Below are 576,716 nucleotides of genomic sequence, written 5' to 3'. Positions count from 1 at the left end.
CAGGACAGGCAGTCTGGGGAGAAAACACAATGTCTACGCTGGGGGCGGCATGCGGGGGACCTGGCCCCAGCCCCTGAGGCTACAACAGGCCACTGGAGCCTCTGTGTTCTGAGCTGTGGAATTCGGGGCCCACCTGCCACAGACTTAGTGGTGTCTGAGGTGGAAGGGATGGGGCATAGGGTGGTCCCCACCCCCAACATAGTGCACAACCTTCAGACCCTGGATGGGAACCTCTCCCCACAGAGAGAGTCCTTTGAGAAGCTGATGACATGTCAGGACTCTCCTTGGAACAAAAACCATGTTCCTAAACGTAAAATTTGAGCCTGGGGAAGGGGGAAGTCAGGCCAGACAACCCTCCCTAAGCTTGCTTCCAAATGGAGTAGGGAGTCGAAACCAGACTGACAGGGGGAAGTGTCAAAACTTCCAACCACCTCCTTCTGCCCCTGTCATCATCCTCAGGGGACTAATGGGCACCAACGTGAATGGTGGGCGGCTAGGCAGGAAAGCCTCCACTTGTTCTTCCAAAACCTAGCCCTGTGTTCCCCCCTGCACCCCCAGACGAGAGCGTTATTTATCTCAAATTCAAACTGTTCTGGGTCTTAGCTGACAACCCTAGGGGCCTGCTGTTCCCATTTCACAGATGAGGGCACGGAGGCTCCGAGAAGGGAAGTGGCTGGCCCACGGAACCAGAGCATCGGCTGGGGGGGGGACTTCGGCGCCCCACCCGGCACCCCTGAGGGCCGCACCCCCACCCCCACCCGCGCGCACAACCCACAGGGCCCCTTGGGCCCAGGCCGCGCCGGCCCTCCGCACCTGCAGCGCGGGCCCACGAAGCCAGGCGGGCAGCGGCACTCGAAACCGCCGTCGGGGCGCGAGTGGCAGCGGCCTCGAGCACAGGGCGCCGAGCGACACGGGTCGGCGCGGGCCTCGCAGCGCGGGCCCTCCCAGCCCGGGCCGCAGGCGCAGGCGAAGGCGTAGAAAAGGTCTCGGCAGCCGCCGCCGTGCAGGCAGGGCGAGGGGACACACACGCGCGCGCCGTGGCAGCCGAGGCGCGGGGCCGGCGCCCCGGGCCAGGCCGAGAAGTGCTCCCGCGAGCCGGGGGCCGCGCCGGGCCGCGGGGACGCCAGGGGCAGCGGGGAGGCCGCCCACGGCCACGCGACCCAGGCAGCCGGTGAAGTTCTCGGCCAGCTGGACGAGCGCGGCGCCCGGACCGCGCAGGAAGCCCAGGTCGCCGGCCAGGCCGCGCAGCGCCACGGGCGTCGCCGCGCCGTCCAGCCACAGCAGCCAGCGCGACGCGGCGGCCTCCGGGCGCTCCATGGCCAGGCGCACGCGGTGCCAGGCGCCGTCGGCCACGCGCGGCCCCGACGCCGGCAGCACCGCCCCGGGCAGGCCGCGGCCGCTGCGCACGCCCGCCGCCAGGGAGCCCGTTGCGCACTGCCAGCCAGACGGTGTGGGCGCCCGCGGCGGCGCGCAGCAGCCCGGCCTCGGAGTCGCGCGTGCGGAAGGCCAGCGAGAGGCCGCTGAGCGAGCGCCCCGACGACGCGTTGTGCCCGCTGAAAGCGACGGCGGGGCCCTCGCGGAACGTGGCTTCGGCCACACCTGCGGGGAGAGGGAGCGTCAGGGAATGCCCTAGCGGCCTCCACCCAGGCCCAAGCACCCGGGTGAGAGACCTGCCGTCCCCACTGCCCCTGCCCATCTCGAGGGGTCACACACACCGGCCTGTCATCTAATCCCAGGAACTACCCCCCCCCCCCGCCCCCCCCCCCCCCCGGCTGTGGCTTCCACCCACTCATAATTCTGTACCTCGGAGAACCAGCTTCCGGCTGTGCTGGGGACACCTGCCCCTACCCTACCATGGCCCACCCTACCCTCCAGGTCACAGACCAGGCAACAGTTATGCCTCAAAAAATCTGCCCCCTTCCCTCCTCAGTGTACTGGCTCTGTCTCATCACTGAGGCTATTCACTGCAGCATCTTTTTTAAACGCAGATTTTTAAATGCTGATCATGCATTTTAATAAAATGCAGTCATCTCTTTAAAATGCTGATCATGTCCTTCTCCTGCTTAAAACGGCCCCATGGCTCCCCACGACCCTTGGGAACAAGTCCTGAGCTGCCTGGCCTAGTTTTCAAGGCCCCTCCTGGCAATAGCTCCACCCCAACACCTGTAACTATGTTTCACTTGTTCTTATAAACCCCAGGGCCTTTGCGGGTGCTATTGTCCTTCCCTAAAATGTCCTCCCCTATGCCCAGTCTTGCCCTTGGAAACCTGGTCAATGCTGTCTTCCTCCAGAAAACCTGTCCCTCTGCATGCAGCGGCCTAACCATGCTGGGCTGGGGGTGTTGGCATCCTGGTCCACTATGTGCCCTCAGGGTAAGGGTGGGCTCTAACTCAGCTTGGGTGTCCGGGATCCAGCATGTGGGCTGCCCACAGTACACACTCACAGACAAAGCCATCGGGGACCTCCTCGCAGGTGGCAGGCGGGAGGCAGGGCTGGCCAGGACACCACAGCCGCTGGGCACATGTTGGCCCCGTGAAGTTGACAGGGCAGGTGCAGTGGAAGTCATTCCAGGTGACGAGACACATTCCACCATTGAGACAGGGGTCAGGCTGCAGAAGAATCAGGGCAGGGATTGGCTCAGGCCTGGGGGCTATCACCACCCCTCCATAACCACTACAGACACATTAACTCCTCACAGACAATTAGAGAGGATGTCACCATTGTCCCTATTTTACAGATCAAGAAACTGAGGCTCAGAGAGGAGAAGCCACTTGCCTGACTCATCCAGCCAGTAAATAGAGGAGCCAGAGTTCACACTCCGTCTATTCCAAGGCTGGTGCTTTGTTCATGGACCCAGGGATGTCCCTGTCCCCCAGGTAGCTCCTACAGAAAGGCTCAGCCAGCCCTCTGCCTGGGCCCGGGTGTCTGTCTCAGACCAAGACTGGGGAGGGAGGTATGGGGACCACCAGAGGGCGAGAGCAGCTGGGCCAGAGAGAATAATGTGAATCCAGTCTCTAGCAGTGGTGACCTGGTGCTTCACCTCCTGCCATTTTCCTCACCAGTAGAAGGGGATGCTAACCCCGTGATGCACGACAGACCCTGGAGAAAGGGACCCACCCCTTTCCCCAGGGAACTCACACTGCATGTGTCCTCGGAGACGCAGCCCATGGTGAGGTTCCAGGACTGCCTGCTGCCCAGCTCGCCGGGCTGGCTTGAGTTCCCCGGCAGCGGCGGAAAGAATGGGAGGTGGAGGTCATTGAGTCGCAGGTCCTGGAGGCAGCCTCGGAAGGGCCCACCCCAGGGCTGGGCGTCCGCAGGGAGGAGCCTCCCACCCACGTGCACCTCCTGCCCCAAGCCCTGCAGCTGGTCAGGCCCGAAGCTGAGCGTCACCAGGTGGCGGAGCCCATCATCCCAGCGCCCAGGGAGCACCAGAGCGGGCCCGCCCAGCACCTCAGCCTGGATCTGGCCCTTGCTCAGGAATACTGTTAGCCCAGCTACTGAGTCATTGGCAAGTTGGAGCAGCAGGCCAGCAGGTTCCCGAGTACGGAGGAGGAAGGACACGGTGAGGTTGGGGCCTGGCAGCTGGTGGAGCAAGAAGGAGGCAGAGCTCAGGGTGCCCCCCAAGCCAAAGGTGGCAGCAGGAACCTCTGCGGGGAGAGAGGGTATCAGGTGAGAGGCCTGTGAGCGAGGGGAAGGCATACTCTCTGCCCCAGGGTCCCCCGGGCTTATTCCTCACCATCAGCACATGTAGGACCACTGTAGGGCCGGGGGCATTTGCAGTGGAAGTGAGTCCACAGGTCCACGCAGGCCCCTCCATGGGCACAAGGCGGAGGCTGACACTGTTCACGGCGCTCGCAGCCCAGGAGGACATTCTTGCCGAGATCCTCAGGCAGCAGGAGGTGACCGTCCACACGCACGTCCTGGAGGCAGCCCTCGAAGGCTGCGCCACCCAGCTGGGCGGAGCAGAACCTGGCAGGCGTCGGGGCCGCGGAAGCCACGGGAGCTGGGGCCACAGGACTGGAAGCCACACACAGCCGGGCAGGGCAGTCCTCATGCCAGAGCCGCAGCTCCAGGACCCCCGGGCGGAGCGAAATCTCGGCTTGGTGCCAGTGGCCATCATTTAGGGCCAGGTCCAGCGGCCCCAGGGGAAGCACGGTGGCGTTGCCATGGCTCCAGAGTGTGGCCTGAAGCGTGCCCCCCGCCAGTGCCAGCTCCAAGCTGTCCTGAGTGTCAGTGCGAGTGGCCAAGGCACCGGCAGGTAGTGTGGTGCGAAACCTCAGTGCCAGACCCGGGGGACCTCCAGCTGGCACCGAGGCCCGCACAGGGCTCCTAGCCACCACAGAGAAGGTGGTGTTCTGGCCACAAAAAGGTCCGTGGGTACCAGGTGGGCAGCGGCAGGCATAGCTATGGAGCCCAGACTTGAAGATGGGGATGCAGGTGGCAGCGGGTGGGCAAGTGTGGCCCTGGCAGCCGGTGAGCCGCACAGAGCAGTCGTGCCCGCCCCAGGTCTCCGGGCACCAGCAGGTATAGCCTGCCACGGTGTTATCACAGGTCCCGCCATGGAGGCAGGGCTCCGACAGGCATTCGTCCACATCTTCCTGACACGTCAGGCCTTCAGGAGAGACCAGGCCAAGGTTCAGCACTCGAGGCAAGAACCACAATCTTGATGCAGAACTTACACACCTTTTGGGACAGGGATCTCAGCACCTGTCAACCAAACCAATTCCTAATTCCCAAAAGATTTCTCATGGTCTCCTGAAGTCCCTGGAGGCAGGTATCTAAGATGCCCCTTCCCTTACCATGTCTGGTGGGCCTCCATGCCCCGTGGATTCAATCCCCTAAGCACTCTCTGTCCCCCCACCCCCCGCCTTTCCCCTACTCCACCCGTCTGCCTCATCAGCTCTGAGGGCCACAGTCTAGTGTCCTCTACTTTGCCTGCCTTCAACCACCCCTACCATCCATCTCCTGGCCTGGCCAGATTCCCCTGCTGCTTAAGGTTCACTCACTCACCTTGACATTCCACATCCCTCGGGGGCTGGGCCCTCCCAGGCCCTCAAGTCTCAACCCTGCTCCCCACACACCTCCAACTGCCTGGCATTTCCTGGACAGCATTTCTCTGGGGGCTTTGCTCATACTGTTCCCTGGAATGCCTCCGCCTCCTCCTCACTGACCCTGCCTTCAAACTCCTATTCACCCTGCAAAGCCCAAATTCAAAAGCCCTAAGGGGCTTTTTCTCTGATTCCCAAGCTATTGTGTCACTCCCGACTCCTTGCCCACCCCCAGACACAGCTCCCCAGAACCCTGTACTGAAAGTATCTGTTTCCTCAGCTGGGATCTCCTCCAGGGACCTGAATATGTCCTTGGTGCCCAGCAAGGGGTCTGGCACAGCTTTTGTGGACAGAGTGCCAGATGGAGGAGGGAGTGGGGGTGGGCATATGCATCCAGTCTTCAGTCCCCAGTCCCTCTGCCCCCAGGGCCCCATGCTGAAGTGGCCACATCACCCTCCCCTCCAAGAGCTCCCACACGAGGTGCTCTGGTCCCAGTTTGGGTCAAGAGACCACAGCCCAACCCCAGCTCAGTCAGAGCCTCCATGAAACAACCAAGGCTGGCCCTTGACCCGACCCATACCCCCGCTGGAGGGGCCCAGGCCCAGAAAAGCCACCAGGATTTGAATCCTGGTCCCAGTCGGCCCACAGACACCACAGCCTCCTGGGGACAGCCGGCCACACCTCACCCTGTCCAAGGCCCTGCATACCTGCCAGGAGCCACAGGCCCCCCAGGAAGGTCCACAGAGCCCGCGGCCCCATTGCATTTTCCCATGGATGGCCGAGACTGGTGGGTGGGTGCTGAGCCCAGGGAGCAGAGCTCCCCGCCTGGCCAGCCGCCTCCTTCAGAACCGCCTCAGGAATGCCAGGCACTGGCCTCCCCCAGGCCAGCACGACCCAAAGGGAGGATGAGGGTGGACAGTGGCAAGCAGCACAGCCCTACAGCGGGGTTCCCCCGCCCCGTCCCTGACCTCAGACCTGACCTCCCTGTCACCCGTCCGCTGAGCTCAGCTTGGGGAGGAGCTGGGCTTTGGCTGACGCTGGTGAACCTCGGGAAATGACACCCCCTCTCTCAAGCATCCATTACTTCATGTGTAAGAACCCTACCTCATGGGGGTGGGGTGACAAGGAGGGAACGAAATGCACAGAAACGCTCTTCAGAGGCAGCGTGTGCTGTGGGGGGGGGGGGGGGGGGCAGTGTGTGCCAGGGGCCTGCAAGGCCACTGCTCCCGGGCAGGACTTGGGAATCTTGGCCCGCGGGGCACAGAAGACGGGCTTTGAGGGCACCCGGGGGTGGTGGCCACCCCGGGGGTAGGGGACACCGAGCCCAGCATCTCTGGGCAGCTGAGGTGGGAGGGACGGTAATCACCACCTCGTTCCCCTGGGCAGGGGAGCCAGTGCCCAGGAAACCTGCCAGGGAGAGGAGGCAGTGTGCCCAGGCAGGAATGTGGGCCGGTGTGGGGGAAGTGTCACAGGCATTCCAGAGGGGGCAGGGACACTCAGAGAGTGTGTGAGTTCTTCGGGTTCACCAGTATCTGCGCAAGGGTAACTATGTGTCTACGCATCTGCGGTGCCCGAGGCAGGGAGACGCTTTCTGCAGCCCAACTCCTGCCCCATAGGCAGCAGCTCCCCAGAGGTCAAGTGGTGATGCCCCCCTTTACCTCTTCTGTCCTGGCCAAACTGCTGTCCTCTCCCTGCAGGCCTGTCGGCTTCTGCCCAGCCCTTGGATGCCAGGTGTCTAGAGTTCTCTCTGCGCATGACTGCACACATTCTCCCGGACAGCCTTGGCCACCCGTGGCCCCAGCTGCCACAATTGTACTCCTGACCCTCAGTCTCTGGCTTTTCCCGGGCCCCAGTCCCAGGACTGCCAACCCCCACCCAGGCTCCTCCCTAAGGGTGCTCCACAGACACCCGGACTCAGAACGGACAAGGCTCACCCAACATCACCCAGGGCAGAAGCAGCCAGCATTCCTGACATCTCCCACTCACACCTGGACTAACCCCTAGGGCCGGAAGAGTGTCCCTCCTAAGGGTTCTCAGTCCAATTAGTTTCCTCTGCTTTCACCTCCAAAGCCCGGTCAGTCCCCACTCAGCCCCTCTTAGCTGTCACCTGGACCCCCACACCCGCCTCTTTCCTGATCTCCTCATCCCCATCAATCCAGCCTCCACATATCAGCCAGAGGAACCTTCTCACCCCAGGCCCGCCAACTCTGCCCTGGCTCTGCCCCGGAGCCCAGCCCACCCCCAGGCACCTGTGTAGCCATCCGGACAGTGGCACTGGAAGCCATTGGGCAGGTCCTGGCAGCGGCCTCCACTGAGGCATGGCCGTGAGGCACACTCGTCCACATCCACGTCACATTCGTCCCCTGCAAGAGGGCCAGCCGTGGTTCCCACCTGTGCCCTCAGAACCAGACTAGATTTGGAAGGGCCCATTTCAGAGCTATGGAGACTGAGACCCGGCAAGAAGTGCCGACTCAGGCAGGTGGCACCCTGTGTGGCAGGGCCAGGCCTGCATCCGGACACCGAGGGACCTGCTTCCCTGGAAGGGTGTAGGGGGACTCACCCTCAAAGCCCGGAGGGCAGCGGCATAGGAAACCCTCAGCGTGACGGAAGCTGAAGGTGCCGGGGAAGGCAGCCTGGACGCCTCCGTAGAGGGCTGGGTCTGAGCGCTGCAGGCACTGTCCCCCATGCTGGCAGGGGCCCGACGCACACTCGTCCTCATCCACCTCGCACCGCTGGCCACTGTAGCCTGGAGGCACACGTGCGCGGGCAGCCCGTCACACGGTGTCACCGGGCCGCACCCCACCACTGGTGCCAGGCCAACCCGGGGCCAGGCTGGGACGACAACTCAGAATAGGGGCACCAACGGTGAGGGAGGGATGCAATGAGGAGGGTAGGGACGACCGTGGCAGCCCTCAACAGGGTCCTGTTACCATTATTAGCAGCACTAGTGCGCACTTTGCACCTGTCGAGGCTCCACGGGCATTACACCTTTCCCTTCCTCGCAACCATGCTAGGAGCAGGTGCTGTGATGAGCCCTATTTGGCAGATTACTGCAAACCTTGAGTTCAGAGAAGCTGCGGTCACCCTCACACCCTCGGAGGGCAGGTGAGCGCAGGCGCACACCGGCCCCACGGCCCGGGGCCGCGCCCGTGCGCCCCAGCACGCGCACGCACCTGGCCAGCAGAGGCAGCGGAAGGTCCCGAGGCCCTCGAGGCAGGACGCGTTGTTCGCGCAGGGAGCCGACGCGCACTCCAGCACCTCCTGCTCGCAGCGCGCGCCCTCGTAGCCCGTGTCCGCGCAGTCGCACCGGAACCTGGAGCGGGGAGCGAGGCCCGGCCGGCCCGGACTGAGCACTACGGCACCCGGGGCCCACCTGCCTCCACCGCCTTCCCGCCCCGCGCAGCCCCCTCCCACGCCTCCGTCCGCTCACCCGTTGACCAGGTCGTGGCACCGGCCCCCGTGCGCGCACGGCTGGCTCTGGCACTCGTCCAGGTCCAGCTGGCAGCTCGCGCCCCCGTAGCCCGGCGCGCACACGCAGCGGTAGGAGCCCACGCCGTCCAGGCACGAGCCCCCGTGCAGGCAGGGCCCCGAGGCACACTCGTCCACCTCCGTCTCGCAGGTCACCCCTGGACAGGGCCGAAGACACAGACAGACGGATGGACTCCCAGAGGGAGGTCGAAAGAGGCCCAGGCAGGCCGCCCTGAAACCAGCTCCAGACAGTTACAAGGAGTGGAAACTTGAGGCTCCAGAGAGAAGCCGTTGGTCCTTTCATCTAGAGCAGGTATTTCTTGAGCCAGCAGTGGCAATGGGGTAGAAACCAGACAGACGTCCCTGTCTCCTGAGCCCACAGCGGTCTAGCCGGGGAGACGGTGATTGGGCCAGTATTACATAGATGAGGACTTTTAATTGTGATAAACTCGGCAATGGGAGCGTGCTGGATCCCAAAAAAGCAAGAGCCAGGGTTTTGGCCTTGGGTATTGGGAGTCAGGGAAGGCTTCTTGGAAGAAGAGCCCTTTGAAAGATGAGTGGCACACACTACATTGGGATGGGGCTGTGATGGCAGCTGGATTCCAGGGTGGGGAACTGGTCAGGAGTAGCTTAGGGCTGGGGCATGATGCCCTCAGGAAGGGGAGCATGGAGGGGCAGGAGCAAAGGAGAGAGGGGAGGAGGCGAGGCAGGGGTGGAGGTATTGGGGCATTGGGGGCCCCAATCTGGGCTTATCCTAAAAGTTGGAAGCAGCTGAATCACCCGGTGCTGTGGACACTGTAGAAGGCTCACTCTGCTGGCTTTGAAGAGCGTGTAGAGAGGGCCTCCATGGTGGAGGGACGTGCCCCTGCGAGAAATGCTGGAGTGACCAGCCTCTCCTGGCTCCCCCTGTACCGTCTTGCTTCGAAAACTGCAAGTCCTGGGAACCCCCTCAGTCCAAGCCAAAACTGAGACAGTTGGCCAGGGACTGGGGATGTGTGGAGATAGAGGGAAATGGAGAATTTCGGGGTCTGGGGATGTGCCGCCTGAGTTCATCCAGGAGCCCACATGTCATGATAGACTCCGGAGGCCCTGCCGCCTGCCCCCTAAGCGGTGTTGGTTCTGGGGGGCCAGGAGCCCAGCTGGCTCCAGCTGGAAACGTCCCCCCTTCCCAGCTCAGTGAGCACAAAGCATGGCCCCTCCTTCCCGTGACCCCCTCACTCCTCCCACCCCAGTCCTACTCCCACCCTCCCTGTGCCAGGGGGAGCCAGGCCCTGGCCGCCTGGAATCCCAGCCTCCCCCGCCTGGCTTGGAACGGAAGGAGGAGGAGAGAAATGAGTCATGGCAGACTCTGCCCCCACTCACATCCACAACTGAGCCAGAAAGTGTTCCCCCAAAGCGCCCGAGCACCTCACATCTGGCACACGCACACCTGCTAACACACCTACGTTTCCCACAAATACCTTCAGGGAGCCCAGACACCCCGCAGATGCTGGCAGACACACAGGCCCTTGGCGTGACCTCCCTCCCACACACACAACTGATACTCCAGACACCGAGACTCTCAAGTGGTGAGAAAGACACATGGGACCCGTTTCCACAGTGCCGAGATCCATCTCCCCTGGAACCCAGTCCCTCTGGCCTGTACCCCTTGCTCCGGGGTGACCTGAAACTGCCTTCTGCCCTCAGAGCACAGTTGTCTGAATTCAGGGCTGACATAGAACCAGCAGTGTCTATACTGCAGGCTCCCCACTGCGGTATAGACTGCAGCACCAAACTGAACTCCAGAAGGGGCAGTAGACCTGGCCTCTTCCAGACCTGTGCCCAGCTGCCCCCTCCCTCCTGGCTTCTAGGCAGTCACTCCAGGATGCTCCTGCCTTAGAACGCGGATGGGCCTGGGACAGGGCCCTGCTCTGGAGGAGAGAACCAGCCAGTCACTTTTCTCAGCACTTGTCTATGCGTTATCCCCCTGTGGATAGCAGGGATCCCTGGGGGTGCGTCCACAGTTTGAACAGGACCAACAGTGTCTCCCTGCTGGAGCTTTAGGGCCTACCCAGAGGGGAGGAGGGCCCACGTTGCAAGCTGAACCATACCAGGAGTAGAGACTCTAGAACCATGAGATGAGCCAGACGGTGTCTACACTACAGCCTGACACAGGTCTGGAGTGAATAGATGCTAGATATACTGTCTAGGCTTGTCCTTACTAAAACCAAACCGGGCGTACCTGCACTCCGGTCCCACCAGAGGTGCCTGGGGGTGTCTCCACCCCCCAGCGCCAAACTGAACTCTAGAAGGGACTGAAATAACATTTGGGCAGTGTCTGTTAAATGTCAGGCACCATGCGCGCTCACACGTTCGCACTCTCATCCCGAGCTGCCAGGTCAGCCCGAGAAGCATCAGTTCTGTAGCAAGACCCAGAGTGGATGTCTCTACACTAAAGTCGGAGCTGAATTCGTGATTTGACACCCTGAGCCGCTGACGGGATGGACAGGATGGACATTACAGACCTCCTCCCAGGGCGGCTGAGGCTGTTACCTGCATAGCCAAGGGGGCAGTGGCACTCATAGCGATCAGCCAGGTTGCGACAGGTGGCCCCGTGGTGGCAGGGCCGGGATGCACACTCGTCAATGTCCAGCTCACAGCGTGGGCCCTGGAATCCGGGCACGCAGTAGCAGCGGAAGCCATCGGGATCTGGGCCCTGGGGCACACACAGAGCGCCATGGTGGCATGGCTGGCTGGCACAACCCCGGGGCTCTGTGGGCCCACAGGTGTAGCCACCATTCTCCATAGCCTGGCACTCGGCCCCTGGAGCGCACGGGTCTGAGGCACAGACACTTGGGGTCTCCGATGGCACCGTTCCTGCAAAGAGAGAAAGTTGGCTGGGTGGGGGGAGCCAGGACGTTCCCCTCCCCACAACTCAGGCGCACCCCAGAGCCGGAAAGCAGCATGGCTCTGTCTGTTTTCAGGAGGATAGAGGGAGGGCCAGGGACTCTACAGGCCACGCACATCAGGAGGGTCTCCGTAGCAGAGAAATGGGACCCGGATGCCTGGCTACCCACCCCCACCCGGGCAGGATTAGAGGGCAGACCCCTCTGACTCTGGGAGCTTTGCGCTCCACTGTCTGACCCCCTCCCTGCAGGGGCCCTTTGGGGCAGGCTCTGTCATGCCCATTTTACAAAAGAACAAATTGAGGCTCCAGAGAAAGCAAAGACTCTTGCCTGAGATCTCACGGCAAGTTAGCAAGTTAGCACTGGGACGACCTTCAAGCCTGTCACATGTTTCAGCCCCCTGGGGGGAGGGGAGTCTGCTCTGGGTCTCCCTTCTGTGGCTCCTCCGTTTCCTGGGGGGGGGGGGGGTGTCCTCCCACTGTCCCCTCCGCCTCTCTTGCTAGGGGTCTGGCAGCTCCATCCCCGTGTGAAACTGGAGATGAAGGACTTCAAAGGCAGGGACTGTGAGCTGGGCCCCCTCCCTGTCCCTCCTTCCCACCGTCTTCTTTCCCCTCGGGCCTAGAAACCTCTCAGGGGATCCCTGGCCCTCACTGTATCTCCCCTCAGCAACTGCCTGACTGCTGGCATGGCCAAGGTCACAGGGTACAGGACAGGTATTGAGACCTGCTGACAGACACCTGGCTCAGGCCACTGTGCTGTCTCCACCATGTTAGAGGGTCACCTGCTGCTCTAGAAGCCAAGTTACTGAGAGAGCCAGCTCCCCGCCCCCCCCGCCCCACCTGCCTGAGAGCCTGTAGTGCTGGATTAAGAGTTTAGTCTTTGACATGATTTCACTCATATGAGGAATTTAAGAAAAAAACAGATGGACATATGGAAAGGGGGGGTGGGGGGAGAGGGAAACAAACCATAAGAGACTCTTAATGATAGAGAACAAACTGAGGGGTGGGGGAGGGAGGTGGGTGGGGGAGGGGCTAGATGGGGGATGGGTATTAAGGGTGTTAAGGAGGGTACTTGTTGGGATGAGCACTGGGTGTTGTATGTAATTGACAAATCACTGAGTTCTATTCGTGAAACTGATATTGCACTGTAGAATTTACATAAAAATTTGGAAGAAAAAAAAAGAACTTAGGCTTTAAGTAAAACTGCCCGAGGTTCAGATCCCAGCTCAATTACTAGCTCTAAGACCTTGAGCAAGTCATTTCTCCTACTGAGCCTCTGTCTCCCATCAGAAAAGGGATGTTAATAGGGCATGCCTCATAGAATGTGGGAGGATTCAAAGCCTCAGGTATGCAGTTGCCCGCTTGTGGGAACTCAGTAAGTGATGGGGGGAGAGGAACCACCCACGAGCAGGAGCCCCCCCCCCCCCCAACCTGGGGCTCTGAGAGGTGCTCCTCCTCTGCCCAGGTTGTCATCCAGACACTAACCAGGCCTGGAACAGCTTTAGGCCCTGTGCCTCCCTTCCCCCACCTTGGTGAAGACCCCCCCCACCCCCCAGATAAGGCTCAACAGCCTCTCCAGAGTCATCCACATTCCACCAGGCAGGGCCGTCCACTGGCCGACCCCCACCCTTCCCAGCCAGGGCCCAGCAGGATGGGGGACAGGGATATGGAGATGTGGACCATGGCGCCAGGGAGAGAACCTGGCTGTCAGCCCCACCCCCGAGTGCCCAGAGCACCTGGTACAGCTCAACACGGGCTCCCTCACTCCCTGACCGGGGCTCTCGTGCCCACCCAGGGCTAAGCGCGTTGCAAGGGGCAGGCGGACATAACCCTGTAGGACTCCTGCATCCACAGGCCCCTCCCCAGCTCAAGGCATCAGTCCCCAGCCCCCCTCCCAAGCCAGGTCATGTAGGTGAGGGCAGGGTGTCTGTGTCTCTCTGAGGGGCTTCTGGGAAGCTCATCCTTCTTTTTCCCACCCCAGCCACTGTGGCTGATCAGTTTAGAGCCATGTCCCTTAGGGCTAGGCTGTCTGATGGGGGTGGGAAGATGGTCTGAGGGAGGTGGAAAGATGGTCTGAGGGAGGTGGGAAGATGCCTGGATGGGGGTGGGGGTGAATCAAGCTCCTTGAGGAAAGGACACAAGTTTGGGCATCAGACAGGCCTGGCTTACGGGGTTCTAACAGTGCCACCTCATGGGGTGTTGTGAGGAGCCACTGAGGTGACCTGCGTGAAGCCTGGTGCCTGGTGAGGGCTGTGGCCATTCTGATCAGGGTCCGTCAACCCAGCACAGCCCAGGACTGGGTGACAGTAACCATAGCGCCCACTCTGAGGAGCCCTAGCTTCCGGGTCCTGCACCAGCAGGCCCTTCATTTAATGCCAACAAGGCGCTGCTCCTTACCGTGTGGCCTAAGGGACCCCCACCCGGATCTGGGGCTTTGCCCCCAGTTCAGAGCCTTCCATTTCAGAGCAGATGGGACCAGGATGGGGAGACAGTGTGTGAGGGAAATGGGGCGGGTGCTGCATCACCGTGGGGCAGGTGGCCCATGACCCCAGGAGACACAGTCCAGCCACAGGGGAGGAAGGAGCTCCTCCAGTGAGAGCCAGGTGGAGAGGGAGGGAGCTGCCTGTCCCAAAAGGCATGCAGTAGCCCCGAAAGCCTGCCTGTGAGAGACAGCCGTCTTTCTTGTGTATTCCCATTAATCTTAATTAATGTTCACCTTAGGAGATAGATGGTGCTGTTATTCCTGTTCTACAGCTAAGGAAAGTGAGGCTTGAGATGAAGTGACTTCACCGTCCCACAGCCCATAAGAGGCTGGAATCCAAACGCAGGTCTTCACCCCAGGGGTTTCCAGACCCTCCGGCCTGTGTTAAGAATACAGATTTCTGACCCCTGCTCCAGACCTGGAGATTCAGAGCTCTGGGGCCTGGGGCCTGGGAATCTGCACTGCAGCATGCTTCCTGGGAATCCTCTGCACGTCGAGGCACGGAACCGCTGACCTTAGGTCCTCTGTGTTGCAGGAGTGAGACCATAAAGCCAGACTGGCCCTGGGCTGAGAGGCAGAGAGGTGAGGGCAGTGGGGCAAAGGGGGGCCGTCCCTGAGCCAGCCTGGGGGGGCGTGGCCTGTCGCCAGGGCAACGAGGGGCCTGTGCTTATCTTTACAAATCCTTCCTGACCTCTCAGGCTGCCTGGGACGACCTGGCAGGGGAGGGATTAACTGACACATGCCCCTCCCCTTTGACCCGCTGCCCTGTCCCCCGGAAGGCCCAGATCCTGACACCAGGAAGGGAATTCTCTCCCCAGAGAGAACGATCATAATAATATAACAGCAATCATTTACTGAGCTCGTACTATGTGCTCCAGGCTGTGGTGCACGTGTTGCATCTATTATTACATTATTACATTTGATTCAAACCAGGAAAGGTGGGCCCGGGTGAGAAAACCGTCTTCCCACTAGGAGAGGTTATAAACTTGCCCCAAATCATCCCTCAAAAAACTAAGTAGATTGCCATCTCCAGACTTCTGAAAGGTCCACATCTCCCAAAGTCTGTGAAATTCCCACTTTGCAAATGCCAAATCACCAGCCATGTATTGTCATTTTAGTGCATTCCAGCCCAGCCTTCCCCAGGCACTGGAAAAAGTCTCTAAAGGCTGGAGCAGGCGTGGAGGTTCCAGGATCCGCCTGGGCAGAGCGAGCTGTCCTTCACTCAGTGCTTAGTAACTCCTACTTTACGTGTACTTATAACAGGCCTAGTGATCACTGCTGACAACTCATGGGAAGTGTTTACTCATGGGTGGATTTTGAGAAGCTTCTTGTCTTGACAAAGCAAGAAAGAGGACATTTCTTTCTCTTCTATTTTCTTTTTTAAAATTTTAATGCTTAAAAAAAAAATGTTTACTTTTGAGAGAGAGAGAGGGCACCGTCACGTTGGGGAGGGGCAGAGAGAGAGGGAGACAGAGGATACAGAGGATCTGAAGCGGGCTCCGTGCTGACGGCAGAGAGCCCGATGCAGGGCTTGAACTCACGAACTGTGAGATCATACCCTTAAGCCGAAGTCAGACGCTTAACCGACTGAGCCATCCAGGCACTCCAAGAAAGAGGATATTTCTCAGAAGTGGCCCAAGATCTTGTAAGATGTGGGAGCTTCTGACACAGGGGCAAAAACTGTCCATCTAATAATATCACTAGGCCGCGAGGACAGGACTGAATAACAGTACCATATGATACAAATACTGCCTCAGAGCCATCAGGAGAGGGCTAAGTTACTGTAACAAGACAGGAGAGTTTGGAGTACTCTTTTACAAAAAGGTTTACCCCCCAAGGCTAAAAGGGGGCAGGGGGTAAATATTTATAATTTTGGTAACAGTTATGGCAACGATGGCTGTCAGGACTCACCGCCTCCCCGCTGCCTAGCACTGTCTTTGGTCTCAGAGCGATAGGGCCGTGGAGACACTGCCCCTGTGAGGGCCAGACAGACTTGGTGAGGTTCTGCCACCCAAACAGGCCACTGTTAACTGTTAGTGGTCTCCGTCTAAAATGTGCTTAGAAACTGGGACTTCCACGCCAAACCTAAGTTGGGGAACCACTGTGTTTTCTCATCAAATTCTTGTGATGGCCCTCAGAGCTACATGGCTTGCCCTCTTTCAGCAGAAGCACGGAGAAGGGGCGTGACTTTGCACAGGCTAGCACTGAAGCCAGCTGTGAAATGCAGGCCCTGCCACACACTAGCTTTGTGACTCTGGGCAAGTTCCTGACCCTCTCTGGGCCTCATTTCCTCCTCTGTAAACTGGGGGTGTGAGAGCCGACCTCACAGGGCAATGGTGAGATTCAAAGTCCATCCTGTGGTGCGCCTGGCTGGCTCCGTCGGTAGAGCATGCGACTCTTGATCTCAGGGTTGTGAGTTCGAGCCCCACGCTGGGTGTAGAGGTTACTTAAAAATAATAAGTAAATAAATAAATAAATAAAATCTTTAACAAAAACAAAAATAACAAAGCCCATCATGTTAGTTCATTAGCACAGCATCTTCCAGGTGGCGGTCACTGATAATATTTATTCGTTGACCAACGAACCTTTACCTGGAGCAGAGGCCGTCTATCCAGCCAGTCTTGAGGTTGGTTCACATGTGTGTGGCGCCCCGTTCCACCCCTGCCTCTGTCCCACAGTCCGCCCGCCGGCCCTCCCGGTTGGAGGAGGGGCCAGACTTGGGGGACTGAACTGCTGTCCCTTTGTCAGCGGGCTCCCAGGGTGTGGGGAGGGATGTGAGAGCCCAGCACGCCCCATTGTACTCCAAGATGCTTGGCCCTCTCCACAGCAACCAGCCAGGCTTTTGTGGCAGCGTGGGCCCAGGGTGGAGGGGCTCAGCTCCGGGCCTGGCAAGCAAGAGCAGCGGAGCCAGGGGCCCAAGGGCTTCCAGAAACCCCCATCTCCTCTGGGATAGAAACTCCTTTTCAGGTGGCACAATCCCCAGCCCCTCTCCTGGCACTCAGGCCTCGGGTGCTGGTATCCAGAAACGCTCATGCCCACGGTGCCCTCACCCCAGCCTTTGGGGATCCCAGAGGAGGCCCCCCGCACAGCAATCACAGTGGGAAAGGCCGCCCCTGGGCACCCCAGCAGGGTTGTGCGGAGGTGAGCACGTACATCAGTGTCCATTTTTTCTGTAGCACCCATCTACTTTGTGTCGACTCTGCGTCGGGGTTCACGTGAACGTACATTTCAGCATGAATGCACACGTCGACACACGCACACTGGTGTGTGCAGGCGTGTGCCTGTGGACACCTGTTCATGTGGTGCTGTGTGCCCTTGTGCATGCCACACCAGTGTGCAGGTGTGTGTGTGTGCGTGCATGCATGTGTGATTTGTGTGTTCACGTGTGCATGTGTCTGCAGGTAGTCTGTCATTTTTCTGTGTGCACGTGCATATGCGAGTGCAGACATTGGAGGGCAGGGACGGATAGCAGATCCACAGACCAGGATTTCATGCCCCTCACAGGCAGAGAGCAGAGAGCAGACCCTCACCTCCTCTCATGAGCCCAGATTTGCCTTAGGGGCCCAGCTCATAAGCCCCCATCCCTGCCAGAGCCTCAGTGCCCTCCACTACAAAATGGGGTCCTCGCCCTCCCCAAGGGCCCTGCAGAGAGGAGGAGATGAAGCCTTCGTGAGGCAGGCCCCGTGAATGGGGAGGAAGCCCCCAGGGGCCTGGGGAGGCTTGACCTCCCATCCCGAGAGTCCGAGGGGTGAGTCCCCTCACAGCCTCCCCTCCCACTGCAGTGAGGCCCAGGCCACCCGCCCAGGTTGGCTCCCCCTCCCTCCTCCAGCACTGGAGGCGGGGTCAGGGGACTTCCCAGGCCTGGCCCTGTAGCTATAGTGACCGAGACAAAGCGTCCCCCAGACCCCCCAGGAAGAAGTCCAGGCGTGCACACGTGAATCCATGAATCTGCTCGGACAAAAGCAAAACCGTTTGGCGAATGGGGTCGGACTTCAGGAAGCCCTTTCAGCTTGGCGTGGGAGTGCCAAAGAGGGGACAGCGGTGGGCACACATGCTCCTGAGTGCCTGGCCACCCCCAGGGGCCCCAGAGCACCCCCAGCCCCCCAGTGCAGGCAAGGCTAATACACAAATGGAGGGATGCAGGTAGCTGCCGGGTTTCCCTGATCTCCTCCTCCCCCTTCACTGCAATCCACTGGGCTGGGGTCTGCTGCCCCCACCCCACGTCCCCGTGTCCCCATGTCCAGAGCTAAGACACAGTTCAACCCACTTGACAGCTTATGTCCCACAAGTTGTGCTCGGACACAGCACACCTCACCCAGAAAGCCTCAGACAACGGCTCACCGCTCACCCGGGACAGCTCACAACTTTAACACGCCCACGGCTCGCACCCCACAGCCCAGCGCACGCTCACAGCAGACCCTGGGGTGAGGCTCACACTACCTGCAACCCCCCACACTCACAGCCCAGGACTTCCCAGCCCCAGCACCCCTCCCAAGCCGCACAGCCCATCCCAGGATCCCTTCACAAAGCCCCCCCACCCACCCCACACAGCAACAAAGTCCCAGGACGCACTCTCTTCCACGCAAGTTCCGGCAGCAGCACACCCCTCTGCACCCACATCTTGGCCTGCGCCCAGCCCTGCAGTCCATCCTGGCACCCACACAGAGAGCCCCGGGGCCTGGCGTGTCTGCTTTGGGAGACAGACCCCCAGCCCCCCACCCCCCAAGGCTTGTGCCCCAACTCACCACCCAGGAGGGCCAGGGCAGGACTCAAGAGCAGCAGCTGCAGCAGGAGAGGGGCCTGGGGCCTGGGGGCCAGGGTCCCCGGCCTGGCCAGCGCCATGGCAGCACGCTCAGCTCGCGGCTGTGGGAACAGGCGGCCTGGCTGGCTCCACACCCCCCTCTCCCTCCAACCAGCACTAATGCCGTGGACAGAGGCCCGGCCCCTCCCTCCCTCTCCTCCCGCCTCCTCCCCCACCCCAGGCCCTCCCAGGCTGCTCCACTGGGGACAGATTGGAGAGGAGGGGTCTGACCCACCCCGTCTCCCCAAGCCCCAGGGCTCCAGACAGTCCTTAGGGGCCCCTGCAGTCGGATCTGATCTCCGTGCCCCCCCACCCCCCCTCCTCCCACCTCTCAGGTCCGGCTGCCTCAGCTTCTAGGGGAAGGGGGGATTTCTGTTCTCCCCAGATGATGCCAGCTACTCCCAAATCCTAGGTTATCCCACCCTGCTGGACCCCCCTCCCAATCTCCTCTCAGCCTGGGCCTCCCTCCCCAGCCTAGGCCTGAGCATCCAACAGCCTCTCACACCTCCTCTCTGCTCAGAAGCCCCAGCCCCTCCCACCCAGCCCGTTCCCTCCCAGTGCTCCCCACCTGAACAAGGCCTCGGCCACCCTGCGGCCAAAGCCCCCTTCCCCTCCCTACACTCAGTCCGCCAGCTCCTGGGGGCTCTTCTCACTATCTCTTAATCCCATCCCTCCCCTTCAGTCCCTGGGGCCCCACGCTGCCACACATAGCCCCTCATACCATGGCCCTCAGGATAAGGCCCCTGGCTCCCTCACCAGCCAAACTGAACCTTTTCTGTTTCTCCCCTTTGGCCTAAATCTTTGCCTCTGCTGTTTGCAACTCGGGAAACCTCACTGCAATCCAAGGCAGCCCATTCTACTGAATGGCAGCTCTAGCTAAGCAAACTTTCCCTCTCCCCTGCTGGGAAGTCCTTCTTGTTGTCTGACCTTACCATCTCTTGCTGCATTTGATGTTTGCTTGCTGCCGGCTGGAAAAGGGAATGTTGTTTGCATGGAGAGGAGAGGTTCTTTGGGGGACCTGGACCCGGGAATCCAAGCCATCTCTAAGGCACCACAACATCAAAAAGCAGCCCATTCTTTCCTCCCCTGCACTCAGCTCCGGGGGAGGAAGAAACTGTTGCTGAAAGGACTTTCTGAACCTAGCCACTGGCCTCTGCCAGTGCACCCCATTGGGCTCAATTCAACGACCATGGACTCTGGCCACCCAGACCTTGTGCTGGGCTGTGGGATGTGACCTGACACCCAGAGGGCATAGTCTGGAGAGACAGACCTGACTGATTGATTGACTGATTGACTGATTGATTGGGGGAGCTCAGGCTGTGCTAGCAGGTCCACAGAAGAGCAGGGAGAAGAGTGATGGCATCACATGCCACATGCGTGGCCTATGGCCCCGCTGGTCCTCCAACCCTGGCAAAGTGCTCAGAGAGGGAGCCGAGGGCCTGGGTGGTCCCCTCATCCACATCCTACCCCATCCCCACCCTGGAGTCTTGTTCCCTCTGGGGTGGGAGGTGCTCCTTGGTCTCTGGGACCCTCCTCACTCCCAAACCACCTTTATTTAAATTCCCTGCCTCTCACAGATACCAGGAGCTCCCCACCAGCACCAAGCCCCTCTCAACTCTGCAGGGAAAAGCACAGGCCCCACAGCTGGATAGATCCCAGTTTACACCCAGCTCTACCAGTGATTAGCAGAGTGACCTCGGCATATGACTTCCTTCCCTGGGACTCAGTTTCCTAATCTGTGAAACAGAAATAAGTTCCCACCCTGTAAAGCTCTTTAATGAGCTGCAGCGGCAGAGCAACGTCTGTTTATTCTGTGTCTCAGAGGTTCCTAAGAGATCCAAGCAGCCGGGGAGGAGGCGGACAGGAGGACAGCAAGGCTCCCACAGCCCCCTGGGGCTCTGGATACACAGACACAAACATCCACGCTTTTACAATGAGCCCTGAGGTCAGGACGCCAGCCCAAACTCCTGTTCGTGCCCCAGCCCGTGTCCTGCAGCCGCTGGGCACCACCTTGTGGCCAGGCCTGGAAGTGCCCTGTGAAGTCTGGAGGACGGGTGGATGTGGACGGGGAGGGAGGGATGCAGAAAATGAACAGCCTGGGCCAGGGAGCCCCACGTGAGCGAGAAGGAGGAGGCCAGGAGCCACGGCATGGCAGGCGGGCGGAGGTTAGACAGGGCAAACCGCTCCCTGTCCGGGTCTGGAGAAGAGACAGTGAGAGTAGGCCAGCCCCTCTGCAGAGACGGGCCCTTAGGAGAGTCCGTTTCCCCATCCTCCCAGCCTGGGGGGCAGGTGTGAGGAGGGGGAAAGGGAACCAGCATAACCTCATTTCACCCCCTCAACAGCAGTGCAAGGTGAGCATTGTCCCCATTTTGCAGATGAGAAAACGGAGGCTCCAAGAGGTGAGATTGGCTGCTGGCGTCCCACAGCTAGCTAGTCAGTGCAGGGGTGGGATTTGAACTCGGGGTGCCCTGACACCAGCCCTTTCCACTCCTTGAATCCTTGACTCCAGGCTGAGTAGCTGCACTCCACTCTGCTCAGGAATTATTTGCTGGCTTCTCCCTGGTCGAGGGCACCCACCCCCTCTGGAGCCTAGGGAGATATGCCAGTAAAGCCCCAGCTTCGGCATCCCCCCTGGTTCGTATGAATCCTGGTTCTACCCTGTGGCCTTAGGCAGGGTTTTGTTGGTCTGTTTTACTCTTCTGGACCCCAGTTTTCCCATCTGTAAGTTGGGATAATTGTATCTACCTCAGGGTACAGTGAGGAGGGGGCTGCTGCCACCAGGGACTGGATGGGGGAGGGGATGGTGCCCGGGGCTGCTCCCCACTGAAGCGATCTCCAAGGTGACATCTGCCCTGGATCCCCCCACTCGGGTCCTGCATCTCCCTTCTCCAGGGGCCGTGTCCACTATTCCATCTCCCACTCTCTACACAGATCCCTCCTCTCCTCCCCTCCACCCCACTGGTCCCGAGGACTGCCTTCGCTCTGGCTTCTGGGAGGGGGCCAGTGGAGGCACAGCAGGAGAGAAGAGGGAGGGAGGAGGGGGAGCGGGGCATTTCCTCCTCCTCCTCTTCCTCCTCCTCCTCCTCCTCCTCCTCCTCCTCCTCCTCCTCCTCCTCTCCCTCAGCACAAACCAGCTCAGGTAACCCTGCTCCTTTGAGCAAACCTGCTCAAAGGTAACCCTTTGTGGCCACATGGGGCCACCTTCAGCCCTGATCTCTCTGATCTCGCAGAGGCCTTCTCCACTCTCACCTACTCCCCCATCCTTGGAGTCTCCCCGTCTCCCCTGGCTTCCCTTCTGTCTTCCTGGCCTTCTCTTGCTCTCTTTCCTCCCAAAATGTTGGGGTGCATTGGGATCTGTTCCCAGCCCCCTACCCTTCTCACACCTCCCTCCCTGGGTGGGCCTGTTTATACCTGTGAGCTCTCCGCCAGTGGGTCTTAACCATTTCAGTGCCCCCTGGACAGATATCTTGTATCACCCTTTATTCCCTTGAAATGAAATGGCATATGTTTGTATATAGTTCCCCAAGGAGAACCATCCCAATGCCCTGAGATATCAGAACGAGCCATTAGAGGCTAGTGGTGAAATGCACAGATGCTGGTTCAAATCGTGGCTTCTACACTTTCCAGCTGTGTGACCTTGGGTAAGTCACTTCATCTCTCTGTGCCTAAGTTAGCCCTCCAGTAAAAAAAGAAGGGAGGGGGAGGGATCTTTTTTTCTTCTGTGCAGCACTTTGCTGCGTAGAATATTATGAGGATTACTAATTATTCATGAAGCACTTAGAACAGTGCCTGGCACACATTAAGAGCTAAGCAAGTTTTGGTTAAACTAATAAGGAAAGTAATTTAAGAGGATGTGTATTGCAAGTTGTAAATACTTTTATCGACCACACTAGAAGACATGGTAAAGTAACGAGACACTTCTGCCTATACATAGAGCCCCTCCGAATGTGACAGCCACAAGTGTGGACTGTTAAGGAGAATGTCAAGTTGGCAACTCAAATACCATAAGTAGTGTTGACATTAAGTATGTAATTTTCCGAAATGGTGACAACTCAGGGTAAGGTTCTGAGCAGGATAAAGAGCAATCTTCCCTCAATTTACATGGGAGTTGTATTTCTGGCAATTTCAGTGTATGTCGAAATTCAGAATATTCATACAAAAATGCTCTGTATTTATTTGGAAGACTTGGGCTCTTGCTCAGACACAGACAGGTGTTTTTTCCTCTACTTAGGTGTCTGGTAGAACGTTCCGAAGTCAAAGGGCATATGGGACATTCTTCATGGTGTGGACTCTTCTGCACGTCACAGGGTGTCCAGAACCCCGGGCCCCACCCACTAAATGCCGGTGGCGGCCCCCAGTCATAATGAAAGCAGACAGCACCCCCAAAATCCCCCCAGTAAAGCACCTAGGAGTTCCCCGAGTTCTATAGCAACTGCCAGAAGGACTTTGTCAAATCCCAAATTGTGTCTCCTGCTTGTTGACTTCCGATTACCTCAGGCCAAGTTCAAATTCCTGAGCCTGATGCCCAAAGTCCTCATAATTCAGCTCCCTGCTTACCTTCCTCCAGATGCGGATCCATACCAGTAACCCCGCCCTCTCCCCTACCCCCTGCTCCTTGCTGCCAGCTGAACACACACACACACACACACACACACACACACACACACACACCAAGTTGGCTTTTTGCTGGCAAGTCTTTGCTCCCAGGGTCTGCTCCCTGGAAATCCCACCACTCCTCCCTCCACCTGGTTCAATGCTGTGCTGAGGCCTTGCTAATCCTTTAAGACCTGGTTCTGGTACCCCCTCCAGGCTGGGTTGGGTTCTGGGTCACCTCCAGGCTTGGTTGGGGCCTCTCCTGTGCTCCCACAGAACTCTGGGCTTCCCCGGAAGACCTCAGCACTGACCATAACGTGTTTTAGTTACCAGTCTAGTCTTAGGTCCGCACCATCCTAAGGCAGAACACATAGCGGGTGAGAGCCATTCAGCCCTCGGCCTTCAGGAACTCACATCTAGTGGAAGGACAGACACGTGGACAATGCCAGGAGACACTCGCTCAGAGCCTGCTGGGAGCCCCAAGGACAGAGAGGCCAGCCGCCAAAGGGCAGTTTCCCAGAGGAGGTGGAACCTTGGGGTGTGGATAGTTTTCCAGGTAGAGAGGAGGCAGAAGGCTTACCTGGCTGAAGACTCAGTGGGCGCAAAGGTCAGGTGTGAGAGAGGGCACCGTGCCACCGTGCCCTCAGGGACTGCAGGCAGGTGAGTGTGGCCTGAGGTCAGGAGCTGAGGGGCTGTGATCAGAGGTGAGGCTGGTGCATCAGCAGAGGACAGTTCATGTAGAGCTTCTAAGGTGCCAAGGAGGTTGGGCTTTGTCCTTGGGGGCACTGGGGAGCCATGGGAGGGGTTGAAGCACGGGAATGAGACGATCGGTCTGCAACCTCTGGGAGGAGTGTAGAAGATGCACTATAGGAGGGTGAGAGTAGAAATAATCCAGGGAAAGGTCACAAGTCTAATTAGGACAGGGACGAGGGTGGAGAGAAGGGAGGGCATTTGTGTGGCAGAAACAACAGACCTTCGGGTCTGCTGGGGCTGAGAAAGAGAGGAAGGCCAGAGTGTACTGCAGCATTCTCGCTTGGTGAACCACGCAATGATCAGGGTGGAGATGGGAAGAGTCAGGATGGCTTGGGGAGGGTGGTCCCCCAAAACTCAGTCCTCCCCAGCCTACAGGATTGGCTGCAGGCCCCCCTGGAGTCACTAGAGGGAGCTCCAGGATAGGCCAGGCTCCCCTCTCTAGCCAGCTGCCAGTTTCCACCCCTTCCCCAGGGGATAGGACACCACACTGCTCAGATGTGGGCTTTGGAGGGCCCACCAGGGCCTGGCCCAAGTGCAGGTGCTTATAGACTTGGGTCACCCCGTCCTCCAGCCACTGGGTTTGCCGGAGGGGAAGGGCACTTCTTGAACTGAGAGCAGGTGGCGGGCAGAGGTTGGGGACTGTGGCAAGCAGCAGTGACAGCCTGTCCTGTCTTACCTTGCGCCTCACCCTCTATTCTCACGGGGTGAAGGGGAGCAACCCACTCGAGTTCACATCACTGTCAGAGGCAATACCAATCACCAATGCCAGCCAGAACTGCTGTCCTCAGCTGGGGATGGAAATGGGCCAGAGCTCCCCAAGTCAGAGCGGCTCTTGAACTAGGACAGTGCAAGTGACCTTGACGAGACCCCCTGACTCTTCCTAAAAGAACCTGGGGTGAAGGGAAGATCCCTTGAGCCACCTCCTGCATCCTCTGGGACCCCCAGGCATGGGGAAGATAGCATTCCAGGTGGGGCGGGGCGGGGTGGGGGGGAGCCTCTGTCCATAGGCAAAGGCCTGGAGGCAGGGAAAGGCTGGCAGGTTTAAGGAATGGGGCAGAGGGCAAGTTGGCTGGAGTACAGGCAGCAGGGAAGTGGCCCAGAGGCTGCTGGGAGAATGGGGGCACCATTAGGGAGTCCAGATGCTGCCTGAGAGCAAGGGTGGGGGGGCTTCAGCAGGCCTCTTGCGAGGGAGTGCCAGGAGAGGTCAATGCCAGAACAGCCTGGCATCTGCAAAGGATCACTCCAGCTGCAGAGAGGGGAGTGGCAGAACAGTTTTTGGAAAAGTGGCCTCTCCACTTGAGTCTAAATGGTACAATCTCTTAAAGTTTTATGAAAACAAAAAATGAATAACGAATGGAGATCCTGAAAGAGGAAATCCATTTCCTTTTAAATCTGATGGAAAGAGCACATCCACCCCAAAATAATACCAGCAGGATTTTAATAATCTGTAACAAAACACGCAATGCCATCAGAACTCACTCCAAGCTGCCTCCTCAGCTGAACCAAGAACCCTGAACCTGAAGTCTGTTTCGACAACATAGCGCTCATTGCCCACATGGAGAAACTGAGGCTTGGGTGGGGTCAGGGACTAACCCAAGGTCATATGGCAAAGTTGGAACTGGAACAAAGACTCCTGACTCTCAAGTTTGGGTCTCCTCTCTCAGTACAAGGCTGCTTGTCTGCACACATTGCACACACACACCCACACACACACCTCACACCGCTGCACAGCACACAGGAAATGCTTTCCAAACTCATGTATGCAAGGGCGCCTAGGTGGCTCAGTTGGTTAAGCGTCTGACTTTGGCTCAGGTCATGCTCTCTCGGTTCGTGGTTCGAACCCCGCTTCAGGGTCCGTGCTGACAGCTCAGAGCCTAGAGCTTGCTTTGGATTCTGTGTCTCCCTCTCTCTCTCTGCCCCTTCCCCACGTGTGCTCTGTCTCCTTCTCAAAAATAATAAAATTAAAAGAAAACTCATACGTGCAAATATCTGCATACATATGAGATCCACAAACTCACAGATATGCTCACATAGAAGTATGCGGACATCCACACAGTTCCCCCCCAGAAAACCCAAACACCTAAACAGACATACTCACATTCACACACACAGGGGCTTGTGCACACAACTATCTGATCAGTCCAAATCTGAATCCTCAAATGTATCCAGGTACCTGCACAGGGCACACATGCATATATCTACAGAAAGACATAAGATGCAAAAACATCCCTCGGGGGCCCCTGGGTGGCTGGCTGTTGAGCGTCTGACTCTTGATTTCAGCTCAGGTCATGATCCCAGGGTCGTGGGATCAAGCCCCGCGTCAGGCTCCACCCACCTAAGATTCTCTCTCTCCCTCTGCCCCACTTCCCTGCCCCCACCTCCCTGCTCACACGTGCTCTTTTTTTTTCTAAAATTAAAAAGTAAAAACCCACCAACACATCCCTCAGTACACATCTACAAACACAGCACTCACGCATCAACAGACACAGAGACTCCTAGAACTTTCACAGACATGCTCACACATACAGCATACCTCTCACCCCGTGAGACCCACAGGCCAACACTCTGGCCTAAACAGCCATATCCTCTTGTTCACCCCCAGGCTGTGCTGGCACCAAGGTCAGCGTGGAGTGTCCCGGAGACCCTGCCATGCCTCTGCAAGGGCCTGGGAATCTGAGACGGACGAGGGCCTGTAAGAGGCCAAGGACACCACGCCCTCTGGAAAGAGCTGGCGGTGATTTGGAGCAAGTGCCCAGGCAGCTGGGGGCCGGGAGCTCAGCCCCCACATTCTCCCCACCCAACAGGAGTAAGTGGGTGGGTGTTCCTTAATGGGGGGGGCACAGGGGCAGAGTAAAGATGGAGGAGTTCAGCTACTATGTGGGTTTAGGATTCCTTCTTTCATTCATTCGATACTTAACATTTTCTGAATCAGGCAAAACAAAGACAAATAGACAAAGCCTCTGCCCCCAGGAGTGCAGTCTAAGGGGTGAGCAGGCACACCCAGAGCTGTGCTGTTGTTTTACACATTGTGACAACGTCTACGAGGCCTCCAGAGATCTGGGTTGCATCTGAGGCCTTGGGCCACTGAGCATTCACATTCTTCTCTGAGCCTCAGTTTCCTCATCTGAGAAATAGGGACCGCAATCTCCCTGACCACCTGCCAGGTTTGTTGTTAGAATCAAATTCGATGATGGATGTGGCAGCGCTTTGGGGGGAATGGGAAAGTTTTAGTAAAATAAGACATTTATTAGGCACTGGCTGTGTGCCAGATCTATGGTATAGGACTGTGGGTAGGTGCATGGGCCCTGGAGTCAGAGAAACCCGGCTGGGTTCTAATCTCTGCTTTGCCAGGACTAGCTGTGTGAGCTTGAGCAGCTTCCTTAATCTCTCTGAGCTTCTACTTTCTCATCCATAATTGTTGTGTAATAATAATACTTTATATGAATGCAGTGGGATAGTGTACCTAAAAGCATGGGGCCTGCCACAAAGCAGATGTGCAAGTAAGTCAGTTCCTATATTTATGTATAAGCTTTCTCTTATTCATTCACCAAACTCTTGCTGAGCATTTACCGTGAACCAGGCATGATTCTAAGGGCTCTCCAAATTCTGACTCATTTAATCCTTCTAGCAACTCTACTATTATCCCTGTTTTACAGCCAAGGAAACTGAGGCCCAGAGAGGTCCCGGTCACTTATTTGAGGTCACACAGCTGCTGGAAGTCAGAGATGGAATTGGAACCCAGGTCTGTCGGTGTCTCTAAGCCCATCTATAAGACATGCATTTCCCTCTTAGGGCTCAAAGTCCTCCCCTCTCCCAAGCAGCAAGCAACCCCTATTAAATAAATCATCCAGTAACGGTTTCTAATTCCCAGACTTGGTTGCAAATGAATTATTCACATTGTAGGGCCTGCAAACGGCCGGCTGGGCCTCATTACCCAAGAAGGGCTCCCCGCCCGCAAGATGCTACTCCCTCCCCTGGGCATGGGTCCTGGTGGGCCAGCCAGAGGCTGCCAGAGTGTTGGCGGGTGCCGGGGCTGCTCAGGGAACTAGGGGGAGGGACTCTCCTCCTCCCATTCGCAGCCTTTGCTTTCTAATAAGCTCACGGCCTGGCATTGTTAAGAGAACATAAGCTCTGGACTCCGCCAGTTCTGGGTTCCCATCCTGGCTCTGCCCTGAGCAGCTGTGTGACCTCAGCTAGGTGGCCTACCCTCTCTGGGCCTCTGGAGAGGCTGACCGGCCCACCCCACTTCACACGTTCCCTTCTTCTTCCATTTGTGGGCTGAGGCTTGTGCTGCCCAGCCAGGCCCTGTGCTGGAAGCTGGGGACAGAGGTCCCGTCCTGCGGGGATGCTCATTCTCCTGTGTCTCATCTTCTATCCCCGGTATCCGGCTGAAAGCCAGGTCTGAGCCAGAGCCCGGGGCTGGTTGTAGGGGATACTGGGTGCTCCAGGGCCAATTACCCACCCCAGCTGCTCGGAACTCCCGACTGCTGATGGCTCACTGGGTTACCCCCGCTGCCAGGGCAGCAGGAACCAGTGCCTGACCCATGTGAAGGTACCAAGGCCCAGCTCTCTTGCCCCAATTGGGACAACCTGAAGGACTGTCCCAGCCCCAGGGGTCTCCACAGGGGCCTCGGCTGCAGCCTCATTGTGGGTCAGCCTCTCCCTCTGCCCAGTCCTGCCTTCCTCCTTCCTTCCATGGTATCTCCCCAGGGCATGCCCTGACAAACCTGTGTGTAACCCTCCAGCTCAGCGGGTTTCCAGGAACTCCGCGTATCGTACCTGTCACAGACAGGGCCCAATCTCAGCCTCAAATGGGACCCAGTCCAGGTCACCAGTACTCAGTACCGCTTATGGGCCGAGCCTACATTCTGCCCCAGTCCGAGCTCCGCTTCTCGTCCCACACTGAGCCCAGGTATCCCATGGGAAGCAGAGGATTGACAAAGGCAGAAGTAAGAGATAATAAATGGAAGGTTGAAGGGGATTGGAGCCTGGCGTAGACTGAGAACAGGACCAAAGCAGACCTCCCTGGAGAAGATGAACCGACAGCCCAGTCAGCCAGGAGGTGGGGGGTCACAGAATCTCACTTCCCAGAGAAGGCTTTTTCAGAGACAACTGAACAGGATCTTCTTTATGGAAAAACCAAATCTGAACCGAGAATGATAAGAATGGTCCTAATAGCTGCCATTTCTCGAGCAAGGAGTGTGTGTCCTGGGCACCGTGCCATGGGGTCTACGTGGTGGTCTTACTGCCTCCTCAGAACAGCCTCATGAGGTTCCATTATCACCCACTTTACAGATGAGGAAGCTGAGGCTCAGAGAGCTGAAATGACTTGCCTTGTGCCTCAGACATGGCAGAGCCAGCATTCGAACCCTGGACCATTCTGTGCTTCTGTGGGATCTAGGCTCAAGCAGAGACTGGTCTCCCAAAGCAAGATCCAGAAGGGGCTTCTAGGCCCCATGGGTCACCTGAACAAGCTGTTCACCAAGTCCCTGCAAGTGCCCAGGGCTGCAAAGGAGTCAGGAAAAGAGTGGTGGGCAGTCCGTGGGCCCGTGTAAGGTGACCTGGCCCCAGCTTCAGGCAGGCCGCCGTTCTCAGGGCCCTCCAGTTCCCATTATTTGATTCCTACAGCCATGCACATATCCATCCACCCACGCTTCCGTGCATTCTTCCATCCACAACTGTGCAGTGAGCGTTCACTGTGGACCAGGTCTGGCCTGGGTGCTTGGGACAGAGCGGGCACAGCCCGTCCTCGTGGAGTGTACAGGCTGGCAGGGGAGCCACGTGTTAAACAAACAGCCCACGAAGCCCGGATGCATCACCACTGTGCTAAGTGCTGGGAAGAGGCAGCTCAGGATGTCGTGAGTGGATGTAACAAGGACGTCTCTCTTGGGAGTGTTCTCTGGGCCCCAGGGAACTAGTGGGCGGGAAACCTGCTGAGACAGCCCCATGGGCTTGGCCTCAGGGGACAGAAGCTGTGAGAAAAGGGTGAATGATGCCCCAGCGGAGCCAACTGGCCCGGTGAGGCTGCAGCCAGCCCACCTTCAGATGGGGGTTCCTTGGCTGCAGCAGGAAGTAAGTCGGGAGGTTAGTGAGGGTTGGGGGTCTTTTGAAAATCTCCCTCCAGATTTCCTTTGTGAGCCTTCCCAGCTGGAGCCTGAAGCCTCCAAGAACTGTATCAGAGTTTTAGGAAACACAAGAGAAGTTATTTCAGGAGAAGGGAACAGCATGAGCATACGTGTGGAGGTGGGGATAGTAGACAGACTCAGGAAGGTAGAGCAAGGAGAGAAAAGGGAGGAGAAACTGAGCTGTGGTCCTCAGGGGTTTCATTAGCACCCTGGGGGCTTGGTCCCCACCCTATACCAGTAGTAGTGATTACTGTGGAAAGCTGTGTGCCCCAAGAAGGTCATGTGTGACCCCCACTTCGTCCTCACCAGATCCAGTAAGATTTTTGCAGCTGGACCCCATTTTACAGACAGCAAAACCAAAGCCAGGGGAGGTTAACTGTGTCACCCAAGAGCACAGAGTTAGCAAGTAAAGGGTCAGGATTCAATCCCAGCCCGTGATCTTTTTTTTTTTTTTTTTTTTTTTCAAATCCCAGCCCATATTCTTAACAACTCCCCTAGTGTGCTCAGCAAACAGTGGGAGGAAATCCGGATATATGATGGGCAGCGCCCATGCTCACTCCACTGTGGTCTTGTCTGGCCCTCCCACTAAACAGAGTTTATTTACCTCTGTCACCGCACGACACTGCACCCACAACTGGTGCTTAGAAAATATCGTGAATAAATAACCATCCTAAGTGCTCACCATGTGCCACATCAGCACAGCCCTGTGAGGTTGATACGATTATTAGCCCCATTTCACAGGTGGGGAAACTGAGACTCGGCTAGTAGGGGGTAAGGCCGTGATTCACTAAGCAGCAGGTAAATAAATCAGCAAACTCATTGATAAGTGTGAGTAATGACCAGTGAATGGATAAGAGCAAAGGTAAATAAGTAAGTAAGGAGTTGAAGGAGGGACAGAGGGAGCCAAGGTGAGATGTAGGTCTCAGTGGCGTGCAGGAGAGGTAAAGGCCATTACACCTGTCCCACCTCCAGCTCCCAGGAAAAGGGCTTTTTCTGCTCCCAAGATGGCCTGGGGTCTTTCCAGGCTGTTGCCTAGCAACAGTGCCCTCACCCCGGCCCCTCCCCCTTTGACTGGCCAGAGCTGGGACACAAGCAGCCAGCCCCAAGCCCCCCATGGGAATGGGGACCCTGGGCTCTCAGGCTGGGGGCACGAAGGCCAGGGCCAGAGAGGTGGGCCTGGCTGGGCTCCAAGGCTGAGAGAAATGCCCCAAGACCTACCCGAGGGAAGGGCTGCTTCCATTTATTCTGCAGACTGTCCATCTGGCACTGGGTTCATAGCTGCCCAGAGCAGTGACCTGGGGCCCTGAGTTCAAAGCCCTGGGCTGGAGATCTTGTATGAGTCACTTCCCTTCCTGAATCCATTTCCTCATCTGTAGAATGGGGACACGGTGCCCACTCGTCGGGGGGACAGTGTGGGAATAGAGCGGGGCCAGGCAAGCCTTCACGCCAGGAGTGTGCCGGCCACTTCTAGAGGAGAAAGATCTGGGGCGAAGACCTGTCACAGCCCCCTCCAAGAGAGGATAGCGTGCCCTGCGTGGGAGTGGAGGCCTCGAGGGCTCCCTGAGGAGGTGGGCCTGTGGGACCTCCCTCAGTGGGGATGGCAGAGGAAGCAAACATCCTTTCTAAGGCCCTGAGGCCAGAGACGGGAGCCCACCCAGTCGCAGTGACTATTTGCCCACGGCCAGGCACATTTACGTTTAGTCCTTACTGAAGCTCCAGAGTTTGGAAGCTGTGCCCCCAGCTCAGAGGAAACCACGGGTTGGCTCAGAAAGGTAAAGAGACTTGCTCTGGGTCACACAGCTGGTGAGCCGAGTGGCAGTGAAGTCCAGCTCCCTTTCTCCTGCTCAGACGGGTGGAGCCGAGAGCAAGTGGCAAAACAATGCCACCATGGAGTCCTGAGGGGCCCCTCCCGGCCCCGTGAGGGAGTCTGGACTTTGTGCAGAGGGCAGTGGGGAGCCACTGATGGTTTCTGAGCTGGGAGAGAAATGACCCAGGCTGGGTCCTCAGGTCCCTAGGTGCTGTCCTGGGCCATCTGTCTCCACCTCCCAACCCTGCCACCCTCTGCATCCACCCACCCCCCCCCCCCCCCGCTTCTCAACCACACCGAGAAGCCATGTGTGACGGAGGAGAATGTAAAAATATATGTGTAACTGAACAACAACGTGCTGACAGAACACAGCTATAAATACTCTGACGGTGCAGCACCATTCCGCGGATCCTGCTTCCTGCTGCCTGAGGAGTGGGGGCACGGGGTTTGACAGGTGGGGTGGGAACTCGGAAGGGAAAGGAAAGGGGACCACCACTTGTGGCCCCACTTTGTGCCAAAAGCTTCACGAGTAGTACGTCTCTGATTCTTCCTCCAAACCCCAAAACCCCCTCAGAGAATCACTACTGTCGTCTCCAGTTCACAGGTGAGGAAACTCAAATTCAGAGAGGGAGGTCGTCTGGTCAAGATCACACAGCGAGGAGGCAGTGGAGCTGGGATTCCCGTAAGCCCTGCCACGGGCCAGCCCCAGCCGTCCAAAGAACAGCAAGCGGGCTTCAGGCTCTGCTTCCCTCACTCCCCGTCCGGGGCCAGAGAGAGCTTTAGGCTTCCAGGCACTCCCCTGCTTCCATGCCTTCCATGGCTCCCCAGTGTCCTCTAGATAAAGACCAAACTCAGTGAGGCCCTTAAGATCCTGTGCTCTGGCCTCTGACCATCTCTGGAGCCCACCTCCCGCCATGTCCTGCTCTCTGTGCCACAGAGATCTGTGCCTCCGTACCTCCCGTTCCCTTTGCCGGGCATGCTGTCCCTCTCTGGTTACATCTACCTAGGGGCTTCAGCTCAAGTGCCACCTCCCCCCAACCTCCCACCACAGCTGAGGCCCTCCCGTGCTTTCCCTGCGATTTGTGAAGCCCCATTGTGACCCAGTGGGTCGTTAGGGGTGGCGGCCACGGCCGGTGAGGGCGGAGACGGGGCAAGCTGCAGGCAGCGCGGCCACAGGGCGGGTGCCCCCAAGTGCTCGGCCCCTCAGGAAGTGCCATTTCACATAAATGCCCCTCTCTGATGCATGGGCAGGGCCGGGCAATGACCACACCAGGTGAAGTGGCCTTCGATCTGTCAGAGACAATCTGGGGGTGGCGTGAAACAGACGTGGAAGGGAGCCGGCCTCTGGGCTCCGGGGTGAGCAGGAAAGGAAATGGAGGAGGAAGAGAGGCAAGGGGGCTCCCGGGGCCCCTGCAGAGGGCACTGGATACCCACTGAGAAGTCATGGGAGTAAGTTGGCCCCGTCTCTCGGACCCTCGCTGTGTCTGGACCAGCCTTCCACATGTGGTCTGAACCTGTCTGCACCTCTGGCCAGCGTGGGGGCAAAGGTAAGGCCGCCAGCAGGTTCCCTGTTCGTCTTCAGACCTTCCCAACAGACCGGCGCTGCCCCATACAATGCCCCACCTACGGCATTTTTACTTTGCATTTTCTAGTAGCCACTTAAAAAAAATAAGCAGCTGAAGTTAATTTTAATGTTTTATTTTTTTAGTGTTTATTTTTGAGAGCGAGAAAGAGAGTTCGAGCAGGGGAGGGGCAAGGACAGAGGGGGCCAGAGGAGCCAAAGCAGGCTCTGTGCTGACAGCAGCGAGCCCATTGAGGGGACTTGAACTCATGAACCGTGAAATCATGACCTGAGCCAAAGTCGGACGTGTCACCGACTGAGCCACCCAGGCGGCCCAAATTTTAATGTTTTATTTAACCCAGTAGATTCCAATATCATTTCATGTAATCCAGATTTTTTAAATTGTTGAGGTTTTTTTAAACTTTTTTTTCTTACTAAATGTTCAAAATCCAGTGTGTCTTATATTATACTTACAACACATCTCAGGTTGGAGTAGACACATTTCAAGTTCTCAACGGCTACATGCGGCTACTGCACTGGCCACTGGGAAGCACTGCTCTAGGCGATGCCCTGACAAGAGCCAGGACCATGACTGTATTCACCACGATTATCTCTAGGGTCTGGCATGTAACACATACTCAGGAAATGTTTGTTGAATGACTGGCTGACCGACTGGATAAATGGAAGAATGAATGAATGAATGAATGAATGAACAAATGATCTGAGACCTTGTTAGATCAAAAGCCAGATTCCCAGCATGTGCCATGGGAAGAGCCTAGAAATAAATTCCAGTCCCACTTTTGCATCCAAGCCTTTGCATGACCGTAAGTGAGTCCCTCCCCTCTCTGGACCTCAGTTTCCCCATCTGTACGATGGGTTGTGGGTTGGACTGCATGATTTTTTTTCTCTGCCTTTCACTAGAGGTGCTCAGGGGGAGGCTGCTGTCCTCTCTGCAGCTCCCTTCCCTATGTCAGGCCCCCAGGGAAGTTCCCTGCCCCATTCCCCCAACTACCCCACTCTCCCTCCTCCTGTGTGTGAGACAGGAGGTCTCAGGAGAGGCCTCCAGGTGACCTTCTGTGCAGAACAGAGCCAGGCCTCAGTGGACTCCTGCCAAAAATAGCCGTGGCACAGGGAATGAGTCTACCATGTATCCTCGGGCTTGGCCCTCCTCCTTGGTCACTTCCATATCTCACATTTGTTCAGAGCTAGGAAGAGAGCAGGGCAGCGCTTATCCCTTTGATTCTGTAGAGAAGGTCACACAGTGAACAGGGCAGAAGTGGGCCTCTATTTGCCTCATCTGAAAAATGGGCACAAAACCTGCCTTCGTCCCATCGAATGTCAGTGCCTCAAACCCAGCCTCTGCTACCTACAGCCCTGTGATACTCTGTCTCACTGTACCTCTGGAACTCCTTCTTTGTCAACGGGGATAACAATCATCCGATTGCTGTGCCACTGCAATGTGTTAACGTAGTTAAAGTGCTTCGAAAGTGATAGATATTATTATTAGCCTTCACAGGGGAGCGGTCCGCAGTTCAAATGAGGCGAGGGGTGCGACTGGGATTTACAAACTGTAAAGTCCTCTCTTGAGAGGCGGGCACTTTTTGGCTGCAAACGAGGTTGCAAACTGTACTCCACACAGTGACTTGCAAAGTGTTTTGTGAACGTTGCCGCATTAAGGAGGCTGTTGCAGATTAGCTTTTTATAATCTGAAAGGCACTTCAAATTCATAAATCACTTTGGAGACCTTAGGGCTCTTTATAAGGGCTTTCTAGACTGTCGAGTGCAAGTCTGAAACGAGTGGCCTTTCAAAGCCATGGGCAAGAAGCAGGGTGGGAGTGGGTAGAGGAAGAAACTAGAACCAGAGAATCACGACAGCAGCCCATTTCCCCTCTGATCTCGGCACCATCGCCACCCATGCCAGCCGGTGCAGAGAAATTCCAGCGCATCTGCAGATTCCTGCTATTCTCCTCTGAGGCCAGGGAGGCCTCGCTGCATTGCTGACTCAGCCAAACGGGATGAGTTAAGCAGGAATTGGGCCCCATCTTCCTTGCACTTCTGCCTTGTCTTTTTTCTTTTTTCTACCACAAAGGCAATGAACCTGACACCATTTAAAGATTTCCCTGTGGGCTGGGAAGGTGGTGAGCTCCTGGGCTGCCCGATGACCTTGCTCTGAGGCCCAGACTTGGGCCTGCTCTAGAGACCCAGCCCAGACTGCCTGCTACCCCCGAGTTGACAGAGTAGCAGGGGTTCAAGGGCTGGGGGCAGGTGGAGGCTGCTGCCTTCAAACAGATGTGGGGGGCGGTGCAAAGGCCCCAGGTTCTTGGGTTCCAATCCCAGCCCTGCAACTTTCTCACCTACGACCTTGGGCAAGTTCCCTTACTCTGAGCTGGGAGTCCCTCAGCTGTAACTTAGACTGATAATGCTCTTTTTTTTTTTTTAATTTTCTTTTAATGTTTATTCATTTTTTGAGAGACAGAGACAGAGTGCAGGCAGGGGTGGGGCAGAGAGAGAGGGAGACACAGAATCTGAAGTAGGCTCCAGGCTCTGAGCTGTCAGCACAGAGCCCAAGGCAGGGCTCGAGCTCATGAACCATGGGATCATGACCTGAGCTGAAGTGGGGTGCTTAACTGACTGAGCCACCCAGGCGCCCCTGATAATGCACATTTGCGTGCAGCCTTTAGGTGGCCTGGTGTGCATGCAAATTCTGTCCCTTCTGCTATCCATAGGCCTGTGGGCTTTCCAATAAGGGAGAAATAGAAGGTGAGGCAGCCTTTACAGCTTCGGGGTCATGAGCATGGCATTTCAAGTCCTAAAGACCTGGATTCAAATCCTGGCTCTGTGACACACAGCTTTGTGTCTTTAGGCAAGTCACATCAGCCCCTTGAGCCTTCATTTCCTCAGCTATAAAATGGGTATAATAATAGTTGCTACCTTGCAAAAAGCTGGTGAGTATTTGTGTGGCACAAAATGGCACCTAAGGACTGTTCCATCAATGGTAACTGTGATCTGCCTCTCCCCAAACCACGTGGGGAACCCCAGTGTACTTCCCAAGGCCATGCAATTCCCCTTCCTGTGCCTCCTCACATTTGGGCAATTCCTTGATAAAAAGCCTGCCTTACCATGTGACCCAGATGACAGCTGGGGCCCTGGGACCTCTTCATCCAGCTAGAGTCTTCTGCCCCTGCCGTTTCTGCAGAAACCTTTTTTTTTTTTCACAGCCCCATCTCCTTATGGTCCCTGGGCTGCATGATGTTGGCCCCAGAGTGGAAGCTCGTCTGAGCTCCTTATACAAACCACGCACAAGCAACACGCCCTTTGCTGTAGGTGTCGCAAAGGAGGGTCTACCGGAACCTGCTCCAGAGCCGTCTCTCTGAGCTCACCCCAGGCTTTCTCCACCTGCTGGCTTCTGCCTCTCTCCCTCCTGCCCTGCCTTCTCTTCCTCTCCTCCCTTTTCAGGAGCAAGACATCAACATTTTGCCTTCTGCCTCCCGCAGCGTACCTCATTTTTTTGAACCAAGCCAGGCTCTTCCCGGGATTGTAGTGAATGCGAGTTTGCTTCATCTAGTTGCATCCATGGGTCTGTGTGATGTTTCAGGGCTGGTACCATGTCCCTGCGCACTGTTGTATCCCCAGCCCCCAGCCCAGTATTTGGCCCCCACTAGGCATTTGGTAAATATGTAGCAAGTAAAAATGAGTGGGACAGGGGCTACCGAGGAAGGGGACTGAGAAAGTTGCTTTCTGTGGCTGTCTGGGGCCTCTCGCTCTTGGAGGTCAGTTCTGTGGCAGAGGGACTAATTCAGGACGAGGCTGAAGCTGATGTGTGTCCGTCTCAGGCCCCAGAAACGACACAGTGCTAACACATTCTTGGCTCCTTCGAGGGCCGCGTGAACAGTAACCCTCGGGGGTCCTTCTTTAGGGTCTAACACAGCCTGTCCTGAGGGGTTCAAAGGGCAACAAAGAAACAGGGCAGGGGCTCCCAGGACAGGCTTCCCATCAGACTCCCTGGGACTTTACTCCCCGTAAAGTATTTAACCACCAGAGCCACCTGGGCCTCACACCTCCTTCCCAACACCTGATACAAATGTCTGATGTGGGACGTGGTGATTGATTTATTAAAAGTCCTAGGTGATTCCAATATACCTCCCTGACACAGAGAAAAGAACTGTGTTTCGTTTTTTGTTTTTAAACTAATCTGTCTGTAATGCCTGTGGGGTTTCCACATCGGGCCCCCTGAGGAGCAGGCTGTCGGTAGGCTGGTGGTTCAGGGTGAGGGCCTGGCCAGATGGGAGAGAGGAAGGGACGTGGGCTTTGCAGGCATTGGAGAACCTGGGTTTGAACCCTGTCCTCCAGCATCCCAGCTCTGTGGCCTTGGGCAAGTCACTTCAGCTGTGTGCATGTCGGTGTCCTCTGTTAATTGACAGAATTCCTACTGCACAGGTTGGCTGGGATCAATCGCCTAACACAGGGTCCAGCCTAGAGCCAGTGCTCCATAAAGTGTGGTTCCATTACCTTCCTGACCAAGCTACGGGGGTGGGAGGGGAGGTCACGTGGGGCCCCCAGCCTGGCTCAGTACCTGACGGGAAGAACCCCGGCCTGGGAGAATGTTCTAGTGCTGACCCATCATGATATGTGACCTTGGCCAAGTCAGCCTCGGTGACCCCATTCAGCTCTGACCCGGGAGACAGGTGAGGGCTGACATTTAAGGGGGTGAATAGATCTGTTTCAGCCAATTCTCTGGGGCAGATCACTCAACCTCTCTGAGCCTCAGTTTCCTCATCTGTGAACAGAGATCCAGCAGTGTGCACATCTCACTGCAACTCTGTTTGGTGACGTCATGTCGCTAGCTTGGAGTGGGCCACGGTGGGAGTATTGACACCACGTAAATTGGCAAACATTGCAAATCAGGATTTCCCCGGCCTCCCCTTCCATCCCCACTCTGCCCCTGACAGTCAGTTCACCAGCACATCGGCCACCGGGACTCCGATAAATCAACTTTCACCATGGTTGTTGGGAGATTCAGAGAACTATTGCCTGTTAAGCAATTAGCACAGCACCTGGGACTTAGCACAGCACCTGGGACTTAGCACAGCACCTGGGCACTAATATGTGCTAGTCACACACAGTTAAAATTTATCAGCTATCACTTTGTCTCTGGCCTGATAAATGGTGATCACATGTGTGATCTCATATAGCTTTAACAACCCTAGGAAATATCTAGAAGAGGAAATTCAGGCTCAGACGGGCTCGCTGACTTCAAATGCAATTACATTTTGCAGGCCTACTATGTGCTGGGTTTATTTTTATATACCCATCTCAGTTCAGCCTCACCAACCCCTTTTTCTCACTACAGTTGAAAGGCCCAGAATGGGCAAGCGACCCGCCCGAGGTCCCACGTTGAGCACGGGGCCTTGTATCTGTCTTGAACCTACACGCACGGGTCTCCGCTTCTGCCCGGCTCCCTCCGAACCACATCCAGCTGCATTCTCTTCTGAATCAGGGTAAGCTTTGCCGTTATGATCTCTCTGGCCCTTTCTAGCTCTGACATCCTCGGTATTTAAATCAGCACATGAATATTTCACAAGCATCCCCGGCGAAAATAACCCCCTGCCTGGTTATGTCAGGCCGAGGCCCCAGTGGCTGCCGGGCGCTTCAGCTATTTGCGAGACCTGCAATTCCGCGAGGCCGCCCGGCAGCAGCCAAGGAATCGATAGCCTTTAAATAAGTAATTAGAGGAGCTGAGGACGTCGGCACAGCCAGGAGTGAGCAGGGGAATATAAACTCATAACTCTCCCAGACTCACTGCGGAAGGCCGGGCTCTGTTTCTTGCTCAAGACATGTGGCGGGGCCTGGGGCAGGGCGAGGGGTGGGGGAAGCACAGGGAAGCGGAAGAGGAGGCATTTATTGAGCCCTCCCCATGTGTCAGGGCTTGCTCTCATCATTGCCATGCCCAGTGTTCTCCAAAGATGTTAAGGCTCAGAGAGGGGAAGTCAGTTGCCCAGGGCCACACAGCTAGGAAGTGGCAGAGGCTGCAGGCCTGTCTGACTTGAGCACAGATTTCTCTCAGCTTTGGCACTATTGACATCTTTTTGGCCAGGTAATTCTTTGTTTTGGGGGTGGGGGGCCCTCCTGTGCATTATAGGATGTCTTAGCCCTGGCCTCTACCCTCTAGATGCTGGTAGCACGTCCTCCTCACTTGTGACACTCGAAAATGTCTCTGAACATCGCCATATGTCCCCTCGGGGGCAAAATCCCCCTCCGCCCCGGTGAGAGCCCCTGCTTTAGAGTCTGTGTTTACTAGGCTGTTCCTCTCCTCTGCTGTCGGTGGCTTTTAGGATAAGGATCAAAATCTTTCTCCCCACCGAGAGAGGCAGTTCTGGAACCAAAGTCAGGCCAGGTGAGAGCACACCAGCTGTGTGACCTTGGGCTAGTTCTCAACCTCTCCGTGCCCCGGTTTCCCCATCTGTAAAATGAGCCCTCGTCCCCACCAAAGGTGATCGTGAGGTTTAAATGAGTTAGCGTATGTGAAGCATTCAGAGCAGTGCCTGGCACACACAATGTGAGCCATCACGACAGTCCAAGGGCCTGCGTGACCGAGTCCCAGCCCATGCCTGTTCTCCCCATCAGAAAGGGGAGAAGGACCCCAGCTCCTGCTAGGGAGCTCCACAACAACTTCTGCTGTTCTCCGTCTTCCCCTCGCACTCCCCCTCCTGCCAGCCTTGGAGATGCTGGAGAAAACAGCGACAAGGACGGCCACATAGTCCCACAGGATCACAAGGCACTAAGAACAAAAACTGCCTCTTCCTCTTTCCCTGCAGTGCTGGTGGTGCATAGAGAGGCGTGTGGAGGTCCGCACCTGATTCACAAAAGCATCCGATTAAAATACAGTTCCTTTTATTATCCAGTAAACTATAAAAATACATATAAACAAACACATTTTGTCATTGGAGTTGGTCAGCACATTTTACTGGTCATTAGCGTGTGTTTTTGTTGCACTGACGTCTGTTAAAAACAAGATTCCAGAATGCTGTCCTCCTTTGGGTGCTTGGGAGAAATAGTATCTAGAAAGGCATTCCAGGGTGTCCTTACAGGAACAGCTCCCAGTGCAGGAGCATATGTGGGCGTGGCTTAAATCTTCCCTTTCTTTAGAAGGAAGGGTCCCTAGACATTACCAGGTCTAGTCTTCTCCTAGTGGAGGAATCTGAGGCCCAGGACTGTCCTTTGTCCAAGATCAGAGAACACCTTGTTCAGCAACTGTTTTCTGAGTGTATTAGTGAGCCCCAGCTGCTATAATAGATAGGCCCTCAACCTCAGTGGCACAGTGGAGTTGTCTTTCTTGCTCACATGGCAGGTGTTTTGGTTAATGAATGAGCCTTCTAGATGGTAACTCATGGACCCAGGTTCCTTACTTGTGGCTGCACCCTCCTCTAGGGCCTCAGAATCATCCGCTTTCAGCTGGATGGGGAAAGAATTCTGAAGATTGCACATTTTTACAGATTTTTACAGGTTTTTTTTAATTAAAAAAAATTTTTAATGCTTATCTATTTTGGGGAGAGACAGAGACAGAGTGTGAGTGGACGAGGGGCAGAGAGAGAGGGAGACAGAGAATCTGAAGCAGGCTCCAGGCTCCAAGCTGTCAACATAGAGCCCGACACGGGGCTTGAACTCATGAACCATGAGATCATGACCTGAGCCATGTGTAACCATGGATGTTTAACCAACTGAGCCACCCAAGTGCCTGGAGTCTTTTTTTTTTGTTGTTGTAATTAATGTCAGGCTGGGGAGTGGCCCATGTTGCTTCTATGCATGTTCCATTGGCCATTCCTAAGTCATATTCCATACCTAACTGCAAATGAGGTTGGGAAGTGTAGTCTGGCTGTGTGTTCAGAAGGAAGAAGACACAGACTGGTGGGTAGTGGACCAGGTCTCAGTGTCTGGCCCTGGGCTAGAAGCTGCCTGGGCAGGGATGGCTAAGAAGGCAGACCTGCCCTCTTGGGGCTCACAGCGTGGAGGCGGTGGGGTGCGGTAGCAGGTGCAGGCAGCTAATGTCCTCAGCCTGAGGTTCAGAATAAGGACTTGTCTTTTTGAGCCCTCCCTCCCATTGATCACTGGAAGTCTATTTACTTCTCTCTAGAGAGACCCCATCCCACGATAAGACTGAGACTGCTGGGGTCCTTGCCAACTCAGTCCAAAAGGAGTCAGCGATCTCTGTTTCTAAAAGACTGCAGAGAAGAAACTGGAACGCCTGGTTCATTTTCTGAAAGGCCCTATTCTCTGCAGTCTTTCCTTTTCGGGGGAGGTGGAGGGAGCCTCTCTCCCCAGGTCACCTGTCACTTCACACTGCCACAGGCCTGGGCTCTCAATAGAACAGCTCTGGAGAGATGGCCTGGCTCCTCAGTTCACCTGCATGCATGTGCACACGCACGTGCACACATGCATGTATGCACACGTCCCTCAGAGCCACCTATAGCAGGGCATCTGGGTGGCTCAGCTGGTTAAGTGTCCGACTTCAGCTCATGTCATGATCTTGGAGTTCGTGGGTTTAAGCCCCGCGTTGTTGGGCTCCATGCGGGCAGCACAGAGCCTGCTTGGGATTCTCTCTGCCCCTCCCCAGCTCACACACACACACACACACACACACACACACACACTCTCTCTCTCTCTCTCTCTCTCTCTCTCTCTCTCTCTCTCTCTCTCAAAATACATGTATGAACTTTAAAAAAAAAAGAAAAGAACTAGCTATAGCACACATTTGCCACTTTTGTTAACCAGTATCTATTTGGGGGATCCCAAGATGGTGAGAGGACCTCCCATTACAGAAGCTGATCGGGGCAGATATCTGCACCCCCATCAGCTAGAATAGGGACATGTGGCCCAGAGTGTGGCCAAATGGACGTGCCCTCCCAGGACTTTGCTTTGTTTTGTATTTTAATTTTTTTCAACATTTATTATGTTTGAGAGACAGAGAAAGAGCACAAGCAGGGGAGGGGCAGAGAGAGAGGGAGACGCAGAATCCGAAGCAGGCTCCAGGCTCCGAGCTGTCAGCACAGAGCCTGACTCGGGGCTGGAACTCAGGAACGGCGAGATAGTGACCTGAGCCAAAGTCGGATGCTCAACGGACCAAGACACCCAGGTGCACCCCAAGGACTTTGAATCTTTACAGTGACACAGGCACAGGGCCAGTCGAACTTTAAAGGCCACTGCAGCAGAATGGCATCTAGTGATGTGTGATACATCATCTCCATGTCCCAAGGTGCCAGCAGGAGCCCCAGGGACCAGCTGGCAGATGGCACCTTGGCTGGGCTTTAACTCTCTGGGTTCCTGTTAAGCCTGTTTCTCCAGTTCCCTTGCATGCACCACCTGACACTTTTCCAGACAATTCCTTTAGGTTAACTGGAGTCAGTTTTTACTAACTGCAGCCGAGAACCCTTCTTATGCAGCCCGTGCTGGAGCCAGGCCACCAACCCACGCCCTCCAGGATTTCCTTTGCTGCCAGCTTCACCCAGGGCCATCCCAGACCCCCCCCCCCACCTCCCCCACCCCCCACACACAGGACTAACAGCTTCCACACTCAAGGGAGAAGCCAAGGCTCCTGGCTCTTTCCTCCAGGAGATTCTGAGCAAATCTCTAATTAACCTGTCTGTTCACACTCCTTCGACATCCAAAGTTCTCAAGAGGGCTGTGGGCAGAACCAACATAATTGGTTTTCTTTGCAATCCTGTGTATTTTATGCATTTGAAACTGTTATTCTGAGAAGAGGTCCATCGTCTTCGCTCAGTGCCAGAGGGGTCTGGGGCGCCAGAAAGGTGAGGATCCCCCCTGGACTGCTGGTAACAGGATTCCCTCCTCCATGATGCAAGGCCCCTTTGCTTTATGAGACCCCTAATGGGTTGGAGGACCACCCCATCCTCCCGGGGCCATTCTTTCTGGAAAGAGATCCCTACTTCCTTCTGGGGCCAGCTCCTCTCCCCACCCTAGAGGTAGGTGGTCCCAGCAGAGGCCGCCATGGTGTCACATAACCCCACTCTCCAGCTTCAGCTGACTGGTTAGGGAGGGCCGGGCTCTGGACCCAAGCCAGGCCAGATAGGCCCTTCTCTGCAGTTGCTGTTTTTTTGCTTCTTCTTTCTCTTTCTCTTTTTTTCTTTTCCTTTCCTTTCTTTTGAGAGAGAGAGCATGAGCAGGGGAGAGGGGCAGAGGGAGAGAGAGAGAGACTCTCAAGTAGGCTTCATACTCAGCATGGAGCGGGACGCATGGCTTGATCCCATGACCCAGGGATCACGACTTAAACCAAAATCAAGAGTTGGACACTCAACTGACTGAGCCACCCAGGTGCCCCTCTGCAGTTGATTTTCTAAAGTGGAACTCGGGGTCACCAGTTACACTCTTCCCTGTGGGGGCTCAGAGTTGAGAGTGGTCAAGTTTCCCACAAAGTAAGGGAAGCCAATTGAGTAGGACAGAGAGGCTGAAGAGAGAGAGACAGAGGCAGAGAGACAGAGAGAGAAGAAAAGAAGAAAGAGAAGGAGGGGATGCGGGGAGGGGAGGGGAAAGGGAAGGAGAGGGAGCTGGCTGCATCCTGGCCCATGGTTTGTTTAGTTGTGACCCTGCTGGTTTGGTATTCATTTAGGTATGGTTATTCATTGCTTCCTTAAGTTCCCCATTTTTGGCCTCAGCTAGTTGGAAATGTAGTTTGTCACTGTCTGTCTTATTCCCACTGAATCCCCAGGGTCTGCACAGAGACTGGCACATAGTAGGTGTGCAGTCAGCACCCGTGAATGAAGGAATGAATGAATGAACAAGGTACGGAGGAGAGGGTGAGTGTGTCTACGTGGGGAGATGTCAGGAATCATATGGGGCGGGAGGTGGTGTTCAAAGTGGGATTTAAAGGGTTAATAGGAGCTTTCTGGATGAGAGCTGTGGGGGAAGAGGCTGGAAAAGACAGCAGAGACTAGGTTGAAAAAGGCTTAACTATCAGACTAAAAATTGGGATTTTTAAATTATTTCTCATGCCTCTTTATTTTGAGAGAGAGGGAGAGAGAGAAAGTGTGAGCAGGAAAGGGGCAGAGAGAGATGTGGATGTAAAATCCAAAGCAGGCTCTGTGCTGACAGCAGCAAGCCTGGTGTGGGGCTCAAACTCATGAACCGAAATGTAAGAACGTGACCTGAGCTGAAGCCAGATACTCAACCAACTGAGTTACCCAGAGCCCCAGGGTTTTGGGGTTTTTTTTTTAAATTATATTTAAATCCAAGTTAGTTAATATATAGTGTAATAATGGTTTCAGGAGTAGAATTTAGTGATTAAACATTAGGATTTTTAGGGGCACCTGGGTGGCTCAGTCAGTCAAGGTTAAGCGTCTGCCTTCAGCTCAGGCCATGATCTCACGGGTCCATGGGTTTGAGCCCCGCATTGGGCTCTGTGCTGTCAGTGTAGAGCCTGCTTTGGATCATCTGTCCCCTTCTCTCTCTGCCCCTCCCCCCCCCTCCATGCTCTCTGTTTCTCTCAAAAAATAAACATCAAAAAAAGTTTTTTTTTTAATTGGGATTTTTACAAGTAGTGGCTTATCTAGGTCTAAATTCTAAGTGTTCCTAATGATGCCTGAGCTCCATCTATATGAGCAAACGTGTGGGTGCTCTTAGGCTCCCCTCATGGCCCTGCCTCTAGAGACCCTGCTAATAGGAAAATCAGGCTCTCTTTCCATCCCACCCAACACCCTCTCTCATCCCCGACTGCCCCCACGGCGGTCCCTGCTAAGCCTTCTTGTGGCTCCATCCAGCAGGTCCTGACCTTCACCGACCTCTGGGCAGCCTTCCACCTTCTGACCTTCACCCCCACTGCTTCTCCCCCGCAGCTCCTTGTCTGTCCCTCTCGAGGTCTCTTCTTCCTGGACCCACAGCCATTCCTTAAATATCAGTGGCCTTCAGTGCCTGTACTGCTTCCTTCCCTCGCTCTGCACTCCCCCTGGATGGCCCCTTCCCCTCCCGTGGCTTCAGGGACCACTTCAAGCTGCACATTCCCATCGGCTCCAGACGCAATTATCCGGAGACTGGACCTTCTCCTCCGGGCTCTGCCGTGGGCACTTTGGACGCAAACACATTCCAAATCAGACTCATCATCTTCCCCTCCTGCCCACTGTTTGCACCCTCCTCCTGATGTACATACCGCCTCCTGTTCTGTGAAGAGCCTGTGAGGAGAGGGAAGGAAACGGACTCGGAGGAGGGCAGGACTGAGCACATGGAGTGTCTGCCTGACTCCGGTCATGCTGCTCGATTAGGACTCAGGATGGGGCAGTATTTCTCACCTCTGACCCCCAGGCCTCCAGGGGCCCGGCCAGTAAACGTTGACCAGATCGATTTCCACCGTGTTGGGAAGTCAGCGGTCAGCTGCTGACCACACTGTCAATTATTCAGGCTCCCTGGGATTCCACCAAGAGCAACGATTTAACTAAAGCATGGCTCCATTGTCCTCACTCACCCAACTTTCCCTCAGAGGCCTGGGCGGGGGGGGCGCCTCTTGGAGCAGCCAGGCAGAGGTCTGACCCAGCCCCTGCTCCCACTCCCCAACCCATATGTCCATCTAGGACTTGAGAGCGTCTTCATCAGGCGGTGTCTTGGAGGTTTTCCTGGGCCAACGCAGGGGAGGGGGCTGAGGCCTTGAAGGCATAGCTGGGACCAATGGCCGGAAGTTACCTGAGGCAGGTCCCGGCAGGTGTAAGCTAGCGGGCAGCAGACCACCATCCGGAGGCACAGCTGTCACACAGAGAGACTGGACTGTCAAGGAGAAATAATGATCATTTTCAGGGTGCTTTAAATTTGCAAACTTTTCATGACATGCATCATCATGTGGCCTCCAGCCTTTTTTGGGAACCAGGTGATACATAAATAAAAACACGTTCATTTGATAGTTGCTTATTGAACAGGTCAGGCACTTTGTTAGGTGCTGTGGATGAGATAAGAATATCAATTTGGCCCTGCCCTTGAGTAATACTAGCACTAATGCTAATAATAAGGGGAACTCTGATGTGTCACGGAAGGTTCTAAACACTCGACATGCTTCAAGGCACACTACCCTCATAACAACCCAGTGAGGTGGCTGCTGGAGCTGTCTCCATTTTATAGGCAAGGCAAGATTTTACAGGTGAGGCACAGAGAGGTGCAAAACGTGCCCAAGGTCACACAGCCTCTGCAAATGATGCAGCTGGAATTAGAGCCCAGGTGCCTGATTTCGAGCCCCTGCTCTCAGCCTCTGATCAAAGTTGTGTGTGTGTGTGGGGGGGGGTTCATTGGGGTTAGGTAGATGATCACATATGTAATGATCTAACAGAGCTGTGGAGGAGACATCAGAACTAATCTATCCAGGTTGCAGGGAGGAGGTGACGAGTCAGTGAAGGCTTTCTAGAAGTGTCCTTTAAGCCAAGAACTTCGGGAAGAAGAGTTGGATGGGGGAAGAGTCCAGGGAAGGAGGAACATTTACAGCGGTAGCACTTCCAGCTGGAAGACCCTGCAGCCCCAGTGCCCTGGGAGGACCCCCTCTGGGCCTGGGCAAAGGGGAGCAGGCAGACGGGGCCACGGCTGCGCTTCAGCCTCCCCCTCACTGTGCCCACTTCCTCTCTGTCTGCCAGCTGTATTTTTAGAACTCTTACTTTCCGATGGCTGGTGGGCTGGCAGTATCTGGGCCTTCCTCGGGACTTTTATAGTCTCCTATGGCGGGTGTCTCCATCACAGCCCTCCCCTCGGAGACCTGAGCTGCTGGGCTGATCGGAAGCCCCTGAAGCCCTGACTGCTTCACCCACACAGTCGGTAACCGGTCCCCTGGGGTCAAGGGACCCACACTCAATTGCCAGTTGACACTGGCCACCTCTTTCCCCTCTGTCTGCTTTCTCTCTTTCTTCCTGCCAGTTCAGTGCCACTCCGCTCCACGGTCCCGATCTGTGTCAGACACCGGGCTGCTGGGCGCCGACAAGACAGACCTAAAACTGACTTGAGTGCCTTTAGCATCGCCTGTGCTAGAGGCAGGGTGAGTGTACACGATTCATATCCCAAACTGGGACATGCGTGAAAGCAAAGGGGTGCTGTTAACAGTTCTGCTGGGAGCACAGCATCAGCCCAAGCAAACTGAGATGGGAGGTCACCACAGTTCAATAGAAGGATGGAAAAGTGAGGAGAGACTTGATGAATGCAGGGGCAGGGAGAAGGGAGTCTTGGCCAGGGTAATGGCACTTGCAAGGATGCAGCAAGTTTGGAGATAAGTGGAGAGTTTATGGTGGCCATAACCCGGTACCTGGACCATGGAGAGGGGGCGGGAGGAGAGCCCAGGGTGGACTCCTGGTGGGGAAAGGTGGACAGTTCGGTACAAGTGGAATAGAGTGGCAAGACCTGTCACCCCTGGGCCCATGGCAGGCATCACCAATTGATCATTGCACTCTCCTTCCCATGGATTCAACCTGCCAGCCCTCAGCACAATGCTGGGGCTGGTCACTTCCAGCTGTCAAGCTGTGCACTAGAGGAAATCTATTTGCCACAAGGGGCTCAGCAATGGGTACAGGGTGTACTTAGCCGGAGAAAAGGCTGGAGTTCAAATAGAGAGAGGCCCAGAATGCGGGACCAAGGAGCTGGAATCTTCTCCAGGTGTTAGGGAGTCGTGTTAGGGGGAGGGATGTACCAAAGACTAACATTTCAGGAGTCTCGGGAAGGTTGCCGAGGTGGCAGGGAAGCCAGTGAGGGGGTGCCGACATCCAGGTGAGAGAGGAAGACCTCTCCCCTCCCCTGAACTGGGAGCAGAGAAGGTTGTCTGATGACTGAGCAGATGCTGTGGGGCAGGAGGAGAAGAAGAAGGCATTGAGGATGCCTCCCAGGCTTCCCCGGGGCCTGACTTGGAGTCTGGGAGCACACTGTCTGCCAGGCAGGTGTGTCAGCACTGTGGGGGGTCCTGATGGGAAGCTTTGCTCCAGAGGTCACCAAACAGTGCAGGATCTCCGAGGAGAGGGCCACCCTAGACTCGGTGCCCCCAGGATGGGGATGGGGCAAACTGGTTCGGCAGGTGTTACCAGAGAGCACCGGGGCCTGGAGAAATTTGCCTTTTGAGGGAATGAACCATCACAAAGATCTCATCCCTGCCCCTCAGGACCCTACAGAGGAGAAGGGGGGCCTGCAGTGGTTCCCGCCCCATCTCTGAGCAATGGGAGCCCAAGGGAGCTGCTTGCAAAGTTTCAGGGTGACTTCCACAAAGGGAAACTGACGCTTCATTCCCTGGTTGGATGTCCGCTTAGCCATGGGCTGCCACCTGCCCCAGGGTCACCAGAGTGGGACATGGACACACGGCCAGGGTAAGGCCCTGGGGTCTGGTTCTGGAGAGGAGCAGGGACCGAGCCTAGTAGAGTCTGTGGAGGGCCAAAGGGAGCGGGGGCTGCAGACTCCCTGGCACCCTCTCGGCAGGGGGGGCAATGTGGCTGCGGAGCCAGCTGACAGGTGCAGACTTGTCTGGAGAGGGACCACCGGTGCCCGGGGGAGGGCCCGGGAATTGAGTCCCTGGTCCGTGGGATCTTTGGGAGCCTCCGCCCACTATCACCAGACCTACAGGCTTTGAGCTAAGTCCGCCCCAGCCCTGACTCCCAACAAGGGAACCAGAGCCTGGCCAGATGTCACTAGAGGAACGGCCATTTCCCTCTTCCTTCTCCCCCAACCTCCACCCTAGAGGTGAACCTGGAGGTGTGTGCATGTGCGTGTGTGTGTGTGACAGAGACCACCCTGCCCTCTCCAGCCCTCCCCCAAGTGCATGTACTCTTGTGCGTGCACACACACACACACACACACACACACACACAATTTGAGGCCCTAGCTTAGCTTACCTTGAACTCCCAGCTTAGCTTACCTTGTGGAAAAAGAAGAAAGTTTTGGGTCAAATCTGAACCTGAAGTTTTAAAATGACCAGGTGTTTTGTTTTTTTTTTTCTTTTTTAAGTAGGCTCCACACCCAACATGGGGCTGGAACTCATGATCCTGAGATCGAGTTACTTGCTCTACTGACTGAGCCAGCCAGATGCCCCTAAAAATGATCAGGTGTTAACCAGAATGAGACTTTTTTTTTTTAAGTTTGAGAGAGAGAGAGAGGGAGAGGGAGAGAGAGAAAAAGATAGAGGGAATCCCAAGCAGTCTCCCCACTGTCAGTGCAGAGCCTGATTCGGGGACTGAACGCACAAACTGAGTTTATGACCTGAGCCTAAGTTGCATGCTTAACCGACTGAGCAGCCCAGGCACCCCTGATCCTTCTTTTATAACCAAAAGGTCTAAGAGCTAAAAAAGGGACCAAAGCACTGTCAAAGGTGCATGTCTCCCAACTGGTAGGAGAGTTCACAGGGCCTGGTTGGTAGCCATTATTAGAAAAATAACTGTAACCTAATGAGCTGAAAGTCCTTAACAAGCTGTTTACAAAGGGAACCCCAAAAGGGAATTGGATTTGAAGGGAGAAAGATGATTAGACATAAGGATGGAGTGAGGTGTTGTTGAATGAACTAGGCAGAGGGACCCAGGAAGGTTGGATACCTGCCTCTGCACTCACCCCTCCCTACAAGGTCTGGGGGAGCCGTATTTATGGGAAACGGGGTCACTGTGTTATTGGTTGGGCTTCTGCTCCCAGGCCTGACTCCGAGCCCTCCCTAGGCCAGCTTCCTCCAAAGTCAGACCCAAATCTCAGGATCCCTTTGTTAAGTGGGCCCAGTGGGATGGGTGTGAGGCAGGGGATCATGCAAATGACCTTCCAGGGGGGAAGGAGCCAACAGAAGCAAGCCTCTGGCCCCCACTTAGCCCACCGCTTCTACAGCATGGCTGGGAAGGTAGCAGAGGTGGAGCACAGGGTCCAGAAGGAAGGAGGGGAGAACACCAGCATGAGGCATCGGGTTCCTCCTGGCACCCACCTGCTGGTAAACATGGCTCAGTCCAGGGATCTGACTCCTGACGTCTAGTTCCTTGTGGGTGGAGGTGGGGTAAGGGAAGCAAGGGGGTGAAGGAGGGAGCTCTTGCCTCCCGCAGCTCCCCATGCCTAGGGCTGTAGAGAGGGGTTCAGCCTGGGCCCTGAATTGGGGGGGCCTGTGGCATATCCAGGGGTGAAGGATAAGAGGTCAGGGGCTCTCAGGAGAGAACTTGGGTAGAAGACAGAAATCTCGGAGTCATCGGGGGATGCCTCCAACCTCGGTGCAAATGTGCAAACGCAGAGAGGAGGAGAAGAGGCGGCGAGGAGAAGGGAGCCTGGGGGAAGCCAACTTTTGGAAACCAGAGGAAGAGCTGCAGGAACTCGCCTAAGAGCCTGCAGCTGCCAGATCCTGGCCACCCTCCGGGCCAGACCCCCTCTGGCAGCTGCCAAGACGCATCTCTGCTGCTCTGGGAAACCTAATGGCCTGCGTCTGCCCAGGTGGGCAGCGGGACAAGTTCACCTCCCCGCTTCCTGCCTCCCCCTCCTCCAGCGTCGGCTACTGCTCTGGGCCGCTCTCCGGGGCCAGCCAGCGCTGCCCTCCCCCCTCAGGCCCCACGTTCCAGACTTTCTCCTCATCAGTTTACCAGCCTGGTCTCATTCCCTCTCCGGAGCCTCTCGCCAAGTTCTGCCTGGCTCCCTGCCCCTCTCTTCTCCTCTCCTTAGAGCAGGAGCCAGTTGGGGCCCCTTCTGCAGACACAGCCTCGTGCCAGGCCCGGGGACCCCTCCCACCAAGCTAGCACTCTCAGCCTTCCAAGCGCGTCTGCGTCTGTCTTCACACCCAGTTCTGACAAGAGGGTTTATGCTCCGTGTCTGAGACTGAGCCCCCGGCACTGGTCTCTGTCCCATGTTTGTCACATATGCCCAACCTGGGCCACACAGACTGGAGTCAGGATCCTCAGACCCTAGCTCCAGGCTGCAGCCACAGGGATGCAGACGGGAGCTGATATTCTCAGGGTTCGGGGCCTCTCTAAGCCTCAGTCGGCCATCTGTAGGCAACCCATTTGTCAGCTGGGGTCCCCCAGTCCCATACGATTTTAAAAATACCGGTTCAGATCCATATTCCACAGCCTGTGGAAATGCAAAAATATCTTTAATATCCTTTGGAGAGTTCTGGAATGGTTTGTTTTTTCACACTCCCCTCTGCATCAGAGCTGTGGCTTCTGGTAAATTCGTTTAGTGTCTGGATTGGGCCGCTGACCCAGGCCTGCTGTTTCGTTTTTACACAGCTCTGGCCGAGACAGGGAATGCAGTGGCCACCTTCCGCTATTTCCACCAGAAACCCATGGAGGAAGGTATCTGTGTGTAAGGCAGGCAGGCACAGGGAGATTTAGGGAAGTGGGGTGGATGGTTCCAAGTGCTACAATTAAATCAACTTCAAACGGAACACTGGACATCCTGTTCTTAAAAGTTCTCGGGTCACCCCACCCCTGGGAAGTTTCATGAGCCCTTTGACCTCACTCAGTTCCCCAGCCAGTCCTGGCTCTTTATCTTCCTTGTTTGCATGTCTCTTCCTTGAAAGGCAAAATAGTGCAGTGGTTCAATGCAAGGGCCTGTCTCTGTGAGCTTGGCTGTGCATCTTATCAGCTGTGTGATCATAGGAGCATTACTTAACCTCTCTGAACCTCAAGCTTATCTTTTATGAGAATCGTAAAAGTTGAAGGTAACAGGATTTGTGGTGAGGATTTCATAAAGCAATTCATGGGAAGCCCTTAGCACAGTGTTAGCTCAATGATGTTAGTCATTACTACTACTACCATTATTATTATTATTAAGTGGTTTTTTTTGAGAGAGAGAGAGAGAGAGAGAGAGAGAAAGAACACAAGTTGGGGAGGGGCAGAGAGAGAAAGGGAGACAGAATATGAAGCAGGCTCCAAGCTCTGAGCTGTCAGCACAAAGCCTGACATGGGGCTTGAACCCATAAACCATGAGATCATGACCTGAGCCGAAATCAAGAGTCAGATGCTCAACCAACTGAGCCACCCAGGTGCCCCTTTTACTACTATTATTATTAACCCCTCCAAATTCTCTTCTTACTCTCCTCCGCAGAACAATTCATCCTTCTTGGGCATTATCCCAAATACTGCACATCTGTACATATGTAAGCCCCGGAAGGGCTGAGGCACAGAAAAGACTTATTCTTTGAACAGGATTGACCCTCCTTTGAAAGGGGGCCAGCTGAGACTGTGAATGGGCCTAACAGTGACCCTACGGTGGTGGTAAATACTAAACAAACATATGCCCTTCCTTCCTCTTTCTCTATCTCCCCACCCTGCTCCCCATTAGGCTGAAAGTGGATAGCCATGACCAGCAGTGGCAGATCCGGGGCCTCATGGGAATTAGCTCGATTTTCCTGAATTATTGAGAAAGAGGTGCCCTTTGCAGAGGTTCCTACACAGCCTGGAGTTGCTGTGGGACCGTTTTTTCTACCTCATGGGAAATCCTAAGAATGAAGCCAACATAAACAAAAAGACAGTTTCTGGGTGATCTCATTTGAGTTCCTGCAACCTACCACACTTAGATTCAGCTCTTGAGTTTTCTTTCCAATCATATAAGCCCAGAAATCCCCCTTTTCTTTTTTAAGCTGGTTTGATTTGAGCTTCTGTCATGTAAAATTGGATGAATCTTGACTAAAGACTGTTGAATCTTGAATTTCAACTACAAATGGGGTATATTATAAAGCAAGGGGGGATAGCATGGAATTCACTGCAGGAAGTATAACCAGAAATCACAGGAATGGAAAGGTTCCTCTGACTCCATTTCTCTCTCTCTCTCTCTCAGGCCAACACATACAATCTCCCATTTCTGCTTTTTCTCTGCATATCTGCTTCTTGTTTTTTAGTTCTGCTGAGCTGTGTTTTTGCTGGCTCATCCAGGTAAAGGTCCCAGGGCTAATGTTCATTGGCCCAGATTTGGATCATGTGACCACCCTGAACCATTCATTGTGATTGGTCAAACAGTGAGCCGTTACCTCTGGATCTGGGGATTAGGATCAGGCCCACCTAAACCAAACAAACTAAGAGGATGAAGAATGGTTTAAAAAAAATCAAAGTATTGTTTCCAGACCCATGGGGAATGAATGCCCCCCCCCCCCACCACCACACACACACACACACTCAGCATCTCTAACATGGAGTTAAGTGAATTTCTGTTTGACCAACCAGTCAAGCCCTGAATAAGCTCAGGGCCAGCCTCTTGTCCCAGAAGAGCACCTCTAATGGAAACTTCCACCTGTGACAACAGCTTCTGGAGATCTGGTTTTGCTTGGGCTTTCTTTAATCTCTTTTCAAATCTTACCACATGCTAGAGGGGAGCTGGTTCTGACTCTGGCCCCTGCATGAGGCTCTGGCATGGCGTCACTTGAATTTTAAATGCCCCATCACATGGAATGATGATGGGGAGGTGGGGAGCTCCCAAGGAAGACGCCAGGGAGCGAGGAAGGGATCACTGCAGAGGGACCCTCAAGGATGGACAGCAAGAACTCAGGGCTAGAATCAAGAAAACAAATGATCACAAGTGTAAGTGAGGGTGCAGAGAACTTGGAGCCCTCATACATTGCTGATGGGAATACAAAATGGTACAGCCACTTTGGAAAACAACCTGGCAGGTCCTCAAAAAGTTGAACACAGAGCTACAGTATGACCCAGCAACTCCACTCCTAGCCATACACCCAGGAGAAATGAAGACTCATGTCCACACAAAACCTTGTACATGAATCTTCATAGCAGCATTAGTCATAATTTCCCAGAGTAGAGACAATCCAAATGTCCATCAACTGGTGAATGGATAAATAAAATGTGGTACATCCATTCAACAGAATATGATTCCCCCATGAGAGGAAATAAACTGGTACCTGTTACCACATGGTTGAACCTTGAAAGTCTTTTTTCCTTCTTTCTTTTGGCAGATCATCAAACCTTTTCTATTTTAAAGCTAGAAGGATTCTTAGGGTTGGCAAACTATGGTCCACAGGCCACATTGGCCTGGTTCCTATTTTAATACATTTAGGGTTTTTTAATTGATTTATTTTTTAAATTCCCGTATGGTTAACATATAGTGTTACATTAGTTTCAGGTGTACAATATAGTGATTTACCAATTCTATACATTATTCAGTGCTCATCACAGTAATTGTACTCTTAATCCCCTTCACCTATTTCACCCATCCCCCCACCCACCTCCCCTCTGGTTTTCAGTTCTTTATAGTTAAGAGTCTCTGGGGGATTTTTGTCTCTTTTTTCCTTCGTTTTGTTTTGTTTCTTAAATTACACATGTGAGTGAAATCATACGGTATTTGTCTTTCTCTGGTTTATTTCATTTAGCATTATACCTTCTAGATCTATCCATGTTCTGCAAATTGCAAGATTTCATTTTTCTATGGCTGAGTAATATTCCATGATACACACACACACACACACACACACACACACACACACACTACATCTTCTTTATTCATCTATCGATGGACACTTGGGTGGCTTCCATATTTTGGCTATTGTAAATAATGCTGCAATAAACGTAGAGGTGCATATATCTTTTCAAATTCGTGTTTTTTGTATTCTTTGGGTTAATACCCAGTAGTGCAATTGCTGGGTCGTAGGGTAGTTCTATTTTTAATTTTTTGAGGAACTTCCATACTGTTTTCCAGAGCGGCTGCACCAGTTTGTGTTCCCACCAACAGTGCACGAGAGTTCCTTTTTCTCCACATCCTTGCCAACATTTGTTGTTTCTTGTGTTTTTGATTTTAGCCATTCTGACAGGTGTGAGGTGATAGCTTATTGTGGTTTTGATTTGCAATTCCGTGATGATGAGTGATGTTGAGCATCTCTTCATGTGTCTATTGGCCAGAACCTTGAAAATCTTCTTAAGTGAAAGAAGCCAATCATAAAACATCATATATTATGAGATTCCACTTGAATGAAATGTCCAGCATAGGCAAATACATAGAGACAGAATGTAGAGGAGGGGTTGTCTACGGCTGGGCAGAGGTGAGGGTATTAGGGGGAGAAAGTGACACTAATGGGGATTGGTGGTGGGGGGAATGTTGGAAACTGATTGTTGAGAATACACAAAAAACATTGAATTGTACACTTTAAATGAGTGAATTGTATGGTATGTGAATTATATCTCAGTAAAGCTATTACCAAAAAAGAAGTATTATGTATATAGATATAAATATAGATATATCTACATATATATATAGATATATCTACATATATCTGTATCTATATCTATCTATTTATCTATATTTTTTAGGAGGTAGGAGAAGAGGAGCCTATGGCACATATCAGCCTGGGAACTCTGGGGGCCAAAGGTCTGATAAGCTGGCCCCCTCCCCACCTTTCATTCCTTGGATTCCAAAGCAAGTAAAAGGAATTTGGGGCCTGAGAATCCAGCTCTGGGGCATAAAGGAAAAATGCTCAGATGAAAAAAGGGGAGAGGAGAAAGGCTGTCTCTGACAACCCGAGGTGGGCGGGAAGCTCCATAAGGAAGCAGAGCATCACCAGCGTGGGTCATGGGTTCAATGTTGAGGAGAGAGCTGTAGGCACAGTGCAGCTTCTGATGGATGCCAGTGTCCTTTGTGTGGAGGACCTCTAGCTGATACCATTAGTGGTGTCTGCTTGGCTCTCAACAACCCCCCCCCACCCCCGCTGTTGCCCACTCTCTAGCCACAGAGGTGGGCTCCTGGCAGCCAAGTTTGTGCTGCGGGGCCCTTGGCTATAGCAGACTGTCCCGGTGTGAACATCTGGCCCAAGCCGAATCAGTCATGGTCCCTTCTCTGGAATTTGGGGTCTTGACAGAGGAAGAGGACTTCTCTCCCAATGGCTAGAATTTGTGAACTAGGGGGCTTTAAGACAGCCACACCTCCTTCCCCAAAGTCCCTGTGGGCAGGGCTGAAAAGACTAGAAAGCTGATTCCCCAGCCCATTGGAATGTTCTAGGTTCCCAGTGGAAGTAGCTCTAAAGTGAAAGCACCTGGGGACCCTTTGGGAGCCTGAAGGAGAGCTGTGAGCCCTGAGCTGCCAGAGCTGCAGCGGTGAAGTGGGGAAGCAGGTAAGGAGGATTCTAGACGAACAGCACTGATGGGAGAAGGCAGGGAGAGGCTGGGTGTCCTAGCAACTTCCCCAGAGAGGGTTTGGGCATCAAAGACCATGGCCATTGGTAACCACGGCTCCTGGCCAACAAGTACCAGGGGAGCAAAACTTCCACAAATAGCGACCTAATGGCCTTGTTAGTGTTATCAATAATTAATATTTTGTGCCAGTACAGCCCATTATACTTTTCAAAAGCATATCCACCTTCACAGCCTCATTTGCTCCTTCTCCATCTGTACTGGGGAGAGATGTGTTATGCTCTGAGAGTTCCCACGCCCACTGCCCCTTCTAGAATAAAGCTACCTGTGTGACCCATCCCTCGCACATTGGATTAAGGTTTGCGCCTGACATAGAGGTAGCCCCTCCACGGTGGCAGCAGCTTTGGAGGTGGCACAGCAAGAGACCTGTCCCCAGCACAGATCACAGTGACCACTGGAGCCAACACAACCTTTCTCTTGGGGCTTGACAGTGAGCCTCCAGAGAGAGGCAGCGCTCTGTTTTTGCAAGGGCAGAAGCCAAGAGACACAGAGAAGGCAGTGACTAGAAGCCAAGAATGAGTAAGAAGTGACGGTGGTAGCCAGGAAGGTAGAAATGAAGGTACGGGAGAGACGTTCACGGGCAGGGGAAGCAACAGGCTGGCCGCGGTGGAGGAGACAAGGGAAGGGCCCTAAACAGAGAACAGTTTTGGCAGATGGCAGCCCGTGGCCTGGGCGCTAGAACAACAATGGACCCTGAAGCACATTCAGGGTTTTGTCGCCACAAAACACAGTCAGGTGGCATAGATTCCCATCTTCCTTATTGTCACAGGTATCCTCAATGGAATCCCTAAACAGTAACCACCTGAGTCCTCTATCCCTTAAGGCAGCCTTACAGCACCATTTCAGCCCCAGCCCCGCCAGGCGCCAGGCGCCAGGCGGAGGTGATTTCTGGCCGATGTCAGCACATCTCAGCAGGAGCCTTCCTCTTGTCTGCTTTTGAACCTTCTCTTCCCCAGAGGGGTGCCTGTCGGGGGCGGGGCAGACTACAGGAAGAACCCTGCTGTGATGTGGTGACATCAGTCAGGATGTCACCTGCCTTCAGCCTGAGTAGTTCAGAGGTATATCTCATCAGAGATGACCAACTCCTTGATTAATAGCTGACCAAACTGAATCAAGATATGATAAAGAAATCCTTTTTTCCTCCCTCCCTCCCCTTCTCTTTTGTTCTCTCCCTCCTTGTTTCCTCAAGCAAACTTGACTCTCAAATGAGTCACTTGCTGTCTCAAGCACCCAGCAGAGTCTGACTGGTATCTGACCCAATTCTAAATTCAGTCTGGCCCAGTTTGGGTCAGGTGACCACCTCTGGTTCAACTACAGCCAAGGGAACAGGGTTGTGTAGCATTGATATGGCTACTGTGGCTTCTCAGGGGGAAAAGGGAGGACAATGCAGACCAAGACCTAAAATGTGTGCACGAAACAGAACTAAGATCAGGGGACAGGAATTAACATTTTTAAAAATTGACATATTGAGTGCTTCAGAAACAGTCCATACAGTTTTAAATTGATTTCGATCCTCACAACTCTGTGAGATAAGCATTAATAACATGCTTTTGCAAATGAGGGAAGCTAGACTTGTGAAGTTAAGGCACTTGCTCAAGACACTAGTAAGGGGTGCAGCTGGCTAAGAATCCAGAACTGTCAAACTCCAGGGATTATGTCCTTTCCGCTAGCACACTGCCCGCCATGGACTTGAAACGGTGTTTCTGCCCTGACTTTGCTAACGGCTCAGACTTCACCGACTCAGCCTCACGGAAGGACCTTTGAAGCTTTCTAGGTCACATTCATCAACATATAGTCGAGGAAGTAAAAAAGAGACAGTTAGTGACCAGCCCGTGGTCACACAGGAATTCAAAGAAAGGGGGACAAGCACCCTGGTCTCCCAAGTCCCAGGCTGGGACTCTCCCCTGCACAGCGTGCTGCCTTGGAGGTGTCCTGAGAGCCTGTTCCAGGGCTGCTTGTCTCCCTGCAGAGCTAAGGGGTGAGGGTACCCCATGCTGCTTCCTGTTCTATGTCTCTGACTCTGCTCTTTCTCTGGTTCCTCTGTTCTTCTCTTGAATGTAACATTGGTCCCTCTCACCTGAAGTCCCCCAGCAGCAGAGTAATTTGGCTTTGCAACTGACCCCTTTGTTCTGCCCTTGGGACTCTCTCTCTCCAAATAGACTGCAAATGTCTTCTTTGACATTCCCTAAATTCCTAACATGACCCAAACATCCAGAAAGTGCTTCATAAGGGCTAAGTGTTAGATAAGATCATTGGAGTATGTGTCCCTCTGTGGCCACTGCATCCATTCACCCACTGTCCATCCATCCATCTGCCCATTCATCTATCTGTCATCTGTCAAGCCTTGGGTCCAGGCAGACTGGGCTTAGGAGGGGATCTCTGGGATGCCATACTTATTCACCCGTCCATGTCTTTGTTTTTTTAGTTTATTTATTTATTTTGAGAGAGAGAGAGAGAGAGCTAGTGGGGCAAGGGCAGAGAGAGAGAGAGGGAGAGAGAGAATCCTAAGAAGGCTCCACACTGTCAGCAGCACAGAGCCCAATACAGGACTCGAACCCATGAACTTCAAGATCATGACCTGAGCTGAAATCAAGAGTTGGATGCTTAATTGACTGAGCCACCCAGGCACCCCACCCCTCCATGTCTTTATCCATGCTGTTCCTTCTGCATGGAATGCCCTTCCCATCTTCCACCGTCTGACACGCATCGTCCAGCCGTGGCCATAACATCATCTCTACTGAAGAGTTTTTCCCAAAGCCCATGCTTGACTAAGATCTCTTCTGTGTCCCAAAACACCTTTTACACTTTTGAAAGGAACACTTTTACATTTTTGAAAGGAACATCTTTAATAAGATATAATGCATATAGCACAAAATTCACCCTCTTGAATTATACAATTCAGTGGTACATTCAGAACTGTGCAACAATAACAATCACAATCAGAATAATCTGAAATTCTAATTTCAGAATATTTTCAGCACCCCCTAAAGGAACCCATACCTATAGTAGTCCCTCACCATTCTCCCTCAATTCCTCCAGCCCCTGGCGATCATAAATCGACTCTCTGTCTCTATAGATTTGCCTATTCTGGAGATTTCATATACATGGAATCAAACAATATGTAGCTTTTTGTGACTGGCTTCTTTCACTTGGCATGTTTTTAAGGTTCATCCATGTTGTTCCATGTATCAGGACACTTAAGGGTTGTGAGAACCTGGAGCCCCATTTGGTTGCTTTCGCCCTTTTTGGTCCTGGGGTGAGTTGAGTGAAAAAGAGACCCATAGACTTAGAGTCCTATTAGATCCAAAGTGGTCATCCTAGAAGGTTTATTAAAATCAAAAGGCAAAGAACAGAACTTCTCCATTCCAACTGTTCATAACCCTTCCTCCCCAAAATTCAGCTCCCCCTCCAAACTGTAACAATGTCTAATGACAGGCGTTATCTGTCAGCTTTGCACTGTATCTTTGTCCTGAACTCAGAGTTGTTCATCCTGACATGTGTCATCCTATCTCAACAGCTCTTGGCATCCTGAGACCCTCTACTCACAAATATGAAAGAATCCAGACTTTATAGACATCTCTGTCTCTGGTACAAGCTCTGTCCCCTGGGGTCCTTCCCCCATGTCCGTCACCAATAGATGAGGCAATTACCAAAATCACTTATATCCTGGATATTAACCAGTGGGGGAGAAGTGGCAAAACCCTAAGATACAGAGATTGTAGGTTGTCATTGACAAGACTTTCATGAATAAGGTGGTGTAAGAGTCCTAGAAAAGAACAGGTGAAATTATTAGCTTGAGTAGCTTTGATTTCAGGCCATAGGAACTCAGCACATTCTCCTTCTACTAAGACCCTCCCCCCACCCTCAGATGAAAGGATTTATATCTATGCCAGTCACCCTATCCAACCCCTGAGCTACCTGTGGTAGGCAGAATAATAGCCTCTAAAGATGTTAATGTCCTAATTCTGGAACCAGTGAGCATATTAGGTTACATAGCAGAGGAGAATTAAGGTAGTGCATGGAATTAAGTTTGTTAACCAACTGATTTTATGATAGAGAGATTATCCTGGATTATCTGGGTATACCCAATGGGACCACAAGGGTCCTTCCTTATAACTGAACAAAGGAGGTGAGAGAGAAGTTAAAGTGAAACATGGGAGAAAGACTCAAGCAGCCATTGCTGGCTTTAAAGATGGAGGAAGGAGCCATACGCAGAGGAATACAGGTGACTTCTAGAGGTTGGAGAAGATGAGAAAGTGGATTTTCCCCTAGAGCCTCCAGAAAGAATGCAGCCCTGCTGACATCTTTATTTTAGCCTAGTAAGACCCAGTGGGGACTCTGCCCTCCAGAACTATAAGATAATACATCTGTGTTGTTTAAACCCTGAAGTTTTGTTAACTTGTTATAGCAGCAATAGGAAACTAATGCAGATTATGGTATCTGGAAGTGGGGTGCCAGACCATACCTAATTCATCTCAGAAGCATAGGGAGACACTACACACCAATGAAGCATTCGGATTCTGCCTCGGATAATCCAGGATTTGTATTCCAATATTGGCATGCTGTGTGCCTTGAGCAATGACTTGTCCTTTCTCTAGAATTTCCTCATCAGTAAAATGGGAGTAACTATACTTCCTCATGAGATTACAAGGTGAACAAAGAGCATATGTGTAAGTGCTTAGCCTAGTGCCAGGCCCATAGTAAGCACTGAGTAAATAAATGTTACCCAATATTATTATTATCACCATGCATCATTACCTGTTTTTTGGGACAATTCAAATCAGAGCTAACTCCTCCTTCCCTGTTGTATCTAAAAGGACAGTACCCAAAGGGTACTTGGGCTCAATGTGGATTGGACTTGGTAGCCAAGAACATTAGTTCCTAAGAGCTGAGGCTCCAGATAGCAGGCGTGCTCTTCATACAGGTGGCCTTACATGGTTCTAGATGTTTGTCTAGTTTGGAGTGGGGCAATCACAATGGTACAAGGAGACAAAGGTGTCGCCTTGCATAGGAAGGTGAGGGATAGAACCAGGGGAAGGATGTGGGTTGCTAGGTGGAAACAAGTATGAGGTCTAGGGTCAAAGATGGGCCAGTGTGGTCAAAGATGGGCAACAGGGAAGCTGGGTGGACTCTTGAACCCAGAATGTACACTAGACCGAACAATTAATATTAAGTGCTACTCCCACTAGAATGACTACAACAAAGAAGCCAAGTGTTGATGGGAATGTGGAGAAATTAGGACCCTCCCACATTGCTGGTGAGAAGGTAAAATGCTACAACCACGCTTGAAGTTTGGCATTTCTTCAGATAGTTAAATACACCGTTGCCACATGACTCAGCATTTCCATTACTAGGTATTTACCCATGTCCACACGTACGTCTACCCAAAAACTTGTACATAAATACTCACAGAAGCATTTTTATAATCACCCAAAGCAGAAACAACCCAAATGTCCATCAAATGAGGAATGGATAAATAAAATGTGACACATCCACTTAATGGAACATTATCTGGCAATAAGAAAATGAATTATTGATGCATATGCTAGAACATGGATGAACCTTGAAAACATTATGGTAAAGAAGACGGACGTGAAAGACCACAATTTGTATGATTCTCTTTGTATGAAATTTCCAGAATAGGCAAATCCATATAGACAGAAGGTGGATCCATGGTTACCAAGGACTAGAGAACTGGGGGTATGGAGAGGGGCTCCTGATGGGTACAGGGTTTTTAGGGGGTGACGAAAATGTTTTGGAAATAGATAAGAATGATAGTTGCACAACTCTGAAGAGATCACTGAATCGTGCACTTTAAAGGGGTAAATTTTGGGGTATCCATGTGGCTCAGTTGGTTGAGCATCCAACTCTTGGTTTTAGCTCAGGTCATGATCTGAGGGTTCAAGCCCCACATCCGGCTCTGTGCTAGCAGTGCAGAACCCTCTTGGGATTCTCTCTCTCTCCCTCTCTCTCTGCTCCTCCCCACTCACACTGCCTCTGTCTCTCTCAAAATAAATAAATAAATTTTTAAAACATTAAAAAAAAATAATAAAAGCTAAAGGAGTGAATTTCATGGTATGTGAATTACAATCTCAAAAAGGCAGTTGTGGCGGCGCCTGGGTGGCTCAGTCGGTTAAGTGTCCGACTTCGGCTCGGGTCATGATCTCGCAGTTTGTGAGTTCGAGCCCCGCATCAGGCTCTGTGCTGACAACTCGGAGCCTGTAGACTGCTTCAGATTCTGTGTCTCCGTTGCCTCTCTCTGCCCCTCTCCCACTTGTGCTCTGTCTCTCTATCAAAAATAAATAAAATGTAAAAGAAAAAATTTTAAAAAAAGCAGTTGTGAAGCAAATTTAGGTAGTACCAGTCTTTGAGTGCCTACAGTGTGCCAGCAAGTGAGCTGAGCGTATGCCTGAGTTTGTTACCAGGCTGTAGGGACAGGGCTGATCTACTTGGTGAGCCTGAGCTGGTATGAATTCCTGGAGGAAGGTGAGGAGGAAGGGGGGCAAGTGGCCCAGCTTGGCTGACAGGTGCTCCAAGATCTCCATGGGGATCTCTCACCCAAGGGGGTGATGCTGAAATCAGGGGAGCGAGCCGGCCTGAGACATGTGGTCACCTGGAGACAAATCAGATCACCTAAGTCAGACAGGGGTTCTGAAAGTGTCTCCATCTGTGGCCGCCTGCTGTCAGGTGCTCAAGAACAGGGAGCCTGGACATCTCTCACTATACGACCTTCTGTAGCCCACAGGAAACCTTCAGGACTTTAAGCAGGAGAAGGACATGCCCAGTTTGTGGGAAATGGTACAGGAAGAGGCGAAAGGAGAACCAGACAGACGAAGGAGGAGGCTGGAGGCATCATCAGGAAGTGAGGCAAGTGGGAGAGCTCACACTTCAGTAGGGAGATGGGCAATGTGTCAGGGTTCTCCAGAGAAACAGAACCAACAGGATCTATCTACACCGATATTTATATCTAGATCTGTATCTATATATCTATATCAAGAGATTTATTCTAAGGAATTAGCTCATGCAGTTATGGAGGCTAAGAAGTCCCAGGAACTGAGTTTGGCAAGCTGGAAACCTAGGAAAGCCAGTGATCTAATTCCAGCCTGAGTCCAAAGACCCGAAAACCAGGGCAGCCCACAGTGCATGTTCCAGATTGAGGGTAGGAAGAATCCAATGTCCCAGCTCAATAGTCAGGAGGGTAAAGTTCCCTCTTCTTCAGTACTTTTGTTCTACTTATCTCCTTAATGATTGGAAAAGGGCCACCCACCTTAGGGAGAGCAATCTGCTTTACTGAGTCTATTGAATCAAGTGTTAATCTTATCCAAAAACACTGTCACAGCCACCCCCAGAATAACGTTTGACCAAACGTCTAGCCACCTTTGAGCCCAGTTCAAGTTGACACACAAAACTGACCACCACAGGCAATAAGCGAGTAAACAATACACTTACAATATTTGTTCCGGTAGCAGTGAGCAAGTAAGAGAAAAAATGAAGCAGGATGAGGGACTAGAGAAGGGTGGGGACAGAATGACAGGCATGGAGCGTCAAAAACAAATATTTGTGGCACGAATGGCTGAATCTTGCACTTTTGTAAATGTGACTTCTTTCTTTCTGTCCCAAATTACTTTGCCTTATGTTAGGTTTCAGTTGCGGTGAATGCTATTGTTGCTGGGGACGAGGTATTTTCTTTCTTTTTTTTTTTTTTTTTTTTTTTTTTCAAAGAATCAGCAGCTTGAAAGATACCATGTTCACACGTTCATTAGGAATGTCACAATTGCTATGGCCACTGGACACGCTTGACTTCTTCTTTATTTATGATTTCTGGCGCTTTTCCTTTGAGGCCGCTCAGAATAGCTTCTGACCCTGCTCACTCACAGAAACGGTGAGATCAAATCTTCCTGCACTAACCCCGTCGTAAGTGACTTTGCTTTCGCAAGCTTCCTCCGCCCTCAGCGAGTAACCGGATGGTTAGAGCAGATTTCAAATGTGGCTCTCTACACATAGCCATCCTTGATTTGCCTGCTATCTTCTGGTAAAGCGCATTTGTTTCCAGAAATCTCGCTGCAATCAATAGAAGTTGTGTGCCCACTACTGAAGGCCAAGTTTGGGCCATTTGATGTGGGTCTTGAACCCACAAGCTGTGAGACCATGACCTGAGCCGAAGTCGGACCCTTAGCCGACTGAGTCACCCAGGTGCTGCTATAGCATGATGCATGTATGTATGAATGTCTCTGCATGAGTGCGAGTATATGGAGCCTAATACAGTTGCAAGAACTCAGAATTCGAACTCAAACAGATCAAGGTTAAAGGGGCAGTTCGACCATGTTCTAGCTGGTACCTTCGGGCAAGTCACCTCATGAGGCCTGTTTCCGCGCCTGTCAAACAGAAATATAGGCAGATAGCCAAGAGAAACGAAAATCTGTATCCACACAAAAACTTGTACATGAATGTTCACAGCAGCGTTTTTCATATAATGGGGAATAAAACCCAAGTGTCCTTCAACTAATGAACAGATACATAAAAAATGTGGTATATTCGTATGATGTAATCCATACAATGGACTATTATTTGGTCATAAACAGGCAGTAAGGTACTGCTACCTACTATAATATGGGTGAACCTTGAAACACGCTAGGTGAAGGAGGCCAGTCACAAAAGACCGTGTGTGTTAGTCCACTGCCGTAACAAAGTACCACAAGATGGGTGGCTTAAATAACAGAAATGTATTGTGTCACAGTTATGGAGGCTGGAAGTCCAAGATCAAGGAATCAGCAATGTTGATTTCTTCTCAGGGCCACGAGGGAGAACCTGTTGGATGCCCCTCACCTAGCTTCTTCTGGTGGTTTGCTGGAATCACTGGTGTTCCTTGACTTGGAGAAACACTGCCCTCAGCCTTAACCTCACCTTCACAGAGTGTTTCCCCCCAAGTCCAAATCTCCCCTTTTTGTAAGGACATCAGTCATGTTGGATTAAGGCCTACACTAATGATCTCATCTTAACTAATTGCATCTGCAACGACCCCATTTCCAAATAAGGTCACATTCTAAGGTACTGGGGGCTCTGACTTTTGAGGGGAAATTTTGAGGGAGCACAGTACAACCTGGAACACTACATATCATAGGATTCTGTTTGTATAAAATATCTAGAATAGGTAAATCCATCGAGACAGAAAATAGATTAGTGGTTGCCAGGGACCGGGGAAAAGAAGGAATTTGGAATGACTGCTAATGGGTACAGGGTTTATTTTCAAAAATGTTCTGGAATTAGATAGTGGTGATGTTTGCACAAGTCTGTGAATGTACCGGAAGCCAATGGATTGTGCATTTTAAATGGGTGAGCTACATGGTATGCGAATCATATCTCAAACAAAAAAGCTTTTAAAAAATAAAAAGTATAGGGGCACCTGGGTGGTGCAGTCGGTTGAGCGTCCAACTTGGGCTCAGGTCATGATCTCACTGCTCATGGGTTTGAGCCCCACGTTGGACTCTGTGCTGACAGTTCAGAGCCTGGAGCCTGTTTCAGATTCTGTCTCCGTCTCTCTGTCCTTCCCCTGTTCATGCTCTGTCTGTCTCTCTCTCTCTCAAATATAAAATAAAACATTAAAAAAATGTTTTAATAAAAATAAAAAGTGTAATGCTGCCTACTCTTCTGCCATATTAGGGTTATGCAGATCATGTGATATCATAAAAATTGAGTGGGTTTGGGAAACACTGTGAAGACAAAAAACACTTGCAACTTTCGGTGTTTATTTTTTTTATTTTTATTTTCATTATTATTATTATTTTTTATTATGAAATGTATTGTCAAATTGGTTTCCATACAACACCCAGTGCTCATTCCAACAGGTGCCCTCCTCAATACCCATCACCCACCCACCCCCATAAACCCTCAGTTTGTTCTCAGTTTTTAGGAGTCTCTTATGTTTTGGCTCCCTCCCTCTCTAACCATTTTTTTTCTTCCCCTCCCCCATGGTCTTCTGTTAAGTTTCTCAGGATCCACATAGGAGTGAAAACATATGGAATCTGTCCTTCTCTGTATGACTTATTTCACTTAGCATAACACTCTCCAGTTCCATCCATGTTGCTACAAAAGGCCATATTTCATTCTTTCTCATTGCCACGTAGTATTCCATTGTGTATATGAACCACGATTTCTTTATCCATTCGTCAGTTGATGGACATTTAGGCTCTTTCCATAATTTGGCTATTGTTGAGAGTGATGCTATAAACATTGGGGTACAAGTGCCCCTATGCATCAGCAATCCTGTATCCCTTGGGTAAATTCCTAGCAGTGCTACTGCTGGGTCATAGGGTAGGTCTATTTTTAATTTTTTGAGGAACCTCCACATTGTTTTCCAGAGCGGCTGCACCAGTTTGCATTCCGGTGTTTATTTTTTTTAATGCTTTTTTGTAACGTTTACTTTTGAGAGAGAGAGAGAGCAAATGCAAGCAGGAGAGGTGCAGAGAGAGAGGGGACAGAGGATCCGAAGCAGGCTCTGCGCTGACAGCAGAGAGCCCCGTGTGGGGCCTGAACCCATGAATTGTGAGATCATGACCTGAGCTTAAGTTGGACACTCAACCAACTGAGCCACCCAGGCAATTTTTTTTAAGTTTATTTATTTATTTTGAGAGAGAGAGAGAGAGAGAGAGCACATACATGCTTGGGGAAGGGGCAGAGAGAGAGAGAAAAAGAGAATCCCAAGAAGGCTCCTAACTGTCAGCATGGAGCCCGATGAGAGGCTGAAACTCATGAACCATGAGATCATGCATGACCTGAGCTGAAGTCAGACACTTAACCAGCTGAGCCACCCAGCCGCCCCTTGGTGTTTAATTTTTAAATACCTTTGGTTTTTGTTATGTGTGTTCCACCCTAACTACATGCTGAATTCCCTATTGATCCCAAACCCATGTAACGTAATAAAGAGAAGCCTAGCATTCCTTAAAAGCTAACTTTGTCGCTCAAAGTCTCACTCATAATACTTAGAAGACTGTCTTCTCTAAACCTGCCCTGTAACTCCCATGAAATGTTCATCCTTTCTGAACGGATGTCTGCCAGAGACCGGCAATGAGTTGCCAGTCTCTGGCAGGCTGTCTCCTGTGCGGGATCTCTGGGTATGAGGGATATGGATCAGTAGATTGTAGGTAAACAGTCCAGTGTCAAATCCATCTTGGCAAAACCCATTCTACAATCCCTTCAATGCCCTCTTCTTCTATCTACCTGCTAGACTTTATGCTTTGGGGCCTAATTGTACTGGGACCCCATCCTTGCTGTGTATCTTTGGCTGCGTTGCTTGACCTCTCCGAGCCTTAGTTTCTTTAATGGTGAAAGAGGTCACCATTTTCTTCTAAGGTTGTGATGAGAAAGCACTGAGATTTTTCTGGTATGGACTGGGAGCCCTACTTAATGTTGGTACTCTGTTTCCCCTTCCCTCCCCCCCAGCCTTCAAGGAAAGCCTGATCCCCCAGGTCTATCTTGACTGAGAACTAGGGACAGTGGAAAGAGCGTGGCCTTCAGGGTCAGATACACCTAATTTCCAGTCCCAGCTTTGGTGGTGACCTTGGGCAGACTCATTTAACCCATGCCATGGCGTTGGGGTGAGGTGAGAAGCACATGGGAAGTCTGTAGGGGGCTGTGTGGCTACAAGCACCTCTTGTTGCCACTGCCCTCTGACCTGACACCCTCACGGCCTGACCCCGGCTGCTCCTCGTGGGACCCCACGCTCTGATCCTCTGTAACTCACTCATCTACGACATGGTGAGGTTCCCCGGCTCCAGGCCCCTCTCTGCAGCCCTGTGTGTTTTCCTTGCTCACCATCCTCCCAGCAGACCTTTTCTTAGCCCGAGACAGCTTCCAGGAGCCCTGGGTCAGCTGCCAGTCTCCAGTCCTGGCCTTGCTCCTGGTGGGTGAGGAGCACCTGAGGGACTAGGAGGGGCCCCTCAGTCATTCCTCACTCTGTCCCTAGAGTTGTGGGGCCTTGGGCAAGTTCCTCAAGTCCTCTGTGCTTCAGATGCCTCCTCTAAGTTGGTGATGGTAACAGCACCTCCCTCTAGGGTAGGTGGCTGTGTAGACTAAGTAAGTCATCCTGAGTGAAGAATTTAGATCACAGTCTGGCACACAGTAAGCACTCAGTAACTATCTGATATTACTGTTGCCTATTCATTCAATTATTCCCTCACTGCTATGCTCTAGGGACACAGATGAACCAGATGAGACCCTCCCCTCATGGAGTTCTCAGTCCAGATGGGCAGGCAGGCAGGCAGGACCGCAGGCCGTTACCGTACATGGTGACAACACAGGGCCGGTGCCATGAGAGCTGGTAGGAGAGAGGCACCGACTCCTCCACGGTGGGTCAGAAGAAGCCTCCTGGAGAGAGACCATCTGGCTGGGCCGTGAAGGAGGTGTCCTAGTTCACCGGGTGGTGGAGAAGAGGCCCAGAAGAGGGCAGTTCAGGGATGGGAACAGCATAAGCAAAGTCACAGAGGCTGGGAGAATGGGCCCACATTTGAGACGAAGACTAACAAACTTAGCAGCCCCTGTGGCTGTTCCCTCCACCCCCTCCCACTCATCTGGAGCCTGCCTGTGGGGCTCCAGATCCACAGATGCCCAGGAGTAAACGCTCGGGGGGATCTGCCCTCACCCAAGACAAATGGAAGATGGCAGGTAAATACCCCCAGTGTCCCTTGCCCCTTGGAGTGGAACAACTCTAAGCCACGTTTCACCCCATTTCCCAGAAGTTTCTGGGGAGATGGGGCCTCAGGCGCTCGGAATGACACCTGCTCATGAAAGAACCCTGTGTGGGTGCTCACCGCCCAAATGCCTCATTTGGACCCCAGTGTTTTCTCGGGGTCTGCTTGCTGGGGCACCCCACCTAATACATCAGGTTACATAAGAGCTTACCAGACAGGTTCATTGTCCGAAATCCTGTTATCCACTATTTGGTGACTTGGTTAGTTCTTGCTGCAATTAGTGAGCATCCGGGCCATAGCCAGCACCGGCTAGACATGGAGGGCGACTCAAAGAAGTGGAGAAGACAGTCCCTCAAGGAATTGAGAAGGCACGATATATCTGAAAAGGAAAAAAAAAAAAATGGGAAAGGCAGAGTTCATTTAGGGAAGAATAAGAGGCAGTACCACAGAGCGAGGTGGGAAGGGAGGCAGAAGAGACACGAAGACGGGGCCAGCATGTGGACACAGAGGCCTGGAAGGCGTTGTACGGAGGGGTCTCTGAACTATAGGAAATGGGGCATTGTGGGAGGGTTTTGAGCAGCGGAGGGATGGTGCAATCTGTATGTGAGAAGGACACCTTGGTGGAGGGGGAAGGCTGGAGTCAGGGAGGCCCAGGAGGAGGCTGTGGGAGTAGTTTCAGCCGGACCTCTGTGGTTCGGATCCCTGTTCAGCTGACCCAGGGTCCTGGGGGCTCCTCCCAAAGCTCAGGAGGGCCATCTTTTCATAAAAGTGTGGAAAACTTCCTGCCTTCCCACCCTTCCTCTCGGACCGGCTTCCTGCTTGGCCTCCAAACCTGTTCCCATTCCTCCTACCTTCTCTCATTATCTCTGGTTTCAGAATGTTTGCTTTGGCTCCCACTGTCTCCCGTCTGCTCTCTCCTGCGGTTAGTGGTGGATGCTCAGCAAAAAACCCTCCTTCCTGCAAGCTGGCTCGGACTCACGGGGCAGGGATCGTCTTCTTTCTACTTTAAGTAAGCGGAATTGGAGCAACCTTGGCCTTGGAAGACAGACTTTGTCTTCTAACGACTCTCCTCCAAAACCACAAATGCATTTTGTCTCGATTTGAGGTGGTTCTTGCCTCTGTCTCAGCAACCTCAGGGTGAGTGTGAAGCAGCACCTGGCAGCCTTAAGATGTCACAGCGGATGCTGTGCTTTTGTGAAAAGTCGATTTCTCTGCAAACCGGCCGAGAGGGCAAAGATAGCACCAGACTCCGTCCATTCAGTAAATGACTGTGATCCAGGCCTTGAGCAGGGAGTCATCAGATAAGACGTCTGCTCCCCAGGCCTCCATGGACAGTGAGACTGGTCACGTGAAAAGGTGCAAAGTGCCGGGCGTGGGCTCTCAGAGGCGCCTCGTGCAGTCTCCAATGAACTTGCACGTGCCTAGCACCATAGCTGTGCAACCTCTCGCAAGTTATTGAACCTCTCTCTGCTTCAATTCCTTGTCTACAGGTATAAGAAAGTTCTTCCCTGGTAGTCTTGTTGTAAGGATTAAATAAAGCAATATAGGAGGAGCTTAATGCAGAGCTTGGAGGAATAAACACCAAGTAAATGCTAGCTATCCTTTTTTTCTTTTTCTTTAATTCTCATGCCAGAAAGTTCTCTCTTTTAAAGGGTACAATTTAGGGGCACCTGGGTGGCTCAGTTGGTTAAGCGTCCGACTTTGGTTCAGGTTATGATCTCATGGTTCTGAGTTCGAGCCCTGCATCGGGCTCTGTGCTGACAGCTCGGAGCCTGGAGCCTGCTTTGAATTCTGTGTCTCCCTCTCTCTCTGCCCCTCCCCTGCTCATGCTCTGTCTCTCTCTCAAAAATAAACAAACAAATAAATAAATGAAGTGTACAATTTCATGGTTTTTAGTATATTCATAAGGTTGTGCACCCATCACCACTGTTTCCAGAACATTTTTGTTACCCCAAAAGAGACTTCTGTACCTGTTATCAGTCACTCTCCCCAACTTCCCTGCCCCAGGCAATCACTGATATACTTTCTGTCTCTATGGATTTGCCAATCCCAGACATTTTATAGGAATGTAATGACACAGGGGTGCCTGGGTGGCTCCATCGATTAAGCATCTGACTCTTGATATTCTCTCAGGTCATGATCTCACAGTTTGTGAGTTCGAGCCCCACACAAGACTCCCATTGTCAGCAGTGCGGAACCTGCTTGGGATTCTCTCTCTGTCCATCTCTCTCTGCCCCTCTCCTGCTCTCTCTCTCTCCCTCAAAATAAATAAATAAACATTAAAAAATGTAATCATACATATATATGTGGCTTTTTATGCCTGGTTTCTTTCACTGAGCATAAAGTTTTCAGGGTTCATACATGTTGTAGTATGGAAGCAGTACTTGATTCTTTTTTTTTTTAATGATTTTTTTTAAAGTTTACTTACTCATTTTGAGAGGGAGAGAGACAGAGAGAGGGAGAGAGCATCCCAAACAGGCTCCACACAGGCAGCACAAAGCCTGATGTGGGGCTCGAACTCATAACCGTGAGATCGTGACCTGAGCTGAAACCAAGAGTTGGACGCTTAACCCACTGAGCCACCCAGGCGCCCCTTGATTCATTTTTAAGGCTGAATCACGTTCTACTATTGTAAGGATATTTTGTTCATTCATTCGTCAGCTGATGGACATTTGGGTTGTTTCCACTTTGGGGCTATTCTGAGCATACTGTCATGAACATTCGGGTACGCGTTTTTGTGTGAACATATGCTTTCATTTCTTTGGGTAGATACCTAGGAGTGCAATTGCTGGGTCACGCGGGAACTCTGTGTTTCACTTTTTGAGGAGCCGCCAGACTGTTTTCCAAAGCGGCTGCACCAGCTGTTCTTGACTGTAGCTCTCAAAACACTTTCCCACACACATCACTGCACAGCCCCAAGCACCGGGAGGGAAAGTGATATGCCAGAGTCCCAGGGACAATTAGTGGCAGAGCCAGGACCTGAGCCAAGAACTTTGGGGCCCAGATTTATTATGTCACTTGAGGCACCCAGGCAGGATCAATCACCTGGGTTTTACATTGTGCCCCCAATGGATGAGAAGTGGTATGAGTTGTTGCTTCTGCTCACGGCAGCTCACTTTCTAGCAGGTATACGGTGATAGCTCTAGCTTTTTCGACCCCCACCCCAGACACTAGAAGGCCCTGAGCCCCCATTTCCACCCTTGTCAGCAGACATAGCCCCACCTGGTTCCTGAGCCCAAAGCCAAGGGGAACGGTGGCAGGTATGATCTAGAAATGGCTGTGCCGTGCCAGACAGGTGGGTGGTGTTTTGGATGGGAGGAAGCCCTGGGAAGCTTCCTTTCCCAGCTTTCACTTCTCCTGCCTTGATTGGAGGCCAGCCCTGCTTCTCTGCCTTCCTGGTGGGGCCCCTGTCCCATTCCTGACCTACACCAGACTCTCCTCTTTTGTGACCCTCCCGTTTATCCAGTGCCTCACCCAGACCAGGATCTGCTCACAGCTGAGTTCCCAAGCCTCTCTGATGCTCTGCTGAAATGACCTTGAACTATGACTTGACCTGGCCCAAACTCCATTTTCTCATCTCTCACACCTATTCCATCAGGTGGTGTAGGAGCAGCATAGAGCACTGGTGAAGGGGATGGAGTTGGCACTGAGACAAGGGCTTTTAGATACCTAAATACCTGCTGGGTAAGCAGCCAGATCTATTTAAAGGACCAGGGATTGAGCAGTTGCTTTGGAGATGACTTAAGCTTCCTAGGCTGATGAGCCACATCCCAGCATGTTTGATAGCATCGCATGACACTTGTATCTCATGCAAGTGGGACAGAAAACCGAGTGTGAGCTAGAGAGCCCAGAAGCCCGCTGAGATCATGGCAGGCTTCCTGGAGGAGCAGGCCTTGCAGGATGGGCAGGGTTCGCAGGGAATCTAGAGAGGGCAGGAATCTGGGAGGGAGAGAGGCACAAAGGCAGGACAACAAAAGTTGCTTCAGGGGGAAAGAACAAGGAGATGAATCTCCTTTTTAAAGTGTAATACAGTTGGTTAAGCGTCCGACACTTGATTTTGGCTCAGGTCATGATCTCACAGTTGGTGGGACTGAGTCCTACATCGGGCTCTGCTTTGACAGCATGGAACTTGCTTGGGATTCTCTCTCTCCCTCTCTCTCTGTCCCTTCCGCTCTCTCTCTCTCTCCCTCTCTGTCTCCGCCCCCCCCCCCCGCTCTCAAAATAAATAAACATTAAAAAAATAAAATCTAATACAATGTTGTCTTATTCAAAGTGGTGCACTTTGGTTGTAAGACATTTAGCAGGGAGGGGGAATTGTAAAAATACAATTAAGGAAAGCAGGTAGTCTTGGGGATCCTCACTCCCCAGAGGTAACTAGTTCTAGCATTTTGGTGTGGTTTCCTCCTCCTCTTTTAATGAGCATATGTTCATCATACCTGTTCTTTTTCTTTTTTAAAAAAGCAAAAATGGACTCATGTACTATATACTGTCTGTGACCTACTTTTAAAAATGCAGCATGAACTGCGTTCCCTGTCACTAGATATTCTTCTTCACCACGATTTAATGACTTTATAGTATTCTCTCATATGAATGGCGCATAATTTATTTAAGTAATTTTCTATTCTTGGATATTTAAGTGGTTCCCAATTTTTCAATATCATAAGCGTCTTCTACATGAACATCCTTGTGGCTGAAACTTGCTGTACATCCTTAATTATGTCCTTGGGATAAGTTTCTAGTAAAGGAAGTGCTAGGATACCACGATGCAGACTTTAAAGAATCTCAATACATGTTGTCAAATTGCCCCCCGGACTTGGACTTGTTTATATTCCGACCAGCAGAACATAGGGTGCCCGTTCTAGTGTTTCCACGAACATGGGGTGCGATTTTTGTCTTCGTGAATTTTATAAATTCAAAACCAGCACTCATGAACCCAAGTTTCCTGAGATGGAAACGGAGGGGCTAATAGTGGTATCTATCACAGATTTGTGGTGACAATCACAACACATAGGGTGCATTGTCGGCTTTAAACACACACACACAATTTACAGTTGTTAGTGATTATCCTAACTCGATCATCCCTGGAATGAGGAGGCCCTATGAGTCAAGGTTGAAAAGATAGTTGGAAGCCAGCTTTGTAAAGGGCTTTATCTTCCTCTGAACTATAAAATTAATACATGCTTGTTAAAATTGAAACAGCCCACAGCTTTGACGGTGAAAGCGAAAGCACTCCTTCACCTCCCCACTGTTCTCCCCCAAGAGATTAGATGTGTAACCTGCTAATCTTCTCCCCTACCTTTACAAACTGTGTGTGTGTGTGCACACCTGTGGTTGTAATCTATTGTTGCTGTTTTGTAGAATGGAATCCTGTATAGGATTTTGCTGCCATCTCACAACAAAACACCTACCTTATTCTTTTGAACATCTGCTTGGATGCTAGCCCTGGATAAAGCATAATTTTTTTTTTTTAATGTTTAAAATGTTTCTTTATTTTTGAGAGAGAGAGAGAGAGAGAGAGAGAGAGAGAGAGAGCCAGGGAGGGGCAGAGAGAGAGGGAGACACAGAATCTGAAGCAGGTTCCAGGCTCTGAGCTGTCAGCACAGAGCCCGATGCGGGACTCAAACCCACAAACCGCGAGATCATGACCTGAGCCGAAGTCGGATGCTTAACTGGCTGCGCCACCTAGGCGCCCCTGGATAAAGCATCATTTGCTTATTCTTTCCCTGAACAACACAGTAACCGCTCCTCCTCAGATGCAGACCCTGACGCACTTGAGCTGGTATTTCTGTAGTGTGGGTTCCTTGCAGTAGGATGCGAGGTCACAGTGGTTAGACATTGTCACGCTGTCCAATTTGCTCTCTGAGGAGATTGTACCAATTAATTTATCCTCTGGCCAATCCTCCAGGAGTGTGTGGAGGGCTGGGGATGCCAAACTCAGGAGAATTAGGGCAGCCCTTCTGTGGCTTGGTCTAGGTTAGAAACAGCACCTGGCTCCCCCGTAAGTCTCTTAACTCTAAAAGTTCTGAGAGGATGCAGAAGCGGGCCAAGATCCGTCTCTGGCACAAGCTTCTTGCTGTCCTCCGCTGCGAAGCAAACCACAAAGGAATCTTTTTCTTGTTAATTAACTAGGGTTTTATTAAACACCTTAGCAGCTAGCCAACTGCTCTGACCCAGCTGTTCCTAGGAGACATTTTGATGAGAAGTTTTGTGTTTTAATTTATACATCTTCAGTGACAGTTTTTGTGTCAGGGTGTGTGCTCTATAATCAAATATTAAATTATCTGAGAGACTCAGCATGAAGCCTTTACTCTCTGCCAGGCACTAGTCTGGGCACTGGAGAGGTAGACGTGAGCACAAAGTTCCTGCCTGTAAGGACGCAGAGTGTAGTGGAGGAACCACGAGTGACAAGGTATAAACCTTGCGTTATGGGGGCACAGGGGTGGGACCAAAGCTCTCTCTCTTTGGGGAATCAGGAACGTGGACAGTGTCTGGATCTCAAAGGCCCAGGAGGCCTTTGTCAGCTGAAGAAGGGAGAAGGATTCTAGACGGAACAGTATGGGTAATATATCTGAATGGGACATAGCAAGTTGGGGTCTGGTGTGGCTAAGAGATTAGTTGTGGGTCAAAGAGGCGAAGTCTGGGGGATATGCACAGGAGAGGAGGCTGGAAAGAAAGGTTGAGGCAAAACCATGAAGGCCCTCAAATGTCAGGCTAAGGAGCTTGGTCTCTATCCTCTAGGCGATAGTGAGTCATTGTAGGCTTTAGACCGAAGTATGACACAATCAGAGCTCTGGTCTAGAAAGATCACTCATGCTGTTTGGGGAGTGATTTGCAAGAGGGCAAAGCTGGAGGCAGAAAAGACTAGTAGGTTTTTAAATAAAGCTATTAATGTTACTAGAAGTATTTTAAAATTCTAAGTAAGTAACAAAGATGGCTTGAAAACATCATGCCTAGCTCTATGGCCAGTGGCAGAGGAAGATACTGAGCATAGAGAACATACTTTCTCCACCTCAACACCGTCAGCTGGATGGGAGAAGGAAGACTCATGATCAGTTCATTCTCAGTCTTGTTTGTTTTAAATTTTTTTTTTTTTTTATCGTGAGAAGTGTACTCTTCAATCCCCACCCCCTCTCTCACCCATCCCTCCACTCCCTCCTCTCTGGCAACCACCAGTTTGTTCTCTAGAGTTAAGGGCCTGTTTCTTGGTTTCTCTCTCTCTCTCTCTCTCTCTCTTTCCCTTTGCTCACTTGTGTTTCTTAAATTCCACATATGAGTGAAATCATATGGCATTTGTCTTTCTCTGACTGGCTGACTTACTTTGCTTAGCATTATACCCTCTAGCTCCATCCATGTTGTTGCAAATGGCAAGATTTCATTCTTTTTTACAGCTAAGTAATATTCCACTGTACATATGTATGTACCACATCTTCTTTATCCATTCATCTGTCGATGGACACTTGAGCTGCTTCCATAATTTGGCTATTGTAGATAATGACTGCAATAAACATAAGGGTGCATATATCCCTTTGAATTAGTGTTTTTGTATTTTTGGGTAAATATCCAGTAATGCAATTACTGGGTAGTAGGGTAGTTCTATTTTTAGTTTTTTGAGGAACTTCTATATTGTTTTCCACAATGGCTGTACCAATTTGCATTCCCACCAACAGTGCACGAGGGTTCCTTTTCTCCACATCCTTACCAACACTTGTGCCTTGTGTTTTTGATTTTAGCCATTCTGATAAGTGTGAGGTAATATCTTATTGCAGTTTTGATTTGCATTTCCCTGATGATGAGTGATGCTGAACATCTTTTCATGTGTCTCTTGACCATCTGTATGTCTTCTTTGGAGAATGCCTGTTCATGTTCTTTTGCCCATTTTTTAATTGGAAGATTTGTTTTTTGGATGTTGAGTTGTATCTGTTCTTTATAGATTTGGATACTAACCCTTTATCAGATTATGTTATTTGCAAATATCTTCTCCCACTCCACAGGTTGCCTTTCAGTTTTGTTGGTTGTTTCCTTTGCTGTGCAGAAGCTTTTTATTTTTATGTAGTCTCAACAGTTTATTTTTGCTTTTATTTCCCTTGCTTCAGGAAACATACCTTGAAAAATGTTGCTATGACCAATGTCAGAGAAATTACTGCCTGTGCTCTCATCAAGGATTTTTATGGTTTTAGGTCTCACCTCTGTAGGTCTTTTATCCATTTTTAGTTTATTTTTGTGTATGGTGTAAGAAAGTGTTCCAGTTTCAATCTTTTACAAGCGGGTGTCCAATTTTCCCAACACTATTTGTTGAAGAGACTGTCTTTTGCCATTGTATAGTCATTCTTCCTTTGTCAAAGATTAATTGACCATATAAATTGTGGGTTTATTTCTGGGTTTTCTATCCTATTCCATTGATCTATGTGTCTGTTTTTATGCCAGAACCACACTATTTTGATTACTGCCGCTTTGTAATATAACTGAAAATCTAGAATTGTGATACTTCCAGCTTTGTTTTTCTTTTTCAAGATATTTTGGACATTTGGGGTCATCTGTGGTTCCATACAAATTTTAGGATGGTTTTTTCTAGTTCTGTGAAAAATTTTGTGAGAATTTGATAGGGATTGTATTAAATCTGTAGATTGCTTTGGGTAATATAGACATTTTAACAATATTTGTTCTTGCAACCCATGAGCATGGAATGTCTTTCCATTTCTTTGTGTTGCCTTGAATTTCTTTAATCAGTGTTTTATAGCTTACAGAGTACAGGTCTCTTACCTTTTTGGTTAAGTTTATTTCTAGATATTTTATTGTTTTTGGTGCAATTGTGAGTGGGATTATTTTCTTGATTTCACTTTCTGCTTCTTCATTATTAGTGTGCAGAAATCCAACAGATTTCCTCACATTGATTTTGTATCCTGCAACTTTACTGAGTTCATTTATCAGTTCTACTTTTTTGTTTTGTTTTTTATTCTTTTTTGTGGAGTCTTTAGGGTTTTCTATGTATAGCATCATGTCATCTGCAAATGGTGAGAGTGTTACTTCTTCCTTACCAATTTGGATGCCTTTTATTTCTTCATGTTGTCTATTTACTGTGGCTAGCTTTTCCAGTACTATGTTGAATAAAAGTGGTAAGAGTGGACATCCCCATCTTGTTTCTCTCAGTCTCATTTCCAATCAAAGAACAAGACTGAAATTAACAACAAGACACCTTATTTCAACTAATATTTTGAAACCCACTTTCACGAGAGTGTCAGTAAACAGGCACTTTTTTAATATGGTAACGGCAGTGTGCATCAGAACAGAGTTTGACAGGATGTATGGCAAACCTTTAAATAATTCTTTGCATCTTTCTATCTAAACATTTTTCCTCCAGGAATTTATGCTAAAGATAATAAAAAATGAAAAAAGAAAAAGCCTTGAGGGTAAAGATGTTTATCATTCTGTTATTTATGAAAGCAAAAAAGTGGAAGGGAGTATATATCTAAATTAGGGCAGCTTTTAAGTTAATTGTGGTCAAACTGTATTTTTGCATATATTAAATCCAGTTTTTAAAATAATACCTAATAACATAGGAAAAGTACTGTTCTGTAATACATTCAAAAGCAGTATATAATGCTATACAGAACATGATCCTATTTTGGTTTTCTAAATAGTGATCTGTTTCCAACCCTCTCTATCTGGAAAAAAAAAAAATCCACAGTAGGGTTAACTGTGGCTATCTCACTAAATTTTGTTTTCTTCCCTATATTTATTATTCTCTAAATTGTCTACAGTGAGGATGTAGTGTTCTAATAATTAGAAAAAGCAATGAAATTATTTTTTGTGTTAAAAAAAGGCAAAGGAAATCCATGAAAATGGAAATGACACAACTAATAAACCCAAAGAAGGCTCAACCTTGCTAATTGTTAAAAATGCAAATTAAAGCATTGTTGTGATCCTATGTTTTAAAGGACCAACTTTAGAAGAAGAGCCTGCTAGTTACACAGTATGCATTGGCAACAGTGTGAAGAGAAGCACTTGTATGCTGCAGATCTGGGTATAATTTGGTTCAGGCTTCTTGAAGAACAATTTGCCAGTCTACCTCAGAATCCTTCCAAATGTGTAATTTCTCTATAAAGTGGGTTTTATTTATTTTTTTTAATTTACTTATTTATCTTGAGAGAGATAGAGGGAGCAAGCAGGGGAGAGGCAGAGAGAGAGTGGGAGAGAGAGAGAGAATCCCAAGCAGGCTCTGTGCTGCCAGCAGATCATGACCTGAGCCAAAATCAGGAGTCGGATGCTTAACCGACTGAGCCACCCAGGCGCCCCTGTAAAGTTCATTAAAAAAGATTTTTTTTAATGTTTATTTGTTTATTTTTCAGGGGAGGGGTAGAGAGAGAGGGAAACACAGAACTTGAAGTAGGCCCCAGGCCCAAGGTGGGGCTCAAACCCATGAACTGTGAGATCATGACCTGAGCCGAAGTCAGATGCTTAGCCAACTGAGCCACCCAAGAGCCCCTGATTTTAAAGATGTGCAGGGATGCCTGAGTGACTCAGTTGGTTAAGTGTCCGACTTCACCTCAGGTCATGATCTCACAGTCATGGGTTCAAGCCCCGTGTCAGGCTCTGTGCTGACAGCTCAGAGCCTGGAGCCTGCTTTAGATTCTGTGTCCCCCTGTCTCTCTGCCCTTCCCCTACTCATGCTCTGTCTCTCCCTGTCTTTCTCTCTCTCACAAATAAACACTTAAAAAATTATAAAAGAAGATTATATTGTAATTGTATTCCTCAGATAACTTAAAGACATAGTTAAGGAATTGTGTACAAGTTTATGAGCAGGAAAGCCTTCCACAGCATTAAAAAAAATACTAGTAAAGAGTATTTACAGTAATGTTATAGACTATATTTATGGATGTGGAAATGTGTATTACATATTTAAAATGTTTTCAATATAGATCAAGACCTTCCCTTGGTGTGATCCCTTTAAAAAAAAAACAAAACAAATTTTAGGTAACTCAGTTGGTTAAGCATCTGACTCTTGATTTTGGCTCAAGTCATGATCTCATGGTTTGTGGGATCGAGCCCCCATGTCAGGCTCCACACTCACAGCATGGAGCCTGCTGGGGATTCTTTCTCTCCCTCTCTCTCTGCCCCTCGTCTCCCCTCAAAATAAATAAGGACCAAGTTTTATATATATGATATATAAATGTATATAAATATATATTTCTGTATTATATATATTATATTTATAGATATATGTTGTATACATAAAGGGTCTGGAAGAAGAAGAATATACACCTAAATGCTAATATTGGTCATATCTGGGTAGGTGGGGATTATGGCTATTTTAAAATATCTTCAAAATAATAATTTTCAAAACAAGTGTAAAAAATCTTTACAGATTTTGAAATAGATTATGGGTATTAAAACCCACCAGTTAACTGCCGTCCTGAAGGCTCAAAGCTAAGAGCGAGTGCTACCACGGGTTCTGCAAGGTTAGTCTCCAGAAATAGGCTACAGAAGCAGCAACCTGGTCCCTGGATGAGCAAGAACCCTGCTTGTCTGATCCATGGAAGAAACATTTCCAGTTCGCCTTTTCCTGGGGACCAGGCTGACACGTAGTAGGACAGGGAGGCTGGAGAAGCCTAGACACCAAGGGTGGGATCCTGGGCAGGCTTGCTGTCATCTGACTCCTGGAGCTGCTCCTGCCCCCCTTTTGTCGGACCTCCTTACCCACCCACCCCCACCACTGCATTTCAGCAATTCAGATTTTCTTTCATTCTCTCACCTGAAATTTCCTTTTTCTTTCCATAGAAACTTTAGCTGGAACGGTCCCTTCTCCCGAAACATTTCCTTTCCCACTCCTCTGTCACCTGGGCAACGTGTACTTCATGTTTAATTTTTTTAATGCTTATTTGAGAGAGAGAAGAGAGAGAGAGACAGAGAGTGAGCAGGGGAGGGGCAGAGAGAGAGGGACACAGAGAATCCCAAGCAGGCTCCACAGAGTCAGCACGGGGCCCCACGCAGGGCTTGAACCCACGAACCGTGAGACCATGACCTGAGCTGAAATCGAGAGTCAGACGCTTAACCGACTGAGCCACCCGGGCGCCCCTCATGTTTTATCTTAAAAGTCGTTTTCTACTTTTGAAGATGAAGATTAGGTTTATTATTTTGATTGTAGTGATGGTTTATGGGTATAATATATATCAAAATGTACCAAAACATGTATTTTCAATATATGTTCAGTTTATTGAATATAAATTATACTTCAAGAAAATTGTAAAAAAAGAAGCCACTTTCTCAGGGAGACAGGTCCTGAACTCCCCCAGTCCCCACCTCCAATTCCAAGCTGTATAAGCCTTCTTTGGTATATGTGATGAGTATGAGTAAATGATTCATGTCCTATATGGTGATGAATGAATGAGTGAGGGCACAGGCTCAGCCTGTGCCCAGAGGGCTAAGGAGTGGCAGAGACCCCAGGAGTGAGGAGGGGGCAAGGGAGTCTGGAGATGGCATTAGAACAAGTTAAGAGGGGTGCTCAGAAGTTGGAGTCAAGCCAGAAGCTGGGCCGGGCAGGTACTGTGCCTCAGTTTCCCCAGGCTGGAAATTGAAGAGGATAGTAATACTATTAATAGCTATCTTATAATTGCTGTGGACTATTTTTGTTGAGGATTAAATGAGTTAATCCGCATGCAGGGTTTGGAACAGTGCCTGATGCCTGACTCCATTGGAGGTACTAAGTGTTCATATCAAGCCTTATTTGGTTGTGAACAGCCATCAATAAGTCTGGGAGCCCCTGCTGCAAACCTGTGATTGATTTGGATTCAGGTTAATGGTGGGTGACTTCAGGGGTCATGTCCTTTCCCTAAGAGACCCCTCTTGTCCTCCGTCTCCCTTCACCGAGCTGCTGGACAACCTCTGTCCCTTCAACCTTCCTGCCGGTACTTCGAAACCCCTGTCAGTGTCTCTACCTTATTTTGCAAAGCTGTGTTTCTGAAGCCTCCTCTCTCCAAACGGCAGGAAGGCACATATGCTGCAGCTTATGCTTCTATTTAGAGGTGGGGATTTGAAAAGAGAGTGTACACACGTGGATAAGCATTTGTGTGCTTGCTCGTGTGGTCTTATAGTTGTGAACGTGCGTGTGCCTGTGCTTGCATGAACCCACATGGTTGTGCATTTACGCATGTTCACAGGCATGTGAACTTGTGAATGACTGCCTGAGCATGTAGATGAGAATGCACTTGGGTATATGCACATGCATTTGTGAGCATGCATGTGTGCCCATGACCGTGTGTGTGTGTGTGTGTGTGTGTGTGTGTGTGTGTGTGTGTGTAGTGTTGTAGGGTGTATTTCATGTGCATCTCGGTTTGTGTGCATGTTTGCACATGCGTGCTTTTGTGTATCTGGGTGCATATGGTGTAAGCTTGCCTCTCTTCACGCCCCAGGAGGCATCAAGGCAAGTGCAAACCACAAGGAACAAAGGAATAATCTGCATAATTTAGCCTTTGATCTCAGGCCACCCCCAATCCTCCCTAGCTCTCACTCCAGCTGCCAAGCTATTTCCCCAGCCCTTTGGAACCCGTCTTCGAGCTTTGTCTTATAGAAACCCCAGCCTCTCCTTGCTACCGCAGCAGAGGCATCGGGCTAGACAGGGTAATGAACATTTATTGAGTACCTATGGTGCAGCAGGCATCTGTACAAGATGCCTCACAGACATTCTCAAATCTTCCCGTCAGTCCCACAAAGTGTAACAATTCTTCCCATTTGGTGTTTGAGGAAGCTGAGGGGATCAGAGGGATTAAGCTATTTGTGTAAGTGGTGGATCTGGATTTGAACTCAAGACTATGTAGGCAGAGAGCCTCCGCTCTCTCTGCTTCATGAAGTTGTCCTCCGGGAGCATGTCCAGCCAGCGGTACGGAGAAGATGAAGTGCAGCCAGAGCTCCTGGGGAGGGAGATGTCCTGGGAGACACAGATGTGAGGGGAAAGGGATGCGAGCAGGAATCAGTAGGGAGTGCAAAAGTTGCCCTTCCTCTGTTTTCATAAGAAGGGCTCATGGAGAAATCCCCGGTGTGCAAATGGTCCACAGATGGAGCAGGGAAAGCAAGGGATGGCCCGAGAGCAGAAACAGCAAAGGTGAAAAAGCGTCATTTTTGCCACCCCTATCTTCAGGACCCTGAGAATGCCGCATCAAATCTCTCCATTTTCTCAACTGGAAAATCTGCCTGGGAGATGGGTTTTATAAGCTCTTGCTAAAACTAGCATTTGTTGATCTACTGTGCTAAGTCATGGAGCCTCATAATCAATTTGTAAAATAGTTACTACTGTTGTTCCCATGTTACAGACAAGAACACCGGGGCTCTGAGAGGTTATATTGCTTGCCCAAGTGGCAGAGCAGGACACAAACCTGAGGGTTGTCTGACCCCCAAAACTCGATTAGGCTTCCCTGTTTCAAAGTTTATTTTTTTAATGTTTATTTATTTATTTTTGAGAGAGAGAGAGAGAGAGAGAGAGGAAGGGACAAAGAGAAAGGGAGACGGAGAACCCCAAGCAGACTCCATGCTGCCGGCACAGAGTCTGATGCGGGGCTTGAACCCACGAACCGTGAGATCATGACCTGTGCTGAAACCAAGAGTTGGACGCTCAACTGACTGAGCCACCCAGGCACCCATCTGTTTTAGAGTTTAAAACAGGTAGTATATAAAATACCACAGACATAGTAGGCACTCAGCAAATGGTAGCTGATAATAATGATAATGATGATAAAGAATGTGGAGGAGGAGGAGGGGAAGGAGGAAGAAGAAAGGATATTTTGCTGAGAGTTGAGGTGGCATTAGGTTCCTCAGGTGTCAAATTTTCTGGAAAATCCCACACCCTTAGCAATCATTTTTAGAACAATGAGTTGCTTTCCTTAGAGAGCCCAGTGATGTCTGTTCCTGTGACAGCTAGGCCAGACCCAAAGCCCAGCTACCACTTTTTAGCTCTGTGGCCCTGAATACCCTAACATCTCTGGCCATTATTTCCTGATCTATAATGTGACGATAATAATAGCCCTGCCAGGTTCCTCAAAAGGGTAAACATACAGTTACCACATGACCCAGTAATTCCACTCCTAGGTGTTTACCCAAGAGAAAGGAAAACAGATGTCCACACAAAAACTTGTACACAAATATTTATAGTGCCATTATTCATTAACAGCTAAAAAGTGGAAACAGCCCCAATCTCTATCGGTGAGTGAAAGGATAAGCAAAATGTGGTAGACCCCTATAATGGGCTAGTATTCAGCAATAAAGGGGAGTAAAGTGCCAAGATGAGCTACATCATGAATACGACGTGAATGACCCTTGAAAACATAATACTGAGTGGAAGGAGCCAGTCACCAACGCTCGCATGGTGTAGGATTCCACTTGTATGAGATGTCCAGAATAGGCGGGCCCGTAGAGATGGAGGGTAGCTAGGTGGTGGCCCGAGGGAAGATGGAGAATGGCTGTTAAGGAGTAGGGGGTTTTCTTTTTGGGGTGACAAACATGTTCTGAAAGTAGAGAGTGGCGCTGAGTGCACAACTCTGTGAATATACCAAAAACCAATGAATCGTATACCTAAAGAGAGTGAATTTTGGGGCACCTGGGTTGCTCAGTTGGTAAAGCGTCTCTTGATATTGGCTCAGGTCGTGATCTCTTGGTTTGTGAGTTCAAGTCCCACGTCATCGGGCTGACAGTACAGAGCCTGCTTGGGATTCTCTCTCTCTCAAAATAAATAAATACACTTCAAAGAATGAATTCTGTGGTATGTGTATTACATCTCGAGAAAAAAACATAATCTAGTTTTTTTTGTGAAGTTTAAATGAGAGCCTTTAGGTAAATCCCCTAGCACAGAGCATGCCTTGCAGGAAGCACTCATTCAGCGCTGCATAATTCAAATAAATGCTAGCTACTATGACCATTATTATCCTTACTAGACTAGCTGGTGATTTTACTTCCTTAACCTCCGAGAGCTTCTGACTCCTCACCTCAAACAGGAGTAATGATACTTTAATTAGGGTTTTTTAGTCAGAGGCAACAGACACCTACTTGGGCTCTTGAGTGAAAAAGGAGTTGTTCATTGGAAAATGCAGTGCAAATGACCGACTTAGAGAAAAGGACAAAGGGCGGGCTCAGAAAGAAAAGACCCAAGGGACAGAATCTAAAGAAGAGTATCTGAGAAGCTATGGACTTCTGGTGAAGCATGCGGTCCAGAGTCAGGCTATAGGGGCTTGAACCTAGCTCAGCCCAGAAAGGCTGTGTGGCTTTGCTTTGTTGCCTCGGTCTGTTCGTCTGCTAGACAGGGAAGATACGGAAGATGTCAAGGATTAAATGAATTAACGTCTGGAATGCCTTATTATTATTATTATTATTATTATTATTATTATTGACAGGGCCCCGTTGCTGGGATGATTCAACTTAGTTTCTCTGACTGTGCATGGCTCTGTCCAAGGTAAGATCCCTAGGGAGTATGATGGGGCTTACCTACACCCCTACTCCAGGAGAGGCTGGAGAGTATTGACTGACAGCCCCACTGAGGCTACCAAACTATGGGGGCAGAAGTGATACCCAATGGAGAATCCAGCAGAAAGGGGAGGAGGCACTTAGCAGCAAAGCCAACCCAGGTCTCCTGCAAATAAATCCTTCAGAGGATCACAGATAGTACATGCAAAATGCATGGCGCACAATAGGCCCTTAACTACTGGGATTCTTCTTCTCAGCTGATGGCTATTCTCTACCTAGGGGCTCTGAATTTTTCATTACCGTTGCAATAAAGATCTGGGACAGATTGTAAAAGGCTCTGAATGCTGTGTTTAAGGCATCTGTATTTTATTCTGAGAAACAAGTAAGGTGCACCATCTCCTGAAAACCCCATGACATTCTCAGAGTCCCTGTGGATAATACTCTGCATTCCCCAAGCCTCCCAGCTGTGTGACGATGGGCCTCAGCTTCCCCGTGCCTAAAATGTGGTCGCCTTTTAGGTGCTGTGGGGCTTAAATGAGATAGTATTTATAAAGTACTTAGAATAGTGTCTGCCCCAAGGTAAATGCCCAATGAATTGTAGCGGTTATAATAAATAAAATGAAGCTCAAGAGCCCCGCCTTATGATGTTGATGGGAGAATCGATTAGAATCGAAGAGGATATAGCACTTTGCACATGGCATAAGGCTGTGTCCCAGAAAGAGGTGTCCTTGATTATAATCCCCACTGGCATAAGACACACCTTAGTCTAAGCCTTACTGTTTTTTGTGAAATAAAATAACGTTAAGGGTACACATGTAATGACAAGATGGAGCCTGACCTCAGAAGCATTGAAAGATCAAAAGGGTGTGTCTTAGAATGTGAGGAAATAAAGTATTGATAATTCAATATTTCACATAATTAAAGAATGTTCTCATAGAGTCTATTACCAATTTCCCAAAACTTAGAACACAATATTGCTTACTTAATGCTAAAAGGGCACTGAGCATAATTTAATCTTTCCTTGAAGCTTTTGAATTTCCTTGAAGGCAAGATCAGCAATTTTAAAATACACTTTTAGATCCTACAGCTCAATGGTTCTCAACCCTGACTACACATTAGCATCCCCCTTGAGAGCTTTTAAAAAATGCTGTTGCCTGGGTCCCATTTCAGACCAATTAAATCTGAGTCTCTGGGGGAGGAACCTGAGCACTAGAATTTTTGCAATTTCCCAGGTAGTTCTAATGTACAGAGAGTATGAGAACCGTTCCTCCCAGCCCGGGCTGAGCCCACCGAGGGTGTATTTGCAGATGAGGTTGAAGAGATCTGCAGAGGCTGGGTCACGGAGGGTTCCATACACCAGGTAACAAAATAGCCCACAAATCCAGGGGCTGAAAGCAGTGATTTCTTATTTCTCCTGATTCTGTAGGTTGGCTGGGCACTTCTTCTGTAGGCCTGACCTGTGCTCTGTCCTCACTCGCACAGCTGAATTCACTTGGTGGCTTGGCTGGGGACTGGCCTAGCTGGAACAGCTGGACCTCTTTCAACGTGGTCTTTGATCCTTGATTTCTTCTCTGCATGGTGCTCTCAGGACGGTATTCTAAGAGAATGAGGGTAGAAACTGCAAGGTCTTTTAAGGCCTAGCCTTGGGAGTCATGTAATGTTACTTCTGCCTCATTTCTTAGAGCAATTCACAAGGTCAGCACAGACTCAAGCGGTGGGAAAACAGGCTCTACCTCTTGATAGGAGGCGTGGCAAAGTCACATTGCAAAGGAGGATGCATCTGATAGGATGAGTTTGTGGCCATATTTTGCAGGCTACCACACGGATGGAAGATGGTGAAGCCTGGCCTAAAGCAGGGGCAGCAGAAAAAAGTGAATTCATTTATTCAGTCAGTCAGTGTTCAGTAAATATCCACTGAATGAATATTTATTGAACACTACCTTTATAGAAGGCACTTTTCAAGGCATTGGGGAGACAATGGCAGAGTACTGCTAGTGTGGAGCTTACAATCTAGGGAGGGAGGCACACAAAAAGCAAATCAATATACTGTATAATGTAAAATTCAAAAGTGCTATGAAGAAATGTAAAGCAGGATAAGGGATTAGAGAGGGCTCTTCCAGACGGAATAGTTAGGGAAGGCCTCTTTGGGTAAGTGAAAGCAGCAGAAACCTGAATGAAGTGAACCATACAGACGTTTAGAGTTTGGGAGGAGATCAGCAAGTACAAAGGCCCTGAGGCAGCAACAGGTTTCATGTTTGAGAAACAGCCAGTCCAATGTGGCTGGGCACAGGGGATGAAGGAGAGAGCGAAAGATGATGAGGTAGGAGAGGCAGGCAGGGTTCACAATGTGTGGGACTTTGTAGAGCATAAAGATTTAGGATTTTTATTTCAGTTATAAAGGGAGAGGCCATTGGAAGATTGTGTGCAAGATTGAGCTTTCTTTCAAAAGGCTCATTCTAGCTACTGGGTTGAAAGAGATTGAAAAAGCAGGGGTTGGGGAGCAGCTGGGTGGCTCAGTCAGTTAAGCATCCGACTTTGGCCCAGGTCATGATCTCACGGTTCACGGGTTTGAGCCCCGCGTAGGGCTCTGTGCTGACAGCTCAGAGCCTGGAGCCTGCTTCAGATTCTGTATCTCCCTCTGTCTCTACCCCTCCCCTGCTCATGTTCTGTCTCTCTCTGTCTCTCAAAAATAAATACATGTGAAAAAAAAATTTTTTTTAAAGAAAAGAAAAAGCAGGAGGGTTGATTGAGAGGTTATTACACGGACAATATTTGGAATGGAGAAAGTGGTATATTTTGAAGGCATGGCCAATAAGGTTTCCTGAAATATTGGCTATAAGGTGTGGGAGGAGAGATTAAGGAGAAGTCCAAAGCTGTTGGCTTGAGCAACTGGGTGAATTGTGGTGCCATTTACCGAGATAAGGGGGAACCTTATCCTCCCTGGGATAAGGGGGATATTCCTGGGGAAGAAACTAATGAGTTGAGACTAATCAAACATTTGGTTTTAGGTATGTTAAGTCTGAGATACCTTTTAGACCTGAGTAGGCAGTTAGCCACTGAGTCTGGAATCCACATTGGATGGAGTTCCAGATAGAAATCTGTGTGTTATCAAGGGTTACGTCAAATCTGGAGACTGGATGGATCACTTAGGGAGTGAGTTTGACAGTGTGGAGAGCTGAAGACTGAGCCCCGGGGCACTGCGACATTTACTGGTTGATCCAGCCGAGGAGACTGAGAAGGAGTGGCCAGTGAGGTGGAAGATACAGAGGAGGTGTGGAATCCTGGAAGCCCAGGAAGAGAGTACTTCCAAAAGAGAGGGGGATCAATACTGTTGAGTGCTGCTGAGGAGGCAGGTAAGCTGAGGCAGAGAAAGAACCGTTTGGATGTGGCAACATGGAAGCCACTGGTGATTTTAAGATTAAATGGAGCAGAGTGGAGGGGGTTGAGGAAAGAATTAGGATAATCACAGACAGGTTGTATGTGTGTGTGTGTATGTGTGTGTGTGTGTGTGTGTGTGTGTGTGTGTATGCGTGTGCATTTCGCTGAGAAAAAGTACAGAGTATTTCTCTGCTGTGGAAGCAGTTTACTAGAAAGGGAAATTATCAATGATGCAGGAGAAAGGGGGACAAATGAAGGAACAAAGGGCATGTGAGCCAGTGGACACGGGGGAGCAGCTGGCCTTAAGGCAGCAGGGAGGACACTTCTTCCATTGTGTCCAGAGTGGAGGCAGACCACACGGGCTCAGATCGGGCTCAGATGCAGGTAGATCGGAAGACTTTGCAGTAGGGCGTGGAGAGAGTCAGGAGAGGCATTCGGAGAGCAGAACAGGAATGAAAGAGTCCCTTCAGGACTTACTGCATGTCCCAGTGAGGCCATCTCTTATCAACAGCCTCTCCCAACACCTGTCTGTGCCAGGCGCCAGGCAGAGGGGCTAGCAGATGACTTACCCGGTGCCCCTGCTGATGAGAAGTTCACAGTCTAAGAAGGGAGACAGACTAGTAAACTGACAACTTCAATACAATGTGCTATTAATAAAGACATGTACAGAGCATTTTGAGAACAAAGAGGGAGTGAGTAACTCTGCCTGGAGGGGTCAGAAAAGGCTTCACAGAGGTGAAATTTAAATTAGGCTTCAAGGAGGAGGAGAACATTATCAGGTTGGCTAGAGGAGGAAGGTCGTTCAAGGTGGAAAGAACTCATGCAGCACAGCGAAAACCTCAGAGATGAGAAAGATCTATTACTTCTTTTTTTGTACCACCTGCCTCTTCCCACCTCTCCCCTCCCCATTCCCGAGCTGTCGTCTCTCAGGCTTGCTTAGTTCAAGAGGAAATTTTTCTTTCTGGAAAGTTTAATAAACTTCCGTTCAGCCTGTACTGAGTCATGACAAAGGTGTGTTTCACACTTAAACAAACGTCTCAGATGTTATTTTTTGCACTTGAAGAACAAGCTATTTTTAAAGAAATCCAAACTCACTGGGACTCAGCACGGACGAGTTCTGTGACCTGTTTTTAAGAAGTGAGCTTTGGAAAGGAACATAGTGACCAGCTGTGGCAGAATCAGAGGACCTGGCAATTCTTCCCTTTAAATGTTTCAGTGAGCCAGTGAGTAGTTTCACCTTACTAAGTTGCTCATTTTATCTTGGCTATCTGGTCTTCTAGAAAGCTCTCAGGAAGCATGCAACAATTATCCAACAACAGAATGAGGGAAGATGAGGCCAGCACTCTCTCAGAGTGGCAGAGAAGACAGAGAGAAGGGGGTGGATTTGAGAGGGGTTTAAATGGTGCAGTGAACAAAGGGAAAGATATTTCTGCATCCCCCAGAAGGGTTGATATACCCATCTATGTAGCTGGCCTCCTCGTTGGATGGGCCATTAATTCCTTTCCTTCCCTCCCAGAGCATGCATCCCTTTCCCCCATTGAGTCTATGCCTCTGCTCCCTTGAATAGGGTCTGGTCTGTGACTACATTGACCAACTGAACACAGGGGAAGTGACTCTGGGCCAGTCCTACAACTAATCTTTAATAGTTTATAAGAGCTATTGCTGTGAGAAACCCAAGGTAGATGAAGAGGCTACATATGGGTAGTCCAGCTAACATTTCAGCTCCTCCCCGGCCAACAGTCAGTGTCTGTTGCTAAGTACATGAGTGCGCCATCTTGGACATTGAGCCCATTGAGCCTTCGGATGAATCCAGCCCCGGCTGACATCTGAGTACAATTGTGTGAGTGACCCCAAGTGAGAACTACCCAGCTGAGCCCAGTCAACCTACAGGACCATGAGAGACAATAATAAATTGTGTTAAGCTGGTAAATTTTAGGGTGGTTTGTTACACAGAAAGAGCTAACCAGAATATCATATATTTTCATCAATCTTTGCTAACACTAGGCACTGTGCTAGGCACTTTTCATTTTACTGCTCACGACAACTTGGAATTAAGTATTATTATACTCCTTTTGGAACATGAAACGATGCTCAGAGATGTTTCAGAACTGACCACATACCACTCTAGCACGTGTCCCGTAGGTGCTACAGCTGGACACTTTCCTATTATATACATCATTTCATTTCTCTCAACCCAGCCCCTCCTCTCGAGCACTTCGGCTCAGAGAGGGGTGCTAGACTGCCCAAGCTTTCAGCCCGAAACGGCTGCACTGCCTTTGTCCACTTGGTTGAAACGGAAACAGCTTGGATCTTTAGAGTCAGGAGACCTGGAGCTGAGTCCCAGCTCTGCCACTCAGTTGCCGTTTTATTTTTGGCAAATCACTTCCCCTCCCTGGGCTTTCATTTCCTTTTCTGAGAATAAGGTGATTGGGGTAGAATTGGGTTGTTTCTAAAGCCCGAGTAATATATTAATTCCTCCATGTAAAAAACTTTTCTTATAAAAATTTCCAAACATACCCAGATGCAGAGAGCACAGTGAACTTTCATGTGCCCTTTATCTAGTTTTGATAAATCATTTCCATTTTGCCATACTGTATTTAATTTTTGTCCCCACCTTCCCCCCCCCCCCCCCCTTACTAGAACATGGCATATCTAAATTAGGGTTGCCAGACTTAGTAAATGACAATACAGGACACTCAGTTAAATTGGATAACAGCAAATAATTTTTTAGTATAAGTATGTTTTGTGCAACATTGTATTTTATCTTGCAGCCCTACCTTAAATGCTTCAGTTTGCAGTTTTAAAAAGGGAGATTTTATTATACAATTACAAGGTTCTGACGACACCTGATGATATCAACAATAATTCCTTAATAGCATTTAATATGTAGTACACATCTAAATTTTCATGTTTGTCTAGAAAATGTCTCTCACTGGTAGTTTGTTCAAAAGTAGATATATTTGGTATTTGTATTTACAAATTGTAGTTTGTATTTTGTTCCTAAAGCTCTTTAAAAAATATTTATATTTTATTATTTAAAATTTTTTTTTCAACATTTATTTATTTTTGAGAGACAGAGACAGAGCATGAGAGGGGGAAGGGCAGAGAGAGAGTGTGAGACACAGAATCTGAAGCAGGCTCCAGGCTCTGAGCCATCAGCACAGAGCCCGATGCGGGGCTCGAACTCACAAATTGTGAGATCATGATCTGAGCCGAAGTTGGGCACTTAACTGACTGAGCCACCCGGGCACCCCCAAAAAGATTTTTATTTTTAAGTAATCTCTATATCCAACATGGGGCTCAAACTTACAACCTTGAGATCAAGAGTCACAGGCTCTACCACCTGAGCCAGTCAGGCATTCCTGGTTGTTAAAACTCTTAAAGTCACTTGTGATCTAGAACAATCCCTTCTTCCTCCCCTCCCTACTGCCAGCTTTTCTTTTTTCATGTTATTGATTTATTGAAGTAATTGGGCCACTTGTCTTGTAGATTACATGTTCTGAATTTAGCCAATTGCTTCTTTATAGTGTGTCATTTACTTGCTCCTCTAGCCCTTGGACTTCCTATAGATGGTAAGTTTGATTTAAAAGCTTCATCGCATTCAGTCTAACCTTTTTGGCCCAGATAGAGATGCTGTGTAGTTTAGAATGCATCTCACCTGGAGGCACAGAATGTACTTTCATGTAACTTTTAGTAATGCTAACATTTGTTAGTGGATTCAGGTAGTGACACCCTTATTTCTTCTTTGTCATGTTCCCTGTCAATCCTTGATGAAAATTTTACCATCTATTGATGACCATTGCCTAAATCAGGTATATTGTTAGGGTTTGCAGAATGACGATGATCTAATTTTAACATGCCTTCTGATTTATTAGCTGAAATTGTTTTGTATAGAACTTTTTCTTATCCTCTGGGGGTTGTTGATTACCTGAAATTTAGTTCATAATAAAAGGCAGAATAAATGCTCAACTTTTTTTAAAAACAGAACCCTCCAGTTTTTATGAAATTTCCAAGCAATGACGATATTACCAATTTAAATGATCATAAATTTTTTTTTTACTTCTCTGCTATTACATTTATGTCACTTTTGTCCTAAAAATTTTGAATCTTAACAACATTGATGTTGTTGCTAATATGTTTTATTCCATGATAGACCTATTTTAAAGTAGCAGCACTAATATCATTACTAACAGTAAGACTATTGAGAAAAGTTTAAGATTCCTCCCCCCAACTTTATCCTTAGAATATATCTCATTAATGATATATGGTCAAAAATACTTTGTTTTAGGGTCAATTGGAGTGATTCTTTTTTCTTCTGTGGTCATGTTATCAACCTGATTATAAAGTCATGTCCATGTTTTGGCTTGTTTTTCATTTTAGGGCTTATTTAAAAATTTATATGATTTAATAATTTAAATATTTACATGAATCACTTATGTGATTTCAAAGTCAAAGGTATCTAAGAAGGCTCATTCAGAGAAGCCTCACTTCCAATCTTTTCTCTTCCACTCTGTTCATTTTCTCCCCTATAGAAACCCCCCCTTTTTAAATGTTTGTTTATTTTCAGGAGAGAGAGAGAGAGAGAGAGAGAGAGAGAGAGACAGAGTGCAAGTAGGGGAGGGACAGAAAGAGAGTAAGAGACACAGAATCTGAATCAGGCTCCAGGCTCTGAGCTGTCAGCACAGAGCCCAACACAGGGCTTGAATTCATGAACTGTGAGATCATGACCAGAGCCAAAGTTGGCTGCTTAACCAACTGGGCCACCCAGGTGCCCATCCTATAGAAACCCTTTTAAAGCTTTCTCCACCCCAGCATTTGACATTTGGGCTGATGTCATATTGGGCATATTTGGGAGCATATTGACATTTTGGGCTGACAATCCTTTGTTAGGGGGGGTGATCCTGTGTATTGAGGGTATTTGGTAGCATCTCTGGTATGTACTTACAGGATGCCAGTTGTTGTAACTAAAAATATCTCTAGACATTGCTAACGTGTGGGGGGGGGGGGACAACATTACACCTACTTGAGAATCACCATTGAAAATTTTTTTGATGTTTATTTTATTTTTGAGAAGTGGGGGAGGGGCCGAGAGAGAGGGAGACACAGAATCTGAAGCAGGCTCCAGGCTCTGAGCCGTCAGCACAGAGCCTGACGCGGGGCTCGAACCCATGAACTGTGAGATAATGACCTGAGTTGAAGTCAGACGCTTAATCAACTGAGCCACCCAGGTGCCCCAAGAATCACCATTTTAAAGGAGACAGTTTCTTGCTGGCTTGAAAATTTGACCTCTGATCTAAGATATCTGCATTTAACATTAAAGTTGTCACTTTAGACAATCACTTTTACACCAACATGGGCACTAAATTTGGGGTACCAGGAATCATTTACAAGGTGACTGTCACAGTGCTCCAGAACATGCTTATTTTATTGTTTTTTGTAGATTGTAATTGAAACTGAGACATACATTTAGAAACCTCTCCTATAACTTGTGGCCCCTGAAAATGTGTCCACCTAGAGATCCAGACACCTCCGTATTTTCCCTGCTTGCAAAACCCTGGCGCTAGGTGATTTCTTAGGGCTTTCCCGCTGCCTGAAATCTTTCGTATTCTAAAAGTCCAGAGCTTGCTTTTCAAACTGGGGTGGACAGGATACTAATTGAGAGCACCGGGTTGAATCCTAGGTCTCTAACTTATCAACTCTGTGATGTAGTGCCAGTGACTTACCTTCTTGGAGCCTTAGTCTCGCCAATGATAAATTAAGAGGAAAATTGTACCTACTTGATAGGATTGTTGTGAGGATTAAAGACATAATGCATGTTAAATGCTTAATATACTTACTGCCTGGCATATAATAAGTGCTTAATAAATGTTGGCTGTTAGTATAATTACCACCAGGGCTAGGTGGTGGTGTGCCAGGAAATACTCAGAGCCACAGGATAGATCAGGAGCATCTTCATGGAGTGTGAATTTCTACTTGAAGAGTTGGAAAAAGAGGGTTCGAATTTTTCTCCTAAAGAGAAGTAATCAGAAACATTATTTTCATGTTAAAACAAACATGGGAATAAGAGGTAAAATTTGCATGGATTTTAAAGATAAAACATGAGACTTCATGAGATGCCTGGATGGCTCAGTCGGTTACACGTCTGACTTTGGCTCAGGTCATGATCTCGCGGTTCATGAGTTTGAGCCCCACAATGGGCTCTGTGCTGACAGCTCAGAGCTAGATCCTGCTTAGGATTCTGTGTGTCTCCCTCTCTCTCTGCCCCTCCCCGCTCATGCTCTCTCCCTCTCTCTATCTCAAAAATAAAAAATAAACATTAAAAAAAATTTTAATAAAGATAAAACATGAGACTTCAAAGAAATTTTGTACTTGAGCCTGATGAATTTGGGCTTCATCCCCAGACCTTAGGGAGGCTGTCTCCATCTCCCCTGCTGTGAGACAGCTTTGGTGGGAGCGTTTCAGCAGTAGCTCTGGGCTGTTTTGCATCTTTGACTGATAAAAGTATCAGGGATATTGGAAGAAATTCTGTAAGAAGCCAGGACTTCCTGACCAGGAATCCTTGCTACTTTCTTGTCTTCTTTGGGGTTTGTTCCCTGAGGAAGGGGAATGGGAAAATTTGCTGGGTAGTCATTCAATAAATATTTATTAAGTAACTACTCTATGCCTGGCACATTCTAAAGCATGCAAATGGAATAAATCAAACAGTCTGCCCACATGAAACCTTCAGTCTACTGATCATTCAATATCAGTAGCTACCATAGTCTTGATAAGGGAATTGAAAAGGAGAACTGTAGGGGGGGAATGGGTTTGAGGTTTAGGGGAAAGACCTGGCTGTTATGAACAGTCAAGTAGCATCTGAGACTTCCAAATAGAGACCCTGAGTCCGAGTAAGCTGTTGAATGAGAGTCTAGAGCCATCATTCTCACATTGGGCTTTTAGACAATTGTGGTGGAGTCTAAATGGGTAGTCATAATGGCATTTACCAGAGGGAAGCCAGGAATGCCAAATGTCCTGTACTGCATGGACAGTATCGTATGGCTTTTGAATGTTGCACTGGACATTTATGTAGGTGAAAGTCCTATATGCAATGATCTGAGCCTAACAACTAACTCCATCTTTCACATAGAGACCAAGTACATTCTAGTGTGATTTTAATATTCCAGGGAGGTGGGGCACCTAGGTGGCTCAGTCCGTTTCTACTCAGGTCATGATTTCCTGATTCATAAGTTTGAGCCCCGTGCCAGGCTCTGTGCTGACAGCCCAGGGCCCAGAGTTTGCTTCGGATTCTGTGTCTCTCTCTCTCTCTGCCCCTCCCCTGCTTGTACTCTGTATCTCTCTCTCTCTCAAAAATAAAATAAAACATTAAAAAATTAAAAAAAATATTCCATGGAGGCAAATACCATGTAAAATGAATGAAGATTATACCTTGGTGTGCTCAGACTCTACCAAGAGTTATTCACTGTTTCTTTTAATTTTTTTAATGTTTATTTATTTTTGTGACAGAGAAAGAGAGAGAGAGAGAGAGAGAGAGAGAGAGCGCGCGCGCAGGAGTGGGGGAGGGACAAAGAGAAAGGGAGACACAGAATTCAAAGCAGGCTCCAGGCTCTGAACTGTCACTGCAGAGCCTGATGCAGGGCTCAAACTCACGAACCATGAGATCATGACCTGAGATGAAGTTGGATGCTTAACTGACTAAGCCACCCAGGTGCCCCTTATTCACCATTTCTAAAAATCATGTCAGCGACAGCAATTCTGCTGTGGTCTTCAAGTCTTCAATTGGCATCTGTAGCTATTGATTTTGGGGCCATGCTTCTCAACTGTAAGATGTATGTGATCACCTGGGAATCTTGTTTCCCACTCCTTCCCTCCCCTTTCATCCTCCCTTAGAATAGAAAAGATATTTGGGCAATAAGATCTAAAGAATCAGAAGGAAGGGAGAGGCTGACATAACAGAGGGGGTGGATTAAAGAATGAAGTTCTTTAGAGGGTAGGAAAGAAGAGCATCCAGGCCCAGGAAAAGGACCTGGTCTTTGGTGAGAGGAGTTGGTTTTTGTAAAAGTGGGGAAGGAGAGAATGACTGGAGGTGTGTGGGTAGATTTAGAACCATGGCAGCAAGAAGTTGAAGGATGTAACATTCCCTATGTCCCACCCCTCAGCCACAACATGACTAGCCACCTTTCTGTCTTCAGCTTCTCTCTGTAGAGCTGGCCTGTGGTAGGGAGAGGCGTAGGGAAATTGGACTGACCTCTCTATCTCCCAGGGCAAGTGCTTTGGTAAATAATATACAAGTAAGGTATTATTACTATTACTACTATACTATTGTTATTTTTTTTCCTTTAGATCAGCACTAACCAATAGGACTTTCTGCAATGATGGAAATCTTTTATTTATTTATTTATTTATTTAGTAATTAAATTATTTTAAAAAAGATTTTAGTTTTAAGTAATTTCTCCACCCAACAGGGGACTCGAACTTACAACCCCAAGATCAAGAGTTGCATGCTCTACTGACTGAGGCAGCTGGGCACCCCAGAAATGTTTTACATCAGTGCTGTTCAATATGGTAGCCACTAGCCACATGTAGCTATGGAACACTTAAAACATGCCTAATGCAACTGAGGAAATAAATTTTAAATTAAATTAAATTATTTGATGTAATCCCCTCCCCCCAACGTGGGGCTTATGACCCTGAGGTCAAGAGTCACATGCTATACTGACTGAGCCAGCCAGGCACCCCTATTTAATTTTAATTTATTTAAATTAATTAATTAATTTATTTATTAATGTTTATTCATTTTTGAGACAGAGCAAGCATGAGCAGGTGAGAGTGGCAGAGAGAGAGGGAGACACAGAACTTGAAGCAGGCTCCAGGCTCTGAGCTGTCAGCACAGAGCCTGACATGGGGCTTGAACCCACAAACGGTGAGATCATGACCTGAGCCGAAGTCAGACGCTTAACCGACTGGGCCACTCAGGTGCCCCTTAATTTATTTAAATTTAAATAGCCACATGTGGCTAGTGTCTGTTGCATCAGAGAGTCCAGTGTTGTGTGTTTTCTGCCTCTATCTCCGTGTGGTTCTTCAAAGATGAGCCCTGTCTATAGAGGGCAGTGTCATTTGTGGCCCAGAACACTGGGTTAGGAGTCACACCAGAGTTCAATTTCAGCTGTGCCCTTGGTGACTCTGGGTAGTTCACTTCCTTATCTGGGCTCAATATCTTCTGTTCTCTTCAGGGGGTGCAGCGAGTGGATCAATAGAGCTAAGGGTGTAAACTGTGAAGGGCTACACATTGTGCATACAGGGGCTGATCCACATCCCTTTACCAAGAATGACAGAGTGCTGTGCCAAGGGTGTCTTCCCGAGATGCCTCTTCAGAAACCCTTTGAGAGCCAGATCTGTCCCCCTCTGTTGGCTGTTCCCTTCTCTGTGGGGCCCTTCAATGTTATTTGATTAATGTACATTGGTCTCTAGCCCCACAGGGGTAGGGCAGTGTAGCTGTTTTCTTGCTTTTATATCTCTAGGGACTAGCACATACTAGGTTCTCAGTAAATATTTGTGCAATGAATGGATGAAACAAGTGCTAGTATCTGAACTTAGGTGTGATTTAAAAGCTCACCGAATTCTGTAAGTTTACAATATCTAATATTTTACCTTTTTTATAGCAGTGGAAATATTGGAAAATAACCAAATACCCAACATAGGGGGCTGGTTTAATTAAACAATTCTTTAAAAACTTTTTTTAAATGTTTGTTTATTTTTGAGAGAGAGAGAGAGGGAGGGAGAGAGAACAAGTGGGGGAGGGGCAGAGAGCGAGGGAGACACAGAATCTGAAGCCGTAATCTGAAGCAGGTTCTGTGTGTCAGCACAGAACCTGATGCGAGGCTCAAACACATGAACCATGAGATCATGACCTGAGCTGAAATCGGACATTTAACTGACTGGGCCTCCCAGGTGCCCCTAATTACATGATTCTTAAGATGTGTTATGCCAGAGAGTATTCAATGCCACAATAAATGGTGTATTTACTTTATATTGTTTAATGAAAAAATAAAAACTGAAGGTATACTATAATTTTACTTTGTAAAAGTTATATATTTATATGCATAGGACAAGTTTGGAACTATATATATATGAACAATGATTACTATCACTGGGTGGGATTAAGAGGTGAAACACTTATTTTTCTTTCTTTCTTCCTTCTTTGTTTTTGAGAGAGAGATAGCTCAAGTAGGGGAGGGGGAGGGATAGAGAGAGAGGGAGAGAGAGAATCTCAAGCAGTCTCCACACCCAGTGTGAAGCCTGACGGTGGGGCTCAATCTCATGACCGTGAGATCATGACCTGAGCCAAAATAAAGACCTGGATACTCAACTGACTGAGCCACCCAGGTGCCCCTTATTTTTCTTTCTAAAACATCTATTTGATTTAAAAAATGTATCTAATATTTCCAAAAAAAAGCAAAAATGTAGAGACAGTAGATCAATGGTTGCCTGTGGCTGGGAGTGGGAACGGGATTAACAGTAAATGAGTCTGAGGGATTTTATGGAGAATCTGTAAATGTTCTACAACTGATTTGATTTGCATCACTTGGTAACATTACTAAAAATCCTTGATCTGTGCACTTGAAATGCATGAATTTTTATGATATGTAAATATGCCTCAATAACATTAAAAAGTCTTTCTTTCTTTTATATATATTTACAGATATTCTTTTTTTTAAGTTTATTTATTTTGAGAGAAAGAGATGTGGGGGGGGGGGCAGAGAGAGAGAAGGAGAGAGAGAATCACGAGCAGGCTCTGCACTGTCATTGCGAAGTCTGTTACAGGGCTTGAACTCATGAACTGTGAGATCATGACCTGAGTGAAAATCAGGAGTCGGACTCTTAACTGACCGAACCACCCAGGTGCCTCTATTTATATGTATCTTTAAAAAAATTAAAGCAACGCACAAGTATTTAAAGTGCTCTATTCCCACACCTAGCTCTACTTTCAAAGCATAACAGTAGTAGTTGGTGTTTAACCCTGTCTAGCCTTTTTTTCTACACAGAATCCAAGGATAACATACACATTATAGATACATATTTTTTGCAACTCTCTTCTCTCTCTAGACATACACTGTAGGGCACGATAAAGTTAACAGTAGCTGCTCTGGGATATGGGATTAGGGGTGGAGGGAGTCGAATGGGGGTGGGAAGGGAGAGGCACACTTGAAAGTTTTAGTTTCTTTACTTTCCTGTCATTTGCATGTTTTTGTTTTTTTTTTTTTGGTCAGGAATGTTTGGAGTTATCAACCCAATAAAGATATTGGAATAAGTGATACCATTGAATGCTTCATGCCATGCCGTCCACCTATTTAAAACAATTTAGAAATTAATCTAGTGCCAGGCACTATACTGAGTGCCTGAGATATACTGTCTCATTGAATCCTTATAACAATCCTACGAGGTATGCAATACTAAGGACTCACTTGACAGATGAGTTAACTAAGACCTGGAGAGACTGATTCACCAAGGTCGCACAGCTAGTATGCACAGAACCCAGACCTGTATACCACAGCATCTCTTCTCCCTGAAGCAGATTCATGTTCTTCTTGGAAAGCCCAGCTTTAATGACCTCATTGCATTTGCATGTGTAGTCCTCCCTAACCCACTCATGTCTTCAAGGTGCTTACAGTCTGGGGAGGTGACAGTCAAAACAATTACGATCTGGTGCTCTAAGATCTAAGAACCTCAAGGACTCTTTCAGGAGGGTAAAGAAAGGTGAGGGCGATTGGAGGTAGGGGCAGGTGTAGAAAGGGATTTGAGGCCTGGCTCAGGTGGCTCAGAAGTGTTACAGATTCTGGTAACTACAGTGTTGAAGTTCAGTGTGGCTGGAGGGTTAAGGTGGCCTGAAGGAGGGGCAAAGGTAAGGACAAGTACCTTGAAACTTAAGGCCAGATCACCAAACTTTTTAAGTTGACTTAGAGTATTCATATTTTATTCCGTGAATGACGCAGAGCTGTTAAAATATTTGAATCTGGCGTGTTAGAAAGGGGCCCAGAAGGAGCTGTTGTGGGGGATCCCTCCTGGACTCCCAGCTCTCCAAATCCTGTTGCTGGGTGGTCAGGTCATTTCTACCCTAGGCTGGGAACTCCTTTGGGGCAAGGACCTTGTGTCATTCACCTGTGCATCTTATCCAGCACAGCACCTGGTATGCAGCAGGGGCTCAGTAAGGGGCTGAACTGGCTGGCAGAATGCTGTACCAAGAAAGTGCCCACGCGTGATTCTGTAAAATAAAAAAGCAAAACTTCATTTCTTCCCTAGCATTGTCCAGGTAGGTGTCCAGCCAGTCTGACCCAACTATAAGGAGGTCAGAGAGGTCCTGGCCTCAAACTCAATTCCAGGTAGGTCCACTGGGGTGGGAAAAAGAGAGGTGGTTGCTAAGCTGCAACTTCTGTTCAGTACCTGCTATGTGGTGGGAGAATTCACACCTATTGTCTTTTTCCATGTCTCCAACAGCTCCTAAATCGGAATTATTGACCTAGTTTCCCTTACCATAACACGGACTATCAGAATGGTTCTCTAATTTGGTCAAGGTCACACAGCCGGTAAGTGTAGGAGGGGCGGAGGCTGGGAGAGAAGCTTTTAAGTCAAAGCCCACTGGCCTCTCCGTCCTTCACCTGGGGAGGCGTAGCGGAGCCTACTCGGCGGCATAGCCTTTGGGTTTGGGGGGCGTTCCGCACCGGGGCGCAGGGCCGAAGAGGCCCGCTTGCCGCGGCATCCGGGAGCCGCTCCCAGATTCGGAAGTTACGAAGTTTCCGTGGATTTCGCTTGCCTCCCTGCGCAGCTCGTCCCCGCTCCGCAGCAGTTACGCCGCTAGCGCAGCAGGGCTCAGGTGCTGCAGCGGGCGGGGGCCTGGCGCCGGGAGAAAGGCGGGGACGCAGCTTACGTAAGCGTCCGCTCGCAGGTGCATGAGGCCTCCACCAGCGTGTGGTCCCTGCGCGCTCCCAGGTGCGCAGTTGGCGCAGGCGGCGGCGCGGCACGGCGCCGGCGGGCGCTGGCTGGCGCTCTCAGGTACGGCAGAGTGCGCGTGGAGGGGGCGCGCAGCGAGCGAAGGGGCGGGCTTTCCGTTCCCCAGCAGCCGCGGGGCCCGCCCCCCGGCTCGGCCAATGGGCGCGCTGGGCGGTGTCACGTGCTCGCCGCCGCCGCCGCCGCCGAAGCGGAGACCGGAGCCGCGAGCGCCACCAGGGCAGCAGCCGCCGCAGCCGCCGCCGCTGGGCAGAGGAGCCGGAGACGCGGGCGGACGAGGTGGCGGCGGCGGCGGAGCGGGAGCGGGGACCGGGCGCGGGCAGAGCGCGGCGGCGCGGGTAGGCTGCGGCGGCGGGGTAGGCGCCTGCGCGGCGGGCCGTCCCGGGCGGGCGGCGGTTAAGGCGGCGGTTGAGGCGGTTGGCGGAGCCGGCCCGGGCCCCGCATTGTTTGTTGTGCGTCCTTAGCAGCGGCGGCGGCGGCCGCGGCGGCCCGGGCGGAGAGCCGGGAGCAATCCTGGCCCCCGTGGCTCCGGCATTGTGGCCGCCGCTGCGGTGCCCCGGTCGCTTCGGGCAAGGGCAGCGGGCAGCCTTCCTCACCTTCGTGGGGACGGGGTCCCGGCCCCGAGCGAGGGGAGGGCGTGGGCAGTGTGGGGGGACCCGGCGCCGGGGCTCTGGGTAGGATGGAGGGCCAGGGGCTCCGGGCAGGTGTTGGAGGACGTTGGGGGCAGGGGCAGGGAGCGAGGCTTCGGGGGGCTGGTGGAGGGTGTGGGCAGACTTGGGGGGAGAATGAAGGGTGGAGGGATCCGGCCCAACGGGGCTGGAGGGCCTTCGGGCAGGTCCGGGGGCCCACTGGGGCCAGGGCGAGTGCGAGAGGGATGGAGGACATTGAGGCGTGTGGGGGGCAGTCTGTGGGGGGTTCGGGAGGGTGTGAGGGAGGCCTTGGGGACGGTAGGGGCGAGTGTGATGGGCATAGAAGGAGAAGATTAGGGACTCGAGGGAGGAGTAGAAGAAGCGGATGTCCCGGTTGGGGCTGCGTGTGAGGGGCAGGAAGAGGGGGCAGACAGAAGGAAGGCCACCGGACAAATGTGAAGAGAAATGTGGAGGAAGGTGTCCAGGTAGGGGCTAGTGTGGTGGGGGAGAGAGGGACCGGAGGTGTCTAGGGAACTCTGGAGTGATGGTGAGGGAAATGGAGGTTTCCAGGCAGGAGGTGTGTGTGAGGGTAGGCCCAGAGGCTTCTGGAGACCTGTGAGGGATGTGAAGACTGTATCTGGCCAGCAGGTGTGTAGGGGAGACAGGAAGGAGGCAGGAGAGTGTTGAGGCTGGACAGGTGGGCCATGTGAAGGAAGGGCATGTTAGAGGAGAAGGCAGGTGTTAGTGTTGCTCTGGGGAGATCAGTATGGGGGGGAAGGAGGAAGGCGATTGGAACAGGGCCAGAGTTTGAGAGAAGTGAGGACACTAGAGTAGGGTGATGGGCAGTGACAGGAGATGTCTGGACAGGAGGTGTGCAGGGTATTTAGCGGGTAGCAGGAGGAGTGAAATGGAGGGTGTTCTTGTGGGAAGTATAGATGTAGGTGGGGGAGCAGAAAGAGGAAACTTTGGGGTTGGACATCAGAGCAGACAAGTGGAGTGGGGTATGTGTGACGTAGAGGGCCAGAGGTGTGAGGGGTGAGGGGAATGTTCTTGGAGTGGCTGCTGAGGTACGAAAACAGATGGAAGGAAATGTTTTGGGGGCAGGAAGTGTGGAGGGAAGTTGGGGAGGAGGGGGGTGGTACGAGTGTGAAGGGAAATCAGTAGAGGGAGGTGGTAGGGGATGGGTTGGGAGGGGAGGGATGCAGGTCTAGAGTACAGTATGTAGAGAGAGGGAAGTGTGGCTTGGGGGTGCTAGATTTTGTCTGGTAGAAGGGGTTAGGCAGGGAAGAGAGGAAAGAAAGGCGGGGAAGACAGGATATTTTTGGATAGAGGATGTAGAAGAATGCATAGTGTCTATAATGGGGTAAAAGAAGAGCAAGGTAGGGAGGTGTGTGAATGTGTCTGTGACTAGAAAGGGGTAGGTTCTGTATGGTATTGGGGTGGTGGTAATGGAAGCAGATTACCTAGGTTTTAGGGGCAGGAAATAGACTATTCAGGTTGGAGGGAGTTAGGAAAACAGGTTGCTTAAAAGAGAATGAAGGAGCAGGATGCTGAAAAGTGAGAGATTGGAACACTTTGAGTCTTGAGAAATTAAGAGAGCCAAAAATTTTAGGTCACTGGAAATATAAGAAAAGGCAGAGTGCAGAAGTTGGAAAAACAAAAAGCAAAACAAAAGAGAGGGAATTACATTCTAGGCATGGAACTGAAGTGTATGTGTGAGTGTGTGTGTGTGTATGTGTGTATGTATCCTGGAATGATATTAATGAAAAATGGAGGACATTAAGCCCTTGTACCATACCTGAAAGTTCATGCCTCTAGGATCAGAGAGATCAAGAAACCCGATTTTAGTTCCAGAACTCTGTGAATGGGGAAAGGATAAGGGAGAGCTCAGTAGTACACACTCCCAAGTTTGGAGGAGGTGTGTGGTGGGATATTGTCCTAGCACATTGGCCTGACAAGTGGGCAAGTAGAAGAGCCATCCAGGGTTGTTTGGAGTGTACCACAAGTGAATAGAAATAGGATTGTAGCAGGTGCAGGGCAGATGTCTTTGTGAAGATACTGCAAGAGAGCAGGGCCCGGTGTCAGTAGCCTTTGAAGGCTATGTATCAGGGAGGAAGGGATACCTTGGTGCAGTGTCTCAGCTTCCCTGGTGCTTTCTGGGTAATGGGGCAGTTTTCAGGCTTTGAGTGATGTAATATCTGAGTCCCATGCTAGAGGCAGACAGAGGTAATGTACATCCAGCTCCTAAAAGTGGCAGCAATGGAGCTCTGAGATTCTTTAACTCCCTTTCAGGGTGCAAAGAGCTGATCCTGGTTTGTCGACTTTTTCTCCCAAATAGTTGAAGAAAAATTTAGTTGGAGGCTGTTGGATTTTCTGGTATTTTGATTTGAGTTAGGGAGTATATTGTTAGCTTTATTGAGGAAAGACTTTTGGGTTGTGTGGACATAAAGCCAATCAGCTTGCCAAACACATAGGAAATAACCTTCAGGGGTTTGAGCACAGATATTTCAGTGCAGGTCTCATTCAGTGTTCTGTGGCTTGTGTTAGATTCTTTGGGATTTGGAAGGATTAAGGAAACTACTTTGAGACTGCCTTAGTAAGCAGGGTTTTCTAGAATCTTGAAAAACGATTTCCCTTTTGACAGTAGAAAATTCAGTCCTGTCAGATTTTGCAAAAAAATAAATTATTTCATCATGTTGCAGAAATAACTTCAATTATCGCTTTGAGAGCTTCATGTAGTGTGTAATGTAGTACCTAGTATGATTTCAAATAAAAGGGCTGCTTTGATACCTTGGGAAGCTTTCTGGGTTGATTAGTTTTCTCCGTTTGTCAATTTAGGAAGTATCTTAATGCAGCCATTGTATGTTCAGATAAAAAGTTTGAGTGGAAATGGGAACCTTGCCTAAATATAATGAGGGCTGAGCAGAATAACACATTTTAAGTAATCTGAATCTGTAAATATAAATATTTAAAAAATAAACTGGGAGCTAATCATTTTTAAAATCCAAGCTTGAAGTGCATCATGAAGGCAACAAAATAATGCTCTGAAGTCATTGCTATAAGATTTTATTTTTGGACGGAAAGGTTTTTAAAGTATAATACACCTTTCATTGAAATTCTTTGCAGTATTTTGAGATTTGATTTTTGTATAGAATGTAATTATCAGGAACATGTTTGACCCCTTTGGCTCCCTGGCAGAGAATTTGAGGAGTAGGGTGTAAGATGAATAGAGTGACCTTTGAAAATTTTCTCCAATATGGCTATTGTTTCCTCCTTGTATTTTTTAAGTCCATCGTGTTAGTTCATTTTATTGATTTGGGGCAAGCAGTACTTTCTTGCTCTGAATACTCAATTCTGGAATAGTGTTGTGATTATATGTATTGTTCCGTGAAATTCTGTGGTTTGAGATACATTGTAGGCACTTGAAAATACTGTCCTAAGTTTATGAACCAAGGAAAGCAGGTTATTTAGACTTTGTAGGCTAAATAATTGGGTCTGGTTTTATTTTCGCTGTTGACTTGCTGGACAAGATACTTAATCCCTTAGAGCTTGTTTTTCCTCCAGAAACCTGACTCTATCTACCTCACATGAGAATTGAGATGGTTTATATAAAACAAGTTTAAGTCTTTCAGGAAGATTACAAGTATGAAAATACAGGGAATAGATGTTATTTCTTTGGTTCCTTTTTTCTTCTTAGCGTGGTCAAGTAATAATTGGTACTTAAGAATTTGGTGTTAGGCGGATTAATTTGTAGTGAGAAACTTGGATAGAGATGAAACTTCTGTGAATGTCAGAGATGTCTGCAAATTGAAATTTGTTCATTCTTGCTCTACTGTCTCTATTTTTCCTGGCTCATTTTTGCAGTTGAGTGTTGGTGCTGATTTGAATTCTTGCATATGAGCAGAAGATTGTGAGAGACATTCTGCGTTGTGGCTGTAGCCCGAGATTGCTTCTAAGCGCAAATTTTCCAGGGATGGAGCACTTCTGTCACTCAGTGAATTCACTTCCTAAATCAGGAATAATAAATACATTTTCCTAGGTATTTTGCAGGAAATCAGCTAATTCTCGGTGACTTGAACAGGAGAATAAAGCTATTCCTCTTCCAGTGGCATTAAGCCTTCTTTTGTTATTACTGTTTTTTGTACTTTTTAATTTATTTTGAGAGAGAGAGCGTTTGGGGAAGGGGCAGAGAGAGAGGGAGAGGGCAAGAGTATCCCAGGTAGGCTCCACACTGTCAGCAGAGAGCCCATCGTGGGCTCGAACTCACAAACCAACAGATCATGGACCTGAGCTGAAATCAGGAGTCCCACGCTTAACTGACTTGGCCACCCGGGTGCCCCATTAAACCTCATTTTTACGATTTATTGAATACTTTTTCCTTTTTCAAGTTTTAATTCTCAAATTATTACCTATTCTTTTGGCATTTCTGACAGGTTATATACACTGTTTGAGGAGGAATGATATTTAAATGCTTTAAAAATGTTTATTAGTTGGGTGCCTGGATGGCTCAGTTGGTTAAGTGTCTGACTTCGGCTCAGGTCATGATCTCACAGTTCGTGAGTTCAAGTCCCATGTCGGGCTCTGTGCTGACAGCTCAGAGCCTGGAGCCTGCTTCAGGTTTTGTGTCTCTGTCTCTCTCTGCCCCTCCGCGCTTGCTCTCTCTCTCTCTCTCTCTCTCCCTCTCTCTCTCCCTCTCTCTCTCCCTCTCTCTCTCCCTCTCTCTCTCCCTCTCTCTCTCTCTCTCCCTCCCCCTCCCTCCCTCCCTCTCTCCCTCTCTCCCTCTCTCCCTCTCTCCCTCCCTCCCTCTCTCTCTCTCCCTTCCTCAAAAATAAATGAATATTTAAAAAAATGTTTATTAGTTGTAAAAAGTCTTCAAAATGCTGGTTGTGATTGACATTACAAAAATGTAAATAGTAAGTTGCTTTTTAGACCTTAATTTAGTTGGGCTTGGTAATTCCCAGTCCCGATAATAGTCTTTCTGTGCTAGCTGACTTTCTTTTCTTTTCTTTTCTCTTTTTTTTTTTGAGGCGCAGAGGGAGAGGGAGAGAATCTTAAGCAGGCTAGCGCAGAGCCCAATGCAGGGCTTGATCTCATGACTGTGAGATCATGACCTGGGCCAAAATCAAAGTCAGATGCTCAACCAACTGAGCCACCCAGGCACTCTGATCTATTTTTTTTTTTTTTTTTTTTTTTTTTGAGATTTTATTTGTAAGTAAATCTCCACATCTAATGTGGGGGGTCAAACCCATAACCGCAATCAAGAGTCCCATACTCCACCAGCTGAGCCAGCCAGGTGCCCTGCTGATCTGTTCTTTACTCTCTTATATAAGGTTTGGACCCCTCCCCGTTACCCATCTTACTGCTCTTTGTTTTCATTTGTTTTGCATAGTTCCTTTCATTGGAAAATTAGTTGTTTTTAAAAATTTGTTCAACTGTGGAAAATCTGTTTCTGACAGGTAATTATGAGAGGCTTCATAATCCAGTCTAATTTTAGAAAACTTTATTGAGAAATGTAAGTTAAATTTATGTCAGTTAAAACAGAAAAGAGTAAAGTAATGAGGCCAAATTAGTGGTGATATAAATATTTAAATGGTTTGAGCCTGAAAGATCTGCAAGTCTGTAACTTTTAGGTCTTGCATTGAATAGTGAGGTAACCACATGACCTGGATTGTCACTTTCATGCCTAATCTAACCTAGATCTTGTTTGAAGGGTCCTTGAAGTACATCTTTTTTGAGGAGTATGGTGTTTGTGTCACAAGACATTCCATATATGTGTGTTGCTGTGTGAATGAATGCCATCCTAAATTTTAGTTATTTGATACTAAAATTCTCTTAACTTATGACATAGCTAACACTGTGTAGAACATCTGCTTTCTTTAGTTAACTTTAGCACAACTTGAAGGGTTATAGTTCATTATATCCATTATAAAATCACAGCCTTGCATTGTGTGACTTCATGGTTCATTTCCACTTAAAGAGTGAGAATTCTGCAGCATGTTGTGTAATAAATTCTGAGGCATTTCTGGGTCATGGATAAGGTGTAGTTTCTTAATGCACCTGCAGAATTTCCTGTTCTTTGCAGTTTTCCAGGTACCAGGACTTTACACAATATCCTATTGGGCAGATCAGCGTTTTGCTTATAAATTGAATTTAACCGTATTAATACAATTGGCATAAAGCGAATAGTAATTGTCCTAAAGACTGTCTAGATTTCTTTTTTTAATCATGCCTACCTGTTCTGCCAGTTTAATTCAGCAAACATGCATTGACTTTAGGCTCAAAGGCATGTTTTGTGCCAGACCGAAGATTTTTTAGTAGGGCCTAATAATACTCTTTTGAGTAAAGAATAGATCCTTCCCTAGGTAGATTGACCCTTAATGTGAAAATGGGGTCTGTGTCTTTGGTTACCAGTGTTCAGTTGGCATAACTGAAAATCAGTGTACTTTAAAAGACAGATGGGTAGTGACCTGATAAAGAGATGATTTGTTTCTAACAGTTAAAATGGAGGCAGTTTATTCTTACGATATTTATAACTCCAAGTAAATCTAAAAGTCCTCAAACATTGGATCTAATCACAGGCTTTTGTGTGACTTAGACAACCTACATTTTAACCTAATGAAGTACAGGGTAATGGGTAGCTCTTGACTTAACTCTGGAAAATTCAGTTTTAGTTAGCAAAGCTAGTGAACCAGAGGGGAAAGGTGTTACAGTTTTGATAATGTAGGTTAGTGGCTGCAGAGAGTAACATCTGGAGCCCTTGGTATGCATATTTTCAGTTGTTTTTGAAGTAAGCTGTAAATAGGCTTTTAATGTCAAGGTTAGTATGGAAGAACAGGTATGAAACATATTAGTGATGAGGTGCTGTCTTGGGGCACGTGCGTGGCTCAGTCAGCTGAGCATCAGACTCTTGATTTTAGCTCAAGTCATAATCCATGGTTGTGGGATTGAGCCCCATATTGGGCTCTTTACTGAGCATGGGACCTGCTTGAGATTCTCTTTCTCTCCTGCCCTCTCCCCCTGCTTGTGCGCCCTCTCTCTCTAAAATAAAAAAAAAAAATTTTAAAAGGTGGTATCTGAAAAATAAGTATTAACTGTGATGCTCTCATATGCCTGCTTTGTGGTAAATGTTGTGGAATTATACAAAATTGGCTTTTGAGGGGTGCCTGGCTGGCTCAGTCGGTAGCATGCATCTCTTGATCTTGCGGTTGTAAGTTTGAGCCCCATGTTGGGTGTAGAGATTACTTAAATAAAATCTTCAAAATTGGCTTTTGAAATTGGTCAGTATTATTGTTTGGTAGTGTTCCTTGTTTCTAGAGCTCAGGTTTCACATACCTGGACTTTGGTCTCTGTTGTAGTTGTATAATGTGGGTGGACAGCAGAGTGTTACATTTGGAGAAATGGAGGTCCAAAGAGTTGACTCTAGAGCAGAGATAGGCAGACTCTCAGAACACTGTTTGAGAGATTCCATATCAAATACCTGTTGGTTCCCAAATTTGGCCAGGAAGGTTGATGGCCGGGCAAATTTGAAACCTGCCTGTTTGAGTCAAGCCTTTGAGTGCAAGTCAATGCGTGGCCTTCCTAGGAAATTTGGGGTCCTAGGATTATGCAGTAGTAATCTAAAGAAAGTGGCTAGCTAGCACTTGAGTGGACTCTCCTTTTCTGTATGCCTGGGTGTAACCTTGACTGCTGTATTGGACAGTAGAATGTTGTTGACACCAGAAGACCTGGCTTTGAGGTCTGATCCTGTTATTTATTAGTTGTGGATCTCTCTCCTCATGTATAAAATTGGAATAAAACCCTTAATTACAGAGTTATAGTGAGGATTAAAGAAGAAAACTGTAAGCTCTGAAGCACATAACTTTTTTTTTGAAGGGAGGATTGAGGAGAAATTAAGGGCAAGCTTTGAAGTAATGAGAAAAATTTGACTCAGAAGGACCTGGATTTTTATTTTTTTATCATGACATTGTCGAACGTACATGAAAGAGAACAGTGAACTTCCATACACCCGTCAGCTAGCTTCAACAATTACTGACTGGCATTTTGCTGCTTTTGTTTCATCCGTTCCTCACAATTACTTTTTGTTGTTTTTGTTGGAGTATTTACAGCAAATCTTAAACATCATATTATTTCATCCATAAATACTTCAGTATGTATTTCTAACAGATAGGAATCTAAAAAAGACATAACCACAAAACTTTTAACTGTCTAAATTAACTGTAATTCCTTATCTAATGCTCAGGAGGAGCTGGATTTGAAACATAGCTCTACCACTCACCAGTTTTGTGTGTTGATCAAATTACTTGCTCTCTCTGAGTTTCTGGTTCCTTATCTGTAACATAAAGATAATACTTCATGAAGTTATTTTGAGCTTAAATGAAGGAACAGGAAAGCCCTAACATGAAAGTTCTCAGTAAATGGCCCAGTCTCTCTTCTGAGCCTCCTGTGGCATGTAAATTAGTAGTATGGGCTTGCCCTCCTTCCTTCTTTAGTATCACAAACAGATACTCTGGAATTACTGCCCACTAACCCAGTGAAATTTTTCTTCATTGGGCTATTTGACCCTCTTAGTGAAACTCTAGAGCAGTTGAAATCCTGTTCATTCTCCCCCTCCCTCCTGCAACATCATTATTCTCCTGTCTAGTGGCTCATTCTAGTCAGTATATACATGGTGTTACTTTGTCTGTTTTTTTAAGACAGTCCTTTCTTGACCACATTGTTTCTTGTAGATACAACCCAATTTCTCAACATCTTGAAAAAGTTGTTTCTGCTCATCTCCAGTTCTCCTATTTTCTCCTGAACCTACGGTAGTGAGACTTTCAACCTAATTACTGAAATTGCTCTTGCCGAAACCACCAAGTTGAATTCACTAGACTTGTTAGCAGCATGTGGTGCAGTGGATGTCTCCTTCCTTGAAATACTCTCTGCTCTGGTTTCTGGGACACCATACTCGGCTGATTTTCCTCCTACCTCCTTGGCTTCTCCTTTGTTGGTTCTTCCTCATTACTGCTGTCTTTTGATATTGGACCACTTCATAGAATCTCTTCTCTGTATTCTCATTCCCCTGGTGATCTCATCCAATCTCTGGCTTTAAATACTGTGTATATGCTGACAGCTCCCAAATTTTTATCTCTGAAACTCCAGACTCGTATGTCCTACTGCCTGTATGGACACTTCTACTTACGTATTTTATTGGCATCTCAAACTAAACTTATTCCTACCAGACTCCTGATCTTTACCCTGCCTGCTCTTTCTTCTGCCCTCCTTGTAGTCTTCCCCATGTTAGTGAATTGCAACTTCCTCCATCTTTCTAGTTGCTGAGGCCAAAACTAAGAGTCACGCTCGACTCTCTCTCACACACTATATCTGACCCATCAGGAAATCTTGCCTGTTCTACCTTCAAAATATATTCAGACTCTGACCACTTTTCATTAACTCTAGTAATTAAGTTTACATCAACTCTTCTGAATTATTACAGAAGAATTATTAGTCCATTTTTTGCTCTTGCCCCTTTATATTCTGTTCTCAATATCATAGCAAGAATGATCCTTTTCAAAAGGTAAGTCAGATTTTGTTTCTTTCTGGTCACATCCCCTATCTTGCTCAGAATAAGTCCTGTCAAGGTCTTACGTGATCAGATCCCTTTTTCTTTCCTTTCTGACCTCGTCTCCTCTTACTTTTTGCTTATTCCATTCTGGCCACAGTGGCCTTCTTGCTGTTCTTTAATGTGTCAGGCATATATTCCTATCTCAGGTCCGTCGCACTTGCTGTGTGCCCTGCCTAGAATGCTGTTGTTCACATATACGCTCAGCTCCGTCTTTGTCAGTTTTTGTGCGTATTTGCCCATTCTGGTGAGGCCTTCCCTTACCACCCTGTTAAAATGACAGCTCCTCCATTTCTGGCCCTCCCTCGCCTTCCTTTCCCACCTTCTTTTTCTCATTACCACTTAAACCATTTAACTTACATTTTGCGTATTTATTTTGTTTATTGCCTTTTTCCCTTCACTACAGTATAAGCTCCATAAAGGTGAGGATTAATGCTGGTTTTGTATTCTGTCGATTCCGAGCACCTAGAACAGTGCCTGGCCCTAAGTAAGTCCTTGAGGATTTGTTGAATGAATTATTCTTTTATTAGTTGTAGTATTACTTGGTAAAGATGCTATAGTGCTAGCGTTTTAGTTGGAATTCCAGGTTTTCCTATGGAATACTATGTACCTTGAGGTCTTTATGATGTATTTCTGTTTTTCTTCTTTATGAGTATCCTTTCATAAGACTGCTGTTCGTTTTACTATTAATTTGTTCATCATAATTTTGAGTCTTTTAAAAATTATTTATTAAACTTTTTTTTAATGTTTATTTATTTTTGAGAGAGAGAGAGAGAGAGAGAGAGAGAGGGACAGAGCATGAGTGGGGGAGGGTCAGAGAGAGGGAGACACAGAATCCAGAGGCTCCGGGCTCTGGGCTGTCAGCACAGAGCCCTGCCTGGGGCTTGAACTCAACTAATTGTGAACCAAAGTCGGATACTTAACTGAATGAGCCACACAGGCGCTCCAAATCTTTTTTTTCATTTTTATTTTTATTTTTTTGAGAGAAGAGAGAGAGAGAGAGCTTGTGCATGTGTCCTAGTAGGGAAGGGCAGAGAGGGGGACAGAGGATCTGAATGGGCTCTGTGCTGATAGCAGAGAGCCCGATGGGGGCCCGAACCAGCAGACCATGAAATTATGACCCGAGCCCAAGTTAGATGCTTAACTGACTGAGCCACCCAGGCCCCCCAGTTTTGAGTTGTATTATACATTGTGCTAGTTGGATTGGGGGATACAAGAATAAAGTATACATAGACGCTGATCTTTAAGAGCTTAGAGTCTGTTAGGACAGATGATGTGTGTGTGTATGTGTGTGTATATTTATGTGTATGTATGTATATATCTGAGTATGTGTGTGAGTATATATATGTGTCTGTGTATATATGTATACGTATAAATGCATATATATACATATATATGTGTATGTATATATGTATACATATACATGTGTGTATGTGTGTGTATATATATGTGTGAGTGTATATATATATGTGTGTGTGTGTGTATATATATGTATATATACACACACATACACACACTTAAATATTTCTTTGAGAGAGGGATAGAGGAGACAGAGTGTCCCAAGCAGGCTCTGTGCTGTCAGTGCAAATCTGGACTCGGGGCTCAATCTCACGAACCATGAGGTCATGACCTGAGCCAAAATTAAGAGTCAGACACCCAACTGACTGGGCTACCCAGGTGCCCCTATATTTTTAAAGTTTACGTACTTTGATAAAATGGTTCAGGAATTCAGAAGAGCAAGGAATTATTTCTAGCTAAGAGAAGAATAAGGGAGAGACCTCAGAGAGGATGTGACATGTGTATCTGTGTTCAGCCACAGAAAACAAGTAGGATTAGATAATGAGAAAATAGGGAAGAGAATTGCATATGGAGGAAATTGCATTAGCAAAATAAGAATGCTCAAGATTTCTATATGAGAAAGAACAAGTGGTTCAGTAGTTAAAGGTGAGGTAATATGGAACGAATTGGTAAGAATGTAAGTTTGGAGAGGAATGTTGGAGCCATTGATAGAAGGCTTGAATGCAAGAGTGAGGAGCACAGACTTAGTACTCTATAGTGAGGCTTAATGAAAGGTTTTTGAGCAAGAATGGAGGGATGGCACTATTAGGGCTGTATTTATGAGTTTGACAACTTTATGTGAAAAGAGAGGCTGAAACGTATACACTAAGATGCTGTTGTAATATTTTGTAGAAAAATGTTATAAAGGTAGTGGAAATAAATGGGTATAGAAGGGATGCCTTCAAACTGATGAAACTTGGTAACTGGATGTAAGGGCTAAGTGACAGTCTGCAAAGTTTCAAGCAGGCTAGGGTGCCCTGAAGAGAAGTAGGGAATCCAAGAGAAGTGGGGTCTGGAGGCAGGTTTAGTTTTGGTATTGAGTTTGCAAGTGTGGTTTAGGTGATGATTGGTTTGATAAAAAGAAAATCAGGAATCTTTAGAAAGGATATGCATCTGTGGCTTTATGCTTTCACTTTTTAAAAATGTTTATTTTTATTATTTCCTTGTGGATTTTAGATGGTGAAACAAATATGATTTCTGGCCTGTTAATTAACATCTGTATATTAACTTCACTCATGTTGTCCTTTATGGATTAAAAAGTTTTAATAACTTAAAAAAAATAAATAAATAAAAATGTTTATTTTTGAGGGGGGGGGAGGGGGAGAGAGGATGAATCTCAGGCAGGCTCTGTGCTTTCATTTTGATACTAACTGCCAGAAAGAGAAGACTTGATTGCTGAATCTATTACTGAGGTCTGAATCTAGATAATTGATTTGGAAAGCTTCTGATAAGGCATCCAGACTTTTGATTTGTAAGTGGCTCTAGTTGCTCTAGGTTGTAAAGTACTTCATGTATTCTCAGCAACTTGTTACAACTTAGATGTCATCCTTTGAGCTTTCAAAAGAAAGCATTAAAAACTGCTTCATGGGCTATGCATATCTAAGCAGTGTCTGTCCCACCCTTTTGAAAACAACAGATTGAGAGTTCCCAACTAAGTCACCTTGATCACTTCGTTGAGATCATGTTGAGTTAAAAGGTTTGCATGATCATGCCAACCCCCTGTTCTTCCCCTTAGGACTTAGAAGCATATTGGAAGAAGATAAGCCTTCTACCCTAATTAGTGGTAGTTAAGGTGTTAGTTGCCAAAACATGTCTTTAACAACCTACACTTAACAAAATACCAGAAGATATCAGAGGATTTAGCTTCTCTTCCAGTCATATGTAAGAACAGAATAAGATTCCTTTAGATTTATATCTTTTTCAGAACCTGGGAGCAGGAAGAGTTTTTAACCCAAAGGTCATTTATAGGAAAAAATAAATATTTGCAAAATAATGTTGATTAATGTGTACAATTTTTATTTATAGGCTAATGATGCATTATATTTATATTTTTATACTTAATGCATTTTTAATAGATTAAAAGACATCCTTGAGTTTATCAGTTATAAACTTGTAGTTTACCAGCTTGGTTTAGAATGCTGACCTTGAGATTACCACATTAAGTCATCTCTGAATTAAGTCTTTTCCTTTGTGCTTAGATCATAATGTCAGTGAATGTGATCTTGGCACTGTCTTTATAGGGTCTGTTTTTGTTTTCCAGTAAATAGGAGTCAGTAGGACCCAATTACCCTGAAATGAGAAAATCTTCCTGTATAGGATAACACATTTTTCAGCTCACTGGAGGTTTGGTGGCTTTTAGTCAGTCAGATTTGGCATATATTATAGTTAAACTTTTTTTTTTTTTTTAATTTAGGCAATTTTATTTCACATAATTGGTTTGCCAAGAATGTAAAGTATAACATCTTAATCTTATGAGAAACCTGTGAGGTTCTTTTAGCCCTGCTGTGTTCTTTGAGAGATGAAGAACTCAGCATATATCTTGAGTAGTTAAGGGACTTGTCCAAAATCACACACCTAACTAGTGACAGAGTTGAGGTGAGAGGTGGATATCTTGACCTTCAGGCTTGGGCTCCTTCCACTATGTCAGGCCACTTCTTTAGAAATGTTGACTAGAGGGGTGCCTGGGTGGCTCAGTCGGTTAAGTGGCCGACTTCAGCTCAGGTCATGATCTCACGGTCCATGAGTTCAAGTCCCGCGTCAGGCTCTGTGCTGACAGCTCAGAGCCTGGAGCCTGTTTCAGATTCTGTGTCTCCCTCTCTCTGACCCTCCCCCATTCATGCTGTGTCTCTCTCTGTCTCAAAAAATAAATAAACGTTAAAAAAATTTTCTAAAAAAAAAAAAAAAAAAAGAAATGTTGACTAGAAAACCTTGAATAAACTCCGTTTAACTGGTCACATTGCTGGTGTCTAATGATGTTTAAGTAGGAATAATTATGGTATTTTTTTCCTTGTTCCCTCTGAAAATTAATTTTTTTAATTAACTATTTAATGTTTTTATTTGTTTTTGAGAGAGAGAGAGAGAGAGAGAGAGAGAGAGAGAGCGCGCAAACGGGGGTGGGGCAGAGACAGAGGGAGACAACAGAATCTGAAGCAGGCTCCAAGCTGTCGGCACAGAGCCTGACATGGGGCTCGAATTCACAAGCTGTGGGATCATGACCTGAGCTGAAGTCGGACACTCAACTGACTGAGCCACCCAGGTGCCCCTAAATTAACCATTTTAAACTGAACATTTAGTACATTTACATTGTTGCAACCACCACCCTACCTATTTCCAGAACATTTACATCACGCCAGAGTGAAACCCCTGACTCATTAAATAGTTTGAAAATTTTTTAGCAATTAAAATATAAGTCTTTACATGAAGAGGTTGACAGTAGCAGGTTTGTATTTGTGGTCACCCCTAGTTCTTTGCCACCTGTCTCTGGTTTGTCAGAAATAAAGTGAATCCTCTTTATGTTGATTAGTAATGGATGTATTATACTTAGAAACAGTGACAACATTAAGAAAGAAAGTGTCAGGCACATAATGATTAACAATAACTAATAGTAGGTATGCATTATGCATATTATCTTGAATCTTCACACTAGCCTTTATTTATTTATTTATTTATTTATTTATTTATTTATTTATATTCACAGTAGCCTTTTTCAGAGCCTTGCTGTATTTCAGATAAGAAAACAGCCTGTTCAGTAAGTCCAGAATCACTTAATTGGTAAGTTGTGGACCTGGGTTTCAAATCCATGTCTATTTGGTTCCAAAAGCTGGGTATTCTCTTCACTAAATCTGGAAGTAGACGGGCAAAAAGCACCAAAGGAAGGAGTCATCTTGCATAGGGATTTGGTACTGTTTTAGCAGAGCAGTGTATAAAGGAAGGGGAATTCAGTTTGCTGGTTGCAATAGTAGCCACTTTCTCCTGACCAGTCGTGATCTGTATTGCATATAGGGAAAGCAAAATATGAAATAACCTTTGGAACTCTTTAGAGGACATTATAAATGATGAGAAGAAATCAAAATCTAGCATCTGAGATTTTGTTTTTAGAAATTCTTTTTTTCCCCTGATCATTTATTTTTAGTGAATTACTGGTGTGATTTTAAAATCATAAGTTGATTTGCTTGAGTAGTTAAAAATTAGGCTTTTTAAAATTTTTATTTATTTTTTTAGTTAATTATTAATCTTTAACAGTATTGGAACTCAGTTGATTTCCCATTTTAAGATACTTTTAAAAGTTCATATCAATGAAGAGTAAAATTACATTGGTGTTGAAAGATTTTGTAATTCTACTTTGCCCCAATTTAAAAAACCCCTCCTTTTAGCTTTTTTAAAGTTTGAAAGAATTTTAATAGTTTTTAATAGTTTCCAGTCATTCTTCTGAAAGTGGCTAGGAAGTCACTTCATAAACCTTGTTATTTTCCTTTTTTCTTCTTTTTTTAAAACAATTTTAAAATATTTTTTTAATGTTTATTTTTGAGATAGAGTGTGAGTGGCGGAGGGGTGGGGAGAGAGAGGAAGACACAGAATTTAAAGCAGGCTCCAGACTCTGAGCTGTCAGCACAGAGCCCGTCATGGGGCTTGAACCCATGAACTGTGAGATCGTGACCTGAGCTGAAGTTGGACGCCTAATTGGCTGAGCCACCCAGCTGCCCCTTTTTTCTTCTTTTTTTAAAGATTTTATTTTATTGTTTGAAAAAAATTTTTTTTAATGTTTATTTATTTTTGAGAGCGAGGGAGAGAGAGACAGAGGGAGAGAGAGAGAGACAGAGACACAGAATTGAAAGCAGGCCCCAGGCTCTGAGCTGTCAACACACAGCGCGCCTCACACGGGGCTCAAACCCATGAACTGTGAGATCATGACTTGAGCTGGAGTTGGATGTTTAACCGACTGAGCCACCCACGTGTCCCTAAATATTTTATTTTTTAAGTAATCTCTACACCTAGCGTGGGGCTTGAGCCCACAACCCCAAGATTGAGTCACATGCTCTACTGACAGAACTCTCCAGGGGCCCCCTTATCTTTTTCCTCCTGTGTTTTGAATGACATGACTTCTCTTCTCTTGGAATAGTTTGCTTCACTATGCTGGGTTTAGGGTAAGAGGGATAGTAAAGTAAAAGATAGCTTCCTGGCTACTTTGGACAGAAGAGATTTTTTTAGGTTATGTGAGCATACATACCGAGAATGTAAGCTATAGCAACAGCAGCCACCTGAAATGACTTGAGTTTAAGTATATTGATAGGTATCCAAAGAAGTATAGATTTTTGACAGTGACCTTGTGACTTTGGTAATATCTAAATAGTAGGTACTTCCATAAATGGATTTCAAGCTTTTAAAAACTTTTATTTAAAAAATTTAAAATGCCCTTGTAACTTGGCTCAAACATTACACATTATTTTTCTGTTTTGACCTAGAGATCAAGTTTTATTCATTCTGGAACCAGCCAAAGTATGTTGTAAAGAACACAGGCCTTGGAGTTGGTTAGTTTTATTTTCAAAGTCTTTCTCTACCACTTACTAGCTGTAAGACCTTTCACTTTTTAAAATGCACATGATACCTCACAATTCTGTAGGATAAGATTAGAGGGTGATGTCTCAAAGGGGCTCAGCACAATGTGTGGCACATACTAAATTGTGTTGTTTGTAACTGTTGCACAATGAAGTCTTAAATTTTGGTAGCTTGGACAAATATCAACGTATGCAAAAACAGTAAAACCTCCAGGCGCCTGGGTGACTCGGTCAGTTAAGCGTCAGACTTCGGCTCAGGTCATGATCTCATGGTCCGTGAGTTCGAGCCCCGCGTTGGGCTCTGTGCTGACCGCTCAGAGCCTGGAGCCTGTTTCAGATTCTGTGTCTCCCTCTCTTTCTGCCCCTCCTCTGTTCATGCTCTGTCTCTCTCTGTCTCAAAAATAAATAAACGTTAAAAAAAAAAAATTAAAAAATAAATAAACAGTAAAACCTCATCTCATAATGTATACTGTCCTGCAATCAATATACTTCTTGGATTTTTTTGTTTCTTTGTGTGTGTTGAAGTGCCGTGTGTCAGTTTTCCCTATTTCCTGTAGCTTGCCCTCCTTTTCTCAGAAATGCTTGGCAAATATGTCCATTGATTATTGTATAATTTACCTCAAAGAATAGATGGTGCTTCCTATAGAGGTTAATGATGAGGCATTTGCTTCCCATAGCAATCCTTCAGTTAGATGTTATTGTGTTGCATGCTAACAGGTTCTTACCACCTTTAGAGATGTCTGCTGGCAGAATGCCCAAGCTTTTGTCAAAGAAGGAAGGCCTGGTTGCCTGGAATGAAAGGAGTACATAGTGCCTGCTTAGTGTTTATAGTATATTTTATGATGATTGTTAATATTAAGCATGAAGAGCTATATCCTGGTCTATCAATTGTGTTCATTACTTCCCCATTACTTGTATTGCTTCTCTTAGTGTGTTCAGAAAAGCAGACAGAGGACCTTTTACTCTACAACTGTAGGGTTGAAGTTGTGATGAATCATAATCCAAGACTATTAGCTGTGGAGGGGACTTTGGAGATCAGGTAGACTAACCCTCTTATCCTGTAGAGGAGAAAACTGGCTGACGGAAGTTGTGACTTGCTCAAGGACGTTGAACAAGTGACAGGTCTGATTTCCAGTCTAGTTGTTACGAAGGTAACCTGGTAGAGTGGAAAGTGTGCTGGACTTTGGAGTCACACAGTCCTGGTTCTGAGTCCTGATTCCACCATTTGTTAACAGTGTGACCTTTGACAAGTGCATCTGAGTCTCTTAGCTGCTCTGTTACACATTGTTTGGAGGGTAGTGAAGATTATGAGGTAATGTAAGTAAAGCACGGTGGCTGGCATATGTTACGGGCTCAATAAATGCTGTCTGTTGCATTGTACAGTTTTTCTTGATTACTTAAAACAGGTTGTATAGCTAAGTGGTTATTCTTTACGAAATAGGAATCAATGAGAATGGTTGATGTTTTTGCCAAATCCTTTCACTGAAAATCTAAGTAGTTATTCATTGTAGGAGGACTGCTTACTGCAAAAAGAGTGCAGAACATTCATCAAGAGCTTAGTGAATACTGCTCCAAGTTGTACAGTGTCCACACGGTTCCTTTCTGGGTAATTTTTGCATTTCTCAAGTGAAATGGACCTAGTATGAGGAACATCCAAATCAATGTACATGTGGTTAGGCCAGCAGTTCTCAAACTTTTAAACTCGGTACTACCTGACACTCCTTAGAAACTTTTGAGGACTCCAAAGACCTCTTGTTTATGTGTTGTATCTGTTGTTATTTGGATTATTGGAAATTATATCTGATAAAATTTACATATTTATTATTCATTAAAAATACCCATTATATGTTAATATATATACAATTATGTATATAAATATATATTTTAAGATTTTAGGTTTTGAAGTTTTTGTTTCAAATTACAAAAGTAGTACATGTAAATTAAAATAATATAGAATCAAAGTAAAAAATTATTTCATTCCTGTCATATGCACATTCCAACTCCTGCAGTCAAGAATTTAGCATGTATTCTTCTAGAACTATTTCTATGTGATTATAAATTCTGTCTTTCATACTGCAGATGTTCTTTGGTGAGCTGCTTTTTAGAAATGTGTATATTTTATTTTAAATTGTTTTCATTATTAAAAATTTTTTTTTAATCTTTGTTTATTTTTGAGAGAGACAGTGTGAGTGGGGGAGGGGCAGAGAGAGAGGGAGACAGAATCTGAAGCAGGCTTCAGGCTCTGAGCCGTCAGCACAGAGCACAATGCAGGGCTCGAACTCACAGACCATGAGATCATGACCTGAGCCGAAGTTGGACGCTTAACTGACTGAGTCACACAGGCGCCCCTTTAAATTGTTTTTAATGTTTGTTTACTTTTGAGAGAGAGAGTGAGCATGAGCAGGGGAGGGGCAAAGAGAGCAGGGACAGAAGATCTGAAGTGGGCTCTGTGCTGACAGCCTGATACAGGACTTGAACTCACGAACCGTGAGACCGTGACCTGAGCTGAAGTCTGATACTTAACCAATCGAGCCACTCAGGTGCCCCCTATTGTATATATTTTAGATGTACAACTTGATTTGATATACATATACCTAGTGAATGGTTACTTATAGTCAACCTAATTAACATATCTGTCTCTTTTACAGTTACTGTGTGTGTGTGTGTGCGTGCGCGCGCGTGTGTGTGTGTGGTGAGAGCACCTGAGGTCTACTCTGAGCAAATTTCCAGTATCTAATACGGCATTATTCCTTATAGCTTTCATACTTTACGTTAGATCTCTAGACTTTTTCATCCTACGTAGCTACAGCTTTGTACCCATTGACCAATATCTACCCATTTCCCCCACTTCCTACAAATGATATGTATGTGTCTGTGTTTGTGATTGAACATAAAAAAATTTTTTTTAACATTAACTTTTGAGAGGCAGAGTGTGCGCACGTGCGAGTGTGAGTTGGGGAGGGGCAGAGAGAGAGGGAGACCCAGAATCCGAAGCAGGCTCCAGCCTCTGAGTGTCAGCAGAGCCTGATGTGGGGGCTCGAACTCATGAACCACAAGATCATGAGCTGAAGTTGGATGCTTAACTGACTGAGCCACTCAGGTGCCCCACAAATGATACATTTTTAATGAAAAATAACGTTTCCAAAACAAAAATTTAATGAGAAGAGTGACATTGCTTTACATTTTTGCAAATCTCATTAATGTATAGATTAATAGAGGGGACAGCTGGGTTCTGATTGGTGCTGTATTTAGCCTGTTGTATTATGTTCTGGTTGAAGTATACAAAGGAGAGAATTTGGCTTCATAAGATTTGAAGCTGGAAAAGGGTAGGAGTATTGTGAATGTTCTTCTTTGATATACTATACCAAAACTTGACAGATTGTAGTTTCTTAATGGAATCTGAAGCCAGATCAGTGAACTTTTCTTATTCTGTTACATTAAAATCCAGTGGTCTGTTGTATTTCAAATGGATCTTTTATCCATACATGATCATAATATCATGCATTGGTCATTTGGAAAATGTTGGTTCACTGAATTATGTTGAGCTTCCACATGTGACACATTTCATTATATATCTCCACACATTATGTAGCCTCTGGAAAACTACACTCAGAGTTAAAAAGGCACATAATGCCTTCCTACCTCTTGGAAAATACTTTTGGTCTTGTATGACCCTGAAAGGGTCCTGAATACTCCTAGTGTGCCTGACCCATGGAGTTACTTTAACTGTAGGTTAACTAATTGAAGGTAGTGACCAGGATTGCAGACTGCAGCTTTAATAATGGATAATCTGGAAATTATAATGGAATAGATTGTTGTACAAGCCCTAGTCTTAGAAACCATCTTATTGGTTTTTTATAGTGTTTTTTATAGACAAGACATTGTGTTGAGGTACTACTAAAGATATATTATGAAAAAGGATTCTTTTGCAGTAGTTTGTAGTCTAGCTGGAGAGGTTAAGACATAGTTTCGTGAAAAGATCATACAGTGTCCTCTGGTAACAAGTGTGACGTACAGTGCTGGGTAGAATGAGTTTTACATAGGTAAAGGAGAGAAGAGGCCATTTTTCTTGGGAAGAGAACTACAGTGCTCTTTAAGATAGTCATTACATGAGTTGGGCTACACTGGAAAGTTCATATAGAATAATTAAGGTAGGCTTGCAAAATTAAGTTGCAGTTTATATTTTTATTCTTACATTGTTGCTCTATTTTTGTAGGATTGTATGGTTTCCAGTATTTTTTATAGGTTCTTGTTTGCCTTTTTAAAGACGAATTCACTGTTATGTGGGTAGGATAGATCTATCAAATATCTATCAAAATGTTACCATTATTTGGTAGATAAGAAAACAAGATTAAGTAAAATCTGCCAAGAGCACACATATATATGAGTACTATGTTATTTGCACATATTAAAATACATGTATACTCAGAGGAGAATAAAAAATACTTAGATTCCTTTCTTTGGGGAAAAATATATATGAATGCATATACACGGTATATATCTCCACTCAAGACTTTGTAGAACTATTTTAATGCTTCCTAAGGTGCCTTTGTATACCTTGTGCTTGGTTGTTCGCTTATTGGACTGTTATAAAGATTAAAAAAAAAATTTATAAAATGCCTGGCACTAGAAGGTGCTCATGACAGCTATTATTATTGTTGCTGCTGTTGTAAGTTGTTCAGCTCAGAATTATCTCGAATGTACCAGTTTGATAAGACATCCAACTTCTCACTCTTCAGAGTATTCTGACATCCACGGGTGCCTGGGTGGCTCAGTTGGTTAAGCATCTGACTTCAACTCAGGTCATGATCTCATGGTTTGTGAGTTTGAGCCCCACGTTGAGCTCTCTGCTGTCAGCACAGAGCCCACTTTGGATCCTCTGCCGCCCTCTCTTTCTGCCCCTCCCCAGCTTGTTCTCTTTCTCTCTCAAATAGGTAAACTTAAAAAAAAGATTTAGAGTATTGTGATATCCATTTGTTGAATGGTAGTAATTCAAGTGTTGTGGCCTCTGTTCGTGGAGTGCTTATTATTGTGTTTCAGGCACTGTGCTAGGTGCTTTACATGCATTGCCTCTTTAGATCTTTACAACAGTTTCACTATGAGGCTTCCATTTTATAATGGGAAAAGTGAGGCTGGGAACGGTTAGTTGCTCAAGGTTCTTACTAGCTAAGAAGTTGTATAGCTGGGATTTGAACCCTCATTTATCTCCAAGGTGTTTGTTATCTTTTACCTTTCCATTTGAGCAGCAAGTTGAAGGCAAATTTTTCTAATGTAGTAGGGGTTTAGCTATTTTTCAAAGGACAATTTTTGTGTGTGTGTGTGTGTGTGTGGGTGAGGGGAGCTGGATGGTGGTTATTCTCCCCTTTTACATGTATTGGTATTTGGATTCCAGAGTTTTGTTTTGTTTTTTTAATGTTTGAGTCATTTACTTAATTGCTTGATGAAATCATGGTCAAATAGAAATGAATTAAAGTTTTCAAGATCTCTTTTTTTCAAGGTGACATTTCACTATATTGGTGAGGAACAGTTTGTGGGCTTTTACAGCTTGTTTTAGGCCAAGAATTGACTTACTTTTACTGTCTAATACATTACTCTTTGATTGAATAATATGGTTATAGTCACTTTTGAAAGAGTATTGTGGCTTACAAAGCTTGTATGAGGAAAAAAATTCATTTGTACTGGCAGTCAGCCAGTATTTTATAAGCTACAATTTTCTTTTGAATAGCTGGTGGTTTGTAGCTCCATAATTTGTGGTTCTTCTGAACTTGTAAAAAGATTACACATATTTAAAAATGACCTTATCACTTCAATGTTTCAAGCAACTTACAACTGTCAAATTTTGTTATGTTATAGTGTACTTGTTTTCTTACTTAATTTTCCTGGGCTGAGAATGTTTTAAATTAATAATTTATATAGTTTAATTACCTTCCTCACTCCAAACCTAAAACCCAAAACTACTTTGGTAATATAATAGGCGTGGTTAAAGGCAAAGGAAATATGATTCTCTTTACATCAGTCTGCCAAATCCTTGTAGTATCCATGCTGTTCCATTCCTTAGCCACTGCTGCCCGGATGTGTTGAATTATGTGGTATGTGGGTTTGTTTGGGTGTGTTTAGTGTTCCTGCATGACATTTAGTTTTAAACCAGTTTTTGTGTTGCTGCCATTGTTGCTTTTTCACATGCAGGTGGAAAAGAGCACTTCATTTGAAATTCTTCATGTTCTGTACCCTGTTCTCATGGTTTGTGTGTAGGTAGTTAAATTTGTGAAAGTCATTTTATATCCTTTTGATTTTAGGTTAAATCCTAAATGGAATATGGTAACCTTTTTTGCTTGAAAGATTTTAGAAAGGCAGATTAATTAGTTCCATTTTAGAACTTGTAGAATTTGTAGAAATTTCACAGATAAAAATGAATTTAGTATTCAACTTCTGACTCAAACTCGATTGCCAAGTAGGGACGTTATTTAAAAATATACTGTAATGAACTGTTGTCTTTTTTTTTTTTTTTTCTTTAAGTTTATTTATTTTGAGAGAGAGGGAGAGAGACAGACAGAATGACTGGGGAAGGGGCAGGAGGAGACAGGGAATCACAAGCAGGGGCTCAAACCCACAAACTGTGAGATCTTGACCTGAGCCTAAACCAAGAGTTGGATGCTTAACCAACTGAGCCACTCAGGCGCCCCGAACTGTTGTCTTTCTTGAGCTAATTTTTTGAGTCTTTTATTTCTGTAAGGTGGTTGAGATTTGTATTAAAGTTCCATTTATTAGTGAAATGATTTTAGTAGCTAAGATTTTAGCAAATTGTTAATGGCCAAATCCTTAATGCTTTTTAATAATCTTGGCATGCTAATAAAAGGTTGCTGTTTAAAAGACTTGCTCTGCAAGATAGTCTTGATTGCACATTGTAATTACTTTGAGAGCTTAAAAAATACAGATGCCTGGGTTTCATCTTAAGGGAGTCTTTTTTTTTCTTTTTTTTTTTTTTTTTAAGTTTATTTATTTATTTTGGGAGGGAGGGGCAGAGAGAGAGGGAGAGACAGAATCCCAAGTAAGCTCTGCACTGTCTGCGCAGAGCCCGACACAGGGCTCAAACTCATGAGCCATGAGACCCACTGCTTTGGGAAATTTGTCAGCCCACCCAAGGGAAAATACTTGATTTTGAAGTATAATTATATCTTTACCTTTGGAGCTTAAAATACATCTTATTTTGAGATAATTGTAGGATCGCTTGCTGTTGTAAGAAATATTCAATAATAATTTCTCTGTATAATATCATTTGAAGAATGTCATAAATGGAATCATATAATATGTAAACTTTTAAGATTGGCTTTTTTCACTCAGCATAATTCCATTAGATATCCAAGTTGTTGCATGGATCAATAGTTTTTTCCTTTTTATAGCTGAATAGTATTCCATGGTGGATAGGTATGTCACAGTTTGTTTAATCATTTGTTGAAGGATATTTGGATTGTTTTCGGTTTTTGGCTATTACCAATAAAGCTGATGTGATCATTAGCATACAGGCTTTTTTATGGTCATAAATTTTCATTTCTCTGGGATCAGTGCCCAAGAGTGCAATTGCTGGGTTGAATGGTAAATGCCTTTTTAGTTTTCTAAGTCACTGCTATACCTTTCCAGAGAGGCTGTAGCATTTTACATCCTCACTAACAATGTATCAGTGGTTCAGTTTCTCTACATCTTCACTGGCATTTGATGTTATCACTGCTTTTTAAGAAATATTAGACTTTATTATTTAGAGAAGTTTTAGGTTTATAGAAAATTGAACAGATAATGCAGAGTTCCCATATATACCTTCCTCTTTTACTGGCTTCCCCTTTTATTAACATCTTGTGTTAGCATGGTGAATTTGTTAAAATTGACGGATCAATGTTGATACATTATTATGTGCTAAAGTCCATAGTTTACTTTAGGGTTGCTCTTTGTGTTGTACATTCTGTGGGTTTTTGACAAGTGCGTATGTATCTACCATTATGGTATCATACAGAATAGCCTAAAAAATCTCCTGTACTCAATTCATTCCACCCTAACCCTGGCAACCACTGATCTTTCACTTTCTGTAGTTTTACCTTTTCCTGAATGTCATATAATTGGAATTGTACATATGTAACCTTTTCAGGTTGGCTTCTCTCACTTAGCAAATAGGCATTTAAAATTCCTCCATGTCTTTTGGTGGTTTGATGGCTCTTTTTCTTCTTTTGATGGCTCGTTTAAAAAATTGCTGGATAATTTTCCACTGTATGGATGGATATATTGTGGTTTATTTATTCACCTATTGAAAGGCATCTTAGTTGCTTCCAGTTTTGAGAAATTATGAATAAAGCCGCTGTAAACATTTATGTGCAGGTATTTGGACATAAATTTTCAACTCATTTGGGTGAATACCTAGGACTGCGATTCCTGGATTGTATGTGAAGACTATGCTTAGCTTTGTAAAAAATTGCCAGATGTTTTTCTAAAGTAGCTGTACTATTTTGCATTCCTTCCAGCATTATTTTAAAATATGTTTTTAGTTTTAATTTTATTTTTTATGACAGGGGGCAAAGGGGGATAGAGAGAGAGAGAGAGAGAGAGAGAGAATATACCAAGCAGGCTCCATGCCCAGTGCGGAGCCTGACGTGGGGCTCCATCTCACAACCAAAACATCATGACCTGAGCCGAAATCATGAGTCTGACACTTAACCAACAGACACTCAGGCGCCCCAAGTTATTTTTTATTTTAGCCATTTAGATCAATATGTAGTGATACCTTGTTGTGGTTTTAATTTGTATTTCTCTAATGGCAAATGATATTGAATATCTTTTCTTATGCTTATTTGTCATGTGTATGTCCTTTTCAGTTAAATTTCATGTTTTTGGCCCATTTAACAGTTGGATTGCTTGTTTTTTTACTGTTGATTTTTAAAAGTTTTATTTATTTATTTTCAGAGAGACAGAGACAGCATGAGTAGGGGAGGGACAGAGAGAGAGAGAGAGAGAGAGAGAGAGGGAGAGAGAGAGAGAGAGAATCCCAAGGAGGCTCCACTCCACCAGCACAGAGCCTAACGCAGGGCTCGAACTCATGAAACTGTGAGATCATGAGCTAAAATCAAGAGTTTAATGTTTAACTGACTGAGCCACCCAGGCACCCCTTTACTGTTGATTTTTGAGAGTTCTTTATATGTTCTGGATAGAATTCTTACTGAATACTTGGTTTGCAGATATTTTCTCCTAGTCTTTAGCTTGTCCTTTCATCTTTTTTTTTTTTTTTTTTAAGTTTATTTATTTTGAGAGAGACTGAGAGAGACTGCCAGCAGAAGAGGGACAGAGAGAGGGGGATAGAGGATCCGAAGCAGGCTCTGGGCTAACAGCAGAGAGCCTGATGGAGGGCTCAAACTCATGAACCCTGAGATCATGATCCAAGCTGAAGTTGGATGCTTAATTGACTGAGCCATCCGGATGCCCCTGTCCTTTTTTTCTCCTTAACTGGCTGTTTCATAGAACAAAAGTTTTTTTAATTTTGATGAGGTCTAATTTATCAGGTTTTCCTTTTATGGATCTTGCTTTTCATGTCACCTCCGAGAACTTTTGACCTAACTCTATGTCCTGAAGATTTCCTCCTATAATTTTTCCCTGAACGTTTTTATAGTTTTACATTTAAGTCTGTGATCCATTTTGAATCCATTTTTTGTATAAAATGTGAGGTTTAGATCAAAGTTCTTTCTCTCTCTTTTTTTTTTTTTTTTTTTGGTCTTTGGATATCTGATTCCTGCGGCATCATTTGTTGTAAAGGCTGTCCTTCCTCCACTGAATTGCTTTTTGCACCTTTGTCAAAACCCAATTGGGCATGTTTGTGTGGATCTATTTCTGGGTTCTGTACTCTGTTCCATTGAGCTGTGTGTATCTATCCTGCCAATACCAGGCAGTCTTGATTATGGTAGCTTATAATTAGTGTAAATTGTGTGGAATGACTCCTCCCCTTTTATTCTTTTTCAAAATTGTTTTAGCAGTTCTAGGTCTTGTACCTTTCCATATAAGTTTTGGAATAAGTTTGTGTCTAAAAATAACCTTGATAGGAATTTCATTAAATCTGTGGATCAGTTTGGGAAGACTTGATAGCTTTACTATGGCTGTCTTTACCACTGGGTTTTAATAGATTGGAATGAGATTAGAAAGAAGTAGTTCTGTAGAGAAAGTACTTAAACTGGACAGAGAGATTTGTTTGTAACTGACAAAATGTTAACTTTTTAGGCCCTCCCGCCTTCTTTGGTGCTATCAAAACACCATTAACAGAGCAATGGAAATGGAAGCAGTTGTTCATTTATTCATAATTGTATTCATTCAGCATTCTTTGAGTGTCTGTTGTAGGCTAGGCACTGTTCTAGGCACGGGAATTCAGTGGTAAATGAGACAGGCAAGGTCCCTACTCTCATTGATTTTATGTTCCTGTGGGGAAGTAGTAAGCAAATAATCAAGAAATACATCAGTTAAGTGCTATGTGGATAATTAAAATGGATTGATAATTAGAGTAGAGTGATAGGGTGGCTACTTGACTGGATGACCAGGGAAAGCCTTTGAAGAGATGTTGTTTATGGTTAGATCTGAATGTTAAAGAGTCAGCATTAGGAAGAAGAGGGAGAAGACTATTCCAGTAAGAGGGAACAGCTAGTGCAGTGCAGGGACACAATTGTTATGTGGGAGGAACTAAAAAGGACAGAGGGATTGGAGTATAATGAGCAAGAGGGAGAGAGAAGAAGCAGGGGGGTAGGGGAGAGAGGGAGAGGTACAGATACAGATGAATTTCGTGAGGGAGGCAATGACCAGACCAAATGGTACTTCGTAAGCCAGGATGAGGAGTATGATTTTTTTTTTTTTTAAGTTTATTTATTATGGGAGGGGGGAGAGAGAGAGAATCCCAAGCAGGCAGAGCCCAAGGTGCGGCTCGAATTCAAGGACTGCAGAATCATGACCTGAGCCAAAATCAAGAGTCCGGATACTTAACCGACTGAGCCACCCAAGTGCCCTGAGGAGTATGATTTTTATTCTGAGAATGATGATAAGATGGTGGAAGATTTTGAATAAGGGAGTGAAAGGTTTGATGTTTTAAACGATGATTTGGTTGTATGGAGAAGAGATTGTATTAGGGGCCAGAATAAAAGCAGGAGGACCAGTTAGGAGGTTGTTTCAGTTCAGGTGAAAGATGATGCTGGGAAAGGATTCAGGATGTATTTTAGAGGTACAAGTTGATAGGATATGTTGACAGTCTGTATAGCAGGACTTTTTTTTTTTTTTTTTTTTTTTTTTTTTAAGAGTTTGGGTAAAAGGTTATGGTGTTTAGTGAGATTGGTGAGACTTGGGAGAGGAGTTGGTTTTGGGGGAAAATTTTCATAGTCCTGTTTTGATCACTTTGTTTTCAGTGATGTCAGTCAGCAGTTGGTAGAGGCCAGAATTACAGGTATAGTATGGTGATCTGTACATAGACAATATTTAGAGTCATGAAACTGGGATAGGCCAAAAGAAAGTATGATGGTAGATGAGGGGGCCCAGGACAGGGCCTTTGAACACTGGAACATTTCAAGGTCTGGAAGAGGTGGAGGCAGAGCCAGCAAAGAGTAAGAAGGTTTAGCCTTGGTGCCGGGCTCTTTTTAGTTTGCCCCCTTGAATCCATTAACTTGATAACATTAAAGAAAATGCAGTATCCCTAGATTTCAGTGTGGTGGGCAGATAGTACTTAGAATTTTTTTTCTTTTTTAAAATTTACATCCCAATTAGTTAGCATATAGTGCAACAATGATTTCAGGAGTAGATTCCTTAGTGCCCCTTACCCATTTAGCCCATCCTCCCTCCCACAACCCCTCCAGTAACCCTCAGTTTGTTCTCCATATTTATGAGTCTCTTCTGTTTTGTCCCCCTCCCTGTTTTTATATTATTTTTGTTTCCCTTCCCTTATGTTCATCTGTTTTGTCTCTTAAAGTCCTCATATGAGTGAAGAAGTCATATGATTTTTGTCTTTCTCTAATTTCACTTTGCTCAATACCTTCCAGTTCCATCCCCGTAGTTGCAAATGGCAAGATTTCATTCTTTTTGATTGCTGAGTAATACTCCATTGTGTATATATATCACATCTTCTTTATCCATTAATCCATCGATGGTATTTGGGCCCTTTCCATACTTTAGCTATTGTTGATAGTGCTGCTATAAACATGGGGGTGCATGTGTCCCTTTGAAACAGCACACCTGTATCCTGTGGAGAAATGCCTAGTAGTGCAATTGCTGGGTCATAGGGTAGTTCTATTTTTAGTTTTTTGAGGAACCTCCATACTGTTTTCCAGAGTGGCTGCACCAGCTTGCATTCCCACCAACAATGCAAAAGAGATCCTCTTTCTCCACATCCTCGCCAACATCTGTTGTTGCCTGAGTTGTTCATGTTAGCCATTCTGACAGGTGTAAGGTGGTATCTCAGTGTGGTTTTGATTTGTATTTCCCTGATGATGAGTAATGTTGAGCATTTTTTCATGTGTCGGTTGGCCATCTTTGGAGAAGTGTCTATTCATGACTTTTGCCCATTTCTTCACTGGATTATTTATTTTGGGGGTGTTGAGTTTGATAAGTTCTCTATAGATTTTGTATACTAACCCTTTATCTGATATGTCATTTGCAAATATCTTCTCCCTTTCTGTGTGTTGCCTTTTAGTTTTGCTGATTGTTTTCCTCGCTGTGCAGAAGCTTTTTATTTGGATGAGGTCCCGATAGTTCATTTTTGCTTTTGTTTCCCTTGCCTCTGAAGACGTGTTGAGTAAGAAGTTGCTGCGGCCAAGATCAAAGAGGTTTTTGCCTGCTTTCTCCTCCATGATTTTGATGGCTTCCTGTCTTACATTGAGGTCTTTCATCCATTTTGAGTTTATTTTTGTGTATGGTGTAAGAAAGTGGTCCAGGTTCATTCTTCTGCATCTCTGTCGAGTTTTCCCAGCACCACTTGCTGAAGAGACTGTCTTTATTCCATTGGATATTCTTTCCTGCTTTGTCAAAGATTAGTTGGCCATACGTTTGTGGGTCCATTTCTGGGTTCTCTTTTCTGTTCCACTGATCCGAGTGTCTGTTCTTGTGCCAGTACTATACTGTCTTGATGATTACAGCTTTGTAGTATAGCTTGAAGTCTGGGATTGTGATGCCTCCTGCTTTGGTTTTCTTTTTCAGGATTACTTTGGCTATTCGGTCCTGGTTCCATACAAATTTTAGGATTATTTGTTCTAACTCTGTGAAGAATGCTGGTGTTATTTTGATAGGGATTGCATTGAATATGTAGATTGCTTTGGGTAGTATCGACATTTTAACAATATTTGTTCTTCCTATCCAGGAGCATGGAATCTTTTTCCATTTTTTTGTGTTGTCTTCAACTTCTTTCATAAGCTTTCTATAGTTTTCAGTGTATAGATTTTTCACCTCTTTGGTTAGATTTATTCCTAGGTATTTTATGTTTTTTTGTGCAACTGTAAGTGGGGTTGATTCCTTGATTTCTCTTTCTGTCGCTTCATTGTTGGTGTATAAGAATGCAACTGATTTCTGTGCGTTGATTTTATATCCTGCAATTTTGCTGAATTCATGAATCAATTCTAGCAGTTTTCTGGTGGAATATTTTGGGTTTTCCATAGAGTATTATGTCATCTGCGAAGAGTGAAAGTTTGACCTCCTCCTGGCTGATTTGGATGCCTTTTATTTTTTTGTGTTGTCTGATTGCAGAGGCTAAGACAATCAGACAATACTATGTTGAATAACAGTGGCAAGAGTGGACGGACGTCCCTGTCTTGTTCCTGACCTTAGGGGGAAAGCTGTCAGTTTTTCCCCATTGGGGATGATATTAGCATTGGGTTGTTCATATATGGCTTTTATGATCTCGAGGTATGCTCTTCCTGTCCCTACTTTCTTGAGGGTTTTTAACAAGAAAGGATGCTGTATTTTGTTAAATGCTTTCTCTGCATCTATTGAGAGGATCATATGGTTCTTGTCCTTTCTTTTATTGATGTGATGAATCCTGTTAATTGTTTTGCGGATATTGAACCAGCCCTGCATCCCAGGTATAAATCCCACTTGGTTGTGGTGAATAATTTTTTTAATGTATTGTTGGAGCCAGTTGGCTAATATCTTGTTGAGGATTTTTGCATCCATGTTCATCAGGGAAATTGGTCTATGGAGTACTTAGAATTTTTATGTGGAAGAATGGAATGGCTTCATCAGGAAAGCATATACATAGTAAGTGATTGAGTAACTACTCTGGGTCTAGCATAGTACTAAAATTGGGGGATACAAAAGAAGTGTAAAATGTAGACCTTGCTTTTATTGAACTTTGATGAAAAGAGGCAAAAAAGAATACTAATGTCTAAGCTAGTGTAGCTGCAGAGGATTTCTTAGAGGAATTGGGGCTTGAAGAATAAGTAGGACTTAAGTAGGCAGAGGAGAAGAGCAAATCCAGGTAATAGAATAAGGTGTGGTGGAAAGGCAGTCAGCTTTTTAGTCAGAAGACTGGTTTGAATGTGAGCTATATCTCTTAATAACAGCCTGTGAACTTGGTTGAGTCCCTTTGAACCTCTATTCCCCTGGTGGCATACCTGCTTGCCTCATAGGGCTGCTGGGAAGATAAGACTATGAGTTGCTTCACCTGTAATGGCAATGCACTCATTCTCATGTTGGATGGTTGGTTTTCAGGTACTCACTTTATTAACATGCTTCATAAATTCAAATGTTTCATCTAGTAATTTGTATTATCAAATATTTCATAACTTTCCATTAAAAATTATTTATGTGTAGTGCCTAGCTCAACATGAAGCATTCAGTAAATTGTAGGTGATAAAACCATTATTATTTCTCTGCTGTGGCTGTCAGAATTGCAGAGCAGAAGGAGATGATGATCTCTGCCATTCTAGAGTTTTTGCTCTGGGTGGTAAGTGATACTCATGTTAATGTAAGGCAGACCAAAAGTCTCCGCCCCAGTGCCTAAATTTGTGGTACACATACAAATAAAGAGGACAGTCTTCCTTGGGCCTCATTGTGGCAGTGAGACTAAATGTGGCCTAGAAAAAAAAAAGGTAAAATGTGGACAGTCAGGGAGGGTGGGATAGACATTCTGTATACTAAGAGGGCTTTTATTTTGTTTTATTTATTTTATTTTACGTGTAGTTTATTTTTAGGGGTAGCGAAGCATAAATGTTATTGCCACTGCTGAGGAAATCATTAGTAACACTTAAAAAATTCTCATTCTGGAACTTCTGTAATGTTATATTGAAATTTACCTTTCTCTCTGTACAATTTATTGAACTTGTGCCTGCTCTCCAGATGGCATTATAGGATAGAATTTATTTTGGTAATGTCTTTTTTTTTTTTTAAATATGGAATTGCTTTTATGATATACCTAGGACTAATGTCTGTTAGGGGGTTTCTTTTTATGTGTCTAAGTCACAAAGCCTTCTCTATGCTGTAAGATTTATTGTGAGAAAGGTGGGGCAGATTTCTGAAATTTCCTTGGGTAATCTCTCTTCACATCTTTAGATTATTTGCATCTCAACTATTTATAAATTCACATACATATGTGGGGTGCTGGGATGACTCTTTTTGTTTTGGAAAATAGTGCCATCAGAGTCCCTGTACAGCCTGTGTTGAAATTGGGTTGTGGTAATACAATGCACTGTTCTCTCTTGGTCACTGTAATGATTTGTAAATAGCCAGACCCTAGGTCATGCTTCTTTTATGCAGCTTTTTTTGGCTACTGGAAGTTAGATGCTTTTAATTTGACTTTGAGGGAATCTAGGTTTAGTTGCACATCTACTTGAATACTGTGTATCACCAACTGGACTATAGGGAATTTTTGATAGCATTCTAGTAGCCTTTCTTATTGATACATGACCAACTCAGTGAAATTGTACAGTAGCCTGATGAATTTTATAATTTTAGTAATAAAAGTTAACATTTACTGAGTACACTTGTGTCATGCACTCTGCCAAGCTTATGGATTTAAAATTGTGTATAGAATATTTTTCATTTAAATATCACAACAACTCAGTGAGATGAGTATTGCTTTTTTTTTTCACTTTAGATGTGAGACAGATGTTAGTTTTTCTATCCCAAGGTTACACACTTACTTAAGTAGTAGAGCAGGGATCAGGGCCTATTCTCTTATCCACCGTGCTTTACAGTCTTCTCAGATAATGTCTTCCTGGGAAACTGTCATATTGGGAATTTAATTTTAACTTTTATGTGTTACTTTGTGGGAGGGCATTCATTGTAAGCTTGTTAAGTTCCTGGTAGAGATTTTAATAGTTGTACCCGTCGCCTTGTGTGAGGGGTTTGGCCATTGTATTAGTTAAGTAACCCTAGCTGTTGCTTTAGAGCCCTGAAATACATTGCCTAAAACCTCAAACACAGCGTAGAATAGTCCAGAGCAAGTGTCCACGTCAGCATGTAGTTCTCCTTTGTATAGGCATTTAGGGCTTTCAGGCATTAGGGCCAGTGGGGATTCTGCTGTCTTCAATACATGGCTTCCAAGGTTCTGCTTGGAAGTATAGGGCAAGAGAGTTTCTCTTGAGCAGGTGAGGTAAAAAGTGCGAATACAATGTCGGCTTACTTCCATTGCTGAGGGCTTAGTTTCATTGTGTTGTGTAGCTGCAGAGGGATTGGGAAATATGATGGCCTTTCTCCTTGTTGACCCTAGGAGGTTAGAGGCCATTCTTTAGTATTTTGAGTATTTCATCAATGTTGAAGTCTTGGTGAAGTACATTTACAGTGGCAGAGTTTGTGATAATCTGATTTAGGGATTGGAAGCTATAGACTGTGGCAGAATGTTAAGTATTTGTATGGATTGCTTATTAATCAGAAAGTAAGAGACAGCTATACATTCCCATTTTAATATAACAAAGGCAGCAAGCTCATTCTGGTTGACTTATTTTTTATTATTTTTCTTGGAACTCTGTCTTGTTAAGCGCTCTATTCCTAAGTTATCTCAGTAGAGGTGACTTTAGTACAGATGAATTTTAATAGATGGAAGTAGCATGATCTAAATTTATTTTCCATATCATAAACTAGCCTTTTTGACAGTCCTTATGGCTTTAATTTTGCCACGAATGGTACAAAGATCAGACAAAGAAATACCATTCTGTTTGCATTTGGTTGGTGACCTATAGCTCTCTGGGATGACATTGTATTTTGCTGAGGTTTCACCTTAAATGATCCAGTCTTTTCTTAGATTTTCAGTTGTGTGGTAAGATCTCAATAGAAATATAGTGGTTATAATCATAAATTCACTGAAGCCTAATTGAGGTCCTCATACAATAAGACTAGAATTCTTTGAATGCTTTTGTAATAAAAATACACTTACCCAGATCTTCTATAATCCTTTATTTCAACATATACACTCTGAATAAAAAGTCCAAAAAATAGACTGAATTAAAAAAAGTTTATTCTCCAGCTTTTATAGCTTTGGGTTATGCGCTTTTTGGGAAATAACTTGTAGACTTTTGGCCTTCTACCACAGACCAGGAATGCAAACACATGTACTGCTAAAATTCTTTTAGGGCCTCTTTATTTGCCTAAAACGGGACAGGACTGTTCAGGCCATTTTAATGAAGTTCAGTTACAGTGAATTATAAAGTATGTCATTTGAATCCTGGATATAATGTGATTCTTGTATTCAGTTATGTTTATAACCTAAATGCCTAGTCCAAAAAAATTAGATGAGTTGGACAAATACAGAATATTTGAGCTGAGATGAGGCATTACATGCAATATTGCTCTTTAAAGAAAGGAAAGAGTCTAAAACTACAAAGGAGGATGGAAAGAACACTGGACTTTTAGACATGAGTCCAGGGTTTGATGGAGTCTGAGCCTTGCTGGAAAGTTGGTGACTTTGAGCAAGGTACTTCACCTCTTTAGGTGTTAGTTTTTCTCTTTGAAAAGTAAGGATCTTGTATTGTTACTGTATTTGTCATTGTATTTGGCCAGTTTTAGCATTCTGTGTTTCTTTTTTTTTTTTTTTTTTTTTCAGTTTGATTCTTTTATTTTTTTTTAAAGCAGGGTATAATTGACATAACGTTATTTCAGTTTCAGGTATACAACATAGTGATTTGATATTTGTACATACTATAAAATGATCAACACAGGAAGTCTAGTTAACATCCATCATCGTACATAATTATAGTTTTTTTTCTTGTGATGAGACCATTTAAGATCTGGTCTCCTAGCTACTTTCAAATATGCAATACAGTATTGTTAGGTATAGTCACCATACTGTACCTTACATCCCCATGATTTATTCATTTTATAACTGAAAGTTTATAACTTCTGACCCCTTCACCTGTTTTGCCCACTCCCCATCCCCACTACTGGTCTGTGCTCTACATCTGTGAGCTCATTTTTTGTTTGGCTTTGTTTTTTCTTTAGATTCCACATATCAGTGAGATCACATGGTAGTTTTCTTTTTTTGTCTGACTTATTTCATTTAGCATAAGGCTCTCAAGGTCCATTCATGTTATCACAAATGGCAAGATTTCTTTTTTATTTTTGTGGCTGATATTCGTGTGTGTGTGTGTGTGTGTGTGTGTGTGTGTGTGTGTATGTCACCATTTCTTTTTCTTTTTCTTTTTATTTATTATTTTTTTAATTTTATTTTTTATTTTTAAAAATTTACATCCAAATTAGCATATAGTGAAACAATGATATTTTTTCTTTTTTAAAATTTACATCCCAGTTAGTTAGCATATAGTGGAACAATGATTTCAGGAGTAGATTCCTTAGTGCCCCTTACCCATTTAGCCCATCCCCCCTCCCACAGCCCTTCTAGTAGCCCTCAGTTTGTTCTCCATATTTATGAGTCTCTTCTGTTTTATCCCCGTCCCTGGTTTTATATTATTTTTGTTTCCCTTCCCTTATGTTCATCTGTTTTGTCTCTTAAAGTCCTCATATGAGTGAAGTCATATGATTTTTGTCTTTCTCTGACTAATTTCACTTTGCATAATACCCTTCAGTTCCATCCCCATAGTTGCAAATGGCAAGATTTCATTCTTTTTGATTGCCAAGTCATACTCCATTGTATATGTATACCACATCTTCTTTATCCATTTCATCCATCAATGGACATTTGGGCTCTTTCCATACTTTGGCTATTGACGATAGTGCTGCTATAAACATGGGGGTGCATGTGTCCCTTTGAAACAGCACACCTGTATTCCTTGGATAAATACCTAGTAGTGCAATTGCTGGGTCGTAGGGTAGTTCTATTTTTAGTTTTTTGAGGAACCTCTATACTGTTTTCCAGAATGGCTCCACCAGCTTGCATTCCCAAGCATTCTGTTTCTAATTATCTCCTAATTCTCCTAAGGTGTTTTCCTGTCTTATCAAGAGAAAATTAACAATATAAAGCTGCCAGTTCTTTCTCTTTTGTCTTGATGAATAGTCTTGATAATAGAAAACATGATTTAACTTACCCTAACCTTATTATTATTTTTTTTAATGTTTATTTATTTTGAGAGAGAGAGAGAGAGAGGGAAAGAGAATGGGAAGGGGCAGAGAGAGAGGGGGAGCAAGAATCCCAAGCAGGCTTTGCGCCATCAGTGCAGAGCTCGTTATGGGGCTTGATCCTGCAAACTGTGAGATCATGACCTGAGCTGAAATCAAGAATTGGACTGAGTCAATTGGAATTGAATTAACTGACTGAGCCACCCAGGCACCCCATTTATCCTAACTTTAATATGTTTTCTAAAATTAGTTTTAAAGGAGGCATAAAATTAGAAATATTTTGTTACATATTTTAGAAGGCCACTGTGCTGTCCATTGCACCACAAAACCAGGTTGGTTATACATGGTAATTGTGCCTCACTGCTCTCACTACTATAAAATAAGCATGTGAACTAGAAAGACAGACAACACACTTGGAAAACCTCATCAGTGAAAGGAAATCTCCTAGGTATCTATTGCACGTATTAAAGTTCTTTGAATTTCCATTTTTAGGCACAGGACAATACAATCAGTTAATATGAGTATGTGAATGGACCTTTTCCATATAAGTCAGTGCAAATGTATTGCTGTTACATTTTTCTGTAAGCATTTTATTAAAAAAGTTTAAACATGAAAAATGGAAAGCATTATACAGTGAACACATATTCTACAACTAACTCAACCTCAGTACCTAACATTTTGTTTTATTTGCTTTATCACATATCCATATCTATTTATCCCACTGTCCCATCTATCAGACCATCTTATTTTTTAAAAAAAAATATATATATTTTTTAAAATATTTTGTTTTTAAGAGATATAGACACCTGACATGGGGCTTGAACCCACAACCCCGAGATCAAAAGTCATATGCTATACCAACTGAGCCAGCCAGGTGTCCCAAGTCCATCTTATTTTTGATGTGTTTCAAAAGGAGTTGCAGACATCCTTACAATTTACCCCTAAACCCTTGGATATGCATGTAATTAGCTAGAGTTCAGTAGTTTACACTTTTTTTAAGTTAAAATTTACATGTGTAAAAATCTACAGTTCTTAAGTGTGCCATGGAGGCCAGTCGTTAATTGAGTACCTGACATTTTCTAAGGTCTCTGCTAGCCTGGGAAATAGATGACAACATGGTCTGTGCCTTCATGGTGCTCGTAGGATAAATAGGGGAAAGATGTGTAAGAAAGTAAATTCAGTATTGTACATAAACCTTTTAGTCGCAAATTATAGAAACTGGCAGTATTTAAAGATGCAGATCTTGCTTTTAGAAGCCAAGAGCAGGAATTCAGAGGAGCTTTTGGACGGACTGAAACCAAGACCTGAGTTACCCATGTGACTGTCTTGTCTTACCTGTATTTCACTTTGCCCATCTGTTCATTCTTTTCTCTTTGAAGATATGCTTTCTCCTCTTTTTAGTACATATGGTAGAATATGGCTGCCCCCACAGCCTTTCTTTTAAAACTAACAATTCTCAGCCACACAGAGACACTAATTTTCTATTTTAATTTCAATTCCAAATTCCTGGGAGGTAGAATCTTCATTGGCTCAGTCCTGCTTCAGCATTGGTCGCTGGCAGGGTTTTGAAGTACTTATCTCCTGTTGGAATCCTACCTTTGTAGATGGAGCGCAGTACAGGGAAGAGAAGAGACACTTCTCAGAGCAAGTATGAAGCTATTGTAAGTGAGGAGGCTGACACTGAAAAATGCTTCTAACTACAAGTGTGATAAATAATTCTATAGACAAGAACAGGGTACAAAAATAGCATAGAGGGCAAATGAATCACTATTTAGGGATGGAGTGGGGGTCAGTGACAGCTTCCTGGAGAAATTGGTGGCTGAGTTGGGTTTTGAAAGATAATCAAGTACAGCAATGGGAAGGAAGGATATGTCCTACAGAAGAGCAGCAGTAGAAAGATAGCGGATAGCATAATGTGTTTGGTAATTGAAGCATGTTATACATTTGTAGTATAATTGTTGAAGTAGGGCAGGTTTGTTAGTGTCTAGAGAGGGAGATCAGGCCCAGATCATGGAGAAACCTTAACTTGCTAAGATATGGGAAGCCAGAAAGAGTGGGTGACTATCAGATTTGTTCCTTAAGAGATCATTTCACTGGATGAACTGGAGGCAGGTTCATTGAGAGCCTGGACTAAGAAAGTAGCGGTGAAAAAGAAGAGGGGAGATATTTAGGCAGTAAAGTCTTTACTACTTGGGATTTATTGGATGTAAAGGAAGAAGGAGAATTCTTAAGATGATGCCCCCTGATCTATTGACCTGAGTGACTAGATGAATTCGGATACCATCCAAGATATGAGATAGGAAACTGAGGTGCTGTTAGTGGTATAATTCTTGATCTGGCAGCTAATTAATTACCAGGGCACTTTTTTAGGACTGTTAAATTGTGCTTTAATCATGTATGTTTTGATGCATTTTTCTGCATTTAAGTTATATTTCACAATCTAAAATGTTGAAGAAAAAAGAAACAACAGGAGAAATACATTTGGGGAAAAAGATGCTGACTTTAGGATTGCACATTTGCATTTGGGGTGTCTAGGGCAGTTGGATATGAAATCTGAAGTATAAAAGTATGGGCTGCCAATACTTAAGAAGGGGTTAGGTTAGATTAGATTAGGTCTGTAGTTCCCAAGCCTGTCTATATAGTAAAATCTTCTGGAGAGTTTAAAAAATTACCAATAACCTAGATCCCACCCCAGGCCTATTTAATTGGTCTCTGGGGGTGTGAGGGCATAATATCTAGCTAAAAAAGCTCCCTCTGCTTCTAATGCACAGAAATGAGAACCAGTGGGTTACAGGAAGATCACTTATTCCCTACATTCTGTGACAGAGGGAGAGTTGTGCAAAGAGGATTTTGCAATTGCTTTAGAACTCGGTATAGGTTTATTCTTTTTTTGGGACATAATTCATATGCCTTTTGCTTTTCTCCCATTAATACTTGAGATTAAAAAATTATACTTTTTGTTAAAACAGTGATGCACATGTATTCTTAGAAATATGTGGAAGATGTAGCTATTTTAGTTACAACAGTTTTAAAACAGCTTTCCTTTGATGAAATGGCTGTCTTCTCTAATTTCAATTACTAATAGTGTATAGTCTTTGCAGCCAAACATAGAATATTGCCTCATCAGCTGCAGTGTCTTTGAATAGTAAATATGAAGGACAATGATTGGTAAATGAATTGTGTGTATAATGTAGTCTGGAAGGCAGACAGCTATAAATGGTGAGAGATTGTCTCCAATATTTGTATTATGGAAAGGACAATTGCTCACTCATCTGTTCTGTCATTCTCTCACTGCATGGCTTTATAACTCATCAAGGTTCTGTATCCATCAGTAAGTATTAATAGCACCTGGAATATGCCCAGGAGTATATTGGGAAATTTATGTAAGTTACTAAACAAATAGATAAAATGAATAGATAAAAATGCATGGGACTTGCACCAGGCATGCCAGTGTTTGAATTGAGGAGGGCATGTAAATGACAGCTGAATGCAAAATTATCTGGTAACTGTAAGAATCCATTTGCTGTTCAGAAACCAGAATGCTTTCTTGGGCCTGAGCATTTAGGGATGACTGACACATAGATGATTCTTCTAACACATTGGCCTCTGGTTCCTTGAACTCTCCTCCTCTAGCGATCTTGTTTTCTGTGGATATCAGTCAGATCATGGACCTCAGATCCATTGATCCTACCATTTTTTTTCATTGTCTTTTACCTTCTTGATGTACACACTGCCTTCCTCACCCAGCTTAAATTCCATAGTTATACAAACTTCTCATATACCCTCAACTCCCAGGCCCTTCTTGCTTTATCACTGACTTAGCTAATGTTATAACTCTGGTTAAACCTGATTCTTCTACTCCATGTGCACCAGTACATCTGAATGTATCAGAAAACACGCACACACAGGTGTTTGCACACACGTGCACTCACGCACTCCCATACCTGTGCCAACTGATCTTATTTTTAAATCATGACCTTGGACCTTGAGTGGGTCCTTAATGCTGCCAGGCAATCATATGTCCCTAGTCCATTCATTTTGTCACTCTCTCTTAGACTGCTCTTTTACACCATCTACTTTCTCTTTAAACCTGTAACACCTCTCCCATTCAAGCAAGATGACCTTGCTTTCTGCTTCACTAAGAAAACTGAAGTACTCTGTACTTACGCCTTCTGCCCTCATTCCTGTTACTATAGTTCAACTGTCTGTGCATCTGTCAAAGACCATCCCTTTATTTGTGTACTACATACCACCCCCTCTCAACTACTCAAGGATATTGCTCCAAGAATCCCCCCTAACTCCAGTTCTCCTGCATCACTGTTTTGATATGTATTGGATCCTTCAGAGCATATAAACATGTTATTTTTCCCACTTTAAAAATATTTTCTCTTAATCCCACTTTCACTGCCAGATACTGTCCCATTTATTTGCCCTCCTTTGTAGCAAAACTTAGAGAAAGGGTGGTCTCTATTCAACTGTTTAATTTCTTTCTTCCCATACCATACCATACCATACCATACTTCATATACCATAAAATTCATCATCTTAAGTGTATAATTCAGTACATTCACAAAGTTGTATACCCATCACCACTATCTTAATTCCAGAACATTTTCATTATCCCATAAGAAACCTCATTCTTAGCAATATCTCACTATTTCCTCCTGCTACCAGTCTTTGGCAACTGCTAGTCTGCTTTTTGTCTTTATGGATCTGCCTATTCTGGATATTTCATGTAAATGGAATCATACAATATATGACCATTTTTGGCTGGCTTCTTAGTAATGTGTTCAAGGTTTATCCATGTTGTGACATGTATCAGTACTTCGTTCCTCTTCATGGCTGAATACTCCATTGTTGGAATGGATGTACCACATTTTGTTTATCCATCAGTTGGTGGACATTTGGGTTGTTACCACTTATTGGCTGTTACAAAATATACTACTATGAACATTCATATTCAGGTTCTTGTGTGAATGGGTGTTTTCAGTCCTCTGGGTGCATACCTATGAGTTGAATTGCTGGGTCATATGGTAACTGTATGTTTAATACTTTGAGGAACCATCGAACTTTTCCAAAAGGACTGCATTACATTACCATCAACAATGTTTGTGAGTTCTAGTTTCTCCATCTCATTCTTTCATAAGCTTTTTTTCCTACTTCTCAGTTGAAGCAACCTTTCACCTAAATTCAAAGTCAGTTCTCAGTTCTCATTGTGTTTGTCCTATAAACAGCATTTGACACGGTTAATTACTCATTTCTCCTTTGGTACACTGTTTTCACTTTTGGCTTCCAGGATACCACACATCTTTGTCACCCCCCACCCCCTTCCATTTTATTGGTTAGTTCTTACCAGTTTCCTTTGTTGTTTCTTCCTTTCTCCTCTTTAAAATTGGAGTTCCCATTAGGGATCTTATGCATACTTACACATCTTTTGATACTATTAGTACACTGGCTCCCAAGTTGGTATCTCTAAGATCTCTTTTTTTGTAATTCAGAGCTATATATCCCAACTGCCTACTTAATAGCCTCACCAGGATGTCTACTAGACATCTTAAATGGAAAATGTCTAAAACCAAGCCCCTTTTCTTCTCCTCATAATCTGTTCTACTTATGGGTCTCCCCATGTCTAATGAAAATTCCATCCTCCAGTTGTTCAGGCCAAAAACTTCGGTGTTAACTTTCATTCCTCCTTTCTCACACTCCATATCCAATCTTCTAGGAAGCCCTGGCAGCTTTACCTTCAAAGTATACACAGTCATATCCCTTCTCACCACCTTTATTGTTTGCCATCATATGGACTGGTCATCATCTTTCACCTGGATCTTTGTAAAAGATTCTTAGTTAGATCCCCTGCTAAGGTATCTTTGCTTCCAACAGTCTACCTCAATACAATAATTGGAATAATCCTTGAGAATATGTCCTATCCTACTCATGTTCTGCCGAAACTCTGCGTGGGCTTTCCATTTCACTCTGTTTCATCTGACCCTATTTCTTTTTTTTTTTTAATGTTTTGTTAGTGTTTTTATTTATTTTTGAGAGAAAGAGACAGAGAGTGAGTGGGGAAGGGGCAGAGAGAGAGGGCGACACAGAATCCCAAACAGGCTCCAGCCTCTTAGCTACCACTCATGAACCAGGAGATCATGACCTGAGCCAAAGTTGGATACTTAACCGACTTAGCCACCCAGGGGCCCCTGACCCTATTACTTTTCTAACCTCATCTACCATTATTCTGTCTGGTTCACTCAGTTGGCTTCCTTGATGTTTTCAAACAGGTGAGGCATGCTTTAGACTCAGGGCCTTTGCATTTGCTGTTCCTTGTGCTTAAAATTTTCTTCACCTCTTTAAACTTGTGAAGTAAGCTTACTGTAATTTTTATTTTTATTTATTTAGTTATTTTTAATTTTTTTTTAATGTTTATTTTTGAGAGAGAGAGAGAGAGAGAGCCTGTGCACGCACGCGCATGAGTGGGGGAGGGGCAGAGAGAAGGAGACACAGAATTTGAAGCAGCCTCCAGGGCTCTGAGCTATCAGCACAGAGCCCTACGAAGGGCTCGAACTCATGAACCATGAGATCACCACCTGAGCTGGTCAGATATTTTAACCAACTGAGCCATCCAGGCACTCCTACTTACTCTAATTTTTAATTCTGCAATTTGCTCTTTCCACACTCTGGGTTCCTCTTATTTTGCTCTCTTATTTTTGCATAACACTTGACTTTAACATTGATTGGCTGTATTATTGACTTATTTATGATGTTTTTGATGTATTGCTCCCCCCCCCCCAACCCCTCTGCTAGGCTGAAACTCCACAAGGACGGGGATTTTTGTTTTGTTTACTGATGTGTCCTAAATATTTAGGACAGTGGATGGCACATAGTAGCCATTCAACAAATATTTGTGGAATGAACAAATAAATGGATGGCTGTATGAGGGAGATGGTATCAGAGGCAGGTCTTGAAGTATTTTCATAAGCAAAAGTTTGGGGGAGAAAAGAATAGCATAGAATCTGTTTTCCTTCCCACTCCCTTCTTCTCTGTGCCTTTCACAAATTCTGTCTTTCGGGACATGGGCATATGAATTAGGACTGAATCTGCTTCTTACTGTATATATGAGTATTTTAAAACAGTCAAGGGACACTGTACATTGAAACAGTCAATACATTGAGGTACATACTTTACATTTAGTAAAGTTCACCCTCTTTTGGGTATACAATTCTATGAAGTTTGACAATTTCTCAATCATGTCACTACCACCACAACCAAGATATAAAATATTTCCATCACTGCAAGAAGTTCCTTTGGGTCCCTTTGTAGTCAGTCACCTCCCTTTATCTCCCATCCCTGGCAACCACTGATCTAATTTCTTTTCCTATAGTTTTACTTTTTCCAGAATGTCATACACATGGAATCACTAGGTGTGACTCCTTTTGAGTCAGGCCTTTTTCATTTAGCCCTAATGCTTTTGAGATTCATTCATGTTATTACATGTATCAGGAGTTGATATCTTTTTATTGCTGAGTAGTATTCCAGTATATGGATATACTAACAATTTGTTTATTCATTCACCAGTTGATGTATTTTATTGCTAACTTTTTAAGTTTATTCTGAGAGATCATGAGCAAATGGGGGAGAGGCAGAGAGAGAGAAAGAGAGAGAGAGAGAGAGAGAGAGAGAGAGAATGAATGAATGAATATGAATGAATGAATGAATCCCAAGCAGGCTCTGCACTGTCAGTGAGGAGTCTGATGTGGGGCTCGAACTCACACCATGAGATCATGACTGAGCCAAAGTCAGACACTTAACTGACTGAGCCACACAGGTGCCCCTGTTTCTAGTTTTTAACAATTATGAGTAAAGCTGTTACACATTTTTGTGTATCATATGTATATTCAAAATATTTTGGGGGGCCTGGACATATGTTTTCATAAATAGGAGTGGGATTGCTGGGCTGGATGGTAAGAGTGTATTTCACTTTATAAAAAACTGCCTGTTTTTCAGAGTGATGAGTCTTATTGTACATTTATCAAATGGGTTGTTAGGACTCTTAATGGCAAGCAAGAAAAATGGACTCTGGCAAGGGAACTTAGGAATAGGATATTATTTGGTGGTTCACAGAATCCCTTGGAGGGCTAGAGAAAGAGGCTCAGAAGTTCTGTGTCTAGGAACATTATCCTAGGCACAGACACTACAGTTTGAACTGCCAAAACCATCAGGGGACACAGACACTGTAAGTCAAACTGCTGTCCCTGGAAACCTGATAAAGTTTCAGTGCAGCTAACACTTGCCTGAATGGATTCTCTGAAGACTTAGCTTTTTGAGTCATTACTTTTGAATCACTTTCCGGAGTGGGCTCTGCTTCATAAGGTAGGGGGGATCCCCAAACATAGGAAAGGGGGTTCAGATGTAGGGCTACTAAAATGACACATGTGTACCTCAAATATCTACCTCCAGAGGTGGCTGTGATTAGATAAAATAATTTCCATGCAGTGTCTAGAACTTATTAGGTGCTTTCCACTTAGTAGGATGTAAATGCTAGTTTACTTACCTACTTCTTTCTCATCTGTCTTCTTAAAAAATGTTTATTTATTTTGAGAGAGACAGACAGAGCATGTGAGCAGGGGAGGGAGCAGGGAAAGGGAAAGAGAGAATCTCAAGCAGGCTCCATGCTGTCAGCACAGAGCCCAATGAGAGACTCCATCCCACAAACAGTGAAATCATGACCTGAGCCAAAATCAAGAGTTGGATGCTTAACTGACTGAGTCACCCAGGTGCTCCATCAGCTGTCTTTTTTTTTTTTTTTTTTTAAACATTTATTTATTTTTGAGAGACAGAGAGAGACAGGTCATGAGCAGGGGTGGGGGAGAGAGAGAGGGAGACAAAGAATCCAAAGCAGGCTCCAGGCTCTGAGCGGTCAGCACAGAGCCCCACGCAGAGCTCAAACTCACAAACCGTGAGATCAGGACCTGAGCCAAAGTCAGACACTTAAGTGCCTGAGCCATCCAGGCACTGCCCCCCCCCCCCCCCATCACTTGTCTTTTTAAAATAAATTTCTCATTGAAGGAAAATGAAGCAGTGCATAAATCCTAAGTATATAGAGCCTGGATTTTACGATATGGATTTTCATGAAGTGAATTCATCCTTTTAACCAGTACCCAGAAGAAGAAATAGAGTATTACTAACAGAAGCCTCTCTCATGCCTTCTCCTAGAAACTCCCCGCTTTCTCCTCCACTGGGTGACAACTATCTTGACATTGACTAGTTTTGTCTCTTAACAACTTTATATAATCAAAGCTGTATGTTATGTTTGGTATGTATGATTTCTTTCAACACTTCAACATTGATTAGCTTCATCCATGTTCTTGTGTGTGTTAAGAGTTTATTTCATATTGATCTATTGTATGAATGTAACACTATCCATTCTATTGATGGAAGTATGGGTTATTTCCAGTTTTTGACTAATACAAGTAAGTGCTGCTGTGAACATTCTTGCACATCTTTTGGTTTATGTATATACACATTTCTGTGGGTATGTAACATGGAGTGGAGTTACTGGGTCATGGATTCTGTGTCGGTTTAGCTTGAAGAGAGAATGCCAAAAAGTTTTCTCAATTACTTTTTCCACTTTACACTCCTGTCAGTAGTACATGTGAGTTCCAGTTGGTTACATCTTTTTTGACATCTCTTTCCTTTCAGTAAGACTTTGTACCCCAGGATAATACTTGTTTGATTCTACCTAATCAGTCCCATGTGTCTATTATATTATTAACTCTTTGATATGAGATTTCATTTTAAAAAAAAATCTCTATCTTAGTGGTAAGTACAGGGTATAGAATGTATATCAAGGGAAACTCGAAAGCAAATATGAGCTATCCTATTCATCAAGATAGAATGTGTGTAGTAAATACTCAGTGGAAGTTGCATGAAAAAGGTAAAAGACTGTACGCTGGGATAATCTTGGCATTTTTTGAGGGGCGAGAACTTCATGATGACCGAATTAGAAGTGGTATGGGGGCACCTAGGTGGCTTAGTCGGTTAACTGTCTGACTCCTGGTTTCAGCTCAGGTCTTGATCTCATGGTTTGTGGGTTCAAGCCCTGCATTGGGCTCTGTGCTGACAGCACCTAGCCTGCTTGGTTGGGATTCTCTCTCTGGCTCCCTCTCTTTCTGCCCCTTCCCTGTGCGTGTGTGCGTGTGTGCGTGCGTGCGTGTGTGCGTGTGTGCGTGTGTGTGTGTGTGTGTATGTGCTCACACTCTCTCTTTCCAAAAAAAAAAAAAGTGAGTGGTGTGTTAGAAACAGTGGTGATGGGGTTGAATTGAGTCAGATGGAATCTGATTGGATTCTGTAGGTAATAGATAGCCCTTTTTAGTTTCTGAACTGGGGGAGAGAGTTAATGAAAGCTTTTTTGTTCTATGAATGAAGAACTGCATTTTTGTTTAACGGTGTGCCCAGCTCTTAGGAAAAAAGATTACAGAAAAAGATTTGGGCCCATGATTGGACACAGATTAGACAAGGCCTGGTCTGGTATCTATTTGGTCAGCTTTATCTCTTAGTTCTTAGTTGTTTATTTATTTTATTAAAAAAATTTTTTTTAATGTTTATTTATTTTTGAGAGAGACAGAGACAGAATGCAAGTGGGTTAGGGGCAGAGAGAGAGGGAGACACAGAATCCGAAGCAGGCTCCAGGCTCCGAGCTGTCGGCACAGAGCCCGACATGGGGCTCGAACTCACGGACTGTGAGATCACGACCTGAGCCGAAGTCGGACGCTCAACCCACTGAGCCACCAGGCGCCACTTAGTTGTTTCTTTACAAAGGGAGCTCACATCTGTTTTATAAAGATTAGAACTAATATAAAAATGTGAATGGATTTTTTTCTTTTTCTCAGCATATTTTATTCTGTGGCATTCCAAGATTTGGAACTTTAAAATGTATGTTACAGAGTGTAATTTAGGAAAGAAAGGACGTTCACCTTCTGCCAGTGTCAATCCATGTGGAATTTTGACTAGCTAATGATAGTATTTCCAGAGTGGCTTGTCTACCTTCTCTTCTGCTTTGTTGTTATTTTACTAGCACCCTTGTTATTTGTGTCAGAAATCAAAAATAAAACATTTATAAAGTGGCATGAAGCGTCTTGCCTCTGAAGGCTTATACCATAAAGAGATGTCAAGCCTCGTTTCAAAACTTTTGTTAACTAAAAAGCACATACATAAAGTGCTTTTTAGAATCAGATTTTTAGTGGGAGAAAATAAAACCAAGAAGAAAAAAACCTTGTAATGTTAAATCTGACATGGAAATATCAATATGAACTTATGATTTAAAAAATAAATACATTGGGGCGCCTGGGTGGCTCAGTTGGTTAAGCGTCCGACTTCAGCTCAGGTCATGATCTCACGGTTCGTGAGTTCGAGCCCCGCGTCGGGCTCTGTGCTGACAGCTCAGAGCCTGGAGGCTGCTTCAGATTCTGTGTCTCCCTCTCTCTCTGCCCCTTCCCCACTCATGCTCTGTCTCTCTCTGTCTCAAAAATAAATAAAAATATTTAAAAATAAATAAATAAATACATTTACTTGGTCTGTCTACTGAAAGGGCCCAGCACCGGCCCAGCAGAGAAAAGCATACCCAGTGCCCAGATAATTCAATTTTCAGTACTATTTCCCTCTAAAAGGAGTCTTAGAGAAATGTTTCTTGGAGCTGGTTCCAGGTATGGGACAGGAAAAGTGCTAGCTGACTGTGTGACAGCTTGTACCAAAAATCAGGAGAGCTATCAAAGACTAGCAGTTCAGGTTCAAAGGTTCAAAGCTTGTAAAGCCTGCTACTGGCCAAATTGGAGACAACTTGAATATGCATGACAAAGAATGATGCTAATGGGCATTGAATTTTAAGAATATTCTATTAGTTAATAATGAGTAGGGTGGGGAGGAAGGAAAGATGTGGAGAGAAAGATTGTGGTCTTCTTTGCATAAGATGACCAGAAAAATCAATGTAAAAGGAATGATATAATTAGAAAATCACCTTTTTGCATACCCTAGTGTAATTTGGTTCAGGCAGGGATCATTAGTAAATGCTAAAACTGCTAAATTGTTAGGGAAAAAGGATATTCACACGGTATTAAAGTATCACATCACAGATAACTTACTATTTAGATAAGGAAAATAATCTTACTTGGTGGAGACCTGCCTGGCATTTACCACCTTAACCAAGTGATTAAACTTAGGATCACCAAGCTGACATCAAGTATTTCCTGATTTGATGCAGTAAGAACTGTGTAACATTACCTCTGGTTGTATTATTGCCAGAAATGAGGAAGTAATCAGAGAAATCATGATGTGGGGCATTCCATAAGATAGTTGACCTGGACTCCTAAAAAAGACATTGACACAAAAAACAAAAAGGTAAGGAGACTGGGGCCTTTTTATTTATTTAAAAAAAAAATTTTTTTTTTAACGTTTATTTATTTTTCAGACAGAGAAAGACCTAGCATGAATGGGGGAAGGGCAGAGAGAGAGGGAAACATAGAATCTGAAGCAGGCTCCAGGCTCTGAGCTATCAGCCCAGAGCCCGACGCAGGGCTCGAACCCTCGGACCGCGAGATCGTGACCTGAGCCGAAGTTGGACGCTTAACCGACTGAGCCACCCAGGCGCCCTGACTGGGGCCTTTTTAAATAACCTTTATCCCTTTGGTTACTTTGGAGGTTGTATAGTCTTTTTTCAGTTCTTTTGATGGTTTTTTAAAGAAAATTCATCATGCATCTTTTTAAGTTATTTATTTAAGTAATCTCTACACCTAATGTGGGGCTCAAACTCACGACCCCAAGATCAAGGATTGCATGCTCAGTCTTCTGACTGAGCCAGCCAGGTGCTTCTTGTCATGCCTCTTTGAGTTGTTAGAGTCCGTTTTTACTTGGTACCATTATCCTTTATCTTGACAATGTATGCATCTTAGAACACTTGAACTTCCTTTACCCTCATCTCAACTTTTATGTTGTTATTAGCTGTGTACTTATGTGTTTAAACCCCATAAGTCAGTATTGTTATTTTTTGTAACATTAGAACTGTTAACATTAATTTGGATTTACAGTTGACCCTTGAACAACACAGGTTTGAACTGCGTAGGTCCCTTTGTATGTGGATTTTTTCGATACAGGACAGTACTGTAAATGTATTTTCTCTTCCTTATGATTTTTTAAATAATATTTTCTCTAGCATACATTATTGTAAGAGTGCAATAATACCTATAACATACGCAGTATGTGCTAATTGAGTATTTATGTTATTGGGGCCATTTCAGCTTAACAGTGGGCTTTTAGTACTACTGTTACATTTTGGTGGAGTCAAAAGTTATATGCAAATTTTCTACTGCATGGGAAGGGGTCAGCACCCATAATCCCTTGTGTTGTTCAAGGGTCAACTGTATTTATCACTTTCTTTGCTCCTCTCCTGTCTGATCTTTTTTTTTTTTTTAATGTGTATTTATTTTTGAGAGAGAGAGACAGAGCGTGAATGGGGGTGGAGCAGAGCGAGAGGGAGACACAGAATCCAAAGTAGGGTCTAGGCTCTGAGCTCTCAGCACAGAGCCCGATGTGGGGCTTGAACCCACAAACTGTGAGATCATGACCTGAGCCGAAGTTGGACACCCAGCTGACTGAGCCACCCAGGCGCCCCTCCTGTCCGATCTTTTATCTGTGATAATTTTCTTTCTGCTGGAAGAACAGCCTTTAGAATTTCTTTTAATACAGGTGTTAAAAGTTTGCTGGTGGCAAACTTTTTTTTTTTCTTTCTTTTTCTTTTCTGGAAAGTGCATTCATTTCTGAAGGATATATTCCTTGGATGCAGAATCCTATATTGCAAGTTACTTTCTTAAGCACATTGAAGATATTCCTCCATTTTCTGGCTTCCATTGTACATATTGAGAGCTGTCAGTCTGCCTCTCCTTTGAAGGTAATTTGTCTTTTTTCTCTCACTTAAATTTTATAACAACCCTGTGGGGTGTAGGTTTTATTTTTGTTTGTACAGATGAGAATAGAAATACTCAGAACAACTTGCCAATGTCAAACAGCAAATGGAAGATGAAAATCCAGGTCTATTAGACATCAACACCTATACTTTCCCCACTTTGCCTTACTGCCTGTCACTAAAGAAAAGTGTATATTCATTTTTTTTTAAGTTGAACCTAAGTTGAACGCTTAATCTGCTGAGCCAACCAGGTGCCCCTATACTCATGTTTTCAACAGTATTTATCCAGCTCCTGTTATATGTATAACACTGCTACAGACTGAGGCAGATATCAGATTTTGGGAAATAATTCTGACCCTCAATTTATAGTTTGGAGAAAAGCATGCCAAAAACATTCAAGTTGCAATGAGGCAGTATATTGCTGTTAGCTAAAATGGTGATCGGTTGCAGTAATTACTGAAAGAGTTTATGCACAGGGAATCTCACAATTCGTTGGAAGTGTCAAAGAGTGTCCTGGAAAGGAGGTGGAATGTTGTCTGAACCCCAGGCAGAATTTGTTGAGGGTAGAGAATTGTAGAGGCTGTTTTAGGCAGGGCCAAATCACATGAAGAAAGGCATGGATAATGGTTTTGGAGATGGCAGCACCGTTGATTGGCTCTAGCTGAAGATTGTAAATGTTGGAGATAAGGTTGTATGTGAGGTGGGGCCTCATTACGGAGAGCCATAAATTCCTCTTCTCTGTCTTTTAGGTGACAGGGAGTCTTTGAAGAGAAGTTGGGGGTGGGGGTGCTATAATGAAAGCAGAAAGTATTACAGGGTAGGAGCTTGTCCTGACTCCATATTCCAACCTCAGTTTCAGTTATGGCTCTATCACTTCCTTACTTATGCTGTCCATTAGTTAACTTTTCAAAGCCTGTTTCCTTATTTGTGGATTTGAAATAATCATAGTACTTATCTCATAATTGTAAGGATTAAATAAATTAATATATGCAACGTATTTAGAACAATGGCTGGAACAGAGTAAGCACAATTTAAGTATTCGACATCATTTTATTCTTGTTATTACTGAATAAGATGATGTACATTATAGTAACCAAAGCATGGTATGTAGTGAATCACAATCCTAGTTACCAGTAGAATGAGTATAGGGTAAGTAGTATGAACCAAATTATTGTTTCATACCTCTGCACCTAGGTGTAGGGGATATTAAACCTTTGAAGTTGTGTTAATGTATATAAAGCTATGTGATTCACTTAGGTCATTTCCCCATTGCATCACTTTTGTGAATATATATTACGTATCATTTCTTAAATTTTTTTTTTTTTTCAACATTTTTTATTTATTTTTGGGACAGAGAGAGACAGAGCATGAACGGGGGAGGGGCAGAGAGAGAGGGAGACACAGAATCGGAAACAGGCTCCAGGCTCCGAGCCATCAGCCCAGAGCCTGACGCGGGGCTCGAACTCACAGACCGCGAGATCGTGACCTGGCTGAAGTCGGACGCTTAACCGACTGCGCCACCCAGGCGCCCCTATTACGTATCATTTCTAATCTGTTCCTCAGTTAATTCATTTTGTCAGTAACAATAATAGTGAAGAAAGCATTCCATGTTAAGAATCTGTAGTCAGAAGAGAGGGAAGGAGGTATTGTTAAACCTGTGACAGAACAGTGTATCGTAGGAGGGAGCTGTAAATATGTCATAGGAAAGATGTAGGAATTGTACTGGTTGGTGAATTTAGAAACATCTCTGGGTTCTGTTTAATATGGTCTCTTCGGGAAATGGAGTGTAACCTCAGGATGCTAACTAAGCTTCTGCCATAGGTATGAAGAGTAAAAAAAAAAAAAACAAAAAACCGCTCTTTTTCCAAGGGAAATTGTATAAAGCCATTGAAGCATCAGGACTGACGGACTGGGAATGCATTTAAGTGAGGGCTCATTAATCTTTTAAGAAATAGAAAAGCAAACATATGTCAGAGAAACATTGTGGATTTACAATATTAAAATGCCAGTGTCTTCAAATATTGTCATAAAGCAGAAAGGGAAATGATTTAAGAATGGACACCACTTATGTATTTCTTTTAAGGTTAGAATAGTTCAGCATTAAACCAAATGCCTTTACCGGCAGCAAGTAGCTAATTGTAATTTTAAGTGAGGTTTAACTTTAGTCACTGTATTAAAAATCTTGTAGATATGCATTATTGGAATGATTTTGCTAGAGAAATTGCCTTTCATTGAACATACTCTAAGTCTAGAGGAACTAAACACATAGTGCAGTTTTTTAGATTGTATGTCAGATGTTCTGTGGTCTCTACTAATGATTTGAACCTTTTGTTTTAATTGGCAGCTTTTTTTAAAAAAGAAAATTCTTGTAAATACTGTCACATTTTTCCTATTTTCCATATTCTTTGTGTTTTCTGTAAATTGGCAAGGGAACAACTTCGCATATGGTCCGTTTTTCTTGGAATAGGAGATTTTTTTTCTTTCTTCCTCTCTTCTGGTCTGCTTTCCTAACCTTTAACCACCCTGTTAACAGATGGTCAGTTTATCCTTGTACTCATCGTTTTGATTAACTGTTTCGAAAAAAGCTCAGCTTCTAACAGTGACTTAAATGTTCTCATGACAGCCTCATTTAAGACTGTATAACACTCATTATGACAATTTTGATTATTTTTTTTTAAGTTTATTTTGAGAGAGAACGTATGCACTGGAGAGAGTGGGGGAGGGGCAGAGAGAGAGGGAGACAATCCCAAGCAGGCCCTTTGCTGTCATCGCAGGGCTCCCAACTCTTGAACCATGAGATCATGACCTGAGCTGAAGTCAGATGCTTAACTGATTGAGCTACCCAGGAGCCTTGACAGTTTTGGTTCTTGAAGCTCCTTTTATCTTTTGAGTTGAGTTTGAATCTATTTAAAGCTGAATGGAAAGCCTCATCTTACATTTTAAGTTCTTGGATGATTGTTTCTTTCTGACCCCTTTAGCTCAATTTTTAGTTGATTAACTGACCATACCTTATGAAACAATCAAGGCAGGTATCTTTTATTTGAAGACACTTTAGTGTAGAGATCCACAGGTTTGTGGCACCTAACAGATTTGGGTTCAAATTATAGATTTATCCTTGTGAGTTTCACTTCCTCAACCGAGGAACCTTAAAATGGAGACTGATCATGGGCTGATGCAAATAGAAAATCAGATGATTAATGTAAAGTGTCTTGTACACACTGTGGAGCACGGAGGATCAAAAATGAAGTAACTGCCAAGGTGATCATTTCACAGGATAGGTCATGTAATTGTGTATGCTGTGGTGGCAGTGTTTGCTGTTTATATGAGCAGGTCCTTCGAGTGAATTATCTGGGAATAAAGCACCTGTAGAATGAATTGCAGTTAGCATCTCAGTTGAAGTACACGCTTATAAGCTTTAATTTACTTCCCAGCAAGCAAAGGGTGCACAGTAACTGTGGTCATAGCACCTGCTTGAACAGAGCCCAGTAGAGAGACAGCCCTATGGCAAGATTGTTTAAGTTACGAGTTCACGCTACAGCTATGGAGAACGATGAAGAGGTTTCTCCTATGCCTCCCACAAAAGTACCAAGACAGAGTCATAATTGGGTCATCAGTCATTTATTCATTTGACAAATATTTGAGAGTTTACCGTCCAGGTACTGTGATATATACAAGGAATACAGCAGAGAGCAAAACATAGTATCTGCCTTCAAGGATCATGTAGTTACAGAACTGGTAAGCGGTGCAACATAAGGCAACGCTAGTGTAGTGGAAGAATATGGGAGGGCTAATTAATTCAGTCCAGGTTGGGCAAAGGGTTAGGAAGAGGCAGAGTTCAAGATCAGGGAAGGCTATGTGCGGAAGGTGCTGTCTAAGCTGAGGGCCTAGTGAAGGTAAAGGGTTTAAGAAGTTAAGGGTGGTATTTTGAAAATTTTATTCCAAGAGGTAAGCATCTTCTTTCTTTTTTTCTTTTTAAAAGTTTATTTATTTTGAGAGAGAGAATGAGAAATGGGTTAGGGGGGAGGGAGAGAGAGAGAGAATATTCCAAGTAGGCTCCGTGCTGGCAGCACAGACCAGGGGCTTGATCCCATGGAACTCCGAGATCACGACCTAAGCCAAAATCAAGGGTTGGACCCTTAATCGACTGAGCCACCAGGTGCCCCAAGCATCTTATTTCTGAGAATAGGTTACTGAGTAAGCATGCTTGAGTCTAATTTTCAGCAAAATTGGGAAATCAGATTTTAGAAATCCTTTCTTTTTCTCATTGTTATTGGGGATAGGGAGGGAGTAGGCCTGACTTTGTGCTCTAGAAAACCTGTAGTCCAGAATCTCCCTTGGAAGCTGAAGCCTTTTTCTCTCATGGAGTTTTAAACATTACCAACAATGTACTTAATTTCTATAATTTTGCTACAGTAAATATTTGTTGATTCAGTAGCAAATGAGATTGACATGGCCTGGTCCCTACCCCACCTTCATCCTTAAGAATTAAGATCTGAGGGGCGCCTGGGTGACTCGGTTAAGCATCCGACTTCGGCTCAGGTCAGGATCTCTTGACTTGTGTGTTGGAGCCTTGTGTTGGGCTGTGCTGACAGCTCAGAGCCTGGAGCCTGCTTTGGATTCTGTGTCTCCCTCCCTTGGCTCCTCCCCTGTTCACACTCTGTCTCTCTCTCTCTCAAAAATAAGTAAAAATTTAAAAAAATTAAAAATGAATTAAGATCTGAGAGGCTAAATGATTAGGTAAGCAATGTAGATAGTACTAAGAACACTGGCCTTTGGAATCAGGCAGCTGACTGAGTAATGTAAGTTACTATGTAAATAAACATGAATTCATATCTTGGCTCTGTCACTCACCCTATGGTACAGGGCAAATAACTTCATGTCTCTGTTAAGAATGTTTGAAGACATTCTTGTTTAGTTTCAAAATGGTCTTGATGTGGATGGTTCTTTAGGGTGGAGGCACTCAAGACTCAGATAGTTACATGTTTGCTCTTCTATGCACATATGCGTGTGTATGTATGTATATGGATGTCAAGATTCATAATAATGTTCGTAGATTTTTGCATTTGTTCTTTCATAACTGTATAAGATAGGCAGATAGAGGTGTCACTACAGAAGGAATGAAATGGTGCTTTGTGAGAGAATTGGTTTTAGGCTTGGATGAAGGAAGTCTTCCTGGAGAGGTAGCCTTTGAGATGAGTGGGCTTTTTTGGTGGATGCTTCAGAGCAGAATGAGTCATGAGGAGCTGCAGGTTGTCGACTCTGTAGACAGGTTGTCTGTTTCGAATCCTGACTTTGCCATTGACTGGCTGCTTGATCTCAGATAAATTAATCATTCTTCTAGACTATTTCCTCTGTAAAATGGATATAATCACATCTCCTACAGAGGGTTTTTGAGGATTAAATGAAGTAAAGCATGTAAAATGCTTAGCCAAATCCTTGGCATATAGCAAGCATTGTTGTTATTACTGTGGCCTCATCATTATTACTGATAGGGATTGAGGAGGCCTTTTTAGGCAAGAGAGAATTTATTCTGTTCTCCTGTCTTGATAAACTATCAAATTTTGATAAATGAACCCAGTGGTTGTATTTTTCCATTTATGAATCACACACTGAATAATTGAGATTTAGTCTGAATTCTTCTTGAACTGCAGAATTTGTTGCAGACTGAAAAAAAAAAAAAAAACACCAGTCACAAGCTCATGGTGTTGTGTTGCTGTCCCTTGAGTTCACGACTCACTGTCATTGGTTAGGTTGGAAGGGTCATCTTCCCTGTTTATATAACACTGTAACTTCCAAAGTCTTTGCACAACTGTTAGTCTGTGATCCTCAGAGTAGCCTTGTGAAGCACATAGGGTGGGAGGTATTATTTTTCAGGAAGTAGAATCCACAGGGCCAGGGGAAAGGTCTCTGTGGCTCTTTTCCAACACTAGATAGCCCTGGTCTCCTGACTTATATTCTATTTTTTTTTCATTTAGTTTTTTGTAAATCGAAGTCTGTCAGTAGATTTGAGTTTGCATTTATTATTATTTTTTAATGTTTATTTATTTTTGAGAGAGGGAGAGACAGAGTGCAGGTAGGGGAGGAGCAGAGAGAGAGAGAAGGAGACATAGAACCTGGAGCAGGCTCCAGGCTCTGAACTGTCAGCACAGAGCCCGACGCGGGGCTCAAACCCACAAACGGTGAGATCATGACCTAAGCTGAAGTCAGAGGCTCAACCATCTGAGCCACCCAGGTGTGTGTCCCTAGTTTGCATTTAATTGCTGCCATTTACTAGTTGAGTGATCTTGTAAGGGTTCTTAAATTTATGAGTCTGTTTTTCCATCTGTCAGATGATGAGACTTTGAATCACACAGGATTGTGTGTGATGCTGAATTTACTTTGTATAATCGCTTTATGAGAATTGTTTTGTATAATGTTGTAAGGTAGTGTGTATTAAGACACAAGTTTATTCATTAGTTGGTGTCTTATCTGCCTAATGATAATGCTGGTAGGAAATATTCCTATTTCTATATTGCCTTTAATGTTCTAATCCTACTTACTTGAGAGTAACATCCTTGATAGTGATGTGAATGCTCTACCCTGGAGAACCTAGATCTGGGAGTGTTTGACAGGTGAATAATAACACTTCACAAAATAACAGTTCATTTTTCACATTATTACTTGTGTTCCTTGGTCGTTCCCCTTTTATCTTTCTCTCTCACTTTTTTGGTTTAGTGTTATTACCCAAATGGTTAAACAACTTAAAACTTTCCAGCTAATAAATAGATTATTTCAGAAGTTTGAAGTTTGTCCCCCCCCCCCCCCCCCCCGCACCGAAACAAGAGAGAGAAACAATAGAGAAGGGGACCTCTTTTACATATGAATATCATTTTTCATGTGTGTTTGTCAGTTATTTATGTGCTGTTTTCCTCTTGAACCTGTGTCAGAGGTAGGTAAATGTGGAGTTCTTAAAAACCATATTAGCTGGAAATTACAAAATGCACAAATTGAGTAGAACAAATTGTTTTTACAGTCTTATTTTTTTGAATGTTAAATATATACGTAGACACTTAAATGGTTGCGTTGTTATGAAAACCCTAAGTTTAAGTTTTCTGATAGCTGAGAAAATCTGCGTTAAGGAAAAATTTTTGCACTTGATCTTTTCCCGAACAGAAGTTTGTGGAAAAAATACCGAGGTTGACTTAAAAGTGTCATTTATGAGTTATGAGACTCTTTTGAGTTGGCATCTATATTTTAAGGGTTAGGCGAGAAACAAGTCATTTTGTAAAATGCAAGGGTATTTTCTATGGATCGTGGAAGTTTTTGTTCCCTTTCCAGTATGTAGCAAGCTAAGAGTACTTACTAAATTGCGGTTTCATGAATATCGTTGTATTGGGTGTGCCAGGAGTACAATCATAGTATGTGACTTAGACATAATAACTGGCATAATAACTTAGGATACTATGTCAGCAATTCATATTTTTAAAGTTACCACACTAGGAAAAATAACAGCTATTTACAGTTGAGTAGATTTGACTTAAAAAAAGTTATACTCCAATCAAGAAGACGAAAACTCAGTTTAGTCAGCATAGGCTCTAGTTAACATAGGCTTGGAAGCTTTTTAAAAAGTTGGATATAGGGGTGTCTGATTGGCTCAGTCGGTTGAGCATCCGACTTCGGCTCAGGTCATGATCACACTCTGTGAATTGGAGCCCCACGTCGGGCTCTGTGCTGACAGCTCGGAGCCTGGAGCCTGCTTCAGATTCTGTGTCTCCCCCCTCTCTGCCCCTCCCCTGTTCATGCTCTCTCTCTGTCTCAAAAATAAATTAGAAACATTAAAAAAATAAAATAAGATAAAATAAAAAATTGGATATACTGTGGATAGAATTAGATAGTGGATTAGCCATAATCCTTGTTTAGGGCATGCTCTTATTAGCTCACATATAGCCTGTTTTTAATTTATATTTAAAAACTTAATAAGCCCCTGTGAACCTACTACCAGAACAAAAGGATAGATCCTTAATAATCTACATCTGACTTTTTAGGTTCCCCAACCCCATTCCTCCCCCTTCACCCAGACCTCACAGCCTGAATTCTCTAGTTTTCTGATTTTGTATAGCTTCATCACATCTTTATGGATTCTTAGAAAGTGTATATTTTTATTTTGGTTGTAACTTTACAAAAAAGACATTCTATATGTAATCCTTTGAGACTTAATATTTTTACTTAATGTTGCATTGCTCAGACTTATCCACGTTGTTGCATGCCACTGTAGTTCCTTTACTTTGCTGGGAATAATCCATTACATTAATGTAACATGGTTTATTCATTCATTCTCCTGTGAATGGACATTTTCCTTGTTTTCCAGGTTTTTGCTGCTGTGAGCAGTTTTGCTGTGATCATTTTAATACATGTCTCTTGTGCGTAAGTTTCTTTCCATGTATACTGAGGAATAAAACCCTGGGTAATGAACATGGGATTATTCAGTTTGTAGACATTATGCCAAACATTTTTTTCCCACTATCAGTCTATGAAAGTCTCTATGAATATATCCTTTCCAACCCTTGGAATTGTCAGATTAAATTTTTGCAGCTTCAGTGGGTAGAAATGGTATTATGTTTTTATTGGTCTTGTGATTTTTTTTTCTATGAAATGCTTGTTCATGACTTCTGTGTTTTTTTTTTTTATTTTGTTTTTTCTTTCGCCTAGCTTGTTTGTGGTTTTCTTTTGGATTTTAAGTTGTCTTTATGTGTTTTTGGTACTTTTGTTGGAGGTATGTATTCCAAAAGTCTTTTCAATATGTGACTTCGCTTTTCACTTTCTTTAGGGTGTTTTTTGATGCCCAAATTTCTTCATTTTAACATATTCAAATACAGTTTATTTTATGGTCAACACTTCTGTGTCTTTAAGGAATTGTTTGTTTTTCTTATTTTGTATGCCAATATCTGTTAACATTACAGCTGACATTTATTTAAAGGCCTGAGATTACAGTAGTAGGACAACGGAGAAGGAAGAATGTAGCTTAAGATGTTTGTGACTACTCATTGCTCATCCCTAACCCCAATAGAAAATAAACCCTTGTTAAAAGCTAGATTCACATCTGTGCTAACTCAGCTACCCGAGTGGAGATCACTGGTCTGTTGTCATGATTTTTCCCTAAACTCTCACCAGCCTCTATGTTTCTTGAATGATTTACCTTTTCTCTGGACCTTATTACATGTTTCCCAAAAAAAAAAAAAAAATTTTTTTTTTGAATAATGACTATTGGTGAGAAAATGATTATGACCATTCTGACCCATTTTATTAAAAGGATGTGATATGAATATATTATTTATAGTAGAAATTATTTTTATTCTTGAATTTTAAAATAGTTGGAATAAAGTTTAAAGAAATTTGTATTAAAGCATTCTGCAATAAAACATTTTCAAAGATTATTTTTTCTATATTTTGGTTTTAAATTTCAAAAAGGGACTTCACTTAAATTCAGTTCTGTTATTCAGTTATCTTGTCACAAGCGTTTGTATGGCAGGTACCCATATCTCCTGTCACTTTTATATATGCACTTTGTTCCCTGGCAGATTTGAATTCTGAAATCTCCTCCCCTCCAGAGCATGGGTGCACATGCATGTGCACACACACATATCCTGCTCTTTCACAGCCATCCTTTTTCATGTTTCTGCTGTTGGGCAAGTGTACACAGAGAACTTGTGCTTTATTAATAAGGGTATGATTGTTGCCATCACAGAAATAATGTGTATTTGTGTAGGCCTTTGTCAAGTGCTTTTATATGCATTTTCTCAACTTATCTTTTTCCTAAAACCTGGGTGATTGGCAGGGCAGGTTATGGTCCTAATGTAGGCTGTGCTAATACCGAGGCTTGAAGACATAAAGTCAGCACTTTCCTGGTACAATAAGATGCTTAGTAAGTATTTGTTGGATGGATGGATGGATGGATGGATGGATGGATGGATAGATGGATAAATGAATAAATGGCTAGTTATTCTCACCCTCATGCCCTTTGGATTAAACCATTGCTTCATATTTAGCTATGTGCCAGTACAGGTCTTGATATATATAATAGAAACTAGAATATTTATTGATTACAACTTCTACTTCTGGCTTTGATGGAGTATCTGGTTCTGGACTGGCCTTTCTGTCATTAAAAAACACAAAACTAGGGCCGCCTGGGTGGCTCAGTCTGTTGAGCGTCTGACTTCCGCCCAGGTCAGGATCTCGCAGTTTGTGAGTTCGAGCCCCGCGTCGGGCCCTGTGCTGACAGCTCAGAGCTTGGAGTCTGCTTCAGATTCTGTGTCTCCCTCTCTCTGCCCCTCCCCGCTCATGCTCTGTCTCTCTCTCTCAAAAATGAATAAATGTTAAAAAAAAATTTATAAAAAAACATGAAACTGGACAAAATATGTGAAGCAACTCTTTCAGGCTTTGGACAACAGGCCTCTGATCTTGAAATTTGTAAAATGAGCCCCACAATTGCCCCTGCTTTCTGCCTGAGAACAATTTCTTGAGCTGGAATCCAAGCAGAACATGGTAGCCTGTGTTGAATCAGAATTTGGGGCAGCTAAAATGGCTAGAATCTTTAGGGCAGGACACTGGAGAAGAGGAGCTCTATGGGAGGGGCTTCCAAATGTTTTTGTGTGGGTTCCTTGTGAATTATTGGTGAAGAGTTGGGCTGTCCATGGGGGAGAAAAGCTGGAAGGTTCATCAGAGTGGCTGCCCCGAAGCTGGGAATGAAACAGAGATGCTAGAGGTTGTACAGCTGTGGGATATTGGAGCTCTGGCCCAGGAAGAACTGAGAGAGAGACCTGATCAACACCCTGGGCGTGTGGGTGGAACACTAGAAAGACCATGAGGTAAAGCAAGGATTGGCAAAGTTAAATAGTTGCACACAGACTGTAGGCCTGGCAAGCCTACAAGATTTACTATGTGGGGGGCACCTGGGTGGCCCAGTCGTTTGAGCGTCCCACCTCAGCTCCTGTGGTGATCTCATGGTTCATGGGTTCGAACACCATATTGGGCTTTGCGATCACAATGCAGAGCCTGCTTTGGATTCTCTGTCTCCCTCCTTTTCTGCCCCTCCCGTGTGTGTGTTTCCTCTCTCTCTCTCTCTCTCTCTCTCTCTCTCTCTCTCTCTCTCTCTCCCCCTCCCTCTCTTCCTCCTTCCCTCTCATTCTCTCTCTCTCAAAAATAAACTTAAAAAAAAAAAAAAAAACAAAAAAAAAACTTACTGTGTGGCCCTGTAAAGAAAAGATTTTCTGACTTCTGCCCTGGAGTTAAAGCCTACTCTGAGCCTTCCCATAACAAAGCCTATAATCAAATCCTGACAAAACCTTCCGAGAAGACAGAACTTGGAGGTTGAATTTTGCCAGGTTATATAGGGACTTGGGAAATGTATTAGGGTTTCCATAGTTCTGCCCTAACAAAAGTACTACTTGGTCTTTTATTTAGAATTAGAATGTTTCTGAGCAGTATTACCCCCTGCAGTGTTTGAGACCTTCAAGCACTGACAGTGACTTTAGCCTATACTCTAATACTTTGAAAGTCTGGTTATTCCCCTGGGTAAATCTGTGTAGGAATATGTCTTGTTCCACTTAAATATACACACACACTTCATAATCTTCTTTGTTGGGGGAACTTTTTGTATCTTTTATTCAATAGCAATATTTGGTTTAAATTGAAAAATGTAATCCCCAAGGGCTAAGACAGCTAAAATAATTTTCTGTTTAAGAGGACCAAGGTTCCTTTTTGTTTCTGAGTATTACATATGTGGGCATAATTTTAAAAACATTTTGAAATTTAAGGGGCGCCTGGGTGGCTCAGTTGGTTGAGCATCTGACTTGGGCTCAGGTTATGATCTCATGGTTCATGAGTTCGAGCCCTTCATCAGGCTCTGTGCTGACAGCTCAGAGCCTGGAGCCTGCTTCGGATTCTGTGTCCCCCCCACCCCCTGCCTCCTGTGCTCGTGCTCTATCTCTCTCTCTTTCAAAAAATAAAAGAAACATTAAAAGAAAACATTTGGAAATTATAAATTGTTTCTGGCATATAGACAAAATAGAATATAGCAAATAATGTGTACTCACCACACACAACTTTTCACTTTTTCCAAATTTGCTGTGGATTCTTTTCCCAAGAAGTAGTACTCAGATACATACTGTGTATGTATTCTGTTCCTTCTTTTTCCCAGTAATAACCACTACTGAATTTTTTGTTTGTCATTACCTTGAATGATTTTTATACTAAAAATAGTGTGCGTGTGTACCCATAAATTATATATAACATTATTTTATGCATTTTTAAGCTTTCATGAAAGGAATCACTTTATACTTCATCTGCAACTAGCTTTTCCACCCAACATTGTTGTGGGTTTAGAAATGATGAAATGTATCACTGTAATTCTTTAACTGCAGTTTGTATCTCCATTCTCTTGTTGATGGACATTTAGTTTTCTAGTGTTTTGTGATTATAAAAAGTGCTGCATTGAACATTGATTTAAACCCGTCTACCTGTGTTTGTGTTGGAGTTTCTCTAGATAATGTAACTGTAACCAGAAAGAATATTGTTGGGGTACCTGGGTGGTTCAGTCGGTTAGGCGTCCGACTCTCTGAGATCATGATCTCACAGTTCGTGGGTTTGAGCCCCATATCAGGCAGACAGTGCAGAGCCTGCTTGGGATTATCTCTTCCTCTTTCTCTCTCTGTGCCTCTGCTGCTTGTGCATGTGTGCTCTCTCTCAAAAGAAATAAAAACTTAAAAAAAATTGTTTTTTTTTACATTTATTTGTTTTTGAGAGAGGCATAATTTAGTAATAACTAAAGGTTATATTAATTTAGTAATTACAAATGCTAACATATATATATTATACATATACATATACATTATATGTATGTATATATACATTACATACATATACATAACATATATATGTAATATATATTATATAACATGTTAATACATGTTATTACATATGTTAATATATGTTAATATATATTATATATAATATTATATATATTAATTTAGTCATAACTAAAGGTGAGGGGCAGAAACAGAGGGAGACACAGAATCCGAAGCAGGCTCCAGGCTCTGAGCTGTCAGCACAGAGCCCGATGTAGGGCTTGAACCACAAACCGTGAGAACATGACCTGAGCCGAAGTCGGATGCCCAACTGACTGAGCCACCCAGGAGCCCCAGAAATAAAAAACTTATAAAAAAGAAAAAAATAGTATTGTTGTTTATAGGATACCCACATCTTTGACTGTTGGTTATTACTAAATTGCTCCCCAAGATGGTTTTATATTTCTAGTTTTGTGCAGTTAATATGGATTCTCTAAAGCAGATATGTTGTGCCTGAAGAAAATATGACATGAAAATCTCATTTTACTACTGGTAAATTGAAAATTGGCTGTTTAGATTCTTGATAAATGTGGTCCTGTTTAAAAACCTTTCTTAAATTTCTATAAGGAAATATTTGAACATACGCAAGTAGAGAGAACCCCCTTGAACCATGGATAACGTGTCATCAGCTTACAGTAATTATCAACATAAGTCTAGTCTTACTTCACTATCCCTCAACTACATTACTTTGAAGAAAATCCCAGATTTTCATATAATTTCATCTGTAAATATTTCTCAAATTAGATATGAATACCCCCACCAAGAGAAACCTATATAATACCATTATCACCCTCTAGAACTAATTCCATAATGTTGACAAATTACTCCATGTTCAAATTTTCTCACCTATCTCATTTTTAGTTTTATCTATAATATTTAAAATATGATTACATTGTAAAAACATATACTTTTAAGGATTAAGTTTAATCTGTCTCATATAAAATGTACTTGTAGATTTCTATTTTTATTACAGAATCATGTTTAAAGACAGTACCTAAAAAGTAATCTAGGTGTAGTCTCACCCTTTTACTTTATAACTGAAGGAATTGAGGCTCAGAGAGGTTGAGATTTGTTCAAAATTGGCCAGTTTATTAGTAGCAGAGCTGGAATTTGAAGGCAGATCTTCTTACCCTAAACCCATTGCTCTAATATGAATTACATTGTATTGCCTACCTTATATTGTTTTGTAGCTCATTACCTCTATCAGCTTTGTTGTTTTGTTCTTTGGTTTATTTGCTTACTTTTTAGTAATCTCTACACCAACTTGGGGCTCAAGAGACTCACGACCTGTATCAGTTTTCGAAATCTAGCATTTTAAAGTATTTGTTTCAGTGGCTTTCTTAAATATTAGACTACTGTCTGTACAGTACTAATCTTGTGATTTACATCATAGTGTATTTTAAAAGGAGTTTGTGAAAGGATTGAATTATAATATCAACACTTGTGCCAAAGATATTGAACTGTTCTGAAAAGCTACTTGTCTTTTCTGACCTAGATACACAGTTTCAACTGTGGCAGAGGATGCCAGAAAGAGGAGAATGAGTGTTGGCAAGAGTCTAGAAATTAAATTATCATATTACTAAAGGATCTAATCTGTTTCTTAATTTTTAGTACTGTTACATATGAAAAGTTTTTCTGTATTGACATAATACTTGGTGAAGATATGCATTTTTTTTGAGACTAAACCAATTGTTTATTTTGCCAAGGTGAAGAATGACTTCTATTTGTTTTAAAATTGGTGATTTTTAAAACACTAAATGACTGTTTGCTTATAACTAGATTGCAGGTTCTGAGGTGGTTTTGCAAGCTTAACTAATTAAGAAAAATAATCATGTCCATTCTCTTTCCAGATACAGTTTCTTTGCCATGCTCTGTTCTGTACAACGGCAACAAAAAGTCTTTTGAGAACCAAAGATACCCTTTGAAGCTTGTTTACCAAGGTGCTGGCTTACCCTTCAGAGTTAAGTGTGCTGCGTTGGGCACGGAAGGATAGAGAATACTTGAATACTTAACTGTTTCTTGGCACATTCATTGCTCCCTTTTCCTTTTGATCAGAATTGTCACAATAAGATATGTAAATTTCAAATAGCCTGATGCTATCACAGCCTTTTAGTGGGAAGAAAATAAATAGCCACTGAGGCATGTACAGTTAGGTACTACTTCATGTTTGATTGTGGTATAAAGGACTAGATTTCAGGTTGAGCTTTGAATTTTTTTTTAATTAATTTTTTTTTTTTTTTTAAGTCGGCTCCACATGCAGTGTGGGGTTTGAACTCACAGCCTTGAGATCAAGAGTTGTACATCCACCAACTTAACCAGCCAGGCGCTCCAGGCTGAGCTTTTAAAGATTACCATGCAAAATTAAATATACACCTGCTCTTTGATTTATTCATGGCCACAGTAATGTGAATTGGAAAATGCTGGAGACCCAATCCCAGTTGTAGAGATGGCTCTGCTGGTGTATGATCATAGACAAATTATTTAACATTTTTGTATATTTGTGCTTTCATATTTAAAAAAAATTTTTAATGTTTATTTATTTTTGAGACAGAGACAGAGCATGAGTGGGGGAGGGGCAGAGAGAGAGGGAAACACAGACTCTGAAGCAGGCTCCAGGCTCTGAGCTGTCAGCACAGGGCCCGACGCGGGGCTCGAACTCACAAGCCTTGAGATCATGACCTGAGCGGAAGTAGGACGCTCAACCGACTGAGCCACCCAGGCACCCCAGTGCTTTCATATTTTTAAAGATTATAAAATAAATTATACCATTAATTCCATATCTTACTACTTTTCAGGGGATTGTGAACATTGACTATGATGCTGTATGAAGAAATTATTTTGAGAAATTCATTTGAGTTTCTCCTTTGTGCCAAGCATTGCTCTAGGTGTACAAAACAGAGAGTAAGCAAAGATATGCCAGTGATAAATCCTATGGAGAGATATAAACAGGGTCAGAGAAGTCCTAGAGGAGGGGTTGCTATGCTATATATGATGATCAGGGATGGGCTCGTAGTAAGGATGTTTAAGAAGACAACTGAAGACGTAAAGAGGTATGTGCATATCTGTGATAATAAATAGCAAATATCGAGGCTCTGAGGAGGAGAATGTGTGACTTGTTTGAGAAAAAGCAAGGCTACCAGTGTGGATGGAACACTGAAGGGGGAGCAGTAGGGGAGGAGGCCAAGAAGTTCAGGGGAATCAGATTATTAGGGATTTGTAGGCCGTTAGAGAGGTGTTTAAGCAGAGACCAAGCCCTTGGAAGGTTTTGAGCAAAGCATGATATGACCTAATTTAAATTTTAAAGGGAACACTGTGGATGCTATTGCTCTAGGTAAAGAGAACAAGGTAAAGGTGAAAGATTTGGTGATGGATTAGATATGGGGTGTGGCAGGAAGAGAGCTGTCAAGGAGGACTCTTTTTGAGATAAGCTATCAGAAGGAGTAGTTGCCTTCTCTTGAGAGAGGGAACACTGGAAGGAGCAAAGTAAAGTTTTGTGTTTTTTTGGGGGAGATGGGTCAGGAATTAATTTGGGGCATATTTAAAACTTTTATTAGACATCCAGGTGGATGTGTTGATTATGTATTTGAGTGTGAGTCTAGAACTAAGGGTGATATAAACTCGGTTGCCCTCAGTGTATAGGTGGTATTTAAAGCCTCAAGCCTGAGTGAGATTGCCAAATGAGTGCAGGTACAGTGGTGAAGGGATTCAGTGTGAGGGCTGAGTCCAGCTGCATTCCAGCAGTCAGAGGCTCTGGAGATAAGAAAGAAAGGAGCCGGTGGAGTAATTTATGAAGTAGGAAGAGAACTAAGAGTAGAGTACTGGATGGAAGCCAAGGGAAGTAAAATGTTTCGAGTAGGGAACAGTCAGCTGTGTCACCTGTTGCTGAGAGGTCAGCTGAGGTGAGGACTGAGAATTGTTCACAGTATTTAAACACTATGGGAGTCCTAGGGGACCTTGGCATGAACTGTTTCAGTAGAGCATTGGTGTGAGAGGCTGATTGGGGTGAATTTAAGAGAGAATGGGAGGTGAGGAAATGGAAACAGAAGCGTAATCAGAGAATTCTGCTTTAAAAGGGGCAGAGAATTGGGTGTGGGGAGCTAGAGATCAAGGAAAGTTATGCGAGACAGAGAGCAGAGGGAGTGATTACTGGAGCTATATTCTTGAGTAGGCAAAAGGGGATGGGTTCTAAGAGGGTTTGAGTTGAGAGCTCTCCATTAAATAGGAATAGGAACAGTTCATTCATAGTAACAAGGAAGAACAATATATGGGAAAAGATGCAGCAAGGTTGGTATTTTGCATGAAGTAGAAAGCAGGATGAGCGGTCGTGTGAGGATATGGGAGGGAGGTACAGGCATTTGAAAAGAGAAGAGAAGATTGGAAATAATCAGTAATAAAGTGAATGAGTTTTATTTTTTTCAATGGGGCTTCTTGGACATTGCAGGATGGTTAGCATCCCAGGATACCAAATGTCGGGATTACTCACCTAGTCATTATGAAAACCAGGAAACTCTACCTCACATTTTCAAATCCCACAGGGTTGCAGTACCATCACTGTTTGAGAACTGTTGATTATTGGGCCTTTTGAGGATTGATCATGAATTTAGAAAACAACCAATAAACACAATTGTGTGTTGTTGTTTTTTTTTCCCCCTCCCTAGTCATATCCGTTTGTCCAGGGTTATCGGTGTGGCGTAACCTGGAGAGTTGGATTTAAGCAGAGTTGGAGTTTTGCCGGGAGAGGATAACAAAGGGAGTTGCTGATGTAAATGAGTGACACATAATGGATTGTGTAATTTCAGTTGGATAAGGATAGAAGTGAGGGCATGAAAAGGGTGAGGGATCGTGAAAGGTGGTAGGATTAGGGGATTACCGGCGTTGGTGGAGAGTGGTTGTCTAAAGTAGGAAAGAAGATGAAAACATGCAAGGAAAGGAAAACAAGGAATGGAGAGTCCAGAATTTTAGAAGGATCATCTGTGTGGTTATTGAAATTGCTAAGAATTATGCCAGGAGTAGAAGTTGATTGTGTGTCAGTGAGCTAAGTAGTAAAGTCCTGAAGGAATGGGAGAAGGTTTGGGGAATTAATCCAAGATGGGTGAAATAAGTCAAGTAAATAAGAGAATTTGTGCTTATGGAGGAAGAGTCAGAAATTCCCTGTAAGTCACTGTGATGATGACTGAGATGATGATCTCCCATGGAGATAAGGGAAGAGATGGTGACCTTTCAGATGGAAACTTCTTGGATTCTTCAGTTAGGTGCTCCCTAAGGAAAGATAAATCCGGGGTTGAATTCACATTTTTATTGAGCCTCTCTTGAGTGCAGGTCATTGTACTAGGTGCTATGGAGATAAAGGTAAGTTATTTCATTCAGGAGCTTGTGATAAAAATAACTGAAGCTGAGTATTAGGAAGTTGAAAAAATGCTGGATGGCTCAAAGAAAGAGGAATTATATTCAACTCAAGCACTGGATAAAGCTTCATGGAGGGCTATATTTGAGACGGGACAGTTGATGAATAAATAGAACAATGACAAATTCATGGTGGAGTAGAGGTTGCAGTCCACATAAGGGAAACGTTTAACTTAAAGCTTAGCGCTAGCACACTGCAAGGTGTTTGGGGGAAGAGTCATTATTCTTATTTTGGCTGGAACTGCAGTGGTGAGAGAAAGGACGGAATGAATTACATTAGTGTTGTATTATGGAGGACCTTGGTGCCACACAGAGTGGATGAATAGAATGCCGGTTGCTTGGGTAATGATTAGTCATTGAAGGTTTTGGAGGGGAACGTGATATTTTCTAGGTAAACTTTCCCATAAAGAAGGGCTGGAGTGGAGAGAGAATAGTGTAGGAGAGGATAAGTTCCTATAAATGGTAAAACACGGCAAAACTCGATACTGTAGTATACGGGACTTGAGAATACAGGTATCTTTGAGTTAGAAACATCCTTTGTAGTAAAGTAAGGAGCAGAACTCAGGATTTCCATTTTCATGCTCTATCCCTTTTCCTGTTTTTAATTCAAAGTGCTTGTCTTACAAGTTTTCCTTACTTGGCTTTCAGAACAGCACAGTTTTTTTTTTTTTTTTTTTAAGTTTGTTTATTTATGTTTTTTTTTTTTTTTAATTTTTTTTTTTTTCAACGTTTTTAATTTATTTTTGGGACAGAGAGAGACAGAGCATGAACGGGGGAGGGGCAGAGAGAGAGGGAAACACAGAATCGGAAACAGGCTCCAGGCTCCGAGCCATCAGCCCAGAGCCTGACGCGGGGCTCGAACTCACGGACCACGAGATCGTGACCTGGCTGAAGTCGGACGCTTAACCGACTGCGCCACCCAGGCGCCCCTGTTTATTTATGTTTTAAGTAATCTCTGTACCCAATGTGGGGCCCAGACTCACGACCCTGAGATTTAGAGTTGCTTGCTTTACCAACTGATCCAGCCAGGCACCCCCAGAATAGCACAGTCCTACTTTATTTACCTCCTACCTATCAGGCCACTCCTTCTCTGACTGTAGTTGTGCCTCTTCGTTCTGCTCTCTCCCATTCATTAGTATACTTACTCTCTTGGTGGTCTTGTGGCTTTACATTCTGCCTTTATCCTGAAAATTACCAAATTTATATCTTGATTCAGACCTCTCTTCTAAACTCTAAGTTAATACCCAGTTGACTACTTAAAATATCTAATCAGTGTCTGGGATTCAGCATGTACAAAGCTGAATTCCTGATCTTAATCCCAAAACTTGCTCTTCCTGCACGTTTCCTAACTCATCTGCTCAGGCCAAAAACCTTGATGTTGGTCCTGATGCTTCCAGTTCCCTCACACTCACACATCCGTTTTGCTAAGTCCCGTCATCTTTCCTTTCAGAATATATACATAATCTGATCACTAACTTCCCAGTGGTTTCCATTCTTCCACCCTTGTCCTCTCTATTATGTGTTTCCACATGGCAGTCATAGTGATCTTTTAAAAGGGGCACTTGGGTGGCTTAGTTCGTTAGGCGTCTCAACTCTTAGATCTCGGCTCAGGTCATGATCTCTAGGTTCATGAGATAGAGCCCTGTGTCGGGCTTTGTGCTGACAGTGTGGGATCTGCTTGGGATTCTCTCCCTCTTCTCCACCTCTGCGCCCCGCCCCTCCCCTGCTTGTGCAAGCACGCACTTTCTCTCTCAAAATAAACATTAAAAAAATAAATAAAAATATGAGTCTGATAATTATCACTTCTCTGCTCAAAACCCTGTAAGGGTTCCCCATCTCATAGTGAAAGCCACAGTCTTTAAAGTGACTAGAAGGACCCCCTGTTTCAGGAGCTGACAGACTATCGCCCACGGACCAAATTTGGCCTACTGCCTGTTTTTGTATGACCTGCAAGCTAAAATGGTTTTTATATTTTTAAATCCTTAAAAAATAAAAAAAAAAATTGATATTTGTGAGGTGAACATCATATGAAATCAAGATATCTGTGCCTGTAAATAAAGTTTTATTGGAACACAGCCAGTCTCATTTGTTCACATCTTATCTGTGGCTGTATTTGCACTGCAAAGGAAGAATTGAGTGGTAAGGACCTTACAGCTTGAAAAGCCTAAACTATTTAATATCTAGTCCTTTAAAGAAAACATTTGTCATCCTCTGTCCTAAGTGATCTGGTCCTCACTCTTACCGCTCTGTCCTTGCTACCCTTTTCTCCCTCTACTTATCCTTCTCTAGCCCTCCGCTGACTTTGGGCTCCTAGTTCTCCACCTCACCAGGCACATTCTTCCTTTCCCTGCCAGGATTGCTCATTCCATACATGTGTGCTTGGCTGACTCCCTTACTTCGTCAATTCTTTGCTCAGGTGTCTCCTCAGTAAGGGCTGACCATCTGCAAGGTTGCATTTCCCCTCGTATACTGCCTTAATGCACTTGCACTGCCCCCTTCTTTCTTTTTCATAGTACTTCACACCTTCTAACATACTGTTTAATTTACTTAGTTTTGTACTTATGGCTTTGTTGTTTTTCCCTCTCTGCTCTTAAATAACAAAGGTAGGGATTTTTGTCTGTCTTGTTCACTGCTACATCCTAAGAGCCTAGAATATTGGCTGGCATATTATAGGTGCTCAAATAAAGACTTGCTGAGATGCATTGAACTGTTGGTTCTTTCACCAAACAAGCCATCTAACTGGGTGGCTACAGTTCTGTCATGTAACTGTTCTGTCAAGGATTGGAAAGGACTGGTGTCTGTTTCAGTGAGGAGATGTTTTCCTGTTACCACTCTGGTTACTTGCTAACATCTTTTTCATCTTGCTCAGGGACAGTAAGTATTCAGAAAGTGTTCTGGTTCAATGTAGCTAGCTCCTACAGCCCATTCTTTTTTCTTTTCTTTTTTTCTTTTTTTTTTTTTTTTTTTTTGATGTTTATTTTTGAGAGAGACAGAGCACAAGCGGGAGAAGAGCAGAGACAGAGGGAGACACAGAATCCGAAGCAGGCTCTAGGTTCTGATCTGTCAGCACAGAGCCCGACACGGGGCTTGAACTCACAGACCATGAGATCATGACCTGAGCCGAATTTGGACGCCCAACCGAGTGAGCCACCCAGGCGCCCCTCCTACAGCCCATTCTATGTTAGGATTGTAGCCATGGGTACCACTCTTGTTTAAACTGTTAATTGGGACTGAGTGCCTGGCTGGCTTAGTCACTTGAGTGTCCGGCTCTTGGTTTAGGCTTGGGTCATGATCTCATGGTTTGTGAGTTTGAGCCCCACATTGGGCTCTGTGCTGATTTCATGGCACCTGCTTAGGATTCTCTCTCTCTCTCAAAATAAATAAACTTAAAAAATAAATAAAATCTTAAAAACAAATCCTGTTAGTTGATAAAGGACCTTTTGACCTGAGCCCAGTGTTGCAAGGCTTCAAATGACACGGTGGGATTGAGCTTTTCCATCATTCTAGGTATTTTGGGTAAGGATGAAAAGCTAGATTTTTGGACTAGGTATATGTAATTTGTAGGTTTTTTGGTTTTTCCTTATGTACCTTTTTTATGTAGAAAATAAAAGAGAATTTCCAGGGGAACATTGTGAAATTCAGTGTTATTTTTATTTGTGTGTGTGTGTGTGTGTGTATGAGAGAGTGAGAGAGAGAGAGAGAATGTGTGGGGGGGAGGGGCAGAGTGTGAGGGGGACAAGAATCCAAAGCAGGCTTCATGCTGAGAGCAAACAGACTGATGCAGGGCTTGAACTCATGAACTGTGAGATCGTGACGTGAGCTGAAGTCAGATGCTTAACCAACTGAGCCGCCCAGGCACTCCTGAAATTCGGTGTTCTTTTTGTGTGAGTATTATATATAAACTCCGTACCACCATGTAGAGAAAGTTTATTTGAAGGTATTTGGGGGAGGAGTATTTGCTCTTTGTGTGTCTGAGTTGATTCATACCCTGTTGTATTCCCAAGCATGGTGCGGGGTACAGAATAGACAGTTAATTAGTACATATGTATTTGCTTGTGAATCTCATTATCTTAAAGTGATCTTGGCGTATCAGTGAGGTCTTTTTCTAATTTTACCTTACCCATCTTTTTTTCTTTTTTTTTTTTTTTTTTTTTACAATTTACTGATTTATTTTGAGAGAGAGGGAGAGAGTGAGCACATGGGTGAGCAGGGGAGGGGCAGAAAGAAAGGCAGAGAGAGAGAGAGAACCGCACTGTCAGCACAGAGCCCCATTCAGAGCTCGAACCCACAAACGGTGAGATCATGCCTTGAGCCGAAATCAGGAGTTGGACATAGAACCAACTGAGCCACCCAGGAGCCCTATCCTTTTCCTTTCTTTTAAGTTTGTTTATTTTTGAGAGGGACAGAGGGGCAGAGAGAGAAGGGGGAGGAGGGAGAATCCCAACCAGGCCCTATGCTCTGCTCTTAGCTTGACATGGGGCTTGGTCTCATGAACGAAATCATGACCTGAGCCTAAACCAAGAGTTGGACTCTTAGCCAGCTGAGCCCCCCAGGTGCCCCATCCTTCTTCTTCTTTTTTTTTTTTTTTTTTTTTTTTTTTTTAAGTGTATTTATTTTTGAGAGAGCAGAGCATGCAGCCTGATGCAGGGCTCGGTCTCATGACTGTGAAATCATGACCTGAGCCTCTGAGGCCTGAGTGGGACTCTTAACTGACTGAACCACCCAGGTGCCCCAAAGCCTTTTACCTTTCAAGGTCAGTTACAAAAGATGTAACATCACCACCAAGAGTGTAATCCATGAAAGAAAAAGTTGATGAGTTGGACTTCATTAAAATTAAAAACTTCTGCTCAACGAGAGACTATTAAGAGAATGAAAAGAACTCTTAAAACTAAAGACCAAGAAAACAGACAACCCAATAAAAAAAAAAAAAAATGGATAGAAGATTTGAACAGGCCACCTTACCAAAGATGTACAGATGGCAAATAAGCATATGAAAAGATACTCAACATCCTGTGTCATCAGGGAATTTCAAATTAAGCAACAGTGAGATACCACTGCACACCTATTAGAAGGGCTCAAGTCCCAAACTTTGACAACACCAAATGCTGATGAGGATGTGGAGCAGTAGGGGCTCATTTACTGCTGGTGGGGATGTAAAATGGTACAACTGTGTTGGATGAAAGAGAGTCTGGAAGTTTCTCACAAAGCTAAATTAAACATTGTCTTGCCATATGATCCCATAATCGTTCTCCTTGGTATTTACCCAAATGGGTTGAAAACCTGTGTCTACACAAAAATCTGCATACGAATGTTTATAGCATCTTTGTTCATAATTGCTAAAACTTGGAAGCAACTGAGATGTCCTAAAGTAGGTGAATGGATAAAAAACTGTGGTCCATCCGGACACTGGAATATTATTCAGTGATAAAAAGAAATGTCAACTCATGGAGGAATCTTAAATCCATATTGCTAAATCAAAAAGGCCAATCTGAAAAGACTACATACTGTATGACTTTAACTATATGACATTTGGAAGAAGGAGGGTTTGAATAGGTGGAACATGGGATTTTTAGGGCAGTGAAGCTGTTCTGTATGATTCTGTAATGGTGGATGCATGTCATTATACATTTGTCAAAACTAGAATGTACAACACAAAGAGAACCCTAATGTAAATTATGGACTTTAATAGTGTTGCATAAACATTGGTTGTTCAGCAGTTGTAACAAATGTATCACACTGATGTAAGATGTTAATAATAAGGGAAACTGTATGTGTGTGGTATGGAGAAGGGGTACATAGGATTTTCTCTATTTTTCACCCAATTTTTCTATAAACCTGAAAGTCTGAAAAAAATCCACTGTTTGAAAAAGCAGTGCTCGAATCCCCAGTAGCTGGGGCACCTGGGGGTCTCATTTAGTTTAAGCATCTGACTCTTGATTTTGGCTCAGGTCATGATCTCGCGGTTTGTGGGATTGAGCCCTGTGTCAGGCTGTGCACTGACAGCATGGAATGTGCTTGGGATTCTGTCTCTCCTGTATCTACCTCTCTCTCAATCTCTCTCTCTCTCTCTCTCTCTCTCTCTCTCTCTCTCTCTCAAAACAGACAGACATTAAACAAAAAGAATAGTAACTGTCCTTCTCTATTAAAAAAAGAAAAGAAAAAGCAGTGCTTGATTAAAAAAGTGAAACACATGCACATGCTTATACATATACATTCCACCTGCTGCATAAAGCTGCTCTTATTTAATAAGTAGAGCACACCTAATATTTTCCTATGCTCTGTTTTTAAATGTATACATAACTCATGTGTTAACAAAATGTTTTATTTGATATTTGAGGGCTTTTTTTCCCCCTCCCTCCTAAAGCCATTTATTGAGCGTGTACTGTTTGGCAAATACTCTTAGGTATTTTTCATTTAGTTTGAGGTACATCCTATTTCCCCCATTGCACACGTGGAAAACCTCTGGCTCAGAGAAGTGACATGGCAAATCAGATGCTTTAGTCTAGGCCCATTTGGCTCAAAAGCCTGTGTGCTATATAGACTTGGTAATTCACATAGACAGATTTTTTTGAGATTGCTAAAGTTTAGCCCCTAACATGAGTGTAAGTGCCTTTCGAGTGAAAATATTATTGAAGATTGTCTAGGTTTAAATTGGCTTTACTGTGTACTTTTGCTTTGTGTTTTCAATTAGGTTATATTACCTCTTTATGCTCTAGTTTCCTTATGTGTTAAATGGAGATAGTAATTGAAATTTTGAGGATTAAATGAGTTAATATATGAAAAGCTCTTTGAACAGTGCCTGGTACAGAATATGAGTTACATAAATGTTACCTTATTAATTAGTAGCAGAATTTCATTTCATAGATAAAAGAAACTGAGACCCAAAGAAATGAAATTATTTTCTGAGTCATGTAACTTTCTAAAGTCACTTAGCTATTAAGTGGCAAAGTTGAGTTTTTTTTATTTCAAGGCCAGAATTTTATCTGTTAATTGTTTTTGTTTGTTTGTTTTGTTTTGTTTTGAGAAAAACTCTTGACTCTGAGTTTGGTTTGGGACCAGGAGGCCTTTGTCCTTGATTAGTTGTATGGCCCTTAATATCTATAGTTCTTTTGTAAGCTGAGGGGTGGGTGGTGTTGGGCCAGACGATTTCTAAGTTGCTTTTACAGCACCAGCAGAACGTTGCTTTTATCATGGATTGTTGAACTGTGCTATAAGTCCTGAAGTTCCTCGAGCTGCTTGATGCATGCATAGGGTGGTTACTCTCTGTGCTAAATGACTGAGGAATGCTGTATTTTGACACTGGTGATCCACAGTTTCTCCACTAACATCACCTTTCTTTTTAATGTTTATTTTTTAGAGAGAGAGAGAGACAGCGAGCGAGCACAAGCAGGGGAGAGGCAGAGAGAGAGAAGGAGAGCTAGAATCCAATGTAGGCTCCAGGCTCTGAGCTGTCAGCACAGAGTCCAATGTGGGGCCCAAACCCCTGAACCATGAGATCATGACCTGAGCAGAAGTTGGACATTAACTGACTGAGCCACCCAGGCGCCCAAACAATTAATTTTTTTAGTGTTTACTTTTGAGAGAGAGGGAGAGAGAGTGAATGTGAGTGGGGGAGGAGCAGAGAGCGAGGGAGACACAGAATCCGAAGCAGGCTCCGGGCTCCAAGCTGTCAGCACAGAGCCCCATGTGGGGCTCCGACCCACGCACCATGAGATCATGACCTGAGTTGAAGTCGGACGCTTAACCGACTGAGCCACCCAGGCGCCCCAGCTTTTTCTCAGCATTCTTCCCTGCTTTCAGTCTGCCATCTTAATATGGTTGAATTTTTGGCCTTACTTTTTTAGAGTGAAGCACGTGAACTTTGCTATCAGTTCTCAGCTGAACACATAGCAATCTTTTTTGGCTGCTGGATTCACAGCTAAATACTAAATGGTTGAATCTGCTAGAATGGTGGAGCAGGGTTGGGAATGGGAAATGGCCAGACTTAACTTGTGTAGTACGATCTGTATACAAAAGGACCTTTGAGACATATCTTACCATGGGATCATGTTTCTTAACTTCTTTGTATGAAAAGACCCTAAGAATTGTAGCATGTCTGTGTTCTCTCCTTTGTGTGTTATGTGTGATAAAGTAAACCCCATTGATGAGTTCAGTTACATAATCTTTTGTTTTTGTTTTTGTTTTTAAATCAAGCTTCAGCTTATTTCAGGTGGATTTTGTGGAGTCAGGGAAGTTGGTTACAGGATATGAATAGTTTTGCATGTAGGTCACAGCTGAGTATCATTTGACTAAAATTGTGGGTTTGTTTTTTAATGTGCAGTATTGGGGAGTGTTATGTTACACCTCTAACTTTCCTAGTCCCAAAAATTCAAAAAGGATTTGTTTTTCTTTAAGGGAACAACTGATAGTATTCGGAAACTGTTACAGGCAAAAATATGGGGTGGGGGAAGTTCCTTATTTAAAGGAAATTTAAAGGAAAGATATTGAGATGAAGAGGAAGCTATTTTTTGTGTTTATTTTGTGGTGTGTAAATAACTTCTGATATCCCTGATATCCACGTAGGTAATCATGTGTTCTGTTTTGATAGTTACTCTCTGTTTTGTTTTGTTTTTTTTAAACATCTTGGCTTATAATTTATAAGGATTTCATCAGTGCTCAGAAGAGTTTACTTTTACCTTATCTGGAATAAAATCTCATAAAGATGGAATAAAAGGGTAATAGTAATTAAGTCTCTGGGCAGAAATATACGGTGGGATTTTGACTACAGTCATCCATGGGTAATGAAGTCAGGATCTAGTGAATATTGAGGAATTTGGCATAATAGCACATATAGGCTAAAATCTGGGAGCAGGGTCTCTCAGGAGTTAGGGGAACAGAGCCAAAAAAGCATTCTGAATTTTAGGCCTAAAAATGATTAAAGAAGAAACATTGTGCCAACATGTACTGTCTGATGGCAACATCAAATGGAAAAGCTTCATGATTTCAATTAATGGTGTTATTATATTTTCAGGTGGATTATCTACTTTTTGAATAGGTCTGGCTAATGCTAATTTCTTTTTTTTTTTTTAATTTTTTAAAAAATTTTATTTTTTTTAAGAGACAGGGACAGAGCATGAGTGGGGGTAGGGCAGAGTGAGAAGGAAATACAGACTCCAAATCAGGCTCCAGACTCTGAGCTGTCAGCTCAGAGCCCAGACACAAGGCTCGAACCCATGAACTAGAACAAGATCACATGACCTGAGCTGAAGTCAACTGACGCTCAACTGACTGAGCCACCCAGGCGCCCTGTGGCTAACGCCAATCTCTAATTGAAAGTCTTATGATTAATTGCAACATTGTTGCCACCAGTAGTGGTAGTACTTTTTCAGGTAGTACTTCTTTATTTTTTATTCTAAAAAAATTTTTAATTTTATTATTATTAAAAATTTTTTTTTTAAGTTTACTTACTTAGAGAGAAAGAGAGCGAGCCTGGGCCAGGCAGAGAGAGTGGGAGAGAGAGAAAATCCCAAGCAGGTTCTGTGCTGTCAGCACAGAGCCCAACCCGGGGCTCAATTTCATGAACCCTGAGATCATGACCTGAGCTGAGTCGGACACTCAACCGACTGAGCCACCCTTCAGGTAACACTTCTTTACTGAATCTGTGTCTGTTAATGTATTTATCTCACTGAGTATGAGTCAGCCAGCTGCCGCACTGTGGCTACCAGGGGGGTTACTTTTTTGGCCATAGCACTTAGGCTCTCGGCCCCAGGCCTTCAAAAGATACGTTTAGCTTTTGTTTGAAATGAGGTCATTTTCCTCTATAAAGATTATTTCTTTTTAGTCAATACGCATGTTTAGAAGCTCCACATTCAGATATGAAACTGCTTGTAAATAAGCATTTTTGAAAAGTTGTTTTTCTTTTTGTCTTGCAGGTGTATTCCAGAGAATAAGTCTTCAAACACCTTTGCCATATTGTCTCTGAGCTGTCAGGGGACTCAGGCTTATGAGGAGGTACTGTCACACAAAACAGTGTCTAGTGAAGACGACAAGAAAGTGGGGAAAGGATTGGAAAAAGAAGCTAAAACACTATAGGAAACCATGGTAGGTATTATTCATGTTTCCTTAATTTAGTTCTAATAAATTCCAATTAGTTTCAAATCGGAAATGTTAATGACGAGGGCAAGTAAAAAACAATGGTGTTAAACTTTGGCTCTCGTGCATCAGATAAAGATGGCCCTCCACTATTTAAGCAAAGCCAGTGAGTTCAGATTTATTATGAGCCCTTTAAACCACAAGATGGAGCCCCATGAGCCTTCAGGCCATAAATTATTAAATACTCATAAATAATATTTTCTAATAAAACTGGTGTTAGCAAACTGATAGGAGGATGGCTTAGGTGACCTTGAACTTGAAATTATGTAATTTTTCACTAGTCGTTTCTCTGAAGTTTAGTTTTTTCCAGTGGAAATTAAAAATCTTGAACCAGTCCTTTAATGAGTGATGTGAATGGTGTAGGAGTTTATGAAGTTTGAGTACTGAACTCAAAAAGTCACCTTTTCCCACATGCTTTCAAAGTAACAGGATCAAGTGTTGAGTGTATTGGGGGCACTGAATCTTCTCTCAAGAAACCTTGCTTTTTGTGGGAAGTTCATACTCAAATGAGATGTTAAATGAGATCATAGCCTTTGGTGCCTAGTGTATTAACTGGTAAAATGTGTTGAATTTTTTCCTCTAGTATTTTGGTTCTGGAGGATGTTGTGTGAATTTTTTCCCTAAGTATAAGTGAGAAAAGGCTTAAAAAAGATGTTATAAGTGGGAGAAAAAGCACAAAAATATTAATCATCAGTATGTTTGAAATATGTTGTTTAGCAAGCCTGATGGTATTTCTTTAAGTGTTAGTTGATTTTTAAAAAATTTGTTCTAGGGATTATAACTTAGTTGATTTCCTCTTTAGAGAAGAAATTCTCCAAATATTTTAGTTCTGGATGGTGGGGCAAATGTTAGTTAACTTGGGATTTTCTCTGTCATTTAGTTTTAGTTGAGATGTAAGAAAGGACACTGGGACTTGGTGTTTTCTCGAATATGAAATATTTGCCTCTTTAGCTCATTTATTTATTATAGTCTTGATATTTTTACAATTTAAATGTTTTTTAATATTACTTGTCATAGTTGATAAAACAAATTCCTTTCCTAGTTTATTCATTTTAAATTTAGATTTTCTGGTGTAGTAATTTAATTGGTTGGTAGGTGTTTTCCAATGCTATTGCTTTACTTCTTAGATCTTAGATTTGAATGGTAACTTTCTGTTTCTGCATAGTTCTTTTCCAATTTAAATGTATAAATCTTTAAACAAATCCATTTGGACCTTGTTAGGGTAAATAAGATGCCCCCCCCCCTTTTTTTTTGTCCTACCTCTTATTCTTCCATTCATCATTGTTTCACGCTGCTTGTCCTGTCACATCCAGTAGACTCATGGATTTAAGATTCTTGGATTTAACATTGCCAGTCTATGTTATTTGTGAGAGAAACACCAAAGGTTTGTGGTATGTAGCGATATGTAATTTTGTTAAGGTGAGGCCAGTATGGAGGGCTGAGTAATTTAGCTAACAAAGTAATTTAGTAACTCACCCTATAACTAAATAACAGAGAAGATCCCAAGTTAACACCTACCTCCCATGGCCTGCGGCCATCCATAACTAAAAAATTAGTAAATTTCTTCTTGTCTAAAGAGCAAATCAAGTAATTTAATAATTTATCCCTAGAACAACTTAGCGTCTCCAACTTGTTACAGGTCTGTTTTGTTTTCTTGTTACTTATTTAGGGATATGAGAGTAAATCTCAAGAAATGATGAAAAAGTTTATTTCTTTGTGGGAAAAGGCTCCAATTAGAAAACTGGTTGTGAACTTTGAGCAAGGAGAAAATCTGGACAGAAATGGTTTTTATCTAGAAAAAAAGCTTTGTGATTGATTTTCATCCTTTTATTATATTTGAGGGTTTCAAAGGATTATTTACCTTTTATAGTTTGCTTCATTTTATAGGGGACAGTAATACTATAGTATTTACTAGTGTCCAAATTAGTATGATTTTTAAACATTAATACTCAAAAACAAAACAAAAGAGACAGGATTGATAAAGAATTGAGAATTTTTTATTTTGTGGTAGCCTTTAAAACAAAATATTTATCGGGGAGCCTGGGTAGCTCAGTCGGTTAAGCGTCCGACTTCAGCTCATGTCATGATTTTGCAACCTGTGAGTTCGAGCCCCGTGTCGGGCGCTGTGCTGATGGCTCAGAGCCTGGAGACTGCTTGGGATTCTGTGTCTCCCTCTCTCTCTGCCCCTCTCTCTCATGCTCTGTCTCTCTCTCTAACTCTCAAAAATGAATAAATGTTAAAAAAAAATTTAAAAAAACCCAACAAAATATTTATCATCTAGCACATAAAAGTTCATATAAAGACACTATAGCCACCCTTTCAATGGAATACTTTGGGCTTTATGGAAACTGAACTATCTTATCCCTGTTCATTTTGCAGTGTACTGTTACAAGTGTCTTCATGGTATTTGTAAATTTGGAAATATTCAAAAGTTTTTGGAAGTGTGAGTCATGAGTGTGGAGGATATAGTCTATTAAATTTTCATGAAATTCATTCTATTTCTAGGCTCTAATCTGCTCCACTGATTTCTGGGCCAGCGTGTCACTTCAATTATTGCTTTTTAAATTTTTGATATTTTGTTTTCATGTAATTATACCACTCATCCATCTTTGTACAATATTTCTTGATGGTTTCATTGATTTTTTTTTCCCCCCAAAGGAGCTTTAAAATGATTTTTGTTGAGTATTAAGTAAATCTATCTTGAGGGGATTTTGATTGAGAATGTAATACATTTGTAAATTACTTTGGGAAGTTGATTCTTTTGCAGTATATATTTTCCCCATTCTGGAGTTTGGAATGTCTCCTACAAATCTATTTTAACAATCAAGGCCTTGCACCAGAGGTTTCAATGCCAAATAGTAAATAGATTTCTAATGTGATCCATAGTTTTTCTATAGTGTTGACACATAGCTTTGTATTTTATATTATTACTGTATTATGAAATCTCAATTTTTTAAGGTGCCAAAGTCCTCAGCAATTTGGAAAGGAATGACTGGTTATCATGAGTCACCATCATGCATTTCTAGATACTTTCTCAAAGCTAAGAAGTATCTGTTTCTCGTAGATGATGTGTGATACAGATGACCTTTTTTGAAGTGGTATTCAAAACACTAGATTTGAGGTAAACGGTAATGTGCATTATACCAAGAGTAACCTGGATGAATCTTAACCAAAACATGAAGGAAAGATCTCTAATTTTCTTTCTTTTTTTAATGTTTATTTTTGAGGGCATGAGTGAGAGAGGGTGTAGGGGATGGACAGAGAGAGAGGGAGACATAAAACCCAAAGTGGGCTTCGCCCTGACAGCAGAGAGCCCAATTCGGGGCTTGAACTCACTAACTGTGAGATCATGACCTGAGCTAAGGTCGGATGCTTAACCGAATGAGCCACCCAGGTGCCCTGGGATCTCTAATTTTCTGATGTGGTTTAGTAGAATGAGGTCTTTCTTCATATTCCTGTGCAATTTTTTTATTGTCTCAACATTAATTGTTTCACAGTAGTTTGATAATTAATGCTATGATTTGACTTAAATATTCAATATTTGCATATCCTACTTTTCAGGTAATATTCCTTGTATTGAAGTAATTGTTTTCTTTCTTCTTCTGACAGAGATCTATTAGATCTTTTGCCAATGATGATCGCCATGTAATGGTGAAACATTCAACAATCTATCCATCTCCAGAGGAACTTGAAGCTGTTCAGAATATGGTGTCTACTGTTGAATGTGCTCTTAAACATGTCTCAGATTGGCTTGATGAAACAAATAAAGGCACAAAAGCAGAGGGTGAGACAGAAGTGAAGAAGGATGAGGCCGTAGACACCTATTCCAAGTGAGTGTGGCCTGACCTTTGTGGTGCTTTACTGCAGCGCTCAGAAAAGCTCAGGGTTCTCTTCCGCTGGGCTATGTTAGGTTCTTTAGGTTTTCTCATTTATATGACCGTAGACAAGGAAGTAAATGTTTGTGGAATTTTTCTGAGTTACATTTGAAACGAAAGCAAGAAAAGAATAATAATTAGACCAGAAAAAGAAGATGGACTTGTTCAGGATGCCTTTTGAGAGTGCACCAAGCCCTTTAAAACTGTCATTTCTGGAGATTATGAAATGTCACCTTTTTCATGTGTTGGCTTAGCCTCCTAAATTCAGAAATAAATAGTTGTGTTTTGGGTCTCTGGGGAAATCATAAAATGTCATTTTTTTTTAAAGGTACTTAAAAATCCTGGTGGAAAAGAGAGAATGCAGGAAAATGTGTTTCTAAATGTATTTTTGACCATATCTACCTTGTTGATTCCTAGTGTTCAGCACAGTGTCTTGCACTTAGTAAATGCTCATTGGGTATTTGAGGAATGAATGAAGGACTAATGGGAGCCAGAGCCTTCAGCTTTATAGCAGAGTATTCTCAGTGTTGTAACAATAGTAAGAGATGAGTTAGATGAAGCCGCAGGGTAACTGCAGTCACATCATGGAACTCTGTGTGCGGTAATAGTAAGCTTCTTGTCTTGAGCAGTGTCATTATGGTTGGAATGAGTATGATTTACTTTAAAGGAGAAGCTCGTTTGACTTACTGTATTTATAGGATTAAGAGCATTGCTTTGGCTGCAACTTATAAATTGAACATGGAGGTTATAGAATTTTTTCTTCAGCTTTCATTTCTAAGTGTTAGATAAATAAGAGGATGAATGCCTGGGTGGCTCAGTCGGTTGAGCGTCTGACTCTTGATTCTGGATCAGACCATGATCCCAAGGTTGTGGGATTGAGCCCTGCGTCAGGCTCCACGCTGAGCAGAGAGCCTGCTTAAGATTCTCTTTCTCCCTCTCCCTCTGTGTGCACGCGCTCTCTCTGAAATAAACAAAGAAACAAAAGTGATAAATAGATAAAGAATAGTGGGGAAGTATTGATAAATTGATTTTCTTCACTGACAGTGTAACCGTTTCATCTTCAGATGCAAGGTAATCAGTTTCAGTTTTCAGTTGAACTACATAATTCTTTAACCTTGTTAACTCTTTGCAGGTAATGTCTACATTGTGTATAGTCCTACCCTTGTCAGTTTGAAGGTTCTTGGCAGTAATTTTTTTCTTGTATATTATGGTTTTAAAGTAGATACTTCCAAATTTTGAGGCTTATGTTAATTAGTAGTAGAATCCAGTAATCTAGCCCCAGTCTCTGTGCAAATTGAATAGTCATGCACTCCATATTTAAATTGTACTTTGGAATGTGTTTATGCCCTTTCAAAAACTTTTTTAAAATTTTGATGAAATGTGTATAACAAAATTTGCCATTTTTTTCCATTTTTATTTTTATTTATCTATTTAAAAAAATTTTAATGTTTATTTTTGAAGGAAACAGAGCATGAGTGGGGGAGGGGCAGAGAGAGAGGGAGACACAGAATCTGAAGCAGGCTCCAGGCTCTGAGCTATCAGCACAGAGCCCGACGCGGGGCTCGAACTCACAGACTGTGAGATCATGACCTCAGCTGGAGTCGGATGCTCAACCGATGGAGCCACCCAGGTGCCCCATACCATTTTGCAGTGAGAGAATCGCAAGCAGTCTCTGGGCTGTCGTGCAGAGCCCAATGGGGGGGTTCTATCCCAGGAACCCTGAGATCAAGAGTCAGACGATTCATCATTTTTTTAAAAAAGTTTATTTATTTTTGAGAGAGAGAGAGTGCGTGCAGGGGAGGGGCAGAGAGAGAGTGAGACAGAGAATCTGAAGCAGGTTCTGAACTGTCAGAGCCTGATGCCGAGCTCAAACCCACAAACCATGAGATCATGACCTGAGCTGAAGTCGGACACTTAACTGACTGAGCCACCCAGGTGCCCCAGATGCTTACCCATTTTTAAGTGGAGTTTCATTTATTGTTGGAATTCAGGCCTTCTTAATACTTCTTCCGTTGTTTATTTTTAAGGCTGGACAGACTTTTGAAAAGTGTTCCAGCAGACTTTTGCTTAACTGGATCAGGTCACTGTGTTTTTAAAAGTTTTTAAAAGATCATGTGCTCCACATTTTCATTTGGACTTGTAAATATAGCTCTGTGTGTGGGTACTCTTGACTGTCTTTGTAAAGTCTTTCCCTTTTGTGAACAATCCCAGGCTGAGCACTTTTTGCAGTTCCTCCCGTGTGGTAGAGCTCAGGGAGCGCAGAATGTTTGGATCCTTATTTTGTATAAAACAGAGGCAGGCACATCTTCCAGGAACAGAGCTGTTTTCTGATCATAAACACGAATTGAGCTGCTGATGTATGCTAATTACTACAGAGGGCACCAAAGTGGGTGAGGGCTAGCTTCTATTTATTAAGCACCTTCTATTGCCAGGCACTGTTAAGCAGCTTGTACCTGTGTACTCTTTCTTTTTTTTAAACTTTTTTTTAATGTTTATTTATTTTTGAGAGAAAGAGTGCAAGCAGGGGAGGGGCAGAGAGAGAACGAGACACAGAATCCGAAGCAGGATCCAGGCCCTGAGCTGTCAGCACAGAGCCCGACTCGGGGCTCAAACTCACAGTTCATGAGATCATGACCTGTGCTTAAGTCAGACGCTTAACTGACTGAGCCACCCAGGTGCCCCGCCGTGTGCTCATTTTACAGACTACTCAAAAGTCAAAGAAAGGTCCCACTATTTATGTTATTAGGAATATGAGGGCTCTGTTCTTAATGTTAAGTAATACCCTGTGTTTGCTTTACAATATCTCCTATATTTAAATTCAGTACTAAAGTTGGAGTTCATTTCTCTGCTCAGTCTTGTTGTCTTCTGCCTAAGACCAAGCGTATCCTAATTATGATATAGAGTTTAAGTAGCAAGTAATAGTGGTTAGTTAATAATGGCTCGCATTTATTGAGTGCCAGTTACTGTACCAGACTGTTTTTCACATTATGTTATGACAAATCTGTTAGTCTCTGTGATTAGCGTTTCCCTCTTCTGCCCCCATTTTACTATAGAATTTTCAGTTGCTTCAAATTTGCATATGAAAAGAGTAGCTCAGAATCATTAACAAACTTTAACTTGCTTTAGGTCAGTGAATGAGTGTGTGTGGTGGAGTCAGGATTCCTATTCATCTGTTGGACCACAGGTCCAGTTTTCTTAGCATCTTTGTCTCAAATTTCTGTGACTATGTAGATCAGGGAGAGATTGTATGCTGGTTCTGGGGACCAGAAAAAACTTGATGAAGGAAGTAGCATCTGTAGTAGGCTCAGAGGATGGCTAGGCTTTCTGTAAGCAGCTGAAAAGTGGGGGAAAAAAAATCTCAGCAAAGATCTAGGTGTGAGAAAGCATCGGGACCATTTAGGGAATGATAGCTGTTGTTTATTGAGCTATTAATATATGCCGGGATCTGGGCTAAGTTCATTACTTACATTAAATTACATGATATTCTTAGTACCACTCTGTAAGGAAGGTATTTTTTTTTCTGTTTTACAAATGAGAAAGTAAGTTCAGAAGAGTCAGGTAATTTGTAATTTACCTAGTGTCACCATGGTGAGTGGCAGAGCCAGAATCTGGACCAGGAAGTCATGTTGTCTTCTCAGTTGCCTCCCAGGATGCTAAATGTTTACTTAAGTGTTCAGTGGGACACCTGGAAAGAAATAGGCAAAGTGCCATCCATGCAGTGCTGTTGGAAGATTATTCTGGTAGTGGTGTACTGTATATAGTAGATTGGAGGTGGCAGAAGTTAGTCGTTAAGGCCAATGAAGAGGTGGTTATTGAGGTAGTCTAGGTGAGAGGCACTTCGAGCCTGGAAAGAAGCTAGTTTGAAGGCATTTGTTTGAGGGTGATTGTGGAGGGAGAATTCATCACTATTACTAGTTTGGGGAGAATGAGAAGATGAGAGGACAGGGATACAGAAGAAGAAAGAATGAAAGGCTCTCTTCTTAATATCAGATAATTTCCTATTTGGATCACTTGCTTTAAAACCCTTTTTCTTTCTGTATTCGTACTACCCTTATAGTTTTTTTATTGATTTAATGTTTATTGAATCTCTAAGGTGTGCCAGCCACTTAACCAGGATGGATTAATTCCTGTCTTGTTTCTACTGCCACAATTTGTTTCTCTCCCTTCTCCCTTCTCCTTTCTCCTTCTCCATTCTCCCTTCTCCCTTCTCCCTTCTCCCTTCTCCCTTCTCCCTTCTCCACTCTCCACTCTCCACTCTCCACTCTCCACTCTCCACTCTCCACTCTCCACTCTCCACTCTCCACTCTCCACTCTCCACTCTGCTGATTCTCTGCCCTAGCCAGAATGACCTTTTCTCTCTTTAACCGTATCAAGACTGCTGAAGTCAGACTTTCAGATTGCCTTGCTTGACCTCTCTAATTTTGACCTCTTCTTTCTCTGAACTTGGGAAGCAACTGTAACAATGTAAAGAATCCGAGTGTTGTGATTACACCAACCTAAGTTTGAACCCAGGCTTTGTGTTTTACCATCTCTCTGAACTTGAACAGTTAGTCAGCTTTTCTGAGATTCACATTCCTTGTCTTTTATTTTATTTATTTTTTTATTTTTTTTTTCAACTTTTTTTTTTTATTTATTTTTGGGACAGAGAGAGACAGAGCATGAACGGGGGAGGGGCAGAGAGAGAGGGAGACACAGAATCGGAAACAGGCTCCAGGCTCCGAGCCATCAGCCCAGAGCCCGACGCGGGGCTCGAACTCACAGACCGCGAGATCGTGACCTGGCTGAAGTCGGACGCTTAACCGACTGCGCCACCCAGGCGCCCCACATTCCTTGTCTTTTAGATGCAAATTTGTTGTGAAGTTTAAATCAGAGTTTGTGACACACAGTTTGTCCCTTTTAAGCAGGTTACTTTTTGTACTTAACTAGAGTGTAAGCCTCAGAAGCAGGGGAGATTGGATTTCCTTTAGTATGTTTTCTGTTCTCAAAGGCTTACTTGTTGAATGACTGCTAACATTAGTTACATTTTTGCGATATGGGAAATGAACCAGTAAGAGATTTTTAGTATTAAAATTAAGGATAGATGTTCATATTATTTTGATGCACCAGTTCATGACTATGTTCTTTGAATGTTTGTTCTTTTAGCCACAGCCGGATTTGGAATGCATATACTGGCAGAATATCTTCGGTTTCTTCCTTCATTCCTCAGCTTTTTAGTTTCATTGCATTATTCTGCTTTCCCCATAATCTTTTGTGGATTCCTAGAATGATACAGCTAGACGGCTCATGTAGCTGATAGCTGTTTTGCAGTTATGGATACTGAGCCAGCAGGCTCTACTCTGCTCTAAGAGTAGAGTTCAGGTCTTTTAAATTTCCACCCTGATGCTCTTTTTCATTATACTTTGGTGTTCAGGTTTTCACAAATTCTTTAATTACTAATAAAAAGATAAAAGGAGGAAGTTTAAAAATAATTTAAAAAATGTTATTTAGGGACTTTGCTAATAAGCACTATAGATATAATAAAGAATTAAAAGATCTGTAGTATGAAATATGCTCCCTATTGATTCCTTAGGGAAGATAGATACTTTATTAGTCTTAATTCCGAGACTTAATTTTTGATCATATGAATATCCAGGAAGCCAAGTGATGATTAAGTGATAGTTTGAGAAATAGGTTGTAAAAGTAATCATTTAGACTTTTATTTTTAGGGATCAAGGTGGTCGGACATTGTGTGGTGTAATGAGGATTGGCCTGGTTGCAAAAGGCTTGCTGATTAAAGATGATATGGACTTGGAGCTGGTTTTAATGTGCAAAGACAAACCCACAGAGACCCTGTTAAATACAGTCAAAGATAATCTTCCTATTCAGATTCAGGTGAGTACAGTTTAATTGCACCTCTAGGAGAATTTGTAAAAAGGTGAAAACAGTGACCTTGATGAAATCAATGATAAGAAATTGGTAATAGTAAAGGGTAGGGTACAGACGAAAGGAATGCTGCTACTCTGGGTCAGTGACTCATCCATCACATTTAAAACAAACTTCTGCTGGTTAGCACTCAGGATATATTTATCGGATTAAGATGGCCCTTCAATTTTCAGGTGTGCCTTGCTCAGAGGCTTCATGTTTTTCAGACTAGGTCTCTCAGCATTGTAAACCTCTTGGAAGGGGTGGTATAATGCAGAAAAGATCAAAAAGAGCCTAGACAACTAGAGACTTTTGTAGGTGATAACTTTTCAAATTGAAAACTCAGTTAATTTAATAGTCACCCATTCATTCATTCTGTTAATGGAAAAGTCCCTGTTAATTCCTTGTTCCAAACCTTTTTCCAGTTGGATGCTTTTAGAAAATTTTGATGTTGGCATGCCTTTTTGGCGAATGCTGTTGTGAAGTCAGAAGGCTCCTCAGGGCTGAAGACAACAGGTTGGTCTGGGGCTGTGGCCACCCTAGGACCTGCTCTGCCAGTCTGCTCCAAGGCCAGCTGCATCACTGTTTGAGAAACCGTGATCACCTTTCAGTTATAGATGTGTCGTCAGTGGTATAATTAGATTGTAGCTTTTTGATGATTTCATATTGGTAGTCCTTATATTCATGTCACATAAATAGATAACAGCCCACAAGGTCCCCCAAAGTCCTTTGAGTTGAATGCTCTCTTTTCTTTAGTCGGTTTCTTTTGTAAGCAGGCTCTTTTTTTTCCCCCAAGTAATATGAATTCTAAATTTGTTTTTACTTGCTTTGTTACTGGATAATTTTCTTTCATATTTACCAGTTGATCTTCAAAACCACCTTCCTGACTTTTTTATCTACTGTTCTTGGCACTCAAATTTGTGTTACTTATCGACACATTTACCTATATTAATTTTTGGAGCACTATTGTTTCATTTTGCCTTAGATCTTAAGATTTTCTAGGTTACTGAGCATATATTTGGCTTTTCCATTTTCATTTCTCATGAAGAAATGTTCTTGGTCTTTCAGAGGGTTAAATTTATTATAAAAAATTATTTTGAGTCCGTTTGTTATCATTTGGGAAGGGAGAGTGGTGAGCAATGTGGAATACAGTAGGGCTTTGAAGAAACAGCTCAATAACGAATTTCTGGCTAATTATACTTTTTATTACTAGCATGTTAATAAAATTCCTCATTTCTGTATTTTATGTTTTAAAATTTAATCTGTATTCCTGCTTTTATTATGGTGAACACTGTTACTCTTAAATCAAATCTAGGGTAAAAATAGTAGTCCCAGGGTGGGACATGGAGGCTTTCAACCATCCCACCTCCACTTCTGCTCCTGCAGTGAGTCCTGTTTCTTGCGAGAGTGGTCCTATTCCTCAGCTGTGCCAGGGTGGAAAAGGGGTTAGGAACCAGGACTATAACAAACCAAAGTTCTTATTCTGAAAATCTATCACATGTCTCCAGTATTGATATGAGAGATTGGGTCAAATTTTAGTCTGCAGTAATAGAGCTTTCTCTGTGCAGATCACAATTGTGTAAACTCTGCATTTTTTCTCTCCTCGGCGAGGGTCTTTATTTTTGGGCACCACAGTTTTAACATGTTTTTGTTGAGCTCTCAAGTAAGTGTTCAAGGGAATGACCCAGGAGAGAGTGCAGTCTCTGTAAACCATTTTAAATTTGAAGAGACCGGGGCTTTTTAGGCTAGAGAAGACAAAAAAGAAAAAAGACAGATACCTTTTGATCTTTGAAGGGCTTCTTAGAGAAGGTAAAAGAGGCCTGAACTCTTAAGACCAGTGGTAGACATCATGAGAGAGGTATTTCACTTTAACATAGCCAATAGTATTATCCAGCCCTTGAAACCAACTGCTTTGTGTGATGGTTAGATCCATTACTATAGGTATTTGGGTAAAGGTATCCAAGTGAAATGGGGACATAATTAATTGTACCCCCATCTCAGATTAAACTGTATACATGTACACATATTTGCCAATATACATACACACAAACACACACATATTATTACTATTATGGTTAATATTTCAGAAAATCATTTTAAGTGTGATTTCTGCCTTTACTCTCTACCTCCCTATTGTTTTCTTGGTGTTTGTTTGGAAAATCAGTTTCTGATATAATTATCTTATTTTCTTATGAATTAAAAAATCTTTTTCCTTAGCACTTACCATAGGAAAACTTTCAGTAATCTAACTACCTTAATTAATTAAAGTTGTACCATACCTCTTTCCTATATACTCTTTTCTAGGTCGATTTTAGAACTTCCTTGAACCCAAAACTTATACCGTGGTGATCTGCATGCATAGGTGAAAGTTAGTTTGACTAATTCTCTGCTCCACATCATTATTATTATAGTGGCAATGTGAGCAGTTTTCTGCTTTTTCTCTATAATCTAGTTCTGGTTTTTCCAGTTACTGTGTGGTCTTTCCCTTCCTTGGTTTCCTCTATTCAAAATTAGGATAGTGAATTTTCTATTTGCTATCTTTTTTGATATAAATGTTTAATGGCAGAATGCTATTTTTATGAAAATGGGTTTGAGTTCTTTTAGTGCACACTAATGAGGAGAAACCTAGTAGTGTTTCCGTTCAGCTATTTATGTCAGGTAATAGATATAAATTTCACCACCAAGAAAGACCTTGTATAAATTATTAAACTATATGTTTAATGTATAATGTTAAGTGTAATTTAATATGTGATTCTAAATGTTATTTTGCGGGAGGCCCTTGAATTACATGTATGTAATTATATGTTAGATGAAGCAGTGTGTTTTCCTATGGATGTCAGGTAACGTGTCCCATAATGATAGGTCTCACTGGAGTGATCTCTGAGACCTACCTGTTCTTTGGGAAAAGAAGTTACTTGTTTATACTGATTTTTTCCCTGGTAAGTGCCAATGTAGAGATCCTTTTTCATTCTTTCTTACTTAGTTCTCTTTAAAAATCTATGTAATCTTATATAAAAGTCAATTAATTTTATATTTGTATGTCCTTAGCAAGTAGGAGTTCTTTTGAGATGGTCCTGTCAAAAAGGGATGTGGCTTAGAGAGGATTCTCAGCAATTTATTATTGTACAGTTGTTCTCTGTAAGAATTTCAAGAATAACAGTATACCTGTTATCACATAATGATGCTGTTGGTATTTTACTTTCAAATATTAGAAAGAATGGTTTTAAAGATTGTTTAATAATTGCAAAGATGGTTGACATTGTGATTGCTTTTTGAGGGGTGGAGAAAGAAGATTTGTTGGTAAGTTGGGAGGAGAGAGAAATGTTCTTCCTAAACTAAAGAGCTATTAAAGACTTTACTCCAGCACAGTAATACTGATAGTTAATAACATTTGAAAACTAAGAGTCATTCATTTTTTGAGATCTTAATCTAATTGGGTGTTTTTGAAATCTTGGTGACTTTCAGAAACTCACAGAAGAGAAATATGAAGTGGAACAATGTGTAGATGAGGCTTCTATTATAATTCGGAATACAAAAGAGCCCACGCTAACTTTGAAGGTGATACTTACTTCCCCGCTAATTAGGGACGAATTGGAGAAGAAGGATGGAGGTACACATGTATATATATTTGTTTTGTTCATGTAAGACCTCTCTTGAATGCTATGTTAAGTGTGCTTTATGGACATAGAAGTAACTATCTTCATTTGTTTTATACCTCTCCTAGTATTTTAAAAAGCTTTATTTCTGCATAATCGCCATATTTTGCAAAAATGTATACATTTGAGATATACGTTAATTCAAAAAAATCTGTTGATTATCATGTTGGTCTTAACTCTGCTTTTGTTTTTATACTACTTTAGTATTTTGTTTCACTTTGTCTACTATTGCATTGTGATTGGTATCAGCCAATCTATTCTATGTGGTTTGGCTATTAGGATTTGTAGTTTGATTTTAAGATTAAATGTCCAGAAAAATATTGCTTTCGAATTTACTCACTTGTTTCAAATGACTCATTTGCACATTGCTTTTGACTTCCAGTAACTATTATAATCCTGTAAGATTTATGCTTTACCTAATTGTCCATGTGTAAATATGTTTTATAATGTAAGAGATATAAATTGGGACATTGTTTTCTAAAAATTAATCTTTAGTACATTTTTTTCTAGGAAGTTTGTCATCCTGTTAGCATTCTATATATGACATATGTGGGAATTATGCCTTAAATTAATTTTCTTCTGAAGTTAAAAAGCATTCTTGTATGGATGGCAGTGTCGTCCTCATAAAAGTAGAGTGAGAAGTCTATTCAGTTTTGAGAAGGAATAATGGGCTTCTTTTTCTGATGTTTTTATCCTGTCAAGTTAGCTTGTTTCTGCCTCTGAGTCCTATCCCTAGGAACACTTGCCATGTGATATTTGTCCTATGTCAGACCTTTGACCAACTGGCCCCTCTCTGTCATGACAGTTTAGAGGCAGTGTGGCCTTTCTGGGCCAGTGGGGACTCGCTGTTGCTGTTTCTTCATCACTAGACATTCAGCAGGTCCCCTCCCTGAAATACCAGTGCAGTAAGAAATATTGGTCAGTTTCCTTATTTATGTCAAGTTGATGGTAATAAAGGTGTAGTAAAAGATTAGTGATGTTAGAATTTAGAGTTTAGGCAGACATGACTCATAGGATCTCTTAAAGTAAAAGTGATAGACTCTTTTTTAAAAAAGTTTTTTGGGGTAACTAAAATCAGCTGTACCATACCCCACAAATATAAACTAGACACATAATGAGTCATATTTCGAAATTAAAGTGCATCCAATCTGTAATTGGGTTTATGCCAGTTCTTTCTTTCTTTCTTTCTTTCTTTCTTTCTTTCTTTCTTTCTTTCTTTCTTTCTTTTTTTTTTTTTTTTTGCTGTATATAGTATCTGTAATACCTCTGAAGAACCAATCTTAAGCAGCTTAATTTCTTTAACAGCTTTACAGTTCACCATTAACTGTAGAACTATAAAATGATTTCTGAAGTGTCAAGATAATTCTGTTATTTCTGGTAAGCTGTGTTCTGCTTGACCCTCTAGTGTAAAGCCAACCACTTCTAAGAATAGTTATAATTATAGGTATTATTAACAATAGAGATAGTATAGAGAGGTGAGAAAAAGACTGAAATCGCCAAAGACTAGATTAATTATACATCTGCTTGTAGCTGTAGGTATCTCTTTTGTTAGTTCGTTGAAAATGTTAAGAGAACATAAGGCTTTCTTTTTTTCCTCATGGTTTTGTGTACTTAAGTGAGATTATGTCATAGTTTTCTGTGATACCCTTAAGCTTAGTCTGTTACCTTTATAACTTTAATTTCTGTACACAGAGAAGCTGGAAACAAATTCTTAGTGTACACAACCCTTACTAGAAGACTAGTTATTGTAGAATGGAGTTTGTAGTAAAGTGGGAGAGTCATAGTCTCTGTTCAGGGTGTTCGGGTTACTAAGGGATCCCAAGACCCTTATGAGCTGAATCTCATCAGTTGATGTTAACGTTATTGTGTGGGATCAGATAAGGTGAAAGAATCTGCCTGGATGTAATGTGTAAAACACATTACTTCCTCTCGTTTTGAATGGAAGAAAGATTTGCTTTGCAAATATTGTCCTTAACCTCCCAGCTATGTTGACTCACTGTTATCTCTTATAATTTGCACATTTTGTCTAACCTGGGCTTTTTCAAGATTCATTTTGATCTGCGCTGCAGTTTCGTGTATTCCTGAGCAACTTTGAGGGTCCAGCATGAACTGAGCATTTGAGACCTGGGCTGTACGATTCTATAGGACTTGTTTCCTCACACCAGACAACTCCTCCTGCCTTGATGCAGTTCTTTTCAGCTGCATGGGGTAAAGGTACAGGATTCATTTGGGTTCCAGAAATTTCTAAGACTGAGAGATACACGCCTTTTCAAAATGTCCACTCAGTTTTTTTCTCAAAGTTTAAAACAATATGTGATGTAACTTTATTTGAGGAGACATTTTCCTATAGAATCTCAACATCTCCCCTCCCCACAAAACAAACCAACTATTCACAATACATATACACTCACATCATTCTCTTCCCTCTCTTCACTTGCTACATATTTGGGTAAAATCTTAAAGGAAAAAAGCATGGTTGCAAGCAGGGAGAAGCAGAGGACTGGGGCAGGTGAAAACATCACACCTAGCTCCTCAGGGTTGTCTCTGCAGAAGTGGGTCTAACTATTCACTCAGATCACTGTTTACGTTTTCAGTGGCCAGACTGCGGAGTGAATCTTTTTGGTATTGTTTACTGTTTCACAGGTAAGATTCCTCCTGTGCTGTCAGTCTTCTTGCCATACTCTGACCCTTTACTTGAAGGCCCTGTAGAATAACCATTCCCCATTACCATGTTCTTCCTGCTAAAGAAGGCATTGGAGAAAAAGCACAGACCTTTGTGCCTGGCAGTCAGGTGTTCAATTCTTAACTCCATTAGGTACTTTTTTTTTTTTTTTTAATTAAGTGTAAGGGCGCCTGGGTGGCTCAAGTCGGTTGGGTGTCAGACTTTGGCTCAGGTCATGATGTCATGGGTTGTGGGTTCAAGCCCCATGATGGGCTCTGTACTGACAGCTCGGAGGCTGGAGCCTGCTTCAGATTCTGTGCCTCTTTCTCTCTGTGCCCCTCCCCCACTCATGCTCTGTCTCTCAAAAATAAACAAACATGAAAAAAATTAAGAAAATATATTTTTATTAAGTTTACTTATTTATTTTGAGAGAGAGAGAGAAAGCACACGTGCAATTGGGGAGAAGCAGACAGAGAATCCCAAGCAGGCTCCGTGTGCTGTCAGTGCAAAGCCTGACATAGGGCTTGAACCCACAAACTGTGAGATCATGCCCTGAGCCAAAATCAAGAGTCAGACACTTAACAGACTGAGCCACCCAGGCGCCCATTAACTCCATTAGGTATTCTTGCTGTGTGATCTCGGACAGGTTTCTTCATTTTAAATTGCGGCTAATAAATACTTGAGAAAGTAGTTTGAGGTCAAATGAGAGAATTTATGTAATGTGAGCTATACAATACCCAGCACAAAGTATTTGCTCAATAAATAGTGGTAGTTACACTTAGCTTCCTAAAAAGATTCCCAGTGCAAACTCACTCACTCAAACTGCCTCGAGTTCACAGTGAGAATGGCATGTACTTGATAGCTCTGAGGAACTGAACCCAAACACAGGTAAACTCTTAACCATCCACTGAAGTGTAGTATTAGAATCGGTATTCTGTATTTGCTGCAGTGCTAATCAGTGCTAATCATGAGCTGATTTGTTATAAAGGTTATGACTCGTCAAGGGTAGGTATGTTTTTCCTTACCCGTGTCCTTTATCCCTAGTGCCTGCAGTGGTACCTAATACATAGTAGGTGGCCACCCAAATCTGTTAAATGAATTTTTATAGTGAGCACATTGCCGGATTAAATAGGACTGTCTGGTGTGTAAGAAGCATTAACAATGGGCATCTTGATATTCAAGCAGTATATATTGAAGATTTAGCTGTGTTAAAGTATTTTATAACTTCCTGCGTTAGAAGCCTTTCTCATGTATAATTTAACCTTCACAGCAGCCCTATGAGGTAAATAATTGCCGTGTTTGATAAATGAAGAACGTCTCCCATTTCTCCCAGCTCCTCCCACTTGGAGTCCAGTGTACCCTCTGCTCACATTACTCTTCAGAATGAGTGTAGGAGCCTCTTAGCTGATTTAGTTATGCTCAGCCTTATACAGCCTCAGCTTCTTTTAGTGCTTGTGATTTTAAGAAGTATATTTGCTGTGAGGGTAGTCAGTCAGCTATTTATTATATTTACAATGCAGTGTGAAACCAGGTGGATAGGGAGCCTACAGCGACTCTTGTGGCTAAGGCTAAGGTGAACCGCTGTCCTCAATATTTAGGGGTTCACAGAGAAGTTGCCCAAGAGTCCCTTTCACATAACTTCTGACACATCTCACTAGCATGAGCCCTGCTAAGTGGAAAGCAGTAGATTCTCACAGTCCAGAGATCACAACTGGGATTATAATGATGCAGTAGGCTTTATTTTCCTGCCTTCCACAGCTGCTAGACCCCACACTGTCCAGGGCAGATCTTTAGCCATTATCTTTCTAGTGGCCGGCTGCCTACTGAGGCATTGAAGAAAAGTTACCGAGTGATACTTCTGCCATAAATTAGGAGAACAGTGCTCTCTCTGTTCTACCTTAGTGCCTCATTTGACTGTCTGCATTATTGTGGCCAGATGTTTTGCACGGACAATGGTTTGGTGCCTAATATCTGCTCTCACAAAGCCTCAAGAATTGAGAGAGGGGGCTGCCAGGATATCTTCAGGCTAACTAGAAAATTCTGTCGGCGTGAACTCAGTAGCCCAGCTACATCCAGATTGTCAAGGAGGCCTTTATGATAATCCAGCACAATTATTTTACCTTAGAAGAGCCCAGGTTCCACACCTGTAACTTTCATTTAACACAGTCCTGTTCTGGCTTTTCCCCACCCCACCCCAAAACAGGCTAGTGTTTTGTTAAGAGACAGAGGGTTTGCTTGCATGGAAAGGGATTGAGAGAAACTGACCAACATTTCCTGCAGTGTGGTGTGTTTCTGGTCACTGATCTAACCTCTAACCAAATAAGCAAAGTTAGGCATAGTAGACTTGTCTTCCAGTGCTTCCATTGTTCAGAATGTTTTATGTACCTTCATGCCCTCTGCCAGTTTGCTGGAAAAGCTGTTTGCCTTTGCTTTCGGCATTTTTGTCACTCGCCAAGCCCATCCCATCTGCTGTTTCTCATCTGTTCTACTGGTCACTGTAGGAAAATGAAATGGCTCACCATACCATTGTTTGTAATTTAAAGACTCCAAATGTCTTTTTATCAGAAAAGTTTTTCTTCACAAAATTGAAACACCAGTGTTAAAGTTCATACAGAAATGTTAAGCTTCAGGTTCTGCTACGAGAAGTAGCATTGTTTTTCCCGCAGCAAGTCTGTGATAGTTATTTTTCTTAATGAATAAAAAAATATAAAACTATATTATCTTTCTAGAAAGCAAATAGGCAAGCGGGGCTTATAAGTAGCACTACAGTGCCATATGAATTTATACTGTTTTAAAATAAGCTTTGAAGAAGACAAAATGAGATGAGTTATTACATCTCCTCTCCTGTTTCCTACCTCATGAATATTGAAACATTCTGGATCTTCGGACTTTTTGACTATGAGAGCATGAAGAAACATGGTCATTCTGGTGGTGATGTGAAGGGAGTCCAGTGCAAGCCTTCTGTTCACTGCCTGTGCCTTTCATCTCTTTTTAGCAGAATCTACTGCCTCCAAATGTTGACTGTCTGTAGCAAGATGATGTCTGTTATTTTTTTATAAGAGTTTGTGATTATAATCTGACCTTGGGGATGAATTTATCTAAATATTTTTGCCATTGTTCCCCTTTTAAAATATATGTGTTGCAGTGAGCATAAGATGTTACTTATAAGCTGCAACCACTGGATGAAAGTTCCAGAAAGGTCAAAAAGAGCTTTTGTTTGCCTTGTGTTTTCCTATGCAAACTTCCTCTGACTCACTCCTGTCTTACATTGCCCGCTGCAGCCCTCCCCCCCCCCCCCCCGCCCCGCACCTTCCAAACACTCCTACAAAGATGATTGAATAAAACTTAGCTTGCATCACTTTTAATTTGAAGATTGAAGTCTTAAAAAAATAAAAGTACTGTTCATGCCTTTTCTTGAGATTACATGATTTAGCAGTCAGTCAACCTTTGTCATGTCTAACTTTTAAGAGAGTCTAATCATTCATTTACAGTAGTTTGTTTTATCTGGTACATGAGCTTTACACAGATGCTTGTATTGACTACAGTTAAGCATTTTGACTTAAAAACATTAAAATGAGTTCATTGTATGTTTCATGTTATTAAAAAGAATTAAGCAAATCAGGAACTAGATCATTGGTGAAGTGAACACCCATAGTATATGGCTGCATATTCATAATATATCTGTGTTTATAAATTACATTAATAGGTTTTTTGTTTTTGTTTTTGTTTTTTTTTTTTTGAGGCTTCCCATTCTGTGAGTAAAATGGGGCAATGAATGAGAGCCTGTGTTGTGGCTTTGTTGGCAGAGGTTAATGTGAAACAATGCAAATATCTGCTGTAGAGCTCACCTGGTCAGAAAATAAGTGTGTAGCACTTTAGCCTTTCGAGTGTTGCAGCTGATAGAGCCACAGTTCATTCTTTCATAGATTTGTTTTCTGTTGGGCATCATGCTTTTGGTTTTAGTTAATGGCAGTCTGTCAGAATATATTGTACAGTGCCTTAATAGAATCTTATAATAACTAAGGAATCCAAAAAGTATCAGTGATCTTGTGTTGCATTTAAAAATATTTATAATGTATCATTTGGCCTATACAAACATACTGCCTCTGTGACTGTTATGATTATTCTAGGAAAAAGCACTGGGTGGACTCTCCTACATCTGCGAGAGTTCTTACAAGAGAACGGTGCATCTGATTGCATTGGATTAGACAAAGAATGATTCCTCAGGAAATATTTGTATGTTGTAGGCATTATAAATATTGCAGCAAATATCGTTTAAAAACTCACTTCCTAGTGGCTTAGAGGAAATATATATTTAATGATCCAAATTTGGATTTAGAATTGTGACATCCTCTCAGATATGGATATTTATCATTAATCACATGTTTGAATTCTTACTTCTGCTGCTCTGGGCCATCTAATCCAACTTTAAAATGTTAAGGCAAGTCAGATAACTGTAATTAGATACAATTCTTTGCTGCCCTTAAAAAAAGGGTATATAAAACCTGAAATATTCCAGTGTATTCCATTATTATAGTTTTAATAATTTTGTTTTAGAAAAGAAAGTAATGAGAGAAGTTAAGGTGATGCTTGAAGAGTTCTTATCAGTGGAGCAGAGTTTCTGTGAAGGGTTTTCGTGTTGGATGAGTTTATTTAGTTGTTAAAAAAAATTATACTCAGTGTATTCTTGGTAAATTTCAAATTGATTACATGAGAGAGTCCCAGTTTTCCTCAAGAACTCATCAGCAATTCTTCTGTAAAGGAAAGTTGTTATTGCTCCTGGTCCCAGATTTGTGCTCTTTGCACCCCACCAAAGGCAAAAGTGCTATGTACCTATTTTGTGTCCCTGTAATGTTATACATACGCTTAATAAGATCCCAGATTGTATGTAGCAGTGGTCATGTATTTGTTTACTGGATGAATGCTCTTGTGCTCCTGTTGTACTTGTGCACAGAATGGCTCTGATGACTGTTTACTTATGTAATCATCGTGCACGTAATTTAAGAAGAAAGCAACAAAACCAAATCGTGAAATCTTCTGGGAGTCTTATTAGTTCATTCAGATGCTGCTCTTCTTTTTATTTTTATTTTTTGGTAATTTGACAGGAACCCCTTGGTCAAATTGTATCTGTCTCTCTTTATCCCGTTTTCCTATTAGAAAAGGTTGCGATGAAAGATCCTCCGGACTTACTGGACAGGCAGAAATGCCTGGACGCCTTGGCGTCTCTTCGACATGCCAAATGGTTTCAGGTTGGCTCTTTGTTATTATCTTATTGTTATTGTAGCCTTGTGCAGGTTTCATTTGGAACACCTGCCACTTAATGGTTTCTGTGCACATAATGTATAAAATGGGGGCGCTTTCTACCTCATAGGGTTATTTTAGGAGTAAATGAGTTAATTTAGGTAAAATGCAGAGTACAACTTCTATTACAGTTAATGATGTTTAATTATCACATAATCTTTTTTGGCTTAGTACTCTGAATTTCAGATGATGGCTTATAAAATACAAACAGGGATGAGAAAAGCTGAAAGTTAAGATAGATGGTTGCCCAGAATGGGATTACCAGGAGGCTATAAAAGCTATTTTAATAATATGCTTCCTCTTCTTTAAAATCTGCCTTTCTACACTACAATTTTACTACTTTTAATAACTTGATTTTTTGGTTTGCTTGACAACTGATGAATGACTGGATAATTAGTATTCACTTTAAAAAACCTATCCATGTCCCATGTGCTTAAAATAAAGATTGGATTTCAACAGGGATATTGGAATCATTTTGTTTGTTTTAGGCAAGGGCAAACGGATTAAAATCATGTGTAATTGTCCTCCGCATTCTGCGTGATTTGTGCAACAGAGTTCCCACATGGGCACCATTAAAAGGATGGGTAAGTACTTATGGTTAAAACCAAATTCTGTAGCTATAGTCAGATGAAATCCTGTAGAAATTACACGTTACTGTAAAATGGCTGCAGTCTGAGTTAGATGCGCCTTACCTGTTTTTGTTCTAGAAAAAAATTGTACATCTTTTCAGATACTTTTTTACACATATAGCCTGTCTCCTCCTACCTCATCATATTCATGTTACAGAGCCTGAGATATTTTTTCTGACAAGAACGTTCTATGCCTGTTAGAAGAGACTTCTTGCACTTTACTCTGTACTGATGGTTGATTACTGTTCACCTAGTGCCCCTGAAAGCCTCCTTGACTGACACATTTCTCTTTCAGGGCTACTTCCATTTAAAATAAAAATTACCTGATATGTCTTGTATATGGCTCCCTTACCCTCTTTCTCTTTGAGTATAGACATTTAAAAATATGGTTGTTTTAGTAAGTAAAGTCAGGCAAACAGTACAGTTATTACAACTATAGGCATGGTTTATAATGTATCGTGCAAAAACTTATTTCATTTAGAAATTATTATGCTTGACCTAATCAATACCACAGTGAAGAACATTATAAAACAAATAAAGCTCTAATGGATCATTTTAGATTAATCAAGCAATTATTACTCTGACATAGCACATGCGTTTTTAGTTTATTAACTGTGGAGATTTGGTCCTTTGTTTATTCTAATTGTAGTACTTGGGGTAGGCTGTGTGAAGTCTTATTGTGGTTTGATGGCTTCCTAGGTTAAGTAGGAGATAAGTGGGCTGGGTTTAAACATTGATTAGTTATTAGCTATTACTAACTGATACATAAAGCTTGTTAAATCAACTAGATGACCACAGTTTCTTAAGTGATCCTTTCAGGGTAGCCCAAAATGAAGTTTTTGTAACAAAATGTCTTCTATGTTATCTCAAAAATGATTAATTTAAAAACTCTGGTGGGGTAAAAGTTGATAAATCAAGCAGGAAGAGTTAATTGGGCCCTAAATATTAAGTTGACTTTCACTTTTTTGGCCTCCATTGTAGATAGAAATGTCAGCTCACATTTAACTGGAATCCTTTTAACACTTGTTGCATGTACTAATTTGTAATTTAATATCTTCTAGCCACTAGAGCTTATATGTGAAAAGTCTATAGGTACTTGTAATAGACCTTTGGGCGCTGGGGAGGCCTTGAGACGAGTAATGGAGTGTTTGGCATCTGGAATACTACTTCCTGGTAAGGGTTTCAAACTCTGGAGGCAGAAGAATCAGAAAAATTTCATTTTAGTTTATTTTTCTAAATATGTGCTATATTTGTCCTCTGCACAGGAAAATGATGCGTAGGTGTTATTTTGCTTGGAATGTTAGCAACTAGAATGTTTGAATGTTGGGAACATGATATAAAACTCTCTTTCAATAACTGTAATTTTTGTTTTATATGTACTAACATAAAAGGTACTAATAAGATATTGTGTCTGCTATGAATTTGCTTTACCTAGAGTGCTGAATTTCAAATGTAGATGTTTGGTTAAAATGTATGAAGTTCGTTCTGTTTGCAGTCAGGTTTTTAATTTGGAAAAATTAAATTTGGTCTTATTTTATGTATGTAATCCCTTTAAAGATCTGGGATGGTTCATCATGCTGTTTCTAAATTCTCAGAGTAAGACCCAATTTTGTCGTTAGATGCAAGTGACTTCCAGTAAAATAAGGACATTTGAGTGTTAACATATTGAAAATGAGAGTGTCCTTTTTATTCCATTTAATTGAGCAGATTTTTAACCTAGTTCCTCAGCTATTTTTTTTCTTTCCATTCTTTTCTCTCTTTTGTGTTAGTTCATGGAATTCTAAACTCAGTTCTAAATGGTTCTTGTGTCTTTCTTTTGCCCTTGCCAAAGGTGGTCCTGGTCTTCATGATCCTTGTGAGCGAGACCCAACAGATGCTTTGAGCTATATGACCATCCAGCAAAAGGAAGATATTACCCACAGTGCACAGGTAGAAGATGGGGCATGTCACAGTGATCTATTAGAGAGATATCATAACTTTATTTTCTGAAGTGTTCTATTTAAACACTTATTTCTTGTCTGTTACTAGGGTCTTTTGCCATCATAAGGATAGCATTTAATGAATGTCTTTAAATGTCATAAGGGCTTTATGAGTGAACATTAAAATGTGAATAAACATAATCTTTTGTTCTTTAGCATGCACTCAGACTATCAGCCTTTGGCCAGATTTATAAAGTGCTGGAGATGGACCCCCTTCCATCTAGTAAACCTTTTCAGAAATATTCCTGGTCAGTTACTGATAAAGAAGGTGAGTGTTTTACTGGGGTTGGACGTGGGCAGTGGTGATGTTCATGGGATGCATCGCTTGTTAGATCTAAGGGAGTGTTACTGTTAATGCAAGTCATGTATTGCTTTTCTTCCTGACTTTCTTTTCTTTTGTCCCATCAGTGACTTAGCTTGCTATCATTTATTCTTACTAGTGACAAACTCACTTAGCTATGTTGACCAAATTCCAAGCCACTTTACTGCATAGATTTAGGGACCACACTTTGAGAACCCCTGGTCGAAGAAGAAAAGCCGTAAGCTAGGAGGCAATTGTTACCACTGTCACTGACCAGTTCGATCTTTGTCATGCTTGGAAGTGTTGTGTAACTAAGAAAGAGAAAGATATAGAGGAGGAGAAAAAGTATACTGAAAAATTCAGTACACTATTCCGTTTGACCTAATGTGTCTGAACTCAGAGTTTTGAACCTAATATGGCCTGGGTTCCAGCTAAAACCTCCACTAATTTACTAGCTTTCAGCCTTGAGCAATGGGTTCATCTCTCTCTCTCTGTAGTGTTAGTACCTCCACTTTATTGTCTGATGTCAGATTAAAATGCCCAACTCAGTGCCTGGATTATATAGCAGATACTCAAATGTGAATCACTTGTCACCTCATGGTGCCCCAATAGATGTTCCCTCCCCATCCCCCATCTCCTATTATACTAGAAAGTAGGATGCTGGCCACTAGTTGTTCTTCACTTGGGACCCAGCCCATCTCCCACAATGGATATTACTCTAATAATTTTTATAGGACAAAAGTAGTGTAATGGCCCAGTCTGTTTATTTAGACAGCAGAATTCCAGGGGTTAAACGACTTTTCAGGGAGTCCACAAAACCAAAACTGTTTCATAATAGCACCAAGGCTTTTTTTCTTTTTTTCTTTTTTCTTTTTTTTTTGGTCTTTTCCATTCTTTGTCCCATAGTGTGCAGTTTTGCAGAGACTGCATGTGACATGTGATGGCATCATCTCTCTGATGTTTAATGGGATGTTTTTTGTATACTCTTGTATTAAAGTTGTTTTAATTTCTAATATGCTAAATATTGATAGGTATAACCCACAAAACAAAGCTCTTCGAGTGCCCAGTAATTTTTTTTTAGATAAGGGGATCCTGAGACTAAAACTTTGAGAATCACTGCCTTATGCTGTGAACCCCTCAGAGGTAAGGAGTTCTCCAGGTCCTACTGTATAACTTAAAAACCAGTGCTCGAGGGTCACCTGGGTGGCTCAGTCAGTTAAGCATCTGACTCTTGATTGATTTCAGCCCAGGTCGTGATCTCATGGTTTAGGAGATCAAGCCCTGTGAGCTAACGGTGTGGAGCCTGCTTGGGACTCTCTCTCTTGCCTCTCTGTCTCTGCCCCCTTCCCCCTTCATGTGTGCTCTCTTTCTCTCTCTCTCTCTCTCTCTCTCTCAAAATAAATAAACATTAAGAAAAAACAAAACAAAACAACCAGTGCTCAGTATTTGTGCAGTGAAAGACACCTTCCAGTGGGTGCTCACACAGCAGCAAAGAGTTTTTGAAAAGGATTCACATAGCCATGTGACATTAAGCACTGTCTGTGGATTGAATAGAATTTTCAAATATCTTTAGAGATTTTTGTGATTAGTATGGAAAATTTTGTTTGAATTACTGAATTCATAGCAGCTCTTTTGGTTTTGTATTTTTGTCTTTCACTAGGTAGTGAAAGTGTATCTACTGTTATGTGACTTTGTTGGGTTTTTTTCTTTTTTAACTTTAAAGGTCTTTCTCATTAGTTTGGCAACTATTGGTCTGTCAATTTATAGCTTAAAATAGAACCAGACTGTCAAGTGTTTCCACTCAAGCACTATCAGTTACTAGCTGCATGAGCCTGGCAAGTCACTTACCTGTCTGTGCCTTAGCTATAGGAGGAAGGGACCGTGGCCATTGCCTCCAGACCCTTATGGTCTTCTTCCTCATATCTTCATGTTTTTAGCACCTAGCTTCCTGGCATTGGCATTCACACTTTATTCTTGTAATTCTTGGTGATTTCACGATGCACTCAGACGGTTTTTTCCAAAATTCTGACTTCTTAATTCCTTGATTTCCTCTCCCACAAATGTTTTGTCTTCTACCCTACCTGAGTTATCCATTCTGTGGACATACCCTAGACCTGTCTTCAATAACTGTACCCTCTCCATAATCTTATTTTCAAGAATCCTACTTTCTGACTGCCTCTTATCATCGCTCTGGTACCCTTGCTCCAGTTATTGAGCCTCAGCATTGATTCTGTTGCCTTCTCAGAGTCCTTCACCTTCCTGATGTTCTCTTCTGTCCCTTCTCTGCTTAGATTCAGTGGCCCATCATTATGATCACTCCCTAGCACATGCCTTCACTTCCTTGATCCTTTCTTCTTGGCACAGTTCTAACTGGGGAAATCCAACTCTGCCGGAACCAGGCTGTTGAACATCATTGGGGGAAAAATACAGTCACCTTGACTTTTTTCCTTTTAGGTCTATTGCAAATAGACCATTTGTGTATCTGGCAATCCTCCTGTAAGTTCTAGAGTTCTCCAGTTGTCCTAGATGACAGTTTTACACCTTTTCTCATTTCATACTTCCTCTTCCAACACCTCGCTCTCATCTGATGACTTTGTTTCTTCAAAGGACTCATGTACTTTGGATAAACTCCCTTGACTGTGGACAGACTGTCCAGACTCTTAAGACCAATCTTTCTGCTTGTCTACTTTATCCGATCCCCTTTGCCTACAAGTGGACGTTATTCCAATAATTCTCTCTTTTCTTACTAGCATCAACTCTTCCCGTTCTACTGGATCATTTTTATCAGTGTAAAAATTTGCTGTAATATCTCCCATTTGAAAGATGAAACCAAACTCCCTGATTCTGCAGCCCCCTCCAACAGAGTCTTGTTTTCTGTTCCCCTTTATAGGTACTTTTTAAAGGGTGGCCTATTCTTTTCCCCTTTTCTTCACTTTTAAAAGTTTTTTTTTTTTTTTTTTTTTTTTTTTTTTTTTTTAATAATGTTTGTTTATTTTTGAGAGAGACAGAGACAGAGTGTGAGCGGGAGGGGCAGAGAGAGAGGGAGACACGGAATCAGAGGCAGGCTCCAGGCTCCGAGCTGTCAGCACAGAGCCCGATGTGGGGCTCGAACTCATGGACCGTGAGATCATGACCTGGGCTGAAGTCAGGTGCCCAACTGACTGAGCCACCCAAGCGCCCCATCTCCTTTTCTTCACTTTTAAAAAACTTATTCTAATCAGGCTCTTTCCCTTCACCGCTCTACCAAAGTCTCTGTTGTTACCTTCATGTTACTATACTCAGCAGTTAGTTTTCAGTCCTCATCTTAGCTGAATTTTTAGCCACAGTTGACACAGATGAGCACTGTTTTTTCCCCCAAATTAATTTCGCTAGGATATTTCATGTATACATAAAGGTATAAAACATATGCCACTTAAAAAATGATTAAAAAAATTATATACAGTCACCACCCTGGTCGAGAAACAATATTGTTAGCTTCTCAGAAAACACCTATTTATCTCTCCACATCACCTCCTTGCCCCATGAACTAACCATTCCTGACTTTTTGATAGTCATTTCCTTGATTTTCTGTATAGCTTTCCCACCTGTATATGCTTTCATAAACAATTTGACATTGCCTATAACTTCATAGAAAGGGAAACAAACTGAATTCTGTGATTGACTTCTTTCTGTCCAGCATTGTTTGGGATAAGTTCATGTTGCTGCATATAGCTATGTTTGCTGATTCTAATAGCTACATAGTTTCCATTATGAATGTACTACAATTTACCCATCTACTTTTGCAGGACATTTGAGGTCTTTTCATTTGTTGGCATCCACCTGCAATGTTGCTGTGAGCATTTTTGTACATGCCTCCTGGGGTGTATATCCAGGAGTTACTGTAGGCTAGGATATGATCTAGTAAATGGTTATATATATCCGTTTACACTTTGACCAGCAGTGTATGAAAAGTTCCTGGTGCCCTATATCCTCAACAGCATTTGTCATTGTCACATACTTTTTCTGACATGAAATACTACTTCTCATTTGATTTGTAGATCATTACTTCCTCTTGGTTCTTCTAGCCACACCGCCCTCTCCTCAGTTATGTTTGTTTTTCCCCACCTTCCTGGTTTCTGAATATTTAAGTGTCCCAGCGTACAGTCCTCAGACTATTTCGTCTCTTCATTTATACCCCCTCTTTAGGCAACCTCATCTAGTCCCTTGTCATGAAATATATATATCTCTACTACCAGCCCTGACCACAGACCCAGATATCCGAAGTCCTCTTTGGTGTCTCCATGGGGAAGTCTAAGAGACACCTCAAACTTAAGATGTCTAAAACTCAAAATTCCTGTCCTTAACCCTGCTTCTAATCTCCTCTTGACATAGTTATCCCCATCCTAGTCGTTGGGAACTCTGTCCCTCTATGTACTCAAATCAGACACCTTCACCCTTGAGTCCTCTTTTTCTTTGACTCTGATCCAGACCATCAGCAAATCCTGTCTGTTTTACTCTCAAAGTATGTCCAGAATTGAGCTATTTCTTTAACTCCTTCACTGCTGTGTTCCTGACCTAACCTGTCATCATCTCTCACCCTGATTATTGCAGTTGTCTCTCCTATCTGGTCTTCCTATTTCTGCCCTTGTCCCCAGTGTCTGTTTTCGACAAAGCTGCGGTTCGTTCTTTCTTTCTTTCTTTCTTTCTTTCTTTCTTTCTTTCTTTCTTTCTTTCTTTCTTTCTTTCTTTTTCTTTCTTTCTTTTTTTCATTTCTTTTTCTTAACTTTTTATCTGGAAATAATTACAGATTTCACAGAAAGTTGCAGAGATAGCACAGAGAGGTTGCATGTACCCTTCACCCAATTTCTCGCAGGTTACATCTTATGTGACTAAGTACACTATTAAAACCAAAAAACTGATATTGATACAACTTGTATTTGTTTTATGGCATTTTCATCACATGTGTTGATTTGTGTAACCAGCATCACAATCAAGTTGCAGAACTATTTCACCACCACCAAGATCTCTCTCGTGTTGCTCCTTTGTAGCCACACCTACCCACTCCTCTCCTCTCAGCCATTCCCAAGCCCTGCAAACCATGTATTTTTCTCCATCTCTATGATTTTGTCATTTCAAGGATTTTATTTATTCACTTATTTATTCAAAAAAAATTTTTTTAACATTTATTTGGTTTTGAGAGACAGAGACAGAGTGCAAGTGAGGGAGGAGCAGAGAGAGAGAGGGAGACACAGAATCTGAAGCAGGCTCCAGGCTCTGAGCTGTCTGCACAGAGCCTGACATGGGGCTCGAATTCAGGAACCGCGAGATCATGACCTGAGCTGAAGTTGGACGCTTAACCGACTGAGCCACCCAGGCACCCCTCAAGAATTTTAAATAAATGAGTTATACTATATATGATCTTTTGAGAGTCTCACCACCCCGTCCTCCCCCAGCATAATTCCATTGTGGTCCATCCAAGTTGTGGTGTGTGTCAGTAGTTAATTCCTTTTTACTGTGGAGTAGTATTCTGCGGTATGGGTGAGCCAGAGTTTGTTGAGCTATGCACCTGTTGTAGGATACCTTGTTTGCTTTGGGCAAACAAGTAAAGCTGCTGCAAACAATCTTGTGTAGGTTTTTGTGAGAAGTTCACAAAAATATAAATTTTTATTTGTTAGGTTGGCCAGCAACTTTCCTTTGTTGTAATGTTTTGTCAAGTTTTGGCTCTAACGTTATGCTGGCCTTATAAAGTAAGTTGGGAAGTATCCCCTCTTTTTCTGTTCCTTGGGAGAGTTTGTATAAGATTGATGTTTCTTAAATGTTCGTAAGAATTTATTAGCAAAGCCTTTTGGTCATGTGGTTGTCTTTGTGGGAAGGTTTTCAGTTATGGGTCTAATTTTCTTAATAGGCAAGGGACTATCATCTTCATGTCAGAATTTTGGTAAATTGTGTTTTTCTAGGAACTTGTCCATTTTATCCAAATTTAGAAATAGTTTGTAAGATCTTATATTTTAATTGTCTGCAATATCTGTAGTGATGTCCGCTTGTATGCATTTTATGCTTCCTTTTTTTTCCTGATCACTGTCATTAGAGGTTTATCAGTTTTATGAGTCTTTTCCAAAAAATCAACTTTGGCTTTGTTGATCATCATCTGGTATATGCTTATATTCCAGTTCATTGATCTGTATTCTTATCCTTTGTTTTTCCTCACCACCTTCTTTGGGTTTAATTTGCTGCTGTTTTTTGGTTTGTTTGTTTGTTTAACTTTTTTAGATCGCTGAATACATTATTGCTCTCTTTTGGCCTCTTATTTTATCATGCATGCTATTAAGGCTGTAAATTTTTTGTTTTAAACCCAGATTTATGTGCATTCCACTCTTTTGACATGAGTATTTTCATTCTCACTCAAACTATTTTTTATTTTTCCTTATTATCAGCTCTTTGACACAGGAACCATTTAGATAGCATTGCTTCATTTCTAGAAAAATGAGGATTTTCGAGTTACCTCTTTATTGCCTCTTGAGTGATCTGAGAATATGCTTTGTATGGTTTCTGTCCTTGGATATTTCTGGAATCTTATTTTATGGCCCTGTACATGGTTTTTTGTAAGTGATTCATACTCTGAAAAAGTATGTACATTCTGCAGTTGGTGGTCAGAATGTTCTTTACATGTCAGGTCACATTTGTTTATTGTGTTGTTCACATCTTTTATACCTGTACTGTAGTTTTTTGTTTTCTTCCTCTCTCTGGTGGATGGTCTATTTCTGCCTATAGGTCTGCCAGCTTTTAATTTATACTGTATTTTTCATTTCTAGAATTTTGGCTCTTTTATATGCAGATTTTCTGCCAGAAATTCTTCTTGTCGTCTTTTTTTTTTTTTTTTAAAGCATTCTGATCATTCTTTTTAATACAGTGTGTTTTTGAAAGCTCAATCATCTGCGTCCCTTTTGGGTCTGTTCACGTTGTCTGCTCCTTCTCTTGATTTTTAATCACAACATCTTGTCTTCTCATGTACCTAGTTATTATGAGTGCTGGAGACTGTAAAATGAGCAGTTGTAGAGAATTTAAAACCTAGAGTAATGGTATCTTGGAGGATTTACATTTGTTTCTGAGAGCTGGCTAGTGGAACTGGCAGTCCTGGATCATTTTAATGCAATCAAGGATTGAGATGATTTGAAGCTGGACTTTTTAGTCCATGTGAGATCCAGACTGTTTCTACTTTATTTACTTCCAGTGTATGACATAGTAGAGGCTCAGACCCCAGTGTGGGGGGTTCAATAGGTCTTTGCTGGGTGAGCTTCAGTTTTAGACGCCTGAGATCTGAGGGCCTGTTAAAAGTTACTCTGTCCAGTTCTTAGTGGCTTCTTATAGATTTGGTAGATGCCCCTAGGGGAAATGTGGCCTTAGGTGCAGGGTTTCCATTATCTCCCAGATCTTGACTCCACAGTTCATTAGTGCCCAGGAGTAGATCTTTTTTTCTACACTTTTGTCCAGCTTTTCTAATTGCTCTTGTCAGAAAAGCTTTTTGAATTTACTTTCTCATACTGGGTAGTGGAACATCTTTGTTGTATAAGTTCCTTTGGTGAATTAGTGGCAGCTAGGGTTGTCAACTGTGGCCCTTCCTCATCTTCTACAATCATCCCCTTCTCGTCTAGGCTACTCTACCCACTTAGGCCTTTATGCTGTTTCTTAGCATGTCCCTATCTTAAGACCTTTATTCTTGCTGTTTTCTTTCCCTGGGACTCTTCCCCATATTGCTGAATAGCTCACTTGTATTTTCTTCAGGTCTTCATCAGAGGGTCACCTTTTTGACCCCATCAGTGATACCTTTTTGACCTTGCTAATGAGCACCACATATGAAATAGCAACACCTCCACCCCCTCAGGCCTCTTATTTTTCTTCATTTTGCTGATGACCATAAGACGTGATTAGTTTCCATCATTATGCGTAAGCTCTTTGAGACAGTGTTTTGTTTCCATTACCTGTCCAGCACCTAAAGTTGTCCTGCACATAGAAAATGCTTAATATAATATTTGTTGCTGAGTGAATATAAGAATGAAATTATAATGAAGATAAAAGTACAGACTTCATAGTGTTTGTGAGGATTAAATAAGTTAATACAATTAAGTGAAGCCATTTGCAGCTAAAGTAAGTACAATACCAGGCATATGGTAAGCACTCACATAGTATTTCTCAAAATTGTTGCCTCGCAAATGATCACTTCTCATTTCTAGATACGGCAGAGATTGAAAATGACTTGCTTGTTTTAAAGCACCCCCTTTTTTTTTTTGCTTACATTCATATTATGATTAACCCCAGATTTTATAGCCTTGGGGCTGGGATGGTAGAATGAAGCTTAATCCATGGGACTCTATTCATGTAGCTGGAGGATTTAGAGAATAGATCTGTGCATTTAAACCAGCTTATGATTTCCAGGCAATCAGGATGCAGCTTTTAATGTAACTTAATGAGTGGGAGAGTGATTGAATAGACATCGTTCATTTTTAACTTTGATCTCGTAAGGACTCCATTCTGGGAGGCTGGCACACTCTCAGTTTTAGGTAATGCAAGTGAAATACAATACTAAGCAGATATAAGCAAATATTATTTTCTGTTGAAGAGAACATCAAGATTTATTGACCTGAGTGGTAAGTATTGACTCAAGCAAATGCTGAAGTCAATGTTTACCGCAAGGGACAGTAAATCTTGATGATCAGAGAATATGTAGTTAATCTCAGAGTTTCATTAGAAGTATCTGGAAATCTTGTGGAATGAATCTCTTGAGTATAACTTTGCTTTTGGAAAAACCCAACAACCATCTTTTAAGTTGAAGACACAGAGTTCTTTAAAGTACTTGGACATATTGATGAGATTTTTTCCTGATTGTTTTTAACTTGGACAGCCAAGTTCCTGCCTTATGTCTGACAGTGTTATGAGCTAGCTTCTTTATCCAAGAAACTGATTGATATCAAGTTCAGTTAGATTTTGTTTATATTGTTTATATTATTTTGCATGATATTGTATATAAGTCTTAATGCACATAGTTTATAAGATAAAAGACAAGGAACAAATATCTTTAACATTTATAGTTTAGCGGAAATACAAGATCTCTATGTATGAAATAGGCAATGACACAAGGCTACGTATGACACTTTATGTTTCTGATATCATAGAAATTATTTTAGAAAGTTGAGAGGAAAGTTGTTGAAAACTTAATGGAAAAGATGAACTGTAAAGAAATTCTTTTTTTTTTAAGTTTTAATTTTAATTCTAATTAGTTGATAAACCATTTTAGGTATACAGTATAGTGAATAACAGTTCTGCACATCACCTGGTGCTTGTCACAACAAGGGCACTCCTTAATACCCATTATATATTTAACTCAACCCCTCGCCCCATTCCCCCTCCTTTCTGGTAACCATCAGTTTGTTCTCTTTAAGAGTCTGTTTCTTGATCTCTCTCTCTCTCTCTCTCTCTCTCTCTCTCTCTCTCTCCCCCTCTCTCCCTCTCTCCCTCTCTCCCTCTCTCCCTCTCTCCCTCTCTCCCTCTCTCCCCGCTTTGCTTATTTGTTTTGTTCACTAAATTCCACATTTGAGGGACACCTGCATGCCTCAGTCAGTTAAGCATCCGACTGTTGATTTTGACTCAGGTCATGGTCTCATGGTTCATGAGGTCGAGCCCCGTGTTGGGCTCTGTGCTGACAGCATGGAGCCTGCTTGGAATTCTCTCTCTTCCTCTCTCTCTGCCCCTCCTCTGTTTGTGCTCTCTTACTCTCTCAAAATAAATAAACTTAAAAGAAAAAAAATCCACATATGAATGAAATCATTTGGCATTTATCTTTCTCTGATTGACTTACTTTGCATAATAGTCTCTAGCTCCATCCATGTCATTGTAAATGGCAAGATTTCATTCTTTTTTATGGTTGAATATATATATAATATATATTTATATACACACAATGGAATATTACATATATATAATATAATACACCACATCTTCTTTATCCATTCATCTACTGATGGACTCTGGGCTACTTCCATATTTTGGCTGTTGTAAATAATACTGCTATAAACATCAGGGTGTGTATATCCCTTTGAATTAGTGCTTCTGTATTCTTTGGGTAAATACCTAGTAGTGCAATTGCTGGATCATAGGGTAGGTCTATATTTTTAACTTTTGGAGGAACCTCCATATTTTTCCACAGTGGTTACATTAGTTTGCCTTCTCACCAACAGTGCAAATGTTTCCTTTTTCTCCACATCCTCATCAACACTTGTTTCGTGTGTGTGTGTGTGTGTGTGTATTTAATTAATTTAGAGAGAGCGAGCCAGGGAGAGGGACAGAGGGAGAGAGAGAATCTCAAGCAGGCTACATGCTCAGTGCAGAGCCCAGTGCGAGGCTTGATCTTATAACCCTGGGATCATGACCTGAGCTGAACTCAAGACTTGTACACTCAACTGACTGAGCCACCTGTCTTGTGTTTTTTATTTTAGCCCTTCTGATAGGTGTGAGGTGGTATCTCATTGTGGTTTTGATTTGCATTTCCCTGATGATGAGTGATGTTGAGCATCTTTTATGTGTCTGTTGGCCATCTGTATGTCTTCTTTGGAGAAATGTCTTCTGCCTATTTTATTCTTTTTTTTCTTTTCCTTCCCCCCTCTCCTCCTTTTAAAAATAATCTTTACACCAATGTGAGGCTCAAACTCACAACCCCAATATTGAGTTACATACTCTACCCACTGAACCAACCAGGTGCCCCTGTCCATTTTTAAATTGGATTATTTGTTTTTTGGGTGTTGAGTTATATCAGTTCTTTATATATTTGGGATACTAACCCTTTATTGGATATGTCATTTACAAATATCTTCTCCCATTCCTTAGGCTGCCTTTTTAACTTTGTTGATTGTTTTCTTTGCAGTGCAGAAGCTTTTTATTTTGATGTAGTTCCATTAGTTTATTTTGCTTTTGTTACCCTTGCCTCAGGAGACATATCTAGAAAAAACTTGCTATGGCCAATGTCAAGGAAGTTACTGCCTATGTTCTCTTCTAGGATTTTTATGGTTTGAGGTCTCATATAGGTCTCTAATCCATTTTGAATGTTTTTGTGTGTATGGTGTAAGAAAGTGCTCCAGTTTCTTTCTTTTGCATGTTACTGTCCATTTGTTGAAGAGACTGTCCTTTTTCCACTGCATATTCTTTCCTGCTTTGTTCAAGATAAATTGACTATATAGTTGTGTGTTTATTTCTGGGTTTTCTATTCTGTTCCATCGATCTGTGTGTCTGTTTTTGTGCCAGTACCATATTGTTTTGATAATAAAATCTTGAGTAGGATTTGAATAGGCGGAAGTCTGTTTTAGTGTGAGAAATGATTAGATTTTCCAAAGCATAAGATTTTAATATGTGGGCTTAAAAATTTTCTATAAGTAATACATGTTAAATTACAGATATATTTGAAAAGACACAAATAAAAATAAACCCTACCATCAAAGATGACTACCTTTAACATTTTGATATATATCTTTGTAGACTTTTTTCTCTTTCTGCATATACAGGTGTGAAAAATGCAAAAATATTGTATGAATGAATGCCAATTCATATGAGTAAATGAGAAAATAAATATATAAAAGGATAGTATTAAATTGTTTCCTAAAGATTCATTAGCAATTTTTTGCTATTATAAGCTTATATCTATGGCAATTTAATTGATCAGTGAAAGTACTGTGGTCCTTGTGATTCCTAAGGTTTTCCTTCCTGACCTCATTGTTTTGACTGATAATGAATTTGTTATAATTTTTTTAGGTGCTGGGTCTTCAGCTCTGAAGAGGCCATTTGAAGATGGATTAGGGGATGATAAAGATCCCAATAAGAAGATGAAACGAAACTTAAGGAAAAGTGTGTATTCTTACAGATGTGAACTAGAAAAGATTTGTAGTCTCAGACAAGAAAAAAAAATTTCAAAGTGAAGAATTTGATTGATTTGAATTTGAATTTTAAGAGCATATCTTAACAAAAATTGATTGAAGAACTTTCTTTTGTTTTCAAGTTTCATTGCTTAAGATATATTAGTATTGACAAACTAAAATTGATGTATAGTATTGACAAACTAAAATTGATGTAGTAATTCATATCACTTGTATAATGATATTAGCATAATTTAAGTGACTTTAGAATTATGAAGTGAAATTAATTTGTATATGTGTCTTCAAATTCTTGCTTTTTAAAACCTGGTGAATTTATAGTGATCACTGGGAACCTACAAATGCATAGGTTAAAGCAAAATGGTTTAATTTTTTATCTCTCTTTTTTTTTTTTTTTTTTTTTTTTTAACAGTTCTGGATAGTAAAGCAATAGACCTTATGAATGCACTAATGAGGCTAAATCAGATCAGGCCTGGGCTTCAATATAAGCTCTTATCTCAGTCTGGCCCTGTCCATGCCCCAGTCTTCACAATGTCTGTAGATGTGGATGGTACAACGTATGAAGCCTCAGGGCCATCCAAGAAAACAGCAAAACTTCATGTAGCAGTGAAGGTACAGTATTGCTTTTATTTAGCAGGGCTTTTTTATTATATGTCATAAATAAGGTGCTTATTTTCCTAAAATAACAGTATTTTTAAAGATTTTAATGACAATGACACAGAGACTTCTGTTACCTCTGGATTACAAAACATTTCTTTTTTGGTTATAAAATTAATATGTGTTGATTATATGGAGTTTGGAAAATGCAGAAAAAAGTAAAGACATAAAAAATGGGCAGATCACTAATATTTATATATAGTATGTTGGTTTTATTTACTTCCAATCTTTTTGTTTGCTTTTTTTTTTTTTAATTTTTTTTGATAGAGAAATACACAGAGTGCAAGCAGGGGAGGGTCAGAGAGAGAGGGAGATACAGAATCTGAAACAGGCTCTAGGCTCTGAGCTGTCAGCACAGAGCCCGATGCAGGGCTCGAACCCACGAACCGTGAGATCATGACCTGAGCTGAAGTCGGGATGCTTGACTGACCAAGCCACCCAGGCACCCTTGTTTTTTTTGTCTTAACTTGAGCTTACGGTGTGTATGTAATTTTATCCACTGATTTTTTTTTCATTTACTGTATTGTCAGTGTTTTCTCATGTTATTAAAATCCTCACAAATAATTTTTAATGGCTTTATGATATAACATTTGGATGCACTATTATTTGTTTAAACATCTTCCTAGTATTGAATATTTTCTTGTTTGCAGATTTTTCCTGTCATAAATAAATTTAATTATTGTATTTGTGCATATGGTACCTTTTCTGTATTCCAGAGTATTTCCATAGGGAATAGGTTCAGGATTGAACCAAGCAATCATGCATGTAGGTTTGTAGAAAGTTCCTAAATACTGGAATTTTTCCATGAGTGCGTGTGCTGTCTCGTAGATTAATGTGAAAATGTCAAAGACCATGTAGACCAAAGATTGGTTTTCACTTAAGAAAAGTTCTATTATGTAACAGTATGGCATAAGATAGAATTGGTCTGTTTTCATGATCATTCCACTTTGCAAGTATTATTAATGTAGATGTGAACGTTATTCCAGATACCAAGGATGTATCAGTGAATAAAACAAAGCCCTTGGCCTCCTGGAGCCTGCATTCTAGTGTGGAAAGAATTGGAGACAGACAACAAATATACCAATGAGTAAATTATATGTCAGGTAGTAATAAGCACAATGCAGAAAAATAATAAGCTGTAAAAATATAAAACAATAGATTATTTATGTTATGTCTTGTTTACAAAAGGGTACTTTAAGTATGATAAAATAGTAAGAGTTTAAAATGAGGCAGAAAAAGAATTAATGAGAAATGAGGGAAAAATCCAGGAAGAAAGCTAAAAATACAGTTTAATAACTTAGCTATAATGTATGCTGAGAATGAGTCACAAATTTAGATCTAAGATCTCTAACATCTGACTCAAAAGCTTGTGAAATGTCACTGTCTGTGACATAAGAACAGACAGTTGAGTATGAGGGTTACAGTTGTTTTAGTATAGAGATCAAGTGGGCATTCTCCTTGAGTAGGTTTTCATTAAAAGGATAGCAGTGATATCCTTTAAAGTTATCTATTATGCAGTGACAGTTTGTGGATTGTTTGTTATAATCGCCTTTAATGTAAGCTAGTGGCCTCATAGCAAGTTGCAATTCAGTAAAATATGGGGGAGTAAGAGCAGTGGCTGATTTTGTAATATGACAGGATTTAGAGCCGTTTGTTCTCATAATTACTTTTAACATTTTGGTATGTATTTTTCCAAGCCTTTTTTTTAAACTGCAATTCTAAAATCCAGGAAGCACTGAAAATGAAAAATACTTCTCTACGTTTGATACAAACTCATTTGATGGGAAAACCTGACCTGAATTGATGCAGGAGTACTTTAGTCTTTATTATTTCATTTAATGTGAATATTTTATGTTTCTTTGCACAAACGTGGGGTAGCATCTGAACTTACTGGGGATTTGGAAAATATATAGTAAATATTTTGTATTAGCTTTCTAAACTCTGAAAAACTATGAATTCTCAAAATAATCTGGTCCCAAGGGTTTTAGATAAGGAATGGTAGGACCTACATAATGTGTATATAAAATATATATTTAAAGTAAGTACTTTTTTGTTCATCCAAAAAATATGAGTTGTTTTTTTTTTTTTAATTTTTTTTTTTAACGTTTATTTATTTTTGAGACAGAGAGAGACAGAGCATGAATGGGGGAGGGTCAGAGAGAGGGAGACACAGAATCCGAAACAGGCTCCGGGCTCCGAGCTGTCAGCACAGGGGCCCGACGTGGGGCTCGACGTGGGGCTCGAACTCACAGACCGCGAGATCGTGACCTGAGCCGAAGTCGGCGCTCAACTGACTGAGCCACCCAGGCGCCCCTATGAGTTTTTTATAGTCATCACAAAGATTACTCTCCTTTTTAGTGATGGCCTAATATTTTTTTTATTATCAGTGTACTGTAATGTATAATCCTTTTAGATTTCGATGCTTCTAGTTGATTGCTTTATATCTTTTTGAATTAGTCTAATTATCCCTTAAGATATATATTCTAGGGTGCCCACCTGGTTCTTTTTGTAGAGCACGCGACTCTTGATCTTAGGGTTGTAAGTTTAAGCCCTATGTTGGGTGTAAAGCTTGCATTTAAAAAAAAAAAAAGAAAGAAAGAAACAAGTAAACATGTGTTCTAGAAATGGAATTTCTGCATCAAGAAGGGGCACATTTGAATGATCCATTCAGTAAATATGTATTGGGCTTCCTATTATATGTCAGGTATATATTGTCAAATTGCCATCTATATATGGTAAGTTTCAGGTTTTGTTTATTATTTTAAAAAAATTTTTTTAAATGTTTAGTTTTGAGAGTGCATGTGCCTGAGCAGTGGGGAGGGGGCCAGTGAGAGAGGGGGGCAGAGCATCCAAAGTGGGCTCCACGCTGTCAGCACAGAGCCCAATGTGGGGCTTGAATCCACACCACAAGATCATGACCTGAGCCGAAGTCAGATGCTTAACCATCTGAGCCACCCAGGCGCCCCTCAGATTCTGTTTATAAGAGTTTGAGAGTGTTTGGGGCGCCTGGGTGCCTCAGGCGGTTGTGTCCGACTTCAGCTCAGGTCATGATCTCGCTATCTGTGGGTTTGAGCCCTGTGTCAGGCTCTGTGCTGACAGCTCAGAGCCTGGAGCCTGCTTCGGACTTTGTGTCTCCCTGTCTCTCTGCCCCTACCCCACTTGTGCTCTCTCTCAAACATAAACAGTAAGAAAAAAATTTAAAAAGCAAGAGTTTCAGAGTGTTTTATGTTTTATATCTACATGTGTTTATGAAAGTAGGTCCCAGTAGATAAAAATTCTTACATTCCTTACTCAGTAGCTTGGTAGGGATCTGTACCTGTTAAGACAAATCATATCAGAGAATGAAATCAAAACAAAATAAGAAAAAAAAAACCCATCTTGCCACAGGAGCCTGGCTGCTCAGCCGCAGGCACCCTGAAGTGATGGAAATCAGTTGCCAGTATTTTCTTTACTCTTCTGGCCCTTTTTCTGCTAGTTCCTCACAAAGAACACCTTGAGAGACATAATCAGCCATATTCCATGAAAAGAATCTTAGTCATTGTGGGGAAAAGGTCTGCTAGAGGAGCGAAGGCTCTTTGGAGAGGTTCTTGGAGCCATCATTTCTTCACTCTCTGAAGTCACGGATAGGACTTTCTTTTGAGTGGAGAGCCATAGGGTAGAGTATGTTTCCATTTTACTTTTGTATAGTCTTTGAGGGGATCATCTGTCTCAGCCTCAACTCCCCTTCCAGGGGAAAAAAGGCATGGTTACACTGGATTTCCCAGTCACCTTATGTCCAGGAATTGTCTTGTGATTTTTCAGCCCAGTTGATGTGTTTATTAGGTTTGATTTGTTTGCTAGACACTTGAAACCTAACTTTTTTTTGGTGTACTAGTTTTTCTGACTTTAATGTTGATTCTAAGCAAATTTTTGTTTTAGATGTCTGAGAGCTCATTACTTTTTTCCTTTTAAAACTCTTGTAGCATATACTAGTTAATACCCTCATGTGTTCATAGAAAAATGATCTAATTTGACATTTTTTTGTTAGTTGGGCTATATTACAAGTACACTGTATCCCTTGAGCTTATCCATCAGTTGTATAAACTATTTATAGTATAGTGAAATATGTTGCTACAATAACAAGTAAATAAATGAATATGGTATGTGAGAAAAGCACAGAGAGAAATGGTGTTAAATAATTCACATTAGACTTTTAATTATATATGTTAAGAAAAGCTGCATGTCTTTAGTTTTTATTGGAATAGACCAATCAGATTTATTTGTGAGTCTTGACTTTCGACTTGTAGCTTGTATTAGCTAGTGTTCATTCCAGACTGATAACTATTCTCTTAGGATGAGATATTTTAGGAGAGGGTATTACAGGACTTAGATAATAGAGAAGACGTTTTCTTTATAAAATAGTGACAAGAATAAGATGTTAACATTCTTGATGTGTAGTACTACCTGAGAACTTCTAGAACATAAGATATTGAAAAGGGGTTCTTGGCTTTCTCCCTGTGATGACAAAGTATTTATGATTTGAAATGTTCAACACAATGCCAAGTTCTTCATATGAATTGGGTGAATCAGTTTCAAGTTTTCATGGTACAGAGTTCTACTTATGTCCATTTTTTATAGTTGTACTATTTTATGTTGGCAGAATCTGTTGTAGAAGATGCTATTGTTTATAAAGTTTGGGCTGCCTGGTCTCTCACTTGTCAGGCTGTAATAACCATTTTTTGACACACCTCTTAGGTATAGATGGGATCATAAAGAAATACAACATTAAGTTGCTCCGGCAACTTAAAACAATAGTCAAAAGCTGAAATAGATACAGAAATCCTTAGGAACCTATCTCCATATATTTTGATATAAACCTTTAAATTAGTAATTGACAGTGCAACATCAACTGCTTGAAAGAGGGTTATAAAGATGCTAGTGAACATATTGTCTTGTAAACATCTAAAAAGCAGTATAACCTGGAAGGAAATGTTAAAAGCCATGCTTGAATGTGTGTATGCTCACACACACAGGCGTGCTCACACACACATGCGTGCTCACACACACACACACACACTGTTCAGAAAACTTTATCTTTAAAAAAGATACGAAATGCTGGGCATTGAATGGTAATAGAAGAATGGATATTGGGAGAAGTCATAAAGTAACTAGGCCTTGAGAGACAGGGGTGGAAATACAAACCTAAAACTGTTCCTGGTTCACTTAGTATAGAGAATAAGTCTTTGAATCTGAATCCTTTCAAGTGTTGATTATGGTTTAAGTTGAAAGCAAAGAGGACAATAGTAGAAAGGTTCACAAAAAATTAACAGGTAAATTGGTTCCAACCTGAAGACTTCTTGATTCCCTTTCTGTGCTAATTCCTCCTAATGGATTGAGTCATAGAATTTAGAGGTCAGCTAATCAGTCTTCCTGTTTTGCAGATTGGAAAATTGAGGACCAGAGGAGAAATACAGGATTAGACTGCCAGGTCTTTTCTTTTCTATCCATTGTACTTCTTACATTATGCTGTTTTACTTTTCCCCTCACCTTCTTGGTTGAATTTGGCCATGCTGTTTCTCTACCTCTTGCCTCCAAACTAAATAAACCAGAAGCAGCCTCAGGTTTGCATTTCTGTCATCCTTTATTGAAACCTAATTACTCTGAGGATGTTTTTCCCATTCTCTGTGGTGAAATTCTAGCAGGTAAATTTTGTTTAACCAAGGATTTGTAGATTTAGACCATCTTGCTCTTCCTGAAAGGTGTTCCATAGATTCAAATGTTGTGGATTTGAAACTTGTTCTCAGTATTTTATCTGTTCTCAGTGGTCTCTGATGTTTGAATAAAACTGAATCTTAATGTAATTTGTACAGGTATTACAAGCAATGGGATACCCAACGGGCTTTGATGCAGATATTGAATGTATGAGTTCCGATGAAAAGTCAGACAATGAAGGCAAAAATGAAACAGTGTCTTCAAACTCAAGCAATAATACTGGAAATTCTACAACTGAAACCTCCAGTACCTTAGAGGTATATTTATATATTTTTTCCTAAGAAAAAAAGTAGTGTATGTAGAGTATAGAAAATTTGAGAGATGTGGAAAAGTGTGAATAAGAAAAAAGCATATACAAATGTATATAGTCCAGAGGCAGCCATTGTTATTATTAATATTTTGGTTTATTTCCATCCAGCCTTTTTCTGGGAGTATTTTTGTGATGGCAGTTGTATTTCCATGCAGTTTTACATCTTGGTTTTTTTTTTTTCCACTCTCAAAATATCTGTAACGATAACTGTATAATGCACAATACATAAATGTACCCTCATGTAACTAGCATTTTCTTTTTGCTGGCCACGGAAGTTCCTTCCAGTATTTCACAGTTGTAATGTATCAGCACTATCAACAATAACTGAAGAGTGAAAAACCAGAAGATCTGGCAGAGGAAATTTAGGATTATTTGAAGTTTGTGCTGAGCTGTGGGAGGCCGTGGGTCATCATCAAGTCAGTCTAGCCCTGAGGGAGGCATAGCCTGATCTTGTATGTTCCTCAGACTCTGAGTATGTCCTGACCTATGAGCGCATTGCCACAGATAATAGAATGGGACAAAAATCCAAGTACTGAGTATACCCAGCATTTTTGGGAATTCATGGGGCCCTTGTTTATTGCATTCTGCATGAGCAAAATTGGCTTCAAAGTAACAGCAAGAGGTTACATTAAGTTAAAAAAATGTTTTCATTTGTGGGCATGAGTATTTATCTGAGACTTAGTGGACTATGTAGTTTTTTACTCTATAAACCCCTTGTAGTACCTGTTTACTGCCAGATGCTGCAGAAATTATGTCCAGAGCCTCAAGATGTTCTCAGGCTAGAAGCATCAAAGGCATGTTCATAACTAATTATAATGTAATATGATAAGTACCGTAATGGCAAAATGAATATAATAATGTGAAATCTCAAAAGAGGAAGTGATTAGGAAACTTACACAACTATAAAATCAAAGGGAGTAAAATGTGAGCGAGGTTTTAGGTGATGAGGAAGATTTTGCTATGTGGAGAAGAGGTGGAAAGAAGGCATTGGGGCCAAAGGAACAGGAGGTATAATGGCCTGGGGTTGTGAAAGTAGGTGTTTGAGAGGCACCAGGTGGGCTGGTGGGGGGTGGGGGAGCAGAGAGAGGCTGAGGCCTGACTTGTCATGGGATATTGTGGAGAGACTGTGGCGCCTGGCTTTTGAGAGGCCCATTCGTTCACAGGTGATGGTCACAGGCAGGGCAAGATGTTTTACTGGCAGTGTTATAAAGACTTAGAAAAGAAAGTATTCATTAATTTTGGGACTCAGACTATTAAGTCGAGGGGAATGAAGGAGAGGGAGAACAGTGTGGGCTGCACTGATAGCCACATCCATGTGTGGCAGTTTTGGTAGTGAACACATCCATGCTTTGTTTCTATATAATGTAGTCATGGCATGGGCGTGGGGGGAAAGAAGGCCCTTATTCTTCATTTAAATTCTTCATTTAAAATTAAAATATTAAAATGCAAATATTTGTATGTCTTGACTCATTTTTTATAAAAGTGATTTCAGATTTGGAAAGCAGAGAGTTTCAAAAATTACTAGTTTTTGAAATTTTGTGGACCATAGACCTAGTTTCAAAAATTACTCATTACCTTTTAAAGATGGAGACTGGACATTTGCTTTGAAATTTTAAAAAGATAGATTACAAAAAACTCTTCAAAAAGTGATTTTTTTTTATTGCATTCGACCCAGGCATGTTTATTAAACTAGGCTTGAAAAGTGGTCCAGTGTTTGACTTTTTCTACAGCATTAACCACTTACCAAATCAGCACAGAGTAGTGTGTTAAGAGGATCTTGCTGTTCATTGAATTTGTAACATAATAATTGTTTTGGGCATTCATCTCTTCAGCATTTCTTGAGCAATTACTATGGTAGAATTAGAGGCATGATCTCTAACCTCAAAAAGTGCTCAATCTTTGGGTCTTTCCTTTCTCAAGATTATAGTTGCAGTATTTTGTCATTTGTTTTATTTTTGGTGCTGTCCTGCCTCTTCATTTGAGCCTTCACACTCTTACATGAAGTACTTCTTCTCCTTATTGCAGTCTTAATCCTTCCTCGAATGAATTCTTTCTGCCACTCCTGGCATGATTTTTTTCTACAACACAAATCTAGTCCTGACTTTTCTAGATGAAATCTCTCCGTGGCTCCGCATACTTCTTGATAAAGTCAAAGCTCATTTGCATGGCATGCAAAGTCCTGTATGAATTGGCTCCTTCGAGGGCGTTTCTGATTGGGTCCTGCCTTCCTGTCCTCACTCCCTTATACAGCCACACTGTGCTTCTTGCTGTTTCTCAAACAGATGTTCTTTGCTTCTCTTGGGCCTTTCCGTGGCTGTTTCTTCTGTCTAGAATGCCCTTCTCCTTTGTTTCTACCTTATCATGGTCTGGTACTTACCTCTTTAAGGTCAAATTCTCATGTCACTTCCAGGAAAACTATCCTGATTGCCATAGAAGGTGATTCCTTCTGTGTTTCCATAGCACACATCTGTTCTATAATATATACTGTTTTAAAGTGATTATGTCTGTCCCGCTATACTCTAGCTCCTTTGGGCAGAGAATGACTGCTTTTATTCTTTTTTTAAATTTCAGAATCCATAGATTGTAGCCTACTGTTTTTACCTTAGGTGCCCTTAAATCTCTTTAGAGAGAACTGAGAGATGTGTAGGAACATTTTGTTCCCATCTCCCAAGTTGAAAATTATTTCTTCCTAACCCTAAAGATGAAAAACAGTGAACACTCAGATGTCATGTGAATCTCAACTGTTCTGTCCGCTTTGTTAGTCATTTAAAGTATTATTCTTAGATCATGAACACCACAGAGCAGACCCTAGAGTGCCACGTAATGGCAAGGCCATGTTGCTCTTGAATACTGATCTGTTGAGACAGCCCTACTCTAGAGGCAGATTGGCTTGATGACTGATTGCCGTGCTTACTGCTGTAGAGTTTCCATACCTTTAAAGATATTTTGTCATTTGTATATTGAGGTGATCACACATTCTAGCTCCTAAATGCTTGACAGTATAATTTTTGAGCGTCTTTTCAGCAGAAACCTAGTATAATTGTATTAATGAGAAATTTAATACTCTAAAATCTTACTTGATTGAACCTCCTTTTAGGTAAGAACTCAGGGCCCTATCCTCACAGCAAGTGGCAAAAATCCTGTAATGGAGCTCAATGAAAAAAGAAGAGGTCTTAAGTATGAACTCATCTCGGAGACTGGTGGAAGCCATGACAAACGCTTTGTAATGGAGGTGTGTACCTAGATTCAAGCCAACCTTTTCTCCTCAAAGACATAGGATATCCTGAGCTCATATGTAAAAAAGTTTTAGACTGAGTTAATTCTTTTGGCACTATGTGACTTTTGGTTTTTCCTGTGTTGTGATACATTTAAATGAACACTATATAGAGGAATTATATGGGATAATTGCAGAGTGTTGTTCTTGATTTTAGGTAGAAGTAGATGGACAGAAATTCAGAGGTGCAGGTCCAAATAAGAAAGTGGCAAAGGCAAGTGCAGCTTTAGCTGCCCTGGAGAAGCTGTTTTCTGGACCCAATGCAGCAAATAATAAGAAAAAGAAGATTATCCCTCAGGTATGAGTTAAGCATTAAACCTTTGCAATACTTTTGAAAAATATTACCAGAATTAAGTTTCCTTTTCTGTCTTTGTGCCACTTTTTCTGAAGTTGTTTCTTTTTCTTGCATTTGACAACCTTTTCCTTGAGTTAGATCGTGAATACCATAATAATCCGTGTTCTGTGGTCTTTGTAGGCAAATTATATATTAAAAAGAGGCTATCAATATTACTTGGGGGCTTTCTGTCACTCTTGATGAAGTAGAGCATTGAAGGATCTGGACTTTAAAGAGATGTTGTATTTGTTTAGGGGAGCTGCCGAGAGTATAGGGGCTTACTTTCATCAGAGTCTGCAGACGCACTTCCATTTCCTTTCCAGTTTTGTCCTTTTGCATTATTTATTTTGTGTTTTCCTTTGGGGGCGACACAGTAAAACTTGACCCTGTATTGCTTCTGTTCATTCCTGACAATGGGAATGTCAGTGCTGCTGAAGACCCAGGATTATAGCAACGTCTTTAGAAAAGATGGCCTCCTAATTACATGCTTTTGGATAACAGGTTCTTCTGTTATTTATGCATCAAAAATATTTTCTAGACATATGCTATGTACATGATTGTGAGGGCAAAAGAGATACACTAGTGAATATGAGCCATGTTCTCTCCCTGGTAGAAAGTTCTCCCTGGTGGAAAGTGCTGGTTCAGTAATGTGGTAGAAACAAGTCACTTGAAAATGTGTAGACTAATAGGAGGTAGCTTAGATTATTTAAGATTCTGTTTTAGTTGGTTTAGTTTCTTTTACATATGCCGAGTCTTCTCAAGGAGGGTAGAATTGATCCCGGTTTGTAGATGAGGAAACAAGGCCCAAAGAAATGAAGACGCTGCATTTAGTAGCAGAGCTAACTAATGGTAAGATCTCTTTAAATCGGGTTCTTCTCCGGGAATTCCAAAGACCGTGGGCATTCTGTTGCGTATGATAGACATTGTAGAAATTTGTTTTGTCTTTTACTCATCGTAATAAACATTGTCTAAATTCTAGGATTCAAACTGTAAACAAGGAAAACTAACTTTTACTGAGATACAAAATACAAATAAAGTGTTTAAATTGCACTGGTACACACGTGGAGGGAGAATAAGTGGAATTTATTTTCCTAAAACCTTCCAGGATGTTTGCTAAATTAGTAGAAAGATAATTGTTACCTTGTTTGTTTTGGTATGTTTTTACCATGAGTTACATCTTGTATTGGATCATTTTAGCATTTAAAAAGCTAGTGCAGATAGTTATTAGGTAGTTAAATTTGGTTCTAGTAGACATGAGCTCTATTTGTGTGGAGTCACTCTGCTGCCACCAGATTGTTACTTCCTGACTACTTGGATTAAACTGTGTTTAAAAAAAAAAAAAAAACAACAAAAAAAACAAAAGATGTCTTCATGAAGTTCACCCATTTTTAGAAATTTTCCATACTAGAAGCTATAAAACTCATGTGTTCAATGTGCTTGACAGCCAAGAAGCAGTCTATTTTGGATGTGTGGGCTACATTTTTTGTCAGCCAAATAGAAAAAATGGCTGTCCCTGTGCATGATACATTCGACCTTGAAACTGTCTTCTCCCCAGTTATTCTAGTGGTACAGGTGCTCCCAGGAGGAATGAAAGATGATGATTTTTCAGTGTGCGAGAAATGTGTGTATGCTCTGATGTTTAAGCTGTTTGAGATCTTGTTGACTTTATTCATTGCACAGTGAGCTTTGAGGCTCTCTCTGCACCTCCTTCCCTGCACCTGGGTTATAGCAGGGAATTCTTGTAGTTTCTAGTTTGAGTTTTTGTTGTGTCTTTATGTTAAAAAAAATAAGTGTAATGTTTAATTTACAACTAGATGTTCTTGATTTTCTTAAAATTTCAGTTTTAGAAAGGGATGTTTTAGCAGACTTGTGTTCTGTTAGTCCTTATCCTACTCTTCAGAGTTTTCTATTTTCTCAGTTGCTGTTTCTACTCTGAAGTAAAGAAAACAAAGTGTGGGTATCCTTATCCTCACTGTACAGTTAGTGGGGAGACTCTGGTAGATGTAGAGATTATGTGACTTTACAGGAGTCTCATGGCATTTTAGAGCAAGAGGGGACTTTAGAGGTGGTGTTTATTTAATGATTGGTACATACACACATACACATACAGCAGCAGAAACAGCCTCAAAGAAATCATGTGACCTTCCTGGAATTCTCATTTTTGGCCTTCCTGTCATAGTTCTGTTTTTTTTTTTTGTGTGTGTGTGTGTGTGTGTATGTGTGTGTGTGTGTGTGTGTGTGTTTAAACTCCACTCAGGTTCACAGTTGATTCGTGGTGGTTGGTTGTTGCAGTATTTTTTTGTCTGTAGGTGGAGAATTCAGTGGATTTCGAACCTAGGTATCAAGTGCCCATATTCCTTTAGTCGGGCCTAAAATGACTTTAAATATAATTTGGCTGCTGAAATTTGTGTATAGAAAGTGAACTCTTTCTGGGTAACCCTCAAGTGAAAAGAAGAAATTATTTGCATATTTTTATGAGCCAACATATTCTCCAGAACGGCTCTGTAAGGTAGGTGTCATTTTTATTTTATAGACGATAAATTAAGGTTCAAGGTCATAGATGACTCATTGACTCATCTACAGGCTCAAGTTTCTCATAGAGGTTGTGCATTACAGAGATGATGAGATGTTAGTTCTTATTTTTCTTAGTAATGAAAATGTGTTATTTTTCACAGGCAAAGGGTGTTGTGAATACAGCTGTGTCTGCAGCGGTCCAAGCTGTTCGGGGCAGAGGAAGAGGAACTCTAACGAGGGGAGCTTTTGTTGGGGCTACAGCTGCTCCTGGCTACATAGCTCCAGGTATAGTACAACCTGTAGGAGGCCTGCTTCCTCTTCCGGGTCAGACTTTGAAGAACAGCCTCTCCTTTATTTTCTGGGGTTAATTATACACGGTCTCTGGAAACATAGCAGGAGTGTAAGACGGGTGTGCGTGGAAATTCAAAAGAAGAGAATCTATGGAATGTCATAGGCTTTCCCCTGGCATCTGCTGAGTGACTAGAGGCTTCCTGGAGAGAGGTGACAGAGGAAGGATATTGTACCTGGTTGAGGGGATGTATTTTGACAGTGAGGAAACTAACAGCTGCTCCACGGATTGAGGGGTGTGGACGTTGAGCAGGGTGCATTCAGCGGGGGCCCAGAAGGTGGTTGGGTGTGACAGGAGAGGGAAGCTGCTGGTAAGAGACTCCCTCACTGGGGTGAAGCCTGCTGTTAGTAGCATTTCTTTAACTCAGTGTTTGGGATTCAATAAAGGCTACAGAAGTACAAACAGGAAAAAAAAGGGGAACTTACTTAATCCAGAGCTTACTCTACGTCAGAGACTTTTGCATAAATGATTTCACTTAATTGCTTTTTAATCTTCACAGTGTTTCCTCAAGTAGAAATTATTTCCATTTTCTAGATGAGGGAACTAAAGTTTAATGGGAGAAGGCAGCTAGCTCAGGCTGAGACATGTAGCAGACATCAGAGCAGAGATTTGAACGTAGGTGTTTGCAGTTGCAGAGTTTATATTCTTTCCCTTTCACCACCTGGCTTGAGGGAGATGGGAAGAGATGCCCTCTTTTTGCCTTCTGTTCTAATACTCACGTCATTTCAGCAGTGGATGCAGAGCTGTCTCATTAAAGTTAAGTTGTCTGCAATATTGAACGTATGGAGCTTTTTTCCTCTAAGTTTATTTATTTTGAGAGAGACAGAGACAGCGTGAGCTGGGGAGGGGCAGAGAGAGCAAGTGAGCAAGCTCTGCAGTGTCCACACGGAGCCCGACATGGGGCTTGCACTCATGAAACTGGGATCATAACCTGAGCTGAAACTGACAGTCTCAGATGCTTAACCAACTAAGCCACCCAGGCGCCCCCACCCACACTTTTTTTTAAGGTTATTTATTTGCATGTATGGAACTTTTGACAAGTAAACTGCTTGTAGTTGTTGGTCAGGATGAAATTGTCATAAGGATTGAATCTTACCCCATCATTGTATTTTATGTAACATTCTTAAGAAGTTCACTTACATTGTGTGTGTGTGTGTGTGTGTGTGTGTGTGTGTGTGTGTGTGTTGTTTTCTTTTGTTTTTTTATTATTTTTTTAATGTTTATTTGTGAGGGGATAGGAGGGGCAGGGGGGACAGAGGATCTGCAGTGGGCTCCGCACTGACAGCAGAGAGCCTGATGCAGGAGGGCTCAGACCCACAAACCGTGAGATGATGACCTGAAGTCAGAAGCTTAACTAACTGAGCCACCCAGGTGCCCCATTTTTGTTTGTTTGTTTGTTTGTTTGTTTAAGAAAGAGAATGGGCTATTTGGGAAGTTCTATGGATGATGTGGTTTTGGAATTAGACTTGTAGGAGTTGATTCCAGTGGGAGCGTAGCGCAAAGATGTGTCATACAAAGAATATATTCACTCATTCAAATATCATGTGCCTGCTTTGGGATTTTACTGTCATGGCTTATGATCGGGTAAGACATGCTGATGAAATAATCACGATTATAAACTGTGAAGGTTGTAATGAAGGAGAAGGGTATGTAATGTGAGGGAACATAACAGAGAAACTGGGTCTAGGCTTTGAGGCCTAAAGGCTTCCACAAAGAAGTGACACTTGACCTGAGCTTTGGAGAATGAGGAGGAGTTAACTCAGGGAAGACTGGGGTGGAAGAGTGTTGCACACAGAGGGAGCAGCATATGCAGAGACCCTGTGCTGCTGGACCAGGGAACTTGGCTGGTGAGAAGGATGGAGGAAGGCCAAGACATCTGTAGCGTGGAGAGCATTGTGTGTTTTGGGTGGGGGGCGGGGGGAGACTTGACAGGGACGGGAGTGATTCGAGCTAAAGCCGGATGCGCAATCCCAGTCCTGGAGTCTGTGGTTTGGATTTTGGCCTTAGAATGCTAAGTGCAGTGGGAAGTCGTGAAGGGTTCTAAGGAGAGAAGTGACAAGATCAGACTTTTTTATAAAGATCACCATCTATAGTGTGAAGAATAGATTGTAGGGATAGAAGTGGATATGAAAAGACAAGTTAGAAGGTTTTGGTAAACTCATAGCCCAGGGCAGAGACAGTGCGGGTATCTCCAGCGGGTGCATGGCAAGGAGTGACCAGATTGAAGACCCTCCTGCAGAAGCCCAATTAATGGATTTAATGTGGAGAATGAAAAAAGAGGGAGGTCTCAAGGATTTCTCCCAGCATTTTCAGCGAGAAGAACTGGGTGGGTGACTTTGACATAGAAGGAGACTGCTGAGGGATGAGGCAGGGAGGGAGATGGAGGAGGACAAGGTTCCTTGTGGTTTGATTCTGTATATATGTCCCAAACTAAGACACTCTTCTGTGCATCTCACTGTTTCTACTGATACTTAGTACTGTTTTGCTTTATTCCATCATTATTTAAAGGAAGCCGCTTTTATTAAATGATGACAGGCAAGTTATTGAGATGAACTTTCTTGCCTGTGCTTACGTGTTCAGTGGGGGCTTTGTCCATCCGGTAGCGCCTGCGGTTGCTTGGTCTTCGATGCCTAGCCCCCGCCCAAGTGGGAAACACCCATCATCTAGTGGTGGTCATCGTGGAAGGCATCATGTGTGTTTGCTTGTTGCCAGGCTTGTTGGCTTTATAGTAACTTTTCTCTTATGTCATCGCATTGGCCTCTTTGAAAAGGCCTGTCTCCTGAAGCTTTTAAAAATGAAGTTCTTTTATAGCCTAGAGAAGATTCAGATTAGGTCAATTAGATTATGAATAGGTTATATGCCATCTGCGGAGTGTCTTCTGTGCAACAGGGACTGTAGTAAGTATTTTTACATACATTATTTAATTACATTCCCCTGCCAACTCAATTACTGTAGAAGACTGTGAGGCTCAGAGAGATTAAATAACAGGCACAAAGTCACCTTGCTAGTGAAAAAGCGGAGTCGAGGTTCGAATCCCACAGCCTGATCAGTGGCCAGCTTAGTAGTTGTGGTTTTATCTCTCCTTGAGGAGGCTTTGGTAAAACCCTTGAAATTGTAGCCTTGGCCGTCCAGCCAGCTACCTTTTCCTGGAATAGACATGATGTACGAACTTCTTTTTAAAGTATTAATTTCTCTTTTGGCCTCTGATACTGTTCCTATTTCATATTTCCTAGTGTTGCTTTCGGCTGCATTGCATCCTCTTGAAAGACAGGATTTGGGGAGCACTAAAGACTAAGACTTCGTTGTACTATCCCCAGTTTTATGTGACTTAAGTATAGACTAAAAAGTGAAAATTTTCATCTCTCTGGAAATGTTTGAGTTAGTCCCTAAAAGCAGTTTACTCATTCAGCATACATTTGAGTGTTTTGTTTTAATCAAGAGATTTGGAACTGTGCATTCGAAGATTGACTAACATCTGCCCCAGTGAATGCTTGAGGTCATATGAGGTAGGAATAGACACTTGAGTAAAACACTGTGCAGTGTGATACAAGTTAGAACCTGGGGGTGGGGGGGAGAAGGAGTGAACAGCAAACCCAGGAGACTTTACAGAAGAGGTGACATTTGGTCCTGATCTAAAGGATGAGTTGTAGTTGGGCAGCTAGAGAAGGAGGAAAAAAAATCCTTGCAAGCAGCAGAAATGCTTATAGAAAAAGGGGTTGTAATGTTAAAACAAATCCTTTTTTTTTTTTTTTTTTTTTTTTTTTAGGTACAGTGTGAAGGGCTCATGTAGGTTTTATTCTGTTGTATTTTATTATTTTATTATTTTAGGGAGAGACAAGGTGAGCTGGGGAGGGGTAGAGAGAGAGAGAATCCTAAATAGGTTCCATGCTCAGTGAGGAGCATGATGTGAGGCTCGATCCCATGACCCTGGGATCGTGACCTGAGCCAAAACCAAGAGTTGGATGCTCAACTGACTGAACCACCCGGGCACCCTTTGTTCTGTTTTATTTTGTTTAAAAAAATTTTTAAGAAAAATATTTATTTTGAGAGAGAGTGCAAATGGGGGAGGGGCAGAGAGCTAGGAGAGAAAGAATCCCAAGCAGGCTTCCTGCTGTCAGCATGGAGCTAACGTGGGGCTTGATCCTATGAACTATGAGATCATGACCTGAGCTGAAATCAAGAGTCAGATGCTTAACCAACTGAGCTGCCCAGGCGTGCCCCTGCCTCTGCACCCCATTCTATTTTAGAACCCAGTTTCCCTAAAGATTTACCCAAGCAATTTAGTATTTATGGATATATTTTAAAAAATATTTATTTATTTTTGAGAGAGTGCAAGCGGGGAGAGGCAGAGAGAGAGGGAGACACAGAATCCGAAGCAGGCTCCAGGCTCTGAGCTGTCAGCACAGAGCCCGATGTGGGGCTTGAACTCACGAACTGGGAGATCATGACCTGAGCCGAAGTTGGACGCTCAACCGACTGAGCCACCCAGGTGCCCCAGTATTTATATTTTTTAAAGTTGTTTTATTGAAAGGTTAAAGATGGGGGCTTCTGTTAACACAGTATTTCTAATCCCTACTACACTATAAAGAAGCTTGGAAGATTTCTCATTTTGCAGATATGGAAAGACAACTCAGAAATGAAATGTTTAAGGACATGTAAGAATCTAGAGCCAGAACAAATTGATTCAGAAACTTCTCTGTTCTTTAGACTGGTTTTTATTGACAGTGTGAGCCTTTTCCATAGGCACCAGATGCTAATGTTAGTTTTGCCAACATTTACTGAGAGCCTCTGTGCTGGGGCCAGGAATTCAGATTATCAGGAGACATGGACCTTGTCCCCAAGCTCACAACCTGATCCACATGCCCATTTTTAGCACCAGTTGAGGCTTTAGCCTGTTCTGGCACTGCCTTCTGAAGAAACCTGGAAAGTTCTGTTTTCCAACTTTAAAGAAATTAGTAATTTGAGTGATTCTCAGCATTCTTTGTTCAACAAAGTATATGTAGGGAGTGGTTATTATGTGACAGACCTTCTGCCAAGTTGTGGTGATGCAAAGGTGTCAGACTTGGTGTCTGTCACCCTAGTGGGGGACACACACACGGAGTCGATAATTGTAACACAGCGTGGTAAGTGCAAGGAGAAAGACTATTCTGGTGGGTTAGGAGAACCTTGTAGGTCATGCGAGAAATCTTTCACGGTAAGCGGGAACGGAGGGTGCAGCCACTGTGGGAATGGCTCTCGTTCATCCAGCATCTAGAAGTCCTCAGGGCCCAAGATGCCGGGCCAGGCAGTCCTTGTGAACTGGGCCAGGACCGGTCGAGTGCCCTTTGCTCTGGAATGATCTGCTTTCTTCTCTTTGTACCAGGCTACGGAGCACCGTATGGTTACAGCACCGCTGCCCCTGCCTATGGTATGTATGCCATGTTTCTGATTTCTCCTCTTAGCAGTGCTGTCACAGCAATCTAGAGCACAGTTTGTATCCAGGGTTTCTTTCAGTGAATTGGAGGATCTCAGACGTATTCATTCTAGTGACCCAACTTAAATTCCCTTTGAAAATGCCACAACCTTGTGGTTCTTGGTTTGGTTGGAGTTGCTCTTCTCTCTGCTTTGCCTGATTGAAGGACTGCCTGTTCTAATTGCCTGTTTCTGACCATATGGAAATTAAATATTTTAAGTAGTTCTTCTTACAGCCAACTTATACTCCATTCAAAGGCTACTGAAGGGCCAAACCCGGTTTCTGGCTTGACTGCTCGCCGGTTACATGGCTGCACTGAAGTTTCTGGCTTGAAACCGTGTGGGTGACTTGAGTTAGGGTTAGGAAATGTTCACTTCATATTTGTAGCCATCGTCCTTTTCCGTAAACTTTGCTTTAGAGGTGGCGTAAATGAGCCCCAGCGTGGCAGTGGGCTCTCACCAGCAGCGTTACTGAAGTGCTGACTGCAGACAGTCTGTGGTACGTGTTACAGAATCATAGGATTGTCTCCTCTCCCTCCAAAAATAAGAAAGTAAAATAAAAGTAAATGCAGAAATGAAACTCAGTGGCCCTTTGGATAACTTTTGAATGAGGTTTATGTGGCAATGGAGGCAGTAGGTTTGGAGTCAGTGATATGCCCTCTTAGACCTTTTCCCCGAGGCGCTACACGCTGTGGGTCCGCCACCTGCAGGATGTCTGCCACCGCGAGAAGAAGAGAGCGCGGGTGTGCGTGCGCGTGAGAGAGCGTGGCGCGAGCGTGTGTGCGCGCACGCGTGAGCACGTGTTGGTGCGACCTCAGGCTGGATGTGCACGCGCACAGCAGGGAAGGACGTGGACCGTCCCACTGCTTGTGGCGTCAGCCCTGCACACGAGTCTCAGGACCCTTCATCATGCTTTCTCTCTTCATGCGTCAGCTTTTCCATCTTTGTTCAGATGAAAATTATGGGTCCTTACGACACTGCTAAATTGAAGCTTCATCTGACGTCCTAACTGTAAAAAATAAGTAGAAAATGAACAGTTTTACTACTTTCCCCTTTAAGATAGACTATTTCTATCCTGGAAAGATGTGGAGAAGCTGCAAGTGTCAAATGTTTGGGGCGAGTTTTCTCTACAGCAAAGTGCCCAGTCTGGGGTTTCCTCCTCTACCGGAATGTTTCCTCTGGAACACTCCAGTATGGTCAGGGCTTCCCCAGATTCCCCACGTCCCTGATGTGGGGTGATTGGGAAGTGAGAACTTACTCAAGAAAATGTTTTCACCCAGAATTGCTTCTAAATTCCAATTCTCTAGTTCCTTGTGGTTTTGGCCATTTGCTTTTCCCATTCAGCCACCTTGTGGGTATCCTGGCCACCTCATCCCTCCTGTGAATTAGGTCTGGGCAGTTTATCCAAATGCATCTTGACTCACTGCTCCATCGTGCTATGTCTTGCGTGAGCGGCAGAGCACCCGCCTGCTGGGGCGGGTTGTTAAGTCTGTGTCTTTCTTTTAGACAAAGTGAAGTCTCACGTTCTTCGGTACAGGTTTGCTAGAGCTTAATTTTTCTCCTTGAAACACTGGTTTGTCTAGGCTTTAAGCTGCATTCATGTTTTTCCTCAGTCTTTAATTTTTCTCTCTTGTTCCTCCCTTTCCTCTAACATTATACTTTCACCCTGTGGCCTCTGAGCCCCACTTCAGAAGGCTCCTCTCTTCCATGTGCCATATAACTGACTTCCAAAGCTGGTGAAATTTGATGCCCCCATTTTTCACATAAAAGATTTGGTTTTTAAATGTTACTGTGATGCCAACCTACTAAAACAATGCTTTATTTTGGCTGTAAGGTAAATATGTCTTTTGGCCTTTGTAAAGCTGTTGCATGTGGGGTAATTTCCCTCTGATCATCTGGTGCTCTTGAATACCTGCTGTTGCTGCTTTGTGATTTCTCCATAGGTTAAATATTAGACTAGAAATAGCAGATTTCAAATCATGCTTGAGTATGCAGAAGTTTGTGAGGCCACAAGAACTCGTTCATTACAAAATTAAGAAAGTAGTTAATCTTTCCAGATTTGCCACGCCAATATCGGCAGTAGCCATTAAGAAAGTAAGTACCTGGTCGTGACTCCAGGTGGAGCGGTCTCTCTGGGGAGCGGAGGCCTGCACGGAAAGCTGTGCTTTGGGTCTTGACTGACAGCCATCCCTGTTTCTCCTGTAATATGTCATGTGCCAAATTGAAAACGATTCTGGATTTCTGGAGTCCCTCTGGAATATTAATCAGTAGCACTGCTTTTGATCTTTGGAACTCATGGCTGCTCACTCAAATGAAATTGCCTTCTGAATATCATTCTTCCTAGGATATAGCCCTCTTAATTTTGAGTGGAAAATAACTAACGATCAAAATATTAGGAGCAATTTCAAAACAGGAGATCTGTTGAGAGGTTTGTGGGTCTCCTCCCAGATGGTTCATGTTGACTGACTAATCTGGAAAAGGTTAACGATAATTACTGTAAGATATTTTTTAACCTGAAATTTTTATTGGATTATTAAACTTATTTGGAGTCCTCTCCGTTTCTTTTCTCTGTAGGTTTACCCAAGAGAATGGTTCTGTTACCCGTTATGAAATTCCCAACATATCCTGTTCCCCACTACTCATTCTTTTAGCAAATGACAGAAGCTAATTCCTATTGAACAACAAATACAGTACAATACAGAATGTTAGAGAAAAAGCCTTTTTATCCTGCTTTCTTTGAACACATACTTGATCAAAATTATTTGTAAAGAACATCTTTCCTACTTTTTGATTTTAACAAATGCAAATTTAGTTCTCTAAAACTTGAAAACAAAAAAGAAACTAGTTCTGTGAAACGGTACCTCATTTCCGGAAAATAACTTATACCAGCCCTTCTGTTCTAGGGAAATAAGTCTAGCAGTTCCAAGTTTAAGTTTTAAGAGGAGTATCAGATTATGTAAAATTAAATTTGTGAAGGATGTATAGAGTCTCAAACACTGATCACAAATAAACTGCTTTGTTGTAACACAGAGTACTGCCTGGTTCCTGACGCAGTCACTGATTCTTAGCTCTGATTGATATGTATTTGCCCCAGGGCACTTGAATTTGGGCTGTAGTTATTTTTTTTAATACAGTACAATAGAGACTTTTCATTTAAACTTTAACTTTGTAAATACTGAAGTGTGTAATTAAAGCCAATAAAATATGGGTTTGAATATTGTTTTAGCTTATTATTTTTGATATGTTTTGGTATCAAATTACAAGGAATTGAAAACTAATAATAATTTAGCCCTCGAAACCCATTCATTTGTAAGGAAACTGCTAAAACAAAGCAAAGGCAATTGTTAGCTTGAGCCAGTCTGCTCACTTTGTAAGCCCTTTGTACTGCTGTCCAAGGGCCTCCCCATGATAAAGGTACATTCTGTTATCCGAGCATTGCTTATTCAGATGATGGCACTACCCAGAGATGGGGAAGGAGGAATGTGATTATTTTAGTTTCCTAATTTCCAAGTTTTAAAAGAGAATAAATTAATCGATCAATCACCCTCTCTTGTTCTTGTGGCCTTCTTCACTCTGTAAGATATTGTGTTCACTTCCCTGGCTTTTTTCATGCAGATAGAAGATTAGCGATTTTTCTGGGATTCATTGAAAGGTCTCTTTTCCTCTTCAATTACATCAGAATCTAAAGCAGCAACAGGGTCCCCATAAAAACTTGCTCTTCGATTGTCCCAGTTCTTGTTGAGTGCTGCTGTGAAAAGTGACAGGTTTCAGCCATGGGTCAGCATTTATTTTTAAGTTTTTCTTAAAATTTATCTGATTAAGCTGGTGAAAAATGATCAGTCGGTAACATTGTGCTGTCCTGTAAAGGGTGCAGACCCGAGCCTTCCCCTTGCATTCTCGCCTTGTTTGGAAAGCCTATGATGTTACTAGAAGGTAATGGTTTCATTAAGGTACTCACCCCCATGAAGGCACCGGTGTGGTCCTGTGTGGATATTTCTAAGTCGCTGTGTCTTAAAAATGTCCGTTTTGAGTACGAATTAGCTTCCCTTTTCAGTTCTGCTTCTCAGAGCTGAACAGTGCCCATCAGTGAGAATGGGCTTCATGAAATACTGCAAATTTATGTACCAGATTTCTCTGGGACCACTAAATGAGAACGAGATGGGCAATTTAAAACAAACGTCAGTGTCACTTCTCAGATGTGTATTTATTACGAAATGGCTTGTTACTTCTGCTCCTTGACCTTTAGTCTTTATTAGTGGTGGGTGATACTTTAATAAAACCTCATCACTTGCTAGAAATAGCTGTGAACTTATCATTCTCATCCTGTGCATTAGTGGCTAGACATAAACAAGAGGGCCCATTGCAGCTGGGAGTTTTCATGTTTCATTGATTCATTTTGCTGACCTATGGATGAAACGGAGCCATCACTGAGAAGAAAAAGCATGGCTGGTAGTGTCCAGTTTTTATTAATTAAATATTTACAATAGTCCTTTTTGTTTCTGGAATACTATTAATTGGCAGCTGCAGCTGTATTGTTATTTGAAATTGATCGTCAAATTTGCATTCCAAGTTGGAATCTCTCTGGAGATTTCTCTTTAGAAAATTCTTTTGAAGTAGCTGACTCAGCTTTGGAATTTAACCCCTCTATAATGGTGAAAAGGGAGCTGTGCTGTTTTCCAACATGATGGCAGTCATTTCAAATGGTTTCTACCAAGTCTTTTTTTTTTTTTTTTTAATTTTGTTGTTTGTTGGAAGTTACTAACCATGTTGTAAACCTGCCCAGTTGCTGCAAACTTTTACATTTCTCTGCTTTACTTAAAATAATTGAGCTGTCAGTCCTCTGTTAGAAGTGGTAACCATGCAAGTTCAACTGTTTAAATTTTGTAATGAATTAAGTGTCCCCCTCCCCACCTTCTGCCCTCCCCCCCCCCCTCCATTTTGTAATGAAAATTCCACTTACAGCTGAAAGAGCAGAGAAATATAAATGAAGCTCTTGGCTTCACCAAATTCTGTGAAATTAACACCAAGTTTTGCTTCTCTGCTCTTTTCTCCACTGTAGGTGGTTTTTTCATTGACAGCCCCTATTGCCAGCCTCTGAGCGTCGCACCATTTATTATTCACTTGGGCCCTCAAGATTTCTTCTCTGACTTCTAGAACCATCAGGTTGTCTGGCTTGAAATGGCAATTTCTGTCTTGGTCTTAAGAGCCTTGTGACCCCCTGAGGCTTTCCAGCTTTCAGATACACCACTCTGACACCTTCTTTGGAAAGCAATGACTGAGCATTTTACAGAAGAGCAATACTTTTATTCAAAGCCACGGTGTCTGTTTTAAAACTTCTCCTTTGGAAACCTAGCAATATCTGTACTTAAGCCCTCCTAGCGTAGTCTCTTGTCCGGGAGTTTACAGACCAATGGAGAACTTAGAATCAGTGTGTGAGCTGTGCTATCTTCTGACAGTTTTTTAAACTTTTTTAGCACATAACTTGGGTAGTTGCATTCCCGACTGCGTCAGTTAGCGCTATTATAATTTCTCAGAGATAGGGGTTCTCCTTGAAGCCATATTCTTTGCATGGGGGCTGGCACCCAGCCAGGGATGTGGCCTGCAGCCCCGGCTTCTTCCGGCTGCAGGAGCACCCCCTCTCTTGTGCAAGGTAATTGGTCCAACAGATTCCCAACATACCTCATGCTGACTAGATGCAGCGCATGGTGCGTGCAGCAAGGAGTCCTGAGTCGTTTGTAGTCGCACAGAAATCGTTAACCTGGGAACAAACCACTGATAGATTTTTCTGCTATTAGCCTTTCCTTCTTTTTTTAAAATTTGGGTGAATGTTTGAAAATCATGAATCAGTCAGTCACCGTTATTAATTGAAGAGCTGGGAATACCTCGTTAATGTATTTTTAAAACTGGTGTTGGACCCTCTGTGTATTTCAGGTTAATACTTTTAAGCAGTTTTCAGCACGTTTATCTCACTTTATTCTCGTTCTCCTCGGACCTTCGTAGCCATATCACTTGTATAAAATAGGCTGAGATCTAGTGACTGTAAGCTGTGGTCTCAGTAAACAAAGGTAAGCTCTTTTATTTTCTGATTAAAGAGAAAAAGTCAATGAACACAACGTGCATATATGACAATCATACAGGATGTATTTGATCTCTTAGGTCTTATGTCATCATGATTACCTTTAAAATTTTTATGATCTAAATGTAAAATAGTTATTTTCAGCATTTGTTTTAATACCCTTGTAATTACTTTTTATTCAAGAGAGACATTTCACTTTTACGAGTTAAATGTGTATATGTGTGTAGAAACTTATGATATAACATATATGTGAATTACACACACCTGTTTAAGTAAAAGAGTTTGGTGGTGGGAAGAGTCACCTAAGAAGACTTTAACGTCAGGGCACTCTTTGGGCCAAAGTGCTAGAATTTCATAAGCAGCAAGATTGGTAACAGTGCTGGTAGGATCCATTTATATGTAGCTGTTACACAAGCAGAGGATCAAAGTGCCAATTTCTCAAGGAGAGAAATTTCTCTGAGAAATGCAAATCTCTGATCTGTGTTGTATGCCCAATACAACAGCAGTAAGAAGCCATAAAAAGAAAAAGCAATAGAAAATTAAAAAAAAAAAAACCAAAATATTAAGGTAACTATGGAAAAATAATATGTCATTGACTGTCATTAAGCTCACTATTTGCAGAACCAACTCTGGCAAGACTCAGAATGGTAAATACCCAGTCTGCAGAGACCAAATAGACTTCAGGCAATTCATCGAGCTTTTTCCAAGGTCGGGTAGCTAGACGATTAATTTCCCACCTTCCTCAACCATCATGGAGTTCATTTACAAGATGTGAGGGTTAGGCCAAATATCTTAATAAGGATTTGCTTCATTTAGTGTGTCCCATAAGTACATTTCATATGTGATAGATGTTCTGTGCTGAGGCCGTATTTCATATATATAGAGATTAAAATGAAATTTCGTGTTTTATGTGTCTCTCAGTAGCGGTTTTCTTTTTATTACTAACTTTGAAGGTTGCTGGAACAACGTTTCTCCCATACAGAATCTGTATGTACGTCAAACGTGGCTTTGGCACCCATAAAAGGTTGTATGAGGCCTAGCTGATGAGGACTACGTAGGTTCCCGTTCTCATCCAACAGCCTAGTGTCCGTTATGTGCCAGATCCTTCTCCGGGCACTAGCAAAACAGAGGCTCTGCCCAGTGAAAGCATTTTAAGTCTGAGAGTGTCCTTGTTGGTGAAATTGGGTTGATTATAAATATCCTACATTGGGAGGCAGATGATGCATTAGCAGTGTCAAAGGATAATGACCTTGATCAGCAGTTTATTTATACATTATTTAATAATATAAGCCCTCTGACACCACTGAAATGGCCATCATTTGGAAATTCACTCATTTTAAATATTTCCCTGGCAGTTTTGAGAGCCTGAAACCAACTCTGTTTTATGTTCCTGGACCTCTCTCCAAGTAAGTGAATGCATTGAAATGAAAAACAATTATTCCAGTCCTTTTTAAGCAGTTTTTATAGTATAGCAAAGACCAAAGTGGTTGCTGTAAACACTGACCACATTTTTTTGACAAGTGAGGGGAGTTTTACCCTTACAATCAATCGTTCATTATAACTTGCCTGTTTATTAGATTTCTTTAATAACTGCAGTGGAGGTAAATGTTCAATAGTGAGTTAGGGAAACAAACTAAGACTTGCAATGCGCCTTCACCCTTTCCCCCAGCAGTTGGATTTCTAGTAGTCGAGGGCCCTAAAAACTAGGGACATTAAGAGCAGTTAAAGCTGAAAACAACCTGCTCTGTGAATGGTCCTCCTGTACCTCCCACTCAGCACAGGCCAGTGCGTCCTCGGTGGTGGGGAGCAGGATGTAGCGTGTCTCTGAAGTCCTCAGAGCAAGAAAGGTTCTGATGCCACGCCATGCGGTGACCATAGGTCTCTCAGTGTCTGAAGGAGGCCTGGCAGGGAGATGGGCAGTAAATGAATAACAGCTGCAGAGTCCAGAAACTACCTGCTGCTGGGGTGAGTTTCAGTCTGATGTTTCTCTCTAGCAGTTACTTCCAGGGCACAAACTAGTACTTCTTATGTAAGAGTGAGTCTCTTCCCTTCCTCATCCCATCTTTCAGAAAGACTGTTTTAAGTCAAGAATTCAAGTTGAGTTAGTTGTAAGAATAGAGATCCTTTCCCACATTATCATTTTAGGTAGGAGCTAACAGCTTCCATTGATACTTGAAGCAGTGATCTTTGGAGATTTAAAAAAATAGCACCATAGTGCAAATTAGGTTATGTAAGCTTTACAGCACAGCTAGAAATAGGGACTAGAAACCATGTGGGAATCTGGGCCAAAGGATTTTTCTCCCTCCAGCAAATTCCCGTGGGGCTTGGGAATTGGAAGAGTTAATACACGCAAAGTGCTTTGAATAGTACCTGGTGCCCAGAAGTTCTCGGTCAGTGTTGGCGGTTCCTGCCATGGTTGGCTGAAGTGACAGAAGGTATGTGAGGGAAGCGAGACTGTGCTGGCAGGTAGCTGAGAAGCAGGTGCGTGACCTACTCAGGGGAGCTGCATTGGTTCCTTGGTGGTCGCAGGTTTCGGGTGCTTCCAGTCTTTGAGAGAGGACTCCTGGCATCGGGGGACTAAACAGGAAACACAGAGCAAATGCTTGGTGAGCGAGGCAGTGTGGGGAGGTCGCTGCACACCCATGCTGACTGAGAGTGCCCGTGTTTCTGCTGAGGTGGTGAAATCATTGGCCAGTCTGCTGCCAGGGATTCATAAATCCTTGCTTTGGGATTTAAGTGTGCTTAGAACTTCAAAAGGGCTGAGCTTAGAATATCAACCTGCTGATTCCCAGTTTCCTACCAGTACATTAATAAGAAAAAAGAGGTGCGTGATTTCAGCGAGGCCTGGAGCTCACCGGTGTTGGGCCGATAGTTCTTGTAAACCACAGACCGAGGAGCCTGGGTGGCACGCTTGGAAGGCCGCTGACCCTGCCGCTCCCCTTCATAGCATTCCCGCAGCTTCTCTCTTCCAGTTTGCTTCACCACTTTGGAAATAATCTGCACTCATCGCTACATGAGGCCTCCCCTGTTTGCTCTTCTCTCAGAAAACACATCTGCCTCTCCATCCCACTCTCTTCAGCAGAAGGAAAGATGGGTAGATGGTGAGACGGATGCTGTTGGTTGAATAGCATAGTCCTGTCCCTTTCTGCACAGGCTTCAGGCACCTCTGAGGAAAGATGGGCGGGTGCATCCCCATCCGCCGGCACGACGTACGCTAGGTGGGGATTACAGATTGAGTTCTGGGATGCTCCAAGTTTATAAAAACTGTGTCGGTAGGGACTGAGCATTACCTTTAAAGGCAAATAAGGTAGATTTGCGTTATAGTCAAGACGTGCCTTCTTCTTCTTCTTCTTCTTCTTCTTCTTCTTTTTTTAATGGTACCAGCGATGGGAAGTGAAAGAGGAGGGGGCATGACAGCAACAGCTTCAGGGGAGGCTCCAACGGCCTCTCTCTTGCTGTCCCCCCAAAGCAAGAGGCTTTTCTTAAATCCAAGAGGTTCCCCCATTCCTCAGCTGTGGCCGTTTGGTGGAGTCATTTCCTCATTGAGCCAAGGTTGAGGGAAGGCCTTTCTTTTCTTCATTTCTTTCTTTTTTTTTTTCCCCCTTGACCAATCAGTTTTAACGTCTTCACCCCTTGGTCCTTCTAAGCAGGGTCTTGGTGATTCGTGGCAGAATTTTGCCATTTGGCATTTCTGCCAAGTGCGGCTGCCCTTCCGCGCTCTGCCCAAGCAGTGGACGGGAGACTGACCAGCATGTCCTGGCTGGAGATGTGTGGTCCTCACCTCTTCTGCTGCTTCTGGCCCTAGGAGGGCACGGGATTAGCCCGGCAGGCCTGCGGACGTTCTCTCAGCGCTGCCTGCGGCCCAGTCTCTCAGCCTGCCTCGAGTCTCTGTACGGCTGGGACGAGTGGTCTCTGCACATGTCAGCTGAATGTCTCCGGTAATGGAGTTAACAGGAGCCTTCTGTTTAGGTCATTTTGGGCTGTGAGCAGCAGTAGATTGGAGAAGGAGCAGAAGAGAGAGAAGGAAGAAATGCTGAAATTACTCTCTTGCATGTGCCGGGCACTTGGACCTTGTTTTCAAACAATCTTCTTGGAGGTGGTATTCTCATTCTCAGATAAAAAAAAAAAAAATAGGCTCAGGGTTCAGGGCTGGAGTTAGGAACAAAACCCCAGTCCGTCCGATGCCAAAGCCTCTTTTACCACACCGTGTGCGCTATGGGTACCGTCTGGACAAAGGGGAGGAGCGCGCCGGGTGGCAGGAAGGAGGTGTGCAGGCCGTGGGCCAGGCCCAGCGGGGGCCTCACACCTCACACGGGGTCACAGGGTCCTGAGATCACAGGCGCCTCCTGTGCTGGAAGCCAGGCTCTCTGACTTGAGGCTGTTCTGGACCAGATATCCTGGCCTTTTAAAAATGGGGCTGTTTTTTGTGAGACCAATTGGGAAAGATTATATAACTGGAAAGATAGGCTGGAAGACTTAGGTGTGGTTGTATAAACAGAGGAAGCCCTTGTATTTCAAGCTTGTTTTTTTTTTTCTGTTTGAATATCAGTGACAACTTGAGGTATAGGTTTTCATTCAGCTAATGCTTCCTGCGTATATGTTCTGTCTGGCCTGAGATTGGTGATGGGGATGTCTTAGAAGATTTGAACCAAGACACTCAAGGCTGGCAAGGTTCTGACTCACAGGGTAAAAGGAAGAGGGGCCTGGAGGGCTGGCAACCCAGGTTTGGGGTAGAAGTGTCGGGAGCCGTCCTGTGCTGAACAGAGCTTGGGGAGTGCCGGATTGCAGTGGCCTGTTCCGATTGCCAGGACTTTCCCCAGACTAGGCTTCAGGGACGGTGGCCAGCCTGAAGGTCGCACGCGGCCCTCTAGGTTGCGCCGCGCTTGGTGAGCCCTGCTGGGATGGCTTTGAGGTCTCTGAATTGCTGCACTTGAGCCGTTCTTCCGAACTTGGCTGAGTCTCCCGCTGCTGCAGACCATGTCGCCAGCTCCTTTGCTAACAATTGCCACCTGGGTCTCTGCTTAGGGATAGGTGGGGATGGGGATGGAGGCAGAATCCTCTCCAGGGAAAGACAGTCCTCCCTCACCCCAAGTCATTGTCCTTGGCATTTGGCCATTTCTCTGCGCCACCTGCCGTGATGCTGGAGGGGAGCAGGAGGAAGGAATGGTTTTAAACCCAGGTTGCACGAGTTCCAGAGCAGTGACTTGTGTGAGGAGAGTGAGTACCTGGCCCAGCACTCGCTTAGCAGCTGTTCTTTCCCAGTGGCCGATCTGTTTCCCACCCTGCCCCTACAGTGTGGAGAATCGCCGGGCACGGACTGTTTTTCTTCCTGAGCAGGCAAGGCTGTCGAAGCCCAGAGAGCTCTCCAGATCACCCAGCTTGTTTGTGGCAAAACGCTGTGGCTCCTAATGAGTTTTTAACCACACAGAAGAAATGACATGTCTTCCACTGTTTTTGGAGTTAACAGAAGCCCTTTCTTGGGGACGAGAGTTGAATTAGACAACAACTGTGGGATCTAGAAATGATCTCCTTTTATAGATGAGGAAATGAAGGCTTAGCCAAAATGACTTGCCCCAAATTATACAGCAGTAAGCGGCTGAGCCCACCCATTCTGCCAGCACTGTGCTCGGTACTGGTGGTTTGTCTTACTGGTCTAGACTGCTTGCCTGCCCAGTTTCCCTTCCTCTCTCTGAGGCATTCTGCTTACCTCTCTTCCACACTTCTGGGACATATCCTGTGTGGTTTGAAACAAAACAAGCAAAAACCAATGCTCCACCTCTCGCCCTGCCCCCTGCCATGTGGAGGAAAAAAAAAAAAAAAAAAAAGAATCCAGACTTTGGGCTTATTCTTTCTCTGGTTCCTTTGGAGGAACTGTTAGCTTGCCCCTGGGCTTAGGGGACTGGTTAACCTTGGGCCTGACAGCCTATTCTGTTACTGTTGTTGTGCCTGTTTCCATACCGTTTTTTGGTACCAGAACTGAACTCTGTAATCAAGTGTAGACCAGTGATTGCCGCTGGAGAGACCCCCAGGGGTTGGTAGGCAGGGAGGGATAAGCTGTTGGAAGTGTGATTTTCGTATTCTTCTGCGTCCATGTTTTGGTTGTTGGCTGTCGTCTGTCCCTGCCTAGGCCTTCATTATCTGCTCCACCCAAAGGAGTCATCCTCACAGTAACACGTTGCCCACGGTGCTCGGATGCTGTGGGATCTCACTGGACCCTTCCATCGTGGAGATGTTCTCAGAAGTCGCTCCGCTTTCTAACATCTCTCATGTCCTTGGAGGCTATGTTAAGGGAAATGTCGTGGACATCATCTAGGAGGTGAGAAACCTCTGGAAGGTGGCACCTGGGGAACTTGGGAAAGCCGAGGGCCCCTCCAAATGAGATTCACTGAGGCTGCTGGGGAGACCTGGGCAGATCACGGACCTTTCCATCAGCTATTTTAAAGGGTTATTTTGACTTGTACGTGACTCTAGAAGGAAGGTTAAAGACGGTTGTAGGAAAGCAGTTGGGCAGTTTGGGCAGTGTGTGCCTCCCGAGATGGTGGGGCTGTCCTGGGAGATTAGGTGTGATGAGAAGCGAGGCCGGTGGTGACCAGGAATGTTTAAGCAAGCCAGCTATTTGCACAGTGCAGAGGGATTTCTTCCACGGGATGTCAGGTTCGGATGGCACGCCGATGTGATCGGTGACACTGCCAAGGCCACTGCTCCCCTCTTTGGCACGTGGATTCGTTGAGAAACATTCACTGTCAACTACCGCTTGCTTCCCAGGCTCTCCCAGCTGGAGAAAATGTCAAGATCTTCTGTTTAGACAGCGGAGTAGAAGGTGAAACCACTGACCGAGGTGGAGTGCACAGGAAGGGGGAGCTCAGGGGCCTGACCAGGTCAGAGCCGTCTCCTGTGGTTGGGGAAGACTCTGGCAGGCCTCCTGCTCCGTGAGGAGGCCTAGGACCTGAGCAGCTTTGACGGGAGTGGCAGAGGCTTCCCGCGGAGACTGGCATCTGCACTGGATGGAGGTCTGCCAGGGGGGTCATGAAGGAGAGCTTTCCAGAAGGGGGCACAGCGTGCACAGAAAGGGCATAGCCTTCTGGAGCAGCACGAAGGTACTTGCTGATGGCAGCTGGTACCTGGGGCCAAGATGGGGAAGGTGTGGGGAGGGAAGAAGGTGCTGGCAGGGCAGGAGTGGGCGATGGGAGAGGGGCGGCAGTGTGGGAAGGGCCATCTTTTTTGGGCTGGGAAATGGGGGTTTGGTGGGCCCAATTTCTCATCAGTGGGTGGCTGTGAGCCCTCTTCTTGTGCTGTCTGGGTTAGTGGCTCTTTGGCGGTGGATAGAGAGGTGTGCAGTCTGGCCAGTCAGCATCTTACCCTTGCCCCGAGTTTCTGCACGTGTCTGCTCTCCTGGTCTCACCAAAGGGAGTGACAGGTACTGAGTGTTCACTCCTATAGAGGCCCTCTGCTTTTTAAAAAAGTAATGTTTTGGTTTCTTTACCCGGGCAAGGTCCGGAGCTCCTTGGATTCAGCACCTACAGAACATGGTTTTTACTTAGTGGGAAGTTGCAGATTTGCCACACAGAGCACTTTAAAGAGAGGGGGGAAAAAACCATGTAAGATTTTGGCGTCTAGCTCAGTCCTCCCACCTCTGGCTCATCCTGGACAGGTGGCATAGAGCACTGAAAGGAGTCAGGGTGGGTTTCTGCACCTCTCTTATTTATATAGCTCTCTTGGGGACTAAGGCTAAAGAGGCAGCTGTGGTTTTGAACCTTCAGGTCAGAACTATGCAAGGTTACAGGTGCACTGAGACAGTGATCCTGTCTGCCTTTGGGGTGGCCAAGACCTGAGGGTCAAGTGTCTGCAACTTGTCTTCTTACTCTGTTGGGCCACAGAAGTATCACTTGTGTGTGTCACAATGTGGAAATATATGGGAGCACTCCCTTAGACCTGGTGTCAGCAAACTTTCTGGAAAGGGCCAAACGGCAAATCTTCCAGACATGGCTATTCAGCTTGGTTGTGGTCACGCAAGAGCAGCCAGAGATGGTGCATAAGCCCAGGTGTGGCTGTGGTCCGATAAAATTGACTTTAAAAGAAACAAAAGAGTGGGCCTTATTTTGCCTACCCCTGCCTTAGGCTGTAGACACTGACCCTTTGGCTTAATTATGACTGGAAACTTCCTTCCATCTGCCGCCTGGCCCATCTACCTGAAACAGAAGGCTTCCTGAGCATCTGTTCTGTATGAGCACTGGGGAGGAAGGGGCAGTCCTGGCCCGTAAGGACCACAGGTTTTGGGGGGGTGGGGCACTGACAGGTGAGAGCAACATGTAGAACAGAACAGGGCTCAAGGAAGTCCAAGGTGACGGGGCCCCAGTGACAGAAGGGCTAAGGGCAAATCAGGAGAGCCCTAGGAAGCTGCTCGGGAGAGGACACCAAGAACCGTGTAGTCACACAGGCATGTTGGGCCCAGCCTGGGCAGGGCCCTGAATGCCAGGCTAAGGAGCGTGGGCCTCATTCTCTGGGCCCTGGGGAGCCAGTGAGAGATTGTGTTTAGAACAGTAAAGTGATCACAGGTGCATTTTAGAAACGGCACTCTGGTCATAGAAGACCAGAGTTGTGGTTGCAGATGGTATCTCGGTTTTGTCCGGACATTTTAGGCAAGAGTTGGGTGGGTGTTGCTATGAGTAGAAAGGAGAGGTCCGGAGAATTGGTTGTTCTCTACCGTTCTGACTTGGCGGAATTTGATAAGTCCTCTGTCTCCAGGCCTTTCTGTCTTGCTACCCTTTTAAATAAGGGCAAGACAAAACCAGGATTAGATTCTGGCTTGGGGCCTTGATGTGTGAGAGTAAAAGTGAGTTCCCCTTGCTCCAGAATGGAGTTCATGGCAGGAGAGCTTCACGGAGCAGACTCCCTTCCCGTTGGCATGCAGCCAACACACGAAACAGGCCTTGCGAGAAGTGCAGAGGATGGTCAGGACTCTGGAGAAGCCTACAGGCCACTGAGGCAAGATGCCCGTACGTGACAGGCCGAAGCCAACACTGCTCGGGTGTATCACAGACTGCCTGAGGCCAGGCCTTCTGGCGGGTGCATGGGGAGACGGAGGTGAGTCACTCATGGTGCCTGCCCCAAGGTGCTCAATGTAGTTGGGGCGACAAAAAACAACTATAAATGTATATAGTCCTTTCTATTTCCCCGATATCCACAACCCCCGCCCCCCCACACCCCCCGAGATTTCTAGGCAGGTGGAAGGATGCTTTTTACTGAGCCAAAGTGAGGTGTGAGGGTCGGGAGCTGCCATGGGAGGGCCCCTGGGGACTGGAGAAAGGCCACCTGATCTGAGTGTGTGTGCACCTGCTGTCTCAGCGAATCCCCCACAGGCCCCTGGGAGGGGTGAGGCTGCCTGGCGCCTGCGGCTAGGAGGTGTGGCGTCCGCACTGGCCTTACTGAGAGGTGGTTTTTTCGTGGTCCGCTGGCACCCTGGTCAGGAGTGAGGGGTCTGGTGGCTGCCCTGGCTCCCTGGGGAGCTGTGTGACATCCTTGCTGGGAACCAGGTGAGGGTTATGGAAGGAAGTTTTGGTGAGGCTGTGCCTCCAGGGCATGTTGGATGCCCGCCTTGCTTGTCAGGCTCTCTCTGGTGGAGGGTGGGCCTCTCGGACTTTGCTGCCTGGTCTTGTCTTTTTGGGGGTGTGGAGGGGGGGGGCTCTTGTGCTCTTAACGGTAGGTGTGGGACTTGGCCGAGGGAGGAGCACTCCTTGTGTTTTCCATAGGCGTTTCTCCGCTCCTCGAAGGGGAAGGACAAAGGTGGGCCTGGCTGTATGCGAGGTGTGGCCGTTAGAGGCAGCTTGGTCCTGGCCCCGGCCCTTGCCCTCTCCTCGTCCCTGAGCGTAGGCTTGATGCCGTTTTCTTAGCGAAATAAATGGTCAGAAGGTTGCTTTTTTTCTTTGACTCTAACCTAAATATTTCTGTTGTTCTGGAAAGTCACATTTTTTTTTTGTTCATGGAAACTAAGGGTAGGGACAGGAGTGTTAGTGCAGAAGACTCTTTAAGGAGTCCCTTCTCCACTGGTAATTTATTAGGTTACATTTAAGTGTCCAGCCTCTTTCTCCCCTTTTCCGGGCTGAGCACCGCTCCCCACCTCGGGCTTAGGAGTTGGTCTGCTGTGTCAGGGGCAAGACGCATTGCTCCAGATGGGCTTGTTTCCTGGATATGTGTCACTGTGACGCATCCGTGAGTAACCTCATCTGTGGCACTGACCCCTGAGGTAGTGACGATGCCCACAGGAGCTTTGGAATTCCGTGCCGGGCCAGCCCCGATTCCCCACTTACTTCTCTCAACCTTTTGTGTCAGAAGTGCTGCCATTAGACGCATCCCTTTCCCTGACCAGGACGGCATCTCACGCTCAGACCAGCCCTGGGCCATCAGGTAGGGTTCGCACTGCACCCCTACTTCATAGAGGGAACACTGAGAGCTACCCGTTCCCTCGCTCACTTAATGCAGTGGTTTCTCAGCACTCGGCCGGGCTATGGCTGCGTGGGAGGTGGCTTAGCTGCCATTTTTTGCTACCTTTCTTGGAGAGGAAGGCTTGTTTCTAGTAACTCAGCTGGGGAGCCAAACCGTAGGCAACCTCAAGACCCCGACTAGGGCCTTAGTTTTGACACCTCCTAGGAATCCCAGGCAGCTGTCGCCCGTGCAGTCTCCCAACTCCAGATGTACTTCCTTTCCTGGGGCTTGAGGAAACAAAATGAATGCTTGCTTGACGGGGGAGTGCTCTGCCTTTGTTCCTCTTGACTTCTAGTGAGGCACAAGCCCCTTCATTTGGTAAATCTTACGTACATTAGCCCTCAGCAGCGCTTACCCCAAAGTGTTTTGTACTCAGGCCTTTCACCAGGGACCCATCCGCTGGCCTCTTGTGCTGAACATCTTGTCCAAGTGGCTTGTGGCTTTAGGAGAGGACAGTCTCCTGAGAGAACCCTAATTATTAGGGTGAGGACACTTCTGGGGGCAGTGAAGCTGATGGGCCTGGCTCGGCCTGTTAGCTCCACAGCCCGCCCACCCTGGTCTCAGTGCCATGTGGCATTACCAGAGAGTGGCCTGTAGGACTTGTCACCCACTCCATGCAGAACTCCTGGTCTGGGGACGAGGCAGCTAGCTCAGAACTAAGGCCCAGATCTATTCGAGAGGGGGCTTCTCTCATAAAGGAGCAAGGTGGCCCTGCTCGGCCTCAGCCCCTGGGGTGGGGAGTCCAGGAGGCATGGAGAAGGCCGAGTGTAGTTGTGGGTAGAAAACCTTTCCCTACTGCACGGTTACACACATGACATTGGACTCCTGGCTATGGCTTACTCTCACTCTGGTCTGGTGATGGCCAAGGTAGTTTTTTAGGTATCAACTGAAAATATCTATCTGTATATCTATTTGCTGTGTTTTGTTTTGTTTTGTTTTTTTCTGAATACGCAAGTGTAAATAGTATCATTTGCAGTGCAAAGTCCTTGGCAATAACTTTACGTTGTGTATTATGTTGAAAAAATTGGCAAATGCGACCACCATGGATTGTCCTTCCCGTCTGGGGCAATGATTACATGTAGGACTCTGAACTTTAAACCTTCGGCGTGGTTGAAGCAGCAGCCTGCATGTGTGGACTGTCACCAGTGCCTCGTCCAGGATGCCTGGCCTTCATCCAAAGGGACTCTCTGCCGCCCCAGCGCCCACACTGTGGCTCCTTCGCACTGACTATGTCGGACTCTGCCGTAGACTGGTCCTCTTGTCTGGCTGCTGCAGTCTGTCTGTAATGCCCTGACATGTTGCATTCTCCCCTTTTGGATGAATAAAAATAAAAGCTTCTGTCTTCAACAGCAGTGGACCCACTTTGGTTAAATGAAAGCTGTGACTCTGATGAAGTGGCCGAGTGCAGGACCACTTTCCTGGCCCTCATGACTCTCCAGGTCAGAACACGTGGCAGGATCTTCCCTTCATGGAGAGGGATGAGGAACCAAGGCCTCGGTCCTGTTCCTTACAACTCTCTGCTTCTCTGCTAATGGTGCAAAATGTTTACCGAACTGAAACTTTAACTTGGGACCCTGGCGTAGTAAGTGGTGACTTACGGGTGCTGAGTGAGGGCTCAGTTCTAAACCTTAGAATTTACCAGGTACTTTTCACACATCTTAGTCTTACTATATTCGTGCCTATTCCCCAGGGCTGGCATTACCCACACATGACAGATCAGAACACTGAGGCTCACAGATAAAAGTAGAACTTCTAAATGGCAGCAACAGTTTGTATCCAGAGCTGACACTCCACCCCTCCACAACCCCCCCCCCGCCCCCTTGTGAGGGTCCCACAGTGGAGCTGCCCCAGAACATCCTGAGGAAGCAGAGCCAGGCCCAGGCCTGCTGATGCCTCTTCCAGGTAAGTGCAACCACTGTGGGTAGACGAAGGCACTGGGTGTTCCTGCTTCACTTTGTAAGTCAGGGCCCACCTCCTCTCTGCGCGCCCTTGCACCGGATTCATGAGCGTGCTTAGAACTGGCCACAGAAGAGCTGGCTGGCCTGGGCCCGCTCGCTGCTGCTCCCCTGCCCCACAGTCACAGCGAACAGCCTGTGGAGTTGAAATGGGGGAGTGAAGGGCGGGAGCCTTGCTGGTCTTGCTCGCGGGCCCCAGAAGAGGAGGAGGTGGCTCTTGAGAGAGAAGGTTGAAATGGCAGATCTTGTGATGGCGGGCAGGAAATCTTCCACCGCTGCTTACAAATCTGAGGATAAGATCACTGAACTCCCAGGGGCGTTCAGACAGCTGGAGGGACCAGCAGCACACAGGCGAAGGATCAGGAGCTTTATGGCGCCCCAGCAACCCCTAGGATACAGGCGAGAAGAACTCGGAAAGGTCATGTGACTTTCCAAAATGAGTGGTGCACCCGAGGTCACAGTCTGGCCTAGAATCCAGCGTGCAAGTGTGTCGTTGGCAGTGAAGTGCCCTGCCGGTCACGGGGAGCTAGAGGTGCGGGTTAACGGCCGTGGCGCCTGGGCCAGGAACCCATGGGTCCAACTTCCTCTCCAATAAAATGGGGAAGGGGCGGAGACTCAGTGCTTAGGCCTCTCGCTCTGGGAGCCACTGCCCCAGCCATTGGGTGTGGTCCTAATCCTTGCACCTGTTTCATCCTTCTGACCTCATCACCCCCCAGATGTGTCCTAGGAGAGGGGGTGTCCCAGGGTCAGAGGCAGGCTAAGCAAGTGAAGCGCTCTAATGCCATAAACCTCCCTCAGACTGATGAGGACAGGCCTCACCCAGGTCACAAGGGGCCCGAATCACCTTACTCCCCGGTGCGTGGGCTCGCTTCTGTTGGGTCAGTCAGAGCCGGGAGTTGTGGTCTCAGCTTATTTTTAGCTCCCGTGGATTTTCTTTTCTTCGCTCCCGCTGCGGGGACTTGGAATTCAGAGCAGATGGGGTGGTGGCACTCCTGGGAGACTAAGGAAGATGCCGCCTCCTCCCTGGGAATTCTTCTCAAGGCTCTGGAGAGCAGCTGGGGTTCAGTAGGGCCTGCAGTCCACGCGGCCTGTGCCGTACTTTCGCTGCTTTTGAGCAGCCCTGACAGCACGGTCCGGGAAGAGATGTGGCCACGGTCAAAAGCGTGATCTGAGTTTTCCAGCACGAAGCCTCATGCTCTCTGCTCTACCACGGTTCCCTCCAGCCACCTCCACGTCTGCTGCCGCTCTGGGCACCAGTGAACTTCCCTGTCACCGATGAGTCTTTTCTGGTCCTGCCCTCGCTGTGATGTAGAGCACGCTACACTTTTCCTCCCGATGGCCACAGCCTCACACCGTGGCCCCTTTCTCTTTAAATGGGGGTGCGTAGGCCTGCGGTTTGCCCTTGCTCGGTGTGTACATTTCGTACGGTCTTACCTGCCCTTCAGGATTCCACATCTACACAGGGACGTGGAGATCTTTTTGATGGTGACAGCTGTTGGCAGTGTTGGGGGGAGGGGTGCTTCATCAGCCAGAAGCCTAGGACAGCGCCCCACAACAAACGGTTATCAGTAGTGCTAAGGTCCCGAAACCCACGCGACTCCCAGCCGTCTGGATTCTGGGCACCTCCCAGTGGTGCTTCCCGGACAGTCTCAAGTCCACACACCAAGAGCTCCATTTCTCTCCCTTTGTGTCCTTCCCCCTTTCTCTCACCAAGTTTCTGTAACTCTGCAGGAATCGTCTCCAATCTGGCCTATTTTACCACCTCTCTTTATAAAGACTCTAGATGTCTTCTCCAAGTTTTCTTCCTAAAGGACTGACAGGACTCTTCCCCCCCGTTTTTAAGGCAAGTTGGCTTCAAACCCTTCAGTAGTTCCCTCCGCCTTCAAACTCCTCAGCCTCAGGGGCCTCAACCTCATTATCCAGTCTCGCTCCGTCAGACCATGGCGTACCCACCTGGCGTTTCCTGCAGCTAAATGTCTTGCTGCTTCTCCATCCCACAACCCCCTCACGTCATCAGTGCAGAAAACGGTCACTGCCACTTCACCTCCCTGTCCCCACAGGGCCCCACATACCTGTTTCAGCACTTAGCATACAGTGTGGCACCTAGTATTCTCAGTCTGAGTCTCAACACAGCTCGGGGACTTCCCCGAGAGCGAGGACCATCTGAGTGACCTTAGGCCTAACGTGCCCAGGCTGACTGGTACACGGACTCCTTTCGCTGGGCCGGGGCTCAGCTGGGAGGGGAGGGTTTCTGCCGAATCCCTACACTCCCAGACACCAGGACCCTTGGGACCGGAAAAGCCTAGAGCGAGCTGGCCCTTCTGGACTCCTGCCCCAGCTAGCCGCGAGTGTGGATCCCACAGATAGGTTCTCTAGCCTGCAAATGGCAGAGGACTCCCAAATGTGCCGTGGAGCCGCTGTCCTGGCCCCTCATGAGGCACCCGCCCAGCTTCGGGGCAGCGGAGAGAAGACAGGGCAGAGGCTTCACTCACCGCCTTCCCTTCTTCAAGGCCAGGTGTAGAAGGGGTCCTGAAGGGCAGGTCACACGGGGAACACCGCAGGCTTGGGGAGACTGCTCTTCTTCCTGCCGCAGAGAAGGGGGCGAGGTGGTAAAGAGGGACGGCCGGGGCCCTGTGCATCCTTAGGGAGGAGGGGGACCCCCCGTAAGTAGAAAGGAACTTTCTGAAAGATGTGTCTGTCCATGCCGCCACTCTTCCTGAAAAGTGTTAGGGCTAGACCCCAGCTACTCGGACTGCCTCTTCCCCCACAGCTACTTCTCTTGCACATTCACATTTCAGGCCTCGAATTCCTCCCATCTCTTGCCTGGTGAGATGCTTTCACCTCCTGTAGGACTTCCTTAACCCTCCAACACGGGAATGGCGCCTCCCCCGGGAACACGGCACCGGATTTCACCAAGCGGGTCAAGTCTGCCGTGGTGGCGCAGGCATCGGCCTGGCACAGGAGAAGCTCGTCTCCCCACACCCCGTGCCGCTGGCGCGCCGGAGCCGTAGGGGTGGGGAGGCGCCTGGGGCCCCCACACACCTGTCCCGACAGCACGGAGGCTGCTCTTCCCGGACAGTGGGAGCAGGGAAGGGGGCCGGAGCACATAATGATGAAACCGGTTTCTACAAAGTGATGCTCTTTGTACCAAAATATTTAATGAATATGCTGTTAAAATAAAACCAACAAAAGAAATAGTAATACAATTTTACTGGTTTATATTTCAGTTCATAAAGTTGACACACTGAAACTACCCTAGCACAATGTCCACGCACCTAGTTTTAGATGGGCTTACAGCTGTTTTGGTAACTGAACAAGAAAGACACAGAAAGCGGTGGAGGGTGTGGTTCGGGGGGTGGGGGTTGCCATTGTTACCTCCCTTGTCACAGTGACCTCAGCAAGCGTTAGTATAGCCAACAGGAAAAGAGATACAAAACAACCCAAGAATCTTTATACACAAACCAGTGCCTCTTAGAACAGCTACCTGCACCCTGCGTGCGGAGACCAGATCATCGGCGCCAGCCCGTCAGCATATCAGTATATAAATTAAAAAGCTAGGTTATTTGTTTTTTTAAAGGTGCTAAAACCTCCATTCTGTAGTTTTGAAGTGAGAACCTGCAGCCCATCTGAACAGCGAGGTCTGCACCCAGCACACTCGGGGGAGGGCCCGGGGGCCCAGCCAGCCAGGGAGGGACACGGGTCAGCAGGACCGGGCCTGGGCCTGTGCATCCCGCACATGTGTCTACACACACACACACACACGCACGCACACGGCGCAGTGTCCTCCTCGTCTGTATGACCTGTTGTGCAAAAGCACTAGGGACCTTGAAGTGATGGAGCATTTCCCAGCTCCGAGAGGGTGGGGGAGGAGAGTGGAACCCAGCAAACTGGAGTGACATTAAGTGCCCAAATATCCACATAATTAGGTTGTGCAGATCAGTCTCAGTCTGGGATTTAAACACTGTCAGTTGGGCACACTGGGAAAAGATATTTATACACACACACACACACACACACACACACACGCACACACACGACACATGAAGCAAAATAAGATTTGTCCACGTTATGATTAACCCTGTCTCACAGTCGGTCAAGTCGCCCAGCCCAGCCCTGTGACGTTTTGGCAGCTAACACTAAAAACAAGAGGAACTAGAAGAGTTGCATAGAATTGATCAGAAACGTGAATAATGCCAAACCCAACACCTGTGCAATGTGTTCTTTAACAAAACTAGGTGGCTTCAACTACAACCAGGAAACCCTCCTATTTAAAACAAAGTGCTTCTCCGCGTCTACCTGGAGGACCCTATGCTGGCACGAAGTAGATAAGAATTATTTGCGATACTGATCCCCTGCCCCCCCCACCCCCACCCCACAATATATATATAATATGTATATTTAAAAACAAACAAAAAAAAAAGATTAAAGGTTTAGAAAAAAACCAAAAGCCTGAAGGATCCCCAAACTCCGATAATGTCAACTCAGCCCTTGGGCTGGGTGAGGTGGTGACCCACACCAGGAAGAGGCCTGGGAGCTCACACGGAGGATGGTCTCCCAGAGCGTGTCCAGAGCGTCACTCAGCCAGCAGGCCTGTTAGCATCAGTAGTTAGGAGAGCCTTACCCCAGAGGCTGCCTGCTTCATGAGCTCTGGTCCAATGACCTACCAACATGCTGCTATGGATCTGACTTAGGTACATTCTGGTCCTGGGACATGTCACAGAATCACACATCTGGCCAAAGAAGGCAACAAAAGGTGTCGTGTTTTCTGAAGGTGTCTGGAGGCAGCCACTTCACTCAGCAAGTCTCTTTCCCTTGAACCCCCGTTGCCGTCTTTATGGAGCTCAGGGTTCGGTTAAACCACGTCTTCTTGGCGGCCTGTACCTCGTTCAGGGCAAGGCCTAAATGGTGCTCCAAGTCCTGCAAGGGGAACAATGTACGGTGAGCATGCTGGGCTCCAGTGTCAAGGGAGGTGCCTCCCGAGAGCTGAGCCAAGATGAGAATTCAGCCTATTTATTCCTGAGAGGCCTCTGGAAATTCCCCAGTCTCCACCTGGCATAAAAGGGTCTGGAATCCCTAGAGTTCTGGGATTTTTCCTAGTTAAGACCTCTTCATTTCTTGCCTCGTCTACTTATTAAAACAACCTCCTAACTGAGCGCTTCCTTCTCTTATCCACCGACTGCACATCAGGCAGACAGAGCTAATGGTCTGGTTCAAAGACCACGCCACTAATTTCCAGCAAAGACCTTTAAAGTCTAGATTCCCTAGCAAGACATTTGAGATGTTTCATAATCTGGACCCAGAGACACTCTGCCAGCTCAGTGCCCACCTCCACCCCTGCCTTCCTGGCACTCCTCACTGGGCAGGCCCTCTCCTCCCTCTGCCGCTCAGCACGCCGCTCCCTCCACCAGGGATGCTCACTGTTCTCTCTCTTCTGCAGCTGCAACCCTGGTTCATTCTTTGACCACAGCTCACATACTGCTGCCTTGGTGGTGCTTTTCCTGATTGTCCTGGACAGTCACACAAGCCATGTCTTAGCTTTGCAACCCCAGCACCTAGAACAGGGCCTGGCAAAGAGCAGATGCCCAGTGAATGTGTGTGATGTGGGAGACCAGGCCCTAAGCTTTAGTCCTGAACTTAGTCCCTTCCACACACGGTGCTTAGGGCCCACTCTGTGCTCCGTATTCTACTGGTGCTCGTGGAACTGGCCCGGCAGTGTGAAGATGACCTAAGTAAGCCCCACTTTCTTCTTCGGAAGTGGAGGCTCAGATAAATCAGGTCACACGTTCAAAGTCACAAAGCTAGTTAAATGATGGGAGTTGGGACCTACGAGTTCGCAGTTAGGAAGTCCTCGGACACAGTGCCGAGAGCCCTTTCTGAGCATCATCCTACGTAGTCTTCAGAACAAACTATCAGATGGGGGCCTTGTCTCCATTTGCAGATAAGGACTCTGAAGTGTAAAGAGGTTCTGTACTAACCCAAGGTCACAGTTTGGTGGTGCAGCTGTGATTTCAAAGCAGGTGTTCTCTGCTTCACCAAAAAGATCCCAAGGTTGACGGACAATTCTCTGATAAAGTCCAATTCTTAGGACCGTCCAAATACTAATTAACATCCGCTGGTAAATCGTAAGTAATGGGCTTCTTCCCACAGGGATTACAGTCAAAGGTTAAAAGGGAAAAGACCCCCACACCATAAAGGTCATTTCCAGGGTTTCCAGCCCACGCGGGTGGGCCCAGGGCGGCGGCCGTTACCTGGATCTTGCACTCCGCTTCCACCAGCTGCAGCTTGGTCTGGGCCAGCTCCAGTTCCATCTCCCTCAGCTGGTTCTTCAGGGTCTCCTTCTCCTCATCTGTGTCCTCGTCTAAAACCTCCTTGGCTGAGCTCAGGCCCTTTATGCGACCTTCTTTGTTGAAAAATTCCCGGCAGCGCTCACAGTCATCCACTTTTTGCTGAAATTGAAGGTCAGATGTGAAGAGGCAAAGAAGAGAAACCAGCCCTGTGGGAAGGTGTGGGCGCATCCTTTTTGGGGAGCCAAGAGATGGCTTCTCGGTTGAGCACCACAGCTTCTGAAAAACTATGTTCTCTTTGGCAGATGCCCTACTGGAAAAGCCACGTGGTGTCATACTCTAAAAGCAATAAAAATATTCTTATGTCCTGGTCTGTCACCTCCCTTCTAGGAACCTCGGTTAAAAAAACGAAGATGCCGTGAGTAAAGATTCATGTACAAAGATTTTCACTGTGGAATCAGAGACAGAAACAAAATGGGGCAGGGGGTACAAACTATCCAACCGCTGTGGGAGAGGAAATACAGAGCTGTGCTGTATTTATACAAGGTAGTTTGTATGCAGCCTCTAAAAAGTTTTTGAGGAATTTTTCATAGCACGGTGAACTGGTTAAATGCTGGGTGACCAAGGAACAGAAATGTCTGTAAAGCATGGTTACAAATATTTACCGCATTTCATCAAAGTAAGATGGCCTTGACTGGAAGAAACCCCATTTCATGTTCCTCTAAGAAAACATTCTTCCAATTAAGCCACTTTAGAAAGCCCTCAGTTATAAGGCATGTCCCAATTTCTCAGATGTGAATGTGGAAAAAACAGCCCTTCCCACAGGGCTGGTTTCTCTTCTTTGCCTCTTCACATCTGACCTCATTCATCTCAGAATGAACGGCATTTTGTACGTTGAAATAAACACAGAAACTCAAAGAATGAACACCGAAGTGTTAATAACGGTGATGTTATTTGTGGGTAATACAATTACAAGAGCTTGTTTTCTTTCATTTTCCAAATTTTCTGCAGTGGGCATTAACAGTTTTAGAATCAGATAATAAGTCATATTTAAAAAATAGATACTGCTGTTTACACTCTACTCAGGGCGGAGGCCAGGTGTATTCTCGCTCCAGGTAAACTGCTGATGTGTGTGCGAGGCCATGAGCACATCCCTCCCACCCTCCTGTCCACGGGGTCGTAAGTGTGTTAGAAAAGCATCTTTCGGTAAATTACTCATCTCTGAAAAATGTGGTAAGTGCTTCTAACACAGGGACAGCCTAAAGAAAGAAAGCACCAAGTTACAAAAGCCCCCAAACTGGCAACAAAACAAAAACATTACACAAAGTCCTCGTTGTTTTGGGATCCATTATAAACAGAAGTAATTGAGCTCCGAAGGGGAGTGTCCCAGTGTACAGAACACAGGGAATGACAAGTGATGCCACAGGGTCCTGGTCTCTGCACCCCTACCCTCAAGCAAAACCCACTGCTGGCTGGACTCCTTCACCTCTGTGCCCTGCAGTGATCACCTGCTGTACTGACGACATTCGGAAATCCTGGGTCGCCTTTTTTTTTTTTTTTCCGTCACGATATCCAGAGGATGTTAAGTGGATTTATAAGGAAAAGGCCAATTGTATTTTAAGATTGAAAACCAGATCTCTGGGTCTCATCTGTACTCCCTTCCAGAGGAGACCGGCACACCACCAGCTGTCAGCCAGGCCATGACAGGAACCTAACAGGGTACTGGGTGGCTTCTCTCACGTTTGAAATCAAAGGGAAATCAAACTACCCTCTCCCAAAATCTGTTGTGCTGAACAAAGCCATAAAATGAAGTAGGTTGTACAGAATCTCTTTGGTAGAGGAAAACTTACCCGAATTTTCTCAATTTCCACTTTATTAGCTGTCTGCTGCTTCTCCAATCTTTCACTCAACTGAGAACAAATCTACAGAAACAAATGAAATGAGACAGTCTCTTGAGCAGTGTCATCATCCGCATAACCTGGGTTTGGGATGAATCCGGCAGTGGAAGCTGGACCGTGCTGAGCGGAGAGGACGGTCCTTGCACACCGGGTGGAGGTGGTGCCGGGTGGGGGAGGGTGCCGGGGGGACGAGTCGAGTCGGGGGAAGAGCAGAGGTTCCTCTGGTTGGGCCACCTCCATATCCATGGGCCTAGGACTCGAGGAACTCACTGGTGCCCCACTCGATGGCCAACGGTTTACACACACTTGACAGACTCACAAGCCGGCACGAGATCCAAGTTTAGGAAAGAACAAGACCAGTTCAGTTATGTTCTTAAAACTGAAACCAGCCAGGGAGAGAAGTGGTTCTACGGCCTACGAGCATAGGTGAATGTGAGGCCGTAAGAACAGAGCGTGGCTCTCATTTATTAAATGCCTATTTATCGGTGGGGCAGGGTGCCAGGCCCTCTACAGACACGATCTTATGGAACCCTCATGACGGTTCTCTGAGACAGGGACCATTTCTCTTATTTTCCCGTTAAGAATCAGTGACGTCACTTGCCCGGTGAAGTACAGTGACCGGTCGGTGCGGGTGGCAGAGCCGGGAAGCCCAGGGTGTGGAGGGGACACACTCATCCAGGCGAGCAGGGCTTCCAGAGCATGTGGCCCACCAACAGTGCACTCACTCACCTGCTTGTAGTCACCAATGATGGAACTGTTTTTTCTAATCTCAGATTCTGCTTTGTCGAGTTCCCGACGACACATTTCTTTTAACTGCAGGTGTTAAAAAAAAAAAAAAAAAAGGAAAAGTGAATGTCTGAAAGGAAATACAAAGCTCTGGCACTAACTGCTCTGTTCTGGGCTTTCCAAAAAGTAACCAACCTACTCAGGAAGCGTTCTGTTTCACCTGCCTGTTCTTGATGCCAGGAGGGGGAGAGAACAGTCAAAACGCTTCCATAAAAGATCAAACCCCGTTTCGGAGTGGGGCTTTGGCTAAGGCTCCCCCTGCCAGTGCAGCACAACCGTGAGCCTGAGCTGAGGACACAGCATAAACCAAACAGACTCAAGAGCTCATCAGAGAACTGCTCCTTCCTCACAATGGAGAAAACGCCCTGCTCTCATTCAGGCTGTCCTGACAGAGACTAAACAGCATGACCATTACGGAGAACCATGAGGGCAAGAAAGGGCTTCCTCCGTGGTGCGAAGCATCCAAAGCTCTTCGTCCTATGGCTGCGGGTCTGTGCCCCCAGTGACTGTGGAGGCTAGCTCAGGATAGGCCTTCCAGAGTTTGCTCTGTGGGGGAGATGCCAGCGGACAGGTAGGGGAAGAGCTAGACATTATATGATGGCTGCTTTCCTTCTGCAGAAATGCTAAAATAACTCTCTTCTTTGTCACACTCGGATGCTGACACACAGGAGTTTCTCTTGCCCCAAGAAAGGATGGTCTTTGCCCCACTGTCTCCTGCTACGCTCTAATTATTAACAACCATTATGCTTTACACAGTAAATAAAAAAAGCCTTTGGAGGGAAACTGAAGCCAGCTGTCTGCGGGTTCCCCAGTGGCAGCAGGAAGCCGCCAGCTGGACTCATGACTGTCAAGACACAGAGGCATGTGGGAGGGCTGAGCTCCCCTTACCTGAGCAGACTCATCTTCCAGCCGTCTCTTCTCTTCTTCCGCATCAATCAACTTCTGTTTGGTCATAAGCAGCTCCTTATTGAGTGCATCTGCCTTCTCTTCAGCCTGAAGCATGTAAGAGATGCTGTCACACAACAAGAATCGAGAACCGGATGGGGTCTGAATTGGCCAGCACAATCCCATTTTAACGTGACTGGGAAACTGATCCAGAGAGGGGAAATGACATGCCTGAGGTCACACAGAGACTCTCATGCATAAGTGCCTGGCTCAGTCTCTTGCACAGACATTGTGCAGGACAGTGGTGAGGGGCTCAGCCTTTGGCATCAGATAGCCTGGGCTCAACTCCCATCATTCCTGAATCATGTGCCACTTGAACAAGTCACTGAGAATCATTCTGAACTTCAGGCTTGTCATATGAGGGATAAAACACAGAAAGGACTCCGCACAGCACCTTGAATACAGTAAACACTCAATAAAAGGTACCTGTCATTATCACTAATAATAGTAATGATAAATTCTGGTTTTCCTCCTCCAGACTCTTAGTATTTCATGTGCTTCATCAAACAAGTTCTGCACCTCATTCTCATCACTTGATAAAGGAAGCCACCTCCCTCCTGACACTCTCTTTTCATTATCTGAAATGGCCACCCTCTACCCCAGTGTTTTTTGAAAGCATACAAAAGTCTGGTGGGTAGATCTGTGGGTCTAAGTGAAAATGATGCACCTATGCCAGATACAGGAGTCCCTGAGACTGGACATTTCAAGGATAAGTGAAGAATGAGCATGTTAGAGGGCACGAGCTCCTAGTTACAGACCGCTAGATATGGAGGGTCTTTGTTATATACCAACCTCCTTTTTAACAATGAATGGATGGTGGATTCCCTGAAACTAAACAGCATTTCTGATGTCACCTAGCTAAAGAGGTATCATGGAGGGGCGCCTCAGTTGGTTAAGCGTCCAACTTCGGCTCAAGACATGATCTCACAATTTGTGGTTTTGAGCCCCGCATCGGGCTCTGTGCTGACAGCTTACAGCGTGGAGCCTGCTTCAGATTCTGTGTCTCCATCTCTGCCCTCCCCCACTCATGCTCTGTCTCTCTCTCTCTTAAAAATGAATGTTACAAAAAATTAATTAAAAAAAAAAAGAGGTGTCATGGAGCCCCTGGCACATTCCACTATACCACCTCCCCTGATGAATCTTCTTTGGGGGGATCAGGATCTGCAGGGCTGAGGCCTTACATGGAGAACTGAGAATGGCATGATAATGCAATCTCAAAAAGGCATTAATTACAGGCAAATTGCACGAGTGTGCAATTAAGTGGGGTCCAAGAGTTAAGGCCAATCCTTTCTGGGGAGTGGCTTGTCATCTTCTTCTACAGCTCAAACCCAAGAAGCAATCAAAAGGGAAATGAGAATCAAACAAGAGAGGAAATAACTAGTAAAGAGGGGCAAGTCCCCTTAAAGACTTGTTTTACTTTGATCTGTGGAGCAAACTATTACCTCTCTTTTCCCTCCCCTGGACTCAGTTATCCTCTTCTGAGAAGTAATTTGGAGCCTGCGGCACATTCGTACGTTCTCTCAGCTATTCGTCATCACTATCATGGTAGTGATTCTAAGAAGTGTGAAATGGTCAGGATATGAACTGGGTCTTTGAAGTCAAGTCTTCCCTGCCCACCCTGGCTCCCCAGTTTGTTTAAAAAAAAAAAAAAAAGAAAAAAAAGAAAGAAAAGAAAAGCAAATGGGGAAGTGATTCCTTCACGTTCTCACAGCGCATGTAGCAGAGCTGTAATCTACAACCAGGTGGCGTGACATTAAGCCCAGTGTTGGTGCTGTCACGCCAAGAAGTGACTCTCAATGCTGTGAAAGGGAGGTGGACAGAAACTAATGGACTGGCCTGACCAGCATCCCCTAAGGGCACCACACTCCCTGCACTCCATCTGCATAAGCACAGGAAGAGGGAGGGTCTGGAGAGAATAAATACAAATCCAGACTTCCACTTCTGGTCATGAAGGACTAACAGGGACCAGATTTACCCTATTACTGTAAACAAAAAACTGGATAAAATGTATGAAACTACTATTTTCAGACAGTGAAAATAATAAATGCAGGACTGTGGTTCCTGGGAGAAAGAAAACAAACAAGATGGATTCTACTACCACCCTGGATTTCTACCTAGAGGCACATTCTGGACAAGAATTAGGGCAAAGGGTTCCAAATAGCACATCTCAAAACATCAAGGAGGCAGAGTTAAGGGGCCAGAGATGCTGACAGAGGCCTGGAAATAAGAAAGCTCTGGAATAGCTAATAAGGTAATAAAGGAGATAAACTCAAATCATGAAAATACCCAATTAAACCAAGGAAGGCAGAAAAGGAGAAAGAAAAGAAATAAAAAGCAAATGCAACAAATAGCCAAATAGCAAGATGGTAGACTTAATCTACCATATAAGTAATTACATTAAACGTAACTGGCCTAAACATTGCAGTTAAAAGAAGGGGATTATCAGACTCAATAAAATTAAGCAAGACCCAACTATAAGCTGGCTACAAAAGACCATTTTAAATAGAAAGACACAGATATGTTAAAAGCCAAAGGATGGAGAAAGATGTACCATGCAATATAATGAAAGTTGGAGTGACTACATTAGTATCAGACAAAGCAGATTTCAGAGCAGAGTATTGCCAGAGACAAAAAGTGACATTTCATAACAATAAAGGACTCATTCCACTGAGAAGGTGTAATAATCTGAAATGTATGCATAAATTCAAATTACAGGAAATTAAAGCTGACATAACTGAAAGGAGAAATAAATGCACAATTAGAGACTTCCTCACTGTTCTCTCAGTAAGTGATAGAACAAGCAGAGGGAAAACAAGTAAGTTTATGGAAGATTTTAACAACACTCAATCAACTTGACCAAACTGACATTTATAGAAGACTGTACCCACAACAAAAGAACACACACATTTTCCAAGTGCTTGTGGGACATGCACCCAAATAGAGCAAAAGTAGGCCCTAAAATAAGCATAAATATATTTTAAAAGGATTAAAATCAGAAAGGATATGTACTCCAACCACAAATGAATTAAATCAGAAATTAACAACAGAAAAATCTCTGGGAAAAATCCCTAATAGTTGCAAATTAAACAACTAATACTAATAGTTGTTTAATAAACTAATACTAATTGATACTAACCAATTCACAGGTCAAAGAAAAAATAAGAACTGAATGAAAATAAAAACAAACCTATCAGAATGTGTAGGATGCAGCTGAAATAGTGCTTGAGGGGGATATGTAACTTTAAAATGCTTATTTTAGGAAAAAAGGGGTCCAGGGGCGCCTGGGTGTCTCAGTTGATAAGCTTCTGGCTTCTGCCCAGGTCGTAATCTCATGGTTCCTGAGTTCGAGCCCTGTATCAGGCTCTCTGCTGTCAGCACAGAGCCTGCTTTGGATCCTCTATCCCCCCTCTTTCTCTCTGCCCCTTCCCTGTTCACATGCTTTCTCTTTCTCAAAAATAATAAATTAAAAAAAAGGGTTTTTTTATTTTTATTTTTAAAAAATGTTTTTAACGTTTATTTATTTTTGAGACAGAGAGAGACAGAGCATGAACGGGGGAGGGTCAGAGAGAGAGGGAGACACAGAATCTGAAACAGGCTCCAGGCTCTGTGGGGTCAGCACAGAGCCTGACGCGGGGCTCGAACTCACGGACCGCAAGATCATGACCTGAGCCAAAGTCGGACGCTTAACCGACTGAGCCACCCAGGCACCCCAAAGTTTTTTTTTAAAGAAAAAGAAAAAAAGTGTCCAAAATTAATGATCAAGCTTTCCCTTTTAAGAAGCTAGAAAAAGAGGGGTCCCTGGGTGGCTCAGTTGGCTGAACGTCCGACTCCGGCTCAGGTCATGATCTCGCGGTTCAGGAGTTCAAACCCCCTATCAGGATCACTGCAGTCAGTGCAGAGCCCACTCTGGATCTTCTGTCCCCCTCCCTTTTGCCCTTCCCCCACCCATGCTCTCTCAAAAATAAACATTAAAAAAAAAGCTAGAAAAAGAGCAAACTAAACTAAAAAAGAAGTTAGAAAAAAAAATAACGGAAAGGAGAAATCAATGGAACAAAACAAGCAGAAACAAAAGAAACCAAAAAGTGGGTTTTGAAGAAATCAACACACTTGATAAATTTCTAGAAATGTCAAATTAAGGGAAAAGAAGACACAAATTCATTCCATATCAGGAATGAAAGACAGACCATCTCAGTAGATCGTATAAACATTAAAAGAAATACCAATGGAAATACCAATGACTTTGCCAATACATTAGATAACTGACATGATTATGTTACGTGAAAGACAGAAATGATGAAAGTAGACACATGAAGAATTAGAAAATTTGAATAGCTCTGTGTCTGGAAGTAAACTGAATTCATTATTAAATAATTTCCAAAGAAAATTCCAGGCCCCCATGGCTTCACTAGGTAAATCCAAAATTTAATCAAGGAAGAATACTACACAAAGGCCTTAAGAAAACAGGAGGGAATGCTTCCCAATTTATTTTTGAAGGCCATCATTACCTTGACACCAACACAAAATTAAGGAAACTCCAGACAAATATTCCTCATGAACACAGAAATTTTAATACAAATAAAAATCTGAAGGGAAAAAAAGGAAACCCTAAATTTCCTCGGAATGCAAGGCTGGTTTACATTAAAAAATCAAATTATGTCACCATATTAACAGAATTATGAGAAATAGTAAATAATCATCTTAACAAATGCAGGAAGAATAACAAAACTCGACACCCATTCATGACAAAAACTCAGCAAATAGGAAGAAAGGAGAACTTCCTCAACCCAATCTCTGGAAAATCTACAGGTGACACCTGGGACACGGCAACAAGGGAGCCTCATTGGGAGGGGGCCTCTCCCGTTCAACACTGTTCTGAAGATCCTGGTCGGTGCAGGAAGGCAAGAAAAAGGCCTAAAGACTCAAAAGGAAATAAACTGTCTTTATTCCGAGATGAAATGATTGTGTATGTGGAAAACCCTAAATAACAAACAAAAATAGCTATTAGAATCCTAAGCGAATTCAGCAAGGTCACAGGATAGAAGGTCATGTAATCAGTTTTATTTCTATTTTTAAATTTTAAATATTTATTTAGTTTTGGGAGAGCACGAGCAGGGGAGGGGCAGAGAGGGGGCAGAGGATCTGAAGCGGGCTCTGCACTAATGGGCCGACAGCAGTGAGCCCGATGCGGGGCTTGAACTCACGAATCATGAGATCGCGACCTGAGCCGAAGTTGGACACTCACCAACTGAGCCACCCAGGTGCCCCTAATCAGTTTTGTTTCTAGAGATTAGCAAGAAATTATTGGAAAATGCATTTAAGAAAACAATATCCTTTACAATAAATTTAAAAATGTGCAAGCCTTGTTAACTGACAACTAAAAACAATGCTGAAATTGAAAAAGACCCAAATAAATGAAAATTATAACCTATTCATGGATTGGAAGGTTCAAATACTATTTAGATGATAATTCTCCCCAAGCTGATTTATACATTCAGTGCAACCCTACTCAAAATCCCAGAAGGCTGTTATTTCTAGAAGCTGACAAATTGAGTCTATTAGTTATATAGAAATGCAGATGATAGAAGAACCAAACTGTTTTTTAAGAACAACAAAGAGGATTCCCAAGACCTGATCTTCTGATGGTGAAGCTATAGCAATGACGACCGTGGGGTTAGCATAAGGACACGCACATAGATTAATGGAGCAGGTATGGAACTGAGGAGACCCATACACACAACTGATTCTTGACAGGCCCAAATAATTCATTCGGGAAAGGTTCACAAGCTGCTCAAGGTCACAGATATAATGCTTAGTGCAGCCAGAATCCAAATCTCAGCAGGAGGGCTCCCGAAAGTTTCCCTCTCACTCTGACGCTGCGCTCAGTGCAGACAGCAAGTGTGCCAGAGGGGACTCACTGTTGGCCTTGTGCCAGGTGCCTTGCACAATGTTAGATCTGGGTATTACTCCCGGGCCACAGAGGAGAAAGCATGGCTGGGGTCACCTAGGGACCCAGTAGCTAACTAGTAATTTCCATATTAACAAAAGTGACAGATGAGGAACAATAAAAGTGACATAAAACATCAACTGGAAAAGTGTTCTGGAAACCCGGTAAGTCACATACCATAATTTTACTCTGGGATGCAAGAAGGGAAAAGCTGAAGACAATGAAGTTCTTTCAAAAACCTTACTGAGTACCTGAAGGCCAAAACCAAAAAAAGGGGTGAGAGAACACCACAGCCCTCCCTTCAGAACCTCAGTTGGTTTTCAGTGACGATTCAAAAGAAACGAGAAGACAGACTTGTGGGAAGGTCTGTCTTAGTGGAGATGGCTGACACTACAGGATGGGACCTCAGTTTGATGTTCAGGGCCCTGCTCCTCTGAGCCAACTTAGGAATGTGAGCTCTGACGTCAGGCCATCTGGGTTCCAATCTGAGGGCTCTGGCACTGACTGACAGTGGGATCCATGTCCGACAGTTTACCTCTTTTGCCTCAGGTCTTCACCAGTAAAATGGGGATCAGCGCTCCTGCTGTATCCCTTGGGCACTTTTTGAGATGAGCACTTTTTGAGATGTTGTATGGAAACCAATTTGACAACAAATTTCATATTAAAAATAAATAAATAAATAAATGGGGATCACACTTTATCCCTGACATGACATGGGTTGTTTTGAGGATCCGAGAAGACAGTAAGTAAAAAGCACTTAGGGCAACGCCTAGAAGTAATTAAGTGCTCAAAAAAGGTTTGCTGTTATGTATCACTATCTATGGTTTTGATGTAGTTAATGACATCAAATCGTACCTTCTCGCTCCTTATTTATGTACCTATTTTTTAAAGTTTATTCCAAGGGGGGAGGGACGGAGAGGGGGAGAGAGGGAGAGGGAGAGAGAGAGAGGGAGTAAGAGAGAGAGAGAATGAATCCCAAGCAGGCTCTGCGCTGTCAGCACAGAGCCTGACACGGAGCTCAATCCCACAAACGGTGAGACCAAGACCTGAGCCGAGATCAAGAGTCAGATGCTTAACCAACTGAGCCACTCAACCAACTGAGCCCCTCAGGTGCCTCTCTTTTCCGTATTTATTTTGGAGACTGTGGCATTGTAGAAAAGACTGGGGCATTCCAATTAGATGGGCCCGGGTTGGGTTCCTGGCTCCGCTTCCTCTGGGGCGCTTCCATCTCTCTGAGTCTCAAGTTTCCTGATTGTTAAAAAAAAGTCCTCATCCATAAATGGGGCTCATGAACCCTCCTCAGAAGGCTGAGACAAGGTTATGAGATACCAGAGGTTAGCAAAGTGCTTATCACAGTGCCTATCATACGTGATCAGGAAATGGGAACTCACATCATTTTTAACTATTTCTCACTTTGGTATCAGGAATGTTAAAGGACCTAGTTCTTTACTATGTCAGGATAATACAACTTGAAAAAAGGTTTATACCTTTACCTTTTTAGGGGCAAGCTTCAAGAACATAAGAAGTCTGTGATCCACCTTAAACAGGGGCACACCAGTGTGATTACTGGGCCTGTCCAATGAGAATGCAACAGCTCCAAGCAAACATCCACCTGGATCCTAGCTTAAGTTGCCTCTTCATATCATTCCTTTGTGGAACACAGAGCTCCTACCCAGGACCCGTCTTCTTTGGTCTTTTTCACCTCCTTTCGGCATGATCTCCAGCTTCTGTGGAGCCGCCGCAGGTGTGCGCTGTGGCCCTGCTTCAGCAGTTCCTGCTCAGTGTAACCCAGCTCCCTCCATGCACTTGGCAGAAAGGCCTGAACAGGGAGGGGATGATTCTATTGTGTTCCTGCGAAGAACAGAGGGCATGCCGGGAATCTGCACCATAGGGAGGGGACTCGAACCTGATGGCCAGACTGTGGTAAACCAAAAGACAGTAAGAGCTCTAGGTTCCGGTTACTGAGGGCTAATGACCTTGAAACCGCCTCCCTGCAAAAACTGGAAAAAGGAGACTTCCCAGTTACATGCAGCTTTGTGCAGCTGCCAAGCAGAGGCACTGACACTGCCTGTGGCGAATACTTTGGTGGCGCTGTTCACACACACCGAGTCATGGCATTCTCACTGTCACGCTACTGTTCTACCTCTGCACATTTTACTCTACTTGGAAGCAGTGTAATTGCTACTAGAATACAGGTCTGTCCAAAAATTTTTACTCCATTATTCTATTTCTAAAGAGAATAAAAACCAGTATGTACTGCCGTCTCACTCTCTCATCTCACTTGTGAACCACTTTGAGAAACTAATGAAAGCATGGACTTTCAAAGAAAAACAGAACACAGCATTTTCATACATATTTGGTGGATGTCAAGGACCCCGTGAAGTTCATAGATCTTATGGGGTTCAACATATCATGTAAGTCCCCTGGGAACCCTCAACAGCCTGAGCCTTCTCTAGAACCTCAGGAAACCAATGAGCAGAACAGTAATCTTAGGAGCCTGACAAGGAAATCTGAGTCAGATGTTGGCAAACTACAGTTCATGTGCCAAATCCAGCCTGCCACCTATTCTTGTAAATAAAGTTTTATTGGAACACAGCCACGCTCATTCCTTTACTTACTGTCTACGGCTACTTCTGTGCCAGTGGCAGAGTTCGACGTTGCAACACAGACCATATGGCCCACAAAGCCTAGACTGTTTACTATCCATCCCTTCACAGAAAAAGTTTGCCAACTTCTGACCTAAACGACATATGAAAGACTATACTTGTTCAAGGGGAGGCTTATAGTATAGAAAATGGACAAATACCCTGCCAGGAAAGCCATCACCGTGATCTTTACGATTAGGAAAAGCAAAGAAAGAACATCTGCCAACTGAAATTACTGGTGAAATGGCAAGCTGCTGAGGCACTGAGCCTTATAACCATCAGCAATGCTTCTTCAACAGGCACCTAACATGCAGGATAACAGAATCTCTTCTCAGGGAAGGTAAGTAAATTATAATGATTAAATGCTCCTGCCAATTGTGAGGGCATACAAATTAGTCACAAGGCCTCTTATCAAACAATGATGGGAAAGGAGTTTGAGGGCTGCCTGTTTGACAAGAACGTGGGAAGGAGGGCTTAACTGAAAACCCCCGAAGGGAAGGAGGGAAGCAGTAGTGATAAGAGCAAGTGGTATCACAGGAAGGACACTTTGTAGGTGATGTGTTAGGACAATAAATACTACCATTCAAGGACTGCACTCGACGAGGGGAGAAGCCAAGAGTTTCAACAGAATCCATCCCTTCTGCCAAGTAAGACTCACGTTATCCAGGTCCTTGCGCAGTGCAATCTTGCTGGTTACCAGCTCGTGGGCTAAGTCATCATTTTCCTGTTCCAACCTCATGTTAGCTTCTTGTAGACGCCGGTTCTCTCGCTGAAATGTAGAAAGAAACCAGTCATACAACATGTAGAAATGTGATGAAAATGACAATTTCTCAGGCCTAACCCTCAAAACTCATTTCTGAGTCCTATGGAAATCATGGGAGGAGTGGCTGGTCCTAACGTGCTGGCAACCAGCACTTTCTTCTTTTCTGTCTCTGGTGAGAAATACCTAACTGGTTCCAGTGACTCTGTCAAGCAGTTACTTCAGATTAACTGTGACAGAAGTCCACTGAACTGTGACAACCCAGGCAGCTGGCTTAAAGCACAACAGATCTTACTTTCCAATTTGCAAATTCAAACTGAAACTTGAACCCAGAAGCAGTGGAACTGAATTTTAAAAAGAACTCAACAAAGCTAGTTACAGGCACAATCATATGCAAGGGAAGCCTGAAAGGTCTTCACATCGCCCGGGCCATAAGCAAACCAACCTCAAATCGCTCGATCGGGTCTTCTTGTTGGGCCTGCTGTTCCCTCATGGTGTGATATTCTTTTTCATATTTTTTCAACTTCTTCTGACTAATCTGTAGGATAAACCACAGCACAAATTAAAAAGTATCAGAAGTGGTGAGTGTCTCAGGGCCTGCACTGAAGACCAAGACCTCTGCTGACCTGAGCATCTCCAGTCACTCCGGGAGTGGTGTTTCCTATTTGCGGAGGGGAATCATCGCAGCGGAGCGTAAGCTCAGGACACAGATTTCTTCATCACTAGGGTCTAGGGTTCTGCTCGGGATAATGGCTTCCTAAGATTTTTACTAACAGTATTAGAATGAATACCCTGTGATGACCCTTCCTACCTGAGTTCTGGGTCCTGTTGTTCCTAATTGCCACTTTCTTCCTCCACCATTTTATTTCACACATACCAGCACTACCGAAAGGTGCTTTCAATCTGTGACCTCAGGACACTTCTACAAGATATGGTATTATCATCCTCATTTTATAGGCAAGTTAATGGACGTATAAGGAGATTACATAACTTGACCAAGGTCACTCAGTTAGGGACTGACAGGTAGGGGATTTGAGCCCAGTCAGCTAAACTCCATGCAAAGTCCAAGCTGAACTCACCTTACCATCCTCCCATCTATCACTTTTCCTCTCTACTAGCTCCTGAGCTGCTTTCAAGTAGACACAATTCCCTCTGCCCTTAAAAACACCATTCTGCCGACTACTCTGCTTAGCTGCTCTTTTACCCCATCAAACTACTGTCCTCTTTCTCTCACACTTCTTACCAGCCACTGCAAACCACAGGTGTATGTATACATTTCACTTCCATTGCTTCATGGCCTCTCTTTAGTCTCTCTAAATCAAGCTTTTGTTCTGACTACTCTATAGAAAATACTCTCTTGAAGGTCACTAGTGGTTTCTTTATCACTCCATCCAGTGGGTCATAATTCTCCCCAATTCGACTACAAAGTTCCAGCCTTTCACTCTTTAACATCACCAACGGACTCTTCTTCCCTCCAGGCAATCTTTTTTCTCTTTATTCTCTTGGCTCTCGGTCTACCTAAACAGCTCCCCTACCCTCTTATAGGCCGGTCCTTTTTTTTTTTTCTTCAACCCGAACGTAACCAAGGGCATCCTTTCAAGATGCAACTCTTACACTTCTGTTTGACTCCTTCCTCTAAACCACTAACCCTTTGGTATTTTTTAAATTACACTTTGAAAGACTATGAAATACAAGACATAGAGAAGTGCTAAAATAAATACGTGCAATTTAAGCACTGATTATAAAGCAAATGCTCATTCCTTCCTGAAGCTTCAATAATCAGCACAGTGCTGCTGGCTCACAAATTGGGACTTTTAGCCCCCAGTTCCAGGAATTAGGGATCTCAGAGGTAGGCTCCTCTAACTTCCTTATTTTCTAGACAAAGAAATGGAGACCTAGAAAGGGGGTGGGGCAGCCCCAGTGTGCAGCATCTCCAAATCCTGTTCCATGATTTCCTTTCCATCTTACTTGAGCTGCCCTGGTGTTTCCTCCCATGGACTCTATGGATACTGCCCTCGTCGGATGTTTACAGGTCTGCCTCAATCAGAGCTTATTCCTGGAGTCTGGCTCTTACTACAGGAAGGCAGCCAGGAACATAACACAATGCCCTGGCTGCAGTCTATAGAAAGATGCCCATTAAACACTTGGGGTGAGACCACAAGCTGGAGAGTGACAGATCTTCTGCGGTTTAAGGCCAATGCTGGGGTAAATGTTTTGTGTACATAAGTGATTCACAAAGAAAGCACCTCAATAAAACATCTGTGTGATCAGTAAATTCATAGACAATCTTAACAGATCAATAGTAGAGGAAGAGAAAAGAAATGAGGCTTGTGGGCAGCAAACACTTCCTCCCTGTGTTCTTCGCTGTCAGTCTGGCTAAATGACAGGGAGGACAGTGGATATAAAGCTCCACCTAGTGATTAAAAAAAAAAAAAAATCTGACATAAATCCTATAAAACATTCTCACAAATCTTCAGGATTCTTCAACTTTTCATTCTCATTCTGGGGTAAGGAAGGGCTAACATGTTTCCCCCATAAACATACATTATAAAAGGCTAATTACAAAACCGTTTCTTCTACATTTCCTTACCCCTTATGATAAAGGTCTCATTCTCAGAGCGGAAGGGTTAATTCTGCCTCAGCACTGTAACAGCAGTTACCGTACACAGAGTTCCTGATAGATGTTAAAACCTTTAACACATGCTATCTCATTTGGTTCTGACATTTTCATGACAGGATCCAGGCATTTCTTTATGTACTTCCCACATTTTGCAAGTTTTCTGCCTTGAGCATGATTTATTTTTATAATTAAATAAACAAAATAAATGCTGCTGAAAAATAATTCTCATAATTATTCTGGGCTTCTCTAACATAGAGCTCTCGCTTGTTTCTCTAGATGACGGTCCCCACCTATGCTTCTCAGTCAGTCCTCAGGGATCACCCCTCAGGACTGGACACAAACAGAGCTCCACCATCTTCCTCGCTGGTCCAGAGTTCTGACTTCATCAGTTCTGCTTTGCTCCCAGATTTCTCCTCCTCGCTTGTTCTTGGTCTCCATCCCCCACTTCACCACGTTGCCCCTCACCCCCCACCCCCACCACAAACAAAAGATAAATAAAACCAACACTGCTTCTAAAGGGTTCACAGCCGATCCTGACTTTTGGAGCATGGGCAGCTGTATACCAGAGCCAACCAGTTCAGGCTATGTCTGAGGAATGGACCCCATGAAAAGGCAGATGCCTGATACCTGAATGGGGAACCAACAGGTACCAGCAGCAAAATCAGCAATTCCAGCCTCCTTATTTAGGCTGCACCAACAAGAGATCACCACCTCTTAGCCTGTCTGTCCCATTATCAGTGCCTTCTCCAGGTCAGAACTGTCTCACTCATCACTGTCCCTTGTCCAGGCACAAAGAGAATGCCCAGAAATGCCTGCTAAGTTAATGAGAAAGGACCTCCTCTTTTTTGCATCAACCTTTCTTCTGAATGAAAATAGCAACTGAAGTGAGCACACGGTGCAGGTCTGGTCCCCCTGCCTGGACGGCCCCACATCTGGTTCACTCCTATCCACCTTTCAGACCAGAGCTCTAACGTCACTTCTTGAGTGCCCTTCCCTGGCACCTTCTTCCCCTATCAGGCCAGGTCTTTGTTATTATATATTCTCATAACATCCAGTCAATTCCTCCATGGTACCTGTCCAAGTTCACAATTATTTATTTATGTGCTTACTTGATTGTCTGTCTTCCCAATGGGAAACAAGCCACATCTGTTTTGCTTACCCTGTATCTCTGGTACCTAGCTCAATGCCTGGAACATAAGTGGGACTCAGTAGTCAGATGCTGAACAAATCAAAACCAATGGCTTTCCTTTTAACCTAATAAGGATGCAGCAGGACATTTATTTATCGAACAATTGAGCACTGCCATGTGCGGTGTTCCTTGTGAGGCATTAGTGATACAAAGATGTATATAGGACACAATATGCATGCTCCACAAGGGCAGGGACTCCCAAGTACTGTAAAATTCCTAATGCCTTGGTACACAGCAAGCATGAAAATAATCAATAGAGACACAGTCCTCACTCTTAAAGTCTAAGGTTCATTTTATCTGTCTCTTACTTATACCAATAACATCTAATTGAATTGAGGAAGCAGGGAAGCTATGGAATCAGCCCCAGAGCTCCGAATCATACCTACTATTAGTGGACTCCTATCAGAAGGCTATGGAAACCACAGCATCACACACAGGTATTTTTTGCCCTTAAAGACGCTTAATTTTGAAATTTTTTCTGTTTAAAATGTACTTTCGGGGTGGGGGGAAACTAATAATTTCCTGTGATAAGACTACATTTATAATTTAGATAAAACCAATTTTATATCCCGCTGCAAGTTGTACATTGTTTCTTAACACTGTTAGAGACAGTACTACTTCAAAAGTCTCCTGAAAGCCATGGATCCCATAAAAAAACACAGAAGCCAATTCTGCCCTCACCCTACACCAGCAATAAAGCATTCTGCATACCATTTCAGAAGATCCCTGTGCTCCCTGAGCCACCACAGTCCCAGGTTAAGAAACACTGAGTCAGACAGAAGGTGGAGACTTAGATCATGCCAGTTTGATAACCTGATAGAAGTATGTATTTAATCCCAAACACCTCTTCCTGGGTCACTTGTCATTTATCTATCACAGGAAATGGACGATGCTCTCTCTTAAAACATGTGCTATCTGTCCCAGGAGAGCTGGTACCTGATCTGGTAGAGAAAGTGGAGAAAGTGGAGAGTGGCCGTGAACATGGGTGGGAGGGAGGTGGGACAGTTTGCCACTGAGAACTTGGGCTTTGTAGGTGGACAGACCCAGACTTGAGCCATGGCTATGCCACTGGCTTACTCTGTCAAGGAGGGTGAGTTGCCTTATCTCAGCCTCAGGCTCCTCATCTGAGAAAATTCCAGTAGTCCTTACGGGACTACTGTTAACCAGATTGCATGATATTAAGCATATCAAGAGTTCAGGAGAGTGCCCAACACATGAGGTCTTCTTAATAAAAAGGGCAGCCATTACATGTTATTATTAGTATCTACATTAATGGGGCACCTGGGTGGCTCCTTTAAGTGTCCCAACTCTTCCAGCTCAGGTCATGATCTCATTATTCGTGAGATCGAGTCCCGTGTCAGGCTCTGTGCTGAGAGCTTGGAGCCTGCTTGGAACTCCTGCTCTGCCCCTCCCCTGTTCATATTCCCTCTCTCTCTCTCGAAAATAAATAAACTTAAAAAAAATCTACATTCTTATCTTGAATCAGAGACAGAGTTACCCTCTGAACATGTGTTGCAAGCAACAAGCCATTTAAACAACATCCATTTAACACATAAGAACAGGAAATAGGCTGTGGATAAGAAACAGGAGCTGATTTCCAAGTTTGGCTTAAGAAACTGCTGCAAAGGTCAGAATCCCCACTGGGCTGGAGTCACAAGTGCAGGAGAGATGGGTTGAATATTAGTAGGTCTACATGGCAGGGGTGAAGTATGTTGTGTGAGGGAGTGGGTGGGTATGAAGAGGTCTGGTATATTGAGGAGATCTTGACCCCAAAGTCCTCAATGCTAAACAAAGAAATCTGATACAAGTCCATCTTCCTTTTTTAGAATGCTTGGGGCAGGGTCTTTGCTTTATTTAGTTAATGATTTAAAAACCTGAGATTTACACAGGACTTTCATGATAACAAGATACCTCTACAGCTACTATTTTATTTAATTCCCAAAACAACTGTCTGAGATAGGTATAGTAGGAATTATCACCTCATTTCACTGATAAGGAATCAGGACCTAGTTAGGGAAAGTGACTCATCTAGAGCCAAGGGCCCAGCCTATTAGGTGGCAACAGCAGCACAGGAACACAAATCTGGAGTGACTCTTGTTTCTCATCCATCTCTGTAGCATGTTCAACACTGAGCACATAAGAAAATCTATAAATGCGTGTTGACGTGAACTGGCTTAAGGAAAGCAGACGCCTGGGCAGAGGAGGTCAAAATCGGGCAGGCCAAATGAGCACTGGTGGTGATGATGATGATGATGATGATGATGGTGGGGGTGGTGGGGGTGGTGGTGGTGGTGGTGGTGGTGATGACGATAGTCATCAGGAGAGCAGCAGTTACTTTAAAGGCATCATCTGATTTCCCTCTCTACAACCCTGTCACGTTAAACTACCTTGGGTCACACAGCAGAGGCAGAGCCAGGATGAGAGCCAAGGTCTGCGGGACTCCCAAGCCCGCACTTATAACCACTTGAAACAAATCAACATTCTATTTAATTTCTGAGCCTTCTTATTTAATTTGTTCAAAGAGTTCAGGCTCAAACTCCCTCAAAGATCACTAAATAGAATTAGGCATTCTGGTTCCACCATCAGAGTATTTTTCTAAAATGTAAGAAACAAATTAGTAGCAGAAAACCCAAACAAAGAAAACAACCAAGGAAGACCAGCTTATTAAAATAAAATAAGAAGGTAGCGGGCAGTGCTACCCTTGTGATAACCAGCAAAATTTATAGTTCACTGCAGAGAAAGAGCGCTCATAAGTTTCCTCATGAAATCTAATATAAAAGGTAGGAAACAAACACAGAAGTAAAACTATAGCCTGGTCTAGTCATAAGGAAAACTGAACTTGGCTATACTTAGCTACAACTTTGCCAAACTGACAGAGACTCAGCTTACCCACCATTACATGACAAACATCAGCAAAAATGGACCAATACAAGTGGCTCTCGTCCCATTCATTCACCCCCTCATTTACACCACAGCACAATGATGGTAAGCATTGACTTTAGAGTCTGAAATTCCTGGGATCTGACCCCACCTCTATCACTTACTAACTTTATACCCTTTGGGAGTTTTCTTCAGTTCTCTAAGCTTCAGTATACATGCCTGTAAAATGACCTCATATGATCACTGTAAGGATGAAGTCACTATGTAGACACTATGCAAAATTCTGTGAATAGAGTAAGAGACAAGACTGATGAAGCCGCTGCAATCATAGGGCCTAAGATCCTAACACACACTAACTACACAAATGATCTGAGCAGAGAATGAATTTCAAACTAATTCTGCTATTAGGTCTTAAATAAAAATATCCCCAAGAACAAATACACCCAAATGCCAAAGAGTTTTCTGTTTCTCCAAAGAGCAAATGGTTAGGATTACATTAATTTCAAGATACTGCTATTTGGTTTCTGTAGTGTCTTTTTCTACAGGTAGTTTGAAGTCTTGTACATTCACTTTAAGTCTGAAATAACAAATCCCCACGAAGCAATCAATGGCTCAGAATTCCATCTCACCTTAGGCAGGATTCTACAGTGAAAGGGTCAAATCTTCATTCAGGTTTAATCTAAGAAACTCACCAGCTATCTCTTTTATGGCTCCTACTTCTTCCAAACTAGCCTTACGTATCTGACTTATTCTCAAACATCTCTGTGTAGACATAAAAAAGAAACAAACAAAAAAACAGTTGCTCTCACATACTTCTTGAATTAAAAAAATGCAAGGCCTACAAATTCATTTTTTTTCCAATTTTCTCCCTCTAAACACAATGCATAGTACAGTTATGAGTATGAAAGTGTTGTGGAGCTCCTAGGACCATTCATGATCTCCTGGAACAATCTATTTAAAGTGAAAATCCTGGGGCACCCAGCTGGCTCACTTGGTATAGCACGTGACTCGATCTGGGGGTTGTGGTTTTAAGTACCACACTGGATGCAGAAGATTACTTAAAAATCTTTTTTTTTTTTTTTTTTTTTTTTTTTTTTTTTTTTAGTAAATCAAAGTCCTTTTAGATCTTTTATCAGAAGTGGAAACAGGGGCACCTCGGTGGCTCAGTCGGTTAAGTCAGGATCTCTTGATTTCGGCTTATGTCAGGATCTCACGGTTCCTGAGATTGAGCCCCAGGTTGGGCTCTGCTTTGACAGCATGGAGCCTGCTTGGGATTCTCTCCCCCTCTCTCTTTGTCCCTCCCCTCTGCTCACGTGCATGCATGCGCGCTCTCAAGTAAATAAACTTAAAAAAAAAAAGTAGGAACAATCTATCTCAAGACAATGACCCATAAAAGGGGAGCAACTCAATGGACAAATAATGAGTTCTGATGTATGCTATTAAATTTTAGACTAAGAGCAGAGATCTAAAACTTAAAAAAAAATAAATTATATCAGTTCCATAATAAACTCAGGGGAAAGAGAGAGGAGGGGAGAAGTAAAAGGACTGAAAAGAGAGAAAAGGAGAAAGAGGTAAGTAAAGACAGACAAAGAGAAAGATGTATAGAAAAAAGGAAGACACACAGGCAGAGAGGAATACAGACCTTTTTGAGCAACACACCCATCTGGTGGCCATTTCAGATATTGCCACACCAAACTTAATTCCTGCTGCAATTCTGCAATGAGAAGAGGCAATGCAATGGAGTGGGAAGCTTTGGGAATGTGGAGTCAGAAGGCCTGAGTTCCACTAGGGCTCTTGTCACTGCCCAGATAGTACCAGTTGGCCAAGACTTCTATAAGCCTCAGTTTCCACTTGGAAACCGACTTGGCCTGCATACCTCACAGGGAACTGTGAGGGAGAAATGAGATACCTATAAAAACTATACAAATACCAGAAATTACAACATCAAAACTGTTAAAACACAACAACAACAAAAGTAGGTAACTGTTTTCTCAACTGGCATGTGAGGCAAAGCATTCCTAATTCCCACCTTAATCAGAAGCCACGGTTTTTAAGCAATTAAAAAATAATGTAATGGGATTTCAGTAAGTTACAAAGTCAATGCTCCCTTTCTAAATTCTAGACCAAAGAGTTAAAAAGCTAGTTTCCAAGCCATTCACAAAGCAGGGATCCCCTCTTCCATGTCTAGAGAGGGGACGTCAAAGCCACAGATGATCAGATGCACTTTCTTGCTGACGGAGGCACTCCCACCTCGTGCAGTCCACGTTAACGCAGCGCTCATGACTGAGCTTACAGTGATTTTCCTTATTTTTGAGCTGGCAAATTATCACAGTGACTGAGGTCCTTTGCCAATAATTGGCTCAACTGTTGCCTATATTTCCCTTAATAATTTTGGCATTAAGTATTAACCTACTAGAGTACAACTAATCATTGCTAACTACACTGTATCCCACCTTTTAGCAGAAAAATTTCATTCTCGTGTCCTGGTCAATATGTAGGCTTTTCCACACTGTGGGTCAATTTCAAGAAAGATTACGATCTTTCTCACCGGAGACTATGGGCAAGTAGGGGGCATTATCCAAAGTGTACCCCCACCATGCAGAGTTCTCCAGGACCAGAAGGAATTATGTATCTAGGCACAAAATTTGTGTGCTGTGCAGCACTGTCTATCTTAACTCCTTGAAAGCATAAGCCAAAAAAAAAAAGAAGAAGAAAAAAAAGGAAAAAAGACATTAGACACCTCGAATCTGGCCTATGGAAATAAAGGATTCATATATTATTAAAGTGTTTCAAGGTACTGAAAACCCAAAAGATAAAACCTTCAGCTGGACATTATTTTAAGCCTTGACCAAAGCCATATTAACTCTCTAACTCTTCTTTTCAAAACACCACTTGGTATAAATTCAGCAGCACATTCATTTGTTCACTCGTTCAACTAATTTTTTATGCCAAATCCTGTTCTTATGCTGGGGATTAGGCAGTAAATAAGATAAAGTCCCCTCTGCTGAAGGTTTAGTTCGGGGTGGGGGGAGGGGAGCATCAAATAAAGATCTAAAATAATGTTAAGTAACAATGAATGATATGAGGAAAATAAGACAGGATAAAGAGATCAGGGTGTAAAGGGTTGAGGGAGCAGCTACTTTAGACACTGTAATTAGAGAAGGCCTCTCTGATGGTATGATATTTGAGCTTAAGACTCACTGAGGTGATGGTGACGCCATGTGGACATCGAGAAGAACATGATGGGTGGAGAGACAAGCCAGTGCAGAAGCCTGAGGAGTGAACATGCTTAGCATGCTTGCTGTTTGAGAACAGCAAGGAAGCCAGGTTGTGTAAAGTGGAAAATGTGAGGGGGGAAAGTAGGAGGTGCAATCAGAGAGATGGCCAGAGGTCAGACAGTGCAGTGCCCTGTGCACCAGGGCAAAACCTCTTGAGTTTTATTCCAAGAAACCAAGAAAAAAAAATTGTGGAAACAGGGAGACATGGAGTCTACTGGAATATTCCAGAAAAGAAGTGAAGGTGATGGTTATACTAGGGTGTTAGTAAGAAGGGGAGAAAAGTGATCAGATTCAGGGTGTATTGTGCCAGCGGGGCTGGGATGGACCAAGATGTGGTGAGAGAAAGAGGCGCTCAGAATAAGCAGGGGTTTTGGCCTGAGGAACCACGTTCCAGAACTTGAGATGGGACACGAAGAAAGGAGGTTTTGGAGGGGAGGAAATCATCAGCAAATAATAGGCAGCTTCCTCTCGTGTGAACCAGGCTGAGGTGGAAAGAGGAACTCAGAGCTCACTTGGTTCTGTGCCCTGTGCACAAACCCATCATCCATGAAAATGTTACTGAAAAGTGTTCATTTGATAACTGCTTGAAAAGCCAGAGGAGAATAACCATAGGAAGAGCCATCAATTCTTAAGCCCTTACTAATTACCAGGCACCATCGTAAGCACTGTATACATATTGTAGTTACAATCCTCACATATGAAAGCACTTAACCACAGTCCCTGGCACATGGGAAAATACCATTAAATGTTATCCGTAGTACTTGTGAAGTATGTAACACTTTAAGATGAATAATAACTTTAATAGTTATTTCATTATCTAGAGGTTCTATTTCTTTTTCAAATCCTCAATTCATTTTATATTAGGATATCCACTGTTCCTCAGGATAATAGGTAGGTAGTTTTTATATTTCCTCCTTTCACAAAGAGGTTAGCCATTCCAAGGTCTTAACTTATGCAAATACTCCAGATTCAGCTGCCTCCCAAACACCCAAAATCAACAAGGTTCCTGAGCATTAAAATCAACAAGGTTCCACATTCCCCTGTTTTAGCACTTCACACACACTAGCTTTGAGCTACTGTGATTCAGGTACTTGGGATTTCTTTTTTTTTTTTTTCTTTCAAGTTCATCCAGGTATTTAAACATTTCCTGGGTTATATTTTATTTGCTACCTCCAAGTGTTTAAAGCATGGTAGCTCGAGTCAGCTTAGTCTGACATATAACCAGAACTGGAAGTCTACTGTTATTCTATATATCAGGAAATTGTGCCTTAAACAGATAAAATAACTTCAAATTCAGATCTGATTTCAAGTCTATGCTCCGGTCAGCAGACAATGGAATTTCTCCTACTCATATTACATTAATACAAAGAGATGCTGCCTTTTTTTAAAAAAAAATTATAGGGGCGCCTGGGTGGCTCAGTCGGTTAAGCGTCCGACTTCGGCTCAGATCACGATCTCGCGGTCCGTGAGTTCGAGCCCCGTGTCGGGCTCTGGGCTGATGGCTCAGAGCCTGGAGCCTGCTTCCGATTCTGTGTCTCCCTCTCTCTCTGACCCTCCCCCGTTCATGCTCTGTCTCTCTCTGTTTCAAAAATAAATAAAATGTTAAAAAAAAAAAAATTAAAAAAAAAAAAATTATACAAATCAGGGGTCCCTGGGTGGCTCAGTCAGTTAAGCATCCAACTTTGGCTCAGGTCATGATCTCACAGTCTGTGAGTTCGAGCCCCACATCAGGCTCTGTGCTGACAGCTCAGAGCCTGGAGCCAGCTTCAGATTCTGTGTCTCCCTCTCTCTGCCCCTCCCCAGCTCAGGCTCTTTCTCTCAAAAATGAAAAAAATATATATAAAAATTTTTTAAAAACTATACAAATCATAAATGCCACTGAAAGTGATGAAAAGGAGTGAGTTCCCTTCATTAATTATTAGTTTCATTTCAGGGAATTACTGACCATAACAACAAATATTGAAAGTTAAAGGACAACATAGAAATCACGAAACCAGAGTCCTGCCACCACCTAGCAGCAGGACTCTTTGTGTTTTACTATATCTTCTAAATAAGGATAATAATTCCATTCCTAGAGTTCAAAGGTTGGGAGAGGCAATGAGATTTGATGCACAGGATAGACTACGTAAGAGAATATTTGGAAACAAATACAAAGAAAACATTATTATTATTACTACTACTAATGTATTGTAAATGTTCATAGTTTGATCAGGAATGGTGAGACAGTAACTGAACAAAACAGTCTAAATTGATGCAAATGTTATTTTACCTTCATGCTGCAAGCTAATTCCATTAGCTTTTTCGCGTTTTCTTCTGAGCGATATCTCTTCGGAAGCTGGACCCTGAAGAACTTCAAGGCACCTTCAAAATCTGTCAGCAGCAAGTCGTCCTTGGAAGTCTTGACGAAAGAAAGAAAACACAACCATGGACAGAAAGAGGTCTTGGCTATGAAGATGCACAAGAAGCACTGTATAACACGAGCACCTTTACAATCCCCAGAAGATACTTCTTAGCTGTTGCCCGAGCCACTTGCCCATTAGCTGCTGTCAGGGTCAGGGCTACAGCACAGCTGCTTAGAATGAGATCGAGACCAAGATCCTGCAAGTGCTGGACAGGGGATGTAACTCAATTTACAAATAAATGTGTACCTTTAATAATCCAAGGGCGACATTAAAAATAACACTTATTCCCTGGAAGAGAAAACACAAAAAGAATATTTTCAGTGTTCATATCTGGACTATTCAGCTGTCTGTCCCCAGAATGCCCCACAGTTTAAGATAAAGTATAAAAACTTAAGTAAAGAAATGGAATAACTTGAAAATATCTTGGACAATAATAATTACAGGTCTGCTACTAAAAAACATCTTAAAACAGACCCAGTCTCCCAATCTTCTAAGAACTTTTTTTTTTTTTTATGTTTATTCACTTTTGAGAGAAGAGAGAGACAGAGCGTGAGCAGGGGAGAGGGAGGACACAGAATCCGAAGCAGGTTCCAGGCTCTGAGCGCTCAGCACAGAGCCCGATGTGGGGCTTGAACCCACGAACTATGAGATCAGGACCTGAGCCCAAGTGAGACGCTCAACCGACTGAGCCATCCAGGCGCCCCAAGAGAAGAAATCTTTAGCCCTATTCTCACATTCAACAAGAACACTTTTCCAAAGTATTCTATGCTTCCCAACCAAAACATAAGAGTCATAAAATTGTGATCTCTCAGCAAATAACTGCAGGTGGCCTTTTCCCTTATTGTGTGCTGCCCCGCTCCAAATACAGCAGTCATTCTGTGTGTGAGCCCTCTACCCCAGAACATAATCTGCTCAGGGCTCCCTCCAACCTGCCTCTCCCTCAGCTACCACTTTGGGAGTGCCAGGAACAAAGAAAAGATAAGAGGAGGCACTAAGACCTGCTAAATTCTTTAAGTTTCTGGACCTCAGTTTCCGTAACTAATGTTCTCCCAAGGGTTTTCTAAGCTAATTAGCTGAAAAGTTTATTTAAATTACTTGGCATGCCAGGAGGCCCTTAGTAACTACTTAAAACAAATGGTTGTTTATAATACTGAAAAACTATAAATCTTAAAGGGTTGACTGAGACTAGGAATTGGTTACATAAATTATGGTATACCCAAAGAATGAGATATTTGGTAGCAGGTAAGAATAATGGCATATTTGGTAATAGTGTATCTTACAGTGTTTCAAGCTGGGTAGAAGGCAGAAATTCTTCAAGGGATTTTTGTATGCCTTGAATATGGCATAATTAAAAAGAAGGAAGGTGCAGATGTGTGTCTATAAATGTTCAAATACATGAAATGAAAAGAGGTTACCAAATAGCATATATAGCATAATATTTTAAAATATATACCTACAGAACCATAATGTACATTATTACATAATACTCCATATGAAAAAGTTATTCTATATAGAAATAACACATGTAAATCAATAAATGCACACAAAAAGCTGAAAGAATAGACACCAAAATGTTAAAAGAGTCACTCTCTGGAGAGTGGAATTAGAAGTATTTTTAGAACTTTTTGCTTGTTTTCTAGTTTCTGTAATAAACATATATTATTGGGGTGCCTGGGTGGCTCAGTTGGTTAAGCATCTGACTCTTGATTTAGGCTCAGGTTATGATCTCATGGTTGTTAAGATTAAGCCCCTCGGCAGGCTCTGCTGACAGCATGGAGCCTGCTTGGGATTTTTTTTGTCCCTCCCCAGCTTGCACACGTGCTCTCTCTTTCAAAATAAACAAACAGACATATATTATTTTGGAAATTAGTTATTCTTTTCTTAATCACCCTGCCAAACCATGCTTGGCAAAGACTATTACTTACTCTAATATCTTTTTTGTTTTAGTAACAGACCCTCCAATTTTTAGCAAATTCCTACCCAGTTTTTAAAAACTCTCCTTTGTAGCTAGATGTGGTCAGGTACCTAAGTTCCTGCCAATAAGAGAGAAATGAAAATTCAGGTGGAACATCTAGGAAGTCTCTTTTAAAGGGGGACACACCCTCCTCTGTCCCCTGACCCTCCCTGTCCCCTGACAGGTTACTGTCAACCTTCTGGTTTCTTTTATGTGAATGAAGAGAACTAAACCTCTACCTTAGTCACTGTGACTTTGAGTTTCTTCAATAAATGCAGCCAAACCTAATACTAATACAAATGTCTAGTAGTGGTTTTCGTTTTTCTTTTCTTTTTTTTTTTAAGCCGAGAGCACCTTTAACAAAACGTGATCACTCGCTTTAACCCAAGGAAGCATTACTTAAATCTGGATTTTTGAGCATTAAAATAAAATAACTAAGAACAAATTCTGTTTTGAAGGAGCCGACATGGGAGAGCACTGTAAACAAAAGCTGAAGTGTTCTGGCCTCTGATACCTACCTCACATAAAAGCAGGTCGATGATATGGAAGACCATGTAGAGAGGGAATTTTGCAGTGAAAAGTGTAAGAAACCACTGGGAGGCATACATGTGTGCTTCAAGGCTTATATCCAGGAAGTGGTTGTACAGGTCAGGGATGTATTCCTGAAATAGCAAACTAATTAGTTTTGGGCACATATGCAGCTGTTCAACTCCCACTCATAAATCTGCCAGGAATAGGCCAAAAAAGTCACATATTTGTGTTTTCCTACAAACCTCCAAAGTGCTCAAAAGAACACTTATCATCAAGTATTAAGCAGGCACTTGGCTCTCTTTTCTGGTCCACAAACTAGTCTCGAGAGGAATCCCCAAGACGGTGACAAATATTTGGAATGAAAGTTTTTCTTTCCAAGTTATGAAATGTTTGGGAAAGTTTGTTTCACTTTTATTATGCTATTCCTAACCAGTCAGCTTCAGAGCCTTGGCGGATATTTCTTGATTTAGTTTGCTATGTTAAAGTCCCCCACAAAGTCATCTGATCTTTTGGGTGTTTATGAGATTGAAAAACCAGCTCACACCCATTCAGGTTCACACCTTATTAATCTTGGCATTGTCATCACATAGTGAGAAATGAAAAATATAAAACCAGTCCTTAACGTTGGATGGCTAAGGCAACCACCACTGCTCCCTGGCACCAATTCATGGATCCAGCTCTCCCCAGTCCCGTACTCTTAGTGGCGAATGCAAGCTGGTTTCTCTTTTTACCTGCATGAGTCGCTCCAACTGGTAAAATTTGCAATGCAAATCTTCAAAGTTTTGCTTGAAAAGTTCCCTGAGACCATAGTCAAACATGATCTTGACCAGAACACTGAATGCCTGTTCTTCAGGCATCTGTAACAGACAGGGAATGGGGTGGGGGTGGAGGTGGGGATCACAAAACATATACAGAAGTTTTCTCAGTATGTTTAATTCATCCTTCCAGCCCTATCTAAATACTATGACATTTAGTGATATGTAGTAACTCAGGTAGTTGTGTTTTACTACATTCATTCCCTCAATAAAGAAATATTAATGATGCCTATTCTGTGTCAGATACTGTTCCTATCCTCCAGAAGTTTCCCATACAATCAGTGTAGAGTAAGCATAATATGAATTAGGTAGAAAGATCAGTGGGGATCCAAGAACAAGAAGGCCCGAGTCTGCCTGACGGAGCGGAGTATAGGCTTTGCAGGACCGGATCTGAGCTGAGCAGCAATAGGCCGACACACAGTGTAGGTTTCATCTTCTCAAATCATGACGCCTTCATTAAATCATTTTGCCTCCTTAGCTGCTATTTCTTTCTACTGAAAGTGTTTTTCTTCCTCACTGGCCAATTATAGCAGAATCTTAAATATCCTAAGGTTTATTGTAATGCACAAAGTACTAAAGTAATGGTCATGGCAATATATAAAATATTACAAAACCCCTCACCATTCAATTCTATTTATAGATGTTACCCTGTTTATAATAATACCTACATCTTTCATAGCTTGGTGGAAAAACATTTCCCTGAGAACCTGGCAAAATGTCTAGCTTTCAAAACAGAAAAAAAAGCACTGGAAACGTTATTTAAGGCTTGGTGTGATGTAGCAAGCCTTCAAAATGTCAAGAAGGTGGGCGGGCTTCTGTGGAACAAGGGGATGGAAGTGGGCTGAACACAAAAATCAGAGACTAAAGCAGAACTACAGAACAAATTGGATTCAGTAATAAATGATAAAAGCATAGCAATTTATTATTGGAAAAGGTAAGGGCATTTGGGGCAAAGGAGCAGATCTCAGAGGTCTCTATCGTGGAAGGCAATTTCACAATTTTGTCCCCATGCTGAGGGACACTTGGTCTGCCCCAGAGTGGCATTTCTGATGTCAGACAGCACATCTGCTTTTCCTCTGAAACAAGCATTTATCTTAACACAATGGCAAGCAGTACAGAGTTCAAACCAAGACACTGGCGATTTGTCTGGGAAACCCATTTTAAAGAGACTGTGATACCTAAATGGGGGCAAATGTTCTTGGACCGAAGTTGAGAACAGAGACAAACCATACAGGCCTGAGAGACTTTGAGATATCAAGTCTTATTAAAACAACAGAACAGGTGTGTCCAGGTGGCTCAGTCGAGTAAGTGTCCAACTCTTGGTTTAAGCTCAGGTCATGATCTTGCAGTTTGTGAGTTTGAGGCCTGAGTCAGGCTCTGTGCTGACAGTGTGGAACCTGCTTGGGATTCTCTTTCTCCCTCTCTCTCTGCCCCTCCCCAGCTCTCACTCTCTCTCAAAATACATAAACTTAAAAAAAAAAAAAACAACCAACAAACAAAATTTTAAAACTTGTCCTTTTGGCACACCTGAGGTTAAGTGTCCGACTTCGGCTCAGGTCATGATCTCACAGTTTGTGGGTTTGAGCCCTGCGTTGGGGCTCTGTCCTCACACCTCGGAGCCTGGAGCCTGCTTCGGATTGTGTGTCTCCCTCTCTTTGCCCCTCCCCTGCTCGCACTCTGTCTCTCTGTCTCTGTCTCTGTCTCTCTCAAAAAAATAAACGAACATTAAAAAAAAAATTTAAACCTTGTCCTTTTGATGGACATTAATTAGCTTGTCTGTGGTACTCGTTTTGCAATGTAGAGCCTATCAACTCATCAAATTACACACCTTCTGTATGTACACACACACACAATTTTTGTCAATTGTACCTCGATAGAGCTGTGGAAAAAAAACCTGACCTCTTTATTGATGTCACAGCTTTATGATATTTTTACATGCTTACTAATACCAATAAGCTAGGTTCTCACAGTAAGAAGATACAAAGTGGTTTTTGGTTTTACTCATATTACAACCTATATACAAAATGGCTTCAAACTCTTCAAAAGCTTCCCCTTACTTAGAGAAACAAAATCCAAACTCCCTGAGCTGGCCTCCACTGCCCTCCTTAAGCTGGTCTTGTTGACCTGTCCAGTTTCCTCCCCATTCCTCATCACACCCATGATGGTCCAGTCACACTGCCCTTCTTTCGTTCCTTCCATATGCCAAGTTTTCCCCATCTCAGTGCTTCTGCATAGTGTACTATTCCTTTCACTGGGAGTGCTCGACTCTCCACTTTCTTGCTTTTAAAATAGTTTTCTTATTTTCCTAGCAATGTTAGCTTTAAAAAGTTAAACAATACAAACAAGTACAACAGAGAACGATAGATACCGCTTCTCATTTCTCAGTGTTCACCTTAAAGGTTACCTCCAGAGAAGTCTATAATATAAATTAAGGCTCATTTGTTATACTCTTGCATCAAACTTTTTACTATACCTTTATAGCGCCGTTGAGATAATGATGTACTTGTGTGACTTTCTAATTATAACCAGTCAGCTTCACTAGCTCTGTATCCACAAAGATTGGGACCATGTCTACCTTAGTCACTCCTGATCTCTAGCATCTACCGTGCTAAAGATGGAAGTACCCATGAACTCTCTACTAACATCACCTGTGTGGTATTTTTGCCAAGCATTTTAATTTTAAACAAGAGGAAATGATCAGACAAATCAAGAATGTGGAATATTTTACAAGACAACTTGCTTGAATTTTTCAAAACTGTCAAGGGCATAAAGCACAAGAAAGGCAAGGGGAGGATAGTTTAGATTAAAAAAAATAAAGAGATAGGACAACCAAAAGCATTGCTTGAATTGTCACTGATCTTGGTTAGAAAAAAAAAAAAATTATAAAGGACTTCACTGAGTAAACAATTGGGGAAAATCAAATGTGGATTGTGTGTAAGACATTACTGAATCAATGTGGAATTTCTGGATGTGACTACAGTATTATGATTATGTCCTTAGGAGATTCATGTTCAAGTATTTAGGAGTGAAGTATGGTGATGTTTGCTACTGATTTTCCAAAAATAACTTCAAAAAATGTTTTTGGTAAAAAATAAAATGCGTGCAAAAAAAAAAAAGATGAAAAGAGACATAGAGAGATGGAGAAAGATGTGTGATAACATATTAATTGGTAAAATAGAACAAAAGTTTATGGGTATTGCACCCTAACCTTTTTTTTTTCAATTTTGCTGTGGATTTGAAAGAATATCAGTAAGGTGGAGGGTAAAGGTCTTTGCTGAATAAATAAATGAATAAAATGGCACTAAAAATAGCCAACTTCTCTGCTTTCCACCTCTAATACAAAGATCCCCCAAATAAATACTAAAGAACAGTCTACCTTACAGAATATAAAATGTCCCTAAGAGTTCAACCGAGACTATCCAATCATTCTAGCAATAAAAATGAAATCTACCCTGTACTAGTTTTCAACACTGTCATTTATTCTTACCATGTTTCTCTTCCATGACAATGTTACATTAATTTAAGGTAAAGGTTTCCAGATACAGGAGTCAAAACTCACGTACCAGGGTCTGGCCAAAACCAATGTAAAACCATGCTCGAGTCTAAGGCTAGTATAAGCTGAGGCAGCTCATGTGTAAATCGTAACAGAAACCTAATACTTACATGGAGAAGCAGAACAGCAGCGAGAAATGACTGGCCCTGGCAATAGCCAATCTCTTCATCATACACAGAATATGCCTGGAAAAAGAAAAAACACAGGAGGTGTAAATGAATGTAGTCACTCATGGGCCATACTTGCCCTACAGGACTCTGAACATAGGAACCTAGAAGATTCCCACATTCCACTATGGCATTTTGATGGTCAATGAATGATGCAAATATTTCTCTCCAATTGCAATTTTTTCTTTACAATAAACAGAACTGTCACCATGCCACTTCCTGTAGGCCAGGAGTGGGTAAAGTTAAGCAAAAATCACTTCAGCACTGAAAAAAGGTTGTTGTAACTCGTTGTCTTTGCTCATGCTGTCTCGTCTTCTGTCTAAAAAATATGCTCTTCCTTCAGGCTCCAAGCACTCCATTCTCTGGGGATTCCCTCTCTTCTCTGTACTTCTATGGTACTTGCTACACAAGTATAGTTATTATGCACTTATCATACTGGATTTTATTTTGCTTTGTTTTATTTATCTTTTTTGTGAGAGAGAAAGAGCATGCACTTGCGTGGACACGTGAACAAGAGCCGGGCAGAGGGAGAGGGAGACAGAGAATCCCAAGCAGGCTCCATGCTCTGGGTGGGGCCCGACGTGGGGCTTGATCTTACCAAGAGAGATCATGACCCGAGCCAAAACCAAAGGACACTTAACTGACTAAGCCACCCACCCAAGTGCCCCCGACACAGCATTTTAAATGTCCATCTTCTCTACTGGACTGTGAGCTTCTCAGGGGCTGGGGGTGACGTCCTATCCAACCTAGCCAGCACCTCACACCTTCAACCCAGCCAGTCATACAGCAGGCTCTCTCTAAATAATGTTAACTTTACTCATTTTTCTTTCTGGGAAAAAATCTTTTGGCAAAGACACCAAAATACAATCCTTTCCGCAATGCCAGTAATAACTTTTCTGATAAGAGGGACTACTCTGAAACCATTTGTGGGTTCCTTTGGAATTCTTGTATTTTTCTTGGCGGCAGATGATTATTACCCATCTCTTCTGAACACTATCTTTAACAGAATATTGACATCTAACATTCCTTGTGGTTTATTCTTTTTGGTTCTTTGTTTTTCAGTCTTGTTTTTATGATTAATATTTACAGTTCTCATGTAGGCTGTGGTGGAAAGGGAAATTCCTACAGATTGAAAATGCTATTCCCTATTTGACAAGTTTATTTCGGATGAAATTCCCTTTATTCTTCACTTTTTTTTTTGTGACACACTGTCTGTGCATCCCAAGAAAGCAATTCAGAATGAGCATGTTCAGAAAAAAGATCAGTTAGCAAAATATGATGTGAATGCTTATTAGATGACAATTAAGTTAATATACACATGCGTTTTACCATTAGCTTTTGGTAAAACTATAGCTTTAGAAATACATTTTATACATATATATGTTATATACATATATATATATATATATATATATATAAACGGTAATTATGCTTTCATAAATTCAAGTAGAATTTAATATAATCTCATTAAATTCCCCATGTCATCAAAGCTTATCCAATGAGAGGACTACAGAGCAGAAAACACATATACTTTGACAAAGACAAGATATGCAGAGGGCTTGAGAAACAATCTGCTTATATAATAAGGCATCACTTTTCACCTGTCCAATTAGTAAACACTAATAAGTATTAATAATAATTTTTATAAGACTGTGTTACAAGCTAGTGGTAATATATGCCAATACAGCTCTGTAGAAAGCAGTCTGACAATGTCTGTGAAGTCAATTAACAGTTGATTGGTCAAGAAAGAACAGAAGCTTCTGAGTTTGTCAGAGCTGGGCTGAAATCCCACAACTGCTAATGTCTCGGTCTGGACCTTTGGTTCATTACTTATACTTCTTACTTGTAAGAAATGAGACTAATCATAGTATTTGTATCATAGACTTGATGTATTCTCAGCTCTCTCAGGTAAATTGCTCAGCACATGGTTTAATTACTTATGCACCAGAATGAAATGTACTAAAGGCAGAGAATGGAGGGGAGCAGATTTTTCAGGTTCACAGAAAAGCTTGAAGGAATATATACAGATGTGAAAGTACACGACACCTTTGGGAAATGTTTGGAATATAAAATTCATGAGAGCTGTAATGAAATATGGGGAAGAAAAGGCACTTCATTAATTCATCAACATTTAATGAGTACCTACTATATGTCAACCACTGTGCCAACTGCTACAGATGCTAACATATGTAAAGTGATTTCTGCCCTTGAGAACTTCATGGTTCAGGTGGGACATTTGGACACGTAAATCAACTCAGAGTACAACAAGAAGTTCAATATAGCTGAAGCATAAAGTATTTATGAATTAAGCCAGGATAGATTATAAAATGTCTTTAATGCTAAGCTAAGGAATCTGGGACCAGGAAATGAACTATGAAATTGTGATAGTGTTCTGTGGGTTATGAGGAAGCAATAAAGGCTTTCCTGGAAGCCCTGAAATCATCCAATCCTGGGGTCAACATGGAGAAAAAAGTAAGTTCGCTATAACTCAAAGGTAGGGAGACTAATGCAAGGCAGCTTTTGTAAAAGTGCTGGCAACATATGACAGAGGCCTGCCCCGTACCAGGCAGTGATTAGAAAGGGAAGTAAAGTGGTGCCTGGGTGGCTCAGTCGGTTAAGCAACCAACTCTTGACTTCAGCTCAGGTTATGATCTCACACAGTAGGTGGGATCGAGTTCAGTATCAGGCTCTGTGCTGATAGAACGGAGCCAGCTTGAGAGTCTCTCTTCCTCTCTCTCTGCCCCTCCCCCATTTGCATGTGTGCATTTTTTTCTCTCTCTCAAAATAAATAAATGTTCAGAAAGGGAAGTATAGCTATAAGAGACATCAATCCTATCGTTTTTGAGAGACAGAGCAGGAGTGGGGGAGGGGCAGACAGAGAGAGACACACACAATCTGAAGCAGGCTCCAGACTTGGAGCTGTCAGCACAGAGCTTGACTTGGGGCTCGAACTCACAAACCATGAAATCATGACCTGAGCTGAAGTTGGATGCTTAACCAACTGAGCTACCCAGGAGCCCCAGACATCAATCTTATCAAACTCAATGTGGCCAAAGGAAAGATCTGAAAACTAACAGAGAAATGACTGTATCTTCAGCATGATAATGGCATGGAGGGAAAAAGGAAGATGGTTTCTAATTAAAAGAGCCGTAACAACTAAACATATGGATATCGCTGGATTCTGAGTCTAACCAAATGTATGAGGACATTTAGGGAAATCTGAATATGGCAGATACTGGATGGTATTGATCAATAATGATGGAAGCTACAGATGAATAATGATCTTATATTTTGAGATGCATAGTGAAGAATTTAGGATCATGATATCTGATATTTGCTTTGAAGTACTTCAGGAAAAAAAGGGATAGATGAAGCAACTGTGGCAATATGTTCATAAACATTAAATCTGGTGGAGGATGTATACAAATTTTATATTTGTATTCAACTTTTATATCTGAAAATTCTTATAATAAAACATGTTTTTAAATGAACTCTATTTTTAGACATTTTTGTTTGATGTACTTAACAGACTTTTACATGAAGAACAACTGGCAGCTAGAAGTTCAGGCCTTGAGAGAATGTGGATTTGGGAACATCTGTGCAGTGGTGATAGCTGAAGCTCTGGGGGTGGAAAGAGTCACCCAGGGAGACAGGGTAGAGCTACAGGAACTACTGACTGAGCACCTAGGGGAAGGCCTCTGTTTTAGGGGCAGGTAGAGAGAGAAAAGAACTCAAAAGGGAGTTAGCAATGTTGTGAGAAAAGGGAGAGCAAAACCAAGAGGGCGAGAGAGGTCAAGAGGAAAGAGAATTGCAAGGAAGAACACTATGAGACGGAAACTAGAGTGCAGTGAGATAAGGAGGTTGGGGATCAGAGGCAGTGGGCACAGGGTTTCTTTATGGGAAATTTTGCAGTAAGATGAGGCATAGCTGGATGGCTGCTTACGGGGAAGCACAACTGAGAAGGGGCTAAAAAAGAATGATCAGAGAAGAATGTTACAAAAGAAAGGACAACTTTGGGGAAATTAAAATTAAACCCAAAAAACATTTCTCTAAATCTAACTCCCCTTATAGTTTGAAGCATCTAGTTTATCACTGGAAAACCTGTCTTTTATTGTTAGCCTGTCCTAAAACTTGTTAGTTGTACTTTCTCAATCAGTAATATATAGTAAGTTCCTTAAGGATATGTCTCATGCCCCATCTGTATTTCCTACATGGTAGATGCTAACTAGGTATTTAATTAATTTGGGGGGGGGGGGAGGGGGCGTGGGTGGAGACTAAAGACTAGTTCTAAGGGCAGAGGAAGGTTGAAGAACTCTGGTCCTAGGTCCTCTTTTAGCCTTATGGCTCTGAAGTACCAAAATATTCTGGAAAATGGATTGCTGAAATTGAACACTTCCTTTACAGCTTTCCGGTACAGACTTTTTGACAGACATCAGTATTTCCCACCATTTATTATGCTGCAGTGCTAAAAGTCCACCTCGATAGGCATCAGCACTTCCCACTGTTGGATAGGTCCTAGGTGCCAAGTTCGTAATTTATAATGTGAATACCAAAAAGGAGTTTGCAGTGTTACAGGACGCAGAATCTCTTAACATAAAACCCACTGCCAAAAATTTAAATGTGGAGCCAGGGGACTGTCATCTGAAAGTCCTGATTGAAAGGGTAAAAGAAACCTAACCACTGTGTTTCTAATTGACTTCCTGTTCATTATGAGCGTAAAATTAAAAAGTAACAACACAATTTCAGAAAGTCTACTCTCTTCTTTTTTGCCTTCTTAAATACCAAATGCAAATTACACTTTGTAGTTATCTTTTGTGTAATTTCAAAGAACCAGAATGACCATTCAAAACCGAGGTTTTTTTCTGGATGTGAGATACCTTGCATATTTTATATAAGGAATCTTGTCCATCTCCTCCTGTGTCCTTAAAATAGTCATGGGCTGGGAATGTCCGGTTAATATCCCGGGTGATGGCACTGTCCTGGGGAGACTCCTGTGGAAACATTAGGAAAGAGGTTTAGTAATCAATCATGTACGTACTTGTGTGAGTTTATATAACAAGGTCTTCTCATTTACATGCTTTAAAATACTGCAGGGACATACATACACATATGCATGCCCAGAGTTACTACATCTTCAGGCACCAACTGTTCAAGCGAAAGCAAAATCAAATATTAAGAAAAACAATATGGAAGAAAAGCAACCTGCTTACTGTATATACCTCAAGTATACTCCATTTCTGTTGCAAGGAAGAACAGCTGCTGACCTTTCTATTGTAAGAGAGAAAATGTAATCAAAATGGACTTCCTATAGGAAAATATTCAAGCTAATCTCAAAAGGAGGTAAAATGCTCCCACTAGAAAAACTGGGTACAAAAACTGCTGCTTTAAATGATCCTTTGGCATGAAGCCCATGTGCCAGGTTCTCAAAAGGAAAAGAGAAGTCCCTTAATTGGGGTTTATCCTAAGGGCAAATGGCATAAAAATGCACCCAAGAGTCTACTCAATAGGAAACTAGACCAGCAAATGTCAAGGGATTCAAGTAGGCTATGGGAAAATATCCTTTCTTTTGCCAGTGGAGAAAACTAAATATATGTCAATAATATCAGCAAACTTTCATACCACATAGCAAGTATCCAGGTATTTCTAATAAATACCCCTTGTTAAATTTTATTTGCTCACATGCTAAAGAACTACAGCTAAGAAACATGACCTTCTATTTTAACAATGCATTGTTTTCATAAGACAATAGACTTGCTTCTCCTTGGTGAGACTACATCATATTCAGCATACCATCCAAGAGCCTGATACTCCTGTTTCAAGATGAAAAATTAAAGTGATATTCTTCTCTTGTCCAGTAATTTCTCCAGTCTTTTAGGTAATCATGTTCCTAGGGCCATAAGTATTTTACAGTTGTGGGATTTGAACTTTACATTTAAAAATTTTATTGAACAAGTTTGACATGTAACACTGTATAAATTTAAGGTGTACAGTGTGTTACTCTGATACATTTATATACTGTAATATGATTGTCATTGTATCCATATTTATTACATTACATAATATATTCATTATACTGTTCATCAGGTCTCAATGGTTTATATACTACTCAGTACAAGTTTGTACACTATCATTCTTATGCCCCCAAACTCCATCGACTAACTTTAAAGCCTATGCTCTTTTTTTAACAAGTAAACTATTTAAACTTTCAAAGACATTGCCAAACTGCTTTTCTAAAGACCTTTACTGGTATACTACTAGTTTTTAATATGTTATTAGCAGTTAAGGCAACTCAGAACCATGCTGCTCCCTGACAAAAGGACAAAACCCAAGGTGAGACCTGAGACTACAGTAGTTATTGTCTAGTGGCAGCTTCCAGGCTGCAGCACACAGAGAGCAACCTGAAACAGAGCTGGGTGGGGAGTGTCTCCCTGAGTTGAATAAAAAGAATATGGAGAGGGCAAAGCAGCTAGAGTTTGTAGATCAGTCTACTGGATAGGAAAAGCTGAAAAGAAAGAGATCTGCAGAGCTATCTAGAGTCATGAATCATGAAATAAAAAGTGATAAACTGGACTTCATCAAAACTTTAAAGCTGTACTATTCAAAAAAGGCCACTGTTGGGTCGCCTGGGTGGCTCAGTCGGTTAAGCGGCCAACTTCGGCTCAGGTCACGATCTCGCAGTCTGTGAGTTCGAGCCCCGCGTCGGGCTCTGTGCTGACAGCTCAGACCCTGGAGCCCGCTTCAGATTCTGTGTCTCCCTCTCTCTCTGCCCCTCCCCTGTTCATGCTCTGTCTCTCTCTGTCTCAAAAATAAATAAAACGTTAAAAAAAAAAAAAAATTAAAAAAAAAAAAAAAAAAGGCCACTGTTAAGAACCTGAAAATGTAAACCTGACCAGGACAAAATGCCTATAAAATCTGATAATGGTGTTGTATCCAGAATATAAAACTTTGAAAAAAGATAAAGAGGCAAAAACAACTGGCTTTAAAAAGGGGGAATGGTGGGCACCTGGGTGGCTCAGTTGAGGTTAACCATCCAGCTCTTGATCTCACGGTTCTTTGTGAGCTTGAACCCTATATCGGGCTCTGTACTATCAGTGCGAAGCCTGCCTGGGATTCTCTCTCTCCCCGTCTCTCTCTTTGCCCCTCCCTTGCTCGTGTGTTCTATCTTCTCTCAAAATAAATAAACGTAAAAAAATAAATAAATAAAAACGGGGTATGGTGGTATAAGATTGAAGAGATACTTCACAAAAGAAGGCATACAGATGGTGAATAAGCACATGACAAAACTTCAGCATCACTCATCATTAGAACAATATAGACTGAAACTACAAAGAGATCCTACTACATACCTACTAAATGCTAAAATTAAAAAGAACCAAGATACCAAGTACTGGCAAAGGGTGTGAAATAACCGGAACTCCCAAAATTTGCTGGTGGGAATGCAAAATGGTACAAATATTTTAGAAACAGTCTGGAGGGTCATATAAAGTTAAACATATACTTCCCATTTAATTCAGTGATTCTACTCCTAGGTATTTCTCCAAGAGAGATGAAAATATGAATACATGCAAAGACTTGACCTTGAATGTTCATGGCAACTTTATCCATATTAGCCCAAACTGGAAACAACACACATGTGCTCCAATGGGTAAATGGATAAATAATTTGTGGTACAATCCAGATAGTGGAATACTACTCAGGAAAACAAAAAAAAACCCATACGTGCAACATGAATGGATCTTCAAAAGCATTTTGTAACTGAGAGGAGCCAGACACAAAAGATTATTTTCCATTAATTCCAAGTGTATGAAATTCTAAAAAAAGGTAAAATTGTACATTATAGAAAGTAGATCAGTGTTTTGAAGAGGCTAGAGTTAAAAGGAGAAAACTGATTATTAAGAGACATGAAAGAACTTTTGGAAGTTTGAATACGGAAATATTACCCATTACATCTATGGTGGTAGTTAAAATGTATTTAATCATTCACTTAAAATTTGTGTATTTTACTGTGTATAAATTACAAGGTTGATTTTAAATGGAAAAATAAAAAAGGACACCCACACAAATGAAAGAGACCCAAGATGATTCAAACTCTTCAGATTAAGAAGAATCCTACTTTAGGTAAATATACAGCTAAATGATAAAAATGATGTAAATCCATATTAACCTAAAGATCTTAAAACAGGGGTATAGCTTAGAGGCACACATAGCCGAGTTTGAAGGTTGGCTCAGTTTCTTAGATGAACAACTTCTATCAGTGTCTGACATGTACATAGAAAAGACTTGATAAAAGTGAAAGGAAGCAATCTCCATCCAGCACTGCTGAGTGCTGGGGCTCTCCTCTGAACCCACACATGTACACTCACCAGTGATATGTGAAATACACACACACACACACACACACACACACACACACACACACACACACACGGTACCTAAAATATATATTTTTATTTTTGTGTACCTTATCCCCCCTATAAAACTATTCACATAGGTATAGAGATTGTGATTTGGTTTTAGATTTTCCACAGAGATTAGCATAATGCAGAGCATACAGTCAGTCAAAGCTTGATAAATATACCTAATAATTTCCACACTCTTCTTTTTAAAAAATTTTTTAAAAATATTTTTGAGAGAGCGAGAGAGTGCACAAGCAGGGGAGGAGCAGAGAGACACAGAATCTGAAGCAGGCGTCAGGCTCCTCAGCACAGAGCCTGACGTGGGGCTTGAACTCACAAACCACGAGACCATGACCGGAGCCGAAGTCGGACGCTTCACAGACTCAGCCACCCAGGAGCCCTGAGTCCAAACTCTCCTTTAGGACTGAGCAATGGCAACACTCATGTGGTCTACAGCCCTACCTAAACCAGGATCTCTAATGCTTAGTGTTTAATTCAAGATCCATGTGAATGAGGAACAAACTAAGTCAGGAAAGAACCTTACTAACTGGATAATTTCAAAGACATTCCAACTAAACATCTGAAAAAAACCAAGAATGCCGAAATGATTGGTTCATTTGTAACTTCCTTGTGTAAAAGGCAGGCAACAGAAAATACAAGTCATGGAAAGTAAAACAGAGTGAAGACTTTGAATCTTTTAGTCCAAAATGCAAAATAAGTTGAATCATCCTACAATTATTAAGAGAAATGAGAAGGAAAGGGGGTCTATATCAGAAATATAAGCTATATTATTGTGGATTAAGGATTTTTTTTTTCAGCCTAGGATATATGAAATCTCTTGAACTCAGTTTTAATTTTACCAAACTCACACAATGTGAAACAGCAATGCAGAGAGAACCATAGGCATATAGGGAATTAAGAAATCTTTACCGTTAGTAAGTCTCTATCTCATGAATAGCTCAAATAAGCAACAAAGGACTGACTATAAACAGTCTCAGTCTCAGTTCTAAAACTGCAGCATGACAGAAACTTACCTTACCTCTAGCATCATCAAGAGAAAAAAAACGCAATAAACTGGATTTAATTAAAATTTTCTTATAAAATATGCCATTAACATCCAAACTGGCAAGGAAGAATTAACACTTTTACTATTTGCAGATGACATGATTTTATATATAGAAAAATCCCAAAGATTCCAGCAAAAAACTACTAGAACTGATAAGTGAATTCAGTAAAGTTTCAGGACACAAAAATCAATGTACAGAGATTTGTTGCACTTCTACACACTAATAATGAAGCAGCAGAAAGAGAAATTAAGAAAACAGTCCCATTAACATTGCACCAAAAATAATAAAATACCTATAAAACAGTGATGAAAGAAACTGAAGATGACACAAAGAAACAGAGTGCCAGGGTGGCTTAGTCAGTTGAGCATCTGACTCTTGGTTTTGGCTCAGGTCATGATCTCGTGGTTTGTGGGATTGAGCCCTGCGTCCCAAGCCCCTGCTTGGGATTCTCTCCCTCCCTCTCTCTCTGCCTCTCCCAGCTTGCATGCACGCTCTTTCTCAAGATGAATAAATAAAAAAGAAATGAAAGACATCCCATGCTCATGGACTGGAAGAACAAATTGTAAAAATGTCTATACTGCCCAAATCAATCTGCAGGCTTAATGCAATTCCTATCAAAATACCAACAGCACTTTCAACAGAACTAGAACAAATAATCCTAAAACTTGTATGAAACCACAAAAGACCCCGAATAGCCAAGGCAATCTTGAAAAAGAAAACAAAACTAGAGGTATCGCATTTCTAGACGTCAAATTATACCACAAAGCTATAATCATTGAGACAGTATGGCACTGGCACACCAACAGACACATAGATCAATGGAACAAAATGAAAATCCAGAAATAAACCCGTAACTATATGGTCAATTAATCCTTGACAAAGGAGGAATGTACATACAATGGGAAAAAGACTGTCTCCTCTTCAAAAAATGGTATTGGGAAAACTGGAGAGCAATATGCAAAAGAATGAATCTAGACCACTTTCTTATACCATATACAAAAATAAACTCAAAATAGATCAAGGACCTAAATATGAGACCTGAAACAATAAAAATCCTAGAAGAAAGCACAGGCAGTAATTTCTCTGATATTGGCCATAGCAACATTTTTCTAGGTATGTCTCCCAAGGCAAGGGAAATAAAAGCAAAAATAAACTATTGGGACTACACCAAAATAAAAACCTTTTGCACAGTGAAGGAAACAATCAACAAAACAAAAGACAACCTACTGAATGGGAGAAGATATTTGTAAATAACATATCCGATAAAGGGTTAATATCCAAATATATAAAGTACTGATACGTCAGAGAAAGACAAATATCATATGATTTTGGAATTTAAGAAACAAAACAGATAAATACAGAGAGGGAGGTAAACCGTAAGAGACTCTTAAATACAGAGAACAAACTGAGGGTTGCTGGAGGGGTATTGGGTGGGGGGATGGGCTACATTGGTGACAGACATTAAGAAGGGCACTTGTTGGGGCACCTGGGTAGCTCAGTCGGTTGAGCGTCCGACTTCAGCTCAGGTCACAATCTCACAGCTTGTGAGTTCGAGCCCTGCATCGGTCTCTGTGCTGACAGCTTGGAGCCTGGAGCCTGCTTCAGATTCTGTGTCTCCCTCTCTCTCCCCCTAACCCACTAGCATTCTGTCTCTGTCTCTCTCAAAAATAAATAAACATTAAAAAAAATAAAAAAAGAAGGGCACTTGTTGGGAAAAGCACTGGGTATTATATGGAAGTGATGAATCACTAAATTCTCCTGAATTATGACACTATATGTTAATTTGGATTTAAATAAATACATAAATAAAAGAACTGATATGACTCAACACTCAAAAAAATGAATAAAAAATTAAAAATGGGCAGGAGACACCTGGGTGGCTCAGTGAGTTGAGCATCTGGCTTTAGTACAGGTCACAATCTTACGGTGAGTCTAAGCCCCACACTGGGCTTGCTGCTGGTCAGCACAGGGCCCACTTCAGATCCTCTGTCCTTCTCTCTCTGCCCTTCCCCCGCTTGCTGTCTCTCTCTCTCTCTCTCTCTCTCTGCCTTTCTCTCTCAAAAATAAACAAACATTAAAAAAAAAAATGGGCAGGGGCCCCTGAGTGGCTCAGTCGGTTAAGCATCTGACTTCAGCTCAGGTCATGATCTCACGGTTCATGAGTTCGAGACCCACGTCGGGCTCTGTGTGACAGCTCAGGGCCCCTGAGTGGCTCAGTCAGTTAAGCATCTGATTTCAGTTCAGGTCATGATCTCACGGTTCATGAGTTTGAGACCCACGTCGGGCTCTGTGTGACAGCTCAGAGCCTGGAGCCTGCTTCGGGTTCTGTGTGTGTGTCTCTCTCTCTACCCCTCCCTCTCTCAAAAATGAATCAACATTTTAAAAAAGTTTTAAAAAAATGGGCAGGAGACATGAACAGACGTTTCTCCAAAGAAGACATACAGATGGCTAACAGACATGTGAAAAGATGCTCATCATCAGGGAAATGCAAATCAAAACTACAATGAGAGTGGTGCCTGGATGGCTTAGTCAGAAAAGCATGTGACTCTTGATCTTGGGGGTCATGAGATCGAGCCCCACGTTGGATATAGAGATTACTTAAATAAATACATTTTTTAAAAAAAAACCCAAAACTACAATGAGATATGACCACATACTTGTCAGAATGGCTAAAATTTAAAAAAAGAACGCCTGGGTGGCTCAGTTGGTTAAGTGTCTGACTTTGGCTCAGGTCATGATCTCATTGTTCATGGGTGTGAGCCCCACATTGGGCCCTGTGCTGACAGCTTGGAGCCTGGAGCTTGCTTCAGTTTTGTGTCTCCTTCTCTCGCTGCCTCTCTCCTGCTCATGCTGTCTCTCAAAATAAATAAACATTAAAAAAAAAAAAAAAAAAAAAAGATGGGAGATAAAATAGTAGCTACTTTCAGTATGAATTCATGCAAAGCACCAAGACCTTGCCCGGCATATAGGCATAATAAAAAATAATTTTTTTTTTTTAAATACAAGAAACAACTGTTGGTGAGGATGTGGAGAAAAAGGAACCCTTGTGTACTATTGGTGGGAATGCAAACTGGTGCAGGCACTGTGGAAAACAACAGTTAAAAATAGAACTACTCAGGGTACCTGGATGGCTCAGTCGGTTAAGTATCTGACTCTTGATTTCAGCTCAGGTCATGATCTCATGGTTGTAGGATCAAGCCCCGTGTTGGGCTCTGTGCTGGGTGTGAAGCCTGCTTGGGATTCTCTCTTTCCCTTTCTCTCTCTCTCAAAATAAATAAATAAACATTAAAAAAAAAAAAAAAAACAGAATTACCCTACCATCCAGAAATCACACTACTAGGCATTTACCCCCCCGATTACAAGAACACTAATTCAAAGGGATACATGCACTCCTATGTGTACTGCAGCATTATCTACAATAGTCAAATAATGGAAGCAGCCCAAGGGTCTATTGACAGATGAATGGATCAAGAAGGTATGGTGTGTGTGTGTGTGTGTGTGTGTGCGCGCGCGTGCGTGTGTGTATATATATATATATATATATATATGGTGAACACACGCACGCGCGCGCGCGCACACACACACACACACACACACAGAGGAATATTATTCAGCCATAAAAAAGAATGAAATCTTGACATTTGCAACAACATGGATGGAGCTAGAGTATAATGTTAAGCAAAATAAGTCAGAGAAAGACAAATACCATAAGATTTTACTCATATGTGGAATTTAAGAAACAACATAAACAAGCAAAGGATAACCAAAGAGAGACAAGCCAAGAAACAGACTAACTACAGAGAACAAACTGATGGTGACCAGAGGGGAGGTCGGAGGGGCAGATGGGTGAAATAGGTGATGGAGATTAAGAGAACACTTATCATGATGGGCACTGAGTAATGGAAAGAATTGCTGGATTACTATATTGTACACTTGAAACTAATACACTGTGTGTTAACCACACTGAAATTGAAATAAAAACTTAATCTAAAAAGAATACAATACCACATGCCAATTAAAAAAGAAATAGGCAAGCAGTACATATATGTGAAAAAAACTAAAATACATCTAGAATGCAAAAAGACAACCTAATAAAACTGACAAAAATTTGAACAGGCACTTCATAAAAGAAAGTATATAAATGGCAAGTAAGAAAATGAAAAGGTTAAGACCACAATGAGATAGCCAGCCAAAATGTGCCAAAAGAGAATATGTAGTGATAAGAAGGGCTACTTTCTGGAACACTCTGAGACAAGTAATTTAATCAATAAGGATTTGGAAAATCAGAATTATAATTCCAAAGTATTAAAGAAAGATTAACCAAAGCAGCATTAATGCAGTTTCTGGAAGATTTTGGGACTTGAAAGAAAAAAAGGAGACTGAAAACACTAAAACAATGACTAAGATGAATTTCACATTGACAAAGCTTTCCAGATATGATGAACAGACATGATATTGACCTATATTTGGAATGAGCTACAAATTATTCTAAAAGGATTTGTTAATTCTATTCTTGAATTATGTCTCTACTTCTAAAGAGAATTCTTTTAAAGAAAATGTTAGATGAATTTACTCCAAGGAATTCTATGAAACAACAATGAAAGTTCTGAAACATTCTGAGAATGACAGACTGTGGCTTAACACAGCATGAAGGTTAAATAAATTAAATGAAGAGGGGTGCCTGGGTGGCTCAGTCGGTTAAGCCTCTGACTTCGGCTCAGGTGATATCATGGTTTACGGGTTCGAGGCCCGCATCAGGCTCTGTGCTGACAGCTCAGAGCCTGGAGCCTCCTTTGGATTCTGTGTCTCCCCCTCTCTCTGCCCCTCCTCCCTCCCTCATGCTCTGTCTCTCTCTCCTTCAAAAAATAAATAAACAAACAAACATAAAAAAATTAATTAAATGAAGAATTGAGAGGGACACGGAAAACTTCAAAATACACTATGCCAGTTACTTTAGTCATAGATTGGTGATAAAGGTAACTTGACACAGTTATCAGAGAGCTATGGTTTGGAAATTCAAATGCACACAGGAAAGGAAAGTAACACAAAACTAAAAATATACTATAATTGATCAGTTCTCATCAATCTGGCTTCCTTCACCCATTGACCATGGGAGTCATCAGAGAATTAAGGGGTAATATGCCCTTTACAGAAGGTAAATCTGAAAATTCACATGCTGTATTTGAAGTCTTCAAGAATGATAACCACTTACTTAAAATATCTAGTCAACCACTTACTTAAAATATCTAGTCTTAGGAAATATGCTGAAAAATTTGGGAATACATCCATTTGACTTGCCAGAAGCCAAGCTGTACAAAAATGATAAAGAAATTGTAACCTAATGACAAATTTAGGAAGCTCCTGTCAGAATCATTAACTTTGAAAAGATTCTGAAAACAAATCACAGTAATATTATAGATGACTTCTTCCTAAGAGAACACAGCAAAGAGCTGCAAAACAGCCAAACCCAAGGGCTTATAACATTAAGGTTTACATAATGCACAGTGCTTTTACTTCTAAGGAGTTAAGCACAGATGTAGCGGAAACAAGGAACTTTCTGGTGCAATACATATTGGGTAATACTACTCATGGTTAAACTGATGAAGTTTAACCAAATACACCCAAAGTTAACCAAATATAAATATTTACAGAGAATAAGATATTACAAGGGTACGTAAGACAATCATGCTGAGATATAAACCTTAAAAGAGCAGGGAATGGCAAAACGACTATCAGTTGAGATGTGTCCTGTAAATTATCAAAGCTATGGCAGAGATGGGGTTTTTTTTTCCCCATCAACTGGTTTTGTTTCCACCACTTCATCCTATGAAAAACAGCTTTAATATCCAGAAGAAAACTAGAGCATCATATGATTATGCAGTCTTAACATCTTGCAAACTTTTTTGGTTAACAGCCAGACAGCAAATAATTTTGGCCTTTTGGGTCATCTGGTATTAAATTTACCCTTGGTAGAGTATAAGTAGCCATAGATAATACGTAAATAAGCACGCATTTCTGCATTCTAGTAACACTTTATTTACAAAAACAAGAAGCATGCTGGATCTGCCTCCCAAGCCACAGTTTGCCAAGGCCTTCTCTAAATATACACTACAGTAATTTTTCATGGGCAATATGAACAGAAAGAAGACTTTTTTTTTTAACGTTTATTTTATTTTTGAGAGAAAGAGAGCATGAGCAGGATAGGGGCAGAGAGAGAGGGAGACACAGAATTGGAAGCAGGCTCCAGGCTCTGAACTGTCAGCACAGAGCCCGATGTGGGACTCGAACCCACGGACTGTGAGATCATGACCTGAGCTGGAGTCGGACACTTAACCGGCTGAGCCACCCAGGCGCCTCCAGAGAGAAGACTTTTGTAGTGATTTTAAATATTTTGTAATGATATTAAATATACTGTTGATTAATTTCATGTTTTACAGACATTCTGTCACAAACGAGTTGCAATAACTTGAAATGTATATCCCTTTGAACATATGCGCTTTTTCATGTTATAATCAACATTAAAAATGTTTGCTGCCTTCTCCAAAAGTCTGTATGCTTCTGTATCCCCAGAGTAGTAAAGGTTTAAATGAAATCCTGTAATAATAGTGACATCCTGTTTCTTACATTTCAATCAGCAATACCAACAATATGTACAGGTCAGAAATCATAAACATATGCACTGAAACATTCCAGACTGGCTAAAATAAAAAGACAATACTAAATGTTGGTAAGGATATGAAACAACTGGAACTCTCAAATGTTGCGAAGGAGGTGTAAAATGACCCAACCACTTTGGTGAATTATGCAGCTGTTACTTGTAAAGTTAAACACACATCTACCCAGATCCAGCAATTCTCCTCCTCAGTATTACACAGGAGAACCAAAAATATACATCCAAGGAAAAAAAAGTCCAAGAATGTTCATAATAACCCCAAATATCCATCAATAGAAAAAGACAAAAAAATATGGTATAATTATATAATGGAATACAATGCACACTGCTGGAAATAGTTTAATTAAAAATTGTACTCTAGGAGCACCTGGGTAGCTCAGTTGGTTAAGCATCTGACTTCGGGTCAGTTCATGATCTCACAGCTGGTGAGTTCGAGCCCCATGTCAGGCTCTGTGCGGACAGCTCGGAGCCTTGAGCCTGCTTTGGATTCTGTCTCCCTCTCTCTCTGCCCCTCCCCTTCTCGCACTCTGTAGCTCTCTCTTAAAAATAAACATTAAAAAAATAAAAAAATTATACCCTAAAATTTTGGCACTTTTTAAATGTTTATTTATTTTGGGAAAGAGAGAGAAGGAAGCGAGAATCCCAAGTAGGCACCATGCTGTCAGTGCAGAGCCTGACACGGGGCTCAAACTGACCAACTGTGAGACCATGACCTGAACAGAAATCAAGAGTCAGATGCTTAACCAACTGAGCCACCCAGGTACCCCTAATATTTCGGCTCTTTTAAAATGTATTCACTAAAAAATTCCAAGAATCAACACTTCATACTAAAATCTAAATCTCTTTTAGTTCCCCTCTTCATACTCTTGTCAAATGGGACTGTTGCCCAAACACAACCCAAAATTAACAATACACCTTACTGCACTTTAAAAGGAAAAACCTAACTTTTTGTTTTCTTATTTTTATAAAACATTTTTTGCTGTCTTATAATGGGAGGAAATGAGAAAAATGAAAGATAATTTCATAACTCAGATATAACTGTAACTAATGTTTGGTGGAGGTATATGCCTAACTTTTTATGTAATTGTTGTTATAAAAGTTTACACTGTTTTTAAAATTAATTTTTACTAACTGCAAAATGTTATGATCATCCTTTCACGTCTGCCATTTTTTACTGTACAATGATCTGTCACGTGGCTATGCTATAATTATGCTAAATCTCTGACTTTGGAGTATTCAGGCTGTTCTACTTCTTTTGCTATCTACAAGGCCGTAAAGTAAAACCACGATTCCTAAAGGAAAAACAGTTTCCACAGTCACTTTGTTCCCCACAAGATCCAGTTTAACCCATGTTTTAGAGTGTGAATTATACTGCCAATCTGTTCTCCAGAAAAGCATACCAATCAATGTACACACAACATTAATGAGTAGTGCCCTTACAGTAAATACCCTGCTGTTTCAGAATAGTCTTTTATGTACTTGTCCTCCCTCTAGTCTATGTGTGACTAACCACTGCATCTAAAGCTGCGAAGAACTACAAATGAAGTTTACTGACTCTATCCCATACTAATTCCTACGCATTTTTTGCCGAACCCACATGGTGACTGATCAAAAGGCGCTATCGTACGCATATTTCCTTACTCTGTCAGTTGATGAGAGGGCCTGGAAGCAGTTAACATCCAGTAGCAGTGAGCACATCTACTGCCAGGATCTTGGTTTCTAACACCATTTACAAATAAAAGGAACCAAGACCCCTCAGAGAAATAGCTGATTCCAGGACTGGGGCAGGAAATAGACAAGATGAACCTAGAACATCTAGAAGTGCCACAGCGTAAGGAAGTGCTTTCTCTGTACCCTGACCATGAAGAAAACAAATCCACAACAAGAGGAGTATGTCAAAGGGAAAGAAGAGCCAAATAAAAGAGTTCCCAATGGCCAAAGCTGGAACAATTTGAACAAAATAAATGAAAGTGGTACTGGATTACAATCTAAAGTATAAAATAAATACCCATGAGTCACCTACACTTATATAAATAAATGACTGAATAAATAAATGGGGGAAATGAGACAAATATCCTACGCAGAAGAATTCCCAGTAACTTACGCAGACATGCTGCCCTCTTAGCGGAACCCCATTTCTGGTTTGGGCTAGGCATAGTTGACTTCCTTTGGAAGAATACAGTATGGAAAGGGGAAAAAAAGTGACTTAACAGTGAAGAAATCTGACAGACATGCCCTCAGCCAGATGATCCAAGGTCAACATCAACAGTGGGGAGTCATGTTGGTAGTCCCTACCCTTGGTAAGAGGTGATGAAATGGTACTTAACTTATGTGTTCTTCTTCCCCCAAACTCATAACCTTGTGAGAGAAACAGATAAATTCCAGTTGAGGGGCATTCTATAAAATACCTGACCAGTATTCCTTAAGATCATCAAAGTCATCAAAAACAAGCAAGTCTGAAACACTGTTACAGTCAAGAGGTGCCTAAGGAGATATGAGGACTAAATGTAATATACTATCCTGGATAGAATCTGCTACAGAAAAAGGACATTAGGTAAAAATTAAGGAAAACTAAATAAAGTGTAGATTTTGGTCAATATTAACCTATCAATATTGGTTGATTAACTGTAACAAAGATACCATACTAATGTTAAGATGCTAATGACAGAGGAAAGAGGGCAGGTTATATGGAAACATCCTGTACTATTTTCACAATATTTCTGTAAATCTAAAACCATTCTTTCTTTTTTTGAGAGAGTGCATGTGCATGCATGCAAGTGGGGAAGGGGCAGAGAGAGAGGGAGAGAGAATCCCAAGCAGGCTCTGTGGTGTCCACAAACCATGAGATCATGACCTGAGCTGAAATCAAGAACTGGTGCCTTAACTGAGGCATCCAGGTGCCCCTAAAACCATTCTTAAATATAAAATTTATTAAAAGAAAAAAATGGCATTATCTCCTTATACAACATGGAAACTTAGGCTTAGCAAGGTTAAGCTACCAAAGTTCACATACTAATAATGATCTGCACTTATTAGGCACTCAATAAAAAGCTGAACTGAATACGTGGAATAAAACTGGTGAAATGAACACTGTGGGTATAAACAAGCTCAACAGCAATCACAAGGAGACTCTGCTCATGTGACAGATTTACAGATGATTTCTCTCTTGGCCCCAACTCTTATGCCCTTTTAGTGTACAAAATATAAAGCAATGGTGAGGATGTGTTACTTTCTTAAATATTTAAGGTTCTTCTAAAATAATTTCTATAGAAAAAAAAAATCTAAGGAAATGATAATACTCATATACTGTTTCTTTCTCTCCATCTAAGTTTGAAAGTCATCCATTAGTTCAAATCACAGTGGTACCACATTCTGTAATTTTTCTGGACAACTATTTTTGTACCTTACTGTGAGAATTGGCCCACTGGGTAACTTCTCAGGATTAACAAGGTACTGGGAACTGGCGGAAACCCTTTGAATACACACCCTTTGTAAACTCAAGTTGAAAAATAGAAAGCTAAGAATGGCAGGAAGAAAAAGAAAGTACCCAAACAAAGAAAATGTAGTGGAAGGCTGCCATGAGAAATAACCAACATAGGGAAGATTATTATTTCCAAAGTAGCTTGTTGCCTAAATAAAAAGTTAGATCTTCTTAGGACTAGCCTATAATGTTATAAATGATTTGTTAAAAGTCATCATGCAACACTTAAGAAAACAGAATAAAATGGAAACCACCCAAACCCCACTCAAATCTATTATATACCTTGTTCTATCTTTATAATATGTTACACAGAAATTTAAAAAAAAAAAGTTGTTTTTGGTTATACTTTGCTCTTAAAAAGTCAGCTATAGCTTGTGAGAGTGATTTTAAAGACTTAATTTTTAAAATCCCCTAGGATAAAAACCCCAAAGAAGAAAACTGAAGTTGAAGGGGTGCTGTGTTTACAAGTGAATAAATGAGGACTGAAAACATCCTTGAGGTAAAATCATTCTCTCTTCGTTACACAAAACTCTCATCATTTGTAATTTCATTTCATATGTTCTGGAAACAGCAGAATTGCTTAAGTGAAAAAAATAAAGAGTAAGACTTTTATGCCTATGAAAACAGAGGTTCCTGTGTCTGGAAAAGACCAAGATGGTCCTACAAAAATCTGCAAAACCTGGAGATTTTATTTCAATTGATCATGTTATTTCTAAGCATTTCCGATTTGTTAGAGCCAAAAAAGGTGATTAAGGAAAACAGTAACAATTATCTTGTCTCTTAAACAAATACAGTATCCCTCTTAAGGAATGCCTCACACAGGAATTCTGAAAAATAAAAAGAAGGTATGCATGATATTCTTAGAGATTTCTGAGATTTAACAGACTCCCAGGTTACCATAAATTCTTTGACACTGCATGCAATGTTTTGTGTGTACTTTTCTAAGAAGATTGTTCACAGAATTTAAAGGATTCACTAGAATGTGAAGCTTCACAAGGGCAGAGATTTCTGTTTTGCTCACATGCCATCTACAACTCCTAGAAGAGTGTCCAACAAATGGTAGACACTCAGTAAGGTTCAGAGCCACTTATTTCCTTTTGCCAAATTCACTTTTAGAGACTTAAAAATAATTAAACAACAATAACAAGAGCTAAGATGGATCTGGTGTCATTGCTTTAAGAGCCTTATATGCAGACACATCATATAGACAGATCTGTCTATCGTAACTTACTCTGACATGAGTTCCATTATTTTCCCTATTTGACAAATGAGGAAAGAAGTTAAATCATTTGGCTAGAAAGGGGAAGAGCTGGGACTGGAACCCAACTCTTTTGGCTTTTTAGCCCCACAGTATTAACCCAAATAAATATACTGGAAAACTGGAAGAAATTCCCTTATCAGTAGTGAGTGGCATTTACAGTTCTTAACATATGATACAAAGTTTTTGTCTTCTATCTAACTAAAACCGACATGACACAGACTTTGAAAATATGCTTTTTCTTTTTTTTAATGTTTTTTAAAATGTTTATTCATTTATTTTGACAGAGAGAGAGAGAGAGAGAGAGAAAGAGCTTGAGCAGGGGAGTGGCAGAGAGAAAGGAAGAGGGAAAATCCCAGGCAGGCTCAGCGCTGTCAGCACAGAGCCCGATGCCGGGCTCAAACTCACGAACTGTGAGATCATGACCTCAGCTGAAACCAAGAGTCAGACGTTTAACTGGCTGAGCCACCCAGGTGCCCCAATATGCTTTTTCTTTTTACTCATATGAAAGCGCTTCCTTGGATAAAGTCTGCTCAGTGTAAAAGAGACATAACTGAAGCCCTAGTAACATGAAGACAGAGAAATATATAATGCTCTTATACATAAAAACCAAGTAAAGAAAACCTCAACATGTGGCCCTTCAAGAAGTTATTCAAACAAATGGCATTTTCCCTAAATGCTAGGTGGATTCCAAGATGTATCTTAATCATAAGGCCTTTTACATCAGTGGTGGCTCTTTCCCATCAGACTTGAGATTTATGATGTTGGCCTATTTCCAACCTTGGGAGAGAGGCCAAGGGACAAAATATGTATTTGGCAGATTTTCCTGTTTGGGACTTAGTGCCCTGTGGGGGATCTGCAATTTTAGACAGTACACAATTCAGAAATCCACTGTATATTACCAACATTATAACTTATCTTAACCAAATCAAATTATAAAGGAGATAAATCAGGTAGCAGAAAAACTGACACATAATATAAATGATGCAATAAGAGGGTTCTGTTCTTTTCTCTCTTCTTTTCGCCTATGAATGACACTAACCAAAACACAGTAGAGCTCAGTATGAAATACCTTTGTTAATTATCTTTAAGAAAATCATTTCTCAGAGGCAAAATCCATTTGGGTTTCTTTGTTTTTGTTTCATTTAGGAAAGTGCTCTCCCACAATCAGATAACTATACCAACGCCCAATGCTACTAATCTTTCTTTACTCTCTTTTTCCCTTCCAATAAAGAAAACAACTTACTCTAAACCTACACAACAAAAAGACAACTACGTACTATGACAATGAACTGCCACAGAATCTTTATTATACAGAGCAGACTCAGAACGCGGGCTCTGGCAATGCCTGCCAAACAAGTGCTTCTAATTTTAATACATGCTTTAGCACTGGTCAGCTAAACAGTTATATACTTCTAACACTAACTCTATAGCATACAATGTGATAGAAAATTAGATGACTTCAGAAAAGATAGTTTTAAATAAAATAATGCACTGCTATCAGATTGTTTCAATCCAAATATGGCATTATAGTGCCATTCTAAAAATAAGTCTAAGTCCCATGTGATATGCAGTCTTTTAGCTATGTTCATTTCCTTTTAGGGCTCAAGTTTCCCACAGGAAAATTATTCAATGTTTGGCAAAACTGTCCCAAATCATATATAGATAAGGCATAAATGCTAACTACACTGTCAAACTTTTCCTGCTTTGTTATTGTTGATTCTTCTGCACAGTAATCCATCATGGAGAGGAAATACTCAAGAACTGTTACCTGACAAAAATGAACACAAAAAGTGTCATTTTGACTAAAAAGGTGGTAAGGGAGGTAGTTTATGAGTCAGCTAAATTTGAAGTCACAGAATTATTATATACAAAGTCATGTTTCAAACACATGTTTCTGATAACTATGATGATTTCCAAATACTTATTTAAATTATATTATTTGTATTACCAAGTAAGACCATGTATCAAATGCCTTCTTAGTACAGCTTAATACAGATTGTATTGTTTGACTTATATTAATTGCTTAAAGACTTTGTAAAGCATTACATGCTAAGAATAAAATCTTCTCAAAATCACCCACTCATAGACACCACATATACACAAGATCAACACCCATTCCTCAAGCTATATTTTATATAACCAAATAAACAAATTATGATTTCTAAGAAAATATTTAGGAATATTTCATAATGCTTAACAAATACTCAGTTTTACTTTAAAGTTAGTTTCTTCTGGGCACACCCGGGTGGCTCAGTCAGTTAAGCATCCAACTCTTGGTTTCGGCTCAGGTCATGTTCTCCCTGTTCATGAGACCAAGCCCCGTTGGGTTCTAGGCTGATGACATGGAGCCTGCTCGGGATATTTATTCTCTCTCTCTCTCTCTCTCTCTCTCTCTCTCTCTCTCAAAATAAGTATACCTAAAAAAATAAAGTTAGTTTCTTTTGAAAATAACAAGTCTTAAGTCAGAGAATCAAGTATGCGTACTGAGTAGCAAAAATGTATAGCAATTATAAAATGGTTCGATATATTAAAATGATTTTACAACTCCATGGAGTTTCCAGTCTTGGGATAGTTAACACAATTAAAAGAGAATCTGTGTTTGAATGATACTGATCACAAACATCTCCATCTGTGAACTGCTGAACTACATTCAGAATTCTAGAAGAGGTCTGCATTTGTATAAATAGACTATATGTTCTGGATTTCAGTATCTATTTTAGTTATATATTTTAATATAGCTTTCAGGCAAAAATGATGTTTCCTTGAGTCCTGATATAGAAGAAAAATGTTAATTTTTCCATTGAAGAATGAATCTTAAGAAAAAATTATCAATAAATAAAATATTTAGATATTGAAAACTATCTTATTACATCATTAATGTACAAATTTGTAGCTACCTAGATCTTTTTCTATTAACCTAAAAACTTAAAACTTATCAGCACATAGGTATAATACCAACCAAGATAGCAGGACCTGCTAACATGTATCAAATGCTTATTGTGTGCCAAGAGCTTCAGATGTATTAGCTCATTTAATCTTAATAGTTGAGGTAACAGGAACTAAGAGGGATTATGTACCTTGCCCTAGGTAACAGCTATTAAGTGGCAGGGCTAGAATTCAAACTCAAGTTGGCTTGCCTTTCAAACACATACTTTTAACCACTATATATTATATAGTTTCTATTCCTTAAGTGTATAAATAATCCCTCTTCATTCAGGCCTTTGAAGCTTAAAATATCCCTTGACATTATTTTTTTCTTTTTCTAATAAAAATTATTTTCAAATTTCAATTAAAGGAACCCCTCTTCACGTAGTCCCAAACTTCCTTTCTACCTCTAACCTCCTAAAGCTCTTGCTGTAAGACTCAATGACCTGTTCCTTGATGAAGTCCATCTAAATACATTTACCTCAGTGTCCGAGAATTACATAGGAGTAATCTTCCTGCAGAACATACTATAAAAGCAAGACAAAGTACATAAGACATGAGTGCACTTGAGTGCACTGATGGAATAAGCCATTATGGCAGTACTTGAGGGGTTTACAAACCCTGCAAGAAGGGTGGGCCGCTCCAAGCCACTCCACATTCACACAAGGCCTTTCCACTGAGAATATGCCATTTTACAGGACGCCCGGGAGGTTACTGGGAGATTCTGACCTCTGTGTGACAAAGCAGCAACCTTTTACTGAGTTTCTATGATGCCACCATGCACATTTCTATATACTTAAAACATGACGGTATCTAATTTTCACAGTAAGTCTAATGAAGGGCACAAACCCATTTTACAGAGTAGAAAACAAAGGGCCAGAGATTCCAAAATCCATGCTCTTTCCACTACTCTCCTCTTTATCCTGGGGGGGGGGGGGGAGTATAAAGTAATCACAGTAATAATGTAAACAGCTTTACATTATTATAACATGCATCTGACCTTAAACCAACTCCTTTAATACTGGTATCATTACTCAAGTATGGGTATCCTCCTGAAGTTCAGACAAATTAAGATTACCTAATCAGTTGACAGAACTAGGATCTAAATTTTGTTTTAACTTCATTTCTAGTACTCTGTAGGCTACAACACACATCCTCAGTACAATGATGTTAATAACACATGACGCTAACATAATCTAAGTACGAAAGGTTTCAGTTACTACAAATACCATGTCATGGAGAAAAAGAACTTTTAAAAATGAAAAAGACTTTTGGGGCGCCTGGATGGCTCAGTCTGTTAAGTGTCTGCCTCTTGATTTTGGTTCAGATCATGATCTCACAGTTTGCGCTGACAGCACAGAGCCTGCTTAGGATTTTCTCTCCTCTCCCTGCATGTCCTCCCTCCCTCCCTCCCCCCGCCCTCAATAAACAAAGATTTTTTTTAAAAAAACGAAGCCGATTTTTCAGTCAGATTCTGCTCCCCAGACACCAATGAAGACAGAGACCCACAAATGGCCTTTAAAATTTTTTTTTGGTCTAGCTATAAATAAATGGCTTTGGCAGTGGGGGTTTCCCCATTCTTTCTGGAGGAAAATTCAGAAATAAATCATGATGTTTAATGCTGTAACTTCTGCTTTCTCCCCTAAATACTGTCTTACTAAATCAACATGTATTTATTAAAAGCCAATAGACACAGAATTTATTTTTTAAATGTTTATTTATTTATTTTGAGGGAGGGGAGGGGCAGAGAGAGGGAGAGAGAGAATCCCAAGCAGACTCCCACTGTCACTGCAGAGTCTGATGTGGGGCTCGATCTCATGAGCTGTGAGATCACGACCTTAGCTGAAATCAAGAGTCGGACCCTCAACTAATTCACCGAAGCACCCCTGACAAAGAATTTAAAGTTTTACTTTGAAAAGACTCTTACTCTTCTATTTTGTTCAAAGCCAATACAATCTTTTTGCAACAAACCAATAAATCTTTCATTAAGTGATTACAATCATGGTAATTTTTTTTCAAATTTTCATTTAAATTCTAGTTAACATATAGTGTAGTATTTTATATATAACACCCAGTGCTCATTACAACAAGTGCCCTCCTTAATACCCGTCACCCATTTAGCCCATCCCCTGCTCACCTCCCTCCATGAACCCTCAATTTGTTCTTTATAGTTAACAACCTCCTCTTCCCCCTGCCCTTCCCCTATGATCATCTGTTTTGTTTCTTAAATTCCACATACGAATGAAGTCATATGGTATTTGTCCTTCCCTGACTTAACTTCACTTAGCACAATAAAATGTAGCTCCATTCACATAGTTCCAAGTGACACGATTTCATTCCTTTTGATGGCTGAGTACAATCGTGGTAACTTAACATAAAGATGTGCTTTTTACTTTGCAAAGGGCGTTCTTGTGTCATATACTGCTTGATAATTGTAGGTCACTTTATTAGGGTCTTTTGTCTATTGATCTTTTGGGTTCCTCTAATTCCGTCTGGCTGAATACTTTATGGAAATTTCATTCAAGGGGTGGGTAGAGATAACATTATAGAATTCCTACTTTTCTCAGAGCAGGCTCCATCTCATATACTGCCTTCTACGGAAATTCACCTAACACACATCTCTTTACCTGTGAATATCACATGGCACTTCGCATTCCTCTCGTGATCTCATATTGCCAGGCCTGTACACCAGTACACCTAAACTCATCACACACACACACACACACACACACACACACACACACACACACACGTTTATTTTCAGGATTTCCTTCCCAGGATGTCAAAGAAGATGCTTTCCAGTCTGCTGTCTTCCCTTGGTAAAAACCAAAATTAAAAAAATCTAAAAAGACCCAAACAAATACCAATGAGGCATAGTGATGTAGGAGACTGGAATCAAAAAGGTCTTAGAGCCCCCAAACTAGGCTTCCACAATTGTACAAGAGGAATCATTTCCCCTTTGCCTGTCTTCCTAGGAGGATAAAAAGAGATGATGAATAGGAAGTTGCTCTGTATTGGGCCAGAGGTAGGAGAGTGCTAGTATGCTCTCATTTTCTACTTCAGGAGTATGTTCTAAACCTATGCTTTCCGGTCAAATTTATTTGCTTTTTTCCTAAATGTAGTCATGCTTTTCGTAAAAAATAACGCATCTACGTCATTGAAAAGGTCACAGGACAAAGCTTACAGAGAAAAATAGCAGACCCAGACCCCTCACTCCTCCTACCCTGCTCCGTTCTCCAGAGGCAACCATTTCTTGTCTTTTCAGTTTTTTTTTTCCTTCCTATTTCTAAATAAAATAAGTTGCTTAAGTTGCTATTTTCTGGTTTTTGTTTTTTCCAGACTTTCAGTATGGGAGATGATACTCTGTCTGTTATAGCCCCCAACACCACCCACCTACCACACACACTTCCCTTCCCCTTATCGTGACTCCCAATGTAATTTTGCTACAATTTTTAGTTAAATCAATATTGCTAACTAAATCACAGAGTGTATCATGACTAAATACCCTTTGTTCTTTAATTTTCCATTTCTTCTGCAGTTACTACTTGCTGTTTCTTTCCTCCAGTATTCTATGTTATCTATCACCAGTTCTTCCCCTACAAATCTTGACAGGATTGGAAATTCCTCTCAGTTTTTTCCTAAAAGACATACTTCCTAGTGCCCTCCTTCCTTTTCTCCAATTTGGACTAGTGGCTTTCTAGGTCTGCTGCACAGCTGACATCCTAGGGCTCCCCTTCCCCATCACCATGGGAATTCTCTTCACCTCTGTCCTGTGTAGGGAGTCCCTGCTTCCTGGGTTCCATAGCTTCCACTTTAAAAAAAAAAAAAAAAAAAGTTTATTTATTTTTGAGAGAGAGAGAGAGAATGCATGCATGTAAACGGAGACAGGGCAGAGAGAGAGAATCCCAAGCAGACTCCACGCTGCCAGTGCAGAGCCTGACACGGGCTCAATGTCACGATTCAAGAGATCATGAGCTGAGCCAAAATTTAGAGTCAGGTGCTAAACCAACTGAGCCACCAGGTGCCCCTCTTCCACTTTTAAAATTTCATCCCTTGTACTGAGAAGCATATCCTTCAGCAACTTCCTGAGAAAGGATGTAAGGCAGATAACTATTTTTGAGACCCTGCATATCTCAAAATGGGTTTATTTTATCCTTGCACTTGAATCAAAGTTTGAGCATAAAATTCTAGGTTAAAAATCACTTCTCAAAAATCTGAAGTTATTCCCTATATCTTCTTGCTTTAATGTGCCAGAAAGACCAGTGCTATTCAGATCCCTGTGTTTAGTAAATTCCCACTTTCCCATTCCTACTCCAGACCAAGAAGCTTTCAAGATTCTACTTTATCCCCAGTATCCTAAAATTTTATGATTCGCCATCATAAAATCTTTTTATTACACTAAGCTGGTCCTTTTCATTATGGAAACTCATAGCCTTTAGTTCTGGATATGTTTCTTCTGATATTTCTTTGAGAATTTCCTCATTTTTTTTTCTCTATTTCTGAAAATCATATGAGTTAGATATTGGGCCTCCTTTGTTGAGTCTCTGTCTTGTTTTTATCAACTTTATTGTCTTTTGTTTCACTATCTAGTCTACTTCAATTTTATCTTCCAACTTTTTGGATTTAAAAAATATCTGATTATGCTCTGATTATAAGAACTCTTACTTTTTTTCTTTTCATTTCTTATAGCATCCTATTCTCCTTTAATGGATGCAAAAGCTTCTCTGAAAATATATTTTGGAAAATACACTTTGTGACTTGAATTGTTTCTATTTCCTCTGATTTCTTTTGTTTTGGGCTGTGTATTACATGAGATGACTTTCTCACAAGACCAGGATCTCTGGCTGATTGTTAATAGTAAAAGAGGAGTAAAAAGTTACTTGGAAGCTCTGTACGCATAGGTGGAATTTATTGACTGAGAAGCGCCAACTTAAAGGTGCTTTGGGCAGGTAATGTGACTGGTTTGGGAGCCTTCAAACATCAGTCCCCAGACTAGACTCATTTAAGGCTGGCTGAGAGCATTCTGGGAGTGCAGAGGGACAAGGAGACTGAGTATTTAATATGCAGACTTTCTCGTGACACCCAACTTTTCAAAGGTATCTTAGTGCCATCCTCAGCTATGTCTGGCATCCAGAAGGTCTGTGGTTTGACCTCTTCTCCAAAGAGGAAATCTCCCACTTCCTGCTGGGATGGTGAAAAACCAGTTGCCTGCTTGGGGCAGCTTGGGATGGTGATCAAGGTGGTGTGGAGGGGTATTTAAATGTTGCTTACATAAACTTCCTAACAATTCTTCAGTTTTCAGCTTCATACTATTCTCTGCCTGTAGAGGCATCTCGGGATCCAATTATCAAGTATTTACCAGGTTCTACAGTGAAATCAGCTTGCTTCTTTTTGCCCCTGGGCAGCTTGACTTTAGGATTCAGCTTTGTTGACTGCTGAGTCACTTACCACTTATCTACTAGGTTTCTATATTCCAAACCTTTGTTGGCTTCATTTATCTGCCATCATTTCTGCTCCTCTTCTCTCTGTCCACATGTATTATACCCTTGCTATTCTTTTCAGTGCAGTTAACAGAAATAAACATTCACACTCAATATGCTGTATTTGGCAGAAAGTCTGTGATGTTTTCAAGTCTCAGAGTCAGCTGATATACTGACAAAATTTTCTTCATCTCTCTAAGTTTCCTCAACCTGTAAAATAGGGATATAAAAAAGAACTACCAGAAAGGTTTCTGTGAGAACTAAATGAGGTAAGAATATAGGCTTTGGAGTCAGAAAGATCTGGTTTTGAATCCTAGATTTCTTACTTTTCTTTTTTTAATGTTTATTTTTGCGGGGGGGAAGAGTGTGAGTGATCAGGGGAGGGGCAGAGAGAGAGGGAGACAGAGGATTTGAAGCAGGCTCTGTGCTGATAGCAGATAGCCCAATGCAGGGCTTGAACTCACGAACCATTAGATCACAACCCGAAGCGAAGTAAGATGCTTAACCAAATGAGCCACCTGGGTGCTCCAATAGATTTTTTACTTATTAACTGTACAATTCTGGCAACTCTAAATCTCAGTTTCCTCATCTACATGATGGGTTAATGCTAGCCACTAGCTCATGCAGTATTGGAAGGATTAAATAAGACAAAGTTTACAAAATTCTCCTGAAACATAATAAGCCTTGATTAACATTTATATTGTTGCCCATAATGCGTCCAGTACCTAAAATTCCACACACACACGTAGACACATAGACAGACACACACACCATTTTAGTCTATTTAAATCTTATTCATGGGGTACCTGGGTGGCTCAGTCAGTTAAGTGTCCGACTTTGGCTCTGGTCATGATCTCACAGCCCCTGGGTTCGAGCCCCACATCTGGCTCTGTGATGACAGCTTGGAGCCTAGAGCCTGCTTCAGATTCTATCTCCGTCTCACTCTCTGGCCCTCCCCTACTTGTGCATTCTCTCTCTCTCTCTCTCTCTCTTAAATATAAATAAACATGTAAAAAAAAATTTTTTAAATCTTACTCATTCAGGGCTTGGCTAATTGAAGTCAAAAACTTCTGTAAAAGCAACATGGTGTAATAAGAGAAGGCAATGGATTCGAAGTAAGTCTGGATATTATCATAAATAGATGTGTGGTCAATGGATTGGTTTACTGTCTGTAAAAAGAGAGAATCAGACCAAATGAGCACTAAAATCTTTTATAGTCCAAATGTCCCTCCCCATCTCCTTTGCTAGATATGACATTCTGTATATTTAATGTTTCAATCCTATTTGACTGACACTGTTAATTTTTATAAGTATTTTCATATATCTTCCTTTTCTAATTAGACAGTATATAGGTACTACATGAAAACCAAAATGAGCTGGTCCCCACAACTGACAAAGTAATATGGCCGGCTACCCTTTGAATATTAAATCATGAAACAGTATGTTGTACGGTAAAAGGTAAGACCAGTGATATAAAACCACCTCAAAAAGAAAGAATGAGTAGCAGGCTTGTAAGACTACTACAAATTACAAGCAATTTTACTAACTGACAAGTACAAAAGAAGTTAATTAAACCTAAGAAATAACACGTCAATTAAACATCAATGAGAAGGTGGGTTGGCCAGTAGAGATGCTTTCCACTTTTATTATGATCCTAATGATCAGGTTTTCTCATTGTGGAGATGGGCTTAATCAGATACCAATAAATGTTCACACTACAAAACCACATTCTGAAATTCTACCTTCACCAAGCAACACACTGAATATGGTTTGGCCTCTCATGAAGATCTACCATTGGGGAACAACTGGTCCCTACTGCCACTACAGATTTCTTATGTTATTAAAAAAAATTTTTTTTAATGTTTATTTTTGAAAGAGATAAAGAGACAGAGCATGAGCAGGGGGAGGGGCAGAGAGAGAGGGAGACACAGAATCCGAAGCAGGATCCAGCACAATGCCCGACACAGGGCTCAAACCTACAAACTATGAGATCATGATCTGAGCCAAAGTAAGACACTTAACTGACTGAGCCACCCAGGCGCCCCATGGATTTATTTTAAACTAATAAAGTGACATAATGATTTTTATACACTGGTATCAAGCGAACTCACCCCCAAAACAGAAGCACAGTATACCTAGCGTCCCACCAGAAAGTCTTGGTAAATTCCTCCAGATAAGGTTACTCTGGTGAGGTTTTTGGAAAGGCAAATAATCACAGAATTTTTCCATATGAAATATCTAAAAACTATAAAGTTCTACAAGAAAGGAAGCATGTGATCCTTTTTTCTTTTCTTTTTTCTTTTTTTGAGAGAGAGAGAGAGAGAGAGAGAGAGAGAGGCAGAGAGAGAGAGAAGCAGAGTACAAGTGGAGGGGGAGGGCTACAGAGAAAGAGGGAGACACAGAATCCAAAGCAGGCTCCAGGCTCTGAGCTGTCAGCACAGAGCTTGATGTGGGGCTCGAAATCACGAACCACGAGATCATGACCTGAGCAGAAGTTGGACGCTTAACCAACTGAGCCACCCAGGCGCCCCGGTGATCCTTCTTTATATCCCTCTGAGACCAGCTATTTGCAATGTCTGGTATAGAGTGGAGCTTGGTGCATAAGGGCTTCCCGATTGTTTAAGCTTTCCCTAAACCCACTGTTATTGCAAATAGAATTTTCCACAACCTGCAGCAGTGTCATCTGAAGCACATCTCTCTGAATACATGACCAACGCATGTTAAGAAAAGAAAGGAAGACAAAACTAAAAAACTGGTAAAGACTGAGAGACAAAGCAAAACCACAGAATAGCTTCTTTCACCAAGATAGTCTATATACTTCCTCTTTTCTTGTGACAGATTTTTACAGCCTACCTTATCTGCATTCAGAGCCAAGAAGGTGATGTGATCCAAATACCTGTTTCTTATCCATGCTGTGAGAAACTGGCAGTTTGACAGCAGTGTCTGAAGTTCCCTGGGTCAAGGCTACCAGGTTTCCAGGTGTAAAGTTACCTGCCATACAGCGCACATATACTCCGACACTAGTCTCTTGGTATTAAAAAGCTATCTTTTGTCATTTACAGTCTAGAACAGCCTTGAGCAAACACAAGTGCTTGTGGGCTCTGGACCTCCTTTTGAACATTACTGCTGTATAATGACTAGAACTAATGATTAGAAAGAATCATTCATTAATTTTGTAAAGTTTACTATAAAACTTCTGCTCTGAGCCAGCTCCCATGTTAGATTTTGGGGATGAAGATATGAAGAGACACTGTCCCTGCCTTTAGAGACTTTACAGACAAGTAAAGGAAGTAAATGAAAACAGTTTTATGAATTTAACACTACTGTCATTTTAGAACGGCGAGGATTTATCATGCCTCTCTTCTCAAATTTGGGATTGCTAACTAGCATAGGAATAGTCACCCAGCACTGAGCTTCTAAGACCTTAATGTAGGGGGACACCATTCCATTATGTGTGACTTCCTCAGATGTGAAACCATGGCAGATACAAATAATAGTACTCATTTTTATTGCAAAGCACTTTACATATTACAAAGTACTTTTACATCCATTATCTAATTCAATTGCCAGAGTAACCCTATGAGGGATAAGGGGATTATTATCTCCTTTTATAGAAGAAATTAAGTGCTTGGAGAAGTGACTTGCACTTATAAAACTAGTTAATTTGTAACAGAAACCTGGATTTTTTCTCAATTCAAAGTTCAATTTAATCATATCATGGTGCCCTTGTCACCCAAATTTTGAAGAAAAGCCAAATGACTCATTTTCAGCTATAAGAAATGTCTAGAATAATGCCAGGGCATGTAAAATATATTAATATGTACACTTAATATAAAATAGTTAGTTTTCCTTCAACCTGAAATAGAAAAATTATGCAAAACAACACAGAGAACAATTTGTGAAGACTTAAAAAAATCGTAAATGCCACATTTCTCCCACTTTAATCTTCCCACAATGTGCTCATATAACAAAAAATTCTGGTTTGCCAATAATTTATTTCACAAGTCTTCTATGATACAAAAACACATAGCAAAATTAAAACATTTCCTACAAAGCCACTGTGCAGATTTTTCAATCAAACCTGAAAGGCTGAGGAAACTCTCCCAGAAACCACTCCACTGTCTGGGAACTTGTAACCCTGTTGCTTCATTTTCAAGTTCAAAGAGTGAGTGGACAATGCATTTATAGTATAAAAATTCAAGTTTTCCCAATCCTTAAAATACTGAGACCATTATTCAAGTAAAAAGGAAAAGCCATTAGAAAAGGCTCAAAAAGAAATTCATCCAGCAATAAAGCTTAAGGAAAACCCTTTACAAAATGGAATTTGGGAGTCAACAGATCCATGAAAAATTCAAATATCCTTTCTGGTGTAAGACAGTTCTTTCATTAAAGTAGACCACTTGTCCTTTTGCAGCTGCTTTTCTGCTCTAAGAGGAAAAAAAAACATCTTCTCTGAAATCACTGTATAAAAACGTATAACTAATTTACAAATGTAACAATTAGTATTGTCTTATCTGAACATTTACTATGAAATAATTTCAACACAATTACCAAAAGCTTGTGCTTCCTCTGATATCAGTCACATACCATATATAGTTAAATGCACTGTCTTGCCAAAGCCCAAGGTAATTGAATCTAAAAATATACTTTTTTTCATTCTGAACTAGCAAGATTGGTATTTAAACCAAACGTCATCAAATGTTGCACTAAGTATGCCAAGATGAAAAGGTTACTTTAATATGAACTGTCCACATGTATCACATAGAAAATGCCCCTAGCCACTAAAGATTGACTGCTGACATCCAGGCTCACCCCGTTCTCCCCTAACATGCACACACACAAGAAAATAAAAATTAAAAGGCAGTATAGACAATCAATGAATGTGAGAAAAGAACTGGTAACTGGAAGAAAACGTAGACTTTATACAGTCCAATGAAGACAGATAAACTGGAAAGACATCTGGTATTAAGCAAGTTTACCAGTGGGGGAACGGGGGGATTTTTCTTTAAAATTAGTGTATGGAGTCTCTAGTTTTAGGCTGAGATGTTGACAGAGATTCTTATGTGAAAAAAAGTATTTCTAATAACATCTAAATTTGGTACCAGGATAAAAATGTAAAAATCTGTTAACAAAAGCTCTTATTAAAAGAGGTGTCTTTTGAGTCATTAAAAGATCAGCTTGATGAAATTACTCAGAGAAAGACAAATACCATATGACTTCACTCATATGAGGACTTTAAGAGACAAAACAGATGAACATAAGGGAAGGGAAGCAAAAATAATATAAAAACTGGGAGGGGGGCAAAACAGAAGAGACTCATAAATATGGAGAACAAACTGAGGGTTACTGGAGGGGTTGTGGGAGGGAGGATGGGCTAAACAGGTAAGGGGCACTAAGGAATCTACGCCTGAAATCATTGTTGCACTATATGCTAACTAATTTGGATGTAAATTAAAAAAAAATAAATTAAAAAATTAAAAAAAAAGATCAGCTTGATTAGCCACTTCCAGTGGCTCTTTCCATAAAATTTCCATAAGATCTTTCTCAAAGAGTTTTCTCTTTCTCACAAGATGGAATGCTACTGCAGGAAAAAATTAAAAGGGCTCAGCATCCCCCAAAAGCAAAACTCCACCGATTTAACATCAGTTTTTTATAAAAATTAATCTTTAAGATTCTCATCTTTGCTAAACTAAAACTCACAAGCAAACTGCAAATCTGAACAGGTTACTTTCTCCAACATGCATGAAGAAAAAGGAAACTCTGTTTTTCTTTAGATTTGTGGCATGTAAATAAAGGAGAAATATGCATAACCATTTCTCAAAATCCAAGAGAAAAGGTTTTTCAATTCAAATGGCAATTTAACAGAGCCACTGCTAATATAACTTGCAATTTCAACTTGAGTTCTAAATACTGAAACAGCTTAGAATCAAGTTTTTTAGTACTAAATATAAAGAGCAAGCAAGCTTTTGGGAAGAATTCAGAATCTGAAATTTAAATGTTTATGTAATACTTATTCACTTAAAATAAAAAAGTTTAAAGTAGAGCACACATTTGAAGTTAAAATCTAAGACCTAAAATCGTTAAGAATGCTGCCCTTTATATTAAAAGGGGTAGTAGGTTTTCTAATATCATGACAGAAAACCAAAGCCTATTTGCCTGTTTTATAAATATCTGCATCCTTTGTTGGATTCAAAACTCCACTTTACCCATTTCCCTTGGGTTTCTTCCATCTCACTGAATACCATTGTTGTATTCAGATTATAACATCTAGCCAAAGGCAGAGATCACATAAGCCCCCTGAAGACTTCCAAAACATTAAAACCAGTAGAAAAGCAGAGGAAATACTCTCATGCCTGGAGCTGCTGGGAAATCCTTCTCTCCTTTTAGAAAAATAAACTTCTTGTTCTAAAGATAATCACTTGAAGAACAAAACATCACCAGTACATACAATACACAGCACTTTCAATAATTCTACAGAATAAATAATAAAAATCCTATAGATTTTGCTAGTACTTTGGCTTTAAAAAAAAAAAAGACTAAGTAAAGAACTGTTACATCAAAGGATTTTTTTGTCCAGAAAGAGAAGAGCAATAAAAGAGACTTAATCTGAATTTCTCCTTCTCACATTCAAATGTGCATTTCTTAACACCAAAAAAAAGCTTTTAAAAAGATTAGATGCTACTTTGTTGATTCCATTTAACCACAAAGAGAACATCTCAATCCCCTTCTATTTAAAAAAGGAACTAGTTAAATATACAGTATATTTTCTGACTCAGTTGCTTATTAGGACATCTTTTTCTCCCAGATATTCTGACATATCAAAGTTTGTGGATTAAAAAAAAAAGAAGACTGAAGATTCATTTCTATATATTTTCACCATTATAAAAATGGCAGCCATTAACCTATCATTTGTTTTTCAGCTTATTAAAATACACTTTGCTGTAAAGAGAAATCTAAATTCAAACATTTTCAATACACACACAAAGGCATGGGCAAAAACACTACAGCGCAATCACTTTCCATGCACACATTTCTTTAGATCCCCATGAAGCATGCCACAGAAAGTAGCTCAATTTTTCCTAAATTGTATGATTTGACTGCCTTTTTGCTTCACTCATGGTGCACTGCAAAATTCTAAAATTAACGCTTAGGTGTTCATGTTATTCAACAATATGTATTGAGAATTCTCTCAAGAGAAGACCTAAAACATAAAACATTTGGCTTTCTAAACGACAGTGCTGAAATCTGCAGTGTAGTTCTACTTTGGCATATATAAAGCAAAATTTAAATCCTGTTAATTCATCACTATTTTTTAATATTCCCCTTAAAAGAATTCAATTGCACATGAAGCCCAAACAGAAAGAGCCTAGAAAAGCGACAGGAAAATGACTTTTTAAAAATGCTGACGCTTTTCACACCCAGGTTCAGTCATGCCAGCTGAAGAGAGGTGTTAGATATGGTTTTATTTATTTTAAATCTTCAAAATGTCATCATTTCCATGACATTACAAAAACTGGAACTAAGAGCAATTTATCTTCATGATCCTGATTCTCCGATTCAAAGCACTTTTTAGAAAATAATTTCTGCAAACTTAGAAGGTATGTTCAATGGATCATTTGTTTGCTACTGCTTAGAGTTGAATTATTTTGTCCCAGATCTCCTAGTAAGCTAGGGATACAAAGAGATAAAAAGGAAACACACACACACACACACACACACACACACACACACACACACAGTGATCCAATATCTGAATCACTTCAGATATGGCATCCGTTAAGGGGGTCTTTGCTCCTAACTGTGTAAGGGTCCTTAGCTATGGTCTGACTTGCACAAGAAGTACACATGGCCCCTGAGAGGCGCTTTAGTCCCCTTTGGAAGACACTGTTGGAGAGACTATAAATGACACAGTTACAGAAACTGTTACTAATAGCAAGCCAGGTGGTCAAGAAGGATGCGAAGCGGTTGCTGTGGCCAGTGGAGCTCTCCAATAAGAAGTAGATGATGTATGGCAACCAGAGGATGTAAAATACACTAGTAATTCGGAACAGGACCATGGCATAGCGCTTATCGGAACAGCTCTGCACCTCCCCAGTCTCCCCACTCTGGTTGCTGAAGCGGGCTTGCCTTTCGCTGATTTCCTTTGTGTGCTGTTGGCAGATGCGGAAGATGTTGAAATAGGTGAAGCACACAATGAGGGCTGCCGGGGCATATAACATCATCACGATGAACAGGGTGAAGTAGGGGTCGGTGTGCCAGGACTCTGCACACCACTGAAACACATCTCCATGATATCCAGGTTTGCCCCAGTGGAAAAAGGAAGGCAGGAAGACCAGGGTGGAATATAGCCAAATTAGGAAAATACACAGGCGTAGTCTCCAAGGTGTAACCAGAGTATTATAGGTTAAAGGTTTAGTGATGGCAATATATCTATCGATGCTGATACAGGCCAGAGAGGCCATGGAGACACTCTTCAGAACTGATACTACAAAACCAAATACTTGGCAAGTCAAAGACTCCTCTACTGGGAGGGGGTAGTGGAGGAGTGATAAAGAAGGGACCAAGCAGCTTACCCCAACCAAGAGGTCAGCATATGCCATAGTCTGAATAAAATAACTTGTAGTATGGTGGTTCAACAAAGGTGCACAGTGAAATACAAAAATCACAATGATGTTGCCAGAAATAATCAATACGGTGAGAAAGACAATAATCAATACTTCCAAAAGGCAAAAATTGACAGTTTCCAAATAGCCAAATGTCAAGAGGCAAAAAGGGCGGCTGCTCTGATTACCATCCAAGGTAGAGTTCATCTTGAGCTCAGGAGTGATCTCTCACTTCATGCTGCCGCTTGGCTGCTGCCAACAGTTCAAAGGAGCAGCTGCTGTCATTGCGGTCAGCTCTGTGTGTCTGTAATAATGCCAGAGGAGCCTTAGTCCCCAAGCTCCTGATGCTGCTCTGGTGCATTGCCTGCAGTGTAATTCCCCTTTAAATCCTTCTTGGAATAGGGAGAACCGGCAGCAGTTGTCTGGCCAGTCCCAGATGTGGCCATAGTACCAGGTTTACCATACACATAGCGCCAGGGGAGTAAGGCAAACTCTGGGTACATTGTCTTCAGGCCAATGAGGGTAGGGGTTAGGGGCAGAAGAGAAGGGAGGAAGATTAGGAGCTTCAGCAAGAGTTGTAATGAGTCTCCTCTGAACAGCTGATAGAAGAAAAGGAGAGAGCATTTTACATTTTGCATCCAATGCCCTAATCAAAGAACCTGGCTAGCTCAGGCTAGTATCAACCCTCCCACTCCATCCCACCCCACCCGGTACAACTATTCATGGCTACTCTCAGCAGCACCCCACATAACTGGTCCTTACTTTACAGAGGAAGAGAAACAACAGCAAGTTTCATGATCAACATAAAACAAAATCCATCACAAGCCAGATCAATCTAATCCCATTTCCTCTCATTTGAGCCTTTCGGGGGAGAAAAAGAATCTGCTTATGGCATTTCTGAAAATATCTTACTATAACTACCACTAATAGAATTAGCTCGTTTTCTTCACTGATTCCAATGTAATTATTTCACCTCTTCGAAAACATTTCAACAGAATTTATCTGTCTAGCTCAATTTCAAAGTGTTACCTGTAATTCTGCATGCTGCAATCCAAACAAAAGCCACAAAACATCCTTAAGAGAAAGCCTTGCAGTGCAGGAATGTGCCTCAGCCCCGTTTACTGCAGAACTGAGACAGAGAGGGAGGGGATAAAGGAGGAGGAGGAGGAGGGGAAACGGGGAGAAGAGGGGGCTTGGGAAAAGGAAGAAGGGGGGAGGGGAAAGAAAACGTCTGTGTGCACACACCCTTCGGCATCTTTAGCAGCTCATTAGAATTCATCGCCAGAGAAGTGGTCCCTGATTTTCCGACTGCACATTGGGGGAATAACTTAATATGCCTGCAGTGCAGTGTTTGAAAGCTGTTTCCTCGTCTGTCTGGAATCCCCCTTTTAGTAGATGAGCAGAATTTAGACTCTGCTAGTAATGAGAAGGGGTTGTAACCTGGACAGAGTGCCAGCCAGGAATTAGATGGAAACACACTGCCAGAGGCGTAATGGTGAGAGGAAATTCCTATTTTCTTATAGCATTTTCCTCAGGAACAAAGAGCAATGTTAAAGAATGAAAGTGTGCTAACAGTGCGGGGCAACTGAGAAATCATAATTTAGCAGCACAAGAAGTTCTAGCTAGAAGGCTAAATATTTAGCATTTTCTCTCACAATTCACTGGATACTGGCCAATTTTAAGATAGATGACAAAAATAACAAAGCAAACAATCAGTTTTTCAAGAGAGAAAATAAAGAAAACTTCACTCATTTTGAATACTGAAGAAACAGCACACAATCATGTTGTTTCTGTATTCAATACTCCTCCACAGTTTTGAGATACCATTTCTTGCTTCTAGTTTACTGAAAAGCAGGTACACAAATATACAAACAAATGATGGACAAGTAAATATACCCATTTCCACTCAGGCTTTAAAACTGTAAAATGCACAGTACAAATTAGCTTATGTATCTTAGATTACACAATCTTGTTTGTGCTTACTTAAAACAATGCAAGTTGGAGTTACATCGTGGTTCTTCTGGTAGTGACAATTTTCAGCTAATTAGAAATGTGTTTTTTAGTATTTTTTCCTCCAGGTGTCTTTGGACTCTCAATTTATTCTTCTAAATAAAGTTCCACATACCCAATAGAGTAAAAGAAAATAAACTAATGTTGGCATTTCTAGGTATTCTATAAAGTCGGCACACCTGGACAGAGATACACATTATCTGATCCAATTTTAACTTTTGCTTTACATATGTGCTTTCTCATTGAAAGTAAACAGCCACCCATGATCAGAACTGAATTAATTATATTTTAAGATCAAAAGCACTGTGCTTATTACATGAAGGCAAGAAACTGAAGAACGTATTGCACGTAAGCTTGAGAGATACATTTGACAGGTCTTACTGGAGAACATAGCAAAGTGTGGCATATAAAAAAAACCCTATGGCACTGAACACCCATCTGATTCAAATCCTTGCTCTTATATTACTTAGCCTCTTTTACACTCAAGTTTCATCATTTATAAAAATAAGGTACTTCCTACTTTACAGAGTTGTTGCAAAATAAAGGCGACAGCGTATACATACAAAGGGCTTATCAATACTTAGCATATAGAGAGTATATAACTTTACTCTTTTTCTTCTCAATTAAAATATCCTTCCTAAGTAGTCTGTGCTTTTCCGCCAACCATGTTGTACTGCTTGAGGATGGGGTCCTCTGATACCTAAAGGGATTCTCTTATTGTGAATGCCCAGGTCTGAGGCCCACAACAGTCACTTGGATACTTTGTTGTCACACATTCCTCAAATGCATTAAGACTATACATATGCAAGGCAGTGAAAGTATCTGAAAAGATAGAATGGTGATATGGCATCAATTATTCCCTCTACACTAATGATTTCTCTGCCTATATGTTTCCAGTCCTGACTTCACTCCTGAGCATTCTTTTCCATTTCTAATTTGCCTGCTACACTATATATACATCTTCCACCTGGACATCCTGTAGACTTCAACCACAGCATGTCCAAAATTAAAATCATTTTCCTCGGGGCGCCTGGATGGCGCAGTCGGTTAAGCGTCCGACTTCAGCCAGGTCACGATCTCACGGTCCGTGAGTTCGAGCCCCGCGTCGGGCTCTGGGCTGATGGCTCAGAGCCTGGAGCCTGTTTCTGATTCTGTGTCTCCCTCTCTCTGTCCCTCCCCCGTTCATGCTCTGTCTCTCTCTGTCCCAAAGGTGAATAAACGTTGAAAAAAAAAAAAAATTAAAAAAAAAAAATCATTTTCCTCAACAAATCACCCTGTTTTGTTTTTTTTTCCAACATTCTTTTTTCTCAGGCACTCAGTTATGAAACCTAGGAATCATTTTGACCACTCTCTCCCCCTCACCAGGTTCCCGGGAATCTATTTCTATGGTGGCTCTTAATTCAGTTTTTAATACTTTAGGCCATCATTAAATATTGTCTGGGCTTCTAGTCTTGTTCATTTTTCTGATCCATTCATTTCTGCCTAAATATCCAATAGCATTTGCTTTATTATGGTATCCAAAGTTTAAGAAGAGTCAATGGCTCCCTATTGCCTTTCCAATCTGATCTCACTATTCCACCCCCCTCCCCAATACCTTGCCTTCCAGACAAACCAGGTTATTCACTATTCTATACATTTACCACAGACTTTATTTTTGAAGTCTCATTGTTTGAGTGCTTAATATTGAATGAAAAAAGGAAAGATTTCTGAGTTATATTTCAATAAATAAAAAAAGCATTCAAAGTCAGTAGTATAAACTTTTCTAACTACTTGTGAATTCTGTCATGTAACTTATTCTCTCTTCATCTCAGGTGTCTCATGTATAAAACTAGACAATTATGGTGATAAAAAAGACACTGTGTTGGCTGATTACTTTAAAGAATTAAAAATGTAATAAAAAATACAAGCTATTACATTACTATCACTAGCATAATAATAGTTCTTCCAACTTCATTTCTGTTTTAGTAAAATTTCTCTTGGGGCTATAATCAAAATATTCATATAGGAAACTCAAAAAAAAAAAAAAAAAAAAAAAAAGCCTGAGAGCCACACTTTATCAAATCAATCAAGAGTCAAATGTTTTGTTTCAGATCAAAGAAAAATACTTTCTTCAAAAAAAATCTATATATATATTTCCTTTTTAAGTTTTAATTTAAATTCCAGTTAATTTACAGTGTAATAATAGTTTCAGGTGTACAATACTGTGATTCAACATTTCCATACAACATCTGGTGTTTATCACCTATTTAACCCATGCCCCACCTACCTCCCCTCTGGTAATCATCACTTAGTTGTTTATAGCTAAGAGGCCTGTTTCTTGGTTTGCTTGTTTATTTTGTTTCTTAAATTCCACATATGAGTGAAATCATATGGTTCTCTTATTTCGTTCAGCATACTAGCTCCATCCGTTATACATTTCTTTTTTAAAATAATGCAGTCTCTTATGTATGTATATATGTGTATAGATATAGATACAATTTTTTTTAAAAATAGCATTTCTTTGTGTGTGTGTATGTGTGTGTGTATATATATGTGTATATATATATATATATATATATATATATATATATATATATATATATATATATATAGTGGTTGTGTGTGTATATGTGTGTGTGTGTGTGTATATATATATATATATATATATATGAATGATTGGAAGGAAACACTGGAAATCAACTCTACTTTTCAGTGGATGGTAGGTGGGATTAAAAATGATTTTTAATTTTCTTTACGTTTTTCTGTATTTTCTGGATTTCCTAATTTCTTTGTAGAGTTGACCCTTGAACAACATGGGTTTAAACTGCATGGATCCACTTATAAGTGGATTTTTTTCAATAAATACGGTATAGTACTATAAATGTATTTTCACTTCCTTATGATTTAAATAACATTTCCTTTTCTCTAGCTTACTTTATTATAAGAATGCAGTATTTAATACACATATAAAACATGTGCTAATCAACTGTTTATGCTATTGGTAAGGCCTCCAGTCCACAGTAGGCTATTAGTAGTTAAGTTTTGGGGAAGTCCAAAGTTATGGTTTTTCAAATGTGTCGGTGGCTCATGCCCTCTAACTCACACATTGGTCAAGGGCCAATTGCACTAGTTTTATAATTAGGTTTTCAAAAAAAACAGCCAAAATAATATATAACATGTCCGTTTTGGTAAAGTTAACAAAAACTCTGGCCACAAGATGTCCTCCCAGAACCACATTGAATGGATGATGCCAAGTTTAAGTCACCTACTTACTTCATGGGGTTCAGTTCCACCTGTCCTTATGCCATCACATCAATTTTCTTCCAGTCTTTAATGGTCAATTCAACTCAAAATGGACCCTTGGAGCCCCGATTAGGGGCACCTGGGTGGCTCAGTTGGTTAAGCATCTGACTCTTGATTTTGGCTCAGGTCATGATCCCAGGGTCATGGGATTGAGCCCTGCATAAGGCTTTGTGTTGACTGTGGAGCCTGCTTAAGATCCTCTCTCTCTCTTTTTGCCCCTCTCCCTGGCTTGTCTCTGTCTCCAAAAAAAAAAAAAAAAAATCCTACAGAATGAGAATATAACTGGATGAACCATGTAAAGATGGCCAACATTTAACCATTTCATTTCTGGTTAAAGATTTTCTGATCTGTAAAACTGGTAACTTCTGTATGGTTCAACCTAATACTAAATAATTAAAACAACAAAGAGAACTAAAAAAGAAATAAGACAGAAAGATGAAACAAAACAAAAACTGTCCAAATTATATTTATACTTCTCTCAACCTATTCAGTGGCTTAATGATTACAGATGAGAAAGGATCAATCTCAGTTCCCCTAATCTGTAAGATTCACTTCTGGGCATTACTTATTATTAGGTAAAAATGAGGTTTAAATGTGGATTTATTTAATTAACATATTATTTTAGTGCAGCTAATGTGGGTATGTATGTACCAATGTCATTCCAGAACAAATTTGAGGGCTTTTGACTCTTCTTTTACTCCTCTCATCTCCTATATTCAGTCAATCACTAAGTTCCAAAGATTCTATTATCTCTGAAACTTCTCAAATAATATCTTTCTTTATCCCTTCTGCCACTGCTCTGATCCAAGTCACGATCATCTCTTGCCTAACTCACTAACAGGTTTTGCTTCAATTAGTCTTACTCCATTCTAATTCAAGTAACTGGAATGACCATTCTATAATAGTAACACAAATAACAGCAGTAACTAAGCAATAATTTATACTTACTATGGGTTATAAATTGTACCTAATGTTTTGTCTAAGTTCATTCTAACAACTCTACAAATAAGGTACAATTATCCTCTCATTTTACAGATAAGGAAACACAAGTCTAATGTTAAACTGCCCAATGTCAATGGCTTAAATATAGTATAACTGGGATTTGAATCAAGACAATTTGGCTTCAGACATATACTCCAATCCACTTTGCATACTGCCTTCTAAATGTGAATATGATTTGTCTGCTTAAAATGCTTCAATGACTTTCTATTGCCAGAAATCTCAAATATGACTTATTTAAGCTTTCGAAGATCTGGCCCCTACCTATGTTTTCTGGCCTTATTTCCTTTCACACTCTATGAAATTGCCAAGCTCTCTCACACCCCTGGGCACATGCTTTCCCACTGATTTTTAACATCACACATGCCATGAAGCACCCTATCCCAGCCCAACAATCCCCTTCTTTGGTAATTTCTGAACAAGAGACCTTTTCAAATCCTTAGATGAGAAGTCCTTGTCATGTGCCACACCACAATATGTATTTTCTCTTCTGTAACTCTCATACAACTTTACTGTAATTGGTTAGTTAATTGTTTGTTTCCTTCATTAAACCATAGTCTTTCCCAAACAGGGAGCAGGTATATTTTATTCTTGGCATATCCATGAAGCCTAGCACAAGGCTGACATCAAGCAGGCTTTCAAAGGTATTTATGGCTGACTAAACAACAAATGCCTAATAAGACAATAGGCAATTCTGAATGAAGATCTTTCAAGTAAAGCCCTAGTATGGTAACAGTTTAATTCACCTATTTATTAGGTCGATGCATATAAAATTGCCTATATGTAGATCAAAAATTATCAAAAATCAGGTATTTTAATATGATCAAGCCTATTATGTTTCCAGTCTTATAATTCAGGAAACCTTTAGAACTCCCTGGGCAGATATGACTTACAGAAACTCACTACAGGAGACATGATATTACAGAGATAGGATATAGAGACCTGAAATTATTTTCATAAATACCAATTTGAAGAAAATGTATCTTAGTCCATTCAGGTTGCTATAGCAAAAATACCAGACTGAATAACTTATAAACAACAGAAATTTAGCACAGTTCTGGAGACTAGGAAGTTCAAAATCAAGGTGTTGGCAGATTTGGCATCCCATCAGGATCCACGGTCATCTTCACTATGTCCTTATAAGGCAGAAGGGGCAAGGGAGCTAACTGGGGTCATTTTGATAAAGATACTAATCTCATTCATGAGAGCTGCTCTCTTTTGACCTAGTTATCTCCCAAAGGCCCACCTCCAAATACCATTACATTGTAAGGGTTATGAGTTCAACACACGAAATTTAGGGGGATACATTCAGTCTATAGCAGACCTACTACAGCAACTGCTATGTGGGAGCACACAATATAGTTTTAAAAGTCTACTCAAAACCTATTTTCTTATAGAAGCAGACAGCAGGAGTACTCGGCTGTGAAACAGAATCATGGGCTATTTTGGGAGGCAGGATTCAAACATGCTATATATCTAATTTTCCAGCATGTTCAAGCTAAAAGGAAAATCAACCATTTACTTTAGCAAACTTATTTAAGAGAAGAGGAAGTGAATGGTCACAAGTCAAGAACTCATTTGAGTTCATATAAGCTAGTGGCAGAGCTGGAATAGTACTCAGGCTTCCTAACTCCAAGGCCAGTGCTCTTTTTGCTAAATTGACTTCCTTTTTATTCTAGGATCTAAGGCTATATATTATTGAATCTTTCACTACTGCCAAGTCTACCAAAGATATTTTCAATTAAAACCAAAACAATCTGCATAATAATGGAATTTTAATTAGAATTTAAATTAAATTTCCAGACTGGTAAAATGTGGCTGGGCCTCTAGGACCTCCCTTGGACAAACAATTAAAAATGTAAAGAATGGTTACATGGACTTTTTATTAATTTAGATTTTGGATACAAACTTGAAATTCATAGCAAAAGATTCTTATAACAAAAGTTTATCAATAAAACCACTAGAGAAAATAAAGCAAACAGGTTTCAGAAAACACAAGGCTGAGTGGTTATAAAAGGAATTAGAAATATAAAGGAAGCAATTTTGACATAAATTTCTGCTACTAAGCAAACTAAATAAATAAATAGAGAGTCAATAGCATAAAAGGTTAAAAATAATCAAAAGAAAGAAGGGCCAGAAGTGGATTCTGGAAGTTGGAGACCAGAAAGTGTCTCCTTTTCCCTCCATTGTCAACTGCAGTTTGATTCACCAGACCCAAACAGCTCAGGTCTTACAACTTGAGAATTTACAAAAAAGCGCCATGGGAGTCCCTATGGATTACCTATTAAGGTTCCTCCCCAATGTGTCTGACAAGTTCTATCTAGAGATCAAGATTGCGGAGCCTTTGGTCAAAGGCCAGAACGAATAGAAAACAAAGAATCTAAGAGTATTTGGTCTGCAGAAATTTATTCCATGAAGCCAAGGATAGTTCAGTATCAAGAAGTCTATCATAATGTTGATAGATTATATATCTATTCCACTACAAATCTGTAAAAATCACATTAAATGCTAAAAAAGAAAAAAAAACACTTCTTAATAAAATTTAGTAGAGATTCCTAATAAAATCTCAAAGCCAGAGATGGAAGAAAATCACTTAAATACAATAAAACCTACAGGAGCTCCTGGGTAGCTCAGTCAGTTGAGCATCCAACTTGGGCTCGGTTCATCGTTTCACAGTTCATGGGTTTGAGCCCGGTGTTGGGCTTTGTGCTGACAGCATGGAGCCTACTTCAGATTCTTTGTCTCCTCCTCTCTGCCCCTCCCCTCCTCGCTTTCTCTCAAAATATAAACATGAAAAAACTTTTTAAAATAAAAAATAGGGGCACCTGGGTGGCTCAGTTGGTTAAACGTCCAACTTTAGCTCAGGTCATGATCTCATGGTTCGTGTGAGTTTGAGCCCTGTGTTGGGCTCTATGCTAATAACTCAGAGCCTGGAGCCTGCTTCAAATTCTGTGTCTCCCCCTCTCTCTACTCCTCCCCTGCTTGCACTCTCTCTCTTAAAAATAAACATTAAAAAAATTTTAAGTGAAAAAAATAAAAATTAAGACTTACCAAAGAAATGAACAGTATGCTTTCCAAAAAATAAAAAAAAAACCCTAAAACCACCTTAAGTAAAATCAGGAACTAGATAAGGATGCTAGTTATCATCATCATCATCATTTAACACTGTCTTGATGTTTCTAACATACAAAGAAAACCAAACAGTCTGCATGAACAGTGAAAAAAAGCAACTGTTTTTGCTGCTGATATTACTGCATACCTGAAAATCTCAAAAGATGCTAGAATCCAATTAGGGGAACTAATAAAAATATCAAGAGGCAGATGGATAGAGAATTAAAAAAAAACAATGTCTATTCTCTATTGTAGCAATTAGGTCCTTGAAATAGAAATCAGAAGGAAAAAAAAATACTCCATTTGCAACAGCAAGAATGCTCTAGGATAATTCTTAGGAATAAATTTAACAAAAAAGGCACAAGACATATATATGAAGGCAACTCTAAAGCCTTTAACAGACATAAAATAAGACCTAAACAAGTGGTAAGACATACCATCTCTTAGATATAAAGACACTATAACAATGTAACTTATAGCCTAAATTAATATGTAAAATAAATAAAATTCAAATTAGAATCCTTATATAACCTTACAGGGAGGCACTGGTGGTAAGACTGGAGAAAATGATTTTAAGAGTTATATGGAAGATTAAATATATGAAAGAATAGATAAGAAAAAAATATGGATTAAGAAACCGTGAAAAAAGATTTGAAAAAAGATAACTCAAAGCCTCTTAAACCAAAACAGTATTGGTATAGGGACACACAAACTGATCAATAAGCAGAAAAATCTAGAACTCAATCCCAGTATATATGAGAATTTAAGATCTAACAAAGATGGCAGTTCTATCCAGCAGGAAAATGGGAGTAGCACAATTGGTTATCCATCTGGGAGAAAGTAAAACTGGGCCGCTATCATATGCCATGTACAAAAATAAATTCCAGATGGATTAAAGATATAAATATATAACATATACAATAAAAATCTTGCAAGAAAATCTCAGAAATTGCATTTACAGACTCAGAGGTAGGAGAGACCTTAACCAAGACACACTTTTCTACATAAAAATTGAAAATGTTTTGTAAGGCATGAAACCATCAGTAAAGTCAATAAAGAATTAAAGTTTTAGAGAGATATTTATAAAGAAGATAAAGGATTAATAAACATAATGGAGTACAGAGTTCTTTTTTTGGGTAAATGATTTTTTTTAAAGTTTATTTATTTATTTTGAGAGAGAGCGAGCACAAGCTGGGGAAGGACAGAGAGAGAGACAGGGAGAGAAAGAGAATCCCAAGCAGATTCTGTGCTTGATCCCATGAGCTGACCATGACTTCAGCAGAAATCAAGAGTCAGATGCTTAATCAACTGAGCCACACTTGCACCCTGATAATTTTTATCTTATCTAAGTGATCTTCTTCCATCTCTGGTTTTGAGAATATATGTTTAAAAAAGATGAAGAGGTAATTCACAGAAGACTAAATTGCTTACATTTACCAGTAGTCAGAGATCTGCAAACTAAAGATATGCTGGTATCACTTACATCCACTGACAGCAGAAAATTAAATAGTTACTGATAACTAATACTGTTTGGGATATGGGTTAACAGGTACTTTGCTACACCGCTGGTGAACTATAAACTGCAACAGCCTTTTCGAAAATCAAGCTGGAGGGGCACCTGGGTGGCTCAGTCGGTTAAGCGGCCGACTTCGGCTCAGGTCGTGATCTCACGGTCCGTGAGTTCGAGCCCCGCGTCGGGCTCTGTGCTGACAGCTCGGAGCCTGGAGCCTGTTTCCGATTCTATGTCTCCCTCTCTCTGACCCTCCCCCGTTCATGCTCTGTCTCTCTCTGTCTCAAAAATAAATAAAGGTTAAAAAAAAATTAAAAAAAAAAAAAAAAAAGAAAATCAAGCTGGACATAAATAAATTAAATATAAAAATTAAATAATCACTTAAAAAAACATGTCACCCTTTGATCCAGCAATCACACTCCTGATTGCACACTCCTGATTGCACACACACTCTTCCATAAAAAGAAGAGATTTAGAACGTGTTTAAGTATGTTTAGTAAAACATCATTTAGAGGCTAAAATCTGGAAGCAAAAGTAAAAGCAAAGGAAATCCAATAGAAGAGTAACTGAATAAAAAACTACACATAAAAACAAATGTGTTCATGCGTCTACAGGAAATTTTGTGTAAGTACATACATGGCTGTATAAAGAAATTTTAAGTTCAAGGATAGACAAGTAGGGAGAATGGAAAAGAACCAGCTTTAGAGTCATCTCTGAGTTCAAATTCTGCCTCTATCATTTACTATGTGAATGATTATAAGCAAATTACTAAGCTTCACTGAACCTCTGTTTCTTCATTTCTAAAATGGAAATAGTAATTACCACTTCACAGGGATTTTCTTTGGATTTATGACATAATGGTTATAAAGTGTTTAATTCAGCATGTGACATGTGTTCAAAAAGGGCAGCTACTACTACTATTTTTCCCTTCTTGAGATGAAAAAAAAAAATCTGAAGTTCTCACTTTAAAAAAACTTAAAACCGGTGCACCTGGGTGGCTCAGTCGGTTAAGCGTCCGACTTCGGCTCAGGTCACGATCTCACGGTCCGCGTCGGGCTCTGGGCTGATGGCTCAGAGCCTGGAGCCTGCTTCCGATTCTGTGTCTCCCTCTCTCTCTGCCCCTCCCCCGTTCATGCTCTGTCTCTCTCTGTCTCAAAAATAAATAAACGTTAAAAAAAAAAATTAAAAAAAAAAATAATGAAAAAACTTAAAACCTAAAAAATAAAAAACTTAAAAAAAAAAAAAAAGGGGAGAAGAGTGCCCTCAAACTCCACTGCTTTTAGAAATAAGAAACACCTTGGGGCGCCTGGGTGGCTCAGTCGTTTAGGTGTCCAACTCTTGGTTTCAGCTCAGGTCATGACCTCATGGTTCATGGGTTAGAGCCCCGTGTCGGGCTCTGTGCTGACAGTATGGAGCCTGCTTGGGATTCTGTTTCCCTTTCTCTCTGCCCTTCTCCTGCTTGCACACGTGCGCTCTCTTTCTCTCTTTCTCAAAATAAATAAATAAACATTACAAAAATTTTTAGAAATAAGAAACACCTTCAAAATACACACATACCTATGTATTTTCTATTGCTGAAAGGTAACCTGTCCCTGGATTATAAAAGTCACATGGGAAAAACCCTACATATATCCCCTTATAAGACAAGCTTGATAATTAAAGCAAGGTGACGACAAAGATGTTCATCAATTCTATTTGCAAGGTAATGTTTTGGGGAGCTTCATTCTATAAATCTAGTCACTGTTTCCTGCCATAAATTTAGTCTATGAAGAAGCAAAACAAAACACCTCTAAAGTAATATTACATGCGAAATTTAAGAACATGAAGCATATACCTGGCAAAGAACCCATGTCCAGAATAAATTAAAAACTCCTAAAATTAGTAATATATAAATATATATATACACACATATATACATGTAAATATTATTGTCTATATACATATATTAACATATATAAACTTTGCTTTTTTAGTCCATTTGGACCGCTATAACAAAATACCACAGACAGGATGGCTTAAAAACAGCAGAAACTTATTGCTTACAGTTTTGGAGGCTAGAAATCCAAGATCAGGATGCCAACATGGTCAGGATCTGATGAAGGCCCTCTCCTTCACTGCAGACTGGTGACTTCTTGCTGTGCCCTCAAATGATGGAAGGTGGTGAGGGATCTTTCTAGAGCTTCTTTCATAAGGGCACTATTTGCTATCATGAGAGCTCTGTCCTCATGACCTAATCACCTCTCAAAAGCTTTACCTCCATCTTAAAAAAATTTTTTATCGTATTTTTTATTTAAAAAAAGTTTTCTTTAATGTTAATTTATTTTTGAGAGAGAGACAGAGCACGAGTAGGGGAGGGGCAGAGAGGGAGACACAGAATCAGAAGCAGGCTCCAGGCTCTGAGCTGTCAGCACAGAGCCCAACATGGGATGCTTGAACTCACAAACCACAAGATCATGACCTGAGCTGAAGTCGGATGCTTAACTGACTGAGCCACCCAGGTGCCCCGCATTTTTTTAAAGAGAGAGAGAGAGAGAGAGAGAGAGAGAGAGAGCACACGCAGGTGAGTGGGAGAGACGGGCAGAAGGAGAGAGAGAGAATCTCAAGCAGTCTCCATGCTTAGTGTGGAACCTGACGTCAAAACCAAGAGCCGGACACTCAGTATACTGAGCCACCCAGGTGCCCCTCAAAGGCTCTACCTTCTGATACCATCACTTTGGAAATTAAATTTCACCACATGAATTTTGAGGGAGACAAACATTCACACCATAACATTTGCTAAATGCAAGAATGTTCATAGCAGGTTTGTTCACAATGGCTAAAACTGGAAAAGAACAAAGCAAAACCAAATACCTATAATAGCAGAATAGATTTTTTTCTTTCTTTTTTTTTTTTTTTTAATTTTTTTTCAACGTTTTTTATTTATTTTTGGGACAGAGAGAGACAGAGCATGAACGGGGGAGGGGCAGAGAGAGAGGGAGACACAGAATCGGAAACAGGCTCCAGGCTCCGAGCCAACAGCCCAGAGCCTGACGCGGGGCTCGAACTCACGGACCGCGAGATCGTGACCTGGCTGAAGTCGGACGCTTAACCGACTGCGCCACCCAGGCGCCCCAATAGCAGAATAGATTTTTTTCAAGTGAGCTTTATTTCTACAGTGGAATACTCTCTGCAATTAAAAAAATGAAAACAAAAAGAGAAAGACGGGCTCCTGATACACTCCCAAATTAGATGAACAAAAGAAGTCCTACTCAAACGGGTATGAGCTGCATTATTGTATGATTGCATTTATTTTTTTTTTAATTTTTTTTTAATGTTGTATGATTGCATTTAAATGAAGTTTAAGAATAATCAAAACTATGGCACAGAAACAGACACTCAGATCAATGGAACAGAATAGGAAACCCAGAAATAGACCCATAAACATATGGCCAACTAATCTTTGACAAAGCAGGAAAGAATATCCAATGGAAAAAAGACAGTCTCTTCAGCAAGTGGTGCTGGGAAAACTGGACATGCAGAAAAATGAACCTGGACCACTTTCTTACATCATACACAAAAATAAACTGAAAATGGATGAAAGACCCCAATGTAAGACAGGAAACCATCAAAATCCTCTAGGAGAAAGCAGGCAAAAACCTCTTTGACGTTGGCTGCAGCAACTTCTTACTCAACAAGTCTCCGGAGGCAAGGGAAACAAAAGCAAAAATGATCTATCGGGACCTCATCAAAATAAAAAGCTTCTGCACAGCGAAGGAAACAATCAGCAAAACTAAAAGGCAACTGATGGAATGGGAGAAGGTATTTGCAAACGATGTATCAGATAAAGGGTTACTATCCGAAATCTGTAAAGAACTTATCAAACTCAACACCCAAAAAAACAAATAATCCAGTGAAGAAACGGACAAAAGACATGAATGGACACTTCTCCAAAGAAGACATCCAGATGGCCAACTGACACATGAAAAAATGCTCAACGTCACTCATCATCGGGAAAATACAAATAAAGCCACAATGAGATACTACCTCACACCTGTCAGAATGGCTAACATTAACAACTCACGCAACAACAGATGCTGGCAAGGATGTGGAGAAAGAGGATCTCTTTTGCATTGTTGGTGGGAATGCAAGCTGGTGCAGCCACTCTGGAAAACAGTATGGAGGTTCCTCAAAAAATTAAAAATAGAACTACCCTACGACCCGGCAACTGCACTACTAGGCATTTATCCAAGGGATACAGGTACGCTGTTTTGAAGGGGCACATGCACCCCAGTGTTTACAGAAGCACTATCAAAAATAGCCAAAGTATGGAAAGAGCCCAAATGTCCTTCGACTGATGAATAGATAAAGAAGATGTGGTATATATATACAATGGAGTATTACTCGGCAATCAATAGGTTTCACCTCCTAGCTCCTGCACTGTGGTTTTGACAGGCACTCAGTTAATGCTGTTTGAATAGTTACAGCAACAATGGAAAAAAATCAGAATATTAGTTCTTGAAAGAAAAAACATCTGTCTAGAAATAAAATGAGAAGAACATGAATATTGTCATCATATAAAAGTCATGTTCTGGTAAGAGGTCCAATTTCATGTTCAAATGTTGTTCTTCCCCATAAGATTTTTTTACAGTAAGAGTTTTATGGAGATATTATTCATCGAAGGTTTTAATATATTTTTAAAAGAAGTCCCACCTTTTGTCATACTAAAAAATTTTTAGGTATTATTCAAGGTTCTGAGCAATTCATTCATAACCCAGGTTTGGGAATGGAGAAACTGCTTTCCAAAGAGAAATACTTCAACAGTGTGAGAAAATAAAAACAAAAATTAAAACCAATGAGATGGGCACAAAGGCATGAAGCATCACTTAATATTGAAGAAAATTAAATTCTTGTATGCTGTTCAAGAATAGTTTTTGTTGTTTTGTTTGCAAAACCTTAAGGAATGCATGAACTTGAGAGGGAATACTATAAAAAATGAGAATTCTTCATTTTAGAGGAATGAGCTAAAAGGGACTCCAGTATAAGAGAATAAAAATCATGTTCTTCCTATTGTAGAAACTAGAACTAGGCCTTACCTAGAAAAAGCACATTTCTGTGAAGTGTGAAAACAATTAAAATAAACAAAAGACAGTGTTTCATATTGCATGGCACAAATGATCTGACTGAACATGCAATTATGGTCAAAAAGGATTTAGATACACAATGAACAGAGGCCATCCTCTGCCTCCAAGGTGAAGTCAGTCAAGGAAGAAAAACCTTTTTCCTTTTCTTTTTGTGCCAACGCTAGAAACAACTTTTGGGCTGTTGTATAAAATTGAAATCAAATAGCCACAATAATCTTTTCATAACAAATTTCTAAAAGGATTAAATGCTGAGGCTGAATTCTCAGCCCCTTACCTTTGTAATGAGAATTCGGTATTTTTCTACCAGGTGGTCATTGTTGTGACAACCTGCTAGCAGTTGCCAGACTTCTCCTCGCAGAGCTTCAGGAACACCACTTCTTACTAAGGACGACAACTGCTTTGGTCTCACACTCAAATTGAGATGCCTAAAAAGAAAGCCATAATCTGTAAGCACATTAAAGATTCTCTAAAGAGTGGTTTTTTTTCTTTTTTAAGATCTTGTTTTTAAGTACTCTCTACACCCAACGTGGGGCTCAAACTCACAACCCCAAGATCAAGAGTTGTGCATTCCACCATCTGAACCAGCCAGGAGCCCCTAAAGAGTATTATTTTTATGAAAACTAAACTAAAAGGTTTTTAAAGACTTAATAAAGGTAACATACTAATAAAGAAAAAAAGTATTGAATTAGATGTGGCCAAGATAACTGTAAAAGATTGGGGGGAGGAAAGAATTGTGCAGCTAGACTGTTTTGTAAGTATCTTTAAATTACTGCTGTACTTAAAAAAATTTTTTTAATAAAAATCAAGGGGCGCCTGGGTGGCTCAGTCGGTTGAGCGTCCAACTTCGGCTCAGGTCATGATCTCGCGGTCTATGAGTTTGAGCCCCGCATCAGGCTCTGTGTTCACAGCTCAGAGTCTGGAGCCTCCTTCGGATTCTGTGTCTCCCTCTCTCTCTCTGCCCCTCCCCCACTCATGCGCGCGCGCTCTCTCTCTCTTTCTCTCTCTCTCTGTCAAAAATTAATAAACATTAAAAAAGAATTAAAAAAAATCAAAACTGGAAACCATAACTTTATGGTTGTGGCTTATATAATAAAAACACAGCAAAATTCTAATCACTGGACATATAGCCAAAGATAAGGGCTTGGCCTTGCATCAAAATTCACAAGTAAATTAAATATCTATATGTTCTAAGTTAAAATAGTATTCTAAGTTAAAATAAATATTTAAATATAAAAATAAAACTTTTAGCGGCTTTTGTGATACCTTGCTTCAAGTAATATTTTTGAATGATTATGATGGATAAGGAAGTTTTGACTGGACTATTGTAACATCAAAATAAATTATTAAAGTCTTTGAGGTTCATTTATCTCATAAAGTGGGGAAAAGAAAACTTATCTTGAAATGTTGGTACCAATTTACAAAGTGGTTTGCATGAAATCTTATTCAATTCTCACAACCACCATGTGAGGTAGGTGGCTAGTATCTCCAGTTTTACAGATGGAGAAAGAAGTTCAGGGAAGTTGATTAAATGACTTAGGTAGTCCTCAAACTCTAAGACCTATGAATGCGCTGATATCATGGCTGCTTTGTGATTTGAGAGCTACCAATACTGAGTCAGTAAAGCAGGACTCTGATGTGAAATGGCTCCTGTGACTATCAAATTTAAACAGTAAGTTACTGATACAAAATGACCACTCTCAAAATACAAAAAGGACTCAGATTTTTCTCAAAACGTTCCTAGAATTCTACAGAATAAGGCACAGTATGTTTAAAAATGGTTAATTCTGTGATGCTAGTACCCTAATGTAGTAGCTATAGACAATTCAACATAGTTTTGTCTTTGCTTGGGAAAAAAAATTATATAAAAGTTGAAGGGTTGGGGCAGAAAGAACAAAAGCAGTTGTTACTTAATTTAAAGATTGATGCACTATGGTCTGTGCACCAAATGTGGCCCACTGCCTGCTTCTATAAACCAACTTTTGTGGAGACAGCCTTTTTTGTTTGTGTATCATCTATGACTGCTTTTGCCCTCTAACAGCAGAGTTGAGTGGTTGTGAGAGAAATTACTGCACCACAAAGCCTAATATTTATGACCTATATGTATCTATGGCCTAAATATATATGACCTGGCCCTTTACAGAAACAATAAGCCTAACCCTAGGTTTATTTGCTAACCCTAGCTTAATTTATATTGGTAAATTATTTTCAGAATAATTTTGTCATTGATCATATTAACTTTACCTCAACACACTATTTTATACCAACATTAGTTATCTTCTGCACTAAGAGTCACGTTTAAATGAACTTGGAGAGTCAGAGCTCAAATGTACTGCTGCTAATACTGCCACGAAAATCTAATGTGGAATTAAACAAACCGGCTTTAGGATCAGACTTGCCTGTGTTAAAAATTCTAGGTCTGCCATTTACTAACTAAAATTGCTGACTAAATCTCTGAGCCAGTTTCCTCATCTGCATAAATGGATACTAGTTCATAAGGTTGTTGTAACTGAAATAAAACACGGAACTTAGCACAATGCCTGGCATATGGTAAATTTATTAATTCTTACTACCATCGCTACTTAGTACAACATCCATTATTTTTAATTTACAATAATCCTGAATGGCAATTTGAAAGACTTGTGTATTTTGTAAATGAAGAAAGAGACTCAGAAGAGTTAAGTGACTTGCCCAAGACCATACAGCTTGGAAGTAAAAGAGGTTGGATTTGAAGCCAGGTCTACTAGGCTCTAAAACTCCACAATATCGCCATGTTTCCTATGATGGAAAAAAGTGATGAAATGAATTAAAGAAAAAGACTGCATTATCATTTCTGAAGATATGACCCAAACCAGCAAAAACAGTTTTAAACGCCCTAAACAAAAATGTAAACTCAGTTAATATATTTGAGGAAATGGGACAAGGACGTAATTTAAAAAATTCAAAAACTGAAGAAACAAAACTTGTTAACAAAACAAATTCCAAACAACTGTATAAAACGCTGCTGAGTTCATCCAATAAAACCTAGAGTCTAAATGCTGTATCTAAATGATTTTAAATACAGTGTTATGTAACCATGTCAAGATTCAATTACATTTCTATTTTAGAGCAGAAACCTTTTTCTTCAGATGAAATGCCTGCCAGCAGCAGTCCAAACACTCCAAATTCACTGAACTGAAAATATAATTGTGACGAGAGCATCAGCAGGTCTGTCTCCTGACTGCTAAAGGAATATCAAATATAAATGAGAACTATATCCCAGGGGGGCTTTTGCAGAGTTCATTTATTAAAAGCACTTGTGTAAAGACAAACCATGCTTTGGTTTGCATTCTCCTCCTGTACACATTTGACATTTCCCAATGTGGAGCACGTTTCACCAGAAGTGTAAAGCTCTCGCACTGTGAGAGATGTGAGAGAGCTAGAAGCAGATGATGCCCATTTGTAGTCCCATTCCTTAAGGACACGAAGATTTTTTAAATGCCGAAACATGGTTTTCTAAGAACAGAGTGAAAGGCTTCAACAGTTAAATTTTCTGAGAAAATCAGACCCCAAAGTAACAGGCCCACGGGGAACTCACATGACAATTCTAACAACCAGAAAGTCAGAAATTAGAGAAGTGCTCACATCACTTTTGAAGCTTTTTTTCCCAGCATATACTGGCATCCTACAGAGAGGAAAAAGGAACTACATAAATGTCTCACCAACCTGACTTACCAGAGTGTCTCTGGTCTCATTAATAAATACCTGAAATTAGTATAGTATTAGTATAAATACCTGTAGATCCTTTTTAGACAGTCTACAGGATAGTGCTTAACAATGTTGTCAAGCTATCTCTTGAGCACAGAATTTCTCTTGACAAGAAATTCCTGAATCTTACAAGTGTTTGTAGGAAAAGTAATTGTTAGAGCAGCCAATGTATGCAGCACATTCAAAACACTCTGCTGTACATAACACAGATAGGGAAAAATCCCACCCGAGGCCTCTACTGTGGCTCTACGCATTGTGTAAGCATCCTCCAAACTTCCCTGATAAAGGTGTACTGTCTTAATTGTTGTGTATTATCTTTGTCAGTGGTTCCTAAGTGCATCAATAAAAAGGCCATCTTTGTTGATTTATTCCTTTCATATATTCCATGTCTGAATTAATATTTTCTGCAGCAATGAGAATCTATTAGGTTTCTGATATTCTGAAAGTTGACTGCAGATATTCACTACTTACCCTTAAAACGGCTAAAAACAGAGATTCTAGAATACAAACCTCATATTTTGGTTTCTATGATACGTTCCAGAATTGAATAGTTCCAAAATTGAATACTGTAGTTAAGGAAAGATATCCTACCCAGAAAATGAGAATTACAGATGAAAAGGAGAACTATTCTAACTTACCATTTTGATAGCAGTTCTCCCCATGTTTCAAGAATTTTTCCTGCACATTCTTTGGATACATCACCAAATCCACTCAAGAGGGGTTCATCATTATCTTTAATAAAACACACAGAAAAGGATAACAAAAGTGGCTATGCTAGCCAGAAGAATGAATGGAAACATAACAGTCAAATTTGAAAGATTTTACTGGGAGGATGAAGTCATAATTTCTTTTAGCATATAAATGTAAATACAAAGAAAATGAAAATGGTCCTAGGTAGAATGTTGCTGTGATCTCTTTATTTCTTTAGCTTTCCATAGAGGTCCACATTATGTCAACTGAGGAAAAGAGCCATTTAATTATAAAATGGTAAAACTCAAATTATGGTATCTTCTTTTTCCTCTTCCAAAGCAAACAGCTTTATCTATGAAAATATGTACCAGTCTTATTTACAACAGTTAAAAAAAATTACAAACCACCTAAGTGTCCAACAGGAGTAGAGCAGAGAGTGGCTAAATAAATTATGATACATGATGTTTACAATGTGATTACACACTGACATGTGTTTACATTAATAATCTGGCAAAATGCCACATAAAGTAAAAATATCAAGAGCTGATAAGTCTTTGTTATGATCAAAATAGTCTGGAATAAATTATGCTAAGACACTAACAATTACTGTCTCTGAGTAACGGAGTTATGGTTTATTTCCTTCTTCCCCCTATGTTCTTATGACTAAATTTTCTACACTGACATGCATTAATTTATAACAGAAAGCACAAAAATATCAAAAAGGATCAAAATGAATTATTTCAAACTGAACTCTAGTAATTAAGAAAAGTAAATTCAAATAAGAATTTAAAGACTATAAGATAGGAAGACAGTGAAAAAAAAGGGACACTGATAAAGAAGGCCTGTGAAAGAATTTTTAGAAGTTATCATGAAGGGGGGGGGGGGGCGGGTGGGAAACATGGACTAAGACATTTACTTAATCAATCTTCTTTTGTTGGACACTTAGGTAGTTTTCCATTTTTTGCTACAAATAGTGTCAGGATGAATATATCTCTTGCTTTCATTGGGTATGTGCCCAGAAGTGGATCCTGGGCTAAAATGCATAATTTTAAGGATTCTGTAACTTACTGACAAATTGCCTTCCAGAATGGCTCTACAATTTACATTTCCACTGTTGAGTACAATGGTACTTGCTTACATGTGTCCTCACCAATGCTGTTTCTAAGTTTTTTGGCCTAACCTGCCTAAACAAAGTTTATACCTGTAATGATACCTGTAATGATCTTTATACCTGTAATGATTACATCATGAATTTGCATCTCAACTAGTGACAGCTCAGAAATCCATGATACTTATAACATCTGTACATTCTAATGCCTTAGACATTATCATCAGTTTTCATGGTAAGATAGGGAAGACGCAGACTGAGTGTAAGTGAGACCTCCTTTGGGACAAATGGGAGGATCAATAAGGAAAAGATAAAGGCTCAAGGGCACGAAGATAAACTTCCCCAACTTCATTATTTTGTCAGAATTCACCCTACTTTCTAAGGTCTCACGTAATTCTCCACTCATTCAAATATCAATATAATACAACTCTTTGAGGAATAATAGCAATAAAAAATGTACTAAGACGTACAAGAGATGACAATTCCTTTAAAGAGATCAGGAATATCTGCCTTATCAAATTGTCTTTTTCTGGTTTGGATGCTTTCAACATATGTGGACAGTAGTCTGAAATATGTGGTTACAACTCCATGTACCTACGGCAGGGGTATGGGTAGAAAGGGAGCAGGCAACCTCAGATGCAAAATGTTGCTTCTGAACACCTCCCCTTTATATCTGCTGGCTTCCAGTCCTGGGAGCACAAATGTCCTATGGAATAAGGAGCCTCTCTACAGGACCATGGACATTTCTTTCCAGGGAGCAAACACATGACAACAGGATGGGTCTCCTTGGTCCATATATTATGTTAGAGAATTAAAAGATGGCATGTCTGCACAGCTTTCTTCAGCAACATGGTCCTGTCATTAGTTTTTCACTATAGGAATGGATCGCAGCAGGGGTACCCATCCCACGAATATTTACTGAGCATCTATTACATACCAGGAATGGTGTTACACACTAGGGAAACAGCGTGGGCAAAAAAAAGATACATGTTCTTCCTTCCCAGAGCTTGTGTTCTAGTGTTCCCTCTCTCATGGTCCGCCATTGGCCCTCATGTCTCCTAGTTAGCAACTACCACTGGAGGTCCTCTGAACTCCTCAGTTACACTGAAAAATGTATGCCTGCTATAGATTACAACTAGATGTTAGACATGATATTATCCTTCAGTTGGGCCCAAATTTCTCTGTAACCGGTAAATACTCTTTAAAATGCACAGCATTCAGATTCAGCATTTGACCATTCTCTGGTTTCATAAAAATAGAGTGTCTTTCTCAGTTTATGGTGGGTTTTACTTTTATTGCTGAGTTTAAGGGTAGAAGAGTTCTCCAAACTATTACTTGCTCTTCCACCTTAAGCAGTGTTGACTTAGAAGGTAAACTACAAGTCTCAAGACTGCTAGTTATAGAGAAGTCTCAAACAGTGAGAACAATTCCACCCTTCCCAGCTTTAACACATGATTTAACTGGCTCTCAAGGTAGACTTTAAATTGTGTCTCTAACTTCTCCCAAAACAATACGTGTGCTTTCTTTGCACTTCAAAATGCTTTATGGGAACTAAATGCACAGAGATGATTACAGAATAGAGCTCAGACAGCTAACTCTCAGAACCAGATTAAGACCCTCTTTGCCAATTTCTAGCTGTGTGACCTTGGGCAAATTCATATTTCTGAGATTCCATTTCCTTACGTGCAAAATAAGGATAATAGTAAATCTTAGTTTTCAGAATTTTTGAGAGAATTATATAAACAAAGTATTATGTTACTTTAGAAACAAAGTACCACATATTAAGCACCTAGTACCAGGTGGTCATTAATATTAACAAATGCCTGTTGATTACTCACAGGAAAAGTAAAAGTTATAGGGAACAATGGGAATTGGAAAGTCAGGGCTTGCTCTAACTTGAAAAAAGTACATATAATCATGGGTATGTATCAATCATTCTCGCCAGCCACCTCTAGGCCTTTGTTAATGCAATTTCTGAGCCAGAAGTGCCCAAACCAGCCCATTTATTCTCCTTGCACCTTAAGAGTCCCAGCTCCAAAACTACTCTTCACGATGCCTTACATCTCCCCACAATGAAAAATGGATTCTCCTGTATGAATTTCCAGAACACTCCATATGAACCTCACACAGACACATGCTTCATATGACTTTCTATCATAACCAGTCTTTTCCTCTTAAAAATAATGTCCTGGTACAAAATTATCAGTTAGAAAATGCCTCCCAAACTTTTACTTTTCCTGTGCTCCTTCTTTCCACTTCTCACTTCTACATAGTAGCTTTTAACAGAGACTAACAGACTGACAGATTACTTAATGGATATAACCATGGGGGGTGAGGGTGGGAGAAAAAAAAAAAAGAACTGGTTGATTCCTAAAGTTTACCAGTGGGAAATCCAATAACGTATAAACATAAATTTGTATATTTAAATACATGTATTTTGTGAAAGGATCATGTGTGGAAGCCACATTTTGGCAAATGAAACTGTCCCTCTAAAATAAATCAGCAGAGATAGGAACACGTATTCAGGTAGAATCTATGTCACATGTGCTCTAAAAATGTGCTAATACACTAAGATAGCATAGGCAGACTCTTTAAAAAAAGCACTGACCATAAATCTCATTTTTTCCAAACTGATACAATTATCTTAAAGAATGTCCTATATTCACCATTTTTGAATCTCCCATACTCCTTTGCATATAGTACACTCTCATAAGCACTGAAAGAATTCCAAATGCTACATCACATTATCAATTCCCTGACAAAATGATAATGGTTTGCATGGTTTGCCACCCCAAAATAGAAATTAAGGTCTCCCTACAATTTACCTTCCTCTTCATCATCTTCTGGAGGAGAAGGTATCATGGAACTCTGAGATCCAGACTGTGGCAGGCGAATTGAGGGACTGGCTGTAGTTTTCCTCCTCTCTCTTTCTGATTCACTTTCCAAGCACACAACTTCATATAAAGTATCAGTATTGTTCTTTCTTTCCTTCTGCTTTATCTTGAAGACGAAAAAATATTATTTACTAAGTGGTAAAATTATTTTTTAATTGAGCACTATACTTCTGATTTCATATAGGATGTGAGAATAAAAAGGTATCACTTTGAATGTCTACACTAAATGTAACCTTTTCTAAATATAAAAATACATGTTTGGATTTAAAAACCCATAGGAAAATAGGTTATTTACTGGGCAGGACTCTTGCTCTGCAATTTTACTGTCTTCATACTGTATCATCATATATGCAATTGCCAATATCTAGTAAGCGTTAACCATCTATAGTTTCCTTGTTACTTTAAGGTGTCCTTTAAAGTTTCCTATATGAAACTATCCATCAAAAAAAATGTTTAAAAATATTTTAGGGGCGCCTGGGTGGTTCAATAAGTTAAGCATCCAATTTGTGATTTCAGCTCAGGTCATGATCTCATGGTCCTGAGTCTGAACCCTGTGTTGGGCTCTGTGCTGACAGTGTGGAGACTGCTTGGTAGGATTCTCTCTTTCAAAATCAACAAACAAAAAAAAATTCTAGGGGTGCCTGGGTAGCTCAGTTGGTTAAGCTTCCAACTTCGGCTCAGGTCATGATCTCACAGCTTGTGAGTTTGAGCTCCCCGTGGGGCTCTGTGCTGACACCTCAGAGCCTTGAGCCTGCTTCGTTTTCTGGGTCTCCATCTCTCTCTGCCCCTCCCCCGCTTGCACTCATTTGCTCCCTCTCTCTCTCTAAAATAAACATTAAAACAAAATTTTTTTTTTTTAATTCTAAAACAAAGTTTAGGACTAAGAGAGTCCTCTTATTTCCATGTTTCTTCCCACTCCTTTCACTTATTAATTAAAGCACTGTAGGAACTTTTCTTCCAGTGAAAGCTACAACTCGGGGGGAGGGTAAAGGTGGGCAACAAAAAAAGAGATTAATTCACAAAAATCTTATATCTCAAATTAGTTTGTATTTTGAGGCAAACGTATAGCAGTTTGAACTCACCTAAATTAAAAATTAAGGACAGAGAATATAAAACTTTGCCAGTACCAAATTTAAATATATTAATAGTCCACATTACAGACAGTTTTAAGGAGAAGGAGGAGGGAAAAAGTGAAATACAGAGCAGGAAGAAAAGGCAGAACTGTAGGGAAAGATACAAAGATAACTCACAAGGTGGCTACACCAATGAGAAAGATGTACAAGCATAAAGTAAAAATACAGAAAGGGGATTAAAAGGTTCATAAGGTACAGAAATGCCTGCTTAATATAGAAGTCAGTAAAATTTTCTGTAAAGGGCCGAAGAATAAATATTTTAGTCTCTGGGGACCACTAGTCTGTGGCAACTATTCAACTCTACCGTTATGGTACAAAAGCACCCACAGATACTGAGTAAGGTGACCATGGCTGCATTCCAAAGAAACTTTATGAAAACAAAGGCCAGGCCAGACTTGACCCATGGACTGTAGTTTGACAACTTTGTTTTAACAGGTCTACCTAAGGATTATTTAATTTTCTAGATGAATAAACAATTTTGACTTAGTACTTACTATTAATTAAAAACCCAGACTCTGGGAAGTTATATATTAGCCTACAAATTTGTATCTGGTAGATGGGCAAATGATTTCTGTCCAGTAGAAAAGATAACCCAAAGTTAATCTATAAGACATTAACCAGTTTTGTTTCTAACCTAGCAACCTTGTTCTAATACTTTTTTTTTTTAAAGAAGCACTATATAAACTCAAGTTCCTCAAATACATAAAGCCAGTTTTACCATCTTACTGGTTCTCTCGTTACTTAATGAACTGAACTAAAATCTATGACACATGTTCAGTCTAAATTTCTAATTATTTTTAAGTATTATACTTTGATAGGGAATAGGATTTTTTTGATTTGTTACAAATTACTATCTGAAACATTACTTAAATACTACATAAGAAAGTTCAAAGATCAATAGCTCTTTACCTTTAAAAAAAATTTCTCAGAGACTATAAAATGTGATAACCATTGCAGTTCACCTAGAAACTCTTCTGTGAATAACACTGACCAGACCAACACTGCCCTTTGAAGTCAGATAAACATAGTCATGAACTGAACCTTGCTTGTAAGTCAAGAATTCCAGCTATTAAAAATGATACTCATTATTGAAGCTGGGAAATAATATGTGGGGGTTTATTATGCTATTATTTTTATTTCTGTGTATGTTTGAATTTTCTGTAATAAAAAGCTTTTAAAAAAGCACTCTTATAAGAAAAACAAAAACTTGAATAAATGGAACAATATCACGTGTTCTCAGGTAAGATGACTAAACATCAAAAAGATGTCAATTCTCTTCAGTAAAAATACCTATCCTTTTTTTCTAGAGCTACAGAATTTGAATCTAAAGTTTACATGAAAAATAAACAAAATCCACAAAAGAACTGGGGAGGGAGGGCAGCCCTATCAGATATTAAAACATATTATAAAGTCTACATAATTTAAAGGGTGATATTGGTGCATGAGTAACCTAAAAACCCCATGGAATAGAACATAAAAACCATAATGAAGAGAACATAATAAAACACAGTAAACATAACATTAAAAAAGTGTATGGTCATTTGGAAAAACATTAAATCAGATTTATACTTTACATCATATAACAGAATAAAATACTAATGAATCAGAGCTCTAAAAGTAGAAAAATGAAACCATATAAGTAATAGAAGAAAACGTGTAAGTTTCTTTATTATTGGGTGTATGGAAAGCATTTCTAATTATAACTCAAAAGCCAGAAGCTTTAAAGGAAAAATTCGATGAATTCAAGTACAGGAAAAGAAACTATACAGTCAAAAAGCTGAAAAGATTCATCATAACTTAAGTGACAAACCAGAACAAATGTTTGCAACTTATATCTCAAAGGGTTAATCTCTCAACTACAGAAAGAGCTTCTAACAACTAAGAGAAAAAAGGCCAAAACCAAAAAGCAAAAAATATGAAGAGACAGTTCAGAGAACAGGAAACTAAAATCAACCCTAAACATATGAAAAATGCTGGTTTTCATTCATCAAAGGATAAATTAAAACTACCATCAGATCCTTAAGTTTGACAATATACTCATGACAAACATATGGAGAAACAGGTATTCTCATATCCTGCTCATCTCTGATTACAACTGTGAAAGAGGAGAATTTGGCAAACATGACAAAATTACATACGCAAAATTATGTCATGTGCTAACGAGTATACTAATAAAAATTTACTCTAAGATGCAGTTTCATAAAATCAAAACAACATATGATACAAGGTTCTATACTGCAACATTATTTGGAATAGCAAATGATTGAAAAAAAAACCATCAATAGAGGACAATTTAAAAATCAGAGATCATGGAGCGTCTGGGTGGCTCAGTCGGTTGAGTGTCTGACTTTGGCTCAGGTCATGGTCTCACAGTTCGTAGGTTCGAGCCCTGCATCAGGCTCTGTACTGACAGCTTGAAGCCTTGAGCCTGCTTTGGATTCTGTATCTCCCTCTCTCTCTGCCCCTCCCTCCCTCCCTCTCTCTCTCTCTCTCAAAAATGAATAAATGTTAAAAATCAAAGATCATGATTCACCCGAACAACACAGTACCATGTAGTCATTAAGAATGAGGAAGATCTCTGTGAACTACTGTGGAATGATCATCAGGATATATTAAAAAAGCAAGGTGTAGAACAGTACATGTTAGTTTTTGTTTAAAAAGGAAGTTAAAAATATGTAGGAATATTTCATTATTTTCACAAAAAGAAACTTTGGAAAGATAACCCAGAAACCAATAATAATGGTTACTTATGGGATTGGGTGGAGAAACAGATGAACGTAAATATGACTGCTGAGTACATTTTTACATAATTTTGACTTTTGTACCATTATATTTAAATATTCAAAAAAAATAAATTAAACCAAAAAGGTAAAAAAATACCCAACAACCCCAAATTGAAAATATGGAAACCAATGAACCTAACTATATGTCAAGTGGTAACATAAATGAGAAAAAAAATTCCAATTAACTTCTGAACCTGTGTTCAGAAACTGATTTTATAATCTTACTAGAATAGTTCAAAGGGAAAAAATAGTTCAATAAAATCTTAAACTTCACTCAATAGTTTTATTATTAATTGGAGTACTGATTTCTTTTTGAAATGAATATCAACAAATGGGAATTTGAAACTGTGTGGACTCAAATAATTTCGTATTATATACGTCTATTTTTATGTAATACATAGGTATTGCAGTTACATTAATAGATATTTCTCCCAAAATTTATGCATCTATAGAAAAGTTCAGAATATTCGAAATATTCTGGAAACCTTTTCATTTAAGAGGTTACATAGTGATTTTTATATATGGATATTAAAATATAGGTTTTATTTACAATAGTAAAAAACTTGTACAATGCAAGTTGTACACAAATCGCAGTTTAACACAAGCTAGATTTTAGAAATGGTGCAAGTTTAGGGGCGCCTGGGTGGCTCAGTCAGTTGGCCATCTGACTTCGGCTCAGGTCATGATCTCACGGTCCGGTCCGTGAGTTCTAGCCCCATGTCGGGCTCTGAGCTGACACTCCATGTCTCCCTCTCTGCCCCTCCCCTGCTCATGCTCTGTCTCTATCTCAAAAATAAACATTAAAACAAAAATTAAAAAAAAAAAAAAAAAAAGAAATGGTGCACGTTTATTAATGAATGCTTAATTACCTCATCAGTAAATTCATTAATATATAAGCTTGTCCTCACTGAAATTTTATAACTAAAATCTATATTTCAAAAACACATTCAATAAATAGTACCTTTTTTTTTTTTAACATTTTACAAGTTTTTGATTTGTAAAATTAAAATAAAGATTTTGTTATAAATTTGCTAGGAATAATAAATAAAGATCTGTATTAAGGGTATTTCCTGAAATACTGTTATTTTTGAATTCTTCAATAAAGTAGGATAAAGCAAAGAATACATTACTATTACTGTAATTAAGAAGATACTCAATATTAGAAACATATATAAACGTAAAAGAAAAGAAGAAAACCCTGTAATATTAAATTACTATTGAAATTATGTGAATGAGCTTAACTGATTTAGGGAAGGATTATCAATGGATACTAAAATCATTAGTTAGAAAGTTGTAGAGAACTGGGTAGTTGGAAGTTGCCAAGAACCACCCCAAATTTATTTGCTAAATACAAAAAGAAAACTGTTTTTACAAAGGAAAAATCCACTGGTCACCACCTAATCCCAGTGACACTTCCCAGGAATAATGGAATACTATGATATCACATGTCTCCTGATTTAGCAATTGAAGATCTCTACTATAGAAAGCATTTCCATATTTTTTATTTTGAGAGGTATAGTGGTTCAGTGCATATCCCTATATACATACATACACATACACACACACACACACACACCCCAAACAGAAATAATAGGCCCAGGTTTCCAGTACAGTTATGCTAATAACTTGTCTATATGATGTTGGCCAATGGAGACATCAGCTTCATTTATAAAATAATTTCGTAAAAGATTTTAAGATCCCTGCAGTCTCTTTGGCAATAAAATTCTGTAATTCTATAGTTCTAAGAATGCTTAGCTGGTCTTGACTTCACCTTATGATACTGATGGAATATTTAGTCTTCAGATTAGTTTCTTCCTCTTTTAGTAAATGATATCTAAAAATTAAAATCCAAGAAAACAATCATTCTTTCCTCACTAAATTTGTTTCTTCTCTGATATGATGCCATTTTAATATAATAAACCGCACAGTTGGGAAGACTTCCAGGCTACAGAGGAGTTACTGAGTCATCAGATAATTTTAGGGATAGGAGAAAGAATCAATTTTTAAGCATGTATTAAAAAAAAAACATTTCTAGGGGCACCTGGATGGCTCAGTCGGTTAAGTGTCTGACTTCAGCCTAGGTCACGATCTTGCCATTCCTGAGTTTGAGCCCTGTGTCGGGCTCTGTTCTGATAGCTCGGAGCCCAAAGCCTGTTTCAGATTTTGTGTTTCCCCAGGTCTCTCTGCCCCTCCCCCACTCATTCTCTCTCTCTCTCTCCCTCGCTCTCTCTCTCAAGAATAAACATTTAAAAACAAAAAACCAAAAAAACATTTCTATAATTATTTTCCCATACTGACAGCAATAAACAGAAACTATATGCTATGTATTTAAAAAATTTGGTCGGCAGCATTGTTTCCTTTTCTGTCTGATGAGAACTGCAAAAGGGTTAAAGTTTTAAATTCTGCTTAATTTAAGTAAGTTCTAAAAATGCTCTTAAAGAAAGACAGACAAAGGGAGCATGTTCCTATGGAAAGAATCCTGAGACTCTTAGAAGGCCTGGGTATTCATTTTGTTCACACAATATTCCATAAAATATTTTACATCTTTGGATCTATCTATAAAATGAAAATACTATTATCCTCACTGGATCACTATGAAAAGTATATAAGACAGAAAAAAGCAAAGTTGCTAGGATAGTGACAGCTACAGTAGGCCCTCAACCACTATAGCTATTACTTTTTAATGCCACGAATGTAAAGGAGGAAATAAGCTTAGTTTATGATGTTACAAGGAATGAGATTAACAGTGTTCTAAGTGCCCTAAGACAGCAACAAGTTCCTCAAATTCTTCACACTCTCTCTCTTCTTTCCCATTCCTTACCCCTCACAAAACTCCTCCCCCACCAAAGTAAGACTTACCCAAATAAGGAGAAAAATGAAAGATTATTCTCAGGAATTCCTTGCCCTCCTCCTAGCTTCCACATATAAACTTCTGCTTTTTGCAAAGAAAATATTGACAGCTCAGTCTATGTTTAGCTTATAACCTTAACAGAGTCTAGAGTAGTCTATCAGACTAGGTCTCAGGTATATGTGTTTTTGGAGAGTTCACCCTGACAAGTCATTTGTTAGCCTACTTAGATATATTATAGTAGACCAAACCATATAATATTCCTATAACTCACCGCAGTCTTTGAATCCAAAGTTGTATAAGACCTCAAGGGAAAAGTAAGATCAGAGGAATCTTATGTTCACCAAGATAAAAGAGACAGAACTCTAAAGAGAGTATGTTTGCTTACATACAAATTTGTACTAAAATTATTATAGAATTAATTTCTGTTTATCATCTCTAACTCTACAAACTTAAGAATCATCCCTACTCCCTAAACTTTTAAAATGATACCTGTAAATTGTTTCTTTCTGAAGTGTTCTTCCTCTTGGGCTGATCCACTAATATCAATGTTGTTCTGACTTCATGATTTAGAATTTTTTATTCTTCCTCTGTCCCACTAAGGTTCCACAGTCCTCTGAATAATAGCTAAAATGTATGAAGAACATACCATGTGCCAAGTGTGTTGTACGGTTTCTCACCTAATGTCATAATAACACTATGAGCAAGATTAAAACACTGCCATTTGACAGTTGAGTAAACAGGCTCACAGAGTTGGTGGTACTTCCTCAAAGTCATAAAGCTAGTTAGTGGTAAAATCAATACACTCTGACTCCAGAGCTGATAACATTATGCTAATTCTTTTCTGCTGCCACAGTGAAGATCTGGGAAAACAGTGCTAGGACCCAGGTTTACTTTCTGTCTCCTAAGAAAACACTGAAGAGAAATCTCTATTCCTGTGCTGTTTGCCACCTTTTTCTAACTATAACCAAAAGGACTAACTTGGAATACACTGCAACCAAAATATTTATCGCTATCAAAAAGTACATTCAAGGGACGCCTGGGTGGCTCAGTCGGTTAAGCCTCCGACTTCAGCTAAGGTCATGATCTCACAGTTTGTGAGTTTTGAGCCCCATGTTGGGCTCTGTGCTGACAGCTCAGAGCCTGTAGCCTGCTTTGGATTCTGTATCTCCTTATTTCTCTGCCCTTCCCCACTAGTACTCTGTCTCTCCTTTCTCAAAAATAAATAAAAACATTAAAAAAAAATTTTTTTAAGTACATTCAATTAAATTGACAAGCAATGTTAGAATTTTGTAAAACAGAAGATTGAACATGTAAATAAAATCAAGTCAACAAATATTTACTGAGAACTACTAGGTTTTAGATACTTGGGATAAATCAGTGAACAAGGCAAATCAGGAATGCTGCCTTAGTAGAGGTTTCTAACAGGAAAAACAGATAATAAGCAAAATAAAATTAAGTATATTATATGGTATATATTGGAAGTTAAAAGTCTTGTACAAAATTTAAAATATGTATATTAGCATGGGGGTGGGGGTGACTGGCAGCACCACCGGAAGAGTGGACAAACTGCAGTGTTAAATGTGGCAGTCATGAAATGTTAAGATGTAAATCTGAGCAAAAACTTAAAGATAAGGACTTGAAGGAGGCGAATAACAGCAAGTGGGAAAAGGGGGAAGACCATTTTAGGCAGAAGAGATAGTTAGTAGCAAAGGCCCTAAGCACATGGTTAGAGCCAAGGAAGCAAACAAGACCAGTAAGAGAGAAATTAGTTTATGATCTAAACAGCAGCAGACTGGATAGGGTCTTATAAGAACACCGTAAGGACTCTAGTTTTTATAGAGTAAAATAGGTTTAAAGGGTTACAAGCAGAAAAATGACCTGATTTTATCTTAGGCTGCTATATTGAGAACATATCAAAAGGAGGGAAAACAAAGAAACAGGGAGATGAGTGAAGATGCTACTACAGTAACTCAGGTAAAAGTGATGATTCAGATGTGAGGTTAACATAATCTAAATGGTAAGAAGTAGCCATATTTAGATATGTTTTGAAAGTAAAATAGTAAATAGAATTTCCTGACAGAGTGGATATGGGTATAAAAAATAAAAGTAAGGGGTGCCTGGGTGGCTCAGTCAGTTAAGCACCAGACTTCAGCTCAGGTCATGATCTCGCGGTCTGTGAGTTTGAGCCCTGCGTCAGGTTCTGTGCTGACAGCTCAGAGCCAGGAGCCTGCTCAGGATTCTGTGTCTCCCTCTCTCTCTGCCCCTCCCCTGCTTGCGCTCTGTCTCTCTCTCTCTCTCGCAAAAAATAGATAAACATTAAAAAAATTTTATGAATAATCAAAAGATATAAAAAAATAAAAATAAAAAAAAATAAAAGTAAAATTCTTGGCCTAAGCAATAATTAGGAGAAGATATCCATGAACTGAAATAGTAAGGACAGACAAGTAAAGTATTTTGGGGGTTGGGAGGTGAAATAATGCTATCTTCTTGGACATGGTAAATTGGAGATGTCCTGAAAGTGACAGTGAAAGAGGGATAAGAAGGCAGGAGTGATCACCTGTATCATATTCTGCTGACAGGCCAAGGAAGATGAAAACTCAGACTGATCACAGATTTAGCAATTTAGGTCACTATGAACTTGCTTTTTTTCAATAAGTTTTGATACAAAGGAAAGCAAAAAAGGGAGAAGTAGTGGGGCAACTGAAGTCAAGAGAAGCTAAAAGAAGGAAACAGTTCACCTGCTGCCCACCACAGGAAAAAGAGAATGGAATTTGACTTTGACCAAATTAAATGACAGATTTTTTTCTTAAACTAAGAGACCACAACATAACAGACCATAACAATCTATTACTGAAAATGTCTACTACACAATACAAAATTACTAGACAAAGAAAAAGGAAAATGTGACTCACCAGACATTAGAATCGGCAGTTAAGAATTTTTAAAGAATATTATAAACATGCTCAAGGATGTAAGAGAAAATCTGCTTAAAAGAACAAAGAAATCTCATAAGAAAGTATAAAAAAAGCAAATGGACATATAAGATCTGAAATGTAAAAAAATTCATTGAATGGGCTTAACAGCAAACTGGGGATGATAAAAAAAAAAGGGGGGGGAGGGGCAAACCAACTTTAAGATAGAGCAAAACAGAGTCTCCTATACCCGAAGAAAACAGAAAAAATAAATAAATTAAAAAACAAAAAACAAAAAACAAAACAGAGATCTGTGGGATAATATCAAAAGGACTAAAATATATGTAACTTGAATCCTATGAGAGAAAAGAGAGATGGGGCCAGATAAAAGGTTGAAAGACCAAATTTCCCTCAAAACTGGTAAACAAAACAAAACATAAATTTAAAAATTCAAGAAGCTCAGCAAATCCCAAGGAAGATAAGAAAGAATAAAACACCTGACACATCATATTTAAATGTCTGAAAACCAAAGATAAAAAAAAATCTTAAAAGCAGCCAGAAAAAAATGACTCATCACATACAGAGGAACAATACAAATGCATTCTGACTTCACATCAAAAACAATGAGAGCCAGAAGATGGTGGGATGACATCTTCACAGTGCTGAAAAAAAAAAATGTCAACACAGAATCCTACAGCCAGTGAAAATATCCCACTGGAATGCAAGTGAAATAAAAACATTTTCAGATAAAGAAGTTCTTCTGTGAAATCTTGCCATTTGCAACAATGTGGATGGAACTGGAGGGTATTATGCCAAGCAAAATAAGTCAGACAGGTATCACATGATTTCACTCATATGTGGAATGTGAGAAACTTAACAGATGATCATAGGGGAAGGGTAGGAAAAATAAGATAAAAACAGAAAGGGGCAAACCATAAAAGACTCTTAAATACAGAGAACAAACTGAGGATTGATAGGGATGGGGGAAATGGTGATGATGGGGGAAATGGTGATGATGGGGGAAATGGTGATGATGGGCATTAAGCAGTGCACTTGTTGAGGTGAGCACTGTGTTATACGTAAGTGATGAATCACTGGGTTCTACTCTTGAAGCCAAGACTACACTGCGTGTTGACTAACTTGAGAATAAGTAAATTTTAAAAAAGGAAGTTCCTCTACGAGTTATGCCTTTAGTAGATCAGCACTAAAAGAAATGCTAAAGTAAGGTCTTTGGATTGAAGGCAAGTGAAATCGGACAGAAATTTGGTTCTTCAGGAAGAATTGAAGAGCAAAAAAAATGATAAATAGGTGGGTAAAAATAAAAGGCAATTTTTCCTCTTAGTATGTTTAAAATACATGTGACTGCTTAAAGATCTAAGGGACAGCATAATGATAAATCAGCTTCAAAAACAGTTTCTCCTTTCTTATCTACTCCCCTCCCATAGTTACAAAAAAGAATAGTACCTGTTTTAGTTTCAAAAAGAAATTTTCAGTGGTACTACGTTTGCTGAAGGGCCAGAATAATCTCTCATTAGGTGAGCAAACACGGACTTTTGTCTCTATGAGAAATCGAACAGGCTCCTGTACTTCTGTTATTACCAAATCAACAGCTGTGGTCATAAATAGCACTTTATCTAGAAAGAGAGGGGAAAAGCAAATAAAAAAATGGAAATACATTTGCTCATACAATTATTGTTAAATCACTTTTGTAACAAACTTTCAAGATACCTTAAAGTAATACATCAATTAAATACAAATCTAAAATAATCACATAAATTACTGTTTTGAAAATTCTTTTTCTGTATTGAGAATTCTTTGCTTGGGTACACTCCTTGGAACTAGTGACAGCATTAGATACTTTAAAGTTTATGAAACATACTGTCAGATTGTTTTGTAAAAGTGCATACGGCCTATTCATGCCACTCTTACCCATACAGGGGATTCTCAATTTCTAAAATCTTGGTTGATTTATCCATTTACCTATAGTGCTGTGAATAACAAGAAAAAATGAAGGGGAAAATAAATGCTCAATAAGAGGCACTACAAGGTTACATTTTTCAGGACAGAATATTATACAGCCACTAAATGACATTCATGAGGAGGATGAAACACCTTGAGCACAGAGTATCTGAAAATCTACATAAAAAATTGGTCACAGTGGTCCCCTTGGGACGGGGCCCTGAGGACCGTGGTAGACTTCTACTTTTCCTTACATATCCTTTTAATTTTTAACCATATATGCACATATTATCGCTACAAAAATAAATAAAACTTAGAATTTTGTATACAAATAAATACATAAGTAGAAAAAAAGCAGGAAAGGGAAAAATTAAGGGGGGGAAATAAGTGGGGAAAAATGATACTTTGTTTACAGTTAAATTTCATAACAACCTCAAAGACCTATACAAATTCTTTGGTTTCACTACAATTAAAAAAAAACACTGGATATTTGTGAAATAAGTGGTCCTAAGGTTTGGGTATCTTCTTGGGACTAAAATTTCTGTTCATGGTGTCAGCAATCTGCATCACCTTTAGGAGTTTCTTCATTTACAACTTGAAAAGGCAGAGATTTTGGATTCCAACTCCCAGTGATGACATAGGACTTTCCATCAGAACTTTTGCCCATAGATTCCTGAAGAAAAGAATAAAAACAAACATAAATGCCAAAATAAGTCAACTGCTAACTGCCATTTTGCTGCCTTTAGAAAATAGAGAAATTGCAAAAATATAGTATGAAAAAGGGTCAGATATTTTTTAAAAAGGTAGAAATATATGTGAATGACACTAATTACAGTTAAAATTAAAGATGTGCCAACTGTTTATATAATTGTTCCTGAAAGTTATAAAGTAAATGCTTGTAGATCGTATCAAATTGTACAAACATCAGAGAAACTTAACCACCTAAATCTATGCTGAATTCTGTTGTCAAGTGAATAATTATCACATAAATTTTAGTTTTGAAAATAAAGATTTTCACATAAAAGCAACAATACTAATACCACCGACTTTTATAAAATTCACAGTAGTTTGTAAACACTTCTCTCACGAATTTTCTGACTCCCACTTCAACCCTAAATTATAAACAAGGATTATTCACTATTATACAGTCAAGAAACCAAGGTTAAGACTAAATGGGTCTAAGACCAGACCAGTAAATAGCAATTCAGAAATAAGGAAATACCCTTATCTTTGTTTACTGCTATTATAGCTCACAAGAACACTTTGATAAACGTGCTTTAACACCAAATTCAGGCTGAGATAAAGTGAAAACGTTATCAAGGAAATAGTATATTACCTTAAAAAAAAAAAAAAAAAAAAGATGTGGGAGTCACAAGGCAGCAGCCTGTGTAGGGGGCAGGGCTCACACCCACTTTGAGGAACAACAAGCCCATGCGGACTGGGCGGAGAACGCCACACCTCAAACTCTGACTTGGACAGAGCTCATGGCTTTAGCACTTGTGGGGTGCCTGTTTCTCTGGAAGGCCTCCTCCAGGACAGAAAGACAGGGTACAAAGAGGAAGATGGCGGCGTAGGAGGACGCTGGGCTCACCTCGTCCTGCTGATCACTTAGATTCCACCACATCTGCCTAAATAACCCAGAAAACCGCCAGAAGACTAGCAGAATGGACTCTCCAGAGCCAAGCGTAGACAAGAGGCCCCCGGAAGAGGGCAGGAAGGGCACAGAGTCGGTGCGCACTACACGGACTGGCAGGAGGGAGCCGGGCGGTGGAGGGGCAGCCCACCCGGCAAGGCAGAGCCCCCAAGTCTGGCTTGCAAAAGCAGAGGGGCCAGATGGAGTGAGTTCTGACATCCAGTGGCACTTAACATCTGGAATGTTATAAGTCAAGAGCTCTGCTCGGAGAGCAGGGAGGGCAAGAAGACACCGGGAGGGAGAGATGTTGAGCCCCGGAAGACAGAGCTCAGCTCAGCGGGGAACAAAGGTGCTAGGAAGCGCCATCTCCCTCGCCATCCCCAGCCAAAATCCCAAAGGGAACCAGTTCCCTTCACGGAACTTGCTTGCACCCGCAAACACCCAACGCTGTGCTTATGTGGATCCATCCCTCCAATGGGTCTGCCCCCCCTCCCGGTGCCACAGGGCACCTCCCGCAGCAGACCACCGAAGGCAAAGTGAGCTGAGCCTACCCCTCCCCGCCCTGTGCAACTTGCGGATCCACCCTGGCTGATACGCCAGATCCCACAGAAGCAGCACCACAAGCCTGGCAGTGTGCAAGTAGCCCAGACAGGGGCCACACCACTCCACAGTGAGTCCTGCCCCTGGGAGAGGGGAAGATAAGGTACACACCAGTCTGACTGTGGCCCCAGCGGTGGGCTGGGGGCAGACATTGGGTCTGACTGCGGCCCTGCCAACCAACACAAGTTACTCCAGACAGCATAGGGGAAGTGCCCTGCAGTTCCGTGCCACCCCAGAGACTATCCAAAATGACAAAAAGAAGAACTCTCCTCAAAAGAAACTCCAGGAAGAAGCAACAGCTAACGAATTGATCAAAAACAACTTAAGCAATATAACAGAACAAGAATTTAGAATAATAGTCATAAAATTAATCACTGGGCTTGAAAAAAGCATAGAAGACAGCAGAGAATCTATTGCTACAGAGATCAAAGGACTAAGAAATAGTCATGAGGAGCTAAAAAATGTTATAAGTGAGGTGCAAAATAAAATGGAGGCGACCACAGCTTGGAATGAAGAGGCAGAGGAGAGAATAGGTGAATTAGAAGATAAAATTATGGAAAAAGAGGACGCTGAGAAAAAGAGAGATAAAAAAAATCCAGTAGTATGAGGGGAGAATTAGATAACTAAGTGATGCGATGAAACACAATAATATACATATAACAGGGATTCCACAGGAGGAAGAAAGAAAGGTGCTGAAGATGTACTTGAAGAAATCATAGCTGAGAACTTCCCTGATCTGGGGAAGGAAAAAGGCATTGAAATCCAACAGGCACAGAGAACTCCCTTCAGACGTAACTTGAATCGATCTTCTGCACAACATATCATAGTGAAACTGGCAAAATACAAGGATAAAGAGAACATTCTGAAAGCAGCTAGGGATAAACATGCTCTAACATATAAAGGGAGACCGGTAAGACGAGTGGCACACCTATCTACTGAAACTTGGCAGGCCAGAAAGCAATGGCAGGAAATCTTCAATGTGATAAACAGAAAAAATATGCAGCTGAGAATCCTTTATCCAGCAAGTCTGTCATTCAGAATAGAAGGAGAGATAAAGGTTTTCCCAAACAAACAAAAACTGAAGGAATTCATCACCACTAAACCAGCCCTACAAGAGATCCTAAGGGGGATTCTGTGAGTGAAATGTTGCAAGGACCACAAAGTACCAGAGACATCACTACAAGCATGAAACCTACAGACATCACAATGACTCCAAACCCATATCTTTCTATAATAACACTAAACGTAAATGGACTAAATGTGCCAACCAAAAGACATAGGGTATCAGAATTGATAAAAAAAAAAAAAACAAGACCCATCTATTTGCTGTCTACAAGAGACTCATTTTAGACCTGAGAACACCTTCAGATTGAAAGTGAGGGGATGGAGAACTATCTATCATGCCACTGGAAGTCAAAAGAAAGCTGGAGTAGCCATACTTATATCAGACAAACTAGACTTTCAATTAAAGGCTGTAACAAGACATGAAGAAGGGAATTATATAATAACTACAGGGTCTATCCATCAGGAAGAGCTAACAATTATAAATGTCTATGCGCCAAATACGGGAGCCCCCAAATATATAAAACAATCAATCACAAACATAAGCAACTTTATTGATAAGAATGTGGTAATTGCAGGGGACTTTAATACTCCACTTACAACAATGGATAGATCATCTAGACACAGGATCAATAAAGAAACAAGGGCCCTGAATGATACATTGGATCAGATGGACTTAACAGATATATTTAGAACTCTGCATCCCAAAGCAACAGAATATACTTTCTTCTCGAGTGCACATGGAACATTCTCCAAGATAGATCACATGCTGGGTCACAAAACAGCCCTTCATAAGTATACAAGAATTGAGATCATACCATGCACACTTTCAGACCACAATGCTATGAAGCTTGAAATCAACCACAGGAAAAAGTCTGGAAAACCTCCAAAAGCATGGAGGTTAAAGAACACCCTACTAAAGAATGAATGGGTCAACCAGGCAATTGGAGAAGAAATTTAAAAATATATGGAAACAAATGAAAATGAAAATACAACAATCCAAATGCTTTGGGATGCAGCGAAGGCAGTCCTGAGAGGAAAATACATTGAAATCCAGGCCTATCTCAAGAAACAAGAAAAATCCCAAATACAAAATCTAACAGCACACCTAAAGGAAACAGAAGCAGAACAGCAAAGACACCCGAAACCCTGCAGAAGAAGAGAAATAATAAAGATCAGAGCAGAAATAAACAATACAGAATCCAAAAAAACTGGAGAGCAGATCAATGAAACCAACAGTTGGTTTTTTGAAAAAATAAACAAAATTGATAAGCCTCTAGCCAGGCTTCTCAAAAAGAAAAGGGAGATGACCCAAATAGATAAAGTCATGAATGAAAATGGAATTATTACAACCAATCCCTCAGAAATACAAGCAATTATCAGAATACTATGAAAAATTATATGCCAACAAACTGAACAACCTGGAAGAAATGGACAAATTCCTAAACACCCACACACTCCCAAAACTCAAACAGGAAGAAATAGAAAGCCTGAACAGACCCATAACCAGCGAAGAAATTGAATCAGTTATCAAAAATCTCCCAACAGAGTCCAGGACCAGATGGCTTCCAGGGGAATTCTACCAGACATTTAAAGCAGAGATAATACCTATCCTTCTCAAGCTGTTCCAAAAAATAGAAAGGGAAGGAAAACTTCCACACTCATTCTATGAAGCCAGCATTCCTTTGATTCTGAAACCAGAGACCCAGCAAAAAAGAGAACTACAGGCCAATATCCCTGATGAATATGGATGCAAAAATTCTCACCAACATACTAGCAAATCGAATTCAACAGCATATAAAAAGAATTATTCACCATGATCAAGTGGGATTCATTCCTGGACCGCAGGGCTGGTTCAACATTCGCAAATCAATCAATGTGATACATCACATTAATAAAAGAAAAGATAAGAACCATATGATCCTGTCAATCGATGCAGAAAAAGCATTTGACAAAATTCAGCATCCTTTCTTAATAAAAACCCTTGAGAAAGTCGGGATGAAGGAACATACTTAAACATCACAAAAGGCATTTATGAAAAGCCCACAGCTAATATCATCCTCAATGGGGAAAAACAGAGCTTTCTCCCTGAGATCAGGAACATGACAGGGATGTCCACTCTCACTGCTGTTGTTTAATATAGTGTTGGAAGTTCTAGCATCAGCAATCAGACAACAAAAGAAAATCAAAGGCATCAAAATTGGCAATGAAGTCAACTTTCACTTTTTGCAGATGACATATTATACATGGAAAACCCAATAACATCCACCAAAAGTCTGCTAGAACTGACACATGAATTCAGCAAAGTTGCAGGATACAAAATCAATGTACAGCAATCAGTTGCATTCTTATACACTAATAATGAAGCAACAGAAAGACAAACTGATCCCATTCACAATTTAAACCAAGAAGCATAAAATACCTAGGAATAAACCTAACCAAAGATGAAAAAGATATGTATGCTCAAAACTATAGAAAGCTTATGAAGGAAATTGAAGAAGATATAAAGAAATGGAAAAACATTCCGTGCTCGTGGATTGGAAGAATAAATATTGTTAAAATGTCAATACTACCCAACGCTATCTACACATTCAATGCAATCCCAATCAAAATTGCACCAGCATTCTTCTCGAAGCTAGAACAAGCAATTCTAAAATTTGTATGGAACCACAAAAGGCCCCGAATAGCCAAAGTAATTTTGAAGAAGAAGACCAAAGCAGGAGGTATCACAATCCCAGACTTTAGCTTCTACTACAAAGCTGTAATCATCAAGACAGCATGGTATTGGCACAAAAACAGGCACATAGACCAATGGACTAGAACAGAAACCCCAGAGCTAGACCCACAAAAATATGGCAACTAATCTTTGACAAAGCAGGAAAGAATATCCAGTGGAAAAAAGACAGTCTCTTTAACAAATGGTGCTGGGAGAACTGGACAGCAACATGCAGAAGGATGAAACTAGACCACTTACACCATTCACAAAAACAAACTCAAAATGGATAAAGGACCCGAATGTGAGACAGGAAACCATCAAAACCCTAGAGGAGAAAGCAGGAAAAAAACCTCTCTGATCTCAGCCGCAGCAATTTCTTACTTGACACATCCCCAAAGGCAAGGGAATTAAAAGCAAAAATGAACTGTTGGGACCTCATGAAGATAAAAAGCTTCTGCACTGCAAAGGAAACAAACAATCAACAAAACTAAAAGGCAACCAACGGAATGAGAAAAGATATTTGCAAATGACATATCAGACAAAGAGCTAGTATCCAAAATCTATAAAGAGCTCATCAAACTCCACACCTGAAAAACAAATAATCCAGTGAAGAAATGGGCAGAAAGCATGAATAGACACTTCTCTAAAGAAGACATCCGGATGGCCAACAGGCACATGAAAAGATGCTCAACGTCGCTCCTCATCAGGGAAATACAAATCAAAGCCACACTCAGATACCACCTCATGCCACTCAGAGTGGCTAAAATGAACAAATCAGGAGACTATAGATGCTGGAGAGGATGTGGAGAAACAGGAACCCTCTTGTACTGTTGGTGGGAATGCAAACTGGTGCACCTGCTCTGGCAAACAGTGTGGAGGTTCCTCAAAAAATTAAAAGTAGATCTACCCTATGACCCAGGAGTAGCACTGCTAGGAATTTACCCAAAGGATACAGGAGTGCTGATGCATAGGGGCACTTTTACCCCAATGTTTCTAGCAGCACTTTCAACAATAGCCAAATTATGGAAAGAGCCTAAATGTCCATCAACTGATGGATGAAGAAATTGTGGTTTACATACACAATGGAATACTACATGGCAATAAGAAAGAATGAAATATGGCCTTTTGTAGCAATGTGGATGGAACTGGAGTGTTATGCTAAGTGAAATAAGTCATACAGAGAAAGACAGATACCATATGTTTTACTCTCATGTGGATCCTGAGAAAGTTAACAGAAGACCATGGGGGAGGGGAAGGAAAAAAAAAGTTAGAGAGGGAGGGAGCCAAAACATAAGAGACTCTTAAACACTGAGAACAAACTGAGGGTTGATGGGGGGGTGGCAGGGGGGAGGGGGGTTGATGGGTATTGAGGAGGGCACCTTTTGGGATGAGCACTGGGTGTTGTATGGAAACCAATTTGGCAATAAATTTCATATTTAAAAAATAAAAATAAAAATTTTTTTTAAAAAAAGCAATCCTTACCAAATCTAACAAGTGCATGTCACTATTTCGTACATCTTTTCCTGGGCTAAGGAGAAGACCAAAACACCTGCCAAAAAAAGAGAAGAGACATAAATTTGGAAAAAATATAACACAAACAAGATGCTTAAATTAGGTCACCTAAAATTCTTCTTGATGGATAAAGGACATATTAAAATTATTAATAAATTAACTACTGCCCAAATAATCCTTAATTCTTGAATTTACATAAACAAATTCTGCTTGGCTTTTATTATCACACAGTTGAAGTCAGCATATTAGCTGCAGATTTATGGGAGAGAAGTCAAAGTGAATGAAATATTCACTTCAATAACCAAAAGAATTCCCCAGAGAATAACATATTTTTCATATATATGGGAATATATATATATATATATGTATGGTTTTTTTTGTTTTTTTTTTTTTTAAAGAAAGAGAGAGAGAGAGAGTGCGCGCGCGCGCAGGACAGAAAAGCGGAGGGAGATAGAGAATCTCGACCAGGCTCCACGTTCAGCACAGAGCCCAGCACTGGGCTCAATCCCATGACTCTGGGATCATGACCTGAGCTGAATTCAAGAGCTGGATGCTCAACCGACTGAGCCACCCAGGCACCCTGCAAATACATTTTTGAATATAGTATATGGTTACTCCACTAGACTGATAAAAACTAGAATTTATATTTAAGCTGAATTTACTAAAAATGTTTACCTTTCAATGGCAAGTTCTTTATTAGTTGTTTGTTGCACATAGATGACAATCTTTTTATCAGTTCCTTGGCGAAGTTTAAAGCATTGTCTGTCCTTCTCCTTAGGAACTGCACTGTAGGACAACATGTTTCATTAATTTTGCAAAGTATTTTCTTATGACATATACTAGAACAACTTCTCTTGAATCTAGGATTCTTTTCTGTGCCTGGTTTTCAAATCATAACAGAAATTTAAAACTCATCATCTGCCTCTTAATGTGAAAATATTACCATTACTGTATGTAATCCGCTAAACAATGTATTTAAGCTAGAAAAAACGCTCTTATGCTCCCTAAAATGTGTCTTTAGTTTTTTTAATTTTCTGTTGCTGTAAAAATTAAGTTAGATATTTGTAAAGCCCTTAGCATAGCATCTAGCACAGACACTCAAAAAAACATTAGTTTCTTTTCAGTTTAGTCAGGTTTTCTTTATAAATAATTATTGCCTTATTTGTTTAAATAAAGAAAAAATACCTAATCATGGAGTCTTTGAATTTCAAAACAAGGTGCCTTCAAAAAATAACAGAGATATAAGATATGGCCAAAAAGTAAGCTGTTGCCTAACACTTCCTTCAAGCAGTGATAACACTGTAAACATGTGCAGGCATTATAAAAACAATACTAATGATACAGTTAAACATTACTTTAAGAAAAAAGTTGAAAATATTCTTAAAATTAGAGTTTACCAAAATAATCTCCTACTCTCTCACACACCACCTGCTCTAGCTCCTTTGTTCTCAAAGGCAAACATCTGCCTATGGCAATCAGCCAACATGCAGCAAATATAAATTATGTCTTAGTGCTATACAACTCAAAAAAAAATGGCAGCAGAACCATTAGAAGATATTAGAAAAGGCTACATGAGAGTTCTGAGTACCTACTCAAACTAAAAAGTGGCTCTGAAGAAATAAAATTAGTTTGAAGACCATCTGCACTTACACAGTAACTAACTCAAAAACACTGCATGAAACAGATTAGAAAATCAAAGAACCTTATCAAAGGAGTCTAGAAATGACAAACATCTGCAAAGAAAAACTCCATACCAAACTGTTAAAAGTATTTGTGGTTGACAGAAATTTCACCTATAAGGATATAGACAGGTTATCAATTTTCAACTGACAACAGATACACTAGTGTTTATGTTCTGTGCGTGCTGACACAGAAATACACATAATCCCACCTTTCAGCAGTATTTAAAAAGACAAAAGATATAAAGTTGCTTCCGGCGTCCTAAGGCTGAAGTGCAAGGAAAAACTATATTAACAGGAAGCAGAGTGGAGACTGTTAAGCAGTGGAAGTTCGTTTCATTACTGTCAGGGACTCTAGATTAAATTTCTTCCTTTTTTTTTTTTTTTTTTTTTAATGTTTATTTTTGAGACTGAGAGAGGAGAGAGGTGAGGGAGAGAAATAGCAGGGGAGGGGCAGAGAGAGAGGGAGTCACAGAATTCCAAGCAGGCTCCAGGCTCTGAGGTGTCAGCCTGATGTGGAGCTTAAACTTGTGAACCCCGAGATCATGACCTGAGCCGAAATGGGTGGCTTAACCAACCGTGCCACCCAGGCACCCCTGGATTGTATTTCTAGTATTGTCATTATATCACTGAACGGATCCACCCAAATAATTTCACATTTACTTTCTACTGTATAAATTACAATACTGAGGTCCAGGCTTAACTTCTCTGGGTTTCTTTACCCATAAAACAAGGAATATATTAAATACCCAGCATATCTAATAGGGTTAGGTGGTAGATTAAATGAGACAAAAAAGTGCTTTGAATGGTATAAGTGAAAATGCTCCATCTTCCCAAGGACTAAATGGAAAGTAGATTTCTAATTTTAATTAACGTAAGAAGTATACTTTTTCAGGGACGAAAAGAAGAGCACTAATTCTTGCCACAGCACTTTATGTATATTTATGTTATAGTAAAACCACAATTTATGTTGTGCTATGGTTACTTATATATACTGTTATTTTTTGGATAGGTGCTAAATCATATGGGTGCACTATTATGTTTTTAGTGAAATATAACTGACATACAACATTATGTTAACTTGAGGTGTACAACATTATGTTTCGATACTTAATATTATGAAATGCATCATACTTTAATCATGCTATTTTGGTTAACATTCAATTTCCACTTTTTAATTTTGTTATTATATATAGTGTTAAGAGGAGCAACCATCTTGATAATTCTCTCTGTATCTCAGTGATTATTTCTGTAGATAAATTCTGTAGATATTACAGAATCACTGGTTTAAAAAAAATTGCATTCAGCAAGTTCAATCTGATAAAGAACTTCTCAACAAGTTCATTATAATAAGGCTACACAACACTCTTTTCTACTATAAACTACAAATTCAATAAAATCACATTAACAAAAACAGAACAAAGCCCCAACAAATGTGAAGAGCAAAATGACCATCCAGAAATTTTCTATATAGCATTTCCATATAGTATTTCCTTGGTATGAGGGTGAATGGAACAGGGATGACTGATCTACCTTGAACATGCCTGAGTTCAGAAGGAAGAAAACTAGTCCTAACGGTTCTGAGAGAGCTTAGAAATTGTTTCTATTTGTAATTGAAATTTACAAACAGGATCTACATAAATATCTTTACTGAAGAAAAAAAAATGCAGTTTAAAGAAACTTTTGTTCCTTAAAATGGAAAATAACTATTACAAAGTTCGTAGATTATAATTTCCACTTCCTAGGGTAGGTATGCATTCGGTGGGAAGCAGCACATCCCAGTGTTGGTTGCTGTGAGAGCAGAAACACAGCTGATGGCAAGGCACACACCACAGCAAAGTCTCATACTTCAGTGAACAAATCAAAGGTGAAGCTGCACGGTACACTAAATTTGCCACCAGATGGCAGGATAGTTCCAAAAGTCTGCAGGGAGACCAAGCGTTATCCAAAACAAATGAACCAGCCATTGTGCTTTCTAATTTGAAAGCAAACTAGTAGAAAATCATTCATATTTTGATGTAATTCCATTTTACTCATTTTATGAGGTAGTCAAGGAGGAAAGAGACTTTAATATGCAGCAATCAATTATGATCCAGGAAGCACCCAATGTGTGATACGGGTTATGGAGGGAAAAGAAAAATCAATCATCTTGTGACCACAGTATTTTAAAGTTAGAAAGGACTTTAGAATCTAGCCACCTCATTTTATAGATAAGGTAACCACTGCCAGGAGATATAAAGAAACTTGGAAAAGGCCAGTGTTAATAGTAACAATAATTAAACTAAAGTTTTTATTTCTGTCCCAGAGTTCTTTTCACTACCAAGAATTATCATTATACCTAAAACCCCAAGCCAGTTATTTCTGACCCTATCTGCAAGGTTAAGACTTCAGACACACATACCTCATTTCTTCTCTTCCAATGTATACAGATAAACTATAATAGTAAAACTTGATTTCAACAGCCTTAAGATCTTTAGATTATTAAAACAAAGTAACCAGCCAATAAGACCAAAAAACCCAGCAAAACAAAAGCAGCTACAAATCCAGCAGGCTTAGCTTCTGTCATATTTCACATCAGCACTCTAAAAGAACGTGGTAATAGGACATATTTTCCCACATGAAAGAATTTTTTTTAATAGCTTCAAAATTCTTCAAATATTGTCTCTGGAAAAGCGAAATTAAGAAAACAGTCCCATTTACAACTGCACCAAAAATAATAAAATACCTAGGAATAAACTTAACCAAAGAGGTGAAAGCCCTGTACTCTGAGGACAACACAAATAACTGGAAAGACATTCCACGCTCATGGACTGAGAGAACAAATGTTAACATGTCCATACTGTCCAGAGCAATCTACAGATTTAATTCAGTCTCTACCAAAATACCAACATTTTTTACAGAACTAGAAAAATTAGTCCTAAATTTTGTATGGCATCACAACAGACTCTGAATAGCCAGCACAGTCTTGAAAAATAAGAACAAGGGGAGCCTGCATGGATCAGTCGGTTAAGTATCTGCCTCTTGATTTCAGCTCAGGTCATGATCTCACAGTTCCTGAGATCTAGCCCTGCTCAATCTATTTGGGATCTGCTTGGGATTCTCTCTCTCTGTCCCGATCCCCGCTCACACGCGTGTGCTCTTGCTCTCTCAAAATTTACATTTGAAAAAAGAAAAAGAACAGAAGTGAAGGTATCATAATCCCAGATTTCAAGATACACTATAAAGCTGCAGTAAGCAAAACAGTGTGGTACTGGCACAAAAACAGACACATAGATCAATGGAACAGAATAGAGAGCCCAGAAATAAACCCACAATTATATGGTCAATTAATCTTTGACAAAGGAGGAATGAATATACAATGGGAAAAAGACAGTCTCTTCAACAAATCATGCTGGGAAGATTGGACAGCAACATGTGAAAGAATGAAACTGGACCACTTTCTTACACCATACACAAAAACAAACTCAAAATGGATTAAAGATCTAAATGTGAGACCTAAAACCATAAAAATCCTAGGTGACAGCACAGGCAGTAACTTCTCTGACACAGGGCCACAGCAATATTTTTCTAGATATGCCTCCTGAGGCAAGGGAAACAAAAGCAAAAATAAACTATTGGGACTACATCAAAATAAAAAGCTTCTGCACAGCAAAGGAAACAATCAACAAAACTAAAAGACAACCTCCTGAACTGGAGAAGATATTTGCAAATGACATATATCCAATAAAGGTTTAGTATCCAAAATATATAAAGAACTTATACAACTCAACACCCAAAAAGCAAATAATCCAATTTAAAAATGGGTAGAAGACATAAAAAGTAATGACATACAGGTGGCCAACAAACATATGATAAGATGCTCAACATAACTAATCATCGGGGAAATGCAAATCAAAACCACAATGAGATCATCTCACACATGTCAGAATGGCTAGTATCAAAAAAGACAAGAACTATCAAGTGCTGGCGAGGATATGGAGAAAAAGGAACCCTTGTGAATAGTTTGTAGGAATGCAAACTGGTACAGCCACTATGGAAAACCGTATGGAGGTTCTTCAAAAAATTAAAAATAGAATTACCAAATGATCCAGTAATTCCACTACTGGGTATTTACACGTAGAATATGAAAACATTAATTAAAAAAGATATAGGCACTCCTATGTTTACTGCAGCATTATTTACAACAGCCCAATTATGGATGCAGGCCAAGTGTCCATCAATAGATGAATGGACAAAGAAGATGTAGGGTGTGTATATGTATGTATACATATGTGCATGTGTGCATATATGTGCGTGTGTTGTGTATACAATACATACACAACACACACACACATTCATTCTATGGTATATTACTCAGCCAAAAAAAAAAAAAAAAAAGAAAGAATGAAAAGAAAGAAATCAGTCTTTCTCTCACTGACATATCTCACTTAAGCATTATACCCTCTAGATCCATCCATGTTGTTACAAATGGCAAGATCTCACTCTTTTTTATGGCTGAGTACTATTCTAACATATATATGTATAAATATACACATGTATAGCACCTTATATGCATGCATGTATGTATACACCATTTTGTGTGTGTATATGTACATATATATACACCACCTCTTCTTTATCCATTCAACCTATTGATAGACACTTGGGCTGTTTCCAAAATTAGAGAAAGAAAAATACCATATGATTTCACTCCTATGTGGAATTTAAGAAACAAAACAAACAAAGAAAAAAAAGTGACAAACGAAAAATCAGACTCAAACTATAGAGGGCAAAATGATGGTTACCAGTGGAGTGGTGGCTGGCAGTGGGATGGGGGAGCTGGGAATGGGTCAAATAGGTGAAGGGAATTAAGAGAACACCTATTGTGATGAGCACTGATGGAGTAATATACAGAATTTTTGAATCTCTATATTGTACACCTGAAACATAACACTGTATATTAATTATACTGGAATTAAAATCTAAAACATTTTTAATAGTAAAAAATCTTTCCTCTGCAAATCTATTTTTTTCTTTATCACTTACAAAATAAAAAACTCTACCTATAAAAGCAGTCATTTTATACTATGAAAGTTATATGACATTCGTGAACCACAAATGATGTAGCATTTTAATACACACTTTAAAAAAATAGAATAAAATACCCTACCTAAAATAACCTTTACCATCATCTTCTTTTATTTCTAAAGACACAGAGAATGTAAAGATGTCACTGTCAGGAGTTTGGGGTGCAGCAGCTGCTGAAAGTGGGGTCTGCTTGGCAGAACGGCGGAAGGCAGTAGCAAAACTGTAAAGTATCCGGCTGACCTACAACAGATGTGTTAGGCTGTTATCACAAGAAATAAAATACTTTTATTAAGGCTGAAGGTTACCTGCTTTGTGTATGTGTGGGGAGGGGGAGTAATACATCTTTCCCTCATTGATTTCTTTTGCTAAGTTATCATAACTTGTTAGGCCTAGAAAGCAAACAACATTAAAATGAGAAGGGGTTTTTAAAAAAGAAGTGATTGTGAACAAGAGAAATCCAACTGAAAAATAATTTCCTAAATTGTTAGAGATGATCTGAATATCTTTATTATAAAAAATAATCCTACAAAATTAGCTTTAAAAGAACAGTTTGTTAATGTGTGACTGCTGAAACCAAGATGCCCATTTAAGCCAATCAAGAAGCAGCCCTGGTCTCTGACACTCTCAGCAAGAAGACTATGGTTCCCCAAACTTCTAGTTTCTTTATATTTCAGCCCATCAGGCTGGAATAAATAAAACATTAGCACAGAATTTCATTTGGCTTTTAAGTGACCATAATAAACACTACAATAACTTCAACACAGTGAGGGTACAGGTGAAGTTTCATTTGCAGACAGTTCTCGTAAGGACTTACAGCTTCTTGTATTTCGCACCGGAAGACGTGTATTCTGAAGAGCTCTGCATTGTAATGACTTTCAGTGAAAGCGAAACAGTCACTCTCAGGAGTTCCATCATGCCCTCTGACACAGAACAGGATTTTGTAGATAGGGTAGTTTGCTATTTCAGTGTTTGTCTGAGGATCTAAGAGTCTGTTTGGTTAAAAAAAAGATATAAAGAGCTTAGAGGGATTATGGACTATTTTCACTGTTATCCATATTATGATTCAAGACTCCCCTTTCTATCAAGATCATATAAACCATTTTTGGTATGCTAATTATATTAATTTTTAGTCTTGATAAATAAGTCATATGTGGATTACTGAAGTTATTAATACATAATTCCACAGTACTAAAACCTATATAATCTTATACTTTTAGAGAGGCAATCAGAAAGACATAAACAATAAGTACATGTTTCTTATATAGTCTGTATGTAAATAAAGACTAGATCAATGGGTAAATTAGAGTACCAAAATGAATCATTAAAGCTGTGCTTTTCATTACCTCCTAAAAAATAACCTAATCTTCTTTCTTATTTAAAAAAATAGGGGTGCCTGGGTGGCTCAGTCGGTTAAGCAACCGACTTCAGCTCAGGTCATGATCTCACGTTCCATGAGTTCGAGTCCCACATCGGGCCTGCTTCTGATTCTGTATCTCACTCTCTCTCTGCCCCTCCCCTGCTCATGCTGTCTCTCAAAAATAAACAAACATGAGAAAAAATTAAAATAAAATAAAACAAAATAAAATAAAAAATAAAATAAAAAACTGGGGCGCCTGAGTGGCTCAGTCGGTTAAATGTTCGACTTTGGCTCAGGTCCTTGAGTTTGAGCTCCACGTCGGGCTCTGTGCTGACAGCTCAGAGCCTGGAGCCTGCTTTGGATTCTGTGTCTCCCTGTCTCTCGCTGCCCCTTCCCTGCTCACATTCTCTCTCTCTTTCAAAAATAAACATTAAAAAAAAAATTTTTTTTTAAAGAATAAAAAACTGGGGTGCCTGGGTGGGTCAGTTGGTTAAGCATCCAACCTCGGCTTGGGTCATGATTTCATGGTTCAGGGGTTCAAGCCCCACATCAGGCTCTGTGCTGATAGCTCAGAGCCTAGAGCCTGGAGCCTGCTTTGGATTCTGTGTCTCCCTCTCTCTCTGTCCCTCCCCTGCTTATACTCTGTCTCCCTTTTTCTCAAAAATAAAATAAACATTAAAAAAAAAAAAGAATAAAAAACCTGCTGTGCTGGGGCACCTGCCTGGGTGGTTCAGTGGGTTAGGTGTCCAACTCTTGGTTTCAGCTCAGGTCATGATCTTGCGGTTATGTCAGTGCGAGCCCTGTGTCAGGCTCTGCACTGACAGCATGGAGCCTGCTTGGGATTCTCTCTCTCTCCTTTTCTCTCTGCCCCTCCTCCACTCGTATCGCCTGTCTCTCTCAAAATAAATAAATAAACTTAACAACAAAAAAAAAAAACTGATGTGCTTTCTCATAATGAAACATGTTCTTCTGATTCATGGCAAATAAGAGAGACTGTACAAAACGTTAATATCTACAAAAAAGATAATTACTAGAATCAAAGGACATCATTACGAAAATCAAAGATGTGTCATTCACTCAAAAATGTATTGGTTCAATAATACTTCTGTGATACCTACAACATTCCAGGCTCTGCCCTGGACAATGAGGACATAAATATGAAAGGAATGAAAAGAAACGGCAATTTCAACACTGAATGGGCAAGGCCATGGATGGGGAAACCCCAAGGGTCCCTGTGTGTAATGCAAACACATAGGAAGGGAACCCAATTCACATTCAAAGGCACTGTGATAAGATAAAAACTTTGAAAACATAGGGCAAGAGAAATTGCTTTTGCATATTTATAGAATTAAAATATATCAGAACAAAGTATAACTTCAGTTGGGCATGACTACTGACTAAGAAGCATACAAAAATGAGAGCTGAACAAATTTTACTGAAAGTTTCACATTAGGGGTGCCTGGGTGGCTTAGTTGGTTAAGCATCTGATTCTTGTTTTCAGCTCAGGTCACCATCTCATGGTTTGTGAGAGCCATGTTGGGCTCTGTGCCGACATTGTGGAACCTGCTTGGGATTCTCTCTCTCCCTCAAAATAAACAGACATTAAAAAAAAAAAGTTTCACATTAATAAATACCATTAAAATTAGGATTTGTGAGTCTAAGTGCAATGGTTCTTTAAAAACTCAAAAGAAGAATTATACATGCAGATAAATGAAATATTAAATATTAAGTAACCTACTATTATCCACATATAGGTACGATTCTACTACCATGAAAACCCAAAATGCTTCTGGGGGCACAGAAACAGATATTCTCATACAATGCTGATAAAAATACAAAACAGATCAATATTTCTAGATGGCTATTTGGCATTGTATCAAAAACAATGAAAATGGGGAAACCTTTTGACTCAGTAAGTCTACTTCTAGGAATTTATCCTAAGGAAATTTCAAACATACAAAAATTTAGCTCAAACATAACTATTTATAGGAGAATTATAGGTAAAGCACTTACGTACCCATTTAATAAAAGCTTAATATTAGCCATTATTAGTAGTACTTTTCTCATTAAAAACAACAACAACAACACTAAAATGTCTAATATAAAAGACTGGTTCTTTTTTTTGTTTTTGTAAGACTATATTTTTTTAAGCAATCTCTATACCCAATGTAGGGCTCAAACTCACAGCCCGGAGACCATGAGTTCCACACTCCACCAACTAAGCCAGACAGGTGCTCCAGAGACTGGTGATTTCTAAATAATCCATCATATACCATCACAAATTTACTGATATGTAAAGAGATTCATAATATAAAACTAATTGAAGAAAGGGGTGCCTACATGGCTCAACTGGTTAAGCATCCACCTTTGGCTCAGGTCATGATCTTGTGGTGAGTTGGAACCCTGCATCGGGTTCCGTGCTGACAGCTCAGAGCCTGGAGCCTGCTTCCGATTCTGTCTCTCCCTCTCTGCCCCTACCCAGCTCACGCTCTGTCTCTGTCTCTCAAAAATAAATAAATAAATTTTAAAAAATAAAAAAAAAATTTAAAAAAGTGTTGATTCTGATAATGTTAATATTATTGATTCTAATATGTTCAGTTAGATTCAATATTAAACTTCTTACTGAACTAATGTGTCAAGCTAGTATTTGTATGGTGGAACAGGGAAAATATAAATAAATTTATTAGGCATATTTTCAGGCCAACATATTTTAATTAATCCCCAAACATTTAAATTTTTAATGTACTACACATAATTGGCATGGGGAAATGTATATAAAAAAACTGTTCTAATGAGTGACTAATTTGCACAAGTATCACAATCCCTGGAAGACAAGATAACACAAGTGCCAGAAGAATGAAACATTACATGAATAAGAAGTTATGTATTTTGTTCATTATTATTTCTAAATCTATAGGTCAGAAATCTGATCCAATGGTACAAACATTTCAGGAAGCTGGTCTTACCTCACAGTTCCTTCAGATACATTCGGCACCGAAAGGGTTACATCTAGTGAAATCTGACACTGGCTTCTTAAGATGGACATCATCCTTAATGCTTCCACTTCACTCCTGGGAGCATTTACTGAGGCACAGCCTAAATAAGTTAGTTTGCTGAAAACTACACTGTCCTCATCAGCCACTGGTGTGAAAGGACTTGACCCTTCGGAATCTGAAAGAAATGTTAATAGAGGGTTACTTTCATTCTGATATTTTGTTGACATGAACACCAAGTAAAAATCTACAGGTTACATTTAGGTTCTACAATAAGGTACTAATGAGATAATATTTCATTGCCCCACAATAAATGCCCATTGAAGTCAGAAATTTCATATTAAAACTCTGTCACTGACACCAAAATTTTTAGGAATTGCTTTACTGTTAATCCCAAATTTAAAATGTGATCTGAGGTTAGATCTGATTTGTATTTCTGCCTCTTCTAATTTTTTTTGACTTTATAATTTGTATTTAAGTAAAAAAATAACATTTAATATTTTATCACTCTGAAAAATCCTATCTCTGTCTTTCTGATCTGCACTGCTTTATTTCTCTCATTCATCATCTTAGCCACTTTATTATGTTTTCTCAATGGCCCTGCTTTCCCTTTCCCAATAAAGCTCTACAGTTTTAACACTCTACTTTCCCAGTGAGCCTTTATAACTGCCCTATTCCTCCTCTGTGGTGCCTTTTGCCTCCCTTTTTCAACCTGGCAACTACTCCCAAAGAGCTTTTCAGGCCTGGAACAAGTATCTCTTCCCAAGCATTATTCTTCCACATCTCCAACACTGTACTCAAATTCTTTCTTTCTTGGAAAAATCTTGAAACATTCTGAAATAAGACGACCTCAATGTCATTTAACTACTGTTATCTCTTTGATATAAATGATACACATTTAAAGGGAAATCAGAATGGTACAGATACCTACCCCTCACACAAACCCTTAAATCTAAAATCTGAAGATTCTAGAAAACACATAATGTTTTTTGCCTGCTCTGAATCAAACCTAGTATAGGGTGGACACTCACATAATAAAAACATTAACCTTCAGTAAAGCAAGCAATGCAGCAATCCTAACCTCCTTGTCCAGGTCTCACTGGCAAGCTCATCTCTGGTTTTTGGAGGCCTACTAATGGCACAGGGTTAATGGTGGATGAAGCTGAGAGTTGGTTAGAAAGAGGTCCATCTCCTTCACCATCCAGTTGTGACCTTTCCACAAGTTCTTTGTCCCCTGGCTGGTCGTCCATTGGAGGATCCATCAGAACATCTGCTAGCTCTTTTTGCAGCTGCTGTTCACTTCCATTCCCTATAATCTAAGGGTCACAAATACATGCAATTATCAAAGTGTGAAAGACAGGCCAGTACTAATTCAAATGGGTCCACATTCTAGAGATCGTCAGCATTTCTTTTGATACAAAGATATCTTCTGAATGTTTTTTAAAAACAGAATAAATCAAGATCTGCAGTAAGAGCTGCAGCTGCTCCCTTAATACATACAGTTTTTCATGAAAAAGTGTATAGTGAATTTGAGAGTAATGCCCGGAAATGTATGTGATAGTCTGTCAATGTTATTAGAAATGGATAAAGGGGCATTAAGGAAGACACTTGTTGGGTGAATCACTGGATTCTACTTCTGAAATCATTATTGCACTATATGCTAACTAACTTGGATGTAAATTTAAAAAAATTTTAAATAAAATTATGGCGATAAAACGGAAGTTTTCTACAGTGTCCTCAACTAGCAATGAAAATATTCATAATTTTATTTCTCTGCTGAGAAATAACGCTGCTAATGGGATTATCTTTAGGGGCTTCGCTTATCCTTAAGAAAAAGGGAAAATGTGTTCGCTTGCAAAGTTATCATAGAAACAGACTTAGTAGGTAATAAATTTTCACATGTATTTTACCATTCCTACTATAAATAAGTCTAAGGAAGGCTTCTCTGATATTAACAGTTTCTTAAAGTTCTGAGACACCTGAATAAAGCTTGTACATATAAAATGGCCCTGAGCAACAGAAGCACTCCATTTCAGTAATGTCAAGTATTTATTTGTCTAGAGTCATGATGGTTTATTATTAGTTGCTCAACAAGGAAGTAATGCTTTCCAATGCTAAGGAAAACCACAAGTGACAAAACCCAGCAATGTCACTAAATGCTTATTCAAGAAACACTAAAAAAAATTTTAACAAAGGAATTAACTTAGGAAAAGTCATAATCAAAAAAGGGGGCTGATTTAGGAGGGTTTCTGAAGACTAAACCTGACAAAAAGTTAAAATGGGTGGGGCTAGGAGATTGTTACAGAGAATGAGGTCTTCTCAGTAAAATCAACACAGAAGTTAGGAAGAAAATGTCAATAATAACAGACACCTCTGGACTACCAAAGAACCCTGTTCAAACATAGTTTTATAACCCTATAAGCTTCAAGTTCCTTTGGCTATAAATTATAATTGAGAAACAAACAGTTTTAAATCTTTTTTTGCTGACATTTCCCAAGGAAATTTAACATGTCAGCTACTCTTGCCTTAGAAATAAAGGCCAGACAAGTGTTCAGCCTCTTGGCTTCGGTTACAATGTTTATTTCCGTGAATTTCATTTTATGTTAACAGTCACTGCTAATGGAACTAAAAAGCAGGTCAAGTAATTGTAATTCTTTGTTCTGCCTGATCTTACACATCCAAGTGCAATCAAATTTCTTTTTTCAGAAGTTCTACTTTCACAAGTTTTTAAACCATCTGAAAAACAAACCACAGCTTAGTTCCAATTAGCCTCTTATTCTTTCAGAACTGGAGAAGAATTACTATATCACCTGCAGTAAATAAAAGATGGTCTATTTGATAGTCTGTTTTCCAAGGGGAGAGAAAGAACATACATAAGTAGTAGTTACAGCTTCCTAAACACAGATGGAGAAAAGATATTCAATTCTATGTTTAGGTAATTAGTAATTATAACTGGGGAAGCCATCACTAAAAGAGCAAACTAAATCAAAGAGAAGACATTTTACATATTATGAAGTACTATTTTGTTCTTTGGTATACAGGGTAATTAAACTCAAGTTTTCTGCTGGATAGACTGCGTACATTTTCATATTATTTGACAATAACAAAAATATACCTAACCCTGAGAGAAAACATGTTTATATGTTTGTATTTTGTGTTTACACATGTTCATCTTGCATTCTTCTCTCATTTATAAAATCTATAAACATAAGAACTGTGTTCCATTTCCTTAACTCTTCCTTAAGGACTAGGAAAAAGAAATGTTCACATGCAAACATGTGATTTTTAAAAGCTGCTTAAAAATAGCAATGCAACATATGCTTTGGATAATTAGGTCCAAGACAGTACTCAACAATTTTGTTAGATCATTTGTGAACCTTCAATTTAATTTCAGAATTACTGTCTGTGACATTACAATACACATACTTAAACCAATTAAGCTTTTTGTTTTTTTATTAAAAGAATTTTTTTTTATTAAGTAATCTCTATGCCCAACATGGGGCTTGATCTAATGACCCTGATATCAAGAGCAGTACGCTCCACTGACTGAGCCAGCCAGGTACCCTGTTGTTTTCTTTCTAAAGACAGTCTTCCCTGGGCTTATCTGGGAAATAATTCACAATGACTTTCAAGGCTCTCAAACTCTGACATGCATCAGAATCACGTGGAGAATTTTTATGACGCAAAGTGTTGGGCCCCAAATGAATTCCAATTCAGTAATTCTGAGTGGACCTGATAATGTGTATTTTTTAAAAATTTCCAGGAGATAGTGATACTGCTAGTCTGGGGACCACAGTCTTAAGAATCAACCTTAGGTTAATGGTTCTTAACCATGACTCTATAGTATAATTACTAATATTACCAGGAGGCATTTTAAAATTCAAATATTTGCTCCTTCCTCCCTCCCCTCACCTCCCACCTTAGTAGAGCCTGGCTGGGCATATGCATTTTGAAGAACCTCCACAGGTTATTTACAAAACAGGTGGCAGGCCAGATTAGGCCATCAGACTATAGTTTGTTGACCTCTGGTATTGATGAATAGCTTAAATAAACCAACAACCGCTTATTGCTAGACTTCTTGTTATTAACACAAAATAAACCCACCATAAGCAGGGTTTTTCTGTTCCTTGCTGCCAAGAGCATTCTTAACAGATAACACAATCATCTCTAAAACAGATGTAGCTTCAGGTAAAGTAATCAACACACTGCAATATTAGTAAAGGGCAGACATACAGATCAGTGGAACAAAACAGAATCCAGAAATAGACTGACATATATATGACCAATTGGTTTCAACAAAGATGGCAAGGTAATTCAATGGAGAAAGGTAATAAATGGTGTTAGAACAATTAGCCTGACATCCATACCTATGTAAAGACATGAATCTTAGCTAATACTTCACATCATATACAAAAATTAATGCAAAATGGGTCACAATCTAAATGCAAACCCTGAAACTATATAACCTACAGAAGAAAAACAAAGGAGAAAATCTATGAAAATCCTGAGACACAAAGATTTCTTACAATACAAAAAGTAGCATAAAAAAATGATAAAACACGCTTTATCAAAACTAGAAACTTCTACTCAAAAGACACTACTAAGAGAATGAAAACACAAGCCACAGACTTGGAGAATATACTTGCAAATCATGTTTCTGATGAAGGATTTATACCCAGAATACATCTACCCAGAATATCTCATAACTCATTAAGGAAACAAGCAACCCAATTTAAAAAATGGGCATTTTCACCAAAAAAAGTATGAAGGTGGCAAACAAGCACGTGAAAGAAACTCAATTCATTAGCCAGTAGAGAAACTGAAACCACAATAGGATGCCTCCATACACCTAATAAGATTGGCTAAAATTAAAAACAAGAAAATACTGAGAATACCAAGAATTCGCAAAGATGCGTGACAACTGAAAACCTTGGGTATTTACCCAAGAAAAATTAACACCTGTGCCTCTTTGTGCATGTTTATAGCAGTATTGATAATCACCAAAAACTGACTATAAATGTTTATGAACTGCTTAGTGCATAAACTGCCATATAGCTATATAATGGCATACTACTCAGCAGTAAAAAGGAATGAATTATTAATACACACAATAACATGGATTATTCCAAGTAAAAGACGCCAGACACAAAAAACTCCATCATACCGTAAGGTTCCATTTATATGGAATTCCGGAAAAGGCAAACTATAGCGATGGAAATCAGATCATTGGTTGTCAGGGGCTAGGAAGGAGATGAGAGGATTCACTAAAAAAAAAGTACAAAGGAACTTTCTGGAATAGTAAAAATATTCTGTATCTTAATTGTGGTGGTTGTCATGTAAGAGTTTATATTCACTACAGCTTATAGAACTATACACCTAAAAGGGCTGCATATTACTGTGTGTAAACTTTAACTCAATAAACTTAAAATAGAAAAGGGATATTGATAGTGGGGAAGGCTATGCATTTGTGGGAGCAGGGATTATAGAAGTAATCTCTGTACTTTGTTTTGCTGTGAACCTAAAACTGCGCTAAAAAATAAAGTCTGTTTTTTAAAAATTAGAAAAAAAAAAGTGGTTTCTACAAAAAAAGAACAAAAGTATTTACTTTTTTCTATTGCATCCCAAAAGATATTCATCCAGGGTTCTGTTTTTGGCAATAACCTTATTTTACAGGCTCTCCTGTGGCCACCTCATCTATGGCCAATGATATACAAACAATCCCTAATATATACCTACAACCCCTTCCTTAGCTCCCTACTGGAGAGAATTCTTCAGGTAGATATTCCAGACTTAGTGTGTCAAACTTAACTCACTGTCCGATCCTCCTTCTGTATTCTTTTTATTTTTTAAAGTAAGCTCTACGCCATTGTGGGGCTCAAACTCACGACCCCAACATCAAGAGTCACATGCTCTACAGACTGAGCCAGCAAGGCGCCACCCTTGCTTTGTTGTTGCTTTGTTGTTTTAAATCAGTGAATTGTAATACTATCCACTTAGTGAGCCTATGAAGAGCACAATCACCCGTCACTCCTCTCATTCCCACAATACTCACAAAGCTTATTGATCCTTGCTCACTTGTGCATTTTTTCCACCCTCTATGTAGGTAATACCACAGGACAGCTTCTTTCATTTTACATAAGTCTACTGGAAAGGTAAGAGTTTCCCTGCCTTCTTTCTTTCTCCCCTCTGATCTGTCATATGGCCATTCAAGTTACAATTGCAAACCTTAGTTCTGATCAAACCCTTCCATGTTTCCTCAATTTCCATAAGATAAAGCCCAAATTTGTAACTATATTCTATGAATTTTTCACAACTCTGCCCAATTTATGCTTTCATCTCTTACCAGACACGTCAAATTACTCAACTTCCCTAAGACATACCATAAACTTTCAAGCATCAAGACTCTATAGACTGTTCCCTTTCCTAGAAAGTCCTCTTCTCCTTCTCCTTTCTGTTAAGAACAAGCTTAAATTCTGTTACCTCCTCTGGGAAATCTTAACCCCACTATATGGGGTTTAATTAGTCCCTCCTTAGGGAGTGCTACCATATGAGCATACATGTTTTATAGAACCAGACCTTGAACCAGTCTGGATTAGGTGGCAGGGATTGCTTCTTAAGGCATCTTTACATTATTCCCAAAGCTTTGGATAGATTCACTGCACAGTGTACCTGCAATATAGGTTTACTGAATTGAGTTTTATAAATGTAAAGAATAGAAGCCAAAGTAGTATTATTTTACCAATTTTGATACTGGATACTCTACAGATTTTGAGTTATAAAAAATGAAATCTGAATGCTTTATTTTAGCTTTGTTTACTTAAATACAACAAAAACAAAGCATCATTTTCTATTATTCTGAGAATCATTAAAGGTTTAACATTTACTAAGAATACTGGGCAAGACCAATTAGCATGCTACAAAACAATTTTATTTTGAAGCCCAACAAAGACTTCTAACTTAACAGAAATATAAAAATAAAAAAAGCAAAGCAGGTATGTATGGATAAATCAATGGTCATATTCAGATTTATGTTCTTCTCTGTGTAAACTAGATTAAGAGGAGGAGGGGAGAATACTTTAAGAAACAGTCCTGAATTGAGGGAAAAAAAAACCAATAAATATAAAGTAGTCAATTTAGCAGCTACTGTAAACGCAGACATAAATGTTTGTAAGGACAGAGACTGCATGGCAAGTGATTTATTCATAATTCTGCTTATAAAGCAGGGTGGTAGTAAAAACAGTGGGCACAAGAGCTGGCTTATGGCACAACTCCAGGGGTCACCATTCACATACAGACCATGTGAACAGCAGCCTGTACTTAAATCCTGGGCTCCACGGTTAAGAGCTGAATTTGGGACATGGCTCTGATACTAACTGTTGGCTGTGGGCAAATTACCCTCTGGGAGCCACAACTGCCTCATCTCTAAAATGAAAGTGTTAATATCTATCTCATAGGACTGTCATGTCATGAGGATTCAATGATACAATAATAATATGCTTACTGGGCATTTATTATTTATAATTAAGGCATTATATATGATTTTTACAGGGATTATCTCATTTCTACATCACAGTACCTGTCAATTAGTAAGCATACAATTAGTATCACTTTCAGCTTTTATTTTTAAAGATTTTATTTTTTTAAAGTTTATTTATTTTCAGAGACAGCATGAGCAGGAAGGGGCAGAGAAAGAGAGACAGAGAGTCCCAAGCAGATTCTGCGCTGTCAGCATAGAGCCCAATGTGGGGCTCAATCTCAGGAACCATGAGATCATGACCTGGGCCAAAATCAAGAACCGGACACTTAACCAACTGAGCCACCCAGGCACCTCTTAAATATTTTATTTTTAAGTAATTTCTACACCCAACGTAGGGTTTGAACTCACAACCCTGAGATCAAGAGTCACATGCTCCACCAAATGAGCCAGCAGGCAACCCCCACTTTCAGCTATTTCTAAATAAATTCTGACCCACCTTCTGGAGAGGAGGTTTGAAAAACCAAGTAACAACAACAACAACAGGAAAAAAAAAAGCAGTTCTTCCACTTTCCATTATCCAGAGAAAACTAAGAACACACCTACTATTTATGTGTAAGACCCATTACTGAAGTAACACTTGTCCTTTCTAAATGTATCAAATAAAAGTAATAATTTATAGGGTAGAATTGGCTACAGGTCTATTTCCTTAAGAGCAAAACTGCATTTATAGAAGCAAAGGACAAAACGTTTCAAAGGCAAAAGCCAGAGTCATTTCCTGGTGTTAATGTTCTACTTCTAACTTTATAGCCCGTTTCCGTTCTCTGCAACAATACCAACTAGGCACCACTTGATTTGACAGTTATCCAAAGCTACGTTAGGCAGTTTGGGATCTTTTTCCAGTAGAGATTTTGTCTTAGGAAATGCATGCTTATGAAATGACAGTGTGCACTTGAGATATCCACAGATGTTGAGAAAATTAAAGACAAATTCCTGATGATCTACAGTTCCCACTACTTGTGTCAGACTGCAATGAAAATAGAAGTGAAAATGGTTCAGACTGAGTAATTTTACTCAGCTTCAGTGTAAAAGCTAAGGCATCTTGAAACAAGTACATAAATCTCAGTTTTACCAGAAAGCAAGGCACAAAAGAACCAGAAGTCCCATTTGGATACTGGAAAGTATTGTTAATGACTTCAAACCCACTCACATACTCATTCTGCGATCTTTGATAAATCACTGAATTTCCTTGTGTCATTTATAAATTGCAGCTGTTCTGGCTATCCATCTTTTTATCTTACTGCATGAAGGAAGGACCAGAGAAACAACCTAAAATTATCATTAGGAATTACTAACATTAACTTAAAAAGGGAAAGAGAAGGAACAGCACCTTGTAAATTCATCCTGAAAAGTTAAGAAAGACCCAAAATATTTATGATTGTGTTGATAAATAATAGGATTATGACTGGGTTTTATTTACGTCTCATACTGTCTGAATTTTATGTATAAAGCAGACATTATTTTTATAATTAGAGAAAACAAATAACAGAAAGTCCATTTGGGAGAAAAAAGGAAAGCAAGCACGTTCAATTCTACTGTATGCAGTGATCATAACCCTAGGCCTTTTTCAAGCCTGTTGATTTTTCTACATTTCACAGACTCACTTCTTTGAGTAATTCTTAATCATTCTTTAAGGTTTTGCTAAATTGTTACCTACTCTATGAAACCTTTCTTCGCTTTAATAGGCAATAATTATGTTCTCATATAAATCTGCTCTTATCTATATTCTGGTACTTGATGAATTTTATAATGACATAGTTCCTTATGTGTCTCCCCACCATCATCCTGATCCCCTTAATTAAACTGTGTGTTCATGGTTCAGTTACTCTGTTTGCTGAATAAAAGACCTACGTTAGAGGACAAGATCACCTGATACTAAAGCACGTAATATCAGATACAAAGTCAGAAAATTAGTTTAGGCAATGCTAAGTGAGAAGGGGTGACTTCTTTATCAGCTATTTCAATACAGGTTGGCAACTTCTTTCCAACTAAAATAATGTTTGGTGGATTTTTCAAGAAGAAAAAGATTAAAAAATTCTCTAACTGAACTTTTCACCGAAGAAGTATTGGCTCATCAATGTACTCCCAACCAAGATTTATAGAGTATCTTTGATTAAGAGCTAAGGGTATAATATTCCTACACAAGAGGAGTCAGGTAGAGAAAATACAACATGTTCTGAATTTATGAAAGTTTTCCGATTTTGATGTGAATTGTCAAAACACTTTATGAAGATAAATACCTGTGTTTTTTATAACTACATCATCATATAAAGCTCTTCTTTAAAGGGCTTAACTAAAGCATTACCTTCTCCAAGAAGCTTTCCCAGACTCCTCCCCCAAGCTGAGACAAGTTTCCATCCTTTGTTCTATAGCACCCTTTGTTAATCTCTACCGTAGCATTTATCTAACTGCATTAATGTTGAAAATTAAAAATATAGCCACAGTATCTCTACAGCTCCTCCATCAAGAGATATAGACTATTTCCTGGATTGGCCCTGTGACTTGCTGTGATCAATACAATGTGGCAGAAGTGACACCATGTAATTTGTAAGCCTTAACCTTAAAAGATACCTTATAGCTTCCACATCTGTCCTAGGACCACCATGCTGCCGTGACGAAGTCTGAGATGAAAGACTACAGGAAAAGACTCAGCCATCCCAATTAAGCTCAGTCTTCAGCCAATGTATCAATTGAATGAAGTTATATGAACCAAAACAAGACCACCAAAACAACCCACTCAATGCATAAAATCATTAAAAATTAATAAACTGTTTTAAGCCACTCAGTTCTGAGATCTGAGGTAGTTTGTTACAAAGCAAAGACTACTACAATCCACTGCAACAAGAATCTGAACTGTCATCTACCCTAAGCTTTAGCATCTGCTTATATATATCTACCCTAAGCTTTAGCATCTGCTTATATATATAAGCAGGAACCATGTCCAATTGATCTCTATTCTCATTCACCCTTTAAAGAGCTTCTCTTTGTCTGTAATATTCTGCAGTTTCACTGTCATCCTTTTTTTTTTTTAAGTTTATTTTTTCACTTTGAGAGAAAGTGGAGGAGGACCAAAGAGAGGGAGAGACAGAATCCCAAGCAGGCTCTGTGCTGTCAGTGCAAAGCCTGTTGTGGACCTCAAACCCACAAAACACTAGGTCATGACCTGAGCTGAGATCAAGAGTTGGAGGGTTGCTTCACAGACTGAGCCACCCAGGTGCCCCCACTGTCATCCTGATTGGGACTCACTCTGTTTCTTGAAGCTGATCTGTATCTTTTATCACTTGTGGAAAATATTCAGCTATTATCTCAAGTTATTTCCTTTTCTCCCACTCTATTCTATTTTCTGAGTAATTTCCTCAGGTTGATTTTGCAGGTACTTGATTTTCTCTTCAACCATGTCTAATCTACTATTTAACACATCAGTTGTACCTTTACTTGCTCTGATTTTCATGAAGTTTGCTTGGTCTTTTATTAAATTTTTAAATAATTTTGTTCTATCCTAATATTTTCAAATTTTTCTTTAAATTTTCAATCATTTAAATCATATCTATCTTAAAGTTACAGCTAATAATTCAAATGCGCAAGTGTTGGTGAGATTTGATCCTGCTGGGGTTTGCCTACTCTGGGTCTTTGTAAATTTTGGAATGTTTGATATTCTGTATCAAAGTTATCTGTAGAAATACCATGCAGCCTAGGTGGCAAGCATGTCCCTCCAGAATAGTTCTGCAATTGATTCTGTCAGGAACCCTGAGAGTATTACCAACCCAGGAACATGCAGGTAGTATAAATTCAAATCTCAAATACCTGAAGGCAAGCCCACTGGAACAAGTTATCAACAAGACTCCCCTCTAAACCTGTGCCCAACCTAAAATATATAAGCTTCCTTATTTTCTTCCTATGACTATAAACAAGTTATTTTTTCCAAATCTATCCTTTCAGTTAGCCTGAAGGTGTTATATAAGGAAATCTCAGTTCCAACACCCCTCTCTGTAAAACCCAAAGCTTTATCTCTTCTCCAATTTAGTCAAAACCCAAGCCCACTGATCATAAAGCAGCAAATTCCCCCAGTACGGACCCAGTGCCAGCATATATGTATAGTTCTGGCTTTCAGTGTCCCTCTTTGCTATTATTCTTTCAAGATTACTTTCTTGTGAATATAGCTATGAAAGGTATTTGTTATATTTCATCCAGCTCTCCTAAATATTTCGTACTAGGACATTTTTAGGTTTTCTAGGTCATCATAGTTCCAAAAATGGGGAGTTCTCAACTTCGGTGCCTAAAAACAGCATTTGGTGGATTACTAGCTATCAACTGAATAATTCAACAAAACACTCAATTAGGACTTTTGGGGTGGATGAATGACAGACTTTTAAATGTATTTTTCTGGAGTGTTATATGAAGGTGATGAATCACTAAATTCTACTCCTGAAAACAAAATTATACTATATGTTAACTACCTAGAATTTAAATAAAAATTTGGGGAAAAAATGTATTTTCTAAATCCAATGCAATTTTACAATCTAGTAGTGGCTGAGACAACGGTTTTAAAAAGAGTCATCCGCATCACTGAGCAACACGTTTGCAGTAATCCTATTATACTTGACTTTGATGAAAATATCAAAGATTCAACAATAATTCTATTACTTTTTACTCCACTTACCATTTCTACATACAGTAAACCAATATACTGTCCAGATGTACTGAAAATACATGGAAATACATACAGGAAACATTTTTAATTTGTAGAACATATTGCTCAATTTCCTGGTCTAAAAAACAGAACATTTCTTTTCAGTAAACAAGATATGAGAGAGCACAAAAAAAGTTCTCTGCAGGAGCCCTGAGGGTCTTTCCCATTTACCATAAATGATTCATCAAATTAGAAACAGGAAGAGTAAGTCAAACAGTATTTCAAAAATTAACAAGACAATTTTAAGTCTTCTCCAAAAAGAGAGAAGACTCATCTATTTGCATGTGTACTCATTTATGCTGTCTTCCTTCATATTACAGAAATTGCTCCTAGGTTAACCCCTCCACTTACACACAGGAAATCTCTCTTCCCAACCTAACCAAAGACTTAGCAATTCTCTGGTACCAGTAATGTCCCCTTCTTTACTGAATAACTCTTATCAGTACACACATATCAGGAAATCTCTCACTGGAATCCCTATTACTCTTCAGTTACCACTCCATTTTTCTGTTTTTGTTTTTTTAGCAAAACTCCTTAAAACAGTTGTCTATACTATCACCATTTCTTCCTCAGCTACCACTTACAACCCAACCCACACTAATGCTAATGATCTCATCTCTCTTGAAAACAACAAAAAAAAAACAAGCAAAAAAACACCCTTCTTAAGGATCACCCAGGCCTCTATCCTATCATTCTTCAGTCACCATCTAAAGCAACCTCTCAGCAGAATCTAACATACCTGGTTATTCCCACTCTCTTGAAACACTTTCTTCATTTCTCTCCCAAGGCACTCCAAATCTCCTAGTTTTCTTTGTATCTCACTAGTTATATCCTCTCACTCTTCTCTGCTGGCTTCTCTTTATCTCCATCTCTCAATGCTGAAGTCCTCCAAGAATCAGCTCTTCACTAACTCTTCAGTTTCTAATGCTCGCTCTGGGTGATCTCACCTAGTCCCACAGCTTTAAATACCATCTATATACTGTCGATGCTAGTCACAGTCACTCTGGAGGATCAATCTCATCAACATCCTGAACTTCTGATCCCTTTAACCTGATCCTGGTCCTATCTCTTTCCATTTTAGTAAATGGCACTACCATATACCTTACAGCTCAGACCAAAATCTAGGAACCATCATTTATTTCCCTCTTTGCTTCAAATCCCACATCTAATTTGCCCACCCTATCAGTTCTACCTTGAAATATACCCTGAATCAGAGCCATGAGATCATAACCTGAGCCGAAATCAAGAGTCGGAGGCTTAACAAACTGAGCCACCCAGACGCCCTGACTAAAACAGCCTTTATCTACTCTTCTTACTACTGACCAGTCTTGTCTCTTTACTGCCAATTCTCCAAAGAGTAGGCCAGATATAATTCGTATACAACTCACTTACTTAAAGCATACATTCTATGGTTTCCAGTATATTCACAGAGAGGAGCAACCAACACCAAAGTTAATTTAATATATTTTTATCATGGGGTGCTTGGGTGGCTCGGTAAGCATTTGACTTCACCTCAGATCTTGATCTCACGGTTCATGGGTTTGAGCCCTGCATCAGGCTCTATGCTGACAGGTCAGAGCCTGGAACCTGCTTTGGATTCTGTGTCTCCCTCTCTCTCTGCCCCTCCCCTGCTCTCACTCTGTCTCTCAAAAATAAATAAAACATTAAAAAAATTTAAAATATTTTCATGACCTCAAAAAAACCACACAAAAAACCCAAACACCACCACACGTATCAACTCCCCTTTCCCTCAATAACTCCAGCCCTAAATAAGCAACAACTAATTGACCCTCTGCCTCTGAAGATTTAACTCTTCTAGATATTTCATATTGATGGAACCATATAATCTGTGGACTTTTTGACTTAACTGTCATTTAACATGTCTTCAAGGTTCATCTATATTGCAGCATGTATCAGTACTTTATTCCTTTTTATGACCAAATAATATTCCATTATACATCACATTTTATTTATCCATTTAGTAGTTGGTAAACATTTAGATTGTTTAGCTTTTTATATGCCTTAAATACATCCTGTGGGTTGTCTTTTTTCCTTTGCTCCTTTGGTGTGAAATCTAAGAATCCACTGTCAAATCTGAAGTCATGTAAATTTACCCCATGTTTCTTCCAAGAGTTTTACACTTCTAGCTCTTACACTGAAGTCTGTAATCCATTTAAGCTAATTTTTGTATATGGTGTGAGGTAAGGTTGCAACTTCACTCTTGTGAACATGGCTATCCAGCTGTCCCACCATAATTTGTGGAAGAAAAAAAAAAACCCCTCTCGATTGAATGGTATTGGTAACCTTGTCTGAATCAGCTGATCACAGAAATATGGTTCTATTTCTGAATGTTCTATTTCTCAAATGTATTCCAGTGATCTATATGCCTAGCCTTATGTCAATACTACACTATCTTGATTACCACTGCTTTATAATAAGTTTTGAAATTGCAAAGTCTGAGTCTTCCAACTTTGTTCTTCATTTTCAAGATTATTTTGCCCTATTCAGAGTCCCCTGAAATCCAAAATGAATTTTACAACTGTCCCATAAATCTCTACAAAGATGTTACCTAGGATTATGATAAAGACTGCACTGAATGTGTAGATCAATTTGAGGAGTAATGCCATCTTCACAATAAGTCTTCTGATACATGAACAACGAATGGACTTCCATTTATTTAGATCTTCTTTATTTTCTTTGAACAATGTTTTACAGATTTCAAAGCCTAAGATTTGCACTTTTGTTTAACTTCATACTATTTCATTCTTTTTCATGTTATCATAAATTGTTTTTTCACTGTTACTTTAAGGTTGTTCATTGCAAATGTATACAAATAAAACTGATTTTTTGTACATTGATCTTGTATCCTACAATATTGCTAAACTTCTTAGTTTTAATTTTTTTTTTTTTTTTAGATTTCTTAGGGTTCTCCATATACAAGATCATGTCAACTGCAAACATAGTTTTTACTTCCTTCTTTCCAATCTGGATACCTTTTATATTTTTGCCTGAGTGCCCTGGTTGTACCCTCCAGTACAATGTTGACCAGAGGTAGTTAAGTGCAGACATCCAGGTCTTTAGGCTGAACTTAAGGGGAAAGAATCTACTCTTTTACCACCAAGAAAGATTTTAGCTGTGAGTTTTTCATAGATGCTGTTAATCAGGTTGAAGAAGTTACATTCATAGTTGATTTTTTTTCTGAATTTATTTTCATAAAAGGTGTTGCATTTCAGCAAACATTGTTCCTGTGTCCACTAAAAATGATCATGTGGTTTTGTTTTTAGTTCCATTGATACATTATATTACCTTAATAGATTTTCAGTTGTTAAACCAACCTTACATTCTTGGAGTAAATCCCACTTGATCACAATATGTAATCCTTTTCATATACTGCTGAATTAATAAGTATGCTTGTATTTTGTTGAGGACTTTTGTGTCCCAATTTATAAGAAATATAGATATGTAGTTTTCTTGTGATGTCTTTGTCTAGTTTTGGCATTGGCACAGTATCTTCCTCATAGATTTAGTCAGGAAATATCCTTTTTTTTTTTTTCTATTTTTGGGGATAGTTTGTGAGGAACTGGTATTCTTACTTAAGTATCTGGTAAAATTCAGGGAATAAAGCCATCTAGGTAGGCCAGAGCTTGCTTTATGGGTACATTCTTTATTACTAATTCAATCTCTTGTTATAGGTCTATTCACAGTTTCATTAGTGTTTTTTTAGAAATTTATCCATTTCAGTAAGTTCTTTTTTGGCATATTACTATTCCTAATAGTCCCTTATAATCCTTTTTGTTTAACATATGTTTGGTAGTATTGTCTTTTCTTTCAGTTCTAATTCTAGTAATTTTTTTCCTTGGCCAATCCAAGGTTTTATCAATTTTATCAATCTTTTCAGAGAACCAGGTTGCTTTATTGATTTTTTTCTCTATTTTTCTATCCTCTGTTTCATTGATTTCTGCTCTTATCTTTTTTTTCCTTACTTTGGCTTGTTTTACATTTAGGTTGCCCTTCTTTTTCCAATGTCTTAAAGTAAAAGATTACTGATTTGAATTTTTCCTTCTTCCATAATACAGGAATTTACAGGTAGAAATTTTCCTATACATATTTAAGCTGTAACCCATAATGTCTGCATGACAGGTCTTTTCCCATCTTTTATTTTAAATGTTTCTATTTTTGTATTTAAATTTTTTTTTTTTAACGTTTATTTATTTTTGAGACAGAGAGAGACAGAGCATGAACGGGGGAGGGGCAGAGAGAGAGGGAGACACAGAATCGTAAGCATGCTCCAGGCTCTGAGCCATCAGCCCAGAGCCCGACGCGGGGCTCGAACTCACGGACCGTGAGATCGTGACCTGAGCCGAAGTCGGACGCCCAACCAACTGAGCCACCCAGGCGCCCCATCTATTTTTGTATTTAAAATGTGTCTCCTACTGAGAACATACAGCTGGATCATGGTGTTTTATACACTGCTGATGGTATTTTTAACTCTATTGCTTAATCCATTTTGTTATTCTTGATACAGTTCAATTTAGGTATGCCATTTTGTTTTTTAATTTTTATGCATCTGTTTCATGTATTTTCCATTCCTTTATTCATCTTTTATTGCTTTTTTTAGTAGTGAATATTTTCTAATATAGCATTGACATTTCTTTAGTGATATAGATATACATACAAATATATACACACACCCCATCTCACTGGTTGCTCTAGAACTTACTGGGTATTATCTTAATTTATTAGAATCAGTTTCTGATTTATACTAATTCTAGTAATTTAGCAGTATTCCCTACCATGGCATTATTATACATATTATATCTATGTTACAAATCCAAAAGATTTTTATAATTGTTCCTTTATAGAATTATTTAAAAGAAGGTGAGAGGAGAATATATATTTATAGCTTGTTATAAATTAACCAATTCTAGCTCTCCTTATTTGTTCTTGTGGCTTTGAATTACCATATTAAGTCATTTATTAAGTTGTAATATAGCTCTGCTTCTACTTCATTTTTGTGACTGGCAAATACATCATATTTATGTTATAGGTAGAATATGCACATATTATATATACAAAAGAGAAGGAAAAAAATGTACTTATATGGTCTCTATTATTATACAATTATCTTTAATGGTGCTAAGGATTAAAATTATTGTTTGAAGTCACTTGCTTTTGGCCTGAAGAACTTTTAGTATTTCTTATAAGGTGGTTCTGATAGCAGTAAATTCTCTTAATTTTTGTTTATTTCAGAATGTCTTTATTTCAGCTTCAATTCTAACCAATAGCTTTGCTAGGATTCTTGGTTGAGTTTTTTCTCTGAGCACTCTGAACAGGTTATCCCACTGGCTTCAAGCCTCCACTATTTCTGCTAAGAAGTCAGCTATAAATCTTACTGAGGTCTCCTTCTAGAAACCAAATCATTTTCCTTTTGTTACTTTCAAGATTTCTTGTCTTTGGTTTTCAACATTTTACTAAGATAAGCTTTTTTGTGGATCTTTCTGAATTTATCTTAGAGTGTGGTAAGCTTCTTAGATGTGTAGATTATTATTTTTCAATAAATAAATGTGGGACTTTTCAGACATTATTTCTTCAAATACTTTTTCTGCTCATTTCTTTCTTCTGCTGAAACACATGAGTATGCTGTTACACTTAATAACATCTCATCTTTCTCTGAGGCTTTTTTCATTTTTCATTATTTTTTCTTTCTGTTCTTTGGATGTTTCTACTAATCTTCAAGTTTATTAACTTCTTCTTTAAGGAGTGCCTGGCTGGCTCAGTCAGTGAGCATGTGACTTTTTTTTTTTTAATTTTTTTTTTTAATGTTTATTTATTTTTGAGACAGAGAGAGACAGAACATGAATGGGGGAGGGTCAGAGAGAGGGAGACACAGAATCTGAAATAGGCTCCAGGCTCTGAGCTGTCAGCACAGAGCCCGATGCGGGGCTCGAACTCACGGACCGTGAGATCATGATCTGAGCTGAAGTCAGCCGCTTAACCGACTGAGCCACCCAGGCGCCCCTATGTGAGCATGTGACTCTTGATCTCAGGGTTGTGAGTTCAAGCTCCATGCTGGGGGTGGAGCCTACTTAATAAAAAAAAATAAAAATTAAAAAATAAATTAAAATAATAAAATCTGTTTAATCCTTTCTTTTAAAAAAAGCAAATATGTTAAGGTATACTCGATGTGCATCATGTGTCATCCTTGCGCAGGGGCCACGCTAGTCTTCTCTGTATCATTACAATTTTAATATATGTGCTCCCAAAGTGAGCACATGTACATTTAAATGCATGTATTTTAAATATGCACTTTGGTGAATTCTGGCATATGTACACACCAGTCAAGTCAGTGGACATATCCATAATGCCCAAAACTCCTTGTGCCCTTTCTACTCCTACTCTTTTTCCCTGTCCCATCATCACACCCTCAGGCAACCACTGAATGGCTTTCTGTGACTATAGATTAGGTTTGCATCTTCTACAATTATACATAAGTAGCACTGTCTTTTCTTCAGGGGGAGGACCTGTCTTCTTCCACTCAGCCAAATTATTTTGATATTTCTTATGACTATGGTAAAAATATTTCATTTTTTAAAAGATTTTAAACACTTCTGATAATTTTTTATGAAAAAAATCTATGGGAGGGTCTTTACTTTTGTTCCAATTTTATCAAGACTTAATTGAAATAAAACATTGTATAAGTTTAAGGTGTACAACATGATTTGATAAGTGTATATATTGTGAAATGATTACCACAATAAGGTTAATACATCCACCAACTCACATAATTACCATTTCTGTGTGTGGTGAGAGCATTTAAGATTTATTCTCTTAGGTACTTTCAATTAATTATATAATACAGTATTGTTAACTATAGTCCCAATGCTGTACATTAGATCTCCAAAACCTAATAACTGCATAACTGAAAACTTGTACTCTTTAACATCTCCTTTCTCCCACCATCACCTCCTACCCCTAGCAACCACCATTTCACTTTGACTTTGACTTAGATTCCACATACGCATTGTGGAATGTGAAATGTTATGTGTCCATTTTGCTTGTTTCAAAATGTTTTTTGATTTCTCTTTTGATTTCTTCTTTGATCCAGTGGTTGTTCAGGAATATGTTAATTTCCAAATATTTGTTGATTTTCAAATTTTCCTCTTGTTATTAATTTCTAACTTCGTACCACTATGGCTAGAAAAGATATCTGGCATCATTTCAGTCTTCAATTTGTTAAGATTTGTTTTGTGACTTAACATATGATCCATTCTGGAAAATATTCTGTGTATGCTTGAGAAGAATATGTATTCTGCTGTTGGGTAGAATGTTTTATATATGCCTGTTAGGCCCACTTGGTTTAAGGTATAGTTCAAGTCCAAAGTTTCCTTATTAGTTTTGTGTCCAAATGATCCATTGTTTAAAATAGACTACTGAAGTTCCCTATTATTATTGTATGGTCTATTTCTTCCTTCAGATCTATTTTGCTTAATATATTTAGGTACTCTGATGCTCAGTACATATATATGTACACTTGTTATATCCTCTTAATGAACTGATCCATTTTTCATTACATTATACTCTTTGTCTCTTCTTACAGTTTTTGAGTTAAAGTCTATTTTGTCTGTTATAAATTTAGTTATCCCTGCTCTCTTTTGGTTTCCATTTCATGGAATAGCTTTTCCAACTCTTCACATGGAGTCTGTGTGTGTCCTCAAGGCTGAAATGAGTCTCTAACAGGCAGAATACAGTGGGAAGGTCTTATTTTTTTTATCCATTCAACACTACATCATTTGCAGAGTTTGGTTCATTTATATTTAAAGTAATTATTGATAGGTATGAACTTATAATGCTATGTTATTGTTTTCTGGTTGTTTTGTAGTTCCCTTGTTCCTTTCTCACTGTCTTCCTTCGTGAACTGTTATTTTTCAAGGCGGTATACCCTGATTCTCTTCTTTTTATCTCTTATGTAACTATCATAGATTTTTGCTTTGTGGTTACCATAATGCTCACATAAAACATCTTACTAATACAACAGTATATCTGACTTTCATAAAACTTTAATCATATACAAACACACCACTCTCCTCAACATTTTAGAGTTTTGATGTACATATTAACTTTTTATATTGTATATTTATTATATCATTCATTTCACATATTATTTTCATTAACTATAGTTATTTTTAATACCTTTGTCTTATTATTTATTTTGAGAGAGAGAGAGAGAAAGAGGGGAGGGGCACAGAGACAGAATCCCAAGCAAGCTCCATACTGTCAGTGTGGAGCCTGACATGGGGCTCACAAACTGTAAGATAATGACCTAAGCTGAAATCAAGTCAGATGCTTAACCGACTGAGCCACCCAGAAGCCCCAAAATCTGTCTCTTATTTTAGACAGTTTTATCATAATGTGTCTTGGAAAAGAATCATTTTGGGTTGAAATCTTGGGGAAACCTATAAGCTTCATGAACTTGGATGTCCAAATCTCTCCCCAAATTTGGGAAAGTCTCATTCATTATGTCTCAATAAGCTTTCTGTCCATTTTCCTGTCTCTTCTTCTTTTGAAACACTAATAATGCATACATTGTTTATTTTAATGGTATACCACAGTTCGCGTAGGCTTTCCTCACTCATTTTCATTTTTCTCCTTTTTTTCAGACTAGATAATGTCAAATAGTCTTCTACCTCATAGTAATTTCATCTGCTTGATTCAGTCTGCCCTTGATGATTTCCATTGCATTTGCATTCCCTAAAGTGGTGATGGCTGCTTAAGCATGTGGTTTCTCCTTATCCAGAGAATAATCCAGTCTCTATGCATGCTCACTAGCCATCTGCAAAGGATCATTTTGACCATTTTTTTTTTAAATGTTTTATTTATTTTTAAGACAGAGAGAGACAGAGCATGAGTGGGGATGGGGCAGAGAGAGAGAAGAAGACACAGAATCTGAAGCAGGCTCCAGGCTCTGAGCTGTCAGCGCAGAGCTCAACGCAGGGCTCGAACTCACAAACTGAAATCATGACCTGAGGCGAAGTCGGACGCTCAACCGACTGAGCCACCCAGGCGCCCCTCATTTTGACCATTCTTGCCCTTAGGGGCATGCACAAGAAGGCAGTCACTGCGTGAGGGTGTGTCTCAGTGAGCTGCAGAGAGCTTGGAGGTACCCATGAGCCAGTAGGGGAGACAACCCCAGTGGCTCATGAATGGGCTTCCTCATGGAGCTCCCAAAGCAGTTAATAAAATGTGTCTCTTTGATATGTTCCATTCCCAGCTTTAGATGCTCTTCTCCCAACTATCCACCCCCCAAGTCGTGTAGTTCACAATTTGATATTTTGGATGAAGTAAGAAAGAAGTAAGCTTTTGGGAGAGTATCTCACACAGCTGTGGAATCCAGGTATGCAATCACCTGCTTTTACTTCCCCATACGGAGGAAATCATGGGCTGAGTAAGTCTTTACTGGCACTGACGTGTGTGGTCTTAGGGGAAGGGTGACACAGGTAAAGTGAAACTGCTCCTTTTATTGTCTTCAATGGATCCAATCTTGGATGTTTTTTCTCCAAGTATTCTGAAACCTCTCTGACGGGTTCCTCAACTTCCACAAAGCCTCTCTCTTCCATGAGCAATTGTCTAAATCAGTGTTCTCTGAGGGTACGATGGTAGAAAACTCCTTGAAAATCCTGAAAATGACTACATTTTGATGACATCACCTCTCATTCTTTTTTGCCAGTTGAAATTTATTATTGAGCCCCTCTCACTGAATCTCCCGTTTCAGTTATTGTGCTTTTCCACTTCAAAATTTCCATTTGATTCTTTTTTATAATTTCTATCTCCATATTGATATTCTCTATTTGATTTGACATCATCATACTTTATTTCTTTAAGCATGATTTTAGTTCATTGAACTTAATGGCTACTTTGAAGAGTTTGCATATTAAATCCAACATGTCACTCTCACAAGCAGTGTCTGCTGCCTCATTTTTTTTTTTTTTTTTAATGATGAATAGGTTATTTTTTCTTGTTTATTTGCATGTTTCACAATTTTGTTTTGGAAACTTGACATTTTAGATAATATACTGTACCAAGTCACAGTACTGGTCTCCCCACTCTGGGACATGTTATTTTTTATGCTTGCTTATTTAGCAGCTAGATGGCTTATTTTAGGAAATTCTATTTCCCTAATTCCTATAGTGTTAAGCCTCTGCCATTGTTCCTCTGGGATGATTTGGCTTTACCTGCAGACATCCTGGGATGAGAGCAACTTTGCAGAGTGCTTGGTCTCTTTCTCTGACCATACCTAAATGTTAAACTCCACTAATATGGCCAGTTGCTCTAAAGTTTTCAACAGTGCACCTGAGTACAAACTACTGCACAGAATAAACTAATCAAATTGACATTAGTTTGAAGGGAGAGTTTTGGAGGTCAACGTTTGAGATTTGCTCTGACACTAAGAGTCAGTTTCCTCCTAGTAAGCCTACAGTTAAATCTATATGTCCAATCAATCTACCGAACTCTTCTCAGTTACCTTTCGCCACAATCTCTATGGTTTATGAGAGTACCCTTAGGCTTGAACTTCTCTACACTCTGCTACAAATAAAGTCAGTTTCTCTGGGAAGAGATCAGGAGCTGTTTTATGATGCCCTTCTCATTACAGAGAAAATCTGTAAGCCACAGCTATAAAGTTGGGAGGGTGGACAATAACATGCTTTATTTTGAGTGACACCCCATCTCTAGAAGCTGAGTGCCTGGAGGGTGTAGGAGTTGATACAGTAGTCTCAGGTCTTTTGCTTGCCTGTAGTGGTATGGAACCACTACTTTAGAGGCCAAAGCTAAGGCAGCTGGACTCTCAATATTCTCAGCAGCACAGTGCCCAAAGTAGAGCCTCTATGCCAAGAACAGGACTGAGCAAAAAAAGGGAGCCCCCACCACTGAGTCACACTTGGCTAGCAAAATGTAGTTGGGGGCAGGATGAGAAATGCAATCATCCTGCTCTTCCCAGAAAACAGCCCTCCAGTGAGGAGCTGGGGGGAGGGGAAATCCTGTCTTCTTGATTGCACTGATGTGGAGTGGAGTGGCCATCTTCCTCAACTGGGATAGGTGAGGAAAGCAATGGGCTTGGTTCAAATACCACAGATTCTTTACCAAATTTTAGTAAACTTCCTTGAATAAATGTTTCTTCAGTTGCTATATTTCCTTTAGAACATTTCCAAAGGCTTTAAATGGTTGTTTTTTTTAAATAATTGTCACCAATTTTGCTAAGGAATGGGTCCAGAGAGCTCCTTATGCTGCCATGCTGGAAATATCTCTCAGCCAGTGAACTTTTTAAAATGTAAATCAGATCATGTCCCCATTGAAAACTCTCCAACACCCTCCCTTCATGTTTATAACAAAGTTCAAATTTCTAAGCTCTACAAAGTTCTACATGATCCAGCCTCTGCCAATCACTGGATAGCATACTTTACCACTTTTTATTTACTTTATTCACTCTGTTCTAATCTTTCTGTCCTAATAAGAGTGGTCCTCCTCAGGGTCTATCTTCTTGTTCCTTTTAAAAAGCTCTTTCCCAGCTTTCTCCATGGTCTTCTTCCTCATTTCATTCAGGTCTCTGTCTCAAATGTCATTTCAAGACATTCTCTAAAATAGTAACAGCCCTTCACTCTTTATCCATGTATCCCACTCTGATTTTCTTCACAGCACCTAAATTTACTTAACATATTCATTTTCTTATCTGCTTAAAGTCTGTTTTAAAGTCTGAGAATAACAGCTCTGTGAGGGCAGGGGGCTTTGTGGCCTTATTCATCACTGTTATCTCCAGTATTTAGTACTTGGCACACAATCAATACTCCATAAATAGTTTCTGAATGGATAAACATAAACAAGAATGGTAATATTTTTAAAGCTATTTACATTTTAAATGACATTAACCAATAATGTTTTTATTTATATCCATAAAAAGAATGATCAACAGAGTATGTGAAAAGTAATCGTTTATTTGGCTTAGAAAATATAACAAACTGCAGTGGCCAATAACCAAGGTATTTAATATTCAGTTTCGATAATCCTAAAATTTATTTATTTATTTTTTTACAAATAGCATTGCTGACCTGCCCTTGTCTTTACACTACATATACTGGGCCCAAAAGAAATAATTAGAAATAAACTCTAATTTAATGGGAGAATAAAAACAATACTTAAATATTTGTATCATGACCACTAGTTTTGAGAGTTGGGGTATTAGAAAATTTAGAAGCTAATCAAATTGAAACTCCTTAATCAAACATAAATTTGTCACCATCACTAATTGTAAATAAAATTAAGCATTAAGAAAATTAGGATATTATTTCCATTTTTTCAGTTTCACTCCATATACCTTTCTATTATAGGCCAAGTGCAATGAGCTTAGCAAGGCTAAGCAAAAAAATCTTAGGTTATGGAGTTTTACCTTGAGTCCTGTTTTCTCGTCATCACTTCCATTATTTGTAGATGGTGTCTCATCTCCTTGCCTGGAAACCAAGACAAAATCTTCACTATTAAGAGTAGATACTGAGTCTGAGGAGACACTGATTTTTCCAACAGAAGCCTTGTCATCCATGACTCAAGAATGAAGCTCAACTCATGAATGATTAAATATTTTAAAAATGCCTGAAAAACAAAAACCATAAAGATACTCATATAGAATGTCTGCCAGATATTCAGTTATGCTCTAATTCTTACAAAATACATATGGAAAACTTAAAAATAATACTTCCAAAATATTTTCCCAAGACTTTACTTATAATTTAAGCTTTTTATTCTAGATAGTAAAGGAATTTGATGCTATTCAGGGCCAAGATATTTCTGATTTAAAATAAATAAATAAAACATAATCCCTTGAGAACAACTGCCTACCTACAGTGATTTCTTTGGCATATGTTACAACTCTATTCTTGGACTCTGAACACTATAAAGTACTAAACTTCTGTTTTCTACTCTTTAATCTGTAAAGCTGTACACATAAATAAAATTGAAAGCACATAGGACAACAAGGTTTTTCTAATATTATTGATACTTAAATTTCAAATATTAACAAGACGTTTTTAAACAATAAAATTTCATATTCATCCTCAAGAGAAATAAATTCAAGACAGAGCAAGCAGAAATTCTAAAGCTGGGAAATACCTTACATAGCAAGAAATCAGAAATCCATTAAAAACTCAATCTTCCCATCCCATGGTTTCTTAAGAGCTCAACTCAACACGAACATTACCAGTAAGAGTTTCATGCCAAAAATTCCCAGCAAGAAGTATAAAAATATGTCACTTATAAAAAGCCACTCAATTATTTATTGACTCCTGGAATAAAACTTAAACTCATCTACCATTTAAAAACCTGGTTCTGCATACTTTATGGCTATGTTCCCATTTGGTTGCCAAAACAGCAACAGAACAAACAATACAACATACTCAGAGAGCTTTAACCAATAAACAAAAGTAGCTCCAAGCTCCATGCTCATCATGTACCTCAGAGAGGTAAAGTTTCTGAGAGTCTGTTTAATCTCTCCAATTAAGAAGTCCTGATTTATGCTTTGGGCTTTCAACTGAACATCTATTTATTGAGCATACACCATGTGCCAAGCACTATTTTCCCCCCAAAGGCTCACATCTAAATAAACACCTGGCAGTAGGAATTACACAATCCCTGAATATTATACTTCAAAAGAAACTCAGAAATAATCAATACTGTTAAGCAGATGAGAAAATGGCAACTCCAAGAGAAGGTCATTTAACTAGGCATAACTAAGGCTCGAACCCTTGAGTACTCTTTGCTGCTTTCTATTTAAATTAATTCCCTTGCTTAAATGACTATCACAGATTTACATTTCATAGGACTAAATTTAAATGTATAGTATGGCATTCAAAGACACTTCAAAATGTACTTATTTGAAAATTTTTAACGTAGTTTTGCTTCATTCATTCAATGAATACTTATTGTCTAGTGTATAAAGAATAATACATGATACACACGAGAAATTAGATTCTTGCCCCAAAGGAGTGTATAGTGTAGCAGAAAACAAAGGCACATTGAACAAGTTAATAGGTACCGATTTAGGGTAAAGAAAACAATGGGAACATGTTGGGACAAGGACCTAGACTAATTTCAGTTGAAACCAGGAGGATATTGTATGTCAATTATACTTCAAAAAAAAAAAAGAGAAATAGATTAGAAGAGGTAATGTACTTGCTAAGGATATATACTTAAATACTCCCATGTTATTTGCCCTCCCTGGATCCTCTTCCTGAAGTGATTTCTTTGCTTCTGTACTCCACCAACTCCAACTCATCATTCATGATGTAACTCCTCTTCTCCTAGTAGCCTGCCCATCCTCATCCCAGAACCAAATAAATTGCCTGCCTTATTTCTGCTCCTATAGCATTTTACATTTTTTATATTATTACAATGTATTACAATTTGATGGTGAGTGCCTCTTAATTTAATCTTCATATTATTTATTACACAGATAAGAAAATTGAGACCTAGAGAGATGGTGTAACTTGTTCAAGATAATGGCTGTAATGTAACTGGTTAGAGACAAAGCCAAAAATTGAACCCAGTTATCTATGATTCCAGAAGCTATACTTTTTCGGTCAGATTATGATGCTTTTCCAACGACACAAATTTGAGCCTTGTCCAAAAACAGTCAGGATTGGGTAAAGGAACCTTTATCTTTTATAGAACTAGTAATTTAGGCAAGGTTTTCATGCTTAATTAGTCCTTTCCCATTTTTTAAATTGTGACTAACAGGATAGCACAGGGCCTGGGAAATTTCTCTAAAGCTATGATCTGAGACATTGACAACTTTCTATAATACTCTAGACTCAAAAAAATAATATACTTCGGTATTTACACTATGGAACTGAGAAGACTTGGCAGACTCAAAGTTCAACCTATTTCCTTTGAGGAGGTGATAGGAAAATACACTTTATAAAATACTATTTGTTTTGGCACCTGTAAAAAACTGAATCACTCGGTGGGAATGAGTTTATCAAAACATGAAGTAGTACAGGAAAATTACAGTAAGATTCCCCTTCTCTGGCCTCCACAATAAAGAGGTGTCCCAGAACTTGGTGTACTCCTGGAAAAATTGTAGAGTATTCACAACCTCTGTCTTGAGACCACATGAAGTGATTTTGTTTTTAATCCCTCATACCATTTACCACAAGAAGACCCCTACTGTAATTCTTCATCCTTCAGATTCCAATACTGAGTTTAAACTAATGGACAAAGCAAACAAGCTTCTTCACCAAAACACGCTGCGCTACCATGTATCTTCCTACCTTTCCCCATACTATCAATCACCACTTGACACACTTTACATTTTAATCATTTGTTTTTAAATATCATGTAAGCTAGAACCTAAATTCCATCAGGGCAGAGATTTTCGTCTGTTTCATTAACTGCTATATCCTTAGCACCTGGAACAATGCCTGGCACACATTAGGTGCTCAAATATTTGCTAAAAAATAAATAAGATAAATGGCAAATAAAGATGGAAAAGAGCAAGAGCCACCCAATGAAAAGGTAAGATCATCTTTTATAGACTGACAATAAGAAATCATATTTATGACGGTAAAGCACACAATTAAGATTTAGGAAAAACCCAAGTTAGAATAATGACAGTGTAAGCTTCGTCATAACGAGCCTGAGTTTTCATAAGTGAAATGAGGTACTATCTACTACTATATAACTACTAGAAAACACAACTACTATAAAAATTACTAAGGAACAGGTGTACATCTCATTTAACAATACACACAGAACATCATAAGCACCCAAGAGTTATAGCTTTTCAAGCTAACTTCCAATTTTAAGAGAAATAGTATCAACTAATTTAAATAATTCAGTTTAGGAAACACAATATTAGGACAAAATATATAGCTTTCCTATTTTCCACATTCTAATTTGTTTACATGTAAATAAATGTGAAGGAATACTCTAAATAAAAATGTTTCATCTTTGTATGATATTTTACAGATTACTAAAACATATACACTCATTACCTCATTTTATCATCCTAACAATTCCATAACATAAACAGAGTAAGGATTTCTATCCCATTTTAAAGAAGATAATAGACTTATGCACACCCTGGTATTAGTAGGCACCAACTGTTTCCTTCTTTTATGCAAGTGATACCCTAGACCCCAGCATGTCTAGTTACTAACAGGGAGAGGTTGGTGAGTCAAGTCCAGGGATGTTTCCTTCTCTATCTCCTTTTATAAGTCAGTAAGTCATGTAAAACTATAGGTAATTTTGTTTAATTATGCAGCCTCCTGCATCATACCCAAAAGTTCAAATATGTTATATTATTCACAATTTCTTTCACTACTTGTATCCTTACTGACCTATAAAAGATCCCTAGAGATTTTCTAATTGAAAATTAGCTTTATGCGGCACGTGGATGGCTCAATCAGCAGAGCATGAGACTCTTGACCTCAGGGTCATGAGTCTCAGCCCCATGTTAGGCACAGAGCTTACTTAATATAAAACAAAGAAAATTAGTCTCACGATATCAAAACTCTTTATGAACTTTTTGCCTAAATTCACTGTTCTGTACCCTAAGTGACAGGGTACTATGCTTAGGGTCCTATGCTTAACTATGGACTTCTACAAAGATCATGGCAAAGAATGCACCTCGGTCTTGCCAAAAGAAGATTCATTTTCATTCTCAATCTCCTTTTAAACACTAGAGACCCAGCTAATGGAGAATAAAATAAAAAAGAACTGCCCATGATAAATGCTCTTCTGATAGTCCTTCAAAAGCAGTGGACATAATCAGTGTTTACTTACTTTTCAAAAACTTGAAGTCTTTATTTGGATGGAGTACTATCAGATTATTTGTATTGTTTTTTAGTTACTAACATTCAGAAGAGTAACATAAACAGTGAACTTGCAGTGGCATGAATTTGCCAATGTGCAATTAGTAGAGGCAAAAATCACCTCCCAATAAGTGACCTACGTAACTTGATAAAAGAGGTGTGAATGATACTTGTAATTGAACTTGACATGCTTGAGACAAAATGTGGTAGTTCCCAGCCACTATTCCAGGGCTCTAATGTATCTTTATTTCCTTCGTTTTCTTGAAAAAGTATTAACTGCCTCCACTTCTACCACTTCTACCACTTCAACAGGACACCCTACTCAGAAAGCAATCCCAATGAAAAATCTGGCTCCCCTACCTCTCACCAACCCTCACTGAACCTCTTAAAAAACGTATTAAAACCTCATCTGTAGCCCCGGCATTTTGTTTACCCTCTCCTAGCATCATTTTGGAAGGAAAAAAAAAAAAAATCAATCAACAACAATACAAAATTTCAAAACCCAAAGAATTCTTTAGTTCTCATCATCTTTTACCACTGAAATAAATGAAAATACTGACCATTTCCTTATTCTGAAACTTTTTCTTGCTTCCATTTTCTACCTCCAACTACCTTTTCTCAGCTGTCACTTAGGTTCCTTTTCTTCTGCCCATTCTTTAAATTCCACCCTGTCCCTCTTCTTTTTCTACTTTTCTCTGACTTTCTCATTAGCTCACATGGCTGTAACTTTTTTTCTTGTTTTTGGTATGCTGATGATACTGTTAGTTCTACGTTTTCTCCCTAATTCCATATAGCTACTCGTGTTATGTTTTCCTTTCTATTCAGTATTAAGTGTCTGACAATGTGCTAGGAACTATGTATAATGTTATGGTGAGGAATAATAGGTAGTCTTTACCTTTGATAGGCTTACAACAGTAGAAAAAATGGACAAATAAACAAGTAATTATAAAACAGTATAGTGCTTGGTAAAAAATAATGGTATGCAAAGGATGTTGTGAGAATACATAGGACAACTCTGCTACATGTGTCCCATGGCCACCTCAAAATCAATGTCACGTGTCCAAAGTAAATGCCCATCCATCACATAAGCATATTCTTCCTCATAGGTTCCCTATCCTGGTTAACAACCACTGATCCAAGACAGAGATGTCAAAAAAAAAGTTCTCGTTTTCTCATTCTCTCTTGGAACTCTAATGGATTTTAGTTCCAAAACATACCCCAATCCTATTCCTTCCTTGCCGTCCTTCATGTCACTGACTTGTGAGTACTTCATTCTCTTTCAACTTAACTGCAACATAAGTCTCCCTTTCTAGACTCTCTAGGCATTGATTATCAAGGTCCCACAGCTAACATCTAAAATTTAGATCTGATCATATATCCCATTCCTTCCTCAAAACCTTTGACTACTCGACTGAAAATGGAATAAAATCCAAACTGTCTATATCATTAGTCTTCAAATATGGAGACAATCCATCATTCTAGTCTTAAATATGCAGACAATCTATCATTCTAGTCTTATCTCCTTCTATCAAACCACAGCAGAAACTCACCAAATATGTCACGCATTTTTATGCTTTCAAGCCTCTGTTCATGCTGTTGGCTAATCTAGGAATGTCTTCATTTCTCCAGGTAGTCCTTCTCCCTCACCAGCAATCTTATGATACAATCAAATATTCATATTCTATCTCCCCATTTCCTTCTGCAATATTCATTATTTTGCTCTAGGGCTCCTAAGGCTTTTGTTTATTTGCTTTTTAATTCTATCACAGAACTATAGCATTTATCACACAGTAAAATAATGTTATACCTCTTTCCTACTCCACTATATTGGTTGGTCATTCATTCCATAAATAATTATAACGTATAAACCACTATGGTAAATGCTGGGCATACAATGAGCTCACACAGTCCCTGTGAACTATCTGTGTACAGGGATGTTAGATTTTATTCATATTATTTTTATATCCTTGCTTACTGGCAGCACTCAATAAATCTAGTTGAACAATACTCTTTAATCAGTGTTTAAGTGGTACGGTCTAAGTAATGTGAGGAGGACAAATGACTAATATGCTATACTACATGCTGTGACTTGGGGAAGTGGATATGGATGACAACTGGAATGAAGAGACTCAAAAAGAAATACTCTTGAGTGTGCCTGGCTGATTCTTCATCAAATTTCCAACTGTCAAGCCCAAAGGCAGTTAACAATGAGCCAGAAAACATACCTCAGATTCCTTTTGGACCAAAACACTCTCTTATCACTTCCCTCTCAATACCCATAATTTTTGTTGTTCAACCAGTGAGCAAATGAGTACAACTTTGGGAAATCTTAAGGGGAATACTTAAATCATCTCGCTAAATATAAAAAGACAATACTACTTATTAGTTACTACAGACAATTAAATGTCCAATATGGTACTAAAAAGCTTTACACGCATTGTTTCTAATGTTCACACAAACTTTGCCAGAAAGACATTAACTTCGTATGACAAGGAGAGGCTTAGACTGATTCAATAACCTGCCTAGGTTCATAGATAAAACTGTGGATCTTGATCCAAATCCAGGTATCTAGGTGCTTCTGTCCTTTTCCGGAATACATCGCTCCTCTTAACTCTATTCTCTCCCGATTCTAATTCATCTTCTATGTAGCTACCAATTTTATCCTTCTAAAACACAGACCTGATAAGATTGCTGTCTGTTCAGAAAACAACAAAAAGGAAGAAAAAAAATCAAGTCTCAAAGAGGCTATAACAGGTCAATCCTCTGGGTTTGTAGCCCTTTAAAATTAAAGTGGACAAAGAAGTTCTTTTTTTTTTAATCACTCTATATAAATCTCAATTTTTTCTTTTTTCCTTGGCTCCAGAGTTTGTTTTCCTGCATTGGTTTTCACATGAATTTCTCATAGCCTAGCCCTGGGAAGGGTGGGACAAATCTAACAAAACTCAATGGAAAATCATCCCTTCTTTATAAAAGTAAATTCCTTTCCACCACTACTAATTGCTAAACAATAGATGTGTCTTTGTTGAAGTCTGACTCTGAATTTGAGGGCTGTTTCTTTGAATTATTTTTAGTGAGCTAAGAGAACCATATTAATTTAAGCCTTCTGAATAATTCCATCTTATCTTAAAAAACCAAAAAAAGGAAATAAAACAATCATCTTGGGCCTACAGCACTTAAAAGCAAGAAAAACCGGCTTATCTAAAAGTCATCACTAGGCAAATTTTATTTTATTTTATTTTATTTTTTTTGGGGGGACAGAGAGAGACAGAGCATGAACGGGGGAGGGGCAGAGAGAGAGGGAGACACAGAATCGGAAACAGGCTCCAGGCTCCGAGCCATCGGCCCAGAGCCTGACGCGGGGCTCGAACTCACGGACCACGAGATCGTGACCTGGCTGAAGTCGGAGGCTTAACCGACTGCGCCACCCAGGCGCCCCAATCACTAGGCAAATTTTAATTTGCAATGCCTGTGACAATTCACTTCTTTAAACTATGAAGTGGCTCTTTTAGTTCAATTCCAGATAAACTAAAAAAAGGATAATTTAATTAGAGGAATACAGAAATTAGTAAGACAAAAGGATTTAAGTTTTTTAATTTTTTAAAAAATTTTTCAGTTTTAATCTTTTTACAGTTGTGGTTAAATACAGAACTTTACCGTTTTAGCCATTTTTAAGTGTACAATTTTGTGGCATTAAATACATCACACTTACGTACAACTATCACCATCATCCATCCATTTTTTGAACTTTTTCATCTTCCCCAACTGAAAGTCTATATCCATTAAACACCAACTCCCATTCTCCCAGGCAACCAACACACTATTCTCTGTCTCTATGAATTTGACTACTCTAGGTACGTCAAAAAAGTAGCGGAATCACACAACATTTGTCCTTTTGTGGTTGACTTATTTCATTTGGCATAATGTCTTCAAAGTTCATCTACATTACAGCATGTGTCCGAATTTCCTTTCTCTCTCAGGCTGAATAACATTCCATGGAATATACTACATTTTTGGGGTGCATGGGTGGCTCAGTCGGTTGAGTGTCCGACTTTGGCTCACGTCATGATCCTGTGGCTTGTGGGCTCAAGCCCTTTTTCAGGTTCTGTGCTGACAACTCAAAGCCTGGAGCCTGCTTCAGATTCTGTTTCCCTCTCTCTATGCTCCTTCCCAACTTGCACTCTGTCTCTCTCTCGCTCTCAAAAATAAGTAACATTTAAAAAAAATTATAAATATGCTACATTTTGTTTATTCATTCATTGGCCAGTACAAGTTTTTAAAGCCTAATTATGACATTATAGGATCTTTAGAATAAAACTCACAAAATCAATACAGTAAAGGGCCTAAGGAAGACAATCAATGTTTTCAGAGTTATTTCTCACTTTGTCATGAGTAATGAAGCTTTATTAAAGTTAATAGTCTGGTACAATATAAAAAAAAACAGAACTCCTCCTTGACATGACTCAAATAATGTTGTAGCTGCAGTTTTCTGATATGTGAAATGAGAGTACTGAACCTTTCTATTCTTTTATGAATGGGAGTAACCAGGAAAGTAGCCAGGCCAGGTGTTGTCCAGTCCTAATCCATGATGTAAGCATAAGCAGTTCCATTTCTGCAAATACAGAAACTAAGTCTTGGAGTATTCAGTAGCTTACTTTCAGTCATATACTAAGTAAGTGCAAGATCTGGGATATTACTGATTCCAAGTTCACACTCAATCCCCTATATCTTGATACCTCTAATGAAAGGTACAAGAGATAAGAAGATGAAATGTACACAAAATAATTCATTTAACTGAGTTGATTATTTGAATGCAATACTGTTGACACCTAAAAATACATAAATAAACCATGTTGCTGGGGGTGGGGGGGCACATCCGACTTTGGCTCAGGTCATGATCTCTCACGGTTGGTGAGTTCCAGCCCTGCTTCGGGCTCTGGGCTGACAGCGCAGAGCCTGGAGCCTGCTTCAGATTCTGTCTCCCCCTCTCTCTCTCTGTCCCTTACCGCTCACACTGTCTCTCTCCCTCCCTCAAAAATAAATAAACATTAAAAAACAAAAACAAAACACACACACACACACACACACACACACACACACACACACACACACAAACCCATATAGGTGATTTCCCCATGTTCCTGTGGATATTTTAGGAGACAGCACTTCAATTTTTTCCAGAACTCTAGGTAAAAGGACTTTATGCCTTCAACACAGTAACTCTGAACTAAATATTTAAATTATTTGGATGCCATTTCCACAACAGAAACCTAACTCTGGGTACACAAGAAAAGTAGTTTAATGCTAACGTACTACTCATTCACAAAGTCAGATTGTATGTCTGACCTTTCTAATACACATTTGAAAAAGTTTCCTCATTTTTTTCTTTCTCTGGAAATTTCTAAAGCATAATATAATTTACATTAGTGTTTTATAAGTCTAAAAATATGAACATTTTTAAAATTTCTATTTATTTTGAAAGAGAGATGGAGAGCAGGGGAGGGGCAGAGAGAGACAGAGACAGACTCCCAAGCAGGCTGGGCATTGTCAGCACAAAGGCTGATGTGGGGCTTGAACTCACAACCTGTGAGATCATGACCTGAGACAAAATGAAGAGTTGGGTGCTTAACCACCTGAGCCACCCAGGTGCCCCTAAAAATATGAATATTTTAAAGCAATGCAGGACTGCCCAAAGACTTTCCCTTATTTTAGGAAATTAGTCAATATAGTTCCTTCTCATCCACAGTGAAGATCTATTCCATTTAGAATGGCAACCTGTCTACACTTAAATCTTAAATGTTTATTTTATTCAATTGTCCTTAAATTATGTAAGTTTAATGCCAAGCAAGCAAATTAATTGATAGAGCCTAAGATAAATGCAGTAAATACAGTTTCTCTTTTCTGTAACTTCTTTTTGATTTTCAGGGAAATGTGTGTAGACAAAACACAAATGTTTGGCACAGACATACATGTTTTCTGCACCTTCTGACACAAGGTGGCCCTGGTCCATAGTTATACAAGGGTGGTGGGACATTCAACAAGTGTGTTTTACAGAGCAACCAATAAATATTTAGTGCAACCTTCATTCATAGCATCAGAATCGGCACTGTGTAAGATTTAAAATTTCACAAATAAGTCTTAAGAATACCTTCTTATTTTGGTATCTAATTTATGTTAATAAAAAATAGGTATCAAAAAATTCACAAATTTTCCACAGGTGTTTTTAAATCTGAAAAGATTGTTTCTCATAACCAACAGCAAAAAATAATTAAAAATAAAATTTGTTCCTGCTAGGAAACAATTTTTCTAAAAGAAATATTAGGTTTTGCGGTTAGACAGATTTCTGATTTTTCTTCAATTCACAAAGAATTCAACAGGTAGCTACAACAAGGATATAACCATTTCTCTCCTGCAGATATATCAGAGGTCTATTTATAGAAAATCGTGTGTCACAGCAAAAGAGATTTACATGACATGTTCCCACTCTTACATTGCCAAAATCCGTTTATCAGCATACTTCAAGGGTATAAAAGAGTTTATTACCTCTATACTAAAAATATTAAAATGATTAACTTGTGGCTCTTCCCAGTATTATACAAATGCCCAACATTTAATCCAATTTAGCCTTGCATGCTGTCTCTTAATACCCTTGATATTTAAAATATATTCCCAAAGGAAGAGTTTGCCAATCAGTTCCTTTTTCTGATACAAAGGCCATCTTCTAAAAAAGGGAAATAAGATTATAACCAAAGGTTGTTGGTTATAATTACCAAAATGTACAAATAAGGGAATAGAAAAATAAATTTTAATAACAGTCAAATTAAAACTTTACATTTAATAACACTGTTGTTAAAATTATCATAGACACTAATTTGCTAACGTACCTAAGTAAGTGACAGACTTTAGTATGGAGAAGAATTTATTCCCAAAAAGATTAATAGATCCCAAGAAGCACTGATTTATAATATAAAAGTGAATGCAACCTTAACTAGAGATATCTAACAACCATGCATGAACTCTTGAGAGATATGGACCTCCAAATCTGGCAGCACAGCCATACAATTAAGAAGATACACTTCCTACTTTAGAGCCAAGGTCAAACAGACTTTAAGGTCAGGTATAAACTTAAAAATAAGGGCTTTATTTTTACTATTTGGTGATCCACAGAAAAGGGGATCTGGGGGGAAGGTCAGGCCTGATAAAACTCTACTATGCTGGAAAGAACAATCTTCAAAAGAGTCTCATTGATTACTTCAAAGATTAGGGTTACTTTGGAAAGGGAGAAACTTCCAGGCTAAATTCTATAAACTAAAGTGGTCATGATTTGCAAACTGCCATATTGGCCAGTCTGTACAGGAAGAGAAACAAGGCTGTTAGGGTCAACAAAAGTGGTTATAAGTTTAAATATCTATCCAGTAGTGTTTTGACTTAAAAGTTTTCTAAAGAATCAAGATCTCTCAGAACAACACAGAATAGGAGGTGAGGGATTAGGGATGGACCAGGTAACCAATTTATGCAAAAAAGAAAGCTGTTTAATTGATGTACTGTTTTTTCATTGATACCCAGGGATGTTGAGTCCTTGGCCTTGGATTTTCTTTCTTTGGAATTTAAATCTATAGAAAACCAATAAAACAAGGCAGTTGCATACAAAGCACCCAAATGTCATGCCAAACTCTGCTTTATGCATGTTGGTTAAATTAGCAATTCTTTGATATTTGAGTTCTATCTCTGTGAAAGATTATTTAAAAGTTCATTTATTCCATATGCTTGAGAAGTATAATCATACCTAATTATACTGAAAACTACAAAGATATTACAGGCATGTATATGAACTATATATGAACTTCAGCACACTAGTGTCCAAAAGACAGTCAACAGTAGTGCTGATTTAAACAAATGATTTTCTGAGGTCTGTACTCAAAGGTCACTTGTGAAAACAATCACTGGGAAATGATGAGACCTTCAAAGTAGGCTATGTATTAGCTGGAAACATGCTCAATAACAGACAATGACTTTTTTTTAAAAAAATTGTAATATTTATTTTTGAGTGAGAGAGAGAGAGAGAGTGCGCGCGCGCGAGTGAGCAGGGGAGGGGCAGAGAGAGAAGGAGACACAGAATCTGAAGCAGGTTCCAGGCTCTGAGCTGTCAGCACAGAGTCTGATGCGGGGCTCGAACCAACGAATCATGAGATCATGATCTGAGCCAAAGTCAGACGCTTAACTGACTAAGCCACCCAGGCGCTGCCCCAACAATGACTTCTTTAAAAGAGTTTGGGCCGTGAAGTTTAACTGGAAATACACTCAATAAAAGAAAATTACTTCTTTAAAGAATCTGGGCTGTAAAGTTGAGATATATTTGTGGAAATGAGGTTTCTTCATGTACATAATGTGCAAAATACACATCTTTCAATATGCAATATGAAAGATAGGGGTTCCATCCCCGCGTAGGGCTCTGTGCTGACAGCTCAGTGCCTGGAGCCTGCTTTGGATTCCGTGTCTCCCTCTCTCTGTGCCCTTCCTCGCTTGCGCTCTTTCAAAAATAAACAAACGTTTAAAAAAATTGTTTTTTAAATAAAAGATAGGAAACAGGTGTCTTCACTTTTACAGTATCCCACTAAACAACCACTTAACCCAGAGTAAGCATGTGTGACCTGCTAATAAAACACTATACAGGGTGCCTGGATGGCTCAGTTGGCTAAGCGTCTGACTCGATTTTGGCTCAGATCATGATCTCAGAGTTCATGGGATAGAGCCCCATATAGGGCTCTGTGCTGACAGTGAAGAGCCTGCTTAGGATTCTTTCTCCCTCTCTCTCTGCCTCTCCCCTGCTAGCACATACGTGCACACTCTTTCTCTCTCTCTCAAAATAAAAAACATTAAAAAAACCCACAACATTATGCCAATGAGAACAATAAGCATATAGTTGGTAGGTTAACTATCCAAATATATAACTTAACACCAATGACATAAGTTAATCAACAGTATGCTGAGTTATAAAACTGCAACAGTGAAAAGTAAGTGTGCCGCAACATAGCAGTTTAGTTTTAATTACGAATTTAATTTGTATTTAAGTTCCATGTGAATTTTAAATGTTACCAGTAAATACAAATCAATCATGGATTCAAATCTTATTAATGCAATCTAAGGTCTATAAAAGAAAATCATAAAGAACTCTTTCCCATATTTTCAGTTTTTTAAAGGAAACTCCACCTAAAAGCCTTCAGTATATGTTAAAATAGCACCCTATACACACTAGAATTAAAGCCAACAGGTCCTTCATTTAAAAAGTTTAATGTGTACTTCCTTGGTATCTAAGTTTTTCAACTTTTCAAACATCAGTTTGTGACAAACAGTGCAATTCATCCTCCATTGTTTTCCTCTTTTTAAATAAAGCAGCTGGAAACAAACTCATACTCCACTATTCCGGTCACATGTAAGTGAACACAGGTGTTTATTTGAATGAAAATATCAAATGAATGGTGAAATCCTGTCCCTGACAGTTTTTTTTTTTTTCTAATAAAAACGACAAAAGCCACAAGATCGCAAACTCAAGTTGGAACATGATTTCAAACTAACGGAGCACTAGTAGCATGGCACTTTGAACAGTCTCTTAAGACTCTTGCTTCTATGATAAAGGAATCCCCCAGTAACCCTCAGTACGGAGATGCCGTAAAAACAGGTGCAAACGATAACAGTCGGAATGCCAAAAGAGTAGGGACCAAAGTACTACGAGGCAATGGACAGCGAATACTTGGAAGTCTAGGGTTCTCCTCTGGTTCACCCTCTAAAACCCTGAAGGTTGCTAAGAATCAAAGACACAGCAATGAGGTATTGAGAACAGATACTTAAAGTACATGGGGAGAGTGAGACACTTTAACTGCAAGTGGGTAAAACGAGACCAGCACGAGTTGGCAGGCCAACGCTAAAAGAAAGCAAGTCTTTCAGATTCGGCACAACCCAGGAAGCTAGCCTGAGGCCCAAGCCAGCCGAAGTCACAAATACAGGCCCAGCTGGTACTGAGGAGAAACTGAGGCGTAGGGAGTAGTCAGATTCCCAAACAGGACCTGGCCCAAAACATTCAAGTCAAGAGACAATCCAGCTTTAACCGGGGGTCAGAAGAACCGCCGCAAGCGCAGGACTCGGCAGACAAGACACCCACCCAGACAGGGGGAACCGGTTTGGACAGGGGCTGCGGGAGCGTTCTCGCCTGCGCATGCGCCCTCTCCCCTCCGCCACAGCTCCCCCTCCCCCCAATCACGGCACCCTCAGAACCCGGCTCGTCGAGGGAGGTGAGCGCAATCTGCCCAGCCCAGCCCCGCGGGATGAGAACACAGCTTGGCTCTCCGCAGGGGCTGTCAGAGAATCCCCCGGGGCTTGGTGGATAGGAGGGTGCGAGGACGAGGAGGGGAAACGCGGCCCTACCCGACCCGCTGTCTCCTCCTCCGCCGCCCGCCGTTCGCCGTCCCGGAGGCTCCGCCGCCTGGGCCTCCCTAGCCGCCCTGCCCCCTCCCTCCCCACCCCCTACTCACGTGAGAACAGCTTCTTCCGTCCTCCGCCCCGCCTCCTGCCCCGTTTCATAGGCCCGCGGTTAAACAGAGTAGCCCCATTGGCCCAACAACAGGCGGCGAGGGCGTACTTCCTTTCCTCGAAGCCCCACCTGAGCTTTTACTCTGTTATGGGTGTCTGCGCCTGCGCTGTCAGTAATATTGAAGCTGAACTTAGCGCTGTGATGTATCTGGGCTTGGACTGGCAGTGGCTATGTGACTATGTGAACTACCTCAAGGACTGGAAACAGCATGGCAGGGGAATCAGGCTAGGTAGCACCTGTTGCAGTGCTTTTGCCTTTTAGGCAAAAGGGGGTACATCCGCAAAGAGCAAGGAATCCCCTGCTCACCTTTCACGTTCATGTACTATTTCAAAAGCAGTCCTTGACAGTGTTACTTGACTGACCTCACCTGGCCTTTATTGAAGGCGCGCAATGTGCGAGATATGGATAGGTCTTTTTATGGTTATCTCATTTGACTTTACCACAAACCCACGAGAATGTTACGATTTTTCTCATTTTATAAAGGAGTCCAGCTTGAGTAATACTTCAGTCTAAAAGGCAAAATTTTTGACTCAAGTCCAAGGGCTACTGGCTACAACACTGCTGCCTTGAGGTACTTGAGACACAGGGAAGAGGTCGACAATAAACAAGATTGTTTTAGAGTATTAGACTCAAAGATGGGGCTAGGATTTTATTTTAAAATTACTCAAAAGTGGGAAGCCTGGCTGGTTCAGCCCGTAGACTATGCAACCCTTAATCTCAGGGTTATGAGTTCAAACCCCACGTTGGGTGTAGAAGATACTTAAAAATAAAATCTTAAAAAATAAAAATTCAAAAGTGATATATAAAGCAAAAGGAACAGAATGAGATTTAAAGCCTCTGTCCTGAATGAATTTACAATGTAGTTGGTAACAAAAACAGTGGCTCCTAAAGGTGTTACTTAAGTCATGATAGTTTACAAACTAATTCTACAGCCTATCCTTCACTCTTCCCCTTAATTTATTCAAATGCTCTTTTCCTATGCTCTTTTCCTGGTGAATGAGTCATGTAATGTTTTCCTGTGGATAATGTACCCAAATCAACCAGAGAAAAAGCAAAAACGTGCTCTGTCGTAGTCCTTCCTCTTTGTGACTTGTCTATTACAATAGACTTGGCTGCAGTCCCACGGGAAAATAGATTTGTTCCTTTTCTCCTTATACAGTTATATAATAATACACACCCATTTTAAAGTAGTATCAAATAATAGATGTAGTGTTTGGAAATCCCCTGAAATCCTGACACACTTTTAATATTTCGGTGGCAATGCCTTCATGTACTCTGATTCATATGTATACACCAAATATATATGTAAATCTTAACAAAATTTTTAATTAAAATTTTATTGTAGGTTCAGTACAGTGTGCCTTGGAGTAAAATAGAAAATAGAGACAAACTACAATAAAAAATAAAACATAACATTCCCACCAATGTTAATACTGTAATGCATATCCTTTGATGCCAACATATTGTTTTTGAAAAAATGAGATCACAGTTCAGCAATCTGCTTTATTCAATTAACAATATCCATCTTACCATTTCAGTAAATTTTCCTCTCATCTAATTCCTAGATCACATTTGATTTTTTATCAACTTAAAGATATTTGTACAGTTGGCTTTCCCAAATCAGTAATATCATTTCCATAAGTTTTCCTCTCATCTATTATCTATGATAATCAAATATTCTGTTGACTCAAATATATTTTTTATTTTTTTTTTTTAAATTTTTAACGTTTATTTATTTTTGAAAGACAGAGAAACACAGAGCGTGAATGGTGGAGAGGCACAGAGAGAGGGAGACACAGAATCCAAAGCAATCTCCAGGCTCTGAGCTGACAGCACAGAGCCTGACATGGGGCTCGAACCCACAAACTGGGAGATCATAACCTGAGCCAAAGCCAGATGCTTAACCAACTGAGCCACCCAGGTGACCCTGAAATATATTTTTTTAAGCTAGTTTTCCCAAATCAGTATCCAATCCAGGGCCACATACTGCATCTGGTTGTTCTATCCCTCAAGTATTTTTTACTCAAGCACTTAAGAAAAATATTAAGATACTGGCTTACTCAAGAATCAGGCCACTTTAAGTGCAAAATTTCCCACCCTCTAGATCTGAATGGTTGTTTCCACAAAGATCATTGCGTTTGTTCCTCTAGACCTGTTATTTCCTGGAAACTGGAAATTATACTTCAAGGCTCAAATGGATTAATGTAGTTTGTTGGAGCCAGAATGGGAAAGTCTGTGAATGCTAAAACTGAAAAAAGGAAATTCAATCTATACACACGTGTGGCCTTAGAGGTTTTCAAGGACAGTGCCAAATATCAGATTTGGATTTTCTGAAAGATCATTCTGGTAGGAGTAGAAAAGGCAAAATGGGGTAAATGGGACAGTTTGGAGGCTGCCTAAGATCAGAAAGGCTTGAGGGGCACCTGGGTGGCTCAGTCAGTTAAGCATCTGACTCTTGGACTCTTGGTTTTGGCTCAGGTCACGATCTCATGGTTTGTGAGATCCAACCCTACCTCAGGCTCTGCACTGACAGCAAGGAGCATGCTTCAGATTCTCTCTCTCCCTCTCTCTGCTCCTCTCCCGCTCATGCATGTGCTCTCAAAATGAATAAACATTTAAAAAAAAATAAAGGCTTGAATGATGAAGAAAGGAGATGGGATTGGCGTGGGGTGTGGGAAGAGGGCTAAAGTGGTGTTTTAAACAGAAGTAGCTTCGGGGCGCCTGGGTGGTTCAGTCGGTTAAGCGTCCGACTTTAGCTTAGGTCATGATCTCGCGGTCCGGGAGTTCGAGCCCCGCGTCCGGCTCTGGGCTGATGGCTCAGAGCTTGGAGCCTGCTTCCGATTCTGTGTGTCCCTCTCTCTCTGCCCCTCCCCTGTTCATGCTCTGTCTCTCTCTGTCTCAAAAATAAATAAACGTTAAAAAAAATAAAATTAAAAAAAAAAAAAAACAGAAGTAGATTCACGTTTGCTGATTCTTTCTTCTGCCTGCTCAAACCTGATTTTGAAACCTTTTAATGAATTTTTCATTTCTACTATTGTACTTTTTAACTTCAGAATTTCATGTTGGTTCCTTTCATAATTTCTGTATCTTTAATGCTATTCCCATTTTTCATAGTTTTTCTGACTTCATTCATGTTTTCTTTTAACTCAGTGAGCAACTTCAAGACTATTTAAAGTCTTTGTCTAGTAAGACATAGGTCCAATCTTTCTCAGGGATGGTTTCTGTTCATTTATTTTGTTTCTCTGAATGGACCATACTTCCCTATTTGTATGACTTTTTATTTTTTTTGCTGAAAAATGGACATTTGAATCTTATAATGTGGTAACTGTGGAAATCAGATTCTTCCCCTTTCCCAGGGATTGCTGTTTTTGTTTGTGTTTTATTGTTGAAGGATGTCTCTGTGCCAGGGATTAGGATCAGCCTAAGGTGAAAGATTAAGGTCTTCTCAGTTCTTTTCTGAATCTGCATCTTTTCCTGGTTATATATGGTGGCTTTCTAATTTTCCCTATGTAAGTGATTGCTTTTGAATGTCCTAATCTTTAAATGTCTGGCTCCGAAGTGTAGTTGAAGGGAAAAAAATCAAACAAACAAACAAAACAGGAGCTGTTCCTTCAAATCCCATAGAGCCAGCTTCAGCCAATGAGGGTTGAAACGTTGGCAGCTATTCTGTGCCTGAATCTCAGAACTCAAAAGGAGTGATCAGCAATCAAAACACAGAACTCCGGTATTTGGCGAACAAGATTCTTATTTCCCACCACGGCTCCAGCAAGCCACACCAGGAATGTGAACATGGCTGCCTGCCACAGGGTTGAGGGGTAGGAAACAGGGAGGTGCTATTACACTAAAGTCTGACATTGACTGAAATTAACCTCAATTTACCAACCAAACTTTCCCTTGGAAGATGCAAGAATTCAAGTGGACTCCAGAGTTCCAAAATAGTTATTTCGGACAGTTTCTGCCAGTGCAATTGTTGTCTAGGTAGAGAAATGGATTTCCTGTGCTTCCTACTCCATCTGAGGAACAAAAAGAAAAGAAAAAAAAAACAAAAACAGAAATGTGAACAGTGAATAGAGCCTAAGGGATCTGTGGGACGCTATCAAGAGAAACAACATACCACTGTGGGAGTCCCAAGGGAAGAGAGAAAGGGTAGAAAGAATAATCAAACTGTAGAAAGCCCAAGAAAAGAGAGACTCTTGAAAGCAGCAAGAGAGAAGTGGTTCATTACACATAAGGGATCCTCAATAAGATTATCAACCAATTTCTCATCTTTAACCTTGGAGGCCAGAAAGCAGTTGGGTTAATGATATTCAACATGCTGAAAGAAAACAACTGTTGATAAAGAATTCTCTATCTGGCAAAACTGTCCTTCAAAAATGAAAAAGTGGGGTGCCTGGGTGGCTCAGTCAGTTCAGTGTCCAACTCTTGGTTTCAGCTCGGGTGGTGATCTCAGTTTTGTGAATTCGAGCCCTGCGTCTGGCTCTGTGCTGGTCGCGTGGAGCCTGCTTGGGATGCTTGCTCTCTCTCTCTCTCTCTCTCTCTGCCCTTCCCCCACTCACGCGGTCTCTGTCTCTCTCAAAAATAAACTTCAAAAAAAAAAAGAAAAAGAAATTAAAATAATCTCTGATTTTAAAAAAGCTAAAGGAGTTTACCAGTAAACCTGCCCATCAAGAAGCATTAACAGCAATCCTTTAGGTTGAAATGAGGTAATACTTCAGGTTGAAATGAAAGGATGATCAAGAGTAATTTGAAGCTATATGAAAAAATAAAGATCTCTAGTAAAGATAAGTGCGTGGGGGATTATAAAACTAAGTATTGTTGTAATTACAATTTGTAACTCCACCTTTTCATTTTCTATAGGATTTAAAAAACAATGTATTAAAATATTAACCTATGTTATTGGGCACACAGTATATAAAGATATTATCTGTAACATCAATAATAGAAAGAGAGGGCAGAGTTATATCGGAGAGGTTTTGTGTGCTATTGAAGTTGGTATCAATTCAATTAGATTGTTATAACTGCTGTTAAATGTAATTCCTATGACAACCACAAAGAAAACATCTATAGTATATACACAAAAGGAAAGAGATGAATTAAAACTTTTAACTGCAAAAACTCAAATAAATACAGGAAAAAGGCAGTAATAAAAGAAGGGCACAAAGGCCTATAGAAAACAAATAGCCAAATGGCAGAAATAAATCCATCCTTAGCAGTAATTACTGTAAATGTAAATGATGTAGGGCACCTCGGTGGTGGCTCAGTTGGTTAAGCATCTGACTCTTGCTTTCAACTCAGGTCATAATCTCATAGTTAGTGAGACAGAGCCTTGTGTTGGGCTCCGTGCTGTAAGTTCAGAGCCTGCTTGGGATTCTCCCTTTCCCTCTCTCATGCTCTCTCTTCTCTTTCAAAATGAATAAATAAGTAAACTTAAAAAAATGTAAATGGTATAAACTCCTCAAAGAGTTGAACAGAATGGATTTTAAAAACAGATACAACCACCTGTAGCCTAGAAAAGACTCACTTTAGTTCCAAAGATATAAACAGGTTAAAAGTGAAAGAATTATTAAAAAGATATTCCAGGGGTGCCTGGCTGACTTAGTCAGTAGAACATGTGACTTTTGATCATGAGTTTGAGTCTCACATTGGGCCTAGAGCTTACTTAAAAAAAAAAAAAAAAAATTTCCATGCAAATAGTAACCAAAAGAGAGCTGGGGTGGTTATACTAACATCATACAAACCAGACTGTAAATCCAAAAAAAGGTTACAAGAGACAAAGAAGGATTTTATTTATTTATTTATTTATTTATTTATTTAATCATTTAGAGTGCATGTGCCTGAGCTCAAGTGGGGGAGGGGCACAGAGTGGAGACAGGATCCCAAGTGGGCTGTGTACTGACAGCAGCAAACAAGCAATGTAAGTCTTGAACTCATGAACCACGAGATCATGACCTGAGCCAAAGGGAACACTCAACCAATGAAGGCAGTCAGGTGCCCCAGAGCATTATTTATTAATATAAGTTTCAATAAAGCAAGATTATCTAAAAATTATAAACATTAACATACCTAGTAAGAGATCCTCAAAATATATGAGGCAAAAATGACCAGAATTAAAAGGGAGAATAAACAATTCTACAATAATAGTTGGAAACTTTGGGGCGCTTCGGTGGCTCAGTCAATTAAGCATCCAACTTCAGCTCAGGTCACGATCTTGCAGTTTGTGGGCTGGAGCCCCGCATCAGGCTCTGGAGCCTGCTTCAGAATCTGTGTCTCCCTCTCTCGCTGCCCCTGCCCTGCTCATGCTTTGTTTCTCTCTCTCTCTCTCTCTCTCTCTCTCTCAAAAATAAATAAACATAAAAAAAAATTTAGGGGCACCTGGGTGGCTCAGTCGGTTAAGCGTCCAACTTCAGCTCGGGTCATGATCTCACAGCTGGTGGGTTCCAGCCCAGCATTGGGCTCTGTGCTGACAGCTCAGAGCCTGGAGCCTGCTTCAGATTCTGTGTCTCCTCTCTCTCTCTTCCCCTCCCCCCACCCCACCACGCTCTGTCTCTCCCTCTCTCTCTCTCTCTCTCAAAAATAATAAACATTAAAGAAAAAATTTTTTAATTAAAAAAAATAGTTGGAAACTTCAATACCCTACTTTCAATAATGAATAGGACAACCAGATAGAAGATAAGTTAGGAAACAGAGCACCTGAACATCATGATAAACCAACTAAACCTAACAGATATATATAGAACACTCCACCCAACAACAGCAGAATACACATTCTTTTAATGTAGCATGGGACATTCTCCTGGACAGTCCATATAATTAGGCCACAAAACAAATCTCAATAGATTTTAACAGACAGGTACCACACAAAGTATCTTCTCCAACCATTATGGGATGAAGTTAGAAATCAATAACAGAAGGAAAACTGGAAAATTCACAAATGTGTAAATTAAACAACATGCTCTTAAACAACCAATGGATCAAAGAAGAAATCAAACGGGAAATTAGAATATACGTTAGAAATGAATGAAAATGATGACACATTTCAAAACAGGATGCAATGAAAGCAGTAATCAGAGGGAAATTTATAGTTGAAAACGGTTACATTAAAAAAGATCTCAAAATAATACCCTAAGTTTATACTTTACAAAATGAGAAAAACTAGAAACTATTTTTTTAACGTTTATTTATATATTTTGAGAGAAAGGGCAAGAGAGTGTGCGTGTGAACAGAAGGGCAGACAGAAAGGGAGAAAGAGAATCCCAAGCAGGCTCCACTCTCAGTGTGAAACCCAACACCGGGGTCAATCTCATGACCCCACGATCACGACCTGAGCCCATACCAAGAGATGGTTGCTCAACCGACTGAGCCACCCAGGCACTCCAAGAAAAACTAGATACTAAACCCAAAACTAGCAAAAGGAAGGAAATAAAACAGATCAGAGTGGAGATAGAGACTAGAAAAAGAAAAATCAATGAAACCAAAAGTTGTTTCTTTGAAAAGAAAAAAATCAACAAATCTTTAGCTAGACTGACAAAAAAGAACATGCAAATAACTAAAATCAGAAATGAAAGTGAGGATATTACTTATGACATTTCAGAAATAAAAAGGATTATAAAAGAATGCTATGAACAATTGTATGCCAAAAAACCTAGAAAATAGGCAAATTCCTTGAAACACATAAATTATCTAAACTGATTCAAGAAGAAATAGAAAACTCAACACAATTATAACAGATTGAATGAGTAATCAAAAACCTCGGAACAAAGAACAGTCCTGTACCATATGACTTCACCAGTGAAATGTACCAAACATTTAATGAGTAACACCAATCCTCCTCAAATTCTTACCAAAAAAATTAAAGCAGAAATATTTCCTAACTCATTCTATGAGACCTTCATTAACCTGATACCAAAGCCAGATAAATGCATCATAAGTAAGTTAGAGACTGATATCTCCCATGAATATAGATGCTAAAATCCTCAATAACATATAAGACAATCAAATCCAACAACATATTAAAAGGATTACTCACCATGTCCAAGTGGGATTTATTCCAGGAATGCAGAGTGGTTTGACATAAAATCAATCAATGTAATATATCACATTAATAAAACAAAGGGAAAAAAACACATGATCATCTTAGTGGATGAAGAAAAGACATTTGACAGAATACAATGCTTTTCATAGTAAGATCTCTCAGAAAAGTAGAGAAAATTTCTCTACATGATAAAGGTATTTGTGGAAAAAACCCACATTTAACTTCATACTCAATAATTTAACTACCCCTGTAAGATCAGGAGCAAGTCAAAGATGCCTCCTTTTGCTGCAGCTATTCAACATTGTACAAATTCCAGCCAGAACTATTATAACTATTCTCTTTCTTTCTCAAGAAAGAGAAATAAAAGGCAAATAGAGAGAAAGAGGTAAAACTATCTCTATTGAAAGACAACATGATTATAGAGAGAGGAAATCTAGAAGAACCCACAAGAAAGCTACCAAAGCAAAAACAAATTCAGCAATCTTGCTGGGTATAACAATAACACACAAAAACAGTTGTTTCAGGGTGTTTGGGTGGCTCAGTCGGTTAAGTGTCCTACTCTTGTTTTCCCGTCAGGTCATGATCTCACAGTTTGTGACATGGAGCCCGATGCTGGGCTCTGTACTGATAGCTCAGAGCCTGCTTGGGAATCTCTCTCTCTCTCAAAATAAATAAACTAAAAAAAATCAGTTATTACTACCTACCAGCTATGAACAATATGAAAATGAAGTTAAGAAGGCAATTCCATTTACAATATTATCAAGAAGAATTAAGTACCCTTTAAACTTGAAAACATTGCTGTGAAATTAATGAATACCTAAGTACCTCGAAAGACATTCTGTATTCATAGGTATGAAGACGTTAAAATGGCAATGTCACCCAAAGTGATCTACAGATCCAATACAATCAAAATTACAACATCCGTTTTCTCAGAAATGTAAAAGGTCATCCTTAAATTTACATGGAGTTTCAACGGGTCAAAACAATCATGAAAAAGCATAAAGTTTGGGGACTCACACTTTCTCGTTTCAAAAGTGGCAGGACAGAGACCAGAAATAAACCCTCACATACATAGTCAACGGTGCCAAGACCATTGAAATGGTAAAGGAAAGTCTTTTCAAGAACTGGTGCTGGAAAAATGTTATCCACATACAAAAGAATGAAGTTGGGTACAGCTGTGGTGACTGTTACATAACATTGTGAATGTACTCAATGCCACCAAACTTTACACTTACAAAATTATAAACTGCTTAAAATTATAAATACTATGTTTTAGGACAACTGGCTGGCTCAGTCAGTCAAGCGTCTGACTCCAGATTTTGGCTCAGGTCACGAACTCACCGTTTGTGAGTTCAAGCTCCACATCGGGCCTGCTTGGGAATCTCTCTCTCTCTCTCTCTCTCTCTCTGTCTCTGTCTCTCTCTGTCTCTGTCTCTCTCCCCCTCCCTCCCAAAAATAAATAAGTAAACATTTAAAAATAAATAAGTATATGTTTTATCACAATAATCTCCCCCACCCTCCTCGTACCAAAAAAAAAAAAAAAAAAAAAGAGCCTAGTGAGCAATTGGATTGGAAAGGAAAAAGAACAGAACTCTAGAACGATACTAAAGTTTTCTGGTCTGCAAGGCTGCGTGGATGATGCCGTTTACCAACATAAGGACTACAGGCACTAAGAAGCAGGTCAGCATACGAACTTGAGATAATTAAAAGACACATTAAGATTGGGACAACCACTTGGAGATGTCTTCTGGGCAAGTTGGCCCTGGGGCTTAAGAGATCAGTCTAGACCTCGATGTAGGCAACGGAAGGCTAGAGAATGAAAGAAACCTCTGGGCATCACCAACATCCAAAAGCAAGGGGAGTACACAACCTTTTACTTTCACGGCCCCAGCGCGGCGAGTCCACATCCCTAGTCGGGAGGGCCTTACCAAGGCTTAAGTGCGGAGGCGCCCTTCAAGCCTCTGTGGGCAGCAGGTGGAGGAGCCGCTGCAAAGGGGCGAAGCACCCAGGGGTTGAGACCCGGACGCGAAAACGCAGCCAGCCACCGTGTCGTGGGTGAGACCCTCGTAGCAGAACTCTTCCGGTCCTCCGCACCCGGTCCTCCGCACCCGGTCCTCCGCACCCGGTCCTCCGCACCCGGTCCTCCGCACCCGGTCCTCCGCGCGCTAAGTCCCTCTCCCGGGCCAGTGGCCCTCCGAGCCTTCCGATTGGTGGAGAGGACCATGGGACCTGGAAGTTGTTTTGTCCGGCGAGGGCTGCCCTTCCGGTTCCGTTGGGTCCCCCTTTGGCTCGGGTTCCCTGCCCCTCCCCCTTCCCGGAGCCCCGAGGGGCCGGAGCTCCTGGCGGTGCCGGATCCTGACGGTGGCCTTCTCCCGGGTCTGTAAGTGCGGAGGCGGCTGGAGCGCCGGGCAGGGGTACGGGGTCTCTCAAGAGGGAGCCCCCTTGGGGCCCTAGATTGGCTGGGACCTGCTCTGGGATGGGGTCGGGGAGCTGGCCTAGGCCCGGGGAAACTTAAGGAACCCTTGACCCGGCCCATGCTGTGCCCCGCCCCTTTCCCTTCCCCGCGCCTGGAGTGGGGAGCCTAACTATGCCCTAGGGACCTCTTCCTGGGACCCCAGCCCAGGGCCCAGCAGTTGGCTTGGACGCCTGACTCTGGCATCTTGTAAGAAGTGCCAGAGCTGAGGCGCTGGCAAGGCCGCAGTGCCAGCCCGCTAGACTCACTATGCGTGCTGACCTAGGTTACACTTTTGCCGGGGTTTCCCCCAAATCGGCCACTGGCCACAGCACCTTTTCTATTACTGACTCTATGCCAGGCACGGGGGCTTCGTAAGATACCCTTCCAGTTTTCCAGGGTCAAGTTTGGGAGCCAGATATAAACAAATAATTACTCTTGCGATATATATATCAGTCGTATACGTGTGAACTGCTTAAGGGGCAGTTGCTAGGAAAGCTGAAGAATGAAATTGACGTCTAAATGGGGAGGATAAAGTGGAGAAGAGCTTTTCAGGCAGAAGGAACAGTTTGCAAGGCTGTGAAGGAATGACTGAGGGTAAATTGTGTGTGAAGAGGAGGAAATAGGGGGCTCTTGTGCATAGGATGAGATAAGAGGCTGGGCAAGTAGGCTGAGGTCCAGATAGTGAAAGGTTTAACCCTAAAAGAGATGGGTAGTTTTTAAGGAGGTTTAAGCAGGAGACTTATACAGTCAGATTTGCTCTGTAGAAAGCCACGTTGTTCTAGAAGTCAGTCTATAGAAAAGGAACGTATAAGCTGATTATGGATTCTTCAGCTAATGTCTGGGTATTCTTATTGGAAATTCTTTTGAAGCAGTAATGGGATAAGCCTAGTGAAAGCTAATGAAGTCCTGAAATGGAGTTATGACAGTATAACTGGAAAGAAGGGAAGTATCCTGGAGTGAATGATGTGAAGACTCCGTAATAAATTGGATGTTGAGGGGTAAAGAGGTAGCAAAGCTGATTCCTAGGTTTTAGGCCTTTGGTATTTGGAGAATGTTGATGCCGTTATCAGCAACAAAACCATAATCAGTGTAGAGTGCAAATTTATTTTTTGGATATATTGAATTAAAGGTATAATAGAATAGCCACATAAAACTCTCCAGTAAAAAGTTGGAAATGAAAATCCGCAGCTCAACCCCAGTGTTGTAGCTAGAGGTAAAAGTTTGAGTTATTGGTATCAAAGTAGAAGCTGTGGTAATATTTGGCATCAGGAAGTAAGTAGTGAGAAAGATGGGAATATTTGGGGAGAATGGGTGCATTTATGAAGCAAAAGAGGAATTGGTGGGACAGCAAAAACAGAGGTAGGGGATAATGTATAAAAGTGCAGGGTCCAAGAAGACCAAGAATCAAGAGAAGAAAATTTTGAGGAAGGTGCACGGGACAATGCATGCAGAGCATTTGGGGAATGAGAAAAAAAAAAAAAAAGATTGCATTTCTTTAGTTAGAGATCATTAGTGGGGCGCCTGACTGGCTCTGTCCATAGAGCATTTGGCTCTTGATCTTGGGGTCAAGAGTTCGAGCCCCAGGTTGGGCATAGAGATTACTTAAAAAAAGAGAGAGATCGTTAGAGACCTTTTAAAAAACAATTTTAGTAGAGTGATGAGGTGGTGATATATGAAATAATGAGGACCTCAACTGGTTTGGTGTTAAATGAGAATGAGAAAAGACCACATGTGAAGGATTTCACAAAGAAAGTTGACAGGCTTTGTTTATTCACCTAACAAATGCTTATCAAGCACATTCCAGACACTGTTCTAAGCTCTTTAAAACATTAACCTAATTTTTAATTTACCATAACAACCCTATGAAGTAATATTACTATTTGACAGTTGGAAAAACTGAAGCACAGAAGTGGTTAATTAACTTGCCCAGGATCACACAACTAGTAAAGTGGTTGAACAGGGTTTTGATCCTAGGAAATATGGCTTCAGAAACCATAGTTTAATCCACTGCACTAAGCAGTGACTGAATATGGGCTGACAGGAATGGGAAAAATTTAGGCAAAGATAGATTCATTGATAAAAAAATTGAGAGGCTTGGAAGGAGATCCGAATTGAGCAGGTAAGTAATGGGCTTATGTTTGTATTATATATTTGATTTTTATTTCTCTTTTTCTGTCTTAGATCCTATTCAAGTCAGTGCCATTTTAGGTCAGTGTCTTTCACAATTAGGTCAACTTATGCCATACTTTCATTGATCACTTACTATGTATAATTGGGTCTCCTCTTCAGCTTCGCACCCATGTCTAGCGAGGTAATGGATCTTCCCCATTATGTCATGTAGGATTCTCTGGCTAAACGTTTTAAGACCAGACCCATTTTCATCCCCTCTAATATTCCCTAGCTTATTGAGTGGCAATCTGCCAAATTAATCCAGTCATTCAAGTCTAATGTCTTGGAGTCATCTTAAACTATCCTTTCTTGAACCCCACCTTGGTCAGCAGTCCATCAGTTCTTTGAAATATCTCTCAAATCTGTTTCCTCTCTGTATCCATATGATTGTTGTCAGTGTTCAGGCCCTCATTATTTCTATCTCGATCTATTAGAGTAATAGCATACCACCTCCTTCATGTCCACTGTTATGTTATTTTTGATTTGCTGGGTTTTAGACAGTGCAGGAGTTTAGGCATCATACATTTCATATGATAGAATAGTGGCCTAGGGCAGGTACTTTTGAGTAGCTTGAGGTAAAGTTAAGTTTGGTTAAGGGTGGTCATGAGGATGGGGATTTTGAGATTTTTTTTTTTAGAGAATGTAGGGGCGCCTGGGTGGCTCAGTGAGTTAAGCGTGTGACTCTTGATTTCGGCTCAGGTTATGATCTCACAAATCGTGAGTTCAAGCCCTGCGTCTGGCTCCACGCTGACAGTGCAGAGCCTGTTTGGGATTCTCTTTCTCTTTCTCTCTCTCTGCCCCTCTCCTGCTAGCACACATATGCACCCTCTATCGTTCTCAAAATAAATAAAGTTAAAATTTTTTTTTTCCAAGGAAGATGTATTTCTGTGTATATTACTTAAAATTAAAAGTAAAAACAAAATAAAAGATTGAGAATTTGGGAGAATGTAGTGCCATAAAAGTTACCCATAAGAAGAAAAAGATTGAGGCTTACAGAGATAAAGGCTGTAATATAATGTAACCTTTTTGAAAATGAAATATGGTGTTAATGAGAGACAAAGAAAAATTTCCACGTAGTTATGAGTGCTAAGTTGAAAGATAAGGGTACTTTCATGAGGTAGATGAGAAAAGAGACTGACCTACAGGTTGGGAGTTTATTATATGGAATAGAAAAGTTTTCCTTGTAAGTCGTTATTAGAGGCATTTGAAATAAACTTGGTTGGAGTGCTTGGGTGGCTCAGTCAGTTGAACCTCTGACTTCGACTCGGGTCATGAGTTTGAGCCCTTCATCAGGCTTGCTGCTGTCAGCGCAGAGACCCTTTCAGATATTCTGTCCACTTCTCTTTCTGCCCCTTCCCCGCTCATGCTCGCTCTCTCTCTCAGTCAAAAAGAAATAAATATTTTTTTAAAAATGAAATAAGAAACTTGGATATTTTCTCATTGCCTGTAGCACAGCAGTAAACATTGTCCAACTTAGAATATCCATTGATCCTTTTTGGTTACTCCTGTTTGAACAGGAATTTTCAGATCAGTTGGCATATTTGTTATGGAGATAATTATGAAAGAATTGTATAAATATAACAAAGAGAAAGTGATCTCTTTTTTTTTTTTTTTTTCAACGTTTTTTATTTATTTTTGGGACAGAGAGAGACAGAGCATGAACGGGGGAGGGGCAGAGAGAGAGGGAGACACAGAATCGGAAACAGGCTCCAGGCTCCGAGCCATCAGCCCAGAGCCCGACGCGGGGCTCGAACTCACGGACCGTGAGATCGTGACCTGGCTGAAGTCGGACGCTTAACCGACTGCGCCACCCAGGCGCCCCGAGAAAGTGATCTCTTAAAAAAATGTTTATTTTGAGACAGCATGCGTGTGCACGCAAGCGGGGGAAGGGGCAGAGAGGGAGAGAGAGACTGAGAATCCCAAGCAGGTCCCACACTGTCAGTGCATGGCCTGATGTGGGCCTTGAACCCATGAACTGTAGGATCATGACCTGAAATGAAATCAAGAGTTGGATGCTTAACCAACTGAGCCATGCAGGCGCCCCAGAAAAAGTGATCTTAAGTGAGAATACTCCTGTTACATTGATGTGTGAGAAATAGGTCATTCAGAGCTTGCTAATAGAAACTGGGCAGTATGCAGATATAATTGCAATCACCTAGGCAATGGATGATAAGGGCCTGAACTGTGGCAATGCTGGAATAAAGAGAGAGAATTTGGAAGTCATTTTGTGAAAAGAATCAACAATGTGGTGACCAAGTCCCTCTTCTACCTGATAAGTTCTTTACTTTTAGTTACTAGAAGCTCTACTATAATCTAGAATTATGTGAGTGATTTTTATGAAATTTAGGAAAAACTACTATGCTTAGAAGTTAACTACAGTCCCTTTTATTTGCAAATGACATTCAGACTTAGTATACAAATATAAATACACAAAAGATGGGAAAATAACATAACATAGGTGACAAACAAAGATAAAAAACAAGGCTGAGGGAATAAAATGCAATCAAGAATACGACTCGTACCCAAATGGTTTCCTATTAAAGTTCTCTAGAGTTGACACAAATTTGGCTTTACATTGTACTCTTTTGTTTTTTAACATAAACCTTTTATTGAAGCATAACTGAATACACAAAAGTATGAAAATCATAACTGCACAGCTAGAATGGATATGAGGAGGGAAGTCTGAGCAGTTACACAGTTAACATTATTCATAAAACTTCAGCTAGTCTTGTTTCATACGTGGATTTTGGCATCACGTAGCTTGGGCCCAATTTCCAGCTCTAACACTTAATACTTTCCACCTCTCATAAGTTGAACAAGTTTCTTATATCCTCCAAGACTTCATATGCAAAATGGAGATGATAATAATACCTACCTCTTAGAGATTTTGAGGGTTAGGTGGGTCAATTTAGGTAAAGCACTTAGCACTATACCTGGGACATAGCAAGGATTCAATAAAGATTAGCTACTATTTCTCATGTTGTTAAGCCAGTTTATAAGAAACACAGTTATTCCTTTCTATTTTGACATTTTTCAAAAGTAAAAAAAATATATATGTATATACACATATGTATATACACATACAGATATATACACATACACATATATACGTATGTGTATATACGTATGTGTATATATATTTAAAATTTAGTTTTACACTGTCAAAACCATTTTGGAAACAAACCCAAGAAAAAAGTTTCCCCAGGACACTCAAAAGCGGAAAAGATGATAATGAAGAGCATCGCTACCATAGTACAATAATGATTTCATAGGGAACATTAAAAAGTTAATTATTGTGCTGGTCTTGTTGAATGAGCTGTATAAAAAGTAACAGTTGTGAGACACCTGGGTGGCTCAGTCCAGTGGCGGGCATGGGACTTCGGCTCAGGTCATGATCTTGTGGTTTGTGAGTTCGATCCCCACATCGGGCTCTGTGCTGGCAGCTCATAGCCTGGAGCCTGCTTCAGATTCTGTGTCTCCCTCTCTCTCTGCCCCTCCCCTATTCTCTCTCTCTCTCTCTCTCTCTCAAAAATAAATAAGCATTTAAGAAAATTTTTTTAATAAAAATATTAAAAAAACAAGTAACAGTTGGTCCTTGCCCTCAAATAACTAAAATTGTATTGAAAAGAGAAACTAGTAACAGCAATTGATTAAGGGATAAACTACGTGGCCCAGAAATAAGAGTGTATCAAAGACAGCCAATAGAGTGCACTGACACATGTTAGGGAAAACTTAAAGTAAACAGGACAATTTTCCTCACATTCTGAGACTAGAGCAGAGCAATCAAAGCCAGCACTTTCTTTGGGTAACTGTTGGGCTGCTCTCGCTGTTAAGTTTCTTGAGGCTGATTGATAGGAAGTACTCCAGCTCCTCATCTTTGGAGCTTCAAGGAACAGTTATTTCTGAGGATAGTTGTCTCAAACACTGTGTGTATTGTCATCCTATAGATGGAAGCAATTCATGATCATTTTTGGGTATGTGTAGAAAAATACTGACCTGAGGGTGACTAAGGACAAGCTAAACTCTAAGAAAGAATGCCCCTTTTGTTTGGCCACTTGAAACAACAGTCATTTTTATAACTTCTGGTTATAAATTGGGGCATTCACTGTTTCCAGAATGACTGAATTAGGATACTGTGATTGCTAAAACTAACCAGTGATAATACAGTTTTGCTGCTTTCTTTTTTGATATGTTTCTTGTATCTCCTAGATTTTTTCCTTTTTGATATTCACCATCTTTTCTCTGATGCTGCATTTGCTTCTCTGCCTCCTTCCTCTTTCATTTTTATTGTAATTATTCATACCTGTACATTCAGAATGCCATACAAAGGAAAAGTTTTCATTTATGTCTGTATATGTTTGTTAATACACCTGTGCCATACCAGTTCCCCCTCCTATATTTCACCTCTTTCAGTGATAGTTTCATTCAGTTGAACTCTTAAGTTTGAAACCTTTATACATCCCTTTTTTTTTTTTCATTCTCTGGATCTAGTCATTTACCAAGTTCCTCAAAATATCTGTTACTATTTTTCTTTACCCCTTATTCCCACTTTCATTCCTTTCTAGGCTTTCGTGGCCTCAGAGCCGTAATGCTTTCACAGACTCTGAGCTGATCTTCCTAACAGCAATTCTTCCTTCTTTCTGCTGTCAGATCCTGTAGGTTCGACAAATACCAACTGAGCACCTACTATATGTTTAGTACAATATTTAGGTGATGGGAATACACACCAGTTTGAAGAGAAGAGGTTCTGGCCAGTAATGTGGCTGCAATAAGTAGAATTTAAAGCAAAAGGAAAAAGTGTTTTGCCCTAGAAGATGCAGGTTCCCAGCATCAGCCTCATTGAGTGGGGTGGAGATGTTTCCCTCTAATGCCATGAAGCTTGCAGTTGGAGGGGAAGGAACGGGTACTGTATTTAATAAAGTATTTTGAGTGTTAACGTTGGAAGTGCTATGCGATAGGTCCAGTAAAGACAACTGTTTTAGTGTAAGAGGTTAGGTATGGGCCTCAAGAAATAAAATAAAGGAGTCATAGTGTGCCTGGCTGGCTGTCTCAATTGGTAGAGTGTCTGACTCTCGCTCTCAGGGTCATGAGTTTGAGCCCCATGTTGGGTGTAGAGATTACAAGGAAGGAAAGAAGGGAAGAAGGAAGGAAGGAAGAAGAGTCCGAATTAGAGTAGTGCTCTAGACTAAAGAGAGAACTGCAACTGTGCTAAGAGCTGGAGTCAATAGAGTGCTGTCATGCACTATGAGTTTGTATGCAGTATGAATAAGATCTGGACTCTGCTTCAGGAGCTGATGTTCTATGAGCCGTGCTTAGTCACTGTTGTAGAAGATAAGATTGTAAAGATAGGGCTTCAGGATCCAGATGTGGCCAAGCACAGCTGGTTGTCTCATGTGATTCTCCACTACAGAGTTGATGAATGCACAAAATTCAAGGTAAATTTATTGATGCACTGAGATTATTTCTCAAGAGCAGAGCTGATATACCTGATGTCACAGAAGACTGCTGCATAAACAGGCTGCCAGTTTACTTTTTTTTATAATGACTGCGGGACTGGAATTATCCTGTTGGCATCGCTAATTCATTCTTCCCTGTAGAGAGACACATGGGAAGCCAAATTACCAGAAAATCATTTAGGGAGTATGGAATCAAAACATAGGGACTTTCTCCAAGGGAATTGCTACGTAAAGGGACAGAAAGGCAGAGAGTTTGGCAAAGACACCTTCTCCATGGTTGAGTGCATTACACCAATGTTGACCTTAATTATTATGAGGTTTTACTTCATCAGTTTATACTCAAAGGTTAGTCTTCATCCAGGAGACAATGGGAAGTCACAGAAGGATTTTAGGCGGGGGTTAGATATAATCAGAGCCAACATTTTTCAAAGCTGACATGTGGTATAGAAGCTGGATTAGAAGGTACAGAAGCTGGAGCCCAAGGAACATTTATGATCCTATTCTAATAGTCCAGTTGATGAGTAATGATAGATAAAGAGGGATAAAGAAGAAGGAACAAAATCTCTAAGCTATTCATTTGATCGACTTTATTCCTACTCAGATTCCCACCAAGTGGCTCATCTGGTTTCTCTATATCAAATATTTTATTTACTTTCTATATCAAGAAATGTTTGAGAGTTATATTTGTCCAAAATGCACAGGATAAAGACCTGTGCCTTTGATACTGTGTAAACATTGTCCCTTTAAGTTTGTGACTTTCAGTTTATTGCAGAAATGCCTGTATGAATAAATTCACATCAGTTTAAATAGAAGAGGATTTACCAAGGAATGGGGCAAGCAATGTCACTGCAGTTCTTTAAAATAGAAAGCAAAGAGGGGCACCTGGGTGGTTCAGTTGGTTAAGCATCTGACTCTTGATTTTGGCTCAGGTCATAATCTCATGGTTTGTGAATTCAAGCCTCACGTTGGACTCTGTGCTGGCAACACAGAGCCTGCTTGGGATTCTCTCTCTTCCTCTTTGTCTGCTCCTCCCCTACTTGTGCTCTCACCATCTCTCTCTCAAAATAAATAAATAGAACTTAAAAAAAAAGACATTATTTTAAAAAATAGAAAGCAAAGGAAAACATTTTGTCTTTGAAGAAGCAGGATTTCACAGTATCATGCAAAAGAAAATAGTTACTTTGTTATTACTTGCTGGGATGTTTTCAGTTTGTTTTTGAAACCTGATAAAATTCTGATTTGAGAAGCAAGAAAATGCTCTTGGAGTAACTCAAACACTGTTCTTGTATTAAGTATCTTAAAAAGTTGAATGGATGCCAAGCTATGTACACTAATACAAGTCCACTCCTTAGTTGGTAAGGACTAATTTTTAACAGCCTTTGAAAGCTGTTACAATAGCTTCCTCTTTCAAGGAAAATATCATTTGGATACATACAAAGAGATATGACAACACAAATTTGGTTTTGGAAGGAAAAATCCAGGTTTCTTAATTGTTTGAATTTTCTTAAATTCATCCTTTTTACATTTCTGTTCTTTAGGTCTGCCAAAATGTCTGAAAGATCAGATCTCCTTCACTTCAAGTTTGAAAATTATGGAGATTCAATGTTACAAAAAATGAACAAATTAAGAGAAGAGAATAAATTTTGTGATGTTACAGTTCTCATAGATGATATTGAGGTACAGGGGCATAAAATTGTGTTTGCTGCAGGTTCCCCCTTCTTAAGAGACCAGTTTTTACTGAATGATTCCAGAGAGGTGAAAATCTCCATATTGCAGAGTTCCGAAGTGGGGAGACAATTGCTCTTATCCTGTTATAGTGGTGTGCTGGAATTCCCTGAAATGGAACTGGTCAATTACTTGACTGCTGCAAGTTTTCTTCAGATGAGCCACATTGTAGAACGGTGCACACAGGCCTTGTGGAAGTTTATAAAGCCAAAACAACCAATGGATAGTAAAGAGGGATGTGAACCACAGAGTGCTTCTCCCCAGTCAAAAGAACAGCAGGGAGATGCCAGAGGCTCCCCAAAACAGGATTCACCTTGTATTCATCCATCTGAAGACAGTATGGATATGGAGGACAGTGATATTCAGATTGTTAAGGTAGAATCTATTGGGGATGTATCTGAGGTTAGAAGTAAAAAAGATCAGAACCAGTTTATTTCTTCTGAACCCACTGCTTTACATTCATCAGAGCCCCAGCATTCCCTGATAAATTCAACTGTGGAAAACAGAGTAAGTGAAATAGAACAAAACCATCTCCACAATTATGCCCTCTCTTACGCAGGCAGTGATAATATCATCATGGCCTCAAAAGATGTCTTTGGGCCTAATATTCGAGGTGTAGACAAAGGCCTACAGTGGCATCACCAGTGCCCAAAGTGTACCAGGGTGTTTCGTCACCTGGAGAACTACGCCAACCATTTAAAAATGCACAAACTCTTTATGTGTCTACTCTGCGGCAAGACTTTTACTCAGAAAGGCAACCTTCATCGACACATGCGTGTGCATGCCGGCATTAAACCTTTCCAGTGTAAGATCTGTGGGAAAACCTTTTCTCAGAAGTGTTCCTTACAGGATCATCTTAACCTTCACAGTGGAGATAAGCCCCATAAGTGTAACTATTGTGACATGGTTTTTGCACATAAGCCAGTTTTGAGGAAACATCTTAAACAGCTGCATGGCAAAAACAGTTTTGATAATGCCAATGAAAGAAATGTGCAAGACCTCACAGTGGATTTTGATTCTTTTGCATGTACAACAGTCTCAGACTCTAAAGGGTGTCAGCCACAGCCTGATGCAACACAGGTCCTGGATGCAGGTAAACTGGCCCAAGCTGTCTTGAACTTAAGAAACGATAGTACTTGTGTGAATTGAGTAGGGGCTTTATGCTCACAACTTAGAACTGACTGAAAACATGGCAATAGTCTTGAATCTTTTTAGGAGTGATTTTGCTAGTTTGACTTCTCCAAAGCCTCTGTGCAGGTTGTAGGGGTGAGTCAAAGCACTAACAGACCAGGCAACTTACCACTTGGAGTGGTCTTGCCTTCTTCCTTTTGCCCTCTCCCATTTCGTGTTTTGAATTATTTATCCTGTGATGTCTGTTTTACTTTTCCAAGGAGTATTCCGTTTGTCTACCTAACATTGACCTTTGTTTTAGACCGACACTATTTTAGGCTTTTCACTGGGCACATCCTGAGGGTACCAGTGAGTTAATAACATCACCTATGGTCCACTAATAGATGCTGTGCTAAGAGAAGTGAATAGTATTTTTCTTTGGCAGAAAACAGGCTGAGACATAAGAGGATATTGCTCTTGGCCTGAATATGTGATAAAACTTCTGGCTGCCTATTGTTAATTGCCTATTGATAATGAATCTGCCTCCTACCATTTGTACTTGTCTTGGAGCTGGCTATGAAGTATTTTGGGTTGTTCTGTACTCTTTTCAACAGTATTATAGCCCAACTTCATGTCACTGTGTTGTTCACATAGACCAGAGTACAATGTTTTCGGCAACACCTACAGACAAATAGTTAGCATGAGAAGCATAATTAACAAAGGATAGAAGTACAATTTACAATAGCACTTACATGGGAGGTCTTCCCGAAAAGAAGCCAAATGCTTATAATTAATGTGTATCGTACTTGTTGATGCTTTTCAAATCAGGATTGCCCCAGGCACACTGCAAATGTGCTAAAGTATAATGGTCTCTCTCAAAAGAGGCTATTTGGGAGTCAGTCTCTGGATTGTTTTAGAGGTTAGCCTTCCGAAAGGTGAGTTTGGCCTTCAGAGTTTTGTCTGTTGTACTGTAATAATCTCTGTATCCTCATTTCTTCATGTACACTAGTTTCTAAGATGGATGAAAAAAGTGGATCACAGAAGGAGCAATTGGGTTTTTTGCATTCAGATAGTCCTAAAAAGGTACATAGTCCCACCTTGCCATGTTTGATAGATCACTAATGCAGAATTGATCTTCCAATATGGAAAGACACAATTGTTTTTCCGAAAGCACATGTTATAGTTCAGAAAGAAAATTTTGAGTCTTAGTAGTTTTTGACTCATGAATTAGATTTAGGTAATAGGAGTCTTAGGGTCCCTTAGAGAATCTTTAAGCGATCATATACTCCACCTCTTTTATTTAAGCTGGGGTATCCAAAGCCCAAAGAGGTGGCCTGGCCAAGGTTGGCCAAAGTAGAGAAGTGACTAAAAATATGAGCTAATCTCTCCTTATTTCTCCCTATCTCTTAGCTTAAAAAGATTTAGTACATGATCAAAGGTATTATTATCAGCAAAAAGCTCCTAGTTTGTGCTTCACTTTTTGGAATCCCTGTTGGCTTTTTGAGACAGCCCACGTTTTACAAACAAAACATCACAGGAAGGATGTATTTTTGTTAATTATTTTTTTTGGTTAGAATGAATATTACATTCTTCTGCTCAAGCAAGTGATTGATTTGCTAGGTGGTGGTCAGGGAGAAAAAAGACAAGTAAGAATAATGTGAGAAGGAAACAAATGTGAATCTGATTTTGTCTGGAAGCAGTGTTTAGTTTCCATTGGGCTTTTGTTTTTACTTTTGAGCTATGAGAATGCATGTACAGATAAACCAAAACTTGAGTTTAACTTGAATAGTCACAGGGAATTCTGCGAGCTGTTATAATTTGATGCATTTACATGTGAATCTGATTTGAGGTATAATTTCTACCTTTTGTTAAAATCCTTAAAATGAGAATAAAATTGAGTGATAAGACTAATAGGTATCTTATGCCCAAAGTCACTCATTTTATGGTTTAATGATGCTACCTAGCATTCTGATTTTTATATGATCCAGCCAAAGAGTACCAGTTCTATGCAACAGTGAGACATTAATGTTAACCAGTGTTTCTCTGAACATCATTTCATCATAGGGAAATAGGAAGTTGGAGTGCTTCCTTCACTTACATTCATGTCCTGTTTTTGTTACTGGTTTGAAGACTAAAAGACATGAGTTCAATATGATTGGTCTCTTTGGTTGGAGACTATTTCTGGGTTCATTGAGTCATTTGAGAAACATTTATTGGGTACCTTTGTTGCCAGGCACTATGCTAGATACTGAGGATATTGAAGGTAAGATTGCTAAGGTCCCTGCCCTCACAGAGCTTATGGTCTCATGTGGTCTCATATGGTCTCATGTGGTCTTAGAGAAGGTGATTTTATACTGGGAATAATAAAGAAAATGCCTTGCTTTCTTTGATCACTTAAAATCAGCATCTTGATGGGGTTTTTTAATCAGTAAAACTGGTTCTCACCTTTTGCAACTGCAAACCACTGAAGTGATTTACAGTCTCCTCCATTTCTTGGCTGGAGAGGTGTTTTGTTTCTGTGAGACATTTTCTTAATTTTGGTGGGACTTGACTTTTCTCCTTCTTTATACATGTTTCTTAGATTGTATTTCAAAGTGGTCAAGTTACTGATATCAAATACATTTTATAAGGGAAGATGACTTTCAAAAGTAGTCATATTCTTATAGAGAAGAAAGGTTTTCTAAAACCTTAGTCATTCTGCATTTGTATTTTATGGATCCCCAAGATAACTAAAAAGGACTGTCTTTACCATAACTTGGTTTTTAAAAAATTACCGTGTCACCATTATTTATTTATTTAATTTTAAAGACAAACTCCAAACTGAAGTGGCTCTGAAGTAAATCAGATGTGGTTTTGTTTTAGTTTCTTTATTAGAAGATCTATAAATGGTGACCAGAGTCACCACTTCTAAAAGATTGTCCTAAACAAACAAACCAGAATATTTTATTTCAGCTGGTGAATAGCTGTTCTAAGTCTGTTGTATGTTAGACATACTATGAACTACCTCTTCACTTATTATGGGGAAGTTTCCTTAATAAAAGTGTGACAATTGAATCTGTGGTGTCAGTGGTTTCTTTTTTCTCTCCCTCCTGCCTTCCTTTTCAATTGCCTGAATTTGAAAAAGAAATGCTTTCTTCACTCCTATTGTTTATTAATCAAGCACGCTGAGCTTGGCCTAGGAAGCAAATCTGGTTAACCAGAAATTGTTAGTTGGGTCGGTTACTTCCAGGAGAACCTGTTGACTGAAGGGTAGAGCTGCTGCTTTTCAGAATTGGTTCAGACATAACTTCATTTGGCAAATACCTGATGCCTACTCAGTGCCAGATTTCGAGAATGCGGAGATCATAAATCACTGTCCTAAATACCTCCGATCAGATTGGTCACAGATTTCATTACAGGTATGATAATTGCAATAATGAAGGCAGCCAAAGGGTTTACAGGCTCCCAACGGGGAGCCAAGTAATTCAAGGGCAGTTCAGGATGGCTTCAGGGATGACGTGATTTATGAACAAGATTTTGAAGGATGATAGGGAGGAGGATGGATAGGGCACGTGGGAGGAAGCAGCCCCAAGAGTTAAGATACAAGGCCTGGGTTCGACGAGAACTGGTGGGTGGGGAACGGGGACACCCGAAGGATTGGTAAAGTGAGACCCCGAGGTGGGAGTCAGATCCTGATGGTCATTAGCTAGGCAATCTCGAATGTTGATCCCCATGGCAGTCTCCTCTCCTCTCCTCTGCCACCTTTGAAATTGTAGAAGGCCGAGTGAGGAAAAGCCGGCCCGGCCCGTAACAGCCCAGGAGGGCCTCCCAGCGGTTCCGGCGCAGGGAATTCCGAATAGGTGCGCTGTACCCCAGTTCACAACCCGTCTGCGATTCGGACGTTGGGGAGAACTCACGAAGGGGAACGGCTCGCTTGCCGAAACTGGGGCAGGAGAGATGGGATTTGCCGGAATTCGGGTGCCTCTCTGTCATTCCAGGAGCGGGGGGAGTGAGGAAGGGAGACAGTCTCAGGATGTCCTTCCGGGACGCCAGCCCACCCCAGTGAGGAACGGAGCTAGTTGACACCGGATGTGTTTCCTCCCAGGCTAAGTCCACCTTCCGGCCTAGGCCGCCGCTGCTGCGGAAAGCTGCTTTCTGGCTCTCTGAGTCGGTGAGTTAGCGCGATCGGGACGGGCCGGTGGGGAAGCCTGAAGAGGGCGAGGTGGAGGAGGAAGGCCCCTAAGCGCGGGCGGGGAGGTTGCACTGGTGCTACAACCCTTTGGGCGACAGGGCGTACGGTCTTGGCGGGCTTAGCTCGGGAAGAACCCGTGTGTGGCGAGCTGCAGGATCTTCCAGGCCAGCTGGGGTCCGGGTCGGTTCAACAGATGTTCCCTGAGCAGCGCCTGTTCTGTGCCGGCCCCTGCGTTCGCTGCGGGAACTGAGATGAACCAGGCACCTTTTCGTGGTGCTTTTCGGAGGAACTGACTGTTGGGGAGACCGAAGGAGGAGTCAACAGCGGTCTTAAGTGATTTGGGGGCTTAAAGGAGCCACATCACTAGCTGAAAAGAGGACCTGGAAGCGCAAACATAACATGTGCAAAAGTGTATTCGGGTCTTCTTGTCTGGGCAGTGGTGAAAATCTCAATATGGAAGGAGCTCAGATGAAAAATCGAGAAAAGATAACGCCTTAAAGATGGTTAGGACCAAATCGTGAATGATCTTTTATCTGCTAAAAAGAGTAGGCTGTTCTGGAGGTAGAGGAGAACAATGGAGAATTTAAGGTAGAAGAGAGTAAAAAAAAAAAAAAATTTAAAAGATGTTAGTTCTGGTGGCACTGAGGAGGCTGGGAATATGGGAGAGTGTGGTATCAAGGAGACCTGTTGAAAGACCTTGCAGTGGTCCCCCGGGGAACAGAATGAGGACCTGCAGTACTGACGGGGAATAGGAAGCTTGGAGATTACATTAAGGTTTCTAATGTGGGAGACTATGTTAAGTCCTCTCACTCGTAGGTATTAACAGTGTCCTGGACCACAATATAGATAAAATTTAGCCAAGAAGAAAAACAGAAACTGTTAAGTACAACTCCGTATAATAAGTACTGCAATAAAAATATGAAAAGTGTGTTAAGAGATCATAGAGAAATGCGTTCCAATTTTCTGGGTTGTGAGACCGTGGCATAGGGTTTCGCTCTTCGTACTCAGATTAGAATTTGAGTCTTCTTTTACCCAATTCAGGTTTGGGATTTGTGTTTGTTTTTACCATCACAGTGTAGGAAAGCATTTCCTATCTTTACATCAATGTTTGTGTTTTATTTTGCTTAGATTGTGACCATGGCTGCTGAATCCGATGTCCTGCATTTCCAGTTTGAACAGCAAGGAGATGTAGTCTTGCAGAAAATGAATCTCTTGAGACAGCAGAATTTATTTTGTGATGTGTCAATTTATATTAATGACACCGAGTTCCAGGGGCACAAGGTGATTTTAGCTGCTTGCTCCACTTTCATGAGAGATCAGTTTTTACTTACGCAGTCAAAACATGTCAGAATCACCATCTTGCAGAGTGCAGAAGTTGGCAGAAAACTGTTGCTGTCTTGCTATACAGGAGCACTTGAAGTTAAAAGGAAAGAGCTTTTGAAATATTTGACTGCTGCTAGTTACCTGCAGATGGTTCACATTGTGGAAAAGTGCACAGAAGCTTTGTCAAAGTATCTGGAAATTGATCTTTCTATGAAAAATAACAATCAGCATACTGACCTGTGTCAGTCCTCTGATCCAGATGTTAAAAATGAAGAAGAAAATTCAGATAAAGACTGTGAGATAATTGAAATTTCAGAAGACAGTCCCATAAACGTAGATTTTCATGTAAAAGAAGAAGAAAGCAATGTTTTACAGTCTACAGCAGAGTTGACATCAGAGAGGAAGGAAATGAAGTCACCAGAGCTGTCTTCAGTAGATATTGGTTTTAAAGATAATGAAATTTGTATCCTCCATGTGGAATCTATCAGTACTGCCGGTGTAGAAAATGAGCAGTTTTCACAGCCTTGTACCTCTTCAAAAGCAACCATGTATTTCTCTGAAACACAGCATTCACTGATCAATTCTACAGTTGAGAGCAGAGTGGCAGAAGTTCCTGGGAATCAAGATCAGAGCTTATTCTGTGAGAATACTGAAGGAAGTCATGGTACAGTGAATGAGATTCAGAACCTGGAGGATGCTTATTCACTGAGGCACCAGTGCCCCAGGTGTCCCCGAGGATTTCTTCACGTTGAAAACTATCTGCGCCACCTTAAGATGCATAAACTGTTCTTGTGCTTACAGTGCGGGAAAACATTTACACAGAAGAAAAATCTCAACCGGCACATTCGAGGGCACATGGGCATACGGCCCTTTCAGTGCACTGTGTGCTTGAAGACCTTTACTGCCAAAAGCACACTTCAGGACCACTTGAACATACACAGTGGAGATCGCCCATACAAATGCCACTGTTGTGACATGGATTTCAAACACAAATCTGCTCTCAAAAAGCACTTAACCTCTGTCCATGGCAGAAGTAGTAGTGAAAAACTACCCAGGCATGATCTCAAAAGGCAAAATCTACTATAATTAGAACCACACCTTGCTATGTAAGCCTTGTATCGTTCTGTTAGGCAAGTTTTTCTATAGAAATGCAGCAGTATAGTTATACTGCATTCCCCTCCTCCCCCATCTTTGGGTCTTAATTTTGGTCTGCCTACACGTGTTATTCTTCCTGAACTTCTACGAACAGTTCCAAAGTGTGGGAGACATGATAAAGCTAATGGGATGCTGTCTTATCTCATGTATTATATGTAAGTCCCAGTGGTATAACTAGAGAAATAATGTTCCTGTCTTAAATATTCTTGATTCCAGTGACAGAGGATCCAGCAGTATTTCTAGGTTCTGATTTTGAGTCTCTAGATAAATGATATAAATGTAAAATCCCAACCATATAATAATTTTTAGGAATTAGGATAACAGGAAGAGAAAATAACTTAAAAAAAACCGCTATGATCCATTATTAGTTCTTTGTAGAACTAGTGAAATATATATATATATGTATATATATATATATATACACATATACATATATGTGTGTGTGTATCTATATATATATTTACAAACTACTGTTGGATTCTTAACTAAGTACCAAGGTACTTGTTTTAAACTGTAAGGGAACACACTTCAAATTCACTTGGGAGTAGCGGAATTTCCTTGTACGTGGGCTAATCTTAAAATGATGTTTCCATGACTTGTTAGTACACATAATTTAGAAGTGATTAATTGGGCCCAGGTTTCTCAATTTTATTTAACAGAGTTGTATTTAGTAATTTTATGACCAGTGAAATTATACCATTGGCATGAAACTCTGAAAAGTTTCTTTTAGAAATTCCAATTTTGGGGCACCTGGGTGGCTTAGTCAGTTAAACATCTGACTTCAACCCAGGCCATGATCTCATAGTTTGTGAGTTCAAGCCCCACTTTGGGCTCTGTGCTGACAGCTTGGGGCCTGGCCCCTGCTTCAGATTCTGTGTCTCCCTCTCTGTTCCTCCCCCAGCTGTGCTCGGTCTCTCTCTAAAAAATAAACATTAAAGAAAAAAATCCCAACTTACCAAAGATATTCATTCTATTCTTCTTTCTTTCCTTTTTAAAATTTATTTTATTTTCTAGTTAACATGTAGTAAAACTGACCTTTGTTTTTGGTCTACATGTCCATGAATTTTAATTCATGTAAATTTGTGCAACCACCACTGCAATCAGGTTACAGAACATTCCATCATCCCTAAAAACTCCCTTATGATGCCCCTTTGTAGTCAACTCCTCCACCTGTCTCTAAATCCTGGCAATAGTTCTCCATTGTGTAATTTTGCTTTTTGTGGATTGTCAGAATGGAATCTTCTGGTGTTCCCTTGTGAGATGATTTTTTCACCAAACAGAATGACTTTGAGAGTCATCCACTTTGTGTGTATTTTAATAATTTATTCCGTTTTTACTTTATTTTTTTTTTGAAAACTTATTTTTCATGTTTATTTATTTTGAGAGAGAGAACACGAGCAGGGGAGGGGCAGAGAGAGAGAGAGAGAGAGAGAGGGTCCCAAGAAGGCTCCTCACTGTCAGTGCAGAGCCTGACACGGGGCTCAATCCCACAAACTGCGAGATCATGACCTGAGCCGAAATCAAGAGCCGGGCAGTCAACCAACTGAGCCACCCAGGCGCCCTTCCCTTTTTCACTTTAAGTTGGCCATATATATTATGTTGTTGTCACTAGATGAATAGTTTAAATATGGCTAGCTATTAGTGTTCTCTTAATTATTAATAACTTCATTTATATTAATGCATTTTTCATTTACCACAAGTTGACAAAAATCCTAACCATCCCTAGAGTTTCTGTATTTCCAGAAATGAGCCAAAAGGAAAACCATGACTGTATGATTATTTTAGTGAAAGTAATATTTTTTATTGTGTTATGAGCCATTGCTCTCTACTCTCCCTGTGTACAAATAACGAGAGACTTTTAATTACCATAACAAAGATTAAAATCTATTGCAGGGAAAATCATACTCTCTAAAATGCAGGAACTACTTTTAGTAAAGAAGCCTGACTGGATACATCTTACTTTCAAAATGTTCTATTCCTCCTGTACTCACCTCAACTTTATGTAGAATTTCTGCTATCTCTAGGTTCTGTTGAAGCCCTTCCACATTTGAAAATGTAATATACTTTGTACCATTTATAAGAATTTTGTGATTGATCACATGTTGTTACAAATGTTAAATATCCTTTTTTGTGATATTTTTTGGGAAAAATATATTCTCCATAGAATTTAACTCTGGGAGAGACTTTAAAGAGTCCAGCTCTCATCTTTGATAAGAAAACCAACTTCATATCCCTTCCCCCATGTCCTTCTTAGTGACATTGGACAGGTGACTTCTCTATCAGTTTTTCTTAAACTTATATATAAAACAATAAATTTGAACTTGGTAATTTCTAAAATCATTTCCAGGTCTAAAGTTCTCATGATTTTATATTTAAATCTTCCTGAGTTCCTAAGAACAGAGAAGAGGGTAAAGCAAGAGAGGAGAGTTTTGTGTCTTTATGAATGTTGCTATTTGAGTACTACTTTGGAGACAGAATTTTTTTAAACTAAGTAGTGTTTTTCTTCCACTGGAGAACATGATAGTACAACATTTAATTTTCTTTCCCATTTGATCTATAATTGACCATTTGTAGTTATGAAAACATTTTTCTTTCAGAAATAGTTTGTGATTGAAGTACTTTTCTTATGTTGCTTCCTAGGATGAAATTTTGTGGGGGAGGGATGGAGATGGGAGGGAAGGGTAAAAGAATAGTAATAAACTGTTTTTTTAGGAATTGGTATCTACTATCTTTGCTGTTTGAAAAAAAATTATGGATGAACTATGTTTAAGTTTTATGTGTGCCTTGTAAGATTCTTGTGACATTTTTGGTAAGCACTTTGAGATATTTGCTTGGGGGGAAGGGTTGTTTTGTGAAAGTGATGGTTGTTATTTATTTTTATTTATTCCTGTCCAGTAGCACACAGTGATCTCAGAACATTCCTAGAGAGTGTCTGTTTGCATGATGTATATAAACAATTCCAGGAAAATAGAATCTTTTGAAAAATGCAGGTATGGCAAAGTAAAGTGTTGAATTTATTCATTTAAAACATTCACTTTTAGTTGTTTGTGTTTCTGATATGATGGGGAAAGATGCAACATGTTTGAGTTCAGCCTCTTCATTTACTGCATTAATGTATAAAGGATCTTGGAAAGGTAGGTTGTTACTTTGGTATAAGAGAAAATCCTTGCTGTTTTTCCTTGGATGTAACTATTCTATATGTTTACATAAGAAAAAATAAACTGGAGATAGGAATGGAGAACTTTGTGTTTTGTCTACATCTGTGAATTTTATGGAATGAAACTATTTCTTCTGGCTCTTCATTCGCTCAACAAATATTTATGGAATCCTTACAGTAGTACTAGAAGTTAGATATACAGACAAAAATCCCTGGTCTCATGAAGCTTGTATTTTAGTGGAGGGAGAAAGACAGTAAACAAGTAAAATCAATGTATATCAGATTTTGAAAACAGACTTGGAGGAAATAAAGCAGGGATAGGGAGTGCCAGGGAACAGAAATTGGGATTGTAATATTAAATGTAATGGTTAGGTCACCTGTGAAAATATTAGCAGAGTGTCATATGCACTGGCCAGTAAAATGAAAAGCATACATATATATGCTTCCATTACTATCTAGTTAAATGGAAAATAGTGGAACAAATGAACCATTATTGAGAACCTTACTCTTGGATTAGCATTTATGTCATAGGAGAGAATGAAAGGATACAAATGCATGGGAGAAAAGTCTTTGGCCAACAAACATTTTTTGAAAAACACTTTTGTTTCCCTGACATTATGGCAGTATAATAGTAATAACCATATATATACACATACATATTAAGTTTATTACAGCTTGTAAACTACATGTCCATATGTCTAAATTTGTACTGGATTTACTTTCATGCATGCCTTTGTTGGACATATGTTTTCACATTGGAAAATGACTTCAGTTTAATCACAGTTTGTGGCCAATTTTTTAACCTGTGTTTTTCAGTTTCTCAGTAACAAAGAGTACATAGTGTCAGGTTTTTAGGATTATTTTGATGAATAAACTATAAAAACGAAAATAAATGGTAAAAATGAAATATTTATTACCCTAACACAGGACCTGGCACATGGTAAAGCAGTCCATAAAGTCGAATTCCCTTATTTCTAATACTAGTCTGTTTCTTCATCTAGAAAAACAATAGGAATTTAACCTTCACAGCTTGCTGTGAAAAATCCTTAAACAAATATTTATTGAGACATTAATGCCAGAATTTGTGCTTGAATTTTGATCTCTGTCAGCTTGTAAAGAACTCTCTGTAATAGATATCTCTTAGTGCCTGGCAAGCAAATGCTGGGTTTTTTTTGTTGTTTTGGTTTTTTTTAATAGGGAGATTGTCAAATATGTGGAAGGATTGGGGGAATGAGTCAGTGTATAATTATGGTCGAGTGCATATAATATAGATGTATCGGATTATGCTCAATGGAGACCACTTTTTTCATGAGGGGAGTCAGGCACTGCCTCACAGCAGTGTTAAAGGCTAGCTCAAGGCGCTGATGAAGGTGCAGGGAGTTTCCCATCAACCCTTTCGGCTCGCCTAGGCCTCCTAACAGCACCTCCCACAGTGCTCCGGGGCTCCCTAGTCACGTGACGGGGGTGGTTAGTCTCGGCCAGAGGGAAGCTGATGCGCAGTCCAGGTGGCGGGGGGCACTACTCCTCCCTTCCACCTCCCTAACGCCCTGTCCTGCGTGATCTCGCGTGAAAGGGGGAGTATCTTCTCGCGAGATCTAGGTCGGGATCCCTCCAGGACCGCCTCCTTGGAGAGGAGGAGGAGGAGGAGGCGGAGGCGGAGGGAGGAGGAGGAGGCCCCGTCGCGGCCTCCGCCGCCGCCAACGGGGCTGTCCCTGTAGCTCCCGATGGAGTTTGAGGTCGTGAAACCGCCGCCGAGCTCTGCCCCGGCGAGACGAGGCGCCTCCGTCGCCAAGCCGCGCCGTCGCGGGGCTCCCGGGAGCGGCCCTTAGCGACCCCGCCCGGGCCCCCACAGGTAGGGCGGGGGCGGGCACGATGCGGCTCGGGCCCTAGCTTGGGTCCCTAAGTCCCCGGCGGTCGGGCGGGAGACCGGTCGCAGCCCGGGGCCTGTGTGCTGTCGTCGTCGGTGCCCCGAGGGTTGGGAACTGAGGGCCGCACCTGACACTCGGACCGGGCCCGGAGTCCGGGGCCTGCGGAGGCCCCTTTCCCTGGTAGGGCTTTTTCAATACCGAGCGCCCGGCGCAAATGGCCACCTCCCTTCGACACCGGCCGAGGGGAGCCCACTGACCCCTAAGGAACCCACCCAAGCAAAGGCCAGGGTTCTCTCTCCCTTTTCTACACCACTTAGCAAGAGGGGTTTTGGAGGAGGACCTCGAAACCAAGTCCTCTCCTAGCTTTTCGGCTTTCTGTCTTGGGGCTTCCCGAGATCTCAGCGCAGGGATGGTGGAGGCGATCTGAGTGGTAAATAGGGACCACGGCCAAACAATGCCCTGAGAGAGCTTAACCTCCTGGGAGGGAGATAGCCGGACCAGAGTGGTTGCACAGTGGCTGTGACGGTCCTATGGCATGAAATATGGCCAGAGAATTTTGCTGTGGCTTTCTTCTTTCCCTGTTTCATTTTTCCTTCTTGGGGAAGCCTCTTAAGGAGACTCTTCCACCATCTTAGAAGAATGGTAGAAAGCATCTTTGTTTCTCAGAAGCAGCTCTACTTTTCTCTGCTCTTAGCTTTCAGGAAGGGAGAAGATGAGAGTAGCTGTCATTTCCATCCTTCTCATCACAGAGGAGTGTAAGATACTGGCATGTAGAACCTTGACACCAAAATAGTCTCAAGTAATCACTGACATGAAGTAGATCTAATCTTGTGATTCCCAGCCCGTTTTATTTTTTAAATAACCCCCTGGTTCCGTTCTTTTAGTTCCTACTCTCCCCTTACCTGGGTCCCTTCTTTTTAATTCCTACTCTCCCCCAAACCGCTGTGATTAGAATGACTTTTTATTCCAAATAAAGTGTTTAAGTAGTCTCTTTTCCATTTTTGCATTAGTCAAACTATTAAGTTCCAATGGGAACTTTTGATTAACCTGATTGCTGATGTTGCTACGCTGCACTGATATAATATCACCCAAAAGCAAAGAAACGAATGTTTTAGTCTGTGCAGCTTTTTTCTCGTTAAATTTGCAAATTTAGTTAAGGCTTCTTCAAACGTTAAGAAAAGTTCATGGATTCTGCCATTATTACCTTTTTTTAAAAATCTATCTAAAAAGCTACACCACTTTTATAGCATCTCTTTCTTGTGTTGTTTACTTCCACATTTGATTTTTTAAGAAATAGAGGCCATAAATCCTGTCAAAGACCATTTTTAAATGTTGGTATTTTTGTTAATTTGGAGATTGATGTTTCCCAAATTTTAGAGTTTGGAAAATTGCTAGGACAAAATATGTTAAATGTATATTCCAAACATGTTAGAAAAAGCAGATGTTAAAATTCAAGTTGCCTCCTATTCTTTGAAGGTTTAATTACAGTCCTGTTCATTAGTGGATCCTCTGAGTTCCTCCTGATCTGTTATTACTGTTGTGTTGACCCGACATATAAGACTTATGTCCTTTGTTCATATGTTTTCATTATTTTACTTTCTGCTTTTGCAGTTTGCTGTATCTTCCAGTTTGAAAAAGCTAACAAAAATTCTTTTGGGGGGGAAGCATTTTTTTTTTAACACAAAATTTTATATTCAGAAATAGAACTTCAACAACATTGTATGCAGTGTCTAAGAATGATAAATAAACTTACAGCAAGACTTTGTTATAGTAAGCACTTATTGTTTTGGTTGGACTGTGTTGAAGTTTCACTTTCTAGTTATGGAAAAAGGAAGCATGTGGTAAAATAAAGCTAGCTGAAAATTAAGAGTAATGTTTTGCATCCTGCCTCATAAACGTTGTAAGGCACATCATTATGTTCCTTGGGTTTTCTAGTTTGATGAAAAGTTCTTAAGTGTAGTTGTGACTTTCACCTCAAATTCTGAATAAAAGTTAGTTTTGAGTATTATCTTATAATTTTAAGTACTCTAGAGTTGCATCGTCCAGTGCAAGCCAATAGCCACATGTGACAGTTGAGCACTTGCAAGGTGGCTAGTGTGAATCGAGATGTGGTGTAAATGTAAAATAAACTATGCACCACATTTCAAAGACTTAGTACAAAAAAAAAAAAGAATTTAAACTATCTTAGTAATTTTTTACATTAATTACATGTTGAAATGATTTTTTGGATAAATTGGGATAAATTATATTATTAAAATTGATTTCATGTGTTTTTTCCTTTTTTGATATGACAACTAGAAAACTTTAAATTACTTGCAGCTCACATTGTGCTTCTGTTAGCACTGTTTAAAGCATCACTGCTCTTCTGAGAAATAAATTATCTGAATCAAAGTAGACACATGAAAACCAAAAATTTCCTGACAGAATATCATCTTGCAATCAGAATAATCAAAAAGGCTAATAAGGACTTTGGTAATCTGAAGGGTAAAATTATCCAGTGGCCATTATTTGATAGGCAGAAGTGAGTAAGTTCTGTCTCAAAAATAAACATTGTTTGTCTTGTCATTGCTAATGCAAAACTTTATCGGTTATATTAATTAAAATAGAAAATTATCCCATTAGTGTTCTATTAGAAGACACAGAAAGTTAAATCTCATACTGATTAACAAACTGAGTTCAACCTCATAGTGGATTTAAGAGGAAAAAAAAACACAACTTGAGTCCTATAGCTTTCTTAATTTATACTAAAGTCATTTATATTAGTAGTTTTTAAAATTGTACCTCAGTTCCTTTTTCTCTAGTGCTTTTAGTATGTTTGAATGCTGAGTTTTAGAGCGTGCACATTATTTCCATTGGCTTTGTTTGCTTGTTTTATAGGTTAAGGTCTCAATTGTACCTAAAATGCTTTAAATATAATTTTTGAAGTCCAAAACTAATTATTTGTAAGGTTTCTGAATTGAGAAGTACTCTTTGGTACTTTTCATTTCAGTAGCTTAAACTCCTCATATGAGTAAACTAAAATGAAAACAATGAATGTCTTAATTAACAGACTTGAGCCCTAATGTTCATGTGTTTATGAAGAGAATTGTAAAATACTAGATATTTTTTATTATACAATACTGAAAGAAGCATAAACTTTATTCTGGCATTTTAAAATCTGGAGACATAGTCCAGAACTGACTGCATAATATCATGGTAAACTAATAACAAAAAATGAAAGTACTTAACTCGTATGCAGTTTGCTCTTAATAAAGCAATGTGCAATTTGTATCATATGAGAGATGTCTATTAATTACTCTTCCTATTTTACAAGTTAGTATTTATAACAAGGAACTTAGAGCTCGAAAAATTACTTAAGGAAAAATCTGTTTAAGGTCTACCTCTAACGTAGTGTTTCTTCTATGATTTATCATCTTTCTTCAAATTTACTAACTAGTAGCTGAAATTAGTTAATACAAGTAATTTAATTAGAATGTTTTTCTTAAATAGTCTCTATGTATCTAGAGTTGTGGGCTTTTCATTTTTTAGTTGTGGGCTTTTTAATCCATTTTATCTCAGTTTGAGATGTTTTGGGAGTATCTTCAGTTTGGATACTTTACTTGACTATTAACTAAATGTTATTAGCAATTTAGACATACATAGAATTAAGTAAATTACTATAGAATTATTAGTAAAAATTTAGAAGTTTTACGCATTGGTATGTATTCTTAGCTTGCCATGGCTCATGTAGATACTTTTTAAAATAAATGATAAAGAGGGGCACCTGGATGGCTCAGTTGGTTGAGCGTCCAATTTCAACTCAGGTCAAGATCTCGTGGTTTGAGCCCCACATTGGGCTCTGCACTGACAGCTCAGAGCCTGGAGCCTGCTTCACATTCTCTCTGCCTCTGCCCCCCCACCCCCACCCCCTTCTTGTGCTCTCTCTTTCTCTCTTAAAAATAAATAAACATAAAAAAATTAAAATAAATTTTAAAGACAATGGGCTATTACCATTTTCGGTTATAAAAAATGCTTTCTAGGTAAATGTTTGCAAAGTGCCTTTTTTAAATAAATGAAAGTTCTGCCATCACCAATTAAACATTTTAGTGGACTATATAAGCTGCTTCTGTGTTTTAGATAAAATTTTGTCTCTATCTTAATTGAGGAATCTAGAATTTATTGATAACAGTACTTAAGAAAAACATTTAAAAAAAAAAGGCTTTCCTTATGTCTTACATAAGAAAAATTTAGTAATTCTTTTCCCGTCAGAAAGTTAGAATCTGACACATAGCAGGAGAATTTGACGGGATTATTGACTAATTTTGGCAGAAATTTTTTTTTAAAGATATTCAATTTCTACTAGAAATTAAACTTCTCAGTATTAATTTTACTGTGGCATCTGGTGTTCATAGACATAGAAGCGCATATAGGATGTTACGACATGAAACTATCAAGTGTATTCTTGAGTAGTTTGAAATACTGAAAACAGGTGAAAGAAAATATGAAAGATAGTGTTATGTTTAGTTCAAACTTAAGTGCCCCCCTACCCCCAATTTACTAACGTAAAGCATTTCAGGATGATCTTGGAAAACTAAATAAGGAAAGAGTATTTGCTGCTAGTTTCCTATTACGCAGTGGCTATGATACCACAAAATTAGCATTTCCAAACAGGTGGCTGTTATGAAAAAATAGATGTAGGATCTTGTTTTGATAAATATTTTATTGGTTCAGGTTATTAACTAAAGGCTCTCAGTAGTAGATTTAAGATAAGATGCATTCTTCCTCAGAAGCCTTTTCCTTATATAATTCTGCAGCCTAGAAAACTGACATTTAATAGTTCCAGGAAATGATATGTTCACCTGTTTAGTACTCATCTCTAAAGTTGAAAGCAAACTGGTTTTAAGATTGATGGCATTAATAGGTGTGGCAATGGAAGGGTGAAAGTTACAAAATAAATATAACTTGCAAGATTTGACTAGTTTAAAAATAAAGATACTAGATACTTTGCATTAGAGATGTTTGAGGAGAAATTTGTACAGGGTGCTTTTTATATAACAAGCCCTGTGATTCATTTACCAAGATATTTTTTAAAACCTTAGTTTATGTGAATATAAAAGCACAATAAAGGCTAACAGAATTCTTCATTTGGATGTGGAGATATTGGAGAACCAGTTACATACTTTTCTGTCTTGATCTGACTGTAGGCTTACACATCTAATTTCTGTGGAACTAAGATATCTGGGTTGGTAAACATTCTTATGAAATAAAGTATTAGATATTTAATTGCCCTAAATACCTGGATTTCTTGTTCACCAGAGTGCCTTTGTCAGACTTATGTAACTTTTGAATTGGAAGATATGAAAAATTTGTGAAACGCAGAATGTTTGTTAGGTACCTAAAGATTTTAAATTAGAGTACAGTATAGTTTTGGTACCAGATATTTTATCTTATTAAAAATTATGGGATAAGCATTTTAATCTTAGGAAAAAGTCAATCTTTTTTTTACATGTGCCTTTTAATCGTATGTAAAAATAAAAAATTATATTTTGCTTTTTTTATGCTTAGAATTATTAGATGAGAATATTTATTTTTCTATATTTGGTCATTGGACCTGACAGTTTTGGGTTGTATATATGTATCTTACTAAATGGTGTGTTTTGTCAAAAGTATTGTGGGGAGCCACATTCTAGATTTGTAAGACATTTTTCCCCCCACCTTAACTTTGGCACTGTATTTTAAGGTCAGAATCTTTGTTTTTTGTTTTCTTTTTTTTTTTTTTTTTTCCATTTTTGGACAGATTGCTCTATCATCATATCTCACATACTTTGATTTTCATTACTTCTGTTAGCCTGTTAGTCAAATCTTGACCAGAGATTTCCTCTTTTGTGAAGCTGCCAAGTTGAACATATCCTTGACTGACTTGGTCATTCAGGTGGCTGTTTTTTCACACTTGACTCACTACAGTATTCTTTGGATCAGTAGTTTTCAAAGTCCAATATCTTAAGCCATTTCTTAATATGTTTTGGAGCAGTAGCTGTCCAAAACACTCAAGCAACCCAAAGTAACTTGTGTTTGTAAAAATGAAACGTGGGAAGTTAATCTACTAATTTGATGTGATCATTAAGAAAAATACATGAAAGCTTTGATACTCAACTGTTATATGAGCAACCAATATAAACATGTTTAGTTGAAAAGGACACTATTCAGATATTGTTTCTGGACCAAATTTCAGAAATTTAACAAATTCAGCAAATAGACTTAAAGACATCCAAAGCATATAATTATTCAGAATGTTTTAGGTTTTGAAGTTGTGATGGTTGACTAAAGCAGTTAACTCTTTCAAGGTGAATGATGAATATGTGGTTAATTCTTACTTTTGTCCATTTCCAGCTCACAAAACACTACACAGCAAAATAATGATCTGCTAGACTGCTAACCCGAGCATCCAGCTTCCACAATGCCTGTACAGGCAGCTCAATGGACAGAATTTCTGTCCTGTCCAATCTGCTATAATGAATTTGATGAGAATGTGCACAAACCCATCAGTTTAGGTTGTTCACACACTGTCTGCAAGACCTGCTTGAATAAACTTCACCGAAAAGCTTGTCCTTTTGACCAGACTGCCATCAACACAGACATTGATGTGCTTCCTGTCAACTTCGCACTTCTCCAGTTAGTTGGAGCCCAGGTAAGCTTTCAAGATTTTACTCATTTGGGGGGCACCTGGGCGGCTGTGTTGGTTGAGTGCCCGACTCTTGATTTTAGCTCCAGTCATGATCTCACAGTTTGTGAGTTCTAGCCCCGTGTTGGGCTCTGTGGTGACAGAGCAAAGCCTGCTTGGGATTCTCTCTCTCTTCTGTCTCTTTCTGCCCCTCCCCTGCTCACTCTCTCTCTCGCACTCTCTCTTTCTCTCTAAATAAATAAATAAATAAATAAATAAATAAATAAGATTTTACTAATTTGGTATATGCAATAATTATAGAACTTTGTCCATTAAGGGGTACAACGTGTGTCTAGTGATACTTGAGACATAAAAAATATTCATCATACCTGACACCATGATTGTATTCTGCAAAAGATTTTTTTTTAGATAATGTCATAAATCCTTAGGCAAAACCATAAATTTTATTATAATTTTATATTTCATTGTGTTCAATGCTGTGGTCAAAATTTATGTTTATAAGTGATTTTGGTTGTGGGTCCCCTGGGTGGCTCAGTCAGTTGAGCGTCTGACTTCAGCTCAGGTTGTGATCTCACAGTTGTGAGTTTGAGCCCCACATTGGGCTCACTGCTACCAACCTGTCAACATTAGCCTGCTTCATATCCTCTGCCCCTCCACCACTTGCGCTCTCTCAAAAATAAATATTTTTCAAAAATAAGTGATTTTGGTGGATAACATTATTTTTAAGTTTATTTATTTGAGAGATGACAGAACACAAGCAAGGGGAGGGACAGAGAGAGAGGGAGAATCCGAAGCAGGCTCCTCATGGTAAGTGCAGTGCCTGACATGAGGCTTGAACTCACAAAACTGTGAGATTATTCCCTGAGCCAAAATCAAGAGCTGGACGCTTAACAGATTGAGCCACCCAGGCGCCCCAAGGAAGATTTTTAAATAATCATATATAAGCTTTTATTTATTATTGCATACAAAAAGAAATGTAATCAAAACTTTGGCCAAATATCAACCCACTAGGATCCTCAAATGGAGGTTTTGGGATTTTCTTTTTAACTTCACTTGACTTTTAGGATATTATTACAAACAAGAAAATAAGGTCTATTTGGGGATATATATATATAGAGAGAGAGAGAGAGAGAGAGAAAACCAATTTCCAGAGTATCTGTAACAAATTCTGTATAGTTTTTTCGGTTCATGTGTTATAAAATAAATATTTCTTTTTTATAATCATTTTAGTGAATCAGAGCAAGACCCTAGATTTTTAATAATTTCCATTAAATGAGGGCCTGTTTTATGTTAGGTATGATAGTAAATATTACTAATATTTTAGTAAAAATTTTAGTAAATATTACTAAATCATTACTAATTCTTACCTTAGCTGTTTAGTTATTATCCCCATTTTACAGGTGAGGAAGAAGATGAAATTCTGTACATCATGCACTGTATATAAAAGCAAGAAAGTAAGGACTTTTCTGGTTAATCACTTCTTAGAAAATTCAGTGAATTAAAAATACTCCATTCTTGGGACGCCTGGGTGGCTTAGTCGGTTGAACGTCTGACTCTTGATTTCTGCTCAGGTCATGATCCCAGGATTGTGGGATCAAGCCTGCATCTGGCTGTGCATTGAGTGTGGAGTCTGCTTAGAATTCTCTCCCTCTGACCCTCTCCAGCTTGCTCTCCCTCCCCCTTTCTCTTTCTCTCTCTCTCTCTCTCTCTCTCTCTCCCTCTCCCGCTCCCTCCCTCCCCCCTTCCTTCCTTCCCCCCCTCCCTTCCTTTCCCCCCTCCCCCCCCTCCTTCCTTCCCTCTGACCCTCTCCCCAAGCTTGTGCATGCCTTCTGTCTCTCTTTCTCAAAAATAAACAATAAATTTTTAAAAATACTCCATTCTTTTAGTATCTTGATATTTGAAGTGTTTGTTTTAAAGCATATATTTTTTTAAATGTTTATTTATTTTTGAGAGAGAGAGAGAGAGAGAGAGGGAGAGACAGACAGACTCTGAAGCAGGCTCTAGGCTCTGAGCTGTTAGCACAGAGCCCAACATGGGACTCACAAACCACGAGATGATGACCTGAGCCAAAGTCAGACGTTCAACCGACTGAGCCACCCAGGTGGCCCTGAAGCATGTTTCTCTTAAATGTCCGTATTCCAGTTAGACACTCTGAAATCTAGATGCATCTGTAATCAATAATATATCATAATTGTCAGCATTTTTTTCCACAGTGCCTTTTGCAAACAGTGGCGTCTTAGATCTAATACAATATTGGAGACTTTTTGTGATAATACTGGCTACCATTTTATGTCTGCTATGTTGGTCAGTTACTATGTTTTATCATTTATAAATGTTCTCTCAATTGGTCCTTAATGGTCTGCAGGCCTACACAATGTGATTTCTATTACTGTTAAAGCCCCACCTGTTACTACTGGCTTCAGTCTTTCTGCTTAAGCCATACTGCTTCCTAGCCAGTTGTTAAATATGCCAAACATGTTCCCACCTGAGGGCTTTTGTAGTGACTGTTATCTTTGTCTAGAATGTTTATCATCTTTCTCAAGTGTTTATTCAAATGTCATGATTCCTAAGGAAGCCTATCCTGACCACCCCTTTTAAAATTGCAATTCCTCTCCAGCACTCCCAATCCCTCTTATCTTTGCTGTGTAATTCTTACCACTTTCTATCATTATTACCCACTTATTTGTTAGTGTTTTTAAATTTATTGGCTCCATCCTCTCTTCACTAGAATGTAAGGTACAAGGGCAAGAAATTTTGTCTGTTTTGCTCACCGATACATGCCTAGTGCCTGCAAGTATGTTTGGATATTAAGCACTCCATAAATGCAAATGATTGTTAGATTAAACTGAATTTCCATAGTGGCACTATAAAACAGGGATTTTTCATCTCCATTTTTCAAATAGGGAAACCATAACTTGGAGCAGTTAAATGATTTACTCAGGGTCACTCATAGAAGTGGCAGAGCTGCAGTTTACATCCCAAGTTTTGACATTTTGTTAAGTATACTGTGTTTTGCAGGGTGTCTGGCTGGCTCAGTTGGTAGAACATGCAGCTGTTGATCTTGGGGTTGTGAGTTCGAGCCCCAAGTTGGTGGTGGAGTTTACATAGAAAAGAAAAGAACACTGTGTCTTGTGGTGCTTGTTGTACCAAGAGGGGACAGACCATAAGCAATAAATAAAATAAGAAAATTATATAGTGAGAAGGTGCTAAGTGGTTTTTTTCCTTCCTACTTTTTATTTTGAAAAACTTTTTTAAAAACTTCCAAAAAATAGTATACAGAGAACCCATATAATTTTCTGCAGCTTCCCCTAATGTTAACATCTGTCAAAATTCTACCATAGTTATCAACCCTAAGATATATACATTGATCGGGGCGCCTGGGTGGCTCAGTCGGTTAGGCATCCGACTTCGGCTCAGGTCATGATCTCGCAGTCCCTGAGTTCAAGCCCCGCATCAGGCTCTGTGCTGACAGCTCAGAGCCTGGAGCCTGCTTCAGATTCTGTGTCTCCTTCTCTCTCTGCCTGTCCTCTGCACATGCTCTATCTCTCTCTGTCTCTCAAAAATAAGTAAATGTTAAAAAAAATTTTTTTTAAATATACATTGATATGATATTAACTACTTCTTTTTCCATTTATTAATACACTTAGCCCCTGCTGTTAAGTATAATATCCTTGGTTCTTAGCAGTTTGGCTATGTGTTTGTCTTCAATTTTACTTAAACTATTTTGATGTATTATCTCTGTGTTATAATTTTATACACACCAAGATTATTATCAAATATATAAATAAAAGTTCCATGAGCTGGATAAATGTATTTCTTCCATTCTTCTTTGTTTTTAGGTACCAGATCATCAGTCAATAAAGTTAAGTAATCTAGGTGAGAACAAACACTATGAGGTTGCAAAGAAATGTGTTGAGGATTTGGCACTCTACTTAAAACCACTAAGTGGAGGTAAAGGTAAGTTCCCCTTTACACAAAAAAAGTGTTTTACTGGTGAGCAGGACTTGGTAATATTTTTACCTTGAAAGACTTGATGTTGATACTCTATTAAATAATTCTGAGTTTTAAAAAATGAGTTTGGAGAATTCTTGGGAAAACTTTCTGATGGAGAGCATTGTATTATTTTCTGAAAATAGCTAGTATTGTTTTTAATTTAAGAATTCATCAGACACACTACATATTGAGATTTATACAGTATTTATATTCATTAATAGTTTTGTAGCAGAATATTAATTTTAGTAAGTCCTACTAAGACAATTTCATGTATTAATTCAATTTTGTTTGGCACTTATGGTGGTTAGGGTCCCTGCCTTCACAGAACCCTCAGTCTGTTGGGGGAGATAGGCATGTAAGTGCAATAAGTTATTTTAAGTGTGATGACAAATACAATTCTGTCTTATTCATCACTGCATACCCTTGACCAGCACATCATAGATTAATTAATGAAGCATTTATTTTATACCTGCTCTGTGCTTTGTACTGTTCAATATTTTGAACATAGTCACTTCCTTGAGAAACTTAGCCTATCTACCTTGTTCATTCATTCATTCATTTATTGACAGATATCTAACGAACCTGTACTAAGTGCCAGGCACTATTTTGGTACTTGGCATACATTAATGAAATGCTTGCCCTCGTAGCATTTACATTTTAGAAAATGGAGAAAGCATAATAAACAATAAGCGAATAAAAAGATTATATGTTATAATTGATAATTGTTATGGAAATGAAATAATACGGCTAGAGGGATCAGAAATGTCAGAGTGAGGGGACAAGGGCACGTTGCAATTTTACATAAAGTGGTTAATGTAGGCCTCATTAAAAAGGTAGCTTTGAAACTTGAGATGAAAGAGGTGAGGTAGTTAGTCATGTAGGTTCCTGGGAAAAGACTGTCCCACACAAGGGCAATAGCAAAGTCCTCTAGTCACGCCTAGCGTCTTCAAAGAACAATAATAGGAGAGTGTGCCTGGAGCAGTGTGAGTGAGGGGAAGAATAGTATGAGACAGATGAAAAGAAATGGTGAGGCCAGATAATGTACAGACCTGCAAGCCATTTTAAAGACTTGAGCTTTTATTCTTAGTAAAATTGGGTAGTCTCTGTAGGGTTTTAAGCAGAGGAGTGACACAATCTAACCAATGTTTAAAGGATTTGTCTAGCTGCTCTGTTGAGAATTCAGTGTAGAAGCCAAGGTTAGGAGCAGAGTATTGGTTAATAAGCTAATAGAACAAGGTTAGTAGCAGTGGAGGTAGTGAGTGGATGGCCTGAATATATTTTGAAGATTGAGTCAAGAGGATTTCCTAAATTATTGGACATAGGGTATGAGAGAAAGAGCAGAATCAAAGATGACTCTTGGGTTTTGGGGTCTGAGCACCTGGAAAGAGAGGTTGCCATCAACTTAGACAAGGAAAACTGTAGGTAGATCAGGTTTAGATGAGAAGATCAGGAATTAAATTTTAGTCGTGTTATGTTTGAGGTGTCAAATCTTCATTTGGATGCTATTGAATAACTAGTGGATGTATGTTAAGGAGGGGTATAGAAGTTGTACCTTTGGGAGTTATTAACATATGGATAGTATTTAAAGAAATTAATAAGATTGCCCAAGATCTTCTAAGTAGTGAATGCAGATAGAAAAGAAAACAAAAACTGGATCCTGAGGCCTTTTAACATTAAGAAGTCAGGAAGAAAAGATAAAATCAAAAAAGACTGGGGGAAAAAAAAAAAGGAAGGAAGAAAAGAGAATGGAGTGTTCTGGAAGCCAAGTAAAGAATATGTTTAAAGGAATTAGGAGTGGTCATCTGTGTTGAGGGCTGGTGAAATGTCAAGTAAGGACGGAATGTTGATCATTGATTTAGCAAAGTGGAGGTAATTGCTGTCATGAGAAGAGCAGTTTTGATGAAGTGACAGTGGCAACAACTTAATTGAAGTAGGCTTTAAAGATTGTGAAGCAAGGAATTTGGAAATCATGAATACAGACAACTCTAGAGAATTTGCTACAAAAGAGAAGAAAGAAACGGGACAGAGCTGGTAGGCAAAGAGGAATGAATAAAAAGATTTATGGGGCATCTGGGTGGCTCAGTTGATTATGCATCTGACTCTTAATCTCTGCTCAGGTCATGATCTCAGAATTGTGAGTTTGAACCCAGAGCTGGGCTCCATGCTGGGTGTGGAACCTACTTTAAAAAAAAAAAATAAGATTTATTTATCTTTAGCATGCTTGTTTTTATGTTATGCTGATGGAAACTATCAAATAGAAATGGAAGAAGTAATGATGTGGGAAAGAGGGAAGGATTGCTGGGGCATATCCTTGAGTCAGGAAAAGGGATTATGATCTAAAAGCTTGCCATTAAGTTATAGTCTAAACATCGTGTATGTGATAAAATTAGAGCTGTTATTAATCATTACTTTTAGATTATGCTCTGTATTTAAGAGTCTCTTATGGTTTGTCTCCCTCTCTGTTTTTATATTATTAAACTTTTCATTAATTAACTGGTTGGAGAACAGACGAAATAAATCCAAAGTACTCTCTTGAGGGGCACCATACAACCCAGAGAACAGGATACCCAAATAAAACTTTAACTAAAAATTAGGCTCCTGTTCCCACAAAATAGTAATAAACAGAGATAGAACACTCATGTTAAAACCAGGTATCTTACAGAGGATTCATTACAAATTATGGCTTCATAGTTAAATACAGATAATGAAAATTGACTTGTCTTTTTAAATGAAAAAAACTTTACTTTGTTTTCTTTCTCTTAAAGGTGTAGCTAGTTTGAACCAGAGTGCACTGAGCCGTCCAATGCAAAGGAAACTGGTGACACTCGTAAACTGTCAGCTGGTGGAGGAAGAAGGTCGTGTAAGAGCCATGCGAGCAGCCCGTTCGCTTGGAGAAAGAACTGTAACAGAACTAATATTACAGCACCAGAATCCCCAGCAACTGTCTGCCAACCTATGGGCTGCTGTCAGGGCTCGAGGATGCCAGTTTCTAGGGCCAGGTAGGATAGATCACTATCTTGTCTGTCTTACTGGCTGTCAAGGTTAGAGAATTCCAATTTCTAGAGAATTGGTTGAGAGTCCCCTCAACCTAACTTCACCTATACATACAAATCTTGACATAAAGATAAACCAGTTTTTGTAATCATAATCTATGTATTAGTGCTATAGTATTTTAGAATACATTTCTCATTTAATCTTCCGTAGCCTTCAAAAGAAGTGACACAGATTCAATTTAACAAATTAAAAACTGAGTTAGAGAGGCCTAAGATTTTATGAGTAGTAAGTAAAAGAAAAATAAAGTTATTTATATATATGTATATACACACACATACACATATGCATACATACACACTTACAATCATTTTTTTTTAATGTTTATTTATTTTGAGAGAGAAAGAGAGCACGCAAGTGGGGGAGGGACAGAGAATGAGGAGAGAGAGAATCGCAAACTGGCTCCATGCTTCTCCCTAAGCCCGATGAGAGGCTCAATCTCAGGAACCATGAGATCATGACCTGAGCCAAAATCAAGAGTCAGATACTTAGCCGACTGAGCCATCTAGGTGCCCCATGAAAGAAACTTTTTAAATAAGTGGTATTGAGATAACTGAATAGACATCTGGAAAAGGATTAAATTGGATATATTTCTTATATACCACGTCTACTTAAATTCCAAGTAGGTCATAAATACTTGTTATTAACAAATGCCTCATACAACTAATAAAAAATATGAATTAATTTCTTTATAACTTAGTATAAGAAACATATTTTTTTACTCCAAAGCCAGAAGCAGTAACAGAAAAGACTGATATTTGGCTGTATATTTTCTAAATTACACCACAGAAACATTAGCAAAGTAAAAAAAAAATGAGGAACTTAGGAAAATGTATTTTATCACATATAAAAGACTAATATAACTTATATATAAGGTACTGCTGAAAACTCAGAAGATATCAGCCACCCAAATGAAATTGGCAAAAGATATGAACAGAAAATACATGAGAAAAAGGAATGTAAATAGCCCTCAAACATATAAAATATACTCAGTATTTCTCATATCAAGAGAAATATACATAAAATTATATTGACCATTTCTCATGTATCAGATTGGCAGAATTCAAACTTTTGACAATAAATTTTGTTATCAGGGCTGTGGGAAAACAGGTATATACTTTCATCTGGTAGTGGTAGGAACGCTAAGTGGTACACATTTTAAAGAGGTATTCGACAGTATCTAGCAAAATCACCTATGTGCTTACCCTTTGGCCTAACAGTTCCATTTTTACAAATCTATCCCAAAGAAACAGCAAAATATACAGAATGCATACTTATAAAGCACTATCTGTAACAACAAACATCTACCCACTAAAGGCTTAGAAGCAATGAATAGCCATAGCAACCAGATTATGACTCTTAATAAATACCATTGCCCACTAAAAAGAAGCAGGGGTCTTTGGATAAATGCCATTTCCAGTTCTAGGATAGAAAAGTATAAGTTGAGTGTGGGAATTCTTGAGCTACAAAGCAAAAAAGCTATTAAAGATCATGGGCATCTTGTGAAAAGGTCATAGTATATTTGAAGGGGCTCCCACTGGACATGAATGGCACAGTTGGAACATCAAAATGAATAATGACTACAATAGACTGAAACATAAAATATAAAAATCCATGATTTTGTAAAGATAGTACAGGAAAAATTAGTTATCTTTGTCACTTGCTAAATAATGCCAACACATTATTCTAGAAATTAGAAAAGGATAAAATAAGTCAAGCATGTTTTTTCTGCCTCTCCTTCACAAACTGTTTTCAACGACAGTTTCTTAGCGTGTTGAGTATAGATTTCTCTTTTGGCAGAGTTCCAGCTAATAAATTAATAAAAAATCATCAAAATTAGAAAAATCACACATTTACAACCTCAAGTGAATTAATGGGTCTAGGCAAGAATTATTAGTAGCTGTTAAACCAATAGATGAAAGATTGCTGGGGAAATTTACAATAGATGGATGAGCTTGAACCCACTGATCAACCTTACCATTACTAAAAGTGAGACAACTAGGTCTTAAGTATCTTCTGGTGTAATGTCTGGAATAACAAGTATGCTTGGCAGAAAAAGAAACAAAACCTCAAAGAACAAAAACTCATTCTGAATCTAATCAAGCCTGTAGTTTACAGGAAATAAGGAAGATAAATGAATATATTTAGAAACACTACAAAATTAGCTAAATCAAGAATATGGGGAATTGTTTAGAAAAATGATTGTTTCTTCAAAAAATAACTGAATTTTCTCTTGAATTGAAGGGTGGAGGGTGGTGGGGAACAAGTGTAGATTTATTTTTAAAGCCTAAAGGCATATTAACCAAAAGCAGTGTGTGGACCTTATTTGGATACTTACTCAAAGAGACCAAGTATAAGAAGAAATTTTGAAGTCCTTACATGTTAGAAATATATAATGGATTATTTAAGGGTGAAATGCCATGTCTGGGATTTACTTCAAAACACTCCAGCCAAAACAAACTAGAAAAGTGGGTAAGAACTGGCAACAGCTATATTATGGGCTCATGTTGTTTCTACTGTTGTGTATGTTTAAAATTTTCCATAATACAAAGTTCAATTGAAAAATAATTTTAAAAATCAACATTTGTATGTAATTTAAGAAGGCTGCCTTTGGATATTTCCTCATATTTATTTACTTTACCCAAGAAGCATTAGACTAGGTTATTAAGTATCCTTTGTTGTACAACTCAACAACAAAAAGACAACACGATGTAAAAAAAGTGGATCAAGGGCTTGAATAGACATTTCTCCAAAGAAGATATGCAGATGGCCTTTAAAAAACACATGAGGGGACACCTGGATGGCTGTCGATTAAGTGTCTGACTTTGGCTCAGGTCATGATTTTGTGGTTCTTGAGTTTGAGCCCCACATTGGTCTCTGTGCAGACAGCTCAGAACCTGGAGCCTTCTTCAGATTCTGTGTCTCCCTCTCTCTTTGCCCGTCCCCCACTCATTCTCTGTCTCTCTCACTCTCTAAATCAATAAACACACACAAAAAATTTTTTAATGGTTAATTTTCTATTACATAAACTTTGCCTCAAATTTTTTAAAAAAGGTACAGTTTTGCTGCTAACTAGTTGTGAACCTTGACACCAGTGCCTCACTTGGAAAAGGAGGGGTTTCAGTTTTAATCCAAATTCTAGATGATCTCTCAGCTCTGAAGTCCCACTGTTTTAGTTGAGAACCAATGCATTTTTAACTTTTAATTTTGAAATGATTTCAGATTTACCTTAAAGTTGCAAGAATAGTGCAGAGAATTCCTGTATATTCCTTATCCATATTCATTAATTTTTATTACTTTGTTACATTTATTATATTACTTGCTCTTTTACTCTTTTCTGAGCTATTTGAGAACAGCTTATATATTTCAGTGCCCCTTTATCCCTTAATATTTCAATGTATTTCCTAAAAATAAGGATACCATCTTAAACAGTAACAGTACCTTCATCAAAATTAGAGAATTTCAGTTACATACCATACTACATGGAATGTAGTTCACATTCCAGTTTTTTCAATTATTCCAAAAATGTCTTTAATGGAATTTATTTTCTTTCAGAATGTTATCACTTGCTGTATTTGTCATCTTTTTTTAGTCTTTAATCTGGAACCATTCTTTAGCCTTTCTTTGTCTGATGTTAGTATTCTTTCTTTTTTTTATGTTTATTTTTGAGAGAGGGAAAGAGCGTACATACATGGGGGAGGGGCAGAGAGAGAAGGAGACACAGAATCCCAAGCAGTCTCTACGCTCTGAGCTGTCAGCACAGAGCCTGAGATGGGGCTCGAACCCCCGAGCCATGAGATCATGCCCTGAGCCCGTCAGATGCTTAACCAACTGAGCCACCCAGGTGCCCCTGATGTCAGTATTCTTGAAGAATACAGGCAGTTATTTTATTAAAAATTCCTTAATTTGAGTTTATCTGATGTTCCCTCATGATTAGATTCAGATTATACTATGTTCATCCCTGGCTGGAAAACAACTCAATGCCTTCTTTAGATATTGCATCCAGAGGCTAATATCACTTTAAAATTATATACAAAATTGTTTTGACAGGCAAAGTTAACAGTCTCATGCATTAAATAAAAATTAACCGTTTATCATGAGACTCCTATATGTCCTTTACCTTTTGTTTAATATGTCAGAGTATTTCCATGTATTTTGTAAATGAGGATTTTTTCTTTGTACTGTAACATTATCATTATCTAGTTGATTATTAAATACCAACAGAAAATACATTTTAAGTTCTGTTGACTTGTGCTCCAAATGGTCAGTAGAAATTATATTCTGTTTGATTACTTATTAAGTAAACTGTATTTTTGTATGTGGGATGTCTTCTTTTTGTACTAATGAAATACAGACTGTGGATAATGGAGACTGCCATGAACTAATACCCTGATAAGTCTGACAGACATGATACGCGGGTTTTCTCACTTAGCATGAATTCATGTTCCTTACTTCTAGCTATGCAAGAAGAGGCCTTGAAGCTGGTGTTGCTCGCATTAGAAGATGGTTCTGCTCTCTCAAGGAAAGTACTGGTACTTTTTGTTGTTCAAAGACTAGAACCAAGATTTCCTCAGGCATCTAAAACAAGTATTGGTCATGTTGTGCAACTACTGTATCGAGCTTCATGTTTTAAAGTAAGTAGCAAGCAACCGTCTAGATGTTACATGCCTTTGTGTGAGACAGAGGCTTTCTAGAATGGTCTAGAGGCTCCAGAAATGCAGAATGCTAACAAAAGTTAAAAGGAAACTTTGTTTTCCTTCTGCACCGTTTGTGTCTGTGATACTACCTTTTGGGAATAAACATGTGAAATTGTCAGTAACACAAAACAGAGCATAGGGAAATAGTGTGGTAAACTTGATTCTTGCGATAGTGAAAGTAGACTAAAGAAGCCTTAGTCAAATGAATTTACCATCTTAAAAGGGAAAACTACATAGCACTGTATAAAAGTTGGTAAATGTTTCAACTTCCCATTATTTTATTCCCTGTTGTGGTTAGATTATGACCTTTAATCTGAAGATGGCCTATAATGTTGCCTTCAGGACAAGAGAGTGAAAAGTTGAGGTACTTGCCCCACTCTGCATTTAGGTGGTGTGATTTTTGTGTGTTTTGTTTTTTTTTGGTTGAGAAGACAGAAGAACCCCCGAGATATTTAGAAATGTCGTTCATTGTCTTACAAACTTTGGGTGGTTACAGGTACCAAGAGAAGTGGAAAGTAGGCTGAATCGTTAAAAGTTTCTGTGTGTTACAAGAGAATAGGTTGCTGGCTGGCTCTTGAGAAAAGCCCAAACACTTGGAACTGGAAAGGCCCAATGGCTTCTATAAAAGTAAAACATCAAAATTTGAAGCCAAAGCTTATTTAGGCTATTTTGCTGGTTTTAATAGCCCAAGAGTGAAAACAGTAGAGATAGAAAAAAATTTTTTGGAAGACTGCTTAGTTTGAAATAGCAAGTAATTGCTGATAAAAATATGTTCAAATGAACTCACTTAGCTCCACTAATGAGGCTTGGACACTGTCTGCCTGATAGTTACAGTGCTTGATTTTGTGCCCTTAGAGTAACAATAGAAATGAATCTCTGGTTCCTCAAACATTATGCTTTTGCTAAGCAACCAAATTACAGAGATCATTTGTCATCCTGAAGTGACTGACTAGGTTCTCACACTCTATTCCTGATTTAATGTGTTTTATTTTGTTTTTTCCTCATAGGTATTATGCGGATTTGTGGTATATGACAGTCCTACATCTACAGTTGCTGCTAATATCTGACATTTGAATAACACTACTGTAGAAAGTGATTTCAATTTTATTCCTTATCTCATCTCACTGCCCTGTAGTTTAGCATGTTAAAGCAGTGTTTGAATTAATTAAAGGGTGTCTTGCTGACTTAACTGCCAAAAGACCTCTCTTGGGTGTCATTTACTCTAGTAAAGTCACCATTGTCAAAGGTCTTTCCTGATTTTGTAGGCTTAGAGATGTGAATTTTGTGGATGCATACAGTAGATTCTTTCCTCAGAAACAGAACCACCCTAACCAAGGTCAAATACAATAGATGATGAGTTTTATTAATTTGTAATGAGAAGTGCAACTCTTACGTGACTTAAGTGATCATATTGTAGATATTGTCCTGCAGAAGAGTATCAAACCTTTGCTTCCTTAGCATGGAGTCAGAACAAGGGGAGTTAATGATTCTAATATGTGATGCAGTGGTTTCCACCTGAAGATACCCATCAGAATTATCTATGGAGTTTTTAAAAGTATACCATCCCCAGATACTCTGATGTGGTATATTTGATGTGGGATTTGAGCATTCATAGATACTTTTTAATTATGTGGTCTTCCAAGTCAGGAATTGTGATTACCTGAAATTGTGGTTTTTAATGCTTCCCAGGTGATTTTGATGCATGTTAGTAAGAACTTTAATAGGACCAGGCTCTATTAGCCACCCGTGTCCCTCTTTACTATTCAAATGGATAGAAGCTTTTGCTGCCTAAGAGGCACCCTGTAGCCTACATGGGATTTGGAAGAGTACTAGCATCCTCTGGTTCTTGGGTTTCTTTTTTCTATTTTTTAGGTTGGTAATTCTTTTGTTTCCTTAGTGTTTCTTTAAGTAGGGTTGGGTAGAATATAGATTTTTGTGACTTCTAAGTTATATACTCTATTATACCTAGATTGTGTTGATTAGAATTTTGGGTGTCTCAGACTAATCTATAATGTATTTGTATATTCCCACAGAGAATTGTGAACTGATGCTATTAACTCTCAGATGGTAACTTAATTTTCCCATCTTCATGTTCTTGGGGTCATATTATTGCTGCCTCATGTGCTAGCATAACAATAGAAATAACCAGTAAGGTGGTCTGGGATATTTTCATTTTACCAGTGACAAAATCATGATTTTGAACAGTTTGTTTTGTTCAGTCTGAGTTTCACAATCTGTACTAGTTCTGGGTCTTCTGAATCCTAGCCAAGTTTCAAATTTCATTGTGCAAGTTTTAGATAAATGTGTATCATTTATTATAGAAATTGTCTAGTCATATACCTGCGTGTTTGGATAATTAGTTTCAGTAGGATTATGAAACTCTGTAAACTTTTGAACTAATGTTTTTTAAATCACTTAAGTCAGGTATAAATTAAAGCTGTATAAATACCTTAATGATCATTTTTGTGGTGATAGAAGATTTCTAATATATGTGTACCCGTTGGCTGGACTGAATTGTCACTTGTCTGCTTAAAAGCCTTCCATGGCTTCCCATTCCCTTCAGGATAATATACAAATGTCTCACTGTATTTTATAAGACCCTCTGTGATTCTTCTCCAGCCTGTATCTTAGCCCTTAATTCTCTGTGCTCTTTCATTTTTTTGTTTCACCACTTGCTATCATTCTAGGATTCTGTTTCTCAAGTGGAAGCTTCTATTCATTCTTCAAGACTCATTTCATGCAGCCTTCAAGTGGGGGAAACCTTCTCTGTTGCCCCTTTCTTCTCCCACCAGATTGAATTGCCTTTCCTTTGTGTTGCCATAGAGCATTATAATAGCGCTTATATTATAATTTTCTGTTTACAAGTGTCTTCTCTATCTGCTGCTCATCTCATTGAAGGAAGGCAAAACTATGTACTAGATTATGCAAGTTCTGCTTTGTTCCAAAAAGAATTTGTGATAAGGACATTATCTTCTTTGAACTTTCTTTTATGTAGTATATGATATATATATAGTAGGTACCCCCCAACTCAAACCCTCCCCCAAAAAGAATTGATTGGAGAAGAGGGGAGAGCAGACCAATTCTGATAGGTTTTTTTTTCCTCCTTGTTATTTTTTAGGTTACCAAAAGGGACGAAGACTCTTCCTTGATGCAGCTAAAGGAGGAATTTCGGAGTTATGAAGCATTACGCAGAGAACATGATGCTCAAATTGTTCATATTGCTATGGAAGCAGGACTCCGCATTTCACCTGAGCAGTGGTCCTCACTTCTGTATGGTGACTTGGCACATAAATCACACATGCAGTCTATCATTGATAAGGTTTGTGAAATTAGCGATGCTTGTTTTAGATCATTGCTGTTCCATTGAAGAGCATTGCAATCTTCTGAAGGGAGTGAAGAGAAAACTAGTTAAGAGATTTGTATGTTTTTAAATATTAGGCTTTTTTTTTTTTTTTTTTAAGTCTATTTATTTTGAGAGAGAGAGAGCGCATGTGCACAAACACATGTGGGGAGGGGCAGAGAGAGAGAATCCCAAGCAGGCTCCACACTGTCAGCGTGTAGCCTAGCTCCGGGCTTGAACTCACGAACCGTGAGACGATGATCTGAGTCAAAATCAAGAGTTGGATGCTACCCAGGCACCTCAAACATGAGCTCTTTAAATTATTTTATCTTTATTTCTTTTTACAGTGTTTTTAACTTTCAGAATAAACCAAGGAAGGCTATAGGGAACCAAATACAGGATATTAACATAAAAGAAGCTGACTTACAAAGTTTGTTATTTGCCTGTATTCTGACCCCAGAGAGCTAATACAACTTATAAATAAGTTTTCTAAGTGTCTAATGATGAAGTTCATAGGGCAGATTCTGAGGTGAAAATTTCATTCATCACTGATACTCCTACTGTGGAATCTGAAGACACTTGAAAACCTGTTTAGTGTGTTGGCTTAAAGAAGCATTCAAATATAAATGTGTCATAAGAACCAGAGTAAAAGCCATTCTGTTTTCTGTTTGTTAGCTGCAGTCTCCAGAATCATTTGCAAAGAGTGTCCAGGAATTGACAATTGTTTTGCAACGAACAGGTGACCCAGCTAACTTAAATAGACTGAGGCCTCATTTAGAGCTTCTTGCAAACATAGACCCTAATCCAGGTATGTGGAAAAATACCCAATTGCTTATACTTTTACTACCTTTGAGGTGAACAACACAAAAGAATTACTGCTAACAAAATCACCCTCATTCCCTTGGTGGCTTTTTGTAGATGCTGTTTCACCAACTTGGGAGCAGCTAGAAAATGCAATGGTAGCTGTTAAAACAGTGGTTCATGGCCTTGTGGACTTCATACAAAATTATAGTAGAAAAGGCCATGAGACACCTCAGGTAAGCATCTTCATTGCACTTCTGATTGCTTTTATCTCTAATAGAGGTTCATCCTGAACAACTTGAACAAGGTTAATAGACTTCTTATGTGACTCCTATCTCTGTTCTTTTGGGAGAAACTCAAATTTTAGTACATCTGATAAGTAGTTAATAGCATAGCACCCAAATGTTTTTGACTAAGTATAGATTATTGATTTCTTCCAGGCATTTTGTTTAATTCTTTTCTAATGTAGGGAAATTGTCACTTTTTTCTCCATTGCTCTCATATGAATGAGTTTCTATTTGTAAATATGTGGAATTTGAATTTTTAAAATATTTGCAGTGTGCATGAGAAGGAGTTTATGTTTAAGGTAGAATCTCTTTTATTCTAATAATGATGTCCATTTATTACGTTACTGTGAGTCATTTCTTATGTTATTTTACATACGTTATTTCTAATCCTCACAGAAAGATAATTGCTGTTCCCAAGCTGAAATTTAAAGAGATTAAATAACATATCTAAGGTCATGGTGGCAGTAAGTGACAGAGCTGAGATCAGATCTACTCCAAAGTGATCTTTCCACTCTTTCTAGCCTTATTCTACTAGAAAACATTATAATATTCAAATGTTAACTGGAAGAGAAATGTTTTCTCTTTTTATTTATTTATTAAAAAAATTTTTTTTAATGTTTATTTATTTTTGAGAGACAGAGACAGCATGAGCAAGGGAGGGGCAGAGAGGGAGACACAGAATCCGAAGCAGGCTCCAGGCTCTGAGCTGTCAGCACAGAGCCTGATGTGGGGTTTGAATCCACGAACCATGATATCTTGACCTGAGCCAAAGTGAGACGCTTAACTGACTGAGCCACCCACGCACTCCTGTCTTTTTTTTTTTTTTTTTTTAACTTTATTTGTTTTGAGCAAGAGAGCGTGTTTGTTTGTGTAGGGGAGGGACCGAAAGAGAGAGAATTCCAAGCAGGCTCTGCTCTGTCAGCACAGAGCCCAATGTGGGGCTCCATCCTACGAACTGTGAGATCATAACCTGAGCTGAAATCAAGAGTCGGGACACTTAACCAACTAAGCCACCTAGGCACCCCAATAAATGTTTTATCTTATTAAGGTCACAGAAATAACAACGGTATCTTAAATTTTGATGCAACTATAGCAGATATGATGGGGTTTTTATACTTTTCCGCATTGTTTTTGTGAACTTAAGCAGCTTCAAGAGTAAGAAGAGTGTTGTACTCTCAAGCTGACAAATTGGTTTCATAAATGTTCACTCTTAGGGGAAATTGTATTCTATCTTTCTTGGGAAAGTTTAAGTGGACAAAGCTTATGGCTTTTTTTTTTTTTTTTTTTTAAGATTTATTTATTTATTTTGAAGGTGGGGGAGGGGCAGAGAGAGAGGGAGAAAGAATCCCAAGCAAGCTCTGTGTGGCTCAAACTCACGAACTGTGAGGTCATAACCCAAGCAAAGTCAAGAGTCAACGCTTAACCGACTGAGCCACCCAGGTGCCCTGCTTTTTAAATTATTTTGTATCATAATTTTAAAACCGCAATCAGTCGATGAGAAAATCTTTTATTTTTGTGGTCATTGTGTTGTCTGACAAATAAATAGACATAACATCTGAACCAGTTTCAGATAATCCTCAGAAGGAATGTCTGAAATACCAATTTAAAGTTACGCTGTGTAATATGTAACAGGAAATGGTGGAATGGCAGTTGTTTTAGCACAAGAATTACTTTTCTGATGTGATAAAGAATTAAAGGCAGTAATCATAAAATTCTGAAGTCCCAAGAGTCCTCACTTTTTCACACACTGATTTCCTGTTTTGTAGCCTCAGCCAAACAGCAAATACAAGACTAGCATGTGCCGAGATCTGCGTCAGCAAGGAGGGTGTCCCCGAGGAACAAATTGTACTTTTGCCCATTCTCAGGAAGAGCTTGAAAAGTAAGTTACGAGAATTCTTTTTCATATGGGTTTAATTTTGGGTCATTATGAAAGTGTTCTATGTAGTCTCAGAGTTTCTGGTGAGTTTCAAAAATGTGACTAAGTTCACATTGTAGACTTCTTTATATTGCAAGATAATCTTTTCTTTTGAAACTATAGCGTCTTGCTTCTGGAAGCAAGATTAGCATAAATGACTTAGAACCTTATTTAAGGGTCATACTTTTAATAACCATTATATAGCTGGAATCCATGTTTTTGCTAAGCACCTGTGCAGAAGTACCCTCTGTGCAATCTTATTTGCTCAGGTTCAATTGACGATAACAGCAAAATCCCAGGTAAAACCGTACTGCAGATACATTTTCTTTTTATGATTTTTGGTCTTCTTAATGTTCTTTTTTCTGCATCTTTTCTCCTCTGGGTAATCCTTCTTTCTGTGTCCATTTACTCCACACGTAGAAGTAAATCAATATAAGCTATATTATATATTGTCCAAGTTTTTGTTGTTTTTTAACCAAACATTCATCATTGAGATCTTGCCAAAAAATTGATTCCCGCCTTTCTATTGAATAACTGGCCTGTATATCAACTCTTAATGGACATCTCCCTTTTGTTTTTAGACACTTTATTTTTTTTTATTTTTTATTTTTTTAAGTAGCCTTCACACCCAGCGAGGAGCCCAACATGGGGCTTGAACTCATGACCGTGAGATCAAGACCTGAGCTGAGATCAAGAGCCAGACGTTAAACAGACTGAGCCACTCAGGCACCCTGTTTTTACACTTTAAACTTAAGTTGAACTAATTTTCTCCTCCCATACATCCTCTCCCACTTTCCATTCTGCTCTCCCCCAGTGTACCCTGTCCAGCCAGTTACATATACCATGTTAAAGGAATCGTCTTTGTTACCTTTCCCTCACCTGCTTGTCTGAGTCACCAAGGTAGTTCAGTATGTTTGTTTCTGAACTCTTCTTTCCAGCCTTACAGTCCAAGCTATCATCCCTTTTCTCAATCCACCATTGCCTCCTAGTCTTACAGTTATTGTTGCCACCCCCACTCCCATTATTCCCCACAAAACGGAGAATTTTATGCATAAGGCTCATTGCAGATAATGAGAACAGGTAGTTTCTCAATTACTCTGTGGATAAAGTTATAAAATCTAGATTGTGGATCCTGGATCATCTGTGTGCCTACCTTTCTGATCTCATCGCACAGTGCTCCTGAATTGTATTCTATGCTCAGGCCACACTTCTCTTCTGCCAGTGCCTGGAATGCACCATGCTCTTCTACATAATGCTCTTCCTTCTGGCCTTGCCTTTGGAGCTTCTCTTTTGCCTACCTTACTCTTCACTTATTCAGGGGGATCCTCCCTTGACAAAGGTTCCTCTTTGTCATACCAATCAAAATTATGATTAACTTACGATAAATTTTAGTGGATAGCAGACTTTTATGTAAAGGTCCAGATAGTAAATATTTTCAGTTTGGTGGATCACATGGTGATCTGTGTCACAGTCACTCAATTCTGCCATTGTAGCAAAAAAGCGACCATTGTGCATAAAATTGGCATGGGTATATACTTTATTTACAACAAACAGGCAACTTTGGCCCCTGGCCTCGATTGACTGCCTTACTGTGGAGTACCCTCCATGGACTATATTTATCTTGTTTATTACTTATTACTGTTTCCTCAGTTGCTAGCACTGGACCCTGTACATAACGAGCTCCACAGCAGCAGCAATCTGATAGAAGATATGTGTGTGTGCATTAGAAAGAAGAGTAGAAACATGTGTCTCCTCTCTGTTTTTACTTCCTATGGAAGAGCCTGGAGAGGTTGCAGGGGTCCTAAGACAAAAAGACGCTGTTTGCACCCAGTCTAAGCAGCCCTCTATACAGAGTTTTACATCAGGATGATTTTCGAGGCTCTAGGAAATCTATTGAGCTTGCCCATACCTGAAATAGAGCTTCTTAGCTAAAGTAGAAGTTTTTAGGGGACTTTCTTGGGAGTTGGTAGACCTAAAAACGTCAGAGGAGGGGCGCCTGGGTGGCTCAGTCACTTAAGCATCCAGCTCTTGATTTCAGCTCAGGTCATGATCTCACAGTTTGTGATTCGAGCTCCCCGCTGCTTGGGACTCTCTCTCTCCATCTTTCTCTTCCCCTTCCCACTCGCATGTGCTCTCTCTGTCTCTCAAAAATAAATATTAAAAAAAAAAGAAATAAAGAAAAGTTTATTAAAAAAAAAGTCAGAAACCGTGATTTCATTGCCTTGCCACCCATAAACTGGTGTCCTATCTGAAAATCCATTTTACGTCCTGTACCTTCAAGCTGGCTTTCTACTCTCCATCTCTTGTGCCTACTTTACAATTTTATTATCTCTTGACTGAAATTATATTAGTAGTAAAAAAAAAATAATAGCCAAATTAATTGGTCACATTTTTGTGTAATGCTGTTTTTAGTGTTTCACGTGTGTTTACCTAGTTTATCAATTTTAGTTCTCTACTGGCCTTTTACCTGGCATCTCCTTATGTTCAACCTATTTCATTGCTACCAAGATTTTCTCTTGCAAATAATTGTCTGATCATGTCCACGTCTGCTTTAAATTCTTAATTGGTTCCTCAGTATAGCAAAGGATCTAGTCCTAATCTAGCTTTGTAGCCTTACTCCACCTTTTGCAGTCTTTATTTTTTTAAGCTACATCTAGTTAATCACTGTTTACTACTGCACAAATTCTTGCATTCTTCTTTCCCTTGCACGTGTTTTTCCCTTTATCATATGCTTATCTCTTTTCTGTTTGGAGAGCTCCTAGTCATACTCAGAGGTCCTCTTCCTTCTGAGGACTTCTCTGACTTCCAAGCAAGTGTTAGTTGCTTCCTTCACTGTGCTGTTGTAGTGCTCTATACATAGTCACTGTATAATGTCAGTTTTCTTGTCATATTGCAGTTATTTATTTGCACGTGTGTATTTTAACTGGACTTCATTTATCTTATGAGTAATTCATCTTGATATTTTTTGCACATAGCAAGTGTCTGATATGTAAATTTAGTATATTTACGTTGAAAGGACAAATAATCTACAATTCATATTTCTAGCTGGTTTCACATTCTCTGTTGCTGTTTGAAAAAAGAAGAGAAAAAAACAGGATGATACAAAGGATTAAGAAAGTGAGATGTCACTATCCTATTGGTTAAAAAAATACATGTTGCTATGTATCTCCGAGCTTTTTGAGGGTGGAACCTTTGTCTTAGTTCACATAATACACCAGGAGCTCTGCAAACATTTGTTTTACTTAATTTTACTCCAGCCTGCTTTCTCTACTGTGCATTTCTCTAACCAAACTAAATGTAAATGCCCAGCAGTCTCTCCTAAAGTAAAAATTTAGGTGACTGTATTTGAGAATGTAGAGAATTAGAATCCTATTTCTAAGAATTGGCTGCATTCTGGAGAATAACAGAAGCCTAGAATCAATCAGCTCAGCAAACATAAAAATGATTGCTAAGTGCTGGGTACTTTTTTGAGGTGCTTCTAGTGAGGAAAGAGGCACAGTAAACACGTAAACAATTTCAGTTAGTGATAAAATGCTATAAAGTCTGAGGTGGAAATGAGCTTGGCAGGCTTGGGAGCTAGAAGCAAGACCAGTGTGTCTGGAAGATGGAGAATGATAGGGATGACAAAAGATAAGGCTAGAGAGGCAGGCCACATCACACTGGCTTTGATGACCATGGCGAGGAATTTGGAAGACCTAACAGGGTTTTATTCAAATGCAACGATGAGATTTTTTAATCTTACATATTTATTTAAGTAAGCTGTATGCCCAGCATGGGGCTGGAACTCACAACCCTGAGATTAAGAGTCTCATGCTCCACTGACTGAGCCAGTCAGGCATCCCACAACAATGAGATTTTAACTTTGCCTTAGAAATGTCATTCACGCAACAAATATTTATTGAACACACAGTGTGCACCAGGCACTGTATTATGTGCTGAAGATAGAGAGGTCAGTCAGGAAGGCAAAAATCCTTGCTCTCATGGGGCTTACTTTGTTGTAGAGAAGATTGACATACAGCAAATAAATACAAAATACAATATCTGGTACTGATTGGTGCTATGAAGAAAAATAACACAAGGTATGGAGAAAGAATGGTTGGGAAAGGGGAGATATTTTAGATGAGGTTGTCTGGGAAGGGATATCAGAGGATATGGCATGTAAGCAGACACCTGAATGAAGTGATGGTGCACTAGAATAAAAAAGATCATTATAGGAGTGAAGTCTTTGGAAAGGCAGATATGCTTGGGACCTGGGGCACAAGTGGAGAGATTGGACCTCATTAGAACCCCAGTGGCAGGATTGACCTGAGTTAAGAGCAGGAGCTCTTCATCTCTTTTTAGGAGGAGGATGTAGTTACAGGTCAGGAAGCTTCCTGGAATTGGTGGTGAAAGAAGTAAGTCTCCTCTGGCTTCATCTGTTTTGTCTGTCAAGTGGGAGGCAATGTCATCAGCAGTGGAGGTAGAAAGGATGTTAGAGATGGGAAAGGGAATTTAGTAGAGAAGTGTATTAGTGTATTGCTTGGCCATTTTAAATAATTGATCAGAATTTTGAAGAGAGTCTAGAGAGCATGTTAGCATGGTTTTTCTCCACCAATGTTCAGCTGCCTGGAAGCAGGCACAGAGTAAGAGAATATGTGAAGAACTGGATTAGGGTTTTACCAGGAGTTCAACACAGGGAGTGGGCCAAGGGAGTTGAAGGTATTTATAAGGGAGGGACGAATGGTGGATAGTGGATTCTGAGCTGAGTAAGGCAGGGAGTAAGGACTTGATGGAGCTCAAAAGGTGATTTTAAAAGAATAGGAAGTAATTGACATTTTCAAATGTGAGGTCTGGATTTGAAGTCCAAGTCTTTAGCTGCCTAGATGCTAGGAGCCCAGTATGTATTGCTACTTGCCACATATTTTACCTCCTTTAGTTAAGGTTTTACTTATTACAACTCCTTATCTTTTAAGGTACTTGCAATTAAAATTTTATTTTTTGCCTGCCAGAGTAATCTTAAAGGTAGCTGAGATTTGTCCTTTGAGGATGGAAAGCAAAGAGCAGCTGGCTATTTTGTATAAGAACCTTTGAGGTGAAAAATGAAGAGCAGGTTTCAGAGAGCATGTTGAGGAAAACACAGGCCCCTCCATGCCAGCAAAATGCCTTTCTAAAATATAGGTCTACTCATACCTGTCCTTCTTAAAGAAGTAATCAGTGGCCAGATCAATGAAACCAGAAGCTGGTTCTTTGAAAGAATTGACAAAAATGATAAAGATGTAGCCAGTTTGATCAGAAAGAAAAAGGAAAGGACCCAAATAAATCAAGGATAAAAGACAAGAGATCACAACCAGCACAGCAGAAATAAAAACAATACTAAGACAATATTATGAGCAATTATTCGCCAATAAAATGAACGATCTGGAAGAAATGGACAAATTCCTAGAAACACATAAACTACGAAAACTGAAACAGGAAGAAATAGAAAATTTGAACAGACCCATAACCAGTAAAGAAATCGACTTAGTAATCAAAAGTCTTCCAAAAAACAGGAATCCAGGGCCAGATGGCTTTCCAGGGGAATTCTACCAAACATTTAAGGAAGAGTTAACACCTATTCTCTTGAAGCTGTTCCAAAAAAATTGAAATGGAAGGAAAACTCCCAAACTCTTTTTATGAAGCCAGCATTACCTTGGTTCCGAAACCAAAGACCCCACTAAAAAGAAAAGTGTAGACCAATTTCCCTGATGAACATGGATACAGAAGTCCTCAACAAGATACTAGCCAACTGGATCCAAGAATACATTAAAAAAATTATTCACCCTGATCAAGTGGGATTTATACCTGGGATGCAGGACTGGTTCAACATCCACAAAGCAATCAGTGTGATTCATCACATCAATAAAAGAAAGGACAAGAACCACATGATCCTCTCAATAGATGCAGAGAAAGCATTTGACAAAATACAGCATCCTTTCTTGATAAAAGACCTCAAGAAAGTAGGGATAGAAGGATCATACCTCGAGATCATAAAAGCCATATATATGAAAGACCCAACACTAATACCATCCTCAGTGGGGAAAAACTGACAGCTTTACCCCAAAGGTCAGGAACAAGACAAGGATGTGCACTTTCACCACTGTTATTCAACATAGCATTGGAAATCTTAGCCTCAGCAGTCAGACGATACAAAGAAATAAAAGGCATCCAAATCGGCCAGGAGGAGGTCAAACTTCCACTCTTCACAGATGACATGATACTCTATATGGAAAACCCAAAAGATTCCACCAAAACACTGCTAGAATTGATTCATGAATTCAGCAAAGTCGCAGGATATAAAATCAATGCACAGAAATCGGTTGCATTCCTATACACCACAATGAAGCGACAGAGAAATCAAGGAATTGATCCCATTTACAATTGTACCAAAAACCGTAAAATATCTAGGAATAAATCTAACCAAAGAGGTGAAAAATCTATATACTGCAAACTATAGAAAGCTTATGAAAGAAATTGGAGAAGACACACACAAAAAATGGAAAAATATTCCACGCTTTTGGATAGGAAGAACAAATATTGTTAAAATGTCAATACTACCCAAACCAATCTACATAGTCAGTGCAGTACCTATCAAAATAACACCAGCATTCTTCACAGAGCTAGAACAAACAATCCTAAAATTTGTATGGAACCAGAAAAGACCCCAAATCGCCAAAGCAATCTTGAAAAAGAAAATCAAAGCAGGAGGCATCACAATCCCAGACTTCAAGCTGTGTTACAAAGCTGTAATCATTAAGACAGTATGGTACTCACACAAAAACAGACACTCAGATCAGTGGAACAGAATAGAGAACCCAGAAATGGACCCACAAACATATGGCCAACTAATCTTTGACAGAGCAGAACAGAATATCCAATGGAATAAAGACAGTCTCTTCAGCAAGTGGTGCTGGGAAACCTGGATGGCGACATGCAGAAGAATGAACCTGGACCACTTTCTTACCCCATACACAAACTCAAAATGGATGAAAGACCTAAACATAAGACAGGAAGCCTTCAAAATCCTCGAGGAGAAAGCAGGCAAAAACCTCTGATCTTGGCTGCAGGAGCTTCTTACAACACGTCTCTGGGAGTAAGGGAAACAAAAGCAAAAATGAATTATTGGGACCTTATCAAAATGAAAAGCTTCTGCACAGCAAAGGAAACAATCAGCAAAACTAAAAGTCATCCAATGGAATGGGAGAAGATATTTGCAAATGACAAACCAGATAAAGGGTTAGTATCCAGAATCTATAAAGAACTTATCAAACTTAACATCCGAAAAACAATCCAGTGAAGAAATGGGCAAAAGACATGAATAGACACTTCTCCAAAGAAGATATCCAGATGGCCAACCGACACATGAAAAAGTGCTCAACATCACTCATCATCAGGGAAATACAAATAAAGCCACAGTGGGATACCACCTCACACCTGTCAGAATGGCTAACAATAACTCAGGCAACAACAGATGTTGGCGAGGATGCGGAGAAAGAGGATCTCTTTTGCACTGCTGGTGGGAATGCAAACTGGTGCAGCCACTCTGGAAAACCGTATGGAGGTTCCTCAAAAAATTAAAAATAGAACTATCCTACAAGCCAGCAATTGCACTACTAGGTATTTATCCAAGAGATACAGGTGTGCTGTTTCAGAGGGGCATATGCACTCCGATGTTTATAGCAGTGCTATTGACAATAGCCAAACTGATGGATGGATAAAGAAGATGTGGGGTGTGTGTGTGTGTGTGTGTGTGTGTGTGTAATGGGAGTATCACTCGGCAATCAAAAAGAATGAAATCTTGCCATTTGCAACTATATAGATGGAACTAGAGGGTATTATGCTAAGTGAAATTAGAGAAAGAATTATATGACTTCACTCATGTAAGGACTTTAAGATATAGAACAGATGAACATATGGGAGGGGAAGCAAAAATAATATAAAAACGAGGGGGGCAAGACATAAGAGACTCTTAAATACAGAGAACAGAGGGTTACTGGAGGGGTTGTGGGAGGGGGGATGGGCTAAGTGGGTAGGGGCATGAAGGAATCTACTCCTGAAATCGTTGTTGCACTATATGCTAACTAACTTGGATGTATTTAAAAATAAATTAAGTAAATAAATAAATAAATATATATATAAAAAGGAAAAAAAAAGTAGTCAGTCGCTCTCCAGAATCTCTTAAGATGACTTATATAAACTGACCATAACCTGTTGTCTTTTTTTAACTTTGTGTTCAGTCACTTCATCCTCAGCCAGTCTGATCTGGGGACACTTCTCTTTTATTGAGCTCCACCTGCCTCTGTCAGTGTGTGTGTGTGTGTGTGTGTGTGTGTGTGTGTGTGTGTGTGTGTGTGAGAGAGAGAGAGAGAGAGAGAGAGAGAGAGGGAGAGAGAGAGGGAGGGAGGGAGGGAGGAGACGTGCACGAGAGAGAGGGAGAGCAGGAGAGAGGGGAGATGGAGACTAGCGGGATTGAATAATGAGGTTGTTTATAGATACTGAGGGACTGAAAGGGAGACTATTGTGAAGGCATTGCTCATCACTAACACTATATTTAATTATCTTTTGTTTGATTATAACATTAATATCAGATTAATTTAGGCATATGTAATTATGGCTCCGAATGTGTGTAAACTTTTTGTTCATGTAACAGTTGTTCACCACTTTAAAGTTTTGGAACCTTGACTAGGACTACATTATAATGAAGTTTTTGTTGTACAAGTGGAAACAGATTTTCTTAAATGGAGTCCCAAGATCAAATTGCTTTATGTATTGAAAGTGTTATACCTGACCACCATAAATAAAACTATGAATTCAATATCAGAAAATTCTGTTCTTAATCCAAATGCTTTTTACATTAGGCATAAACTAATCTGGTGTAGTGTTTAAGAACGAGTTTTGGTTTTATAATTTTTTTAATTTATATAATGCTCTAACATTTGGTAACAACAGAATTTTGTCACCTCTTGCATACCTTTCTTCTTCATTCTACATTCCTAAATAGATTTGGTATGGTTCCTTTCATTTTTACATAGTGTACTTTTTATTGCAATTATACAAAATTTTCAAAAGGATCTCTTCCCATTCACTCATCAGGCTTCTTTGATACATGTGTATTTTGCTTGCTACATTAATTACGTGTGTGTGTGTGTGTGTGTGTGTGTTTTCATGTGATATCTAACAGCAGAGTTTGGTGTAGACTGTATTTGATATTTAGCTGATGAAACTTTTTTCAAAGCTATTTCCTCCTATTTAAATCTTTTCCCGTTGTCTTCCCCCCCCCCCCAGGGTAAATTTAGTGCAATATTCACCAATATATGTTGATTGTTTTTGAAACAGGTATCGATTAAGGAACAAAAAGATCAATGCAACTGTAAGAACATTTCCTCTTCTAAATAAAGTTGGTGTAAACAACACTGTCACAACCACAGCCGGAAATGTCATTTCTGTCATAGGAAGTACTGAAACAACGGGGAAAATTGTTCCAAGTACAAATGGAATTTCAAATGCAGAAAACAGTGTTTCCCAGCTAATCCCACGTAGTACTGACAGTACTTTAAGAGCTCTGGAGACTGTGAAGAAAGTGGGGAAGGTTGGCACTAATGGTCAGAACGCAACTGGGCCTTCTGCAGAGTCTGTAACTGAAAAGTAAGTATTAGGTAAAAATGGCTACTGTGAGTTACTCAGCCTTTTGAGAAATGACTGAGTATTTTAATTTATCCTAAGGGAAAGGAACTAATCAGAATTTTTAATGCATAATCTTCACCTAGTGGAAAAAGCACTTGAATCCCCCAAAATTTGAGTTCTAGTCCTGGCTCTGCAGTTGAAAAGCTCTGTGACCTTAGAAAGTCAATTCAGCTCTGGGTTTTGTTTTCCTTGACTGTAAACTGAAGAGTTTGGACCAGAGTTGGGTTTTTTCCACACTTAGATCTTTGAACTTTAGGATCGTATACAGAGGGGTACCAGAAAGGAGCTAAATAGAAACCTCAGCAAGGTGAGATTCTAAGCCTCCAGCCTCTGCTTCACTCAGAACAGTCTATTCTATATTCTTTAATGATGTGTAGTAGCTAAGAGGGAGCTCTTGGGAGGCAAACTCCCTGGGTTCAAATTCTGGCTCACTGTTTTCTAGCTGTTTGATCTTAGGCCAGTTAATCTGTCTCCCTCAATTTACTCATCCACAAAATTCATTCAGTAATAGTAACTACTACACAGGTTGGTTGCACAGATTAAGTGAATCACTATTGCAGTGTGCATTCAACAGTACCTGCCAGATAGCACTCAATATCTTGTTGTTATTATTATTACCAATATTTTCAGGTTTCAGCATAAGGAAGGGTTTTGGTTCTGTAAGAAAAAAGTTTTAAAACTTTCTGACCATCTGAGTTACTTACACCTCAGAAATCTCATGCTTTGGTATTGTTTTAGGGTCTCAGTTAAATCATGTTCCGATTTTGTTGCCCCTGAATAGTCGGTCAGCATTTATTATATGCCTTCTAGGAACAAAGTATTATGCTAGTGATTTCATATAATAAACAGTGGGTAGGTAAGCAATTATATTCTTTATTTCTGCAGTTAGCATATGATAGGAGGATTTGTTTATTGGAGGATCCTTACAGTTTTCCCTGGGAGAGATTTTTAGAAATGACATGTCAGAGAACATTGTCTAGTTAGCAAATGGTATTTGAACATTCATTCTGAGCTATGTTCTTGTCACACTTGAAAATACAGGACATGTATAAGATCTCTTTTCCTTTAAGAAACTTATGAGAGTATAGTTGTGGAGACAGCATTTACACAAATGAAGCAAAATTGAAATTGGATGAAAGAACAGGAATATTTTATATTGCTGGGAAAAATATGGTGGATTTCAGAAAAAGAAACAGCATAATATGGGTCAAATTTGTTGATAATTATTTGGAATATTGAAGAGACCAGCCTTTTAGAACAGGAAGTTTATGTTAGGGACTGGTTAAAATAAGATTAGATAGGTAGGTTGCACCAGATTATGGAGACCTTGTGTTACATATATGTTTAGAAAATGAGCTTTTGAAGGTTTTTGGCAAGGTAACCTAGAACTGTTTTATATCCATACGAGTGGAATGTATTCAGCCGTAAAAAAAAAAAAAAAAAGAGTAAATACTAATACATACTACAGTCAATGTGGATGAACCTCGAAACTGTTAAGTGAAAGAAGCTAGATACAAAAGGCCATATATTACAGAGTTCTATTTATGGTAGTGTCCAGAATAGGCAAATCCAGAGAGACAGAAAGTAGATGAGTAGTTGCCAGGGGCTGTGGAGTGAATGCTAATGAGTAGAGATTTCTCTCAGGGCTGATGAAGGTGTTTCAGAATGAGGTAGTGGTGATGGTTGTTGCACAACCTTGTGAATATACCAAAACTCACTGAATTATACACCTTAAAAGGTAAATCCTATCCCAATTTTTTTTTTAATTATAGACTAAGGGAACAACTTGAAAAATAAATAAATCATTAATTCATTCAAAAATTAGGGATCTTCTATGTGCCCAACACCAGCCAGCTGGTAGAAGTAATGAAAATGAACTAAATAATACTACTCCCTGCCTCTGAGGGTCTTACAGTGTGGTTTGGAGGCAGACGTAAACAAATATTATATAATACATTCTGATAGGTACTATAATGGAGTTGTGTTCCAAGTGTTATTGGAACACAAAAAGTAATAATATTCTATAGGGAGTTATTATGGAAGACTCCCTAGAGGTAAAATGAGCCCAGGAAGACCTGAGGTAGTTCCAAAAGTATGGATAGTTGGGAAGGAAAGATCTTATCAGGACAGGAAGCAGCCCTGGCAAAATCAGGTAGGCAGGAGAGGGGTGCTGCAAAGGAGAGCCTGGAATCCTGAGAGCCATGTAGGTTACAGCTGTAGTAATCTAGCTGTCTGTCTGGAATGTGGCTGAAGGTTAGCTTTTTCCTTAGTCTGATTTTTGTGGATAGCTTGTATGATCACGTGAGGCTATGAATCTTGTCATGGATTTTGATGCCTTTTCGCTGACAAGTCTAAAAATTTGCCATTTCTTTTTATGTTTATTTTTGAGAGAGAGAGAAAAAGTGTGAGTGGGGAAGGGATGGGTGGGGGGAGACAGAATCTGAAGGGGGCTCTGCTAACAGCAGACAGCCTGATGTGGGGGCTCAAACTCACGAACCACAAGATCATGACCTGAGCCAAAGTTGGATGTTTAACTGACTGAGCCACCCAGGTGCCCCCTAAAGTTTGCCATTTTAAAGTACTTATCCCAATTTGACAGTATATAACCTTTTGATATGGAAGGACCAGATGATCTATGTAAAGCATGTAGCATAGAGCCTGGAATGTGCTCAGTAATTGCTCGATAAGAGTTATATTACTGTTACAAGGAAATCCTAATCATTTTCCTTGTTGCCTTTATTTAAGTTCAAAGAATAAATATAGCCCTAAAATATCTTTAAACTGTAAGTCAGTAAATTTGTATCTGCTATTATTACCCACAGTTCCTTAGTTATTTCCATTTTACACATAAAAGTAAACATCTGCTAGACTAATCTGCTGTGCTAGACTTAAAAGCAGCCCATACTTGTTTGTATTCTAGCTTTAAAAGGGCTTCTCTAGTTTGAGAAAAACCCTTTAATCTACTTGGGATGCAACATATTGAATTCCTGCATCATTAACAAGTTCTTTTTCTGGAGTCACCACATATCTAAGCTCTGCCAAAGTTTGACTTCTCAGTAGGGCATAAGAAAGACGTGGTGAGATCCTCTGGAGCTGATTGCCTGGTGACTCAACAAAGAAAATCCCTGGTTAAAAAAGATAAAAAGTTTGGTTATTTTGCATCAGTTGAATGAGTAACCATATATTGGCGTTTCACTCATCCACTCTATTATGTGGCAGGAACTGTTTCATTTTTTCAACAGATATTTTTACTGAATGACTACTGTATGCCAGGAATTCTTCTAGATGTAACAGTTAACTTTTCTAGATGTAACTTTGGATAGACAGCAGTTAACAAAATGGACAAAAATGGCCTTTTCTCAAGGAGTTTACATTTTAATCCATCTATCTCTTAATAGAACAGTCCTTCTTTTACATGTCTGTCGTCTGTCCCAGAGAATTCTGGTAGACTACAGTGGGCTCTTGAACAATACAGGGATTGGGGACACTTTTGACTTCCTCACAATGTAACTACTCATAGCCTACTATTGACCAGAGGCCTTACTGATAACATATTATCAATTAACACGTATTCTGTAGGTTGTATGTACTGTATATCGTATTCTTGCTGTAAAGTTAGCTAGAGAAAAGAAAATGTCATCAATAAAATACAAGGAGGGGCACCCTGGCTGGTTTAGTCCGCAGAGCATGGGACTTTTGATCTAGGGGATGTGAATTTGAGCCTCACGTTGGGGGTTGAGTTTACTTAACAACAACAAAAGATATTTTAAAAAAGAAAATACATTTGCAGTACTTTCATTGAAAAAAGTCTGCATATAAATGGACCCGTGCAGTTCAAACCTGTGTTGTTCAAGGGTTAACTGTAGTTATTGAACAATAAATTTAAGGGTGAACCTGTTGAATAGGACTTTTTAAAAATTTTTTTAAATGTTTATTTTTGAGAGAGAGAAAGAGAGGGACAGAGCATGAGTGAGTAGGGAGAGAGAGAGAGAGAGAGAGAGAGAGAGAGAGAGAGAGAGAATCCAAAGCAGGCTCCAGGCTCTGAGCTGTCAGCACAGACAGGGCTCGAACCCACGAGCTGTGAGATCATGACCTGAGCCAAAGTCGGACGCTTAACTGACTGAGCCACCCATGCGCCCTGAGTAGAAATTTTTTTTTTTTTTTTTTTTTAATTTCCACTAGGAAAAATCTTTGTTTATACAATGAGTAAAAAGGGATTGGTGGATCACATTAGTGCCTGGGCTTTGTTTGCATTCTTTTTACCCTTGCCAGAATATGAGATCTGTTACTACAATCCTGTGAATCAGCAGTGTAGGGTGGCAATGAAATTATTTGTCACTATGGAAATACCTAAATTTTCTCTATTAGTGGTTTCGCTATATAATTTTATGAAAAATTCCTACTGAGGAAGACAGCAGTTACAGACAGTAATTTATTCTTTGTTTTTGATAAATTATCTCTCCAGTAAAATTGGCTCTCCACCCAAGACTCCTGTAAGTAATGTAGCGGCTACCTCAGCTGGGCCTTCTAATGTTGGAACAGAGCTGAATTCTGTGCCTCCAAAATCCAGCGCATTTATAACTAGAGTACCAGTATATCCTCAGCATTCTGAAAACATTCAGTATTTTCAAGATCCAAGGACTCCGATACCCTTCGAAGTCCCACAGTACCCCCAGACAGGTAAGTAATTTTAGGCAATTCTAAGAAAAAAAAGAAACTAATATATATTGTCCTTAGATACATAAGTGAATCACTTATATCTAGAATATCTATATTAAGAAATTAATCTTTTGGACTATATAACCCTTAAGTTTTCTTCCTGCCCTAAGAATTAATGATTCTGCATGCCAATAGTTTTAAGATTCTCCTTCCTTTACGTCAAATATAGAGTCCATGGATGAGCTTCAGAGAGTTCTGTGAATCCCTTGAAATAGTTTGTAGAATGTTTGGTTTATATATAGTTAATGTATAATTTTGGAAAGACAATACACAACTTATATAGATTTTGAAAGGGGTTTTTACCTCTGCTCCCCCAAAGCTATGAATCAATAATGTAACTGATTACTTAATCCAAAACCTGTGGCAGTAGATGCCCTAGAAGGAAACTTACCAGCCATCTCTTAATAGCCTGTCTTGTGTTTTTGAGGAGCAGTTTAACATAGGAGTTCATATAGTAGTGTAGTGTCTGTCTAAAGTAGGAGTAACTAAGGTTCAAAGTTTATTTTCTTTTCCCACATTAAAAGCTGGTTTAGAGTTAAATCATTGTACAATGTTGGATTTTACTAAGATTACATTAAATATTCCTTTTTCTAATTTTTAAGGATACTACCCACCACCTCCAACGGTACCAGCTGGTGTGGCTCCCTGTGTTCCTCGCTTTGTGAGATCCAATAATGTTCCAGAGTCCTCCCTCCCACCTGCTTCTATGCCATATGCCGATCATTACAGTACATTTTCCCCTCGAGATCGAATGAATTCTTCTCCTTACCAACCTCCTCCTCCGCAGCCGTATGGACCAGTTCCGCCAGTACCTTCTGGAATGTATGCTCCTGTGTACGACAGCAGGCGCATCTGGCGCCCACCTATGTACCAACGAGATGACATTATTAGAAGTAATTCTTTACCTCCAATGGATGTGATGCACTCGTCTGTTTATCAGACGTCTTTGCGGGAAAGATATAACTCATTAGATGGGTACTATTCAGTGGCTTGCCAGCCACCAAGTGAGCCAAGGACAAGTGTGCCTTTACCAAGGGTAAGTGACAGTGGAAATAGGACTGCTACTGTAGTGTAGTGACAGTGGGTAAAGAGCCCACTGTCAGACTTGGTGTCCTACCACCCAGGTATGGGTTTCTAGCTCCTCCACTTAGAAATTGTGTGACTTACAGAAGTTACTATATGTTCTGTACGTCAGGTTTTTCATGTTTGGTGGCAATAATGGTACCTACCTCATAAGGCTGTTGTGAGGATTAAATCAGAAAAACAAAGCCCTTGGAACTGGACCTGATACATATTAATGCTCAATAAATGTTATGCTTGGATAGGAAACTGATGGGAAGGTATAGAGAAATCTCCAAAATACAAGGACAGGGCCTATTTTCAGTATCCCCACATAGATACAAATGACTTCTCTAAACCAGAAAACTGAGTGCTCACTTGACTAAACATTAATCCTTTCATTTAAATGTGTGGAGAATAGGCTAAGGTGACTTCCCTGCTGTATTTTTTTGTCCCAACAATATAATAAACTGTTTACGTTATTTCCACAGGAAATAGACAAGTTTATTTACTGCTCCCTAGATGATTAAGATTGTTTCTTTTATCCCCCCTTAGGAACCTTGTGGTCATTTGAAGACCAGTTGCGAGGAGCAGATAAGAAGAAAGCCAGAGCAGTGGGCCCAGTACCACACTCAGAAAGCACCTCTTGTCTCTTCAACTCTTCCTGTGGCAACACAGTCACCAACACCACCTTCTCCTCTATTCAGTGTAGACTTTCGCACTGATGTAAGAAAGGTCTTCATCACTTGATGTTGCAAGGATAGGTCAAACACCCGACTTCAGAGCACTCTTTCCAACCAGGGTTAGCTGTGTTGGGTATTTTGCAGCGGTGTAGTGTGAAGTTGAGTCACGTAGTTCAGTGAACATTGAGTTTGTGAGAAGCACTACAGTTAGGCATTGTGAGACTCTGAAGACCATTAAGTTTTTAATGGTCTTAAGACCTGTTCCACCAAGAATTGAAAGTCTCTCCAGCAGTATAGTTGTCATTATTTTTCTGTTTTTTAGTAATAAGATATATATCTACCATTTATTGAGCACCTACTTGTGCCAGGCACTGTACTAAGCATTTGCATAATGCTATTTTATTTAATTCTCACAAAAATCTTAGGGGGCCGGTATTAAATCTATGTTTTTTAGAAATCCTACTTAGAGAAATTAAGTAATTTGCCCAAAGTAATAAATTCAGCTTGTAAGTAGCTGGGATTTGAATTCTGATCTAGCAGAAGCATTTCTTCCTTACTTCACAGGAGTTGCAGAAATGCCTGTGGTTTTATTCATGCAGTTTTGCATCACTGTTAATTATTCTTGTTGTTACAAAACAAATTTTTGTATCAGGATCATTTCAGTGTACCTTGTTGTTTTCAGTACTTTTATATATACGACAAACCATTATTTTTTTAATTCCTCTAATTTGATTTATTTCCCATTCTTTTGGGCTCTAATATCTAAAACTTTTAAAAATTTTATTATGAAGAGTGCCTGGATGGCTCAGTCAGTTAAGTGTCCAACTCTTGATTTCGCTCAGGTCATGGTCTCATGGTCGTGAGATTGAGCCCTGTGTCAGGCTCCGTGCTGAGCATGGAGCCTGCTTAGGATTCTCTCTCACTCTCTCTCTCTCCCCCTCCCCTGCTTGCATGCTCACTCTCAAAAAAAAAAAAAAAAAAAAAAAATTTATTATGGAAAACTTCAAGCATATACAAAAGTAGAATAGTATGATAAACCCCACGTACCCATCACCCCCTGTTACCTACTCTTCAGTCTCTCATTTGTACCCCCTCTTCCCACTGGATTAATTTGAAGTAATTCAGATAACATTTTTTCATCCATAAATATTTCAATAAACCATTGAATTCTTAAACTAGATCCAAATTTCTCATCAAACTGAGACTTCTTCAAAGCAACTGAACATCTTGACAACAGAGTGATAGAGTTGCCACTTGCTTGATAGAAAAATGTATTTGCATTTTTTTATACTATGCTTTAAGAAATAATTAGTCCCCTGGGGAGCCTGACTGGCTCAATTGGTAGAACATGTGATTCTTGATCTCAGGGTCATGAGTTCAAGCCCCACATTGGGTGTAGTGTTTACTTTAAAAAAAAAAAAAAAATTTCCCTGAGACTCAGATCTGCTATTTGCCAGTAATATGACTTGTAATATGTAATTTAACGATTTTGGCATCAGCTTTCTATATCTGTATAATCAGTAAACTAGATTTAATGATTATGACAACTTTAGTATTCTGATCCTGTAATAATTTGGACAGTCCTTTTAAAATTTGTCCACTTTTTTTTCTAGTTCCAGACAGCCTTCTTTGAGTTCTTTTTTTAAATTTGATCCTGCATGGTTTATCAGTTATATTCCCATATTTACATGATGGTCTTTTCTCAGAATCGTAAACTATTCTAGGACACGGACCATAGTGTGTGTGTGTTTTGCCTTTTTTCATTTTTTTGGAGTGCTTCATACCATGTTAGAGACATGCTGCAAATATTTGTTGATTTGGTGTTTGATAGTCAGGGGTTCCTTATGAGTACTGAAAGAGCAAAATAAAAAGAGAAGTCATTCTATTTTCTATAGTAAATAATGTAAATACAAATAGTATAATTATTACTTGTTACATATGACAGTATTTTTATATTAATTATTGAAAGTTTTTATATTATTTGTTCATTATGAAGTCCTATATATTCTATAATAGTTACTTTGTATTAGTTACAAGTTTGTAAATTTAACAGTTTTGTACTAATTGATTATGCTTTTTTTTTTTTTTTTTTTTTTTTTAATCAGTTCTCTGAGAGTGTGAGTGGTACAAAATTTGAAGAAGATCATCTCTCTCATTATTCTCCTTGGTCTTGTGGCACCATAGGCTCCTGTATAAATGCCATCGATTCAGAGCCCAGAGATGTAATTGCTAATTCAAATGCTGTATTAATGGTATGATTTGGGGGAGTGGGGGGGATATCATGCATGTTGGCTCAAGTTTTAGAATGATTGAATGCTTTCATCTTCATATTGTTTATTGCTATATAACTCATCTGTAAGCAGCTGAGTTATATTTAGGTAAGTCTGAAATAAATTGCATTTAATGCTTAAATTATTTGAGCTAGTTTGGTGGTTTAAAACGGATGTTGGATTATCACTAAGATGTACTGCTAGTGTTAAATTTACCAGAAAATTTGATTACATGTCTTTTGAAAGCATGTACCTGTATTATTAGCTGAAGTAATTGACAACAATCCTTTTAATTGATTTTCTTTGGTTTATGCAGGACCTGGACAGTGGAGATGTTAAGAGAAGAGTGCATTTATTTGAAACTCAGAGAAGGACAAAAGAAGAAGACCCAATAATTCCATTTAGTGATGGACCTATCATCTCAAAATGGGGTGCAATTTCCAGATCTTCACGTACAGGTTACCATACCACGGATCCTGTCCAGGCCACTGCTTCCCAAGGAAGTGCCACTAAGCCTATCAGTGTATCAGGTAATCCCCTTAACTAGTATCTCACTTGCTGTATTCTAACACTGTGCTTTTTAATCCTCACTTTGTGAGGTACAGCACATTTCCCTCTATTTAACAGTCACAGGAGCTCAGAATTAAATGGTTTAGCCAGAAGAACATGGCTGGTTGGATAAAATATGGATCTTTTTTAAAAAGTGTATGTTCACATTTACATATTGATATTTCACTTTTCTGATCATTGTTTCTTTCTACCTTTCTGTAGATTATGTTCCTTATGTCAATGCTGTTGATTCAAGGTGGAGTTCGTATGGTAACGAGGCCACGTCATCAGCACACTATATTGAACGGTAATGTTACTCTTACTTCTTTTGGATTCTCTATTTTCAGACTTGTGTGTATCCTCAGAGTATAGATCCTACCCCCGATTATTCATGAAGCGTACTTTAATGATTTTAGCTGAATAACAGATTTCTGAGAAAACATTTAAATGATGACTGAAACTTTCAGGGTTGATTAATTACAGAAAACGTATTTGGTATATGGCCATTACTGCTTTAGTTGCTTCAACTCTTTCAGTTTTATAACTGTAAACATATTTCTCTTTAAAGGGACAGATTCATTGTTACTGATTTATCTGGTCATCGAAAGCATTCCAGTACTGGAGACCTTTTGAGCATTGAACTTCAGCAGGTAGTCTCTGTGTCCCTCAGCTTTAAATTCTTAAAATAAAATGGCAGTTGAAAGCTATGGTTGAAAGCTAACTTTACCTTTGTTTTTTTTCCCCTATAGGCCAAGAGTAACTCATTGCTTCTTCAGAGGGAGGCCAATGCACTGGCCATGCAGCAGAAGTGGAATTCCCTGGATGAAGGCCGCCACCTTACCTTAAATCTTCTAAGCAAGGAAATTGAACTGAGAAATGGAGAGGTAAAAAAACTGAACCTCTCAGCTTCATGCTTAATGTATTTGCTGTTTGGTGCTGCTGTGTGTTAGTTTATGCCATTACCTAGTGTATGTTAGCATTCCTTTTTCTGGTGGATGATTGTTTTTCAAACTCAGAATAGAAATAAAATTGCAGTACCAGCTTTTATTTCAATCATTGAGATTCTTACTTTAATCTAAAAGGGGGGCCCCAGCTTCCCCAGGTATAAAATCAGCATTTTTTCTTTTATTACAGAGTGATTATACAGAAGATGCAAGCGATACTAAGCCTGATAGGGATATTGAGTTAGAGCTTTCGGCACTTGATACTGATGAACCTGATGGACAAGGTGAACAAATTGAAGTAAGTACCACAATTAGATATTTAGGAAGCTTTATTCAATTGGAAACTATAAAATACTTTCATACTGAAGGATTAACATTTTATTTTCTTAGGAGATCCTGGACATACAGCTGGGTATCAGTTCTCAAAATGATCAGTTGCTGAATGGAACAGCAGTGGAAAATGGGCATCCAGTCCAACAGCACCAAAAGGAGCCACTGGAGCAGAAGAGACAGAGTTTAGGTGAAGACCATGTGATTCTGTGAGTGTTAGACAGATAACTCATAACCAGTGGACATAGGTTGTAAATATTTAAATAAAATAAATGCAGTGTTACCTGCAATTTTGGCTCTCTCCTGTGAGGCGAAGACCTTATGTAATAGGGCAGTGATTGGGTCAGTCTGAATTTTTAGGAGAGAAGAGGTAAACTTGAACAAAATAGTCCATTTTTAAGTAGCCTGAGACCTGCTTTTTTTGTGGATAAAAGTTTGTCCTCGTGCTCCAGCATCAGGTTAATACTTCCTCAGTCTGGTAGGCACACTTCTAGACTACACAATAGAGAATTAAAATCTAGATGAAGGGTTTCCCTTTTAAAAAATCATGTTAAGGTATTCTTAGATTTAGGGGCACCTGGATAGCTCAGTTGGTTAAGCGTCCGACTTCAGCTCCGGTCACAATCTCACGGTTTGTGAGTTTGAGCTCCACATCGGGCTCTGTGCTGACAGTTCAGAGCCTGGAGCCTGCTTTGGATTCTGTGTTTCCCTCTGTCTCTCTGCCCCTCCCCTGCTCATGCTCTGTCTCTCTCTCAATAATAAATAAACATTAAAAAACATTTTTTTTAATTACAGATATTCTTAGATTTAATATTGCCATTTTATATAATTACCGCCAAAATTATGGGTTAGTCTTGAACTTAATAGTTTGTTGGCCTTAAATTAGCCAGTATTTTAATTTTTTTTAATGTTTATTTATTTTTTAGAGAGAGAAAGACCAAGCATGAGCAGGGGAGGGGCAGAGAGAGAGGAGACACAGAATCTGAAGCAGGCTCCAGGCTCTGAGCTGTCAGCACAGAGCCTGATGTGGGGCTCGAACTTACGGACTGTGAGATCATGACCTGAGCTGAAGTCTGTTAACCAACTGAGCCACCCAGGTGCCCCTTAAATTTTTTTTAAGTTTACTCATTTATTTTTTGAGAGAGAGAGCATGAGCAGAGGAGGGGCAGAGAGAGAGAATCCCAAGTAGGCCCAGTGCTGAGCCACCCAGGTGCCCGTCTAGTATTTTAATTTTTTAAATATGATTTTTGGAAAAAGGGACTTTTTTAGTGACTGCTGATATTTTTTAGTGATAAATACATGCCTTTACTAGGGGCTTTTGAAGTTTGTTACAACTAATATTAAGCATGTATAGTTATTCTTTAAAGGGTTATTCACTTAAAGCTAATTTGTTTTCAATGTCCTTTATTTTCTCTCAGGGAGGAGCAAAAAACAATTCTGCCGGTAACTTCTTGCTTTAGCCAGCCACTCCCAGTGTCCATTAGCAATGCAAGTTGCCTCCCCATCACCACATCTGTCAGTGTTGGCAACCTCATTCTGAAAACTCACGTTATGTCTGAAGATAAAAACGACTTTTTAAAACCTGTTGCAAATGGGAAGATGGTTAACAGCTGAAAGGAGGTTCATCTTTCAAATTTGTGACCATACCATGGAAGCATTTACACTAGCTTTTTATATATATAATATATATTATATAATGTATATTTTTTTTAAAAAAAGATATTACCGGGGGCATCCATTTCCTGTGGACTCTTTGATACTTCAAGCCCTCTTGCATTAGCATTATGAAAAAAAAGAAAATTTACTTTACTAGGGTAACACGTTCACTTTCCAGAGGTGATTGGAATTTGGACATTTAACTTAAGCTTCAAGCAGCTTTTTATGAGTTTGTAGCAATCCGGTGCAGTAACTGAGCCATTTCCTATTTTAAATGGCTTCTATAGAAAATTAACAACTCAGTTATTAAACTAGCAGGATCCTACAATGATACATCTAGTGAAAGTAGACTTAATTAACTTATTTATTTCTATTTTATGTTTTGCTGAGAGAAATTTCCATCTCATTCCAGCTGCTTTATTTATCTTTTTCATGGGACTTTGCATGGATTTTTTTTCTTTTTCTTTCTTTCTTTCCTTCTTTTTTTTTCTTTTTTTTTTCTTTTTTTACTTTGAAGAGTGGAGTTAGATGTTCTTACCATAGAATTTTACAGGGTTATATACTAGCTTTCTTTACTGCATTATATGTAGGAGTGTGGTGCAGTGCTTTTATCTGTAGCATTGAAATTTTTTTTAATTTTCCATTTTTCAAGCCTAGTTTCTGCTTTGTTAATATTTATACACAGGCTACTTGTTGAAGTAAGTAATTAAATATATAACCAAGTGCCTAAGTCTTTCAGCTGATGTACTAGATATTAAATTCTCCTAAGTTATGCAGAATCGTTTTTACAATTTTGATAAATTATGCACTAATGTAATGGCAGTTTTTTAAAACGCAGATTTAAGCCTGTACATTATTGAATCTGATGACTTGGCAAAAGAATCAGGTGCTTTCAGCTTTCTTGAGAAAACCCTGTATGTAGCGTTTGCACTGACTAACAAGATGGTATTGCTGGGTTTTTTTTATTTAAACTGATTAATTTGGATGTTCATTGCAATATCTTGGTTAAGTATTGTTTATTGTTACTTCACGTTGCGTTTAATTTTCCTTGTTCTCTGACCGTTAGGTTGATAAGACTATGAACCATGTAATAATAGAACATTGGCTAACCTTTATTCGTACTTAAAAACATGAGTAATTTCTGCCCTGCTAAATGTGACTGAAAAGTGTTTGGACCTGGCATCTGGAAGCATGCAGTATGTTCAACCAGCCATGCCCCAGATTTGGGGGAGGTATTTTTGAAACCTAAACTTCAGTCGACATTTGGAAACAAAAACTGGGCATTCCTTCCTGGTGATCTCACCTATAGTTCGTCTTCGTTTTTCCCCAGTTTCTTTAAGATTAGTTTGACTTTTATTATTTTTTTTAATTAACTTCTGTGAAGTTGTTTACTCTGAAAATTGTACTGGAATATTTTAAGCCAAGCTGATCTTTCACCAGGTGTACTGTATGTAAGGGCTTTTCCTGCTAGCAAGATGCTTAAACAGGATCATGTTATTGGTCGTCTGAGCTATTTAGTTGTTTTACAAAACCACAGCATTGTATCAGATAAGATTTTGATAAAAAGTTTTGTGCACATTTCCAGGGGCGGGAGGGTTGACATTTCCCTGAAATTTCTTGATCAGAATGAGTAAATGCTGGTGTTTGATACCTGTCTTAATGAACATGCTCATAAGGTGACTGATAAGTTGTAAATATACCTGAGAAACAAAGGGGTAGTTTTGATATTCTGGTGTCAGTATGGAAGATCTTACACATTTATTTAATATTCAAATGTATGAGGATGTTTGTTTGTAGCATAACAGCACAGTAGCCTTGACTTCGTTTCCTTTGGTTAGTACTGTACCCTTTTGCCATGGCCAGTGCTCCCTATCCCTACAAAGACATTTTATTTATTTCACTCTGTAACCTGAAATGAATAGGAACAAGAGTTTTAAACCATGTTACATTAACTTATTTCTGACATTATAAATTAGCCTAGGATATTACAGGAACATGATTGTTATATAATTTATATCAGAACCCTTCTATAAATATGCGCTTATTACATTTAAAATGCTTCCAATGTACTTTATTTGCTGTTTGTATTTCCAAAAAGGATATGCAAACCAGTATGTCTATTTCATGGATATTTAAATAGTGAGATCTTCCATGTTGAAGGTAATGTATTTTTTTTTAAGATTTTAAAATTGCTATTTTGTTACAAAATAGAGACCTATTAACAGTTTGAGAGCTCCTTATGTGCCCTCAGGGAAAGAACCCTCTGTGCAACAGAACTACGCAAAACATCTTCAGCACGTTCTGAGGGTGAATATATACTACATAAATTGATCTTGTGTATTTAACCTTATCTTTTTAATTTTAAAATTGAAATTTTGAAACTTGGTTGTGCTCTGCTGGAGGGGTTTGGGATAAACTGCTTAGGTGTTTGCCTACTTGTCCAGTGAAATTACATTTGCATCAGTGTATGTATATACCTGCCAACCTTATTGGTATGTCTCAGAACATTTATATTAAAATAATGCTTGTCTTGCAGCAGGTGATCCCATAAAACAATAACTCCCTGTTCTTAAAAACTTACTCTCGTTCTCACTAACAACATAGGAATTGTTTCTTTGTTGGGATTATTCTGTATTGCATCCTTTATATAATGGCCATCTTCTGTTTCTCATGGTGGGTTTAATGTGAGGGAAAGATGTTGGTTCTCTGCCACTTTAGAAGAAAGAGCAGTCTTTCTGATCCTTCTTCAAAAAGTTACTCCCTGATGTCAAGAGGAAAAAAATTATGAATCAGACCTAGGATGTGACTTTTTAAAATTGGGTACATTCCCTGTCATTTGACCCTTTTACCAACATGTGATGTACATGCGTTTGAAATCAGTATATAAGGCAATAGGAGAGGAAATGTGTGATGTTGGTAATTTAACTACGTGTGGTGCCTATGGTTCAATTAGGAAAAAATAGTCTGAGGTCTGGAAAGTGGGAAAATGGTGGGTTGTGTGTTTGGTTTACTTCTTACATTTTTGTTTTTCCATTTCTGAGTCCCATTCTGAAGTCCATGTGCCTCATTCAGATTCTGTGAATCTAAATTCAGTAGTTCTCTTTTGTAGTATCGTTTCATTTTATAAATTCTGAGATTATGTATGTATTTCGTCTAGTTGGTGCCTGACCAGAGCAGATTCCCTTGCCTGTCCTGCCATGACTTCCTTTCAGTACCATGTGATAAGCAAGTATCATGCATGAAGGTTGTGCATATAATTTTCAAGAGAAGGTAGTACTTCGTTGGGTCGATGGCACTGATTTTTTCCTAGTAGTTACTTACTCTCACAAGAGAATTATAAAAGAAACCTCGCCTCCTGTACGAGAACTGAAATTTTCCATTTGTATGGATCTAGTCCCGTTCACTCAAATTTCAAGTTGATTCCAAGTATATAAAGCACATCCCAATTTTATATGCTGCCTTGAGAAAATAAGAAGATGCACAGCTATTTCTAGGAATTTAAAATGGGATCATTTAAATATTTGAAAACGTTGTTTTAAAAACCATCTAGCTTGCTCTTGCATTTTAGATGTTAAAGCCTGTGTTGTCTTGTTAGCAGGGGTGCAATTGTAATGATTAGATTCAGATTCAGCATGTGATTTCAACTTTGAATCTGAATGTTTCTTCCCTAGCTTCTTTGTGTCATTTCCTGAGCAGACTGTCACCAGTGTTGGTAACTAGGCTTAAAGGGAAAAGTTGCATTGCAACTATGTGTTAGTTTCCTGGAAGAACTTTTCTTGTGTTTTAGTGAGTGAAGAGTGTTGATGGGATCACTTACTGTAACTCCTTCATGAGAACCCCTTCTGCAAGCAGAAGCAGAACACAAATGAACGTGCTCAAGGAGTATCCCATTTTCTGGATAAATTGAATACATTTGCTAGTTGTTCCTTTTTACTAGCAGTTTCTTTGTATCCCTTTGCTGGCAAGGGAATACAAGGAGTCAAGGCCACTGATCAGAACACCCCACATTTGAGTGGAGTCTTATTTCTACTCCAAGAGCAGTTATTCCCCCAAATCCAAAATTGGCAATTTTTCTTTTTTTAAATAAAATTTTAAAAATATCCTCAAACCAGTGGAACATAGACACTGGCTGCACTTAGTACTGCCAACAGCCAAGGTCATTTGCATATATTCCATCAATCTGTCGAGAATTAGGCCTCACTTTATAACCCAAGGCATGGAAGTGCATGCATTCTCTTAGCTGGGCAAACAATTATACTGTAGTTGTGATACAACACATGTGGCTTTTATTTGTACTGCACATATCCACTGTACAGCCACTTGGGAGTATCGTGGTTAGCTTGCAGCAACTGCTGTCTGCATTTATACTGTTTATTGCATATTCTTTTCCCTGGAAGTGAAAGAGAAATGTTTTTCTTGTTGCATTGATTACATTTTATAAATTTGCTTAGCTGGAAAGTTTGGGAAAAGAGGCCTGTTTGTCAATTGTACAACCGATTGTGAAGCTCTAGTGTGAATATTTTTACGTCTGTATTAGACATTTTCTTTGCAAATCTATTGTTCGATTGAAATGTAAATGAAATTAAAGATGGTGTACACCCATCATGTAAAAAGCAGGCACCATCTCTAAGATGGATTTAATGCTCATTTTTAAGGCATATACTCAGCTTCTATTTAAAACTATAATTTAAAATAATTCTGTACAATGAAATGGGGAATATATATGGGAATAAATTCTATTCCATTTATTTCAATTTGAATTTCCAAATTGTAATGTTTCCCTTTGTGCTATAGGAATAGGATTAAATGGGGGAAGGCTAGGATTTCTAAAGGCCTGTATATGGGGGGAGGGCAGAGATGGAACAATGAGGGTTGTGATGATAGTGAATAGCAAAGAGTGAATTCTGTGTGTTTTTGCTGTAGCACTGAAGTGAAGAGATAATTAGCTTTGGCTGTTCACAGAATAGAGCATCATGATTTTCAGTGTTTGAGAGAAAATTGATGGAAAAAGTTTGCAGTACTTGACATGTATTTGCATGCACAAAATAAAATTATTTGTCCACCTTAAAAGTTGTTTTAGTGTCAATATTAAGTTCATGGTGCATTTTAGTTATATTGATATCCTTGGTATACATTTTGGCTTAATTAAGCTACCAGGATACTCCTTGAGATTTAAATAATCACCTGCCTCAGAGAGCCTGGCTGGCTTAGTTGGTAGAGTATGCGACTCTTGATTTTGGGGTTGTGAGTTTGAGCCCCACGTTGAGGGGTAGATTGTACTTAAAAATATTTTTTTTTAACGTTTTTAATTTTTTTTTTTTTTTTTTTTTTTTTTTTTTTTTTTTTTTTTTTTTTTTTTTTTTTTTTTGAGAGAGAGAGAGAGTGGCGTGAGTAGGGGAGGGGCAGGGAGAGAGGAAGACACAGACTCAAAAGCAGGCTCCTGTGCTGACGGCTCAGAGCCTGACACAGGCCTCGAAACCACAAACCACGAGATCATGACCTGAGCCGAAGTTGGATGCTTAACTGACTGAGCCACCCAGGTGCACTCCTAAAAATCTTTTAAAAATAAATAAATAATTGCCTGCCTCACACGTACGTTCCTGGGAAGGATCTGAAGAATGAATAGACCAGGAAGGTTGAAATATTTTGTAATCCAGTCACTTCAGTCATTAAAATATAGATAAAGTACTTTCTGTATGGGAAATGAGGGCATAGATAATACTAGCAGTTCACAGTCTAGGTGAGGAAGGAAATAGGACAAATACATAAATGTAATAAGCCCTAGTCCGTGCTGGTCATTAAGTTCAATAAAACACGAACCCTTCCTCTGGAAGCTCACAGTGTAGAAAATGGGGAAGACAGATCTGAATAACCAGCTCAGTGAGCTATGTTCTAATGTAGGGTGTATGGAAACTCCAAAAGGTAAATTATGGGGCAGATGGTAGTGGTGGTAAGCCTCCAGAGGAGATGGTTCTTTGAGAAATGATCCCAGGCTAGATTTTGTAGGCTGAATAACAGGTCACCAGGCAGAGACGGGAATAAACACCCAAGCACCTACCCTACCTTCACGACAACCCACTCTGTACCTGAACAGTTCTTCTCTATAGATATTATCCCTATTTTCTATCTGAGATGTTAAGTAACTTGCCCAAGGCTCACAGCTAGAAAGTAGTGGAGTCAGACTCAAGTCTGTTCTACCTCCCAAAGGCAGTGAGTGAGGGTGACGATTGGAACCTGTTTTAGCTATAAGTGTTACAATGCAAGGAGTTTTTAACGAATAGTTTACGTAACTCTTAGAGCACTTAATATGTTCCAGACACAGTTCTAAGTGCTACAGGTATATTAAAATCTAGGACCATTATTGTCACCATTTTACAGGTGAGAAGACTAAGGGAGAGCATTTGCCTGAATTCACATGACTAGATGAGGTAGGCAGGGATCTCTATGAAGGACACTGAATACCATAATAAAAAGACTGTTAGGGAGTCTTGGAAGTTAGATGATCTGAACAATTTGGGGTTTTAGAAAGATCACTTTGGTAGCAGTTTGAGGTGATGCTGGAGAAAGACCAGCAGAGAAGCCAGGTCAGCAATCTAGGTAAGACGTGTTTAGAGGTGGCCAAGCAGGGATGGAGGGAGAGAGGGGTGAATTTGGAAAGCAGGAGACAGCCATTGACGATTTGTTGTAGAGAGAAGATATTAGACATCTACACACTATAGTGGATTAGATTTGGCTTAGAGTCCCAGATCTTGTTGCTGAGAACAGACCCTTATTTGTGAGACATGTAATCTTGTATAAGCCCTGGAGTGACAGTTTAGATCAGGAAGAAGAGGAAGAAACATGGATAGTTGATCCAAGCAAAAGAGAGGAAACTTAAGGAAATGAAATTCCAGGAAGATTTTATTTCCTTTAAGATACAATTGAAAATTCCACAGTGCAGTGGTTCCAAACTTACCTACACATTGCAATCACCTAGGGATATTTTAAAAATCCCAAAGCCCAGAACACACATAAGACCGATTAAATCACAATCTCTGGGGTTGGACCAAGGCATTAGTACTTTTAAAGCTCCCCGAATGCTTCCAATGTGCAGAGAAGTTTGGGCACCACTGCTATAATGAATGAAAATAGATTTGGGACCTGTCTTAGCCAAGGTATTAAATAACATCCATTGTCAAACGTTCAGGCCCATATGGTTCTCGGAGACATTCAACAAATATTTTTTTATGAGAATCTACTATGTACCAGGCATTAAGGATACAGGAGTGAACTAGTCCCTAACTTCGTGAAACTTATAGTTGGAGAGATAGACAAGAAGTAAAAGGTGAATTTAGATAATGAGGAGTAAAACCAGAATGAATATAATGTAACCCACTGATGAGATTTTGTAAGGTGGGAGTGGTAATTCTCAGCACCGTGGGCAGTTTTAGATAGGTCAGTCTGCCAGACATCCCTGTCTGGATCCCTAAGAAACTTCTCAGACTTAACATGTCACAGACTGAGTTTCTGGTATTCCCCCCACTCCCCAAACTACACCTCCAGTCTTCCCCATTTCAGATACTTCCCCCTCAATCACTGTCCGTCCCTCTTAGTCCAGTAGCAAATCCTGTCCGCTCTACCTTCAAAATGTATTCAGAATTTGACCACTTCTCACCACCCAGGTCTGAGCCACTACTATCTTTCACCTGAATTAGCCTGAATGGCTTCCTGTTCTCCCTGCTTCTGCCCTCATCTTCCTTCAGCAGCTAGAACGATCCCTTTAAACTGTTAAGTCTGATTATTTCACTCTTGTGCTCAAAACCCTTCAAATGCATCATCATCAGATTGAAAGCCCAAGCCTTTTCTCTGGTTCTTTGCTCCTATGCTTACTATGCTCCAACCTTACTGCCCACCAAACCAGGCATGCTTCCATCATAGGGCCTTTATGCTTGCTAATCTCTAAGGATTAAGTCTTCTGCCCCCACCCTCACCAGATGTCTTCATGACTAGATACTCCCTTTCTTAAGGTCTTTGCTAAAAAGCGAACCTTCATGAAAACTGGATGGAGAGTTGGGGTGGGAGTGGGGTGCCTATCTAAAATAGATATTGTAACCCAAGAGACTGGATGAGTTCAACTGTTTTTCTTTTTTTTAAACTTTGTATTCTGAAATAGTTAACAGAGTCACAGGAAGTTGGAAAAATAATAGAGGACCCGTGTACCCTTCACACCGTTTCCTAAATGCTGGCATCTTTCATAACTATAGTATAATATCAAAACCAGGAAGTTGACATTTGTAACAATCTACATACCTTATTCAGATATCAGCAGCTTCACATGCACTCATTTGCACATGTGCGTGCACATGTGTGTGTGTGTGTGTGTGTAGCTGTATTCAGTTTTATCACATGTAGATTTGTGGAATCACCACTACTCCCAAGATAACAACTGGAAAAAAAGAAAAAGGTAACAGTGTTCCGTCACCTCATTGATCCCTCCTGCTACCCCTTTACATCCACATCCATTCCCTTCCCTTATCCTCATTCATTCCTAACCCCTGGCAACCACTGATCTGTTCTCTATCTCTATAATTTTGTCATTTTGAGCATGTTATATAAATGAAATTATATAGGATGTAACCTTTTGAGATTGGCTTGTTTTCACTTAGCCTAATTCCCTTGAGATCCATCCAAATTGTCACATGTATTAGTAATTTGTTCCTTCTAATTGCCGAGTAGTAAATGTACCACGGTTTGTTTAAACATTCACCCACTGAAGAGCAGTTGGGTTGTTTCAAATTTTTTACTATTACAAATAAAGCTGCTATGAACATTTGTATACATATTTTTGTGTGCACATAAGATTTTTGTTTCTCAAGTATTTTATGAGTAAATAAATTCGTATGCCTGGCCTACCTCTGAAAGAAATGGATAAACTGGACTTACACAGTCTTAACTTAAAAATGGACAAATTCCCTTCAACGTACAATTTATCAAAACAGATACAAGATCAAAAGAAAAATTTGCATAACTCTTGTATTACTTACCTATTGTCACATAACAAATTACCCAAAAACCTAGTGGCTTAGTATAACAACATCAATAATTTCATAGTTTCTGTGGGTCAGGAATCTGCATGTAACCTTCAATGGGTCCTGTGCTTCAGGTCTCACAGGTGGTGGCTGGTGCCTTAGTCATCTCCCTGCTCACCTGGGGAAGCATCTGCTTCCAAGCCCACTCCCTGGATTGTTCGCAGGATTCAGTTCCTCCCGAACTGTTGGAATGAGGGCCTCGGTTTTTTTATTTGTTGAAGGCTGCCCTCAGTTCCTTGCCATGTGAAACTCTCACAATCAGTATGGTGGTTAGGCTCATCTAAGCAGCAACCAAGAGGAGCCGGAGACTGGGGGCAGGGGGTGGGAGGAGGCTGTAAGTCAGGTGTTGGGTGGCGGGGTGGGGGGGATGGGTAGAAGGAGGAGTGGAGGGGTGGCTATAAAGAAGTCACAATCTTTTGTAACCTGATCTTGAAAGCAAGCAAGATCCCATCTCTTTTGTCATTATTACTTAGAAGCAAGTCACCTGGTCCAGACCACTGTCAGGGACTGATACACCTCCCCGCCCACCCTTGTTATTCATGCTCTGAGTAATCCCCTTTCCCGGAGTGTGGACTAGAACTAGTGACCTCTTTATCTCCAGTCGGGAGACACAAACCATACAGGGGAAGTTTCACACAAAGAATTATTAAGATCTAATAAATGACCATAAGATAAAAGGAAATGCCATATGGTACCCTGTGGCTTAGAGAAATTCCATATGGCTCCCTTCCCTACTTGGAAAGAGCCCCCCCTTACCAAGACTGTAGTTCAGACTTCGGCGCAGAAGTTGAAGTTCAGCCCGCTGGACAGCAGGGATGTTCGCTGGTCTGCCCAGGCTGGAACTGGTTGCTAGCCAGCAGAAAGCAAGTCTCCGGACTGCAAGTGAGCTACACAGGAATCTGTGGAGGTCGTTGGCATCACCGCAGACAGGAAGCCTTTGAGTGACCATGCAGGCAGGTCTTCAGGGCACCAATTTTCATGTTGACAAGGCCATGGGAAGACTATTGCTAGACCCACTGAGGTAGGTGTGTATATATATATATATATGTGTATACACACACACACACACACACACACCATATCCAATTGGGTTTATGTCAGGAACGTAAAGTTTGTTTAGTATATGAAAATCAACTTGTGTAATCTACCATATTAACAGAATAAAGGTTATATCTGTTATTATAAGATCTCAAAATTTAATGAAGCTCCATTTTGATTGGCTTATAGAGATTTAAAAGTATATGAAATAAGAGAAACTCAAATATTTCTAAAAAAAAAAAAACCAAAAACTTGTGCTCCTTACATTTTAAGTGTGTGAGCTATTTAAAGAAAAATAGTTACTAAAGTTATGAAAGCAAAGAGTTTTTCTGATTTTTCTCAGATGCCTTAATCAAAACTTTAAAAAGAAATTTAGGTGTGCCTGAGTGGCTCGGTCGGTTAAGTGTCTGACTCTTGGTTTCGGCTCAGGTTCATGATCTCACGGGTTCGTGAGTTTGAGCGCCACAATGGGCTCTGTGCTGTCATCATGGGCCTGCTTGGGATTATCTCTCCCTCTTTCTCTGCTCCTTTCCTGTTCACCTTCTCTCAAAATAAATAAATATTTAAAAAAAGAAAGAAATTTGCTCCTTAAAGTCAACCCAACATCTAAAGAAAATTTCAGTTAACAAAATTAAAGCCTGCATTAAAGATAACACTTTTAAAACTGTAGAGACATGTATCTAAATATTATATCGAGGCGCCTGGGTGGCTCAGTCGGTTGGGTGTCTGACTTCAGCTCAGGTCATGATCTCACGGTTTGTGGGTTTGAGCCCCGCGTCAGGCTCTGTGCTGTCAGCTCAGAGCCTGGAGCCCGCTTTCAGATTCTGTGTCTCCTTCTCTCTCTGCTCGCTCTGCTCTGCTCTCCCCGCACGTGCTCTGTCTCCCTCTGTCTCTCAAAAATAAATAAATGTAAAAAATTAAAAATAAATAAAAATAAATATTATATAAATAATTATTATTGATTGTACATTTATTAATACCCAAATTTAATTTTGAAATAAGAAAGACTCTCAATTGCCACAAATTGGCCACACACACCCCAAAAAAGAAGGAAGGAAGGAAAAGAGGGAGGGAGGGAGAGAAAAGGTGGGGGATGGGGGAGAGAAAAAAAGAGGAAATGAAAGAAAGGAAAAGACTCGTTATTACAAATAATCCTTATACTGTTTAATGTCACCCCGAACCATCTCTAGACTTTTAATACTTCTATAAGAAAAAATCCAGTGACAAAGACAATTTTGTTCTAAATTTACAAAAATATTGGTGGGAAACTCAGTGGAAGACCAAATCCTGTTTTACCTCCATCATAATCTGGAAAAACTGTAAGGGTAGAGCAAGCCTTGAAGCCCATGCCTCAAGGCATTTAAACACTTTTATATGAATTTTATTCAGTTACTTTAAATTTTCAAATATGTTTCACAAAGGTTTATAAATCTTTTGGTTAGATCAAGATTTTCCCTTGAAAAAAGGCAAATGCACCTGGGTGGCTCAGTAGGTTGAGCATCTGACTCTTGATTTCCGCTCAGGTCACAATCTCAGGGTCATGGGATCACGCCCTTGGCAGGGGCTCTGGGCTGAGTGTGGAGCCTGCTTAAGATTCTCTCTCTCTCCCTCTACCCTCCTCCCCCGCTTGCACGCTCTCTCTCTCTCTTTCTTAAAAAAAAATGCAAGTGCTTTAACAGTCACAAAACAGCTATGGATTTAGGTTTTCCTACTAAAATACTTTCAGTATGATCTACTGATAAATAAAATCTTACAAGTAAAATCCTTTAAGAACTATAAATTACACATGGTACTCCCATTAAACAGAAACGTCATAATACACACCACCCCAAAATTCTGCTAAGTTCAGCAGTCCTGTTGAGTATTGTTAGGCAACTAACTAATATATACAATCATATTCCTGACAGATGCAAACAATATTCCCAGTGAGGACACCACTAGATATATCCCTCCATCGTATACAACCAGGAGAGTGAATATATTAAAAGAGACATCAATGAAAATCAGTCTTAAAACTCTACCAGAAAGGGGGTTCCTGGGTGGCTCAGTTGATTGAGTGTCTGACTTCAGCTCAGGTCATGATCTCGAGTTCATGGGTTCGAGCCCCGCATCAGGCTCTGTGCTGACAGCTCAGAACCTGGAACCTGCTTTGGATGCTGTGTCTCCCTCTCCTCTGCCCCTCCGCTGCTCACTCTGTCTCTCAAAAAAGTAAAATGTTAAGAAAAAATTTAAGAGAAAAAAATGCACCAGAAGGGACATTTCAGGGAGTATTAACTACAAAAAAATTATTCTTAAACTCTAGAACATACACATATAAACACATCTAAAAAGTCTTCCACTCCTGACTTGCCTCTGTCTCTCAAAGATAACTATTTTATTTCTTATGTATTCTTCAGTGCTTTTCTTTATGCATATATAAGCAAATAACATTATTTGTCCATATTTTTTTTAATGTTTATTTATTTTTGAGAGAGAGACAGAGCATGGTCAGGGGAGGGGCAGAGAGAGGGAGACACAGAACCCAAAGCAGGCTCCAGGCTCCAAGCTGTAGGCACAGAGCCCAACGCAGGGCCTGAACCCCTAAACTGTGAGATCATGACCTGAGCTGATGTTGGACACTCAACTGACTGAGCCACCCTATTTGTCCAGGTGCCCCTATTTGTCCATATTTTTTTTATGCAAAAGACAAGAAACTAATACATAATGTTCTCCACCTTCCTTTTTTTTTTTTTTTTTTTTTCAACGAAATACTATGTTCATGCAAGTATATCTATAGGAAGAACTTCCAGGAGGGGAGTCACTGGACTAAAGGTATATATTTTTTAATATTGACAGATATTTCTCATCTATAAGAGTTGTATCAATTTACACCTCACCAGCAATGCATTCCCCACAGTCATGCTGTTGTCAAAGTTTCCGATATTTAACTATCTGAACGGTGGAAAATGGTATCTGAGAGGATTTTTTTTTTTGGAAGAGAACCAGGAAAGCATATTAGCACACTGTAGAAAGGAAGTTTGAATATGCAGGGAGTCAGAGAGGAGGTAATTGCAGGAACAGAGTCCTTTACTAGGCTGGAGGAGCAGGATTCACTGCAGGAGTGATTCATGGAATGGGTGCTCTGTCACGAATGGGTGCCCATGGGATGGGATGCAAGGGTTGTGGGTATATTTTCACGGTGGCCTCAAGTGCAAGTCCCTTTTGATTGCTTCTGTTTTTCAGGCGAAATAAGAATCAGGGTCGTAAACTGAGCCAGGAGAGAGTGTTGCATATTTTGGGAAAGAGATGTGAATTTCTTCTCTTAATGAGTGGGAGGGTAACCTGCCCAGGGAAACAAGGATCTTTGAAGCACTGAGGATTACAGCCTTCAATTTAAAGTGAATTTTGAAGGACAAAGGACAGTCCATGGATAAAGAAGATCCCTGCTTCAGGGAGATGTCAAGAAAATTAAAAGCAAAGCATCCATCTAGCATTCATTTAACAGATATTTACAGGGAATGGGCCATGCAGAGGCTCTGTTGCTGGGTGCTGGCTTGTCACTTAAAGCAAATCACAAGCATCCTCCAGTTGGTTAATTGTTCACACCGATCTGATTAAGGTAAGATTATTCACTCTGCAAACAAAAATACAAAAAAAAAAAAATACCATAGGATGTCCATGGGATGATTTTTCCTAAATTTGGGGAGGGGAGTTCTCAGTCTTGATAGTCTAAACAAACAGCTTCTCGGAAAAATGGGCCCGTATAATAAATTTGCAGACAATTTCAGGTGGTTGTAGAACCGCAAGTTGAGAATCTCTCTGTCAAATTAAGAGCCCTATTTTAGAGTGTATTGTTTTAGGATGTTTTGAAGGATTCAATTTGCACAAAGCTTCCAACTTTATGGTTGTGTACTGGACACCTTAATAAGGACTCAGAAATTGAAATCATTTTAGGTTTTAAAAAAAGTTGCAAAGGTAGCATAGAGTTCCCCTATATTCTTCACCAAGAATCCTCAAAGATTAACATCTTAACCATAGTACAATTATTAAAACTGTTGATACACTACTATCGTTAATAGACCTCATTCCGTTAGTTGTCCCGTTCGTGTCCTTTTTTCTGTTCTAGAATCCGGTTCAGGAATTCACATAGCTTTGTCAAGGACCGGGCTTTTTTTTATTTTGGGGCAAATTAACGTCTGAGTCTGTCATAAGAGTCGCGATGTTATTAAGAACCAATGAAAAACACATGTGAAATGATTTCAGAAACTTCAAAGATAACTAAACAAACTTTTCTTACTACTCAGAATTGGGTATATGCAGTGTAGCTTTTCATTTAAAGTAAAACAAAGCAAATTGAAATGTATTATCGTCGTCGAGGTGTTTTGTCCCAAAGGAGGACCCGTAGCCTTTCCTTCAACCACCAGAGGAGGCTTTTCCTAATTGGGCAGCGTGTCTGCCCGACCGCAGGAAGGCCGCCTCATTGGTCCGCGCAGTCGGGACTCCGGCGGCTTTTCTCTTAGTGCTCAAGGCGCCGACCCACTTCTCTTCGTTCACCCGAGCGCTCCCTTCCTTCGAAGTCCCTGAAGCTGCCAGCCCGAAGGCGTCCAGACTGACCTAGGCCGGGTAACTGCACTGAGGTCAGTGGGGAAGAAGCGGCGGGCATGGAATACGTGTGGGAGGTGATGGAATGCCGGTGCTCGGTGATGTCTGTGATCCCCCTCGACCCCCAGGCCTCTGCAACTTCTCTGCCTGCCTCCTCCTCTGGCCCCACCTCCACCAGGCTCCCCCAAAGGTTCCGCGCGCCCCTCCACCGCCCTTCCGCTGGCCCCGCCCCCCCTCCACGAGCCCGCCTCCTCCGAGAGCCCTTCCGCTTTTTCCAGCCCAGCCCCACTCCGCCCAGGCCCCGCCTTCCTCGCGCCCTTCTCTGGCCCCGCCTCCTCCGGGAGCCTCTCCACTGGCCCGCCCTGGCCCCATCCTCCTCAGAGGCCCCGCCCTCACCTAGCACACCGCTACCTGGTCTGTCTGCTGGTCTTGCACCGCCTGAGTCGCCATGCCTCTTTAAGTTTGGTTCTGTTTCCCCGAAACCCCCACCCCTCCCCGTACCTGCACGTTTCTCTCAGTAAACCCTGCCTCCTGTGCACCTTCTCTGTCTTCTACTGCGGTCTCTCATTCCCGTCCGATCCAAGCTGTGTCCTTAAGTGCTTAGTGAATTGTGCGGAGGCCCGGTGCTAGGCCTTGGAGGTCCCTGCTTTCAAGGCCCCCTGCCGGGTGGGAGAGCCACTTTGTAACGGAGTTTAACAGTCCGGGTGAGAAGTCTTTAATGAAGGAATCCTAGAATTTCGATACTTAGAGGACTAGAATTGTCACCCTCCCTGCTGGAAAGGCAAGCTGGCCTGTGAGGGGCTAAGCTGCACCTCTCTCTCCAAATGCCCCTGGCTTCTTCTGATGCAGGCTCTTGGTTCTAACCATTGTCCTTTAAACTCTTGGGAATTAGTAAAATCTTATCACGGGCTCTTCTTTTAACCAGAGTTGGTAGGGCTTTCAGAGCCCATCCATCCACTGGGGATGTTGAGGGCAAGAGACAGATCAGTGATTGGCTTAGACAGTGACTCAGCATCATGCTCTTGATGCTGCTGTTTGGAGTTTTTCCTGAGGATTCTTACCCAACTTTCAATGACCCAGCAGTCTTAGTTGGTAGAAAACCCTAAAAGTATGTAGATAAAAAAAAAAAAAAAGTATGTAGATAAAACCTCCGATCAGTAAGCAGATTTCTCCTAGCTAACACATTAGTACAGGATATGGTTTACAGAAGACAGTGACTCACACCTTCAGTCTCTTGGAGTCAAGCATCCTAGGGTTTGATCCCAGCTCCACCGTTTGCTGTGAAGTTTGGCAAAGAAGCTTCCCTTATCTGGGCTTTAGTTTTACCTTCTACAAAAAGAGCACAATTATGGTATGGATTTGTTGAGGTCCTGCTTATGAAAAAAGTCAATGTTAGGGTCCTGTAAATAGCAGGATCTCAGCATAAGTGAGCCCCTAGTCATCCGATTCATGTCTGTCTGGGTCACGTCAGCAAAGAGCCTGATACATTGCCTCTCTCAGGAGCCATGACAACCCTGGATGATAAGCTGCTGGGGGAGAAGCTCCAGTACTATTACAGCAGCAGTGAGGATGAGGACAGCGACCACGAGGACAAGGACAGAGGCAGTGGCGCCCTGGCCGGCAGTTCGATGCCTGCAGATGCAGAGTTGGCAGGGGAAGGCATCTCAGTCAACACAGGTACTGGAAATCCCTGAGCCCAGGGAACAGGTTTAAAAAAATGTCCATTAAATATGTATCAGTCAGAAGTCTCCTGATCATTGCTCTCTAATTCCAGTCCCACTTCCAGAGATAACCTTTTGTCGGCATTTCCCTGTGTGTGCTCTGGCCATCTCAGTGCACAGTGCGGACTTGTGTGCACAGCATGCACAGACCGATCACACACAGTAAACACAGACCTGCTTTTGAATCCGGCTTCTCAAATTAATAGTTGTTTGATGTCACTTAAGTCATAGGTATGCATATATTGGTATAAATGTATACCAATATATACCAATTCTAGTATAAATTCCTAGAAATGGCATATTTATACTTTTACATTTTAATATTTCCAAATTGCTGTCAGTGGAAGTGGCACTGGTTTATCTATAACCAGCAATGTGTTTTTTCCCCAGACACTTGCCCTCCTACTGTGTTACCAGAATTTGTGATCTTCGCCATCCTCAATGGATGACAAATGGTAACTCACTGTAGTTTTATTTCCTACCTTTTCAAGAGGGACACTGAACCTCTTTTATAACTTAAAACAATTTTTTTTAAATGTTAATTCATTTATGAGAGAGGGCGGGGCAGAGAGAGACACACACACACAGAATCCAAAGCAGGCTCCAGACTCTGAGCTGTCAGCACAGAGCCTGACGCAGGGCTTGAACTTACGAACTGTGAGATCATGACCTGAGCTGAAGTCGGAGGCTTAACCTACCGAGCCACCCAGGCGCCCCATCTTTTATAACTTTAAGAGCGAGTTTCCTGTCCTTTGCTCATTCTTAAAATTTGGTGGTTGGTCTTTTTCTTTTTAGGGAGCTTTGTTTTAAGGAAACTAATCTGTGGTATGAGCTGTAAATATTTCTACCAATTTGTGGTTTGTCTTTTGACTTTGTGTTCTTTTCTGGGCAGAAAATTTTTATTTTTATGTACCTGAAGGCATTATTTTATAGTTTCTTAATTTAGTTTCTTACCGAAAAGGTCTTTTTTCACTCCAGGATTATAAAAAGTTCTCCCATGCCTTTTTAAAATACTTTTATGATTTTTTTTACACTTAAATATTGATTAATCTGGAATTCATTTTGGTGCAAGGTATGTGGCAGGGCTTCACGTTAGTATTTTTCATATTTTACCCACTATTTCAACACCATTTATTGAATTAGCTGTCTTTTCTCCATTGCTTTGAAATGTCAGTCTTATCATGTATTGAATTTCTGTTTATATTTTTATCTTTAGCTATACTTTGTAGTTTCTTTCATTGATTTGTTTTTTACTGTGCTGCATCACACTGTTTTTAATTACTGTGTTACATGTTTAGTACGTGGTCGGGCCGGTTGACCTTCAGTACTCTTCTGTGCCATCATTTTCCCCCAATTTTTTTTTTAAGTAGGCTCTACCCTCAACATGGGATAGAGTTCCTAAGACTGGGTACTGTGTGCTGTACTGACTGAACCAGCCAGGCACCCCTCAACTTTTGCTTTCTTACTTTTCCAAAGCAAATTTAGGAACGTGCACACATGGGAATACATTAAATATATAAATTAACTTAGGGGTTGTTGGCACCCTTGTGATGTTGGGTCTTCCTAGTCAGGAATATGGTATTGCTTTTCCATTTAACCAGGTCTTTCTTAGTGTTTCTTGGTAGCATTTTTAAGTTTTTCTCACATAGATTTTTATATTTTTTTCTGCAGTAACAAATAGCCTCCAAATCTCAGTGGCTCGTGAGAGTGAAGGTGTATTTCTCAAATGTGTTACTTGCTGCTCGTGTGGGTCAGCAGCCCTGCTTTTGCTTCATATGTCCTGTCATTCTAGGGAAGGGTTGAAAGAGCAGCCCCTGACCGGGACATGCCTTTTCATGACCAGGTATAGGGAGCAAGAGAGGGCTGTTGGAAACCTAATGGCTCATAAATCTTTTGCTCAGAATCCATTGGCCAAAGCACATCACGTGGCCAAACCCAACATCAGTGGGCTGGGGATGCGTGTACTCATCCCATAAGAGGTCCTACAAGTTACATGGCAAGGGGCAGGGAGGCTTGGGGGTATCTTGAATAACAGAACAACCTGCCACAATCTTGTTATAAAAATCCAGGTAATACAGAATGTATTAAGGTAGAAAGAAAAAAATAGAAGTTCTATCTCACAAGTCCTCTTGGAGCTTACTAGCTAGAGACAGCTTCTGTTAACGGTTGACTTATTCTTCTTTAGTCCTTTTTCTATGAACATACAAATGTACGTGCACATATACGAATACCTGTGAGTATTTGTACATACACAGGCAATTCCTTTTCTAAAAATTGGATGATCATACCATGATATTGTTCTGCATTTTGCTCTTTATTTTTTATTTTTTTGACCTAATGTATTTGAACATCTTTTATGGCAAGAAAACCTATAGCTACCTCATTCTTTCTACGAGTTGCCTCATTTTCCTTTGAGTAGATAAGTCATTACTTATTTAGTGCGCCTCCTAATGTCGGACCTTTAGCTCGGCCCCTTAATTATCGCAAGCCACGCTGCAGTGGACGTCACTACGTGGACCCTGCTGCCCCGCGTGAGCGTTACCGTGCAGTCGGCGGAGCAAGCGTTAGACAGATGTGAGCTGGTCCGTAATTCTCTGCCTGCTCTTCTTGGTCACCTCCATGTTCACCATCGACCCAGGTCCAAAAGGGGTGATAAATGACTGGCGCCGCTTCAAACAGTTGGAGACTGAGCAAAGGGAGGAGCAGTGCCGGGAAATGGAACGGCTGATCAAGAAGCTGTCAATGACCTGCAGGTCCCATCTGGATGAAGAGGAGGAGCAACGTCAACAGAAGGAGCTCCAGGAGAAGATCGGTGGGAAGGTAATTAGCAGCCCCCCCGGGCCTCTCTGAGAAACGCTCCTGGCTGTTGCAACTGGGGTCAGTGATCCAAGAGGTGCAGGTGTTTGCTTTGGCCTCCACAGAGCTGTGTAGTGTCAGGGGAAGTAGAGTCACGTCCTAACTCGGACACACTGGGGTTTGAACCTCAGCTCTGCTACTGGAGACGGTGGGGGTGTGTCTTCTGTTCTGAATCTGGTTTGTCAGGGGTCCGGTGAGGTCAGTCCCTCTACCTCACAGTGCTCTCTGGGTACAAAGGCCCCCGAAGTGCCTGGCCCATTCAGAGTGCTTTATGGAAGTCTTACCTTGGGCCAGAAATAACCCTCTGAAGTTGGTGGTTTTATCCCTGTTTTACAGATGATGAAACCGATGCTTTGAGAGGAGAGGGGACTTGGCTCAGGGCATCTAACTAGTAAATGCTCATAAGCACTGGGATTCTCACCCAGGTTTTTTTTGCTCTTTCCATGGTGCTGCTCTGTTTCACCTGAAGCCTATTCATGAGAATTTACTCTTAACAAGGCAACACAGTAGAAGCAAATGGACACTCTGGAAGATACTTGGAAATAGGCCCCTGACCCTCTGTTACTTGCCCTGTATCAAAAGGACCTTTTATTTCCCCTTCCACCTGGCCTCTGAACGTGGGTGAATGTCAAGGAGTGCCTGAGATCATTGGGCTGTAGCCCAAAGCAGCTCTTGGCTGGGAATGCCAGCCAGGATCAGGGAGCAGATAAGAGGATTAAATGAGGAGTCATTTGCCTGGAGCAGGAGGAGGATTTCAGGGCATTAGACTTTCTGACCATAATGGCTCAGAGGCACTCTGGTGGGCCGAGGTAGATGGGAAAGCTGGGAGCAGGGGGCTGGGAAGAAGGACGGTGCTGTGCTGGCCGTGACGCAGAAATGTCCATCCTGCTCTACTGTGGTCCCCGGCCTCCACCATCTGATTGGTGCCGGACTGGGCAGAGGTAGGCTTTGTTCCGGGTGTGGGGATGTCTTGCCGCACCAGGCCCAGAGAAGGAAGACAACTTTTGTGTCTCGAGCTGGCGGCAGGGCTGTGTGCCCGCTGCTCACAGTGCTTCCTTATGCTGAGATTAGAGCAGATAAAGCAACACATGACCGCATGGGGCGGTTGAGAGCAGCTCTGTCCCTGTCCTCCTGGGTTGTGTACCGCAGAGCAGAGCTGGAAACCAGCTCAGTGCCAGAAAAGGGGAAGTCAAGCAAAATATGGCACAGTACGCGTCATTCTATAAAAAATAATTGAGAAGCAGGGGGAAATATTTGTGATGTAATAATGCCAAGTGGCAAGAGCAGGTTATAGCTTAATTGGTACATCCACAACTGCTGTTATAAAAGCAAAAATGATGTCAGCATATGCCTGGTAATAAAAAGCAAAATATGGTATTAGAGAATGTGACTGTGTGTTTTTTGTATGTATATGTGTGTGTGGGGAGGGTGTAGAGCAAGAATTACGAGTGTTCTTAAATTTTTAAAATTCCTTAGTATCCTGTTGTCTTTTCAACAAAAATGAAACAGTAGATAAAATAATCTATTGTTGAGACTGACCAAAAGAAACAAGTTCATGAAGTGATATTAATTGATGTCTGTTTGGAGGGAGAGACATTATAATACAGTAGCTGAAAGACTATATATATATATATATATATGTATATATATATATATATGTATGTATTAATTTATTTATTTGTTTTTGAGAGAGAGAGAGAATATCAATCCTAAGCAGGCTCCATGCTGTCAGCACAGAGCCCCATGTGGAGCTCCAACCCATGAACTGTGAGATCGTGACCTGAGCCAAAACCAAAAGTCAGACACTTAACCAGCTGAGCCACCAAAAGACTAGATTTTTTAAAAATCCAGTTTGAATTCTGGGCTTGTACCTACGTGAACTGGTACAGATAATCTCAAGTCTTTGAACCTCAATTGTAAGATGGGGGCAATTGAAATCCCCTCCCAGTGGGGTTATCGTAAGAATTCCGCGAGCTTTAATGCATACAGAGCACTTGGCATGGTACTGAGCTCACGTAACATAAGCATGTGGTACATGTTAACTATTTTTTTTTTGAAGTTTATTTATTTATTTTGAGAGGGAGAAAGAGAGCACGTGTGCAAGTCAAGGAGGGAGAGAGAGGGAGGGAGAGAGAATCCCAAGCAGGCTCCGCACTGTCCCCACAGAGGCCGATGGGGGGCTCGAACTCACAAACCATGAGACCGCGACCTGAGTCGAGGTCAGTTGCTCAACCACCTGAACCACCCACGTGTCCCGGTACATGTTAACTATTGTCACAGAGTTCAGTTTGTGTTTGTTCTGCTCACCTGCTGGTCGTCCTGCAGATGACTCTGAAGGAGTTTGCCATGATGAATGAGGACCGAGATGACGAGGAGTTTCTACAGCAGTACCGGAAGCAGAGGATGGAAGAGATGCGGCAGCAGCTTCACAAGGGGCCCCAGTTCAAGCAGGTGTTTGAGATCCCCAGTGGAGAAGGGTTTTTAGAGATGATCGATAAAGAACAGAAAAGCACCCTCATCATGGTCCATATTTATGAGGACGGCATTCCGGGGACCGAAGCCATGAACGGCTGCATGATTTGCCTTGCTGCCGAGTACCCAGCTGTCAAATTCTGCCGGGTGAAGAGCTCAGTCATTGGGGCCAGCAGTCGCTTCACCAGGAATGCCCTTCCGGCCCTGCTGATCTACAAGGGGGGTGAGTTGATTGGCAATTTTGTTCGTGTCACTGACCAGCTGGGGGAAGATTTCTTTGCTGTGGACCTCGAAGCTTTTCTACAGGAATTTGGATTGCTCCCAGAAAAAGAAGTCTTGGTGCTCACGTCTGTGTGTAACTCTGCCACCTGTCACAGCGAGGACAGTGATTTGGAAATAGATTGAACTGATAGTCTAGCTGCATAGATTTCTCCTTGTTTGGGCTGGAAGACACATGTCTGTGGATTTGTTTTTGTTCCTTCCTGTGTTGTGTGGCTTTCCAGCTGTTCTTTGTAGTCCCTTTTATTATATGTAAAGTCAAGAAATTCTTAGATTAAACTGGAATGCTAAATCACCTTGTGGCTAGCAGTACAAAGTGACTTCAAACTGTATAAACAGGAAACCAGGCTTTTGAACTGTTTACTTAAGATTCTCTAGCATGACATCTCTGTTATTGTTTCTAGTCAATATTTACATAACATCCTAAAGACAGTGTCCTGGAAATTGTCTTCAGATGATCTCAGAGGTCTCTGCCAGGCCTGGGAATATAATTCTATAGTTAGTGTGTTATTTGCAACATAAATAGTGTGTCCCCTTCATCAGTGATTATAAATTGTATTTACTTGTAATCAGATGTTCTCTACCGGGGTCTTGTTTAAAGGTTCCAGACAATGATGTTTGCCCCATCAAGAGGGGTGACCTTTGCTGTGGGAGCCAGTGTCCTGCTGAAACGTTACTAAGTCTTAAATAGGAGGAAGGATTGAGGCTGACTGTGCTCCTGATGCTGGAAGGCCAGCTTGATTTAAAAACATCAGAGCTGGGTTGGAGCTGGAAAGCCTTTTGAAATTGGAGGATCTTTGGATAAGATCCTCTTGCTAATTTCTTTGTCTCTCTCTCTCTCTCTCTCTCTCTCTTATTTAACAATGTGACTTTTTTGTTTAATGTAGCTTTTTAAAAAATTTTTTTTTTTTTTTGCATATTTGAAAAGTAATATTCAACAGAGGAAAATTTGCCGCAATACAAAGTGAAAATAAGAAAGTTAGAATAATGTCCCATCCAACCATCTAGGGTAAAACACTATTAATATTTTGGCATATTTCCTTCCAACGTATTTTCTTTGTATACATAGACATTTTGCTTGTTTGTTTTTAAACAAAACAATGGGATCATTCTGAACATACTGTTTTATAGTATGGTCAGCTAATATGTATCAAAAATTTTTTCATGTTATTACTAGTCTACCACATTTTAAAAATGGCTCTTAATATTCCATTGTGTAGATGTGCTGTGATTTGCTTCATGGTTGTCTCTTGAAAAACAGCAAAGACTTTACTACAGAAGTAGTAGGTGTCCATTGTAGAAAATGTGATAAAAATTGTTAAGCTAAAAAGAGCTTTTATGAGTCCTATAATTCCGCCAACCAAAAATGATTCCCGTTATCATTTTCACAGGAATCTTTCTAGGCTTTTTTTTTTTTTTTTCTATTTGTATTTGTATTTATAATAATGATTGTCATTTGAATGTTTTCCTCCTCTTTTTTTTTTTTTTTTTTTTTTTTGCTTAAAATGGTGTACATTCTAAGGTCAGGGAAAATGTAATCTGGAATGAAAAGATTAGCTTTAGAATTCAGTTTTGCTTTTCCTGGTTATTCAGGAATTGACTAACTAGAAGGGTCTCACAAATATCTGTTGTAGTTAATCAGTAAGAAGAAAGTGCATGGTTTTTCTGATTTAAAAAACTCATTGTAGACAGTGTAGAAGAAGCAGAGATAACTGTTGTCAATGTTCTTGTTTATTTCCTTCAGTCCTTTTTCACTATTTTTAGTAACATTGAGAGCTTATTGGATTTAGTTCCGTGTTCTATTTTATTAATATGATGCCGTAAATAATTTGACATGTTAATAAAAATTCTAAATAAATACTTTTTAATGCCTTCATAATATTCCATCATTTGTATATGCCATGATTTATTTAGCCAGTTCCTTAATATTGGGTATTTAGATTCCCAGTTTTTCACTAAAATACTTAGCATTTTTGCATTTTGAGCCATATTTTGGATAGTTCTCTTAGTATAGATTTCTGGAAGAGGAATTCTTGGATGAAGGGACAGGAGCATTTGTAAAATAGTTTTTAGAAACTATCTCTCGTTCCAATCAGAAATGAAAATATGCACTCACAGAACCTTAACTTTGCCTTTCAAGAACAGAGATTCCAAAATGAAATGAACAGACATGGAATGGGAAAATCCTTGAGTATTAATCTCTTACTCTGATGTAGTGTAAGCAGCATGGGCTTGGGAGTCCAGAAAGATTTGGGTTCAAATCCTGTCAGCTCCTGGTGAGGTACCCAGCCTTCTTGAAGCCCTGTTTCCTCACCTCTGCAGTGTCAATACTTACCTCACCTGTTCTGTGAAGTGGTTCCCGGCATGTGGTCCCAGAGCTGGGCATCAGCTTCACTGGGAAACCTGTGTGAGATGCAGACTTTTCCTGCCCTCCAGGTGATTCTGAGGCTTGTTCAAGCGTGGGAATCACTGATGTATGGATCAAGGTGAGTGACAGCAGCTATCACCAAACGGCTTACTTATTTGGGTAAGGGAGAGAAGGAGTTGAAAGGGGACGCTCAGATCTCTTCCTCTTTATATGATTCTCCTTTTTAGTCATGGAATTGAGGAAAGGGAAGAGAAACTGCTACTTGTCTATCCTAAACTATGTCCCCGTGGTATTCCAGATTTCATTTTTCCTCCAGAACAAGAGTCCCGTGAAGGCACAGACTTTGTTTTCCTCCCTGGGCGTGGCATAATTACTGTTCACTCCAGGGATGATAGGCTAACGTTTACTAGCTTTGTGGCCAAGATGCTGAACCCCTCTGCACCTCAGTTTCTTCATTTGTGAAATGAGAATAAGTAACATGAATCAATCCATATAAAATATTTAGAACACAGCCTTCAAATACGTGTTTCTATCATCCCCAGTGCCCACTACTGTGTCTGACACTTGGTAATGATCAATAAACGTTCAATAATGAACATATGGGCCCACTGAATACCGGCAGCCTTTCAAGGTAGGAAATAAATAGTAACTTTCAGACATGAAGAAACCAAGACTTAGCAGGGTTAAGGGACTACACAGGGCTTGTGGGCAGGGCAGGACTTAAAATCAGGTCTATGTACTTCCGAAATTTTCACCGTTTCCACGATGTCATGTTAGTCTGGGTGGAGAAAGCAAATGATCGAGGGACAATAAAATCGGTCAATTTAAAAAAGAAAAAATGGAGGAAGTAAGTTTAAAAAAATTTAAAAAGAAAATAGTCGGAGGAAGTAAAGGGAGAGAATTTATTTATTTATTTATTTATTTATATTTTTTAATGTTTAATATTTGAGAGCGATAGAGAGAGAGAGATGGAGTGAGAGCAGGGGAGGGGCAGAGAGAGGGAGACACAGAATCTGAAACAGGCTCCAGGCTCTGAGCTGTCAGCACAGAACCAGACACGGGGCTCAAACCCAACAAATGGTGAGATCATGACCTGAGCTGAGGTTGGATGCTTAACCGACTGAGCCACCCAGGCACCCCTTCAGTGCCTCTTTAAAGAGTGCAGGCCAGTCGTCTTACAGAATGTCCCACACTCTGATTTCTCTAATTATTTCCTCTTTTTGGGTGATAATGTGACCAGAAGTGATGTTACATACATGGTCTTACTGAATCAAGTCAGGGAATCCGTGATGTCAGCTCAGTGACCCTAGGTTTAATCACTTGGTCAAGGTGGTGAATGCCAGATCTCCATATTGTAAGGTTATTTGCCTTCTTGTGAGTAGTAAGGGTATGATACTTTGAGACTGTGCGAGTGTCTTTTTTCCCAACAACCATCTACCTGAGGGCTTTAGCATCTGTTGATGATCCTTGCCTGAGCCAAGTTATTACACTGGGTTTTGTCAAAAGGTGATTTCTAATTCTGTCTTTTCTTTTGCATTTATTACCTGATCTTGCACAAAACAGAACTCTACCTCCCTGTCCCCCCCCCCCCCCCCAGGAATGCTGTGAACTTACAGATTTTTAAAAATTCAGTGTCTATTATCATAATTCTTTCTGGGGCTTTGGTTGCCTTTGCAAGCCAATTCCTGTCTCCTTTTGAGATAAGCCATTAGTTTTCGAGTACTTACCTTCTTTCTGGTCTAAGCTGTTCCAGAATCACATGGAACTTCTCTGCTAAGGACTTAGAATTAGCCACTTTCCAAGAAGCTCTGGTTCCTTTTATGGAGAATGACATTTAGAACTAAAATCCAGGTGCTATGTGCTCATTGCTAGTGGGATGTCACTGCTTCTAGGTCCTTTCAGTGGACAGAGGAAAAATAGGGATTTCTAAAATGTATGAGTTCATATGGATACTTCAGTGGAAACATAATTCCCAGCATCCATGTATTTATTCATTTTTATCATCACATAATACACACTAAATAGCTTCATAATTATGCCTATGCCACTAACAAAAGCAACCCTAAATGAAAATTTCAAGATTTCTTTGCCATCCCTTTTCTTCTTCTTCCTCTTCCTCCTCCTCTTCTTCCTCTCCTTCTTCTGTTTCTTCCTCTTCTCCTCCTCCTCCTCTGCCTCCTCCTCCTCCCCCTCCTCCTTCCTCTCCTTCCTGTCCTCCTCCTCCTTCTTTTCCTCTTTCTTCTCCTCCTTCTTCTCCTCTTCCTCCTCCTCCTTTTTTTTTCTTCATTCTTAGAGCACGTCCTTCTAAGGATGTAGAGTATTGAGTTAAAAAAGTCATCTGAATTATTTTTTTTCTGTGTGGTTATGTTGTCAACTTGGTATAGAAATAGATTTATTTGTGTGAATAACTTGACTTCAAATTCAAAGACACCACAAGTTGCATATTACATAGTACTAAAAATAAATTAATTGTTAAACAGCTTTATGGGGATCTCAAAATAGATGGAAAACGGAAAAAAAAAAGTAGATTCATTTGTTTCCGCACGATTCCATTTTTGGATTTGCTTTTTTCATCCTTTTTGATTGAACTGTTTTGAACACATAAAACATTAACCTAGTTTGAAAGCCAACACTATATAAAAAGATCATCAAAGAAGTCTCGCTCCCATCTTCCTTCCTTCCACCTCAAGAATTGATGTTTGCTCGTGTGAATGACCTTGGGTGGATTTCTGAGTCCCTCTGAGCTTTGGTCCCCAAAGGAGGATAGTTATAGTAACTATCTCAGAAGGCTGCTGCCAGGGTTCATCCAACGGGTTGAAGTTCTTCACATAGTGTGCACAGAGTAAACATCCTATAAATGTCATCTGTTTATCTACTGTCCATCCTGCACAAGGCCCCGATTCCACTTATCAAAGAAAAGCCTTACTGAAGACATTGGAGCCCCCTTGGAAGCATGGGAAATCATTATTTATCCTTCAAAACTCAGCTTAAATCTCCCATCCTCTCTGGATCCTTGATAAGTGTTTAGTGTCTCTTCAGGAAGAAACAGTAACACCACTGCACGAGCTCCCATGAGTTATGGCAACATTGGTTAGGAAAAGTTTTGAGGGCTCAGAGCCTGACTCCAGCAAAAACTGGCGGTACCTTTGTTTCCTCACGTATATACTGGGGTAACAGGAGTTTGCATGACAGGCCCACGAATTAATACCAGCAAAGTACTTAGCACTTTGCTCAACACATAGAAACGTCTCAGTACATTATCTACTGTTGTTCTCATGCTATCATTTTGTATTCAGTTTAAGAAAAAAAATTTGAGGTTTGCCCTAAATGTGACACATGGAAGTCCTGGTGACTTGAATGGTCTTGTCTCCATTTCCTGTCGGGTAACCCCATCTTCAGCATGTGTATTTGCCCCAGTTGAATTGTATTTGTTTACATAAATACTATGATGTATTATTTGGGGACAGGGACTGTATCCTATTATTTCTGGTTTCTGATCCGAATTGATGGAAGTGCATGTTTGCTGCTTAAATGGGGAAATTCCCGAAGGCTGAAGTAGGTTGGAATTCACATTAGGGCAGAAGGTTATCTGTTACATTGCTTTTCCAGAAATGTTACATATCTTTTTTTTTTTTTTTTTAAGTTTATTTATTTTTGAGACAGAGAGAGACAGAGCATGAATGGGGGAGGGTCAGAGAGAGAGGGAGACACAGAATCGGAAGCAGGCTCCAGGCTCTGAGCCATCAGCCCAGAGCCCGACGCGGGGCTCGAACTCACGGACCGTGAGATCGTGACCTGAGCCGAAGTCGGACGCTTAACCGACTGAGCCACCCAGGCGCCCCACATATCTTTTTTTTTAATTAATTCATTTTGAGAGAAGAGAGAGAGAGAGAGAGAGCAGGGGAGGGGCAGAGAGAGACGGAGAGAGATCCTAAGCAGGCTCCATGCTCAGTGCAGAGCCCGACAGGGGGCTCAGTCCCACGAACCTGAGCTCATGAAATCAAGAGTCAGACACTCAACCGACTGAACCACCCATGCGGCCCGAGAAATGTTACATAACTTTGATCAGAGGTGTACCACCTATGCTCCCTGAGAACCAGATTACAAGTTCAAGTTAAAAACCCTCAGCCCTGGGGCACCTGGGTGGCCTGTTGGTTAAGCATTCAACTTTGGCTCAGGTCATGATGTCACAGTTTGTGAGTTCGGGCGGCATAGGCCTCTCTGCTGTCAGCTTGGAGCCTGCTTCGGATCCTCTGTCCCCTCTCTCTGTCCCTCCCCAGCTCACGCGCTCTCTATGTCTAAAATAAATAAGCATTAAAAAATAATAAATAAAATACATAAACAAAACCACCAAAACCTCATCCCACCCAAAGCAAGAGGAAATACCGGTTATAACCTGATATGACCACACGGTGGCAGCAGAGGAGAGGGAAGGAATAGTTCTGCGGCTGTCGGAAAGCCTAGCCACAGACTTGGGGCTTAGGGGCTGAGGGTGATGTCTAGTACCCGGTACTAGTCACTTTAGAGAGTTTTGTTGTTTTTTTTTTTTAGGAGGGAGAACTAGAAAGTATTACATTCACACAGTTTATTAATGAGGAACAGAACAAACAAAACATTATTTGGTGAATACAACATACATACACTTAACTTTCATATTATGGTCAGTTAAAGCTGAGGGAAACGTTGGCTCAGGAAGAGAAGAGGAAGGCAGGGGGCACCCACTAGTCCCCAGTGAAGAGTCCTGAGCTCCCTAGTTCAGAGCACAGGCTTTGTGTTCAAATCCCAGTCCTGTCATTTATCCCCAGTGACTTCTTGTCCCCTAACTGTAGTAGTGAGAGTGACCAACATATATTGAGACATATTAGGTGCTGGGTCCTTATCCTAAGCACATTACTTTTTTTTTTTAATTTTTTTTAACGTTTATTTATTTTTGAGACAGAGAGAGACAGAGCATGAACGGGGGAGGGTCAGAGAGAGGGAGACACAGAATCTGAAACAGGCTCCAGGCTCTGAGCTGTCAGCACAGAGCCCGACGCAGGGCTCAAACTCACGGACTGCGAGATCATGACCTGAGCCGAAGTCAGCCGCTTAACCTACTGAACCACCCAGGCGCCCCTAAGCACATTACTTTTTATTTATTTTTTAATTTAAATTAAGGTAAACTCTACCCCTCATGCAAGACTCGAGCTCACGACCCCAAGACCAAGAAGGGTCATATGCTCCACTGACTGAGCCAGCCAGGTGCCCCTATTCTCAGCACTTAATGTGTATTTTCTTAGATAATTCTCATAACAACCTCAGAGAGAGATTATTATTCTCATTTATAGGTAAGCAATTTGCCCAGGGTCAACCAGCTAGTGAATAATCATGTCGGGACTTAAACCCAGGAACTCAGAGCTCAGAAGTCAGGATCTTAGTATGCTTGGCAGCCTTACCTATGCACAGACTATAATGATGCCCACCGAGAAAGTCTGCTGGGAAGATATGAGGGGTGCCTGCCCTGTGTTGGTGTTATGGACTGAACTAAGACACCAGTTCCTAGGGGCCCCTGGTTGGCTCAGTCAGTTAAGCATCCGACTTCGACTCAGGTAATGATCTCATGGTTCATGAGTTCAAGCCCTGCATCAGGCTGTCTTGCTCTCAGCACATAGTCTGCTTTGGATTTTCTGTCCCCCCACCCCCCCCACCCTCTGCCCCTTACCCCACACATGCTCTCTCTCTCTCTCTCAAAAATAAATGTTAAATAAAAGACACTGATTCCTAGTAAATTGTATAAAATCAAGAGAGGAAGGAGAGATAGGATACCTCAAACTTACCTCGAAGGAGAGTTGGTCAGAATCACAGAATCCTCTGCCCTCCAGGTAGGCCTGCTGTCTTTTCCAGAGTTGTGTATTTCTACAGCCTCCCTCTTACCTCTGAACGCTTCCCATGAAGTACAGACTTTCTAAAGGCAAGGATGCTGTCTCCCTTTTGGCAGAGTCTCAAGTCTTACAAGATTTAGGGCAAGGATTCTGCAGTTGTGCCTTGGAGACCACCTGCATCAAAATCACCTAAGGTGCTTATTCAAAAGGAAGTTCCAGCCGTCCCCCCCCCCCCCCCACCCCCGCCCTGCCCCTGCTGATCCTGGAAGTCTGGGGCTGGAGGGTAGAATACGCATTTTACTGAACATGCCGGGTGATTCTGATGTGTGGCAAATAGATTGGGAATAAGAATGGGGTGAGGGGACGTGCGCCTGGCTCAGGTCATGATCTCAGGATTCCTGAGATTGAGCCTGTGACAGTTTGTGAGATGGAGCCCGGCCTCGGGCTCTGTGCTGATGGCAAGGAGCCTGCCTGGGATTGTCTGTCTCTCCTCTTTCTCCCCATCTCCTGTTCACGCATGCAGGTATGCGCTCTCTCTCTCTCTCTCAAAAAATAAATCAACCTTTAAAAAAAAGAATGGGGTGAAGGGAGGGCTTTTACTGTTCTTCATTTCAGCCCAGAGCCAGATCTCTGCTCAAATACTGATTCTAGGGGCGCCTGGGTGGCTCAGTCGGTTAAGCGTCCGACTTTGGCTCAGGTCATGATCTCACAGCTCTGAAGGTGGTTCGATGGGTTCGAGCCCCGCATCAGGCTCTGGGCCTGGAGCCTGCTTCGGATTCTGTGTTTCCCTCTCTCTCTGCCCCTCTCCCACTCATGCTCTGTCTCTGCCTATCAAAAAAAAATAAAGAAACGTAATAATAAAAAAAATTTAAAAAAAATACTGATTCTACCATTTGTGGCTTGAAGCCTTGAGCAAGTTACCTCCCTGAGCTACAATTTCTTCATCTGTAAAATGGGAATAATAATGCATGCCACACAGGATTTTTATGAGGACTAGATGCTATGATGAATGCAAAGCCACCAGCACCAAATCTGGCCTATGTTTAGTTTACTTCCTGCCTTGTCATTGTGGCTTCTGAGGTCTGTGGTTACTAGATTTCACGATGTGGGTGGTAATGGTCTTAGTCATGGTTTCATCAAATGTCAGTTGTTCTGTGCTCCTTGGAGAGAGGAAGAGGTCTCTGTGTGTGTGTATTGAGTCAGGGGGTGGGGACGGGGTATCTGGCTACTTGCCAGAAACAGGGTTATTTGATTAGTTTCGCTCATCTTATTTTTCCAGCTTTTCCCTTCCCACAAGAGAGGAGCTGACAATGTTCCAGTGTGGTCTGAGCGTGAGTGTGGGAATGATTATAAAGTCTCCAAAGAAAGCAATCAAGAGACTCTCTGCAAAGAGAAGTGGATTTGGTTATGAGATCTGAAAGGGAGAGCCATGACTCCTACTTCTAGGCGCTTTTAGTTAAGTGGAAGGGCATAACTCATATCCTCAAAGAATCCTCAGTGGATTCATACTCAGAACAAGAGTATCGGTCCCCAAAAGCAAGCAGAGAAAGCAAGTATGTCTTGGTAGGTCAATCCTCAGGACATTGAAGGGACTGGGACATGCTGTGTTGGAGAAAAAGGCAAATATCAGAAATAGTTCTGGGAGCTTCATCAGTTTGCTATGGAACACATCACCCAAAAACTCAGTGCCTTAAAACGGGCGTCATTTATTTTCACTCCCACGTCTTTGGGACAGCTGGGTCCTGGCTGATTGGGCGGGGCTTCTCTTGCCATCTGCAGGTCAGGTGGGGGCTCTGCTCTAGGCTGGGTTTGCCAGGGTCACCTTGACTGGAGCAGCTCTGCTCCATGTGTCTCTCATCCTTCTCTTGGCACCAGTGGGCCACCGGGCATGTCCTTCTCAGGGCAATGAAGGAAACACAAGAGAACAAGCCCAATATCACATCTTCTTTTCGTGCCCGTATCACGCGTCCTAATATTCCATCGACAAAGCCAGGTGCGTGGTTGAACCCAGAGTCATGGAGGGCAAAGTTATGTGGCCGAGGGTGTGGATTCAGCGATGGGTGAACTGGGGCCATTGATGTAATTGGCCAGATTCTTCCATGAATTTCCTCAAGCTCTTCTTTCACTCCTGATCTCAAGTCATTGCTTTCTCTTTGATGCTGCTATAGCACTTGGTACCTCTGTCTGGCTTGGATCCCAATCCACGCTGCCATCGTGTATGTGAGTGTGAGAACTGCGTGCACAGCCCTGGCGCCCAGTAAGTGACAGTAAGAGAGAGAGAGAAGAGAGCAGACAAGGGAAGGAAGTAGGATCAAGCGACCGAAAAAACAGGACCGGCACATAAGGGTGAAGCGAGTGGAGGGAACCAAAGGAAAGAGATGCGAACAGGCTGAGCTAGGCTCTTGCCCGTTCACCTTCTTGGAATATTGATCGATTCCAAGTATTTTAAAGCAGTCATATCTGCATTGAGACAGCGTCTTTGTGTTTTTATTTTTAGGTGTAATGGTTGCATTTTCCTGGTGGCAACCCTGCCTGAAAGGATACATAGGCTGATAGAAATCACATAGGCTGTTAGAAATCTGCTTTGTACCCCTGGAAGGAGTAATCAGTTTACGATTTAGGATTCGAGCCTCCTTCACTACTGAGATCTCTCCAGATGCTACACCTTTGAGACCAAGCCCGCCTTACTTTGTAATGCGTGAAGGTTATATTAGAAAGGAGGGAGTAGAGGCAGACTCAAATTCTTTTCTTGAAATGCAATGAATTATTTTTTCAGGTTGAGGTGGGTCATAGTGCTGCGTGTTATTTTGAATAAACTGAAAAGTTGCAAATATCGCTGCTGGGAGGGTGGGCTAGATTGATTTTGAAAGGGCCGGAAATCATTTCAGGGTAACCTGAGAAATATGGTGGGTAAGAAGCAGCCTTCTGTGTGCCACATAAAGGCTTTCTGAAGACAGACTGCAAACCCCCTTGACCTACAGCAGCAGCCTCACCTGGATAAGCAGAGGCTCTTCGGAGGAAACAGCCTAGAAACAAACAAAATAAGCATTTGCATATGCTTATTTTGCTTAGGGTGTTCAGAATTGGTCTCTTTATGTTTCATGTGAAAAAGATCCAAGAGAAACTTCTTCAGTGGCTTTAAGAACTCCTTTGCAGGAGCACCTGGGTGGCTCAGTCAGTTAAGCGTCCAACTTCTGCTCAGGTCATGATTTCGTGGTTTGTGAGTTTGAGCCCTGCATGGGACTCTCTGCTGTCAGCCCAGAGCCTGCTTCGGACCCTCTGTCCTCCTCTGTCTCTGCCCCTCCCCTGCTTGCACTGTCTGTCTCTCTCAAAAATAAATAAACTTAGGGGCGCCTGGGTGGCTCAGTGGGTTGAGCGTCCGACTTTGGCTCAGGTCATGATCTCGCGGTCTGTGAGTTCGAGCCCTGCGTCGGGCTCTGTGCTGACAGCTCAGAGCCTGGAGCCTGTTTCAGATTCTGTGTCTCCCTCTCTCTGACCCTCCCCGTTCATGCTCTGTCTCTCTCTGTCCCAAAAATAAATAAACGTTAAAAAAAAATTTTTTTAAATAAAAAAAAATAAATAAACTTAAAAAAAAGTATATATATATAGTATATATATATAAATATATAATTATCTATATACTATATATATAATACTATATATATACTATACTATATATACTATATTATACTATATACTATATATACTATACTATACTATATATACTATTTATATAATTATATATATAATATACTATATATATTATATATATAATATACTATATATTGTATATATGAACACCTTTGCAGTCTTTCTGGAGATGGGGGAAGGATTTATCTTCCTGTCTCCAGGTCAGTGTCAGCTGCTAAGTCTACCTGAAGTAAAACACGAGGGCATATCTAGGTGGGGGTGGGCTGAGAATGGGGCCCACGGACCCAAATGCCTGGTGACTGAAGCTATTTGCATGACCACTATTTCCGTCTCTTGCCTGTCTTACTGGGGGTCTGGAAGTAGAACACTCTTCCAGGGTGCAGCCAGCTCTTTGGAATGACACCTGAGCAGGATGACAAGGGCACCGCTGGTGGCCCAGAAGAGGGAAGGACTGGCAGTCTCCCAACCCCCACTGTGTCCCCTTATGCAGAAACATCACCTGGGAGAGGACCAGGAGACAGACAAAGCAGCAGCATATCACACGCATAGTCTCTGTGCCAGGTTCTAGAGACACAGAGAGAACTCAGGCAGGGTCCCTCCTGGTCAGCTCATAGAATGTGTCCAAGTCCCTCATGACACCTAGCCAGGTCCCTAAGGTAGGGCTGATGGTGCCCGTGTGGAATGGTTGATGAGCATCGTGACCAGTATGTTTGTGAAGCTTTAGACAAGGCACAGGGAGGAAGTGGGTTGTGAAACAAGGGACAGTCTATCTGTAGAGTAGCCAGGATCTGGCCTCACAGCAGGAGCAGGCAGCCTGGGGACTGGGCAGGATAGGAAAGGATGGCTTCAGTATCATTGCAGGTTTTGGTGGGCTGAACAAGGAAGCCTGCAGGTTGCCACTGAGTGTGTGTGGACTTGGGCAGGTCCCTTAACCACTCTGGACCTCATGTCCAAACGAAGGGGTTTGGACCTCATGCCCATCAAACGAAGGGGTTGATTAGATCAGCGTCCCCTCAGGGAGGTGGAGGAGGGGCATCAAGGAGGCTAAGAAGGTGCCTTTGACTCTCACCTCACTTATACCCTGTGGCTCCACCCCCCTTGTTTGTTTTTTTTAAATGCTTATTTATTTTTGAGAGAGACAGAGAGAGTGCAAGCAGGGAAGGGGCAGAGAGGAGGACAGAGGATCTGAAGTGGCTCTGTGCTGATAGCAGGGAGTCTGATGTGGGGCTCGAACTCACAAACCACAAAATTACGACCCGAGTGAAAGTCGGACACTTAACCAACCCACTGAGCCACCCAGGCGCCCCTTCCTTCTGTTTTCTATATGATGTTTCTGTGTAAGGTTTTATTAGAAAAAAAGAGGGTTGTTTTTGTTTTTTTTTGGTTTTCATTTTGTTTTGTTTTGTTTTGCTTAAACTGATGATCTAAAGATCGTTGAATTCCCATTTAGATCTAAACAGCAGAGCATAGGAGTTCTAGGACTGGGTGGTGGCAGGTTTGTTAGTGGGAGCTGGAAAGGGCCTGGAAAGGCCAGGACTGCTATAGCCCTCCACCTCCCTGGAAGGGCAGGGGCCGGAAGGAAGGGAGTGGGGGAATGGGTGTGGACTTCTTGGAGAGACATAGGCATAAAAGAGAGACCTATTTGGTAAAAGACTGGACGTACCAGGAAGCCTTTCTGACCCCAGATGTGTCCTCACCTGAGCCAGTGTGCCTGCCCTGGTCTGGGGTTTCTTCTTGTAAGTTCTTCCAAATCTGGGGTCTGGATTCTATGGGGCCCAGTGAAAATACACCTGAGCGACTCATAGCAAAAGGACTTGTTCTGATTCTGCTACCGACTAGCCCACCATCTTTGAGCCTCAATTTCATAAAGTGGCAATTAGAATACCCATGCTTTGTGTGGGTGAAAATAAGTCAAGGGCTAGCACCTGATAAAAACTACCTCTTCCATCTGCCCCTGATGCCTGTGTCCCATCCTTTCTTTCCTGCTTTGCTTCATTTAATTATTTATAGTGCAAGCCCACTGCATGCTCCTTCTACAGGATTCCAGATGTAGCCCAACAGGTGGCATCATAGTAGACAAGTATGAGAACAAAGAATTTAAAGTACGGACAGCTTCTAAATGCTTATTAGCATAAACGTACAAACATTTATTCATATCAGGTGTGCACAGTGCCTCCTATGTGCCAGACTGTGTTCACTGGGAGAGGTCAACCCTTGACACATGGCCTGTGAACTTCTATCCATGTCCCAGGCAGTCGAGAAGTCATTTATTTGAGAATAGCTGGTGATGGGATGGAAAAATAAAGTGCCAATCCCCCAGAGCAAGACCTGGGGGTATGCACCTTCCCGTATAGCTTTAGGTCCTCAGAAAATGATAGCGGACTCCCTAAGTGCCTGGGAGTGAATGTTGGAAGAGGGAATGATGTGGCAGAAAGGGTCCAAGCTCTGCCACCTAAAAATTATGTAAGCTTGGGAAAGTCAGCTCTTCTCTTTGAATCCGGTTTCCTCCTCTATGAAACGGGATCATAACAACCGCTTCCCTGGTTTTTGTGGGAATCACGTAAGATCAGGCAGAGCTCTGCCTCACGGTGTGGGTGCCTGGAAAGTGATAGCTGTTATTGTCATTTTGGAAAAAAGCATAGAACAGATGATCACATTCATGAGTTGTCACCGTGGGTGGTGTAGCCTGTGCTCGGTGAGGTCCAGGCCTTAGGAGTCGCCAGCCGAGATCTTCCGCCCAGTGAAGAGGGCTCGGAGTGCCCCCTGCACGTCACGGTTCCGGAGGCTATAGATCACAGGGTTTAGCATGGGGGTGACTACGGTGTACATGACGGTGGCCACACGGCCCCGCTCTGCCTCATACCGAGATGTGGGCTGGAAGTACACTGCAATGACTGTCCCATAGAAGAGGCTCACCACTGCCAGGTGGGAGCCACAGGTGGACACAGCCCGGAGCCTCCCAGAGGCTGACGGCAGCCGGAGCACCGCAGCTGCGATGGCCCCGTAGGAGGCAAGGATGAGCAGGAAGGGAGTGACCACCACCGCGGCACCCTCAGTGAAGATGAGCAGCTGGATGTGGCGGGTGTCAGAGCACGAGAGCCTTAAGAGAGGCTGGTGGTCACAGAAGAAGTGGGGCACATGGTGGGAGGCACAGAAGGACAGGCGGGCCATAAGCAGGATATGCAGGAGGGAGTGGACGTGGGACACCAGCCATGCGGTCCCCACCAGGGCTTTGCACACGGCCCGGGACATCCTTGTGGCATAGTGGAGGGGGTGGCAGATGGCCACATAGCGGTCATAGGCCATGGCGGCCAGGAGACAGCTATCGGTTACACCCAGGGCAAAGAAGAAGTACATCTGGGTCAGACAGCCAGCCACGGAGATGGAGCGGTCATGGGCCAACAAGTTGGTCAACATCTTGGGTACAGTGACGGAGGTAAAGCAGAGGTCAGCAAAGGACAGATGGGCCAGCAGGAAGTACATGGGTGCACGAAGGGCTGGACTGGCCCGTATGGCGGCCACGATGAGTCCATTACCCAGGATGCCTGCTACGTACAGGACCAAGAATAACCCAAAGAGAGGCCGCCGCTGTTCAGGACTTGTTGTCAGTCCCAGCAGGATGAATGGGGCTCCCTCTGAAGACTCATTGGTAGCATCCATGGCCAGGCTGGTTCTTCACCTAAGACCCCAGGGGTTCCTTTTTACTGATGGGTCATCTCCCCAGCTTCAAAGGAAAAGGGTGAAGGGTGGCTAAATTGCTCAAGGCTTCCTGTCAACGGGGAAAATTGTGGGTATGGAGTCAGGCAGCCCTGGTGTTACACACAAGTGTGACAGTGGGCAAGTCGTGTTACCGCCCCGAACCTTCTTCCTTTCTGGCCCTAGGTTTCCCATCTGTAAAATAAGGGAGCTGAACCAGGTGATCTTCCAGGCTGCTTCCAACTTTGATGCTTTGTGATTGTAAGCAAAACACAGAACAAAAGATATTGCCCAGGATGGAGCCTGGAGAAGGAAGAAAATAAGGAAGAAAAGATAAAGAGGGGATTAATACAGCAGATAAGAGATCTGACCCCCAGGCACTTATTTCAGGAAAGTAGGAATGGGGGGAAATAGAACAAAACAAGATGGAAGGGAGGAACACATGAAAGAAATAAAAATCCCAAATCTGAAGGGCACATGTTTTATATGGAAACATAACTCCAAATACTTAAACACAAGTTGTGACATTTTAGAACCCTGAGGATAAAGAGCAGAGCCCAATACCTCCGAGCGCGTGGAGCCCAAGGGTCTAATGATATTCAGATAACAGTCTGCCATCAAGTGTTTCATCGACAGGAGATGGTAGAACACAGTTGAGCAATATCTTCAGATTCTGAAGGGAAAAAAAATATTTTGAACCTAGAATTCCATACTTAACCGAAATAATAATCAAGCGTGAGAGAAGAATAAAGATATTTTCAGACTTAGCAAAAAAAAAAAAAAAAAAACCAAAGAATCTGGATGACTCCCCAGATACCTAGCGAACTATCCCCATGAAATCAAACATTTTTTGGGAAGCAAGCAAATGCACAACTCTCTGTGAGAAACTTGTACAGACAGATAAATGCACCTGCCAGATGCAGGGACTTGACTCCTAAGGACACTGGCCACTTGTTTTAACGTCTTCCATTCTTTCCCGCCTGTCTGATTCTCACAGCAGAAATCTTGGACAGTTCTCCAAGAGGGGGTCTTAAAAGGAGAGGGGTTTTAGGACACTGGTTTGCTGGAGGCTTTACAGAGGCCAACCCTGCAGGGGAATGATCTCTTAATTTTTTCCTGTGTCCTTCTCTATCACAAATAAATAAAAAATTACACCAAGGCCCTCCCTACCCCAGTGTCTTCCTTCTCTTCCTCCTTTGGGTAAGAAGAATCCTCTGACCTTGGCTCCCTGTTGAGCGTGTTTTCAAACTCCCAATCACATCCCACCTTCCAGGAGAGTGAGAGGATCAGGGTGGATGGAGAGTTGGATTGGCGGCGGGAGGTGGGGGCAGGGGAGGGGACAGTTCTTTGTAAAATGACTTCTAAAAACTGGACCTGTTCTGGCCCCCGTCTTCATGGGTCCCAGTGAACATGAAAATGCACTGAGCTGTTTGCAGGAATATTCATATACAATCACAGACACACCTGCACAGGCTTGCAGATGTGTGCAGCCTCAAGCTGGTCTCTGCAAATACACAGGCACAATCAATCACATGCAGAAATGTGGACCCAGCACGCACATCACACGTAAGTAAGCAGACAAATAAAACCACATGACCCATGGACTCAAATCATCATACACATAAACGGATTGTCAAATGCAGTCACAAAATGGCACTGGGGCTAAGAGAGTGATGATCATTCACATACTCCTGCTCATGGAAGCTTACAGCAGCAACACACAGCTACTGGGACCCTCCACACGTTTGTGCTTTCACTGACCACTTACCTGTGTAAGCACTCTACCAGAGCGTGTTTGTGCACGTGCTATCGCTCCTGATCCCCTCATCCAGCACATTCTCATGCACAGCCTCAGGGGCCCGCAGCCTCCCGCTTTCACGCACATGGCCACACTCACCTAAGCTCATGATGGGCCATGGCAGAGATGCACCACCCTGGAGGGGCACATCCACGTACACGCTGCCCCATCCCCCCAATGATACAGTGAACGGTGACGGTACTGCACAATCATAGCCTCACACAAACAGCACACATGTGTCTCGTGCACATTTTCCAGTCTGGCCTTTTGCCCCAAGTGTACCCTCTGGCCTCTTGGCATCGCAGGAGGGAACAGCAGTGGGGGCCAGGTGTAGTCTGTCCCAGAGTGTTGGAGGAGGGAGTTATTAGCCACAACTTAAGGGGTTGGGGGCCTCGGGAACACCTTAGCCCCAGAGGCAACCCCGCCCCTTCGCTTGGCCCTCATCCCTGGGGCAGGAGGCAGCTCAGCTCTGGGATTCCTTATTCTTCCTCTCCAGGGTCCAATTTGATGGGAGAAAGGGTGCTTGGTGTCGCCTCGCCCTCGAGGGACATTCAGAAGCTCATGTGTGGTGAGGTTGCTGGCCCTCAGCCCCTGTCTTGTGAAGGCCAGAAGCAAGGGTCAGGCTGATTCCTGAACCCCAAGCAGAGTGAACGGGGGCAGGGGCCGGGGAGCCCAGGGTTTACCGCATTAGCTTCTGGGGCCAACCCGCCTGTCCTCTCAGCTGTGGCTTCTTGCAGGAAGTGTAGGAGTACGGGAGGGTTGTGCCTCTGGTGACTGGCAGTATGTGTGGCTGTGTGTGTGTGTGTGTGTGTGTGTGTGTAGGATTGTATGCCGGGGTGTGGAGACAGACTGTGTCTCTATGCAGCCAAATATGTCACGGGCTTGAGTGTGTGTCTGAGTGTGGCAGCTACATCTGTGTCCGTGTGGGTGGCCATACCTATGAAAGTGTTTCTTTGTGCATGGCTGTTTCCCATCGGGGACTGGGTCTGTGTTGGGGAGGGGTTGCTGGGTGTGTATTGTGACATAAGGGAATGATGTTGTGTGCAGCATTCCAGGTGGGAATGGCTTGGCATGGCTGGGTGTCAGAAAAACCATAAAGGGTGGTTTGGAACATAAGAACACTCCATGGTTCCCTATTGCCTATTAAATAAAGTCCACATTCCCTATGTGATATCTCACCCATGGATAGCATTCCCAGACCCTCAATCTTCATACTCCCCTCTGCTTCTTTTCTAATACGTTCCTCTCAAGCCAGTTACATTGGTATCCCTAAAGTCTCCTGCACACGCTGGGCTTATTTCGTTTGCCATGTCTTTGTGTCCGTTTGTCCTTCCCCCACGGAACGCTCCTTTCCCAATTTCCACCCATGCTTCAGGGCCCACCTCACTTTGTGCAGTAAGTGCCCTAAATCAGACCCCCAGTTTTCCCCACCTCAAGCCTGCTCTTGTCCTGACTGCTTATCTTGGTAAATGGCATTGAAGGAGGTTTAAAGGGGAATGCTTTATCAGCGACTGGGGAGCTTTACTGGACATTTCACTCTGGGATTGAGGATCTGTGTCTCTTCCCTTACCCTCCAGAGTGGGCTCTGTTACTGCCTTCCACTCTTTTCCCTTCTCTCTCGTTTGTTTTCTTATCTATCAAATAGGCCCAGCATAGTAGCCTGCAACTTCATGGTAATGTGTAGGATTTATGTAATTATTGCATTTGGTTGTTCCACTGCTGCGAAACATGGACATCCTGTGGGGCCACGGCAGTGGAAGAGGCCAGATGCTTCTGGAAACTTCCCTGATCGTGGTGGCGGCTGTATGTGTCACGAGAGCCCAAGAACCTGCAAAAGGAAGAAAAGACCACTGAGGAGGTCTTTTAAGTATAGACATTATTGAACTGGGGACAAAATTCACATTCTTGGAGGCTGCCAACTTTTCTGATAATGCCTCCAACCATTGTCATGGCACGTGAGTTGTTACAGTGAGGTAACAACTGTTAGAATAGGAGGTGGGATAGGAGGTAAGAGCTGGGGAAGGATCGTAAAAGCTCGTGATGGAAGAAGCGGTTTTAATTTACGCGAACCTTTGTCACAAGGTGCTGATTTGGGATATTGTACCCTCCGCGCTCAAGATGCTGACTCATCAGGAAATAAGGTGACCAACCACTCTGGTTTTCCCAGCACTGGGGCAGGTGCTCAAAGAACTTGGTGTTTTAAAACCAGGACAGCTCTGGGCAAACCAGGACGAGTTGATGATCCTGTCAGGAAACCTATAAAATTCTGTAAGATATGAGGAGACAGTTTTGTGCATATCCCTCTGTCTATCAGACTGGGACCCCCCGCCCCCACCAAGAAGACCACAGTTACCGAGAGAGAGGGTACCCTGGTCCTGATATCAAGGAGTGCCACATTCCCAACGAGCCGGGCTGAACCTTCTGTCTTCTTGCAATCTTGGTGCCTGGTGGCTGATTTCTCCTTGAAGGGAAGTTGGTGTGGTGAGGTTGGCCCCTGGCTGGGGCTCAAGGAAGAGAATCGGTGGGGAGCCTATTAGAGTTTGAGCCCCATAGTTCAACACTCCTGGCCTCATCTCAGCTAAATCAGGGGAAATGGAGGAGAGATCAGGTGGAGATGACATTGGCTCTGGCCATGCTTCACCTCTCCTCAGCTCCTGCCCTAACTCTTGGGGTCCCCTCCTGTCCTGTTTCTCTGCATTCAGTGACTTCCCAGGGAGAACGCAGTGCCTTGGGCCTTGCCCATATGTACCTGAGTCATGTATGAGTCATGAGTCATGAGTCAGGGAGACAAAATCTGTCAAAACCATGAACTCTGGGTGAAAGAAAATCCCAAGAGCATTGGGTCAGAAGGTTCTAGCGTGACTCCAGGCTGAGAGCATTGTTGTTACCCAGGAGGGTCATGGCATTCCCTCTCCTACCCCTGATTCTGCTTTTGGATGTTGTAAGCCAAACATAAAGCAGTCTACCGTACTGGACCACATGCTAATCAGAGTAGGCTCATAACCCTGAATGAAATTTAAGCACACCAATAACCATCTTGTACCTACCTCTAAGCTTTAGAAAACATGAATCATTATCTATAACCCTAAATAAATCTTGAATTAAGACCCAAGACATGTCAATTTGATAAAATACTCTTCTCACGTCTAACTCTCCTTTAGTTCTGAGCCTAGATTAACTGCAATAATAACTTTAGACCGTGACTTAAATTTATCACAAATCTTATTTGCATATCAACTTATCTAACAGATCTTTTGATATAGACTACACTCTAACCCAAATGTAATCTAGCAATAAAAATGAAACCTGAAGTCCAATATTAGTCTTGTACTCCAAAACTAACTCTCAACCATTTTCTCTCTCTCTCTCTCTCTTTTTTTTTTTTTTAAAGTAGGCTTGATGTCCAGTGTGGAGCCCAATGCAGGGCTTGAACTCATAACCCTGAGATCAGGACCTGAGCTGAGATCAAGAGTCAGACGCTCAACCGACTGAGCCACCCAGGTGCCCCAATCCTTAACAATTTCTAATAAGAGCTCAAGTTTATTCAAACTCTGACTCCTAAATTTATGCCAAACCTACTACTAATGAAAATCAACCCAAATCCTATAATGTATGTAACTTTAATTCAATCCTAGATTTCTCTGATTGCTTTTAAATTCCAAACCTACCCCTGGGTCTATCCTTACCCTAATCAAAGTCTTAGACATAATCAGAACCCTAATCCTAACTCTATTCTAACCACACCGGTAATTCTGACTCTTTCCTAACTTCATCATATGCCTGAACTAAAGTAACTTTAATCCTACCTGTGTCACAAATCTGATTAGAAGCCAGATTCTAACCTAACTGTTGGGATTTTGGGAATGAGCTTGTGTTTGTTCCTGTGCTGTTCAGCCACTTCCCTGAGAGTTGGAATACAGAGGCCAGTAGGGAGGGGGTATTTATCTCACCAGATTCAGTACCATACTTTGGCATGAGCATCTGAAGATGCTCTCTTGGGGTCAAAGAGGCCAACAGCAGACTCACTGCTCATGAAGAACATTAAAAGGGCAAGAATCTAGGAACACTTGGAGGCAACACAGTTTTTACCTGGTGTGTCTGGGAATCAGCCTTCTAGAAGTGCAAGTGGCAAATGCATCCAATAAGTTCACCTGGTAATCTCTAGGGACTCAAGTTGTGAACACTGAGGAACCTAAGAGAGCTCAACAGCCACATGAACCTGATCTTGTTAATGTTACTCTAGAATCTGATCTAGTTCTAGATTAACCCCCTAGGGAGATTCTCGCCTCCTGGCTGTAAAGCTTCCTTTTCTCCCCCTTTCCAGTCCCTTAAACAATGACAAGACACACCCAAGCCACAAGTTCATCTATCTTTGCCCAGAGTGGCAGGGGCCAGACACTGTCCTCTTATCTTGTCATAGTCCCAACCAAGCTCCTCAGACTTCTCATTCGTGCTCCGGACCTGGACGGCGGAATCGGCTCCAGGTTCTTCTGACTGCCTCCTTGACCTCCTTGTTGCGGAGGCTGTAGATGAGAGGGTTGAGAGCTGGGATGACAAGAGTGTAGAACACAGATGCCATCTTGTCAGTGTCCAGGGCATAGCTGGAGCTGGGACGCAGGTACATGAAAGTGAGTGTCCCATACAGCATGGTTACAGCCGTGAGGTGGGAGCCACAGGTAGAGGCTGCTCGCCGACGGCCGTCAGCCGAGGGCATGCGAATCACAGCCCCGGCAATGAAACCATATGACACGACAATAACCAACACCGTGGCTGTCTGGATGAAGCCACAGATGGCAAAGAGGAGGAGCTCATTGAGACTGGTGTCATTGCAGGAGATGGCCAGCAGTGGAGGGATATCACAGAAGAAGCTGTTGACCTCCCGGGAGCGGCAGAAATTCAGGCGGAAGGTGAAGGTCGTGTGGACAATGGCACTCACTGCCCCGCCCAGGCCTGATGCTCCCAGCAAGGCCAGGCATACACGCTGCGACATGGCTGTTGTGTAGAGAAGAGGGTTTCCGATGGCCACATAGCGGTCATAGGCCATCGCTGACAACAGGCAACACTCGGCATCAGCCAGCCCTGCGAACACAAACATCTGGAGGGCACAGGCCGTGTAAGGGATGGTGGCGTGGGGCAGCAGTAAGTCCACCAGCATCTTGGGGGCGATGGCTGAGGAATAGCAGGTGTCCAGCAGGGAGAGGTTGGCCAGGAAGAAGTACATAGGTGTGTGGAGCCGGGCATCCACTTGGATTAGCAGCACCATGCCCACGTTTCCCAGCAGGCTCACCAGGTAGACTGGTAGGAAAATCAGGAAGAGGGTCACACGTAGGTCCCAGCGATCCGTGATGCCCAGGAGGATGAATTCAGCAGGGGCCCATGTGAAGTTCTCTGCAGTCATCCTGCTGGACAGAGACTAAGGGGAGGCAAAGCGAGAGGGATGTAAGAGAAAGGTTTTGCCCACCATGGAGGAGAAAGCACCAGGAGTCAGGCAGACTTGGGCTTCAGTCCTACCTGTGTCATAAAATTGCTATGTGTCCTTGGACAAGCCATATAACCTCTCCAAACCTTCGTTTTTAACTCTGAGGAGTCACTACAACTTAACTTTCATGAGGGCAGAAATCTTGTTTGTCTTATTCAATTTTGTATTCACAGTACTGAGAACATTGCCTGGCACATAGTAGGTGCTGAACAAATATTTGTTGAATGAACAAATGATGAGTGGGGTGATAGTGTCTGGCCAAGGATGGAAAATTCCATGACTCAATATGCATTCTGCTCTCCAGTTTCCCAAGGAGGAAAAGAGACAATTAAATGAGCAGAGTCTCCTGACCCAAAGGGCAACAAGCTATGGGTCTTGAGGTTCTGGAAGGACATCTTTCCATTGGAGTGGGACCTGGGTGGAGAGAGCACAGTAGTGGTCTGGTATCTTGGGGAGACAGCAAGGAGTGGAAAGAACAGAAGATTTGAATGTATTCCAGGGCCAGGCTGTTCACCTCTCTGAGCCTCAATTTTCTCATCTGTGTAATGAGAAAAAAATGGTGCAAGGATTAAATGAGATAATGTGTGTAAAGCATCTATCTCACACGGGGCCTGGTACAGAGTAGGAATTTTCACAAAGTATTGATGAACTGAACTGAGTTAATGCCTTGCCTCAATACTGGAAGGAAGCAACTTTCAGGCAATCGAAAGTAGTGTAGTTTCCAGAAAATAGAACACTGCTCCACACTCCTGTGTCTTTGCACTTGTTCCTTGCATCTGGAAGCATTTCCTCTTTCTCTGTTTGGTGAAGATGACCTCCGATGTAAAGGCTTACCTAATGCACTGAAAGGAAAAGAAAATACCCCCTTGTTTGCCCTGGAGCTTCCATCTGTCACGGCATGCCATCACGCCATCCTTCCATTGCACATACTTTTTTATGTGTCTGTCTCTCCTGTGGGCTTGGAGCTCCTTGATTCAATATTCATTCAACCAACATTTATTGGATACTACTACATACCAAGAATGGCTCTGCAATTCGTCTGTGTATCTCCAGGGTCTGGTGTGTAACTGGCGCTCAATAAATACTTGATTGAATGTATAAAATAGTGAAAAGAGTATGAACATAAGCAGTACGTAGACTTGGTTTTGAGTCCACCACTTTCGGGTGTGTAAATCCGAGCAAGTGACTTCACTTCCGTCGGCCTGTTTTCCCCTTGTATATTAGAAAACAGACTATTGCTGTTGGAGGGTCCTAAGAGGCATTAGGTGTGCAGCATGGGGCCAGGGGCTGAGTAAGTGCTCTTTCTCCTTCCTCTGAGAGAAGCTTAGACCTCTGGCACCCACTTGTGCCTGGTAGGGAGGACAAAGTTCTTCCTACAAAGCATAGCTTGGATGAACAAGTTTCGTGATGTCCCATGTTGGTGAGGCCGTACTGATGGAAATATAAATTGGGACATTTGAGGGAGAATATGGCAGTTAAAGGCCCACAACTGTGCACATACCCTAGTGTATTAGTCTCCTGCGGATGCTGTAACAAAGAACCACAGACTGGGTGACTCAAACAACAGACATTTATTTCTTGTGATTCTGGAGGCTGGGAAGTCTGAGACCAGTGTGCCAGTGTGGTTGGCTTCTGGTTGGGGCCCTCTTTCTGATTTGCTTCTGGTTGCTTTCATGGCAGATAGAGATAGAGAGCAAGCTGTCTGACCTTTTCTGATAAGGGCACTAATGCCATCATGAGGACCTCACCCTCATGACATCATCTAAACCTAATTACCTCCCAAAGGCTCCACTTTCAAATACCATGACACTGGGGATCAGGTATTCCACATATGCATCAGGGAGGACACATTCAGTCCATAACACCTAGTAATCCTTGTTCTTGGTGTTTACTTTCGAAAACTCTCGCACATGTATACAAGGAGATGTGCACAACGGTGTAGGCACTCCTGGACTGTTTGTAATGGCCAAACATTAACCAAGCCTAAATGTTTACCAGCAGGCTCGTGGGAATTAAACAGGAATGGATTGAACTCATACATATCAATGTGGAGAAATCTCAAAAACATATTGAGGTGAAAACATGATTTTCAGAAAAATATACAAATGGATGAAAAAGCACAAAATGATTGTTATGTGTATGTGTATAAACCATACAGCTGATTGTTCCACACAAAGATGGGGTCCCATCTAAAGAGCCCCGGGGCATCTCAGAAGGCTGCCTCACTTTTGCCCCATCCACACATCCAGAACTAATCTTTCTTATCTTTTAAGATTCGGGGTCACTTTTTGCCAGGAAGCTTTATCTCAACACCAAAATGCCCAAACTCTCATGCTGGAACCCCAGTTCTATAATAGCCCTACTCCATTGTTTTGTAATTACCTAAGTGTTTGTCTCTCTCACCTAATCAAGCATTTGGGACTATGCCTAATTCTTCCCTCTATCCTTAGGGATACAGAATTTTAGGGATCTTCCCATCCTTCTTAGTGGGGTCACTGGTGGAGGTAAGACAGCCTTTAGGGTTAGAGAAACCACATGTTTTCCATAAACAAACTCAGCTGACTGGCTGAAGGTCTGCATCCAGAACCCAGCTGGTAGTCAACCCCTTGTGTGTCTCTGCATCCTGCCTGGAAAACAAACAGTACTCACCTTCACAAAGTGAGGAGCAGACCTGCCTCAAGGGCCTCTCCATTTCTCCATCTGTAAAGTGAGGACAATGAAGCTTCAGAACTTTTAAGTTGCTTTGAAATTTTTGAGTGCAAGGATCCCCCAAACTTCAGTTATGTAGCTATTATGGAGTGTGTGGTGTGTTTGCACACGTGCATGTGTGTGTGCATGCACATGCACAAAACACGGAATTAATTCTCCATTAATTTCTGTCACCTTACTGCTCATGAGAACAGTCTAGGGTATCTTTCCTTGAAGGTAAGAAAACTGAGTTCCAAAGAATGGAGGGGATTCATTACAAGATACACAGCCATGAAGGGATAAAGTTGGGGCTTAAACTCGCATCTGGCTTCACATCCAATTTCTTTGTCTCCAGGCAGAGACCCCAATTAGATCTCTTAATAGATTACCCAAGCCTATGGTGGCCACTATCCTGTCTCAGTCCTCTCATCTTTATTTTTTTTTAATTAAAAAAATGTTTATTTATTTTGAGAGAGAGAGAGAGCGAGCAGGGGAGGGGCAAAGAGAGAGGGAGAGAGAGAAAATCCCAAGCAGGCTCCTTGCCGAGCAAGGACTCGATCCACGAATCCTGATGTGGAACTCAATCTCATGACCATGAGATCATGACCTGAGCCGAAATTAAGAGTTGGACGCTTAACCAACTGAGTCACCCAGATGCTCCAGTCCTGTTATCTTTAGATTGAGCCGATTGGGCCAGATCAGTGGTTCCCAGTCTACCTTGTGGACTTCTGTCATTAGAATTAGTGGTGAAGCTTTGTGTAAAAATATATGGCTGTGCATTGCCCAGACATTGGGACTCAGTTGATGTAGAGCAGGCCTCAATCTGTACTTGAAAAAAAAAAAATGTTCCAGGTGGTTCTGCTGTGCTGCATGATTTGGGCCCCCCGGGCAGCAGAGCTTCTCAATCTTGAGTGTGCATAGGAACCACCCAGGGATCTTGGGAAATGAAGACCCTGCCAAGAAGGAGGGTGGTTTCTAATGAACTCCCACTTGATGCTGATGCTGTTAGTTCGGGCACTGTGCTTTAAGTAGCAAGACCTGGGTCAAATCGAACAGCATTTTCAGCTCTGACATCTGAAGTTTCTAGCTTTCTGGAGGCTTCTTTCCCTGCTGGCTCCTTTCTCTCTGCTGAACTCTTTGTTCTGACTCATCCGCTCTCTCCAGACCCTGCTATAGTCATGCACATTTAAGTCTGGCAATTCTCAATATGTGGCTTGGCCATTTTCTAGCAAGACCTAGTTCTTAGCTTCTCCCTCCTCAGCACACAGGCATTTGATATGTCTTAGTCCAGACACCAGCCACTCTCCATGTGGTTACTGGGTTGTTAGGACATACCTACAAGGTGGAGGGGAGTGGGGAGATCTTCTAGCAGAGCAGCTCAAGCCAGCTTTTGGGGTTAGAATGGCAGGGGCAGGTAGCAGAGAGTTCCCCACTCCGATGTAGGAACAGGGGGACTTATGCTCTTCTTGGGCCCTGGGATAATGGCCTCTTTCTGTTTTCCTCCCGAGTCCTTCCCTCTCTGCTGTCCTTAGCCTCCATGGAGACTCCCTCTCCACATCCTTTGGGGACTCTCAAAGATACCACAGCTGGTGGCAGGGGAATGCCAGGGATGACTCACTCTTTGGTGCCCGGGGAGGATGGAAAAGTTTGGCTAAGTGGGTCCCCAGGCTCTGTATGGGGAAGACAACTGTGCTACCCAAGGAGAGGGGCCCTTTGACTCACTTTCCCCATCCATTCTTTGGGCTCGATGTTATTTATTATGCTTTATGATCCACACCAATGCAACTTCTTCTTGTGGGTCTTCTAACACTTGACATTGTTCCTCTTGCCTGAAATGTCTGGCGTCTTCCTCCTCTCTCGGAAAAACTATTTTTGTTGCAGAACGAGCTCAGTAGCCACCTTCTGCAGGGAGCCTTCCTGCCTCTGCTGCGGGGCCACCGCGGCCCTCTGTGTGACTTGGAGATGCAGGTACAAGAGCATGATTCCAAGACAGATGAGGAAACGTGATTGTGTTTGATGCAGCAGATGGGGAGCAACTCGAGGCCAGGGCCCGCCATGGAGTCAGCTCTCAGGAAGTGAGATCGATGCTCTTGTGGTGGGCAGTCATAGGTGGTTGTAAAAGCTCCCAGGGTTGAAAACTACTTGGAATGTCTGTCTAGGATGGAGAACCACTCCCCAAGAGATTGGAATGGGCTGAGCCTGAAGTTAGGGATGATTCAGCCTGTGTGGACAGATGGCTGTGGCTGGGAAGCTGCAACCTGGAATCACCCCACTTCCTCCTTCCTTCCTTCCTTCCTTCCTTCCTTCCTTCCTTCCTTCCTTCTTCCTTCCTTCCTTCCTTCCTTCCTTCCTTCCTTCCTTCCTTCTCTCCTTCCAAAGAGAGCGAGAGAAAGAGCACGAGTAGTAGCGGGGGAGAGAGAGAGAGAGGGAATCTTAAGCAGGCTCCTCACCCAATGTGGAGCCTGATGCGGGGCTCAATCTCACGACTGAGATCATAACCTGAGCCGAAATCTAGAGTCGGGTGCTTAACTGGCTGAGCTGCTCTGGTGCCCCAGGAATCACCCCATTTCTATGGTGTGTGTCTTTCAGTTAACCTGTCATTCTTGTTAGCAGAGTATCTATTAGTTCACCGAGCTAATATTTATTGTACTGTACTGTGTTCTGGGCTTAAGTTTAAGATCTTAATGATGAACCCAATAGCCATGCCTTCCCTTTTTTCCCATGGGGCTTGCAGGGAGAAAGTCAGAATTAGCTGAATAAAAACGCAGAGGAGAGTGTTTTAGGTGGGAGTGGTGACATGTGCAAAGGCCTGGAGGTGGGAAAGCAAATGGCACATTTGAAGAATTGAAACAAGCCTGTGGGCTTGGAGCTCAGAGAATGATGGGGAGAGAGCTGTGATGAGCCCAGAGAGGTAGGTAGAGACCACATATCAGAGTATTTCAGGACAGGCTGAGTATTTATGTAGGTATTTTATCCCCAAAGCAATGAGTTGCTACTGAGAGGTTTAAGGAAGGACTGAGACATGGTGAGATTTATATTTTTTAAGTTATTGATTGATTGATTTTGAGACAGAGAGAGAGAAAGTGTGAGCAGGGGAGGGGCTGAGAGAGAGGAGAGAGTGAGATTCTGAAGCAGGCACACTGCCAGCACAGAGCCCAACGTGGGGCTTGAACTCATGAACCATGAGATCGTGACCTAAGCCAAAGTCGGATGCTTAACTGACTGAGCCATCCAGGTACCCTGAGATTTACCTTTTCAAAAGATCACTCTGATTGTTGTGAGCAGGAAGTATTGAGGGGAGACCAGTCAGGAGCCTGGTCATGGTCCAGGCTAGAAATGATGGTGATCTGGTAAAGGAAGGATACGTGTGGGACATGAGAAGGCAAAAATACTAGTGAAGCAGATTAAAGCTCTAGGTGTCTCCCAAGCAAGGCTACCATTTGACTTAGATGTGTCTGTGACTCTAGAAGGTGTGGGTTGGGCACTGTGGCACACAACAGAAGGAGAGTGCCCCTAGAATTTTGGTCCCAGCTCTGGAAGGGGGCAGAAACCCAATAACCCCCCATAGAGCAACAGCTCCTGGCAGTGTGCTCAATGCTCCTCCAGACAGAGCCGCACAAAAAGGAACGGAATGTTGTGTGTGGTGAGAACTTCCCCTTCCTGTCAAGAGGTGGACTGAGAATATGTTCCATCGACCTACCTCTGTCATGGCTAAAAGTCCCAGGTTGACTAAGTGACATGCATGCCTGTTGGTAGCAGAGGAGTACCCTGTTTGCCAGCTCACTGTCTCTAGGAATGCAGGTGCTACTGGGCCCTACTGAGATTTAGATCCCACAAATGCCCCGTCACTATTCTTGTGTCGGCCCCTGCAGGCTGTAGAAGGAGTAGGCGAAACGCCTGCTGATGCCTTGTGTGCAGTTGGGTCTAGTCAGGACAGCTGGCCCATATGGACTATTCGTCCCAACACTGACAACCATCTGGTTGGAAGCAGGAATGAACTGCAACAGCCTGTGGACTGAACTCAGAGTGGTTTGGCTGGTGATCAATCACGAGTCCTGGCCATTAACCCTTTGCACTGACAGTTGGACTGCTCTAAAGGGGTTAATCCTATGGCTTGGACGATGGGAAGCCAAAGGTTGGATGATCATGACCCTTGTGGGGCCAGGATATGTGGAGACACTCTCCATCTTTCATGTCACAGCTCATAAGGTGCTGAACCTCTCTGGCAATCAAGAAGCTGATGCCCTAGCTTGGGTACCAGCCTTAGCAACTGGCCCTTCAGTAGACACTGTGGATTGGGTGCATAGAAAGAGTGGCCACCACAGTGCCCAGGGGGCATGGCATATCGCCCAGGATGCCAGATTGCTTACGAAACACGGTGACTTGGCTAATGCAATAACAGCATGTCCTGTGTGTTCTAAACAACGCCAAGGCAACTGCCAGAGGAGTCTGGGGCCATCCGCCAGAGTTCTCACGTGGTGAGGATTGGTGAGTAGATACATCGGCCCCCTCCATCCCAGTGAGGGTTCTAAATATGCCTGGGTTTGTGTGGACACTCTCTGGTCTACCCCCACCTTTCCACTATCACTGTATAAGCCAGGCTGCCACACTCAGGGACAGCGTGACCCTTTCTAGGCAACATGTATGGTGTGTGCAGCCAGGTCAGATTCTTTTTTTTTTTTTTTATTTTTATTTTTATTTTTTTTTTTAAATTTTTTTTTTTCCAACGTTTTTTATTTATTTTTGGGACAGAGAGAGACAGAGCATGAACGGGGGAGGGGCAGAGAGAGAGGGAGACACAGAATCGGAAACAGGCTCCAGGCTCTGAGCCATCAGCCCAGAGCCTGACGCGGGGCTCGAACTCACGGACCGCGAGATCGTGACCTGGCTGAAGTCGGACGCTTAACCGACTGCGCCACCCAGGCACCCCGCCAGGTCAGATTCTTAAAGCTGCAGCCACATTAACGTCTAAGGATCAGGCCACAAGTGTAATCCTTATACAAGGGAAAAACCTTCCCATACACATTGCTACTACAGATCTGCTTTTTGGCTTTAGATTTCTGCTACTCCTGTGGTGTCTAATACCTTGATAGAAATACCTGTCTACAGTGAGCTCACTTATATGCCCGGCAAAAGCATTAATCCAGCTGTTGGGTATGTGGGTGGCTGCCCCTCTCTGGCTCGTCAGGATTGCCATGGTGGGTACCACCATTCCAGCAAGTGGGTTTGGAAGGTGCTGAAGCAGCACATTAGGGAAGAACAAGCTAGAACTAGCACTTTGAATTCTTCGATACTGATCCAGAAACCTGGCCCCGGGCACATTCTGTCAATAACACTGGGCATGGATATTCTTTTTCTGTCAGTCAAACTATACAGGCAGCCTATCAAACTGCTGACTGGGAAAGGTCCTGAAAGTACCAAACCTCAGAGCCATGGTGGCTGCACTCAGATTTGGGATGGGTTCATGTAGCCTACTCCAGGTTATGGGTATTTGAGCACCCAGGCACAGAACAGAGCAATCACCCAAAACAGAACCAACCAAGTTGCCCCAGGGATATGGGATGGATATCACTGGAACATTCTTTCACATGAAAGGAGAGCAGCTGCCTTGGTACTGACTGGTTGCCCTTACTAGGTATTTATTGGGTAGCCCCAGAATGGGACCCAGTGGTTGTATGGCAAAAATTTTTGGCCATGGCTTCCACCTGGATGGTTGTTGGGTCAATGCATCCTGAGTTTTCTCTGGGCACAGGGGAGACCCAACCCATGGTAACAAAAATTGCCAATTTCCCTTTCCTCAAGGCCAGAGGGACATACATTTTTTTCTAATGGTACCATCATTTGGCCTGGAGGGCATTATAACAGGTATAGAAGCCCTTACTGAGTTTACCTAATAGGCCTTAAAGGACAGTTGGTAACACCTGCCTTTCCTTAACGTTGAAATGTCTCTAATAAGAAAAGCTGTCCTCCAAAATGGAACGGACTCGGACATTATTACTGCCTTGCAAGGAGACACCTGTACTATTATCTACACAGTGTGTTGTGTGTTCATACCTGATGAGACTGTTAACGGACCTCTTTCTTTTTTTCTTCTCTCTCTCTTTTTTAATTTGGGTATAGTTGATACACAATGTTACATTAGTTTCAGGAGGACATCATAGTGATACAATGTCTCTATATGGCAATGCTCACCAGGGCAGCCACCATCTGTCTCCATACAACACTGTTAACCGTATCCTTATGTATCATCTTTATTAAATCAGGTGAGGACACAAGTGAATGCTCTGAGTGATCTGACCCCCAGCCTAGGGGACTTACTAAATCAGTGGTTCGGATCATGGAGTTCTTGGTGGAGAAAATCGTTACTTATTTCAGGAATCGTCACCCTTAACCTGTGTTTTCTTTGTATCTGCCTATACTGTTGCTATGGTATCTGCTTCCAACGCGGCCAGACACCCAGCGAACGAACCGCTTTTCCGTGCTAGGGAAGCCCCTCGCAGACTGCTCAGGGCACACTGCAGAAGCGGAGGAAGCGTAAGATTAAGAGCAGCTCACGGGGCGGGGGCGGGGCGTGGACGAGGTCACGGAGAGGATGTGACCTCAGGTTGACCCTGCCCTCAGCACGCCACTCCGCCCACTGTTCCCACAGTGGGAGCCATTTTCAAGGTCTCAGCCTTGAGAGAGCAAGGTGCTGCTGGGATCCTCTGGACGGCAAGGCGACCGAAGCCCTATGGGGCCTCTCTCTGTATAAACTTTTACGCCTCTGGTGGGCAGGTGCGGATATCTACTCGTCTCGTGGCGCCCGAGACAAGACGTGCCTTGTAAGTCCCCTTGCTCGCAAACACTGCCGCCTACCAATCCGGAGTGGCCTGCGTCTTTCCTTGGTTTCTCCTTGTCCTCCACGAAGGCAGGACAGTTAGCAAACTAGCGGGCGCGGATCCCGTCCCACTCCTCCGTGGCAGCCGGGTCTATGTGGGGGTGATATCCCCCCCCCCCCTTTCCTTTTCCCCTTGATCTTTCACAAGACTTCTCCCTAATATATTTTTTCCCGTGTCTAATTATTCTCTGCATTTGCGAGACCTGAACTGATATATAGTTCACAGAGTGTTGTCACAGTTGTATACCTTTCAGGTTGCTTCCCTTCTTTGGTGATGAATGATGATAGTGTGAACTTTCACGTATAGGCTTTGGCGTGGGCATGTTTTGTTAGACACCTGGGAATGGGATCACCTCCTCACATGGTAACTCTGTGTTTAATTTTTGCAAAAGCGTCCTACTGTTTTACAAAGTGGCTGCATTATTTTACGATTTGACTACCAATGTAAGAGGGTTCACCCTTCTCTCATTCCTGGCCAAGATTTTGGTTTTCCCCCCTTTTTGGAGTATAGCCATTCTGGTGGAAGTGAAGTGTGGTATCTGGCTGTTTTGACCTGCACTTTTCTTTTTTTTTTTTTTTAATTTTTTTTTCAACGTTTTTTATTTATTTTTGGGACAGAGAGAGACAGAGCATGAACGGGGGAGGGGCAGAGAGAGAGGGAGACACAGAATCGGAAACAGGCTCCAGGCTCGGAGCCATCAGCCCAGAGCCTGACGCGGGGCTCGAACTCACGGACCGCGAGACCGTGACCTGGCTGAAGTCGGACGCTTAACCGACTGCGCCACCCAGGCGCCCCAAGACCTGCACTTTTCTAATGACTCACAACGTTGAACATTTTTCATGTGCTGCTTGACCATTTGTGTATGTTATTTGGAGAAATGTCTATTCAAATCTTTTGCCCATTTTAGAATCGGGTTATTTGTCTTAAAAAACATTTTTTTTAAAGTTTATTTACTTATTTTGAGAGAGACAGAGACAGCATGAGTGGGGCAGGGGCAGCGAGAGAGGGAGAGAGAGAAGCCCAAGCAGGTTCTGTGCTGCCAGCACAAAGCCCGATGTGGGGCTTGAACACACGAAGCTGTGAGATCATGACCTGAGCTGAAACCAAGAGTTGGACGCTTAACTGAGTGAGCCACCCCGGCGCCCCATTGTCTTTTTACTTTTAATGTTTATTTCATTTTTGAGAGACAGAGCATGAGCAGGGGAGGGGCAGAGAGAGAGGGAGACATACAATCTGAAGCAGGCTCCAGGCTCTGAGCTGTCAGTGCAGAGCCCAACGTGGGGCTCAAACTCACAGACTGCAAGACCATGACCTGAGCTGAAGTCAGGTGCTCAACTGACTGAGCTACCCAGGCGCCCTGGGTTATTTTGTCTTTTTATTGTTAATTGTAAGAGTGCTTTATGTATTCTTAATACAAGTATCAGATATATGATTTGCATATATTTTCTCCCTTTCAACGGGTTGTCTGCTTTTTTTTTTCATTGAAGTATAGTTGACACACAATGTTACATTAGTTTCAGGTGTGCAACCTAGTGATTCAACAACTCTACAGTCAAGTGTAGCTACCATCTGTCACCATATAACACTGTTACAATACGGTTGACTATGTTCCTTATGCTGTGCCTTTTATTCCTGTGACTCATTCATTCCATAATTAGAAGGCTGAATCTTCCTCTCCCTTTCCCCTATTTTGCCCATCCTCCACACCCTCCCCTCTGATAACCACCAGATTGTTCTTTGTATTTATGAGTCTGTTTCTTTTTTGTTGTTGTTGATTTGTTTTGTTTTTTAGATTCCACATGTAAGGAAAATCACATGGCATTTATCTTTTTCTGTCTGACTTATTTCACTTAGCATAATACCTTCTAGAACCATCCATGTTATCACAGATGGCAAGATCCCATTCTTTTTAAAAGGCTGAGTAATATTCCATTGTATATATATATCACATGTTATTATCCATTCATGTACAGATGGACACATTGATTGCTTCCATGTGCTTGGCTACCACAAATAATGTTATAATAAACATAGGGGTGCATATATATTTTTTTCAAATTAGTGTTTTTGTTTTCTTTGGGAAAATACCTATGAGGGGAATTAGTGGATCATATGGTGTTTCTATTTTAAATTTTTTGAGGAAGCTCCATACCGTTTCCCACGGTTACTGCACAAATTTACATTCCCACCAATAGTGCATGAGGGTTCCCTTTTTTCCATATCCATGCAAACACTTGTTATTTCTTGTCTTTTCAATACTAGCCATTCTTACAGGTATGGCGTGATCTCTCATTATGATTTTGATTTACATTTCCCTGATGATGAGTGATGCTGAGCATCTTTTCATGTGTCTGTTGGCCATATAGATGTCTTCTTTGGCAAAATGTCTATTCAGCTCCTTGGCCATTTTTAATCAGATTATTGTTGTTTTTTAATTTGGTGTTGAGTTGTATAAGTTCTTTATATATTTTTGATATTAACTCATTGTTGGATATATCATTTGCAAATATCTTCTCCAATTCAGTAGGTTGTGTTTTTATTTTGGTCATAGTATTCTTCTTAATTTTGATGAATTCCATTTATCTATTTTTTTTCTATTACTGCTCATGCTTTTGGTGTCACATTTAAAAAACCATTGACTAATCCAAGGTCAGAAAGATTTATTCCCTTGTTTTCTTCTAAGGGTTTTGTAGTTTAAGTTCTTACATTAAGGTCAATGACCTATTTTGATTAATATTTGTATTTGAGGTAAGGGCCCAGCTTCATTCTTTTGCATTTGGATATCCAGTTTTCCCAGCACCATTTGTTGAAAATAGTATTCTTTCCCTGTCGAATTGGCCTGGCAGCCTTGCTGAAAATAAACTGACCGTAAACATGAAGGTTTATTTGTGGACTCTCAACTATAGCCCTTTGATGTAGCCTTGTGCCAGGGCCACATCATCTTAATTACTACAGTTTTGTAATAAGGCTTGAAATCAGGAGATGTGAATCTTTCCTAATTTGCATTTCTTTTTCAAGAATATATTAGCCATTCTGTGTCCCTTGAATTTCTATGTAAATTTTAGAATCAGCTTGTCATTTTCTGAAAAAAGATAGCTGATATTTTATAAAGATTGTGTCAAATCTGAATTGTTTATTAATTTTCATAGGGTTTTTTGGTGGATTCCTTAGGAAATCTTTAAATATATAACATCTGTCATCTGCAAATAGACATAGGTTTACTACTTTCTTTATAATCTGGATGACTTCTATTTCCCTTTCTTACTTAATCGCTCTGGCTGGAACCTCTGGTACAATGTTGAATAGAAATGGCAAAAGTGAGGGGCACCGGGGTGGCTTAGTCGGTTAAGCATCTGACTCTTGATTTCGGCTCAGGTCAGGATCTCATGGTCATGAGTACACGCTCAGGTGGCTAGAGCGGGCTGGTGTGAAAGGATACTTTTTGCAGATGTTATGGGACTTAAGCTGTGTGGGCCTGGAGCAGACCAAGGTGCCTCAGAGGGGAAAATAACATTAAGAAAAAAAGGCCCTGAGTGGAAATGCGAATGGTACATATGAATGAAAGATAGTTCAGACATAGCATCTTATTTTTAAATAATTGTATGACACAAAAGGAACAGGAAACTCCTGGAGAAAGTAAGAGAGATGTGAGGGAGAGAACCACTTCGGTATTCGATATCATTCTAGAAGTCATATATTATTTCATTAAAAAAGAAAAAAACATGCTACATACCAAAAGCCACTGAATTGTATAGTGTAAGAGGATGAACATTATGGTCTATGAATTATATCTCAATAAAACTGTCATTAAAAAAACATTATATTGGAATGAAAAACAACTCGCTGTTCACATGAGCGCTGCATAGAGAAGGATTTTCTAACAATTCCAGCAGAAGCATCACAAGGAGGAATTATTTTATTGGTTTCATATATGTAAACTGAAAACTTAATGATGTCAAAAAATCAAAAAGAAAACTGAAGGTTGAAAAAGTGATTGGGGAGGGACACCTGGGTGGCTCAGTCAGTTGAGCATCCGACTTCAGCTCAGGTCATGATCTCATGGTTTGTGAGTTCGAGCCCCACATCAGGCTCTGCACTCTCAGGGTAAGCCTGCTGGTATCCTCTGTCTCTCTCTTTCTCTCTGCCCCTCACACGTGTGCACTCTCTCTTTCTCAAAAACAAACAAACAAACAAACAAACAAACATTTAAAGAAAGAAAAGGTGATTGTTGAAAGTTTGCGCTACCAGAAAGAATAGAGCTTAAATCTTTAATATAAAAAGGACTTAATAAAAGTCTTTAAAGTAGTCAAGTGATGTGAAGAAATAATTAGCAGAAGAATAAATAAAATTTATTTACAGACTTAAGAGAACAATAAGTTAATAAGCAAAAAAAAAATCGAACACAAAAAGGACGTACTATTTTTCACTTACTACATTTGTAATGATTGAGTAAAAACTGAGAACACATACTACCTGTAAGATGTGGAGAGAGAGGCACTCTCAGAGAACACCATTTGGAATGTAAATCAGTAAGAGTTTTGTAAATTATTTTGGCTGCATGCATCATGAGCCTGAAGAATATTCCATCCAGCAACTCCACTTCTTAAAATTTATTGTAAATGTGTGTATATATATATATATATATATAGTAGATGTATATATATTTACAATGATCTTCACTGCATTATTATTTGTAATAGTGAGAATAACAGAAAAACATAATCATCCAAAATTAAAGATTATATATTAACGTGGCATCTTCTTCTGCTATAATATTAATTATGAAAAAAAGGAGGGGAAATTTCATTGTCTACTCCAGTGTCTTCATAAATGCCTTGGACTCTGGGGTTTTTAATGCACCTAAAAAAATACGCTTATTCTTTGGAGATGTTTTCTGACGGTTCCTGACCCAGATGTGGCCACATCACTGTGCAAACCTCGCTAGTTGATGAATAAGTTTGCATCTGAAGCTGTGCGGGGAGAGCTTTTTTGGTCTTTTGTTTTCACATCAGATTTATAGTAATTTCAATAAAAATGTTTTCAGGCCTTTGAAACTTCGAAAAATTACAAAAATTCTTATGAAGATTTAATAATAATAATGTGGAAAAATGCTTACATTATAAGACCACGTGAAAAGTCGGCATCCTAACAGTATAAAATACATGTACAGAGAAAAGGACCATAAGAATTTGTGTAAAGCATTCACAGTGGTTTCTTTTAAGAAGGAATTTAAAAAGATTTCTTCATAATTTAGACATTTCCTGTAATGACACAAGTGATTTTTCAGTTGGGGAAAAAATAAACCAGAGTTTAAAAAGTAAAGAGGAGCACCTGGGTGGTTCAGTTGGTTGAGTGTCTGACTTTTGATTTCGACTCAGGTTGTGAGATTGAGCCCTGCATTGGGGGGTTCTGTGCTGGACGTGGAGCCTACTTGGGATTCTCTCTCTCTCTCTCTCTCTCTCTCTCTCTCTCTCTCTCTTCCCCCCCCCCCCCACCCCCCCGTGTGCATGTGTGCTCTTTCTCTCAAAAACAAACAAACAAAAAAAAGTAAAGAATAAAGACTGGTCACAACTAACAAAAAAACCCAAATCACCTGCCAGAGACAAAGATCAAATCCCAGATGTTTGATACTGGACAAATCTCTTAATCTTTCTGTGCCTTCGTTCCTTTTCCAGAATATTTTTGTCCTCCAGGCCACACAGATTCTGCCTCATATTCTTCACGGTAAGGCCAATCCCTATGAATGGGTTTCTTCCAAGGCAGGGTCACAACTAGTCCCTGGAGCCCAGTGACTTGACTGAGGTCCCGACCTGCCTTGTCTTGCCAGGATTTCGTTCTTTTTATTTTTTGTATCAGAAATTTATCTTAAAAATATTGAGATACAATTGGCACGAAGCCTCGTGTAAGTTTGAAGTGTACAGGGTGTTGGTTTGATACATTTATTTTTTATTTATTAATTAAAAAATTTTTTAAACATTTACATCCAAATTAGTTAGCATATAGTGCAGGTTTGATACGTTTATATACCACAGTATGATTACTACATTAGCATTCGCTAACACCTTTATCATGTCACCTAATTATCACTTCTTGTTGTGTGTTGAGAACTATTAAGATCTAACGCCTTGGCAACTATGAAGTATATAATACAGTATTGTTGACTATAATCGCTGTGTTGTGCATTAGATCTCTCCTCTTGTTGTTGGGGAAGGATTTATAAGCCTACACTGCACTCCTATTGAGATTTCTCCTAGAAGCCAAGTGTTGCCTGGCACTTTGCATGTTTCCAACCTAGACCGAATCTGCTTAGATGCATGTACCCGTTTATCAAGTCACGTCAGAGGGACTGTGGTCACTCCCTGTCCCCAGGCTGCAGTTCTGTCCTTGGCCAGATAGTCCTATTCCAGTCCTGCAAAGTTGGTCTTCACTTTCTTGCATCTGCTTGTAAGGCCAACTCAGGAAAGTGAGTCTTTCAGATTTACAATGGACAAGTCCTGGGAAGGAGGCATGTTGAAGTCTGGGCTTCTGCTATGGGGAAGGAGTCTTTATGATGTAGAACATCTTCCCCAGCCAAGGAGTCTCCACAAAGCCCCCTTCATGTCCCTGTTCCTCAGGCTGTAGATAAAGGGGTTCAGCAAGGGGGTGACCATCGTATATACTACAGATGCCACCATTCCTATTTCTGCTGAATAGGTGGATGAGGGCTGGAAATACACCAGAAAGAGCGTCGCATAGAAGAGAGTAACCACTGACAGGCGAGAGCCACAGGTCGAGAAGACCTTGTGCTTCCCCCCAGCAGAGGGGACCCTGAGGATGGTGTGGATGATGTGGGCATAAGAGAGCAGGACACAGGTGAGAGGGACCACACCTGAGAGGGCTGCTTCAGCAAACATCACGACCTGAAAGATCTGGGTGTCTGAACAGGCAAGTTTGAGGAGAGGGAGAAGATCACAGAAAAGTGTGGGATGGCATGAGAGGCACAGAAGGAGAACTGAGACATGAGGAGGGTGAGCGAGGAGGCCAGGAGGTGGGAGCAGAGCCAGGATGCGGCGACCAGCAGCAGGCAGCGCTGGGGACACATGATCGTGGTGTAGTGGAGAGGAAGGCAGATGGCCACGTAGCGGTCATATGCCATCACGGCCAGCAGGAAGTCATCCAGCAGGGTCAGCGCCATGAAGAAGTACATCTGCACGAGGCACCCAGTGTGGGAGATGGCGTGGCACTGTGTCAGGATGTTTGCCAGCACCTTGGGGACAATGGTGCAGGTGAAGCGGGTCTCGACGAAGGACAGGTTGGCCAGGAAGAAGTACATGGGGGTGTGGAGGTGCTGGTCAGAGCCAATGGCCATGATGATGAGCAGGTTCCCCAACACGGTGACCAGGTACATGCCCAAAAAGACTCCGAACAGGAGAGGCTGCCGCTCAGGGTTTGCAGAGAAGCCCAGGAGCAGGAAGTCAGAGACGCTGGTTTGGTTGCTGATTTCCTTCAAGGAGAGAAATTGGAGGAGAATCTTGCTTAAAAAGATAGGCTGTGAATACTTGGAGTCTAGAGCTTTGGTCTTTCTCTATTCCTTGAAGAGGTTACTGAGATTCACTAGCAGCTATGATGGCAGGGTGGGCAAATAAGGAAAATATGAGGACTGTGGACTATGGTAATCAGGCATTGTGGGGGGTGTAACTTGGTTTCTAGATTCTTGCCCTACATGTGACTGAATGAGGCTGAACTGGTTTTCATCTGGATTGACTCCCTCCAGGATTAATTCCTATTTTAACTTTAGAACACTTGTTCAACCTTAATGCTCTACTGTGGAGTCCTTTGGGGTCATGCATATCCTAAGATAGTGGGCAATACGAGATACCCTGTCTGTGTGTGAGTGTTTACTGAGAGAAATGGAAGAAAAAGTCTTTAGATGTGCCAGGTGTGCTGTATGTCTTTGTGTTTGAAGACTGTTCCAGTGAATTAACGTAGATATGAAAACTGTTAACTGAACTTTGTGCATGAAGGGAGTGCTGTTTTCATTATCATCATCAACTTCACTATCAGCCAGCGGCATGTTTTAAGATCACAGTCTTTGGAGGGACACCTGGGTGACTCAGTCGGTTGAGCGCCTGACTTCGGCTCAGGTCATGGTCTCACATTTCGTGAGTTCAAGCCCCACATTGGGCTGTCCGCATGGAGCCTGGCTGGGATCCTCTGTCCCCTTCTCTCTCTGCCCCTCCCCCACTCATTCTCATTCTGTCTCTCTCTCTCTCACTCTCTCAAAAATAAATAAACATTAAGAAAATTAAGAAAAAAGATCACAGTCTCTGGAGTCTAGAGACAGGCTGGGAATCCTTTCTCTGCTGTTCTCTGAGTGTGCTCTTGGGCAAGTTACTTAAGCTCCTCGAGTCTCTGTTTCCTCGTTTGTACAACGTGTACTCGCTTCATAGAATCACTGAAGCTACTGAGATAACATCAAGGAAGGGCTCGCCTCCATTAAGGGGTGATCGTCGCTTCATTGTTGACAGGAGTTGAAGAAATGTGAGCCCGGGTCCCACAATGCAATGGTTTCCATCAGACAAGCTGCTTAATTATAACTTTGCTTCTCTCATGCCTTTTTTCACTTTGGTAAATGCCCCCTTGGAGTTTGCTTTCTTGGTGTTTAGATGCAGAGAATGATGCCGCCTGATAGGTTTGTTGAGGGGATAAATACTGGGTCAATGAAGGTTGTCTTCACAAACCAGATTTCATGAACTTTATGAAATCTTGAAGATTCTTTGATTCATGATGTCATGATGTGCACTGGAAAAGAGGAATACCAATGTCTCTGATGGTGTGAAAGAATGCATGTGCTGAAAGGTCAGGGGCAGCATGTGGCAGTGTCATACTCGTGGAGTGTGTTCCTTAATACATCTTTTCTGAGGTCTGATGAAATCTCCCCACTCTTTATGTGTGATTTTGAGAAAGTCACTTTGACTTTTTGCTCTTCAGTTTTCACATCTGTTTAAATGAGTAAGTGTAGAGTTTACTGTGGGGAGTAGTGAGGGTAAAATTAGGCAATGGTTGTGAAATATGTAGACCAAGGCTGGTGCATACTAAGTGCTCAGTAAATATTAGCCATTATTGTTATTGTTGTTAGTACATGAGGGTGCTCCCATGTCACTGCTCCTGGCTCCTGCCCGAGAGGAGGTGGGCTTGAGAATTGTGAGGTGTGAGGGGAGAGTCACCATCATTATCACCATCACTGCCCTTGGGTGGTTATATCTTTGCTCAGAATGGTCACTGACAAAGCCTCTGCTTTGGCATTGGGAAGCCCCATGTAAACTTGGTCAAATAACTTTTTTTTTTTTTTGAGAGAGAGAGAGAGAGAGAGAGAGAGAGGAGAGGGGCAGAGGGAGAGACTCTTAAGCAGGCTGCATGCTCAGTCCATGAAGAAAACGAAAATGATGCGCCCTTTATTAATCAAGTGCTCTTCTGTTTGCAGAGTTCTGATGTCCACAGGTTTTGTTGCTGCACTGGTGCTATGTTCTGGTCACTGTGGACTTGAGGAAGGGTAGCCTGAGACTCTGTCTCCATAATGACCTCAGGCTGGATCAGCAAGGACCTGGCGAACACTGGACTTAGGTTCCCCTTATGGAGATTAGGAGAACTGGGAAGTGATGGGCAGATGTAGGAAAGAAAAGGGGAAAAAGAAAAAGGAAGAAGCTCTAATGGGCTGTGTGTGTCTGCACATGCGTGCCTGTGTGCATCCAGGCCTTTGGCAGACTGTGGTCTTCCTCCCCATCTCTGTGCCTTGGTGCTTACCTGGAGATGCTGGCCAACCTCAGTCCCTGACATTGTCACCATGGATGTTGGATTCCCTGCTCCTTTGTCTCCCCAGGAAGACATGACTGGAGCCACGGAGCCCTTTCCTCTCTGCTGGAGCAGCACAGACTGAATACCCAGGAGGAACTGTTGACTATTCACAGGCGGTGTCTTCTGAGACCCAATCACAGGCTTCCTCATTAGAGACAAGATGAGGCAATTCTAGACTGTGGCCCCTTGAGTCCCAGCAATGTCTGTAATGCCCCCTTTCAAAGAGACTGGGGCTGGGATCCATGGAGGCACTTCTGGAATTTTTCCCTTGGATGAGGTGCAGGTCAGGTTTGTCATCGTCAGCCTTTCCCCATCGTGGAGTACACACTTTCTAATAAGAGCCTAGTCCTCATGGATGAAACGTAGGTTGCAGAAAATAAGAGGGAAAAAATATATTGGAGGTCACCATTGTTGCCTTCAAATGTCATGTTGTAGAGGGGACATTCTTATTCTCTAGGACCCCAGTAGTCGATACATAATCAACATATAGGATCTACAGAAGGCCAAGGTGCTGGGGATCTTTGGATATTTCTTTGTTGTAAATCTGTTTTACATACAAAAGTCTTACACAGAAAACATACATGTGGTATTAAAGAATGATAATAAGATAATACTCGTGCTTTTTCCTTTCACATTTAATATTATAACAGTATATTAGAATGATAATATTTCTATCACTTAAAATCCCCCTTTGTGCCCCTCTGATCACATTTCCTTTTCTCCTCTATTAGAGGAAACCATTGTTGTGAGTATTCCTGTAGTCTTCTCTATAATTTTACCATCTATGCATATCACTCTAAAATATATATGGTCTGATTAGGCATGTTTTTGTGCTTTATGTGATTGGAATTATATTTTTTGTGTTCTTTTGTAACTTGCTTATTTTCGTCAATAGTTTTACATTTTTTAAAGGTTTTATTTTCTTTCCTTTTTTAAAGTTTAATTATTTATTTTTTTTAATTAAAAAAATTATATTCAAGTTAGTTAGCATATATGCAATAATGATTTCAGGAGTAGAATCCAGTGATTCATCCCCTACATATAACACCCGGTGGTTATCCCAACAAATGTCCTCCTTCATGCCCCTTGCCCATTTAGCCCATCCCCCACCCACATCCCCTCCTGTAACCCTGTTTCCTCTTTATGTTTAAGTCTCTTACATTTTGTCCTCCTTCCTGTTTTTATATCATTTTTGCTTCCCATTTTGTATCTTAAATTCCACATATGAATGGAGTCATATGATACTTGTCTTTCTCTGACTAATTTTGCTTAGCATAATATACTCTACTTCCAACTATATTGTTGCAAATGGTAAGATTTCATTATTTTTTATTGCTGAGTAATAATCCATTGTACATATAAACCACATTGCCTTTATCCATTCATCTATCAATGGGCATTTGGGCTCTTTCCATATTTTGGCTATTGTTGATAGTGCTGCTATAAACACTAGGGTGCACGTGCCCCTTTGAAACAGCACACCTGTATCCTTTGGATAAATACCTAGTAGTACAATTGCCGGGTCATAGGGTAGTTCCACTTTAAATTTTTTGAGGAACTTGCATACTGTTTTCCAGAGTAGCTGCACCAGTTTGCATTTCCACCAACAGTGCAAAAGTGTTCTTTCTCCGTATCCTCAATAACCTCTGCCCTTGCCTGAGTTGTTAATTTTAGCCATTCTGACAGGGGTGAGGTGATATCTCATTGTGGTTTTGATTTGTATTTCCCTGATGATGAATGATGTTGAGCATTTTTTCATGTATTTCTTAGCCATCTGGATATCTTCTTTGGAAAAGTGTCTATTCATGTATTCTGCCCATTTCTTCACTGGATTATTTGTTTTTTGGGTGTTGAGTTTGATAGGCTCTTTACAGATTTTGGATACTAACTCATTATCTGATATGTCATTTGCAAATATCTTCTCCCATTCTGTAGGTTGCCTTATTATGGCTGATTGTTTCCTTTGCCATGCAGAAGATTTTTATCTTGATGAGGTCCCAATAGTTCATTTTTGCTTTTGTTTTCCTTGCTTCCAGAAATACGTTGAGTAAGAAGTTGCTGCGGTCAAGGTCAAAGAGGTTTTTGCCTGCTTTCTCCTCGAGGATTTTGATGGTTTCCTATCTTACATTTAGCTCTTTCACCCATTTTGAATTTATTTTTGTGTATGGTATAAGAAAATGGTCCAGGTTCATTCTTCTGCAAGTCGCTGTCTAGTTTTCCCAGCATCATTTGCTGAAGAGACTGTCTTTATTCCATTGGATATTCTTTCCTGCTTTGTCAAAGATTAGTTGGCCGTACGTTTTTGGGTCCATTTCTGGGTTCTCTATTCTGTTCTATTGATCTGAGTGTCTGTTTTTATGCGAGTACCATACTGTCTTGATGATTACAGCTTTGTAATACGTCTCGAAGTCCGGAATTGTGATGCCTCCAGCCTTGGTTTTCTTTTTCAGGATTACTTTGGCTATTTGGGGGTCTTTTCTGGTTCCATACACATTTTAGGGTTGTTTGTTCTAGCTCTGTGAAGAATGCTGGTGTTATTTTGATAGGGATTACATTGACTATGTAGATTTCTAGCCTTGGCTAGTGTCGACAGTTTAACAATATTTATTCTTCCAATCCATGAGCATGGAATATTTTTCCATTTTTTAAATGTCTTCTTCAATTTCTTTCATAAGCTTTCTATATAGTTTTCAGTGTATAGATTTTTCACCTCTTTGGTTAGGTATTTTCCTAGGTATTTTATGGGTTTTAGTACAATTGTAAATGAGATTGGTTCCTTGATTTCTCTTTCTGATGCTCATTATTGGTGCATAGAAATACAACCAATTTCTGTGCATTGATTTTATATCCCATGAGTTTGCTGAATTCATGGATCAGTTCTAGCAGGTTTAGCAGGTTTTGGTGGAATCTTTTGGGTTTTCCATATAGAGTATCATGTTGTCTGCAAAGGTGTCTGAAAGTTTGACTTCCTCCCTGCCGATTTGGATGCCTTTTATTTCTTTGTGTTGCATGATTGCTGAGGCTAGGACTTCCAATACTGTGTTGAATTACAGTGGCTAGAGTGGTCATCCCTATCGTGTTCCTGACCTTAGAGGAAAAGCTCTCAGCTTTTCCCCATTGAGTATGATATAGCAGTGGATCTCTTGCATATGGCTTTTATGATCTTCACATATGATCCTTCTAGCCCTACTTTCTTGAGTGTTTTTATCAAGAAATGATGCTGTATTTTGTCAAATGATTTCTCTGCATCTATTGAGAGGATCATGTGGTTCTTGTCCTTTCTTTTATTAACATGATGTCACATTGATTGATTTGAGGATATTGAACCAGCCTTGCATACCAGGTATAAATCACACTTGATCATGGTGGATTATTCTTTTAATGTATCATTGGATCCAGTTGGATAGTATCTTGTTGAGAATTTTTGCATCCATGTTCATCAGGGAAATTGGTCTATAGTTCTCCTTTTTAGTGGGGTCTTTGTCTGGTTCTGGAATCAATGTAATGCTGGCCTCATAGAATGAGTTTGGAAGTTTTCCTTCCAATTCTATTTTTTTGGAACAGCTTCAAAAGAATAGTGTTAACTCTTCTTTAAATGTTTGGTAGAATTCCCCTAGAAAGCCATCTGGCCCTGGACTCTTGTTTTTTGGGAGATTTTTGATTACTAATTCGATTCCCTTACTGGTTAGGGGTCTGTTAAAATTTTCTGTTTCCTACTTGTTTCAGTTTTGGTAGTGTATATGTTTCTAGGAATTTGTCCATTTCTTCCAGATTGCCCATTTTATTGGCATATAATTTCTCATAATATTCTCTTATTATTGTTTTTATTTCTGTTGGTTGTGATCTCTCCTCTTTCATTTGTGATTTTATTTATTTGATTCCTTTACTTTTTCTTGTTGATCATACTGGCTAGGTGTTTATCATTTTTGTTAATTCTTTCAAAGAACCAGCCCCTGGTTTCATTTATCTGTTCTACCTTTTTTTAAAAAAAAATTTCCATAGCATTGATTTCTGCTTTAATCTTTATTATTTCCTGCCTCCTGCAGGTTTGGGGTTTTATTTGCTGTCCTTTTTCCAGCTCTTTAAGGTGTAAGGTTAGGTTGTGTCTCAGAGACATTTCTTCCTTCTATAGGAAGGCCTGGATTGCTATATACTTCTCTCTTATGACTGCCTTTGCTGCATCCCAGAGGTTTTGGGCTATTGTGTTATCATTTTCATTGGTTTCCATGTACTTTTTTATTTCCTTTTTAACTTCTTGGTTAAAGAATTACTAAGAACTTCATTTTTTAGTGGGGTGTTCTTTAATTTTCATGTACTCATGGTCTTTCCAAATTTTTTCTTGTGGTTGATTTTGAGTTTTCTAGTGTTGTGGTCTAAAAATATGTGTGGTATGATCTTGATCTTTCTGTACTTGTTGAGGGCTGATTTGTGTCCCAGTATGAGATCTATTCTGGAGAATGTTCCATGTGCACTTGAGAAGAATGTGTATTCCACTGCTTTAGGATGAAATGTTCTGAATATATCTGTTAAGTTCTTCTGGTCCAGTGTGTAATTCAAAGCCATTGTTTCCTTGTTGATTTTCTGCTTAGATGATCTGTCCATTGTTGTAAGTGGGTGTTGAAGTCGCCTCCTATTATGGTATTATTATAAACGAGTTTCTTTATGTTTGTGATTAATTGGTTTATATATTTGGGTTCCCTTGCATTGGGGGCATAAATGTTTACAATTGTTAGTCTTCTTGGTGGATAGACCCCTTAATTATGATATAATGCCTTTCTTCATCTCTTGTTTCAGTCTTTATTTTAAAATCTATATTGTCTGATATAAGTATGGCTACTCCAGGTTTCTTTTGGCAGCCATTAGCACGATACATGATTCTCCATCCCCTTACTTTCAATCTGAAGGTGTCTTTAGGTCTAAAATGTCTCTTGTAAACAGCATATAGATGGATCTCATTTTCTTATCCATTCTATTACCCTATGTCATTTGATTGTAACGTTTAGTCCATTGAAATTTAGAGTACTGAAAGATATGAATTTATTGCCATTGTGTTACCTGTAGAATTGGGAGTTTTTTGTGGTATCCTCTGGTCCTTTCAAAAATCTTTGTTGCTTTTGGTCTTTTTTGCTTTGTTTTGTTTTGTTTTGTCTTTTTATCCCTTCAGAGAGTCCCCCTTAAAATTTCTTGCAGGGCTAGTTTAGTGGTCATGAACTCCTTTAGTTTTTGTTTGTCTGGGAAACTCTATCTCTCCTATTTTGAATGACAGCCTTGCTGGACAAAGAATTCTTAGCTGCATATTTTTCTGATTCAGCACGTTGAATATATCCTGTCACTCCTTTTTGGCCTGCCAAGTTTCTGTGGATAGGTTTGCTGTGAACCTGATCTGTCTTCCTTTAATCTTAAGGACTTTTTTCCCTTGCTGCTTTCATAATTCTTTCCTTGTCTGTGTATTTTGTGAATTTGACAATGATATGCGTTGTTGATGGTCAGTTTTTGTTGAATCTAATGGGAGTTTTCTGTTCTTCTTGGATTTTGATGTCTGTGTCTTTCCCTAGGGTAAGAAAGATTTCTGCTATGATTTTCTCACATAAACTTTCTACCCCTTTTTCTCTCTCTCATTTTCTGGGACTCCTATGATTTAGATGTTATTCCTTTTTAACTAGTCACTGCGTTCTCTAATTCTTGTGCTCTTTTCCTTAGTTTCCTTTTTTTTCTGCTTCATTATTCTCCATAATTTTGTCTTCTATATTGTTGATTCATTGCTCTGCTTCATGCATCCATGCTGCCATGGCATCTATTTGAGATTGCATCTCAGTTATGGCATTTTTAGTTTCATCCTGATTAGACTTTACTTCTTTTATCTCCACAGAAAGGGATTCTATGGTTTTTTCCACCCCCAGCTAATATTCTTCTTATCCTGATTCTAAATTCTAGTTAAGACATCTTGCTTATATCTATGTCGACTACTAAATCCCTGGCTGTCATTTCTTTTGGGGTGGTTCCTTCATTTTGTCATTTTAGAGGAAGAAAAAGAATTAATAAAATAAAAAATTAAATTAAAAAATTAAAAACAACATGAAAAATCATAAATGTAGCTAGATTCTAGGTGTGTTTTGGTCTGGTTGTTGAAAGAAGCTTGATAGAATGAAGAGAAATGGAAAAGAAAATAAAAAAGTAAGAAAAATGTTTAAAAAATTAAAAAATGTATACAACAAAATAGAATAAAATGAAGAAAGTAAAATAGAATAAGAAATTTTCAAAAAATAAAAAATATAGTAAAAAAATTAAAAAAAAATTTACAGGGAAAAGAAAAATAAATTTTTCTCTCTCTGTATCCAAGAATAAGAAAAGAAGAAAAGAAAAACAGAAAAAAAAACCAGAAAACAAACAAACAAAAAGAAAAAAAACAAAAAATGAATAGATTGACCAATGAGCAGAATGAAATCTGAATGAAATTACATCCAGTTTTCCCTAGAAGTCTATCTATGAGGCAGTTTATAGTCTGTACACTAAGCAGGAGACTTGTGGTGATTCTCTAGCCTGAGCTTGGTTGGCACAGTTGGACAGGGCTTGGTGCAACAGCTCTATTCTCCACTAGGTGCTGCTGCTGAGCTTACTGGGGTGGATTGGTGTGGCATGTGCTATGTATATGCAGGTGCAGGAGAGGTGAAAATGGTGTCACCCAGCTTCCCAGTCTCTGGCACGAGGGTTACCAGCAATCAAGCACCTCTCCTTTGCCTCTAGCTTCCATCCATTCCTTGCTTCTGCACTGTCCACATCCAAGTATCAGCCTGCCAGGTGGTACCTCCCTCCTGAATTATATCTCATACAGGGCTGTGTTTCCAAACCCCTCACTTCTGAGATCCCTGCAGCTTAGACCCACTCTGACCCTCTGGGAGGGCCTCACCGAGCAATGGCTAGTTGCTGACTTGCCCCTGGGAACATTTGTACAGTTGTGCTGTTGCAGAGCTTCAGAGATTATGGCAAAACACAAACAGCCAGTGCCAGGTTTCACCATACCCTAGCGTCTTTGTTCCAATGCCAGCAAATGTTGCTGGTCTCTGGGGCCCACTGTGATCTTTGCCTGTGGGGAGGCTGTAGGGCCTCTACCAAATGCCCTCTTAGCAGAGGAACTGCTTGTCCCCATGTGGAACCCGGCCCACTTGGACCATGTTGCCTGCTCCTGGGTCTTTGCTCTTCCTACAGAGCACCACCAGGTATCGATCTGTAGAATTTCCGACTCTGCTCTCCCTGTTTATAGAGTCCTAATGGTATTGAAACCCACTCCTTTCTCCCTTCTCCCTTTCTTGTTTAGTCACTTGTGCATTTCCACTTTCTCTCTTTCTCTCCAGCTACTTTCAGGGGGAGTGCTTTTTTCTGTACTCTCCCCCCTTTCTCTGTTCTCTTTCTGCAAAAACAGCCCCCTACCCTCCACAGCTTCTCTCTCCCCCAGCTCACCTCTCCATGCCACTACCTGCTGAGTTCTGTGGCTCAAGTTATGCAGATTGTTGTGTTAATCTTCAGATCAATTTTCTACGTGTGCAAAATGGGTTTGGTGCTGATATAGCTGCATTTCAGGGATGAGAGAAGCGGAGAACTTCCATGCTGCTCTGCCGTCTTGGCCCCTCCCCTAGTTTTACATTTTTTTGAGGTCCGTCCATACCCACGCATGTAGCTGCAAATCTGGTACAGGCCAGTAATCCCCCATCACAAACTCTCATTGCCAGCTGTATCATTGTGTGTTTCAGAATTTTTGGATTTGAAATGGTGTGTTCTGCTGTGTATGACTGTCCTAGCTGG

At 41.4% G+C, this 576,716-nt stretch overlaps 10 protein-coding genes, 1 long non-coding RNA gene and 2 other non-coding genes across 37 annotated transcripts in view; 7 read left to right on the top strand and 6 right to left on the bottom strand.

Annotated features, from left to right (window-relative positions):
• The window catches only part of CRB2 (crumbs cell polarity complex component 2), a 23,338-nt gene extending 4,544 nt beyond the window's left edge, over positions 1-18,794 (bottom strand). The window contains 13 exon segments of the mRNA XM_053908274.1: positions 1-13; positions 814-1,136; positions 1,138-1,425; positions 1,427-1,599; positions 2,444-2,609; positions 3,139-3,647; positions 3,737-4,612; positions 7,298-7,411; positions 7,609-7,794; positions 8,222-8,361; positions 8,479-8,674; positions 11,049-11,372; positions 18,628-18,794. The exon segment at positions 1-13 is cut by the window's left edge and continues 104 nt beyond it. Of these exon segments, the coding sequence (XP_053764249.1) occupies positions 1-13; positions 814-1,136; positions 1,138-1,425; positions 1,427-1,599; positions 2,444-2,609; positions 3,139-3,647; positions 3,737-4,612; positions 7,298-7,411; positions 7,609-7,794; positions 8,222-8,361; positions 8,479-8,674; positions 11,049-11,372; positions 18,628-18,724 (3,405 nt within the window). The 5' untranslated portion in view covers positions 18,725-18,794.
• Positions 18,795-33,350: 14,556 nt separating this feature from the next.
• On the top strand, positions 33,351-37,011 carry LOC109249971 (uncharacterized). The gene is made up of 2 exons (XR_002072829.2): positions 33,351-33,508; positions 36,741-37,011. It is a non-coding gene; the product is annotated as an uncharacterized LOC109249971 (long non-coding RNA).
• Positions 37,012-102,343: 65,332 nt separating this feature from the next.
• On the top strand, positions 102,344-253,849 carry STRBP (spermatid perinuclear RNA binding protein). 11 transcript variants are annotated; one of them, XR_008424342.1, is made up of 20 exons: positions 167,418-167,507; positions 180,882-181,050; positions 184,711-184,931; positions 190,682-190,847; positions 194,343-194,487; positions 202,353-202,444; positions 202,985-203,080; positions 204,187-204,298; positions 204,957-205,054; positions 205,261-205,372; positions 217,181-217,273; positions 217,712-217,911; positions 223,806-223,964; positions 227,115-227,249; positions 227,449-227,589; positions 230,301-230,424; positions 235,851-235,895; positions 240,999-242,004; positions 243,371-243,421; positions 253,453-253,849. XR_008424342.1 is itself a non-coding variant. In XM_019421200.2 (18 exons), exons 2-18 carry the CDS (start codon positions 181,048-181,050, stop codon positions 241,091-241,093), a joined length of 2,037 nt encoding a protein of 678 aa, XP_019276745.1. In that variant the 5' UTR covers positions 102,344-102,456; positions 180,882-181,047; the 3' UTR covers positions 241,094-253,849. The 11 variants fall into 11 exon arrangements, 7 of the variants coding, with proteins under 7 accessions (XP_019276745.1, XP_019276748.1, XP_053764247.1 ...); XR_008424339.1 differs by having other exon boundaries at positions 243,371-253,849; XR_008424341.1 differs by having other exon boundaries at positions 240,999-243,421.
• Positions 253,850-257,588: 3,739 nt separating this feature from the next.
• RABGAP1 (RAB GTPase activating protein 1) lies at positions 257,589-435,545 on the bottom strand. 7 transcript variants are annotated; one of them, XR_008424338.1, is made up of 27 exons: positions 435,334-435,545; positions 410,375-410,574; positions 386,796-387,030; positions 385,688-385,892; positions 382,179-382,353; positions 381,447-381,604; positions 375,294-375,404; positions 374,589-374,655; positions 367,666-367,768; positions 366,601-366,770; positions 355,389-355,563; positions 351,404-351,497; positions 347,296-347,446; positions 297,981-298,094; positions 293,047-293,121; positions 289,300-289,425; positions 288,556-288,699; positions 286,330-286,371; positions 285,951-286,079; positions 274,160-274,252; positions 273,613-273,723; positions 264,309-264,413; positions 263,364-263,447; positions 262,587-262,658; positions 260,701-260,898; positions 259,871-260,016; positions 259,193-259,369 (listed from the first exon to the last, which is right to left on the bottom strand). XR_008424338.1 is itself a non-coding variant. In XM_053908265.1 (26 exons), the coding sequence occupies exons 2-26, from the start codon at positions 410,522-410,524 to the stop codon at positions 259,247-259,249; spliced, it is 3,210 nt and encodes a 1,069-aa protein (XP_053764240.1). In that variant the 5' UTR covers positions 410,525-410,574; positions 435,334-435,544; the 3' UTR covers positions 257,589-259,246. The 7 variants fall into 7 exon arrangements, 6 of the variants coding, with proteins under 6 accessions (XP_053764240.1, XP_019276743.1, XP_019276744.1 ...); XM_053908265.1 differs by lacking the exon at positions 259,871-260,016 and having other exon boundaries at positions 257,589-259,369; positions 435,334-435,544; XM_019421198.2 differs by lacking the exons at positions 259,871-260,016; positions 435,334-435,545 and adding an exon at positions 425,208-425,304 and having other exon boundaries at positions 257,589-259,369.
• On the bottom strand, positions 404,100-404,210 carry LOC128778783 (U6 spliceosomal RNA). The gene has a single exon (XR_008424494.1). It is a non-coding gene; the product is annotated as a U6 spliceosomal RNA (small nuclear RNA).
• A 131-nt stretch (positions 435,546-435,676) lies between the features above and the next one.
• ZBTB6 (zinc finger and BTB domain containing 6) lies at positions 435,677-456,210 on the top strand. Of its 4 annotated transcripts, none has more exons than XM_019421214.2 (3): positions 435,677-435,785; positions 450,298-450,470; positions 451,620-456,210. In XM_019421214.2, the coding sequence occupies exon 3, from the start codon at positions 451,629-451,631 to the stop codon at positions 452,898-452,900; it is 1,272 nt and encodes a 423-aa protein (XP_019276759.1). In that variant the 5' UTR covers positions 435,677-435,785; positions 450,298-450,470; positions 451,620-451,628; the 3' UTR covers positions 452,901-456,210. The 4 variants fall into 4 exon arrangements, with proteins under 4 accessions (XP_019276759.1, XP_019276761.1, XP_019276760.1 ...); XM_019421215.2 differs by having other exon boundaries at positions 435,764-435,781; XM_019421216.2 differs by lacking the exon at positions 450,298-450,470 and having other exon boundaries at positions 435,694-435,785.
• ZBTB26 (zinc finger and BTB domain containing 26) lies at positions 435,682-449,374 on the top strand. 3 transcript variants are annotated; one of them, XM_019421211.2, is made up of 2 exons: positions 435,682-435,781; positions 445,024-449,374. In XM_019421211.2, exon 2 carries the CDS (start codon positions 445,034-445,036, stop codon positions 446,357-446,359), a length of 1,326 nt encoding a protein of 441 aa, XP_019276756.1. In that variant the 5' UTR covers positions 435,682-435,781; positions 445,024-445,033; the 3' UTR covers positions 446,360-449,374. The 3 variants fall into 3 exon arrangements, with proteins under 3 accessions (XP_019276756.1, XP_019276755.1, XP_019276757.1); XM_019421210.2 differs by having other exon boundaries at positions 435,690-435,785; XM_019421212.2 differs by having other exon boundaries at positions 435,735-435,819.
• Positions 456,211-457,722: 1,512 nt separating the features above from the next.
• On the top strand, positions 457,723-509,718 carry RC3H2 (ring finger and CCCH-type domains 2). 4 transcript variants are annotated; one of them, XM_019421219.2, is made up of 21 exons: positions 457,723-457,978; positions 464,364-464,661; positions 468,495-468,612; positions 471,414-471,647; positions 476,158-476,333; positions 479,515-479,715; positions 480,412-480,544; positions 480,655-480,773; positions 482,591-482,703; positions 492,091-492,399; positions 496,904-497,118; positions 497,760-498,193; positions 498,772-498,942; positions 501,005-501,121; positions 501,486-501,699; positions 501,941-502,025; positions 502,287-502,368; positions 502,468-502,602; positions 502,853-502,960; positions 503,053-503,201; positions 504,411-509,718. In XM_019421219.2, the coding sequence occupies exons 2-21, from the start codon at positions 464,431-464,433 to the stop codon at positions 504,604-504,606; spliced, it is 3,540 nt and encodes a 1,179-aa protein (XP_019276764.1). In that variant the 5' UTR covers positions 457,723-457,978; positions 464,364-464,430; the 3' UTR covers positions 504,607-509,718. The 4 variants fall into 4 exon arrangements, with proteins under 4 accessions (XP_019276764.1, XP_019276767.1, XP_019276766.1 ...); XM_019421222.2 differs by having other exon boundaries at positions 457,726-457,978; positions 501,005-501,151; positions 503,053-503,182; positions 504,411-504,553; XM_019421218.2 differs by having other exon boundaries at positions 457,727-457,978; positions 501,005-501,151.
• On the top strand, positions 480,215-480,325 carry LOC128778737 (small nucleolar RNA SNORD90). Its single transcript, XR_008424463.1, has one exon. It is a non-coding gene; the product is annotated as a small nucleolar RNA SNORD90 (small nucleolar RNA).
• Positions 509,719-519,176: 9,458 nt separating the features above from the next.
• On the top strand, positions 519,177-528,544 carry PDCL (phosducin like). The gene is made up of 4 exons (XM_019421223.2): positions 519,177-519,370; positions 520,836-521,012; positions 523,695-523,876; positions 526,238-528,544. The coding sequence occupies exons 2-4, from the start codon at positions 520,841-520,843 to the stop codon at positions 526,787-526,789; spliced, it is 906 nt and encodes a 301-aa protein (XP_019276768.2). The 5' UTR covers positions 519,177-519,370; positions 520,836-520,840; the 3' UTR covers positions 526,790-528,544.
• Positions 528,545-541,252: 12,708 nt separating this feature from the next.
• Positions 541,253-542,203, bottom strand: LOC109249972 (olfactory receptor 1K1). The gene has a single exon (XM_019420660.2). It carries the CDS (start codon positions 542,201-542,203, stop codon positions 541,253-541,255), a length of 951 nt encoding a protein of 316 aa, XP_019276205.1.
• Positions 542,204-548,481: 6,278 nt separating this feature from the next.
• LOC109249960 (olfactory receptor 5C1) lies at positions 548,482-549,435 on the bottom strand. The gene has a single exon (XM_019420655.2). The coding sequence runs from the start codon at positions 549,433-549,435 to the stop codon at positions 548,482-548,484; it is 954 nt and encodes a 317-aa protein (XP_019276200.2).
• A 16,192-nt stretch (positions 549,436-565,627) lies between these two features.
• LOC109249962 (olfactory receptor 1G1-like) lies at positions 565,628-567,135 on the bottom strand. The gene is given in 3 exon segments (XM_053908012.1): positions 565,628-566,040; positions 566,043-566,565; positions 567,073-567,135. Coding segments are annotated over 3 exon segments (999 nt in total).
• Positions 567,136-576,716: the final 9,581 nt, after the last annotated feature.

Source organism: Panthera pardus, unplaced genomic scaffold (genome assembly GCF_024362965.1).
Source record: "Panthera pardus isolate Hobbes unplaced genomic scaffold, ASM2436296v1 HiC_scaffold_20, whole genome shotgun sequence".
Taxonomy (NCBI): domain Eukaryota; kingdom Metazoa; phylum Chordata; class Mammalia; order Carnivora; family Felidae; genus Panthera; species Panthera pardus.
This window is presented reverse-complemented; position numbering and strand designations above follow the sequence as displayed.

Bases quoted from the DNA above. Each gene is read 5' to 3' on its own strand.
- STRBP (XM_019421200.2), top strand. The intron at 202,445-202,984 runs GTTGGCTCTTTG...TGTTTGTTTTAG, and splicing joins GACATGCCAAATGGTTTCAG to GCAAGGGCAAACGGATTAAA. The intron at 217,912-223,805 runs GTACAGTATTGC...TAATTTGTACAG, and splicing joins AACTTCATGTAGCAGTGAAG to GTATTACAAGCAATGGGATA.
- RABGAP1 (XM_053908265.1), bottom strand. From the start codon at position 410,524: ATGGATGACAAGGCTTCTGTTGGAAAAATCAGTGTCTCCTCAGACTCA. The intron at 293,122-297,980 runs GTATCTCACATC...TTCTTTTTCCAG, and splicing joins CCTTATATAAAATATGCAAG to GCATATTCTGTGTATGATGA. The intron at 288,700-289,299 runs GTAAAAAGAGAA...TTGCTATTTCAG, and splicing joins AGTTGGAGCGACTCATGCAG to GAATACATCCCTGACCTGTA.
- ZBTB26 (XM_019421211.2), top strand. From the start codon at position 445,034: ATGTCTGAAAGATCAGATCTCCTTCACTTCAAGTTTGAAAATTATGGA.
- RC3H2 (XM_019421218.2), top strand. From the start codon at position 464,431: ATGCCTGTACAGGCAGCTCAATGGACAGAATTTCTGTCCTGTCCAATC. The intron at 464,662-468,494 runs GTAAGCTTTCAA...CTTTGTTTTTAG, and splicing joins TCCAGTTAGTTGGAGCCCAG to GTACCAGATCATCAGTCAAT. The intron at 502,961-503,052 runs GTAAGTACCACA...TTATTTTCTTAG, and splicing joins GACAAGGTGAACAAATTGAA to GAGATCCTGGACATACAGCT.
- PDCL (XM_019421223.2), top strand. From the start codon at position 520,841: ATGACAACCCTGGATGATAAGCTGCTGGGGGAGAAGCTCCAGTACTAT. The intron at 521,013-523,694 runs GTACTGGAAATC...CCATCGACCCAG, and splicing joins AGGCATCTCAGTCAACACAG to GTCCAAAAGGGGTGATAAAT. The intron at 523,877-526,237 runs GTAATTAGCAGC...GTCGTCCTGCAG, and splicing joins AGGAGAAGATCGGTGGGAAG to ATGACTCTGAAGGAGTTTGC.
- LOC109249972 (XM_019420660.2), bottom strand. From the start codon at position 542,203: ATGGATGCTACCAATGAGTCTTCAGAGGGAGCCCCATTCATCCTGCTG.
- LOC109249960 (XM_019420655.2), bottom strand. From the start codon at position 549,435: ATGACTGCAGAGAACTTCACATGGGCCCCTGCTGAATTCATCCTCCTG.